This window comes from Homo sapiens, chromosome 8 (genome assembly GCF_000001405.40).
Source record: "Homo sapiens chromosome 8, GRCh38.p14 Primary Assembly".
NCBI lineage: Eukaryota > Metazoa > Chordata > Mammalia > Primates > Hominidae > Homo > Homo sapiens.
The window spans coordinates 124,416,447-124,952,440 of NC_000008.11; the positions used below are offsets into that span (position 1 = coordinate 124,416,447).

The 535,994-nt window shown below is 43.6% G+C and overlaps 5 protein-coding genes, 7 long non-coding RNA genes, 3 other non-coding genes and 1 pseudogene across 80 annotated transcripts, besides 37 other annotated features; 9 read left to right on the forward strand and 7 right to left on the reverse strand.

The window, feature by feature from the left end:
• Nucleotides 12,274-12,775: an enhancer, noted in NCBI's record as "H3K27ac hESC enhancer chr8:125440961-125441462 (GRCh37/hg19 assembly coordinates)". NCBI's record gives its function as "activates a minimal SCP1, AML or CMV promoter by ChIP-STARR-seq in naive H9 embryonic stem cells {active_cell/tissue: H9 hESC(naive)}" and the evidence as "EXISTENCE:reporter gene assay evidence [ECO:0000049][PMID:30033119]".
• Nucleotides 14,774-15,589: an enhancer, noted in NCBI's record as "NANOG-H3K27ac hESC enhancer chr8:125443461-125444276 (GRCh37/hg19 assembly coordinates)". NCBI's record gives its function as "activates a minimal SCP1, AML or CMV promoter by ChIP-STARR-seq in naive H9 embryonic stem cells {active_cell/tissue: H9 hESC(naive)}" and the evidence as "EXISTENCE:reporter gene assay evidence [ECO:0000049][PMID:30033119]".
• Nucleotides 23,884-24,383: an enhancer, noted in NCBI's record as "H3K4me1 hESC enhancer chr8:125452571-125453070 (GRCh37/hg19 assembly coordinates)". NCBI's record gives its function as "activates a minimal SCP1, AML or CMV promoter by ChIP-STARR-seq in naive H9 embryonic stem cells {active_cell/tissue: H9 hESC(naive)}" and the evidence as "EXISTENCE:reporter gene assay evidence [ECO:0000049][PMID:30033119]".
• On the forward strand, nucleotides 34,374-36,580 carry TYW2 (tRNA wybutosine-synthesizing protein 2). The gene has a single exon (NM_017956.4). It carries the CDS (start codon nucleotides 34,482-34,484, stop codon nucleotides 35,826-35,828), a length of 1,347 nt encoding a protein of 448 aa, NP_060426.2. The 5' UTR covers nucleotides 34,374-34,481; the 3' UTR covers nucleotides 35,829-36,580.
• A 9,466-nt stretch (nucleotides 36,581-46,046) lies between these two features.
• RNF139-DT (RNF139 divergent transcript) lies at nucleotides 46,047-58,117 on the reverse strand. Of its 2 annotated transcripts, NR_108048.1 has the most exons (3): nucleotides 57,840-57,908; nucleotides 57,639-57,748; nucleotides 56,362-56,541 (listed from the first exon to the last, which is right to left on the reverse strand). It is a non-coding gene; the product is annotated as an RNF139 divergent transcript (long non-coding RNA). The 2 variants fall into 2 exon arrangements; NR_108047.1 differs by lacking the exon at nucleotides 56,362-56,541 and adding an exon at nucleotides 46,047-51,212 and having other exon boundaries at nucleotides 57,639-58,117.
• Nucleotides 55,048-55,549: an enhancer, noted in NCBI's record as "H3K4me1 hESC enhancer chr8:125483735-125484236 (GRCh37/hg19 assembly coordinates)". NCBI's record gives its function as "activates a minimal SCP1, AML or CMV promoter by ChIP-STARR-seq in primed H9 embryonic stem cells {active_cell/tissue: H9 hESC(primed)}" and the evidence as "EXISTENCE:reporter gene assay evidence [ECO:0000049][PMID:30033119]".
• Nucleotides 57,522-57,711: an enhancer, noted in NCBI's record as "active region_27882". NCBI's record gives its function as "activates an Ori minimal core promoter by ATAC-STARR-seq in GM12878 lymphoblastoid cells {active_cell/tissue: GM12878}" and the evidence as "EXISTENCE:reporter gene assay evidence [ECO:0000049][PMID:35858748]".
• Nucleotides 57,799-58,343: an enhancer, noted in NCBI's record as "H3K27ac hESC enhancer chr8:125486486-125487030 (GRCh37/hg19 assembly coordinates)". NCBI's record gives its function as "activates a minimal SCP1, AML or CMV promoter by ChIP-STARR-seq in primed H9 embryonic stem cells {active_cell/tissue: H9 hESC(primed)}" and the evidence as "EXISTENCE:reporter gene assay evidence [ECO:0000049][PMID:30033119]".
• Nucleotides 57,799-58,381: a biological region, named in NCBI's record as "H3K27ac hESC enhancer GRCh37_chr8:125486486-125487030".
• Nucleotides 58,052-58,381: an enhancer, noted in NCBI's record as "active region_27883". NCBI's record gives its function as "activates an Ori minimal core promoter by ATAC-STARR-seq in GM12878 lymphoblastoid cells {active_cell/tissue: GM12878}" and the evidence as "EXISTENCE:reporter gene assay evidence [ECO:0000049][PMID:35858748]".
• Nucleotides 58,344-58,889: an enhancer, noted in NCBI's record as "H3K27ac hESC enhancer chr8:125487031-125487576 (GRCh37/hg19 assembly coordinates)". NCBI's record gives its function as "activates a minimal SCP1, AML or CMV promoter by ChIP-STARR-seq in primed H9 embryonic stem cells {active_cell/tissue: H9 hESC(primed)}" and the evidence as "EXISTENCE:reporter gene assay evidence [ECO:0000049][PMID:30033119]".
• Nucleotides 58,402-58,711: a silencer, noted in NCBI's record as "silent region_19513". NCBI's record gives its function as "represses an Ori minimal core promoter by ATAC-STARR-seq in GM12878 lymphoblastoid cells {active_cell/tissue: GM12878}" and the evidence as "EXISTENCE:reporter gene assay evidence [ECO:0000049][PMID:35858748]".
• RNF139 (ring finger protein 139) lies at nucleotides 58,434-72,172 on the forward strand. Of its 2 annotated transcripts, XM_047421310.1 has the most exons (3): nucleotides 58,434-58,844; nucleotides 66,814-66,961; nucleotides 69,385-72,172. In XM_047421310.1, the coding sequence occupies exon 3, from the start codon at nucleotides 69,585-69,587 to the stop codon at nucleotides 71,196-71,198; it is 1,614 nt and encodes a 537-aa protein (XP_047277266.1). In that variant the 5' UTR covers nucleotides 58,434-58,844; nucleotides 66,814-66,961; nucleotides 69,385-69,584; the 3' UTR covers nucleotides 71,199-72,172. The 2 variants fall into 2 exon arrangements, with proteins under 2 accessions (XP_047277266.1, NP_009149.2); NM_007218.4 differs by lacking the exon at nucleotides 66,814-66,961.
• Nucleotides 58,890-59,433: an enhancer, noted in NCBI's record as "H3K27ac hESC enhancer chr8:125487577-125488120 (GRCh37/hg19 assembly coordinates)". NCBI's record gives its function as "activates a minimal SCP1, AML or CMV promoter by ChIP-STARR-seq in naive and primed H9 embryonic stem cells {active_cell/tissue: H9 hESC(naive and primed)}" and the evidence as "EXISTENCE:reporter gene assay evidence [ECO:0000049][PMID:30033119]".
• Nucleotides 72,048-122,642, reverse strand: TATDN1 (TatD DNase domain containing 1). 18 transcript variants are annotated; one of them, NR_027427.1, is made up of 13 exons: nucleotides 122,579-122,642; nucleotides 106,491-106,556; nucleotides 105,705-105,754; nucleotides 102,372-102,435; nucleotides 99,441-99,584; nucleotides 99,300-99,342; nucleotides 92,157-92,242; nucleotides 92,028-92,068; nucleotides 87,825-87,901; nucleotides 87,394-87,505; nucleotides 79,026-79,096; nucleotides 77,387-77,513; nucleotides 72,048-72,250 (listed from the first exon to the last, which is right to left on the reverse strand). NR_027427.1 is itself a non-coding variant. In NM_001317889.1 (13 exons), the coding sequence occupies exons 1-13, from the start codon at nucleotides 122,598-122,600 to the stop codon at nucleotides 72,148-72,150; spliced, it is 1,002 nt and encodes a 333-aa protein (NP_001304818.1). In that variant the 5' UTR covers nucleotides 122,601-122,642; the 3' UTR covers nucleotides 72,048-72,147. The 18 variants fall into 18 exon arrangements, 15 of the variants coding, with proteins under 15 accessions (NP_001304818.1, XP_006716729.1, XP_011515633.1 ...); NM_001317889.1 differs by having other exon boundaries at nucleotides 87,829-87,901; XM_006716666.5 differs by having other exon boundaries at nucleotides 87,829-87,901; nucleotides 122,482-122,639.
• Nucleotides 92,069-92,130, reverse strand: MIR6844 (microRNA 6844). The gene has a single exon (NR_106903.1). It is a non-coding gene; the product is annotated as a microRNA 6844 (primary transcript).
• Nucleotides 110,874-111,043: an enhancer, noted in NCBI's record as "active region_27884". NCBI's record gives its function as "activates an Ori minimal core promoter by ATAC-STARR-seq in GM12878 lymphoblastoid cells {active_cell/tissue: GM12878}" and the evidence as "EXISTENCE:reporter gene assay evidence [ECO:0000049][PMID:35858748]".
• Nucleotides 111,784-111,833: an enhancer, noted in NCBI's record as "active region_27885". NCBI's record gives its function as "activates an Ori minimal core promoter by ATAC-STARR-seq in GM12878 lymphoblastoid cells {active_cell/tissue: GM12878}" and the evidence as "EXISTENCE:reporter gene assay evidence [ECO:0000049][PMID:35858748]".
• Nucleotides 122,500-122,569: an enhancer, noted in NCBI's record as "active region_27886". NCBI's record gives its function as "activates an Ori minimal core promoter by ATAC-STARR-seq in GM12878 lymphoblastoid cells {active_cell/tissue: GM12878}" and the evidence as "EXISTENCE:reporter gene assay evidence [ECO:0000049][PMID:35858748]".
• Nucleotides 122,677-133,533, forward strand: NDUFB9 (NADH:ubiquinone oxidoreductase subunit B9). 4 transcript variants are annotated; one of them, NM_005005.3, is made up of 4 exons: nucleotides 122,677-122,841; nucleotides 126,641-126,833; nucleotides 130,554-130,667; nucleotides 133,315-133,533. In NM_005005.3, exons 1-4 carry the CDS (start codon nucleotides 122,741-122,743, stop codon nucleotides 133,444-133,446), a joined length of 540 nt encoding a protein of 179 aa, NP_004996.1. In that variant the 5' UTR covers nucleotides 122,677-122,740; the 3' UTR covers nucleotides 133,447-133,533. The 4 variants fall into 4 exon arrangements, with proteins under 4 accessions (NP_004996.1, NP_001265575.1, NP_001298097.1 ...); NM_001278646.2 differs by having other exon boundaries at nucleotides 126,643-126,833; NM_001311168.2 differs by having other exon boundaries at nucleotides 126,674-126,833.
• On the reverse strand, nucleotides 134,338-312,027 carry MTSS1 (MTSS I-BAR domain containing 1). Of its 34 annotated transcripts, none has more exons than XM_006716704.3 (15): nucleotides 311,438-312,027; nucleotides 287,684-287,745; nucleotides 283,080-283,153; nucleotides 174,705-174,789; nucleotides 173,174-173,265; nucleotides 168,641-168,715; nucleotides 164,105-164,116; nucleotides 151,933-152,090; nucleotides 150,625-150,732; nucleotides 149,216-149,313; nucleotides 146,336-146,543; nucleotides 141,235-141,429; nucleotides 139,786-139,959; nucleotides 139,296-139,458; nucleotides 134,338-137,246 (listed from the first exon to the last, which is right to left on the reverse strand). In XM_006716704.3, the coding sequence occupies exons 1-15, from the start codon at nucleotides 311,507-311,509 to the stop codon at nucleotides 136,546-136,548; spliced, it is 2,277 nt and encodes a 758-aa protein (XP_006716767.1). In that variant the 5' UTR covers nucleotides 311,510-312,027; the 3' UTR covers nucleotides 134,338-136,545. The 34 variants fall into 34 exon arrangements, with proteins under 34 accessions (XP_006716767.1, NP_001350226.1, XP_006716768.1 ...); NM_001363297.2 differs by lacking the exon at nucleotides 141,235-141,429 and adding an exon at nucleotides 142,267-142,386; XM_006716705.3 differs by having other exon boundaries at nucleotides 139,786-139,908; nucleotides 146,336-146,546.
• Nucleotides 145,530-145,619: a silencer, noted in NCBI's record as "silent region_19514". NCBI's record gives its function as "represses an Ori minimal core promoter by ATAC-STARR-seq in GM12878 lymphoblastoid cells {active_cell/tissue: GM12878}" and the evidence as "EXISTENCE:reporter gene assay evidence [ECO:0000049][PMID:35858748]".
• Nucleotides 152,437-164,205, forward strand: LOC105375740 (uncharacterized). The gene is made up of 2 exons (XR_928608.3): nucleotides 152,437-152,468; nucleotides 163,132-164,205. It is a non-coding gene; the product is annotated as an uncharacterized LOC105375740 (long non-coding RNA).
• Nucleotides 176,350-176,629: an enhancer, noted in NCBI's record as "active region_27887". NCBI's record gives its function as "activates an Ori minimal core promoter by ATAC-STARR-seq in GM12878 lymphoblastoid cells {active_cell/tissue: GM12878}" and the evidence as "EXISTENCE:reporter gene assay evidence [ECO:0000049][PMID:35858748]".
• Nucleotides 188,910-188,979: an enhancer, noted in NCBI's record as "active region_27888". NCBI's record gives its function as "activates an Ori minimal core promoter by ATAC-STARR-seq in GM12878 lymphoblastoid cells {active_cell/tissue: GM12878}" and the evidence as "EXISTENCE:reporter gene assay evidence [ECO:0000049][PMID:35858748]".
• LOC124902016 (uncharacterized) lies at nucleotides 190,291-199,299 on the forward strand. Of its 2 annotated transcripts, none has more exons than XR_007061087.1 (2): nucleotides 190,291-190,655; nucleotides 196,396-199,299. It is a non-coding gene; the product is annotated as an uncharacterized LOC124902016 (long non-coding RNA). The 2 variants fall into 2 exon arrangements; XR_007061088.1 differs by having other exon boundaries at nucleotides 190,291-190,651.
• Nucleotides 190,887-191,236: an enhancer, noted in NCBI's record as "active region_27889". NCBI's record gives its function as "activates an Ori minimal core promoter by ATAC-STARR-seq in GM12878 lymphoblastoid cells {active_cell/tissue: GM12878}" and the evidence as "EXISTENCE:reporter gene assay evidence [ECO:0000049][PMID:35858748]".
• Nucleotides 204,062-205,261: an enhancer, noted in NCBI's record as "CDK7 strongly-dependent group 2 enhancer chr8:125632749-125633948 (GRCh37/hg19 assembly coordinates)". NCBI's record gives its function as "activates an origin of replication core promoter dependent on BRD2, BRD4, P300/CBP, MED14 and CDK7 cofactors, with strong dependence on CDK7, by STARR-seq in HCT116 cells {active_cell/tissue: HCT116}" and the evidence as "EXISTENCE:reporter gene assay evidence [ECO:0000049][PMID:35650434]".
• Nucleotides 209,832-211,031: an enhancer, noted in NCBI's record as "BRD4-independent group 4 enhancer chr8:125638519-125639718 (GRCh37/hg19 assembly coordinates)". NCBI's record gives its function as "activates an origin of replication core promoter dependent on BRD2, P300/CBP, MED14 and CDK7 cofactors, and independent of BRD4, by STARR-seq in HCT116 cells {active_cell/tissue: HCT116}" and the evidence as "EXISTENCE:reporter gene assay evidence [ECO:0000049][PMID:35650434]".
• Nucleotides 211,840-211,899: an enhancer, noted in NCBI's record as "active region_27890". NCBI's record gives its function as "activates an Ori minimal core promoter by ATAC-STARR-seq in GM12878 lymphoblastoid cells {active_cell/tissue: GM12878}" and the evidence as "EXISTENCE:reporter gene assay evidence [ECO:0000049][PMID:35858748]".
• Nucleotides 211,930-211,979: an enhancer, noted in NCBI's record as "active region_27891". NCBI's record gives its function as "activates an Ori minimal core promoter by ATAC-STARR-seq in GM12878 lymphoblastoid cells {active_cell/tissue: GM12878}" and the evidence as "EXISTENCE:reporter gene assay evidence [ECO:0000049][PMID:35858748]".
• Nucleotides 213,153-213,202: an enhancer, noted in NCBI's record as "active region_27892". NCBI's record gives its function as "activates an Ori minimal core promoter by ATAC-STARR-seq in GM12878 lymphoblastoid cells {active_cell/tissue: GM12878}" and the evidence as "EXISTENCE:reporter gene assay evidence [ECO:0000049][PMID:35858748]".
• Nucleotides 213,362-213,656: an enhancer, noted in NCBI's record as "tiled region #10356; K562 Activating DNase unmatched - State 5:Enh". NCBI's record gives its function as "activates a minimal TATA promoter and a strong SV40 promoter by Sharpr-MPRA in K562 cells {active_cell/tissue: K562}" and the evidence as "EXISTENCE:reporter gene assay evidence [ECO:0000049][PMID:27701403]".
• Nucleotides 213,863-213,932: an enhancer, noted in NCBI's record as "active region_27893". NCBI's record gives its function as "activates an Ori minimal core promoter by ATAC-STARR-seq in GM12878 lymphoblastoid cells {active_cell/tissue: GM12878}" and the evidence as "EXISTENCE:reporter gene assay evidence [ECO:0000049][PMID:35858748]".
• Nucleotides 251,902-252,196: a silencer, noted in NCBI's record as "tiled region #2678; K562 Repressive non-DNase unmatched - State 23:Low". NCBI's record gives its function as "represses a minimal TATA promoter and a strong SV40 promoter by Sharpr-MPRA in K562 cells {active_cell/tissue: K562}" and the evidence as "EXISTENCE:reporter gene assay evidence [ECO:0000049][PMID:27701403]".
• Nucleotides 257,011-257,110: an enhancer, noted in NCBI's record as "active region_27894". NCBI's record gives its function as "activates an Ori minimal core promoter by ATAC-STARR-seq in GM12878 lymphoblastoid cells {active_cell/tissue: GM12878}" and the evidence as "EXISTENCE:reporter gene assay evidence [ECO:0000049][PMID:35858748]".
• Nucleotides 257,171-257,220: an enhancer, noted in NCBI's record as "active region_27895". NCBI's record gives its function as "activates an Ori minimal core promoter by ATAC-STARR-seq in GM12878 lymphoblastoid cells {active_cell/tissue: GM12878}" and the evidence as "EXISTENCE:reporter gene assay evidence [ECO:0000049][PMID:35858748]".
• Nucleotides 271,382-271,676: a silencer, noted in NCBI's record as "tiled region #8202; HepG2 Repressive non-DNase unmatched - State 5:Enh". NCBI's record gives its function as "represses a minimal TATA promoter and a strong SV40 promoter by Sharpr-MPRA in HepG2 cells {active_cell/tissue: HepG2}" and the evidence as "EXISTENCE:reporter gene assay evidence [ECO:0000049][PMID:27701403]".
• A 65-nt stretch (nucleotides 312,028-312,092) lies between the features above and the next one.
• On the forward strand, nucleotides 312,093-340,927 carry LOC105375741 (uncharacterized). 5 transcript variants are annotated; one of them, XR_001745688.3, is made up of 4 exons: nucleotides 312,093-313,620; nucleotides 314,612-314,674; nucleotides 322,990-323,160; nucleotides 323,361-326,324. It is a non-coding gene; the product is annotated as an uncharacterized LOC105375741 (long non-coding RNA). The 5 variants fall into 5 exon arrangements; XR_002956670.2 differs by lacking the exons at nucleotides 322,990-323,160; nucleotides 323,361-326,324 and adding an exon at nucleotides 340,637-340,927; XR_001745686.3 differs by having other exon boundaries at nucleotides 322,990-326,324.
• Nucleotides 335,350-335,891: an enhancer, noted in NCBI's record as "OCT4-NANOG hESC enhancer chr8:125764038-125764579 (GRCh37/hg19 assembly coordinates)". NCBI's record gives its function as "activates a minimal SCP1, AML or CMV promoter by ChIP-STARR-seq in naive H9 embryonic stem cells {active_cell/tissue: H9 hESC(naive)}" and the evidence as "EXISTENCE:reporter gene assay evidence [ECO:0000049][PMID:30033119]".
• Nucleotides 341,087-341,246: a silencer, noted in NCBI's record as "silent region_19515". NCBI's record gives its function as "represses an Ori minimal core promoter by ATAC-STARR-seq in GM12878 lymphoblastoid cells {active_cell/tissue: GM12878}" and the evidence as "EXISTENCE:reporter gene assay evidence [ECO:0000049][PMID:35858748]".
• Nucleotides 381,883-382,384: an enhancer, noted in NCBI's record as "H3K4me1 hESC enhancer chr8:125810571-125811072 (GRCh37/hg19 assembly coordinates)". NCBI's record gives its function as "activates a minimal SCP1, AML or CMV promoter by ChIP-STARR-seq in naive H9 embryonic stem cells {active_cell/tissue: H9 hESC(naive)}" and the evidence as "EXISTENCE:reporter gene assay evidence [ECO:0000049][PMID:30033119]".
• Nucleotides 382,385-382,884: an enhancer, noted in NCBI's record as "H3K4me1 hESC enhancer chr8:125811073-125811572 (GRCh37/hg19 assembly coordinates)". NCBI's record gives its function as "activates a minimal SCP1, AML or CMV promoter by ChIP-STARR-seq in naive H9 embryonic stem cells {active_cell/tissue: H9 hESC(naive)}" and the evidence as "EXISTENCE:reporter gene assay evidence [ECO:0000049][PMID:30033119]".
• On the reverse strand, nucleotides 405,532-405,612 carry MIR4662B (microRNA 4662b). Its single transcript, NR_039809.1, has one exon. It is a non-coding gene; the product is annotated as a microRNA 4662b (primary transcript).
• On the forward strand, nucleotides 405,539-405,605 carry MIR4662A (microRNA 4662a). The gene has a single exon (NR_039806.1). It is a non-coding gene; the product is annotated as a microRNA 4662a (primary transcript).
• Nucleotides 405,613-415,795: 10,183 nt separating the features above from the next.
• Nucleotides 415,796-441,069, reverse strand: LOC105375743 (uncharacterized). Of its 6 annotated transcripts, none has more exons than NR_188058.1 (3): nucleotides 440,917-441,069; nucleotides 423,678-423,816; nucleotides 415,796-418,697 (listed from the first exon to the last, which is right to left on the reverse strand). It is a non-coding gene; the product is annotated as an uncharacterized LOC105375743 (long non-coding RNA). The 6 variants fall into 6 exon arrangements; NR_188059.1 differs by lacking the exon at nucleotides 440,917-441,069 and adding an exon at nucleotides 431,569-431,628; NR_188063.1 differs by lacking the exon at nucleotides 440,917-441,069 and adding an exon at nucleotides 424,055-424,078.
• Nucleotides 418,233-418,736: an enhancer, noted in NCBI's record as "H3K4me1 hESC enhancer chr8:125846921-125847424 (GRCh37/hg19 assembly coordinates)". NCBI's record gives its function as "activates a minimal SCP1, AML or CMV promoter by ChIP-STARR-seq in naive H9 embryonic stem cells {active_cell/tissue: H9 hESC(naive)}" and the evidence as "EXISTENCE:reporter gene assay evidence [ECO:0000049][PMID:30033119]".
• Nucleotides 431,317-432,516: an enhancer, noted in NCBI's record as "BRD4-independent group 4 enhancer chr8:125860005-125861204 (GRCh37/hg19 assembly coordinates)". NCBI's record gives its function as "activates an origin of replication core promoter dependent on BRD2, P300/CBP, MED14 and CDK7 cofactors, and independent of BRD4, by STARR-seq in HCT116 cells {active_cell/tissue: HCT116}" and the evidence as "EXISTENCE:reporter gene assay evidence [ECO:0000049][PMID:35650434]".
• Nucleotides 431,661-431,955: an enhancer, noted in NCBI's record as "tiled region #6540; K562 Activating DNase unmatched - State 5:Enh". NCBI's record gives its function as "activates a minimal TATA promoter and a strong SV40 promoter by Sharpr-MPRA in K562 cells {active_cell/tissue: K562}" and the evidence as "EXISTENCE:reporter gene assay evidence [ECO:0000049][PMID:27701403]".
• Nucleotides 431,661-431,955: a silencer, noted in NCBI's record as "tiled region #6540; HepG2 Repressive non-DNase unmatched - State 3:PromF". NCBI's record gives its function as "represses a minimal TATA promoter and a strong SV40 promoter by Sharpr-MPRA in HepG2 cells {active_cell/tissue: HepG2}" and the evidence as "EXISTENCE:reporter gene assay evidence [ECO:0000049][PMID:27701403]".
• MRS2P1 (MRS2 pseudogene 1) lies at nucleotides 504,064-505,528 on the forward strand (annotated as a pseudogene).
• LOC105375742 (uncharacterized) lies at nucleotides 519,885-525,087 on the reverse strand. Its single transcript, NR_188055.1, has 3 exons — nucleotides 524,790-525,087; nucleotides 521,262-521,401; nucleotides 519,885-520,354 (listed from the first exon to the last, which is right to left on the reverse strand). It is a non-coding gene; the product is annotated as an uncharacterized LOC105375742 (long non-coding RNA).
• Nucleotides 525,088-525,561: 474 nt separating this feature from the next.
• Nucleotides 525,562-534,649, forward strand: LINC00964 (long intergenic non-protein coding RNA 964). Its single transcript, NR_027321.1, has 4 exons — nucleotides 525,562-526,278; nucleotides 526,824-529,300; nucleotides 529,609-529,713; nucleotides 534,370-534,649. It is a non-coding gene; the product is annotated as a long intergenic non-protein coding RNA 964 (long non-coding RNA).
• Nucleotides 534,650-535,994: the final 1,345 nt, after the last annotated feature.

Here is a 535,994-nt window from a genome sequence, read left to right on the forward strand (position 1 = left end):
CATAGTGAAACCTCCTATCTACTAAAAATACAAAAATTAGCTGGGCATGGTGGTGCACGCCTGTAGTCCCAGCTACTCGGGAGGCTGAGGCAGGAGAATCGCTTGAACCCGGGAGGTGGAGGTTGCAGTGAGCCGAGATCGCAGCACTGCCCTGGCAACAGAGCAAGACTCCATCTCAAAAAAAAAAAAAATAGCCCTCGTGGTGGTGCGTGCCTGTAATCCCAGCTACTAGTGAGGCTGAGGCAGGAGAATTGCTTGAACCTGGGAGGCTGAGGTTGCAATGAGCTGAGTGAGATTGCGCCACTGCACTCCAGCCTGGGTGACAAAGCGAGACTCCATCTCAAAAAAAACTTTAAAAAGGCCGGGCACAGTGGCTCACGCCTATAATCCCAGCACTTTGGGAGGCCGAGGCGGGCGGATTGCCTGAGATCAGGAGTTCACGACCAGCCTGGGCAACACGGTGAAACCCTGTCTCTACTAAAATACAAAAAATTAGCTGGGCATGGTGGCCTGCGCCTGTAGTCCCAGTTAGTTGGGAGGCTGAGGCAGGAGAACTGCTTGAATCCAGAAGGCGGAGGTTGCAGATCACGCCACTGCACTCTAGCCTGGGCGACAGAGCAAGACTCCATCTAAAAAAAAAAAAAAAATTTGGGGATAAGCGCATAAAACTATAGGTTGACTAAAGGTAAGTGCTATTTTATAGATCTTGCCATATCTCACAGTATTTATCTCAATGTACAATTAAGGGCTCAATAAGCATGTATATTATGTTCATGGCAGGCACTATGAGGAGAAAAATAAAATTTAAAAATGATATATTACGGTTATAATAAGCAATAATAAATAATTATATTTATTATTATAATTAATAAATATAATGTGTTATATTGTATATTATAATTATATTATTTATAATAAACAATAATACATTAAAATCAAATTAATCGTTTTGCATCATTTATTAATGGTTAATTAATGATTGATGCACAAAAAAAGGGGCAATTTTTTTTGAAGCAAAGATGCAGTCAAATGAATGTGTAGATAAATGCTGCAAGCAGTGGATTAAAATTCAGGGAGTTGGCTGTGCACGATGGCTCACATCTGTAATCCCAGCATTTTGGGAGGCCAAGGTGGGAGGATCACCTGAGGTCAGGGGTTTGAGACCACCCTGACCAACATGGTGAAACCCCGTCTCTACTAAAAATACAAAAATTAGTCAAGTGGGGTGGCTCATGCCTGTAATCCCAGCTACTTGGGAGGCTGAGGTGGGAGAATCACCTGAACCTGGGAACCAGAGGTTGCAGTGAGCTGAGATCGTGTCACTGCACTCCAGCCTGGGCAACAGAGAGAGACCGTCTCAAAAAAAAAAAAAAAAAATTCAGGGAGTTCAAACTCCTGTGTGACGGGGAAGATGATTTGCACAAAGGCACATCCACATAAAAAGTGGCACATTCAGGAATACACTCAGCATTCCAGCATTCTTGATTCCCAGACTTAAGATTTTCCACTACTCTATGCTGCTGTGTTGGAGAGTAGTGAGAAGTAAGGCTGGACAGGTGGAGCCTGAGGGGGTTTGGGCCTTGAGAATCCAAGCTAAGGTACCTGAGTAGAGAAGCATCACAGAAGAGGCACTAGCCAATGGAGGAAAGCTATCATGGGTTTACACAGTGAGGAAAGAATTGATTTCTGGGCCAGGCATGGTGGCTCATGCCTGTAATCCTAGCACTTTGGGAGGCCAAGGCAGGCAGATCACCTGAGGCCAGGAGTTAGAGACCAGGTTGGCCAACATAGCGAAACACCTTCTCTACTAAAAAAAAAATACAAATATTGGCCAGGCATGGTGGTGCATGCCTGTAATCCCAGCTACTCAGGAGGCTGAGGCATTAGAGTTGCTTGAACCCACCACTGCACTCCAGCCTGGGTGACAGAGAGAGACTCCGTCTCAAAAAAAAAAAGAATTGATTCCATTCTATAGTCAGTAAACATCTAATGGTTTGACAAGTATTCAGCATCAGAATGAGAAATTTGGCATTAGGTAATTTATAATAAACACAAAAGATAAATAGGAAATATGACAATATGGCCTGGATTTGATAGCAGACACCTGTGCCTAATGGATGATGGGTGTCTGCCAACATTCATAAGCTTCAAAGATGCATCCCAGCCACAGACATAAAGCACTGATATGTAGGATGTCCTTGGGTACACAGGGCAGTTTCCTATGCTAGGGACATATCTTGCTTTAATTTCTCAGCAATGTTTTGTACTTTTCAGTGTAGAGGTCTTATACATCCTCCATGAGATATATCCCATGGTATTTTGTGTTTCTGATGCAGTTATAAGTTATTTTAAAATTTTCATTCCATTTGAGTTTCTTTATCTTTCCCTTTTTAAAATATAATTCTTTTAAGTATTTACATATGTTGGACATCATATTAGATAACATATAAATTTTTTTAACCATCAAATATGAAACTCTCAGTTTTAAGGACTTTCTTAAAACTTGAAAAGTGTTGCTGCGGTAAAGAAAGAGGGGAAAAATATTTGCATAGAGACACAGTTGAAAATATGAATCCCCTTATTATGACCATAATTTTTTGTTAAGACATGGAACCAGAAGATTTTGTATCAGAATATAGTTGATTTTGTACTAGCAATCAGTGATAAGACATATGATTCAGAATAGCTAGCTGTACTCTTGTCTGATAGTTTTTTATTCCAGATACAAAGCAAAATTTAATATACCAAATTTAATTTTGCCACTGGTAACCATTATAAAAGTGAAGACAGTTCTTCAAGAATATTTTGGTTTTCAAACAAAGCCATACTAAAAGATGCAAAAACATTCTTAAACATCCAAAATGTAATTAATAACATTATAATATAATTTAAATACTATAAAAAATAACAAAGTTAAAGCACCAGACTGCTCTACTTATTTTAAAAAGTTATTAAAAAGAAAAAGATGTGTGTGGCAGACATTAATTGCCTACTAAAAATCCATTCTTCCCTGCTTTCTTATTAATACAGTTTGTTTGTTTGTTGGTTGGTTGGTTGGTTTTGAGACAGAGTCTCGCTCTATCGCCCAGGCTGCAATGCAGTGGCATGATCTCGACTCACTGCAACCTCCGCCTCCCGGATTCAAGCGATTCTCCTGACTCAGCCTCCGGAGCAGCTGGGACTAAAGGTGTGCGCAACCACCCGGCTATTTTTTATATTTTTAGTAGAGACAGGGTTTCACTATGTTGGCCAGACTGGTCTCGAACTCCTGACCTCAAGTGATCCGCCGGCCTCGGCCTCCCAAAGTGCTGGGATTACAGCGGTGAGCCACCGCGCCAGCATATACAGTTCTGATTAGTGTGGGTGTCAATGTCCCCTGTTAAAGAGTACCTCCCCAGACTCCCTTGCTATTGGTGACCAGTAACCCACCTCTGGCCAATGAAAAACAAGTGTAATTCACTGGGTGGAACCCCTAAGGAAGTGTATTAAAGATGGCCGACTCAGCACCAGGCCTTTTGACTTTCTCCCTTACTCCTTTCCCTGTTTCCTTCCGATAATGTAGCTCAGTGCTTGGAGATGGAGCAGCCATTTTGACACCGTGAGAATAAAAACATGTAAGAAAGCCAGGAGGATCTCTGGTCTCAGATGGCAGCATTAAGCTGCCATTACTACCCTAGTTTACCTACTTGCGTGCCTGTTTATATAAGGGGGAAAAAAAAAAAACTAAAACCTTTTGGTTAATCAACTATGTCAGGGAAGGTCCTCGCCATCAGGATTTCTGATTCAGTGGGCTGGAGGTAGGACCCAGGAACTTACATCTTTCACATGAGCCCCAAATGATTCCCATGCCAGTAATCCAAGGATTATTTTACAGAAACTCTCCTTTGGTAGGTGTGAATTGGAAATTTAATGTTAACTGGGGAGTCAAGAGGATTATGAACTTGGGTGGGAGGGTAGCAAGTCAAATGATAAATTGCCAGTGGCATACAAAAGTTTACAAATGACCGCTTAGGCTTGATGTTATGATTTACTAACATTTTCCTTGAATTTTCTAAATTATGCTATGTCACAGAGAAATGAATGCTGATGGTAAAACTGTAAATTGTCTGCAGCAGCAGATTAAGTCCTTCAATCCTGGTTTAACTTTATTATGAAATCCCATTGAATAACTGAAACAAGAGTATTTTCTTCCTGAGGACAGTTGCTCTATAAAATATTGTCTTGGGTGAACTATACCAAGAAATATAAGATCTATTTGATTCACAGAAGTGCAGTTCAAGCAGTTCTGTTTCTAAAAGGCAATACTAAATATAATAAATGGATGCCACACCAGTTTAAATGTATAAATGGTTTTCATTGTCAACATCAATGCCAGATAATTCAATTTGTTTCTTCCTGAGATTATGATCTTATTTAGACATTAACCCGTTTTATTTATTTATTTATTATTTATTTATTGACTCAGGATCTTGCTCTGTATCCCAGGCTGGAGTGCAGAGGTGCCATCATGGCCCACTGCAGCCTCAAAGTCCTGGGCTCAAAGGATCCTCCCACCTCAGCCTCTGGAGTACCTGGGGACTACATGCATGCGCCACTACGCCCAGCTAATTTTTTTTTAAAGATGGGGTCTCGGCCGGATGGGATGGCTCATCACGCCTGTAATTCCAGCACTTTGGGAGGCCAAGGTGGGCAGATCACTTGAGGTGAGGAGATCGAGACCATCCTGGTCAACAGGGTGACATCCCGTCTCTGCTAAAAATACAAAAATTAGCTGGGCATGGTGGTACGTGCCTGTAATCCCATCTCCTCAGGAGGATGAGGCAGGAGAATTGCTTAAACCAGGGAGTCGGAGGTTGCAGTGAGCTGAGATTGCACCAGTGCACTCCAGCCTGGTGACAGAGCAAGACTCCGTCTCAAAAAAAAAAAAAAAAGATGGGGTCTCACTATGTTGCCCAGGCTAGCCTCAAACTCCTAGGCTCAAGGAATCTTCCCAAAGTGCTAGGATTATAGACATGAGCCACTGCACCTGGTCCCCAGTTTTATTTTTTAACCATGACAGCTGTAGCTTTGTCTAGCGACAGCTCCCTTCTGAAAACAAATCCAGCAACATACTGTTGTTACACAAAGATACACTTATGCTATTGTTCCTTTTCTTTATAAGATAGTAAGCTCCTTAATGATATTTTTTTAAGATGGGTATCTCACTATGCTGCCCAGGTTGATCACAAACTCCTGGGTTCAAGCAATCCTCCCCTCTCAGCCTCCCTAGTAGCTGAGATTACAGGCGTGCACCACCACACCCAGTTCAGCTAACGCATTTAGAAGTAAATTGTATTGAGATGTAGGGTTATAATTCTTACACTGAAAAGTTTTGTAAAGTGTGTATATAGCAGGTATAAAATTATTACAATGGAATTCTAACTTTTTTTGGAGGGGTGGGGTGGGTGGGTCTCACTCTGTTGCCCAGGCTGAAGTGCAGAGGTGTGATTTCGGCTCACTGCAACCTCCGCCTCCTGGGTTCAAGTGATTCTCCTGCCTCAGCCTCCCAAGTAGCTGGGACTACAGTTGCCTGCCACCACCATGCCCAGCTACTTTTTGTATTTTTAGTAGAGATGTGGTTTCACTATGTTGGCCAGGCTAGTCTCAAACTCCTGACCTGGCCTGGCTAGTCTCAAACTCCTGACCTGATCACCTCCTGGCCGAGGTGATCTGCCCGCCTCGGCCTCCCAAAGTGCTGAGATTACAGGCATGAGCCACCGCACCTGGCCAGAATTCTTTCTTATGCAAGAGTTAGGCACTTAAGTGTGCTCAGGTATAGACCGAAATTAACTTTATATGTCTCTTAAATTATCCATGCAGTGTAATACAAATAATAGTTGTCCCTGGTCTTCAAAGACATGAATCCTTAAATACAGAATCCATACTTTCACACTTTCAGAGCTAGAAAGAACTGAGAAGAACTGACCGACAGGTTCAGACTGCCCATATCTGCCAAAGGCAGGGCATTCAGAGGAAAAGAAGGAAGTCACGGCCCTGCAGCAGTTCAGTCTGTTGGGGATGACAGCTTGTAAACAAGTAATTATAGTGGCTGTATCACGGGCCCATAAAGGAGAAAGCTGTGCGTTTGAGCCAGGGAGAAGGGCAGGCAGCCCGGGAAGACATCTGAGAGGAGGTACTGGCATGAGAGCGATATTGTAAAGGATGGCAAAAATAAGTCTGTGTGTGTTGCTCAGACAGAGGAAGGGCGTGACGTGGGGCAGGGATCATTTCCCAAGGCCAAAGCACAGGGTGTTTTTGAAGAGGGGCTAGATATCATGTCAGAGAGATTAAGCCCACAGTGAAAAACACCTCAAACACAATGCCGAGAAATTTTAACTTTATTCTGTAAATAATGGGGAGCCATTGAAGGATATTCAGCAGGAAAATGAATTGACCAGATACGCATGTTAGAAAATTTCCTCTGATTTTATGTGTTGTTTACAGTCCTTTTTGTATATCAGTCAGTATGAGAACCTTCGTAAGGAAATTGACCCCTTAACATAACCACTCTAATTTCTTTATATTTCCTCTGAAATTAGCACACAAAATAAGAACAACTTCCCATGTACCTCTATGTAGTGTTCTGATTATGACCCTTGGAGACTTCTCTCTGAATTTTTTTTTTTTAATCAATGCAAGTCCGGGTGCGGTGGCCACGTGTAATCCCAGCACTTTGGGAGGCCAAGGCGAGTGGATCACTTGAGGTTAGGAGTTCAAGACCAGCCTGGCCAACATGGTGAAACCTCGTCTCTACTAAGAATACAAAAATTAGCTGGGCCTGGTGGTGGGCACCTGTAATCCCAGCTACTGGGGAGGCTGAGGCAGGAGAATCACCCCAGGAAGTGGAGGTTGCAGTGAGCAGAGATAGCGCCACTGCACTCCAGCCTGGGCGACAGAGTGAGACTTTGCCAAAAAAAAAAAAAAAAAATCCATGTAAAAAAGAATTTATTCTTTTAATCTTTTATAATTTTTATTTTTTTGGTAGAGAGGGAGGCTAGCTATGTTACCTAGGCTGGTCTTGAACTTCTTGCCTCAAGCAATCCTTCTGCTTCAGCCTCCCGAAGTGCTGGGATTATAGGGGTGAGCTACTGCACCTGACCCCAAAAAATAATTTAATAGAAACTGTGTATCCAGTTCTTTTCATTCATGTAGTTCCTAAGGCCAGTTTTTAAGTGGATCTGTATAGAGAAAATGTTACCATGAGAATCCAATGTGTATTTTAAATGTAAATAACCACTAATGGTGAAAATAATGAAAAATAAGCTCAAATCTCTAGTAATTGTGCAATACTTGCAATTATATGATACTGATTTGATTGTTCTATGCAAAGGAAATTTAGAATCAAACCCAGTTATAAAGGAAATAATTCGTAGGATTGGAGTCCTGAATAATTATCCCATCTGTCCACAGGCCAGACAGAGGGGCAGCCTGTTTATCTATATTTATCATATACATATGTGTGCATTTATGGAATATAAAAGCACAAATAGAGATAATCTCTAAACTGAACATACTTTGAGACACAATCAAAAATTCAAATAGTAGGCTGAGTACAGTCGCTCATGTCTGTAATACCAGCACTTTGGAGGCCGAGGCAGGTGGATCACCTGAGGTCAGGAGTTCGAGACCAGCCTGACCAATATGACAAAATCCCGTCTCTACCAAAAATACAAAAATTAGCCAGGAATGGTGGCACGCATCTGTAATCCCAGCAACTCAGGAGGCTGAGGCAGGAGAATCACTCGAACCCAGGAGGTGGAGGTTGCAGAGAGCCAAGATCGTGCCACTGCACTCCAGCCTGGGCAACAAGAGCAAAACTCTGTCTCAAAAAAAAAAAAAAAAGATACCATTCCTTCTGAATGCTTCAGAGGAGAATCCATTTCCTTCCCCTTCATAGCTTCTAGAAACTTCCTGCATTCTTTGGTTCTTTCTTTGCCTCATTCCAGCCTCTTGCTTCTGTAGTCACACCTCCTAGTACTCACTTTGTTCCTCCTGCCTTTCTCTCATAATAACCCTGTGATTACACTGGGCCCACACAAGTAATCAAGGCTAATCTCCCCATCTCAAAATCTTCAATTTAATAACAACTGCAAAGCCCCTTTCACTGTGTAAGGCAACACATTCACAGTTCCGGGAGTTAGAACATGGACATCTTCGGAGAACCATTATTCAGCCTACCATAAGGTCTAATGTTCCTGAAAATCTCCTGTGCTGCATGAACCTTATTTTGAAGGTTCATGAACATCTGAACATCCCCAAGAGGCCAAGCCCACAGTGCTTCACTAGAAAGTCCTCCTGGACCATCTCATTTCAGGCTAGCAAATCCTGACAGACTCTAAACAAATATTGTTATTCATATACTTTGTTAGCATTCAGGAAAAAAGCAGCGGACACTAGAAAGGAGGATCGATTTATTCTTATTCCCTTTGTTTTCTTTTCTTGTTTTGTTTTGTTTTGTTTTGAGACAGAGTCTCACTCTGTTGCCCAAGCTGGAGTGCAGTGGCATGATCTTGGCTGACTGCAACCTCCGCCTCCTGGGTTCAAGCAATTCTCCTGCCTTAGCCTCCCGAGTAGCTGGGACTACAGGTGCATGCCAGGCACAGCTAATTTTTTTTTTTTTTTCAGTAGAGACAGGGTTCCTCGGTGTTAGCCAGGATGGTCTCTATCTCCTGACCTCATGATCCGCCCGCCTCAGCCTCCCAAAGTGCTGGGATTACAGGTGTGCGCCACCATGCCCAGCTTCCCTTTAAATTCTTTCCTGACATACAAGTCTGTGGCCTGCGTCTCTGAGCACAGGGTGGCTTTCCTGGAATCCTGGAGGAATGGAATTGGGGGATCCAGTCTTGTCCTCTGTTGATCAATATCTTCTATGGTTCCCTATCACCTTCTGGACTAAGCCCAAGGCCTGCATTGTCCTTCCAAAGCCTTTTGAGATCTGACCCCTATCTATCATCAATTCTCCCTGAGCACCCCCTAGTGGTACTTTAGGCACTAGCACTGTCAAAGTCCTGTTGATGTCCAATCACCCATATTCTCTCGCGCCCCCACTCCCCCACCCACCATGCTTATGGACACATTGTTCCCGCTGCCTAAATGACCATCTGGCAAATGAACCTTGTCTGTGAGCAAACGTTTCCTTTCATTTATCCTACCTCACTGCCTTAGTAAAACATGCCCTCAGATTATAGGTTCTCCTCTCTATCTGCTCTACAGCACTGGTGATTCTGTAATTATTCTAGTGAGGACCAGCTACATAATTCGTGGGGTCCAGTGCAAAATGAAAATGAGGGGTCCCCTTGCTCCAGAATGACGGCATCTGTTTGCCATGTACCTGGATGCAACCTGCCCCTGGGGAGCTGCCCTTGCCCCATCCTTTTGAGCCATGGCACGGTCCTGCATCTCCAATACCAAATCTGACTCCAAAACTGTGTGGTGTGACATACAAGTGACTGAACGCTTCCTGGGGAGCTGGGGTTGGGGGCACTTCAACCACCACACAGCACAGCTTCATCAAAATGCAGCTTGCGACTTCTCCCCCAGGTGCCTTCCCGCTGCTGCGGGCCTCTGCTCCTTCACTTCCAACATCTCTCAAAATAAAAATCCCTCCTCCCGCTCTGAGCGATTCAGCTCTGCCTGCAGCTTGTACATGTCTCTCCCCTGGCAAAACAAGAGCTGGGTAGTTTAGCCAAATGGCGCCCCCTCGAGGCCACTGCAGGTCCTTCATTCACCCCGTCACATACAGAGGGGTTCTGAGTAAAAACAAAACGTTCTGCCGCTCAGGCCAGTGTGGCAAACACTCAGCCAAGCCTCAGGATCCTTCCGGGGAGAGTGTAGGTAGACAGTGTCCTGCTCGGGGGGCAGGGGTGTCCCAAGGGCTGGCCCGCCTGCTGTCTGCTCCTCCTGGCCCCTGGTCAGGCGGCAGCCAGAGTCCCTCTGGACCTGCATCCTCGCCCCAGCAGAAGTCTTTTGTCCAGGGGCCAAAAAGCCAGAGATTCCGCAACAAGAATTCAAAGCAAACACAACAAAACAAAATTCATGGAAAGTAGATGACTGCTAAGATATGGCAGGGGGGCCTGGAGGGAGCCTCCGGCTCTGACCTGCTCTGGGACGGGCCGCCTTCTCCTCCGCATGTTGCTCAGTTTCTGCCCCTGACGCTGGAGCTCACAGAGACGACTTCCTTGTCCTGGTTCTCAACAGAGCTGTAGCTGACTCTGGCATTACCAAGCCTCCCCACATGCCCAGCCCCCTCACTCCAAAATCCTACTGGCTGTAACAGAGAATACCTTTGAACCAAGATTCTGTTTTAATCATAATTTACATTGTTTTCTTTCCAAAGGCCCCCTTGTATACCCTCCCTAACCCACAAAACTGTTAACATTGTCTTAAGGTGAAATGGCTGTAAAATCAGTATTTAACTAATAAATTTATCTGTATTCCTCTTTCAAAAAAAAAGAGGAGTCCCCTGTTCCAAAACTATTAAGCATTTCAAGACAGCAACAGCAGAGCATTAAACCGAGCATGGGATCCTCCTGAGCCCCGTGCCATGTACGACTGCCCAGCTTGCACACCCATGATGCCAGCCTTGACCCTAGCGTGTGTGTACTAAGGACAGTGAAGACAGAAACTGCATCTGTGATCCATGCGTTCTCCAGGCCTTGGTCAGTGCCCCCCGACCCCTGCACACACACACATAGACACAAAAATGACAGCTGAGTGGATGTACAAATGAATGAATGAGCAATGTTGAAGATAGTTTTTATTCTACAGAAGACTGTATGCATGTAGTAGTTTCCTAAGGCTGCCATAACAAATGGCCACAACTCAGTGGCTTGAAACAACAGAAATTTATTTTCTCATAGTTCTGGAGGCTAGAAGTCCAAAGTGAAGGTGCTGGCAGGGCCATGCTCCCTCTGAAGGCTCTAGGGAAGAATCCTTCCTTGCCTCTTCCTAGATTCTGGCAGCTCTGGCTATCCTTGGCGTTCCTTGGATTGCAACCACATCACTCCCATCTCTGACTCCACCTTCATATGGTATTCTTCCCTCTGCGTGTATCTTCAGGCATCTCCTCTTCTTATAAGGGCACCATTCATTAGATTTAATGCCCACCTGAATCCAGTATAACCTCATCTTAACTATTTACATCTGCAAAGATCCCCATTTCCAAATAAGATCACATTCTGAGATTCCAGATGAACTTGAATTTGAGGGTGGGCACTCACTATTCAACCCACTACATTTGTTAATAGGACATTCTTCAGAATGCCTCAAGGGTATTTGTTGCTGATATATGTTTAACAATGACGTGACTTGTAACTTAATTTTATTTGCCAAGGGAACCTCGAAGGATCCATAAAACCATACAGGCTGTAAAGAGGCATGTATAATAAATGAAGTATAACCTGGGGAACTAAACATTTTTAGATGTGGTCATGCAACCAGTTATTGTTGAAATATCTTGGAAATGTGAAGGGCAACAACAACAACAAAAATAAACAGGAAGATGCCCAATTTTCCATAGAAAACTTAAGTGAAATCCAGAACTGCAAAGTTTTCCGCCTGCATTTACACAATGGCTTCCTGGGTTAGGGCTTCCTGTAGCAGAGCCCTAACACCATTGATTCCCCCTCCTTCTAGGTGGAGACTAGGGGAAAGTCTAGCATGGCTAGAATGCCCCTGAGGCTCAGCAGTTTGCATAAATTGTTTATTAAGGGTTAGGAACAGTCTATCACTTTACATATGTTAAGTAGATAGGGATCTCAGCCAGGCCCCTTGGGGGTTTTAATTAAAATAAAGTGTTAACATTTATTTTTCTTTGTGGAATGTTTATTGTTTCATTAATTGTTTAAGCTATCACAGAAGCATGGAGGGTTTAAGGTTTTGTTAATGTGTTCCCCTGTAAGAGAAAGAGGAGACTGTTGGTTGGGTAATAAGAGGAATCATGTTTAATATTCATTTGATAGTAAAACAGTTTAATATTCATTTGATAGTAAAAACAAGGGGTCTATGGACCATTTCCCGTTCCCCAGGTGCCCAGCCAGGTCACTTGGTCTCTTTTACTATTTATTTATTTATTTATTTATTTTGGAGACAGGGTCTCACTCTGTCACCCAAGCTGGAATGCAGTGGTAAAATCTCAGCTCACTGCAACCTCCACTTCCTGGATCCAAGCAAATCTTGTGCCTCAGCCTCCCAAATAGCTGGGACTACAGGCATGCCCCACAATGTCCAGCTAATTTTTGTATTTTTAGTAGAGACAGGTTTTCATCATGTTGGCCAGGCTGGTCTCAAACTCCTGACCTCAAATGACACACCTGCCCCGGCCTCCCAAAGTCCTGAAATTACAGGTGTGAGCCACCGCACCCGGCCAGTCACTTAGTCTCTTAAGTCACTTAGTCTGCCTTTAACATGAGAAGCAGAGACATAAAGGCTTTACATTAGAACTTCTGACTCACAGCCAGGCTCAGTAGTTACTGCCAGTAATTTGAGAACTTTGGGAGGCTGAAGCTAGAAGGTTCCTTGAGGCCAGGAGTTCAAGAGCAGCCTCGGCAACATAGCAAGATCTCATCTCTACAAAAACTTTTAAAAAGCAATCTTAGCTACTTGGGAGACAGAGGCAAGAGGATCACTTGAGGAAAGGAAAGAAAAACTTCTGAGTCAAGAAAGAGAGAGAGAAGAAAGAGAGAGAGAAAGAAAGAAAAGAAAAGAAGGAAGGAGGGAGGGAGGGAAGGAAGGAAGGAAAGAGAAAGAAAGAAAGAGAAGGAAGGAAAGAAAGAAAGAAAAAGAAAGAAGGAGGGAAGAAGGAGGAGGAGGAGAAGGAAGGAAGAGAAAGAAAGAAAAGAAAGAAAGAGAAAGAAAGAGAGAAAGAAAAAAAGAAGGAAGACTGACTTTTGAGTCACCGAATGCTAATAGAGTTCTTCTGTGGGCATCCATGCTGTCATATTCCACCTTGCCACCCTTTCCCCTATTTCCTCCAAGTGCAGCAGAAGATGCCGCAGCCTCTCAACCAACCAACCATGCTAGTGTGTGGTGGATTTATTTGTAGGGAGCTGATGGTTCTGGTCTTTTCTCTCAAGACTCATTTCCCTGAAATGGGCTATAGACTGGAACTGCTTTGCTGCCCCAGTGTTGCCAACGCCCCTTGTCTGGAATGTATTCCTCCGGTGTAGCCTCAAGGGCATTGTTAGGAAGTATGATAAGATAAATCTCTGTTGCTGTCAGGTTGTGTCCTTAGATGCATTCTGAATACCCTCTCTCATGGGCTGAGTCTCTCAACCCCACCATACACAAAATGGAGCAAAGATTTTTATCCAGGACTGGATCCAGGACAGTGGGAGATTAGCAGGACCAAACAACATTTATTTCATCATTCATTTCATTGTGTCTTCCTTTTTTCATGTATTCACTAGATCAGCAAGTATTTATTGAATGTTTGCTATGTACTGGTCACTGGGCTAAGCTCTGGAAGAGACAATGATGAATAAGGCTAAATAAGACAGTGATGAATAAGGCCATTCCATTTTCTTCCTTGACTTGCTGGAAGAAAATGGAAATATATAATATATAAGTAATGAGCAAATAAAGAAGAGAGCAGGTTATAAGAATGCACTAAGGAAATAAGGAGGATGCTGAGAAAAAGCAGCTTGGAAAAGGGCACTTTAGGTGGTCAGGTAAGGCTGCTCTGAAGGAGGAGGTGACATTTGACTGAGATTCATGAATTAAAAGGGATCCCTGTGAAGATCTGAAGGAGAGCATCCCCAAGAGCGGAAGCAGGGATAAATGCTGTCGGACAGCAGAGGACCTGGATCATGTTAAGAACAAACTGCAGACCAATGTGGCTACAGGAGAGTGAGCAAAGGTGAGATTGATGTGAGATGAGTTTATAAGGCTGGGCAGGGGCCAGATTGTGCTGGACTTAGGTGGGGGCATGTGGACAATGGCCTAAGTACAGTGGGAAGACAGTGGAGGGCTTTAAGTGTATGGAAAATGAATTCCAGGTACAAATGAGGATTGCAGTTTCTGGTTAGAGGGTTTTAAGTGCATGGAAAATGAATTCCGGATACAAATGAGGATTGCAGTTTCTGGTTAGAAATCTGGGCAGGAGATAATGGTGACTGTACTAGGATGAAGGAATAGGTGTGGAGAGTTGTGGACACATTCAAGATATGTTTTAGATTAGCGTTAACAGACCTTGTTGGCAGAATGGTTGTAGAGAATTAGGAAAGGAAAGATGCAAGGATGACTCTTACAACTTTTTGAGAAGCTGGACAACCAAGGGGTCAAAGAAGAAATAGAAGAGAAATTATAAAGTATTTTGAGACAAAAATGAAAACAGAACATACCAAAACTGACAGGATGCAGCAAAAGCACTACTAAAAGAGAAATTCAGAGTGATAAACACCTACATTAAGAAAGAAGAAAGATCTCAAATAAGCAACCTAACTTTACATTTCAAGGAACTAGAAAAAGAAAAACAAATCTAAGCCCAAAGTTAGGAGAAGGAAAGAAATAATAAAAATTAGAGCAGAAATAAACGGAATAGAAAATGAAAAGCAATAGAAAAAAATCAACAAAACTAAGAGTTGGTTTTTTGAAAAGATAAACAAAATCGACAAACCCTTACCAAGACTAACTAAAAAAGAGAACACTCAAATAAACAAAATCACAAATGAAAGTAGAAACTTTACAACTGGTCCTACAGAAATAAAAAGCATAATAAGAGACTACTACGAACAGTTGTGTGTCTATGAACCAGATAACCTGGAAGAAATGGGTAAGTTCCCAGAAACATACAACCAAGACTAAATCACAAAGAAATAAAAGATTTTTTTTTCTTTCTTTTTTTTTTAATTGATCATTCCTGGGTGTTTCTCGCAGAGGGGGATTTGGCAGGGTCATAGGACAATAGTGGAGGGAAGGTCAGCAGATAAACAAGTGAACAAAGGTCTCTGGTTTTCCTAGGCAGAGGACCCTGCGGCCTTCCGCAGTGTTTGTGGCCCTGGGTACTTGAGATTAGGGAGTGGTGATGACTCTTAACGACCATGCTGCCTTCAAGCATCTGTTTAACAAAGCACATCTTGCACCGCCCTTAATCCATTTAACCCTGAATGGACACAGCACATGTTTCAGAGAGCACAGGGTTGGGGGTAAGGTCACAGATCAACAGGATCCCAAGGCAGAAGAATTTTTCTTAGTACAGAACAAAATGAAAAGTCTCCCATGTCTACTTCTTTCTACACAGACACAGCAACCATCCGATTTCTCAATCTTTTCCCCACCTTTCCCCTCTTTCTATTCCACAAAACCGCCATTGTCATCATGGCCCGTTCTCAATGAGCTGTTGGGTACACCTCCCAGACGGGCTCCTCACTTCCCAGTAGGGGCGGCCGGGCAGAGGCGCCCCTCACCTCCCAGACGAGGCGACTGGCCGGGCGGGGGGCTGACCCCCCCACCTCCCTCCCGGACGGGGCGGCTGGCCTGGCGGGGGCTGACCCCCACCTCCCTCCCGGACGGGGTGCCTGCTGGGCGGAGATGCTCCTCACTTCCCAGACGGGGTGGCTGCCGGGCGGAGGGGCTCCTCACTTCTCAGACGGGGCGGCTGCTGGGCAGAGGGGCTCCTCACTTCTCAGACGGGGCGGTTGCCAGGCGGAGGGTCTCCTCACTTCTCAGATGGGGCGGCTGGGCAGAGACGCTCCTCACCTCCCAGACGGGGCCACGGCCGGGCAGAGGCGCTCCTCACATCCCAGACGGGGCGGCAGGGCAGAGGCGCTCCCCACATCTCAGACGATGGGCGGCCGGGCAGAGACGCTCCTCACTTCCTAGATGGGATGGCGGCCGGGAAGAGGCGCTCCTCACTTCCTAGATGGGATGGCGGCCGGGCAGAGACGCTCCTCACTTTCCAGACTGGGCAGCCAGGCAGAGGGGCTCCTCACGTCCCAGATGGGGTGGCGGCCGGGCAGAGGCTGCACTCTCGGCACTTTGGGAGGCCAAGGCAGGCGGCTGGGAGGTGGAGGTTGTAGCGAGCCGAGATCACGCCACTGCACTCCAGCCTGGGCACCATTGAGCACTGAGTGAACCAGACTCCGTCTGCAATCCCGGCACCTCCGGAGGCCGAGGCTGGCGGATCACTCGCGGTTAGGAGCTGGAGACCAGCCCGGCCAACACAGCGAAACCCCGTCTCCACCAAAAAAATACGCAAACCAGTCAGGCGTGGCGGCGCGCGCCTGCAATCGCAGGCACTCGGCAGGCTGAGGCAGGAGAATCAGGCAGGGAGGTTGCAGTGAGCCGAGATGGCAGCAGTACCGTCCAGCTTCGGCTCGGCATCAGAGGGAGACCGTGGAAAGAGAGGGAGAGGGAGACCGTGGGGAAAGGGAGAGGGAGACGGGGAGAGGGGGAGAGGGGGAGAGGGAGAGAGGGAGAGAGGGAGAGAGGGAGAAATAAAAGATTTGATCACTACCATGAAGATTGAGTTACTAACCCGAAACCTCCCAAGAAAGAAAGGCCCAGGACTAGAGGGCTTCACTGGTGAATTCTACCAAACATTTAAAGAAGAAATAACACCAATCCTTCTCAAACCTTGAAAAAATTGAAGAAGAAAGAACATTTCCAAACTCATTTTATGATGCCAGCATTATACCGATATCAAAGCCAGACAGAGATATCCCAAGAAAAGAAAACCATTGGCCAGGCGCGGTGGCTCACGCCTGTAATCCAGCACTTTGGGAGGCGGAGGTGGGTGGATCACCTAAGGTCAGGAGTTCAAGAGCAGCCTGGCCAACATAGCGAAACCCTGTCTCTACTAAAAATATAAAAATTAGCTGGGCGTGGTGGTGGGTGCCTGTAATCCCAGCTACTCGGGAGGCTGAGGCTGGAGAATCACTTGAACCCAGGAGGCGGAGGTTGTAGTGAGCTGAGATCACAGCATTGCACTCCAGCCTGGGTGACAAGAGCAAAACTCCGTCTCAAAAAAAAAAAAAGAAGGAAAGAAAGAAGGAGAGAAAGAAAAGAAAGAAGGAAGGAAGGAAGGAAGGGAAAGAAAGAAGAAAGAAAGAAAGAAAGAGAAAGAAAGGAAAGAAAGAAAGAGAAAGGAAAGAAAGAAAGAAAGAAAAGAAAGAAAGAAAGAGAAAGAAAGAAAGACAGACAGACTATTCACCAACAACCCTGATGAACACAGATGCAGAAAATCTTACCCATTTTGTCTTGGGATGATGATGACAGTGATGGTGTTGATGATAAGCAGAATATTTTTTGTAACCTCTGAGGAACAGAGAAGCGGCCAGAAATTTTTGATCATTCACTAATGTGCCAGGCACTATACAGAAGACTTCATACATTATCATTTTTAACTCTCCTATAACCCTATAATGTAGGCTCTATTATTAACACCAATGTAAAAATGAAGCTGAAGCACAAAATGTTTAAGTGACTTGCCCCAGGTAACACAGTAGAAAGCAACAAGGACAGAGAGCTGGGCTCAGTGGCTCACACCTGTAGTCCCAGCTACTCAGGGGGCTGAAACAAGAGGATCACTTGAGCGCAGGAGTTTGAGGCCAGTCTGGACAACATAGCAAGACTCTGTCTCTTAAAAGATAAAAAAGACACAGAGAGAAATGAAGGCAGAAATGGAATCCTACCCACAAGAACCTCCCTAAAAATCCAAGTTCATGACTACCTTGTTTCCTCTGCATCCCCATTACCTAACACAGTGCCTGTTATAGAGTAGGAACTCAATTAGTGTTGATTGTAAGGCTATGGGTAGGTGTGCCTGATGTCAAGTCCATACACCACGATGTCCATACACAGATGTGGCAAGAAAATAATATAAAACCACTCGTGAAGTCATGACTCCCTGGCTCACCTATTTTTCCCCCCTCTATCTGCCTTTCTGCTTTAGGTCAGGCCCAGTGTAGCATCTTCACGATTTCAGTTAGAGAAGAGAGAGCTGCTGGCACCTATATGAAAGAGGACCCATGGGCAGGAGAAGAGATGATTATGAGCAAATCCAGGGAGAGCTATTTCCTGAGACAGAGCTGAAAATAAACCAGACTTCTCTATGAGGAGATGATAATAGCAAGTAACATCTTCCAAGAGCTAATATGCTCTATTCAATTAATCACAAAAATTTATGAGTTGGGGACTAGTAACATAATCACCATTTTATAGGTGTAGAAACTGCAGGAAGGTAGGCTGGGGCAAAGTGGCTCACATCTGTAATCCCAGCACTTTGGGAGGCCGAGGTGGGTGGATCATGAGGCCAGGAGTTCGAGACCAGCCTGGCCAACATGGTGAAACCCCATCTCTACTAAATATGAAAATTAGTCGGGCGTGGTGGTGGGTGCCTGTAATCCCAGCTACTCAGGAGGGTGAGGCCCGAGAATTGCTTGAACCTGGGAGGTGGAGGTTGCACTGAGTCAAGATGGCACCACTCTAGCCTGGGCGACAAAGTGAGACTCTGTCTCAAAAAAAAAAAAAAAAAAAGAGAAAGAAAGAAAAGAAAAAAAAAGAAATTGCAAGAAGGAGAGGTTGAACGACCTCTCTAAGGCACCCCGGTAGGTGGCACAACTGGGGCTCAAATCCAGGCAGTCCCTCTGCTCATGACCATTACACCAGAATCTGGGAGGCATGTACTGTGGGTGAGATGACTCTTCATTAATCGGCACTGGGGAGAAGCCACACTAAAATATGCTCATGAAAATGCAACTCTGCAAGAGAAAAATGTCTGCCTGTTGCTTTTTTAATGGTTGAAATAAAATTATATTCCTGTCACCACCAAGAGAAAGGCTTAGAGACTGGAGAATGGCTTAGATTATGCAATTGCTTCTTTGTCCTTGCCAAGGTAAGGACATTTTATCTAATGGACATGAACACTGTCATCACTAAAAAAGTACATTCTGTCTCAGGATTTGGTGAATTTGTTTTCCCAAATTAATCTTCTGCAACTGTGTGATACTGTCTTTCTCTCTAGTCAGACTAGTCTGTTCACTTCCCCCAAAACACCCATTTCTGGGCCTTTTCTCAAACCAGTTATCTTCCTAGGATGTTCTTTTTCTCTCTCTCCTTATCAAAATCTTACCTTGTTTCAAGTCATTCAGTAACACAAGGTACATTTTAGATTGTCTGAGATGTAGCTTGTTAAATACAAGTTCTTGGGTCCTACCTCCAGAGATTCGTGTTCAGACTTGCTTAAATCTTGGGTGATTCCAGGTATTAGATTTTTAAGCATGCTCCCCAGATTCTGAAGGGGTGTGCGTGCATGTGTGTGTGTGTGTGTGTGTGTGTGTGTGTGTGTGTGTGTGTGTAGGTAGGTAGTGAGGTCATTCTGAGGGAAACTGCTTTGGTAATGGGAATTTAAAAGATGGTTGGAGGCCAGAAGACCTCTGCACTAGAAAGAGCATTTGAAGCCATCCAGTTCCGCATTATAAATTTTCTTGTGAGGAAACTGGGGCCCAGAGAACGTAGCTCTACCTTGTAAATTTACTAATGCAGAAACTGAGGCCCAGATAATTTAAGTGACGTGCCCAGGATCACACAGTTATGAATTGGCTGAGCTGGTACAGCCACAATCCCAGCTCTGTCTTTCTCTGACACAAGATTTTCCCTAGATTCCATAGCAATAAGCCCCAAACCCTGCCCTGACCACACGATACACCACCATCACCACGGGAGGATTGCCTAGGCTGGGTTAAGACCCACACACGAGTTGTGTGGTCTTGTGCAAGTTACCCAGTCTCTCTTGGGCTCAGTTTCATTGTTAATAGAGCAGGTATAAAACTCAGCTCACAGGGCTGTTGATATGGTTTGGCTCTGTCCCCACCCAAATCTCATCTTGAATTGTGTCTCCCATAATTCCCACATGTTGTTGGAGGGACCAAGTGAGAGATAATTGAATCATGGGGGCAGTTTCCCCATACTCTTTTTTGTGGTAGTGAATAAGTCCCACAAGATCTGATGGTTTTATAAGAGGAATCCCCTTTCGCTTGGCTCTCATTCTTTCTTGCCTCCTGCCATGTAAGACGTGTCTTTTGCCTTCATCATGACTGTGAGGCCTCTCCAGCCACGTGGAACTGTGAGTCCATTAAACCTCTTTTTCTTAATAAATTACCCAGTCTCGGGTAATCAAGAGAACGCATGAGTGGCCTGTGTTGCACACATTCCATTTATCAGCAGCATGAAAACGGACTAATATAGCTGTAATGCAGATTAAGTGAAATAGAATGCAAGACTTTTCATGGGACAAGGCCTGAGAAAAATACTGAGAATAAATGTAGGCTTTGGGCTACATTTTGGAGTATTAATTTACATTGTTTTCTTTTTCCCAGTTATTCCTTTTCCCTTTGTTGTCATGCATGTTTGTGGCCTGCTCCCTGCTGGTCACCCCAGGATGGATGTAACAGGAGAGAGTAGAAATAGCCTGCCCATCTTCCTGAATTTTTTTCCCGAAAGCCTAATCCCCAGGATCAGGAAGGAATCCCAGGGACAAACTAAAAGTCTTTACAAGAAGCCTGGGGACAAAATGAAGAAAGGAAAATTCTGCTTGGGATGGGGGAAATGAGAGATGAGAAAGGTCTATAGGTCCTGGCTGAAGAGGGTAAAGAAAGAAAAATTCTGATGGGACGGGGATTTGAGATTTGGGATGGGGGAAATGAGGGATGAGAAAGGTCTATAGGTCCTGGCTGAAGAGGGAAGCAGGTCCTACATCCCAATATAGTCTCTGGGTTTATCTGGGCAGGCAGAAATACAGGAAGACTCCTTCAAAAGTCCCTTGACCCAAGTGCAGTGAGGAATGCTTAGAGGCCACATAGATGTAGACAGTGGTAATCACAGCTGATCACCCACCATCCTTCCACACTTTGGCATCATCATAATCTTAAAATCACAGCAAAATCTCAGGTATCAGGAGGGCTTGCATAACTATGGCCCAGCCCTCAGTGGAGAGAAGTCCAGCAATGAGGTCAGGCCAGGTGCAGTGGCTCATGCCTAGAATCCCAGCACTTTGGGAGGCTGAGGTGGGAGGAAATCATTTGAGCCCATGAATTAAAGACCAGTTTGAGCGTTATAATAAGATCTTGTCTCCACAAAAAATGTTGATTACATTTTTAACTGAAAATTTTAATTTTAAATTTAAATTAATTTAAAATTTAAACCACCAGTATGGTGGTGCAGGTACCTGTAGTCCCAGCTACTCAGGAGGCTGTGATGGGAGGATCACTTGAGCCAAATAGTTTGAGGCTGCAGTGAGCTATGATTACACCACTGCACTGCAGCCTGGGCAATAGAGTGAGACCCTGTCTCTTAAAAAAGGTGTGGGGGGCTGGGGGGATGAGGTCATTTTCTATCAACCAGGAGGAAGGCCACCTTGAGATAGAAATAAAGTTGAATTATAGAAAATAAGGCAGCCACTACTTGTTCCAAATGTAGGGGTTAAGTGTCCACTCACAATCAAGAGAACGCATGAGTGGCCTGTGCTGCACACATTCCTTATTGCACTGCTAGCTGGGACTCCCTGAGCTGTTAAGGTTGAGGGAACAGTGCAAGCTCAGGCCCTTCTTCCAGCACCCCCATGCCATTCTCAGAACAGCCAGGAGCAGATCCAGGTTCAATGCGGCATTGAACTTAAACATTTGTGGCCCTGTTTAAGAAAAAGAATCAAAATTACACATACAAAGTTAGGAACAAAAGTAACCTCTGCTGGCTTCTGAAGTCATGAATGGCTCCTGCTGCTGGCACCAGCCTTCGAGTGCCCACGGCCCGTCCCTGCGTGACAAACACACCTGCAGCCGGCCCTCAGTGCTACCTGCCCCTAGAATGAGAGATAATACCAAGGACCTTAACAGCCCTGGTAGTCACTGCAGTGCTTACTGCCAAGGGTGATGAACAAGTTGTCCATGTTCCAGAGCCCAGCTGCCTGAGCCAACAAGACATAGCACCTCCCAGACCCCGGAGCAGGCATGTAGCCCACATTTGGCCCTGCTGGAGGGAGAGCCACAGTGTACTACAGCTTAGTCACTGTAATCACAAAAATGTGGTAATGGAGCCACAATATAAAACAAGTAAACTCAGCCTTCAAGAACACATTGTGGGGCCGGGCATGGTGGCTCATTCCTGTAATCCCAGCAACTCAGGAGACTAAGGCAGGAGGATCACTTGAACCCAGGAGGTGGAGGTTGCAGTGAGCTGAAATTGTGCCACTGCACTTCAGCTTGGGTGACAGAGTGAGACTGTCTTAAAAAAAATGCTTTAAAACTTGGAATGTAAATACATAAGTGTCTACTATATTATTTTCAGTACATTTGACATATTTTGTAATTAAAATAAACTTAATAATATATTTAAAAATAAGTAAATAAATATTTCCAAAAGAAGACTAGTAATAGTCTACACCTCACAGAAACCTTAGAAAACTTAATTAATACAAAGCATTGGAATCAGGGCCAGGGACATGGTAAACACTTGCAGAATATTCATTGTTTTCCTCAGTGCCACTGTTTTACATAATTTTAAAGCTTTCTTTTCTTTTCTTTTTTTTTTTTTTTAACTGTCCTAGAAGTCAACCGAGATGGGACAGAAAGGAAAGAAAACCCTGGAAGGTCTTCTTGAAGAAGGCGATCCTAAATCTGAATCCAAATTTTCAGAAATGTGTCTCCTGGGTGAAGGTGAAGGTAGCAAGAGTCTGCCCAGCAACCCCCCAACCCCATTTTTTTTTTTTTTTTCTGAGACCAGTGGAGTCTGGCTCTCTGTCACCCAGGCTGGAGTGCAGTGGCGCAATCTCAGCTCACTGTAACCTTCGCCTTCTAGGTTCAGGCGATTATCGTGCCTCAGCCTTCTGAGTAGCTGGGACTACAGGCGTCCGCCATCATGCTCAGCTAATTTTTGTATTTTTAGTAGAGACGGGGTTTCACCATGTTGGCCAGGCTGGTCTTGAACTCCTGACCTCAAGTGATCTGCCTGCCTCAGCCTCCGAAAGTGCTGGGATTACAGGTGTGTGCCACAGCACCCAGCCCCACCCAGCTCACCCCAGCCTCTTTTAACCTCGCCTGTCTGACTCACATATTTTCCCAGCTGCTGGTCTTTGCTCTTCCTCTCCTCTCTGTCTTTCATGTAAAGCCCTCTCCAGAGGCTCTGTGGTTCCCAGGGGCCTTTCACGCACTGCCTAGAGAAAGGCCACTTACTGGCTAGTGTTCGCCACTCTCCCTCATGTGTCCTTGATTACAGGGACCAAGAGGTAAAATCAAATCATTTTCCAGCCTCCCCAGTAGTCAGGAGTAGCCATGGGAACCCATTTTGCCCTCGAGAGGCGGGCGGAAGTCCATGGGGCAGATGCTTCTTAGGTCTTTCTGCTCTGTCTTAATTGCTCAAGAAGCCCAGAAGTCCAGCAGCCGTCTCAAAACCACAAAAATAAAGGGTCCCACCGAGGCTGAGAAGGAGCCTGGCGGACTGAGGATTTCCCTTTGCAGCAACACCAGCCCTGGACCCCTTTAATGAAAAGTAACGGCAAAAAACCGTGATTACTTTTGCACCAGCTCAGTTAAAAGGGGTCCAGGGCTGCAAAGGGAAATTGTGTTGAACTTTCCATTACTTGTTGCCAAACACACTCACGCACCTGACTATCCTGTCAGTAAGGGATTGTTTTTTGGTGTTTGTTTGTTTTTTGTTTTTGTTCGTTTGTTTTGAGACGGAGCTTCGCTCTTGTTGCCCAGGCTGGAGTGCAATGGCGCGATCTCGGCTCACCTCAACCTCCGCCTCCGCTTCCCGATTCTTCTGCCTCAGCCTCCGGAGTAGCTGGGATTACAGGCATGCGCCACCACGCCCAGCTAATTTTGTATTTTTAGTAGAGATGGGGTTTATCCATGTTGGTCAGGCTGGTCTGGAACTCCCGACCTCAGGTGATCCGCCCGCCTCGGCCTCCCAAAGTGCTGGGATTACAGGCATAAGCCACCGCGCTAGGCCATAAGGGATATTTAATGGAGATGCACTGACAAAACCTGTGGGGCCCTTGAGGCGCCCTGGACATCCCTCCATCTGAAGGCCAAATACCGGACATTCCTCACCACCCTCAGCTGCCTCGGTGCAGGTGCCTGCTGCCATCTAGTGTCCATCTTTTAGAACTACACCACTGCTTTGGGACATGAACTATTTTTCCTTCCGCACTTTCTTTTTTCATTCATTCATTCATTCATTTGTTCATTTATGAAAGGAAAATAAAACCTCAGGATCTCGATTTAGCCTACCAAAAGGAAAAAAGAATAAGCCAAAAGCCGAGTCACGCAAGAAGCTGCCTTTTCTTTTGTTCCTAAGCAGATGCTACAGATAAAAGGCCAGATATCTCCAGCTGCTGGTTGTCCACCTTATCTTATCAAGTGCCGATTTACTGAGCATGAGACAAATACATAACTGACTATTCCCCTACCTGTTCCTTGTCTCTTGCAACATGTGGATTCTGTGATGTGACTGGACCTTCCCTCTTTCCAGCCTGCTTTTCCCCTTTAGATATTGAAGCCCACAAAATCATCTTTGGAGAAAGGCACAGATCGCAGACTGTTTCTGTGGTTTCTATATTCCCTTCTTCTGGCGTGTGCCTTACATTGGCTTCTAAACTTTACAAACTTCTAAATTGACTGAGACTTGTGTCAGACATATTTTGGTTGACAAATTGGCATCCAACAGAAGGGACTCTGAGTGGAGGTGGTCCTGACTGTTGAGAAATCTGACTTTGGTGCTTGGTACCAGCCCGGGCTACTTTTATTGCTCAAACTGTTACAGGAAAGGGGTCTGGAGCCAGACCACAGAGTGAGTTCTTGGATCTCTGACAGGAAAGAATTCTGGGCCAGTCACAGAGCACAGTGAAAAAAGCAAGTTTATTAAAGACTACTCTATTACAGAGTAGGGCATCCTCAGAACTAACAACAAGAGGAGGCCAGGCACCGTAGCTCACACCTATAATCCCAGCACTTTGGAAGATGAGGTGTGACAACTGCTTGAGACCAGGTGTTCAAGACCAGCCTGGACAACATAATGAGACTCCATCTCTACTAAAAATAAAAAAAATTTGCCCTGCATGGTAGCATACCTGCAGTCCCAACTGCTAGAGAGACTAGGCAGTAGGATCTCATGAGTCTGGGATGTCAACGCTGCAGTGAGCCATTATTGTGCCACTGCACTCCTGCCTGGGTGACAGATAAGGCTTGTCTTGAAAGAAAAAAAAAAGGAAAAGAAAAAAAAAAGCAAGAGTAGGACTCTGAACACAAATAAAATGCTATATAATAAGGGAGCTGGCCAGGCATGGTGGCTCACACCTGTAATCCCAACACTTTGGGAGGCCAGGGAGGCTGGATCACTTGAGGTCAGGAGTTCAAGGCCAGCCTGGCCAACACGGTGAAACCCTGTCTCCATCAAAAATATAAAATATTAGCCAGGTGTGGTGGCGTGCACCCATAATCCCAGCTACTAAGGAGGCTGAGGCAGAAGAATCATTTGAACCTGGGAGGCAGAGGTTGCAGTGAACAGAGATCATGCCACTGCACTACAGCCTGGGTAACAAAGCGAGACTCTGTCTCAAAAAAAAAAAAAAAAAAAAAAAACAAGAAGAAGAAAGCAAGCTAAGAATAATAATGAACTTATGTGCTTTATTATAAAGGCTTGTGACCAGCTTGTGACAGGCTGATGTTATCCTCTTGTGTAACTATTGAGTTCAGCAGGAATTTAGGGATATACTATTACCTATTAGTATAAGAAACCTATTATCTATTAATATAAGAAGCCTATTCTTAGACTAAGAATACTTTTTGGTCTTGAGATATCAGGACTTCAAGACTTTCTGTTAAGTTCTGGGTCTTGTTTACTTATCATTAACTCATTCTCTCAACCATAAAGGTCCTGTGAAGGAGAGTGCCTAGCTTCCTGGGAATGGAATCCAGCAGGTTTCACTTCATTTGGCCTTATTCAAGACGGAGTCACTCTGGTTTGGACACCTCTGATATATTTTCCTCCTCCCTTTTATAAGGGGATCCTTAATTCTAAGGGGTACAGAGGGACAGAGGTCCATCTTCATAAATGTCTTCAAGGTGAACAGGAGCAATGATATTCCTCCCTAACCACTGGGATCCCTTGTATTTAGATTGGAGAGGAGTTCACTCAGCAAGTGTTGGCGTGGTGAGGACCAATCATTATTGTGACTTTCAACAAAAGGTGAAATCTGGAAAATTAGTAAGTGTTCAATTTAAAGAAGCTATTTAATAGGTTTACCTTGTTTTCTTTTCTTTTCTTTTTTTTTTTTTTTTTTTTTTTTTGACGGCATTTTGCTCTTGTTGCACAGGCTGGAGTGCAATGGCATGATCTCGGCTCACTGCAACCTCCGCCTCCCAGGTTCAAGCGAGTCTCCTGCCTCAGCCTCTTGAGTAGCTGGGATTACAGCTGTGTCCCACTATGCCCTGCTAATTTTGTATTTTTAGTAGAGATGGAGTTTCACTACGTTGGCCAGGCTGGTCTTAAAACTCCTGACCTCAGGTGATCCGCTTGCCTCGGCTTCCCAAAGTGCTGGGATTACTGGTGTGAGCCACTGTGCCTGGCTAGGTTTACCTTGTTTTCTTGCACAAAAATTACAACAGCAATACATTCCACAGCAACAAAACAGAATCTGTTCCAAGCATCTGAACAAAAAGGTTTTCCATGAACCAGACAATTGCTGGAACCACCCTGATATGGGGTCAACTGACAGTGTGTTAATGGCAGAGATATGGGTGTCTAAGTCCTTCATGGCCTGAGTAATATTATGTTAATATTATGGAATATACAAACAACATTCCATTTTGATGATAGCACAAGATCTCCCTTGAGCCGCTGTTAAAATGTCCAAAGCCATGCAGTTTCGTAAGGCTACCTGTCTAATTTGAGAAGTCTCTTCAGTTAGTAGGATAATGGCATGCTGTGTAGTATTGAAAGCTGTAGCTGTATGTTGGAATACAGATTCAACTTGCCACTTGACATCCATTACAGCCACCTCTGACAGTAATATAGCCCTCGAGAAAAACCACCAAGTAGGGTCAGGCGCGGTGGCTCACGTCCATAATCCTAGCACTTTGGGAGGCCAAGGTGGGTGGATCATCTGAGGTCAGGCATTTGAGACCAGCCCGGCCAACATGGCAAAACCCCATCTCTACTAAAAATACAAAAAAATTAGCTGGGCGTGGTGGCAGGTGCCTGTAATCCCAGCTACTCTGGAGGCTGAGGCAGGAGAATTGCTTGAACCCAGGGGGCGGAGGATGCAGTGAGCGGAGATCATGCCACTTTACTCCAGCCTGGATGTAAGAGCGAAACTCCGTCCTGGAAAAAAGAAAGAAAGAAAAAAAAAGAGACCTCTTTGGTCACCTGTGGCGAGATTTCCCAACTTTCCAGTTAGACGGGAGAGAGTCTAATTTAGTGAGGATATGTCCTGGGAGATAAGGATGACCCCATGTACATCTTCCAATCCAATTACAAGATAAATACAGCCAGCCATGAGACCCACATGCCCATAGCCAGCCCCAAGGAGAAAGACAAGCAACCAGTGGCTAGGACTTATTCTGCCATTCCATGCACATTTGGTCACTTACAAGGGTGTGATTACATTGTTGGGGTGGTAACCTTCCCATATTACAGGTCTCAGTCTCTTCATAACTGTTACTATGTCTTTCAAAGCATAGGGACACTATGCTTGATACCTGCACTTGGACAGCTGTCATCCACCCAAGTCCATCATGCACAGCATAACAGGGCAGGGTGGAATTTAGCTGTTTCTTCATTAAACAAAAAAGACGCTTCCTTGTTTCATTGTGAGAAATGAAAGGGCTGGACCCTTTGTTTTTATAGTACATGGGAAAACGTGATGGATATTCACTCCAATCATAATGATGATCCCATAAACTCATATTGGCTGGCAGGATGTATCATGGCAGCACCACGGTGGAGGAGAGCTGTAGTTCTCCACACACCCGGCAATCCATTTTGTTGTGTAGGGAGGCTGAAGTTTGTGCCCAGCCAGCAAAGAGATTGCCTCTTAGCTAATACCAATATGTGTCCAGAATTGGGATATTAATCCAGATTTTTATGTTATTTATCTTTCTTGTTTCTTCTAAGCAGGAGCCAGATATCACTGGTTGGTTCACAGGAATAAGTGGAATCAGTCTCTTGTGTTCCAGCAGCCTGTGGGACTTCATAAGAAACAGACTTAATTCAAGATCAATGAGCCCAGCTGCTTCTTCCTTGAAGTGTAACTGCGGTTGAGGCACTAAGGAGTACTTACTTAGTAGGGTCCTTTCCACTGTGGGAAAGTTGATCTGCTAGGGACCATTTTTTCAAGTCATTAACAGGATCCCATTTCCTGGCTGGATTACAATAGGATTTTTTTCCTTAGTGAGGGAAGGAAGTCTCTCATTTCTGTATTCAAGAAGAGCTTTTTGCACCTGACCTAAGTTGGCAACATAATTCTGTAATTTGAAAGTATCTCCATCTACTAGGAAATCAGCAATTCTTTCAGAAAGGCTTTCCGTACATTATTTCAAAAGGGCTGAGCCTTCCACTGGGGCAGCCCAAACTTGCAGCGAGGCCACAGGCGATAGACGGAGCCAGGTTTCTGATGTTTCCTGTCAGAGCTTAGCAAGGGTCCTGTCTAAAATTTGATTGGTCCTTTCTACTTTTCCTGAAGACTGTGGCCTCCATGCGGAATGAAGACCATATTGAATTCCTAGAGCGGATGCTATGTCTTGGTTATTGTTGCTGTAAAGATGGGCCATTATCACTCTACAAGCTTTTAGGCAACCTGAATCTGGGAATCATATCCTTGAATGAAAATTTAGAAACCTTGATTGACTTTTCAGGCCAGATAGGAAAAGCTTCAATCCAACATGTAAAGAAAGGTATCAACCAACACTGATAAATATTGGAATCCTTTACATGGGGGCATTTGGGTATAGTGTGTTTGCCAATCTTCTTCTGGGTACGACCCCCTATGCTGAACAGGCTTTACTAATGGAGGAGGTAAAGTTTGGTTGTTTGAGGTTTTTTTGGGCACACAATTCACAGGCCCAAGTCACTTGTTTTACTGTTCTAAGAAAGTCTTTTCGGCCAGGCACGGTGGCTCACGCCTGTAATCCCAGCACTTTGGGAGGCTGAGGTGGGTGGATCACGAGGTCAGGAGTTCAAGACCAGCCTGGCCAACATGGTGAAACCCTGTCTTTACTAAAAATACAAAAATTAGCTGGGCATGGTGGCAGATGCCTGCAATCCCAGCTACTCGGGAGGCTGAGGCAGAGAATTGCTTGAACCCAGGAGGCAGAGGTTGCAGTGAGCTGAGATCACACCACTGCACTCCAGCCTGGGTGACAGAGCGAGACTCCGTCTCAAAAAAAAAAAGAAAGTCTTTCCCTATAAACAGATGAGCCATATTAATTGAAATGAGAAATCTCTTCCCAAATGAGTAGAGCCATGCCAATACTTAACTATTTTCCATTGATCAGCTCTTGGTACATATCATCTGTCATTTTCATCAATTAGCCATCTGGAAGTGCTTATAGTTAACCCATGGGTCTTAGCCCATTTTTGTTCTTTTCTAGTATTAACCATGCTCTAGTTTTATCGTCACCAAGGCAGTGGGCACCAACATGCCTACCAGATTAACTGGTTCCCTCAAATGAAGCTGCCTCAGCTGTAGCATCTGCAAAAGAATGCCCTTTTATTATTTTGGAGTTTTCTTTCTTTCTTTTCTTTTCTTTTTTTTCTTTTTTTTTTTTTTTTTGAGTCAGAGCCTTGCTCAAGTTGCCCAGGCTGGAGTGCAATGGCACGATCTCAGGCTCACTGCAACCTCTGCTGCCCAGGTTCAAGCAATTCTCCTGCCTTAGCCTCCCAGGTAGCTGGGATTACAGGCACGAGCCACCACGCCCAACTAATTTTTGTATTTTTAGTAGAGATGGGGTTTCACCCTGTTGGCAAGCCTGGTCTCGAACTCCTGACCTCATGATCCGCCCGCCTTAGCCCCTCAAAGTGCTGGGATTACAGGTGTGAGCCACAGTGCCTGGCATATTTTGGAGTTTTCTTTTTGATGTCCCTTGCAGTGAATCACAGCAACTTCCTTAGGCAGCAAGGAAGCATCTAGTAGATTTAAAATTCCCAAATAATGTTCTATAGGGGAGCCCTTAGAAGTTAAAGAGTCCCCATTATTTCCAAATAGCAGCATGAGCATGAAGCACCAGAAAGCCATACTTGGAGTTTGTGTACATGTTAATTCTTTTTTAAAATTATTATCCTTTTTTGAGACAGAGTCTCGCTCTGTCTCTAGCCTGGAGTGCAGTGGCATGACCTTGGCTTACTGCAAGCTCTGCCTCCTGGGTTCAAGTGATTCTCCTCCCTCAGCCTCCTGAGTAATTGGGACTACAGGTGTGCACCACCACGCCCAGGTAATTTTTGTATTTTTAGTACAAATGGGGTTTCACCATGTTGGCCAGGCTGTTCTGGAACTCCTGACCTCAAGTAATCCGCCTGCCTCAGCCTCCCAAAGTACTGGGATTACAGGTGTGAGCCACCACACCCAGCCCTAGTGGCCCGTCTTTTAAATCCTGCCAGCTGGAATAAATTTGTTCCATAGCTTGTGTACATGAATGATCTAGGGTGCCTTTGGATCCAAGTAGATACGTAGCTAGGATTAAGGTCTTCTGTTATACTTTAAGAGTTATATCAAGAGTATCTAGCAATAAAGCCTGATAATTTAATAACTATCCCCTACTCATCTATTGGTGCCCTTTAGCTTCTAGGGCCTCTGTTATTTGGTGTGGGGTCAAAACCTCCAGATGTTGTCCCAAAGTTAATTTATTGTCTTCATCTATGAGAAGAGCAGTTGTTGCAACTGCCCTGAAACATCTGAGTCATCCTGAAGCCACATGGTCAATTGGTTAGAAAAATATGCCATGGGTCAAGGGATGTATCCCTGTTTCTAGACAAGAACATTTAGGGCTGTCCCTTGTTTCTCAGCCACATAAAGGAAGAAAGTAAAGCCTGTCCCTAAACCCACGGGGAAGAATTGTCCAAGTTAACACAGAAACCAAAAGATTATTAGGTAATCAAAAGTAAAGACCACAATAGGGGACTCAGCAAAAGAAATGTTTCACTAGAGAAGGGAAATGACAAAGTTCTAGAAAGGAATGTCCAAGTTCAGGCCAGTAGCGGCAAGCAGGACAAGATTTACATGGCCTTGCCATTTGTAACCAAAAAGTAAAAGTCATTCCATTAGCAAGGAGATGAAAAAGAACTGCTGAAAAGCAATCTCCAGTTTTCCATCCTGGAGCAGTTCACCTAGGGGGGACTGGTATAATTGCTGCCAGGCTTAATCTTTCACATTGGACCTTTTCATTTAAAACTTGTAAATGCGAAATTCCAAGTAAGCTTTGCAAAAAAGGAGAGACAATAAACAATTCATTTAAGTGGTCTAGATCTAGGGAAAGTAAATATTACAGAGCCATTTGTCCCCAATGTCTTCTAGCAACATGCCAGAACAACAGGCAAATGGCCCATAACCCAAAGGCAAACAAGAAAAAGGAAAGTTAAAAACCTCAGGACCAGTTCAACAAGATCTCTCTCATAAAGTAGCAGTAAAGCATAGAAAGCAATCAGGAAACTGGCAAGTGGCAGCCTTTGGAAAGCTCTTACAGAGAGCACAAGGAGGACGAATCCACAGTGAATAATGGTTAACATCCCATTGTGCTAAACCCATTTTCAGCTGTGAGGGGCCTTTAATCCTCCCAAGTAGGCCTCAAACCCAATCTTAGATAAGTGTCCTTGTCCTTCATCGGTATAAAAATGTATTCCCCTTCTTACCCAAAGTCAGTCAGTTGGTCCTGCGCAGTCTATTTCTTTTGGGTTGAAGGTCTCACCTCAATAAAGTCCTTGGGAGTTGCCACAGGAAATGTTACTTAAAAGGAATTTTGTTCCAGACCCAAAAAACAGGTTCTTGGATCTCAGACAGGAAAGAATTTAGGGCCAGTCACAGAGCACAGTGAAAGAAGCAAGTTTATTAAAGACTACTCTATTACAGAGTAGGGTGTTCTCAGAAGGCGAGAGGAGGACCCCACACCAAAAATTATGTAGCTAGCTAAGAATAATGGTCTCATGTGCTTTAGTACAACAGCTTGTGATCCACTTGTGACAGAGTATTAGTAGTGTTATTCTCTGTGTAACTATTGATTTCAGCAAACATTTATGAAAATACTATTATCTTTAAAGAGAAACCTATTCTTAAACTAATAATGCTTTCTGTTCTCAAGATATCAGGACATCTTCTTAAGTTCTGGGTCTTGTTTAGTGAGTAAGAATCATTAGCTCGTTCAGCCAAAAGGTCTTGTTATGGGTAGAGGGTGTCCAGGTTCGTGACATCTTGAACAAAGAATTGGACAAAATGTACAAACCAAGGAAAGAATGAAGCAACAAAATCAGATTTATTGAAAATGAAAGTACACTCCCCAGGATGGGAGCAGCCCCTGTCTAGGGGCTCAACAGCTGGGTTACAGAATCTTCTGGGGTCCAAATACCCACTAGAGGTTTCTTACTGGTCACTTGGTGTTCACCCCATGCAAATGAAGTAGTGGCCTGCAATCAGAGGCTGAAGTAAAGTTACAAAGTTGCACTCCTATGCAAACGTCTGATTGAGGCCATTATTTCATTTGCATGGAGTGCACACCAAGTGGCCAATGGGAAACCTCTAGTGGGTATTTGGATTGATTGGTGGCTTTCTGCAACCAATCAGAGGTACTTTCAATTTTCCTTCTGCCCTGCAGAAAAGCAGGTTTGCAAAGGGAGTAACCTCTGGTCCTTCTGTTACTTAGGCATAGATAGTTGGTTTTTTCCTTTTGATTTAGTTCTACGAAGTCAGTGTGAATCAGCCTTAGGTTCCCTGCCTCCAGACCCTATTTTCCTGCCTCAGTCTTATTATGGAGAGTACTTAACTTTCTGGGAATGTAACCCAGCAGGTTTTGCTTTATTCAGCCTTTATTCAAGATGGAGTCACTCTGGTTTGGACTCCTCTGACAGCGGGAGTGAAGTAGAAGTGATAGGGTTTCTTTACAGTTCTTATATCCAACTATTTGATTTAGTCTATATGGAATTCCCCTTTGTCTTCTTTAGGAATATCAAAGCATTTCAACAGGTATTTAGTACCTGTGAGCTAGCCAACTTGTTACTTTGTATCTTTTTAAGTATCTACTCTTTACTAGTTATTGTCTAAGACACTATAATGTCTCTACTCACTATAGCAATCTTCTGAAGATTAGATTCCATTTTATAAGTGAAGATTCCAATTTTGAGGGGTGATACGATTTACTGGAACTCAGATCCTTCTGACTTTCAAATAGTTGTTTCTTGGACCAAAGGACAATGAAACAGTGATGACTATATCTGCATGAAAAGGGAAAAAGGGAGCTGTATCTGACTCTTCACTTTCAGAAAATAAGGTGGCTGCTGATGCTAACCTGAGAGCAGCATTAGGCTATGGGAAAGCTTTCTCCAAATTCAGATCATCATTTTGTTACAGGAAAGGGGTCCCAATGCAGACTACAACATGGGGTTCTTGGATCTCATGCAAGAAAGAATTCAGGGCAAGTCCGCAGTGCAAAGTGAAAGCAAGTTTATTAAGAAAGTAAAGGAATAAAAGAATGGCTATTCCATAGACAGAGCAGCCATGAGGGCTGCTGGTTGCCCATTTTTATGGTTATTTCCAGATGATATGCTAAACGAGGGGTGGATTATTCATGCCTCCCCTTTTTAGACCATATAGGGTAACTTCCTGACGTTGCCATGGCATTTGTAAACTGTCATGGCGCTGGTGGGAGTGTAGCAGTGAGCACCACCAGAGGTCACTCTCGTGGCCATTTTAGTTTTGGTGGATTTTGGCCGCTCCTTCACTGCAACCTGTTTTATCAGCAAGGTCTTTTTGACCTGTATTTTATGCTGACTTCCTATCTCATCTGGCGACTTAGAGTGCCTTAACCGTCTAGGAATGCAGCCCAGTAGGTTTCAGCCTCATTTTACCCAGCTCCTATTTAAGATGGAGTTGCTCTGGTTCATGCGCCTCTGACAATTTCATGTTAATTTTTCTCTTTGAATTCATGAGCAGCACTGAAGAGAGTGCATGAGGTTTCTGGAAAATAGCAATTTGAAGTCTTTTAGTCCATAAGATTCCCTGTTATAAATGTCTTCCTAGGCTGAAAAAAAAGTAATGGTTGACCATAAAAAAGATGGCGGCCGCAGCTTCTCCACAGCAACGGCAACGCCATTCTCAAGCAAGCGCATCAATATATTTAGTTCCGGCCTCTTTGCACGTCATTTCCGGCACCGGCATGGCCGGGTGAGCTGCAGGCTACCTTATTTAAGACCGGGAATTTAGTCAGCCTGGTGAGCCGACTCTGAGGAGATGGAGTATCGCTGAGGTGATGAGAGAGAATGTGGTTGTTAGCAACATGGAGAGAGAAAGTGGGAAGCCCGTGGCTGTTGTCGCAGTTGTGACTGAGCCTTGGTTTACCCAGCGATACAGAGAATATCTCCAGAGGCAGAAACTCTTTGATACACAGCACCGTGTGGAAAAGATGCCGGATGGCTCGGTGGCGCTACCGGTGCTGGGAGAGACGCTTCCAGAGCAGCACCTGCAGGAGCTGAGGAATCGTGTTGCCCCAGGCAGTCCCTGTATGCTCACGCAGCTCCCGGATCCTGTTCCTTCGAAGAGGGCCCAGGGTTGTTCACCTGCCCAAAAATTGTGTCTTGAGGTGAGTCGCTGGGTGGAGGGTCGGGGAGTCAAGTGGTCAGCCGAGTTGGAGGCTGATTTGCCCCGATCATGGCAACGGCATGGTAATCTCTTGTTGCTGAGTGAAGACTGTTTCCAAGCCAAGCAGTGGAAAAATCTGGGACCGGAACTCTGGGAGACCGTTGCCTTGGCACTTGGCGTCCAGCGTTTGGCAAAACGAGGGCGGGTATCACCGGATGGTACTCGAACTCCAGCAGTGACACTGCTGCTGGGTGACCATGGCTGGGTAGAGCATGTGGATAATGGTATCCGTTATAAGTTTGACGTGACCCAGTGTATGTTCTCCTTTGGAAACATCACTGAGAAGCTTCGAGTGGCATCGTTGTCCTGTGCTGGAGAAGTGCTGGTGGATCTCTATGCAGGGATTGGTTATTTTACATTGCCTTTCCTAGTTCATGCTGGTGCTGCCTTCGTCCATGCTTGTGAGTGGAATCCCCATGCTGTAGTTGCTCTGAGAAATAACCTTGAGATCAATGGAGTAGCAGATCGGTGCCAAATACACTTTGGAGATAACAGAAAACTGAAGCTCTCAAATATTGCAGATAGGGTGATCCTGGGGCTGATTCCCAGCTCTGAAGAAGGCTGGCCCATTGCCTGCCAAGTGTTAAGGCAGGATGCTGGAGGCATTTTGCATATCCACCAAAATGTGGAATCTTTCCCAGGGAAGAATCTTCAGGCTCTTGGAGTCAGCAAAGTAGAGAAAGAGCATTGGCTGTATCCTCAGCAAATTACCACCAACCAATGGAAAAATGGAGCTACCAGGGATTCTAGGGGAAAAATGCTGTCACCAGCCACCAAGCCAGAGTGGCAAAGGTGGGCAGAATCTGCAGAAACTCGAATCGCCACTCTTCTTCAGCAGGTGCATGGGAAACCATGGAAGACACAAATTCTGCACATCCAACCAGTGAAATCCTATGCTCCCCATGTGGATCACATAGTCCTGGATCTGGAATGCTGCCCCTGTCCTTCAGTTGGCTAGAGGAGGTAGATCCTGGGACACATGGGATCCACGTGCGAGTGGCCCTTAAATGTATCAGTTCAGTCCAGGTTGTCATCCCTTTTGTCCCCTGGTGATCAGTTTTTTTCATATTTTATAGCCCTGAAAGCAGGCTCTAGATCAATTCAAATTATTTCATTTGTCTTTCATTGATAACAGAAAATGAAATACCTGTTTGGGAGAAGCAGCATGGCCCATTGAAATGAGGCTCATCTGTGCAATTATGAATTCCAAATTCTGACCTCAGTTCTGGAATTGAAGTTTCAGTATGTTTTGGCCTCGGGTTTCGTTATTTGCAAAATGAGAGTTTCTTTGAACTGTCTCACGTGACTATTAAGCAACTATACACAGGACATCGGTTATTTTAGAGTGAAAGACACAGTGCTTTTTCCAAATTGCTCTGGCTACCATATAGAAAATTGACTGAAGGAGGGCCAAGATGGAAACAGAGAGACCAGTGAGGAGGCTTCTGTGGTTGTCCAGGTCTGAGGTGATGGTAACTTGGACTCGGATGGTGGTAATGGGAGGTAGATTGATATGATAAATAAAATTGACAGACCAAGCAATGGAATCAGAATTAAGTCCTTAACATGAAGCTGCTTTGTTATTATGACTGACTAAATTAGAGAGAGAAGGGAACAAAAATTATTTTAGTGTATTTCCATTCCCTTACTGTGGCATTCCTAAATGATTGTGAGGGGTTGTCTTATAAATTTGGTTTGTTGTGGTAGAAATATGGTTAAGAATCACCAGTCTATTTTTTTTTTTAAAGCTCATCTGCTGAGGACGAATCACTGTTCTAAATCATAGGGAATCTAGATTTCTAGCCTCAAGCTTGTGCAATAGCTGCCAATTAATACTTATTAGTTTAAAGTTCCTATTAAAATCTTAGATTCGTATAGGCCTCATACTCCCTCTTCATCTTCCTACCGTGGCTGAGAACAGGAGGGACAACCTAAGAAGCTATAGGGAATGTGAGATATTCTGCAGAGCATTTCCAGCCTCACCTTATTTTATGGCTGTCTGCCATAAAAGATGGTTTGCCACTGGAGTGAATAATTGTTTGTTGTTTTGTTTGTTTGCTTTTTTGTTTTTTTGAGACAGAGTCTTGCTCTGTCACCCAGGCTGGAGTGCAGTGGCACCATCTTGGCTCACTGCAACCTCTGCCTCCCAGGCTCAAGCGATTCTCAAGCCTCAGACTCTCAAGTAGCTGGGATTACAGGTGTGCAGCACCATGCCCAGGTAATTTTTGTATTTTTAGTAGAGATGGGGTTTCACCATGTTGGCCAAGCTGTTTTGGAACTCCTGACCTCAAGTGATCTGCCCACCTCGACCTCCCAAAGTGCTGGGATTACAGGTGTTAGCCACCACGCATGACCCAAGATGACTAATTGTTGATTACCACTCAGAGCTTTGTTCTGGTGTATTTTGAAGCTATCTAGGCTGGTTTGCTAGGTGAAGGAAATATAGAAAAGTGTGGCCTTGTATGATTGTACCTGACATTTGGCTGGCTGGATTTGGGCATGGCTACTCATCCTTCTCTTGCAACAGTAGCAGTAAGGACAGGTTGGTGCTGTTTGTGTTATCCAACAAATATTAAGTGCCTATTATATACAAAAGCCACAGGAAACATAACGATCCATTAGATAGAGTTCCTGTCTCTGAGAAACCCACAATCTAGCAGCAGAAATAACACAAGTACTCAAAGAAAGACTTGGAATGCAGTAAGATGAGTGCCATGTGAGTGATAGCACGTTGTAGGAATGAAAAGGTGGGAAAGGAGTTCTCAGAACTGAATAGTGAAGTCTTCAGAGGTAGTGTTTGAATTGGCTCATGAAAACTGGGTAAGATTTTGATGGGTAGGTTGCGGGTAGAAACAGGCACTAGTAGAAGAGAATAACAGATGCAAAAGTTTGAATCCTCAGAAAATGGTATGTTGTTATTAGATAAGTTTGGAACAGAGGAAGCAGTGAGAGATGTGTTGAAGATGGGGGTTGTTGTAAGGATTAAAAAAGCACTGTGTCTTGTACACAGTAATCCCCTAGGGAGATGTTAGCCAGCATGTGATCCCACCACAAAAACAAACAGCCTGCTTATTTCCATTCCCATCTCACAGAGCGGTCTTCCTGTGTTACCTTAATCATCTCCTCCTTTTTTTTTTTTTTTTTGTTTGAGATAGAGTCTCACTCTGTCACCCAGGCTGGAGTGCAGTGGCACAATCTCGGCTCACTGAAACCTCTGCCTCCTGGGTTCAAGCGATTCTCCTGCCTGAGCCTCCCAAGTAGCTGGGACTACAGGTGTGTGTCACCACGCCTGGCTAATTTTTTGTATTTTTAGTAGAGACGGGTTTCACCGAATTAGCCAGGATTGTCTCAATCTCCTGACCTTGTGATCTGCCCGCCTCATCCTCCCAAAGTGCTGAGATTACAGGCATGAGCCACCATGCCCAGCCAGTCATCTCCTCTTTTACATAGTGGGTTTTTCCTCACTTGTGTGTCCATGGCTTGCTGTCCTCAAACTATAAAGATACCAACCTGGAGGTTGAGCCAATATGGGAAGGGAACAAGGAGAAACAATGAGGAAGAGGAGCCAGAGAGTCAGTCTGGGGACTGAGGATTTGCCTTTTTGCCACAAGCTCTGGATAGACAGCTGATGTCAGGTGTGGCCAGTTGAACTCATTCGACCAACAGTTGTTGGACTCCTGCATGCTTGCACTCTCCCTCTCTCATATATATATTATATATATATTCATATAATATATATATCATATATAATATATATATATTCATATATAATATATATTCATATATAATATATATATTCATATATAATATATATATTCATATATAAATATATAAATAAATAAATATATACATATATATATGGGCCCTGTGTGTGCAGTGATGTAAGACTGACATGGCTCTGCCTTCATATAATTTATTTGTTTTTATTTTTTGGAGATGGAGTCTCGCTCTGTCGCCCAGGCTGGAGTGCAGTGGAGCGATCTCAGCTCACTGCAACCTCCGCCTCCCAGGTTCAAGCAATTCTCCTGTCTCAGCCTCCTGAGTAGCTGGGATTACAGGCATCTGCCACCATGCCCGGCTAATTTTTGTATTTTTGGTAGAGAGGGTTTCACCATGTTGGCCAGGCTGGTCTTGAACTCCTGACATCAAGGGATCCACCCGCCTCGGCCTCCCAAATGCCTCTTAGAATTTAGATTCCACTCATTCAACTCCTGACTCCTCTACTTTCTGGGTGACCTCAGGCAAGTTATGAATCTCTCAAGATTTAGTTTCCTTATCTGTACATTAGGGTTAACAATTGTACATATCCTGTAGGGTAGTTCTTAGGTTTAAATGAATATATGTTAAGCTGTCATCATCGTGACTCACTGAGTGGTGAATACTTTTGTAAAATAAAAAGTATCTGAGACAGGTCTCAATCAGTTTAGAGGCTTATTTTGCCAAGGTTGAGGACACACATGGGAAAAAGACACAAGTCACAGTAGGATCTGTGGCCCACACATTTTTCCAAAGAGGATTTTGAGGGCTTCAGTATTTAAAGGGGAAAGTGAGGGTAGGAGGAGTAGGGGTAGAGGAAAAAAACAAAAAGGAGTGTAGGTAGTGAGTTAAGTGGTCACATTCTTGTGAGGCTTTGATTAGTGCTCACTGAATCCACATGTTACATGTGAAGTGGGGTAGAGGAACAGTCAATTAAGCATTTGTCAGGACTCAGTAAATATGCATATGTCTGAGGTGGGCAGAGGGATGGTTTCTAGTCTTGACTTTGTGCTGTATCTGTGAAGATAAGCTGTTTACATTGTCAAGGTAAGGGAGGCCAACTGAGGAGATATGGAATCTTCTATCTTGCGGCTGTGTTTAGGCAAAAGGAAAGGCAGTTTTTTTGCATGACTGAGTTTCCAGGCTTCACTTTTCCCTTTGGCATAGTAAGTTTGGGGTCTGACTTGTTTGTTTGTTTGTTTGTTTGTTTGAGATGGAGTTTCGCTCTTGTTGCCCAGGCTGGAGTGCAATGGCACGATCTCAGCTCACCACAACCTCCGCCTCCCAGGTTCAAGCGATTCTCCTGCCTCAGCCTCCCGATTAGCTGGGATTGTAGGCATGTGCCACCACGCCCGGCTAATTTTTGTATTTTTAGTAGAGACAGGGTTTCTCCATAGTCAGGCTGGTCTCGAACTCCCGACCTCAGGTGATCCACCCACCTCAGCCTCCCAAAGTGCTAGGATTACAGGTGTGAGCCACTGCGCCCGGCCTGGGGTCTGACATTTTATTTTCCTTTCACACTTCATTCTATCAGTCAGTCTTTGTATATGATGAACCACCACTTTCCAATTTGGCTGTGAGGGGTTGCTGTATGTCTGGCCTACTTGAGGCAGAATGTCATTATTTTGAAAAGCCATTCACTGATTAATTAGGAGATACTGTGTACTCTCTCCATTAAGCGCTGTGCTTGGAGCCAGTGACATAGAGATGAATAAAACTGAGTCCTGCCCACAATGGGATCACTATCTGGTGACACAGATACAGAGAAAACAATGTCAGTGCTGTTTACTGAGTGCTTAGATAGAAATAAGGGTTTTTATGGGCACACATAGGAGAGGCAGCCACCCTCATTTGAGGATGTGGGTTGAGGATTGAACAGGGTGACTAGGAAGGTAGGAGCAGGGATGCCTAAGGGAGTGTTAAAGAATGAGCAGGAGTTAATGTGTGGATGGAAGAACAGAAGCCTCCCTTAAGCTTTTTCTCTACTTAAGCATGTTCATTTACATTTTAGTTTTCTTTGAGGACTTGCTGGATTGCCCTGGTTGGGAAGAGGCATCTTATGGAACCAATGAAAAAAGACTGAAGGGTTCGGGAGGCTCATGGGGTCCTTGTCATCTCAGTCCAGCAATTTGTATAAGCTCTAAAGGCTTCCCATGCAAGCTTCAGTATTAGTTGCCAGTCAATGCAGCCACCTGATAGAGATATTGTGATTTTTAAAAAATAGTAATTTTTAAAAACTCCCTCAAACTTGAGCTGCTTTATTAACTTTGTAATTTAAAAAATTATATGAGTGCAGTAATATATGAGTACAATATGTGCCTTTGAAATACACAAATAGGCCAGGTGCGGTGGCTTATGCCTGTGATCCCAGCACTTTGGGAGGCTGTGGCAGGTGGATCACCTGAGGTCAGGAGTTTGAGACTAGCCTGTCCAACATGGCAAAACCCTGTCTCTACTAGAAATACAAAAATAAGCCAGGTGTGGTGGTGGGCTTCTATAATTCCAGCTACTTGGGAGGCTGAGGCAGGAGAATCTCTTGAACTCAGGAAGTGGAGGTTGCAGTAAGCCGAGATTGTGCCACTGCACTCCAGCCTGGGCAACAGAGCAAGACTCTGTCTCAAAAACAGAAAAACCATACACGAACAGAAATTAAAAATAGTAAGAAACAAATAGAATTTAAATTTCATTTTCTCCTACCCTGGGCATACATGTGACAAAATCCAATATATATCACTCTGAACAGCCTCAGGGTACAGCCACTTTATATTGCACAAGCTGTAAAAGTAGTCATTTTCAAACTCAACTATTATTTAAAATGATTACAAGCATTTAAAATGTTTAAAATAAAGATCCAACCCTGTTCACTTGGGAAACAGTTGTGGCAGTTCCTTAAAGTGTTGAACATAGGGTTAGCATATTACCCAGCAGTGAATTAACCAAATAAATAAGACATATGTGATAGAGGTATATATACCCAAGAGAATGCAAACATATGTCCACACAAAGGCTTGTGCGTGAATATTTGTAGCAGCATTATTCATAGACAAAATGTGGAAACAACCCAAAGTCCATCAACTGATGAGTGGTTAAACAAAATGTCATATATATACAATGGAATCTGTAAAAAGGAATGCAGTACTGATACATGGTTTCTGGATGAACCTTGAAAACATTATGCTGAGTGAAAGAATCCAGTTGCAAAAGGTCATTTATTGTATGGTCCCATTTATATGAAATGGCCAGAATAGGCAAATCTATAGAAACAGAAAGTAAGTTCCCAGGTGCTGGGGGGAGTGGAGAATGGAGAATGACTGCTAATAGGTACTGGGTTGATTTTGTGGGAAGATGAAAATGTTCTGAAAATAGATGGTGGTGATGATTGCACAACTCTATAATATATGAACCAGCCATTTAATTGTATATTTTTAAAGGGTGAATTTCCCTACTTGCTTCAGCAACATATATACTAAAAGGGTGAATTTTATAGTATGTGAATTATATCTCAATAAAGCTGTTAAAAAAAAAAAAGCAAAGAACTTGGAAACACTTCCTACAGGAAGGAACACCAGAGCTGCATTTTATTATTTTTAGGGTCTTGCTTTGTTGCCCAGGCTGGAATGCAGTGGCGCAATCAAGGTTCACTGCAGGCTGGGTGCAGTGGCTCACACCTGTAATCCCAGCTCACGCCTGTAAACTTTGGGAGGCTGAGGTGGGCAAATCACACCTGAGGTCAGCAGTTTGAGACCAGCCTGGCCAACATGGTGAAATCCTGTCTCTAATAAAAGTACAAAAATTGGCCAGGTGCGGTGGCTCATGCCTGTAATCCCAGCACTTTGGGAGGCTGAGGCGGGTGGATCATAAGGTCAGGAGTTCCAGACCAGCCTGGCCAAGATGGTGAAACCCCATCTCTACTAAAAATACAAAACTTAGCCAGGGGTGGTGGTGGGCACCTGTAGTCCCAGCTACTCGGGAGGCTGCGGCAAGAGAATCGCTTGAACCCAGGAGGCAGAGATTGCAGTGAGCCAGTATCACACCACTGCACTCCAGCCTGGGTGACAGAGCAAGACTCCGTCCCCCAAAAAAAAAAAACATACGAAAATTAGTGAGACATGGTGGCAAACACCTGTAATCCCAGCTACTCAGGAGGCTGAGGCAGGAGAATCGCTTGAACCCGGGAGGCGGAGGTTGCAGTAAGCGGAGATCACACCACTGCATTGTAGCCTGGGTGACAGAGTGAGACTCTGTCCCCCACCAAACAAACAAACAAACAAACAAAAGACTTACTTGCAGCTTTGACCTCCTGAACTGCAATCCTCCTGCCCCAGCCTCCTGAGTAGCAACCTCCCACACACCCACCCCCCCAAGTTCAAGTGATTCTCCTGCCTCACCCTCCCGAGTAGCTGGGATTACAGGTGTGCACCACCATGCCTAGCCAATTTTTGTTTTTAGTGGAGACAGGGTTTCACCATGTTGGCCAGGCTGGTCTTGAACTCCTGACCTCAAGAGATCCACCCACCTCAGCCTCCCAAAGTGCTGGGAATACAGGTGTGAGCCACTGTGCCCACCCATAATTTTTAATTTTTTTTATAGATAGAGGGTCTCACTATGTTGCCCAGGCTGGTCTCGAACTCTAGGGCTCAAGTGATCCTCTAACCTCAGCCTCCCAAAGTGCTGGGATCACAGGCATGAGCCATGGTGCCTGTCCTAGAGCTGAATTTTGAATAGAATCAACTATGTAAAGGCAGAGGAAGTGAGGGCCCCTTAACCTCTTCTCCAAGATAAGCTATTTGTCTCATTGAAACTTTCTTTTGAATCTTACAGTTACCATTGTGTGTTTCCTATAGGCCCTTCTCCAGATTCTCCAAGTTGTTCCCAAGAACCTTTTCACTGGGGCCCAGAATTGACTCACAGTATCCATCCCAATTCCCCTTTCTCTTAAAAAGGAGAAGCTGGAAAACTCAAGTACTAAATTTCCCAGCCTCTCTTGCACAGATAGTGACCATGTGAACCAGTTCTGGCAAGGAGCTGCAGGCAGAGGTCCCCGGGGAGGGCTTTGGGTCTCTGACCCTGGAGATGTAGCAGCCATCTCTCCAAGCATGCTAAGACTGGCAGAGCAGCATTGTAGGACTGATTTCTTAAGGGGATCTTTGATCAGCTACACAGCCCTGAAATGTCTATCTCTGCACTTGTCATGTGAAAAAATAAAAAAATAAAATAACCTGCAATCCCACCCCCAAGTCTATTTAAGTCACTGTGCGAATTTTTTTTTAACTTACAGGCAAGAAATATTTCTACCTGATATTCTGAGTACTAGATTAACCAAATAAATTAGACATATATAATAGAAGTGAGTAAATAAAAACTGAGTGGGAATGCTCACAGAGCTCATACCACCCAAAACAGGGCATCTTGAAATCAGTTCTTTTTTTCAGGTGTTTCATCGGTTAATGCTTCCATCCAGTGAAATAAAAACTTCATTCAGCCTTGAAATTAATTTATCCATGACTCCAAGGACTGCGTTTGGTCTTTTTTTTTTTTTTTTAATCAAAGTGATAGATACTCAATAATGGGATTCGTTCCCTGAACAGGAATCTAACTCAGGCTGTAGCCATAAAAGCACAGAAGCTTAGTTACTAGACCACAGGCTGGAGTGTTGTTTTGTCTCTTTTCCCTTCTGTCTCTTCTTGCCCTTTCATAAATGTTTTTGGGCCCCAATCATGTGCCAGACACTGTGGCAACCACTGGGAGTAAAATAGCCAACAAAACAAGACTCAATCCCAGACTCCATGGACCTTATACTCTAATGAGAGGGATAGGCATTTATCCAATAATCACACACCACATACAACATTTCATGTAACAACTTGCATTCTAGTAAATGCTGTGAGGAGAGGTTCTCGGGGTGCAATTGGAACCTATGACGGGTTGGCCTGGTCAGAAAGGTCAGGGCAGTCTTCCCTGAGAATTTGATGACTTAGCTGCGAGCTGAATGGTGAGTAGGAATTAATGAGTGGCTAAAATGGGGAACAGCTTTCCAGGCTCTGACAGTGTGTGCAAGTGCCATGTGGAGGAATTTGAGGGGCCAAAATGAAGGGTAGGGTGGATGGAGAGGAAAGAGTAAGGGGTGAAGGAATGTTAATTAGGCTGCAGAGTTAAGTGATGGTCAGATCAGGCAGGGGGCAATGTAGGCTATATTAAGAACACCATCCCAGCAGCAATGGGATGTCATTGAAGGGTCTAAGCAAAAATGTGACATGGTTAAATATGTGATGTCTTGCAAATTCAGTTTATCAAAATCCTAGTATTCTAAAACATTTAAAAATATACTCAACACATACACTAACCCCTAATATTCCTTCATCTGCCCACCCTCATTTCCAACAACTGTGGTGACATGGGATTGTACAAGGAGTTGGCTTTGTATACATAATTCATAGTCAATAAATTTTTCGTTTACGTTCATGGGAAAAATGCTGGCTCATAGAATTAGTTGACTCAGTTGGGATGCATTCTTCCATTTTCTGGAAAAGTTTATGTACAATTATTATTACTTCCTTAATGTTTGTTAGAAATCCCCAATGAAGCTATTTGGACCTGGATTTTTTTCTTTATGGGAAGATTTGTAACTACAAATTCAGTTTCTCTGAAAGAGTTTTTTAGGGTATCTATTTCTTGGCTGAGCTTTAGTAGTTTGCATCTTCAAGGAATTTTTCTGTTTTATCTAATTTGCCAAATATACTGATACAAAGTGTTCAAAATGTTCCTTTTAACAACTGTAAAATCTGTAGTGTTATCACCTCTCATTACTGATACTGATAATTTGTCCTCTCTTTTCCTGATCAGTCGGCCTAGAGCTTTATCAAACTTAGCTTCTCAAAGAATTAGCTTTTGGTTTCATTGATTTTTCTCTATTGTATTTCTACTTTTTCTTTCTTTCTTTTTTTTCTTTTTGAGATGGAGTCTTGTTCTGGCGCCCAGGCTGGAGTACAGTGGCGCGATCTCAGCTCACTGCAACCTCCGCTTCCTGGGTTCAAGTGATTCTCCTGCCTCAGCCTCCCGAGTAGCTGGAATTACAGGTACCCACCCCCAAGCCCAGCTAATTTTTTGTATTTTTAGTAGAGACGGGGTTTCACCATCTTGGCTAGGCTGGTCTTGAACTCCTGACCTCGTGATCCACTCTCCTCTGCCTCCCAGAGTGCTGGGATTACAGCCATGAGCCACCGTGCCCGGCCCACCTTTTGATTTCTGCTCTATTTCTTTTTTTTCTACTTACTTTGGACTAGACCACCACCATTTTTTGCTCCCCACTCTTCTCCTTCAAGGACTGCAATTATACACATGCATTTGGCTGCCTGAAGTTGTCCCACCCTTTACTGATGCTCTATTTATTTTGGTAGGAGGTGTGTGTCTCATTTTATTCTTTTTTCTCTCTGTTTCAGGGAGGTTCTACTGCTGCATCTTCAAGTTCACTGATCTTTCTTTCTGCAATATCTAATCTGCCATTAATCTCATCTAACATATTTTTCATCTCAGACATTGGAGTTTTCATCTCTAGAAGTTTGATACGGGTCTTTTTATACCTTCATTGTCTGTAATATCTTCAGTCTTTCCTCTGGTTTCTTGAATACATGGAATATAATTATAATAACTGTTTTAATGTCCTTGTCTAATAATCTTCATCATCTGTAATTTCTGAGTCAGTTTTGACAGAATGTTTTATTTTTTGTTTGTTTTGAGATGGAGTCTTGCTCTGTTGCCCAGGCTGGAGTGCATTGGCACAATCTCACTGCAACCTCTGCCTCCTGGGTTCAAGCAATTCTCCTGCCTTAGCCTCCTGAATAGCTGGGACTACAGGTGAGCACCACCACTCCCTGCTAATTTTTGTATTTTTAGTAGAGACGGGGTTTCGCCATGTTGGCCAGGCTGGTCTTGAACTCCTGACCTCAGGTCATCCACCTACCTTGGCCTCCCAAAGTGCTGGGATTACAGGTGTGAGCCACTGCACCTAGCCCAGAATGTTTTATTTTTCTTATTATGGGTTGTATTTTTCTGTTGCATGCCTGGTAATTTTTGATTGGATGCCAGCCATTGTGAATTTTACTTTGTAGATTATTTTCATATCCCTAAAACAGTTTGAACTTTCTTCTGGAGTATGATTAAGTTATTTGGACACAGTTTGAATGTTTTTGGGTCTCTCTTTTAAGCTTTGTTAGGTTATTCTAGAGCATTTAGTCGAGGGTTAATTTTTCCCGCTATTGAAGCAAGACCTTTCTTAGTACTCTAACTGGTGCCTTGTGAATTAGGATCTTTTCCACTCTTGCTGACGGGATCAGGAATCATTCACCATCCTGTGTGAGCTTTGAGTATTGTTTTCTTTAATCCTTTCTGATGGTTCTTTGCCAAGCCTTTGGTTATTTCCTCTCATGCATGTACTAATCATTATTTAGCTTAATACTTCAGGAGAATGGTCAGCAGATCTCTGGAGTTCTCTCTGTGTCACTCTGTCCTCTCTAGTATTCTACCCTGTGAACTCTAGTTGCCTTGGGCTCTCAGGACTCCCACTTATATCTCCTCACCTCACAGAGTCTTCTGGGTTCCCTCTCCCCATGCCAAAGCCTTTCTTCAGGCAGCAAGTTGGAGCAATTGTATTGCTCACCTTGTTTGCATTCCATCTCTCATGGATTACTATCCTTCACTGCCTATGTCCAATGCCTTCAGGGCCATTGTTTCATATATTTTGCCCATTTAAAAAAAGTATTTGGAAGTTTATAATTACTTTCTACTTAAATTTACTAGCTGTCACAATCATTACTGAAGAAATTCACTCTTGCAATAATATACATATGTACTTCATTTGACACAGAATTTCAACATGTAAAGCATATAAGAATTTCTTGCCACAATCATGTTTAGAATGCTTACCTATAAGGTGAATATTAAAATATTAGTAAATACAATGACTTTTTTCAGATTAGACATGATAAATAACCTGCAAGGTTACTTGACCATTGGTCACACAGAATTTCAGAGAGATCAGAACCAGTGTCAAAATAGGTATTTGTCTTTTTGGCTTTTTAAAGGTCAAGGTTGAATCAAGGGTAAACGAAAATATTGCATGAACATGAAGCTAAAATTGAATTTTATGTAACACAACAACAGCACTGGGTAAATAGAGATAGGTGGATAGACTGTCTCAGTTTCTTTTTAATAATTTTTATTTTTTTAATCGAAGCTTTACACATAATTTAAAAACTCAAAGGTAACAAAACCTAATATGAAAAAAGCCCACCATGATGAAGCAGCTGTTCTGCAGGTGTTTTGCCCTCATTCTGTGTGTCTACTTTCAATTCCAAATGGGCTTATATGACCAAAGAGATGCAGGATCTAACCAACATGTACCAACAGGAACCATGAGCATGTGTATGGAACTGGGTCCTGAGAGTGCTGGACAAGAATTAAGTTTGTGTTTATATAGGACAGCAGTACCCATTTATAGTATTGGCTTAGGGTTATGTTAACTCTTCCACACTGCGTCATAATCCGAAGAGATCTAGACCATCTAAACATCCCACATAATGTCACAATGACCTACCACATTGATGACATCATGCTAGCTGGATAAGGTGAATAATAAGCAGCTAGCATACTGTACACTGGAGGATGGGAAATAATCCTTAAGACCCAGCAAGCTGTTACCTCAGTGAAACTTTTAGGGCCCAGTAGGCTGCTTGAATGCCAAGATATCCCCTTCACAGTAAAGGACAAATTATTGCATCTCACCCACTCATTTCACCAAAATTATTCTGCCACCAGGGAAGCACACCAAGCTGTGTAGGCTTCTGTGGGAATTCAGAAGTTGGCAGTACTGTTCTGACTCGTAAACTGGGTGAGATAGAAATCTGCCAGTTTTCAGTGGGATCCATAGCATGTAAAAGTTCTCTAGCAGGTATGGTGTATTTAGCCCTGTTGCATGGACCAATTCAGGATATTCTATGGGACAAGAGTAAATGTGATAAGAAGCCATGAAAGTTGAAGGCAAGCTCCAATGGGAGAATCACAAGGTCGACTCCTGGCATTCTGTGGCAAGGCTGGGCCATCTGCAGTGCAAAATCCCAAAAACAACTCTATCCATGCTAATGTGCCTTGGTAAGAACTGATTATGGACATCAAGTGACCATGTAGCCAGAGAGGCCCATCATGAGCTGGGCAAAGGCAGGTGGTCAGGCTCCCATGTCATATCTGATTCTTTACCAATGTCCCTTCCTCAGCTCACAATTATGGCCACTTGGGAGGCTCTCATGTCTAGCTTATGGAGGACAAAAAAGCCTGAGCTGAATTCACTGAGGTTTCTTGGAATATAGGTTCAAAACAAAAATGGACTGCTACTGCCCTACAGCCCCACACAGGACTGGCCTTAAAAGACAGCAGTAAGGAGAACCCTCCCAAAAGGCATAATGTGGGGCAGTATTCCTGGTCATCAACTGTGTGTGGAAAGAAAGTGTCTTGAACTAAGAACATATTTTCATGGCAAATAAGTTGGCTAGTTGATCAGGGGTCTGGAATAAGACTGGTATATCAGGGACAAGAAGTCTGGAGAAGCAGAGGAGAAATATATCAGATATGGCACATAAGGAGGGCTTTTTGTATTGTATAACACAATCTTTATCTGCCAGAGACAATCCAACATGTAAGCAGCATTAAATAACCAAGTAGACAGATTTAGCCAGTAAACTTCAGCAGCTACAACCATCGGCTCCACCGCCCCCTCCCTCCGCCCCCAGGAATGGCACAGGGGGCTTATGACAAAGTAGTCATCTTGCAGGAATGCAAGTGAGCAAGAAGCCAATAGATAGCCTCCACTTATCCAATAGCCACTCCCCAGGCTGGGCGCGGTGGCTCCTGTCTGTAATCCCAGCACTTTGGGAGGCTGAGGTGGGCGGATCACCTGAGGTCTGGAGTTTGAGACCAGCCTGACCAACATGGAGAAACCCCGTCTCTACTAAAAATACAAAATTAGCTGGCCGTGGTGGCGCATGCCTGTAATCCCAGCTACTCACGAGGCTGAGGCAGGAGAATCCCTTGAACCCAGGAGGCAGAGGTTGCAGTGAGCCGAGATGGCGCCACGGCACTCCAGCCTGGGCAACCAGTGAAACTCCGTCTCAAACAAAACAAAACAACAACAACAACAACAACAAAATAGCCACTCCCCAGTGTTAAACACCAAGTTCCTGATACAGCACCAACCCTCAAGGATACCAAACAGCTACTTGGGCAGCAAATTGATTTATGTTGGATTCCTTCCATCCTAGAATGGGCAGTGATTCTCCTTGACTAGAAACTGCCCATCTGCATGTATGAGTTTGACTTCCTTGCCTATAAGTTGTTGGCCAGCTCTACTACTCACAGGTTTACAGGTATTTGATCCATCAACATGTATCCTGTGTAATATTGCCTTTGATTTAGGGATGCACTTTACAGCAAAGGAGGTGTATCAGCAGGTACATAACCATGAGATCCACTAGTCCTATCACATACTATATAACCGAGAAAATGCGGGTCTGATGGAATGATGAAAAACCCTTTTGAAGGTGAAACTGAAGCAAAAGCTTGAAGATAATAGCCTGTGAAAATGGAATGACCTTGTCCACCAGGGTACAGTATATACTCTAAATCAACACTCATTTTATGGTGCTGTGTCTCATATATACATAACATGCATGTTTGGGAATGAAAGGATATAAATAGAATTCCTACTGTGTAGTAGGCTGAATAATGGCCCCCAAATATGTTCAGATCCTAATCCTGGATTCTATGAATATTTTACCTTCAAGATAAAAGAGACTTTGTGGATATGACTAAGTTAATGATCTCAAGATACAGAGATTATCCTGGACTATCCAATAGGCCCAATATAATCATAAAGATTCTTACAAGAGAGAGGCAGATTTGCCTAGTAGATGCAATGACTTAAGCAGGAGGATGGGGTGATATGAGTAAGGGGCCATGAGCCAAGAAATGTAGGTAGCCTCTAGAAATTGAAAAAGGCAAGGAAACAGACTTTTTCTTGAAGACTTCAGGAAAAACAGTCCAGTTGATATCTTGATTTTAGGCTTCCAGAACTGTAAGAAAATAAATTTGTGTTGTTTGAAACCACTAAGTTCGTAGTGTCATAGCAGTGATAGGAAATTAATATAACCACATACTCTCACTCCCAGTGACCCAAGTGGGGAGTTTGGACTTCTCATCCCCGCAACTTTGTGAATTAGAAGTCCTGATTCCCAAGAGAGGAACCTTTTCATCAAGAGACACAATAATAGATCCTTTAAACTTTAACTTGCTGAGGTTTCCCGGTTCAAGGTCCTTGTGCTAGGAGACCAGCAGGCAAGGAAGAGTCACCATGTTAGTTGGGGTAAATGAATCCAATCATCAGGAGGAAATAGCGTTATTGCTACACGATGATGGCAGGAAGGAATATACCTGTAGTTTACACTCAAGACCATATAGTGGTCTCTTGATATGTCCCAATATCAAGTAAAGTGGACAACTTCCAAAACAGCAGGGTAAACATCTCCAAATACTGGCTTCTCTATAAAAGCAATGAGAACACAGGCAAAAATGGTCAGTCAACTTTTTCAGAACTCTAGAAAGTAACTAAAAGCTTGAAATAATCTGAGGTGCCTCTATTTGAGAAAAACAGCTAAATCTTGGTAAACAGGGAAGCATTTTAACTTGCCTTATTCCCAGCCCCCACCTCTTAATACAATGATAAATAGTAATGGTGACAGTGAGCAACCTTCTTACTCTTAACTTTAGGGAGAATGCTTCCAGCATGTTTCACCATTAAGTGATATGCTGTCCTTTGTTAAGCAGTATCCAGAGTCCTATTATATTGTTGGCTTATCATGTTTCCCACTGCACTCTAGTGTCACTTTTCTAATGAATCAAGTGACCCTATATGTGTGGAGTTTTTCTAGACTTTCTGTTCTGTTCTGTTCCATGGGTCAGTTTTTCTATCCATGCACCAATACTATCTCGTCTTCATTACTATAGCTTAGAATAGGTCCTGATGTCTCACAGTATAAATCCTTCAACTTTGTTTTTTAAGACTGCCTTAGGTATTCTTGACCTTTTCCAGTTTCTTAGGAATTTTAAAATTGGCTTTTTGATTTTTGGAAAAAAGAACCTGCTGAGATTTTTTTTTAATTGAGATTACATAGAATATATAGGTCAACATCTTTACAATACTGAATCTTCCATCTTGAAGTTTTATTATATCCAGTTGGGTGTAACTGTGAAATGAGAAGCAATTATCAGAAACCCGGATTACAGGATCCCACCTAAGGTGAAAGGTCCTATACTTCCCATCAGTGGGATACTATAGCCATCTTCTCTGGGCTCTCTGCTTTGACAGATGTTTTCAACTTAAGTATTACCTGTATTCTTCCTCTCAGCAGTATCTCAGTCCTCAGATTATGCTTGACCGTCACCGAAGATGAACATATTTTATCATTCACTCATATTCTAATGTAAATTAAGTCCTACTTATTTCATACAATAATTCGAACTAATATCTTCACAGCACTCCTGAGTCATAAATGGAGTCACTGCAAAGTGCTGTGCACTGCAAAGTGCTGTGTGTAGTAACAGGGGTTCCAATGAGTGTATCTCCTACAATTGGTTTACTACATGCTATACTAGGTATTTAAGATGTATTGCTTTAATTCTTGTAAAAAAGCAAGAGAACATACTTGCAGAGGATCAGATCTTAGGCTCTGGAATCAGAAAAATATGAATCAGAAACCTGGCTCTGCCACTACTATTGACTGATTAGTTCTGTGTCCTTGGACAAGTTTGGTGAGGGCTAAATTGGATAGTGCATGTCATGTATTTCATATCTTATGTGGCAATATTCTTTTCCCCAAATGATACTAAAGATTAGACAGCTTAAATACTTTGCCTCAAGACACAGAACTAGAAAGAGGCAGAAGAGGGCTAGCATACTGCCAAGCACATAGAAAGTATTCAGTAAATGTCTGCTGAATGAACAAACCACAGTCAGTATATACTCAACATTTACTTCAAATACCACTATATTCTCTGTTGTTTCCTTTAACTTATGCAACAAACTTAAAATATTTTTTATTTCCATAGGTTTTTGGGGAACAGGTAGTATTTGGTTTCACAGGTAAGTTCTTTAGTGGTGATTTGTGAGATTTTGGTCTACCCATCACCCAAGCAGTATACACTGAACCCAATTTGTAGTCTTTTATCCCTTACCCTCTTCCCACCCTTTCCCCGAGTCCCCAAATTCTATCATGTCATTCTTATGCCTTTGCATTTTCATAGCTTAGCTCCCACTTATGAGAACATATGATATTTGGTTTTCCATTCCTGAGTTACTTCACCTAGAATAATAGTCTCCTATCTCATTCAGGTCGCTGCGAATGCCATTAATTCATTCCTTTTTATGGCTGAGTAGTATTCTGTCATATATTTATACCACAGTTTCTTTATCCACTCATTGATTGATAGGCATTTGGGTTGGTTCCACATTTTTGCAATTACGAAGTGTGCTGCTATAAACATGCATGTCCAAGTATCTTTTTCATGTAATGACTTCTTTTCCTCTGGGTAGATAACCCAGTAGTGGGAATCCTGGATCAAATGGTAATTCTAGTTTTAGTTCTTTAAGGAGTCTCCACACTGTTTTCCATAGTGGTTGTACTAGTTTACATTCCCACTTCTACATACACAGCAGTGTAGAAGTAGCAAAAACAAACTCTTACTATTTATTTGGCATCTACAAAACCAGAAAATTCAAATAGAATTTTGATGGGCACATCTGAATTTACTTTAATGAGAAGAGAAAAACCATAAAGTAATTTAGGATAAGAGATCAATTGCAGTAATTCCCAGGGTCTGAGAAAAAGTTATGGCATATATTTTCACCATCAATCCTACTTGCTTTGGTTGGAATGTGTCCCCCAAATTGCATGCATTGGAAACTTAATCCCCAATATGGCAGTACTGAAAGGTGGGGCCTTTAAGAAGTGATTGGGTCATGAGGGCTGGTGATCCATTCATGGACTAATGGGTTGATAGATTAATGGGTTACTATAAGAGTGGGATTGGTGGCTTTTTTTTTTTTTTTTTTTTTTTGAGACAGACTCTTGCTCTGTTGCCCAGGCTGGAGTGCAGTGGTGTGATCTCGGCTTACTGCAACCTCTGCCTCCCTGGTTCAAGCGATTCTCCTGCCTCAGCCTCCCACCACGCCAGGCTAATTTTTTGTATTTTTAGTAGAGATGGGGTTTCACCACGTTGGCCAGGCTTGTCTCAAACTCCTGACCTTAGGTGATCCACCCACCTCGGCCTCCCAAAGTGCTGGGATTACAGGCGTGAGCCACCGTGCCTGGCCTGGGACTGGTGGCTTCATAAAAAGAGGAAGAAAGGCCTGAGTGGGCATGCTCAGCCCCCCTGATCCCTGCAGTCCCCACCAGCAACAAGATTCTCCCCAGATGTGGTCCCTCCACCTTGAAATTCTCAGCCTCCTCCCTAACTGCCAGAAATGAATTCCTTTTCTTTATAAATTACCCAGTTTCAGGCATTCTGTTATAAACCACAGAATACAGACTAGGACACTACCCTTCCTACCAGTATCCCTATCTTCCACTTGAAGAAAATACATATTAGTAGAAGTGGGGAGTGAAGGGGTTAAATCCAAGTGCATGTTTCCTACTGCCTCCTCCCACTACAGAAGCTAGGGTGCAGATACATGATCCAATAAGCTTGACCAATTGGATGGTGATGTAATTTGGATCTCCCCTGCAAATCTCATGTTGAGATGTAATTCCCAGTTAGAGGTAGGGCCTGGTGGTGTTTGGGTCATGGGGACTGATCCCTGATGGCTTGGTGTTGTCCTCACCATAGTGAGTTCTCATGAGATCTGATTGTTTAAAAGTGTGTGACACCTATCCCCACCCCCTCGCTCCTGTTTTTGCCATGTGAAGTGCCTGATCCTACTTCACCTTCCACCATGAGCAAAAGCTTCCTGAGGCCTCCCCAGAAGCAGATGCAGGCACTAGGTTTCCTGTACAGCCTGTAGAACCGTGAGCCAATTAAACTTCTTTTCTTATAAATTACTCAGCCTCAGGTACTTATAGCAATGCAAGAATGGCCTAATATAGGTGGTCTCTCCTGGGACTTGAAATCTTGAGGAATAATGAAAATAACCCCTTAATAAATTCCCTTTTTGCTTAAGATAACCCAGAAGAATCAGTTTCTGTTGTAGGAAACAAAGACTTCATTAATGCAAATGTCAAGAGAAAATTCAAACTAGTTTTTACACATCCTACCTGTAAAAGTTTTGAAAGCTACTAAAAGGCTTTCTGAGCTGTTAAATCTGAAGGATTTATAACAGATTGTTATTTTCAAACACGAGTATTCTATGTATACAGTTTGTGTGTGTGTGTATTCACACACACACACACACACACTCATGAACCACACTGTGCAGACTCAATATAAATGTACACCTGAGTTGTGCAACATTCAAATCAATGCAGAAATCAAGCAAAGATTAGATTCAGTGAATTGTAGCTATTTCTTGGAAACATTACCTTTTTTTTGAGACAGGGTCTCACTCTGTCACCCAGGCTAGAGTACAGTGGCGTGATCTTGGCTCACTGCAACCTCTGCTACCCAGGCTCAAGGCAGGCTCAAGTGATCCTCCCACCTCAGCCTCCTGAGCAGCTGGTACCACAGGCCTATGCCACCATGCCCAGCTATTTTTTTTTCCCCCAAGACAGAGTCTCACTCTGTCACCCAGGCTGCAGTGCAGTGGCGCCATCCTGGCTCACTGCAACCTCCGCCTCTCGGGTTTAAGCAATTCTCCTGCCTCAGCCTCCCAAGTAGTTGGGATTACAGGTGCCCACCATCACACCCGGCTAATTTTTGTATATTTAATAGACATGGGGGTTTTACCATGTCGGCCAGGCTGATCTCGAACTCCTGACCTTGTGATCCGCCCGCCTCGGCCTCTCAAAGTGCTGGAATTACAGGTGTGAGCCACCGCGCCCAGCCCACATCCAGCTATTTTTACAATTTTTTTGTAAAGATATAGTTTTGCCTTGTTGGACAGGCTCGTCTTGAACTTCTGGCTCAAGCAATCCACCCTCCTTGGCCTCCCAAAGTGCCGGGATTTCAGGCATAAGCCACCACACCCAGCTGGAAACATCTTTTATCTTAAAAATTCCTAAGCATCCTATAAATTACCTCATTACTATAAATTTAATTTTAACGTAGTATTTTAACACAGTTGCCAGGACCTCATTCAAACCTTCATTTTATAGATGGAGAAAGAGAGCTCACACAGGGGTGTCCAAGGGAGATAATACAGTCATGGGTTCTTAGTTTCCGCTTCTGGTTGGGTCAGTAAATACCTCCTCATCTCTCTTTTCCGCTTATCACTAGAAACAGAAACTAAAAACCATGGCTTCAGGCTGTTAACAGCCTAAAACAAAACAGAACAACAACAGTAACAAAATAAGGTGGGTTGGACAAGTTTGGCAGAGAGCCTGCTTGGAGAAGCTGTGTGAAAAAAAAAAAAGACTGCCACCGCTCCTGAAAGTTCTCGGCCCAAGATGGAATTTAGTCAAAGAAACTCTTACACTAATAAAATTTGTACATCAAATTAAGATCAGGGACAGTTAAAACATTAATAAAGACTGAAGCATTTGTTCATTTAAAAAATTTTATTTAATATTTACATTTATTTTTAAAATAAAAATTAGAGGAAAGCCCATGAACTCATTTTCCATGAACATAATATAATAGTACTCACCTATCTCCTCTACCCAACTTGTGTTTTAGATGAGTCCTTTTGGATCTTTTTCCCCATAATGGCCTCTCTCCTTTTGCTTTACAGTGCAATCAGGGCAGAATAACAGATATGTTGAGTAGCTAATTTATATTTCTGAAGATCTCCATAGAACTCTTAAGTTCTAAGTCTTCATAGTCTTTGCACCTTGCCAAGTTTGCTTTCCTTTGGGAATTCTGTCATAACCACAAGGTTATTCCCCAGACATGCAGTTTGGGGAAATTAACCCGGCAGTAGTAAACAGACTGGATTAGAAAAGGTGGCAGTCGTAATAAGGATATTCCAATAACCGGGGAAAGCTACAGAAGGATCTTGAGTTAGGATGATGACAGTTACAATAGAAAGGAGACCAGTACAAGAGACGGTGAAAACAGAATGGATACAATTTAGTTGAAGAATTGGCTGTGGGTGAAAAGAAGAAATCAAAGATGCCTGAAGTTGTGAGTTTCAGGTAGCCCTGAGTTTATAATCCTAGTTCTGACTCGTACTATCTTTGGATATACTAGCTGCTGACTACTAACTGAACAAGGTAGTAACCTTGTCATCTTGTAACTTACCTAAGTCTGTTTCCTCCTCTATAAAACAAACTATCAAAATAAAGCCGATGAAAAGATTGAAGTAAAACATAAAACCCTTAGCACAGTGCCTAGTATCCATTAAGCAGTAGATAAATGATGGCGGTCATTATTAGGGAGTAGGGTAAAGAACAGAAGGTTAAAAACATGAGTAGCAGTAAGGACTTTTGGGTGGGGATTCGGTCTTTCTACTACACATTACACATACCTCTAAGCAGAGAAAGGGGTTGGAGGGGAGTTTGATAATGTGACTAATAATCCTCCTCCCCCTGGGGGGGATCTTGATAAAGGATAGCCACCCACATGGAGGCCTAATATAAACTGGATTGCAGAATGCACTTGAGCTGGGAGCCCAAGCGGGCCAGGCTTCTTGATTCCTATTTTATCCCCTTTAACCTAGGATAGCTAGGTCTATAGTGCAGACTCAGACCTAACTTACACTTTCATTTGCAGCTGAAGTTTCGGAACAAAGACAAAGATAGCCAGATCATATTAATTACACGGATAGGCAAGAAAGCATGAGCCCTGAGGAGGAAGGAAGGGACTGTCCAGGTGTACTTACCTCAAAGATGAGAAATATCAAAGACAGGAAACCCTAGGTTCTTGCCCTTCAGTCGCTATCTCCTTGCCATTAGTAAAATGCGGCCGATGAATGTCCTCACTTCTGTCCATCTGGGCAGGAGGTGGGAAGGGTGACGTGCAAATGGATGGGAGGAACCCTTTTTTCGGCAGCACCCACCACACCCAGCCTAGTGCCACGCACCGCAAGCGCTCCATAAACGCACACAGCGTCGCCTCTACCAGGATCCCGGGCGGCCTTCGCGGGATTTCTCCTGGCGTCGGCTTTCAGACTCCCGAGGGTGGGATAAATCGAGAGGGTGGCATCCTTTGGCTTTTCTTCTCCCAGGCAGCTCTGAACCATGTTTATGCAACGTTTAATGGGCTCTAATAAAACGGCTAATAATTTTGATCCGCGGAAGCACCGACTCGCTCGCTAAGCCGAATCTGCGAGGGTGAAGCTGCAACTCCAACGCCGGAAAGCGCGGCTACCGAAAAGCGCATGCGCCACGGGGTGGCACGAAGCTAGAGTAAGCTGAGGAGGTGGGCGGAAACCATGGCAACCATGGGTGATGACGACATGGGGAGCGTCTCTAGCGCTGGATTATGACGCTGGATTATGACGCAGGCAGTGGGCGCGGACTCTGCGGTTCGCTTGACTGACGGCGCAGCCTCCGGGCCTAGCCACAGCAGCAACGGCAGAGGCCAGCGGGCGAGGTCAAGATGGTGGCTCCGCGGGCGGGGGAGGCAGTGGAGGGAGGAGGAGTCAGACCTTAGCCAGCCGGAAACACCGAAACCCAGAGACCTCCTGGGGAGCCGCCGCCGCCGCCCTCTCGGCCATCGCTGCCTCCGCCGCCTGCTCCACCTCGAGGGACGCGAGCGGGCGGCGGGGCTGGCCGTGAGAGAGACAGGAGAGGAAGGAGGGCAGGGGCGGAGTTGCCCGCCTTAGCCCCCGCCCCCGGCCGCGGCCCCGGGCCCTGCCCCGCGCGGCCCTGCCCGGCCCACCGAGCCCTGGTGTGGCAGCGGCTCATGGCGGCCGTGGGGCCCCCGCAGCAGCAGGTGCGGATGGCCCATCAGCAGGTCTGGGCGGCGCTCGAAGTGGCGCTCCGGGTGCCCTGCCTTTACATCATCGACGCCATCTTCAACTCCTACCCGGATTCCAGCCAAAGCCGGTTCTGCATCGTGCTCCAGATCTTCCTCCGGCTCTTTGGTAAGGGAACAGGGTACCGTACGTCCCGGGACGGCTATGCGGGCCGAGACGTTCCCCGGGGAGCGGGCAGGCGCGCAGAGGCCATGGGTCGAGTATGTGTCTTTGGGAACTACAGTTTCATCCCTCAAAGGGTCGTCTTTACGGGTTGGGAGGGGGAAGGAGATGATACTTGTCTGAGTTGACAGCGGAGCAGTCCCCCTAGCGAGGATTCAGTGTTGTACCTGAGTGAGGTGGGGAGAAAGTAAGGATGTGTGAGCATGCAGCTCTTTGCCCGTTTGCCTTGGGAAATGAGTACTGGCTTACCGCGTCCTATGCGACAGCCTTCGAAAAACAACTCTGCTATCCCAGTCTCGTCGTGTGTGACCTTGGACTTCTGCCAAGGCGTGGGCCTCAGTTTCCCTTTATTACCAAATGCCGAGTACTTGTATGTTGTCACTTCTGCTGCACCCGAGGGTCCACAGGATCGTGAAGTGTCTGCAGTAAATGACATCCAAGCGAAGGAGACAGGGTTTTGAATGTCAGACCTTGAAACCATTACCAAAAATTCTCATGAAAGCGGCGATGCTTAAATCGAGTCCTAAAATTTTCCATGAATAAACGAGAAGGTATTGAAAGTGACTGTAAAAAGTGATGAGACATTTGCCAAAGAGACTTCTGAAAATCATTGTCTTTGTTTCGTATGGATGGAGTGTTAAAAGTATCTTATATTTCATTTCTTCCTTTCCATCTTCACTTACATCATCAGAGGGAGATGCATTTATGCGTAAAATAATTTTTTAAGTAATTGTAACTTGGCAAATTTTGTTGATGAGGTAATTCTGGTGATCGGTCTTAAGTAGGCTAGTGCTTTTGAAGTGTTGCTGAGGGCAGACTGATGGTGAGGTCTTTACCAAGCCTTTCTGAATTACAAGCCATCTGTTGCTTTATTCCTTCAAAAGAGGAGTGGCAATAAAGGCCGAATTTTGTTCTTAGCAATAAATAGCCATATTTTACATTTATCTGGTATTTTCCTTTTGCAAAGCATTTTCACTGGTAGGTATTATCTAACCTAACCTTCAAACATCCCCCAGAGGTGGGTGGTGGTATTGTCATTTTACAAACCAGGAAACAGGGTCATAGAGGTTAAGTGTTTTGCTCTTGGTAGGCTGCCGCTAAGTGGTTGCCAGAGCCTGAGCTTAAAAATCTTTTGACATTAAATATGGTTTACTTTCCTCCCTAACAGCTGCAATCCAGATACAGAATGCAGTAGTAATGATCATATGCTAGATCTTAAAACTAAAGATGTAAACGTGATGTTCAGCCCAAGCTGCTTCAGTAACCCACCTGCTACCTAATTCCAGCCTTTCCTACTTGCCACTGCTAACGTATACCACCACCATAATTTGTGTTAAAAACTGGGCTCTGTTTGAGAGGATTCTGCATGTTCATCCCAGAAACAGTGTAGTGACTGCTTTGAATATTCTTACAGCATGATAACTGCAGATTCTGTGAGAATCCCTTTGGGACCTGGTGCTTTAATGCAGTAGTCTGTTGAGCTTCAGGTTAGGCAGCTTCAAGGAAAAGAAGTATTTTCTTTAATTAAATAATTTGTAGTGTAAGAACATTGAACAAAGCAATCTGATATTTTCCTTGTACTAGGCATGTTTCTTTTGTAATAAATCTTGGAAGTTTGTGTTTGACAAAGAACAACATGACTTAAGGCAACTGCTCAGTGCTTTGGTTTCTTATTTTTACCTTTTAAAAGATGGAGAGTGAGGTTATCTGTTTCATAGGGTGTTAAAGACAATAAATCTATTTTAATGCTTCATTTAATACCATATTTTGTTAGATATTTTGGTCTTTTGAAATCATCGGCAAAATATTGGTGTTGTTTATTTGAAAATTTTGATCCCTGGAATCTCTGGATCAGACTTTGAGAAATACGAAATACTCTTCAAATCTATCATCCGACTCTTCTTACTGTGTCATGTAATTATGCTAATTTTTCACATTTGTAAGGATGATAAGAATGAAAAAAACTGATTTCGGTGCTAAAAAATTATGTTACTAAAAGACACAGGTTTGTGTGTAAATATGCCAATGGATAGTTGAAATTAATCGTTCTGCCTTGTTAGTTTTTTTGTAGTTGTAGACTTCTCAGTACTACTGTGTATAAGTCTTACCACTTGTCAACCTCACTTTTTTCTTTAAAATTAATGTGTAAAAATGGAAATCTCTAAGTAAAAAGCATTACCAGTTTTATGTGTGGTGGTAGAAGTATTTACTCCCCTCTACCTACAAAATGGTGCTACAACTGTACCTTCATTTGATATCAAACTAATTTGAGATTTCAACCGGTTAGAAAATAAAGCAACTCATTTTGGAGATCCAAATAAAATTCTATGACAATATATGGAATATTGAAGAACATAAAGCTGTGTTTTAAGGGATGTTAAATACTAAACGAAACTCAACCCAGAGCAGCATAATGCTGAGTTAGCAAATTTAAATCCAAGGCAGAAAATGCAAGCCTAGGAGTTTGTTTTAATAGTATTACTAATATGGTGATAATTCATTGAGGTGGGAAAAGGCTTTAAACATAACAGAAGACCCAGAAGTTCCAAGGAAAAATCTGAAAAATTTCAGTACATAAAAATAAAAAGCTTTTTTATGGCAAAGCTTAAAAAAGAATCCTTAAATGACAAACTGAGATAAAATACTTCTATCATAAGTGATTCACGTTCCAGTAAGAGTTTTACCCTGCCAGGGAAGCTGAGGCAGGAGAATCGCTTGAACCAGGGAGTTGCAGGTTGCAGTGAGCCGAGATCGCTCCACTGCACTCCAGCCTGGGGATAGAGTGAGACTCTGTCTAAAAAAAAAAACAAAACAAAACAAGAAAAAACTTATACTCCCTTAGGAAAATGCCTAAGACAAGCAATTCACAATAAACAAAATGCAGATGTTCAATAAGCAAGAGAAAAAGTATTTAGCCCTTCCTGCAGTAGCTTGATTTTATGGGGGAAAAAAAAAAGTACCTAGCCTTGTTTATAATTAAATACTGTCAAGACCGCTTACGGTGGCTCACGCCTATAATCCCAGCACTTTGGGAGGCTGAGGCAGGCAGATTGCTTGAGGCCAGGAGTTTGACACCAGCTTGGCCAAATGGCACAACCCGTGTCTACCAAAAAATTAGCCGGGTGCAGTGACTCCTGCCCATAGTCCCAGCTACTGTGGAGGCTGAGGCACGAGAATCTCTCGAATCGGGGAGGTGGAGGTTGCAGTGAGCCAAGATCGCGCCACTGCACTCCAGCCTGGGCGATAGAGCGAGACTGTCTCAAAAAAAAAAAAAAAGTCAAAAAAAATTTATCAGATTGGTGAAGAGTTCAAAGTTTTATTAGTTTTGCAAAGGTATTTACCTTTTTGAAATAGGTAAATTTATACAATTTTGGAAGACTTTTTTTTTTTTTTGAGACGGAGTTTGCTCTTGTTGCCCAGGCCGGAGTGCAATGGCGTGATCTCGGCTCACCACAACTTCCACCTCCCAGGTTCGGGCGATTCTCCGGCCTCAGCCTCCCGAGTAGCTAGGATGATTACAGGCAAGCGCCACCACCCCCGGCAAATTTTTTTCTATTTTTAGTAGAGACAGGTTTTCTCCATGTTGGTCAGGCTGTTCTCCAACTCCCGACCTCAGGTGATCTGCCCACATCGTCCTCCCAGAGTGCTGGGATTACAGGCGTGAGCCACCGTGCCTGGCCCGGAAGACTCTTAATTTCAGTGTAAAACCATTTGGCAGTATCAACTGTCATTTACAACTGACTTCTCAGTGTTTTGTTTTGTTTTTGAGACAGTCTCACTCTGTCACCAAGGCTGGAGTGCAGTGGCGTGATCTCAGCACACTGCAACCTCCACCTCCCAGGTTCAAGCGATTCTCCTGCCTCAGCCTCCCAAGTAGCTGGGATGCCTGGCTCGTACAACTTTTGACTCACAATTTCAATTCTAGGGAATTGGCCTAGAGAGATAGTTTGCTTAAGGACTATGGGCAAGCATTACTGGAAATAACAAAGCAACAAACTTAATCTAAATATGTATTGATACAAATCTGTTCATTGTATTAGGTCTAGCCATGCAATAAAGTTCTTGAAAGAAATGAGATAGCTATTTTTGGTGCCGAAAAAGACTTCAGAAAACCTCTGAAGTGAAAAAACAAAGCCGAAGTAATTATCACTGGCAGAGGAATAGACAGAGATTTCTCAACAGTGGCAGTATTGACATTTTGGACAGGATAATTCTTTGTTTGCGGATGGGAGCTCTCCTGTGCACTGTAAGATTTTTAGCAGCATCACTATCCCCTGCCCATTAGATGCCAGTAGCACCTTGCACCCCCACACCCCAGTGTGACAGCCAAAACTGTCCCTGGATATTGCCAAATCATGGTTGAGAACCATTGGGATAGACAAATAGATTAGTACTTAGCCTTATTTATAATTACATAGCCCAGAAACAGACACCAATGTATATATAGAAATAATGTGTTTCAGAGATAGAATTGAAGTACATTGAGGTAAATATGGACTGTTGAATTAATGATCATTTTGTTACACCTTTGGAAATAAATTATACTAGATGTCTACCTTATGTCAATATATAGACAGTCACTTCTAGGTTGAGCAGTGTAGTGAGACCCTGTCTCTGCAAAAATAAATATTTAAAATAATAGCCATACTTGGTGGTGGGTGCCTGTAGTCCTATCTTACTCAGGAGGCTGGGGTGAGAAGATCGCTTGGGCCTAGGAGTTCAAGGCTGCAAGTGAGCTATGATTGCATAACTGCACTCCAGCCTGGCTGGGTGACAGAGCAAGACCCTGTCTCTTAAAAAAAAAAAATAGTCATTTCTAAGTGTATTCTTACCTAGATGTATATGTAAATATGAAATGCAGAACTTTAAATTTTTAGAAAAAAATATGGAATATTTTATTTTTCCAATCTTAGATTAAGGAAGAAATCCTTAAAAATATATAAAAGCAAATACATAATGAAGATTGATAAACCGAATGATATTGAGGTTAAAAACCTATGTTAATCAAAAGATCGCACCACTGCACTCCAGCCTGGGCAACAGAGCGAGACTCCATCACTAAAAAAAAAAAAAAAAAAAAAAGGAAGTCAAATCTTGGGTAAGGGGGAACTACTGTACTTACATTTACCCATTTATTATAAAGGCAATTACAAAGGACACAGATGAATTAACCCGATGGAAGGAGATGTACAAGGTGAGACAAAGAAGGAGAGAAGAGGAGAAGGGGCGTGGAGCTTCAGTGTTCAGCTATCTGAGAGCTCACAGAACTCAGTCCTTTTGGGCTTCTATGGAAGTTCATTAAATAGGCAAGATTGATTAGATCACTAGTCATTGGTTTATGGACTCAAGTTTCAGCTTCTTTCTTCCCAGAAGTGGCGGCTGGGGGTAGGAATCAAAGTTATAACCCTTAATCACTGGGCTGATTCCCCTGGCTACCTAGCCCCCATCCTGAAGCTATCTAGGGGCCCCCAGGCACCAGTCATCTGATTATTGTACAAAACAGTCATCACTCCAGAGATTCCAAGGATTTTAGAAGCTATGTCAGAAAATGGGACAAAGACCAAATATTAATATTTTTTTTATGATATCACAGATGGGAAAGACAAACTAGAAAAACTTGCTTTAACTCTTCATTTAACACCTCTCTGTAGGGTTTGGCTTTTTAAAATCCATGTTCATATATTTTTGATAAAAGCATACTTATTATAAGTTTAGTTTAAAAGCAAAAGTTTAATTTTGTGTTAATACTTAGAATACCAGGTTTTTTTTCAACCTAAAATGAGAATCCAATAGAAATGTTTTCTTTATAATTTATCAAGTATACCAACAGATTAACAACATTTCAAGACACTTTGTTGTAAACTTCATTGCGGAAGGCTCCCTTGGGAGTAAGGTAGTAGTAACATTTATTTCTGTGCTTTTCCATATTTATTCTGTCAGGTATTGAAATGTTTTTCCACAGGTTGCTTTTTGTTTTAGAGGTATTTCGGGTACTTGGAGAATTGTAAATATTATGTTTTGTACCCTGATTTTTAGTCATAAGTTTCCAAAAGAGGGTAAGGGTATGAATAGACTTTACACATAAAAGAGTGAAACACTTTGTTATGTAACATGTATAGTAAGTTTTTATTTTTTCTTTTGTTTTTATTTGCCTGTTTTTGGTAATCCAAATTGAAAAGGCCTGAACTCTTTCATGAGTTGAGTTCATATATAGTTTCAAAGTTCCTGAATTGATTTGGATACCTGCCTCTTTTTGGCTACCTTGAAAACTCTAGTGAACTCTCTTAATCACTGGAGAATTGGACTGAGATCTCTGAGTTGTGATTTCAGTAAATTCTGTTCTCAAAATTTTTTATAAAGCAGCATTTATATACAGTCTTGATTACTTGTGCAAGTCACTTCCAAATCCTAATGAGAAACTGTCTCTGGACTTTTATATTTTCTTAGACCTACAGTTTAAATACCAAGAAAGGCTTTCATGTCTAATGTAAAAATGCAGTGAAACTTTGATATTATTCTGCAAAGGCCATGAGAAAGATGATTACTTTGGAGACTTGTTACTTAGGATATTGGTTTTTAAAATGAGAGCAGATTCTTCCCAAATTCCATAGGTAGGAACGTGACTATAAAAGGAAAATCTATGAACCCCATATACCTACAAACTTTGGGTAGGAATTAAAACAAACATATACTATTCTTGAAATGTTAACTCACTATTACATCTTGGGGGGTGTGATTTTAATCAGGATAGAGTATTGTCAGATTGTTACTTGCTGGGATACATCCAAATTTTGAGGTTGTAGTCTTACTACATTATTTGTCTATCTGATGCCTTCCCCTTTTTTTCTTTGATACATTTGCATAAAGCAAAATGGCACTTTTTCACTAGAAATGTTTCTAAAACCCAAATAATTTCTTCATTTGTGTGTAGTAAAAACAAGCTTCAGGAAAAAAGTTATTAGAATTTTAAAAATTAGTTATAAAATTATGGCAAAGCTCATGAATAGTTACTGAAGATTAATTTACTACTTTGTGAATAGCAAGTTGACAAAAATAATTTACAGTTCCTGCTTGACTTTCTCCCCTCTAAGTGGCATAAAGTAGAACTAGAGTTATTTTGTTTTGGTTTTGACCCAACTTAGAAGATTTGTTTTAAAGTTTCTGAAGTTTTGTCTCAGGAAAATAAGGTGGTTTTCCATGTAGAGAATGTAAGATTACATATGGCATCTGGTAGGCTGAATTAATTCCATTTTCTTGTTACCTTCCATGGAAGAAGTTTCTAATAAAAAAATCTTTTCAGGGCCGAGCGCAGTGGCTCACGCCTATAATCGCAGTAGTTTGGGAGGCCGAAGCGGGTGGATCACCTGAGGTCAGGAGTTTGAGACCAGCCTGACCAACGTGGAAAAACCCTGTCTCTACTGAAAATGCAAAATTAGCTGGGAGTGGTGGTACATACCTGTAATCCCAGCTTCTTGGGAGGCTGAAGCAGAAGAATCGCTTGAACCTGGGAGGCAGAGGTTGCAGTGAGCCAAGATCACGCCATTGCACTCCAGCCTGGGCAACAGGAGCGAAACTCCATTAAAAAAAATATAAAAAAAAATATATATATATATAATATATATATATTATTTAAATATATATATATTTAAAAATATATATATTAAAAATATATATATATATTTAAATATATATATATTTAAAAATATATCTATTAAAAATATATATATATTATTTAAATATATATATATTTAAAAATATATATATTAAAAATATATATATTTAAAAGAGCCTGTTCTGAGCTCACAACTCTTTGGGGGATTATTAGTGGCCCATTTTCTTGGGGAATCAGGTGGTTTGTATTTAGAGGTTTATATGTCTTCTACTTTATTGTGTCCTTTTGTTTTCCTTTTCACAGATGACTTGACATTTTGGCACAGAATACATTTTAAATCCCTGGACAGAGTCATCACTTAAATGAACTAGCCCTTGCTTATATGTGCAGTGGATTGTGAAATGCGTCTACTGTAATAATATGCAATGTCTTGATTACCTGCTGAAATAAGGTGGATAGATGGATTTTTATTTTATTTAATATTTATTTATTTATGTATTTTGAGACAGGGTCTCACTGTCACCCAGGCTGGCATGCAGTGGTGCGATCTCAGCTAACTGCAATGCCTCCCGGGTTCAAGCGATTCTCCCACCTCAACCCCCTGAGTAGCTGGGAGTACAGGCACGTGCTACCACCCTGGCATATTTTTATATTTTTGGTAGAGACAGGGTTTCACCATGTTGACATGGTCTTGAACTCCTGGCCTCAAGTGATCCACCCGCCTCAGCCTCCCAAAGTGCTGGGATTACCATTGTGAGCCACCACACCCAGCCAAGATGGATTTTTAATTTGGAGTTTGTCACTTTTTCTGTACTCCAGGGTATGGTTTCTCATTGTCTGAAACATAGATTTTATTTTTCAAGCAGGCTATATTTTGTGGTTGCCTTTAAAAACATCCAGATGTGACAGACATTTCCTAATGAATACTAATTGTACTTATTTTGTACAAAATATTGTAGAATCCATAGATGGACAGGGTAGGATCTTTGCTTTCTGTTATAGATACATGTGTAATAGGGTAGATTATACTTAGATAACTGCAGACTACAATATCAGGTGATATATGAGTGTTAAATGTTTCACTAAGTTCTGCAGGTATGCTGAAAGAACAGTTTCTATCAAAGAAAGTAGGTTTCTAGGATAGGTAGGATTTGAATAGTCAGGGATTGGGAGGTTGGGGACATCATTCCAAGCAAAAAGAATGTAAACACTGCTGTAGCTATAGTGGAGAAAGGAATGTGTTTGGGGAATCCAAGTCTGGAGCACTGATGTGTGTGTGTTAGGAGGAATATTACTGTAAAGCAAATTGGGTTCTTGAATGCCAGGAGCAAGAATGTAGATTTTAGTTGATAGTAATTTCAGAGCCGCTGAAGTATTTTGAGCAGGGAATGAAGAAAGGCAATTTGGTGATGGCTTGTAAATGGATTTGGACAAGATGAGGGTTTTTTGAGACAGACTGATTGATTGGTGTCACAGAAAAGGGAGATAGAGGTGTTAGAAGAATTTGGCAACTAATTGGCAAAGTTTGAGCATGTGGGGCTGGGTTGGGAGTATCTCTAAAAGAACAATAATGGTACCTTCAACTGAAATAGCAAATCACAAGGAAAAGCTGATTCTAGTTTAAGGCAAGTCGAGTTTCAGAACTTTGGAGATTTGCAGTTGTAGGAGTGAAAGTAGGTGAGTATTCAGATGTCATTCCCATTGTTGAAACCTTGGATAATAATGTGTTTATTGTAATCCTACTTAAAATATGCATTTCTGTCAGAGTACAAAGAAAGATGGTGTCTATGGAGTGGGGGAAGGAGAATTACCATTTTCTAAAAACATGTCTTGGTTTTCTGAGTGTTACTTTTGTAATGTGAAGAACAATAAAAAGAGTTGACTATTTTAAGAAACAGATTCAGCATTATACAGGAAAAAGGGAACTTGGAAGATGTTTCTAAGTCCGAAGGAAACTAGGAGGAAAAAAAATGGAATTTTGGACCCTTTGGAGAATGCTCAGAGTTAAGGAGTAGGAAATAAGAGCTGGCATGAGTTCACAGTTTGAAGAAAAGGAGGAATTAAGTGGAAGTATAAAACTTGAACTTGATTTCCTAAAGAATCCTTTAAAAAAAAATCTAAAACTTGGCTGGGTGCGGTGGCTCACGCCTGTAATCCCAGCACTTTGGGAGGCAAGGCGGGCGGATCACTTGACGTCAGGAGTTAGAGACCAGTCTGGCCAACATGGTGAAACCCCGTCTCTACTAAAAATACAAAAATTAGCTGGGCATGGTGGCAGGTGCCTGTAATCCCAGTTACTTGGGAGGCTGGGGCAGGAGAATTGCTTGAGCCTGGGAGGCAGAATTTGCAGTGAGCTGAGATTGCACCAGTGCACTCCATCCTGGGCAACAGAGTGAGACTCTTGTCTCAGTCAGTCAATAATAAATGAATCTAAAACTTAATAGGAATAAATGTTTTCCATTTGGGTTATTTTTAACCCAATTTTTAAAATTAATTTTAATGATTATGAAATGATAAAAGACATATTCTTTTGAGTTTTAAAACTTGTTAAAATGTATGTACCACTACAAATTCATCTTGAAAATAATTTAGTAATTTGGTGCCTTGGACAGCTACAGTGTTACTTGAAATACTTTGGAAATTAGAAAGTAAGGAATGAAATTTTAAAGAATAATTTAGTATGTTTGGTCTGTTCTCCTGAACTCTGACTTTACAAAACCTTTATTACCCTTTAAGCCTTAGTTGTCTTGAGGCTTAATGTTCATAACTGAAAATATTCATATTTCCTAATTAAAGGAAGAATATCATAACTCTTAGTGGGGAAACATTCTTACAAATACTTCATTCAAATGACTTTTTCTTTCTTTCTTTTAGGTGTATTTGCATCCAGTATTGTTCTGATCTTGTCACAACGATCACTTTTCAAGTTTTACACGTACAGCTCAGCCTTTCTGTTAGCTGCAACTTCAGTGTTGGTGAATTATTATGCTTCTTTGCACATTGACTTCTATGGTGCCTACAACACGTCAGCTTTTGGAATTGAGCTGCTTCCTCGAAAAGGTCCCTCGCTGTGGATGGCACTTATCGTTCTACAGCTAACATTTGGAATTGGATACGTTACACTACTCCAGATTCATTCCATCTATTCACAATTAATTATTTTGGATCTCTTGGTTCCTGTAATAGGCTTAATCACAGAGCTACCATTACACATCAGAGAGACTTTACTGTTTACTTCTTCCTTGATTCTCACATTAAATACAGTGTTTGTCCTGGCAGTGAAACTGAAGTGGTTTTATTATTCCACACGATATGTTTATCTTTTGGTGAGGCACATGTATCGAATTTACGGATTACAGTTATTGATGGAGGACACATGGAAGAGGATTCGTTTCCCAGACATACTACGAGTCTTTTGGCTAACAAGAGTTACAGCTCAGGCTACAGTGTTAATGTACATCTTAAGGATGGCAAATGAAACTGATTCCTTCTTTATTTCTTGGGATGATTTTTGGGACCTCATTTGCAATCTTATAATTAGTGGGTGCGATTCTACACTAACTGTACTGGGCATGAGTGCTGTAATTTCCTCAGTAGCCCATTATTTGGGGCTTGGAATATTGGCCTTTATTGGATCAACTGAGGAAGATGACAGGCGTCTTGGCTTTGTTGCACCTGTTTTATTTTTTATTTTGGCTCTTCAGACTGGGTTAAGTGGGCTAAGACCAGAAGAGAGACTTATTCGCTTAAGTAGAAACATGTGCCTTTTATTAACTGCAGTCCTGCATTTTATCCATGGAATGACAGACCCTGTATTAATGTCTCTCAGTGCCTCTCATGTGTCATCTTTTCGTAGACATTTTCCTGTGCTGTTTGTCTCTGCTTGCCTGTTTATTCTTCCTGTCTTACTCAGTTATGTTCTTTGGCATCACTATGCACTAAATACATGGTTGTTTGCAGTTACAGCATTTTGTGTGGAACTGTGCTTAAAAGTAATTGTTTCTCTCACTGTTTATACGTTATTCATGATTGATGGCTACTATAATGTCCTCTGGGAAAAGCTTGACGATTATGTCTACTACGTTCGTTCAACAGGCAGTATTATTGAATTTATATTTGGAGTTGTAATGTTTGGAAATGGGGCTTACACTATGATGTTTGAGTCGGGAAGTAAAATTCGGGCTTTTATGATGTGCCTACATGCATATTTTAACATCTACTTACAAGCCAAAAATGGCTGGAAGACATTTATGAATCGTAGGACTGCTGTGAAGAAAATTAATTCACTTCCTGAAATAAAAGGGAGCCGCTTACAAGAAATAAATGATGTATGTGCAATCTGCTATCATGAGTTTACAACATCTGCTCGTATTACACCGTGTAATCATTATTTCCATGCACTTTGCCTTCGGAAATGGCTGTACATTCAAGATACTTGTCCAATGTGCCATCAGAAAGTATACATCGAAGATGATATCAAGGATAATTCAAATGTATCTAACAACAATGGATTTATTCCACCCAATGAAACTCCAGAGGAAGCTGTAAGAGAAGCTGCTGCTGAATCTGACAGGGAATTGAACGAAGATGACAGTACAGATTGTGATGATGATGTTCAAAGAGAAAGAAATGGAGTGATTCAGCACACAGGCGCAGCAGCTGAAGAATTTAATGATGATACTGACTGATGAAAATAGCATTTATTAATGATTGAGGTATTTGTTTAAAATTCAGTTCATCCAAAATGGAGTAATATCCTTCACCTTCAGTGTGTAACCAAGCACAAAAACAGTATCAATGTTGAATCTGTGAATGGTTTTCCGTTTACTGTGATGTGCTACTGTAAATATACCTCTTTAATTACTTCTGGTCTCTTTGGTGACCTGTTTAAATTTGTGTACATTATTGTACATAGAATAAAATGTTTTCACATTTTTATGACAAAATTTGAACAAATAGCTTTTTAATAGATGTAATGATCATATGGTGCGTCACCTGTGCCAAATATTCTTCAATGAAATTATATAATGTAACTTTGGACCTCAGTTTTTCTTTAGAAATGGGTGGGAGAATGAAAATGCAAATCAGGAAACCACATTAAAGTCAAGGAAATAAAATAATTTGACCAGAGGATAAAGGACATGAGAGAGTATTTTAAAACTAAAGAAAAAATTAGCTGCCAGAAGCAACTGAGGACCTTTTTTGAAACTTGAGTAGCAGTGTAATTGAGCTGAGTTTGAAAGTCCTGATTCAGAGAGAGACTGAGGGTTGACAAATAAACTGTATCAACTAAACTTTGATATAAACCAGAATGTGCTAAATGTTTTTTATGTAAAATTGTATATTTGTTAGCCATTCTGTGTCTGCAGTATTGTCATAAAATTGTCCTTTCATTCTTTTGAAGATATTACAAAACAAAAATAGTTTTTTTTAAATTGTTTTAAACTAAGATACTCAATGATATAAAAACATCCTGATCTGATTTTACGAGAAAAAGAAGGGGAATGGTGGGGAATGGTGTGTACCGATATATAGTATTTCTTTAGACAACTTGCAGATAATTTCTTTATTGAAACTATCAGGAAGTTTTACTATGAAATTTTACATACATGATGGAAAGTGGAAGACATATACCAATTATATTCCAGGAAAAAATACTTTAATAGTATTGTTATATAGTGTATTGGCTAATTCCAGTGGATCCTCATCTCTCACTGCTGACATTATCTCCAATATTTGACTAAAACAAAACAAAAACAAAAATGGTTAAATCTCCAAGTATACATTTAGTTCTAAAGCTATATAATATTTTTCCACACAAAGGAAAATATTGGCACACCTTTAATATAATAAAGCTTAACAGTTATTAAGTTTTTCAGCAATATCAATAGAAAAACTTACTGCCAGTAACTGGAAACAGATTTATGGACTGTCTTGCATATAACTAGAGCTAAGAACCAGGTTCAAGTAAATTATTAAAGCAGCCATCTGTATTATGTTCACCAATTATAGCATTAACTGAGTGGAAATGAAGAGTCCTTTTCAATTGTGAGTCATAGCATGTTCATTAGTGGGTCATGATGAGCATTTTAAACATTGACAAGTACATTGTACTCAATAAGGGTAAGTACTGTTCCATTTTTTGTTAGGTTTTATTATGTATGTGTGTCCTAAGTCACAACGTAATTTGTACTGTGGGACAGCAGCCACAGTTGGAAATCTACTGCTAGAGAACTAGTCCTTGAGAGACAGCAAATGAAGGTATTAGGTTGCTGCAAAAGTAATATTTACTTGGAAAAATGTGTGGTTATTGAGGGCGAGGGCTTTCTGTACCTCTACCCTTGCGAGAGAAATAAGCCCAGGTGTCCATCCTTCAGTTTCTTTCTTTCTCTGTCTCTCTCTTCCTTCCCTTCCCTCCCTTCCTTTCCTTTCTTTTTCTTTCCTTTCTTTTTTTTTTCTTTTTTCTTTCTTTTTTGAGACGGCGTCTTACTCTGTTGCTCAGGCTGGAGTGCAGTGGCACGATCTCGGCTCACTGCAACCTCTGCCGCCTGGGTTCAAGTGATTCTCCTGCCTCAGCCTCCTGAGTAGCTGGGATTACAGGCACCTGCCATCACACCCAGCTAATTTTTGTATTTTTAGTAGAGACGGGGTTTCACTATGTTGGCTGGCCGTGGTCTTGAACTCCTGACCTTGTGATCCACCCCACCTGGGCCTCCCAAAGTGCTGGGATTACAGGTGTGAGCCACCGCGCCTGGCCGCATCTTTCAGTTTCTGTGCTTACAGTAATGATGATCCGTAGTGTCTCCATACTTATTATATATAAGTGGAAGATTTTTAATACATGAATTAGAAAGTTCCAAAGTCCAAATTGAACATTTAAATATTCTTTGCCTAAGCTTTTTGTTCCCTTAGTATCTTAAATGTTAACACCTAAAGGAATTAAGGATGGAGATCTAAGATTAATGGGAATTTAAAAAATTGTTTTGTAATGTGACACAAAAGCCTTGCTTGATGTTTATACTAAGCAAACACTACACTAAAATTTTATCTGACAGTCAAGATACACTAAAAGCAAATCTATTAACATTTAAATTAAGACAGTGAAAATCCATTTTTCTTAGGAAACTACTGAATGTCCCTCTGTATGCACTTCTCAGAATTGGAACTCTTGATTAATGCTGCTGATGACACAGTTTTGAAGGTCACAGCAGCTTTGCTAAGATTATATTGCATAGCAAATTCATTTTATTGAAATCGCTTATAAGAAATCTATTGGGCTGGGCCCAGTGGCTCATGCCTGTAATCACAGCACTTTGGGAGGCTGAGGCAGGCAGATTGAACTCAAGAGTTCGAGACCAGTGTGGGCAATATGGTGAAACCCTATTTCTAGTAAAACAAAAAAAATTAGCCAGGCATGGTGGTGGACGCCTGTAGTCCCAGCTACTCGGGAGGCTGAGGCAGGAGAATTGCTTGAACCTGGGAGGTGGAGGTTGCAGTGAGCTGAGATTGTGCCACTGCGCTCCAGCCTGGGCAACAGAGCGAGACTCTCTCTCCAAAAAAAAGAAAAAAGAAAAAAAAATCTATTGGAGCTTAGGACATCCTATTTTACTGTTTGATAATGCAGTTTATGGAAATCTTTCTTCGAATAACCCTTCTGTAGCCAAGCCATGCTATTTCCATACATCTTCAGTGGTCAAAGCTGCAGTTATTCCAAAATGAATATAAAGTTGTTTAATGTCCCTGAGAATTTAGTGGCTTTTGTTTAATGTGGCACTTTTACAGTAAGCACAGGTTTTTGTTTTTTTTTTTTGAGAGAGTCTTACACTGTGGCCCAAGCTGGAGTGCAGTGGTGTGATCTTGGCTCACTGTGTGTGATCACACAGTGGTGTGATCTTGGCTCACTACAACCTCTGCCTCTCAGATTCAAGTGATTCTCCTGCCTCAGCCTCCCAAGTAGCTGGGATTACAGGCGCCCACCACCATGCCCGGCTATTTTTTTGTATTTTTAGTAGAGACAGGGTTTCTCCACGTTGGCCAGGCTGGTTTTGAACTCCTGACCTCAACTGATCTGCCTGCCTCGGCCTCCCAAAATGGTAGGATTACAGGTGTGAGCCACTGTGCCCAGCCAGGCAAAGGTTTTTAAAGTCTTGCAAGATCTACATGATTCCTACCCTATCTCCTTTCCAGCCCTTCCCCATACTGATACAAGTTATAGCTTTAAAAAAAATAATTGCCACTCTCCTGCTTAAAATCCTTTGGGTAGTGATAAAATCTAAGCAAAATGCTGGCATATAAGAGCCCTCACAATCTGGGCTCACTCTACCTTCCCAGACTTGACTTCTGCTTACACTGTGCATCCTACTTTCTGCCACACTTGTTCCTCTGGATTAGCCAGGCCCTTCTGCAGTCTGCCTTTGCTTAAGGTGTTTGTTTGTCTTTCTCTGGCCTAACTCCCAGTCATGGGTAAACAACTGAAATGTCACCTTGGTATAACTCTCTCCTGTTTCCCCTCAAAGCAGACAGTTGATGTGCCCTATGGTCCTGGTCATAGATTCCTACTTGTATAACAGCACTACTATCTTGGACTCTGTCTGCTTATGTGCTCCAGGAGGGCAGGGGTCCTCGCCTGACTCACTGAATGCCTTATCTAAAGTGCCAGGCACAGTGTACCTATTCATCTGGTGGATGGATAAAGACAGGGACTGTCTTGGTTCTTCCTGTGTAGCCTTAGTAACTTGTACCTTTCCTGACATGGCAGGGGCTCCAAAACATCTGTTGCAAACAATGTATATCTAAAAGACCTCTATAAAAATAATTAGAATGTAAAACTGTTAACAGAATGGAGGTTGAGAAAATGACTTTGCAAGTAGCAATTAACTTGCCAACTCATAATTAGCAGTAGATTAGAGGATTGTGTATTTTTTAAATGTGGTTTAAATCTTTTCAGCTTGCAGATGCTAGATTTTCCTAAGCTCTGCAACTAACTGAAGAACAAGTATTGATGAAGCCTTCACAGTTCTTTTTTTTTTTTTTTTGAGATGTATTTTCACTTTTGTCTTCCAGGCTAGAGTGCAATGGTGTGGTCTCTGCTCACTGCAACCTCCGCCTCCCAGGTTCAAGCGATTCTCCTGCCTCAGCCTCCTGAGTAGCTGGCATTACGGGCATCCGCCATGACGCCTGGCTAATTTTTGTATTTTTAGTAGAGACAGGATTTCACCATGTTGGCCAGGCTGGTCTCGAGCACCTGACCTCAGGTGATCCGCCTGCCTTGGCCTCCCAAAGTGCTGGGATTACAGATGTGAGCCACCATGCCTGGCCAGCCTTTATAGTTCTTAAACAGTCTACATTTAAAAACACCTTGAAATTTTGTCTTGCAAATATATAGCTAAAGTCAACAGCTATAATCTTACATAAGATTAAGGAAATATAAAAAACTTACTTGGATACACTGTTGGCAACTACTTCCTGTAAGCTGGCTGCTGTCAAAATACCAGTTTCTTTTCTCTAGTGTCCTTTTAGTTCCCCAAAAAATTGGCTGGGTGTGGTAGCTCACGCCTGTAATCCTAGCACTTTGGGAGGCTGAGGTCAGGAGTTTGAGACCAGCCTGGCCAACATGGCAAAACCCCATCTCTACTAAAAATACAAAAATTAACTGAGTGTGGTGGCATGTGCCTATAGTTCCAGCTACTTGGGAGGCTGAGGCAGGAGAATTGCTTGAACCCAGGAGGCGGAGATTGCAGTGAGCCAAGATCACTCCACTGCACTCCAGCCTGGGCAACAGAGCAAGATGGTCTCAAAAAAAAAAAAAAAAAAAAAGATTTAGAAATACTGTCTCATCACTGAATTTGCAAGTACTTACATTTCTTTATTTTTTAAAATTTTCTTTATTTCTTTAGAGACAGGGGTCTCCCTATGTTGCCTGAGCTGATCTTGAACTCCTGAGCTCAAGCAGTCTTCCCAAGTAGCTGGAATACAGGCGCAGGCCACCATGCCTGGCTGCTTCAGTTTTAAAGACTTTGTCAGCTCAAGCATGTTAATAAAGGAAAAGAACCTTTCAAACATATTTTTATAGAATAATTCTTCACTGTTCTTATCTGGCTTATCTTCTAATACTCTTTTCCTGTTAAAAACTACTGAAAAAAAAGATGGTGCATATGCAATGAATAGTCTTAAAAGCAACAACCTATTTTGTTTTCTTTTTTACCCCTCATGAAGACACAGTACCAATTAGTTTTTGTGAATGTGTTATAAGTATGCCCAATTGTCTGAATTGGTAAATCATATAAGACTGATATAATCTAGATTAATTTAAATTATCTGTTTGTGCAAACAAAAGAAATTGGATTATGTACCCATTAAAATGATATAACCACCTTCTCCTGTTTGTTACCTTTACAGCTCTTTGACAGATGGGTAATAGCCCCTCTTTTCACTTGTGCTATATATATATCACCATTTAAAAGATGATTCTGATCTGCTGCTTTTTTAGGAAATAAAACGTGCTAAAGTCCCACCCCCTTTGATTGGAAAAAGGGGGTAGGAAAAAAGGGGTTTGTCCTTAAGATCACTTATCCTTTTGTTCTGAGGCTTAAAGAAATGTGTTATTTCTTAGATTTATAGAGGCTGTCAAATCATTTAAATCCAAAATATTCTGCTAAGGCTTTCTTGTTACCAAAGAGTAGCAGGAAGCTGCAGTGAGAATGGAACTTAAACCAGGTATGCAAATTCCTCCAAATCACTGCATTAATATGGTGGTCTTGAACCTGAACTTCACTTGGATTTTGCAAAATTTTAATTCTGTCCCTTGCGTTAATTTTATAAGTGGCATCTGGTGGTTAACTAATGATTTTGAAGACCATGAAAGCAAAATACTCACATTATATGGCAGGGTTCATTTCTGTCTTTTAAGCAGTGCCCACTTTCCCACTTCTTTTTGGTAGGAAATGCAGTTCTTATATATTTTGATCCAGCATGTGTACTTTTGACTCCACACCAAGGTGCATCTAGTTAAGCAAAGAAAGTGTCTCGTAAGGGGTTTACATTTTTAAAAATTTTTTATGACCATTATCTAATATATAACCTCTAAATGATAAACCGTGATTCAGCTTCCAAAATGGCACAGTTATTTCAACAGAAAACAGTTCTAAGAAAAGCACAAGATAAAATCTTGAATTGCATCTTAAATACCTTCTAAGACTCACTTCTATTCCTTTTTTCTGCTAACATTGTTGGTGTGCAGCATGCTTTAAAAAAAAGACCTAAACCTTAAATACAATTGTATAACAACATGAAAACATTTAAGTTAAACAGTTTTTTTTTCAGTTTTCAAAATCTTTTTCGCTATGCATGTAGTGAGGTTTGCATAAGTTAAACAAATTTCTATCTCTACTGAATGTGAAACTGGTTTTGAATATTTTTTAATAAAGAATTACACATTTTGCAAACATCGTACTTTTAATCAAATATTTTGTTTTCCTGACTGCCCAAGGAAATGAATGTGATTTCTCCAGAATGGCTCAGTCTTGACTTTCCTAAAGTCCATGGTATAAGGAGAGCCTTGACAGGGTTTAGATAAAAGTTTTAGCTTTTCACCTTATTATTTTTTTGAGACGGAGTCTCACTCTGTCTCCAAGGCTGGAGTACAGTAGCACAATCTCGGCTCACTGCAACCTCTGCCTCCCGGGTTCAAACAATTCTCGTGCCTCAGGCTCCTGAGTAGCTGGGACTACAGGCAAGTGCCACCACCACACCCAGCTAATTTTTTGTATTTTTTTTTTTTTTTTGAGACTGAGTTTCGCCCTTGTTGCCCAGGCTGGAGTGCAATGGCGTGATCTTGGCTCACAGCAACCTCTGCCTCCTGGGTTCAAGCAATTCTCCTGCCACAGCCTCCTAAGTAGCTAGGATTACAGGCATGTGCCACCATGCCCAGATAACTTTGTATTTTTAGTAGAGATGTGGTTTCTCCATGTTGGTCAGGTTGGTCTTGAACTTCTGACCTCAGGTGATCCGCCCACCTCGGCCTCCCAAAGTGCTGGGAATACAGGCGTGAGCCACCGCGCCCGGCCTCACCTTGTTTTAAGAGGCAACGGATTCTAAAATTCTTATACTAAACCAATATAAATTGTTGCACTGTACAAAGTGCTGTAGAATTAAGCCATTATAAAGACACTGTGTAAACAAAATTCTGAACAGATTTTGAAACTTGGAAGTGTGATGTGCTTAGTCAAGACCCCTTGTTTAGCTAAGTACTCGTAACTACAACCTCCTGAGTTATATTCTGGCATCTCATTTTCTAAGTGCTTAGACATAGCAAACTTCTAAATTGAAAAAAATCATTTGCATATGTTTTTCCATTAATAACCCCCAAAGATCTTCTGGAAAACATAATTGTTGAGGTTGAGCATGCTGTTTTAAAATACTTGTTCACTTAAAGTTTGAAGTCAAATTTCTTTCTCCAGCTTTCCTTTTTGTTTGGTATGGTTTAATATGAAACAAAGTTCTGAAAACAAACTTACCTGTCTCAATCATTAATTTTTCACTAGGAATTGACTTCAAAACTTCCAAATTAGCTTCAGTTTTCAGTGAGCTTAAAAAAAAGTGTATATTTATTTTAAAAGGCAGCAATTAACGAATACCTTTTTTCGTATCACAACTTGTCTAAAATGCTACAAAACCAACCCAAAACCCTATAACACTTTGTTTTCAGTATACTTTGGAAAGTATTTGCACACCTCCATACTTCAACAATCCAGATTAACATCTATTTTAACCCAATCTGCCTTCCGGGGATGCAATTTTCCATGCTTATTAGTTGGTTTCCAATAGCGTTCTATATCAGTCTAAGTAAAATTTAACTTTTTAAAAGAATTCATCTGCTTCTGAGTAATTTGCGTAACTTAGAGGTGCTTCTAAGGCTGTAAACGTTCATTTCCTGAATTTTCCATTTTTAGCCCAAGACAGATTCTTCACTCTACTTTAGCAGAATTATGTATCTGCACCCTTGCCATGGTTTCTTTGTAGGATGAACTCTATTCCTTGAATCTGGCGTTGGCCTCAAGACTTGCTATGGCTGCCTGTGGCAGCCTCTATCAGCCAAAACCCAGCTGACTCAAAGATCCATGAATGCAAACATAAATGCTTCCTGTAATGTGGCAGTGAGGTTTGGGATGGTGTAGCATATAATGTGATGACAACTAATACTGTTCTTATATTACTTTAAAAACACAATTTCTCTAATCACAAATTTATTTTAAATTACTTTTTAGAGCAGTTTTAGGTTTACAGCAATAAAAAGTACAGAGATTCCCCAACCATATGCTCCCACTCTCAAAATTCTACACCATAGTGGTAGGTACGTTTATCATTGATGAACCTACCTTGACACAAAACTGTCACCCAAAACCCACAGTTTACATCAGGGTTCACTTGGTTTCATGTGTTCTGTGGGTCTGGACAAATATGCAATGACACGTATCTACCATTGTGGTATCATACTGAATAGTTTCACGGTCTTAAAAATCTATGGTCCGCCTATTCATCCCTCCTTCCCTCTAACCCCTTATCTTTTGACAGTCTCCATAGTTTTGCCTTTTCCAGACTGTCACATAGTTTGAATTACACAGTATGTAGTCTTTTTCAGGCTGCCTTCTTTCACTTGCAAATACACATTAAAATCCCATGTTTTTCATGCTTGATAGTTCATTTCTTTTGGCACTGAATAATATTCCACTGGACATACCACAGTTTATCCATTCACCTACTGAGGAACATCTTGGTTGCTTCCTTATGTAGCATTTTTAATTTCAGCATTTGTTATTACAAAGAATTTAAGATACACATTAAATTAGGTAATATGGACCTCTCATATAGTTATCACCCAGCCCCATCAATCAACACATGGCCAATCCAGTTCCATCCACTTACCCCTATTCCTCTCCTGTATTATCTTAAAAGGAAATTCCAGATGGACAGTTTTAATATTTATTTCAGCATTTAATTCAGGATGTTTCAACATGTATCTCTGAGCATAAGGATTCTTGTTTAAGAAAAACCCAAATCTTCTAGTATTCAAATTTCCAGTTGTCTCAGTGGCATACATTCTAAGTTTGATTAAATTAGGACACAAATGAGAGGCCCACACATTGCAATTGGTCATTGTCTTCTGAAGTCTCAACTTATTAAAATCTCCTGCATCTTTTCCCCCTTCAAATTTATCTGTTGAAGAAACCAAGCTGTTCACGCTGTGGAGTGCCCTAGTCTTGATTTTGCTGATTTCATCTGCGTTGCAGTTTAACAGGTTCCTCTGCCCTCTGTATTTCCTTCTTTCTTCTTCTTTTTTTTTTTTTTTGAGATGGAGTCTCACTCTGTTGCCCAGGCTGGAGTGCGTTGGCAAAATCCCGGCGAGCTGCAACATCCACCTCCCAGGTTCAAGCGATTCTCCTGCCTCAGCCTCCCAAGTAGCTGGGACTACAGGTGCCTGCCACCACGCCCGGCTCATTTTTGTATTTTTAGTAGAGAGGGGGGTTTCACCATGTTGGCCAGGCTGGTCTCGAACTTCTTACCTCAGGCGATCCACCTGCCTTGGCCTCCCAAAGTGCTGGGATTACAGGCACAATCCACCGTGACCAGCCTGCTCTCTTTATTTCTTATAGAAGATCTCGAGTACCATCTACAGGCTGGATAGGATTTGGGTTGGATTTTTTGTGGGGAAGACTATTTCACAGGTGGTGGTGTGATCTTTCATCCACAGGCATATATCTGGTGGTATTTTTGTGATCTAAGGCAGCCATGGATGCCCAATGCATAATTCACCAGGAGCTAGAAAATGCTGATATAATTCTATCAGCCCTTTACTTATTAGAGTACTTCCATAAAAAGAAAATTCTCTATGTCTACTACTTGATTGCTCAAATATATGTAGTTTGTATAAAAAAAATATGTATCTTTCTGTCAAGTGTTGATTCCCTAGCTTCGTCCAATGGTGCTATTACTTTAACATCACCATTTATTTATAATCTTTAAGGAGCTCTTATTCTTTTATGTTCTTTTAGCATTCTGTTCATATTTCATGTCTGTAACATCTCAAATCCCACTATGTTGGGTCGCACTGGGGTTAGTTTTTCTATTTATCTTGGCCTTTTTTCTTTCATGCTTCTGGTTCACCTCATTCGTCTGGTGGTCCTTGGATATCCATTTATATTTTGGGAGGTTGCTAGTGTTGCGTTTCCTTTGCTTTTGTGAAAGCAGGCCTGTTTTACTGCCAGTTCTCTTCTCCTAGTGGGGATTCTTAGTGGGACCTTCTTGTGGGAGTGGGTATATTATGAAACTTCATTTAAAGGTAAGAGTATAGGGAGCTAATTGTTAGGCTCATGGTTCTCTAAATGCTTTTCTTTGGGGATTGATGTAAGCACTCCAAGCCCTAGTCCTCACCATACAGTTTTTTCAATTTTCTTAAGAAAACCCCCACCCCCGGCCCCTGTGTAAATGTTTACTGCTTTTGTCCTCTATGCACAGGAGTGGATATGGGAGTGAGATCTTTTCTCTATATAGGCCCTCAATTAATCATCATTTCTAGTCCGATTTCACACTAATTCTAGGCCCAAAGCCCCCCTATTGGATTTTGCTAGACTTGCTCCCATCTCTTCTGAGGCCCCTTAGTGGTATAATCTAAGCTTTCTCTTTCAGTTTCACCTGTCTTCAGAAATCTACAGAACAGACGGAGTCTCTCACTATCACCTGGGCTGGAGTGCAATGGTGCAATCTCGGCTCACTGCATCCTCTGCCTCCCGGGTTCACACAATTCTCCTGCCTCAGCCTCCCAAGTAGCTGAGATTACAGGCGCACACCACCACACCCAGCTAATTTTTTTTATTTTTAGTAGAGACAGGGCTTCACTATGTTGGCCAGACTGGTCTCGAACTCCTGACCTCGTCATCTGCCTGCCTCAGCCTCCTGAAGTGCTAGGATTACAGGCATGAGCCACTGCGCCTGGCCTCTTTTTTTTTTTTTTTTTTTAATTTAAGAGATGGGGGTCTCATTATGTTGCCCAGACTGGTTACGCCTATAGCTCTAGCTACTGAGGATGCTGTGGCAGGACCATCACTTGAACTCCTGAGCTCACCCAACTACAGAACATTTCTTAGCAAAACTCTGGCCCTTTTTCTTTGCTATTACAGATTCTTTCCTTTTTCAGTATCTATAATTTTATTTTAGTAGGATTTTAGGAGGGGTGGGTGAGATGTCATTAGTTTGACATTAAGTAGCAATTAGTGCTCTCTAGAAAAACAAAATTCTTATTTTCAGCCAGCTTGGTCAATACAGTTATTTTCTAAAATATATTGATGTGCTTGGTATGGATAGTATATTTAGAACTTTTCACTAAATTTTCAGATTATTTGTATTTTTGATCTCACTAAATCATGTCTGATTAACTTAATATTCTTCTGTGTCTATTCTATGACTGTAAAATTTGCCCAAATATATATACTAATAAACATTTTAAATACAAGCCAGTATTTCTATTTAATAAGGCTTCCCATTTAGTGATGAGCAACTACACGATTCTGAAGTCAAGTTTGAAATACATCTTCCCATTTTCTTTTTTTTTGAGATGGAGTCTCACTCTGTCGCCCAGGCTGGAGTTCAGTGGGTGATCTCGGCTCTCTGCAAGCTCCGCCTCCCGGGTTCACGCCATTCTCCTGCCTCAGCCTCCCGAGTAGCTGGGACTACAGGCGCCCGCCACCACACCCGGCTAATTTTTTTGTATTTTTAGTAGAGACAGGGTTTCACTTTGTCAGCCAGGATGGTCTCGATCTCTTGACATTGTGATCCGCCCACCTCAGCCTCCCAAAGTGCTGGGATTACAGGTGTGAGTCACTGCGCCCGGCCCCCATGTTCTTTTTTTTTTTGAGACACAGTCTGGTCTGTTGCCCAGGCTGGAGTGCAGTGGCATGATTTCGGCTCACTGAAACCTCCGCCTCCTGGGTTCAAACGATTCTCCTGCCTCAGCCTCCCGAGTAGCTGGGACTACAGGTGCCCACCACCATGCCCAGCTAATTTTTGTATTTTTAGTAGAGATGGGGTTTCACCATATTGGCCAGGCTGGTCTTGAACTCCTGACCTTGTGAACCACCCACCTTAGCCTCCCAAAGTGCTGGGATTACAGGCGTGAGCCACAATGCCTGGCCATCTTCCCATTTTCTTGGGGGAAAAATTCTAATTTAACTTTTAGGAACCAAAGACTTTATGTAATATGCTACTATAAGTGGATTAAGTTATCATTCCTCAGAGACTCAGATTAAGATGATAATGAATTAGATTTGAAAATAAGAATATAAACATCCACTTTAATAAATGACTAACCTATTAATTCTGAAGCTAATATTAATGTAGGAGAAAAGAATCTTTTGTGATTAGCTTAAACTAACATCCTAATGAACTCAAGATCATTTAGAAATATCTAAGACAGGAGCCAGGTACGGTGGCTCATGCCTGTAATCCAAGCACTCTGGGAGGCAGAGGCAGGTGGATAGCTTGAGCTCAGAAGTTTGAGACCAGCCTGGGCAACATGGTGAAACCCCATCTCTACAAAAAGTACAGACATTAGCCAAGCATGGTGATAGGAGCTTGTGGTCTCAGCTATTATACTTGGGAGGATCGCCTGAGCCCAGGAGGTCGGGGCTACAGTAAGTCGTCCAGCCTGAGAGGCAGAGTGAGACCCTGTCTCAAAAAAAAAAAACAACAACTAAGAATTATGGTTTTAAGTTGGTAAAATAAAGATCTTCTACCCCCTTCTCTTAAAAAAAAAAAAACAAAACCAAACTTACAGGGAGAAAACCAGGATTTTTTTAAATGAAACTAGGAGACATATGTTACCCCAAATCACAACATATAGCTGAAAGTGGACAGAGAAATGATAAAAGACCAGTGTTTAAGTGCCAAGTAACTTAAATGCTATGTGCCTGGAAAGAAAGACAAACAAACCTAGAAGTAGATACAGTCCCTAGAAAGTGGAGTAAGGCAGGGACTGAAATGGAGATTCTTTGAGAAAACTCCAAGAGAAGATGGGGTTCCTAGGTTATGTATCTGTGACTTGGTGCAGAGAAAGAGGTGCTGGGTCTCAAGACAATCCACATCAGAAACAGCTGGAGAACAACAAGCACAGAGGAGTACAGGCGTCAGGCACAGGCCTGAGCATGGAGACTGGGGCAGCCCACTAAACAGTGAGATCCTCTAACCCATCCTGCTCCAAAATACTGTCAGGGACATTTACAAACCCCTTCCCTCCACTGTTCCCCACTTTTCCAGCAGAGAACACAGGATCCCTTTCTGGAGAAACTGAACCAACCCAGAAAAAGATCTCTACAAACTGACATTTGGGAATCCCTAGCAAAAAGTCAGTTGGCCATCTGAGCCTGCCAGTTGCTGGAATGCCTTCTAGAGAGCTTCCAAATGGCTTTTTTTTTTCTTTTTTTAAATAGACAGTGAAGGACTGCCTGACATTTGAAGAAAGTTTCCATCATCACAGAGACCAAAGGAAAGAAGAAAAGGTGACTGTGAGGAAACAAATGCAGGAAGACAAGCAGAAAGTAACTTTAAACTATAATTCATGTCTTTAGAGAGATGAGAAGACACTGCAGTATAAAAATAGAGTATTCAGAAATTGAAAACAAAAGTTGAAGTAAATTTCATAAAAAGGGTTACAAAATATAGCACTTTTTTTGGAAGGAGGGAAACAATGGAAATAGAATAAAAAGAATACGAGTTATCAGTCTAGTATGCCCAAGAAAAGAACAGAAGAGAAAAATCAAATTCCAAGGACGGGTAAAGATGTGCCCCCCACTGGAAGGGCTAATGAAAAAGCAACACCAGGCGTGATGAAAACCATCAACACACACCTTCGTGAAATTTCACATCAGAGATGAAAAACTAAAACCTTTCACAAGAGAAGAAAACTAGGTCACAGGTAAAGGATTAGGAATCAGAGTAGCAACTTTTCATCAACACTGGAACCTACTGATGGGACAGTATAAATTCTCAATGAAAATGATTTCTGATCTTGAATTTTATTCAAGAGAACTATCCATTGAAAGTGGGGGGCTGGGTGTGGTGGCTCACACCTGTAATCCCAGCACTTTGGGAGGCCGAGACGGGCAGATCACGAGGTCAGGAGGTCGAGACCATCCCGGCTAACACAGTGAATCCCTGTCTCTACTAAAAATACAAAAACAAAAAAAATAGCCAGGTGTAGTGGCGGGCACCTGTAATCCCAGCTACTCGGGAAGCTGAGGCAGGAGAATGGCGTGAACCCGGGAGGCGGAGCCTGCAGTGAGCCAAGATCGCGCCACTGCACTCCAGCCTGGGCGACTGAGTGAGAGTCCCTCTCAAAAAAAAAAAAAAAAAAGTGGGGTTCTCTCCCCTTTCATTAACTATCCAGGCTAACTTGTAAGAGGAAGAGCAGAAAAAAAATTCATTTTCAAAATGGGAAGATGTATTTCAAACTTGACTTCAGAATCGTGTAGTTGCTCATCACTAAATGGGAAACCTTATTAAATAGAAATACTGGCTTGTATTTAAAAGAAACTTAATTCCCATGAAAACATCCTCAGAGGATGTTATAGAATGTGTTCCACTAAAACAAACACGCAAGGAATACATGGGATCTAAAAATAGGAACTAGTCCAAATTGAAACACATGGAAGGGTCTGCAACTGACGGAACTATTAGATTATCTACATAGGTTTGCTCATGTGGTATACTGTGCTTAACATTTCTTTTCTTGTACTACTTTTTGTTTTCCTGGATTAACCTCCCTCATATTTTTATTTACTTGGCTTTCTTAAACTTGAAGCCCAGCCTGGGCACATAGCAAGACCCTGTCTCAACTAAAAATTTAAAAAATAGCCAGGTGTGGTGGCATGCACCAGTAATACCAGCTACTCAGGAGGCTGAGGTGGGAGGGTTGCTTGAGCCTGGGAGGTCAAGGCTGCAGAGTTGTGATCACGCCACTGCATTCCAGCTTGGGCTACAGAGCAAGCAAGTCCCTATCTTTAAAAAGAAACCAAAAAACAAAAAACTTGAAACCCTCTCATACTTGGCATAGCACTGTGAAATTATATATTTATATAGGCATAATAAGGAAACAACATTTATATAGACATAATAATGAAAACATTGAGTATGCATATAACCAAAAATTCTGAAATAACGACATTGAGAGTGATATGCAGAGAATGGAGGTAGGGGATTAGTACGGGATATAAGAACTAATGTGCTCATATACCCCAATGAGAATAGACAAAGGGGATGAATCAAGAGACAATAGTATATGGATATTATTTAGAAATATGGTGACAAATAGCAAAATTATTGCTGCTACAAAAGCTGACTTGGGGTAAGGTCATGCTGGGGGGACTCTGATATTTGTTCATATCTGTTAGTACTACTTGACTTTTTAATCTCTATGCATATATTCCCTTGCATATTAATTAATTTTAAAGTTAATTAAACCATTAATTTAAATATGAAAGCATCTTAGACATTTAAACTCTGAACTCTAGAGCAAATACATAATTCCATGATTCTATTTCCCTAGATTTTAGTCAAAAATAATGCAATTGGAAACATAATAATTTTAAGGGTATGAGACAATGAAGAAGGACAGAAACTCCTATACTATTTTGCAACTGATTTAATAGGCTACACTGACATCCTGTGAAAAGTCACTGGTAGAAGCTCTTACATATGTGACAAAACCAACCCAGAGACCTAGCTGTGCTAGCTGACTGTACTGAGTGTGTGAAGTTTAGTGTGGTACAACAGCAGAAAGATCACAGAGTGAGAAGCCAGAGGACATGGGTTCTCATACTTGGAGAAACTCTATACCTGTTTCCTAATTTCTTTGAGCCTCGGTTTCTTTGACTGCAGAGATGTATGACTGTCACAGAATAAACCGTTCGTCCATAGTCAGATATGACGTGTATATGTATACATAATGCTGTGAACACATGTTTTCAAGGGATCAAATGACCTGAGAATAAATTGGATTACCAGAGAAAGCCAGCTGCAGATCTCAACACAAAATTGTTTTCCATTATTAGAACATAATGTAGTAGTCTATAACTTTCGAGCTTTAACTTTTAATAGTAATGTACTGTTTAATTTCTTAATAAATAATTACTGAAATTCCCAGCAAAGATCAATGCAAACACACACAAACTTTAATGAAAATAAATCTTCATCAGCAATTCACTGTAAGACAATTTAAGAAATCTGCTTAAATAAAAGTTAAAAACCAAAGCAACCTAAGAACGTACCAACCATTAAATCCTATATAAAGATCCAAGTCAATCAAAGCAGCTGCTGCTTCCTTGGTACCATCAAATGAATGCACCTGGGGACATACAGGTATAAGTTTATTATTATAATAATTACTCTTTAAAATTCTAAGTGACATTAATAAGACTTTGTAGGCAAAAATATAGATCCCTGTAAGTTTTTGGACCTCAGGGTTTCAAAGGTGGTAGTCGCTATAATTTTTATTTTCATATTATTTTTCACAATTACAACCTGTCATCATCTCCAGTGACATGATGCAAAACGTTAGCTGCCGAGAATTTCTCTCTTTAGAGTGGCAGTGTTGCTGTCTCTGCACTAGCATTAGTGCAGAAGCTCCAGGAAGGGGTTTAGGAATAGATATATTCTTAGGCAAAAACATGAGGAAAGCTTAGTAATTTTATGGCACTATTTAAAAGAATTTTTAAAATACTGATGAATTTTCTGTTAGAGGATACTTTTTTTTTTTTTTTTGAGATGGAGTTTTGCTCTTGTTGCCCAGGCTGGGGTGCAATGGCGCGATCTTGGCTCACTGCAACCTCCACCTCCCTGCTTCAAGAGATTCTCCTGCCTCAGCCTCCTGAGTAGCTGGGATTACAAGCATGCGCCACCACGCCTGGCTAATTTTGTATTTTTTTTTTTTTTAGTAGAGATGGGGTTTCTCCATGTTGGTCAGGCTGGTCTTGAACTCCCGACCTCAGGTGATTCGCCCGCCTCGGCCTCCCAAAATGCTGGGATTACAGAGGTGAGCCACCGCGCCTGGCCGAGGATACTTTTTTGTGGAAGAGAAATTACTTTTAAGAGGCAAGGCTGGGCCAGGCGCAATGGCTCACGCCTGTAACCCCAGCACTTTGGGAGGCTGAGGCTGGTGGATCACCTGAGGTTGGGAGTTCGAGACCAGCCTGACCAATGTGGAGAAAACCCATCTCTACTAAAAACACAAAATTAGCTGGGCATGGTGGCGCATGCTTGTAATCCCAACTACTCGGGAGGCTGAGGCAGGAGAATTGCTTGAACCTGGAAGGCGGAGGTTGCGTTGAGCTGAGATCACATCATTACACTCCAGCCTGGGCAACAAGAGTAAAACTCTGTCTCAAAAACAAAAACAAAACAAAAAAAGAGACAAGGCTGAAGAAATTCTTATAAATGGGTGAGACTGTTGCTTAAAAAGCATAAACTGTAATCTCAGCAATTTGGGAGGCCGAGGTAGGCAGATCACAAGGTCAGGAGATCAGCGAAACTGTCTCAAAAAAAAAAAAAAAAGCATAAACCATTATATAATCAATAATATCAGCTTAGCAAGCAGAAGGGATTGAGATGCTATTTCTCTCCTTCAAAGATATAGGGGTCAAGACATAGTTTTCATAGTTTGGATGTATTTATATAATCAAAAACAACATATAACAACAGCCCTCCTTTAAAAAGTAGGTTCACCTAAACAAGTGACATCACATTACTACTGAGTCCAGAGAGCCTGAATACACTATGGATAACATATTTCTCAACAATAAAGAAGCCTGCATTACACAGCTGCCTGCATTATTCTTTCCTTCACCATTTCCAGCTGACTAGAAAAGATGCCCTCCATTAATATCGAAATCATTTTAAAAGTGACTCCTCATAAACCATTTCAGAAAACTAGTTATTAATTATTTGGCAATTTCTTTTTTGGTAAAAGTCAAACATTTAGGTTGGATTTGTTGTTGCTTTTGTTAATTTTAAAAACTATTAATAGAACCCAAGTAAATTCTTATTTAGAAATAGGCTGGGCACAGTGGCTCCCATCTGTAATCCCAGCACTTTGGGAGGCCGAGGCAGGTGGATCGCTTGAGGTCAGGAGTTCAAGACCCACCTGGCCAACATGATGAAACCCTGTCTCTACTGAAAATACAAAAATTAGCCAGGCGTGGTGGTGCGTGCCTGTAGCCCCAGCTACTCGGGAGGCTGAGGCAAAAGAATTGCTTGAACTTGGAAGACAGAAGTTGTGGTGAGCCAAGATCGTGCTATTGCACTCCAGCCTGGGTGACAGAGCAAGGCTCTGTCTCAAAAAAAAAAAAAAAAAAAAAAGAAAAAGAAAAAAAGAAAAGAAATAAAGCAAATGGGCTGAGAGGTAGAGTCTGAAGGTTAGGATAAATACCACTAATAATCCCAACGGCATTAGTTAAAACTAAAACCCCTCTCAATTCTTAAGTACAGTTCCTACAGGATAAATTACAGAGTAAGTAAAAACAGGAAAAAATTACAGAGTTAGTACAAACAGGAAAAAAGTGCACAGTAATATTAACATTACAGCAATGCAGGATGCATACATATTACTAGTAGTATAGATGAGGCAGAGGTTGAACTTAGAGAATACGCATAAAACTGTCAACGTCAGGCCGCATGGGAATGCAAGTGCTTGGTGCTATTTCCTCTTTCCTTAGCAGGCATAGTGTAACTGTGATTTAATCTACCTGGATTACAGTTCTTTTGCTAGACACAGTCACTCACTGAGTCACTCTCCTGAAATTGCATATGAATATATGTATATCTGAGCATTTTTCTAAGGCAGGTTTCCAAAGGAGTCCATGATCGAAGAGACTAAAAATCATGGCTGGGCAAGGTGGCTCATGCCTGTAATCCTAGCACTTTGGGAGGCTGATGGGGGGAGGATCATGAGGTCAAGAGATCGAGACCATCCTGGCCAACATGGTGAAACCCCGTCTCTACTAAAAATACAAAAATTAGCTGGACGTGGTGGTGTGCACCTGTAGTCCCAGGTACTTGGGAGGCTGAGGCAGGAGAATTGCTTGAACCCAGGTGACGGAGGTTGCAGTGAGCTGAGATTGTGCCACTCCACTCCAGCCTGGTGACAGAGCGAGACTCCATCTCAAAAAAAAAAAAATCACTGCCATAGATATCGGAGGTATGTGGTTAGCAGATAGTATTTATGGGAAATGTCTCCAGAATAATGACTAAAATGGCTATATCAGAGAAGTGTTTAGTGCAGAATGCAAATTACAGAAAGGAGAATGACTCTCTAGATCAGAATAGTAGGTGAATACAGCGGACAAGAAATGAGAAAGGCAAACCTAAAACAAATGGTAAAATATTTCAAAACATAAAAATTAGTTTATATTTGCTCAAAATTTGGATGGAAGAACATTAAAGAACAGCTGACAGAAGAGACGAAGAATATCATGCACAGCATTAGGATGTGTAGAATTCAAGGGCCAGGCACAGTGGCTCACACCTGTAATCCCAACACTTTGGGAAGCCAGGGTGGGCAGATTGCTTGAGTTTAGGAGTTCGAGATCAGCCTAGGCAACATAGTAAAACTTCATCTCTACAAAATATACAAAAAAATTAGCTGGCCATGGTGGCACATGCCTGTAGTCCCAGCTACTTGGGAGGCTGAGGATGGCTTGATCCCGGGGAAGCAGAGGTTGCAGTGAGCTGAGATTGTGCCACTGCACTTCAGCCTGGATGACAGAGCCAGACCCTTTCTTAATAACCAAAAAAAAAAAAAAACAAAAAACACACACAAAAAACAAAAAAAATTTCACAGGGTTTTCTTGTGAATGGAATTCTGTACGCATTCTTGTACTTTGAACAAAGGAACTGTAATTAAAACTGATTTGTGTTTATGCCACACCTGGTCCATAAATTCAACAGTAAATTTACATGTCTTTCAAAGGATGGGAAAAGAAGCTCCTAATTCTATTGAATTCTATCTAATTCCTATGTTTTTCTTTGTTATTCCTTTTTAAAAAAAATTTAAATGTTGACATCTGAATTAGGGGCCATCCTTAATAACCAAGATGCTTTGTGTGTCACATAAATGTTAAGTATCCCTTATCCCAAGTGTGTGGGACCAAAAGTGTTTCATATTTCAGATTTTTTCAGATTTTGGAATATCTGCATATACATAAAAAGAAATCTTTGGGAAGGGACTCAAGTCTAAACATGAAATTCATTTATGTTTCACATACACCTTATACCACACCCTGAAGGTAAATATTTTAAATAATTTTGTGCGTGAAACAAAATTTGTGTACAATGAATAATCAGAAAGCAAAGGTGTCATTATCTCATGCCAGTGCTTAAAAAGGTTCAGATTTTGGAGCATTTTGTACTTGGGAGTATTTTGGATTTTTGGATTAGAGATGTTCAACCTGTATTAAAAATGACTATTTTATACTTACCACTCCCCCTACACACCGATCTCTATTTCTTTTCATTATGTCTGTGAATTAAAAACAAAGAACTTTTAGCAAATAGCTTGATTTCTACAAAATTCTTAAGTTCTGAATGAGACTTTGGTTTTAACTCACCCAAAAATTCAGCATGTGAGTTTCGACAATGAAGAAACATTGGTAATTTTGTTTGTTCTGACAGTTCAAACTGTTTTTCAAAATATCTGCATAATGCAAAAAAAAAAAATTCTCATTACAAATTGTATTTTAGCATGAGGAAGGTAATGATGTCAAAAGAGCTTTTAAATTAAAGGTATTTAATTCTCTAGAAATTACAGGACAAAAATCATGAATATTTAAAGCACATCAGGCTTATCAAAGGGCTTTTATAACTTACAACTTCTGGAAAGAAATACTTCATTTTCTGGGCTTACAAAATTATCTGGGCCCTTTAATTTTCAGAAAGTAACACCACTGGCCCCTTGCCACTGGGAGCACCATCAGTGGGAGTCAACTCACCAAGCGAGAAGCCCAGGAGAGCTTCATACTGCATGCTAATCTATTCCATTTTGCAACCAGTTTTTTATGTGCTGTTATAAAAGAAGTTATTGCCACTGGGCAAAATGAACAAGGTTTCCCTCAAAAATGAAATCTAAGTATTTGCTAAACAGCAAATAACTCAATTATGCTATTAAAAAAAGAAAATTACATGATAAAGTGGTAGCCCTGAATATCTTAAAGAGTACTTGATAAGAAGGTTTTTCCAAGTACCAGATACCATTGTCTCATTTGATCCTCAAAATAACCTGAGTATAAAAGCTGGTGTCAGAGAGGTGTAGTACTTTGTCCAAGATAACAATACCTGGCATGGCCAACTTGGAACAGAACTTCACTGCTCTAATTCCAAGTCCCAGCCTAAACGACAAAAACCTGTTACGTTTTCAAGAAGCTTCCTTCTGGTCCCGGAGTATAATGACAATATTCAGAGGATACAACGAATGTTCATTCTGTTTGTCTTTTCACTTCAACACAGTGCTCCCCCTTGTTCTCACAAATGGTAGGTTCAACTGAATCAGGATAACAGGTGGCTTATTATTTTCTTAAATGTGCTTACCTCTTCTAAGCACTTTAATTTGGGGAAACAATTTCTCTGTTTAACTTAAGCCTCTCTTGCTATATTTTTCTATATCATATTTCCTGATGTGCAGGACTATTTTACCCCCTTTGCTCTCTTGAAAATGCTAAATTTTAAAATTAGAAATAGAAATGTACTTCTTAAGAAGCAGTCTTCAGGCCGGGCGTGGTGGCTCACACCTGTAATGCCAGCACTTTGGGAGGCCAAGGCGGGTGGATCACTCAAGGGCAGGAGTTCAAGACCAGCCTGGCCAGCATGGTGAAACCTCGTCTCTACTAAATATACAAAAATTAGCCGGCATGTTGGCACATGCCTGTAATCCCAGCTATTCGGCAGGCATGAGAATCTCTTGAACCCAGGGTCAGAGGTTGCAGTGAGCTGAGATTGTACCACTGCACTCCAGCCTGGGTGAGAGAGCAACATTCTGTCTCAAAAAAAAAAAAAAAAATTAAAAATTAAAAAAATAGAAATAGTCTTCCTAAAATAGGTCGTCTATGTCTGTATTACCAAATGTTTGGGTTTTAAAATCTCCTTTTCAGATTCTGCTGGGTTAGAATAAGCAAAAATATTTTCCTTTCATTAACAAAGTGCTGAAATTTTGCAGTGTAGGAAATATTAACGACAACTTGGACAAAAAGAGATTTTGATAATATAACCAGTCACTATTTCCATAACCTCTAAAGTAAACCAAATGTCAGCAGTTAAGTGTGCACTAGTCATTATGTCAACTTTACTAATATATTTGGCTCTGACTACACACAGCAGGCGGTACTCTTCATTGTGTGCACTGCTCCACGCTGTACTGGTTATTTTTTCCACACACAATTCCATGGACCAAACCACATGACCAAGCTACAAATTCACAGTATCTAATGGTCGGATGGAAAATTAGCTTCCTATAGGAATGTAGGCAAAAGTACAGTTTATGAAAATAACAGAGGCCAGCTGGGTGTGTGGTTCAGGCCTGTAATCCCAGCACTTTGGGAGGCTGAGGTGGGTGGATTGCTTGAGCTCAGGAGTTCGAGACCAACCTGGGCAACATGGTGAAACCCCATCTCTACAAAAAATACAAGAATTAGCCAGGTGTGGTAGCATATGCCTACAGTCTCAGTTCTTGGGAGGCTGAGGTGGGAGGATTGCTTGAGCCTGGCGAGGTCAAGGCTGCGGTGAGCCATGATCACACCACTGCACTCCAGCTTGGATGACAGAGTGAGACCCTGTCTCAAAGAAAAAAGAAAAAGAAAATAACAGAAGCCCAAGCAATGGGCCCACAGAATTTTACATAATTCAAGAAAAGAAAGGTCCCTGAAGTCATGCTAGCTACGTATCATAAAGAAGCCATGTGGTAAAAAAAATTATTCCTAATGATACAAATTGAGGATAACTAGTACTGAACATCAAACGACTATTATCTTTAGAGAAGAAAAACCCGCCATGGTAACTAGAAATAACTGTATAAGTTACAGGGTAGGAATTGGCATCTATTAAGAGACTTCTCTGCCTGTTTTACTCACTTATTATTTTTTTAAAGTTCATAAATGAAAATAATTTTCCACTTGAGTTATTTGCTCATCTTAGTGAAGCTTCTGATTTTATTACTGCTTCTTACAGTTGAGGTTTAACTATCTAACGACAAGAGCTGGAAAAGTTCAGCTTCAGGAGCAGTTGTTATTAATTAGGATCAAGGCAAATCCAAAAAGCCCAGTGAGTTTCATGGGTATACCTCAACACAAGTAGTAATCCCTCCTCTGTAAGCTGCTTGATGGCAACATGGCCTCAATTGCTCATCTCTAGGGTCCCCTAAATCCCCAAAGGATTGTTTTAAAATCTTCTTGTTGTAGTTTTTAAGACCTGCACAGTGTTAACATTTTAAAGCCCCAAGAAAAATGCCCAAAGCAAATTCCTCCTACCCAAGAGAACAGAGCTCTAAATTGCAACAAGGAAAGGAGTGTAGCATAAGGCCAGGAAATTGAAAATACAGGGTATGGCTTAAAGGATAAACTTTCCATAAGTAGATCAGGCCTTTCCTTGTTTTCACTCTTTGCTTCTCTTTCTTAGTCTTTAAAAAATACTTTTTCCAGAAAAGGTCTAGGTACTAAAACAAGAAAAAAGTATTAAAAAAAAAAACTTTTAAAAGTTCCAAACAAAAACAATAGCTAGCATCTTCCTTTAGGGTGGTAATTATTTCTAGTATGAGGAATGTAACAACAGCCATGATTGTGCACATACTCTGCATGACTCATGTCACTATGGGCTTTATGTGCCTTATGTTAAGAAAGGTAGGCAGCAATCTCCCCATTTTAAAGGGGATGCACAAAGGGATGAAGTGACACCAAAGGCAGTTGTAAATCTCACCCAAAGATCTGCTGATTCCAAAGCTCATCCTTTTAACATGGTCATACACCGCCTTCACTTACCATTATTTTTCAGACACTACATCTATTGTATATTAATTTTTCTGTCTTGCCCCCTAATTTTCTATTTTTCTTTTCTCATACATCTCCTTTTTCCTGACTACATATTTACTTAAAAACAAATCATGGCCGGGTGCAGTGGCTCATGCCTGTAACCCTAGCACTTTGGGAGGCCGTGGTGGGCGGATCACTTGAGGTCTGGAGTTCGAAACCAGCCTGGCCAACATGGTGAAACTCTGTCTCTACTAAAAATACAAAAAAATTAGCCAGGCATGCTGATGGGCACCTGTAATCCCAGCTACTTGGGAGGCTGAGGCAGGAGAATTGCTTGAACCTGGGAGGTGGAGGTTGCAGTGATCTGAGATTGCACCACTGCACTCCAGCCTGGGGGACAGAGTGAGACTCCATCTCAAAAAACAAACAAACAAACAAACAAACACAATCATACACTGGTTGTTCCAGATGGTAGAAAAGTGCAGACCAAAATCTGAAGTCTTCCAAAAATAAACCCAATAGTGAAAGCTGAATTATAGGCTTTTTATCCATGCTGCTCAAAGGGAATAAAAAAGAAAAGAACCTTCCCTCTGTATTAAATATTCAACAGACATTTACTAAGTGCCTACCATGTGCTGAGAGTACTGTGCTAAGTGCTATGGAACTGTCACATGAGTAAGACTTGGTGTGTGCCTTTGAGGAACTCAAAGACACCTGTCTGTTGCGGGGAGGAAGGGATAATGAAAACCCATTTCTGTACAACATGGTAAGTGCTGAAACAAGTAGAGTGCTGTGTATACAAAACAGATTGCATGCTGTGAGTATATGCGAGGGGAAAAGGAGTGAGGGGCAGAGAATGTGGGTATTTGTTTCCTTAACAATAATCAAAATGTGATTGTTACTAGTGTGTCTTTTTTTTTTCTTTTGAGCGGAATCTTTCTCTGTTGCCCGGGCTGGAGTCCAATGTCACGATCTTGGCTCACTGCAACCTCCTCCTCCCCAGTTCAAGCAATTCTCCTGCCTCAGCCTCCCAAGTAGCTGGGATTACAGGTGCTCGCCACCACGCCTGGCTAGTTTTTGTTTTTAGTAGAGACGGGGTTTCACCATGTTGGTAAGGCTGGTCTTGAACTCCTGATCTCAGGTGATCGGCCTGCCTTGGCCTCCCAAAGTGCTGGAATTATAGGCATGAACCACCGCACCCGGCTGTTTTTTTAACCAAGTCATTTGATGTTTTATTATTAAAATTTTAAAAATCTCAAGTAGAACTGCCTATCTTATCAAAATTTCCTCCTACTTTGTCATTAGCTTATCCACTCTGGAAGAAGCCAGTGTCATATGCTGTCACCTTAGAGCATCCCCCAGAAAGTCAGTCCTTCCCTCTGCTGTTCACATACTTTAGTAAGCACTTCCAACCTATTTTAATTATTTATGTCCTCTCTTGGAAAAAGTCTTATTCTTCTTTGTATCATGCTGAGGAGGCACTTGGTAATCATTTACTGAATGTAGTTTGAACCTCTCTATTAGCAATTAACGCTTGGCATGTGAGTTCAAGCACAAGCTGTGATATGCATATTCTAAGATCAGACGCTATTCTGATGATGGTGAAGAATCTTCAGAACAGTTAAATTAAACTGATACTGTCAATGTTTTCGATTAATCCCAAAAGTGAGTTTAAAGTATTGAGGTTGCATTTTAGAATCAGTTCTAACTCATTTTGGATGAAAAGTCATATGGGCAAAAAAACACGGGGACTCTGCCATTGCCCTTGCTTGTCATAACACAGTCTATTAGACTTACAAGGCTTATCCTGACCAAAACCAGACATGAAAGTTGAGGAATATGATATCTGGGCTTAACCTAAAGAACTATTAAAGAGAACTGTTTTTCTATTTCAATGTGAACACGAGAACTTTTAAGGTTAAGTGAGCTGGCCTACATAATATTCGACAGAGGTATAGGGCTTCAGTAACCCTGCTAGTAACCACATGAATGTCCCTGAAAGGCACAGCAAATCAGCAAATAATATACCACAAACTAAACAGTTCTACAAGGGATGTACAAATGAGCGACCTAAAAGAGAGAGTAGGTATCCACAGAGCATTACGTTAACCCATCCTATTCTACTTGGTTATAGATCTTCACACTTCAGAACTTTGGAGCTTGAGGTCTAGGGTATGACAGACTCCACTAGCAGATCTGCTCCTCCCCAAAGTGATTTTCAACCAGGGGGTACATATCAGAATCCCATTTGTGGGGAGCAGGGAGGGAAGCGGGAGGAAGTACACTTTCCTCATGCGTAATTTAAAAAAATCCCTTCAGGCCATCAAGTCACTGGCTTAATCATATGATCATATCACCATATGACAAAATTATTAATTGTTAAACATTATGATATAGCTGGATGGTATCTTAAGAGAGAATCTGATCCTAATTCTTCTTTGTGTATAAGAAACTAAGGAGGACAGAGGATTGTTTATTCTTAAAGGTCTCTAGGGACAGATATTCTACCTTATTCATATTTCTGCATACTATGAGCTCTCAGCAGTGGCTGGCACACAGTACTCCATAAATATTTGTTCAATGGATGAATAAATTAACCCCCTTTAGAAGCTCAGTCTAATGTTTTATCATTTTCATAATTAAGATGTTTTTGAAATTCAACAAAATGCTTACGTTTTAAATTCAGACTGTGACCTAAATTTTCTTTTCAATCTATAACACTCACCCACCAGTATGATGACAGGAGCTCCAAATTTAGCTCCAGGCAATGGGTTACAGGAAGTCCTGCAGGGTCGTGAGCTTTGGAGTTTTCTCAGAAGCCACCATTCAACATGGCTCCTATTAAAGGAATCTCACAGTTCCAAACTAGCAATATTCAATGCCCAGCAAGAGTAAAATAAGCTTTTCTAGCTTTGGTGATTGATCCTATAATACTTTTGTGGGTTTTTTCTTGCTGGTTTTTTTTAGAGACGGAGTCTCCTTATGTTGCTCAGGCTGGTCTGGAACTCTTGAGCTCAAGCAATTCTCCTGCCTCTGCCTCTCAAACAGCTGCGACTACAGACGCAGGCTGCTGTGCCTGGCTTGTAATACACTTTTAATATCCTTTGCTCTTAAATTATATCTCCCAATTTGGGAGGCCGAGGCGGGTGGATCATTTGAGGTCAGGAGTTTGAGACCAGCTTGACCAATATGGTGAAACCCAATTTTTACTAAAAACATAAAAATTAGCCGGGCATGGTGGCACATGCCTGTAATCCCAGCTACTCGGGAGGCTGAGGCAGGAGACTCATTTGAACCCAGGAGGTGGAGGTTGCGGTGAGCTGAGATCACGCCTCTGCACTCCAGCCTGGGCGACAGAGAGACTCTGTCTCAAAAAACAAAACAAAACAATCACATTCCCCAAAATAATTTAATTCATTCCATTGGAACTGTTCACGTATGAATGCGTCTGTTAAACAAGCAAACAGAAAATGTAAAATCTCTATCATGTAAAACTCATCCCTAATTTCTACCATTACAATAAAATTAAATGGTTAATCAACCAGGGAACTATGTGCTTCCATCCCTTATGAATTACATGCAAGTATGCATGGAATTTGTTTCACTTACTTTTGATATACAAAGGGAAAAACAAAAATATCCTCATGCTTAATCCAACTATACTCTCACCTGATACAAGATATTTTAAAAATCACTCATGATTTTACAATAATTTGTAAAGCCAACAAATTTCCTTACTTGAGTTGAGTATCTTTGGGACAAAACTGCAGTCGGTCAAAATCTTTAAAAAGATAAAGAAGAATAATTACTCCTAACTTATACAGAACAAATTACTTATTTTCAAACAATGTCACTCTAAGAGGCGAGGCTGGCACTCACCAAGTCCGCATTCTCCTATTGCCACAACTTTCCCTTTATTGTTTTCAGCAAGATTTAGCAACTCCTTTAAGTAAAGATCAGGGTTATTCTTTTCAAATTCACCACATCTTGTAGGATGACATCCAACTGTACTGAAAAACATACCTAACAGAAAATAATGTCTTAGGATTATTTTCAAAGTATTTTCTCATATTTATATTTATTATGATATTTAGAGGATATCAAGTAATTTCAACTGGTTTTCAACAATGGCAATAAATTACTCAAATTATAAGAACTGCATTATGTTAATCATATGACAATTTTTAGAATACCTAAACAAAGTAGGAGATGAATATGAAAATTGCTTTAATGTATTAATAAAATAATTCAACTTTTTCTAAAGCTTGGCATTTAGGGCTGTAGAATGCAAAGTGAAATTTTTTTTTTTTTTTGAGACAGGGTGCCACTGTGTCACCCAGGCTGGAGTGCAGTGGTGCTATCACAGCTTACTGCAGCCTTGACCTCCTGGGCTCAAGCGATCCTCCCACCTCAGCCTCCCACGTAACTGGGGCTACATACGCATGCCACCACACCTGGCTAATTTTTAATTTTTTTTTTTTTGGTAGAGACAGGGTTTCGCTACGTTGCCCAGGCTGGTCTCGAACTCCTGAGCTCAAGCGATCCACCTGCCTGGCCTCCCAAAGTGCTGGGATTACAGGCCTGAGCCACCATGACCAGCACTGATTTTATCTTTTATATTCACCATTCATGTGACTATCTTGATTGGTATATTTTTGTTTGTTTAACACCTATTCCTCCATTATTGATTCATGTATTTAATATAGCAATAAAAATGTATTCCCTTAAACAGGTTAATAGTGGGGGCGATTTAAAGTGGTGGAAAGGGGGATTTGTTTTTCTAGCAAGTAAATGAGGTTCACTTATTCGGAGGAGACTCTGACAGCTTGACTTGCATAGAATACAAATGAGAAGTCAAAAACACTTTTTGAATGGCTTAGCTGAGCCCGAACCATGGGAAAGGTATCAAGCTTTCCTCAGGCTCTCATGTAGATGTTTAGAAAAAAAGGAAGCAGCACTTTTAAAGCTGTAAGAACAGAAGTTACATGGAGAGGAGTGGAAGAGGGCTGGTAATGGAGGTGGGAGAACTTTAAAAAGCATAGCTGTTTGGGGATGAAAAGTAAGGATAAAATGTTCTTATATATTTCAAAAACTCCCTGGAAGATAGTCTATCTTTAATCACTAACAAAAAGTGTCAATGGGGTGGGTGAGGTGGCTTACGCCTGTAATCCCAGCACTTTGGGAGGGCAAGCCGGGCAGATCACGAGGTCAGGAGTTCAAGACCAGCCTGACCAACATGGTGAAACCCCGTCTCTACTAAAGATACAAAAATTAGCTGGGTGTGGTGGCACACGCCTGTAATCCCAGCTACTCAGGAGGCTGAGGCAGGAGAATCACTTGTACCCAGGAGGCAGAGGTTGCCGTGAGCCGAGATCGTGCCATTGCACTCCAGCCTGGGTGATAGAACAAGACTGTCTCAAAAAAAAAAAAAAAAAGAAAAAGTGTGAATGGATCCTAAAAGACAAGTGTGGATTTTAGAGAGATTTCCATAAAAATATAGCTTTTAGTAAGTTTTCATACATAAAGGAAACACATCAGTATTTTAAAATACAAAATTTAAAAATTATGTGGAATGTTTAATTCCTCAGTGTCTAGCACGTAAGATAATGCAAAAAAAAGTGAAATTCGTGAATGCCAGATAAATGAGGTTTTACCTAACTAGGATTCCTTTAATAATCAGTCTTAAAACTTTTAAGATTTTAAACAAATGCAAAATGTATGAACATAAAGCAAGGATATGAGAGATTATATAGTGTTATTATTTGCATTCCTGGTACCTTGCACAGTATCTGGTCCATCTAGTAAAAATTTAATAAAATGGCCCTTCACAGCTTAAGTTAAAAAAGAGTAAATAAAAAGCAACTCGTATCTTAAACACGTTAAAACACACACATGAATTCCACATCAAAAACACCTGAGGTTGGCTGGGCACGGTGGCTCACGCCTGTAATCCCAGCGCTTTGGGAGGCCGAGGCAGGCGGATCACGAGGTCAGGAGATCAAGACCCATCTTGGCTAACACAGTGAAACCCCTTCTCTACTAAAAATACAAAAAATTAGCTGGGCATGGTGGCAGGCACCTGTAGTCCCAGCTACATGGGAGGCTGAGGCAGGAGAATGGCATGAACCAGGGAGGTGGCGCGCGCAGTGAGCCGAGATTGCGCCACTGCACTCTAGCCTGGGCGACAGAGTGAGACTCTATCTCAAAAAAAAAAAAAAAAAAAAAAAAAAAAAAAGGCCGGGTGCAGTGGCTCACGCCTGTAATCCCAGCACTTTGGGAGGCTGAGGCGGGTGGATCACGAGGTCAGGAGATCGAGACCATCCTGGCTAACATGGTGAAACCCCGTCTCTACTAAAAATACAAAAAATTAGCCTGGCGTGGTGGCGGGCGCCTGTAGTCCCAGCTACCCGGGAGGCTGAGGCAGGAGAATGGTGTGAACCTGGGAGGTGGAGTTTGCAGTGAGCCGAGATCGCACCACTGCACTTCAGCCTGGGTAACAGAGTGAGACTCCGTCTCAAAAAAAAAAAAAAAACACACCTGAGGTTAAACTGTGTACCTGGAGAACTTTATTCTCATTAGCTGAAATCTTAAAATAATCTTCATTGAGCAGTATGAAACAGTTTTATAAACATCTGATATACCAATGAGTACTTTGAATTTTGTCATCTTAATCATGTCCCATTTAAATCAGTCCATTTTCCTATTGTTTCCAGTCATGATCCATTGTATTGTACCTGAAGCAGTTTTCAGAAAGACTTCTTCAAAATTACTTAATTCATTTTTTTTTTGGTAAAAGAAATATGAGGATACCATTTGTTTGTGCCAAATGCAGTGCATCTTTACTGTCTTGTAGATTTCCACCTGTAATCATAAACTGAAATAGAAAGAAAATAAAATAAGCTGACTTTAATAGGGCAGCAATAACAGTTTCCTAAACATGCCTTCCTACCACTTCCTTATTCCAGAATGCTCTTTCCTCTGTGACTGCCACACACCTACCCTTTAAAATTCAGCTGGGAGATTACCTCCTATGCAGAGTAGTGCCTGACTACACCTCAGGGATGTATGTATGTGTGTGTGCATGTAGAGGTGCAGAATTCATCACTAGACTCTGTTAAAATGTATTTATATACCCACCTTTCCTATTAGACAATGCATTCCTTGAGGACAGAGATCAGGTGTTATGAAAGCGTGAATAACGAAATCAATGATTCAATAGTGTTGATTGATTCAACAGTTCTCCAGGTGTAGTCTGGTAACTCCCAGTAGGTATGTGAAGTCAAAACTATTTTCCTAACAATAATAAGACACTTTCTGTCTTTTTCACTCTCACTCTACTGCAAGTGTCCACAAGGTATTCAAGAAGCTACACGATGTTTGACACCACCAGAGACTGACTACAGAAAAAGATATGAAAATTCAGCAGGCTTCTAGTAACACAGTCATTAGAGATTTGAAAAAACATACAACTGTACTCATGTTGCTAATTTTTTTGTTCTGGAATATACTTATTTTTCATAAAAATATGCTATTTATGTTATCCAGTAGTTTCTTATTTTAAAAGGAATATTTAAAATATTTTGTTTTAATTTTTAATATAGTATGTATCAGTAGGTAAGACTCACACAAACAAAAGCTCTTTGGGGGTCCTCAATAATAAAGAATGTGAAGTGGTTTTGAGAGCAAAAGGTTTGAGAATCAGTGAGTTAATGCATGCTAATGAATTCTCTGTAGGAAAACGTATGGCTTTTGGCAAATAAGCATACTTCTGCATAGACCCATTAGAGTCCGCTCAGTAATTAGAATGCCATCTTTCCTAATCTGTTAAAATGAAAATGTCACTAAAGAGTTATGTGTTGATAGTGAGAGCACTGAAGCAGTGCTGCGTAAGGGGCGCCTTCTTCTGAAGACGTGATTCAAGTATAATGATGTATATTTTTGTAAAGCATACTTCAAAAGTCTCACTAAAATGAATTCATTCTAGGTACAACTTAGGGAGAAAACACAAAACGAAGGTAGAATTGCAAATGATAAATAGATATTTTCATATAGCTATTTAAATCTTTAATATGATTAGCTATTGCATATCCATTCCGGAAACATAGCCATAATTAAATCCTTGACTATCTGTAAAGCAGAAGATGTAAGGCAGGGCGCAGTGGCTCACGCCTATAATCCCAGCACTTTGGGAGGCTGAGGCAGATGGATCACCCGTGGTCAGGAGTTTGAGACCATCCTGGCCAACATGGCGAAACCCCGTCTCTACTGAAAATACAAAAATTAGCCAGGCGTGGTGGCAGGCCCCTGTAGTCCCAGCTACTTGGGAGGCTGAGGCAGGAGAATCACTTGAACCCGGGAGGCAGAGGTTGCAGTGAGCCGAGATCGTGCCACTGCACTCCAGCCTGGGGGACAGAGCGAGACTCGCCTCCAGAAAAAAAAAAAAAGACTAATAAAAATATTGGGAAAACTTTCTTGTTACTAACATACCTAAAACTTTAATACTAGAACAGATGCCTACATCCAGTATTTAAATTACGTAAAATACTAACCAAGTATACTTTTTATTTTACCTACAACTTTACTAAATAGTTGAAAAAAACGGCAAGACAAGAGGGCATCATCTCCTCTCCCAGTGTATAAAATAACGATGATGGGCCTGGCGCGGTGGCTCAAGCCTGTAATCCCAGCACTTTGGGAAGCCAAGGCTGGCAGATCACGAAGTCAGGAGATCGAGACCATCCTGGCCAACGTGGTGAAACCCCGTCTCTACTAAAAATACAAAAAAATTAGCCGGGTGTGGTGGCGGGCGCCTGTAGTCCCAGCTACTCGGGAGGCTGAGGCAGGAGAATGGCGTGAACCCGGGAGGCAGAGCTTGCAGTGAGCCGAGATCATGCCACTGCACTCCAGTCTGGGTGACAGAGCGAGACTCCGTCTCAAAAAAAAAAAAAAAAAAAAAAGATAACGATGATGATGATCTCATGGTGGTGGCTTCCATCATACACATAATGAAGGTTGTTTATGCCAGGTATAATACCAAATGCTTTACACTCAATATTTTATTTAGCCTTCATAACAACTCTATTAATTAAGTACTATTATCATTCTCATTTTACAGATGAGAAAACTGAAGTCTAGTGAGATAAAAGACTCCAGGTTATAAAGCTATGAAAAATGAAGTAGGGGCTGGATACCACGTTTGTTATGCCCTAACTATGCTTTTAACTACTACACTATAAATGCAAGGTATTGAATTAAATTTCAGTTTGGAACCATGTCCAAGTAAAAATCACTTCAGTTCTGTCATTCCTAAGTGTGTGTGTGTGAATAAACATTAAGATTACTCATGGCTAACACATGAAAATTTAGGAGCCTAGTATTTCAGAGTCTGCAGAAAAGCATTGTTTAAAGTGATTTACCAAGCAGAGTGACTATAATGAGAAATTAATGTAACTTTTATCTTTTCATATTATTTGTGAATAATAACAAATAAAAGTTTAGAGTTGGAGTCTGCAAACTCATTTAGTCAGCAGTGTCACTTTCCAAAACAAGTTATTCATCTTGGAGGTAGCAGCTACCAAGTGTCCTGGTAGCATAGTATGGAATTTAACCTTATTTCTTAGTGTATGTGTGGGCTAGCTCTCTGTTTTAAAGCTAATTTAAAGAAATATCTATTCATTTGCTTAGTAGAACTCTCTAAAAAGCCGTAGGCATTTTATTACTGTAAAAATGAAAGTTTTACTCCATTATTTAAATGGTATGCCCAAACTATAAATAGCTACACTTGGTGTCAGGTACATGTATTTTTGATTATTGCTTAATTCTGACAAATGCTAAATTATATTATAAAATTGATTAAAAGTTGCCTCTTAAGCCTGGTAATTCACATAGGTTTAAAAAATTTTTTTTCAAGGAGCTTTTGCCATTTATCATATATAAAAACAATACATGAGATTTGTGTAACTTAAATTGCTATGAACAGAGTATTTTGATATTTTGTTTCAATTAACTTTCTAATATCACAAGTAGACAATATGTACCCCAACTGTGGCATTGGTTTGTTCCTTTCTATTCTGCAAAATTTTAACTAAAATTTAGTTAAAAAATGAATTTTAAAAATCTCAAAAATAACAAAATGGATGTTACCTTTTTAACACCAATCTCGACAGCTCTCCCTATTACATCCTGTAAGTCATCTGTAAAAGATAAACTCTGTATTATGAAAACCTGGCAGACAAAAATTTGACTTTTTTTTTTAGCTTCTGTGCAAATGGCTATTTGAAGTTTTATATTTGAAATTATAAACTTCTACAGGTAAGAAGACCTTAATTAAACTTTATTATAAATGTTCATGATCATGGTTTATCAATAAATGTGTTTCACTTTGTTTACAGGTTTATCCAAAATGCATAATGAGTTCTTTTTTTTTGAGACGGAGTTTCGTTCTTGTTGCCCAGGCTGGAGTGCAATGGTGTGGTCTCGGCTCACTGCAACTTCCACCTCCTGGGTTCAAGTGATTCTCGTGCCTTAGCCTCCCAAGTAGCTGGGATTACAGGTGCATGTCACCATGCCCAGCTAATTTTATTGTATTTTTAGTAGAGATGGGGTTTCACCATGTTGGCCAGGCTGGTCTCGAACTCCTGACCTCAGGTGATCCACTTGCCTCAGCCTCCCAAAGTGCTGGGATTACAGGCATGAGCCACTGCGCCCAGCCAGGAGTTCTTTATTATTTCAATTTTAAGAGCGGATTATGTTGCCCAGGCTGCTCTTGAACTCCTGAGCTCAGGCAATCCTCCTGCCTCAGACTCCCAAAGTGCTGAGATTACAGGTGTGAGCCACAAGACTCAGCTTGAATTATGCTTTTCAAGATCTCCTGAGGCAGAAAATTTGTCTTCATAGGAAACTATTCGCCTTAATAAAGGAAATATTTACCTTGATGCTTTTGAACCCCCCTATAAATTCCTCTGAACATAGGGTCAGTCAAGTTGATACCAATATCTGTAGAAAGCAAAAGTCACTGATTAATTATTGAGTCTCTACATGAAACTTGTACTTAAATAAAAAGCTTCTGTTACTAAACTTTTTGTTCACACACTCATCTACTCAAACAATATCCAAGTGCCTACCACTTGTCAACTACTGTGCTAGAAACATGGGATACAAAGATGAATAGGATATAATTCCTGCTTTCAAGAAACTCACCGCAGAACTGGTAAGGCAGATCCATTATCAGACAATTATGAAATATTAGAAGTAAACACTGGTACTATGGGACACAGAAGAGGAACACCCAACCTAGTCTGGTGGCTGGCTCAGAAGAGGCTTCCAGAAAGAAGTCATCATTGAACTGAATCTTAAAGGATGAGTGACTGTTATCCAGTGGAAGAGAGGTAACTGCACAAAGAGGAAGCAGCGGGAGCAAAGCCTTCAAGATGGGAAAGAGCACAGTGCTTGTAAAGAGCTACAGGCTGTTCTGGCTGCTGGAGAGAAGAACAATTGGCCCTCTGTATCTCTGGGATCTGGATCTGCAGATTCAGCCAACCACAGGTCGATTGAAAATATTAGAAAATAAAAATAACAACACAACAATAAAAAATAATATAAATAAAAGCACAGTAAGGTATAAAAACCATTTACATAGCATTTACATCAAATTAGGTATTTTAAGTAATCTAGACATGATTTAAAGCATACATGAGGATATGCACAGGTTACAGGCAAACACCAAGCCATTTTATGTAAGGGTTTTGGTATCTGCAGGAGGTTCTGGAACCAGTCTCCTGCCGATACTGAGGGAAGACAGTGTAAGGAAGGGAGAGGTCAGAAGACACCAGACTCAGTTATGGTACAGACACTTGTTTTTAAAATACTGGATGCAACAGAAAGCTCTGTTCTGCTGTAGAATATAAGGGAACATGGGGAACAACAAGATATGAAGTCAGACTGTGACTGGTCACAGGCAAGAAAAAAAAATGCCTCCCTTATTGAAAATACACATAATTTAGCTTTTAGCAGGAGGAGAATCTCAAAATTTGCGGTGGTGGTAGGCAGCTGATTACCAACAGACTCCCTACATTATTTCTGCCAAGTTTCAGCTTCTTGGTATGTTCTCATTCTAATTTCTGCCAAGTTGGTCCCCAGGAGTGTCTGCTCCACCAATAAGACACACCTTGAAAGTGAATGGGAGTTTAGAAAATTTAAGAGACAGTGAAGAGAGTATTCCAGGCATTTGAAACAATAGGGGAAAAAGTAAAATGCAGAAAACTACAAAGATATTTGGGCACTAACATGTCAACAAAGATGGGTGGGATGTGGTACCCTTTAAAAGGGCTATTAACATATAAACATCATCTAATACTATACATACAATATAGAAGTTTGGTGGAATGGCCCAATCCAAAGAATTACTATCTAGTTTCTTTATAAGTAAGTACAGGAAATTAGATAAATGGGGCAGACTGAGAAAGGAAACCCAGGGAAGAGGGGAGAGGCCTTTCTGCCTAAAATAATCCTTCAGAGAGGTTTAGTCTAGGGTCACCGATCATCACTGATCATTAGGAAAACAGAAATGGTCTGTATCTCTTCTAGACCATTTCCCCTTTGTGCAGTGTTAAGCAAACAATTATTCATAACACTTGTCAAAGACTCTGAGGAAGCCTTTATTCAAGAGAGACTACTGACAGAAGGGAAGGTTTTGCAGAAGGGGGAGGGACTGGGCTCAATTTTGAATACAAGGACAAGTGAGGATTTATTGCCACCAAGTAGAATGGGGATCAACAGATGAAAAATTACTAAGAGGAAACATCAAAGGTGAGGGAAGATTCTGGGTTTACTCAACTTGATGGATTTTTGCTGAAGGCAGGCCAGAGTGTCAGGATATTCTGCTTGAGGATTTGAGATCTGGGATGGGGGAAATGAGGGATGAGAAAGGTCTATAGGTCCTGGCTGATGAGGAAAGCAGGTCCTACGTCCCAGTATAGTCTCTGGGTTTATCTGGGCAGACAGAAATGCAGGAAGACTCCTTCAAAAGTCCCTTGACCCAAGTGCAGTGAGAAGCACTTAAAGGCCATGCAGATGTAGACAGTGGTAATCACAGCTGACCACCCACCATCCTTCCACACTTTAGCATCATCCTAATCTTTTTTTTATTTTTCTTTTTAAGACAGAGTCTCACCCTATCGCCCAGGCTACAGTGCAGTGGCACAATCTCAGCTCACTGCAACCTCCACCTCCCGGGTTCAAGCAATTCTCCTGTCTCAGCCTCCCAAGTAGCTGGGATTATAGGCGCCCACCACCACACCCAGCTAATTTTTTGTATTTTTAGTAGAGACAGGGTTTTGCCATGTTGGACAGGCTGGTCTCGAACTCCTGACCTCAGGAGCTCCACCCACCTTGGCCTCCCAAAATGCTGGGATTACAGGCATGAGGCACCACGCCCAGCCAGTCTTAGTAAATTCTTGTACCCTCGCACTGCTGGCCCAGATAGTCACAGCTCACCCGCAACAAATAAGTGAGTCTTTCTGAGCCTCAGTTTTCTCACTAGTAGGGTGGACATAAACTTTCTCCTTCCAGCAACAAAATGTGGCTCAAAACCAAAAACAAATATGAAAGCATTTTGCAAATTAAAAGTCTTATTAGCATGTAATTATTGGGAACACTGTTATTACAAACACTGTAACATGCCAACAACAAATGGAATTTGAATCAGCTTTAGCCATACTGTCATACCACCTTAAGTGGTTAAGGCTCCCGATCCAAGAATGCATTATCAAATAGCCAAATGTGAGTCAATATGTTTTGAACATTAAGACTCATGATGTAATCATGAAAACAAAGCCACTCAAAATCCTATTTATTTAATTTGTTCAAAATGTTCTTATCTATGTTAAGGGATAGTGAGAAACAAAAACCTTGGATCTGAGAAATGCAAGCACCTTTAAATGATCAGGCCCAGAAAGGCATTTAAAATGTTCACAGCAGTCCAAGCTCACTCCCCTTTGAGCTACATAATTACTTCTTGAAGCCGCTTGCTATGTGGGCTCTAGACTGACGCCAAGTGGCCCTAAAATGCCATACACCCTATAGTTCAACAATACATAGCCAATCACTAACCAATGTTATTTCTGTAAACCAATGAGAATCCCTGATTAACCATTTTTGTAACCGCGCCCCACCTTTTGATTTGTCCTTTAAAAATTTGAGCCTCTCTTTTGTTCTCTGGAGCACTCCCCAAGGCAACTTGGAAGTGTGTCCTGGGCTGCAGTCCTCAACTGTTGTGCTTGAATAAACTCTGTAAACTAGATTCTGACCTTTTTGGTTATTTGAGGTTGACAATAGTATCTTTTAAATTAAAAGTCTCTATTAGACATAAGCCTATTGGCATGTAAACTCAAACAAACTAGACAAATACTGTATGAAAACCAATGTCTAGCCAGATCCAGCTAAAGATAGTAAGTAGCTTGAAAAGCTAAGAAAGTAAGAGATACGGGTGGGAGGGAATGATAGGAACAAAAACAAGGCAAAGTGGAAAATTGCTACTTCTCATTAGGGGAGAAAACTGAAGGATTCATACATTCAGTAGCATGTCACCCTATATAGATCAGTAATGTTTCTTTTTCATTAATTTTCTTCAAATAGCTGGCTTGAAAAGCAGCACCTACTTTATTATTTAAGAGTTCTTCAAATATTGACTTTTCGTTTTCAAAACAAAGTAAGAGTAGAAAACGGCACTGTTTGTAACCAGGAGAAAACCACAACTCTTAAGTTGAAGCCTCAGTTATTGGGCTCACTGAATCGTGTCACATCACTGTCACCTATGATCTAGGAATACAAAGGGACAGCAAATAAGGCACAATTTGTTTTTTAGATATTGCTAGTCTTTAGATATAACCCCGAGTTTATAGCAAATACGGGGGATTAGAGAACAAGCTCAATGACACTACTATTTAGCAAACAGACAAAGCCAGGAGACAGACTTTCTGTAGGGTGTTGACTTAAAATCACGAGATCTATACATTAGGGAAGAACTTTATTTCTTTTATTGACGTGCAACCTGCAGGCTGGGAAGCAGAGCCTTTGGCTGAGAACAAAAGCAACCATTTCAAAGGAAGAAGTGGGGAACAGGAGTTTTACACTAAATGGGCTGGCTAACGTACATATTTAACAGGTTATAGGAGGAGCTATGTATATTCATGAAAGGTGGATTCATGCGTGTATGATAAGCAAACATACATGTTACACAAACCCCATGTTCACTTTGGGGTGGAGACTTAACATTAAAATGCAGTAAAATTAAGCTTTATATGTCAAAAGGTGCACAGCCTGAGTAAACCAGCCAGAACTAGTCTGTGACTGGTGGTCACTTGTCAGGAAGGAATGCGCGGTGAAACTGGTCAGCTGTCATGTCAAAACCACAAAAAAGGAGGGGAGTCTGGCTGTGGTGTCAGGTGGTTGGCTGAAGTCAGCAGAGGAGTGAGTCTTGTTTCTGTTCCAGGGCTGGTTTCTATTTAACGCTTACAAAAAAAGTCTGGTATCGGTTAGTGAGGAAGGGGGTGTACTGAGGTGTGACCAAACTCTCATCTAATCATGGCTGGAAAACTTAGCTTTCAGAGTTTTTCTGGGGTCTCCTTGGCCAAGGTAGTGTCCATTCAGTCAGTCGGGTGGGGCAGGGGGGTGCTTAGAAATTTACTTTTATTTCATGTTTCCCCATTTTAGCCACGATCTGCTGCAAGCAGCACCAATAGCCAAATCTTTATTTTGTCCCATGTCATTGCCAGGGTGGTGTGGCTATCTGTCCCAGATCCATCCCTACGATAGCCAATTGGACATCCTAGATCAACCAGGAATAGAGAGATGGCAGGCCCTCACTAACCCGTAAGGTATAAGAGATATAAGAGCCAAAAGGAATGGCTACAAAATTAACTTGCCTGTAAGTTCTACGCACTGAGCCATCATAATTCTGGTTTTAACAGGGGACTTCTTGCAGTCCTATTATAAGTAATTTAAATGTTAAGAAAGAAAGTATGATGGAGACTATGAATATGACAAACACTTAGCAGTTTGAAAGGGATTTCCCAGGCCAGTTGGAAGCCAACTAAATAGATCATTGAGAGGATTAGTAGTTCATAGCTCTTGTAACCATTTAAGGTTGTTTGGATAGTCTTTCTCTAACAGTGTCTTTTTTTTTTGAGATGGAGTCTCGCTCTGTCACCCAGGCTGGAGTACAGTGGTGCCATCTCGGCTCACTGCAAGCTCCACCTCCCAGGTTCACGCCATTCCCCTGCCTCGGCCTCCCAAGTAGCTGAGACTACAGGCGCCTGCCGCCACACCCGGCTAATTTTTTGTATTTTTAGTAGAGACGGGGTTTCACCATGTTAGCCAGGATGGTCTCGATCTCCTGACCTTGTGATCCTCCCGCCTCGGCCTCCCAGAGTGCTGGGATCACAGGGGTGAGCCACTGCGCCCGGCCTCTAACAGTTTCTATTTCACCTGAAGTACTTATGTAACAGGAGGTATGGGCCAAACAACTCCTTGTTTGGCTAGGAGAAAATCTACGGCAACTTTATTATCTAGTACTACTTGAGCCAAGGAGTTTAGAGACTTTTGTTGAGCTACAAGGCTTTTTGCAGTGTCTGCAGCTATCTTGAGGTGGGAAATTAAAGAAAAATAAAATTAAAAAGATAGAGAAATAAGTTTTCCTGTATTAGACTGACTTGTCCCAGAGGCGGCAACAGGCACAACCCAGACCCAGGAAAAGTCTTGATAATGGTATCTAATGTGCTGTGGAGACTCTCCCAGCACTCCCTCAACATAAGGAGAAGAAAAACAAATTTTCCTTTGCTTTATGGTATGAGTTTATAGATTCTTGTTCTCTGTAACTAGTAACTTCAAGTATTCTGTTTTATCTAAGAAGTACAACAAAGGTCACGAGAAGCCTGAGTAGGCCTGAACTACAGCTGCCTGGGCCCCACAGTGAAGGTTATGGGATAAGCCCGTGCCTAGGCAAACCTAGATAACGGACACCTGGGTTGCTTGGCAATGGTCATGAGCAATCCTGAGTCTGTCCTGCCTCTGTATCCCTGCTTTCACACCACTGTAAGCTTGCTTCAAGCTAGCCCACACCCTTTTGTGAAGTGTGTATAAAAGTCAAGTGCTGTCTTTGTTTCGGGCTCAGTCTTTGGACCTGAGTCTGCTGGGCCTGAGTGCACTCAATAAAAGATTCTCCTGTTTCAACCCGAGGTCTCTCATACTCCTAAATCCCGCAACAATGTGACTAATAGTGGCAAAGACTTTTCAAATCATATCCTTATTGACATAAATCCCAACACTCGGAATTAATATTCCCAGGATGCTTTGATCTGTATCACCTTCACACCCTGCCAACACAGACCTTTTAGTTTAATAATGGAGAGAAAGGGGGTCCTTCTGTAAGTTTGTGTAAGGATACGGGGGGTTACAAAATATCTCAGCAAGCATGAACCTTCTAACTGTAGGCTGCCGAGGCAACAGTGTGCCCAAAGCTGTGCAGGTGGATCAGACCTTATGCCACATACAAACACACAGCCTGAATGGGGGGCACAAGTGATACTCCTGAGGATGTCTTAATTAGCAGATGTATTCATGCGGAGTGCTGACATCACCAAACTAAACTATGGGCCATTTCTCTTGCAAGCTTTCCAGAATCCACTCACTTATTTTAAATGTAAATATTGTGGGCACTGTAGGGATATATTTTTAACTTTATTTATCTGATGTAGATGACACTTGTCTATCCAGTAGTTCATAGGTCAAGAAGGTCCCATGGTAGGCCGGGTGCAGTGGCTCATGTCTGTAATCCCAGCACTCTGGGAGGCCAAGGCAGGTGGATTACTTGAGGTCAGGAGTTTAAGACCAGCCTGGCCAACACAGTGAAATCCAGTCTCTACTAAAAATACAAAAATTAGTTGGGCATGGTGGCAGGTGCCTGTAATCCCAGCTCTTGGGATGCTGAGGCAGGAGAATCGCTTGAACCCGGGAGGCGGAGGTTATAGTGAGCTGAGATCTCACCACTGCACTCCAGCCTGGGTAACAGGCCAAGACTCAGTCTCAAAAAAAAACCATAAAAAACCCAAAGAACAACAACAACAAAGAAGGTCCCATGGTAAAGAATGGGTTTCCAATGTTAAAAACACAGGACACATCAAAACAAGGGGTGACAATATCTGGGCTTTGAAGGAATTGGACCTGGAAAATCAACAGGGAAAGGGGTTGGTCTGGGTAAGTGGTGACATTAGGGACATCTGAGCAGTCAGTGACAGATATTACCAATGGCACATATCTATTATGAATGGATCAAGGAAGTTGTTGGCAAATCCAGCAATCCAATAGGTTTCCTTCTACTAGCAACATGTGGGACAGCTTAACTAAAGTGTTATCATGCCATTCTCTGCATTGAGACAAGACAGAGGGACAATTGCAAAGAGAGGGAAAGGTGACAGTGCAGGTATGAGTAAAAGGAATGGAGGGAACAGCCATTTAACAATTCAGAAAACTGAACCAAGGGAAAAACCATAAATCCCATACAAATCCAAGGGGATTATCTGACAAACTTAAGGGACTGTCCTTAAGTAAGAGAACATCTCACTACAGGAACAAAGCAATGATGTCCTCAGGAGTGGGGGTCATAAGCCCTGCTCAGTTCTGATAAAGACAAGAAGAGGAAGCACACAGGTAGCTAAACATCGAAGTTATCTAGCAGAAAGGCATGGAACAAATTCTATTAGTTTAGATAGAGGCAAATTATTAAATGAGACCCAGTGTCTTTGAATACAGTCCTGGCCCTGGGTCTCATGAAAGCAGTTTATGTTGACTATTGCCTTTTTCTGGGTCTAAAGATGAGGCTCTGGTTAACTGAAGTCTCGTGTAGAGACTGGCACCAACTTCCAAGATTCAGCAAGGGTTGTTGTTTTCAGATGAGACATGTGCGACCAGGAGTCAATCTCTATAACTTAGCAGCACAAGGATTAATTAATAGCACCCATCCAGTAGGCTGGATGAAGTATTTTAACTGATGTCTCTTCCACTACTTGTCATCACCAAGCTGGAGGTGGTAATACTGGAGTTTATGGCCTGTTGGGAAGCTGTAAAAAGATTCTACAACTTGCAGTGACTGATCTTTATAGCTTTAACAAGCCCCTGGCAATAAGCCTAAAGTTCCCTCCTGTCATTTGGCAGGAGAAAATATTTCCTGGTCTAAGTGCACAGACCAACCAGTAACAATTTCAAAAGGGGAGAGCTGACATTTACTGGTGGGAATGGACTGCAGAATCAGTAATGCTAATGGGAGAGCTTTAGGCAAGGACAGGTTAAGTTTCTGTAACTTTCGCCAGCTCGCTTTCAATGATCCCATTAGACTGTTCAACTAGCCCAGAGGACTGGGGGTAATAGGCACAGTGAAAGTGCTGTAAAAGGGCAGATTTAAAAAACTTGTTCTAGTATTTGGCAGGTAAAATGAGTGCCTCTGTCGCTGTGGAATTCAGTGGGAACACCCTAGATAGGAATGGTTTTTCTCAAGCAGCATTTTGGCCACCACCATAGCTGTTGCTTGTTTACAGGTGAAAGACCTACCTCAATGAGAATACATCGTCAACCATTAGAAGAACAAAATTTAATCTGTGGGATGGTGGTAACTAAATGAAATCAAGTTGTCACATGGTTAAGGGACCCTAGGGGAGAGGAAATTGTCCTGGAGGGAGCTTCAGGAGTTCACCTGGGTTATACTGAGGGTAGATATTGCAAAGTTTACATAGCGGTGGGGCAAGAGCTGGAGAGAGCCACCATACAGTAGTACTGTCTACCCCACTGAATCATTTTGTCTGGATTCTAATGGGTTAGATTATGTATGAAGGTTGTTTGTCTTTGCAGGGTGCTGGGTAGGACTGGATGTCCATTTGGACCTTCCTGTAATTTTGTCTGGGGATTGCAAGCGCAATTTTGTTTCATCCATTTCCCTCTTCCAGACTCCAAGACTGTCTTTTGTGAAAATAAGTCTGGAAAGGTCTTCAGATGGGGAGGGGAGCAAGGAAGAAGGAAGAGCAAGGGGGGGAGGAGGAGGAGGAGGAGGAGGAGTGGGTTGAGTACAACTCGGGAAGGAGCCACATGCTGGGTGGCAGCTTTAGCTGCTGCATCCACTAGGTGGTTGCCTTCGCTGTCTTCTGTCTTGTCAGAGAAATGTCCTTCGACTATGATAACGGCTAGGGCTCAATGAGCCTGAATGGCATCTAAGAGAAACAAAACAGTCTTTGTTTTTGTTTTTTTCTGAGACAGAGTCTCACTCTGTCGCCCGGGCTGGAGTGCAGTGGTGCAATCTCAGCTCACTGCAGCCTCCACCTCCCAGGCTCAAGTGATTCTCCTGCCTCAGCCTCCCACATAGCTGGGATTACAGGTGCATGCCACCACGTCTGGCTAATTTTTGTGTTTTTTATAGAGACGAGGTTTCACCATGTTGGTCAGGCTGGTCTCAAACTCCTGACCTCAAGTGATCCACCTGCCTCGGCTTCCCAAAGTGCTAGGATTACAGGCGTGAGCCACTGCACCTGGCCTAGTCTTTGTTCTTAATAGGTTGTCCAGAGGAAGTAAAAAATCCTCTTTGTTTCTAGAGCATGCCAAAATCATGGGCAACTCCAAAGACATACGTGCTGTCTGCATAAATATTAACCGTTTCACCCCAGGCCAGTAGGCAGGCCCAAGTGAGGGGATGCTAATTCTGCTCGTTGGGCAGATCGGGCAGTTGGCTGGGGGCCTGATTCAATGATTCCCATCACAGAGACCACCACATAGGCTGCATAATGGAAGCCAGCAGAATTTTTGAGAAAGGATCCATTAGTGGGTAAGGGGGTCTCCCTTAAGTCTATATGAGGTGAGAGAAAAGTGTCTGTAAAGACAACACAGTCTTTGGGTGCGTTAATCTCTTATTAAAGGCAAAACGGGGCCAGGTGTAGTGGCTCATGCCTGTAATCCCAGCACTTTAGGAGGCCGAGGTGGGCAGATGACGAGGTCAGGAGATCGAGACCGTCCTGGCTAACACGGTAAAACCCCGTCTCTACTAAAAATACAAAACATTAGCCGGGCGTGGTGGCAGGCGCCTGTAGTCCCAGCTACTCAGGAGGCTGAGGCAGGAGAATGGTGTGAATCCGGGAGGTGGAGCTTGCAGTGAGCCAAGATGGCGCCACTGCACTACAGCCTGGGCGACAGAGTGAGACTCTGTCTCAAAAAAAAAAAACGCAAAATGGTAGCTACATTAAGGAGGTTACAGTAAATTATGGTTAGGTTAGAAGAGGAGAAAAGTATCTCATAGGAGGTCAATCAACTGGCTTAAAGATGCTGAGTGAGGGGACAGGTGCAAAGGGCCTAAATTGAATGAGAAACATATACAACGAGAGGGGATCCCAGGAGTAATTTTTTGGTAGCCTTGATGAGGCCTGAGGGGGTGGCAACTGCCCTCAGTACAGGAAGGAATGCCTTGTGAAACTGGTCAGCTGTCATGGTGAAACTGCAAAAAAGGAGGGGAGCTGGTCCCAATGTCAGGCAGTTGGCTGAAGTCAGCAGAGGAGCAAGTCTTCCAATCTTTGTTTTTCCAGGGCTGGTTTCTGTTCAACTTGTAGGAAAAAAGTCTGGTATTGGTTAGTAAGGAAGGAGACCAGGACCAACCCCTCATCTTGTCATGTTTGGGAATCTTAGTTTTTCATGTTTTTCTGGGGTCTACTTGGTCGAGGGGGGTTCTGTTCAGCCAGTTTAGGGGGCTTAGAATTTTATTTTTATTTCACAGGCACAACCAGCACAGCTGCTTTGGTAAGTCAGTGACATTAAAAAAAGAAATGTGTGGCAGGGCGCGATGGCTCACGCCTATAATCCCAGCACTTTGGGAGGCTGAGGCAGGAGGATCACGAGGTCAGGAGATCGAGACCATCCTGGCTAACACAGTGAAACCCCGTCTCTACTAAAAATACAAAAAATTAGCCGGGCGTGGTAGTGGGCGCCTGTAGTCCCAGCTACTCGGGAGGCTGAGGCAGGAGAATGGCGTGAACCTGGGAGGCGGAGCTTGCAGTGAGCCCAGACTGCACCACTACACTCCAGCCTGGGCAACAGAGCGAGACTCCGTCTCAAAAAAAAAAAAAAAAAAAAAAAAAAAAAAAAAAGAAATGCGCTAGAGCAAGGGATTGGTAAACTAAGGCCCACAAGCCACTGCCTACTTTTGTTTGCCTCTAAGCTAAGAATGACTTTACATTTTTAAATAGTTGAAGAAAATCAAAAGAATATTTTGTGACACATCAAAATTATAAGAACTTCAAGTTTCAGTGACCGTAAGTTTTACTGGAACATAGCCACACCTATTTACATACTGTCTATCACCTGCTTTTGAATGACAAGGTGTGAGATAGGAAAAAATGCAAACTGCTTTCTCCTACAGTATTCTCATACTCACAATACTCTGAATTTTTTGTTTGTTTGTTTTAAGTAGAGATGGGGTCTCACTTTGTTGCCCAGGCTGGTCTTGAACTCCCGGGCTCAAGCAGTCCTCCCACCTTGGCCTCCCAAAGTGCTTGGATTACAGGCGTGAGGATTCACTTCTGACGTCAGGTATGTGTGGGGTTTCCTCTCCCAACAACCAATTCTCTGACACCAGCTGGGTGACCTATAATTTAACTCAATTCTCACACTATCTACCTGGATATAACATCAGACCGCAGAGGTCAAGGGCTCAGTCCCACAAGACTCTCCCCATTTCAGATACCAATTACAAGCAGTAGGTTCCCAGGTTACCCACAACTTGTCTAACTTGGCTACAATAAGAGGTTCCCACAACCCCCTTCTCAGGTTTGATCATTTGCTAGAGCAGCTCACGGAACTCAGGAAAGCACTTTACTTATTACCCATTCATTGTAAAAAGATGCCATTCAAAAACGGCCAGGTGGAAGAGACACATAGAGACATGTATGGGTTTTTATAGAGGCTTCACCATGTAGGTATGATTGATTAAATCACTGGCCATTAGTGAACAACTCAACCTTCAGTTTCTCTCCCCTTCCCCAGAAGTGGGAGTGGGTGGGAGGGACTGAAACTTCCAACTCTCTAATCACATGATGGGTTTTCCTAGGCAAACCCCCATCCTGAGGCTATCCAGGAGCCCCCAGCCATCAGTCATCTTAGCAGCATACAAAAAGACACTTAGCACTTAGGAGATTCCAAGGGTTTCAGGAGTTGTGCACAAAGAAATGGGAGCAGAGAACACACACGTATTTACTATTACATCACAGTACACAAAAGGGCAGAGTTGAATAGCTGCAATAGAGATCACGTGGCCCTCAAAGTCTAAAATATTTACTATATGGCCCTTTAAGGAAAAAGTTTGCAAACCTCTGCACTTGATTCAAAAATTTAAGGAACAACCAAATGTGTGGCTCTAAATGGGATACCATTTTGGACATGACCACCAAGGGACATTTTTGGAACAACAGGAAAAATTTGAGTATGATTTTGGTACTAGTTAAGATGAACATTTCCTGAAATGGAAAGGTGGAGACTGTGATTGAAAAAAGCAGAGCACAAAAGAGTAGCCTCAGTATGATCTTATTTTGTTTGGTATGCCTACAGAAGATCTGGAAAGATAGACATGGTGGTGTTATGTGTGATTTGGAGGAACTGTATTAATCTGCTTTTGCATTGCTATAAAGGAATACCTGAGACTGGGTGATTTATAAAGAAAAGAGGTGTATTTGGCTCATGGTTCTGCAGGTTGTACAAGATGCATGACACCAACATCTGCTTTTGGGAGGATCTCAGTAAGCTTCCAATCCTGGTGGAAAGGGAAGGGGAGCCAGTGTGAACTCATTACCACAGGGAGGCCATCAAGCCTTTCATGAGGGATCCACCCCCATGAGATGGATGTTGGGAAGTGACCCAAACACCTCCCACTGGACCACCTCAACATTGGAGAGCAAATTTTAACATGAGATTTGGAGGGGACAAATATCTAAACTATATCAGGAATGGAATATGATGTTTTTATTTTCACTGTTGTTTGTATTTTGCATTTTCTTCTTGCACAGATATTTCTCATTTTTTGGTGTACTATGTAGTCTAAGATCAATGCAGTAGAGATTCTGGCATATAATAGTTACAGGTAGAAGTATTTTTGAGAGTGGAAGAGTTTGTAAATAACACCCAGGGAATAGAATTCCACTTGTGGAGACAGAAAAGAGAGTATAAGCTGGGCTAAAGAAATTCTCATGCTGGCCAGTGGCTCCACGTGTAATCCCAGAACTTTGGGAGGCGGAGGTGGAAGGACTGCTTAAGGCCAGCAATTCAAGACCAGCCTGAGCAACATAGCAGGACACAGTGGTCTACAAAAAAAAATTAGCCTGGTATGGTGGTGAGCACCTCTAGTCTCAGCTACTTGGGAGGATGAGGCAGGAAGATCACTTGAGCCTAGGAGGTCAATGCTGGAGCCATGATCTAAGCCACTGTACTCCAGCCTAGGTGACAGAGCAAGACCCTGTCTCAAAACAAACAAAAACCCCCACTGTTGGGGTATAGTTCTAAGGGGCAGCCACTTGTTATGCAAGTAGAAAAGAGAGAAATGTAGAAAGAATTACAATGGTCAGCTGTCTTAAACCAAAATCTAAGGTAATTTTCATAAAATGGGTTCAATTTTTCATGCAATTGTCCCATGTGAAGCTTGTTCCAGGGATTTAATATGATGTTTTTCAAAATATTGTTCAGAACTCATTATTAGGCTAAGAAATTAGTCTAGCGATTCATGGGCAGAATTTTTTAAATGACACAAACTGAAAGATTAAATATCAGAGTAAGTCATATACCAAGGATAGAATGCATAATATGATCTCATTTCTGTTTCAAAAGGAAAAAAAAAAACCTTGATATGTTGTATTTTTATGAATCTGTATAACAATCTATTAAAAAATTAGGGAAGGCTATACTTCAAACTTTTAATATGGTTACTTTAGGAGAGTGGGGCTAAAGGAAACCATACAGAAAAAAATTTATTTCAATTATTTATTCCAATAAAGTCACCTTCTTTAAGAAGTCTTTTCTTGCTTATTTTATCTGATGCTAATCCCTTTACTAATTTTCTTATCACCTTAGCACTAAAGCCACTCATTCATACTTTCCCAAACAGTCATTGTACTACGCCCCTAGGAAAAAAATATAAATACCATACCAGTATCTGCCTTAAGAGTTTGATCTAGTGGGAAAGGCATACTCATATTTAATTATAAATAATGTGGTATAAGTTTTAAGGAGTGAGTAGGCAGACAGGCAACAGGGTAGTTGGTAGGCAGAGGAATATTTTGGCCCCAAACTGCCACTCTAAAACCTTGTCAGAGGTAACAAACAGCATGCACAAGTGTTTATAGAGCAGCCCAGGGATGGGCTAGAAAAGTGGGCAGGACTGGACCACAGAAGGGCTTTGTATGGTGTGTAAGCATTTAGGCTATCCTGAGGAGCGTAAATGAAAGATTTGAAGCAAAAGAAACATTTAGCTGATTTGATTTTTAGATACACCAAAATGGAGTCTACATGGAGGATGGATTTAAGACATTAACTTGAGGCAGGAATTTGGTTGTATAACATAAACACACTTTTAAAAAGTTATGTGGCCTTTCTTTACGGAGTACTTCATGGCTCTTTATTCCATCTCCCTCATCAATTATATCAAAGGTTAGGATGGAAAGGCTAAGACACGGCAATGTCTTATTTGACAACCCCTCCCCAAACCCCTACTCCAGGCTTTCCCACAGCAATTTCAAAACCTTTTTCCTGGCACTTAACATATTCTCCCCTGCATTTGCTTTTGACTGTACAGTACATAGGTCTTAGGTCTCCAGTCTGAAAACTGCACCACTAGATTTTACAGTTCCACAGGACTTAGCACAACGTCTTTGAAAAAAAAAAATACTGCTTAAATAACTCTCAGATCTAAATGTATAATCCTAATCTCTTGATTGCCAGACCACATTCCCAATTGCCCAGATATCTCTACCTGGATGTCCTATAATTATCTCAAACTTAACCTAATCCAAATGGACCTGGGTACCTCTCTTCACCGCCAAACTAGTCATGCTTCCATTTCATATTTAAGTACTTTTCCAAACCCTGAGTCATCTTTGTTCACTCTCTACTACCGGCCATGAACACTCAGCTGCTAAATGCTGCACACATCTCTTCCATTTCTCTCTCTTTTCCATTACCCTAGTTTAAGCTCTTGAAATGCTTCCCTACCTCTCCCTATTTCCCACAAAACCTACATAATAGCTATCAGGATTACCTTGCTAAAGCAGAGGTGTGATCACTGTCATTTCCCACCTTCAGGTAGCTGGAAACCCCACAAAACGAGGATCATGCCCATTTAAATCCCGCAGCATTCTCCCTCTCGTTCTACTGATGCCGACTGGATCATTGTACTTGCCAAGTACAGTTTGTTTTTCTCCCCATTACTTGTGTTTTCTAGTTTCTCCACCAGATGGTGATGACAGTACAACTGGGAGCTTTGTGCCCTGTGTTCCTAGGCCAGTGCCAGGCCCACTTGAGGCGCTCACTAACTATGATATGAACGAATGAATGCTTGAGTGAATTGGTCCCCAGAAGCGGTCAGCCTCTCCGCCAAGGCAGAGGGGAAGGGCCGGGAGGTGCACGTGGGATGAATGGAAACATAGTGATTGGCCTTTTTGGAGTTTTCTTCTTAAAAAACTGAATACATTACAGATGTTGAAAACAGCACAAAAATCATAACTGTACGGCTTGTTAATTTTTACAAATAAATACACCCTCGTGAATCCAGAACCTAGATCAAGAACCAGAGCATTACCAGCACCCAGAAACCTCCCCGCGCCCTCCTCCACTGAGCGGCCCTTTCAACCCTTACAATGCCGGAGGGCGCAATTCCTGGGTCCTGTGACCTTGGTGACCGACGCCCGGGACAAGTCAGAAAGACCCAAGGGCGTGGAAAACGCTCCTCTTACCGATAAACTTGAAGCGACTCATGACTGCGCATGGAGGACCTCCCCAGCGGAAGCGGAAGTGGCCGCCGGCAACTCCGCCCTTCCGGCTGGCCCCGCTCAGTCACCCGCAGCAGGCGTGCAGTTTCCCGGCTCTCCGCGCGGCCGGGGAAGGTCAGCGCCGTAATGGCGTTCTTGGCGTCGGGACCCTACCTGACCCATCAGCAAAAGGTGTTGCGGCTTTATAAGCGGGCGCTACGCCACCTCGAGTCGTGGTGCGTCCAGAGGTAAGGGATGGGGACCCAGGACTCGGGGAGGTGACCCTCGGGGCCCCATGGAGGTGGAGAGGCCCCTGGGTACCTGGAGGTTCAAGGACTTCGGGAACGGAATTGGAAGGTGGCCTCTCGCTTCACAGAATCCTATGGTAGACCCGGGTTCAAATCCAGGCTTCGCCACTTATGGCCGGGAGACCTTGTAGAGTTGCTTGTCGGGTCTGGGCGTCAGCTTTTTGTTTAGTAAAACGGACGCACGACCAGCGCAGAGGGTCGCAGGAAAATTAAGTGAAATAAAGGAAAGTGCCTAAAATTGTAATTGTCATGGGTCCAGCGCTCGCTCAATCGTTTTCTTCACGATCTTCTCCTTTCCAATATTAACAGCAATAAACTATGCATTATTTTCTTCAGTCTGCAAAACTCTAGGAGTTAGGAATTATCTTAAGCTTATTTTACAGATAAGAAGATGAGCACAGCTGGTAACTTGCGCAAGGTGATAGAGTTTCTAAGTGTCTGAGCCAGGGTTAAAATTTAGGTCTTTCTCCAAAGCATCATCATTCTCCCACCCCTCCCATTAGCTTTTCTCTTTTTAGCTTCATCTAGTCCTTTTCATTACCTTTACATCTTTTTCACCTCTTACATAATTCTCTTTCGACCTCTATCCGTCTGAGACTAGTCTGAGAACATAGTGTTAAAATGTGTAGATTTTAATCACCTAAATTCATTGCAGGGTGGGCTAACAACCCAAGATGTGTGAGTGCCTCGCCTCCACTCCAGTCTTACGACTCTCCAAACGTAGTTTTATAAGAAGGCCTTCTGGGAAAAAAACTCTATGGAAAATGGAGTAGGCCTGGAAGAATTACAGAGGGTACCCTCGAAGCCCAGATTGCATATATGTGACTATTAGAAAATCACTGACATACTTCTCTTGATTTGGCAGGAAGATGGCCAAGTACAATGTGATGGGATTGTTAGTTTCTTCCTTGAGTTTTCCTTATTTATTTATTGATTTGACAGAATTTGCAATTCAGATTCTATGCTCTATGCTAAATATATAAATGTTAGTAAATCCATTTTTGAGCAGCAGCAGCTCACGGATTAGTGGGGAAAATGGACATGTAAACAAATCGATGATGAAGGAAGTTGAGCCATCAGGGATTCAGGTATCCCAACACAAATGGTAAATGTTTGAGGTGATGAATATCCAAATTACCCTGATTTGATCATTATACATTATATGGATGTATTAAAATATCACATGTACCCCATAAATAGGTACAATAATTATGTGTCAAAAAAAGTTAAACATGAAAAAAAGAATTCAAGCAATACTGAACTATAGCTGGGAATACTAAAGTCCATAGTTCTAGAGGAAAATGATATAAACTAGCTACTATGACAGTTATGGCTCAGCATTTTTTAGATCTGACATTCTTTCTCAATCCTTGCCTTAATTTCTTCCTCCATTTGCCCTCATTGTGCTGTTCTCTGTGGTTCCATCCTAGGCATACTGTGTTGTTGTATGTACTCGGGCAGCCTCATTTAGTGCTGTCACCACCTGCGCTCATTTGTCTCTAGAGCTGTAGTTCGAATTGCTTGTTAGATCACGACTGTTGGCTGGGCATGATGGCTCACGCCTATAATCCCAGTACTTTGGGAGGCTGAGGTGAGTGGATCACCTGAGGCCAGGAGTTCAACAGCCTGGCCTACATGTGAAACCGCGTCTCTACTAAAAATACAAAAATTAGCCAGGCGTGGTGGTGGGTGCCTGTAATCCCAGCTACTCATGAGGCTGAGGCAGAAGAACCGCTTGAACCTGGGAGGCAGAGGCTGCAGTGAGCCGAGATAGCCCCATTGCACTCCAGCCTGGGCGACAAGAGTGAAACTTTGTCTCAAAAAATAATAATAAAAAAAAAATTGAAAAGATCACCAACCGTTCTCTCAATCTCCATTTATCTAAATTCTTTGAAATCAAACTTGTTTTCCTGTCACTCCCCATTCTGACTCTTTTCCCAAATTCCCTGCCTCCGCTAATGGTATTATTAGTAATTCAGTTACTGAGCTTTAAGTCTCAGAATTGTTCTCAAGTATTTGCTCCTTATTCCTTTGCCAATAACACACATACTCATACACCATGTATAATTAGACACTGGTTTTTATAAATTCTCTTTCCAGTATGATATTAGTAACTGACATTATTTAACACTTGGGATGTACCAGGCACTTTTTAAAGTGTGTTTATCTTATTGACTGTTTATGACAACCTTAAGATATACACACTGTTATTGCCACTGTTTTACAGAGGAGGAACCCGTGGCCTAGAAGACTTTTTTTGTTTGTTTTTTTGTTAGACGGAGTTTCGCTTATGTTGCCCAGGCTGGAGTGCAGTGGCGCGATCTTGGCTCACCGCAAGTTCCGTCTCCCGGGTTCAAGCAATTCTCCTGCCTCAGTCTCCCGAGTAGCTGGGATTACAGGCATGCGCCACCACGCCTGGCTAATTTTTGTATTTTTAGTAGAGACGGGGTTTTGCCATGTTGGCCAGGCTGGTCTTGAACTCCTGACCTCAGGTGACCTCCACCTCAGCCTCCCAAAGTGCTGGGATTACAGGCGTGAGCCACCGTGCCTGGCCTTTTTGTTGTTGTTGTTGTTGTTTTTTTTTGAGATGAAGTCTCGCTCTTGTCCCCCAGGCTGGAGTGCAAATGGCACAATCTCGACTCACTGCAACCTCTGCCTCCCGGGTTCAAGCTATTCTCCTGCCTTGGCCCCCAGAGTAGCTGGGATTACAGGTGCCTGCCACCACGCCCGGCTAGTTTTTGTATTTTTAGCTGAGACGGGATTTCACCATGTTGGCCAGGCTGGTGTAGAACTCCTCACCTCAGATGATCCCCCTGCCTTGGCCTCCCAAAGTGCTGGGATTACAGGCGTGAGCCACCATGCCCGGCCTCATTTTTGTATTTTTAGTAGAGACGGGGTTTCTCCATGTTGATCAGGCTTGTCTTGAACTCCAGACCTCAGGTGATCCACACGCCTTGGCCTCCCAACGTGCTGGGATTACAGGTGTGAGCCACCGCACCTGACCAGAAGACAGTAACTTACCCCAAGTTACACAGCTAGTAGTGGCAGAGCTAAGATTCAGGCCCATACAGTCTGACTGGAGAGCCTATTCTCATAACTTGGAAGTCTCAATGTCTCCCCTGTCTCCTGTCACCATCACAGCTCCGTACTTTCAGGCCCTCGTCAGCTGTGTCCTAGATTATTGTCAAAACCTCCTAACTGATCTTTGCCCAGTTTCTTTAGAACTTGACTTTAACTTGCCTAAGTTTATGCAGCTAGTGTCAGAGTCAGGATACAAACCTAGCTCTGTATGAGCTAAGCAATACTGTTTCTGCCAAGTAACACCTTTCTTATTCATCTTTGTATCTCCAGAATTTAGCATAGTGACTAGCACAAGATAGAAGGAAATGGAAGTTGTCATTCAATGAATGTTGAATGATCCTGCAGAGGTTATAGCTTTTCTCTTGCGAATGCTCTTTTCTTTTTTTTTTTTTTTTTTTTTGTTTAAATCCTCATTCCATTGTTGGATGTAAGAGGAGAAAAATGGTTAGGGTATATATTTAATACAGTATTTTTTTGCTGCTGCTGTTTGGTGGGCTGTAGAGGAAGCAGCCATGATGATACGGCTGCTCCATTGGGAGGGTTGGGGTAGGTCCACTGCCCATCCAGAAGGTATCAGAAGTGCAGCCTCCTGTCAGACAGCAACACTGACCACGTGAGTAGGTAACATTTCTAATCTTCAAAATCATTTTGGTTTAAGAGACAAATACCGATACTTTGCTTGTTTGATGAGAGCCCGGTTTGAAGAACATAAGAATGAAAAGGATATGGCGAAGGCCACCCAGCTGCTGAAGGAGGCCGAGGAAGAATTCTGGTACCGTCAGCATCCACAGCCATACATCTTCCCTGACTCTCCTGGGGGCACCTCCTATGAGAGATACGATTGCTACAAGGTAGGTGAGAATTATGATGACTGCCTTCTGAGAAATAGACTTTGTTTCTTCAGTCCCACACCTCAGCCTCAGAAATCACTTGCCCTTCAAGGGGTAGCTAGGAGACTTATTTCCTGACAGTTGTCAGATGCAGGCCTACCTCATTTTATTGCATTTTGTTTTATTGTGCTTGGCAGATATTGTATTTTCACAGATTGAAAGTTTGTGGCAACCCCGTGCTGAGCAAGTCTGTGGGCACCATTTTTCCAACAGCATGTGCTCACTCCCTGTCTCTGTTTCTCAGTTTGGCAATTCTTGCAATATTTCAAACTTTTTTTTATTATTACTCTATCTACACACAGTTGTGGTGAACTGTGATCAGTCACCTTTGATGTTACTATTGTCATTGTTTTGGGGCACAAAAAAACCATGCCCACATAAGACAGCAGACTTAATCGATAAATGTGCGTGTGCTGACTGTTTCACCGACCAATAGTTCCTCCGCCTCTATCCCTCTCCTCAGGGTTCCCTATTCCCTAAGACGCAGCAACAGTGAAATTAGGACAATTAACGACCATACCATAGCCTCTAAGTGTTCAAGTGAAAGGAAGAGTTACATGTCTCTCACTTTAAATCCGTTACACGTCTCTTCCTTTAAATCAAAAGCTAGAAATGATTAAGCTTAGTGAGGAAGGCATGTTGAAAGCCAAGGTGGGTAGAAAGCAAGGCCTTTTCCGCTGGTTAGCCAAGTTGTGAATGCAAAGGAAATTAAAGGTTTTTTTAAGGAAATTAAAAGTGCTGCTCCACTAAACACACAAATGATAAGTGAAACTGTCTTATTGCTGATATGGAGAAAGTTTTAGTGGTTGGGACAAAAGATCAAACCAGCCACGACATTCCCTTAAGCCAAAGCCTAATCCAAAGCAAGTCTTTAACTCTTCATTTCTATGAAGGCTGAGAGAGATGAGGAAGCTGCAGAAAAAAAGTTGGAAGCTAATAGAGGTTGGTCCATGAGGTTTAAGGAAAAAAGCCATCTCTGTAACACAGATGTGCAAGGTGAAGCAACAAGTGCTGATGGAAAAGCTGCAGCAAATTATTACACAAAATCTGGCTAAGATAGTTGATGAAGGTGGCTATACTTAACAACAGATTTTCAGTGGAGATGAAGTAGCCTTTTTTTGGAATAAGATACCATGTAGAACTTTCATACCTTGAGAGAAATCAATGCTTGGCTTCAAAACTTCAAGGATAGGCTGACTCTCTTGTTAGGGACTAATGCAGTTGGTGGTTTTAAGTTGAAGCCATTGTTCATTTGCCATTCTGAAAATCCTGAGGCCCTTAAGAATTATGCTAAACCTACTCTGCCTGTGCCCTAGAAATGGAATAACAAAGCCTGAATTACAGCAAATCTGTATACAACATGGTTTACTGAATCTTTTAAGCCCATTGTTGAGACCTGCTACCATGTCTGCTAACACAACATCCATTCTGCAGCCCATGGATCAAGGAGTAATTTCCACTTGCAAGTTTTATTATTTAAGAAATATATTTTGCATAGTTATAGTTGCCATAGATAGTGATTCCTCTGATGGATTTGGGCAAAGTAAAATTTTCTGGAAAGAATTCACCATTCTAAATGCCATTGAGGATATTTATGATTCATGGGAAGAGATCAAAATATCAGCTTTAACGGGGTTGGAAGAAGTTGATTCCAACCCTTGTGGGTGATTTTGAAGGGCTCAAGACTTCAGCAGAAGAAGTAACTGCAGAAGTTGTGGAAATAGCAAGAGAGCCAGAATAGAAGCTGATCCTGAGAATATGACTGAATTGCTGTAATCTCATGATAAATCTTGAGCAGATGAAGAGTTGCTTCTTATGGATGAATACGAAAGTGGTTTCTTGAGATGGAGTCTCCTGGTGAAGTTTTTGTGAACATTGATGATAACAAAGGACTTCGCATAGCACATCAACTTAGTTGATTAAGCAGTAGCAGGGTTTGAGAGGATTGACTCCAATTTTGCAAGAAGTTCTTCTGTGGGTAAAATGCTATCAAATGGCATCACATGCTATAGAAGTGTTTGGTGTAAGGAAGAGTCAGTTGATGTCGCAAACCTCGTTATTTTAGGAAATTGCCAAAGCCACTCCAGCCTTTGGCAATCATCACCCTGATTAGTCACCAGCCATCAACATTGATATAATACTCTCCACCAGTAAAAAGATTGGTTTTCTGATGGCTCAGATGATTGTTGGCAGTTTTTATCAATAACGTATTTCTTTTGTTTTTGTTTGGGAGATGGTCTCCCTCTGTTGCCCAGGCTGGAGTGCAATAGCATGATCATAGCTCACTGCAGCCTGGATCCCCTGGGCTCAAGCAATCCTCCTGTCCTAGCCAACCAAGTAGCTAAGAAAACAGAGGCACAACACCACACCTAGCTAATTTATTTTATTTTTTGTAGAGATGGAATCTTGCTATGTTGTCCAGGCTGGTCTGGAACTCCTACCCTCATAGAATCTCCCTGCCTCAGCCTTCAAAGGGCTGGGACTAAAGGCAGGAGCCACCTCACCCAACCAATAATGTATTTTTAAATTATGTCTTTTTTTTGGTGGAGGGGGACAGAGTTTTGCCCAGGCTGGAGTGCAATGGCACAATCTCGGCTCACCGCAACCTCCACCTCCCAGGTTCAAGCGATTCTCCTACCTCAGTCTCCCAAGTAGCTGGGATTACAGGCATGTACCACTATGCCTGGCTAGTTTTGTATTTTTAGTAGAGACAGCGTTTCTCCATGTTGGTCAGGCTGGTCTCGAACTCCTGACCTCAGGTGATCCGCCTGCCTCAGCTTCCCAAAGTGCTGGGATTACAGGCGTGAGCCACTGCACCTGGCCTAAATTATGTACATTTTTTATGTATATTATGTGAGGTTTGCCACATCAATTGACTTTTCCTTTTGATAGCATTTTACCCACAGAAGAACTTCTTTCAAAATGGGAATCAATCCTCTCAAACCCTGCCACTGCTTTATCAACTAAGTTGATGTACTGTTCAAAGTCCTTTGTTATCAGTTAATCAATATTCACAAAATCTTCACCAGGAGGACTCCATCTCAACAGACATCATAATGCTGTTGGACACTTTATAGTATAGTATAAACAAAACTTTTATATGCACTGGGAAACCAAAAACATTTTGTGACTTGCTTTATTGTGATATTTGCTATATTGCAGCGGTCTGGAACCAAACCCCCAGTATCTCTAAGGTGTGCCTGTACTGTTTCTTAGGTGTCAGTTTTCTCTCTCTGAGACGTCATTAAGACTTTTCTTTCTACATTCAGATTTAAGGTCGTACAGTATACTTTTTGCTATAACAAAGTTCATTTTGGACTTTAAAGTTAACCAACTTGGATTGGTGCTTAATATTTCTGAGATACTCTAATTAAGAGTTCCAAGTAAGATAAGACTACTCTGGATATTTAGAGAAGGCAGGTAGGGGAGGAATGAAGCCAGTTCTCCTTGGACTGATGATGGTGCTATTTTTCAGCACAGTCTTTGACTCTAAGGTGTTTTCCTTTATCTTTGCTTCCTACTTATCCTCTGCTGTTCCTTGCTTAGAGTTAGAAACAGTCTGGTAGTTGCAGTGGTTATAAAAATATATCTTGATCTTTGTCTTACATCTCCTGAGCAGGCCCTGTCAGGGATAGGTAAATGTGTCCTGTGGATTGATACCATGATTTCCTCTCCTGACAGGTCCCAGAATGGTGCTTAGATGACTGGCATCCTTCTGAGAAGGCAATGTATCCTGATTACTTTGCCAAGAGAGAACAGTGGAAGAAACTGCGGAGGGAAAGCTGGGAACGAGAGGTGCGTTCTACTTGTACTTCGTTATTCCTTAGCTATGTAGATGGAGTGAAGTTTTGCTCCCCACAAGCAGAGGTCCAGATTCCAGCCATGACAGTTACTCTGGGCCCTTGCTTCTCAGATATACTTTAGTATCTAAGTGTATCAATTTAACATTTATAATCACCTTACAAGTAAGTTAAAGTGCATTCCCTGGTCGTTTTGGCTTTGTCTTTGATTTTGCTTCAGATCTCCTTCTCTTTAGTCCTTTGTCTGACTTTTTTGCCTTCTTGCTATACTTTCCCTCAACCTGCCTCTCCACTATTTTCTTAGGCATTTTTCAGTCATGTTAGGATGGTCAGTTATATTTTTAAAAGCTCAATCTTGCTGTAGTGTGAAGAATATATTGGAGAGGGGAAGAGGAGAAGCAGAGAGACCCTTCTAGGATTATTGCAGAAGTTTAGTCAAAAGGTTGTCATGACTAACACTAGGGTGGATGAAGTGGATATGGAAGGAAATTGACTCAGGACATCATTTGGAGGGATGTGACGACTGACTGGATGTTGAGGGTGGGTGAGGGATGGGGAGGAATCAAGAATGGTTTCTGGGGCAGGGTGCGGTGGCTCACACCTATAATCCCAGCACTTTGGGAGGCCAAAGTGGGTGATAGCTTGAGGTCAGGAGTTCATGACGACCAGCCTGACTAACATGGTGAAACCCCATCTCTACTAAAAGTACAAATAATTAGCTGGGCGTGGGGGCTGTGCACCTGTAATCCCAGCTACTTGGGAGGCTAAGGCAGGAGAATTGCTTGAATCCCAGGAGGTGGAGGTTGCAATGAGCTGACATCGCGCCACTGCATTCCAGCCTGGGCGACAGAGCAAGACTCCATCCCAAAAGAAAAAAAAAAGAGAGAATGGTTTCTGGGTTTTAAGCTTTAACATCTGGAGTTTGGTGATGTTTACTGAGATAGGGAAGATTGGGGAAGGGGGCACAGGTGTCAGAGCAGCAATCGAGAATTCATTTTGGAAGTGTGAAGTTTTGAGAATCCTGTGAGACATCAAGTGCAGATGTCAGAAGCCAACTTCAGATGTGGAAATCTGGAACTCCCAGGAGAGATTTGGCCTAGAAACAGAAACGTGGGAGTTTTCAGTTTTAAAAGCCATGGAGAGATGTATGGAATCCTTAGGAGAGAGTATAGAGAAAAAAGAAAAGGAAAAAGGATTCTTTGTGCATTATAATTGGGCAAAAGATTGTATATAAATACATTTGGGTTAGAAGTTTTGAAGATGACAGACTTGTGTGATAGCTTCCTTTTTTTAGTGAAATAAGAGGAAAAGCCCAGAATGAGTGGGTGCAGCATATTTGGAGAATGTGGACAAGATGTGATAGTCATGAGGCGAGGAAGAGCTTGCTGGAGAGTAGTAGGATGGCCAGGTGGCAAAGGCCCATTTGAGGTTGGGAATAATCAGTGGGTAATGACTCCGATTTGCTCCCATATCTTTTTTCTCTTTAGCAATACTAAGCTGTATGAGCACAGGCCTGAGGGTATATGGTTCGGTTTGTCTGTTGCTCAGAGAGTGACAAGGGACTTGAGGTTATTCGAAAGGAAGCTGTTGTCATGATGGAATCTAAGCTGAATTTAAAAAAAAACAAAGTCAAGCCAGTGGGGGCAGATGCAGAGAGGGAAGGCCAAGTTGGGAGGATCTGTGAATTGGTAGTCTGAGTTTCAAGGAGGCATTTAAACAAATGAGTGGGAAAGGGAGAGTGTGGTTGGATAGTGGGATATTTGAATTCATGATTTGGAAGTTGTGCTGGTTCTGGTGATAACACTGAGGATATTGACCTTTGGAAGTGTTTGGCCAAGGGGGACCCGAAGGAAGGGCACTGTGGCCAAAGGGGGCAGTGTTTTGTCAGAAATGTCTCACCGTTTAGAAGCTTGAAGTATATGCATGGTGAGCCGCAGGTGCATTCTGCAATTGATCACTGGGATAACATCAAACAATTCCTCCTTTACACATCCCATCACTTCAACACTATTAAGCAGCACGTGTGACTGGAGGCCCAGGGCAGCCACAATCCAGAATGGGTGATCTTCTGTTAGGACATTTATCTTGGCCATAACTAGAACTGGAGGTAGTAGGGCAGCACTTGGCAGAACTGAGCATATTTTTACATGTAATTTTGTGATTTATTTTTGTTCTTGGTTGCTAGGAAGGGGGCTTAGAATTAACATCCCCAGCATATTATGAACTGAGGTTTCTTAATGGTGCTTTTGGAGAACACTTAGCTGAGACACAACAATAAATGTTTTTCTGGTCAGTGGGTGGGGGCTGTGACAAGGAGAATTGGAATGATAGTTGTCATTTTTCTGTCTGCAGAATAAGAGGAGGTCCAGATAATGAGGTGATGAAAAGGGGTAGGGGGAAGAATAGGAAGGGTAGGCTTTGCTATTTAAAAGAATGGGAAAACCCTTAAGGAGACTTTTCTAAAAGTGTGGATATGAAAATAAAGCAGGTATATGTAAAAAACACTTTTCAATATTGTGATCAGATAGTGTGTAATGTCAGTGACACACCATAGACATAAAGCTGACCCTTCACTGCAGCAGACAGATTTTTATAGTCAATTAGATTCCTTTGGTAATGATTCCTTCCTTGCCTCCTTCTAGGTTAAGCAGCTGCAGGAGGAAACGCCACCTGGTGGTCCTTTAACTGAAGCTTTGCCCCCTGCCCGAAAGGAAGGTGATTTGCCCCCACTGTGGTGGTATATTGTGACCAGACCCCGGGAGCGGCCCATGTAGAAAGAGAGAGACCTCATCTTTCATGCTTGCAAGTGAAATATGTTACAGAACATGCACTTGCCCTAATAAAAAATCAGTGAAATGGTCTCTGGTATGACTGACGTTCTTCTAAGAATTACTGTGATGCCAAGTGACTGTGCCACTGTCATTGTTTTATCAATCGTGCATGTAAAGAAAATGACAGGACATGTAGTCAGTCAGCTGTGTTCTCTGCAATAAATCACTGATAGCATATGTTACCAGTAAGGAAAAACTGAGGCAGAACCAGATTGAGGCGAACAAACTCTCAAGTCAAAGGCCTAATTAGCTGTGGTAACTAGAAGGAATAAACAAAGCCAAGAACAGAAATACTGAGGATTTAAAAATAACCTTTTTGGTTTTCTAAAGATTTCACTAATGGAACTTAGTTTTTATTAGAAGAACAACTCTCCCTAAGAAGTACATAGTCAACAAATAAGCATGGAATTTGTGGAGTTCTGTCAGGGGTGGAGGTTTGATGGTTGGGGTTAAATGGTCCAATCTGGGATAAAACTTTGTGGCGCTTATTTTAGAAGCAGTTTTCCAGCTTTGCTTCTGCTACCGTAGCTTGGATTGTCTGCGGACTCAAAGGTAAGGGAATAACAGAACTCCTTAAATGTTTCAGAAGCTTTGTTTTTGTTTTTTAAAGATAAAGCAGTTTTTAAAACTTTCAACCCAAAACAGCTGCTTTTAGTTCTTGATCCCTCATTAGCTAGAACTGTTTTCAAATAGTTTCAGGCAACTAATGATCTTATAGCCATCACAAAAATATTTTGTCACTTTTCTACGTAAGCTCAATTTGAGTCCCAGTCCATCTTCTAACATTTGACTAAGACCTCAAACTGAATTGTAACAAGACTTGAAATACAGGACTTTTTTAATCTAGTGGTTCTTTATTTATAACGTAGGCTGAAGCAATTGTTACAATGTAGGAGGGAGACACATTACACAATTGTTATTTATACAAGTTTAGAACAAAAAACTGCACAGGGAGAGGTCAACTCTCAGTACAAACTAGCAACTAAAGCACAATAATTTACTGTTAGAAACGATTTCTTTCTTTTTAGCTGTGACACTGCTTTTACAATATGCAAAAACACAAGCAGAACTACCCAAGGTGTGTTGTCACATTCTTTCTACATTGAATTTGGCAACATTTTATTTATTCAGATTATACTAACGTTTAAAAACTAAACAAGTGAAAAGCTGTACCAAGGTACAGTTACATCCATTTATTTCAAAGGTTTAAAATACCACTTTTATCTATTGTGATTACCTTGCAGCGATTTCTGCTTTTGCAAAAACCATCTCAAGCATCATATGCACAATGCATCAGCTACTTTTAGTCATCAAGATTGGTGGGCTAAACCACAGGCACTACTGTTGTTTATATTCTGTAAAAGGAGCTTGTTTTTCAAAGAAAAAAGCTTAAATAGTTTCTAATAATCATGCCTTTGCTTTAAAGCCGTAACATAAAATGTCCTTGAGCAATCGCAGCAGTGTTCAATGTTAATATATAGAACAATGACCATACGGTACGTTACTCTCACATCCAATGCAGTTATGTGTTAAAGCATAAGATTAGGTAATTGAGGGTTAGAGCCAACAGGAATCTGCAGGGTGTATGAAACCCACCAAACTCCTCCTCTGCCTTGAGAGGGTTCGGTCAGAAATGTGCCCTGTTATGACCTGACTGCTAAGGGACTTGCTTGCTTTCTTAAACACTATTGTCTTCAAATGTGATCCCTTTAAATCTACAAATCTCTGTTGGCTTTAGGGGATGGGCAGTATAACAAATTTAACTTCCACTTAGAAAAGACAAATCTTTTCCAAAAAACATTTACCCAGAATACAAAAAAAGGACAGTATAGTGGTCAGATTCCCAGTGACAATAAACAAATCCTCCTCTCTTCAATGTTTACTGTAAAGCCAGTTAACTGCCATTTATTTGAAAGAAGAAAAGAAAAACAAGCCCCCAGATTGGTAAACACATTGGCAAGTTGCTAGACTCCAAGCTGGCTACCCTTGTCAAATCTGTTCGAGTTTTTTCAAAATACTTGGGCTTTTTAACGCACCCAGCCTGCTGGGCACAGTTAAGTAAAAGGCATTTACTATAATCTAAGAATTCCCTGCTATTATCATTTTTAAATGTTTTCACATTTTTAAAACTGCCTTACCCTTTTGGATGTATTTGGATTCCATAAAGGTGAGTACAATCAACGAGAAACTGAAGTGGGAGATTCTACGACTGCCCAGAGGCAGCAGCATGCATGGGGCTGGTTGTGGGTGCTGTGTGCAGTCCAGAGGAATCATGGGAGAAAGGAAGTCAAGTCCTTAAACACCCTACAGAAACAAACACTGCAATCCAGTATGGCTTATTCGGATGCATTTACCATGAAGCTACCAGAAGAAATTCAACCTACGAGGCTACTCTTAAATGTAACAGGATCGGCTATGTTGACGATGTACCCCTCCCATGGCCCTCCCCCCAATCCCAACACAGTCTACCATTTCCAGATTTACTTCACTCTGAATATTGCTCATCAATTGTTACTCCTGCTCTTTTCATCCAGAACATAGTATATTTAAATGAAGATTTTACCTCTTACCCATTTAGTTTGTACATTAAAATAACTTGCATTTGCTTCTAAGCTAGACTACTACAATGCATCTACAAAAGCTTGTGGGGAAAAAAAAAGAAGAGTGAAGTATAGTAAATCCTTTTCTAAAATTAACTACTTCGTGGTTCCCCTGCCCCAACCCCCTTTATGCATTTAAAATTTTACAAAGACTTGTAAAAAAGTTAAATGGAATTTGGCACCTTCAGAAAAATCAAAAGGGAAACTAAGATTAAAATGTGCAGAAAGAAAATTGTCAATATTTACAAATTAAAAGATCAAGATTATGTCAGTTACATAGGTTGGTTTTAATTCTTATCTAAAGGTGTCGAGTACTTTCAAAAGAGCTATATTCCGAGTTGCCTACAAAATCTTTTGTTTTATTATAGAGTGGAATGGATCAAGACAAATTAGGTTTTATTAATGAAACAGTTCATTCCCCACCGGCGCATTTCTTGTGAACCTAAGAAAAGCGAGGGGCTGAGCGATCGTTTGTCGTGGTCTTCTTCAGTTTCACGCCCCTTCGGATGGCGTTCAGCATGTCTTCTCCTTGTGGAGTATCCCTTGGGCTCAGGTCTGCAGGGTCACTCTCTGGAATCTGGCCTGGGGAGACAGTGGCACTTGGGGGTTCCCGTTCCTGGTCTTCAGCTTCACTTTCTGGAATTGCCTGTCTGTGCTCCTCAGGGATACTGGGCTTCGGGCCTGGAAGTGGAGGGTTAACGGAAGCTTGGCCGCTCCACATTGAGGAGGGCATGCTGGTGACACCTTGGGGGCCCTCACCCACAGATGGCGACTCAGGGCTGTGCTCCCCCCGCTCTTCTGGCCCATCTGGAGGGGCTGGCAACACCCCTGGGAGGTCTGGGACGGTTGGGGTCTTGACAGGGATCACGGGTGTCTTGATGGGGATGGGACCAGCTCCAATGGTTCCCCGGCGGACAGAAGGCTTGGTGGAAGGGGTCCGTCGGATAGTTGCAACCCCTGGAGTGACCATAGCAGGTCCCAGGGTGGTGGGGAGGCCAGCAGTTGAGGCTGGACGCTTGGCTTGGAACATCCGTCGGTAGGACTGGCTGATGTCGCTGTTTCTTGGAATGGTGGAGGACTTGTCGAACTCCTGCTGATCTGCCTCCTGGTCACCACTTACAGAGAAATAATCATAATCTGAAACTGATTATAGGATTTGATTAGACATATTCAAGACAGCAGCTGTGCTTTTTTGATTCTTCTGGGCTGGGAGGACAAAAGGCACGCAAGGCAGGGTACACACACAGTCTCATCCCAAGCTTCCCCCAGGCTTCTCTACCATCTTCAGAAAGCCTCACCAACTAAGAACTCCGTGGCAGGGATCTTTGCTTTGTTCACTGATGTGTCCCAAGTACCTAGAACAGTGCTGGACACGGTAGGCACTCAAATATCGTCAATGGGGAAGAAGGTAAAGCTGCTAGGCTGCAGCGAAGCTACCTGCAAGCGTCTCTGGGAGGAATAAGGGGGATGAAAGAAGACAAATTCTCCAGTCCAGAACTCAACGTGAAGATCAAACCTCAAATAGACTAGCCTAGGCTATAACATCTCCCTGATAATTAACTGGAGAGGCAAGGGCTAGACAAAGAACAAAGCTACTGACAGTGAGTCCCTGACAATAAGGGACAAAGACAGTTTCCATCAGTGTCATGTGCTCACTTCCTTGTAAGACCAATCTCAGGATGATGTGGGAGCTTACAGATTAAACAGCTCACAGCCCTGATTCTGAACCACCGTACTATTGATAATTTGGGCTGGATAGTTCTTTGTTATGGAGGACGTGGTGGGGAGGGGCCGTGCTGTGTATTCTGGGATGTTTAAGCAATATCCCTGCCCTGTGCCCACTAGATGCCAATAGTACCCCTCCAGTTGTGACAACCAGAAATGTCTACAGACATTGCCAGATGTCCCCTGGGGAATAAAATCACCCTCCAATAAGACTCACTGTCTTAGAGGTTTTGAATGATGAATGGCATAGCTTTTGGTCAATTATCATAGATATATTCTAGCTGTTAGATTTTCATCTTGCCTGACTTGTGTGTGCAGTGGACTTGAGGATGAAGGAGGCAGGTTTGATAGAGGATTTGGCTGGAATAGGTTAAGAACTTGGGCATTACACTCTAACACACTTAGGTTCAAACTCCAGTTCTACTTATTGGTTGTGTGAATATGAGCGAGTTATTGAGCCTTAATTTCCACTTCTGTAAAATAGGGGTGAAAATACCTACCCCATAAGTGGCTGTAAAGATTAAATGAGAAAATAACCATAAAGTGTGTAGTGCAAAGTGCTAAAACAAAAATGAAGCTATTCCTTTGAGACAGGGTCTCATTTTGTTGCCCAGGCTGGAGTGCAGTGATGCAGTCATGGATCACTGCAGCCTCGACTTCCCAGGCTCAAGCAGTCCTCCCACCTCAGCCTCCAGAGTAGCTGGGACCACAGGTGTGTGCTGCTACACCTGGCTAATTTTTGTATTTTCTGTAGAGACAAGAGTTTTGCCATGTTTCCCAGACTGGTCTCGAACTTCTGCAGCTCAAGCAATCTGCTCACCTCAAAGTCCCAAAATGTTGAGATTACAGGCGTAAGCCACTGCCCTGGCCTGAAGCTATTCTTATTACAGCACATGTCTCCATTCAAATTGGAGACTGCTGTATATGATGCTGCAAAACGCAAAAAGCTGTGAAAGTCCAGATCCCTTTATTTATTATTATTTTTTTTTGAGACAGAGTCTTGCTCTGTCACCCGGGCTGGAGTGCAGTGGCGCGATCTCAGCTCACTGCAAGCTCTGCCTCCTGGGTTCACGCCATTCTCCTGCCTCAGCCTCCTGAGTAGCTGGGACTACAGGCGCCTGCCACCACGCCCGGCTAATTTTTTTGTATTTTTAGTAGAGATGGGGTTTCACCATGTTAGCCAGGATAGTCTCGATCTCCTGACCTCGTGATCCACCTGCCTTGGCCTCCCAAAGTGCTGGGATTACAGGCGTGAGCCACTGCGCCCGACCCCAGATCCCTTTCTTATATGGCAGCTACCTGACAACTACAGATGAGCTCCCCAAAGCATTCCCAGATGACGAAAACAATCCTGACACCTGTTAGTTAGCGAGTGGTGGGTTGTGGTTAAAATGGACCAGCAGTTTTCTATCTCCTCACCTGGTGCTGCTCAGAAAGCCTAAGTGCACACCCCAGGCTGCCTCGTACCTTGGGAAGGGATGGTGTCCTCAGAGCAGCAGGGGGTGGTTGTCTGGGTGCTGTAGCCGCTGGAGCACTGAAGCGAGTCCCGGCTGCTCCTCTGGGTGTCCAGCTGCAGGCCCCGAGACAGGGCCAGGGCCAGCTCCTCACAAGCCTCCATCTCCTCACCAGGCTGCAGGTTGGAGGAGAGAAATACACAGGTTGCTTTAGGGGGGGGGCTCAACAGCACTCCTGTTCTGCCCCCGTGAGCACTACATGTCTGTGGGGCCAGGGGGCTATTGACTTGCTTGGGTCCCACTCTGACCCTAGAAAGTTCTGCCTCTCTCATTCCCACACAAGGTTTTTTTCCCAGGGACTTTGCTGTAGAGCAGGAAGTCAGGGAATGGAGCCCAGGTCCCTCCAGCTGCAAGGCTGCCTTGGCCCCCCAGTTGCTGGCCAGAATGTGATCCCCAGCCAGGCTGAGGTGGCCCCAACCAGCTACTGAGAACAAGAGCATCACCCTGGTGGCAGCCGATACAGTCATGCTCCGTGGTCTCTGAGCCTCCTCAGCTGCTGCAGGTGGGCCGCTGGCGGTAGTGGGTCCTCCCCCGTTGGGGTCCGGTTCTCGCTTCTCTTTGCGGCGCTGCAGGGTGTTCACCAGAGGCTGGTCATAGGGCCCAGGCTTAGCCCAGTCCTATGCAAAACAAGTGCGGTCAGGAGCCAGGGCCTCTGCCTCCACTGGAGGGCTGCGGGGACCCCATAGACAGCTCCCCAGAGAAGGCAGCTGGTCCCCTTAAGGGGAACCTCCGGCTGGGACAAGCCACAGGCCCTCTGCATGCCCTCTCCAGGCTCTAAAGGGCAAGGAATGGAAACCCTTTGGGAGCCCCCTGTGTACCTCCCTTTTCCTCGTCTCTGCCCAAAGATTAAAAACCCTCACCCACCAGGTGGCAGCAGGAGACCCGGCAGCCACCTAACAGGTGACCGGTGTAAGCTAAGGGGACCCACCAGTGGGCAGTACATCGTGCTTCTCCTGTCTGAAGGGACCAGCGCTCCTTAACAACCCAGATGGCTTCCCGTTAGGGGAATGGCCACCAGCGAGCACTAAAGCAACATCAGCCCTTCTCCCTCCATTCCCAGGAAACCAGCCTCAAAGGGCATGGCAGGCTCCCTGCCCTCTCAAGCCCTCAGAAGGAAAGGAAGGCGCCCAGGGGCAGTAGAAAGATTCCGAGAAGCCTTGAGAGGCCCACACCGCCTGTGAGGGCTAAAGTCAAAACCTGCTTAAAACGCTGGCAGCCAAGGGGCCTACTTTTCAAATTAGGGTCCTCCTCTCAAAAGAGAGCAGATTATCCTCCTGGAGGAGCATTGATCGGACTTGCTAGGGGATCATTTTCAAAGTTCGTCTTTATATTAAAGCAAACATGTTTGAACACTCAAGACTAAAACTAAAGTCTGCGTGTACTGTTAAGTTCAACATGATCACCCCAAACCTGCTTTGGGTTATGGTTCTGTTACCACAGCCCAGCAGGGAGCTCATTAGGGAAAATGGGAAACATGGCCAGAAGGAAAGTCCCCCCTAAACCCCCTAGAAGCTCTGATCATGCTGACACCCTCAGGTGGCCCCCGGGAGGGACCAACCCATAGATTTCAACTTGATGCAAAACTGGGCCTTTGGACTTGGAATTGCCGCTGCCTGCGGTGCACACTGCACTGCCGTCCATCAGGGATTGACCAAAGTCCCCTGAAGGAAGACCCTCAGCCCCAGCTACCTGTGGAAATTGCTGTCTTAGAGCTGCCGGCTGCTTTCTGCTTCTCCCCCAATGGGAGTTTCCTGAGGGAGAGGCATTATGGGGAAGAAGGCAGAGTGTGAAAGGAAGGGGATGAGGGGATAGTCGGGGTGAGGGGGTTGGAACAGAAGAGGGGTGAGCACAGAGGCAATGACGGGGAGAGGAGGAGGGGGAGAGACACAAACCTTCCAGCTAGGGATCTGAGATGACGGGAACATGCCGGGCCCAATGGTGTAATAATGAGCGTAGTCTGGAAGGTGGACAGAGGTGACCCGAGGGAGCAGGCGGGAGGCAGGCAGGCAATGAGGGAAAAGGCCTGCACCCGTGGGCCCCACGTGGGACTCACTTGATAAACTATAGTGAGAAAACCCGTTAGACAACTGGAAACAAACAAAAAAAGGGGGGGGGAAGGAAAAAAAATTAATATAACAGGATGAGTGCGGAGATACAAAATGGCATTGACATTCAAGGGAGGGGAAACCTGAATATTTATAAATAAAACAAACATTGGGGCTCTGCTGCTCACGGATGATCTGTGATGCAAGAGAAAAGAGCCGGGGTGCAAAGAATGCACATGAGTTTGACAGCAAATAAGCATCTATGTTTGACCTACGTTTTAGAAGTTTGGAAATTGATCAGTGCCCTCAATTTGTGGCCTTGTCAATGGTTTTTGATAATGTAACTAATGAAGCCTCATTTAATGGTGATAGTGATTTGCTCATTTCATTATGCAAATTTAAAAATTCCAAAGCATCTTCAAATGAATCTGTTCATTCTAGGTTTCCAAAATCATCGCATTGCTCAGGAGCACATTCTCAATCAAGGGCAGGGGGGTGGGGGTGCAAACTAAAAAGCGGAAAAGCACACAGCCTCTGACACAGTGACATGGCTCATCCAACGGTCTGGTGGGTGGCTCGGGAAGGGAGGGAGGAGGATGGACAGGCACGCAACACCTGGTCTGGGAGAAAGCCTTCACACCTCCAAATTCCCCATACCCCTTCCTCTCCCTTGAGACAACCATGTGGTCATTGTCCAGCAGCCAGGCACTCATTCTAGAAAATGCCCTCAGCCTTGTCCCACCCTCTGTCCCCAAGAGGAGCCCCACTCTTGGTGTCGATTCTGAGCTTCCAGGTTGCCGCGGCTGTGAGGGCTGTCTGAGCAGCAGGCAGGGGGACCAGGGAGAGTGGGGCCGCTGTGGCTGCCACCCGGGCGGTCACCTTCTCTGTGGACACCCAGGCACCCATGGTGGAGCCCGAGCTGACAGAGGTGGGGGAGCTGCACTCGCTCACTGACTGGCAGGTTTCCGAGGCTTCGGAGGAGGCCGAGCTGGACGAGTTCTGCAGCAGGGGAGGGGCCACACGAGGGGACCAACAGAAACCGAGCCACACACCACCAAAATATAATAAATAAAAAAAGGAATGGGGATGGGAGTGGGGAAGGGCACACACAGAGAGAAAGAGACAGACATATACACAGAAGAGGGGAGGATGAGAGAAGCAGAGGGTTAGGGTTACTTTTCCCCCAAAGTTGCATCCATGCAGAGGCTTTCGAGCCCTTGAAAAGAAGCGTGCGACCCGGCCAGCCCTAGGTCACTAGACTGTGGGTCCCCAAGGACACGGATTTGTGTGTCTTTTGCTGGGACCCAGAAGCATGCCTGGCACCGAAATATCTGGTCATGGCATTGGGACTTCGTGCTCTCTTGGGTGTTTCTTCACGTGCCACAGGCCCAGGTCCCCAGGGAGGCCCCGCCTGTCACCTCTCTTATGTGCATAGGTGTTATTTATTGCATGAGGGCGGACCCCAGCTCGGGCTTTTGCTACATGTCTGCCTGGAATGGCTCGACTTCCTGGAGTCTCCTTTCATCAAATGCAGCCTGTGGATCCATGAGGGGTGGTTTCCAGCTATGAAGCCTCATCAAGACAGACTTTTAGGTTTCTCATCCTGGAGTGTGATTTTGGGGTTTGGGGCAGTGAAGCCCTCTGGTCAGCACAATGTTTCTGGTGGCCATTGTGGGGTGGAATGAACCATCTCTGGAGAGGTCTCATTTGGGAAACCATCGCTTTACACTGATCTGATGGAACCCCAGGTCCCTGCTGGAGTCCTAGTCAGCCACGGCATGCGCTCCCAGTCTGGCTTCCTGATGTTCAGCTGGGGCAGGGACTGTTCCTATGATCTCACCTACACCCAAGTTTCTTCTAGTTCTGGACCTGGCACATGGCTGGTGCTCAAAACATAATGAATGAGTGACAATGATCATCTCTGTCACGTAAGTTGGGTCTCCTGGGCACTGCTTTGCATCCATCCAGGTACTTGCTTTAAATTTTTTCACTGTTAACTGCAATCTCTGGCTTAACCTCAGTTTGTTTAAATAAGCTGACTCCTCTCTATTGTAATTTATCTGAAAGTGTTCCTGTATTCACCATCAAGGAGGCCAGAATCATATTTCTGTCCCTTTCACCTACAAAAGAAAGGTCCCTACAAAGGAACAGAGATTTCGCTTTCCTGTCCTGTAAGGGCAAGGAGACAATCAGACACTCAACAATGTGTGGGGCTCAGTGGACCCAAAGCAAGGAGAGACTCCACGGTGGACGGACATCCCAGCTGCACTCTGAGCTCAGTGTCTGGTTAGCAGCCCAGGATTTGAAGATGGAAGGTTTGGATTTAAGTCACATTTGTGCCAATTCCCAGTCGAGAAACTGAACTTAAAAAATTTGAGGTTTAGAGGGCTTTATCAACAAAAAACAGCCAGATGTGGTGGCTCATGCCTGTAATCCTGGCACTTTGGGAGGCCAAGGCAGGAAGACTGCTTGAGGCTAGGAATTGGAGAACAGCCTGGGCAAGATAGCAAGACCTCATCTCTACAAAAAATAAAAAATGTAAAAGAGGAAAGGAGTGAGGGTTGAAAAATTGCCTATCAGAGACAATGCTCACTATTTGGGTAATGGAAATAGAAGCCCAATCCTCACCAGTATGCAAGGCACATGTATTCTCAAATCTAAAATAAAATTAGCCAAGCATGGTGGCACATGCCTATAGTCCCAGCTACTTGGTAGGCTGAGGTAGGAGAATTGCCTGAATCCAGGAGTTCAAGGTTACAGTGACCTATGATCCCGCCACTGCACTTCATCCTGGGCAACAGAGTGAGACCCTGTCTCAAAAAAAACGAACAAAAATAAAACAACAAAACAGTAACCCACCGCAGGACTGCAGGTTCAGATTTCTTTGGAATTATGCTCATTTTTTATAAAGAACCTCTTGACTCAGATGGAATAAATGGCTCTAGGGTGAGACCCTCATTGAAGACATGGCCCCACTCCTGGGCACAGATGGGTGAGGGCACAATTTGAAGAGTGGAGGGAGGTAAACCAGAGAATTCTGAACAAATTCCATCACTCGGCTTTCATCTCAGACCTGTGTTACTCAGTAGAGAAATGAAGGGCTCCTGCGCCTCCTAGATGTATGCCCCCTTTCTCCCTAATAAAGGGGAGGTTACTGCCTTCAGGAGATTGTACCCTCTGGCTAATGTGATCTGTACAATGACCTTCAATTTCCCCTTTACCTTATAATAATAAGCAGTCGTAATGCCTTTCTTAAAAAATAAGAATTCTCTATTAAGTTTTGTAGCATCCCTGAGCTCATTAAAACTACCCTAGTGGCCGGGCGCGGTGGCTCATGCCTGTAATTCCAGAATTTTGGGAGACCGAGGTGGGCGGATCACCTGAGGTCAGCCTGACCAGCCTGGCAAAAGCCCACCTCTACTAAAAATACAAAAGTTAGCTGGGAATGGTGGCGCGTGCCTGTAATCCCAGCTACTTGGGAGGCTGAGGCAGGAGAATCGCTTGAACCCAGGAGGTGGAGGTTACAGTGAGCCAACATTGCACCACTGCACTCCAGCCTGGGGTGACAAAGCGAGACTGTCTTAAAAACATAACATGACAAAACAAAAAGCTACCCTAGAGTTGCTAGCCACGCATGTCTTGGGCACAGGTTTTCAGATTTAAGTAAACCCAATATGCCCTCTTCTGCTTCCCTCCATGCCATGGGAAACACTCTGTTCTACCCCATCCACACTCACAGTCTTGGAAGGGAAGGCTGCAGCACGTGGCTTCTCCTTTTCAGAAAGGGGCGTCAGTGCACACTACTATGTTAATTTGTCAATTAAACACACACACACAATTATGCTGCACACTAGAACAGCCCGGAGGAACTGCACATTCCAGCCCTCCTCCCGACCCTTTGCCCTCTCTGCTTGTGAGCAGCACATATGGTTTAGTGAAGCACACAGCGGGGAAGAGGAGCTCCTTACAGACCAAGCCAAGCACCCCAGGTGGGACACGCACTCTCAAGCACTCTCAAACTATAGCCGTGGCTCTTGGCTCTGAGTGCGTTTAAAATTGAGTGTGTATCCAAGGAAGGCAGACAGAGGCCACAGTCCCCAGGATGGCTGAAAAATGCTAATGGGAGCGCTGAGCTGTGAGGAGAGGAACGCAGAGCTCTGACATGGGTTTCCCAGCAGGTGGGGCTGTGGGGCACCCAGCATTCTGTATGTAGAGCTACTTGCCAAGTTCAAGGCCGACACCAACCCAATGACACTAAGGGAGAGAGGACAGAGAGAGGATCACATACATTGATGATGCACATGAAGAGTGTTCAGATGCCCTGGCCAGCTCCTGCGTTCTGCTCCAGCTGGAACCACTGGGCTGGGCTGGGCCTAGCACCATTAAACCCAGCTGTAGTTGAAGAGATTCTGCCACACCTTCCCTTCCAGAATCTAAGTGCCAACAGAATTATGTGCAGAAGCTCTGATGATTCATTCTCATTCTCAACACAGATTGATAAAAGGAACCTGAGAGCGCCAAGGGATGGTATCGGAAGCGCTATTCAACCATAGAATCTCAGCCATTCAGGGAGAACCTGAGATGTGGGGGAGGAGGTGTCCCCATTGTGCAATGCCCTTTAATTATAGCATTTAATTATGCCAAGCTGGGCACTTACAGGGACGCCTGAGAGTGGTCAAACCTCTTTCAATCCATCTACTTACGTGAGAGCTCCCCAAATCGATGTGGTAATGCAACCATTACCACCATGGAGACAGGCTTCAAACCCACTTATAGCACCTCTCCCTTTAGGGGAACAATACATCTAAAGATGAGAAATTAAACCAGAGGTTTCTCAAGTCAGTGGGCAGGGGATTGTCTAAGCCAAGGTGCTTCTTTGGTTCTGGCCACTGACAGTGGTCAGGACACCAGGTGTGACAGCTGCTCCTGGAGCCAAGGGCACCCTTACCTGGTTGGGGGCCTCTGGCGGCATGGGGGATGGTGACTTGGACTGGAAGGCATCCTGGGATATGAATCCTGAGTCATGGGAGGACACGCTGGACAGCCTCACAGGAGCCTGCTGGGCCAGGTTGGAGCTGCGGTAGCGGTAATGTGAGCTGGGGGAATGCGAGTGGGAGCCGCTGGACCGGGAGTCACTGCTGTTGACACTGTTCAGGCTGCTGTGGAGGACAAGCAGGGGTGAGGGGTGGGCACGGAAGGTAAAGAAAGGGGAGCAGTGGTAAGAGGAAGGAGGAAGGAGGGGAACAGATGAGGCAGAAGAGAGAGAAGCACAACATAATGCAATTAGCTCTCTGCCCTGGAGATGCAGTGCAAACCACAAAACACGTTTTCAAAACACCAAATCATGAAGGTAGTCAACAAAATGCTTTTCCAGGTGACCCAGGGGGAAATACAGCTGCCAGGACTCAGGTCTCCGATGGTAACCATGTGGCATTCTTACGAGGGAGGTCTGGGGTTCTAAAACGTCAAGTGCGCCCAACTCTGCTGCTTCGCCTACCACCAAAACGAGGGGAGCTGATGTCAGTAGCAAGAAAAGGGACAGGGTTAATCTGCCTGCAGGAACCATGAGCCTGCAGCAAAAGTCCACTGGGGCTTCAGCATGACTGGAATGTTCTTGGATGGACCATCTGGGTCCACATGACCAAGGCCAACCCAGCTAAGCACTGCCGATGGATTTGCTGAGGTGATTTCATCCTAGCTGAGTCTGGTCAAGCCCGCTGTCAAGAACATCAGCAAATCAACTCACTATGTTGGTGTGCATATGTTTTACCTTTTAACAAAGTGATGCTTTAATTAATGTTTTTACTCTGACCCCAGCTGTTTCTGTGTTAAAATATCTGTGGGTCTGGCACAATAGCACACTTGGCAAGAGGCAGGCAGCTTTCAGCGACTAAGGGCAATCAATGCTCAGCTGTTTGCTCTTGAAATGGCACAGTAAACAGGATGTCAAATAATGACACACCCGCTCTGGATTTCTGTCTGCCTTCCATCTCCACTCAAAAGAAACATGCTCCTGGCCAGGTGCGGTGGCTTACGCCTGTAATCCCAACACTTCAGAAGGCCAAAGCGGGTGGATCACCTGAAGTCAGGAGTTCAAGACTAGCCTGGCCAATACGGTGAAACCCCGCCTCTGATAAAAATACAAAACTTAGCCAGGCATGGTGGCAGGCACCTATAATCGCAGCTACTTGGGAGGCCAAGGCAGGAGAATCACTTGAACCCAGGAGGCAGAAGTTGCAGCGAGCTGAGATTATGCCACTGCACTCCACCTGGACAACAGAACGAGACCCGATCTCAAAAAAAAAAAAAAAAAAAAAATGCTCCACACTCTGTATAGTAACTTAGATCATAAAAAGCAGAAAACAGACTCCCATGGTCCAAACAAACGGAGCTGAAATAAAAAGAGCAGTTGTAGAGGCAGCAGCAGGGATGAAGTAAATAACTAGGGCTGGGATAGGAAAAGTCATGGTTTCTGCTCCTAAGCCTGCAAGAGACTCTGGCTTGCAAAATCTGGCAGCTAATAAGGTACTCAAGGGCCGCGTGACTGTTCTACACTAGAATTACTTGGTGCAAATGTTCAGACAGACATAGGGGAGCGTGCTGGAGGAAATCGCTGCAGTGAGGAATAAATATCATGATTTTTGACTTTCCCCTCCAGTCAGCCAGAAGGCGGCAGTTGGGGACCGACAGTAAAGCTCACAGCAACTCCACCCCGGCAGCCTCAGAGTTGCAGATGTCAGTGCAACATGGTTTTCTACTCAAACTAAAATTATAAGGAAGAAAAAAACAGCCACGCAACTTTGTTTTACACTAATGAGAGATTTTTCTTGGCAACAATAAAAAGGTCTCTCTTTCACTCACACACACACACACACACACACACACAGTCGACAGAAGATAAGAAACAAACCAATATCTTCAGGGGGCAGAATGTCCAGGATGCAGCGTCTTAGGTCTGAACTTCCTGCTAAGTGTGTAGTGTACAAGCTCCGCAGTGAAAGGAAATAGGCATCAGCGTGCACCAAAACATCACCACAGACAGATTGAGCAGATACATCCTGCCCTCTACTCTCAGTGCTAATACACAGGAAGTGGAAACTCATTTGGCTTTGAAAGTTAAATTAAAAGAGTAACAGGACTACTATACCAAGAGAGATAGATGGTACATCATGCTTCCATCTTTCAAGGAGAGGAAAAGAAACTTTCCTACTCGGCAAGCCAAGAACTGACTTCTAACAGAAAATTGCTAGACAACAGTTTTGCAGATGGCAGAACTATTCCAACAGATTTTGTTCCAATAGGGAACAGTACTAATTAATACAGGTGTGGTCGTGGTAGTGGTGGTAGTAGTAGCAGTGACTGACAGAGCAAGAACTCTATTTACTTTATGAAACCCTGAAACAAAAATATGGGGTGAAATGAGGGCATAAGCCATTGTTACTTCCTTCGTTTGTTCTGGCAACAGTGAGATCAGCCTGTGTAAAAATCAACCCAGGTTCACCATTTTTTAGGCCTTAGAAGGTTTTCACTCTGCTAAACAGGAAAATCAAATGTGATCTCATAGAATAGGAAAATCCCTACAACATACAAGTGAGAGAGAATAAGCTACATCCACAAGTCAAGGGCTAATGGGGTTTTCTTTCTGATCCAAAATTAATCCAGAGACTAAAGAGCAAGACCAAAATTATTACCATTCTTTCAGCTCATCATCCCATTTCCTGTTTGAGAATGAGCCATTCTAAGAGATAAGGACTGGCTCCATTGCTCACATTAGCATAAAGAAAAATGACCCGTCCTGAAAGCAAGAGTGGACCCCGGCTTCACTCACCTGCAGACACTGGACTTTCTGGACATGGTGGTGCTGGGGGAAGAGGGTGGCGTCTGATACGACCAGCTGTAATCAGAACCTTTCAAGTCCAGAATCACCTAAGGGGACAGAGCCAGCTGGGTGAATGAGGTGCTGAGAGGGGAAGCGTTAGCCATCAAAGCTTAACATCCACCAAAGCATCAAAACGCTGCCATCGTGGGGGTGGGAATGAAAGCAAAACATGTTAAAAAAATTTTTTTTAAATTGAAGAGCCACAGTACCAAATCCATCAATATCATAATCCTTTTACTGAGAAAGTAAAACTATAATTAATAGGGAGAAGGAAAGGAAGGGAAAAGGAAAATCATGAAATATCAGTCGAGAGAGGGAGAAATACAGTGACCAATTAATAATTTATAACAGCCATTTATACCCAAGGCTAGAATTTACAGGATTTTCCTCTTGTAATGCCATAAAGTTAATCATGGTTCCCAGACTTGTTGGTAGCGCATTTTAACCACTTGATATTCAGTGGTCATTTCTGCCCTATTTGACCAGCACTAGAAATTTTAAAGCCTGACAGAATCAAGAACAAGCCAATTCTTTCACCATTATTTCTATATCTGTCTCCGTTGCTTGACAAAGGACCACATGAGTATAAGGTCCACCTTTCATTCACATAAGAAGCACTCAGTAAATGTTTATTTGTCAAGTGAATGCATGCATGCTCTGGTCTAATAAATATAATTTGATAGAATAGAAAACATGAGCTCCCAAATTTGCCCTCTGAGCCAGCTCTCCAAGGAGACGAAAAGATTGTTACCAAGCACAAAAGCCAGCATGTGATTCATCAGTTCCCCCAAATATGTCTCTTCCCATAGTGTGCGTGTGATGTGAATTAAATGAATAAAGCATAAAAATGTCATCTTTTTCATAAGATGAGAGAGCTCTCCATGCATTGCTCAATTAGAATGGGAGAAATGGAGAATGGTTGACAGTGTCAATCAAAACACACCAGCGACGTGTTCTTAGGAGGGTTGACTTCTAGAGGGCAGATGAACACAGCAATTAAGTGCATGGGATCTGGAACCTGACCAACTTGGTTCAAATATCAGTTCCACTACCTGCTAGCTAGCTGAACCTGGCTAAGTGACTCCATCTCTCAGTGCCTCTGCATCATTCTCTATAAAACAAGCATAATCATGAAGATGAATGGAGGAAGTCAGGCTATGTAAAGAGCTTGGGACAGTGCCTGACACACAATAGGTTCTATGTAACAGCTCGCTGTGGTGATTTCATATATTACATCATGAAGGACGTGGTGAATATGACTACAATTTAAGACGTGACACATGCCACAGGAACACTCAGGGCCTTGAGCTTTTACCTCTTTGGTTTGATCCTGTAAGTGCTTAACCCCTGAAGCCTACCTGTTCACTTGAGGAGGGCAGTTTGTGAGGGTCCATGGTCAGGCTTTTTAGATCTTCCGAGATGGTCTGAAGGTGGGTTATTTCCCCTAGCATTGAGATTTCTTCTTCCTGAAGGAAAAGTCATTCATGAAATGTTATTATCATGAGTGATTCCCTTCATCGCTCTAGTCCAATTGTTTTCATTAGGGTCTCTGTATAACCCTTTCAGTTTTTCAGAAAAGGCACTGTTGGGACTGGCAAATCTTTGCTGAAGGCACTACATGCCTTTTCTTTTGGGAAATGAGATGGAAAAAGAAATCTGCCATAATGGAGGAGTGACCTGTGCACAGGGGACAGTGGGGAACACACAGGCCTCCCTCCCAGGGCCTGGGGGACTGCCAGGCCTGCTCAGATGGTCTGACTGTGTGTTCCCACGGGATCCTGCAGCACAGCCCTCTTCATACTGTGGCCCTTTTCTGAAGTTGCTTAGCTTCAATGGATGACACGACTTGGATATATTTTGGTCCAGATCTTTGTGACAGTGCCTGTGTGTTCAACAGAAGCTAACTTTTCCCCTTCTTTCTTGTGCTTTTCCAGCAACTTAGTAAAAGACAAGTAAGACAGGAGCTGGGGACCATGGAAGAAACATCCCATGTGCTTTATCGAAGTGCCAAGTTGGGACCACGGGCCGGGCTAGAACGATCCATGGAAAAGTTCTGTGCTCAGGGGAACAACTCAAATTCAGACATTTTGCTAGGGCTAAGGGAAATGAGCTGGTACCTTCGAATCAGCTTCCAGAACGCCTGCAGTGCAAGTTCTCAATTACGGCATGCAAATGATTTCCTTAAAAATTAAGTCTAAATTGATTCATTGAGGCTCTTGGATATTCATCTCATGGTCACCCCTTAGTACTCGGCTACAACAGTGAGTCTCAAAACCACCTGGAGTGCTCCTTTAAAACACAGACGACTGGGTCCCCACCCCCAGAGGTTTGGACTTGGTGGGTCTGGGTTGGGCCCAAGAACTTGCATTTCTAGCCAGTTCCCACGTGATGCTGCTGACCTGGGGACCTCACTTTGAGAACCACCCTGCTGGGCCTTCTTGACTTGGTGAGACAAAGTAACGGGGAACAAGTGGTACTAGAACAGTGAATGAGGAGTGAGCTACATGGCCATCAACTTGCACTGAATCGCTGGTCTGTACAGGAGATACCACCATCATGATTCCTGACAGTAGATTCTCCATGACTCAACAGTGGATGGATAAAATTAGAAGGAAGCCACCTCTACACCAGCAGTTTAAACCTTCTGGAGTTTTCCATTAACTTACAATCACTGGCCGCAGCATAGAGATGAAGGTACAGAATCGGCCACGTTCTTCAATCAAAGCCTTCCGGACAGCCTGCTTTTCTGTTTCTTCCAATAAGAGATACTTATCATTGACATCTTGGAGAGCACTGTCCAACTGAGGCTGGATATCACCTCTCCCTGCAAAAAACAGAGACCCAAGCACGGCTTGCTGAAATACCAGCTTCTGGAACAAGTGCCCCTCCTCCCTGGGGTCCTTGCTGGAGTCAAAACCACAATTTTCCAGGATGTAAAAAAAGTATTTATTCATGCCCCAAAAGGATTTAAGGCAGCTGTTTTTCTAGGACCAGCCATTTCCAATTTTCAATGCCCAAAGGGCACATTTAGCCTGGCTTATTCCTGACAAGGAAAATGTCCTGGGGCAACTCTTCATGACTTGCCTTCTCACACTGCACAACCCCCACCAACTCTTCTGCCAACACAACCCTGGAACACAGAGCCAGACAGCATTCTTTCCTTGCAGAACATTCTGAAGAGGCTAAGAGATGTGGAAACAAGGTAAGAGCCTGTGGGTGTTTCCAAAAACGGGCACGGGCTGGCTTTGTTGGGTCAATCTCAATCAAAGAGCCTCTGTCTGGATAGAAGGATCTGCTCCTAAAGACAAAGGTGGCAAGCATCCGCTCTCCTGGCTCTGGGGGCCCATGGGAATCCTTGGCAGTTCCTTTGACTCTCTAGTGGAGAGTCTTGAATGCTCTTGCTGTAGAACAAGCCCAGTAATAACAAGACCTCCAGACAGGTCTCTGATGATGAAAAACTGAAAGTGGGGTCTATGCGGAGCCTGGCCCATGTTTAGGAATTATCTGGCCAGGTCCACAGACCCCAGTTAGGTGCAGGCAACCACTTCTGGAGTTTAAGACAGGGTGTTAGTCTTTTGAATGACTAACACATGGTCAGCAAACCATCTTTGCAAATAAAGTTTTATTAGAACACAGCCAAATCCATTTATTTACCATATTGCCTGTACCAGTTCTCCCTACAATGGCAGAGTAGTGTGACACAGAGTATGGCCCCCAGACCATGGCCTCTTGCAAAAGAAGCCTGCTGCCCTAAAAGATAAACATGGACCAAGAGGCACTGTGTCCAAAGGAGCAGCTACTACAAATCTGATCTGTAGGTGGGGACAGCAGGGTGACAGCAGGGGACACCAGCTCATGAGCTTCCACCTTGGGCTGCCTATGCAGGGGCCTTACCTATCACTCAAACCAGAGAGATACTTCCTAAACTTCTTCAGGGCAGGATTTTGGTCTTTCCCAGCACAGCCCCTAGTACAATGTCATGTGTGTATACAGCAGGTGCTTGATAAATGTCTGTTTAATAGTTTCAACACAAAATGTTAGAGCTGGAAGGGGTTATCCAATTGGGCCAATCTGCTCATGTTTCAATGGAGACCAAGTCCTAGAGAAGTCAAGGGACTCACCTAAGGTCACAGAAAGAATGGTACAGAGGCAGGGTTGAGCCACACTGCCTAATTCCCTTAACACTGAACCTATTCTCTGCCCCACCGCCTCGCAGGAAGGGCCCTGCAGTTTCCATCTATCCCTCTTAGTGATGTAGAGAACATTAAATGCAATGAACCATTTGGTCTGAAGAAAGAAAGGGTCAGGGAAAATTGCCTTGGATGTAGGAACATATTCTGTATTTTTCACTCATAAGCAGAGGAGAAAGTTTAATTTGGAGCAAGAGGCAATCAGGCTTAAAGCACATCCCAATAGAAAAGGTAGTCAGATTTTAGTAAGGAAAAGTCACTTCTCAGACAGGGAATAAGTTCTAAGTTAGCACATTATGAGAAAATTATAGTCAAAGATCACCCTTGAAAATGCCTTAGATGGCCAGTAAATACAGTATGGACAGCTTTGTGTATATAACTCTCATCAGTCAAGTGAGTACAAATGTGTAGATAGTATGTATCTAAGTCCACGGAGGGGTGCTACCCAACGATTATACTACACTGGCCCCTCCTCTGTGGTTTTGCTTTCCAAAGTTTCAGCTACCCATGGTGTGGTAAAATACGGTATTTTGAAAGAGAGAAAGAGACTACATTCGCATGACTTTTATTACAGTATATTGTTATAATTGTTCTATTATTATTGTTGTTAATCTCTTACTGTGCCTAAATTATGTATTAAACTTTACCATAGACATGTATGCATGGGAAAAACCACAGTATATGTAAGGTTCGGGTACTATCTGCAGTTTTAGGCATCCACGGGGGGTCTTGGAACATATCCCCTGAGGAGAAGGGGGAACTACTATATATAAGAAATTTGCTGCTTGAGAAGTCTCTGCATAATTTTCTCCTTTTTGGAGACAGAGTCTTGCTCTGTCACTCAGGCTGGAGTGCAGTGGAATGATCATAGCTCATTGCAGCCTCAGCCTCTTAAGCAGCTGGGACTACCAGCGTGCACCACCATGCCCAGCTAGTTTTTCAATTTTTTTTTATAAAGATTGGGTCTTGCTTTATTGGCCAGACGGTCTTGAACTCCTGGCCTCAAGTGATCCTCCCACCTCAGCCTCCCAAAGTGCTGGGATTACAGACATGAGCCACAGCGCCTGGGTGTTTCAGCATATTTTCAAGGTGACCCACTCACCCATTCTTCCATGTAGTCACTACCTCCACCCCTCAGAATAATTCTTTACCATGCCTTCAATTTCTTCCTCAAGGATGTAGGAGTAATCATCACCATACATTAATCTGGCCACCTGAGCCACTGGTTTCATGTGTTTTTAGTAGACAAGAAACCTGTAAAAACATTCTCCCATTCTCTCCTGGAATCTGCCTCAGGGCAGGTGCTCTGTTCACAGAGACCCACCACCTGTGGCCAACGGCTTACAGAGGGAAGGCTGGGTGCCACCAGCACTATGAAAACTGTGAGTTTTCTCTTCTATTTTAAAATGCTGGCTAGTGCAAAATTAATCCAGATATACTTAATGTGTGTATGATACGAGTCCACCAGCAGGGAAGCTCTGGAAAGCTGTAAACCCTTGCTTTTCCTCTGCAAGCAGCCAAACAGCATGGCCAATTGTGGGCCTTGTTGGGTCACATGACTCAGGGCTGGTCTAGAGGGCTACTTCTAGTCTCTCGATCTATTCTATGATGTTCTAATAACAAAACACAGAGGGCTGCAGACCACCTCAGAATGTTCTCAACTCTCGTGTAGGATGGTGAACAGAAGTCGGGAGACACCAGATTGAGACACATTGTGTTTGACCAAACTTGCTCGGTGGGCTTTGATTATGGTAGCAATTTAAAAAAATAACAGCCTATGAGGCCGGGAACGGTGGCTCATGCTTCTAATCCCAGCACTTTGGGAGGCCGCGGCGGGCGGATCATGAGGTCAGGAGTTCAAGACCAGCCTGGCCAATATGGTGAAACCCCGTCTCTACTAAAAGTACAAAAATTAGCTGGGTGTGGTGGCACACGCCTGTAGTCCCAGCCACTGGGGAGGCTGAGGCAGAAGAATTGCTTGAACCTGGGAGGGGGAGGTTGCAGTGAGCTGAGATCATGCCACTGCACTCCAGCCTGGGCGACAGAGCAAGACTCCATCTAAAATAAATAAATAGATAAAATAAAATTAAAAAATAACAGCCTGTGATTGTCAGAAATTGGAAAAATGTATCTTTACTTCCTTTCACAAGTTATAAGGCACATGTCTATCCATAATTAATAATGCTGACTTTAAAAACTGTATCTACATAGGAAAGAAAAAAAGGCCACTGAACCCAGTGTTATCTAATTTGGAAAATATAAATTTAAGTTATCCTATGATTATAGCAAAGTTATTTTAAATGTGTATTATAATTAAAGGACTCTCAAATTGTAGCATTCTAAAATAAGTATACTCTGTAAAGATTGCTATAATTATAGTCAAGACATTTCCATTCAGGATAGATGATAAGCTAAAACTACAATGTTTATTTATTAAATTCACTAATACAACATGTAATTATATTTATAAAAAAAAACTGTGAAAGAAATTATTTCATGTCCCAGTTGGATATACTGGTTTTAAGATAGAGTGATCTTTTGAGGTCCACAAATTCAGAGAGTTGTGTTGGTACTGATTTAATATATACAAAAGCCCATTCTCTTCACTCCCATCGGCAGTGTTAGGAGAGTCACCACTGACTCCTTGAGCGCTGGTCCTGGCTATTCCAGCTCCCACGGACTTGACTCCATCCTCGTCTCACCTCTGCTACCTCTACCCTCACTGGGCCATCACGATCTCTCACCTGAACAGATGCCAACAGCCCCTAATGTCTCACCCCAGACTGCACTTGGACTAGCTCGCCCAGAGCAGCCCTGGGCTACTTTCTTTCTTTTCTTTTCTTTTTTTTTTTTTTTTTGAGACAGAGTCTCGCTCTGTTGCCCAGGCTGGATGGAGTGCAGTGGCGTGATCTCAGCTCACTGCAACCTCCGCCTGCCAGGTTCAAGAGATTCTCTTGCCTTAGCCACCCAAGTAGCTGGGATTACAGGCATGTACCACCATGCCCAGCTAATTTTTGTATTTTTAGTAGAGACAGGATTTCACCATGTTGGCCAGGCTGGTCTTGAACCCCTGACCTCAAGTGATCCACCTGCCTCGGCCTCCCAAAGTGCTGGGATTACAGGCATGAGCCACCACACCCGGCTGTGGATTACTTTCAAAATGCAAATATTCTCACTGCTTTTCAACAGCTCCCATTGCTCGCAAGAAAAGAACAATATCCTTAACATGGCCTGCCCTGCAAGGCATGAAAGGTCATTGCCTGTCTACCTCATAGCCTCAGCCTTTGTGGGCCATTCTCTCCCTCTCTCCTCTCCCTCTCATCCTCCAGGGCCTGGGCCCCTTCCCATCTTCACTCTGCTGTCCCTCTGCTACATTCCTAACACCTTTTATCCTACAGGTCTCGCTTAATTCTCGATCCTTCAGGGAATCCTGCTGTGAACTTTCTCCCCAGATTAGGCTTCTCTTACTTGATCTCTGAAATCCCTTATACTTATTCACAGCACTACCCCCGGTTTGAATTTCATCTTTATTTCTCTAGTTATTTGATTGACGTCAGTCTCCCCTAGTCAGGGGGCAGTCCCACGGGGGCAGAACCCATGAATGCTTTTGCTCAGTACTGTATCTCCTCAGTCAGCACACTTGCCTGGAAGGCGGCAGGTGTTCAAATATTTGTAAATGAATCAAGCATTGATACAACGTGACCAAGTTTGCTCACTGGCCTCAACCATCATTCCCTTAAATGGCCTAATACTTCAGAACCACCCAATTCCAGGACCATCAAGCAGCCAAGAGGAGGAGGGAGGGGGTGCCTTCGATGGGCTTCCCAGACAAAATTCTTGAGCAAAGAATTGCTTTCGGCTTTCTTCTGTAATATCTTAGGCATCTTCAGTCTTGAGTTTTGTTTTTTTCCTGGTGCTAGTTTCCAGGTCTTGTGTATTCACGCTGGGGAATTCTGATGAACAGCAGCCAGGAGCCCCTTATCCCCCCACCCCAGGGGATATCATGATGATTCTCTTTGCAGAAAATGTTCCTGGGGCAAAGCATTGTGAATGCACCATGTCATGGGCCAAGGCAGCACCCCTAAAGAAGGAAGGAATTTTTTTTTTTGAGACAGAGTCTCGCTCTGTTGCCTAGGCTGGAGTGCAGCGGCACAATCTCAGCTCACTGAAACCTCTGCCTCCTGGGTTCAAGACAGTATGTCCGACTAATTTTTGTATTTTTTGTAGAGACAGGGTTTTACTATGTTGGCCAGGCTGGTCTCGAACTCCTGACCTTAAGTGATCTGCCTGCCTCGGCCTCCCAAACTGCTGGGATCACAGTGTGAGCCACCACACCCGGCCACAGAAGGAAGGAATTTTTAAATGAGGAAACTTTACAGAGTTTTCTGGAATGAAATAAAGATCCTGTATCAACTTCAACACTTGCATTTTATTTTCCTTAATCATTATTACATAACACATTCAAGGCAGGAATGAATATCCGTTTTGATAGATGGGGAAACTGAGACTGAGGGAGGCAAAGTGGTCTGCACAGGGCCACAATCATGAGCACTAAGCCAGCCACGGGCACAGCTAGAATCCAGCCCCAAGTCTTTCTCGTTCTGAAGACGAGGTTCTTTGTGTTTCCTACTCACAGCAAACATGAATGCTGGGAACAAGCTGCCAGGAGCTAAACAGCCGATCAAAAAGCCAGTGAAATGTGATTCGTATTATCTGTACTGGCCCAGCCTCTTCAGACACAAGCTGCACTCACATGGTAAGCTTCCTGGCTCAACAAGCCAGTGGCTGTTCTCTGGCAAAGGGCTCTCCAACGGGGAAGAGCAAACCCAGAATACATTGGGCCAAGAATGCTGCCAGGAGTCAGCAAAACACCCCAAGTCCTTTCTTTCTTCGGAGAGAGGTGTATGGAGAAGCCATTAGAATCCTGCAAAATGACTTTCACCTGCCCCTGACTCACACAAATTCATTCTAAGATATTTCATTCTAAGAGAGCCACTTTCCCCCATTTTTACACCTCACCAATCAGGGTGTGTCTTACAATCAATGGTGTGTCACAGTTTAATCGGTAGGTTTTTTTTTTCCTTTCTTAGTGGTCTGGAAAATAATGGTGCATCTGACAATTGCTTGTATCCCAGAGTCAAATGAAACATGGGATATAAATACTAAAATACAAAATATAAATCCAGAAATGGACATGCAAGGTGACACTGGAGATTAGAATTTGGAATGAAAAATTCTGTCTTCCCAGCAAAAGGAGGCTATCCTCATTATCCCTTTATAAGTCATCTTCTACTCTTAATAACCCACAGTGGGTTTTGACTGATTCCCAAAAGAAAAATCCAACCCGAAATCAAAAGATAGATGTGATTAGATAAGACTGAAGGCTTTTAGCCTTAAAATTTTTCAAACAAACTCAATTTCCGTTATTTTTCAACCTACTGTGCCCCAGTTTCCCTTTACCTGTGGGATGTAAATAATAACAGTATTGAGCTCACAGGGCTGCTGGAAGGGGAAATGAACTAATCCACATGAAGCATTCAGAACAACGCCCGGCACGTGCTGAGCACTCACTAAATGTCAGGCACTATCAGCTGCCACCACAGCATCTCTGAAGTTGTCCTTCTGACACTGGGTAGTTTAGCAGGTGATAGTATGCAGGGTAGGGTGGGTTTTTTGTTGTTGTTGTTTGTTTGTTTGTTTTTTAAAGAGAGCTTTCAGTTCAAGGTCGTTTTTGATGTAAGAAAATGCAAAAGATCCCATGATTCTTTCACTACAAGTAGGAGTTTTATCATCAAGATTCTTCACTGGTCCCTGGGCAATCAGTTGTTTATCAAAGCAAAGGATAAAAAGAGACATTTCAGAGAACAACTAGAAAACGTCCCAGGCCAACCTGCAGCTCACCATCCAGAGTGTCTCCAACAGAGCATCCTCACGGCTCCAAAATGCTTCTTCCTTGGTGGTTAAAGAAATACTCCACCATCTGCCAACCTGACTACCGGATCCAGAAATTTACCATTGCCTTCAACTCTTCCTTCTTTCATTTGCATTTCTCCTAAGTAGCTCTTGAATCCACCTGTCTTCCTCTCTATCTCTGTGGTCACTTCCCTGAGCCCAGGCCACCATCATCTGTCACCTAGACAACAACCACCACTTGCTAACTGGATGTCCAGTTAAGCCACAGTCTAATCCAAATACACACTGTCACGGTGGAATTATCTAGAAGCCAAAAAGGCTTCAAGGGCTTCAGCAGAGTCCTTTAATGTAGTAAACAAGGCTACAATCTGCATTCTTTATAAGAAGCCAGTCATTGTAAATATGGTGCTTTCCTGTGTTCTGCAAGTCCTTCTAGAGAATTATTAAACTTGATGGGCGAGGGGGTCATAGAAAACCCCAAATTTGTGGTCGGCTGGGCAGAAGTGTGAGGAATCTGAGGACCCCACTTGTGGCTGGTGACTGAATTTGGGGCAGTCTCATGGGACTGAACTCTTAGCTTGTGGGGTCTACACTAACACTAGGTGTGTCATAACTGAATAGGACAGCAGCTGCAGTCAGAGAATTGATGTTGGAACATAAATGCATTCTTCGTGCTGGGGAGAGCTTGAGTGTAGATGCTACTTTTACCTCCTTAGCAGCTAACAGAGTCTAGCACAGAGGAGGCTTGTCATACCCCTTTCCTGAATGAATGAATGAAAGAACAAACTAATAAATGGAGGCTGGAGTGTTTTGCAGGACTCATCTGCAGCAGTCAAGGATGTTTATGAATGGAAGAATGGCACCAGGCGTGAATCAATTAGTCCTACAAAAACCATAAATGGCTGATGGGTTGCAACTCAAGAGAGGCAGCAACTGCTTCCCCACCCTGCCATTCCGTCAGGCTTTGCCCATCCCGTTAGTGTTCTCTAGGGAGATGAAAACCATATTATGCAAGGAATAAATATTTCAAGCAAGTTGTCTGTTTCCTTCTCTGCTGTTTTGTATTTGGTCGAAAATTAACGCTAAGAAAAATACTCAGCTCCCGGCGTGCCTCCATACTCTATATACCTCTACCCTGCCCCTGAATGCAGCCACAGGGAAGTCAGGTGCACTGCACCTTAACAGTCCTATTGTGTACAGGCACACCCAGGGCATTCTGAGACCAGAGTAGTGGGCAAGGCACTCAAGGAGTTGTGTCTACGTGAGGTTTTACTGGAGACAAGCTTTGCAAAGGAAGAGTTCACAGCTCTAGGCTTCTGGTGGATCTGTTTGGCTTGTGTTTACCTAGAATCCTCAGTTATAAAATACATCTAATAAATAGCCCGGCCTCTGAAGGCTACATACATTCACCTGAAATGCAACATCCCTTTGCAGTAAATTTCTTTTATTTTGGAGACAGGGTCTCACTCTGTCACCCAGACTGGAGTGCAGTGGAGCGATCTCGGCTCACTGCAACCTCTGCCTCCCAGGTTTAAGCGATTCTTCTGCCTCAGCATCCCAAGTCGCTGAGAATGCAGGTGCACGCCACCACACCCAGCTAACTTTTGTATTTTTAGTAGAGATAGGGTTTTGCCATGATGGCCAGGCTGGTCTCAGACTCATGACCTCAAGTGATCCTCCCAAAGTGCTGGGATTACAGGCATGAGCCACTGTGCCCGGCCTTGGAGGAGATTTCTGAGTTAAATTCAGACATCTATGGATTCAGGTCAGGGGCAGCTTTCTGATGGTCACAATAGGTCTAAGGGTAAAATTCTAGCATCCCTGCTTCCACCCAGACAGAAGGGGTCTGGCTGTGCCTACATTCTGTATTTCCTCATCAGCCTTCTAAGCCCTGGGCTTAGCCTCGAAGAACTGGCTGGAACCATCCCACCCTCTGCTCCTTGTTCTTCCTCCTCACTCCACTGACATCCCTGTGGGAAGGAGAGCTCCTAGTACTATCCCTCCTCAAAAATCAATGGGGGTGGGGTTGCAGGGAATCTACACAGATTCAATTTTTACCATAGAGGCAGAGCCATTGATCCATTGACTGCAGGTCTCAGGGTCATTCTGAGAGTGCTTTCTGCTGGTTTTGTAAACACAAGAAACATTCCTGTGGGTGAGTGCATAGGCTGGATACGGCTGGGGGATGAGCAAACCACTGTGCCTAGAGGAAAGGATTCACATTTCACAGGCTTTTTCCAAGAAAGGAAGAATGACGTGGAGAGGCATTTGGGGTCCACTTTGGAGTCTGATCAGAATCGAGGCCCAGTGATTGAACCATTCTGGAGGCAGGTCAGTGTGGGGTGGGGAGACGCGGTCCAGGAAGCCAGAGGCTGAGTAGCCAGGGGTCACTATGGTTCTCTATGCACACAGTCCACCCTTGGTGGGACGACAGCCCTGCCTCAAGGCTGTCCCTGGAGCATCACACACACAGTGTGACACGTCTACCCTTCACCACTGTTGCTGATGCTCCTTTCTAAATGACAAGAGCCATGTGTTGGTGCACGCTGTCCTCTCCACCTTGAATATCCCCTCCTCATTCTTCAACAGCTGACCCCTCATGCTCCTCCTCATTATCACTACCCTACCCCCAGGCTTAGTGAGGCTCCTTCCTCTCTGCCCCCAGGTTACACCTTTTGCTTATATTCATCCCAGCACTGGCTGGCAGGGTGGCTCACACCTGTAATCCCAGCACTTTGGGAGGCCAAGGCAACAGGATCACCCGAGGTCAGGAGTTCAAGACCATCCTGCCTAACATGGCAAAACCCCGTCTCTACTAAAAATAGAAAAATTTGCCGGGTGTGGTGGCAGGCACTTGTAATCCCAGCTACTTGGGAGGCTGAGGCTGGAGAATTGCTTGAACCCAGGAGACGGAGGTTGCAGTGAGCCGAGATCGTGTCACTGATCGTGATGGGGTTTTACCATGTTGGCCAGGCTGGTCTCGAACTCCTGACTTCAGGTGATCTGCCCACCTAGGCCTCCCAAAGTGCTGGGATTACAGGCATGAGCCACCACGCCAACGCGCCCAGCCAAGCCAACTGTTAAAAATAATTAAAGAATTATTTTTTTCTCTCTGTATAAATATTTTAAACATTTATGAGAGCTACAAATCATATAGCTTTTCTTGTGTATTTATACCCAAATTCACTGTGGCTTTGCCTATGAACCAGCCCCTACAAGAGAAAAAATTAAAGGGGGTTGCAGAGATTTCTCTTTGAAAGATAAGCAGAATCTTTAGAACTTACAAAGTCAAAAGGCTATACAGTTTCTTTATTCATTCCAAACTGACCTCCCATCATTTCAAATAAATAAAATGCTCTATTTACTCCATGAACTGACTCATGTCAGGCTCTCGGCAAAGGTTCCAGTAAAACTCAAGACTCAAGGGACTGTGTCCTCAAAAGGCTGTGTACTACATGATTCCATTTGTATAAAATGTCCAGAATAGGCAAATCCAGAGACAGAAGGCAGATGAGTGGTTGTCAGGGTCAGCGTGGGTGGGGAGACTGTGAAACAGGGAGGGACTGCTTAATGGGCATGAGGTGTCTTTCGGGGATAATGAAAATGTTGTGAAATTAGATAGTGGCGATGGTTGCATAACACCATGAATGTACTAAAAGCCACTGAAACTTATACTTCAGAACGGCTAAAATGATAAATTCTGTGATGTGAATTTTACTGCAATAAGCAAAACAGTGACTGTGTCTTACCTTCCTTCCAAAGGTTTACTAGAAACTGTGCAAGCTGTTTCATAATCACAATGTTGAGAACTGGAAAGGATGATCCTTTTTAAAGTTGGGGAACCACTAGCCCAACATCGCCATGAGGGGAAATAGAGGCCGTGTCAGCCCCAACCATCAAAGGAGACCTTTGTGCACTGGGTTTGCTGTAAATGACAGAAGCCACTTCAAAAGCCTCTTTGGAGCTGTTCAGTAAAATGCTCAGGGAACACCTGGGCACACTCAGGCAAGATAAACCACACAGACACCTCGCAGACAGACCTCCCAGGACAGAGGGACAGCAACAAGACTCCAAAAGCAACTTGAAGTTTTGGCAGCATGATCATCCACAGAGTGAAGTTCAACATTCAGTCAAGAAGAATCATTCTGATTACTTAATTGGAAGATCTGATACTTCTGAAATGAAACATTTCACAAACTCTACTGAAATAAGAAATACTTTTGATTTATTTTTTAAAAAATGAATCATTGGTTATGGAAAGAACTATATGGTCTTGCAGACAGGACAAAGTTAAAGATGTTTTGCAAGCTTAACACAACCAAATCTGATTTGAGAATTATTTTGAGGCTTGCAGCTCTGTTTGTGGCATAAATATATACATACATACATACGCAGGTATATATGTATGCAAAAATGCTTATTGACTGTGGAAATGACAGTTTAAGTCACTCTGTATTTCTTTTTTCCATGAGTCTAATATTGAATTACGATGATTCAAAGGCTCTCAGAGTGTTGTGCTAACATCGTAAATGGCTAAACATCCAAAAAAGAAAACAATTAAAACACAACGCACACACAATTTTCTTAAAGTTGTGGAAAATTAGGTAGGCACAGTTGATTGTTTTGAGCTGGTAGAAAAACCTGGGCAGCTAGCAGAGGTCTGGACAACCACGGAAAGCCCACAGCAAGGACCACACCGTGAGCAGCCACCAGAGATTTGGGATGGTAGACTTACCAAGAGTGTCCACTGGCGGGGGGGCACACGGTGAGAAAGTGCAGGATACACAATTGACACAAAAAGGAAAATAATAAAGTCAAACTGGTATTCAAGCAGCAGCAGTCTTACCTTTGTTTCATGTGTTAAACAGTCCATGGCTCGCCACCAAATTTTCTATTAGGGCTGATTAAACCCACATCCACATTCCCCTTCTCTGCCTTACTAATATCTTCCTTCCTTCTCATCTAAACAAAACCTTCCCAGTTAGTAATGACCACCCCTAGAGAAGACAGCAAGGATTTTTAAAAAGAGAGATGAAGAATATATACCCAGAAGAAGCCAAGCTTTGGCAAGAAAACCTTTCGAGTGTCATTTACCATCACTTGAAAAATATCTAGGAAATTCCTAGGAAACAAAGCTTAGGGTGGGATGAAAATGGAAAAAAAAAATTAAAGAGTTTAAAATTGTAGTATAACAGCAAATACTATGCTCGTATAGAACTCTGTGAGTCTGTTTATTACATTTATAACATTGGCTTTGCAGCCTCTAGTGGAAAGTGAGAGAGTCAACTATTTACATGTCAGCTGTGCAGTTAACATATTATAATGTTCCAGTTCTCTCTCTCTCAAGAAAAGTCCCTGCTGGGCGCAGTGGTGTGTGCCTGTAATCCCAGCTACTAGGGAGGCTGAGGCGGGAAGATCCCTGAAGCCCAGGAGTTTGAGGTCAGCCTAGGCCACCTAGTGAGATGCTGACTCAAAAAAAAAAAAAAAAAAAATCAAGACTTCTTAGATTTAATGATGTCATGGTAATAAGTGGAACAGTGACCATAATAAGTACCTAATGAATGCTGGCCATTATTATTTTTAAAAATCCCTTATAAACTTTTTGTAGTTACAGATGGAAACAGAAGGCTTTACCAGAATTTTTTTATTTTTTTTTTTGAGACAGAGTCTCCCTCCGTTGCCCAGGCTGGAGTGCAGTGGTGCAATCTTGGCTCATTGCAACCTCCACCTTCCAGGTTCAAGCAATTCTCCTGCCTCAGCCTCCCGAGTAGCTGGGACTACAGGCGCCCGCCACCACGCCCGGCTAATTTTTGTATTTTTAGTAGAGATGGGGTTTCACCATGTTGGCCAGGATGGTCTCGATTTCTTGACCTCATGATGCACCCGCCTCAGCCTCCCAAAGAGCTGGGATTACAGGCGTGAGCCACCACGCACAGCCCAGAATTAATTTTTAATTCACATTGATAGTAACATGGGAGTTAAATGAGAATAAGGCTGCTGAGTTCATACGGTTGGGTGGCACACGTAGGTAAATACAATGTAAAACGCCTCTCATTTCTGATGCTCTCTCTTACTTTTCCCCATTGGGTCGTGGTCAACTCCAAGACCTCCAAGGCAATAAGCTGATTATCATGGAGCAGGAAGAGGGCTCAAGAGACACTGTTCAGAGCCTGGGGTTACTGGGTCCGCTCCACACCATCTCCCCAGCATCCTGCCGCCTCCGTCCCTCCACCTGTCGGCAATGCTGGCTCTGCCCCGTGCTCTTGACCCTGTGCACGAGCCCAGAATTTCTCTGAGGGTGAGGACTGGCTAACTCCTTGCCTCGTGTTTACTTCTAGTAGGCATCTGACAAGCTTGCCTTCAAGAAAAACAGGCACACTCATCCACAGCCATAGCATATCCCAAGCTGCTAAAAAATGATTTTGAGATAAAACCTACCAAAGGCAAACCATTGAAAGTTTCTTGAAGGAAATATTTAAACACCTTTAGATTACAAACCACCTCTCTATATAGTAAGAAAGAGTCGAAGAATGTGATAAAAGGTGGTATCTGCAGAGTAAGAAGGAAAGTGAGCCGCTCACAAAAATCACATCCGTGTGTGTCTGCCCACGTCAAGGATGGTGGTAAAACCATGCTTACATGCACAAAGGCACTTGAAATGCTAAAAGGAGAGTCCAGAGAATTTTTAGATCAAAGATCAGAGTTTTTGAAAAAGGCATGGCAGGAAGCTGCTTGAGAATCTCCTGGAAACATATTAAAAAGGAAGTGATTATCTGGCTGCATACATCAGATTCCGTCTATCAGGACAAAAAAAAAAATGTATCCAAAACCTTCATCCATCCGAACGCGTGGTGCGTCAGAAGGAACTGCTAACACTTTTACAAACCGAGGGTCCGGGAATCTGCCACTTGAAGGAGATGAAACAGATCCCTCGAGGTGTTCTAGTAGAAAGGGAAATGTCAGCTAACCAGACCCCTAAACAACTGAAAGCCTCAAATGACCAGATTTCTTCCAGCCCTTAAGTGAGTTGTGTTTTCTTCAGTCCATTCTCAGCCATACATATGCCTCCTAGGAGAGCTCTCCATAAAAGATTCCAGTCCGAATGTGACTCTAGTACCTTTCAGAAGGCTGCTTTCATCCCAGAAATATACAAATAGAACACCTGGTCCAAAACTGCACTTACTGATTTTAGAAAAAAATCTTTATAAAGGACAGAAATAAAAATTATTTTCTGGTGGTATCTTGAAGTAACTAGAAATTCTCTAGAACATTCCAAGCTATGGATCTGACCGATCTCGTGGACCTAAGTCCACCGTGTGGAAAAGACACGGTGCCAGAGACTGCTGGTGTGAGGCTGTGGCTGAGAAGACAGATGCTTCAGAAACCCCTGATCCCAACCTCCATTCTCTCATCTGTCAGGCCAATGTGCCCTAAGAAACCACACAACTGAATGCCAATCATTCCCAAGTCCCAGGGCCAGATGCCTCTCTTCATGTTATGCACAGTCCAGCATTCTATGGGTCCCATATCTTCCTATCCAGCCTTGATAGGGAGCTCATTATCCTGCAGGCAGCCCGAGCCAGTGCTAGGAAGGTCTAATTGCCAGAAACTTCTTTTGATGTTGCATTGCAATCACCCTATCAGGCTTCACCCAGAGGTATAAATTCTGCTAATTGGGCAATGCCAGTGACTTTGAGTGACAGAGGACAACCAATTCAGCCTCCATGCAGAACTTAGATAAAAGGATTATCACTGTAGCCAAGAACTTAGGGCCTCTGAAAACTGAGTGGTGGAAGAGCTGAGGGAAAACAGCCACTTTTTCTTCCTTCATCCTTTTCACCAAACTCCCAAACCTTTTCTAAGCCTAAGCATCTTCCCTGGACCACCTCTCCCAGCCCAGGAATCCTTCCTCTCTCAAAGCTGCCAACCTGTCAGTTATGTGGAGTTCAGCCCCGAACTGTGACCAGCCTGCTCTCTTCCGGGCCTCAGACTTCATGGAATATGGTAGTAATTTTACTTATAAATGCTTACCTCTACAGTCACTAAAATGTTACTATGTCACAAACCCTATTACTTGTCAAACACTAGCTCCCAGGTGCCCTGGTTAGATAGGATACAAATCTGAGAAGCTCCAGACTAAAATAAAACATACGAAAGAAACTGCTGGGGCCAATGCTGATGGAAAATCTGATTGTGGGTGAAAATTCTGCTGCCTTTATCTCAAAATGGGTTTATGGTTGTTGTGAAAATTCAGGGTGGGGGGCTCATTTTATAGAAATGTTCAAGGTTAAAAACTGTGTCCTATCATCACCCCACTACACACCACCCTCCACAATCCCATCTCTACAAATGTGTCTTCTATTTCCAACAGAGAACGCTGGTTTAGGGGAGAGAAAATTCAGGCTGGGGGATCCCAACTCGAAAAGGTTGTCTCAAATTAATGGTAAACACCACCCACAGAGCAGCCTGACGGAAGAATCCCATCTTATCAGTTGTGAAGCAGCAGATTCAGAAACTTGGTGTCAAAGAAGAATAGACTGGAAGGAATGTCACCTTCTCTAGCTCAGGAGAAAGTCCCTACATTTTTAGGTGGTAGTAAAATGTCACAAGTGCTTGCAAAGTGGATGCTGCTAGATTTTTCTCTTCAAACTCCCAGTCCATTCTGGAGGAACAAAGGTGGGTCAAAGATCTGACGATTCATTTGTTTGTGAAGGAGGATAAACAAGGATGTGGGGGAAAGGCATCTTGCCTGGTTGTGCTCAGTGGTAGATTATCAAGCTCCTCCCTCATGAACACCATGGAAAATCCCCTGTATGGCCATGACTCCCAGCTTCCCCTGCACCCATTCCTAGCATTCTCACAAGACTTAATAAAGGGTTTTGAAGATTATAGGCTGTGAAAGCTGCAGGAGAAAATGACATAATTTCTGTAATAATTACTAGAGAACATTTGCATAAAGGCCTTTCTGCATTATCCCAAGGCTTCTAAGAAATTTATAGGTATCATTACGAAGCACAATAGGCATGGAAACTGTCAAACTTGGAAGACAAAGGTGGGGGAAGGAACACGTCAAGTACCACTTGGCAAAGGCCTCAAATTAATACCTATTCTGCACTTTGAGAATGTGAACTCAGATAGGTCCTATTTGCTCCCACCTGTTTTCCAGGGCCGTCATACTTAAGGAAGTCTCTGAAGTGAACACCTTTCACTTCAAAAACAAATCAAGTACTCCATCAGGAAGTAACATCAGTGGCAGAATTTTAGGAGTTACCTTTTTTTGCTTTCTTCTGCAGTTTCAGCGTATCCGAGGACTTCTTTTTTATCTCTTGGCGGGCTTTCTTATATTCTAAGAGAAAGCAGAATATGGAACAATTTTACCACTTTGCTTAACAGAAAATATGTTAGGTAGGAAACAGCCATTACATTTATCACAGAAAGCATAAACTGTGACATGCCGTCAATGGCTTTATCAGAATACAATATGATAATCTCATGATGACATTTACAACAAAGGGGCTAGAGACACGAAAACAAAATGCACAGTGGTCTTGCCCTGTCATATTCACTCATACCAGCTTTGAAGGGAGGCTCCGTTTGGGAATACTTTTTTTTTTTTTAAGACAGAGTCTTGTTCTGTGGCCCAGGCTGGAGTGCAGTGGCATGATCTCGGCTCACTGCCACCTCCACCTCCCGAGTTCAAGCGATTCTCCCACCTCAGCCTCCTGAGTAGCTGGGATTACAGGCGCCCACCACCACGCCCAGCTAATTTTTGTACTTTTAGTAGAGATGGGGTTTCACCATGTTGGCCAGGCTGGTCTTGAACTCCTGACCTCAAGTGATCCTTGGCTTCCCAAAGTGCTGGGATTACAGGCATGAGCCACCATGCCTGGCGGGGAATACTTTAGTAAAAATGAAAAAAATTCACAATTTCTCAGCTCAAGTATCCGGAAAGATTTTTCAATATTATCTACTTTCCCCGGGCCCAAATCCACAGTGTTTTGCAAAAACAAAAAAACAAACAAAAAACAAAAAACCCCTATGTGGAAAAGATGCTGGGCAGATGTTAAAATCCAGAAAAAGTGTCTCATACAGCAGGAGAAGCTAGATCACACAGTGGGGAGACTGGGCAAGAAGAACCAGCTGCCTTACTTTCAGCATGAATCCTGTGGCTAGATACCACAAACACCTCAGAGGGGCAGTCCAAGTGCACCACATCCCCTGCCAAGCACTTCCTCCTCCACCACTGGCCCATTCGCAGACTGCCCCATTTCTGTTGCTGGCATCCTCATCACCCAGACATAGACACCTGGGATGATGGTCACCTGTGACACTTTTCCCTTTGCTGCCCTCACAGTCAATTAATTGCCAGCTGCTGTACATTTCACCTTGGCCAGCTCCCTTGCAGCCAGCTCTGAGGTTTCCCTTCTACTGGCCCTAAGCCTATTTATACACACCTGGAATCACTGTGCAGCGTGGCAGCTCTCCACTCTTTTCTGGCCACTCCCCCATCTTCCCTGCCTATCTGCACAGTTTTCTATCTGGCTAGGGCCCCTTCACTGCTCTAACGTCAGCGTGATGAAACCATGTACACCTACTGGGATCCCTCCAAATGGTGCCTCATTTTCTAATTCCTCAACCAAACCTCTCCAACCTCTGGGGCTCCCTGTATCTCTCTCCCCCAACATCCTGTGCTCTGCCCTACAGTCTCTCCTCCCTCCCCCTACAAGCTCCCCAGGGGACGCAGCAGTGCCTGGGTCATGTCTGAGCATCTTGGGCTAGCAGAGTGGGTTGCGTGTGGCTGCTACTCGGGTCGCGCTCCCTGAGTTAAAGGCTGAATCGAAAAGATGAAGGAAGTGCTGTGTCACCGAGGCTGGGGGTTAGGAGCTTTGTACCCCACAACCTCTTGGCCCCTGTGCAGACAGGCCACTTAGCAGGTATGCAGGCCGGACAATGGGTCTCAATTCACATTCAGGCCTAGGCTCTTCATCTCTGTATGTGACCCCAAAGAAGAAAATTGAGACGTGCTTCTCTGTATGCAGTGGGAATGGGAAGGAGGGGGAAATATTCCAAGAAAATCAAGGAACCTGTGTTTTATTGGATGAGTAGACCTCTCTGCAAGACCTGCTGCCTTCTCCTAATGGGCTCAGCACAACTACTCTTATAAAAGGCCTTACACATCCTATTTGAAGTCTCAGCTTTGCTGTACCAGCAAAGGGGAACATTTAACAGAGTAGAAGGAGGCTCCTGCAGGGTGGTGGGGCCCAAAAGGCCTCAGAAGTCTGCACCGGCTCCTCACACAGACAGAGGGTGAGGAGAGACCTGCGCAGGAGAGCAGGTTCCCTGAGGGCAGGGGCCTGGCCGGATGGTTGTCTATGCATCCCCAGGGCCTCAACGAGTCCCTGGCATGCAGCAGATGCCTGACAAATACTCAGCCAATGAATGAGCCAAGTCAGCCAACACAAAGTGAATTGGGCCAAACATAAACTATCAACTCTTTCCCCATCTGAAAAAAAATGTCAAATGGTTCTATTTTCTTTTACCCAATGAAAAGTACAGATGGATAAATCCCGTGAGCCTAAGAAAATTCATGATGTGATTAACACACAATGGGATCCAGTTAATCCTCTGAATTTGCCTCTCTCCCTAACTTCAAGTTAGGGTAGGGGGGATAAAAGATTATATATTAACTATTTTTTTTCTTGAGATGGAGTCTTGCTGTGTTGTCCAGGCTGGAGTGCAACAGTGCAATCTCAGCTCACCGCAGCCTCCGCCTCCTGAGTTCAAGTGATTCTTGTGTCTCAGCCTCCCGAGTAGCTGGGATTACAGGCGCATGCCACCACGCCCAGCTAATTGGTTTTTTTGTATTTTTAGTGGAGGTGGGGTTTTGCCATGTTGGCCAGGCTGGTCTTGAACTCCTGACCTCAAGTGATCCACCCGCCTCGGCCTCCCAAAATGCTGGGATTACAGGCATGAGCCACCACGCCTGGCCTATATTAACTTTTTTAATATAACTGCTAAGTATTTGGCTATTGTACCCATACTTCTGAATCTCAACACAAATAAGCCATCACCCTCCCTGGTTCTTTTATCAAAATGGTTTGTTGAAGTTCTACATAAGACTGATTTCCAATAACAATGAAGACACGACTTCAGGAGTCTGTTGTCTGTGATAGACAAAGTTAAAGGACGTGCACCAAAAACCAAGACCAACTTATTTATTTCTGTGGCTCCAGAGCATGCACGGGCATGAAATACGGTAAGTACTCAGTAGCATAGGTGCATGATGAGGGGAGGGGTGAATAATTTGAATGAACCGGCAACTTTCTGGTGGCTACTGATAGTTGCTGGGGACATAGAATGATTTTCATGATATAGCTTGAAGCAGGCAGAATAAACCATCCCCATAGTCACAAAGAGGCCTGTTTTAGGAGCCACCATTCACACTCCCAGAGCACCCGGTTGGGTCTTCATTGCAGTCTTCTACTTTGCTTTGTAACAGGGTTAATTTATTTCTGTTTCAGTAGATACCACACTCATCCTTCTGTAGCCCCCATAGCGCCTAGCATGTAAAAAGCATCAGAATGACCTGAACAGGGGATGAGAAGCTCTTACGAAGGTCTGGTTGGCCTGTGTGAAGGGAACACAAACACTCTCACTCGAAAGCATCAGTGCTATTTGCTGTGCAGATTACACTTAGTTCCTCTCATACCATCAAGGTCCCTGACAACTCACTCAACCAGTTCACAAAGACTTGTCTCACCGACCTGGGACAACGCACAAAGAGAATGGGCAGGAGACCTAGGGTAAGCTTATATCATTAAAAGTCTGGCTTTCAAAATGTGCTGAAATGCCTTAAGTATAAATGTTTGGCATTTAAACCTGCCATGATGATTTTCACTTCTTTGGAGGGTTAGGGGGAGGCAGTGTCTTGCTCTGTCACCCAGGCTGGAGTGCAGTGGTGCAATCTCTGCTTACTGCAACCTCTGCCTCCTGGGTTCAAACAATTCTCGTGTCTCAGCCTCCCGAGTAGTTGGGATTACAGGCATGCACCACCACACCTGGATACTTTTTGTATTTTTAGTAGCCATAGGGTTTCACCAAGTTGGCCAGGCTGGTCTCAGACTCCTGGACTCAAGTGATCTGCCCACCTGAGCCTCCTGAAGTGCTGGAATTACAGGTGTGAGCCACTGCACCCGGCCTATGATTTCTTCTTTTTCTTTTTTTTTGTTTTTTGAGATGGAGTCTCACTCTGTCGTCCAGGCTGGAGTACAATGGTGCAATCTTGGCTCACTGCAACCTCTGACTCCCGGGTTCAAGCGATTTTTGTGTCTCAGCCTCCCAAGTAGCTGGGATTACAGGCACCCACCACCATGCTTGGCTAATTTTTGTGTTTTTAGTAGAGATGGGGTTTCAACATGTTGGCCAGGCTGGTCTCAAACTCCTGACCTCAAGTGATCCGCCCGCCTCGGCCTCCCAAAGTGCCGGGATTACAGGTCTGAGCCACCGCGCCCACCCTGTGATTTATTCTTAATTCAGCTGAATACAATTCATGCCACTGAGGGATCAGACTATCAGCTGCTGAATGTTGTTTCACACCAAAGAAACAGCACTCAGCCTCACAACGGGATCACTTTGTTCTCCTCATCCCCTGACACGGACGTGCCTACAGGAGAGTAGGGACAGAGTGGGCCCTTGGCTGTTTTGGTGACACCAATAAACCTAGCAGAGGGGCCAGGCAGCAGCTGGCAACTTCCCACAGCGCCCCCCAGCGTGCAGTGATGCGCTAGACATCTCGCCCCTGTACCTTTTGCGTGGTCTTTATCCAGCTGGTTGGCCACTTTCTTCCATTCTTCCATCTGTTCTTGAAGTGGGTTTATCAGACAATCAATTAAAGCGCTTTTACCAAGCGGGGGGGAAAAAGGGAGAAATTAAATAGATACATTCTGTTGTCAGGATTTAAATGTGGTTGTCAAAACATACCTAAATCACAATTACCCGAAACGTTCTCATCTAAACCCCGGGGCTCCAGAACAGCCATGTTCCAAGAATGCTTTTCTTTTAAGACAGAGTCTCGCTCTGTCACCAGGCTGGAGTGCAGTGGCGCGATCTCGGCTCACTGCAACCACCACCTCCCAGGTTCAAGCGATTCCCCTGCCTCAGCCTCCCAGGTAGCTGGGACTACAGGAACACATCACCATGCCCAACTAATTTTTTGTATTTTAGTAGAGATGGGTTTTCACCATGTTGGCCAGGATGGTCTTGATCTCCTGACCTCATGAGCCGCCTGCCTTGGCCTCCCAAAGTGCTGGGATTACAGGCGAGAGCCACCGCGCCTGGCCCCAAGAATGTTTTTCAATGACTACTAAGAAGCTGTCAATGTGACTGGTGGGAGTGACCCTTCTTCCCATTTTCCCTGTGATATTCTAGTGTTTGTATTAACAAGCCAAGTTGCAGAACCACAGGGGTCACCCCTCTGAGAGCTGCACAACAGGGACCCCCAAAATGCAAAGACACCTGGGCCTTATCTCACCCCCAATGGAGACTTTGAGGGTGGGGCCCAGCATCACTATTTTTAAAAAAGACCCACAAGATTCTGCTGTGCATGCGGCATGACAGGTCATAAATATACACTAAGTATGCACAGCCTGGAGAAAGAGAAGAGTGACGAGACCCAGAAAATTCTCGAGCTGCACTGCCAGCCTCGGGGTTACTGAGGGGTGAAGGTCTCTGAAGGTGTGCCCCTTCATTTTGTGCAGTCTCCCAAACAGAATCACATAAAACTGCTGAATGATGCTGATCTGCTTGGAAAGCAATGTCCATTTTCACTTGAACATTTGTAACCCAATTCCGGTGCCAGCTACTACCATTTCTTCCCTATTCTGGATGCCTGGAAGCCAGATGGGAAGCTGGCGGTGTGGAGTGGTCTGTGAGCTGCCACATCCCTCAGTGAGTCTGGAGGATGCACACAGGATACCAAGGCACATCTCACTCTCCAATTTCACAGCCCCTCTTCTTGCGAGGCTCCCGCAGGGCAGTGGGGGCCCAAAAGACCTCAGCAGGCTGCACCGGCTCCTTGCACAGACAAAGGGTAAGGAGAGACCCATGCAGGAGCACAGGCTCTGTGAAGGCAGGGGCCTGGCTGGCTGGTGATCTGCTGCACCCCCAGGGCCTCGACCAGTGCCTGGTATGCAGCAGATGCCTAACAATACTCAGGCAATGAATGAGCCAAGTCAGACAGATTGTGGGGATTTAAATGCTGTGTGCCACACATGACTGCTTCCTTAACCTGAAATCTGCAAGGGTGTTGGCGATCGGGGCCAAAACATGCTCCTCACCTCGAAAACTGCCTCAGCTTGGCTTCAATGCTTCTGTGCCTCATGCACATCCTGGTGAGAGCAGATCCAATCTCCCTGGTCCCACCTGAAAAAGCAACAGAGGCAAAGGTGAGGGATAGAAGACTAGCAGGGATCATGGAGGTCTTTAGAGAACTTTACAAACAAGTCAGATTTCACCACATTGTAAAATATAAGCCACCATCTTTAGAAGCTTCTCACCATGCCCATGTGTGCATACACACAGGCACATGTAAACATGTATGTACGTATGGTGACAGATTTCTGTATCACCAAAACTATCACCAAAGGCTGCTCCTACTATATACCACACTCTGTTAGTTTCTATTCCATCTGATTTTTTTTGTAATGCTGATTGTAATCTAAAAATTGACTTTACAACCTATAAATCGACCATGACCTGTAGTTTGAAAAATACTTCTCATGAAAGATAATCAATATAGTATCTGCTGTTTAGGGAAGAGCTGTAGCTTTTCTCAACAATTCTGACAAAATAATCCCGTTAACATTATTTAGAACAGCCAAGGCAGCCACGCTAGCTAATTATTTCAAGACAAATGTTCTAGAATACAAGTAATTCAGAGAATAGCAAGGCTAAAGCAAAATGAGGTAATAGGACTTTTTTTTTTTGAGATGGAATCTTGCTGTGTTGCCCAGGCTGGAGTGCAGTGGTGCAATCAAGGCTCACTGCAACCTCTACCTCCTGGGTTCAAACAATTCTCCTGCCTCAGCCTCCTAAGTAGCTGGGATTACAGGCACGTGCCACCACACCCAGCTGATTTTTTTATTTTTTTTTTAGTAAAGACAGAGTTTCACCATGTTGGCCAGGCTGGTCTCGAACTCCTGACCTCAGGTGATCCACCCACCTCAGCCTCCCAAAGTGCTAAGATTACAGGCGTGAGCCACCATGCCCAGCCAGTAATAGGACATTTTTTAAATGGGCTTGAGCAACACCAGTCTTCAAGCTCAGCAAATAATGAAGGAAGTTGCAGCCCAGTTTGATTTTCCCGAAATTCTCATCATACTTTTCCCCTTCAGGCACACCTTCTCTAACATTATTTTTAAAGCTCTTCTCTTCCTTCTCCCTCTTAAAAACAATGCTTGAATCAGCATTTACTGGGGCGTGGGAGAGCAAATTATAACCACACATGGTAGTTCTGCGCTGAACACTGGAGGGCACAATTATGAACATTACGAAAACACTGGTGTTTGTGAATTTGGGGAAAAGTGTCAAATAAAGCACTATTTTTAACAGACAAGACCTTCAGGGGAAAGCCACAGGGATCTGTGGCAGGTTTAACCATGTTGAATTGGTAGAAGAACATTCCCTCTCTTATTAGTACTCGTGACATTACTATGGGTTGGATTTTCCTGTGCCCTCTCTTCTAGAAATCCCCATTTACTATTTCAGCTCCACATGTTTTCCATTTCATTTTGCAAAACCATCAAGTTTCTACAACCAAATAATAGTAACTGTGACATATATATCGTATATTAATATTTCTATATTTTATTTCAGTCTGAAGAGAGAAACCTTCTGAGGGCAAGGCCTCTATTCCTCTAAAAACAAGGTTTTCTCAATCTGGACAATGTTGACATCCTGGGCTGAATGTTGCTTTGTTGCTGGGCTGGACTGGGCTGTGCAGTGTGAGATGTTTAGCAGTATCCTTGGCCTCTACCCACCAGAAGTCAACAGCAGACTTCCTTTAACCTCACCTCCAGACTTGTGATCCTCCAAAATGTCTCCAGAGAGTACCAAGTGTTGGGCAACAAATCACTCCTGTTGAAACCAGTGCTGTAAAAGAACCCAAGCGAGGGCCAAGTGTTGCCCGAATCTGACTTTTATGACCAGAGTCTCTTAAAACTGTACCTGCCTCCAAAGAGCAGGGGATGCCACGGCCATCTCAGCGTTGCCATCTACCACTGTTCACACCAGGGAGAGCCAGCAGAGGGCGCCGTTTTCACACACTCTGCCCCGCCTTCTGCGCTCTCCAAGTTCTGAGCTTTTTACTGCATATAAGCAAAGACGAGGAACGTTTTATTCCCCGGGAAATATTTCCTATTTCTTTCTGGGCCTTCGTTTGATTAAAAGTTAATAACCCGGCCACACAAGGAAACTGGCACACTCACTCACTGATGGTAAGAGTGTAAACTACTACTTTCCTGGAGCAAAATGTGGTAGCGTCTATCAAGAAAAGCCTTGAAATATTTTTCTTTGACCCAGCAATTCTCATTTCAGAAATTTAACCTGCGGAAATGATTAAGAGTGAAAGAAAGTCCTTACCTACAAGGGTAGTCATCGAAATGTTGTTCACAGCGTCAAAAGACTGGAAACAAAATCCCATTACAGGGATCTGGTTAAATCAACCATAGAGCACCACCATGCGATGGAATTGCACGTGGTAATTTAAAACACTGGAGAACAACGTTTAAGGTTGCAGGAAGACGTACAGCGCTTAGGATGTGCCAGGCACTGCTGTGAGTACTCTGCACACTTCAACTCATTTAATCCTCGCAGCACCTCCAGCCGCATCAGTACTGTGACCATCCCATGTTATAGAAAGGAAAAATGCCCAAGTGATTTGTCCCAGGTTATGTCACTAGTAAGTGGAACTCAAACCTAGGCTTAAGCTCCAGCGTCAATGCATTTATCCCCTCAGGTATATGGCACTTGTGATGGACAAAGGGAGATGGGACAGAGCAGAGACGAGAGCCTAGAACAATGTACACCAAACTTATTGGTCTACACGCTATTACGGGTGTTGGTGCTTTAAAGCCAGCTCTCATATTTTGCTTCTAGAGCCTGGCCCTGTCTAATCAGTACCAACAGGGATTGCGCTCCATCCTTGCTAAGCTACTATAGGGAGTTCAGGGATGGAGAGCTGCTTCATGGATAATTCATGCCTCAGTTTCCTCAAGATAGAATTATGATGTTGGAAAAGATCATCTCAAATGTCAGTGCCCCCACTCCGTTTCTCTGCTTCACTGCTTCTGTCACCTTCCCAGGTATTTCCCATAGATTGCCACTGGTCACTTATTATCCCCAGGAAAGCCCAAGGCTTCTCAGAAACAGATGAACTGGCCGGGCTCAGTGGCTCACGCCTGTAACCCCAGCACTTTGGAAGGCTGAGGCGGGCGGATCACCTGAGGTCAGGAGTTCGAGACCAGCCTGGCCAACATGATGAAACCTCATCTCTACTAAAAATACAAAAATCAGCCAGGTGTGGTGGCACATGCTTGTAATCCCACCTACTTGGGAGGAGTAGCTTGAGAATCGCTTGAACCCAGGAGGTGGAGGTTACAGTGAGCTGAGACTGCGCCACTGCACTTCAACCTGGGCAACAGACTGAGACTCTGTCTCAACAACAACAACAAAAGAAATAAAGGAAAGGAAAGGAAAGGAAATAGCTGAACTATGGTACAATAAAAACAATTTCTAGACATAATGTATGTGCCTCTGTAGAACAGGAAGCCCTAGAGAGGAGAGGAAATAAAGAACCACAAAGAAAACTTCCAAACAGCAGTGTCTCTGTCCAACTGGCACGAAGACAGGAGGCAGATGACATCCTCTGTGGACCCCAGGACTGAGCTATTAGAATCACTGCTGATCTCGGCAACATGGGGCACCCTAAAAATAGGTCCATCTGTGGAAGTGCTTAACATCTTATGCTCTTCCTAACCCTTGCAAGAACTTAAACAAAAATCAGCAGGTTTGAATAAGCTTCAGAGGAAACTGGCTTGAGCTACAAAGACAGAAGACATCTGGAAGAGCTCCCATTTGCGAGTGGGCATATTTGTGGAAACAAATGGCTGGCTGAGGCACACACAGCAGCTTGAGTGAAGACAAGGCCCTACTTCTGTGTTCTCGGTACCTAGCACTGGTGTTGAATAAAGGAACGGACATTTACCATTTTGAGAGCAAACCACCAGGCTGGCCCTATCTGGAGGCAGGACCAGGGACTGGGTTTGTATCTTGTTTAATCCCCACATACTTGTTTAAAAGATATAAAATAAAAACAAGATGCTTAATCTTAGCAAAGTTCTATATTGATTCCTGGTCAGCCTAGAGATACAATGCTGTATTCGTTTCCCTTTGCTGCTGTAATAAATGACCACGAGCTTAGTGGCTTAAAACAACAGAAGTTTATTATCTTATAGTTCTGGAAGTCAGAAGTCCAAAATCAGTTTCACTGGTCTAATATCAGGGTGTCAGGTACCACAGGGCTGGCATTCCTTCTGGAGGCTGCAGGGGAGAATCTATTTCCTTGCCTTTTCCCACTTCTAGAGGCTGCCTGCACTCCTTGGCTCGTGGCCCCTTTGTCCATCTTCAAAGCCAGCGGTGCAATCTACTCCCTTCTCTGACTTCTGCTTCTGTCCTTACATCTTCTCTCTCCGCCTCCAATTTTCCTGCCTCCTTCTTATGAGAATCCTTGTGATTATGTGGGACCCACCTGGATCATCCAGGATCACCTCCCTGCCTCAAGACCCTTAACCACATCACCACACATCAGCAGAGACCCCTTTGGCCACGTACAGTAACATTCACAGGTTCTAGGGGTTAGAACGTGGACATCTTTGGGGCATCCTTATCATGGCCATTAAAAAAAGGTAAGAGTTGTGAATCTGGAGAGTGTGGCAGGGCACTGTGGCTGACTGCAGCACCCATTCGCCCTCACATGATCGGTCTAGGCCCATGATGCTAACTCCATCCCCTTTGGCAGTGGCTGCTTCAGGGATGGGACAAAGACATGGAGAGGAGGCTGCTGGGGAGGCCTCTGGGGAATGTTTTCCTGATCTTAAGAGAAACACACCAAAGGGTTCCACAGGCCACAAACAAGGAAGCAGACTGTGCAGCTGCTGCCATCAGCCATCCTATGGCCATGGGGACACCTGCCTCAGGATGACACTGCTGTGGACAGAAGAGAAAGGGCCTGAGTCTCCAGTGATGTCCCTTAGCCACCAACCCGAACCTGCTCTTCCTCTGGGCCTGGCACCCCAGTTTTGCAAGCATATTCATTTTCTTATTTTTAGAGCCACTTTGATTTGGTTCTGCTTCTTGAAAGGAGAAGAAAGAAAGGAGCAATGGCCTCTCATGCTTCTTCCCAGAACCAGGAACCAACGTGTTGCTAAAAGAAATCTAAGTTGGTCACTTGATGCCACTGCTTAGAGAGGCACAAATACTTTATGGCAAAAACATAACCCGATTCAACGTGGTACATGTAAAAACTTTCTCCCATAACAAGCAAATGCTTTTCTAATAAAGCAGCACAAAATCAGCCAGTATGATCTGTGGGTGATCTGTGAAGGAATCATCAGTGGAAAGGAAGAAGTGAACCATCCAGGGGCTGGGCTGCCAAAGCATGACTGCTGAGGCCCAGCACCATACATTTTGCATATGAAGACACACGATCCACAAGCGTCCACTGAGTATTTGTATTGGCTTTTGGGGGCTGCTGTAACAAAGCAACCCAAACTGGCTGGCTTAAAGCAACCGTAGTTCTGGAGGCTAAAAATCTGAAATCCAGATGTCGGCAGGGCCGTGCTCCCTCTAAAACCTACAGGGAGAGTCCTTCCTTGCCTTCTCCTTGCTGCTGGTGACTCCAGCATTCCTTGGCTTGCAGCTGCATTGTTCAAATTTCTGCCTCTGTTGTGCTAGGCTCACGGCCTGTGTGTGTCCATCTTCCCATAAGACACGTGTGAAGGCATTCCTGTGTGTGTGTGTCTAAATTTCCCTCTTCCTATAAAGACCCCAGTCCTATTGGATTAGGGCCCACCTTAATGACCTCATCCTAACTGGATTACATCAGCAAAGACCCTGTGTCCAAATGGTCACATTCCCGGGCGCCAGGGATTAGGACATCAACCTATCTTTCTGGGGGTGCGCCGCAGTCCACGGCCCACATCCTACCGTGCAGCAAAAACTAACGTGATTTCAAGGACGGTGAAGACAGGTGCCAGGCCCTTGAGCAGCTTACAAAGATTGGTTGGATGGACACAGATAAAATGGTGCAGGGAACACTGTCCTGACAGCAACCCTCTGTGGTAGGCATTATCAGCCCCATGTTACAAATGAAAACACCTGAGGCTCAGGAGGGTTAACAACCTTGCTGAGGGCCACATTGCTGGTCAGCAGTAGAGCCAAAATCCAAGCCTGCTTCTACGGATACCAAGGGCTCTCTCTCACTACGACAAGCTGGAGACATTCCCAGCTGAGGACAAAGAGGCACATTAAAGTCACAAACAGAATACAAATTGTTTAATGCATATTTGGGGGGGTAGGGAGGAAATAAGAAAAGCAAAGTTTCCTTGCCCCCTAAAGTCCGAAGTCAGATTGCCCCTTGCTGCAGAGACCTGGCAGCGACAGGCAGGACGGTGGGTCCTTCGAGTGGCATTGTCCTGTCCCTCCAAGCTGCCTCATTTGCAGGCAGCTGCCATCTCCCTGCATAGCAGGGGACTAATGGCAGGCATTCTTGGGGGCTACAGTGTGGGCAGGTGGCGAGCGAGGACTGAAAAGACGTTTTGTCAGGCCCAGCTTCTGCAGCGTGGAGGGGAAGGGCTGAGGAAGCCAGACTGAAGAACTGCTTTGGTGAAAGTGTGCCGCCGTCACAGTAAGTCACTGTGCATCTCTGCTGTTCCCGAGAGCTGACATTGCTCGAAGGCTAATTAGGAGCCAGACAGAACCAGAGGAGAGGAGAACGCTCTCAGGCATCTCTGCAGGAGAGGGGTGCAGGGCAGGAGAGTTCACTAGAGTGGGGTATCTCGGCCTCAGCCCTGCTGACATTTTGAACCGGATCATTTTTTGTTATCAATAATGACCATTTTGGGCCAGGCATGATGGCCATGCCTATAATCCCAACACTCTGGAAGGCTGAGGCAGGAGGATCACTTAAGTTTGGTCTCAAACTTCTGGCTTTAAGCGATACCAACTAGCAACACAGCAAGACCCCATCTCTACAAATAAATTAATAAATAAATAATTAACTGGGTGTGGCGGTGTATGCCTGCAGTCCCAGCCACTCAGGAGGCTGAGGTGAGAGGATCGCTTGAACTCAGGAGCTCAAGGCTACAGTGAGCTATGATCACACCACCACACTCCAGCCTGAGTGACTGAGACCCTGTCTCAAAAGAAAAAAGCAAGAAAAAAAGGAATGATCATTTTTTGTGTCCTGTGTATTGTAGGATGTTTTGCAGCCTCCCTGGCCTCTACCCACTAGATGCCAGTAACATCCCTCAAGTCATGACAACTAGAAATGTCCCCAGGGGGCAAACTCGTCCCTGGTGAGCACTGGCGTAGGAACATGCATCCTTTTTCCATAAGGAGGGCTCACTGTTTCCAGTGCTGTTCCAGGGAAGCCACCTGACATGCTCACTGCACCAGTGGCCTCCCCGCAAACCCTCGCTGCAGAAGCTCTGAAAAGCTATTAAGTTCACTGCCTACCCCCATCTTCATAAGCACAGAGATAATAGGCAACACATGTTCTCATAATGAAGAAAATGTTCCACTTGCCATTAAAGAAACACTAATTTGAAAACACACAACTGACATTCCCCACAAAGCCAGCAGGCACTAACCCCCTCTCCTATGGCCTTAGGGATGCATTAATTCAACTAGGGGCAGCTTGTGTACAAGCCCAAAATACTGGAAATACCCAAATAACTAGGAGAGGGAGCCTGAGGAGCTGCATCAGCAGGATCTAAGGCCGCAGCTGTCTGGTTAGGAAGAGCTCCTTCACGGGACCCAGCTAGAAAGTGGAGGAAGAATGGGTGGTGGATAAGAAAGCCACCTCCAACCACTCAATGGCTTGTGACTTCTGTCTGGACACCAACCAGCAATAAACAGCCAGCCCCAAAGTGTCCCTGAAGATGTCTACAAAACAGCAGCTGGAACCCTAACACCAGTGGTTGCTCCCTCCCCATTGCCCTTGCCGCCTGCTGATGGAAGGGACCCTGTGCGCTTGAACAGCAGCTCCCGTTCCCCCACAGTGAAATTGATTACTGTACCCACTAGGGTTCAAGTTTAAAAGATCTAAGTAGCCGGGTGCGGTGGCTCACGCCTGTAATCCCCAACACTTTGGGAGGCCGAGGCGGGCCGATTGCCTGAGGTCAGGAGTTTGAGACCAGCCTGGCCAACATGGTGAAACCCTGTCTCTACTAAAAATACAAAAATTAGCCAGCACGGTGGTGGGTGCCTGTAATCCCGGCTACTCAGGAGGCTGAGGCAGGAGAATCACTTGAACCCGGGAGGCAGAGGTTGCAGTGAGCCAAGATCACGCCACTGCACTCCAGCCTGGGGGACAGAATGAGACTCCGTCTCAAAAAAAAAAAAAAAAAAAAGAGAGAGAGAAAGAAAAAGAAAAAAGAAATGAAAGATCTAAGTAAAGTGGAAATCTTTGGTTCCTGGGCACATAACTACCACACACACCAAATATAACAAATGTGAGTGTAGGCTCGCCTGTGACTGTATCAGGAATCTTTTTCTAAAACAGATACACACCAAAAACTTACCTATTGAGGTAAGTGACCCCCTCCTCCCCCAAATGACCTCCAAAACGGTCTTGGGGCTCCTTGGCAGCTGTATTCCCATCTGTCTCCTCTTTCCCACACACTTGGATGGCAGGCACACTCCACGCAGCCTGCAAGCCATAGAGTTTCAGTAGCAACAGTGTCTCTCACCATGGCTAATCTAGAGTCTTAGCAGAGACTCCTTACTATCGTCTAAATGAGCAGGAGGATAAGCAGAGAACCACAGGGTGAAAGGCTTAGCTCTGAAATTAGCCAATGTGGCTTCAAAGCCCAGCTCCCACATTTGCTGTCTGTGTGGTCTTTGCAAGGGTCTGCCTGGCGTAGGCTCAAACGTAGATGGTTGTACTACAAAAAAAAAAAAAACAAAAAAAAAACCAAATATGCTGACCAGTGTCTCATGCTATCTTTGTTGCATAAATCACACCCAAAATGCATCATCTGTGATTTCCATGTCGGGCTTCTTGTGAAGCAATCTGAATATCCTAGATTTTTACAAATTTTGTTCCCAAATCTTTTACAGTTGCCTCATCCATACTTAATTCGATGGCATTTTTTTTTTGCAAAAGTAACTTTTATTAATATCATATCTTTCTAAACATTCTACTTCTTTTGTAGAAATGACAAATCTTGGTTTTCACATTCACACTGCAAACATTTACATAGCTTATAATTAAATTATTTAACAACAGTATGTGCAACTGGCATTTACAGGTTTATAAGCGCACACAGCGGATGCTGGTGAAGCCTACAACCCAGGTGTGAGAAGTGTGTGTGCGCATGCTAGAGAGAGAGTCTGTGAGCTTCCTGAAGGCAGGGGCTGGAATATTTTACAGAGAAAATAAGGAGCACTGGTTACATCAGTGCTCCCATTAGGCAGAGCGGTGATGTAGCTATAAGCTGAGTCCTACAGGAAGGCAGAGGCCGGAGTAAGTAAATGTGGCTGGGCTGGGGCATCTGTCCATAAGGACACACTGGACAACAGATCATGACCCCCACTCCTCCCACATCTAATATCCACTTTCTCTAAGGAGCTGGCAAATCAGTACTTAGAGGGCAAATGAACAGTGCAAAGGGCAGCTTTCAAGAAAGCCAGAATTATTCCTTCTTCCCAAACATCTCAGAAGACCAAAGGCCTAGAAGGAGCGGCCCAGAGGGCTTGCCTGGAAGGTTCTGTTTGTACTTATTAATTGTTACGCATCCACAACGTGGTTATTTAATGGGAAGTGAAAGCTGGGGGACCGGGAGGCTCATGAAAACCAACTCCAGTGAGCCTCCATCCTCTGCCCCCACCCCTTCAAAACAGGAAGGCCGTTGCCCTTGGCTGAACAGCTTTTTAAAGTGACCTTGACCCTAGGTTTCCCTTGACTGTAATTTTTTTTTTTTTTTTTTTTTTGAGTCTCACTCTGTTGCCTAGGCTGGAGTGCAGTGGCGTGACCTCCGCTCACTGCAACCTCCACCTCCCGGGTTCAAGCAATTCTCCTGCCTCAGCCACCCGAGTACCTGAGATTATAGGCGCCCACCACCATGCCTGACTAATTTTTTGTATTTTTAGTAGAGACGGGGTTTCACCATGTTGGCCAAGCTGGTCTCGAACTCCTGACCTCTGGTGATCCACCCGCCTTGACCTCCCAAAGTGCTGGGATTATAGGCATGAGCCACTGTGCCCAGCCCCCTTGACTGTTAATTTTTATATTTCAGAGCTCACAACAGTTGCATCACCAGCTTCCTTCCAGCCAAGAATGAAAAGGAAAGCTCCTACAAAATCCAGGGCTCGGGACTGTGTCATGGGACGCTCAGGGCCACTTAGGGACACTGCTGCAATGGCTCATGGCAGGTTGTAATATTTTAGTTTCACTATATGAGAAAATAGTCTCTCCTTCCTCTCAAGCCCCTGCTCTCAGAGAGCCCAGAAGTCCTAAATTGGCAGGGGTCTTTTCACCTTGACGGCGGGCTGGAGGACTGCCCGGGTGTTGCATCACAGAAGTTGCCTCAGCGTGCATCACTGCCACTCTGGCTGGACCGAGCAGGGCAAGGCTGGGTACACCATCTGCTGCCCCGGGGGATGCCTGGAGGCCAGCACTAGCCACGGCTACACAGCTCTGCACACACGCACACACGAGCGTCAGACTTGACCATGAAGCTGGGCACTCCTCTTCTGCAATCGCACTGGCATGTTTCAGGATTTTTTTATTTTATAAGGTGAAGTGACAGAACACAGTCTTCAAAGGAAAGTAAGAGTGTTTCCAAATGGCATCAGAGTGTGAACCTGAATTCTAATAAGAGAAGAGGAAGCTCAATTCTTAGGCCTGGAAAAGTTCAATCATGATGCCCTAGCTAAGACAATGCTTTACCCAAAGATTTCGACCAGGTGTGTCCAATCTTTTGGCTTCCCTGGGCCACAGTGGAAGAGGAATTGTCTTGGGCCACATATAAAATACACTAACACAAACAACAGCTACTAAAAAAAAAAAATCACAAATAAATCTCATATATATACATATATATATATATATATAATTTTTTTTTGAGACACGGTCTCACTCTGTCATCCAGGCTGGAGTGCAGTGGTGTGATCACGGCTCACTGCAACCTCCGCCTCCTGGGTGCAAGCAATCCTCCCACCTCAGCCTCCCAAACAGCTGGGGCTACAAGTGTGCACTACTACACCTGGCTAAGTTTTGTATTTTTAGTAGAGATGGGGTTTCGCCATGTTGGCCAGGCTAGTCTTGAACTCCTGGCCTCAAGTGATTCCCCCACCTCGACCTCCCAAAGTGCTAGGATTACAGATGTGAGCCACCATGCCCGGCCTCATAATGGTTTAAGAAAGCTCACAAATTTGTGTTGGGCTGCATTCAAAGCCATCCTGAGCCATGTGAGGCCTGCAGGTTGAACAAGCTTGATCTAGACCAAGGGGCAAAACCCAAAAGGCTAGTAGGTGGACAACTATAACCCAGACCAACAAAATAACTGATCAGTAAGGAAGCTCCAGGCAAGGGGCTAGCCAGACCTCGGCTAGAGGTGGGTACATCAGCCTGGGGGTCTATAAGGTGGATCTCTTAGGTGATCTCCAGGTTAGACTGGATGACCCCTCTTCCTGGCAACCAAGATGCTGGAGTGGAGAAAGGACAGTGTTCCTGTAGTCAACAAATTTTTAGGAAATGTTACCTTGGTCTAATTATTGTGCTACGAAGTAAAGAGACAGCCGCCTGCCCCCATAGAGTGGGCATCTCCTGTAATTGGAAATGACGGATCGTCATGGTAACCTTAGAGCTGGAAGGTGCCTTAGAAAACTCACAAAGCAACAAACCAGCAGTTCCTTGCTGTTGGGCATCCCACTCTTTTTGTTCTTTCTGAGATGTAGTCTTGCTCTGTTGCCCAGGCTGGAGTGCAGTGGCACCATCTCAGCTCACCACAACCTACACCTCCCGGGTTCAAGCAATTCTCCTGCCTCAGCCTCCCAAGTATCTGGGATTACAGGCGTGCGCCACCACTCCTGGCTAATTTTTGTATTTTTAGTAGAGATGAGGTTTCACCATGTTGGCTAGGCTGGTCTCGAACTCCTGACCTCAAGTGATCTGCCCGCCTCAGCCTCCCAAAGTGCTGGGATTACAGGTGTGAGCCACAGTGCCTGGCCAGGCATCCCACTCTTGCCTTTAATTAGCAGAGTGCTCCTGATGCACGCAGGACTTCCACGCTTGCTGCTGTTTCTCTTGTTCAGGGAAACTCATCCTTGTTCTTTAAGCTGCACATTTATGAGGCAGCTGGCCCCTGCCAAAAGGACCATCATTTTCATTAAAGGTCAAAGTCAGCACTCAGGATATTAAGAACTTCAAATGAACAAACTGTGTTCCTCTGGCTTCATCAGCATTTTATTTTTACCCTTGGGCATGGAGAGATGGACAACCAGAAGAAAGTGGCATCATTTGATGCCCTACATTTGTTTAACTACAGGGAGGGGAGGCAGAGAGGGAGGAAATGGAGAAGCAACCAGTTTCTGGTATCACAAGTCTTCACAGAGATCAGACTCTGTTCACACGAGACAAATATCCCCTCTCCAATCATTAGAGACCCTGGTCACACATAAGTCACTGAGCAGCGTCCTGATACCTTATGTTAGCCTTGAAAATGGCTGCAAAACACAAACTTTTTTGCCTGTGCCATTTACAAGATCATCTCAGTCGGGTGTGTCCAATCTTTTGGCTTCTCTGGGCCACATGGAAGAATTGTCTTGGGCCACACTTAAAATACACTAATGATAGCTGATGAGCTAAAAAAACAAACAGGCTGGGCATGGTGGCTCACCTAAGGTTGAGAGTTCAAGACCAGCCTGGCCAGCGTGGTGAAACCCCATCTCTACTAAAAATACAAAAAATTAGCTGGGCGTGGAGGCAGGCGCCTGTAATCCCAGCTACTCAGGAAGCTGAGGCAGGAAAATCGCTTGGACCCGGGAGGCGGAGGTTGCAGTGAGCCGAAATCAAGCCATTGCACTCCAGTCTGGGCAACAGAGTGAGACTCCATCTTAAAAATAAATAAAATAAAATAAAATAAAAGCAAAAAAAAACCGTTTCAAGAAAGTTGATGAATTTGTGTTGGGCCACATTCAAAACCATCCTGGGGCGCATGGGGCCAACAGGCCATGGGTTGGACAAGCTTGATCTAAATGTTCTTACAACAAACACACAATCTGATTTCAAGGAAACTAAGAGAAGAGAAACATTAGTCCTTTAAGCTGTGAAAATAGGTTCCTTAGGACAAAGGTAAAAGAACTTGAAAAGATATTCAAAAATAAACCCATAAAGCCCCCAAAAAAGGAAGTACAACTTCCCTTTTGCTACAATGGCAATCCTAACAACTCATTTTAATCTTCAAGGAAGAGAAAAACATGCAGAAAATTTCCTGTGTGGTTTTTTTTTTAAAAAACCTGTTTTATTCAGCTACTGTATACAGCTGAGTATGTAATGAATAACCCAGCTGGTGTTTACGGGACAGCTAATACTGCACATTCAGCAAATGCTAGGTAGGGTCAGCATCACATTTTTGGAAGACACCATTGTGCCCACACACAGGGTGGAAGACACTGCAAACTGTTATCAGATGATAATCTTCCAGCCAATCTCCCACTTCTCAGTCTCTCCCACTTCACGACTTTTCAAAAAGCAGAGGAAACAAAACCCACACACAATCCTACCACCATCTGGCGGCTTCAGACCAGCAAGCATGAGATTCTGGCATGCACCGTACTGGCAGCCACAAAGACCAATATTCCTCTTTGTTGCTGTTTTAAAAGCAAAGCGAGAATGGTAATATGGAAACACAAAAACACGGACACGCTCACACTATGGGAAAACCATATTAACAGCAAACACATTCCGACAGGGAGGCTTCCCTGTCTACGTTTTGGATGGAATGGTGTCTGGTTGCAACACCCTGTGGGGGTGTCACCTGGGAAATGCCAGCTGTCTCCCCGACATCTGCCACCATGAACCCCCCATTGCCATGGTCTGCCTCTGCTGCATGGGCACAGAAAGATGCTCCTGCTGAAGCCAGGTCTGAGCGACTCGATGACGCCAGCTCCTGCCAGCGAAGCAGCTGTGGCCTGATGCAGAAACCACATGTCATTTTCTTAGTTCACAAAATTTAACTGTCGGGTAGATAAGATGCTCACAGTATCTGGATCAGGGATTATCTCCCAGTCAGCCTTCTTGGGTTGTCAGGTAATTCAGAAGGTGGCCAGATGAATATGGAATCAGAATCAGGGAGTTAGTGTTCTAGGGATCAGAGTAAGAGCCTGCTACATCTATCCCTGACAAAGGGATGGCTCTAAGCTGGGACTCTGCGGAGACAGCCCTCGCACTGCCTCCCTCCCTGCCCTCTCGCTGCCTCCCTCCCTGCCCTCTCGCTGCCTCCCTCCCTGCCCTCGCGCTGCCTCCCTCCCTGCCCTCGCGCTGGGCTCCCGTTGGAGATCAGAACTCCCTGTGATAAACATCTATCCTTGAACCCGCTAGCACCTAAAATCAGGTTTCATGCATGTGTCACTGGCCTAAGAGCTACTTTATTCCTTTAAGAGGTTTCTGTACATCCCCAAACTATGCCAGAATATAGCGACTTTATCATCTCTTAGGAGGTAATCTTGCAGTTTTTCATATTATTAGGAATAGCTCCCATTTACTGAGTGCTTGCAACATGACAAACCCTTGCAGGAATGTTGTATTCATTTTTTTAAAATCTCATTATACTCCTCTTATAGGTACCATTATAAAGTAGGTATCTCATTTTTTTTTTTTTTTTTTTTTGAGACAGAGTCTCACTCTGTTGTCCAGGCTAGAGTGCTGGGAGTGCAGTGGTGTGATCTTGGCTCACTGCAACTTCTGCTTCCCAGGTTCAAGAGATTCTTGTGCCTCAGCCTCCCAAGTAGCTGGGACTACAGGCATGTGCCACCATGCCCAGCTAATTTTTGTGTTTTCTGTGTTTGGTTTTTTGTTTTTTTTTTTTTTTTTTGAGATAGAGTTTCACTCTTGTGGCCCAGGCTGGAGTACAATGGCATGATCTTGGCTCACTGCAACCTCTGCCTCCTGGGTTCAAGCGATTCTGGGATTACAGGCACCCACAACTACGCCCAGCTAATTTTTGTATTTTTAGTAGAGACGGGGTTTCACCGTGTTGGCCAGGCTGGTCTCAAACTCATGATCTCAAGTGATCCACCTGCCTCAGCCTCCCAAAGTGCCGGGACTACAGGCACAAGCCCCTGCACCCCGCCAAAAGTAGGTATCATTATCCTCATTTTACAGATGAGGCCAAGGGTACTCAGAGAGGTTAAGTAACTTGCCCAAGGTCACACAGAATTCAGAATTTACATCCAGGGCTGAGTCGATAGCTAGAACTTTCAACCACTCCATTCTTGGGGGCATCTCACTGTTGCCAGGACATTACCAACAGAAACATTTGGCAGATAGGGAATTAGGTTTTCTTCCCCCACCCCCGATCCTATAACTGGGAGAAAATAAGAGCCCTTCCCCCGAACATCTGTTTTATCAGCCAGATTCAAACCGTGCTGTCGCCACTTCCTCGCTCAACTGTGTACAGTTGGCCGGTCTGCATCCAAGGCCATGAGTTCAGGGTGGACATGTACTGTCAGGCTTCAGCAGGAATCACCTCCTGCCAGCTTCCTTTGGCAGGGTACACTGCTTATTCATGCAGAGGACCCCTCCTTATTTGCCAGGACAATCTATCCTGAAATCACCCTTTCAGCCACTGACTCCCCTCCGCAACCTGTCTTAGCAGGAGGCATCTTCAGGACAGCTTCCCAGGGATGGCCCTGGGAATCATGCTTAGCTGAATTCAGGATCCTGTTTTCTAGAAACTGACGTTTTAGAAACAGCTTCAGACATAGAAGGAGCTCAACAAACGTGAGTAAGTGGAACCAGGCAGACATGCCAAGCTTCGCGTTCTACGCTCGTAATATTTGCTCTTCCTCGATTCTCTCCTGGCTCCTCCTCATCCCTCTTCCCCATTTTTACTGCACACCTTTACTGAGTTAAAGTTCTAGAGGAAAAGTGGCTGCAACTAAGCCAAGACTCTATCAAAGGCCCTTGAGGGATACAGGCCAGGGACAGAGGATGCATTCTGCAGTTGATTTCCCGGCCAAACTCATCTGGGGTCATTTAAACTAACTCGTATACTATCTTCTTCTCCTCCTCTCTATCTCTTCAATTTCTATCTCAAGTCATACCTTCCCCAGATGGTTTCTGAATGAGTGTCTGGATGGTTTCTGATCTAAACAGAGTTTTTAAAAAAGGAATTGAAATTCTAACCCCGGAATAGCAAACAAGAGGCTGGCTTTTACCATTCAACAGAGAAAGCAAGTATGAGGCTTGCGCAGGAGAGAAAGCAGCACCGTGACACGACCAAAGTGCCCTTGAGTCCCTACAAGCTAGACAAGCCCGAGCCTCCCAGCCTCCATCTATTCAATGGAAGGGCATAACTGGTTTTAGTTTCTAGCTCCCAAATCGAGTCTCAGGTCAAGCAGTGGTAATGTGAATCCAAAAACTATTCTCAGTAGGTCTAAAAGCCTCTTTACTGCTCAGGCTAACTTAAGCACTCACAGTCCTTTGCTTTCTGTTGGAATTATATAAAGCCCGATAAAAATGACCCCAGGTTAACAGTTATTATATATCTCTACAGAAAAGGGGGGGCTTAATTATTACTTAAAAATGTAATTTGTTCGGTAAATAAGATTTTACAAAGCTTGAGGTAGGTCAGTAGAGATTGGTAACGTGGAGAGTCCTCAGTGGTTAGAAGCCACTGCTGGAAGTGGAAGATAAAATGTGTATTCCCAAAACATTTTCCCAGTCTTGCCCAATTACCATGAAAATGGGACATGATTCTAGCACCCTGATGACCTTCTGAGGTTAAACTAAACTGCTCTGTATTAGATGCCCCTCTGAGAGCTGGTCACATCATGTAATGAAGACTTTACTAGATAACTCAAGCCACTCTGGTTCCTCTTCCAGTTCTCCTTCTCCTGCACTGTTTTCTTCCCCACACCCACTTTATTAACTGTGTTCTTCTAACAAAATGCAGATAAGAATAACTACCAATGAATGACTGAAACCTGACTGTGGCTCAGTCATCAGTTAGGAAGTTGCCAGAAGGCAATGGGATTGTGGGACACAGGGGCTGACCACATGTCCCATGGATGAGCACTGGAGCCAGGGTAACATCATGGCCTCGCCTCCTCCAGCAATATCATGGCCTCGCCTCCTCCGACAAGGTCATTGCCCAACTGCAGAGAACCAGTAGGGTCTGGTTTATCGCCACTGTATTGTGCATGTTCAGGTTGCCGACATCTTTTCAAGCAGTGGGCCTGAGTGTTCCTTCCCACTGCCCTGGGGTATGATGGGGGTCCTAATTCCCAACACTTAAGGCCTATGCAAACAGCTGTTTCCTTGTTTTTTATGTTAGTTACTTTTTTAGAATGAGCTCTTCATAGACAAAGGCAAGGATGGTAAATCAGTTTATCTCTTGGGCTAATTCTGATCAGGTGTATGGATGCCTGGGGCACTGTGTGGAGGGTGCTGTGGGCAGCTATGCGCTAGATGGAAAATGGATTGGCTAGATCAGCTAGTAATGTCTGCTACAACCGCAGGACAGTGGAAGGATGCAGACTCTGTATTTGCTACCCTGGGCCTAGGATCTCAAAAGAGAGCTCAAGACACAACTTATTAAACTTCAGTATACACAAGGATCACCAGGAAATTGTGCTAAAATGTAGATTCTGATCCAGAAGGTCTAGAGATTCAGCATATCTGACAAGTTCCCAGAAGATACTGACTTGCTGCTAGACTACCAACCACACTTGGAGTGAAAGGGGCTAGAATGTTTCACCAGCCAGAATACTTTCCCCAGCTCCCTGAGAACATCATCACCACACAGAGCCCCTGCCAGGTGAAATCCAGCTGACGGGATGTCCTGAGACAGTAAATATGACTGTTTGCCAGTTGCACCACTAAAGGACACAGGGTCTGCTGCTGGGACAGTCTCCTGCTGATGAAGCTTCTCCACCCCTCGCCTTAGTGTCCCATCCCAAACCACACTCTTCCATTTAACCAGAGGTCCTCCTACCAACGAGTGAAATGGCAACCCCGGTCTAGAGGAAAGGGAGAGCATGGGAGGGCTGACAACGTCTCAGGGCAAAGTGGCTCGACAGCAGAAGAGTTAAGGGTCAGAAAGAGTCCCTCGGTTCCCACCTGCTCCTATCTTTCCCATGTCTAGGACATTCACGTAACCTTCAGAGTGACTTGGTATAAAAAGGTGGGCAAGGAGTAAGCTTTTATCTTCTCCCTTGCAGAGGATTAGAAGTGGTTCAGAGGCCTCCAGTCCTTGCAAATAGGATGGGATGCCTTTGTTCAAAGGCAGGGAAGGAAAGAGAGACTAAGGGGACCAAGTGCATTCTCACACTTAATGCGCTGTCCTGGGCTTACTGCTCCACGGGCCTGTGTCCTTCATTAGACAGCGACCACCTTGGAGGAACAACTACGTGTGAGCCATTCCTGAATTCTCAGTATCTAGCAAAATGCATGACTTAGAATAAAGACTCAATTGATGTTTGTAGATAAAGGGGAAAGAGTTTAAAACTTGGACACTATCCTATTCTGAAGAGCAGGTACTCCTGACATTTTGGCAGCTGAGCTGACTCTGAGCTCCTGGGGTGGGGGGAAATGAGACATTCTTCATACATATCAGACTCACCCATGGATCCCCTCTCCCTGGTGATGTGCAAACAACAGGGACAGGAGATCTGGACCATAAAGCTGTGAGCTCCGGGAGGCCTGCCTAGTTTGTGATTCAAGGTCATCTAGGGAAAGAACATATGTAACTGCTAATCTAATAAAGGATATTTAGATCAATCCTCAGCTTTTCTGCCTGCCTGTCAAATAAAATTAAGTATATGAGCACCTACTATGTGCAAGGTATTAACAATAGGATCGTGATTCTTCTTCCATATTAGACATGCACAAAAGAAAAAAATGAAAACAAAACAACGAATCAAGTCGTTTTATTTTGTGACATGGGGCTGATACAGACCTCAAAAGTACCCATAAGGCTGGAACCGGGCCCATTAAAATGCTCACAGTACTCAAGACATATTTTTTTAGAAGATAATTACTAACAATCTCTGAAGCTTCAGGTCCCCTTATATGCTACAAGAAAAGCCTTCGCGGGAACAGATCTGTTGCCATGACAACAATCACTTGGCTGCGCATAAAGAAGGGCGGGGAACCTACCAAATGGTATTCTCAACAGTCAGCCCTGGGATTTCTTAAAGCCACTTTCTAAAGAACCGTCAGCATCTAGGAGAATCTAAAAGCTGCATGAGACCTTAGGGGTAACCTAGTTTCACATGACACCAGAATTTCTTCTTTATCGTCCCTGCCAAATAGTCATCTGGACTCAGTTGAAACATCTCCAGGACCAGAGAACTTGCTCCCCTTCATGCCAGGAGGAAGATGGTAGGGAGCTTTCTTCAATCATCCCTGGAGTGAGGTGAACAGAGGTACAAGAAGGGAGGGAGTAATTACCTGAAGAACCTTCCCCTTTCCAAGCAGCAGGTTTAGGCTCTGGCAATGCCTGCCATGAGCTCAAGGAGCCCAAACGAAACAAAAAAATGCCTGGAAGGTAACTTCTCCCAGGTCTCCAATACAGAGCTAGTTTCCAATTCTAGCCATTCAATGCCACCTGGAAATCCATGGTTGTCACTGTTATGCTACATGGAAACAGCACCAAGGACCCTGGTGGTATTCCATGAACCATGTGGAAGGCTGCATGGGGAAACCCACAGCCAGGTGCCTTGTATCCACATGCTGTAGAAACAGTGCACGTGCCTGAGTACACATGTGCACAAACCCACCAGACAGACCCCCCCCCCCCAGCATGTGACTCAACAGTCACCTCTGTAGAGCATCACTAAAGATGGCTTCTCCCAGGGCCCTGCCCATCAATTATCTTTTGAGACAAATGCACATGGATTCTTAGGTAACTCACAGGGGAATATATTTGTATAGACCAAGATTGGGAGAAAGAGCCAGGGGTGAGCTGGGGGGATTGCTGGGTAAGTGACGTACATCACAAAAGTGGATACAAGCCCCACTGAAGGAGAAGTAAATACCTTGCCCATGTGTTGCTGCTACAAGGAGCGGCGTGACCTGTGGAGGAGACTTTCAGGCCCAGCCGACCTGAACACACGACCTCCAGCTGTCAGCTGGCATCCCCCCATTACAGTGAGGTTCCACCAAGACAGGTGCCTGGGATACTCTCCTACAGGCCTACTTCCATTCTGTCCATGCAGAACAGACCCTCGGCTCCCTTCAATTCACCACGTCCCTCAGCTCACCACCCACCTCAACACTTTACAGATGGCCTTTAGATACCATCGGCATCTTTCAGTAATCACTCCGGGCTGACACAGTGAGACCTGGGACCACCATCCTGAACAAGCTTAATGGCCCATTTCATATGAGAAAGAGAATCAGAAATATTAAAAGGAAATACCCTGTTTTTAAAACTCCAGTTTACTTAGTACCTTATCAGTAATGTCTACCATCCCAAAAGAAGACTGGAGAAATAAAACAGATTTGCATGACGTAAAATGATCTTGATCTCAGACACTCAAGCGTATTTGCACAGAAGCAGATTTGATGTGAAGATGGCACCTGTGAACAGGGACCTCCCCAGAACCAAAGCTTACCCCAGGGACAGCTCTGCTGCCTGTGGGGCTCACAGAACGCCAGAATGCAGCCCCTGGGCTTTTCTACCAAGGTTCCCAATCAGGAACCCAGCACTCATTTGGGGAAGAACCTAGCAAATAATCTTAATGGTACTTAATTAGCAAACTTTAAAGTTTCAGGCAGGAATTATCTGCTGCAGGAATTAGTATCGATTTGGTGAGCATCCTACAGGGGTGACATTGGACCACTCCCAACAGTTTCCCCCAGCAGTAACAACTGGGGAAAAAAGAAAGCACAAAGAGCAGCTCCTGACCACAAGGCAGAGGACAAAGAGTGGGGCAATGGCAGGAGCAGACACATCCTCATTACAGAAAAGAAGCCAGGGTCGTCCCCAGCTGTGGAACTGGCAGCCGCCATTTCCAGATGACTGCACATGCCCACAGGAAACGGCATAGGCAGGGTAGTCATTAGGAGAGAAGAGATTTGCATTCACATAACTGAGAAGACAAGCTTGCAGTCCCTGAGATGCTGGTTTATTTTAGGAGACAATTACCCAGTTGTTACAAAGCTGAAACTGACCTTTCAGGTAGAAATCTTGGCATCAGGGATCTTCTTGTCTTAAGCAGGAAAAACTGAGATTTTAAAGACCAAGTTTAAAATGTGTGTGTGTGTGTGTGTGTGTGTGTGTGTGTGTGTGTGTGTGTGTGTGTGTGTGTGTACGAGAGAGAAAGAGAGACAGAGAGAGAGAAACACAAAGAAACACAAGTGAACCTAACGGCAGGGACAGATTTCATCACCAGGCAATACTAGGTCACTAGATTAACACTGAATTGTATTCAGCCCACAAACAAACATTCGAAAGCAGATTAAGAACTGTTGTGTTGGAAAACGAGATTAAACAAATCCCATTTTCTTATTTTTTTTAGGTTCAAAAGACTGAAACCCATCAAGTGAATTAAGTAAATAGGACAACCACCATCCAGCCCCACTAAACAAGTGGACAAATTCCGTAGGCAGGCTATCCCTGCAAATTTCAGTTCTCAGAAAGCAGAGCACGGTGCTATGACAGGAAAAAAGGTCTCAGGGGCATTTCTGTGGCCCTAGAAGGATGGCCTATTTCCTGAAGGTATGCATCTATACCTAGGCTGTCTCTCAATACACTCAGCCGCCCGAGGACCATCTTACAGATGAGGAGCAAGACTCAGAGAGCAGAACAATTGGCTCAGGGCAACCCACCGAACAGGAGTATACCACAGAGGTTAAGATTCAGGGTTCTGGAGCTGGATATCCCTGGTCACTGTTCCAGCTCTCCCTCCAACCAATGGTATAACCTTGGGTGACATCTACTCTGAATCTTTGTTTCTTCATCCAACAGGAGCTGCTCCACAGTGTTATCAAGGATTGAATGAGATAATCCAAGTAGGATGCTGAGTGCCAGGCCCTGTGCACACGTAGTCAGATCATCATGCAATTAACACGCAAACCTACAGCTGTCTTATTCTAGACCTCTTCACTGCCTTTGTGTGCACAGCTTCATGCAACAAAAGACTCTCAGCTAAATCTGGTTTTGGATTTACTTCTCAACTCATTGCAAAATGTATTTGAGTTTCCTGTTTCATGTATCAACTCCTATGCAGAAATGTGTGTAACAATTGGGAGGAGAGTATCACTGCCTCCAAAGACAGCTACAGAAAGGTCCTTCAAGCCTATGGGGGCTGCTACGTACAGCTCCACAGGTAGCTGACTGCACAAGTCTAAGAGAATGCTATTTCCATAGACAATGAGTCATGGGCATCCTAAAGTCTGGTTTCTACCCCAGTCAAATCCAGAATGAGATCTGAGTGGAACTGAGTCATGGCACTGCCTGCTCTGCTGCCCCATCCCTTTCTTTCCTTTTGTTTTCCCTGTTGGTAAACTTCAAACTACATTAATTTGTTCTCAGCCACAGCAAGGTTTAAAAGTTAGGGATATGGTTGGGCACAGTGGCTGTCATCCTAGCACTTTGGGAGGCTGAGGCAGGAGGATGGTTTGAGCTCAGGAGTTCAAGACCAGCTTGGACAACACAGTGAGACCTCATTTCCACAAAACATTTTTAAGAACTAGCCAGGCTTGGTGGTCTGCATCTGTAGTCCCAGCTACTTGGGTGGCTGAGGTGGGAGGATGGTTTAAGCCCAATAGGCTGAGGCTGTAATGAGCCATGATCATGCCACTGCACTCCAGCCTGGGCGACAGAGCAAATACCTGCCTCAAAAAAAAAAAAAAAAAAAAAGGGTAGGAATATAGCAAGAGGTGGTAGCAAAGACATGGGTCCCGCCCCACACAGCTAGGGGAAAGAACAGGGGGATTACCTGCTACTGAAACCTTGCTCAATTGGAGGCCAGGAGCTAACACCAGGACTTGTCACATTTATAAAAACAATCACACATTAAATTCTCAGGAGGTTTTACTCATCTGAGAGTGAGGCCGCAATACCATTTCCCTCTCCTTTCTAAGGGATGGGTGTGTTTCTTTTCCCAATGTGGAGACAGGGGACACTCACCTTTGTCCTCATCATGGGCATGGAAAAACCATCTCTGATTTCCAAACCAGTGGCAGAGCCACCAGCAAAGGCCAACTTCACAAAGAGGCGCAGGATCCAGAAGACTATGCTTCAGCTGTTTTGGAAATGGGTATGTTTTTTCCCCAAAGAAACAATGTCATGAATGGTAGTTAAGTTCTCAGGCTGGCCTGCAAACTTAATCCATTATATACCCGCATCAGATGCTACTGAACCTGACCATGTCCCATAACAATGTTTCTATAGGAAAGAAGTACCCAATTTCAACCTGGGACATGGATTTTAGTGACAAGGGGAAAAGGGCAGGGGGAGGAAAGGAAGAGGCTCCTGCCTTTGAAAGAATGACATATTTTATGTGTTTACTAAATCATCCATACCTACCATGCACAGACTCTAGGATTAGTCAATAAAATAGTCCTTGCCCTAAAATAAACACAGGCGCAGTGGTACAAAATGACAGATAAACAGTACTGGATGACACAATGTGATAGGAGGAGATCAAGAAGGGCTTGTCTAAGCTGAGATGGAAGGAAGACAGTGTATGTTGGAGGTTCCAGAAGGCGGGAAGATGCAGCGTTCCAGATGAACAGAAGAGCACGTGCAAAAAAGGCCTGGCAGTACAAGAGAACAGTGCGTGCCTGGAGGGTCTCTAAGGAGTCCAGTGTGGCCAGAGTGCCAGGGATGTGGCATGGCAGTGAGAGGATTAGGTTAGAGCAAGAGAGGCAGGAGGAGGCCAGGCCTGGAAATGGCTTCAGGAAAGCCATGCTGGGGGGTAGGCAGAGCTCTCACCCCAAGGCAAATGGAGAGCGGTGGAAAGGATTAAAAGTTAGGGATGTGGCCACGAGGTGGAAGCAACCCAAATATCTGCTGGGGATGAACAGATAAACATATACATACAATGGATTATTCAGGCCTAAAAAAGGAAGGAAATCCTGACACAGGCTCCAACACTGGATGAGCTCTGAGGACATAATGCTAAGTGAAATAAGCCCGCCACAAAAGGACAGATACTGTGATTCCACTTCCACGAGGTGTCTAGCAGAATCACACTCACAGAAACAGAAAGGAGAATGGTGGTTATCAGGCACTGGGGGGAAGGGGGAAAATGCGAGTTGCTGAATGGGTTCAGAGCTTCAGTTTTGCAAGAGGAAAAAGTCCTGGAGATCTGTGGCACAACACTACAGAACTCTACACTTGAAAATGATTAAGACGGTATATGTTATATTATGCACACTCCACCACAACTAAAAATTAAAATTTTTTTAAAAACCAATGATCTCATTATAGCTTTGGTTTCTATTCTGGGGATGATTCTGGAGGGGAAACTGAGGCAAGAACAAGCAGTGCCTCCTTCCCTAACCAGATCAGCCTAGAACTACTGGTGGCCCTAGAACCAGCCGTTCAGGATCACAGGAGGAAGGGCTGAGGCCAGCACCCTTCTCCTGGTCAGTGCCCCAGACGCTATGGCTATTATGGCAGCCGGGCCCCATGGCCTTCGACCTTCAGGATTCTCCTGCTTCCTCCTCAGCATCACTCTTCCCTTTGCCACCATCAGTGGTGACACCAGCACAGATCCACACGGCTCTGGGCCACCTCCGCCTCCAACTGAACCAAGAGTGCAAGTTCATGATGCCAAATTCAGGGCACAGATAAACCAAACCAACACATTCAACATGAACATGCAAACGCTCTGCTGTGATGTCAGAAGAGGCCTAACATCCTACGCTTCAGCATGCAACAGACAAGATTCCACTGCAACAAACTGCAAAGGAGAGCCTATGTTTATTTGCACTGGATTTGCAGGGAAGCTGCTGGAAGTAAGACCCTTGACCCAGGCATCTTCTCATGAGGTTTTTGTCATTGCTGCGGCTGTTGTTAAGTGTGCCTGTTTCAGGCAGTAAAAAAAAAAAAAAAAAAAAAAAATCAGCTTTATTACTTGAGCTCAGCCCACCAATATGCTTCAGTATGTTCCGACATCCTGCCCATGGCTAGATTATGTGACCCAACCCCCATATGTCAGTGCTGGGCAGAGGAAAAATAAAAGCAAACAAGACTGTCCCTGCTGTCAGTCCAGGTCTCACCAGAGAGTGAGACACATAAGCAGACGGAAACGGATAGTTCCCAGGTATTAGAGTAGAGGAACACAAAACATAGGAGAGAAAGGGATCCTTTGGACTCCCCCACATTCTTCAGCAACTTCCCTGTCTGATTCTGCAGTGATTTCTGTTGCTACAACTTAGAACCTAGACTGACAGTATCAGGGACAGAACTAAGCCCTTCTCAATTCACTCCTTGAGCAACGAGGCACTCACTTGTTGAAATCTTCAGATTATGAGACTGACGTGCTACCTACTGCGCTAAGGAGGCAACTGAGTTGCTGAAATCTTGATTGCTTTTTCATTTCAAATTTGAACCTTTCATTTCAAGTTTACAAAAATAGGGATCGATTAACAATCAGATTAACTGGCATTTCATCTAGAGACTAGCAATTCACCTGAACTTTGGCCTGCCACAAATCCCACTGTTTTTCTCATTAGGATTACATAAGTGGTAAACCAACAGATGGAAATGCTGTCCATAAGTGGTAAACCAACAGATGGAAATGCTGTCTGGTCAGAGAACGAGGGCAGTGTCTACCGCTACCACACATGAGTGTGTCAGACTTCGAGTCCATGCCTAATGTTTTTTCCAGAATCATTCCCAGAATACCAGCGGCAAGAAAAATGATTTTCAGGCAGGCGGGGCAACTCTTTCTTTGCTGTTCTGTGAAGGAAACCAGGAGCTGCCCCTAAGGGGCAGGGTCTCACCACTTGCTTCCATTTCTAGGAGATCAAGGACCCACCAGAGAGCCCGCTGGGTCCCAGGGGGCTCCCATTCAGACCGCGAGCAGACGTGGTGGCCCAAAGGCCTCTGACTCCTTTAACCCATTTATCCTAATTTTCCTGGTCAATTACAAAGAGCCTGGAATTCAGTTCTTTCATTTCTTATGAGAGAACCATGAGAGCTGGGAAGGTTCTTAAAAATCATCTTGCACTTCAAAGAGAGATCTCACCTAAACCAGAGATTTTCAAGAGAATAATTTTTTATACGGCAGCAACCCCCTATTTTAATTTGGGATGTTTCACAGGGCGAGAGGGGTGCAGGGGATCTCCACAGATTGCCATTCTCCAGCCCCACCACAAGCCCCTGGGCACCCTCTGCGAGCTCACCTACCTGATCATGCCACTCAAAATCAGAGTGGACCTGGAGCTCAGTGACCTCAGAGATCCAAGAAAGTCACTTGGCAAAATTTACCACCATGTTTTATACTCCTCGCTTGAAGTAGTAACCTGGTGCTAAGCAACGTCTAGACTTTATTTCTAAAATCCCTGACAACTCTATGTGGCAGGCATGAATATTCCCATCATAGAAGAGGAAAATGAGACACAAAGGCTATAGCACTTCCAAGAGGTGGCCTGGCACATTAGCCCTCATTACGCCCTGACTCTATTTTTGGGAGATGAATTATTTACGTGGGTTATGCAGGTTTTCTGTCTTGGGTAAAGTATCATGTAAGAGTACTCACCCCTTCTAAATGGACTGCTACCTAAATACTTCCTATAATAACATTCTCAAGATGCCTTTGAACAGAGAGGGTAAGGAACCTGCCTGGGGTCACACAGCTAACATGCAAGGGATCTGGATTTCAAATGAGGTCATGTGCCTCCAAAGCCCATACACCAGACTCCTCAGCCTTTATAACCTAAATCTCTTAGGCTGCTGCTGCCCAGGCCTGTCTACTTCAAAGTCCCAGACCTCAGTGGAAGGCAAACAGGCAGCCACCCTCTACATACCAATTTTTCCCAAGCAAATGGACAAGTACCCAAAACAAACTTTTCTGTTTCACAACATTTCTGGCCTTCATTCATGCCAAGAGTAAGCAACTGTTGCATCGTTCCACATGATCACAAGACAGATTCCCAAAGATGACTTCAACAGGGCAGGGTCTGTGTACCAATTTTTTCATTTTTAATCTGCAGTTGACAAAACTAATACTTGGGCAGCTGGCAGAGTAGACTCGGTGAACATGCTGCTGAAACCACACTTGCTCTTTATGACCTGGGACCAGGTTGAAGGACAGCAACTAGGAACAGGAGCTCAGAGTCATTCTTTCCAATCCAAAGGAGACACCAAGTATGAGGTTTCCTGCATTTGCCTTCACACTGGCTCTGCAATGACTCTGGTAGCTGGCAGCTCTCCATAATGTAGCTGTCTGCTCATCCACAGTACAACAAACACCAGACCAGAAGAGGGGCTTTTCCCAGATACTTGGAAAAAAGGAGAAGAAAACAAATACAAAAAGCAGGTTCCAAGGAACACAGGAAAACAGATGCAAAGCAATCTTAGATTCAGTAACTTTTGCACATCCTCAGTGTCATTTTACACTAACACAACAGTGTCATGGCTGGAAGATCTAAGGAGCTAGTGCTTTGCTCCAAATGATTTGGACAGATGTTTACTAAGTTTGCCTTTCTAAAATTTTCTTGTACGTGGTTAACGGCAGGTGATTAATATTCATGCAAGGAGGTTTTCACCAGAATTTCATGGAGTTGACATCTATTAAAGTTAACAGACAAAAAGGCAGAACTGTAAGTGTTCTTTTAAACTGGCATCTGAGAGTCTTTGCAGGAAACAAGATCATCACAACCTGCCAACACACGCACTTCAGGTGACAGGCGTCCCGGCAGCTCCCAAATGCTCTGTTCTTGCTCCTGCTTACCTCCCAGCTTCTGTACACACCGTTCAGCTGCTTACCTCCCAGCTTCTGTACACTCCACTGCTGGGATGGTGCCCTTCTCACAGGATTCTGTGCACCTCTAAGACCTCGCCTGGGTATCACCTAGACTGAGCAGCATTTCCCATGCTCTGCCTCCAAGGGACCCGCCTCTCTGCCTAAACCAGACCCCTGTGCCCCGTCACACCCGTCCTGCCATTGTCTCTTTACTTTTTGTCTCCTCTGCCAAGACTAAGCTTCTTGCAGGTGGGGCTCCCCTCTCTTGCACGGTGCATGGCACAGAGCAGCACTCAAAAAATACCGCTGAATGACGTTAAAGAGGAAAGGAACAAATCACTGTGAAATTTGGGAGGGAGGAGGTGTCATTAAAGCCAATGGGAACACAAATGAACCTGCACAAAATAGATCTGGTTAATCTTTTCAGACTTTTTTTTTTAAAGGTTTTCTGCAATCACTAGCTGGCTGGATGTAAGCATCATGGAATTCAGACTCCTGGCACCAGAAGGGCTTCTAGGTCATGTGGCCCAACAGCTCCATAATGCAGGAAACATGTGTCTGCTTTATGATGAGTCCAACACATTGCTGACGCTCTGTCGTCCTGGCAGATGCGGTTCCCTTTAGGGCCATCAGCGGCAGGCCTGGTTTTCAGCCAGGCAATAACAGTACAAAAATTACAGCACAACTGTTTTTCTTTTCTTTTCTTTTCTTTTCTTTTCTTTTTGAAGACAGAGTTTTGCTCTTCTTGGCCGGGCTGGAGTGCAATGGCGCGATCTTGGCTCACTGCAACCTCCGCCTCCCGGGTTCAAAGCCTACCTCAGCCTCCTGAGTTGCTGAGATTACAGGCATGCGCCACCATGCCTGGCTAATTTTTTATTTTTAGTAGAGATGGGGTTTCTCCATATTGGTCAGGCTGGTCTCAGAACTCCCAGCCTCAGGTGACCCGCCCGCCTCAGCCTCTCAAAGTGCTGGGATTACAGGAATGAGCCACTGCGCCCAGCCAGCACAACTGTTTTTCTATCCACTGCTTTAACTTTCTCCTGTTCATCATCTTCAACAGATGCAAAGAAAGTTAGCAGTTGGGGCTTCATACCCAAACTTGGGCATTTTTGTCTGTGGGAAAATGCTACACTAAAATCTTCTAAGAGAAATAGCTTTTGCTCCTCTCTAGAAAATCCAAGGTATTTGTGGAGGGCATCGGACTGGCTCTACAACTCCCAAGGGTGTCTAGCAAGGTCACGGCATGCATTGGACACTCCAAATATTTCACAGTTGATCTTTTACCAACATAAACCCTGTGTCAGCCACATGTCTTCACGTCCACAGGCCTTAATTCCTTCCTCCTGAAATTCCCATCAAATGGTACAAGCAGCAGCACAGGCTGGAGTCACCTAAAAAGCTAATTAAGTACACCGATTTTATTGCTAGAATACTCAAGTCAGGACCTGACCACAGGCTGAGCACAGATGTTAGTGGCAGGAATGGCTATCTTGTTAACATAGTAATAACACTGAGAAGAGGAAGAAAAAACCATGAGGATTTTAAAACATCTTTTCATCTTCCTGCATAAAAAATTAAATTAAAAAGAAGAACAATGGAATTTCAACGCCTCACTGAGCTCTGATAGAGCGAATGAAACAGTATCGTGAATGGCTGGACAGGGAATACAGTTTCTTGCATTAAACAGGATCGCCTAGTTCAGAGGTCATCCGCACCCACATTCCAGCCCCTTCCTGGTATCCCTCTGGGGAATCAAGACCAGGGAAGGCCAGAAAAGAAGAAGCATAGCTCCTATGATCCCCTGGAATCCCTCCACTGATAAAGGCAACTTCCAATGACTCCTCTTCCTTCCCACGCATCCCACTCTTCCCCTTTCCTCCACCCAAACCCACAAAGGAAAGAAAACAATGACAATACTGCGATCGCCATGACTCTGACCTTTAAATGTTGAACCAGAGATCTATTAAGGGCCAGATAAAAAAGCAGGTGATTAGTTTTCAACATGAGTCACAATATCCCTGCAGTGAAATAATTCAATTAAATATTTAATGGTCTTAGGTTTTGTTTGAGGCACTGTTAATGACAGTCTCATTAGCCCCAGCCATGGTCTCAGAAGTGAAGTGGAAGGGGCCAGCTCCCCAGGAGGGAGAGGCACTTGGTGGGGGCAGTCTTCCTTAAACAGGGACTGGAAAGCCAGGCCCATGGGCAGAAGGGGTGTCTGCCAGGGGGGCATCAGTACCGTCATTCCAATCATATAGAAGCACCAGGCTTGATGTGATGGAAGGGTTCCTATCACTTTCTGTTTGTGTGTTTTTTTTTGAGACGGCGTCTCGCCCTGTCGCCCAGGCTACAGTGCAGTGGCGCCATCTCGGCTCACTGCAACCTCCACCTCCCGGGTTCAAGTGATTCTCCTGCCTCAGCCTCCCGAGTAAGTAGCTGGGATTACAGGTGCACGCCACCACACCTAGCTAGTTTTTGTATTTTTAGTAGAGATGGGGTTTCACCACGTTGGCCAGGCTGGTCTTGAACTCCTGACCTCAAGTGATCTGCCCACCTCAGCCTCCCAAGGTGCTGGGATTACAGGCGTGATCCACCACGCCCAGCCCCTATCTCTTTCCCCAGAGAAATCCTTACTAACCCTTAGAGAGTCAGAAAGATTCAACCAGAAAGTGGGTTCTGGGCACTTGAACCATCCGTTTCAGGTTTGGGTTTGGTTTACTTTCTCTCAGTGATGCACCAGCACGAGGTGGCTTCACTCTCTCAGTTAAGAACCTCCCTGATGAATGAGTAAGGAAAGTGTGAGAGACAGAAAGAGAAAGAGAGAGAGAGAGAGAGAGAGAGAGAGAGAGAGAGAATATGAATATATTTTTCAGCCTTAAAAAAGACAGAGATCCTGCCTTCTGCCACAATTCGGATGAACCTGGAGGACGTTATGCTAAGTGAAAGAAACCAGACACAGAAAGACAAACACTGCATGACCTTGCTTGTATGTGATCTTACTTATAGGTGGAATATATTTTTTTAAGTAGAAGACATAGAAAATAAAACAGTGGTTACCAAGGAGCAGGGGTGGGGGAGGTGAAGGAGGAAACGGGAGATGTAGGTGAAAGGACGCAGAGAGGCAGATATGCAAGATGCATCGCCCAGAGACCTAATGTGCATGAGGACTCCTAGTCAACAACATTGAATTATACCGGGGATTTCTGCTAAGACAGTAGATTTTAGGAGCTCTTGCCATATTGAAAAAAAAAAAAAAAAAAAAGGTAAATGACTGGGTGCAGTGGCTCATTCCCATAATCCCAGCACTCTTGGAGGCCAAGGCAGGCGGATCACTTGAGGTCAGGAGTTCGAGACCAGCCTGGCCACCATGGTGAAACCCTGTCTCTACTAAAACCACAACAATTAGCTGGTCTTGGTGGCATACTCTTGTAATCCATTACTCGGGAGGCTGAGGCAGGAGAATCGCTTGAGCCCGGGTGGTGGAGGTTACAATGAGCTGAGATCACACCACCGCACTCTAGCCTGGGCGGCAGAGCAGGGAGTCCATCTCAAAAAAAAAAAAAAAAGTAATTATGAGAAATGATAGATATGTTAACTTGCTTGACTATAGTAACCATTTCACTAAGTGTATCAAAACTTCATGTTGTACACCTTAAATATACACACAAACACACAAAAGACAATCTTCCCTGACCCGGAAAGTAGGGAGATGGGGCCCAAGGCAAAGTCAGAGCACAGACGAGCCCATCCCTGTGTAACAGTAAGAACGATCCAGCCTGCTTGCCTTTCTCACACCTTCCAGGAGGGCAGGTCACTGCGATGAGAGGAAGCACTCAAGTGGTTCCTAATCCAAAGAACTGTCTTGACTGAAGGATTCCAATAAGAAGTCTCCCACAAGCCTTGACTGGCTGTTTCAGAGTATGGTTACCCTACTGAAAATTGTTTAACTTCAACCCTATTTCTTGTCTTCTGAACTCACACACGTTTATCCTTCTTACGAAGACTACACACAACTAAACTGCATGTATCTGTGCTCATATGTCTATAGTGAACCTGTCATATGTCCTCAGACATTTTTTCCAGTAAGGTATTGATCAACCACCTTTGTGAGCAGCAACAGGAAAGGCAAAAATTATTGGAAAATGTGGTTAGGCTCAATTTTGTGAATGCCACATTTTCTTTTACCAAACATAACCAAATCCAACACCTAAAAGAGTTAGATGCCCTGGCCCTTCCCCCAAACAACTCATCTGTCCAATAAACACTTGCTGGCTTCACAAATTGGCCCAAAAGAGAGAAATGCATAAAATTAACTGTCCAATTTAAGCATTTGGCCTAAAAAAACCAAAGAGCACCTGAAACACTGAAGGATCTTCTGTGTTTTTTTGTTTGTTTGTTTGTTTGTTTTGAGACAGGGTCTTGCTCTGTCACCCAGGCTGGAGTGAGTGTGCAGTGGCGTGATCTCAGCTTACTGCAACCTCTGCCTCCTGGGTTCAAGCGATTCTCCTGCCTCAGCCTCCTGGGTACCCGGGACTACAGGCCCACACCACCACACCCGACTAATTTTTGTATTTTTAGTAGAGACCGGGTTTCACTATGTTGGCCAGCCAGGCTGGTCTCAAACTCCTGACCTCCGGTGATCCGCCTACCTTGGCCTCCCAAAGCGCTAGGATTACAGGCGGAAGCCACCTTGCGGGGCCCGCGCTAAGCACCTTCTAAAACTCACTGCCATCTTGCCTTTCTCTGGGAAAGTAAGGAAACTGCCTCCTTTCTTGTCAGCTCATCGAAGCTATCAACCATTGCTTCGTGTGGGTGAACTGATATGTGCTGTTACACCAGCTTAAAACAAAGGAGAGAGGCTTACTTTCAACCCCCATTTCACTCACGCTCCTATTTGAAAAGGTTTGTCACTGTGCGAAGACTCATATAGGACAGAAGAAGAAGACAGCCCCCGTCCTCAATGAGTGGACCATAGTCTGGAGGAGAAAGCAGCAAGCCCACAATTTATTATTTTTGCACTATCAGAGAGCTCTAAGCCAAATGGCTCCGCGTTCAGACAGCAAGAGTGCACCCGCTTTCTGAGCAGGGAAGGGACGTTTTCAGAAGATCCTCAGCCCAGGTTGTAAAAAGAGAAACTGGGAGGCATGGACCAGACATTCAGAGAACTGGTGAGCAAAAGCAGCCTAGACTCAGGTTGACGACGTGACACAGAAAAAGAAAAGAAAGGGATGGGTACAGGGGAATCACAGGGGCAGTGTCTATTCAGCCTGGCAGCTCCAGAGTAATGACAGAGGCAGGGCTAAGGATCCCAGGGCAGTCTGACACTTGAAGCCCAGGTACCTCCACCTGGGAGTCCCACCAACAAATAATAGGGAAATCAGGAGAAGGCAGTTTGGTTTGGCTGAGTCTCAGGTGCCAGGGGGAAGGCCAAATATCCCTGCACCATGCCAGCCACGTTGATGGCGCTGAAATAAATGTCTGTTCAGATGAATGGAGACCAACCACCAGACGGCTGGAAATGCGAAACTGAAGCTGACTCAAAGAGGTGGATTTGCGCAGAGCGGGGAGGTGTGGGCACAGGAATGAATGAGGTCTGCACACAAAGCTGTTTGCTACCCTCCACATTAAAATGGCAGATGTCTGGCAAATGCCTGGAAATTTCCTGACACCCATTGTCCTTGTTTCATAGATAAATGTTCTACATGACATGCCCATATTTCCCTAGCCACAGACCTCAGCGGCTGTAACAACACGTGCCCCAAATCTGTCAGGGCCTGGGTGTGTGGATTTCAGATCCAAAAATGCAAATCTTTTCTTTTCAGAGAAATGGTTTTCTGGGCAGGATTCTGGGCTCGGGAGCCAGAAAGGAGACTGAATGAGAAGGCATTGTGCAAATGATTGTCATCCTCGTCTGCCAGGATCAGATTCGTGTCCTGCCTCTGCCTCTCTTTAGTTACATGACCTTGGAAAGGACACTTGATCTCTCTGAGCCTTGGTGGGCTCATCTGTAAAATGGAACTCTGTACCTGCTTTGTAAGATTCTTCTAAGGATCATCGAAAATACATGGCAGGAGAATATATAAAATGTAAAGCCCTCCACGTGAGCAAGGGTTTCTTGGCAAGCAGCTGAATCCTTCTAATCTAGGCACTGTACCTATCAAAATAATTCTGGCTCATTCGTGAAGGCAGAATTACAGTCCAGGGAAATGAGTGCATGGTTGGGAACCTAAGGATCGCAAATGCTGAAACTTTAGACAGACCAGCATTTTCGGACACAGACGTTCAGTTCTCCAACACAGGCGGCTTTCATGGCGAAGTTCAGCTGGTATAGACCACCTGCTGGCGAGGCAACTCTACCCCCAGAAGCAGCCAAGTCCCGGCTCTGAGAGAGAAGGCCAGTTAAGGCACTCCCCCTGACCCCACACACAAAAACTGCAGCTTTGAGAATTGTGAAAGAGGCTTAAATGTTCCAGCTGCAAGTGTAGCTATGCTGCCTTCTTTAAATGCATCTAGTTCCTTTTATTTCAAGATGAACAGACTCCCAGGCACTGCTGCAAGATACGAAGGCCACACATCCATTTTCATGAGCAAACCCTCATCCACAACACTGTTTTCATCCAAGAAATCCAGACATCAGGATTATATCCATGCAAGGTCCCCACTGCCTCTCTCCCTCCCCTCTCAGTTGGCTCCAGGGTCAAATTTTCTGTAGGCTGTGACTTTAGTTTAAGCATAATGAACACCTACTATACGCAGCAGGAAACTGTGCAGAGTCTGATGAAGACTGAAAGGGAGAGGCTGCAAATCAAACCCAAATAGAACTCTAGGGCCAGGTCTTTTAACCATGGCACCATGTTGAAAAGGATGGTCATAATGAGGATAAATGAAAGGACAAGACAAAGTCAACAGCACAGTGAATACAAAGGGCTATGGGACAGGAAGTTGCAGGTATGCAGGTCTTCCAGGAGTGGAATTATTTCTCACCACACTGAGCCATTCTAGTGTTTCGTCAGTTCTTTTCTTGGGAACATTCTACACACAAAGCACTGGCCTGGGCCAGTCCACCACCAGCTTTTCTGCCAGGATGCTTGAGCTAAAAAATGATCCTATAAGCCAGGCATGGTGGCACGCATCTGTAATCTCAGCTACTCGGGAAGCTGAGGTGGGAGGATAGCTTGAGCCCAGGAGTTCAAGACCAGCCTGGGTAACCTAGAGAGACCCATGCTTCAAAATAAAAATAAAAAAACCAAACATGATCCTATAGTCAAAGTAGCTCCAGTCAAAAGGATTTTGAGAAACATTAAATCCAGAAATAGCAATCTTATCCACTGGGCTGGAGGGGGGCAGAGTGTGGGATGAGGATCTAGTAAGGTTCCATTCAACAAGGCGGTTTGTGGGGAGGCATTCAACCTGCCCTTGGGAGGAGATAATGAGGTGCACCCGGTCATGGGAATGGGGTGGTTAGAAATGATTACGGTGCAGTGAGGACCAATCAGCAGGCCGCTACAAGTTCTGTCTGGGACTCTGGGTTCCAGGTTTCTTCCTAGGGGCATCACACCAGCCTCTACTGCAACAGACAAAAGGAAAAGGCAACAAGAATCACATCTCCATGGTGACGGTCACAGAGCCTGATATACGCTGCCCCAACACTAGGAAAGGTCTCCCAAGGCAGGTCCTGTTCACTGCAGCTGGTGAGTCAGCAGCCCGCACCCAGCCCCTGCCCAGCCTGCACACAGGGGTTGGACACGAACCTGTCACGCAACATTGCTTCATTCCTCGAGTCCTGTGCACATTCCCATTTAGCAGGCAGCAGCTGTGTGGCTCACACCAAAGTTTGCACCGAGAAAAGCTTCCAAGGCTGCCACCAGGGTCTCAAAAGAGAAGGTAAGGCTGTGCTTATCCTCCCCTGCAACCTGGTACCTCTGGCCTCTGACCCTGGTGTCCCCACGGCCCTCTGAGCTATCTAAAAAACTGGAATCATCTTACAGTGTTTAAAAACCTGGTTCAATTTAGTTATCAAGTTGGTACTCAAAAGATGAGGGCTGGCTATCAGTGAGAAACTGGGGCATAATCGTTACATTCGCTAACACTGACTGAGTGCCACTTCATGCATTAGGTACTCAACATTTCACCTTCTCCACAACCCTCAAGGCAGGCATCTATCCTATAAAGGAGGAGACCAAGGCTCACGCAGGTTAAGTTGCTGATCCACAGTCACAAAGGGAAAATATGTTGAGGCCAGGATTCAAACTAAGGCTATCAGATTTCAAATCCCTTGTTCTCAACTCTTCCTCCACAGCACAGGGCCACAGCCAAGGAGACAGAGACAATATAAGACCGGGAAAGTAGAGGAGGGTGTCAGGAAGAATTCATGGAGCAGACACGATGGGATCATAGACTAAGCAGCCCTGGGAGATGGCCAGGGGTGGCGGGGGGGTCCCCCAGGGATCACTGAAAGGGTAATGTAAGAAGAGGAAGCTCAGCTAGGAGGGTGAAAGGCCTTAAAGGTCAGCCTGAGCTTCCACAGGCCATAGGGAGTCCGGGAGAGAAGCACAGGGAGACAGTGTGAACTGCGCTTTAGAAAGAAAACTGTGGCATTGCTATTTCCCATAAAAACTCTTACAGATAGAAAACTAGCAGTGACTGGTCGCGGTGGCTCACGCCTGTAATCCCAACACTTTGGGAGGCCGAGGTGGGCAGATTACTTGAGGTCAGGAGTTAGAGACCAGCCTGGCCAACAAGGTGAAACCCCGTCTCTACTAAAAATACAAAAGTTAGCCAGGCGTGGTGGCATGTGCCTGTAATCCCAGCTACTCAGGTGGCTGAGGCAGGAATATCGCTTGAACCCGGGAGATGGAGGTTGCAGTGAGCTGAGATCGTGCCATTGCACTCCAGCCTGGGCGACAGAGGGAGACCCTGTCTCAAAAACAACAACAACAGCAACAAACTAGCAGTGATGAAAAGTACAGAGCAGGTCAGTAATACAAACAGAAACCAAAAGTTTGCTGAGAACGGGTGCTTCCCATCCCAGGCTGCGAGTCTGAGCTCCAAGACATCAGCCGCGTCAGTCTTATCATCCGACTCCCAGATCATACTCCCCAGGACACGGCACCAATTATCTCTTCCAATTAAACCACCGCCACAGGATGCTAAATCCAGTGATATGAACCGGCAGCAGGATGCTTGCCCAGCCCAGGGCTGGCATTTATGATCCTTATTAGCAGGAAAGCTCTGTCTTCTGCTCCCCACGGCTCAGCTGTGGAACCTGGAGCTCCCACCAGCCCCCACAGCAGGTGCTCTGGGAAGGGGCAGAAGAAAATGATGGCAGGACTTGGAGAAGCCAGGACAGCAGAGTCAACAGTTCCAACTCCATTGGGGAACTTTCCCCATCGATGACAGCAATTTCCCTAACATCTAATTATAGGCATTTTGTCAGCTAAATAATAAGTTGCATGGATTAAATGCCTACAGTGAGCCAGGAACTCCAAGAAGTACCTTGTGTAATTTCATCTAATCCTCGCAACAACCCTCTGAGGCAATTCTTCATTGCCCATCCTCATTTTAAAGATGGGGAAACTGAGGCTAAGAGAAACCTGCCATAGGTGGGTAGACCTAGGACTCAAAGCCAGGTGGTGTCTAGCTCCGAAGTCTGCACTTCTTCCATTACACCACAGCAGACCCTGAAAGTAACACACACGGATTTTACAGGATCCCAAAGTATCTTCAGGGAGGTTTTATTTCCCAAGAGGGTCCTTGGGGCAGGAGGGAAATGAGTTAATCATGAGAGCTCACAAGTGCTGGGCACTCATGAGCCAGGCCTAGGCCTAAGCTCTGTGTACACATTCATTCATTCATTCATCTTCATTCTTTCAACAGCCCTGTGCATAAGCACTATCATCACCCCCATTTTATAGATGAGAAAACTAAGGCTCGAATTAAGGAGATTAAGCCACTTAAAGTTACACAGCTAAGAAATTCTGGAGCTAGATGGCCAGGCGCGGTGGCTCACACCTGTAATCCCAGCACTTTGGGAGGCTGAGGCGGGCGGATCACAAGGTCAGGAGATGGAGACCATGCTGGCTAACACGGTGAAACCCAGTCTCTACTAAAAAAAATACAAAAAATTAGCCAGGTGTGGTGGCGGGCACCTGTAGTCCCAGCTACTTGGGAGGCTGAGGCAGGAAAATGGCGTTAACCCAGAGGTGGAGCTTGCAGTGAGCCAAGATCACGCCACTGCACTCCAGCCTGAATGACTCCGTCTCAAAAAAAAAAAAAAAAAAAAAGAAAAGAAAAAGAAAAAAGAAATTCTGGAGCTGGATACTTAGCTATAGCGGTACCTAACTCTGAAGCCCGAGATCTGACCTCTCCCTAAAACAGACCTGAAACACGAGTTCCCACATCCCTGGTTGGTGAGACAGCCAAGTGCCTCCAACGTTAAGTGGCCTCCTGTCCTGCTGGAGGCTGGACAGGTAGTTTCCATCGTAACACACAGAGGCCACAGCCTGCCTGAGGGGAGGGTTCTCTCTCCCAGACACCACACCACAAGGCCACCCCCCTCCATCTGGGAAGAACCAGGGGCCTTTCCAAAGTGAATCATCCGAATAACCAGTCTTTATCATTTTAACTGTCATCTTTTAAAAACATATCACACACACCGTGCGTTCTTAAATGGAGCTACTGCCCAGTGGCTGCTGACTCATCACCCTGTAAAGAATTGAGTCGCTGAGGACAGATGTGGCAAGGCCAAGCCAGCTGCGTCAGCCCCGCTTGCTTAATCCTGTCTGAAGCTTCTTGAAATACTTCACCTGCTCCATGGAATATAATTCATCTTGTAAAATTGCTTAAAACTTTTAGACCAAAGGCATTTACATTTAATTAAATGACCAGGGAGAGTTAACTTCCCTCTACCTCCCCTGGAAGAGGTCACCTTCAGAAGTGACCTATTTCCTCCCTGAGCCCAAAGAGGTTGTGGACCCTAAAGGGCCCCAGTCTAAGCCCACCCCATGCCACTGGGCTGAATGGGGGCCACCACATCTTTTGGCAAGCCATCCATCAACAGAGTCACCAACAGGCAAGCAGCCTGGGCTACCCGAGCAGACTGTCAGCCACATGGGAGGAAAGGTGGGGGTGGGGTGGGAGCAGGAACAGAGGGGAGGACCTGAAAGAGGAGGTGGAGAAAGGCTGGGAGGAAGAAGAGGATGAAAAAGGCCACTTGTGACTCAGGGGGCCTATGGGCCAGCAGCAAGATCATGGAGCCCCAGCACTGCCTGACCCACTGCATCACCGCCCACATTTTTAACAAGGCTCCAGGCCATTCACAGGCACTGGACAGTTTGAGAAGCACTGGTCTACAGCACAGGCTTTGGAGTCAGAAACATCCGGGTACCAGCCCCAGCCACACTACTCACTTTCTATGTGACCTACAATGAGCTACATAGCCCCAACCTGCCTCCACTGTCTCATTTGTAGGGCAGTACCTACTTACAAGGTGGTTTTAAGAGGAAATTAAAATAATGCAAATAAAGTACTTAGCACAAAATCTAATACAAAAAAAATGACCAGCTGGCTCTGCTATCAACACATAAAGCTTAGAACCCAAGTCACCAGATTCTGCCTCTCATTACTTCTCATCATTATGGAAACCTTTGGAGGCCTTTGGCCATGGCATTCTGAACCTGCTTGGTATATTGCAATGCTGTGCCACCTACCAGCATGTTCCTAAATACACATGTATTTAAGGCAGCATCATCACTGAGATAAAAAGTTACCAACTACACCTGGAGCCAGAAACATGTGTATAAGAAAGGGAAAATAAGGAGGACTGAGAGCACTTGAGCATTTCATTGGCCTGCACCCTGAGGATTCGCCCTTGAGCCTGAAACATACACGCAGCACAGAGGTCAAAGGCAAAGAGTAAGGAATCAGCAGCTTTGGGAAGGTGGGGCACGGGGACAGGCCAGGTCTCCTGGACTCGGATTCCAGGCACGCTGCCACAGCTGGGTGCTCCCGAGGACAGCACAGACAAAGGTCACTACCTTGACCCACCAATCTCCCTAATGACACAAAACGCCCTTTACTTCCAGAGCCAGCAAACACAGCAACCTGATTTCACAAGACATGAGCCCTTCTGGACCCTAAAGAGTACGTCCACGTGCTAGGAAAAGACGAGCGCTACACGACAGTCCCGACACTGCTGCACAGCTCAGACCCTGTCCTGGCCCGCAGGCCACTGCCTCCTCAGAACTCTCCTTTTCCTCCATGCTCCCAGGCTTTGTTGGTGACCTCACCGTGCACCAGACCTTAACTCCTGGTCAATGCCACCCTGCCCCTCATCTCATCCTGAGTCTGAGCATCTCTGGCACTAAAATTTCTCTGATCCCCTCCATAGTCCACTCACTTCACTCCCAAAGCCACCATTCAGGTTCTGACTATGAAAGCCCTCGGGCCTGCCAGCTTCTGTCTCTCCAATTCAAACTGCTTTTAGCACCACTGCTTAGCCAACCTCCTACAGCGGGTCTGATCCCATTGTGCCTTGGGTGGCTCTCCACTGCTTACAGAATCACACCCACGGCCCTCCAAAGGCAGAGGCAGCAAAGCTCAGGCTTCCCCCACTGCCTGTCCACCCACTCGGCTCTTCCACTGCAGCTACTGGAATAACAGATCTGAGCTTTGGGCCTGCTGCTGATGATGGTGGTTGTGTCATTTGGTTTTTAACAGAAAGCAAAGAGAAAGAGGAGAAAAGTTAAGGAGCATCCGGGTGCAGTGGCTCATTCCTGTAAGCCCAACACTTTGGGAGGCCAAGACAGGAGAATCGCTTGAGCCCAGCAGTTTGAGACCAGCCTGGGCAACATAGCGAGACTCCATCCCTTCAAAAAAATTTAAATAATTAGCCAGGTGTGGTGGTGCATGCCTGTAGTCCCAGCTACTTGGGAGGCTGAGGCAGGAGGATCCCTTGAGCTTAGGAGTTCAAGGATTCAGTGAACTATGACCATAACCACTGCACTCTAGCCTAGGAAGCAGAGTGAGACTCTGTCTCAAAAAAAAAAAAAAAAAAAGGTAAGGAACAAGTTTCTCAATCCTGCCTTTTATTAACACATACATAGGTCAGTAAAAAATAAGATGAGGCTGGGCATGGTGGCTCACACCTATAATTCCAGTGCTTTGGGAGGCCAAAGCAGGAGAAATACTTGCAGCCAGGAGTTCGAGACAAGCCTGGGCAACATAGTAAGACCCCACCTCTACAAAAAATTAAAATAAAAAATTCAAAAAAAAATTTAAAGATAGATTTTGCTATAACCTGGAAATTTCTCCAGCCAAAGGGTTGTTGTCATCTCAGGCATCAATGGCCTCAATAATTGTATTGTTGGTCAAAACCTCTTGGGAACTCATCTTTAAGAACAGCATTCAGAATTAGGTTTTGTTTGTTTGTTTGTTTGTTTTTTGAGATGGAGTCTTTCTCTGTTGCCCAGGCTGGAGTGCAGTTGCACAATCTCAGCTCACTGCAACCTCTGCCTCCTGAGTTCAAGCGATTCTTCTGCCTCAGCCTTCCAAGTAGCTGGGACTACAGGTGTATGCTACCGCATCCAGCTAATTTTTGTATTTTTAGTAGAGATGGGGTTTTGCCATGTTAACCAGGCTGGTCTCGAACTCCTGACCTCAGGTGATCCACCTGCCTTGGCCTCCCAAAGTGGTGGGATTACAGGCATGAGCCACCACACCCGGCCTCAATCCTGCCTTTCACTAACCCATACATATCATACATAAGGTCAGTAAAAAATAAGGTGGCGCGGGGCATGGTAGCTCACATCTACAATTCCAGTGTTTTGGGAGGCCAAAGCAGGAGGAATGCTTGAGGCCAGAGGTTCGAGACCAGCCTGGGCAACATAGTGAGACCCCATCTGTATAAGAAATTAAAATTACAAAATTAAAAAAAAATTTTTAAAGATGGATTTTGCCACAACCTGGAAATTTCTCCAGCCAAAGGGTTGTTGTCATTTTAGGCATCAAAGGCCTTAATAATTTTATGTTTGGTCAAAACCTCTTGGGAACTCATCTTTAAGAACAGCATTCAGAATTAGGTTTCTAAGTGACTCAATAAAAGGAGTCCTTGTCCTTCACAAACTCTCCTGATCACATATAGTATTGAGTGGCTTTGTCACTTGCCTTAGTCTTGGGCCTTAGCTCTGACTCTTATTCCTAAAAGGAAAAATTAAGTCCATTCTCAGTAGGTGAAAACCTATCATAGGCCGGGCACAGTGGGTTTACGCTTGTAATCCCCGCACTTTGGGAGGTCGAGGCGGGTGGGTCACTTGAGGTCAGGAGTTCGAGACCAGCCTGGCCAACATGGTGAAACCCCGTCACTACTAAAAATACAAAATTATCTGGGTGTGGTGGCACACGCCTGTAATCCCAGCTACTCGAGGGGCTGAGGGAGGAGAATCACTTGAACCCAGGAGGCGGAGGTTGCAGTGAGCTGAGATCACACCACTGCACACTCCAGCCTGGGCGACAGAGCAAGATCCTGTCTCAAAAAAAAAAAAACCAACAACAACAAAAAAACCCTTCAGTGCCTTCTGAAGTAATGTTTGTTGATCCTAGTACCGCCTAAATTTCTGACGGTGGTTCTAGAAGTGCTTTCCCAAAATGTTTGAGTAATGGCCACACTGAGAGAACAGGTAGAATTAGCCTCCAAAGGCAATTCATATAATTACTTCTCTCACACTTCAAGATATGGTCTGGTTCAAAATTTATGTATCAAAGTATAAATTCATCAAAATGTCAAACAATGACCCACTCTAGGTGGCTTCCTTTGAGACCAGTAGGAAGGATAAAATATAGACCAGTCCTTATTTATTTATTTATTTTTAATTTTTTTTTTTTTTGAGACAGGGTCTCACTCTGTTGCCCCAGCTGGAGGACAGTGATGTAATCATGGCTGTCACTGCAGCCACAACCTCCTGGGCGCAAGCAATCCTCCCACCTGAACCTTGCAAGTAGCTGGGACTACAGGCGCACACCATCATACCTGGCTAGTTTTTTTTTGTTGTTGTTGTTGTTTTGTAGTTTTTTTTATAGTTTTTTTTTGTAGAAATGACATTTCACCACATTGCCCAGGCTGGTCTCAAACTCCTCCCACTCAAGTGATCCTCCTGCCTTGGCCTTTCAAAGTGCTGGGATTATGGGCGTGAGCTGCCCAGCCAACAAGTCTTTATTTAAATGAGAGATATAAAAAGTCCCAATTTGCCCCATGTTTCCACATGCTTTTCTTCTTCATCCTCTCAAACCATACTCCATAAATATTTGTAAAAATGATTTGATTTTGGTCTGTCACCAAGGATACACTCCTCACCCTAAGGGGTTATGACAACAGGGAAATACTCATCTCATTTTTGTGATGGGCTGATTAGAGCCAGAAACCTTCTGATTTCCTTGATCTAAATATTTTTCCCTCTTGTAGCTTCAAAAAAAAAAAATGCTAGCAAATGCACAGTCCATGTCCTTGGTATTCAAAGTGTGCTCCCTGAATCAGCAGCAGCAGAATCACCTGGGAGTGTGACGGAAATGCAGTGTCCTGGGGACCCATCTGTGCTGGACTTGCTGAATCAGAACCTACATTTGACAGGATCCCAAGCAATTCCCATGCACATTGGAGTTTGGGAAGTGCCGTTCTATGCTGTGAGTTTAAAAGACAGCAAATGATTTTTTAAAACATTACTAGTCTTAATGCACTTTTTGTTTTGTACGAAATAATGAACTGTCCTCTGATTCTCTGTTCTTATCTACAAAAAGAAATGACTGTCTATTCTCCCCAGGTTATTGTAAGAGTTAACGCTCAATGCCTAGCTCAAAGCCTGGAACGTTAAAGCTGCCCAAACTTCCATTTATTTACCCTCCAAACATCACTTCCTTCCTCTAGCTCTTTCTTCCTATAAGTAAAGTTCTTTCTTGCTTTTAGGGTTTAAAAAGGTAAGAGAAGGTAAAGGAATAGCATTTCAGAGAAAAGGAAGAAAGCAATAAATACAGGGAACAGAGTCAAATGACAGGAAACTCTAGATCACCTTAGAGAATAAACTCTTAAAGTCAGCAGTCTGTACACAGAGAAGCTCTGGTTTGGTCATCCTTCAGGTAGCAGGTGCAACAGTTAGTTGTAGAAACATGGATGTGGTTATCTAATTCTGAGAAGACTCAGGACTTCTTCACTGCAAAGCTCAGCAGAGAAATCTATGTCAACAGAGACATCTGTAATGCTTGACACATCCCAGGCAAATGCCGGAACGCCTCTGTTCCTATAAGATCTCCCATGCCTCCCTACCCAGAGCACAGAAGGTCCTTATCACTCTTGGTCTATTCTAATCAGCAGCTTTCAGGTTATCTCCCATCTGCCATGCTAAGTTGCTTGAGGCTAAGGAGAGTAGCTTAATCATCTTTACACTCTCCATAGCACTGCAAGATCTAGTAGACAACGGGAGCTCAATCACTGGTTGTGTGAGTGTCCTGAGCTGTTATTCTCTCTGAAGCAATTGCCCTATTTGTAGATGGAATCAACTATATTTTATGGCTCCCGGATTCCCAATTTTATTGGATTGCTCTCATGCCTTCCATCTAGTTGCTAAACAAAACAACAAGAAAGCCTACCTGCCTCAATATTCTCATTTAGGCCAAATAAACTGCCCTGTTACATACACCAAGCACCTGAACGAGTCTTTAAGGAAGAACACTCAGCTCTCTAACATTAAAAGACACAAAGGCAGGAAAACCAATACATTCACACTGGAGGGTGGAGGGTGCAGGGTGCATTCGACAGGCTCCTTAGGCTAGGAGCGCAGAGTCCAAAGAGCGCAGCCCTGCCTCAGATATGGGTTCCTGTGCTGGAACCTCAGCTACTAACTTTCTCCTTCTTCTTTGAGATGGAGTCTCCCTCTGTCGCCCAGGCTGGAGTGCAGTGGCACGATCTCCGCTCACTGCAACCTCTGCCTCCTAGGTTCAAGCGATTCTCCTGCCTCAGCCTCTGGAGTAGCTCGGACTACACTTGTGTGCCACCATGCTCAGCTAATTTTTTGTATTTTTAGTTGAGATGGGGTTTCACCATGTTGGCCAGGCTGGCCTCGAACTCCTGACCTCAAGTGATCCGCCTGCCTCGGCCTCCCAAAGTGCTGGGATTACAGGTGTGAGTCACTGCACCCCGCCAAAGTTTGGTGGCCTTTCTCTATTTTCTAAATGTGTTTGAGACTCTAAATACTAGGAAAATGTAACAGAGGTCATTAACTGAGGGAGCTTACCTCCAAAACATTTTCCAAAGGGCAGAGAACATAACATGATCATTCTGACAGCTGTGACAAATGTGGGTTTATTTGCCTGACTGCCTCTGTGTCCATTTATCTATGATCACTGAGGCCTCATACTCCTGCTCAGGAAATGTACCCAGCTGTCCACTTAGAGGTACAGCTGACCAAGAGTCTCAAAGTCTTCCTTGACAATCCGAAAGTACCTAAGCACCCATCGCCATTGGAGAGGGTGCCCTTGAAGGGTAACCACTTTACATTTGGCACAAGGACTTCTTGGCCCCATCGGGACCTTGCACGATGACCTTTGATCCTCTGCAGAGGAACCAACAGTCAGCATTTGCTGCGGGCAAGGAGCCAATAGCAACTGACTCTGCCGAAATTATCCTCTCCCAGGTCTTACTTATTAAATTCAGAAGTGTCCAGCTCTGAACTAAGAGGGGATTTTCCTCTGGCATCCATAAAGATGGCTACGGAAGGAATTAATTTTCAATCTTTTGCTGTGTGCCCTATATCTTACATGTTCCCTTATTTAATAGCATGATCACCCAGGGAGTTGGACGTGTACCCTAAAAGATGAGGAAACGCAGCCCTGCCTAAGACCACAAAAGAAGCACCTGGCTCCAGAACTGTCAGATCCTGAAGCATCCGTGTTGGTTCATGCTTTTCTAGAGCCATCCTACTCCCTCAATATGAAGAGCTCAAATAAGATGGCTAGACTTTAAAGTGAACTTATTTATTCATTCAACCTTATTCGGTGAAAGGGACCAGGAAAATGGAGTGGTAACTAGAGAGGGAGACAGAGTCAGGGGAGTTTTGGGATGGTGACATTAAAGTGATGCACACTCATGGCCAATCTAGAGTGAGGAATATACAGGAGAGAAACCTGAGCAGCATGGGGTGGGGGCTGAGACCCCAGAAGGCCCTTCTCCCACAGGAAAGGGGAAGCCAGACCCACGGCTCCAACATGGGCAGGCTGGTGGTAAGCTGGGTATCTGGTGTTGGGAAGATGGGTGCTGAACACTTGCAGAAAGCAGGAGGGAGGGGGTTAGATCACTCGCAAAACCTTGGCCTTGGCCCAGCTGCTGTTTCATGCTGGGGCCTACAGGAAACAGGTGGTCACCTCCTCCGTTCACACCCTAGAAGGGGTGGAATTTATGTGTCACATTTGGGTCTCAGATTCTCCCCCCAAAGCAGCATGCTTCCGACGGGTGTCTAAGTGAGGGGGGGTAATCTTCCCCCACAAGCTAAACAGCTGTTTTTTGTGGTTATATTTTGGATGTATACACTTGCTCATTCGTTCATTCTGTGCAAACGTTTACTGAGCCCAGGTGTAAAAGTTGCTATGGGAACATGAAAATAAATCAGGCTGAACTTGCCCTCAAAGAACATATCCTCTTATAGAAGACTTACACACAAGTTAGATAAATTAAGGAGGTTAAGCAGGGTTTGGCAGTTTAGGGGGAGTAGATTAATTCCAGCTGGGAGCAGCGTAGTACTTCCCAAACTTTAATGTATAGAAGAATCACCTGAGACATTTCCCCTATGGGGTCTCTTTCTCCCCATAAAATTCTGTTATTCCTGGATCTTTTTAGAGCAGAAGACAATGACTTTGCTGATGGTATAGTCCTATGAGTTGAAGAATGTGGCCTTTAACAATAAATCTAACAAAGATGTTAATCAGAATTATTTCACCTTATCACAGAGATCCAAGGAAATTTCAAATTTCACAACTACAAAAGGCTTAAAGTCAGGAAACTGCAGTTCAATTGTTAAGCGTCTCTCTCTTCAACCCATGGAGCTAAGAAGGTACACATCAGTGTTTGTGATCAAATCCACTACCCCAAACTGGGCCTATCTTAGAGTTTAGTAATGTTGATAAGTGGCGCTTCAAAGGAAGCCCACATCATCCTAAAATAAGCTGGGAATGAGAAAAGTCCCAGCTGAAACAGGAAGGGGATCACACACAGACATTCCATTTCCAAATTTCCTTCCCCGGCGGAGATCCGTGCCCTTCGGTACAGTGTCAGGAAACCGGAGGGTCTGTGATGAGATAAGCAGACACCTGCTCTCCCCACATTCTTGGAGCTACTCAGTTCTCCCCGGAGAATAGAAATGGGCCACAGAGCTCATTACCACCATTCAAGCATGAAGCTGAAATATCTCCCATTTAATAACCTAGGGGTCTTCAGAGTAACACCCATCACAGACGCATTTCCCACCTCTTTGTCCAGGATGCAGGAGGGTAACAAGGGCCCTGAGGCCACAAAAGAATGAGGAGCAGAGGAGGAGGCTTTTCTTAATCACTAGTAATTATCACTATCATGTTACAAGCAAACAAATATCATTTTGGAAATCCAGAACAATCTCCATGAGGTAAAGAATTTTAACTAACTGGGCGGGCCAGTTTGAATTCATCAAAAGGCTGAACTGGCAAGCACTTACTACACATTGTCACAACAAAAAAGTAATTTTATTTTTTCAAATGCGTATGTAGCAAGGGGCTAAATTAAAAAGGTATTGGCGGCCTGGCCCAGGTGGTGGCTCATGCCTGTAATCTCAGCACTTTGGGAGGCCAAGGCAGGCGGATCACTAGAGGTCAGGAGTTCCAGACCAGCCTGGCCAACATGGTGAAACCCCATCTCTACTAAAAATACAAAAATTAGCCGGGCTTTGGTGGCGCACACCTGTAGTCTGAGTTACTCGGGAGGCTGCGGCAGGAGAATCGCTTGAACCCAGGAGGCAGAGGTTGCAGTGAGCCAAGATCACGCCACTGCACTCTAGCCTGCGCCACAAAGCAAGACTCCATCTCCAAAAAACAAAAGTGTTGCCTTAATAAGATGTAAAATTATCACAACAAAACAAAAATTTAAGTGGTTCCTATAAAGTGCTATAAGAATATATTCTATTAAATACACTATTATATCTTTCTGATGGTATTACCTTACTTAGATTTTTTTTTTCCCTGAGACAGGGTCTTGTTCTGTGTCACTCAGGCTGGAGTGCAGTAGCACTATCTTGGCTCACTCCCGTATTCAAGTGATTCTCGTGCCTCAGCCTCCGGAGTAGCTGGGATTACAGGCTGTGCCACCATGCCCAGCTAATTTTTTGTATTTTTAGTAGAGATGGGGTTTTTCCATGTTGCCCAGGCTGGTTTTGAACTCCTGACCTCAAGTGATCTGCCTGCTTCGACCTCCCAAAGTGCTGGGATTACAGGCGTGAGCCACCGCGCCCAGCCCCAGATTTCTTTTCTATGTAGTGCTATGACTATTACTAACTAAATGTTCATCATCTGCAAAGCCTAACCTTTCGTTCAATTTCTTGCCCCAATAGCTAATAATCATAATAGTGAATAAGGTAAACATTATAAGTAGGCAGAACAATATAAACAGTTTATGACATTTGGCTGACATTATAAGTAGGCAGAACAATATAAACAGTTTATGACTTGTGGCTGACATTTAACGAGCACCTACTATGTGAAAGGTGCTTTCATCCAGACTATAGGTATTTATTCCCTGGATCCTCCCCAGCTGCAGTGCTGGACAGTTGTCCATCTCATTTTACATTTTACAGAGGAGGAAACTGAATGTCTGGCCTCCCCTAGGCCTCACCAGCTGGTAGATGGGTCAAGCTGGGATACAAACCCAGCCTTCTTGATTACCCTACCCACTGTTATTTCACTGAGCCAAGGCTGAGAAACGCAGTCACTCTGGTTCTACGGAAGAGCTGCCTTCTCTGATGTGATGGTTGTTCGATTATTTTAAAAAGTCGGGGTAGGAAAGGACTAAAAAATTATACGCACACACCTTAAACAATTTACTGGAACGGAAAACATTCATTCCTCAATCTTGTGAAGGGCCAAGGCCTTCTCTTTAGAGTGGGGATCTGCTGACTAGAGTTCTGTGGTCTTTCCGGCAACAACCACACCCCATCCACACACCCTGCAATGTCAGATTTCAGGTTCCTTCAAGGAGAGTTTCACTACTTACAAAGTAGAAAATCCTTCTAGATTTTTTTGTTTTGTTTTGTTTTTGAGATGGAGACTCGCTCTGTCACCCAGGCTGGAGTGCAATGGCGTGATCTCAGCTCACTGCAACCTCCGCCTTCTGGGTTCAAGCTATTCTCTTGCCTCAGCCTCCTGAGTAGCTGGGACTACAGGTGCCCGCCCCCATGCCCGGCTAATTTTTGTATTTTTAGTAGAGATGGGGTTTCACCATGTTGGCCAGGTTGGTCTCAATCTCTTGACCTCGTGATCCACCCTCCTCGGCCTCCCAAAGTCCTGAGATAACAGGCGTGAGCCACCGTGCCCGGCCTCAACCCTTCTAGATTTTACCTACACCATCCCCTCTTTATTTATACTGATTGTCTCAACCACACCTTAAACAACAGGAATTTCTTTATAAGTTGTTTTGCAACTCTTTCCAAAACACATAACTTAGTTTTCAAAAAAACGAGTTCTCTTTTCACACTAATATGTCATCCGTGTATGTACTATTTTGGTTACATAATTACAAAAGCAAGTACATGTGGCAAAAAAAAAAAAACAAGTCTGGGGGAAAACCCGCAACTGATCAGTAAGCACAGAGCTCATCTGGGGGAGGGGACATGGCAGGGGACAAGGAAGAGAGCCATCACAGCCCCCAGTGCCCTGATGGGTCAAATGGACCAGGGGAATGGAAGACCACAGTCACTTTGGCCAGCAGGCCCAGTGCAGGCTGGTTAAGAGAGCTCCCTCCAGACCCCCCAATCCCCATATACCTGTGAGCAACTTGGGAAAACAGTGAACATTCCTATCAGAAAATAAAGCCGTGTTAGAGAAAAGAATAAAAGGATTGAGACACAATTAAGATGGGTTCAAATAACCACAAGTCTTTTCTAGTCCCAGGGTCTCTCTGAGCCTCAATTCCTTTGTTTGAAACGTACAGTTAAAACAAGATTCCTTGTGCAGTTGCTGCAGGAATTAAATAAGAACATATGGAAAGTGCCCAGCCCAGGCCTTGGAACACAGAAATTACTCAATAAACGGGCTCTTTACCTGATTTATCGTGGTATCTCTCTCCCACAGTGCCTAGCAACATGCTGTGAAGTAAGAAGCTCTGATGGCTGGACAGAAAGACGGACAGATGGTCTGATGTCAGAACTGTAAAAATCCTTCAGTTTATCACCTTGCTTGGCTCAAATGGCCCCCCTAAAACAAATCAAGTATCTGTAGCTGGAGTCAGAGTGTTCCCCACCTGAAAATAAATTCTAATTTTACCAATAAGCATGGAGAGACCAGAGTAGGAATAAAAGGAAGAGATAAACAGAAGAGAATTTAAAAAGTATCAGACCCAGATGTTAAACAAAAAACTGGCTCACTGGCAGATAAATCTTTTTTCCCCTCTTCCCGCCAATTGTGGTTATTAAGAATGAGGACACATTAGAATAAGTGTGATTTTTTTTCAAGGCACAGAGAAATTTATAGACAGCTAAATCCAGCAAAAAGATAAATCATTTACCCTTAGTTTTCAGTAAATAGAAAGTCTCCAAAAGTTGAAAGGAAAACAGTTCCAGAATAACCACCATGTGGTTTTGGTTTCAAGTACTTAGCATTTCATAACAGGCGCAGTTCACTGAGAAGATATTTAAACTCTGAAACGAGGCAGGTGCAGAATACATGCTTTCAATTGTGGATGTGATAGGAATGGAAAGTAGGCAGAAATTGAAGGCTTTTTTTAATTTAACGAATCAATCAGCAGATAAAGCTTTCACTCACTGTAAATTTTCTGTTTACAAAAGCTCCACATGCTAGGATGACACACCCAAAGACTAGGGAGGGGACACTATACTGTGGAAAGAAAAACATCTCCATTTTCAACAGAAGGAGCCCAAAGTCAGCCTACCCTTTGAAGTTTCAGTTAGCTCCCATCTTCCTGCCAATCACCCACCTTAAGTCCAAGGAGGCTTTACAACTATTAGATCTCTAGGCATCTCCTTAGCTAGTAACATATTTATATTGATCCACCTAAGTTGGAAATATGAGTTGTTAAGACAGCCCCATGTTTCTTCTGGGTTTTTTCTTTTTTCTTTTTTCTTTTTTTTGGAGATGAGTTTCACTCTTGTTGCCCAGTCTGCATTGCAATGGCATGATCTCGGCTCACTGCAACCTCTGCCTCCCGGGTTCAAGTGATTCTCAGGGCTCAGACTCTCAAGTAGCTGAGATTACAGGTGCATGCCACCACGCCTGGCTAATTTTTGTGTTTTTAGTAGAGACAGGGTTTAGTCATATTGGTCAGTCTGGTCTCGAACTCCTGACCTCAGGTGACGTGCCTGCCTCAGCCTCCCAAAGTGCTGGGATTACAGGCATGAGCCACTGCGCCCGGCTCTTCTGGGTTCTTAAGCACGGTGTTAAACCTCAGTTTTCTCATCTGTGAAACAGGAGCAATGAAACCTACTTGAGCCAGCCATTGTGAGAACTAACAATAACAGACTTAGCACATACAATAAGTTCTCAATCCATGGTAGCTGCTATTCTTCTTTTTCTCTGCATAATTAAGGGGGAAAACTGAGTATCTTTGATCAATAAAATTTGGCAGAGAGAAAAAAATTGGTAACCCCTAGTGTTAATAAGACTTCCAAAGAAGCATTTGGCAATACAACAGAAGCCTACAAATGCTTACGGCCCTCACTCGGCAATCCCACATGAGGACTCCATCCTAGGGAAATAAGATATGCAAAAAGATGCACAGGAATGCCTTCTGCAGCATCATTTAGAATACTGGAACTCTACAAGCAAAAGATAACCAACAGTGGGGGAAATGGCCAAATAAACAGTTGTGTGTTCATAGGAGTTGTTCCTGCAGCCACGGAAAAATGATTACAATATGATCATTTAAAAACAAAAATCTAGCCCGGCGCAGTGGCTCATGCCTGTAATCCCAGCACTTTGGGAGGCCGAGGCAGGCAGATCACCTGAGGTCAGGAGTTCGAAACCAGCCTGACCAACATGGAGAAACCCCATCTCTACCAAAAATAAAAAAATTAGCCAGGCGTGGTGGCACATACCTGTAATCCCAGCTACTCGGGAGGCTGCAGCAGGAGAATCGCTTGAACTGGGGAGGCAGAGGCTGTGGTGAGCCAAGATCGCACCATTGCACTCCACCCTGGGCAACAAGAGCGAAATTCCGTCTCAAAAAAAAAAAAAAAAAAAAAAAACCACGAAAATCTGTACTCAAAACTTTGGGATTTCATGTTATAAATATATTTAAAATAGTATGTACCCATTGTGTCTATAAATATTAGGAGAAAAGTACAACAAAATACTACATTAGGTATTTCCAAATGGCAAAATTACAGGTAACTTTTATATGTTGTCAGAGAATTGTTTGTATTTTTGAAATTCTGTGCAAGTAATTTATTTAAAGTCAGGAAAAAGTTATTAAAAAGTTTGTGGGTGTGGGTATGTGTCTGTGATGGAGAGGGACAAAGCACACTAAAGAGAAGCCAACTGGAAGCACGCCATTAATTGCTGATGCTTGAGTACAGAAAGAAGAGAAAGAATAGGATTCCCTTTAGGCCCACGGTTTGAGTTACATTAAGCCTGTGGTCATTTCCTTTAAGACCTGGGAACATGGGCATTGCTCATTTTCATGTACTATTATTTGTGCCAAAAGAAAAAAAAGAAAGCCTCCCAAACCTCAAACCACATTGAAATGCATGAGCAGCACATAATTCTGTAGCATTTTGGTTTCCTTGGCAACCTTATCTCTGTCTTCTTTGATCTCAACCACAGATGAAAAAGTCTTGGTTCTCCAAAGTCCCTGAGATCAATTGCCAGCTAGACAGTAGCAGAACATGGTAGAATGCTCATTCTCTAAGAAAGAATTTCTAATTAATGAGTTTCTTCACACCAAGCTCATTCCACAATGGATTTTAGAGAACAGATTCTTGATGCATTTACCATTTGAGTTCTGAGCTGTCTGATTTTCATATTACCACAATTTAATTTTAGCATCACGTAAACATAATTAATCTTTTCACCAAGTGAATGAAACAAGGAAATTACATTTAAGCCTCCAATTTTGCTAAATAGTACTGGTGTCTAAATATTTACCTGCTCTCTCCACTTCAGGTCCCTTGAGCAGGACGTGGTGGGGTTTCCAGGCCTAAATCTAACCTGCAAATGTCAAACTGGAAAACACTGCTACAGAGGCTGTGAGCAAAGCCCTGAGGTCTGAATACTATTGGCAGAATGTTATGAAGAAATCAGGAGATAATTCCAAATGGACATGGAGAAACCTAAGTCATCCGATTATGATTCAGTATAAGAGGGCTTAAAACATTTTATGGAATTTGTGTCCACCCCTTAAGTCATTTTTCTAAGAAAATGTCTAGCTGGATAAACTGAATGAAATTAGGTATGTCATACACAGATTCATTGAGCCATAAACGTTTACTGGGGGCCTACTATATATGTGGCATTGATAGGTCTTGAGGCCCAAATGTAGAGAAGGACATTTCTGTTCAAACACCTGAACCAGAGACCCTCTCAAAATAGTGCATCAAAAATGCATTTTTCAGCCAGGTGCAGTGGCTCACACCTATAATCCCAGCACTTTGGGAGGCTGAGGTGAGAGGATCACTTGAGGCCAAGAGGTTGAGACTAGCCCGGAAAACATGGAGAGACCCTAGTCTCTACAAAAAACAAAAACAAAAACGAAAAAACGAAAAACAATTAGCCAGCATGGTGGCGTGCACCTGTAGTCCTAGTAGCTACTCGGGAGGCTGAGGCGGGAGGACTGTTTGAGCCCAAGAGGTTGCAGTGAGCTATGATTGCGCTACTCATTCCAGCCTGGGCAACAGAGCAAGACCTTGTCACCAATTTTTAAAAGAAAATACAATTTTCAATGTGTAGAAGAAAATATAAGGCTCCAATGAATGTTGGGTGGCTAGTCCCATCTTCACGATCCCTATCAATGGCAAAAATCTTAGGATAAACTCAAATTATTCTTCCCACGAGAATCCAAAGGACGCTGATTTGAGAACAGCTATGCGGATATGTTTCCGCTGGGGTATCACAAGCTTAAAGCACACCAGTTTACCAAGCTTTTCTCTTTTTTCTGTTCTTTGAACTACTGTCCCCAAATCTCATTTTCTCGGTTGACGCTCAGCATGATTTTCAATTTTAAGCTCCAACCTTTGACTTAAACCCTTTATCATGCGTATCCAGAAAGCAAAAAGGATCATAAGCATCTTACTATTTTGAGTACTCTAAGCTGTTAATGAAAGTATTTGCCCATGTTCCCAAAGAGACAAAACCCTCGCCCAGCTTCCTCGGCTTAAGTGGTGACAGCAACAATCTTTGCTCTTTCAGGGCACGAAGGTCTCTCACCCGATTTCAAAGAAACTATGATATCTTCCTTCAGAAGCTGCTCATGCAAATGAATTCTAGTTATTCCTGCTGTATTTCTCCCCTCCTTTCCACTGTGAATGTCTATTTAGAAAAAAGTATGTAAAATAAAACACACTTTAAAAACACTTAATGGACAGTGAGGGTTTTAAAAAATTGTATTCAACTCATTTTTTAAAGGCATTCCTGGGCCACGCTGAAACCTCAACTTGTCTAGGCTCCTTTGGGAAACCAGGAATCAAATTCCTTTGTGTTTTCTTCTGTCCATCTCACTGGAATATTAGCAAGGCTGGGATTATAAATGGGATTATAAGCCTTAGTCTTTTATTTCAATGGCTGTGCCATCTCATCTTTAGCCAGTTACATACTGAACACTTCACAATCGGGAGAACATGTAATAATGAATATAACTGCCATCTAATCAGCATCTCTTGGTAAATAAATGACCATAGAGTCATTTATTTACCATTCATTCATTTAAAAAATCTAAAAATATTTTCCTGGGTCACAAAGAATAACTGAGTCTTGCTGCTTCTCAAATTATCTTTAGATAAGGCATCTCTTACACTTCTACTGACTTTTAAAAGCAAGTTATATCCACAGTTTCATAATTTAGACAACTTGTAAGAAATGCAATAGCAAGATCCCTAGAAACTTAAACTATTACTGAGAAGACAGAAGAATTTGGATGTGATGAAAGCAGGGTTTCTCAAGTGCTTTAAAAGACAAAATGCCCGTGAGTTTTAAACCATCCACAGAGAACAGAGCCATTAGAAAGCTACTGCTTAATATCTTGAAGGAAAATTTGTATCACCTATTTTTCACTAAATAAACATGTTGTATAACCTGCAGCTAAAAGCTATTTTCCTCATGGTTAAAAAAAAAAAATCTGCACCATTACATCTTTCTCTCTCTCTCTCTCTGACAGTCTTCCTCTGTCACCCAGGCTGGAGTACACTGGCTCTACCATGGCTCACTGCAGCCTCGAACTCTGGCCTCAAATGGTCCTCCCATCGAACTCTGGCCTCAAATGGTCCTCCCACCTCAGCCTCCTGAGTAGCTGGGACTACAGGCATGTGCCACCATACCCAGCTAATTTTTAAATTTTCCTTTTGTAGAGATGGGGTCTCACTATGTTGACCAGGCTGCTTTCAAACTCCTAGGCTCAAGTGATCCTCCCGCCTCAGCTTCCCAAAGTTCTGGGATTACAAGCATGAGCCACCACGCAGTCATTCCTCTTTAAATAAAAGGAATTTACCTACATTTTCAAAAACTACTTCAAAGTACATTTTCATACTATTTATGTCTTATGTATGTGCTGAGTAATTCATGTTTGGATACATCTAGATTTAGAGTTTTTTTATGAAATACGATTCTTTTGGGTGGAATTTGTTAGATATCAAAGTTTCTTTTTTCCCCTTAGCTTTATTAAGGGTATAGCTGAGAAATTAAAATTGTTATGTGTTAACAGTATACATGCTATGTTTTGATGAATGTATATGTTGTAAAACGACTAAGATATTTTTTGTAGTGAGAGCATTTAAGATCTAATCTCTTAGAGATTTTCAAGTCTTCTTATTAACCACAGTCACCATGCTATACAATAGATCTCCACAACTTATTCATCCTAAAACTTTGTACTTTTAGCTAACAACAGTGTTTATCCTCAATAAAGCATGTTCTAATATAAAAAAAAAGATGTGTGGCATGTTGAAATATTACTATTTCTTCCATCATGTTTTAGCTCATTTCAAAAGAATTAAATCATTTCTCACTTCTTCAATTGTTACAGCTCGTCAGCTATAAAAATAAGCAAGGCAATTCAAGTTCCTTGAAATACCTGAATGACTATATAGACGTATCCTTGATAACAGGACACAGGATCAAGGTATAAGTCATGTGCATTAAAATCCAGAACTCTCTAAAATCAGAGGCCGAACAAGAACCTCTGGAGCCACCTACAGGTCCCCATGGGCTGTGTGATCCAACCCATCACCAACAGTGGGGTCATGTCCTGAGAGAACTCAATCTTAAAAACAAATGTCTCCAATCAACCTAGCGTTTCAAGAGTAGCAAGGGGAATACAGTTTACCAGCAGGCCTAAAGCAGATTTAGCCTCTATAGCCTCTGCAATCCTATTTATGGTGGGCATGGACCATCAGCTTCTTTATTAATGTCTGAAATCAAGAGGTGGCAAGACTCACCCCATCCCAGCATTTCAAAGCCTTTTATTAACAGAGGAAAAAACTGGGGCAAAAGAATACCAAGGAGCTACCAGAGTTGCTCCAAAGATTATGAGTTGATGTTCAGAAGCAGATGAGTGATCCGGTGAAAGGGTTTGTTGTTACTATTACCTAGTGTTTTTGAATTTTTTTTTTTAAGTATTTCAACACACCAACAATGGACTCTTTGGGTGCAGTTTAACTTTAGCTCTCTTCTGTTACAAAAGTTTTGGGTGGGCTACAAAATAAGGAGTTGCTTAAGAAAACCTCACATCCTCCAAGCAGCACCACATCAACAATGAATTTCGTCTCACTGGAAGCTCACTTTGCCCTCTCTCCCCTAACTCCTCAGGCCCCCAAAGCAGCCCATCACAGCTCCTTAGTAGAGGGATAAAGCCAGCATTTGTAAAAGGGAGCCCTATTTCCCAGAGATATATTACCTTGGAAAGGCTTGGGGGTCTCCACATCAAAGTTGGTGGGAAGCACAGTGACTCCAAGAAAGTCCAGCCGTTTCCCTACTCTCTCCTCTCAGGCTCAGGATTATAGGAAGAGTCTTCATCCCAAATAGCAGCCCCCCCCCAGATACTGACCAGACGGTGTTCCAAGGAAAGGTAAGTGAGAAAATGTGAGAATCCAAGGCCATGGGGACTGCTGTGAGATGGACACCACAAGGCCATCAGTACGCCATGATGAAAATGCCATCTTTATCCAATGCCCACTGGGCCCAGGTCTGCACTCATCGAGTACTATGGGGTCCACCCGGGACTACCCTCAAGGAGCTCTACAACATCCAGCCTCTATGAGACATACTCCAAGTAGGAATGGATCCAGATTAATCTTCTCCAAAACAGAGAGTTTCCCTTTCTATCTGTTGTGGGCAACCTGCCATCCTTCATAAACTTTCCAAAAATAATAGTATTAACAATAACCATTTCCATTTAGACCAAACCCTAAATCAAGAGCTGGCAAACTATGGCAGCAGGCCAAATCCGGCCCACTGCCTGTTTCTGTAAGTAAAGTTTTATTGAAAGACAGCCAGGGCCATCTGTTTATCTATTATCTAGGGCTGCTTTTGCTCTACAATGGGAGTGTTGAGTGGTTGTGAGAGAGACGGTAGTCTGCAAAGCCTAAAATATTGACTGTGTGGCCTTTCACAGTAAAAGTTTTCCCTGTGTGGTACAAAGCATGGAAACCTCTAAGGAGAGGTGTCCATCATTATCAGCAGGAAGCAGCCCTTCCCTGAACAAACCCCCAGCACAGAGCAGCGATGGAGTCGGGGGCGCTGAGATGGGAGCTATGCTTCCTGACCAGCTTTCGTGACAATCACATGACCCTGGCGAGCCTTGGCACCTCTGGCTATACAATTCAGGCATCAATACCTACTTCACAAGGCTGTCTTGAGGGTCAGCCAAGACAGAGTACACAAAAAGCTCCCGGCACAGGCAAATTACTCCTCAAGGTGCTCCATTAATGGTAATGACCCTACTGACCACTGTTACTCAAGAAAGAACACAGGACTAATGTGAATCCCTGCAATACTCATCTTCAGTCATTAAGGTTCCTACTGCTATGACCTCGAAAAGATCATAGACTCAGCACGACAACCAAAAGAAAGGACGCAAGGCTCTCTCTGTGTTGAGTCATAGAAAGGCACAAGGTCAGGACTTAATGTTCTTGTGCTTGGGGAAAAACACTGAGCTGTTTCAGGTTGGAATCTTTCAATTATCAAACTTACGGCAGCCTCCTAGATATGGAAAAGACTAAGAGCATTGTCACCCAGGGTCTGTCTCCGAACATTGTATCTTTCATCCTTTTAACAGACAGCAATTGGTACAAGGTATTCCCAGACAGTGGCCAAACTACACACAGGCCAACAGAAGCGCTGAAGAGCCTTTTTTTTTTTTTCCCTCGAGATGGAGTCTTGCTCTGTCACCCAGGCTGGAGTGCAGTGGTGCAATTTCGGCTCACTGCAACCTCCGCCTCCCAGATTCAAGCAATTCTCCTGCCTCAGCCTCCCGAGTACCTGGGATTACAGGTATGCACCACCACGCCCAGCTAATTTTTGTATTTTTAGTAGAGATGGGGTTTCACCATGTTGGCCAGATTGGTCTCGAATTCCTGACCTCATGATCTGCTTGCCTCGGCCTCCCAAAGTGCTGGGATTGCAGGCGTGAGCCACCGCGCCCAGCCAAAGAGCTTATGTTTTAAAGGGCTGTGAAACCACACTCCTGTTGCTTCAACTGACTTGACACCCACATATGCTAGGTGTGACTTCAGTCAGAACACACAGGATGGACAAGAATGAGATCATCCATATATGGCGCAGGGCAGGGACCTGACACAACCAAATCCTGAGAACGTGCTAAGATAGAGAAGCCGCGTTTCCTCGCCCTTCTCTCCGATCCTTCCATTTTTACCCCATCTCCCCTGACATTTGCAAATGGAAGCTATGCATAGCCTTTGATCAACCCAGCCTTCTGCCATGCACGAACATCACATTTTCCTGCATTAATGCAACTGATCCTAACAAACAAATCTTAGCAGGTGCGCAGGGCAGGGTTTGGGTGCTGGTTTTACGGTTGGGGAAACTGAAGCTGAGAATGATGGTATGGCTTGGCAAGCAAGGATCGGAGCTATCTGACTTATCCACTGCTCCAGAGCCATCCCCAGGGCCCAGTAAGTACTTGGTAGTTAACACAAATGCTCGATTAACAATGGTGTATGGCCCGGATTCAAATTTCAACTCCTCCACCTAGTAGCTGTTGACCTTGAGGACATCAGTTTACCTCTCTGTGCCCAAGCTCATTTATCTGTGAAATGGAAATAATAAACTATCATACAAAGTTGTGAGACCTAAATAACTTAATATATTTAAAGTGCTTACAACAGTGTGCTTGGCACAAAGCAAGTGTTCATTAAATGTTGACTTCTATTACTTGCTGAATCAAATCTACCTGACTTCCACCCAAAGCTTCAGGCCACTTTTTGTCTTCTCGTGTGTACTGTCGTTCTTTAAACATGCATTACAGCAATTTAAAAAATTATGACCTAAGAAAGGCCACCTCCTAGGATTTCAGTATTAAAGCCCCATGCAACAATGACATTTTTCAAAAAGACTTCTGGTTTCAGCTGATAACATACCACAAAGTATGCTGATAGCACCAGGCAGTCACGTGTGGCAGTTCAAGAACTTGAGCGTGACATGCCGTGTGAAGAGCATGCTTTGACATACACAGCACACACAGCACAATCATATAAATTGTATTTTACTGCTCTACCTACCTATGGCTACCAAATACAGTCCACATGGTCTTTTTTTTTTTGGTGGGGGGGGAGGGGCATAGATTACTACAGTTAGAAACATGTTACATTCAGAACCATTTCCCTAGCTTAGCCCTCTAAATAAAGGCTGGGGACAATTCCTGACTGCAGAAGGGCCCTTCCCTGAAACCACAGACCAGATAAAGAGCTATGTGAAAGCATTTGCAAGAAAAGCAGTTATTTCGGTTTTCCTGGGACATAAGTCTCCACCCAGTCAGACAGTACCAGCCATGGAGAAAAAGACCCTCCCTGAAGAACTCGCTAATTCATCTGAGGGGCTCAGAGACAGAAAAATTCACTGAGCCTGGGTTACCCTGATCCCCAGACTCGAGGACCCAGTGACATCCTGTTTTTGCTGGGTTCTCTCTTTCATATCTCAGAGCTGCCAGGCGTGCTCCCCTAGAAGAAGGCTTTTGGGTCCTCTCCCAGACCCCAGGGTTCCTTAGAGGCAGGGGTGGGCCAGTCCTTGTCTGTCAGAAAGCCCGGTTGTGTCAATTTTCTTCTCCCTAAAGGATTTTCAGTCTCCAACTTCAAAACTCAGTTCCAAGGCCACCTCTCCCCTCGGAAACCTTCTCCTGGCTAGATTCACCCATTTCAACCACCCCAGGGGTTCCCTTCTCCTAATCCTCCCTGTTTAGTAAGAATCATAAGCTGTTTAATAATTGGATGGGACTCGGTAAACATTTATTCCAACTTCTTAGCCAGTAGAGAAATGTCTTCTTTATTTATTTTGAGAGGGAGTCTTGCTCTGTTGCCCAGGCTGGAGTGCAATGGCACAATCTTGGCTCACTGCAACCTCTGCCTCCCAGGTTCAAGTGATTCTCCTGCCTCAGCCTCCCGAGTAGCTGGGACTACAGGTGCATGCCACCATGCCTGGCTAATTTTTTGTAGAGACAGGGTTTCACCATGTTGGCCAGGCTGGTCTCAAACTCCTGACCTCAGGTGAGCCATCTGCCTCAGCCTCCCAAAGTGCTAGGATTACAGGAATGAGCCACCATGCCCAGCCGAGGAATGTCTTCTATACATTAACAATACCCAACAGAAATACAAAACAAGCCACAATGTAAGCCACATGAGTCGTTTAAAAATTTCTAAAGGCCACAGTCACGTAAAAAGAAACAGGTGAAGATTTGGAGACCAGCCTGGCCGACCTGGTGAAACCCCGTCTCTACTAAAAATATAAAAATTATCTGGGCATGGTGGCAGGTGCCTATAATCCCAGTTACTTGGGAGGCTGAGGCAGGAGAATCACTTGAACCCGGGAAGCGGAGGTTTCAGTGAGCCGAGATCGTGCCATTGCACTCCAGCCTGGGCGACAGAGCGAGACTCCGTCTCAAAAAAAAAAAAAAAAAAACACAGCCATCAAGAGCAACTCTAAAGAGTGATCCCACTGAGTCTGCTTTAACGAATATCCACCTAAAATGCTCTGAAGTTCTTTTTTCATTAACCTATCATCAACCCGTGAAAGGTTATCATCACCTCTGTGATCTTATTTACACTGCGACTTGATGGCAGTGAATTCTCTGCCTCACCTGCATTCCAAGTTATCTGTCTATTGCAGCGTGACTTTCAAAGGCAACTGATGATTTAAATCCCAAACATATTCACTTCCGTGGCCAGACACTTGGGGGTTGGCCTGGAATGCCCGGATGGGGCACAGGAGCTAGGCAGATGGGAAAGAAACTGAGGAAGGAATTCAGAAAGATGAATCTGATTTTAAAAGCCCAGACCAACCAATTCCTGTGCCAACAAGAGGGTAGTGTGGCAGCCCTCTGAGGGGTGACAATTGGTTGGGGACAGTACAGGAAGTCATCAGCTCAAAGTTATGCCTAAATGCAGTGTGTGGTTTAGTCCATCACATTGAAATAAAATAGTTAGCTAATAACTTTTCATATGTTATGTCTTCTGTAACATTTTATTCATTACAACTATGTTGGCATATCACCAGAGAAAAGATCATATTTGCTAACTTATAAAAAACAAGCCGGGCATGGTGGCTCACACCTGTAATCCCAGCACTTTGGGAGGCCAAGGCGGGTGGATCACCTGAAGCCAGGAATTCGAGACCAGCCTGACCAACATGGTGAAACCCCATCTCTACTAAAAATACAAAAATTAGCTGGGCATGGTGGCATGTGTCTGTAATCCCAGCTACTTGGGAGGCTGAGGCAGGAGAATCGCTTGAACCTGGGAGGCTGAGGTTGCAGTGAGCCGAGATCGCGCCAGTGCGCTCCAGCCTGGGCAACAGAGCAAGACTCCATCTCAAAACAAAACAAAACAAAACAAACACAAAAAAATAAAACAGGGATTCATAACATTTACTTTGCATAAAAATATCTCCCTTTTCCCCCTAGGATATACAAGCATGTGTGACTTTCCTTGAGGCTGCTGGGAGATGCCTATAATCGACAGAACTACTAGACACAAATCGCATTCAACAGATGCCGGAAACTTTAACTCACTGATCCCCTCCATGCCCATCAGGAAGCGGTTAGACATCCTGGTTGCAGGAAAAGGCCTCCTTCCTATCACAGACTTCCATCACAGAGAAGTTACAGAACAGCCACTTCTTGGGTTACTTACATTCCAGAGCTCCTGCTAGACGGATGCTTCTGGAAACGTCTTACTGCTACCCCACACGAGGGTAATGAGGTGTATCATCGTCGCTGACCTGTAGCTGTGGGAGGAGCAAGTTCCTCAAGCCTCGACTCCAAAGAAAGGAGGGACAGGCCTGAAGCGCTCCTGATGGTAGCTGCTGATACAATCCTGAAGGTTAGAATATTTGCTAAATGAATTATTAACCTACAGTTAAATGTTTCACCGTCTTCGCTCATCCAGTGTTCATTTTAATGACACAGATCATTAGCAAAGAAACAATTCCCTGGCACGCAAAGCATCACAGAAGCACATGTTCCCATCCACTCTCTCCACCTCTGTCACTTTCCACGGTGAGAGGACTTTCTGAAAATGTGAGGCATATTAACGAGTTCTATAGCAGAGAAGTTCTTCCTCCCTCCTCAAAGATCAGGAGAAATGATCAATCAAAATTCTGGAGAATTTTAAGAAAAACAAGAGTTTCATGAAGTATAAACATTGAAAGGTTCATACTAGACCACATGAAGTATGATGTATATCCTTATGCCAAGAACACCAGGAAGTCACCAACACTGATCCTAACCCAGCGTAATTGCTACTAGAAGGTGACCTTGGCCAGCTGCGTACATTTCCAGGTCTCAACCACGTTACCAACAAGGGAGGGTGTAACTCACATGACTATCTGACAAGCATAATGTAATGTACCCATTAGTAAACGTTACAAGCAACGTGCACAGCCCTTTAAAATTTCCTTACATTCCTCATCAGCCCTATGAAGTATCTTCTGTCTACTTTAGCAAAGAACCACCTGAGGTTCAGATAATTTCAATAACTTGCCCAAGGCCACAAAGTTAGAAAGTAACACAATAGGGTACTGGGCTCTAGTTTTCCAATGCCGAAACTTCTAACTAATTTAATAATTTAATAATATTGCTTTAATATCAAAGGCACTCTATTCTTAATCATAAAACCACTGCCCAAATGAAGCACTTTTCCACCCTCTCTTTTCTGCTCTCTAGCCCCCTAAACAGCAGAGCAGAACACGGATTGGAAAATGATGTACAGATGAGAGTTTTGATAACTGCAGATGCCCTGTGGCTGCAACTGCTGTCGGGGCTCAGGCCCACGCTTGGGGACCTGCTGGGCAGGCCTGCCAGGAGCCCTGCCTGGTGCACACACCAAGTCTGCTGACCCTCCCAGGGGAGCTTTTGTTCTCAAAGTCATTGCAAATAACTCTAAGAAACAACACATTAGATGCTGACTCTGTTGCAACAGTTAGTGGTCAAAGACAATGTACTTCTGGCATCTTTGGTTTAGACTTCCCCTTGCTAGGCCTGGAGGTACACGGGGTTCCCAAGAGCACAGAGAGTCAGATACGCCCTTCCTCATCCCAGCAGAACAGGGAGGGGTTGCCACAGTGGCCTCCACACAGGTGAGAGTGATCAGAATCCATACGACTCAACAAATAGTCATCTGGCACCACGCCATGCGCAGGAGCCCGGACTTGCTCTGCAAAAGTCAAAGATAAAGATGAAAGCTTTCTGTCTTTTTACCACTAGCTGCCTGGGAGATAAATACTCTTACAGCCACACCCATAATACAAGTTGGAGAGAGATGTGTGCAATGACAGTGGCACATATAAAGCACTGTGGAACTACTGAACCCAAGCAATAGGCTGCTTACTGATTGGGGAGAGAAAGAGGGATGGGAGGATGTGGGAGAAAGGGTAGCATCTCAGCTGGTCCTTGAAGCATCAGACAGAGATCAGAGGGAACCACATTCCAAGAGGGAAACTGTAGACAAAGGCCATAGTAAAGTAAAGAGTGTGTTCCTAGGATAGTGTGTCCAGAGTTCAGGGGAACAGAAGCTGGAAAGATGTGTGTATAACAAACGCTGAAATGCTCAAAGAAGAAAACCTACTTAGGAGGTTGAACTTTGGTAGGCAGAAGAAAATAAAATCTTTGAACTTGGAATGATATAATCAGAAGGAGAAAAAAACCTAATGTGTCTTGAGCATTGAATCTGACTGTGTTAAGTCCTTTTCATGCACTATTGAATTTCCTATCTCCTTTATCTTAAGAGATAGATCCCCGTTTTTCAGGAGAAGAAACTCAGACTCACTAACTTGTCCAACATTACACAGCTTAAGTAGTGGGGCTAGCATACTTGAACTCAAAACCAACTCTTTCCTTTAGGAAGAGAAAATCAGCTATGGAATAAAGGCTGAACTGGCAAGGAGGACAGGTGTAGAGCTAGGGAGACCAGCTTGCAAAATAAAGTTCTTAAGAGAGCTAAATGAGCCTAAATCCATTCATAGGAGGAAAACAAGCACACAAAAGTGTCAAGGCATTTGAGTAAAAAGTACGATCTCTCTAAATTGCTACCAAAAGGACAATGAGCCAGGACCTTTTTTTTTTTTTTTAAATGAAAATGAAGGCTGGGCACAGTGGCTCACGCCTGTAATCCCAGCACTTTGGGAAGCTATGACAGGCAGATCACTTGAGGTCAGGAGTTCAAGACCAGCCTGGCCAACATGGTGAAACCCTGTCTCTACTAAAAATATTAATACAAAAATTAGCCAGGTGTGGTGGTGAATGCCTGCAGTCCCAACTACTCAGGAGGCTGAGGCAGGAGAATTGCTTGAACCCAGGTGGTAGAGGTTGCAGTGAGCCAAGGTCACACCACTGCATTCCAGGCTGGGCAAAAGAGTGAGTGAGACTCCATCTCAAAAAAAAAAAAAAAAAAGAAAAAAGAAAAAAAGGAAAAAAAAATGGAGTTGCTCCTTCAGAGCCACCCCTGAAGTATTCCAACTGCAGGCAACATGGGGATAGAGGAAGCTGTTAAATGATACTATGAGAGTACAACCAACCAAGTCCAGAATGCAGAAAATTCTACAGGACAAAGGACCAGTAAATGGCATTTTTACGAAAACAGGAAGGCTGTAATAAATTAGACTAAATTAAAGGAACATATGAACTAAATGCAAGACATTTGAGTCAACTGGGAAAATGGAATCTAGACTAATGATGTGAATGAATGATTGTTAATTTTGTTAGAAGTGGTAATGGTATTGTGGTTATGGGTTGGTCTTGTTGTTGTTTTTAGGCCTAATCTATTAGCAGAGTCCATGCATCCACGTATATGGGTGAAATACTAAATGCCTGCACTTTGCTTTACAATACTGCAGGACACAAAAAGGGGTTGGGCTGGGGGGCAACATGTCTGAAAATAAGAACAGCAGAAAGTTGATGGTTACTGAAGCTGCGTAATGGGGTAAGTGGGGGTTCATCATAGTATTGTCTTTTTTGTGTGTGTGTTTAAAACTTCCCATAATAAAGTGTTGAAAATGAAGCCACAAAACATGGAATGGAAAGTTTTTTCCTTTTTTCTCAACACATGTGTTATTAAAGGCAGAGTCAGCAAAAAAAAAAAAAAAAGAAGAGGACACACACTACTTAGTCACATATGGGTGTGAACAGAAGTTACTTTCCTCTGCACTGAGCAGAAATAGAGGGCATGACATGAAGACTCACCAGCAACACTGTGACAGAGACGGTTCTGGGGTCAGCTCCAAGCCCACTGCGCATACATCATGGACAAGAGCACGTTCACACGGTCCTTACCAAGTCCAAATTTAACCAGGATACAGGGACCTTCTGATGATACACAGTGCCCCCAGGCACCTACCTCCCTACAAAAAGCATGAGGCTCTCAGCTCACATACCCATTATTGGCCCATTTCAAGCTGTTAAATTACAGCAAGCTTTATAAAATGAAGTCCCATTCCATCTACTGTGGACTAAGTGTTTGTGTCCTCCCCCAAAATTCTCATGTTGAAATCCTAATCTCCACTGTGATGGTATTTAGAGGTGAGCCTTTGGGAGGTAATTAGGTCATGAGAGTGGAACCTTCACAAATGGGATTAGTGCACTTATAAGAAAAGACATGAGAATGATGATCTCTCCCTCCACCACGTGAGGATATAGCAAGAAAGCAGCTGTCTACAAACCAGGAAGAGGGCCCTCACCAGGAGCCAAATGAAACAGTGTATTAGTCTGTTCTCACACTGCTATAAAGAAATACTTGAGACTGGGTGATATGATTTGGCTCCATCCCCGCCCAAATCTCATCTTGAATTGTAGCTCTCATAATTCCCATGTATTGTGGGAAGGACCAGGTGGGAGGTAACTGAATCATGGGGGTGGTTTCCCCTATACTGTTATCACGATAGTGAATAAGACTCATGAGGTCTGATGTTTTGATATGGGGTTTCCGTTCTCGCTTGGCTCTCATTCTCTCTTGCCTGCCACCATGTAAGAAGTGCCTTTCATCTTCTACCATGATTGTGAGGCCTCCCCAGCCACGTGGAACTGAGTCCATTAAACCTCTTTTTCTTTATAAATTACCCAATCTCGGGTATGTCTTTTATCAGCAGCATGAAAATGGACTAACACATTGGATAATTTATAAAGAAAAGAGGTTTAATTGTGCAGTTCCACAGGCTGTACAGGAAGCACGGCAGCTTCTGCTTCTGGGGAGGTCTCAGGGAATGTTTACTCATGGCAGAATGCAAAGAGGGAGCTAGGAGCTTCACATGGCTGAAGCAGGAGGGAGAGACAGAAGGGGGAGGTGCCACACACTTCTAAACAACCAGAGCTCCTGAGAACTCACTCACCATCAACCAGAACAGCAGCAAAGCGCCAAGGGGGAAATCCACCCCCACAGTCCAATCACCTCTCACCAGGCCCCATCTCCAACACTGGGGATTACAATTCAACATGAGATTTGGGCAGGGACACAGATCCAGATCATATTAGCCAGCACCTCGATCTTGGACTTCCCAGCCTCCAAAGTTGTGAGAAGTAAATTTCTGTTGTTTGCACCATCCAGGCTACGGGCTTTTCTTTTAGGAGCCTCAACTAATTTTCATTTTATAAAGCTTGCTGTAATCTTTGCATTATTTCAAATGAATCTGAACAAACCCCAGCAATTTTGAACTTTGTTTTAGAGGATACCTCTTAATATTAACCTGCCAACTGAACTCAGTAAGCAATTCCTTTACAAGAACTCAACACTAGTTAAGAACCTGAGATATAACCAGAATCATGGATGATTCGATGAAATGAATAATGCACAATAAAAAGTGCATTATTAAAGTACCCTTCTGCCCTGTTTAGAAGAATGAGGGGACTTTAAATAATTAAATAATAATAGCTAAATGGTATCAATTACCATAGTAATTTAACAGTTCACATTCTGTGTATCTGAGAATTTATAGTTTATTAAGTTTTTCTCCATGACACTCAATCTATTTCTGTGACTTGCATCTCGGGAATCATGTGTATATAGGGTATGCCTTTAGCTGATAATATTTAGGAAGGTCGCCCTTTAAAGTGAAACACTTAGATTGAAACACATGAATGGCCACTCTAGTCTAATTCCAGAAAAGCTACCTAAAAATCACATGGCGCTGCTCAGCTCATTTCTCAGGAGATTAAAGGCTAAGAATTATGATTTGGCTCCTACTGGCAAGCAGCTAATACATTTAAACTGTACTGGTCCCACTGGTTAAATTTTAAAGTCCTCAGAAATTCTTAGGAGGAAACAGACCAGATATGATTGTTGTCACATCCAAGGGGACCATGTAATGTGCCTAGCATTCATCCTGGATTCTCTACTCAAGTGCATTGATGGGACAACACCTGGGCCGCTCCGCTCCCACCTGGGTAACATGAAGATAGCAACAAATGCAGTGGCTATTTCTAAGAAGCAATTACTTCAGGCAGTGAGGGCTATCCCAACCCAGAATTAGAGTCCAAATACAACAACTAAATAGAAATAAATACATGCACACAAAATGGTAAGGAATCATCTCTTCCTGACTCTCTCTCTTACTCCTAAAACCAGACCTTGTGATTCAGTTCCCATGGAACTTGAACTTGAATAAGAGCCATAGAGTATTAGAAGCAGTCTCTTTTCACATACTGAAAAGTACCACCCCCCAGAAACATGGCAGGTAGGATGGCCACTCTGAGTAGATCTCAAAGCCACACAGCTGTCCCGAGGATATGCTTGGACTTCAAGACAGTACACATGTGTACATTTCAGAAATGAACCTTCAAAAGCCCTTCTCTGGCTCTGAGCTCAATTGTAGGAGATGAAAAAGCATTCGGCAGCCCAGAGTTAGGAATCAGAAAAGCACAAACAACCGTTTGAGTGATCTGGAATAGGCTGTGCCACAGAAACAGGGGCCCTTCGAAAGAAGCAGCACTTTAACCAAAAGAAAGTAAACAAGGGAGGGTGGGGGCAAGGAACGAATGGCACTAGTTTATAATTAGAATGTATATTTTGGTATTTAGAAAGTTGCCCATGCGCATGCACACACACACACACACACACACACACACACACACACACACCCTCAAGCTGAAGGGTGGAGGCAAGATCAAGGGGATAAATCAACAAGGCTTCCCACACAACAGCACAGATCACTAACCCACGCCTCCAACAGAAGAGGAAGTTCCTTGTTTAGAGCATTAACCCTCCCTCCCACTTGCTGGGGCTGAGATGCCTCCCACTACACACCAAATATGAGGCTCTGGCTTAGTGGAGGAATCAGAGCAGCCACAATATTTCTACGAAGCTTGTTCTAAATGCACATGATATCAGTGTTCTAAAATTCTGAATGTGGTACAGCTTTCATGCTAGTGCAGTATGGAAATGCCCCTCAACTCTCCCATGCCTCTCTTCCTCCTGGGTGCCCTGTGATACTCTGGTTCTCCTCTATACTAAGCAGCCTGGTCCAGTGTCTTCCCACAAGAGCAAAGGATGAGGGACTTGTGCCCCAAGGTCCGAGTGGAACACACATACACACCCTCCCACGCACACGTACACACACGCACAATTTGGTTCACACTGTATCCTCTGACAGTAGTCACCTCTTGGCCCTGAGGCCATCGTCAATCAACAGAGAAAATGGAACATTCAGTGAAAAGTAAAACCAGACCCAGCCACCAATAAGATGCCAGAGGGCAGTGGGATGAGTGTGATCATTAAAAAGTTTATCATTCAGAACCTTCATCCTTGGAGGAAAGGGTTTCAGTAACAACAGCTCACCAACACATGTAGGTTTTAAGAAATAATATTTATCGTCTTTTTCCAAAATGAAAGGATAACCTGAAAAGTAAAAACCTTAGGAAAATGGTCCCCATACACGCACTACCCAGAAACAACACCAATGTTAGACGTGTCCCTTTATTTTCTTCTAGGTTTTTTTTTTTTCTGTAAACTGATGAATTTTTACTAACAATTCATGCCTGCACAACCTGATTATTACAGGATCTAGACAAAGAGCAAGTTCATGAACCATGTTTTTCTGATGAAAACATGATCAAAGCACTAGCTCTTAGAAACAGAAGCTACGATTGTCTCAGGTGAACACAAAAGGAGCCCCGCAGCTGGGAAGATACGTGTGACCATCAGCTTGAAAACTGGACAGGCCACAGGGTCAGGTAGTGGAGTCCTAGCCACGCCAAAGGTGCAGACACTGCTGGGAGAGGCACGAAGCAGAGCCTCCTCAGCCCAGGTGAGGGGTGGTAAGGCTTCCTTCCTGGTCAGCCACCCGCTACAAACACCACCCCTCAAAGGCCGGGGCTAGGGAGGAACCTGGGAAGTCCAATCAGCACTGTCCCATAAAGGATTCCCCTCTTTCCCACAACTCACCATAGCTGCGACAGCCTGTTCACAGTTTGCTCAGCATACATTCAGGACCTGTCACACTGTACGGCCCACATCTGTCTGCATTTCTGACTCCCCTTAGACTATGATATTTGTAAAGTATGAGGGCCATGCTCCATTCATCTTCACGTCCTTTGTGTCTAGCAGATAGGAGAGGCTCAAGATGGCTCTCACCCATCCATGAACACCAAGGAAGTAGCCAGCTTCAGGTTCTTTTTAGATTAAAGAGAAAGGGAAATGATCCAGCCCAGTCTTGTCCCAAGCTCAGCTCTTTAGCCTGAAAGTTAATGGGAAAGGCAGGGGTGGCATGTTAGATCTATTGATCGCATGTGCTACAACGTTCCAGGGGCCCCTGCTTGGTGAGCTATGTTCAATTTTTGGGAAAGAGGACAACGTCAACGCTATAATTCCGGGTGCCTACCTCACACCACTCAGGAAGACCATAATCCAATGACAACTGAGAATGAATAGAAGCTGCCTATCTGGTTTCTTGGCATCCAACACAATTAGGGCCCCTCCGCCAGGGCTCTAGGAGCACCAAGAACAGTGATACGAATGTATTCCAGGGCCCGGCACATAGTAGATGTTCAATAAATACTTCTGAATAAAAAAAATACTGTATGCCATACACAGCACAGGACACCAAGAGAGGCCTCAGTCTCTGCCACCAGGAAGCTTTTCCATCTAACACAGTGGTTCTCTGTCTAGGGTGTCCATCACAATTACCTGGAGAGCCTTTCCCCAATACTCAGGATCCGGGCTCTGCCCCAGGCCTCCTGACGCACCCTCTGAAGACAGGGTCTAGACATACGTACTGTCAAACAGCTACCCAAGTGATTCTGAGGTAAACTCCCACATTGAAGAGCCCCTGCTCTAGAGAGTAAACGAAAGCTATTATTTATTATATTTGTAAATATTGGGGGAGGGGGTGGGAGAATAAGGCAGTAATGCTTTTTTATTTGTAAGTACCAAGACTTCCCTCCCTGCCCTCCCACGGGTTAAATTTTAAAGTCCTCCAAAATTCTTGGGAGGAAACAGACCAGGTACAATTGTCGTGGTATCCAAGGGGACCGTGTAATGTACCCTTGCAGTCAGATAAAGCTCACGGAAATCAAGGGCAACTACCTAATGATCCAAGGGACCGAGACGTGACCACGAGCCTTTCCTGATTGTTTTCTCCAGGTAACCAAGGGGCAGCTGCTCTCCTTTAGCCAGGTGAGAACACTGGATATCAGTATCTGGGCCCCACTCCCCACCCAACGCTGAAACCTCCCTCAGGGATGCTATGCCAACAGCTGCCTGGCTGGGTTCTGGAGCCGAAATGGGCAACTTGTACTTAGCCTGCACTCAGACACCTGCACACGTGTCTCTAGGAAAAGAGGGAGTGCCAGCAGCATGGCCAGACACTCCCTTTCGGGCTGTAAGTTTTTCCTGAGGCTGCCTGCTAAACCTCATGCTAAGACAGACAGACAGACAGACTGACAGACACACACGTCCACAGCCTTGGAGCCCCTTTGCTCAAGGAGGCTTCCCATAGACACCTTGGCAAAGACCTACAAATGAAGCCAAGGACACGTGTCCTCTGAAGGGGAGGAAAACCACCAACCCCTGTGCTCACTCGGCCCTCCCATCCCCCTTCCTCAAATCGGAAGCCTCTGAGGCCAGTTAGGAAACCCAGCTTTGGCATGCATCATCAGCCCAGAACCCCCACCCGCCCAATCCATGCTCCCACCAAGGTCAAGAGTAGAACCGTCCCACCTCCCCTTTCTCCCCACACTCTTTAAAGCAATAGATTCTGTAAATTTTCCTTTTCCCTTTCTTGGCTCCCCTGCATATGTGGCTCCTTATTCCTGAGGATACTTAGAAAAGCCATCCTCCTCCCACCTCCTCTGCAGACCCTCCAAATATCAGCTTTCGATATTTTGCCCCTCTGTCCATTCCCGTGTCCTTTTGTAAATGGCCTCCTACAGGAAAAGCACAGTGAATACAAAGATGAGTAAGACGTGGTCCCATTCCTCAAGGAGGGCAGAGACACACACATAGACAGAAAGTTAGGACAGGAAACGCCATGACAGAGAGAAGCCTAGGGCATCACGGAGCACAGAGAGGAGCGCAGATCACAGGGGCTCCTCAGGAGATGACACCTCAGTTCGAGTCTAAAAACCCGGGATGGACTGGTGCTGGCCCAGTGGTGTCTGCAGACAAAGGAGAAATAAAGCAAAGCACAGCACAGAAGTAACCTGTGCCCAGGTCGGTGAGAAGACACTTCAGCAGGAGAAGCAGGTGAGGTCCAGGTGGGGAACCCCAGGAGGGAGCAGCTGGAAGCCAGCAGGCAGAAGCCAGCGCCTGCAGGGCTACCCCCTCTCCAGTCCTTGGAGGTGCCACCCATGGTTCTGCTGGGCTGTTCCCAGGGGTGGTTTCATGACTTAGAACCACAGGCGTAAGTTCAACCTGTCATCATGGGGCAGCCAAGCCAATGGCCCTAATTAAAGTCTCCTGAGACACAGGCGTGGCTATCTCCTTCCAGCGAGGCCCGTCTCTAGATAAATGCTCCTCTACCACAGTGCCAGAGGCTGCTTCTCCAAGTAGCTTCCTACTGGCCTTTAATTTGGTAGCACCCAAGCATTCTAGTCTGAACCCAACCATTTCAGGTTGCAAAATGTCTCTTTAATCGTTGGGAGTATGTAGACCAGAGTTTAGGAGCACACAAGATTAGAAGCCACACTCTAAAATTGAGCCCTTCATTTCCCCTTAGGTTTTAAATAGGCATATGACCACTTGGTCATATTATACCTAAAAGCATACACACTCACAGCCTCTGGTAACATAGAATTGCAGGCAACAGGGCTCTTGTGTGTCAGGAGACCCCTCTACTCTAAAATAGCAAAATCCGCAACGAGAGCACTTGACTAGTAGCTTTTGCTTACATCAAGTCATAGTTGCTTCAGCCTCCAGGCCTGTTTCCTTCTACACAAACACTACCACCGTCACCACCACCATCCTCATCATCAAATACAGTGAGCAACTGCTACACATCTGGCACTGTTCACAGTAACACTAGGAAGTAGACTATTCTATTTCATTGTTTCTAAGACCAATCCTAGAATCCATTTTACAGTTCATTCTTTCCCCCCGACATGTTAACAACTCTGAAAGGCATTTCATATTTTAGTTGGCAGGATTTTTTTTTTCCTTAGTGCTACATAAACTAAAGGTACAACTAAATTGATAGTTCTTGGATTTGAGGAAATAAGCATTTTTTTTATCCCCATCTTATTCATATGAACACTAAGCTTGGAGAGGGTAAGTAACTTGCTGTAATATAAATGTTTGTACCAGATAATCTGGTCAGTAACCAGCACTTAAACTATTTGAACATGTCTATAATAAGAAGCAGGGCTGCCTTCCAATGTTGAAACAAAAATTAGTCCTGCTGTGTCCAAGACATTTCTATCTTTGGAATTCTTTAAAGATTTGCTCAATTCGATAATCTGTTCAGTGACTAATTCTATTTTTCTCTTCGATTCATTCCGTGGGCACTGCCTTCTCTCCTTTTTCCATCTCCGCAGACCTGAGTTCGTAACATTTCATCCACAGTTCACCCACTCGCTCAGTCTCACCTTTGGGCCCCTGGTTACTTTGTCTTCATCCCAATTCTTCATACTCTTCCAGGAAGACTTTGGTGATTTCCACCTGGCTTTTCTCCTCTCTTCTTTCTCCTGGCCTCTCACAGGGCCCTGGCTTGGCCAGGCTGATCTCAGACAGCCTAGCTATAAAAAAAATCTGGCCCCCAAGGCCGGGCACAGTGGCTCATGCCTGTAATCCCAGCACTTTGGGAGGCCGAGGCGGGTGGATCACCTGAGGTTGGGAGTTCGAGACCATCCTGACCAACATGGAGAAACCCCGTCTCTACTAAAAATACAAAATTAGCCAGGCGTGGTGGCGCATGCCTGTAATCCAAGCTACTCAGGAGGCTGAGGCAGGAGAATCACTTGAACCCCGGAGGCGGAGGTTGTGGTGAGCTGAGATTGTGCCATTGCACTCCAGCCTGGGCAATACGAGTGAAACTCCTTCTCAAAAAAAAAAAAAAAAAAATCTGGCCCCCAGAGACAGTCTACAGTGTTGAAGTTCCACTCTACTGCTGATGAGTCTCACGATTTTGGGCAAGTTACTTAACCTAGCTGTGGTCTCCATTGTTTCATCCATAAAATATTAGACCCTATTTCACAAAGCTGTTGTGAGAATTCAGAGACAACACACATATTAATACAATGTGCTCATTAGCACCCAGCACACAGTAAATGTTCAATAGTCTCACTGCATGATAACATTCTGCTTATCTGTTTACAGTCTCCATTAAACTGATCTCCCTGGGGTGGGGACTGGATCATATTTCCTAGCACAGCCCCAGGACAAGCACTGTGGCTAGCTCACAAGAGCTTAAGAAACTGTTGAATCAATGAATAAATGGACACATGACTGTGTGTATAACACATGCAAGGCACTGTGCTCAGGAACACAAGGGCAAGGCAGCCATGCAAACTATCAACTCTAATACAAATGCTAAATAGATGTTCTGGTAATGTGCTGTACAAGCACGATAGAGGGAAAAATTAACTCTGACAGGAAAGTGCACTGAAGAAAAATACTGATGGAAACACAGGAACAAAGACAAAGGAACAAAGATATAAGAGAAAATGGCACAAGCCACGACAAAGAGGCTTAGAATGCATGGTCTAGCATGGGCATCCGGCTAAGTTCGCCACCGGGATCCACAGACCCCTTGAAACTGAATGGAAAACTGAGTGACTATGTACCTTTCTAGGGAGGCAGTCCATAGCTGTCTGTTCCTTGAAGGGGTCTGAGGTCCAAAAAGATGAAGGGCCCCTGTGATAGGGTGTTGGTCATGGGATAGGGAGGGTGGAGGGAGAATGAGGAGGGGTCATCAGCGCAGAGTGAGCCCAGCTGGCCGAGGGTTAGCATACCAGTTGGCAGATAGTGAGCTTTATCATGTGACCATTAATGGGGGTCCTGGGGAGTTTTCAAAGAGGGAAGAGGGGTGATCAGATCTGAACTAAGGAAAGAAAATCCATCAGCAGTAGGGAGAGGAGGAGGTCAATGGAGGAGTTTAGGGGGAGAGTTGAAGAAGCCAGCGGGAATAAGGACAGAAATTAAAATTCCCATTTAAGAAGCAGGGAAAGGTTCAAATGAACCCAAGACAAATCTAGTCTCACTAGTTATATAAAAAGAAAAGAAGAACAGATCTAAGAAGCAGGCTGGGATTCAGGTGGAGGGGAGAGGAGATGGCCACGCCCTGGGTTTCCCCCCATCTTAGGATTTGATTTGAGATGGTGAGTTTGAGGAGAAGGCATGACCCTCATGGGGAGGCGCTCTCCCCAGAGGATGCAGAGCTCACCAGGGGACCAGGCCTGGGGCTGTGCATGGATTCTGGCACCCTCTCAGGGCAACTGTGAAAGCGCGACATGTTTCTGAGAGAAGGCCAAGACAGAAATGGTTAAAATGGTAACTTTGATGTTACATATATTTTACCACAAAAAAAAAATAACAATAGGCCGGGCGTGGTGGCTCATGCCTGTAATCCCAGCACTTCGGGAGGCCGAGGCGGGTGGATCACCTGAGGTTGGGAGTTTGAGACCATCCTGACCAACATGGATAAACCCCATCTCTACTAAAAATACAAAATTAGCCGGGCATGGTGGTGCATGCCTGTAATCCCAGCTACTCAGGAGGCTGAGGCAGGAGAATTGCTTGAACCCGGGAAGCAAAGGTTGTGGTGAGCTGAGATCACACCATTGCACTCCAGCCTGGGCAACAGAAGCGAAACTCCGTCTCAAAAAATAAAAAATAAATAAATAACAACAACTCCGGGAGGAGGTATTATTATCATTTCAGACATGTGAGGAAACTGGGACTTAAAAAGCATCTGCAGTTGGCAAGGTCACACAGCTACTGCACTCCGAGCTAAGATTCAAAGTCTCCAAGCGGCCAGGCACAGTGGCTCACACCTATAATCCCAACACTTTGGGAGGCCAGGGTGGGAGGATTGCTTGAGCCCAGGAGTTCAAGACCAGCCTGGGCAATATGGCGAGACCCTTTCTCTATAAAAAAAAATTAGCCAGACATGGTGGTGTGGGCCTGTAGTCCCAGCTACTAGGGCAGGGGTCTGGGGGACCACTGAGGTGGGAAGATCACCTGAGTTCAGAGGGTCAAGGCTGCAGTGAGCCATGATCGCGCCACTGCACTCCAGCCTGGGGGACGCCACCCTGTCTCAAAACAAAAACAAAAAAAGTCTCCAAGGCTTTCACCTCCACCGCTGGGCTCTAAAACCAAGATGCCAACAGGCCCGGCCAGCAACTGAGGAGGACACAGCGCAAGCGGCCACACGTGTGGGCTGTAGGAAGGTGGTGATTCGCTTTTTGTTTTCTCACAGGCACAATCAGTTCCACGTGCCCTGTCTTGTTAGGCATGTTTTGTTCAGGCCCTAACCCTACCAATGTGTGTTCATGGAGAGTGATGCTGTGGACAGGAGGTGTCACCAGATCTGCTTCATCCAACAGACAGACAAAGCCAGGTTTCCATACCTCAGCTCACATCTACGGCAGGAATTCATCCTGTCCTAGCTCCGTTTGAAAACCCGCCTTTCTCGTTCATGCCCCTACCAGGTCCACAGGTGAACTCCTCCCTCCCTGTCATCATAGCTGGCTAAAAACTTCCCAGTAGCCCCTTTGTGTCAGGATGGAAAACAGACCTACAAGGTCAACTTAGCACCTACCCGTGACACTCTTCGACAGCATGCCAGACTCGGCTATTAGGAAGGGAAAATTCATACCTCTGAACGGGACCAGAAAAGAAAGATGAAACGGCATCAGCAGTTAGCCACAATGAAGACCTCAGTGTGTTTGGTCACCCATCAAAAAGCTGACCTATACCCAGAACCCAAACTCCATTCTTAGCTATATCGACAGGATCTCACCCCAAACAAGCTTTTGCCCAGCAAATTCCACAAAGCTTGTCAAGGTTTGACTCCCTTTGTTCCCGTGAAGTGCAAACCACCATTACCACCTTCTTGTACACAGGGGCCCTTTCCCACACATTAGTTTACCTTCAATGATGTCCTACATGTAGCAGGTCCCCAAAGCTATTGAATGAATACAAACCTCACTGTTTAGACAGATATTCTGATTGTACCTGGCTTTTAAACTTTTTTACAAAGCAGGTTGATTGCCACTGACTTCATTTTGTTCCACTTGAGGTGCTGAGCAAAAGATGGATCTCTCAGTAAACACCAGCCACAAAATAAGACTCCCCTACCACCTACACACACCAAAAATACAATCCTCAGAAAAGCATGATCACATGGTGCAATTAGAGAAGATTTCAGCCCCACGGTTTTGGATTCTATTTTCTGGATAAATAATTACTCATTTTCTAATTAAACAAACAATTAGTAGAAAGCACAGCCTGAGAAACTGTGTAGGTGTCCACCGTCTCGCTCCGCTGAGATAGTGTGACAAATGATGCTAACTCAGGGGTGAATAAAACGTCCTTGGCTCCTACTGTTTGCACAAACTGATACAACCACACAGCCCAGCATTTACAGTACAGCTCACTCCAAACATGAAATGAACACTTTTAATGATTGACATCCTAAGTAAGAAAACAGTTCCTTTAGATGAAGGCCAGATTTCTTGGACTTGGGGCAAACAAGAGAGCTGGCTAGTGAATATATTGAAGGTAGTTTTGTTTATTTTGGGGTTTGTTTTGTAGGACCACTGCAGAAGGTTCCAGCCAAAAATGAGTCAAAGACAGTGACCTACATATTTCTGGCTGCTTTCTACTAACATTCAGTGTCTTTGTCTATATACATTCAGGGACACAAAGCAAAGCAATGACCTTTATAGATCATGTGCTAAAATCTGCTGGTTTCATTTGGCTAAGCAAAGTTAATGTTTACTCTTTTGAGTTTAGTACTGGTAAAAGAAAGTGGATAGCTACAGAACACTAGAGGAATCTCCCTACACTAGATAAAGGCAGATGGTACGCGCGTCTTGCTCCTGCTCTACTAATAGCATCCAAATATCTCTGCAGTAGGATGTGTCTGCAAGCACAGGCTATTTTAACATTCATTCATGTAAACTTCTTATTCATTTCATTCACTCAATAAATATTTACTGAGCGCCAGGTACTGTGGATACAGAGAACACAAGACAAAGTGCTGCCCTCATGGAGCCTACATGCTAGTGGGAGGGTGGAAACAGGCAAAACAGGTCATGAAAACAAATAAGAATTTCATAGAATTCTAAGTGCCATAAAACACTGCCAAGGAACAGAAAGGATAAATGGGGTGTGCAGTGGGAGGAGGATGGGGTATTTTTGCTGGGCGGTCAGAAAAGGCCCTCCTGAGGTTATATTTGAGCTGAAACCACACAAAGATCTGCAGAAGAGCAACCAAACAGAGGGAACAGCAAATATTGTGATCCTGGGATGGAAAGGAATTTGGCCAATATGGTTGAACAAACAAAAGGGACTAGTGGTGGCAAAGGAGATTACACTCAGGCGGGCGGCACCCCACACAGCCTGGCGGCACCCCACACAGCCTGGCGGCACCCCACACAGCCTGGCGGCACCCCACACAGCCTGGCAGGTATGGTTAGGGACTCCTGACGTCGTCGTACTTGCAAAGGAGTCTCGAAAATCAATAAAAAGCTACAAATTTAAATACAAATGTATGTATGAGCTCAGCAAACATGATACACTTAGGATTGATCATTTCAGCAACATGACTAAAAGCAAGGAAGTGAGCTTCAGATAAACACCATTTGTACAGCACCCTAGGGCTTACCAAGAGCTTTCATAACATCATCTCATTTGGATGTTTAGACTGGGGCAGTGAAGTCAGAGGTTAAGGACAAGCAATAAAAAGAGCTCCTGGCTCTTAATTACTAAGAAACCAATTCATCCCGTCTCCAAAGTGGTTAAAGAGGAAAAGTCCAGAGACCGCAGATTAAAAGAGGTGGTTTTAGCATTCTCCTCCCTCTGAGGACATCAAATAATTTCTCTAAAATGGCTTAAGATACAGAGCCCAGGAGTGCCAAAAGGCCAGGTCAACCAAAAGAAAACACAGCTACCGCATTAAATATAAGAAATGGGCATCCTTAATTTTCCATAGTGATTAGTCCTGATGAAGCCATCAAGATCATGGCTATGATCTTCTAGAACATTTTTCTTTTTTCTTTTTCTTTTTTTCCTGAAAAGCCTTTGCATGCCAATGCCAATAAGCTCATTGGGGTAGATTGCTCCAACCACTGCCTTTCTAAACTGACCTCCCTTCCACATCCACCATGACAGGCTAGGCTCCCTCAAATACTTTTCTCCCCATAAGATTTCTGACCTCCAAAATTTTCCCACTGAGCCCTCCTCCAGAATCAAATCCTCACCTGACCTCATGACCCGCACCAACCTTCTTTCTCCCATTGCTTCTACCCCCGTTCTCCACTCCAGAGACCTGTCTCCTCACAGTCATGCATGGGTACCAAGCTGGACACCATACCTCGAATGATGGGGCCCCTCTTGCTAGACTGTCCTCCCTCTTTCCACCCACTTGCCAAGTCCTCAAGGGCCAGGAAAGTCACGACTTTCTCACGAAGCCCCCTTCACTAGTCTCGCCCTCCTGGCTGCCTTCTACTCTAAAATTGCATGGCGTGCACAGCAACCCCCAAAGTTTCTCTAAAGGAAAGATAACTTTTCTGAAGATGACCAAAGTGGAGACAGAGTGTTCCAGGACATTCCTATTCCCACTGGGTGGCTCAAACATTGGAGAAGGATTCATGGCAACAGCAAATTAGTTCAAGATGTCCTGATACAAGTTTGCAAACAGTGGTTACTGGACACCTGACTTCATCTTGACAACAGAACAACACCAGACGCCTCTTATATAAGAGGTGTCTTCATTAAGAACACAGCATTCTGCCCCAGGAAACACATACCATGATCAACATCCATTTCCTTTATCAAAATAAGGAGAAGAGATTGAGAGTCTCTGTCCATAAACACACTATGATCAATACTATTTGTGCAGGCAAGGCAAAAGCTCAATTTTTGCCATATTCAGTGACCATCAGGAAATTTCCCAACCAATGCAACTCACAAACTCACATAAAGGGTGCATGTTTCCATGCATAGCAAGTAATACTCTGTGAAAGTTTTAAGAAAAATCCAGCAGCTACATCCACAGAGATATCAGTTGGAATGCAGCTTCATAATTTCTGAAGGAATACTAATTAAGAATGTAATTTTTTCAGCATTTATGAAGTAATAAGATACATCCAGACTATAAAACATACAAAGACAGTGTTAACACATTAATATTATTTTTGTTCACTTAAAAATATGGAGAAGGGGCCAGGTGCAGTGGCTCATGCCTGTAATCCCAACACTTTGGGAGGCCAAGGCGGGTGGATGACTTGAGGTCAGGAGTTCAAGACCAGCCTGCCCAACATTGTGAAACCCCATCTCTACCAAAAATACAAAAATTAGCTGGGTGTGGTGGCATGTGCCTACAATCCCAGGTACTTGGGAGGCTGAAGCAGGAGAATCGCTTGAACCCGGGAGATGGAGGTTGCAGTGAGCCAAGATCATACCACTGCACTCCAGCCTGGGCAACAGAGCAAGACTCTGCCTCAAAAAAAAAAAAGAAAAATGGGAAGGAAAGGGCTGGGCATGGTGGCTCATGCATGTAATCCCAGCACTCTGAGAGGCCAAGGTGGGAGGATTGCTTGAACCCAGGAATTTGAGACCACCCTGGATAACATGATGAAACCTCATCTCTACAAAATAATTTAAAAAAAAATAGCTGGGTGTGGTGGCATGCACCCATAGTCCCAGCTACTTGGGAAGCTGAGGTGGGAGGATCTGTTGAGCCAGGAAAGGCAAGGCTGCAGTGAGCTGAGATTGTGCCACTGCATTTCAGCCTGGGAAACACAGCAACACCCCATCCTAAAATAAATACACACATGCACACACACACATGCATGCACACACACACATATGCACACACACACATGCATACACACACACATGCACACACACACATGCACACATATATATGGAGAAAGAAAAAGGGCATGATGAAGAAGAAATGAGACCTCTCATTTATTGTCCAGGAAAGAGAGCCAAGCCCCAGGAACTGAATCTTGCAAGCCATGAGGATTTCCTTCAGGGTAACCCCAAGCTTGCAAATGAAGTTTCTGGATGTTCTCGCTGGACTAGTGCACTATGTTAGGAAGGTGAGCTGTGTTTTAAAGTGGCCCTGAAACACATAATGACAGCACAGGAGATATGAAGAAGGGAAAGCCACATAACATTAAATAAGAGACCACACTCACTTTCACAGCAAATGTCCCTCTCAGAGAAAATCACTCCTTAGCTGGGAATGGTAGCAGGCGCCTGTAATCCCAGCTACTCGGGAGGCTAAGGCAGGAGAATCGCTTGAACCCGGGAGGTGGAGGTTGCAGTGAGCCTAGATCGCACCACTGTACTCCAGCCTGGGTGACAGAGCAAGACTCTGTCTCACAAAAAAAAAAAAAAAAATCACTCTTTAAGAGTACTGCCTGCACGTGGAGTAAAAGCTGGTCACAAGCACATGCATGACCCAGATGTGGTGCCAAGGGAACCGAACCCACAGCCACCATTCCAAAACCCTGCGTGAAAGTCCCCAGGGGAGGTGGAAGAGTGAGAGTTGCTCTCAGCCACTCCACCCTGTGCTATTTTAAGCACCATGACTTCATTCTTGTTTGTTCTGAAGCAGCACAGATGGGCCGCGTCAATTTATGTTACTACAAGAAGAGAAGGAGACCCAGATTCAAAGCTGCACGTTTCTCTTGCCTTGTGTTAGGGCATCCTGAAGCTGGAACTGTGGTGTGTCGAGCAGAGGAAAGCACTATTTCTTTTTTTTCCTTTCTCTTTTTTAGAAGCCTAAGAGTATTTCACCAACGTGCCCATATTTCATGGAACCAACAGCCAGATCTACCTGAAAAATGGCACAAGGTGAGTTGCTAATAAAGCCATCGAGCCTTTGCAGCTTTGTCAGTGCCACCCAACTGTGAAATCCATGGCCCTTGCTCCAGACACAGGAAGGGTCCTCTTCCTCAGAGAGCAGGAGACAGGGTCAATGATCCAAGCTGCAGCATGATCCAGGGTGGAAGGGGCTCCAAACCACATCTCACCCGGTCACCTCGGAGGGCACAAGGCTCTTCCCTGAACCTTTCCAAGAAACTTAATGAACCAGACTGTCTAAGGGGCAGGTACAGAATATATTATTTTATTTTTTTATTTTTTGAGATGGAGCCTCACTCGGTCGCCCAGGCTGGAGTGCAGTGCCACAATCTCGGCTCACTGCAACTAGGTTTTGAATTGGTAGAGGTGGTCATTACCCCACATTATGAATGCACTAAATGTCACTGAATTACTCACTTTAAAATGATTAATTTTCTCTTATGTCAATTCCACTTCAATTATAAAAAACACTTCAATTATAAAATATGCATAATCTGCATCAGCGTCACTATATATGGTACACCCCACGCATCGCCAGGAGCTGTCAGCCTTGATGTACTTGGTCCGCCTCCTGGTGCAAGCAATTCTCCTGTCTCAGCCTCCCAAGTACCTGGGATTATAGGCACACATCACCATACCTGGTTATTCTTATATTTTTAGTAAAGACAGGGTTTTGCCATGTTGGCTAGGCTGGTCTCAAACTCCTGGCCGCAGGGATCCGCCCCCCTCGGCCTCCCAAAGTGCTGGAATTATAGGCAGAAGCCACCACGCCCGGCCAGATTACATTTATTAAACCTCTCCCAGGCACTGCACAATCTGGTTAAAAACTCCCAAAAATCCTATGAGGTAAGTCCTCTTATCATTCTTTTTTTTTTGAGTCAGAGTCTTGCTCTGCCACCTGAGTTGGAGTGCAGTGGCACTCTCAACGCACTGCAACCTCTGCTTCCCAGGTTCAATCAATTCTCCTGCCTCAGCCTCCCAGTTAGCTGGGATTACAGGCGCATGTCACCATGCCTGGTTAATTTTTGTATTTCTAGTAGAGACGGGGTTTTACCATGTTGGCCTGGCTGGTCTCAAACTCTGGACATCAGGTGATCCACCCACCTCAGCCTCCCAAAATGCTGGGATTACAGGCATGAGCCACCATGTCCGGCCCTCTTAACATTCTTGCTCTTTCTGTTTTCAAACAGAGAAAGCCAGCTCCAAGAAGTCAGGAAACAACAAGGCTGAGCTAGCCTCCGCTTCACAGCAGGTATGTGGAGGAGCTTTGACTGCCCTCCGAGGGGCAGAATAGAAGCTTCTTGAGGAACACTGATCTTTCACTAGTCTACCCAATGTGTCAGCCTCCCCTGCCAGCAAACACCATGTAGAAATAATGAATAAAGATGCATAGAAAACAGGAAAACCCAAGAGCCAGTCCTACAACTGTCACTTCCCAATGACTTGGCCTTGAGCAAGTTCCATTGCCCTTGAGCTCTGTTCGGGTCCCCTATGTGTAAAGGTGTGTTTGGTTCTCCCTCTGACACAGGGTTGGGGACCAAGTACATCCAGGCTGACAGGTCCTGGTGATGAATAGGGTGTACCATATATAGTGACATTGATGCAGATTATGCATGTGTGTGTTTTATATTTTGAAGTGAAATTGACATAAGACAAAATCACTTTGAAGTGAACGATTCAGAAGCGTTCAGTGCATTCACAATGTGAGTAATGACCACCTCTACCTAGTTCAAAAACATTTTCAGTGCCCCAAAATAAACCCCCATGGCCACTAAGCAGTCATTCCCCATTCCCTACTCTCACCAACCTCTGGCAACCTGGAAACTGCTTCCTATCTCTATGGATTTACCTATCCTGAGCATTCCCCATAAGTGGAATTATATGATATGAGACCTCTTGTCTCTTGACTTTCACTAACACGTTTGAGGTTCATCCAAGTTGTAGCATCTGCACTTCGTCCCTTTTTACGGTTGAATAATATTCCATTATGTACATACCGCAATTTGTTTATCCATTCATCCAGTAATGGGCAGCTGAGATGTTTCCGCCTTTTGGTTATCACGAATAATGTTGCGGTAGACATTCATGTAGCAGGTGACGTCTTTTAAGGCACTTTCACATTTCATTCTAACAAGTATGTGAGGTAGACCCTGGTCATATGAATGGCATTTGAGCTGTGCTTCCTTCCTCATTAAGCCATCACTTTCTAATCCCACCCCACTTTTATAATAAGAAAAACAATGAAGAACTTCTAAGGCTAAGTCGGGCACATGAAGCGTTTGTGAAGGAATAAAAAGGTATTGATTAATAATTTGATTTTTAAAAATTAATCATAACTCAGAATGTGTAACAGGACTGTCTCAAAACTGGACATTATTCCTAACATGCATGGAAAATGCAAAGATGGTATTAAAGATTAAATTCTTTAAAAAGTAAAGACACTGCAGGGACATGGAAAGAAAAATGATACAGGAAAGACCAAAGCAAAGCTCTTCATCTCCAAATCTTTGCCATCTAATTTAGTGACCAGAACACTCAGACCTTTCTTTGAACAGAGCCATTTTTATCAAGTCAAGATCTCACGACCATCCAAAGACTCTGAGCTCAAAACCTCATGTGGACAGACGCAAATGTGAGGCAACCTGGCCAGCCTTCTGCTGCTCTGCTACAGGTCTGGGCAAATGAAAGAACGTGCTCAAATCTAAACTCAGGTAATGGAGAGGCTAATGTTGTCAACATCAATATTGTCACTGCTTCCAAGACAACTTCTCAGCAAAACAAAGAGTCTCAACTCCCTCTAGGTGTTAAGAATCTTCAAGTATCAAGTGAAAAGGTCTCCGTTCCCTTGAATTCTTTTTTAATCCAAGGTTTGGGGCTTCAAATTCAGTATAAAGCGAGTGCAATCACAGTAGGTTACTTGAAGGGGCAAAATGCAATCTCACCTTAGGAGCCAGGCCTGCCAGACCCAGTCCCATCAATCAGCCAGCCACGGGCACAAAACACACGCTGATGAAAAGGACTTGGCACTGTGCATTGTGTCATGTCCAATACTCGTCATTGTATACATAATAAAGTCAGTCAGATGAACATTCTCATACTGTGTTCCCCATGTGATGCAAAAAATAACAAAATTGGACTATTGAGAATTTTAAAGGCACACAGAAAAAAAAGGGAGTGCTAAGCCTACAAATTCTCTGGCTGGAATGATACCAAAGTCCTCCTTCTCATGGTCTCCACGATCACCAATTGTTCATTTCTCTCTTTTGTCTTCCCCAATCAAGACCCTCAGTTCAGGGGTACACAAATCAGGAGGAGGCAGGGAGAAAATTTTTTTTAAGATTAATCTTGAACACTTAAATTTTACCAAAGGCAAGGAAAAGGTAAGAGGAAATATATTTTCTACCTCTACCTCCACACCCCTAGCCCTTCCCTCCCAAGGGTACTTTGCTTTAAAGTGAAATCAGGGACATTCTGCCAGGAAAGGTCATTTAGTAAACATGTCAGGCTTTGAGGGCCCTTTGGTCTCTGCTGTGACTACTCACCTATGCCACTGTAGCATAAAAGTAACCACAGACAAAACCCAAATGAATGGGCTGTGTTCCCATAAAACTTTAGGGATGCACTCTTACATTTGAAATTCATACCATTTTTGCATGTCACAAAACATTACTGTTTTCATTTTTTTCCCCAACTCTTTAATAGTCATTCTTAGCTCATGGGCCAATAGCAGGCTGCATTTGGCCCAGAGGCTGTAGTCTGCCTACCCCTTCTTTAAATCATGGATGCTAACTTTTTAGGATATGGTGTATCTGGTTTTTTTCTTTATTTATAGGGGAGGGAGGTTTAAAGTTCTGCATAAACCGGAAAAGAACAAGGCAAGGACATTACAACAGCATATTTCAGAAAGAAAATACCTACCCCTGTTCTGTGAATCTCAAGAAAATTTAAAGAGTCCTTTAGTCACCTGTTGGCAGAGGACCACAAATTTTAAAATATGCTTGCTTACTGCTAAAAGTTAAATGTTTCATTCCTTTCTCTTTGATAAAAGAAATTCAAGCATAGTTACTCCTATTTTCTGAATCAAATCAGTAAGTACTCACTAGATGCCTCTAACGTGTCTAGTACTGGTCATGCTGCCAGAAAGAAAGGACATCAAAATATATCTTTTCCCCCAAACATTTTGATCCCCGAGAGATTTTAGTGTTATAGCTTCAGTATGAAGGTGACAAATTGAGACTGATCCCTCCCAAACCATGATCTCAGCTGATCCCCTTTCATCCACTGAATGCATTTTAGAGATGAGTTTGGCCAGTGGATAGTATACATATTTATGGCAAGGAAGCTGGCATAGTATCACAGGAATAATTCCAGACTTAAGATCCTGGTTCTGCTCTTTAGCTCTGAGACCTGGGGAACACTAATCAGCCTCTCCAAATTCTCTATCCAGTTAAGAGGAGACCTAAAAACATCCTTCTCAAATAGCCCCACCACTTGAGTGCAGGGTCTGTGTATTAGTCCATTTTCATACTGCTATGAAGAAATACCCGAGACTGGGTAATTTATAAAGAAAAAGAGATTTAATGGACTCACAGTTCCACATGGCTGGGGAGGCCTTGCAATCATGGCAGAAGGCAAAGGAAGAGCAAAGGTACGTCTTACATGGCGGCAGGCAAAAGAGCGTGTACAGAGGAACTGCCCTTTATCAAACCATCAGATCTTGTGAGACTTATTCACTATCACAAGAACAGCACAGGAAAACCCACCCTTGTGATTCAGTTACCTCCCACCAGGTCCCTCCCACAACTCGTAAGGATTATAGGAGCTACAGTTCAAGATGAGATTTGGGTGGGGACACAGCCAAGCCCTATCAGCCTGGTAGGCCCTAATTCATCCTCTCATTCAACAAAGGTTTTACTACTACAGTGTACTGGGCTGCAAGAGCACAAAGATGAACAAGGTAGACCCAGTCTCTACCATCACGGAACCTGCAGACCAATTCGTTAGCTATTTTCAGCAGAAACACACAGGCATGCCTAACATGCTCCTTCGACTATAAAACACCTATCCCTTCTTTACTTTCCCCACTACCAGTTCCACTTTAACCTGTAAGTCTGGGAGTAGCTCTGGAGCATGAATTCAGGAGATCCTTGGCATTCGAAGGCTTAAACTCTCATGGTTGGCGCTATTCAGAAGTTCTCTGGTCCACAGCAAGTGCTAATTTACGGTTTGGCCAAGACAAGATCCGAATCCTAGAGGAGGCAAGGTTGTTTTGTGAGGGCAAGTCCTTTAGCTAAGAAGTAAGCCAAGCCTAGTGCTGGCATCTCAACTTGGGTTTGTTCTCTTCATTTAACCAAAGGTTTTATTTAATCCTTGCAACTGCTCTAATAGGTAGGTATGACCATCCTCACTGCAGTCGCACACTGTAGTGGCTGCTTAGCATTTGAAAATTCACAAGGGTCTTGTGTTATCACCCTCCAATGCTCGTGGTCTAGGCAGTGGTATCTAATTCTGGCTATACTTAGACTCAACTTGGAAGCTTTAGAACATACTGATGCCCAAGTCCCATCTCGGATCAGTAAAACAGTCTACCTGAGAGTGAGGCTCAAATATTAGGACTTTTAGAAAGTTATACATATTAAGGTGCATGCACGGTCTTCCATTCTGGACAGTTGGCCCCACTGGGCCAAAATCCTTGCCTGATCTGCTTCTAGAGCCCTTCTAAGAAGCCAGCCCAGTCCTCTGTGGAACATGTTCAGAGCATGTTGGCTAGACCAAGGAACAAACTGCCATATGGTCAAATGTGGATGTGATATGGAAACTCCTGTCACCTGACTCATAACCTTCCCTATCCATGCCCAAAATGAACTTCAGAAAATGCCAACACAAGACTTATAGTATATGGGAATCTCAAAATTTCGCATGCATTTGCAACAAGGTCTAGGAGAAACAGCATAGAAAGCTGCCTAACTCTTCAACAGGAGAAAATTCATACGATGCATTGTATAGGCTTTAATGAGGACACCCAACAGTTACCCTCAAATGGAATTATTCTCATGTACCCACTATTTTGGGATTTAATTAAAATTTCCTTTAACAACTGCCAAGACATTCTTTAAACTTAGTCTTTATTACCTTCTCCAGAATTTTTTTTTTTAATACTAGGGTGAGCAAAATGTTAAATCAGGTTCTCTTGATCATTATGTATGTATTAAACCCTTGGAAACACACAGGGAAAGCTAAGACTCCTATCAGTTTCAGTGTTCAATACATGAAGCATGAAAGGCAGAATGGTTCTTCAAGATGAGATGTTTAAATGGCAACTTCTTTGTCACTGGATCAGACCACACATGTGGAACACAAGGGCTGTGTCCAAGCAGGACAACTCAATCGCAGGCTCAGGAATTAGATATTGAGAAAAAGTACTAGGCGAGATCAAGAGTCAAACAGCCTGGGTAGGGAAGGGCAGGAGTCATCCGAACGGGGTCCTCATCCCCTCCAGATGTCAAAGCTCCAGGGGCCACTGCCAGCCAGAGCTGCTGCCTCTGCTCTCAGCTAACAGTGGCTAAGAAGGAAGGCCTAGGCAGCTGAGTCCCAGGGGAGAGCACACTTGGAGGGGCATTACCCCAAGGAAAAGGTGGAAAGGATTATAGGAAAAAACAAAGGTTGTCTATGTGCCACAAGGAGGGGCTTCAGGTTCCCGTCTCTAACATAACATTTCTACAGCACTAATAGCATATCATGTACCTGCTATACCAATAGTATAGTATTAAATACTTCCATGATAGTTATGTCTTGCAAACAGCACCCAGGTGGTCTTGACTACCAATGGACTCTAAATAGAGAAACTTAACAACCTATTACATGTGTCAGAGAACATTCACTGTTGCCAAGTAGTGTTTCTATAGGTACGAATGAAGGACACTCCTCTTAGGCAAAACAGGTAAGGCTTTGAGGAGCTGTCACATCTACCCAGCTGCTTTGAGGTCATTGCTTCTCTGCATTTTATGTTACCCCAGTCTCTACTCCTAGGGGAGGATGGTTCGGCAAGGTCACCAAGACCCTCCTGGCCAGAGTGGGGATTTCTTTAGACCGCAGGAGAGGAGCTCCTTAACCACCTTTAAGCAAGTTAATAATCTGTTCAGGGCCACCTGAGGATTAAGTGGTATAGCCCAGAGTAGAGAGGGTCCCCCAGCATGAAAGAGACTCCAATGTCCTAGTGTCAGATGCAAAAAGGAAAATTACAGAGCTCAGCTTCCTCCTAAGTGAAAAGCTGAACTTTTAAAACCTTAGACAAATGTGTCTATGGAGTCAAAAACAACACAGAGAAGCTGTGACATTTAAAAAAAAAAAAAAAAAGCAAATGATGAACTCAAGTAACAAATCTTCCACTCAGCATCCCAGCGGCAGAGAGAAATGCCAACCTCAGGACTCCTACATGTGTTTTATGCTGAAGGAGCTATTTCAAGCAGCAAAGGTTCTGCTTCTATGCCATTCCCAGTTTCTGTTTTGTTTTGTTTTGAGGTATGTCTTTTTAAATATCCACGATAAAAATGTAACCATCCCAAATATATTTCAATGATAGAAATACATGACCACTGTTTAGTTTAAATCAACAGTATCTCTCTCAAAACTGCCTCCTGGCTGGGCGCAGTGGCTCATGCCTGTAATCCCAGCACTTTGGGAGGCCAAGGCGGGTGCATAACTTGAGGTCAGGAGTTCAAGACCAGCCTGGCCAACATGGTGAAACCCCATCTCTACCAAAAATACAAAAATTAGCCGGGTGTGGTGGCAGGTGCCTGTAATCTCAGCTACTCAGGAGGCTGAGGCAGGAGAATTGCTTGAACCTGGGAGGCAGAGGTTGCAGTGAGCCGAGATCATGCCATTGCACTCCAGCCTCAGTGACAAGAGCAAAAAAAATGCCGTCTCAACAAAATAAAACAAAACAAAACTGCTTTCTATAAAGATTACTATAATTGATAGGAAGCCCAGAGCATAGTGCCTGACACATTTGTATGTGCTAATAAATACTAGCTTTCCTGATTCATATAAGCTAACGATTGAAGGCTACTATGAACCAGGCACTGAAAGCTCTTTATACACCTTCTCAAAGACTCCACACACAGCCTACAAAGGTGCTGTTATCACATCCAATTTACAGATGAGAAAACAGGTACACAGAGGTTAAGGCAACTTCCCAAAAGTCACACTGCAAAAAAGAGTGCAGGCTGGGATTCAACTCAAATCAAAGGTTCTTAAACAGCAGCCATGCACTTTCTTAACTCTAACAACAGGGTAGCCCTCACGCCAGAATAATTTACCATCTTTTCCATTTTACGCTAAAGCCATTTTGGGGGTTGTCTTTAAGTGAAGTCAGAGCAGGGGTGGGGACACTAGTCATCAACTTGTGCCCACCCCCATCTTCGGCAGCCTCCCCCAGGCTGTGCTCGGCCCTATTTGCTAAATAGCAGGTCCCTGGAGGTTGCACAACCATCAGCAGCAAAGTAGCTGGAATCCAAAACTAACACGGCTATCCCTTCAACGCTTCCTCTTCACCTCGGGCAAATAATCCATCAGTGCACAAGGCCACAGGTGTGAGGGGCGGCACAGAGACAGGAGAGAGGCCCCATTCCAGGAGAGTAAGCCTTTGGATCTGAGCCTCACGGAACAGGCAGGCTCTAGCCTACAGCCTCCATTCCTGCAGGGTAAGAATACAGTAGACAGGAGGCTAAAGTGGCCGGTTTGGCTCTCGTGATGCAGAAGGAAGCCTGGAGTCAGCAAGGGGAGACCAGGCTGCTGAATGGGCCAGTGGCTAACTGCAAGGCCAGCTCAGGGCAGCTAACTGAAACAGCAGCTCCTACTTCAACGAAGGGGAACTGGGTGGGGAGGGAAATGACCCAGTGTAGACATTGTCCTTACAGCACACACAAAAAGCACATGCCTACATATGACAATGATGGAATATGGCATTTCAAGCCAAATTTATACTAAACATCAAAGAAAACCAGGGCTTTTCTGAAACCAAAACACATTTCTAACCACTTTCTTGAAGAAAACAAAAATGGCTGGGATCTGAACCAGGCATAACCATTTTGTCTTGCTTTTTGAAAGCTGACAAATGGTCATCCCAGCCCTTCCTTCCCCAGTCTATGACCTTTTCAGACCATCTTGGTTCCTCTCCTGATGTTTCCTAAAGTAGTGAAATGACAGTACATTCAACTATCTGGCCCCATTTTATTTCCATGTGATTTAAACCTGATGTTTAATGTGACAGCACTTCCATTTAAAGTAAGCAAAAAAAAAAGAAAAAAAGTTTCTTATACACAAATGTTTTAACGTTTAATGTGTAATGTTTAACATGTGGTTAAAAAGGAAGCAGCCCACAATTTTAAAAAAATGAAATTTAAAAAATGGAAGAAAAACAATGACCCCAAAATCCTCATTCAAGGAATTGTGAACAGAAACAAAGTCTTACAATAGCCTGCAGTACACTATCAAATACTAGCTTTATGTATATATAGATATATACGTATATACACATATAGATATGTACACATATATACAGATATATGTACATGCAAGGATCCAAACCTAGTAGGGAATTTCCAAGAGTGCCAGCTTCTCTGACACCCTGGAAAGGAACTCAGAAACACAGGTGTCTCTCCAGACTAGAAAACCTCAACTGGAGGCCAGAGGTGGGACACGCCCTAGGAAGCATCCAGACAGACGGAGTGGAACAACACAACCTTTCCAACACGAAGGAGCCCACTGCCATATCTGAATCTGGCTGCAAATCTGTCAAGACACAGGGCGGGTGGAAACATCAGAAACCATCTTACTGACATGGTCAACCAATGGCTGAGCAGACACACTCAGGACCAAGACCCCATAATACAGCAGTTAAAAGCCTCCAGGCTCTGGAATCAGAGCCCAGTTGCAGCCTCTTCCAGTGTCAATAAGAGAAGTTACCAAGTGGATGGTGGTGAGGCCATAACAAGCCGGTACCCACATGCGGTGGGGGCTCTGACACCACTCCCATTTCCATTATCAAACCAAGGAGACCGAAAAAGTGACCTGGGCCATAGGATTCTCAAATACTGATCATCTGAACAAATAGAATCTTGTATCTGACAACAGCAGAGCAGCACAACCATTTGGTTTGCAGCCACGGCCAAAACTTGGAGATTGCAAATGTACAATCAGAGTAAAGACAGCCACAGGATAGCAAAAACCTTTCTTTATTTCTTTTTTTCTAGACGAATGAACTGTAAGCTACTTTGCATTCCTTTTAAGCTTCTTATTTTTTAGTGTCTGATACCACGGCCATTAAAAACAATCTCTAAAAAGTCTTTGTTGCACATCAGAATGAGACAGCTGGGTTACTGGCATGAGGAAATGTTCAATCTTGTCATTTTGCAAAGGAATTCATATTCATAATTAATGACGCTTTTGTCCATGCCAGAAGGAAAATCTAAAGGCTCAACTATGCCTAAGTAAATTCTAACCAAGCCAACTGCAACACGGTTTTATAAATTATAGAGCAACAGAAAAGAACAAGATTTTGTGAGTTGCAAGCATAAAGAAAAGAACGAATGACAAGGCGGCCATGTTTCAAGGAAGCAATGAGATTAGGAACATTCATTTCTAAAAGGATGGGTAGATTTTCCTTCTCCCTCATAAAAGCAGCAGTAATTGAAAACTTCAACATCATAAGAAAAGGCATATATTTGACCTGCTACATGTATTTGAGAGATTTAATAACACTTTCTTTGTGAGTGTGCCAGACAGATACCACCGGGTTCCATCACTGGCCCCAAATGTCAACTAAAGATAATGAAGTGGGGGCAGATAAGCTACAAAGTTAGGTTTGGTTTAAGAGGTATGTCTATGGAGATGCTGGTAGATAAGTAGAAAACCCCTTGAAAAAACACTAGTGAAACATTTCAAAGAAATGTTCTTAAAGATAACTTTGCTTGTCACATAGCCATTAGATAGATAAACAAATGTGTGTTCAAGTAGAAACTCATTCCATTCATTCAAAGAAGATGTATTTGGCCCCTACTATGTTAGGGGCTAAGGCTATAATGATAAAACACAAAACACTGCCAGAAGCTGGGAAGGGTGGGGACAGGGAGTAACTGCTTAATGAGTATGAGATTTTTGTGTGTTTTTCTCATGGTAAATAAATAAATAAATATAAACCAAGAAATTCACTATTTTAATTAACCATTTCTAAATATACAATCCTGTGACATTAAGTATATTCACATTGTTAATGTAACCATCACCACCTCCATCTCCAGAACTTTTCATCATCCCGGTACGGGGCTTTCTTTCACGGTAATGAAAATGTTTTGGAATTAGATGAGGTGGTGTCACACAGCACTGCAAAAATGTCCAAACTGTCACTAAACTGTTTACTTAAAAATGATTAGTTTTATGTTATATGAATTTCACCTCAATGAGAAAAAAATAAAAGAAAGGAGCCTGGATGCAGTGACCCATGCCTGTAATCCCAGCACTTTGGGAGGCCAAGGTGGGAGAATCTCCAGACCAGGGAACAGGTAATGTACAGTACAGTGCTACGACAGCGAAGCCCAGATTCTGGGCAGAGCTCTCAGCGGGGATCCTAAGCCCCTCAAGGAGGAAAGGCGTCCTGGAGGAGAGACCGCCTGAGATAACCTTGGAAGGTAAGTCAGAGTCTGCAGGTGAGGGAAGGGAGAGGGCATTCCGAGTGTGTGTGATGCAGGAGAGAATGACATATTCAACACACCTGGGGCATGTACTGGGGAGACAGCCAAAAACCCCACATTCATTCAAGACACCATTCATCCCCCAAATCTAATCACAAAACATACAATAATGGGGTGAACATTATAATTATACATCATACTTAAAATATTTGTTTAAAATAATAATTATAAAAAATACTTTTAAAATGCCAGAAGAAGACATTCAGGAGAAAACAAGGACTGAACTGGATCCCAAACAGCGGCAGAAGTTGGAGACAGACAAGTGGGAGGGGACAGGCCACGCGGGGTGAAGGCGGAACGCAAGTGAGCACCATGTCTCTAAGTGACCAAGGAGCCAGCAGTCGGAAGGTGGCCAGGGACCCCCAAAGTCCCAAGTCACAGGAGCACCACGACCTCTCATCACAGCTGCCTGGGTTTACAATTTATAAAATGCTTTCACAACTATGACCTCATTTGACTTCCACCGTCACCCTGACAGGCAGGTACGGCAGACCTGACTGTCATCTCATAGACAACGAAACTCAGGTGTGTCCAGCTGTACTGACCCACCCAGGGCCACACAGCTGTGAGCAGGCAGAGGGGGCCTGCAGCCGCCTCCCCATCCAGCTCCGCCTCCCTGAGCCCTCTCTCCATCACGCAGGGAGCGCAACACGAACGGGAACTCAAGCGCTCTGTTCACCCCATTCCTATTCTCATTTGACTTAATCTTCTGAAAACAAAAAAAAAAACTTGCATATTTTCACTCTGGGAAATGACCTTTTGGTAAAAAGGAAGCAGTCTTTTTTTAGTAAGATGTGGACTCTTTACAGAGTTGTATACGTGCAACTTGGCAGAGTAGTTGTTTTTCAGATGAAACAATGCATGGACTGTCGAATTCCTAACATCATAACTTAGTTATGAATGATTTCAAACCTAGCTTCAATGAACCAAGCTAGCTACAACTGCCTCAAAAAAGGCATAGCCAGAGTTCCGTTAAATTGCCCAACAAAACCCAAAGAGGTCTAGCTTGGTGATTCTCAACCAGGGCTGATCTCAATACACATTTTTGGTTTTCACAACTGAGAGGGTGTAGAGGCCGAGAACGCTGCTAACCAACCTACAATGCACAACACGCCCCTCACAACTAATATTTATCCAGCCCCAAATCACAGATTGAGAAGCCCTGGTCTCAATTCTGAGGTGTTTCCATAAACTGATCCCTGAGGTGGGAAGAACCTGGTACTGGAGTGTCACATAGACGAGATACACACTCCAGAAACTTATGTCTGGCACACTTGGTTAAAATGGCAGGCAGCTTCAAAGTTGTGTGCCATTTTAACCAGGTGACTTCAAGTCACCAAGAGTTTCCCCATTTGCAAAATGGGGTTCCCACTACCTTTCTCAACCTGAGATAAGGCAGCTGGTGGGCAAGTCGAGAACCCCAACAGCAGAGGACCCACAGTCAATGCTCAAGACCGAGGCTGGACTGAGCTCACTAAATAGCACACTCTCCCGGCACTCGCTTTATCCAAAACATTTGAAAACACAAACGCCAGAGCGATGGGCATCATCTAAATAAGGGTGGAGACAATTACTATCCTTCAATCTCATTAAGCAGGAGTCCATATGCCTGCATGGAAACCAGGGCTTGGGATCACTGTCATCTCCCACACAGACATACTGTAGTCAGTGACCGGTAGGACCACCTGGACCACTGCAGGAGGTTGGGTGGTGCGTTTACATGGCTCATATTTCCTGCAGTTCCAGCACAAGCAACACCTCTTGCACTTGGGCTTAAATCGTATTATCCAAATGAAGTATCACTCTCCTAATCAGCATCCCCTTTAAGCAAGCACAGATGGCAATCACGTGCTTAAGTGGCAAATCAAGGGCTGAAATCCGGGCAAGCTCTCCCAGGCTCTCGGATCTGGTTCTGTGAGTGGGTTCTGAGAGAGACAGGGGTCAGGAAACACAGGATGACTGGCACACGCAGAGAGCTCAAGGTCTTTTGTCTGCCCTCAAGCCCTTCTGGTGAACCAAATGGACTCCACCAGAGTCAGCGGGTAAACACCCTTGTCAGCCTTGCAGGCCAGTCATTCTCAAAGAGAAGCCTGTGGATCAGCAGCACAGGAAGAAGAATGTTTACTATCGCCTCCACAATTCTTTTGTATTTTATCAGATCCTCTGGCCATCTTTGAGAAACTGTGCACTGTCCTACTTCTGACAATCAGATTAAAAGGGCGCGTATTAAAGGTCCCTTTCTGTCTTAGCAGAAACAGTATTTTTTCATTTTACTTGTAATCAATCAGCTTTGCCCCCTTTCCTGATTTTAAAGGCAGGAAGAAGCAGCATTGTATTGAACTGTGAAATGCGCTCAAATGCGGCTCTAAAGGGAAGTACCACCCGGGCGGCTGGATATTAGTTTCCATGGTAACCGAGGTCCCTGGGCCCTAGCACACACAGCAGGAAATGCTGCAGATTACCACAGCAGTGTCTTTTACTAGAAATAAGAGTTCCATTTCAATTGTAAACATTTGGGAATCAAAAAACGTGTATTTGTGTGTATGTGCGTACGTGTGCGTGTGTATGTATGTGCATATGTGTATGTTGTGTGTATATATGCGTGTGTATGTGTATGTTGTGTATGTTGTGCGTGTGTGTGTGCATGTGTATGTGTGTGTATATATGTGTGTACGTGTATGTTGTGAATGTATGTGTATGTGTACATGTGTACGTCTGTGTGTATGTGTGTTGTGTGTGTGTTGTACGTGTGTACATGTGTATGTTGTGTGTATGTGTATATGTGTATGTGTGTGTACGTATGTGTGCATGTAGATGAATTGAAGGCAATGTAAATGAATTGAAGCCTCATTATTCTTACAGTTAAGAAGCTTATGTCAAATGAAACAAATGATTAAAATGTAAGCAAAAATAGCCTCCCCCCTTCCAAAGAGCTAAAAGAAAACAAAAATATCTTCTGCAGAAAAAGGAAGAACCAGAATGGAAGCAGAGAGCTGCTTTGGAAACCAGATGACCACGGGTTTCTTATTAACAAACAAGCAAACCAAAATGTCTGTAAACAATCACCGGCTGAGAGACAGAACAGAGATTTTTTTCACAACCTATGCTGTGTCCTCCTTGAACTCCCTCACCATGAAACCAAGAAGTCAGAGCCAACAACTGCTTAGGTGGTTTTTAAGGGAAATCACGCAATAGAAAACCCAACGCTAGAATCCCCAGTCTCCTTCCTAGCTGTGTGACCTCGGACAAGTGACTTCACTGAGATTCAGTGTCTCCAGTAAAAATGAAAATGTTGCACTAGATACTAGGTGAGCAGAAGAAAAAAAAAAATCCTGTATCTTCTCAAAAATGAAAGACCAGATAGTTCCTTTAAAAAAAAAAACTTCCAAGTAGTTCTCACTTTAAGCTTTCTTGAAGTAGTGTATACAAATCTAATGTCTTTAAAATGAGTCAGAAGAATTCACTGCCAAATTCTCGGTGACAGAAGACCTTTTTAGTATTCTATAACTATTCCTTGAGTTATTTTCTGGTAACAGCACTTTTCCTACAGCAGAGGACACAAGCGCAGGTTAAAGTGAAAATTTTAGTTCCAACTAGCTTTCACATTTTGTGCGTGTTTTCTAGCTGAGACTTTTTCAAAGGGAGCACAGAGGAGGCATCTATGTGGTCTGACCAAACAGACCCGTCCTAGAAAAATACTAGTTTGACAACTTCAAGTATCTTCAAGTTCACATTTACATTCCAGATGGTTATTTTTATCTAAGATGGGCAGAGCAGACCAAACCAAGTTCATAGCTCTATGGCAAATGATTCTTCACAAGAGAACATTAAAAAAAAAAAAATTCTTGGCTGGGCGTGGTGGCTCACACCTGTAATCCCAGCACTTTGGGAGGCTGAGGCAGGCGGATCACCTGAGGTCGGGAGTTTGAGACCAGCCTGACCAACATGGAGAAACCCCATCTCTACTAAAAATACAAAAATTAGCTGGGCATGGTGGCGCATGCCTGTAATCCTAACTACTCGGGAGGATGAGGCAGGACAGTCGCTTGAACCCGGGAGGTGGAGGTTCCAGTGAGCCAAGATCGCACCATTGCACTCCAGCCTGGGCAACGAGAGTGAAACTCCATCTCAAAAAAAAAAAAAAAAAAAAATTCTTCGCTTCATCTGCATGAACTAAAATAACTGCATTCTTTCATGAATGTTAATATTTTACCAAAAGTGACTACAAGGTATGTGTGTGTGGCAGTGGGGATGGGGTGGGGTATTAGTTATTAAGCCAAAACAAAAAGCCAATCTATGGGAAGCAAAGGCAAGAACTAGGATGGAAAGAGGTGGGGGAGGAGAAGAGGGGAGAATTGTCAGTGCTTGTATACAAAATGCACGGTGGCTCTGTTAGCTAGAAGTGGGCAACTGCTGAGTAAACCACTTTATTATGTAAACTGCCTAACAACACAAATAACCACGCTGCACACAAATCAACTCAGTCACCCATAAAAACACACATCCTCTCCAAGCTTGGACCTTCCTCCCCACTGCTGCTGCTCCCGCCGCCGCCACCACCATCGCATAATTCACCGGCATTGATGAAGGCTGCCGAGGTTAGACAGGGAACAGCACACACACATCCAGATGTAATTCAAGTATCATCTGGGGAAATACACTAAAGCCTAATGGGGAAACCCCATTGAATGGAGCAAGACTTTCTCTCTGTTAGGGGTAAGACAATCCTGAGCAGGACAGACACACATGCTTGGGTGTGGAATTCTGATATCCCTCACTGTCCCTGCTGGAGGATTATAGAATTCTGGTGACATCCTGCCCTGAGGATCCAGGATATGTTTTGGTAAATGTGGGATTCCGGTGAGTTCATTCTGGGCTAACACATGATGACTGCCCTTTCAAGTGTCATTCCAGGAAGACATGGTTAAAAGCAAAACACGACTGAGGCAGGAGCACTGGTTGACCACAATGAACAATTCTCTCTGGCAACTGCTGCTACCCAACCAAAGATCAATAATAAAAGGCCACTTGTCAAATGGGGAACAGTGCTGTCGCCAGGCATCAGTTTTTACATCAAGAAAAGAGCAATGGGATTAGAAAGGAGGGATTCGTTTTATCAGCAGTAATGCTAGGCTCATGGTTACAAATCTCCTAAATATACGTACTTGCCCGTCAAAATAATCAAACACATAAGCAACCATAACTCCATCAACTGAAAAACATCAAAAACAAGGTATTTTTTTAAATTTATAAAATAAAAACACTCTTTAAAAATATACAGATTCATTTGTTATTTCTAGTTCTTATGTATAGTATGAGTTGTAAAAATGCTAAAAATGCATGACACCCTACTGTCCTGGGCTCAACACAAAGTCTGAAGTTTCATAGAAAGCACACCCCAAACAATGACAGCTTTAAAAAAAATGGGGAATCGTAAGACAAACTTCACATGCCCGGGCCATTTTTAAAAAGATGTTTTATTCATAGCAGACGTATATGACTAAATACATTGTGCTAACAAATTAAAATGACGCAAGACAAATTGAAGTGGAAAAACACCAAAATGATGAGACCAAAAGCAGACTGTACATTTACAAACCCATTTAAAACAATATTTTTTTTACATCACCTCCCACTAGGGCAATGGCAGCTCTAAAATCTGTGTATAGGAGGGCTTAGGAGCTGGAAAATTTATCTTGAAGATATGCTTACATAATAACCACAGTTTTTAGCTATGTTGCCTATTATTATAAATAGCAATCATTTTTATAGATTTTATTTGTACTTTATGTAAGATTGAGATTATAAAAAGTGCTCAATATAAAAAGTATATGGATACACATACGTACATACATGTACACAAACACATACACATATATACAGTTTAGATGGTTTCAAGAGTTGTTTATTTTTTTTTGAGACCAAGTCTTGCTCTGTTGCCCAGGCTGGAGTACAATGGTACGATCTTGGTTCACTGCAACCTCCGCCTCCCAGGTTCAAGTGATTCTCCTGTCTCAGCCTCCCAAGTAGCTGGGACTACAGATGCCCGCCACCACACCCAGCTAATTTTTGTATTTTTAGTAGAGATGGGGTTTCACCATATTGGCCAGGCTGGTCTCGAACTGCTGACCTCAAGTGATCCACCGGCCCCTGCCTCCCAAAGCACTGGGATTACAGGCGTGAGCCACCGCATCCGGCTGATATACCTTTTTATTTTTAATCAAATGAAGAAATTTGACTACATTCCTTTATGGTAATATTCAAAGAATTTTCAGTTCCAGACCTAAAAGAAGGGCCTTTTATATGATGTTTTTAATTTGAAAAAAAATTGTTTTCAGTTTGAGGCTAAAGAGTTTGGTAAGTAGTAATAAGAAGACAAATATTTCAGGTGATAGATATCCCAATTACCCTGATTTTTTTTTTTTTTTTTTGAGACAGAGTCTCACTCCATTACCCAGGCTGGAGTGCAGTGGCATGATCTTGGCTCATTGCAACCTCCGCCTCCTGAGTTCAAGTGATTGTCATGCCTCAGCCTCCCGAGTAGCTGGAATTAGAGGCCCGCCACCAAGCTCAGCTAATTTTTTTGTATTTTTAGTAGAGCCAGGATCTCGCCATGTTGACCAGGCTGGTCTCTAACTCCTGACATCAAGTGATCCACCCACCTCGGCCTCTCAAATGATTCGAACTTTACACATTATATCAATTTATCAAAGTATCATATGTGCCCCCATAACATGTGGATGCATCAATCTTTTTAAAAAGAAAAAAAAAAAGTTTGCTAGGTAGAAATAGTAAGACTCTAATTACACGAAAGAGTTCTGGGCTTGAACACCAAAGGCAATCCAGAAGTTAAAGGCTAGTGAAGTCTCAATTAAACAATCTGGTTAAAATAAAACTCAGGAGCAAACAAGAGCAGTCTGGCTGGAGCCAGGAAACAACCCAGCTGGGAACCCAAACAACCCAGCACCTTCTCCCCTCAGAGGAAAGATTCCCTCCCCTCCTCCACTCCATCCATGAAGCAGGGTGAGTGCCTTCTACCCAGTTGTCCTTTGCACCAGAGACTTGACCTCAGGGAGGGGTCACCAAGATTCAAATTCTGAACTCCAGGGAGGAATCCTGCCAAGACCCCATCCCAACAGCCCCTTGCTCGAGAACTGACGGGCTTCCCACCAGGATCCATGAGGGCTGCATAAAAGTGGAAGCTACTGTTTGCACGCAGTCGTTCATTCAGCAGATGGGTCTGCACCCTGCTGAAGGCCAGATACTCAGCATCTGGGAAAGTGAGTTCCTCAGGAAGGAGCAGGTCCTGTTAGAGGTGTCTCCAATCTGGTGGGGAAGATAGTGACAGCACAGCTAGGGGAATCCTCTGACCCCAGCATGTCCCCCGAGGCCCTGAGCAAGGACCCAGTTTACTTCCTGAGGGAAGACAAAGGTCTCACAAGTGATACAGCTCTTAAACTCCTGGGAGACAAGCAGCAGATCCTCAAGCATACAAACAGGGTGAAGAAGGGGAGGGCTGGAAAGGACATTCTGGGCCTGGAATGCACATGTGCCAGCAGATAGGGATCAAGGGTTTTAAGGGTTTCAGAAAACAGTGAGCAGTTCTTTGTGGGTGCAGTTGCCGGCCATGGGTGGGGAGATGTCATCGGACAGGTGGGTTATGGCAAGATGGCAAGAGGCTTTACAGGACAGCACAAACATACCTCAATGGAGAGCAACATCTCCTGGAAAGCTTTTCAAAATTGGAGATTCCTGGGTCTCACCCAGTTATTCTGATTCCATGGGAGTGGCAGGGCCTTGAAATCTGTCCCTTAAAGTGAACTTCTTGAGTGACTGTGATGCCTAATGCCAGATCTGGAGACCATGGCATTTACCAAAATCTGTACTGCAAATGTGTAACACATTTGTAAGAACTAAGCCATCAGCAATTTTCTTCACCAACATGCTTCACCAACCTCGGCGATCCAGACTCACTGATTAAAGCGCATGTCTGATGGACCAGCCTTCGATGCCTGTCCTAGAAGGTCCGGCGTCCACCTGCCTTCCTCCTACACACACTCCAAGTCTGAGAGGGGACCTCAACCCAAATGCCCATCTGTAATTTTCCCTTTTCTCTTCTAACCTTCTCTCTCCATTATCTTTGGCTTAATCTTGCTTCCTCCACTTCCTTTGTACTCAGAGCAAAAATTGGAAGCTCTAAAGATAATATAGAAAAGGAAATTTACACTTCATTCATAGCTAATAAGAACCAAGGCAAGATTTTAAATCATAGAATATTAGAGCCAAAAAAAAATTACTTGTGATGATCTAGGCTCCTAGGCCCTTTATAGGTGGGAAAATGGAAGCCCAGAGAAGGGAAATATTTACTCAAGGTCACATAGCTGCAAAGGCACGAAGTCAAACCTACGTATCCCAGATCCCAAGCTAGTTGTTATTCTAACTACCGCATATAGACTTTTGTTATTTCAACAACATAGATTATTTTTTGTGCTACACAGATTTTTTTTAATGCATTCAGAATCAAAATGGGATCAAAATGGGGAATAAAATTCGTACGCCTGTAAGCCTGTGCCCTTACACATCAGGGACTTGCGCGGAGTACAGAGCGGACGACACACTCCCTCTTAGTCAGCACTGGCCCATCCCGGCCACTGTGCCATCTGCTTGTGTCAGCAAGGGCCTTTGAAGAGCAGTGTTGTGTGACTCTCATTTTCATCTGCCTCTGTAATTACTTTCATGGTTTTGAACAACCATCTCAGGGAAGTTTAGATGGTAATACATCCAATGCCTGAGGAAGGCATTTCAGATTCTCAGAAGGAAGGAAATGGATCCCAGGCAGACTAGATCATCTTTAATGTCCAGAATCTTAAATTTGTTACCCTAAAAAGTAGGCATGATTTTAAGACTGAAAATCAGGATAGCTAGGCTTTATTGAATGTGTACCATGGGCTGGGCTCTGTTCTGAGTGGTTCATGTGTATTAAGTCTTTTTGTTCTCACCACAGCCTATGTGGTAGGTACTTACCATCTTTTTCTTAATTTCCTTAATTTTCCTTTTCTTATTTTTTTAAGTAGCCCAGACAAATGCATGCCACTCAGTTCAAATATTTCTCAGCTCCTGTAATAGCCACGTGCTGGTCCATTATGGATGTGAAGGAAGCAGAGACCCTGCTCCACAAAGCCTCGGGTTCCAAGTCTACCAGATACCTAGAAACCAATTCTTTGTGTTCAATAATACAGAAAATCGTACTTTCATATTTAAAACAAATTGTATATTCATCCAGAGTCTAAAATCAACAAAATATGGAACTGCGCCTAGTGCTAATAAACTGAAATTCCATTATAGTTTAATTATTAACCCAAATATACACATTATAATATCCACTTATACACTTTCATTTAAAAAAAATGAAAGCAATTAAGTTCTAACATATTTCCACATTCTGTTTAACAATAGGTACATAACAACTAGATTGATTTTGCTCTTATAGTGACTAGTATTCAAAGTTTTTCCTAAGTAAATTTTATTAATAGCTAGTGCAAAAGATTTCCTATAAAGGACAAAGACCACTCAGAGCTGTTCCCTTTTGGAAACAATATGAGATGCTAATATTTTGGAAACCAGAGCGACCTGCTAGCTTGAAATGCTGGGCACTTGCCCAGAAGAGATGCACTTAATGATAACTGCAATTCCCTCCTACCACTTCCATCAAGAGGGATAAAAAAAAAAAAATACATGTAAAGGCTGTAAGCAAGGGAGTAACCAAGGATATTCTTTCTGGAGAAGGTAGATATCAAACCACAAACTCTGTTAGAGTCACGGCCTACACCAACCCTAAGCCCAAATCTATTTGCTGCTGACCAAAACAGCTTGAAGCACTTTTTACAGATTATCATTTCCTTGGTGATCCATACATCATTAAAAATAGATCACTTGTAGGACTCCAAAAGGATATATACATGGGCATTAATTGCAGCAGAGCTTGTAGTAGCAAATACCTGGAGATAACCTAAATATCTATCAAGAGAATAATGACTCAGTTGTGCTATATTCAGACAGTGCTACATTCAGAAATTCCATTTGGCCGCTAGAAAGAATAAGGTGGACTTATAGGTACTGGAAAGATAACTATAATATACTATGCAGTAAAAAGCACAGAACAATGTTTCTTAGGGGCTACCTTCTGAAAAAGGTCACACAGGTATATTTTATTCCATGTGTCATTCCACATATTGTGGAAAACTAGTGTTGTTTTTTTTTTTTCCTCCCAGCATGTTTGTTTATATATGCAAAAACATCTGTAAATGACACTAAACCCAATTCCCGGGAGGGGCGGGGAAGTGGGGAGGATAAATTTTAGTTTATATATTTATTTCAATTTTTTTTTTGGACACAGAGTCTTGCTCTGTCACCCAGGCTGGAGTGCAGTGGCGCAATCTCAGCTCACTGCAACCTCCACCTCCCGAGTTCAAGCGATTCTCCTGCCTCAGCCTCCCAAGTAGCTGGGATTACAGGTGCCCACTCCTCTGCCTGGCTAATTTTTATACTTTTAGTAGAGACAGGATTTCAACATGTTGGTCAGGGTAGTCTTGAACTTCTGATCTCAGGTAATCCACCTGCCTCGGCCTCCCAAATGCTGGGATTACAGGTGTGAGCCACTGCGCCCAGCCTACTTATTTCAATTTTTTAAACTAAAGAGCATGTCCTATTTTTTAAATTTTTAAGTAAAAATTAATAAAAGTCACTTCTGACACTTACTAAGAAGGACATTCGAGTTTCTCTTATCTCTGTAAAATATACCTTCTTTCTATCACCCATATACTTTTAGGTTATTTGAGAGTTCTCACACTCCCACATTCAATGAAAATAGTAGCACGTATGGATTTTAAACAGAAAGTATCCTGGCATCACTAAAAATGATCTGAAATCCCATGGTCTAAAAATATGTCAAAGCAGCCAGATGCGGTGGCTCCCGCCTGTAATCCCAGTACTTTGGAAGGCCGAGGCAGGTAGATCATGAGGTCAGGAGTTCGAGACCAGTCTGGCCAACATGACGAAACCCTGTCTCTACTAAAAATACAAAAATTAGCTGGGCGTGATGGTGGGCGCCTGTAATCCCAGCTACTTGGGAGGCTGAGGCAGGAGAATCACTTGAACCCTAGAGGGGAAGGTTGCAGTGAGCTGAGATTGTGCCACTGCATTCCAGCCTGGGTGACAAGAGCAAGAGTCCGTCTCAAAAAAAAAAAAAGAAAAAAAAATGTCAAAGCAGGAGTTTGTTCACTATGAGATTATTTGCCTTTGGTGAAATACATCACCTCCAAACTCCTACTCTACCCCCATCACTTCTGCAGTGAGGCTCTTTGGTTTCTTTTTGCACAAATAATGGCTGTTTTTCTTCCCTTCAAAGATGACAATTTCCAGGCCCTGCAGTGTCCCGCCAAGAACCATTCTGGGAGCAGCATCTTCAGAATCCCAGGTTCCCACTACAGGAACTTATGGACAATCTGGGAATCTCTTTCCAGTCCATCTACAGGATCCATCCAAGAATTAAACATTAAAATATAAAAACATTATTATCACAGAGCCTCAAACATGCAATGCCAGATATCTAAGTTCCTTAAAACAGTAGAGCAGCTTAAAAAAAAAAAAAGACATATTCTGGGCCAGGCACGGTGGCTCACGCCTGTAATCCCAGCACTATGGGAGGCTGAGGCGGGCAGATCACCTGAGGTAAGGAGTTGGAGACTAGCCTGGCTAACATGGTGAAACCCCATCTCTACTAAAAATACAAAAATTAGTCGGGCGTGGTGGCACATGCCTGTAATCCCAGCTACACGGGAGGCTGAGGCAGGAGAATTGCTTGAATGTGGGGAGGCAGAGGTTGCAGTGAGCCAAGATTGCGCCATTGCACTCCAGTCTGAGAGACAGAGCGAGATTCTGTCTCAAAAAAAAACAAAAAACAAACAAACAAAAAAAAAACCCTATACTGATGGCTATTACAGAAAGATAAAAATATGGCTGCCAAGTCCAGTTCCAGATACTGCTGAAGTAGAAGAAAATATAAAATGCAATACTATAGGCCCTGCAATGGTTTGCATATTAAGTTCTTCTCTACGGTTGTATTTTCTCAAGTTTCTATAACAGACACACATAAGCTATGGAGTAATTTTTTTAAAGGACTTTTAAAAAGATACTGGTTAAGATCCACACCAAGCTGACATACTGGATGAAGAAACCATGCTTCTAGTTTCTGTGTCACATTCTCCAAGGGAATGCTGTAAAACCCTGCTGGCATCCCGGAAATGAGGAGAAATATTACCTCCCCTAGGAAAAACTCCTTCACTCCCTGAGTTAATTGCTCACTTTTCTATATTCCCCTAGCACTTTGTTCTACAACTATTACCATACCAAACATATAGTTTCTATGTTGAAATTCTTTATTTATACTTCTCATTTTCCCCACTCAATTGTAAGCCGCTCCAGGACAAGGAGAGTCATATTGCTTTTTGTGGTCCCATGATAGTGCCTGAAATAAAAGGAGTTTGTTCAATGAATGAGAAGGGTTCTTGCTGCAAATTCATTCAAATACTTTTAAGCACCTGTGATGAATGAGTATCATTGCACTGAAGGTACCCATCAGGTGGTTCGGAGAAACTTTCATGTGCCTGGGAGCAGTCCCCAACACTTGCCCTACAACCCAAATTTTCCAATGTCACCACGACAATGAAAAGAACAGGCCTATAGCTGCCAGTACAACAAGAAGACCCAGAAAGACAAGGCAAAGTAAGAGGCAGAAGAGAGTAGCTGCATTGCAATGAAAAGGAAATCACCCTCCTCCCTTTGAATAGGGTAATTGTCTGTTACTGGTAATGTTGCATGTGTTGCTTTTCTTTTTTTTTTTTTTTTTTTTGAGACAGAGTCCCAACTCACCGTTGCCCAGGCTGGAGTGCAGTGGCGCGATCTGGGCTCACTGCAACCTCTGCCTCCCGGATTCAAGCAACTGTCATGCCTCAGCCTCCCAAATAGCTGGAATTACAGGCACGTGCCACCACGCCTGGCTAATTTTTGTATTTTTAGTAGACATGGGGTTTCGCCATGTTGGCCAGGCTGGTCTCAAACTCCTGACCTCAAGTGATCCACCTCGGATCTCTTGCCTTGGCCTCCCAAAGTGCTGGGATTACAGGCATGACCCACCGCGCCTGACCATAATGTTGCATTTCTAAAGACGGTCAGGCATACGGGGGTATTCATTTTCTTTTTATACTTTTCACATGTTATGAATAACTTTTATATGATTCAGTACTTGCTGAAGCCATTAAATTTTTTTCATTGATTTAATAAACATACTTTAAACATCTCCTATGTTCTAGGCACTACGTTTTGGGGCTTCAGACATGAATAAGTCATAGTCTGTATCTCAACAGGTTTGCAGTCAAATATGAGGGACGCATAAATAGATACAACCCAATGAGATCCTTATTTTAAAAGGGTTCTTCATTTTATGGAAACTCAGAAAAATGGTCTATCCAATCATCCCTACTGCTTCCCATTCCACAAGGAAACAAGGAAAACCCACGTAAGGAGGAAAACGCAAATTGCAACCAAAGGCACAGCTCAAGGTTCAACAACCAGCACGTCATTAAAGTGATCAAAGAACCCATCAAGCCAACTCGTGCAGAAACAGTGGTTCATTTTCTTCCTTTTTCATTCTTCTTCACATGTGCTTTATTATCCAGAAAACTAGTTGCAACTTCTAATATGTGGAATCCCACAGAGTTTTAAAAAATGGGAAAATACGAGTCAGCTCAGCTCTGATAACTTAAGCTGCATCTTCTTGTGCAGCCACCCAAGGGGAAGAGTCCACGTGCAGAATGCAGTTAACACTGGGAGTCAGCCTCCATCTGCTTACCACGTGTGTTGGTGGCCATGTCAGCCACTTTCTGAAAGGCGTCCAAGAAGGCAGCTGCTGCTACTACTGTTGTCCTAAAATGCAAACAGATAACAAAAGCATAAGGAATGTCTCTCCCTAGCAAATTCATTACAGCTCAAGGCCTAAAACCTCTGCTAAGGAGTACATGTAACCTTCCTCCAGAAATAACTCAACTGAGCATGGACAACCACTGTCTTGCTGAACCCACTTTTTTCCAAGTACTCCACCCGAATAATATCCAGCTCATTCGGTGCTAATCAATAAATGCTAGTAGCCCTTCCCATTCCATTTCATCTGACTGTATAAAACCATTACCAGGGCCAGGCATGGTGGCTCACGCCTGTATTCCTGGCACTTTGGGAGGCTGAGGTGGGTGGATCACTTGAGATCAAGAGTTCGAGACCAACCTGGCCAAGATGGTGAAACCCCGTGTCTACAAAAAATTAGCCAGGCGTGGTGGTATGCACCTATAATCCCAGCTACTTGGGAGGCTGAGGCAGAAGAATCGCTTGAGACCAGGAGGCAGAGGTTGCGGTGAGCCAAGATCGCACCACTGCACTCCAGCCTAGGTGACAGAGCAAGACTCTGCCTCAAAAAAAAAAAGAAAAAAGAAACACCTACTACCAGGCAAAGTTTTATACAGGAGGAAAACAGAGGCATTTCTACCTAAAAGGAAAAATAAAACATTAAAAAATATAAGTGGTAGAGGTGAAATTAATTTTGGAGTAGGAAAGCAATATATATATATGCACATCAGTTGGGGGAAGGAATCTGGTAGAAAGATCATGTAGTTCAAACAATTCATTTTAGGAATAGGAGAACTGAGGCCACAAATACGAGGCCACAAACATAGCCCTAGTTCATACTAGAGCTGGGACAAGTATCCCAGCCTCATGACTCACAGGCTTGGGCTTGACCCACTATAAGACAAGATCCTGGCAGTGTGACTTTTCTCCCTAGATCCTAGTTATAATGAAACTGAGATACTACTGTTTCAACCTTAGGACACTATTTCAACTGAATCTTCCAAATTCCTACAAGGTGAGAATGGGGAGAAGGTACTATAGTCACTTATGTCCTAGAAATTATTCTGGGTTCTTAATATTTTTTTGGACACCATAGGATGCCTTGAGCCCTCTGTGGTCTACTGGTTCCAAGAGTCATGACCTAAGGCATCATTCAGCGTAGTCAACACTCCAAGCCAGGGCCATGGATTCCACACAAACAAGCCCCAGAACTAGAATTCAAGGACTTTACAATCAAACTTGTAACTAAGTGTTAATTTTCAAGTATTTCTTATATAACTCAGCCTTTACTGAGCGTTCCTAAGGATGCAAAGTTGCTGAAGAAGAATAACAATAAGGACTAGAAAGGGAAGATTTCAAAATAGAGAAAAATGAAACCAGCTGTAGTGGCTCATCCTGTAATCCCAGCACTTTGGAAAGCTGAGGTGGGAGGATCACTTGAGCTCAGGAGTTTGAGACCAGCCTGGGCAACATACTAAGACTCCATTCTCTACACACAAAAAAATTGTTTTTAAATTAGCCGGGCACAGTGGTGCATGCCTGTAGTCCCAGCTACTCAGGAGGCTGAGACGGGATGACCACTTGAGCCCAGGAGGTCAAGGGTGCAGTGAGCCATGGCTGCACTACTGTACTCCAGCCTAGGTGACAGAGCAATACCCTCTCTCAAAAAGAAAGAGAAAAGAAAAAAGAAAGAAAAAGGGAAAGGAATGGCCTTTAAACATCAGCAACAGTAGTTTTGAAACAAAAGGTTCCTGCAAGGTGCTGGAAGTAGTTCCTGGGAAAATCTAGGCAACAGTCCCTTACAGCCAAACTTCAAAATGAGGCCTGTTATTTTCCAGTAGGGCAAGAAAACATTCTGCTCAAAATTTTTAAAAATAATGACATACATGTACACAAAACCACTTTGAAGCATATTTTTTAAAGAGTTGACATCAAACACAAACCCTGGAAAAATTAGCTTTATCAAACTTCTTGGGACTTATAAATAGCTTGTTCTGATTTACAATTAATATCTGACACAATGGCTGGATTTATTCTCATCCAACTCAATGCCAATCATCCAAATTTAATGAACCAGCTGCAGAGGTGTCTTGCATATTACACAGTCACCAGGGCTCCACTGAAAATTAGGCGGGTGATCAAGTTTGAGGCTTTTAAATGGCAGTCATATTTCACTGTCCGCTGTAGTCACAAGACATCTTGGCCCTCTTTGATGGGGCAGAGCAAACTTGTAACCAACAGAAACACAGAGGAGTGATTCAGCTTAAATAAACTAAGGCTTCTATGCCTCTTCTGCAATCTAAACTTCATCCTTTCTCTAACACACAAAATTAAACTATGTGCATGAGGCCCCTATATTGCTCTCAGCCCTGTACTATTAGTTTAACAAAATAATAAAGAAATGGTCCCTGCCTTCAGGACAAAACATTGTTTAATAATATAAAATGTATCCTGTACCAGTAAGGACAGGTTAAGATTACTTTAAATTTTACTTTATATGTTTAAGACAGCTGATCTGTTCATTACTTTAAGCTTCAAGATCCTCACTGATAAAAGGGGAAGATAACAATTTTCTTGGTCTACTCTGAAAGACTGCCAGACGGTTAAATGAGGCTGAATCTTAAAAAAGTAGGGGAAATGTACTTAAATGTTTTACTGTATTACTATAGGAGGAGACCTCCCACAGGATAAAGATGAAGCTACCTAAAATAAATGGTAATCATGGCAGACATGGAGGTGGGAGTAGATATGGCTAAATAAGGTGAGGCTGGTGAAGGACTCAGGTGAGGAGCCCTGAATCCTGAGCAGGGGAGGTGGGATCTGATCCAGTAGAAAGTAATTACAAGAGCTTAAGCAGGGCTTAAGTACAGGACTTGACAACTGGGGAAGGTGCAGTATTCCAAGTTCACTGTCCATCTGAGGCTGCAGTTCATGGATGGAAATCCCAGGCTCCAAACAAAGCTGAAGGAATGAAAGAAAAAAGGCCCACCTTTCCCAAGTTCTTTAGTCTATAGGGCACCATGGACACTCTAGTCCTATGGCTAACACTCTGGGCAGTGACCCCTGGTGTCCACAGGCAAAGGCCCGAGAGCATCACATCATCCCTCTCCCACCTCTCTGTCGTCCACATGGCTCTTTATCCTGGAAAACCCCTGCCTGCCCCGCTCTCTGAACCATCTTCCTCCATCCAAACCAACCAATGACATCCCCTACATGCCATGAACCAGGGCCATCAAAATAATTCCTTTTTAAAATGTCCTATCCTTCATGAAGCACCCACTAAGTGAAATTGTATCCCTTCACCACAATGATTTAAAAGGGTAGAGCTTTAATAAGAAGATGCCAACGTATTTTCTATTTCATATCACATGATATATGAACAAGCACGAGACTAGGCAATCACAGCCCCTTAGAGCTCAGCACTGGATCTTGTTTAGGCAGCTTTACGGAGGCATAATTTACATACCATAAAATACACCCTTTTTCAGGGTATGAGTCAATGATTTTTAGTAAATTTGGAGTTGCACAATCATCACCGCAATCCAATTTTAGAACATTTCCACCACCCCAAAAGATCTGTCTTACCCACTTCTCACTCTCCTTTTTCACCCTATCCCCAAGCAACCAATGATCAACATCTCTCTAAAGATATGCTTTTGCTAGATAGTTCATGTAAATGGAATTATACAATAGTCAACACAAGGTTTTATTTTATTTTATTATTATTATTTTCTTTTGAGGTGGACTCTTGCTCTTGTCGCCCAGGCTAGAGTGCAATGGCACAATCTCGGCTCACTGCAACCTCTACCTCCTGTATTCAAGCGATTCTCCTGTCTCAGCCTCCCAAGTAGCTGGGATTACAGGCACTCGTCACCATGCCCAGCTAATTTTTGTATTTTTAGTAGAGATGGGATTTCGCCATGTTGGCCAGACTGGTCTTGAACTCCTGACCTTGTGATCTGCCTGCCTGGGCCTCCCAAAGTACTGGGATTACAGGTGTGAGCCACCACACCCAGCCAACAGGAGGTTTTAAACTCTATTTGTGGAGAGGCAGTAAGCAGAATGGAGGAGAACATGGACTCTGGAGCCAGAGAGCCTAAGTTCAAATCCTTGCTCTGCCATTTAGTAGTGATGTGACTATGGATAAGTTATTTAACTTCGCTGTGCCTCAGTTTCCTCATCAGTAAAATGGGGATAATAATGGTATGTACCTTGTGGGGTTATGAGATTTAAACAAGTTAACAAATGCCTGGCACATAGTGAGCAATACATAAATGTTACCCGTTGCTACCTTACATACAGTACCTACCTCATTTGACTCTCAAAATTCCTATGGAAGGAGGAAAGCAGACATGAATGAGTCCCATTTTACATATGGCAATCAGGGCCCAGGATATATGGCTATAGGTGATCATGCTCCAATCAGAACCCAGCACAGGCTTCCCTATCTGCAGCACTTCCTGAATCAACCCTAATCAATCTGCATTTTGGTCTGTCCCACTCCATCCTTGTCTGAGGATGTTGTCCTTTTCCTGTAGAACATGTGCTTCTACTTACCGAAGCTGGGACTGCAGCTTTCCTGCTTTGTTTATGAAATCTTCCCAAACTGGATAGCTCCCCTGCAACACATCAAAGACATCAGTAAGTCACACTGCGATAGACATCTGATTACTACATTAACAGAGCACCCAATTCCAATCATGCAGGGAACAATCTGTGTATGTTCTCTTCCTTTGCAGGTCTGCAATACGTTTCCCGGATTCTATATACATGTATTGGCTCAGGAATCAGTTTAGAATGTGCTCAGTTCCTATAATCTTGTAAATACTACAAACATCAACTGAACTAGTTTGGCAGAATCTGACACATACACTTTTGAGTTGGTAGATGGTGGGTCCAAATTTAAGGTGTACAGAACATTTAAAGCTCCACCCTGAACCACTTGTTCATGAAACATGGCCCTGGCTGTTCTCCCACTTGCCCCAAACAACACCAAGCAGGGAACCAGAGTGACTGGGGCTCTTCCCCAGGACAGGTGGTTACAGAAAGCATTAATTAGACTATCAGAATCTCAAGATTGAAAAATTACCTAATGCAGCAGCTCAGCTGATGGCTTAAGCCCAACACCTAGGGACAGTATAGCAACAGGTGGTTCCCCAACACACTTCGGCTAACAGGGAACTCATCACCTTCCCAGCCTATTATCAGCCACCCTGTCCTTGATGTTCATGTAGTTCTAGTTCTAACCTCTGGGAGCCCTCAGTTAAGATCAATAATCCTGCTTCCACATGGAAGTCTTTTCAAAATCCAGTTTCACATCCAACCCCACTTCTCCCCGGGACCCTGCTTCACACCCTGACTGCATCCCAGAGACACTCAGCGTGTCTCTCTACTCTTCCTCTAAGTGTGGTGCATAGACACAAACTCAAATCTGCAGGTGCAAGTCTGACAGGGCAAAGCAGGCAGGGACCGACGTCTCCCTTCCTACACATGTTAAATTTATATTAAGATCACACAGCCCACCAACCAAGAGGTGACTCAAAATCAACACAGAAAGGGGGAAACAATGGGCTGAGAAGTGGTATTTGGCATTGATCATTTAAGTACAGAACTAAGGGCCGGGCGCCATGGCTCACAGCTGTAATTCCAGCACTTTGGGAGGCCAAGGTGGGCAGACATCTTGAGGCCAGGAGATCGAGATCAGCCTGGCCAACGTGGTGAATCCCCATCTCTACTAAAAATACAAAAATTAGCCAGGCATGGTGGCGCATGCTTGTAGTCCCAGCTACTCAGGAGGCTGAGGCATGAGAATCACTTGAGCCTGGGAGATGGAGGTTACGGTGAGCTGAGATCGCACCACTGCACTCCAGACTGGGCAACAGAGCAACACTCCGTCTCAAAAAATAAAATAATATAAAATAAAATAAAACAAAACAAAACTAAGACTAAACACCTGGGGATTATTTTTGCAGAACAGAGCGTAAATGTTATGAACCCTGACAAGGTAAAAACAACATATGCTACCTCTTGATTTTCTTGTTCAGGAAAGGAGGAAAAAATTATAATGAGGTTAATCAACTCATCTTTCATGACAGAAGCCCAATTAAAACTGTCTAAAACTGCAACCCAGCTAAAACATTAACAGTTTTACCTTCCTAATGGTATTAAACATCATTTTTTCTTACCCTTAGAGCAGGTTCTCAGCCTCAACACTATGGACATTTGAGGCCAGATAATTCTTTGTCGTGGGGGGCTGTCCTGCACATTTAAGATGTTTAGCAGTATCGCTATCTTCCATTCACTAGATGCCAGCGTTCCCCCACCCCCTATTTGGGACAACCAAAAATGGGACATTGCCAGATGGCCCCTAGGGGACAAAAATCACGCCCAGTCAAGAACCACTGCCTTAAAGGCACATCTGAGAAATCAACTTAAAGAAAGTGGTGAAGAAACAATTACAGTATTACTTCAGTTTCATTTTCTTCTGTTAAATGAAAGTACAATTAAGTATATTTTTTCAAAAGATCATGCATAGCACTCATTATAACAAGGAGCACTCATTATAACAAGGAACACCTTGTTATAGAATCGTCTATTTATATACTTCCCTAGCTGTCAATTCTGTCTGAAAATGTACATAAGAGATATCTGGAAAGTTGTCTATAAAATATTAATACGGGTTACTTCTGGGAGTTAAAATCTGGACCAATGTATTGCTTTCTCCTTTGTACTTTCCTTTATGGCTGGAGTCTTGTGAGTTTTCTTTATAAGGGTCATGTATCATTTTAATGAAAACAATAAAGTCATTGCATTTTTTAAAACGTAAGATCAAATTAGAGGTTCTGGCAACAACAGCACCATGAATTTACAATCCACCCGAACTCTAAAGTCTGTTTCACGCATGCTGCTACACCACATTCATCAGTTCTGCCTTCATGCATTGGAGACCTGCTTGGCTCAAGCACAGGTTTCTGGATTTATTCCTCTAAGTGGCAATTTGCCCCTATGGGAAACTAAGCAACAGCCGGGCAAGAATCGTGTCTGGCTGGCTCCTGGCAGAGGCCCTTTGGCAGCTACACCTGAGCTACTGTCAACCAACACCTGTGTGAGGGTCTTGTCACGACATGACCTCCATCCCAAGTGTGTGCCCTGGGGGTTACTTCCACCCAAGAGCAGAACTGTATATTAATTTATGTCAAATGAAAACTTGTGAGAGCTCAGGCTATCATTCAAGGCCCATCAAGACATAGTGGGGACTCCAATTATGACACCCAACATACATACCATTTTTTTAATCCAGTCCAGATAAGAACACCCCTTGTACACCTACATCCAATTAAAGAGATGAGGGCCAAGATCAGAGTCCTCAGGATGGCCACTGGAGATCTCTGTCCAGAGGGACAGCAGTTGGCACCTCTAAGAACACAAAGGCTCAACCAACCAATAGCAGCTTCGTCCGACCATTCCTTCTCTTTCTGAGCCACAAGACACGATGAAAAGCTTTCTGAGAAATCTGAGCATTCAGAAACACTGCTCACCTACTTCTAGGCAAAGGTGCCACCATCTCTCGGCTACACAAGGAAGAAGGACCAAAGAGCCAGACCCTCCTCTCCCAAACACCAAACACTCCCATCCAGGGAGCCCTGGAGAAATATTATTAAGACGATCAAAGTATTTCTTAAGAAAAAGGTGGGCCAGGGGCAGTGGCTCACACCTGTAATCCTAGCACTTTGGGAAGCTGAGGCAGGAGGATCACTTGAGCCCAGGAGTTCAAGACCAGCCCAGACAACATGGCGAGACCCCATTTCTACTAAAAATACAAAAAAAAAAACAAACAAACAAACAAACAAAAAAAAAACACCAGGCCAGGCACGGTAGCTCACGCCTGTAATCCCAGCATTTTAGGAGGCAGGTGGATGAGGAGGTCAGGAGTTCAAGACCAGCCTGGCCAAGATGGTGAAACCCATCTCTACTAAAAATACAAAAATTAGCTGGGCGTGGTAGCAGGCACCTGTAATCCCAGCTACTCGGGAGGCTGAAGCAGAGAATTGCTTGAACCCGGAAAGTGGAGGTTGCATTGAGCCGAGATCGCACCACTGCACTCCAGCCTAGGCGAAAGAGCGAGACTCCATCTCAAAAGAAAAAAAAAAAAACCTAGCTGGGTGCTGTGGCACATGCCTGTAGTCCTAGCTACTCAGGAGGCTGAGGTGGGAGAATCCCTTGAGCCCGGGAGATCGAAGCTGCAGTGAGCTGTGATTGTGCCACCGCACTCCAGCCTGGGCAACAGAGCAAGACCCTGTCTCAAAGAAACAAAGCCAAAGGAAAAGGTGAGGCATGTTCATCGAGAACATGCAGAACTGGCCAGTGGCCTGGGCAGGGAGCACTGGGTCCTGAGGTCTAGTCACAGCCCTGCCAGTCATGGACTAGGGGAAATCATTTCACTTCTCAGGGATCATTCCCTTATAATGATGATAACCAAAACAAATAATTCCATCACCATTACCAATACCATCAATTATTGAACATTGAAAGAATGAAGGAGATGAATAAAGATTGCACGTACAGAAGCCCAATCTCTTGGATTGAACCTTAGCTCTCCCATTTGCTATGCGACACTGGGCAAGTTATTTGACCTCTGCATGGGTTTAAGTCACATCTTCACAGGGCTGAGAGGAGGAACGAATGAGGTCATATACAGAAAGTGCTCGGTGCAGTGCCCAGCACACTGGAAGTGCTCAACAAACATTTGATATGAGGGATCCAAGTGGCCACAGGCTCTCAGTAATCTCCTTTAGGATGTGTGGGGGACAGACTGTAAAGTCTAAGTCAGACTGTCCATCCAGACTGGAACCCCCCTTTTAGAGTACCTGGTGTGGAACCAGCCAACATGGGAAGCATCTGCATCTCCCTATTAGTAAACCAGGGTTAGGCAGAAACAGACCAAGGCAAAGGCAGCTGGGTGTTCAGTGCCAGACAATTTCTCTGCTGCTGCTAAGCAAATGGCAGGGTGGAGTACTCAACCCTGAGATGAGTGTGCCTGAAAAAGACGACTACTCAAACCACTGAAGAAACTTCTTATCTGCCCCCACTTGGAGCGTCATTTCAGTCTTTACCAAATTAGCAACAAAAGGAGGGGTCCCCTTTCTAGTCAAGGGGTACAGCTAACAGCTCCCCACCTACGAACATCCACCCAGCCAGAAGGTTGCCCAAAGTAGCTTGCTGCTGACTTAATGACACTTGACAGTCTATCAGAGAGAGTCAGGCCCACCTGTTTTAGGCAATATATAATTTAATAGATTCTAAAAAAAGAAAAAAAATCAACTTCTAAGAACAGAAGACAAAAACCTCCTTGTTGAGAAATGAAAAAAAAAAAAAGTGAGTAAATGTCATTAAAATTTAAAGGCAAAGTGATGTTGGGTTGTTCCAGATATTTTTGTAAGTTTCTTTCAAGGAAAAAAGAAGTTTCTACCCACCTGAGAGCAGTTTTACTATAATAATTCAAGCTTAGAGGAAGTAAGAAAGGAGGAAGAAGGTAACTAGAAAGATTGAAAGGCAGCAGAGAAAAAGTCCTGCCTTTTGGACAGCAAGACTACATAAAGGAGACCATACTCAAGTTTCAAAAGAAACCCGCAACCCAAGACACTGGAAGCTCTTAGAGCCCTTTAGAAAGCAATTCCCCAACTGTCCTTGGTTTTTGCATCTGCATCCACCCACCAAGAAGTCCCCAGAAAGTTCATTCCTGAGGTTGCTGGCTGAGCTCTGTCCCCATTTGAGGAAATCCCTCGGAATGCACTCCCAGAGCCGTGAAAACAATTCAACACAGACCCCACTGTGGATTTCACCTGAGAACACATAAAGGCTTCACAACGTTCCAGACAGACCCAAATCAAAGAAAACAAAACTCCCGCCACGCCCCGGCTTCTGCCAAGTCCAAAGTCACAAGGCAAAATGAGAAGGCGCACCTCCTCCAGGAGCCCCCTGAATTTCTTCAGAGAGGAGAGCCAGGAGTTTCTGGAGCCCTTGGCAGTGCGTTCGTTGAAAATACAACTCAGATTACACTGGGTTCTAAGAAAGGAAAAGGTCCCTATTAAAGAAACGGGAAGAGAAAGCCAGTTTGTTTACAAGCGTGTAAAGAGGACTCCCTCCATCACTTCCTTGGGTGAGAGATGGGGCTTCCCTGAACACGTGATCTCACCCACACTCCCCACACACACCACACCCTGTGGCTGCTTCTCTTCAAATCTCCAGGGGGATTCAGCAATATTGAAAACTCCTATTCAGCTGTCACTACCCAGCTGTGACACTTCTTCTGGAACATTCTCTGACACACCCCCTTCCCACCTACCCTCTGGTTTAGCTGCACCTACTCCCCAACTTATCACATCATACAGTTTGCTGTCTATAAGCCTGAGGGCTTCCCCTTTGGACTGTGGAACAAGGACTGAGAAATGAAGGGAGGAAGGAAAAGTACTTCTGGTAGGGGGTGCAGCTGACACAAAAGGAGGCAGGGAACACTGACCAGCTCTCTCCAAGGGACACTGGAGTGACACATTTATGCTGGCCACTCCTCCAGGCAGGACATGGGCGAAGTGGCCCAGGTGGGCAAGGGCAGCCTTCCAGGGCAAGACCCAGGGTGGGGACTTGGGACAGGTGAGGAAGACCGGGGTGGCCTTCATTCAGACAGTGAGTGACATAAATTCCAGACCAGACAGGTGATGGGAGAACCTGGCTAATGGTCACATACCTGGCATCACTCTAGTTCCTGGGAGAGAGAGGAAAATAATGAAGTCATTTTCTTAGTTTTTAGGAAAAAGGCCTCCTAAATCTCCTTCAACTGAAGAGTTTGGTGGCCACCTAAACAAATCCACAAGTTGGTCTCCCCCACCCCACCCTCAAAGTGGAGCTTAGGAGACACCGCCGAGTGCCTCTCCTCATCTTCCTCCTCTTCCTCCACTTTCCCTAGAGCCAGGACCCATGGCAGGCCATTTGCCTAACACAAAGCAAGGCACAGCAATCGGCCAACAGCCATTCTGGCTTAGGGTTGTTTGGCTTCGTTTTGTTTCCTATTGAACAGAGGCCCAGGACGGCATCCCACACATGGTGCAGAGAATAACTGTGTGTAGCTCATCAGCACGGCTGGTGACCGGTGCTCCATAAATAATGCAGCAACTGCCTCTCCCAGCCCAGCGCCACTGGGACAGCTGAGGGAATTCAACACCACGCTGCCACACAAGGAACACAGGGGCCGGGAACTGCCAGAGAAAGGGCAACTTGGGAGGAGCCACAGAGCTGGGGAGGACTTACGTGAGGAGGAAGAATTCAGTTCAGGGGAGAATCAAGTAGGAACCAGGAGGGCAGAGGCTCTAGAGAGTGGGGTTCCAGCTCAAAGGCCTTTGTTCTGCCCAAAAGGTGCCAGACAGAGGCTGGCTCACCAGTGGATCTGGCTGAGAAATCAAGCCGTGGGGTATATGACCAGCCAGGTAACTTCCCAAGTATCTCTGTTCACCTTGACAAGCATCACTGTCATCACCATCATCATGAAGCATCACCACTTTCTAAAGAGTTGCCAGGTGCCAGGTATATATACTGGCCCTTCCCAAGCTGTAATTTACATATCCATCATCTGGGGAGCTTGCAGACAGGCAGGTTCTGATTTGCTTGGTGGAGGTGGGGCCGTTTAATCTGAGGTGCTGCTGCTCCTGGTCCACAGACCACTCTCTAAGGAGCCCAGCTTGATCCTGCATTCTCACTGCATGCTCACAGCAGCCCAGGCAGGCAGGTGCTGCTGTTATTTTAGAGCTGAGGAAACTGATGCCCAGAGAGGTTGGAGCAGAGAGCTCCAGGTTGCAATAGGATGCCAGATCTGACTTTGCAGCCCAAGTGTTCCCTGATTCTGGGAAGTGCAAGTAACCACATGAACAGAGCCAGCCTCCAGCCCAGCCCAGCCCCAGGGCTGCAAAGAGTGGCTTAGACAGCAGGTTGGGTCGCGCTTTACATGTGGGTCCTATAAGAGCCCAGACAAGGTAGAGCAGAAGAGGACAAGGGTGCCCTGCACACATGGCACCTGATTACAACTGCAGATGGCCCAGAGGGATTGTAATACCACCCTGGAAATGGTCAGGACCCCCAACCACATGAAAAAGAAAGCACGAGGCTGGGCGCAGTGCCTCACTCCTATAATCCTAGCACTTTGGAAGGCTGAGGCAGATGGATCACCTGAGCTCAGGAGTTCGAGACCAGCCTGGGGAACATGACAAAACCCTGTCTCTACTAAAAATGCAAAAAATTAGTGCAGCATGGTAGCACACGTCTGCAATCCCAGTTACTCAGGAGGCTAAGGCATGAAAATCGCTAAAGCCCAGGAGGCAGAGGTTACAATGAGCCGAGATCACGCCACTGCACTCCAGCCTAGGTGACAGAGCGAGACTGTCTCAGAAAAAAAAAAAAAAAGGAAGAAAACATGAAACACACAACAAAGAGTGGGTAGAAAAATGCCTGGTAGAAATGCACCAAGAGGTTCATAGCTGTTGGCACTTGTGGTATGATTATGGATAATTTTATCTCATCTTGGTTTTCTGTGAACACACAAACTGGTCTTCTTCTACCAGGAGATCAGTAGAGTCAATCTGGGAGGGGCTTTTAAATCTCCAGCTGCCACAGCCACCCCTGCCACCATGACCCCTTCCCAGGTCTGCGGAGACCTCAGCAGGGCGAGTGTGAGGAACATAGCCAACAGCATCCTTCCTCTTCTTCCGCTGGGTATACCCTGGATGAGCTCAGCCTTCAGGTTACCCTGAAGCTGCTTTACGCAGCTTCCAGAGGAGGCTGGCACCTTCTGACCTACGCTGGAGTGGCTCTGGCCTCCCTGCTTCTTCAAGCATGAGGCAAGAATCCGCTCAGCTTCCAGAAGTGGGCGTGTGGGATGACAGACAGGGCCCATGAATGCCTGTCATAGCTTTGTCCCCAAAACCACCCTTCCCCACCCAATCCTGCAAGATGAAGGGCTCCTAAGATCCTCAGATGAAAGGCACTGGGTAAGCCCATCCATCATAAATACCATTCCTGGGCTTTTATTCTCTGATTGGGGGTTGCCTAATCCACTAATTATCCCTGTCCATCAAGCGGATGACAGCCTTGGGGATAATCAATGGTTGCTTCCTCGCCCGCCCACCCTCACCCACTTGCCCAAGCACACCAGCAATAAATATGCCTATGAAAAGGAAGACTGAACCACAAAAGGTGCTCCCTCTGTCCATCCGTCCATCTCCCCTTACAAACTGCTCCATTTGTAACTATTAACACCCTAACCAAACAAATCAAGGATATCAAGCTTTTCCTCCTCCCGCATTACTAGGTTGGATGCCCGGGCTGTTTTCTGACATCTGGGTGTCTCCACTTAAAATAAAAATAACCAAACAAATATGTCAACCATATCTTCCAAGTCATTTTCTTAAGTTTTCCACCAGGAAGTATTCCTTTGTCTATCCTGAGCTGTCCAACAGGGGAGCCCCACATGAGGTTATTTAAAGTATGATTAAATAAAATTTAAAATTCAGTTTTTCAGCCCACTAGCCACACCTCAAGTGCTCTGCAGTGGCTAGTGGATACCGTACTGGACAGCATGGACACAGAACATCTCTACCACTGCAGAAAGTTCTATTGGACAGCAATGGCCACCCCACCACAACGGCACCCCTAAGGGCTTCACTATCTTAGGGTGCTCTACAACCACAGCTAGGTTTTTGGTTCTATTTTTTAACCACTGTAAAATGTATGTATGTGTTCCATGCTCCACATTTCTTGAAAAATAGAATCCCTCTCCTTTTTCATCCCCTAAATTCAACTCATTCCCCAATTTTGGGTTTGTTTTGAGACAGTCTTGCTCTGTCACTCAGGCTGGAGGTGCAGTGATGTGATCTTGGCTCACTGCAACCTCCGACTATGAGGTTCAAGAGATTCTCCTGCCTCAGCCTCCCAAGTAGCTGGGATTATAGGCATGCACCACCACGTCTGGCTAATTTTTGTATTTTTAGTAGAGACAGGGTTTTGCCATGTTGGCCAGGCTGGTTTCGAACTCCTGACCTCAGATGATCTGCCCGCCTCAGCCTCCCAAAGAGCTGGGATTACAGGTATGAGCCACTGCGCCCTGCCTGTTTTCTTGTTTTGAGACAGGGTCTCACTTTGTCACCAAGGCTGGAGTGCAGTGGCACAATATCAGCTCACTGCAGCCTCGACTTCCCAGGCCCCTCATTGCTGCCTCGACTTCCCAGGCCCAAGCGATCCTCCTGCCTCAGTCCCCCAAGTAGCTGGGACAACAGGGAAACACTACCACACCCGACTAATTTTTGTATTTTTAGTAGAGATGGGTTTTGCCATGTTGCCCAGGCTGGTCTCGAACTCCTGGATTCAAGTCATCTGCCTGCCTTGGCCTCCCAATGTGCTGGGATTACAAGCAAGAGCCATGGCCATTACGGCCATGACATTTCCTTTATGATTTCAGATAGTTCCTCCCATCAAAAGAGAGAGGAAGAGGTTTATGGTTAGTCACTGCCTGCATCAGCAGCCACCTGACATTTGTATGGCCAAGTTTTCAAAGGTGAAAACCTGCCATGTGGGAATCTAAACTGACGTCATGATGGGCACTGAAGGCACCGCCTCACATGTATGCTGTATTCGAGAGTACAGAGGTCTTTCAAAACACCACTGAAAGGGCAGCTGGTAGAACAGGCATTTAACACTTCCCTACTAACCATAGGAAAATCGGGCACAGAAAGAGTAAGTAATTTGCCCAAAGTCAGGGAAGGGCTTGCCCTCACGCCCGGTTAACTGCATTAACTGTTATTTGCTCCTAAGCAATGGTTAATTGCTCCTGAGTTTGCTCAGTTGTTTTTGTTTTTGTTTTTGTTTTGAGATGGAGTCTTGCCGTGTTGCCCAGGCTGGAGTGCAGTGGTGCTGTCTTGGCTCACTGCAACCTCCGCCTCCAGGGTTCAAGTGATCTTCCTGCCCCAGCCTCTGTGTAGCTGGGACTACAGGAGTGTGCCATCATGTTCAGCTAATTTTTTGTATTTTTAGTAGAGATGGGGTTTCACTATGTTGGACAGGCTGGCCTTGAACTCCTGACCTCAAGTGATCCACCTACCTCAGCCTCCTAAAGTGCTGGGATTGATTACAGGCATGAGCCACCACTCCCAGCCTGCCCAGTTCTTTTTAAAATAAAATTGTATAATGGGTTCACCTAAGACTGACTGATTCTCCACATCTGGAAACCTGGGAACTCAATATTTAACCACCTAATACAGGGGCTGGCTGCTTTTACCTAGCATTTGTATAAGCTTAATCCTCCCCAGAATAATACATATCTACCCTCTAACCTTTGTCCTCCTATCCAGAGGCCAAAGCTATTGCTCCATGTGTTTATTCCTGTCTATAAATGTCCACATTAGATATTGAACCTGAGCAAAACACCTAGTGGCTTGCACACCCTATGAAATGTTAGACCTTCTAAGCGTGACTTCACGTTGGTCCATTTACACTCACCCATTTCTTTTCCCTGGAAGTGTCCGCTCTGACCTGCCTCTACCCAACTCCAAAACTGCTTCTGCATTTTAGGGATTAGTTCCTCTTGGGGCCAATCTCTCCAATACCCTGAACAGACACACAAACACCCTCTACCCTAGAGAGGATCATGTTTGAGGTTTTGCTCCCCTAAATACACACATACCTCTGTATTCATTCCATATTCCCTTTTTTATGTTCTTTTCTTTTTCTCTTTCTTCTTTTTTTTTAATTTTTGTTGTTTAATTTGTTTTCTTTTCCTTACTTTTTTTAATCCATATTCCCTTTTAAACTGAGACCTCTCCGCAGCCAAGGGCAGCATGATGAACTTGTCACATCCACCCTGGGGCAAGCACTGGCCTTGCTGCGCTATACACGCTTAGTGTGCTCTGCCATCTTCCACGAAGCAGATTTCCCCTTTGGAACGGAGACAGATAGCACCTCCTCTGTGACCTCAACTCCCACCCCAGGCTGCTAGGAACGATGCCCTGGTAGCCAGTAAAGAGTCAAAGGCCACCAGTGTCACAGTGATAACTGTGTTTGTCATTTCCATAGCCATTTTTTTTTTAAGTGTCTTTCCATTGAATGTCATTTTTCTTGCCTGGCGAGAGGGCGCTGAGGTGTAGCCATATTCCAGAGCCTGAAAAGCCTTGTGTGGCCTAGTGGTTAAGAGCATGACTCTAGAGTCAGCCTGCCAATTCCAGATGTGCTCACTGGGTGACCCTGGGCAAGTAATTTAATCACCTGGTGCTGCCCTGTCTTCATCTGTAAAGGACACTGATGGCAGTCCCTGCCTCAAATGATGGTTGTAGGATGATGGGGAAAACAACAAGTGTTTAGAAGGGTGACTAGCAAGTAGAATTCAACTCTGCTTTGATGACTCAATGTACGATGCCAATCACCCTGACTGGGCCATGAATGGGCACCTACTATGCGCAGGCACTGAGTGAGGGGTGGGCCATAGACAGAAAGAGACCAAAGCGTTGAGGAACGCAGTCTAGCAGTAAAGCTGATGTGGAACTGCAGATCCCAAAGCCCCAAGGGCAGCATACTCGAGATATAAAGTGCTGGACAGTGCGGTTCCCAGAGTGAGGCAATGCCTCACCTCGGTCTCAGAGGATAAATGGGAATTTTCTTGGCAAAGAGAAATGAAACAAAGAGGGAGGAAGCGTTCCCTGCAAAAGACAGAATTAGCAAATGAAAGGAAGTCGAGATCATGCTCTGCCTAGGCACAGAACTCATTTCGTCTGCCTGATCGCATTCCAAGTATATCTGTGGTGGAGTCGGGGATGGGGACACATGTGCGGGAGATAGCTCCCTACATACTTCAAGAGCTGCAGAGGAAGCTCTCAGTGGCTCAGGTGACCCAGGGGGCACTCCCACTTCCACCTACTCCTGGTGGAATCCCAGCAAGACCTATCAGAGAATGACCTGAAGTGTTTGCTAACACTACAGGTTCTAAGCCCCACCCCCAGATCAACAAAAAGTCTCCTGGGATGGAGCCAGGGAATCTGCATTTTAACCCATTCTCCAGGGACACTTTTGCTCATTAAAAATTACACACAGCAAGATTTGAGAATCACTGCACTAGATAAGATGCCACATGTCCCTTTGCGCCCTTGGAAGCAGGGGTGCCAGCTAGGTCCCAGTGTCCACATCTAGCTCCTTTAGATGTAATCCACGGTGGTGAGCCCTCAAACATGGGAATTGGGAACTGAGACATGTTTTTTGGTAGGCTTTGGGTAATGGGTTTCAAAAGCCTTGAAAAAAACACACATTTTGACCAAGGATAAAAAGTCCTTCGGGGGAAATCACTGATGTAAATCAATGTCTAGTCACAAGGATGTACTTGTTGTAGGGTTGCTTATAATTAGTAAAAAAAAAAAAAAAAACTGGACGCAACCTAAACACAAATGAGGGAGGTACTGGCTTCTGCCTCAGGGCTTCTGCACATGCTCTCTTCCCTTGCACTGAACACTGCCCTCACCCCCTGCCCACATCTTCACGGTTCTTAAGTTGTTGCTCTAACGCCACCTCCTCTGCGAGGCCCGCCCCTAACCACTCTACTTAAAAACAGCACCAGACTGGGCATGGTGGCTCATGCCTGTAATCCCAGCACTTTGGGAGGCCAAGGCGGGCAGATCACTTGAGATTAGGAGTTCGAGACCAGCCTGGCCAACATGACAAAACCCCATCTTTACTAAAGATACAAAAAAAAAAAAGCCGGGTGTGGTGGTGCATGTCTATAGTCCTAGCTACTTGGGAGGCTGAGGCAGGAGAATCTCTTGAACCTGGGAGGCAGAGGTGGCAGCGAGCCAAGATTGCACCACTGCACACTCCGGCCTGGGGGACAGATACTCGGGAGGCTGAGGCAGGAGAATCACTTGAACCTGGGAGGCAGAGGTGGCAGCGAGCCAAGATTGCACCACTGCACACTCCGGCCTGGGGGACAGATACTCGGGAGGCTGAGGCAGGAGAATCACTTGAACCTGGGAGGCAGAGGTTGCAGTGAGCTGAGATCGCGCCACTGCATACTCCGGTCTGGGGGACAGAGCAAGACTCCATCTCAAAAAATATATATATAAATAAAAATTAAAAAGAAAAACAGCAACAGTGCTTTTTCCCCATTGCACATAATCCTACTATACAAGAGAATTGACTTATTCCATGTGTCTCCTTCAACTGCACCTCACTCCACTAGAATGTAAGTTCCAGGAGGGCAGGGATTTGTGTCCATTGTGTTCACTGCTAGAGCCCAGCACTTAGAACCTGGTACTAGTAGCTTCTCAAGTATGTTTTGACCAAATGAATTAATTAGAGAAATACAAAGCAGTGCAACACCACACAGCCATTAACAATGGCACTGCTAACAACTACACACACGGAAAGGCAAGGACGCCAGGCCGCTAAGTGAAGAAAGAAGTTTCTGACACAGTCTTGGCTCCCTGACCCTTTGCTGAAAATGTGCGAGCCCTTGTGAGTGTGAACATAACCCACTTTCTCATCAAGCGCTTGTGGGTGACTTATTTTTTACTTAACTGAAGTTTCTAGTTTTTCTTCCATTAACTTTACGTTACTTACATAATCTTTGAGAAGTAATCCCTCATGAAATGCTCTCAAAACATCTGCTAATTTTTTTTTTTTAAGAAAAAAGCTTCCTCCTCAGTGACTTAATTAGGGTGTTCCTAATTAAGGCCAGCACAACATCAAAGAGGCCAGGTTCCAGGGGACCCCCGCTCCAGGTCAACTTCTGGTTGCAGGATGACCTCAGTCCCTCCAGCGGAGGCTCAGACAGAGGGCTTGGCTGTCGGCTAGTCCTGGCTCTGCTCCCCGCTCCCTGTTTCCTATTGGGGTGCCTCATCCAATTATTCAGGCCCTCGATCACATCCTGCTGCCGAGCGGGCTTTGAAGGTTCAGTAAACAGCCACTTCAAAACAAAGAGGGGCCATTAAACCAAACTCAAAGACTTCCTTAATGGCTGCGTGCTCGGCTGCAGGAGAGGAGTCCGGCCTCAAAAGGGAGGTCTCCCTGGGAACTAATCCCTGAGCTCTCCCAGCCTCCTTCTGCAAATATCTGCCCGCTTCCTGCTCTGCACTCAATCACTCGGGGTGCAGAGTGGTTACTGGAGCGACCCTTGACAGAGGGGCTCCTCCAGCAAAACAAACATGTGTCGTGTGGCTGCCACCTTAGACAACCCTATTGCACACTTCGATCTCACAGCTCAGCTGCTCCCAAAAACTGCACTGGCCTGGCCCAACAACTTCATGTCCGTGGCCAGGGCATATTCCTCTTAATTAGAGGGAGACCCCTTGAGCTTCTGGAAGAAACTCAGAGGTGAGTCTAGATTTTTGTGTGTTCTTATCTGTCTCATCCTGAGTCCTAATGGTACAAATAGAGCGATCAAGGACATGAATGAAATACACCTGTTACAGAATCTAAAATGCTAGGCTGCAAAAGCGAGAGAGAGCCCAGTCCTGTGGAGAGGCACACAGACCCTGGAGCCAGACTGCCTGGACTCAACTAACTCCCAGCTATGCTTCTCACTAGCTGTATGACATGGGCAAATGGCTTAACCGCGCAGCACCTCAGTTTCCCCATCTGTAAAATGGGAATTATACTAGTTACTAAGACTACCTCGCTGGGTGGTTGGAAGATTAAATAAGTTTGTGTCAAGCACTTAGCATAGTGCCTGGTTTGCATATAAATGCTTTTAAAATAAGCAAAATAAAACTCAGTTCCGAGCGAGGGTGTCACCCAGATCAAAAGCCTTCCTGGACTCTGTACTCCCACCCTAAATGGGAATCAGAGGCCCTCCCCAGAGCCCCCACACAATCTTGGGCTGATCTCTATGGTGGTGTGGATTACACTGAACTCTAATTACCTGCCTGCCTGTCTCCTAGACTGAGCACTTCAGGGCAATGACTGTCTATACTGTCCACAGGTGTTCCTCCACCCCCCAGCAGCACCTGACATGCAGTAGACATGCCATCGTATTTGACGAATACATGTACTGTGTCCTCTCAAATTACTTATATGTTGAATGTTGAAAAGCACTGCACTTGTCTCTACTGCATTATCAAACTGAAGGCATAGGTTGCTTCTATTCTTTGAAACATCTGAGTGCCACTATCAGCAGGAGGTTCTGCCAGGAATTACTAGGGTGGCTCAAATAGATACGAGCATTTATTTAGCACTTATTTCATGCTAAGCCCTCGACTTTTACTTATTTAATACTCAACAACTTTAAGAGGGAAGGATTATTCACCTCTTCTCCCATTTTACAGGTAAGAAAATCAAGGCTCAGTAAACTTAACTTGCTCAGAGCAATAGAGCTAGGAAACGCTAGAGCCGGGCTTCAAAGCCCAAGGATAACCACTTTTTAAGGTAGGATATAATCAATACTAGGTAGAATGTCACAAAGAATGTGAAAAATGGCTTTAGGGTTATCGAGCTTTGAGGGAAAAGGAGGCACCAGAGAATAAGGTCACTGTCTAATGGGGCCTAAGGATGAGAAAGATTTCAGTAGGCAGCAATGGCAGAGACAGGACAGGACAAACAACAAAAGTGAGGAGCACAGGCTGTGTCAAGGAAGCCTGGGAGTCCGAGTTAGGGAGCACTGGACACATAGCGGGCCACTTAGCTGGGGCCAAATCACAGGTGTCCTCACACAAAAGGTTAAGGCAGGACTGCCACATTCGGCCCATGGGAAGAACCCAGATGTGGCCAAGACTTGGGAAGCTGCTGCCACAGGGCAGACTAGAGGCACAGGATGGCCACTTTTGGTGGTTGCCCCAGAAAAAGGAGGAAACTCAAAGGATGTAGATGGGAAAAGATGACCCTAATAAAGCAACTTTCCCTCCCCCAGGCCTCAATGTATCTGACTTACAAATGTCCTAGCCAAGGACCCCACCCTCTCCTTCCCTAATAAACAAACAGTAGGGTTTGCAAATACAGAATGCAAATAGGTCCTGCTGGGCCAGCTGACCTTTGTAATGAACTCAGGGGCGATTTACTTAGCAAGAAAAAAACTCAACTTCTCCATTTCCTGCAACTTCACTGCAAGCTCTAAATACAGCTCCATAAGGGTGGGGCAGTGTCTGCCTAAGAAGTGGTGGAGATAATTACTCCACTGATTCTAAGACTTCAAAATACCTCATTCCCAAATCTACAAGACAGAATAGTAACTGCTTCTAACATTTGAGTGGACGTTCGCCAGGCAATGTGTGAAAACCTTCACAAGCAATGTTTCACTTCAGAATCCTCCAACAACTCTTATCAGGTTCATCAGACCCATTTTGCGGAAGAGGAAACCAAGACTTACAGAGATTAAATAACTCGCCCATGGGATTTGAGTCAGATTCCTTTAACTTCAAGGTCAACTCTAGCTCCAGAATTTCTATGGAGGGGTTTAGGGGCAGTGTTGTAGCCAGCAGAAGGTAGAAGATAGAAAGCTGTGTTGCAACGCAGGCACACTCTAATTCTCTAGATGATATGTTACAGATCTGCAACTGTTCCGTACGGTAGCTACTAGCCATACACGGCTATTTAAATTTAAACAAATGAAAAGTGACTAAAAATAAAGTCAATTCCTTGACTGCACTAGCCACACCTCACGTACTCAATAGTCACACGTGGCTAGTGGCTCACGTATTTAACAATTTCCATCATCGCAAAAAAAAAAATCACAACGGACAGAATCAATAAATCATGGCAAAGTATTCTAAAATCCTTTGTTGCTGTTTATTTTTATGTTTCAGTTTATTTACTTTAACATTTAACTCTAATTTTTTTTTTTTTTTTTGAGACAGAGTCTCATTCTGTCGCCAGGCTGGAGTGCAGTGGCGTGATCTCAGCTCATTGCAACCTCTGCCTCCCGGGTTCAAGCAATTCTCCTGCCTCAGCCTACTGAGTAGCTGGGACTAGAGGTGTGCGTGATCACGCTGGGCTAAATTTTGTATTTTTTGCAGAGATGGGGTTTCACCATGTTGGCCAGGCTCGTCTCAAACTCCTGGACCTCAGGTGATCCACCCATCTTGGCCTCCCAGAGTGATGGGCACCTCGCCCTACCAGAAAAGGCTTTGAGGGAAGACTTACACAGCTCAGTGATTCTCAGCCTTGGACATCACCAGAATTACCTGGGGTGCTTTTCAAAATCTTAATGCCATGAATGTACCCCAAGGCACTGATCAGAGCCCTGGCCCAGGCAGCAGCATCTCCAAGCTCCCAGGGAACCCAATGGACCCTGCTCTGTAACCACACGCATGCAGCCAAATGAGGTACACCTGCCTAGAACCTCGCCTTCTGGTGAGACCCATTCCCACGGCCCTTGGAGCCCCTGTCGCATAGTAGGCAGCAGAGGGGACCCAGGCAAAACCTGCTGCCCACCTCCATGCCCAGGAAGCTGCTGGTGCTGAGTGAGCTGAAACTTTCTACTGCTTTGAGAGAAAGCAAGCAAATAAAAAGACACACAGTTCAAAAGGCACTCAACTCAATTGATTTTTTTTTTTCACCCACTTACATTAGACAGGAAAAGAAAAACAACTTAGAACCTATGACCAAGGCCAGATACGCCAAGAGGCAGCACAGGAAGGAGTTTTGTTGGTGAGCCCATCCACTTCTTCAAACACAGACTTACAAGGGCCCTTGTCCAGCCCCCAGAGAATCTTAAACAACCCAAATCCTCCCATTTGCTCAGTAGGTAAAAACACTGTCACCTCCAAACAAATCGGGAAGCAGGCGAGATGAGAGAGCCCCAAGCCTAGGACTTCCAGGTGTTGAGACGGGGACTGCTCTGGAGTGGATTCTGCACTGGGAATTGCTACTTTTAAGTTTTTGGTTGTTCGGTTGTTTCTGATTTGCCTTGGTGGCTCATACTCAGATGAAACCTGCAGTCTACTGCTAATTCAAGGGAGAACCTCAGCAATCGTGACAATGGGCTTCCTTAATGCTCAGCCAATTAATTTACTCCTCAATTTCATTTTCCTCTCCTGTTTGCTACTTAATAAGGCCATATCAGCAGTGCTATCTCCAAATCTGAGTTAAACGGCTCACAGCATCAGTTAGTTCCCTTTAAATGGCCCCCAAATTTCTTGTCTGACATCCTAGGCAGCTAAATCTGTCCTCTGGCTTTTGTTTGGTCTGGAGTGAGGTATTTCTTTGTTTTTGCAGAGGTGTGGGTTTTTGGGGTAAGTGTCCTGAAGGCAGTTCCGAGAAGTAATGGGGAACTCAAAGTGACCTCATTTGTCCATACCCAATTCGAACATCTAAATGGTCTCACTACAGAAGGAATCTTGCCAGCTATCGCCACCCATGCCCGTGAAGATGGAAAAAGCCGAGATGCAAATTGGAGATAAAGCATCTAATGAATCAATAGTTTCAACCTTTTCACCCTCCAAGCATTTTAACAGCCTTAAGTAAGCTAGCCAAATTGACAGACATCATTTTAGCTTTTTTCCTTTTCCCTGTGGCTGAGGTGCAAAAGAAGAGTTCAAAGGGCAAGAGGTCAGCAACTGAGAACACATAGCACACAGGGAACAAACTTAAATAGTGAACAATTTTTTAGTATATCTGAAATGCAAATTTAATGGGAAACCCTACGTTTTTACTTGCTGAAATCATTATGCCACGTTTGGTGCCTGAAACACCACTGATGCTCAATAAATACTACGGAATGAGTATATGTTACTCTAGTAAGAACTGGGCAATGGCTGAACCAGGCAAAATCCAAACTCAGCTTACCTTCTATGCAAACCAGGACCTAGGAATGACTTCTCTTGATTTGGAGCATTACAAACTGCGGAATTTCAGAACATAAAGGTTCACAGCATCAAGCTAGAAGTTCCAAAAAATTTGACTAAATAGTAAAGGGTTTTCACAAAAACTAAATAGGGAGGGGGTTTTCACAAAGAAACACTCAAACCAGTATAGAAACGATTTCCAAACAACAAAATTGGCACCCAAAAAACCAAAAAGATGACTCTACATAGAAGAGGTCCTAAATCTCTGGGCACCCATCCCAGGCAGTTCCTGCTGTCGATTTTATGACATCTTTACTTCACCTTCTTCTCCCATGGGCCCAAAACGAGGAAGCTGTAAAACCCTGGCCAAATACAACCATTTGCTAAGAGAAAAGCCAACATGGGGCCCATGTGTCCTTTACAAGTGCTCTGCTTGTCCTGCCTTTGGTGGCTGTCACCGTTTATAGGGAGCAGCCCACCTCCCTCAGAGCACCTGGCTGAGGCCTTGGTTGGGTTTTCAGTGCTGTCCTGGAGAAAACTTTTTTTTTGAGGCCTCCAAGGGAACTCCTGCAGAGACTGATGCTCTTCTCTAGGCTGAACCACAGCCCTTCCTTCATGACCACCATATTGGATTCATATTACCTGTTTACAGCCCACAGGACAAGGAGCTCTCCAAGGGCAGAGCCTAGCAAAAGGCCTTCTACACAATTGCCCTCCATAAACAGCAAGGAAGTGTATCTCTCTTCTGATGGGAACCCCAAAACAAAGCAGTGAGGGGTAAAAAAAAAATCCTGAAATCACTATCCAGTGTTGGACCCACTACCCACATTCTCCATCCTATGATATGGGAGGGAAAATATCACGACATGGCTTCGAACCACAAAAAGATTTCCATGGAATTCAAGAAGTCCCTTTAGCAGTTCTAATTTTAGGCAGAACTTAGGAAAGAGGATAGTGATGGCAAACACAGGTGGGGGGCGGTGGGGAGGAACTGAACAAGGCCTCTATTCTGCTCAGCACAGGTGCTGGTAACAGGACACCCCTGTCTAAAGTGACACATGGGGTGGAGGAACCAGGTGTGGTTGGGGTTGTCTTGCGCCAGTCACATTCTATACTCCTAACCTCGTACAAAGTTCTCCCCGCAGCAGGCCCAGTTCAGCTCTCGACATGCTGATTCTTGAGCAACAAGGGTGAAGAAAATATTTGATTTCAGACATCCAACTTTGTTTTTTTAACCCAAGTTAATTATTAAAAGAAGAAAGACATCCGCAGAGTGAGCTGTCCTCAATTTTGGCCAGCAAAGTCTCCTGGTCTTAAGAACTCCCCAGACATCACCAAAATCGATGCCGGTTCAATGACTCAAAAGCAAAGGCACAAAGCTGCTGTTTGAGACATGGAGCCCTCCCTTCCCAGAGCTTGGATAGAAACTCCAAAAAGATTCCAGGACCTCCTTGATGCAGTCAAGATCGTCTACACATCGGAAGGCAGTCAACATCACTTCCAGACTACTGTTCCCCAGACAAACCAGCTATGGGCCCTTCCCTCCAGCCACGTGAATATCTTGTCTCCCCTTTCCTCTGGAACCAACTCACACCAGCCAATTTGATCAGCGATTTACTAATTTGCATGGATGGGAGGAAAGGCAGCCAGTAGGTGATTTTGCACAACACCGTTCATTAGCGACCACCACCACAGCAGGGTAGAATAAACGGGAAACAAACCACCAGGCTTCCTCTCGTCAAGGAATCGATATGTTGTTTACTAGCTGCTGCTTGCTTTACATGGTGCTGTTCCCCAGTGGAGAAAAAGTCAGGATTTCTTCCACACCTTACTGCCTGAAAAGGATAAAACCCATGCCCTGACAGCCAGCCGAGGACTTAGATGAAGCATCTTTAGAGGAAAGCACAAAGAATCCTCTCTCTCTTGCTTTTCCATGTCTTGAGGTTCTCTGGTTTCAGAAGATGGAGGGTGCCAGGCCTTGAAATTATTCCTTTTATTGTTTTCTTTTTTTCTCCAAAGAGGAAATTGACTCCCTTCCTGTGCTGCTGTACATTTTGAAGAATCAAATGCTACTAATAAAACCATTTTCCTTATCCTTTTCTCACCCAGCCTAACATCACTTCTGAGAAAATAACCTAAAAATTTTTATCAAGATGGCATTCCAAATGGGTTTCCGACATTTACGCTTTTCCCTCAGAGCAAACAGATAGGAGACCAAAGGCATTATAAACCCATTATGGGAGTTTAAAGAAGAGAACAAGAGGATAAGCAGGTCATTAGAAAGTCAGTTGATTTCAGATATTAAAAACTGACTTTTGTTGCTGGTGACTTCATGCATCTGCACACTATATACTGCTTATCAGATCTGTTCAAATTTAAAAATTTTTAATTTCCATTTAAAATGTCACTGTCATCTAATCCATGATGAAGTCTTTTAAGAAGCAAAGTCCAAGAAAATATTCAAGAATTGTCTTATGCATAAACAATCTTGGAAATCAGACATTCCCTCTCTCTTCATCTCTCGAGTCTCCAAAAGTCTAAAACTCTGCAGAACCCAAGGCATGTTTTAGTCTTCCATTCCACCTTGCTTTTAAAATTTTACTGCCAAAACAAACAAACCAAAAAAAAAAAACTTTAAAATAAATGATTTCCCATAGGATACTGAACAAACCTACTAAACTCAAACCGAAAGAAGTCAGGATACACAAACTCTAGATTCCGCCGTGACTGGGCATTAAAGAAAATGTCTTTATTTTTAACTGGAACCATGCAGGGGAAAAAACACCACCTTGGCACCCGTGAGTCCCCAGCCAGGGCATAGTGCCACGCAGCCACAGGATGGCAGGTGGAAAGCAGGACAGCCCACCCTTTGGGCAGGTCACCTTCTGAACGGCTTTCGATTCAAACAGTGAATGGGAAGAACCGAGCCTGGATTCTGGATTAAAGAACAAAGAGAAAAAACTCCAGATGTGATCACTCCAGGACTACAGTGGACAGATCCGTCAGTGTGCACTGGGGGCAACAGAATGAAAGGGGCTGTCTTTCAACAGGGAATAATCCATCTAATTCCAAGTGCCTGGACTATAAGCATTCCTGGGCAAGCAGAGTCTGGCTGCAGATTATGCTATGCTAAGGACAATTTGTGACAAAAGGCACGAGAGCTGTAGAAAGATTTCAAAATGGACAAAACCAGGACAGAGGCAGCTTGATAAAGTTCACCCTGGGTGAGGTGGCAGTTGGTTCTGAAAGGTGGAAGCAGGCCATGACAGCTGAGCATTCCTTCCCAAAGACCATCTCCGAGGCACGAAGCCTCTCTAAACCTTACACTTCATCAGACAAAAGCTCCTCCAGGCGCCCAGGCAGCGGCTGAAGAGGGGCTGTCCACACCCACTCGGTGCACAGCTTTCCAAACCTGCCCACTCGTTTTGGAAGCGAGCTTTTAATTAAACACCACCTCCCCGGATCTGGATCTGTTGAGGCAAACTGGGGCTGGGCCAGAGCCAAAGAGAAGCTCCCTAAATACACATTAAAAAAATAATTTCCCCCACCGCTCCCAATTCCCACCTCCAGCCAGCTCGCGCGGCTGGTTTTATTTCCTCTGGATGAATAACACGGGGCCCTGGTCTATCTCTAGGCACCAGAAAATCCACATCCGAGGATCAGGTTATCCCCAGTCCCACCCTTTGCAGGAAAAAACCAGGGTGTTGTTCCCCGCCCCCACGCGCGCGCGCGCACACACACATGCACGCGCGCACACACACACCATCTTCACAACCCTTCCAAGAGAAAACCTAGAGTGTGTGTCCGTTTGGGTCTGGGAGGGCAGGATACAGTTATTTCGGGGGCCCCAATCTTGCCTTTAGGCTCAGCTGGGAGAAGGCGGGGCCCCTGCAAGGCTGCCCGGGAACTTCGGCCCCGCGCCCCGCGGGAGGGCTAAGAGAGGGCACGCACACCTTTACCAGCTTCGGAACGGCCCAATTAATAACTAATTTGCTCAGATACCCCACTCCAAGTAGACCTGACAGCCAAGGAGGGACTGGCTTTCCCTCTCAGTCTCCTAGGCTAGGGGACTCCTTCCTGCGAGCGGGCAGAGCCCCCACTTCCTCCCCACCACCGCGCCAGGCGCCCCCACCCCGTGCCCGGAGGAATCAGGTGTCCTCCCGGGCATCCAGCCCCCGCGGGTCCCAGACACTTACTTCAGGGACAGACAATGGGAAAACTTGCAGCCAGTGCCTTGAGCCCCCGAGGGAAAGAAATGGTGCCGCCCCCTGGGACAATGAGCGGGGGAGATGGCGTGGGACAGCAGACACCCCCCAGAGAAGCCACCCGCCCAGTGACCCCGCAGAGCCCGGAGCAGCGCCCCGGGTGAGCAGGTGACACTCCGGCCGGGAGCTCCCGCAGGTGGCCGGTGGCCACACTGCAGGGAAGGGCCGGGTGCCCGGCCCGGGGTGGAGGCGAAGCGCGGCGGCGAGGTCAGAGCGCGGCGGCCGGCGCCGCAGCCGCACCCCCGGCGTCCTACCTTCATGTCGCTGATGATGGTCTGGAAGAGGCCTCCGAGCGCGCTGCATTCCTTCTCAATCACAGCCTCCATTTTCCCGGCTCCGGCAGGGCGAGGGCACACACGCGGGGCCGCTGGACTGCGCGCGGGGCCGGGGCTCGCTCACCCCAGAAGGAATTTCACCTTCCGAGAGACCCACCTCGGACTCGCAGCCTCTTCTGCAGCGAGGACGGGGTGCACCAGACCGACTGTTCTCTGCCCAAAATAATAACAGTAATTTAAAAAGCCAAACCGCTCTGTAGGGTATTCGCCTACAAGCAGCGCTCGGCTCCTGGCCTTAAAAATGCCGGGAGAAGACTGACAATCAGGCCACCACTGGTGCCCACTACGGAAACGGCAAAGCCCATCTTGATGCAGAGAAAATCGCCCGCTGACCCGGGGCCAGCGCCATTGAAAAACGCAAGATTTTCCAATTTAATAAATTTTTCTGCAATTAAAAAAAAATCGCCCAACAGCAGAGCGGGTCAGCTCGCGGCGTCCGGATCTGTTGCTCGCAGCTGCGGCCGCCGCCTCCTTTTCACTCCTGCGCGCCCGGCCCCGGCGCTCGCTCTGGCTGGGCTCCCGGGGACGTTCGGAGGGGCGCACGCGCGCTCGCGGCCGTGCCCGCCAAGCGGAGGCGCGCTCTCGCGGCCGTGCGGCCGCCGCACGCGGGCGGGGCTGGGAGCGCGCGCCCGAGAGGCGCGTGGGGCACCCGCCGCAAAGAGGAGCCTGCTGGTCTGCTGGCGGGCAGGCGGCGCTGGGCCGGAGCCTCTCCCTCCGGTGCGCACAGCGCACCCTCTCCTCCCCCGGCCGCCCGTCGCAGCGCGGAGAGGGCGTGTCGGCACCCTGCCTGGCGAGCGCCCACCCCTACAATGGCTGCGAGCGCGCGGGACGGAGGGTGCACCGCCGCTCCCCGGGGACTTGCACGGGTGGCGCGCCTAGCCCAGAGCCCGCTTGTAGTGAGCGCTCAGTAGGGCGGGAAAGCTGCTGCCGCTACTGCGGCCTTCTGAGAAGACGCCCATTCTCTGATGTCAGGACTGCATCGCCGAGTCCTGATTGCAAATAGCGAAATATATAATTAAGGAGAGTTCGGGGGCGTATCCTGCAATGGGATGCCGAGTTCGATAAAGTTGCAGGATGCTGGGAAAGTGGATTGATTTGCTGTTGCTAAATGAATGGAAACAGCGTTAGAGCTTCTGTCCACGATCCATCAGTCTATCGAGATTGCTGATTGCCTATGACTTGGACGGTTGATGGTTTTCAGGCCCACTGAGAGCAGCCAGCGTTGGTATAACCGCAGGGAGCCCTCCTGGGAGGTTGAACCTGCAGAGCGCAAATGTGCCCAGGTTGATTTGGGGCCTAGTGGTCCATTTTCACAGCTCCACTGCCTATCTGCATAACCAGGAGCCCTCATTCAGATGAACGCCAAATGGGCCAGAGGGAGGAGAATCAAATGAGCAACTTTTAAAAGATATTAAGACATAGGCACCTAACTCCGGACAGTTCCTTTAACCCTTGAGCTAACCATTTGAAGCACAAAACATAACAAAAGAAAAGACTGGGGGGAGTGGGGCCAAAAGAAACCAAGTGCAAAATTCTGTACACTTGTGTCAGATTCACTCCGTAATGGGAAAAGGTCTGGCTTTGAAAACTTTATGGATCAAAGGGATGCATGGAGTTACACAGCACAGCTGCAGAAGATAATGTTCCCCTGGATCACTCTGCCCAACTCTTAACTGCAACCCACCTTCCCCATCCGTCTCCCCGAAATCACCCGGAAGGGTGTTACCTTCAGGAAGTAACTGATCTCTTGATCACCCCTGCTGGATCCTGTCCCCAAGGGCGTTCGAATGCATCCGACTCATCTTCACCTTGCCAATAACGGGTGCTTGACACATCGTTTGCTGCCAATCATTATTGTGATTTTAATACTATTGGTATTCTAACTATCAAGATGACTGCTTGTAGAGCCAGATTGCCTGGATTCAAACTCCAGTTCACAACCTACTAACTGTATGCCTTTAGGTATGTTACTTAACCTTTCTGGGCCTCAGTTTCCTCATCCATCTGTAAATGGGGATAATGATGGCTTCTACCTGATAGGGCTGTTCTGAACATTACATGAGCTGATCGATGAAAGCACTTCAAGTGGTACCTGGCATCTCGTAAGTAATCATTCGATAAATCTTATCAACAGAAGAAGCAGGGATGAGGCCAAGGCTCAGGTCCAGCCCTGGCCCCATTTCACTTCTGTAACATTGGTGTGCTGTCCCAGGCACATTGCTGAGGGTCTACTGTGTGCATTCTGGGCATTTTATACGTATTATGTCTACTTGAAGGAAATTATCATTCTGGTCCTTGTTGCACTGTTGGAAGGAATCCAACCCTGGTTTTCTGACTTCCATGCCCCAGGTCTCTCTTTTACCCAGCCTCCTGAACTCCTGGGATAAGGGGCCTTAGCCCAGTGGACACTTGGTCTAGCTTTCCTGCCACATGCTTAAATTTCAATGCCCCAAATACCCCAACTTTAGCAATGTTTGCCAAAGCATACCTCTCTTGTGGCCTTTTTCCCTGGGCCTGACCACCAGGCCCTTGTCTCTCATGAGAACTCCTTGAAAGGGAGGCTGGAAAAGTGTTCCCAGATGCAGGAAAGTGGGAGTGACACCTGGCAATTTTTTTTTTTTTTTTTTTTTTTTGAGACAGGGCCTCACTCTGTCACCCAGGCTGGAGAGCAGTAGCGCGATCTCGGCTCACTGCAACCTCCACCTCTCAGGTTCAAGCGATTCTCCTGCCTCAGCCTCCATGTTGGTCAGGCTGGTCTCGAACTCCTGACCTCAGATGATCTACCCGCCTCGGCCTCCCAAAGTACTGGGATTACAGGCGTGAGCCATTGTGCCTGGCCAGCTGTCATACATTCTTTCCTTGTTTTCAGATTCTCCTTTGTTTCTGGCTGTTGGGGACTTCCCTTCTTTTAGACTGGCTCTGCATATATTTAAAGAGATTCTGATTACATTTTACCAACTGTGTCTACGTGGCTATGGCAGGAGGGGTTTCAGGTTATAGAATCTGCCTCTGCGACAATAGGGTGTCCCGTTTTTGTTGTTTACATGATGAAATGTTGGGTTTTGTGTAATGTATAATATTTTACACTTTTAGGTAAACTCAGATGCCTCTGATGGATTCGAAATAACCAGATATATTTCTGAATTGCTTCATATGGTATGTAAACTTAAGGTTTTCTAAACTAATATCTTTTTCATGCTCTTTTATTGCTACTCTGACCAGACCCTTATCTTACTTATAAAATATATATTTTTCTCATCATGCTTATATGGTACAGAAAGAGCTAAGCCCCAGAAATACTGTTAATGAGAGGGAGATCAGGTCCTGGACAGTCTTGGTTTATAACTTGCAGCAGGGATATCTGTTCCCCTGAGAGCCCAGTTCTCCATATCAAGGCACTGCAGAAGTCAAATTAGTAGTCAGCAGGCAGCTTGGGAGCACATAAACAAAGCAAAGGAGATTGGATGCTCCTGGGAGGACAGGCGTGGTTTGGTACAAAGCAGGTGCTCAAGAAATGTCTCAGGAATGGAACCCAACCAGGTTCCTACCCCACTAGAGAGCAGACACAATGTCTTGGCGACCTAGAACCATCAGATACAGCCTCTCTTCCTCAAATAGTCCTGGAGAAATACAAAATATTATGACTTCTTTCCCCTTTCGGATCTTCCAACCCCGCTATTTGACTCCCATGATTGGAAGCTACAAACTGGCCTGCAGAGGAGTTTTTAAAATTGGAAAATCTAAAAAAAAAAAAATAAAAAATTGGGAAATCTAAAAATATTTAGAAGTTGGGAAACTTCACCTCAAGGAACAAAGTTTCAGCACTTCCAGGAAGATAGGAACATGTGGCAATTCAGGGCTCACATTCCCACCTGGCCTAGGCCTGGGGGACAGCTGGTCCGTGGGGGGAGAACTTGCTCTTTACGCTCCCCGCCACCCCCCTTCAGCCTTGCTACTAATCAGTTCATCACCTTTCATTGGTTTCCTGCCCCAGTGACACATTCTGGACATTAGGGTTATATTTCGGCATTTTTCAGCCTGCCATCCACAAAACACATACAAAACATCTCTTAGGGTGAGTCAATGTGACAGATATTTTTAATTGATCCTCGCTAATTTCATTTTCAAAAGGGGCCTGTTTCTAAATGGGAACTTTTATATGCTGATAACTCCCGAATTTGTCTAAAGAATTTAATGACTCGATCAGAAAGAATTCTGTTTATAGGTGACCAGGGCGAGCTTAAGCCAATTTTGTTTCATAGATGAGCTATGGTAATGATAAATATACAAATAACTAACCTTTAGTGTATACTTACTGTGTGCCAAGTACTATCTTAAGTAATCTCACTCAATCCTCACAAAGCCTTAGGAGTTAGCACTTCGATTATCCTTATTTTACAGATGAAGAAACTGAGGCACAGAAGGTGGGTCAGGAGGGAGGAAGCAAAAGAGCTAGAATTCAAACATAGCAGCATGACTTCGAGCCCACTGTCTTAACCACTTCAGATAACTGCCTCTAATGCAAAGACCCCTCTCGAAGGTCAGAAGTTTCACAAACACTGCCTTAAGTCTCATGGCTAACTGGGAGGCCCCACAGAGCAACGTGGCTGTGCATTAGACTCACCTGAGGAGCTTTTAAAACATACCTAAGCTTGGCTAGGCACGGTGGCTCACATGTATAATCCAAGCACTTTGGGAAGCTGAGGTGGGAGGATCACCTGAGCCTAGGAGCTCAAGACCAGCCTGGGCAACATAGTGGGACCGCATCTGTACAAAAAATTAGACAGCTGTGATGGCATGTGCCTACAGTCCCAGCTACTCAGGAGGCTGAGGTGAGAGGATCGCTTGAGTGCAGGATGTCAAGTCTGCAGTGAGATGTGTTCACACCATTGCATTCCAGCCTGGATGACAGAACGAGAACTTGTCTCAATTAAAAAACAAAACAAAACAAACAAAAAAAAAACAAAACCCAAGCTTGAAGCAAATACCATAATGGGGTAACATTTGGGAAATCTAATGAAGGGGAAATGAGATATCTTTGTACTATTCTTGCAACATTTCTATAAGTCTGAAATTATGTCAAAATAAAAAATTAAAAGAAAAAAGAATGAATTAGAATAATATTCATTGACCTGGAGGGATTTCTGCAGAAATTATTGTCTTCATAGTAAGATCCAGAAAAGTATGTGTTATGTGATCCTGCTTCTGTAAAACAAACACTAACAAAATCCATCCACACACACCCATTCACATATGCACGTGCATCTGTATGTCTTTATGTGATAATGGAATAAAACATGCATGATACATTTTTAAAAATTCCATAGCAAACCTCTGCCAGAGGTTCTTCTTGAATTGTTTAGGAGTAGAACCTGGTCCTGGGTACTTTCTTTCAAAGTTTCCTAGATCAGTGTTCTTAATGTTGCCACACATTTGAATCACCTGGGAAGCTCTGAAACAGCCTGATGGCCAGATGACAGCCCAGGACAATTAAATCAGATTCACTGGGAATGGAGCCCAGGTATGGATGTTTTAAAATTCCCAAGGGGATTCCAATGTACAGCCAATTTGAGGACGAGGCAAGGTCCTTTGAGCAGCCAGAGTTGAGAATCACTCCTGAGGAACAAGGGAACTCATGTGTGTAGCCCCTACTATGTGATAGGCCTTTGACATCCACTTTAATCCTAGGAATAGCCAGTGAGGTAGGAACTCCCAAGGAAATAGAGGCTGGCTCCAGAGATCAGATAGCCTGCCAGAGGTCACAGAACTACAAGAAGGCAGTGCACACTCTAACCCCATCATCCACTGGGCAGTTTGGCAGGAAGCGGGGAGGGGAGTTGTTTTGGGAAGACTTCACTGACTCTCAATCTCTCTTCTCCAAGACCACAGGGGTTGAAATTTGTCTAATAGAGATTCTTTCCTTTGGGTTCCTCCTCATAGGAGCTATTAAAAACAATAACAAGCCTGGCACGGTGGCTCACACCTGTAATCCCAGCACTTTGGGAAGCCGAGGCGGGTGGGTAACGAGGTCAGGAGTTCGAGACCAGCCTGGCTAATGTGGTGAAACCCCATCTCTACTGAAAATACAAAAATTAGCTGAGCATGGTGGCGGATGCCTGTAATCCCAGCTACTCAGGAGGCCGAGGCAGAGAATTGCTTGAACCCAGGAGGCAGAGGTTGCAGTGAGCCAAGATCATACCACTGCACTTCAGCCTGGGCAACAGAGTGAGACTCCATCTCAAAAAAATAAAAATAAAAAATATAACAACAAATAGTCATGAAAGGAGTTGCATGTTAACAGGATCTTGATGTCTGCCCAGTGAGTGCTTGATGTTTTGAAAGGAGGGGAATGTCAGAAAGATGCTCAAATATGGGACAAGAATCTAATTTAAAGGGGTAGGTCTGATTTTTTGTCATTTTCGTGCTCAAAATCCCTTCCTTCACCAGCCTCATCCCAGGCCTTATTGAAAGTTCCAGGTGTGGCCGGGCATGGTGGCTCATGCCTGTAATCCCAGCACTTTGGGAGGCCGAGATGGTTGGATCACTTGAGGTCACGAGTTTGAGAACAGTCTGGCCAACATGGTGAAACCTCATCTTTACTAAAAATACAAAAATTAGCCGGGCGAGGTGGTGGGCAGCTGTAATCCCAGCTACTGGGGAGGCTGAGGCAGGAGAATTGCTTGAACTCAGGAGGCAGAGGTTGCCATGAGCAGAGATCACGCCACTGCACTCCAGCCTAGGCAACAGAGTGAGACTCAGCCTCAAAAACAAACAAACAAAAAAACACACACAAAAAAGAATGTATGACAGCTGATGCTTTAATTGCCCCAGGAGGAGTCCTTGGTTTCAATAATCCAAGGGCTTGGCCTGCGTGTTCACCCCCAAGGAGGACCAGAGAAAGAGTCCCTAGTCCCATGCAAGTCAGGGATGTGCCACTGAGAGCCACCGACAGAGCTGGACACCCCATAACTGCTGCACTTCAAGGGCAAGTGGACGAGAAACAATCTGCCCACCAGGACAGGTGGCCGACACAGCAGCCTGGCAGTCTTAGTCTGGGATCTGGGTAGAAGTGAAAAGCATTCAGTGAAAAATTTGTGACAGAGGCCTGCACCACAGCTGCATTTGGGGGTTTCAGTTTGCCATATCTTAAATGGATCCAAAATACTTAAAATGAAAATTACTGTGAAAAATTGTTACTGGTCTAAAATAATCCTGGGTAACCCAGAAGCAAATGAGAAATGGCTCTGAGGGGATCCACCCTCAATCAAGTCCTCACAAGATTCCTGCAGAAAGCCTCCTGGAATGAGCTTAGGATTCAAAACTATAAAGAACTGATCAATACAAGGCCACAGTGCACTCATCACACTCAAGAATCAGCAAACTCCCAGCAGGGCTGAACCCACAAGAACTGAAGCTAATCCATCAATCTGATAGAGGTAAGCAAATTTAAAATAATTCAAATATAAAAGAAGGACACAAAAACTGACACTATGAAAAGAGAAAAGCATCGTGAAAAAGGAATCAAAGAAAGCCTAGAAACGAAAATTACAGTCACTGGAATTACCATGTATATTTGAACTATATATGGACAAGTTAGAGAACTGAATAGACATGGAGCTGAAAAGGGAATTTTTTAAATCAGAAAGTTCAGAAGGAAGCCCAGAAATAAAGAAATATTAATAGAAAATAGACAAAAGAGGTTAGGAGACATGGAGGACATGAGAATACAGCATATTGCTAGTTCAAGAGAAAATGGGGAAGGGGAACAGATAGTCCAAGAGATATTGCCTGAGAATTTTGTAGAGGTGAAATGCATCAATCCTCAGTTTTAGGGAGCACAGCAAGTTCTGAACAAGATAAGCCAAATGAATTGATTTTTTTTCATACTGAATTATCATACTGCAAATTGTAATTTGCCGTATATACTTATTTCTTTCAGAGTGTCAAAGAAAACTCCTTATAATAAAAAAAAAGAAAATTGTATTTGTTGTAACATCCTTGTTGCTGGGGGGTGTAGTAAAATCATTTATTTGCAGGATTTGGCGTAACAGAAATCTGCAGAAACAGGAGAGTCGGCGCAACGGCCCTTTGGAAGATATCTAGCAGGATCACTGTGCCGACCACACCCTTCCTTTCAAATTTATCTTTCATGCTGCTTTTCTGGAGTTTTGTGTCTATAGGGTACAGGCAGGAAACAGATGGCCCACTCAAACTGGGTAAGAAGGAAGTTTAAGAAAGAGACTATTTGCACGGACATGGGCAGGGTGTAGGGAACACCATGGATGGTGCAGCTCTGGGGTCCAGCAATGGTGAGAAGCCATCACCACCCCTGCCAGGAGAGGGCAAGAAGAGGGGGTAAGCTGGAACCCAGAGAGCCAGCTGCGTGGAGGGGGCTGAGTGTGGCAAGAGCTGTGGCCCTCTGAAGGGCCCTACAACCAACCTGGACGGCAAGAATCAAACTCCAACAGACATTTGTCCACAGAGTCCTGGTTTGCTCCCATCGCTCTTTCTCAAAAGTACCACAGTTTGGACAATAAATGGGTTGATCACTTGTACAAAGGTGCCTGTTGGTACAGTCCATACAGAACAGCTTTCTGACAAAGCGAAGCAGGGGAGGTTGGAGAGTGAATTGGGGCTCAGGGGAGCAATGGAAAATATTCAGCATGAACGTCGACTGCTCAGTAGTAAATGTCTTTTTGTTTTTTTATTTTTTTGAGACAAGATCTAGCTCTGTCACCCAGGCTGGAGTGCAGTGGCACGATCTCGGCTCAGGCCCAAGACAGCCTCCCACCTCAGCCTCCTGAGTAGCTGGGACTACAGGTGTGCACCACCATGCACAGCTAGTTTTTGTATTTTTTGTAGAGATGTGGTTTTGCCATTTGCCCAGGCTGGTCTTGAACTACTGAGCTCAACTTAACTGAGCCTGCAGCAGTTACTGAATGCCCAAGAGAACAATGGCAGTAGTGGGGGGTGGCAGGGGAACAGAGGGGCAGGGGGATTCTTCTTGACAAGAAACTGTTAGATTCTCTCTTTAGATTTTCACTAAGGAAGACTTGGCTTGTGGTCACAGGGGTGAATTTAGGCTTCTGAGCCAGGAGACATTTAATCTGCCTGCCTCCCAAAGTGCTAGGATTACAGGCATGAGCGCTAGGGTTAAAAAAAGACTGGCTATGTCGTTTTAATTAAACCAGCTTTATTGAGATATAATTCACATACCATAAAATGCACCCTTTTAAAGTGCAAAATTCAGTGATTTTTAATATATTCACAGTTGTGCAAATATCACCACAATCAATTTTAGAACACTTTTATCACCCCTCAAACCAGCCCCCTACCTATTAGCAGTCACTCTCCATTTCCCCACAACCTCCCTTTTCCCTAACCCTACATAACCACTAATCTACTCTGTCTCTATGGATTTGCCTATTCTGGACATTTCATATAAATGAATCATACAATATGTGGCATTTTTTATCTGGTTCGTTTCACTTAGCATACTGGTCTCAAGGTTTATCCATGCAGTAGTGTGGATCGATACTTTTTTTTTATGGCTGAATAATATTTCATTATATGGTTATATCACATCTTGTTTATTCGTCAGTTGATGGATATTTGAGTTGTTTCTACTTCTTGGCTGTTACTGATAAAGATGCTATGAACCCTTGGGTGAGTTTCTGTGTGGGTATGTTTTCAATTCTCTTGGATATATACCTATAGTGGAATTGCTGGGTTATGTGGAAAATCTATGTGTATCCTTTTGAGGAACTTCCAGAGTGTTTTCCCATAAGTAGTTTTTTATTTCTTATAATTCATAAGGTTTTTTACAGCATGAAATAACTGGTGTAGTCATTAATTCATAAGGTTTTTTACAGTATGAACTAACTGGTAGAGTCATTGTCCATCTGTTTGTAACAGTTGACACCATCCATCCACATAAAAAGATTTGGCTGCTGTGACTGGGCACGGTGGCTCACGCCTGTAATCCCAGCACTTTGGGAGGCCGAGGCAGGCGGATCATGAGGTCAGGAGATCAAGACCATCCTGGCTAACACAGTGAAACCCTATCTCTACTAAAAATACAAAAAATTAGCCAAGTGTGGTGGCGGGTGCCTATAGTCCCTGCTACTCAGGAGGCTGAGGTAGGAGAATGGCATGAACCTGGGAGGCGGAGCTTGCAGCTTGCAGTGAGCCAAGATCGTGCCACTGTACTCCAGCCTGGGCGACAGAGCAAGACTCTGTCTCAAAAAAAAAAAAAAAAAAAAAACTTGGCTGCTGTGAGGTCCCCAAATAGTCATTGGTGGTGTGTTAAATCTCTCCATTTCCTAGCTTTGTAATCACAGCAGATTGTTTATTGAGTCTTCAGATAGCATGATTTTAAAGATTTTAACATTCATTTTGGAATAAACCATTGTTTAGATGTTTCTAGCATTAAGACACTCAGGCAAACAAAATCGTATTGTAGTCAATTAATGGTCTGACTATATGTCAGTCTCTTGTAAGTTTGGCTAGTAGGAGTCTGTCACTGAGAGCTTAACTCTGGATTTACTGGCAAGGCCAAGATTCTGTACCTTGCACTGCAAGCTTTGTGTGTATTCTGGTTTGTTTGGACAACAGAGTATATTAAATGGCACTGGAATTAGGCAGACATTGGGGAAAGATGTTGAATACCAGCAGTTTAGCATCTATCATCTTTGCTCTGTCCACTTTATATATTTAAGTAACCAGGGTGGCTCAGAGCTTCCTCCCCAGAGCAACTCTATCAGAATGCCTGCAATTGCAAGAGGTTTTACCTGAGCAGACAGCAGACTTTCTTCTCCTAGGTCTTGAGCTTTTCTTTGAAATCAACAACAGAAACAGCAACATGGGAGACTATTTTTAATGGGGGCAGTATGTGAGATGGAATGGGCATGGGGTTTGAAGTCATAGAGACTCAAGTTCGAATTCTGGTGTTTCAGTGTTTCAGCTGTGTCCGTGAGCAAATTACTTGACTGGCCCATCCCATTGCATAACATACAAAATGTAATGCTCATTTCAAAATCTTGAGAATTAAAGATAATATGGTTAATGAGCTTAGCCTGCAGCAGTTACTGAATGCCCAAGAGAATGGTGGTGTTGGGGGCAGGGGGGCAGGGGGGCAGGGGGATTCTTTTTAACAAGAAACTTTTAGCTTTCCTCTCTAGATTCTCACTAAGGAAGGCTTGGTTTGGGCTAATAGGGGTGAATTTAGGCTTCTGAGCCAGGAGACATTTAGTCAATTGTTTCAAAGCAGTTCTGTCTTGTTTACTTTTAATAATGGGTTTGTTTGCTTTTAATAATAAGAACCAGACCCAGCCCTCCTATTTTCTGAAGGTTGTGAGCAGATGGAGGCTTATGACCTGGAGTTCAGTAGTAATCTTTCCAGCCACAAGTGGCCAGCGGCCACAGGCAACAAGTGAAAACAGGTTGTGTACAGGGAACCATTTCATTTGCAGGGGGTAATGCTATTTACCTGGGATCCTATCCAGCAGCTTCAAAGGTGGTGGCAGCCATTACCCGACTAATGAGCACAACACCCCTGGCTCCCTGTCTTCAAGGCAGGAAGATGCTGTGATGCACATCAGGAGATGGAGGGAAAAGAAATGACTTGCCCACCTGAGTGGCAGGTGAGTCACATTAGCCTCTCTGTGCCTCGCTTTCCTCATTTGTAAAATGAGAGGGTTGGTCCCTTCCACGTGATGTCTTCCATATGAGTCTGGCTGACCTGCAGACCTGATTTTAAGCTCTCTCTGGGTTCTTTGTCTGTTTTAGATATCTAGACATATATGTCTGTCTCTGTGTGTATGTGCATGTTTATGTGTTGCAGAAACAGTTGGGAAAAGAGATTAAGGAAGGGATGGTGCTGTTGGCTCCAGGCAGTGACTCAAGGAGGCATTCATGGTGAAAGAAGAAAGGCCTTTCTCAGGTGATGCTTCATCTTCCCCCACGTGCTCTGATACCCTGTCCCTGCCTTGATGTGTCTATAAATACAAACAGCAGGAGACCCGCATCAGTAGACAAAGCAGGTGGCTGCAACCTATTCTTCTTCCCAATGGCCACTGGGACAGTTCCTCTCCCCCAGAACTTGTTGTTTATATTTATTTTACACTAAAGCTATTTTAACATAAACCTGTTGAAATAGGAGAGGGCTTCCCATCTCACACCTCCACAGATGTGTATTTTCTAGAACAAATTCAAGACTAATCATAAAATGAAAACAGATTTCCACAAAGTTGTTCTTTATAATGTAAATTTTTTTCTGACAGGCAGCTTAATACTTCAAAGGGCAACCCATTCCTTTATTGATTATAACTAATTGTTTGAGATTTTCTTTAGCATGAGTTGAAATTTTTCTTCCTTTGTCAAAGTGAAGGAAGGGACTTGTATACAAGGAAGGTCCTTGTATAAAGGACCTATCATCAAGGTACCATCTCTCTTTAAACTTTAACTCCCAGAGGAGAAATACCTATAGCCACACAATTCATGTACTTTTTAGTCATTGGATCTCTATGACTATTATCATTATAGAAACTGTTTTAATATAATAATAATTTGAAAACTGGATTTTAAGAATACAAATTTAGAAATAGCAGTTCTCTCTAGAGACTCATTCATGAATATGGAAAGATCTTTTATCAGATAATTCCCCCCAGGGGTCCTTTAAATAGCAATCTCCTTCGTTTTGATTCAATTTGTAGAAATCCCATCTAGATGCATTACTGGACCACACATTGTGTAAAGGAAGGTACATTATGTGTTGGGTAACCATTTGGCTCTCTCTTTCTTCCCAACTTGTGACTAATTGATTTTGCCATTAATTGGGATTTCCCCTGGAGGCCATTTGATCTGTTTGCAGGATGAGCAGGGAGTTAGGGCAGTCCCTCCAGATGGGACGGCTTTCAATAAGCAGACAGTCCAAAGGGGCATCAGAGTGATACAGAAACGATTAATTGAATAACTCACTTGAAAATCATGTGCTGCTTTAAAGACCTAAAAGCTAAGTAAATACCTAAGTAAAGGCCATACTGATCAAGTAAGACTCCTTGTTGCAGCCTGGCTGAGAATAATGCCAGGAAAAAAAAAATTTAAGAGCATCCCATTAATGGATTCTTTAAAATACTGGAAGCATGATTCCAGGCAATAACATACTGTAATCCCCATAATACTCACATTTGCATAACTCTAGATAATTTATGAAGCATTTTCGCAGATACTGTGCAGATCTCACACTGACACGGGGGTGGGTTGGCTGTGAAAGGGCTCAACTGGACTTACATTCCAGGAGCAGAAACAGGCTTGGAGCTGTGGACTTCTCAGAGGCATACAACTAGTAAGTGGCAGAAATATTACCAGAACCCAAAACTTCTAATTCTAAATTTCTTGACAACACACAGCACCATCTCCCCAGTGCATCACAGCTAAAACCACCTTACTGGACTCTGTTTTACCCTGGAGAAGAAATGCATACTGACTGAGGACTCTGCTCCATGCCTGGCAAAATATTTGTATTATTTTTACAAGTATGTTTTAGTTTTATACAGATAAATACAATTTTAAATGGTTAAAGATGGCCTCATATTTAAAAAGCACATTGGGAGCCACTGTGTTAGATTATGCAGTGCAGACATAGAGAACCAAAAGGCTATGTGTGGTGGGAATAGTGAGGCAGAACAAGAACTTTCTAGAAAAGGAAAGAAAGGAGAGAACCTGTGGAGCGGAGCTGGGAACCAGGCTGGAGAGGAGAGGGAATAGCTGTCCAGGAGCAGCTATGCATGTAAACTAGACATGAGGCTCTATTTTATCGAGAATTTTCCTTCTCTTATCTCTACATGCCCTTTCCCACTACCACCTAGCAGTCAGCTTTATCCCCTGAGAGGACTTAGGGAAATGGAAGGAGGAGAGGAGCTGACTTTGTCTACCTAATAAGAGAAGGACAAGGGGAAGCCATTATCCTGACCTTTCTGTCTCCCCAGGAAATGGGTATCTACCTCTTTGCATTTGTTTACTAAGAAAGGCTATTCAAGTGATTTTTCCTAGAATAATGAAAGATGTTTCTAGAAGGTTTGCTTTCTCCCCAACACAAAGAAGCAGCCAGGAATTCCTAAATATCAAGCTTTTTTAAAAAAATTCCATTTCACCAGGCAATCCACTATGCACGTGAGAACAGCACCTACTTCATATGCTTGTTGTAAGATGTAATCAAGACCACGTACCTAAGCTGTTTACACAGGGGCAGGCACAAGTTAGGCATACCATGAACATTTGTGTCTTAGTCTGTTTTCTGCTGCTATAACAGAATACCTGAGATGGATTAATTTATAAACAATAGAAGTTTATTTGGCTCACCGTTCAGGAGATTGGAAAGTCTAAGAGCATGGTGCCTGCATCTGGTGAAGGCCTTCATGTTGTGTCATCCCATGGCAGAAGGTGGAAGGCAACAAAGGGCAGCAGTGAGCAAGCAAGAGGAGGCTGGACTCGCTTTTATAACAAAGGTACTCTGGAGATAAATTACCCACTCCTGTGATAACAACATTAATCCATTCATGAGGGCGGAGCCCTCTGACCTAATCACCTTTTATTAGGCCCCACCTCCCAAAAACTGTTGCATGGGATTAAGTTTCCAAAACATGAACTTTGGGGAACACATGCAAACAATAGCAATTTATAAATAAGGACCAAAATTTGTTGAGGACTTAACAGGTGAACCCAAGAGCTACAATGGGGCTCCAGGCACAATCTTTGTCTTCAAGGGGTATATTAGTCTGTTCTCCTGCTGCTAATAAAGACATACCAAAGACTGAGTAATTTATAAAGAAAAAGAGATTTAACGGACTCACAGTTCCACATGGCTGGGGAGGCCTCACAATCATGGTGGAAGGTGAAGGAGGAGCAAAGACATGTCTCACATGGTGGCAGGCAATAGAACATGTGCAGGGGAACTGCCCTTTATCAAACCATCAGATCTCATGAGACTTACTCACTATCATGAGAACAGCATGGGAAAAACCTGTCCCTGTGATTCAATTACCTCCCACCAGGTCCCTTCCACGACACATGGGGATTATGGGAGCTACAATTCAAGATGAGATTTGGGTGGGGACACAGCCAAACTATATCAAGGGCATACAGATTGAAGGTGGAAAACTCAGGATAAGGCAATGACAGTATAATGAGGAAGACAGAAATGCTCATCAAAACCCTACTGGCTTGGAATCTACTGTCCTAATAATGAAGCTAATGTTCTTCATTTTGCAGCCACTTCTACTCTTCTCTCTTTATTCTATTTTGCCTTTGTTTAAGCAATGAAGCTTAGAAGGCAGGGTTCATACGTGGGTCAGACTCTTAGGTAATTTTTCCATGTACAACAACACAGGAAACCAAAGCAGGACCTTGGAATCCATTCAGGATTGTGATGATTAACTTTGTGTCAACTTAGAGGGTGTTTCTGGATGAGATTAACATTTAAGTTGGTGAACTTTGAGTAAAGGAGATTTCTCTTCATAATATGGGTGGGCCTCATCCAATGAGTTGAAGATCTGAATAGAAAAAAAAGACCAACTTCCCTGAGCAGGAAGGAATTCTCCAGTAGACTGCCTTTGAACTTCATTGGCACCACTGGCTCTGCTGAATCTCCAGCCTGTGGGCCCATGCTGCAGAATCGGACTTGCTAGCCTCTAGCCTCCATAATCACATGAGCTAATTTTTTATAATGAAGCTCTATATTCATTTATTACTAGAATAAATCTCTTTATATTTATGTAAATCTCTCTCTCTTGCTCTCTCTCTCTCTATATATATATAGATACACACACATATACATATATATTTACAGAGGTCAATAACTGTGGCCCACAGGCCAAATCTGGCCTACTGCATGCTTTTATAAATAAAGTTTTATTGGTAGGGTACACAACAAAGCACATTTATTTACATATTTTCTATGGATATTTTTGAGTTATAAGGACAGCTGAGTATTTGTGATATATGGCCTGCAAAGCCCTAGCAAGCCTAAAATACCTATATGTGTGTGTGTGTGTATATATATATATAAAATATAGATGTATATATGAAATAATGTCTACAAATATTTGTACATTGTGTGTTGAATAATAGCCTAAAATACTTATGTGTGTATATATATATAAAATATGTACGTATGTATGAAATAATGTATAAATATATTTGTACATTGTGTGTATATATATACATGAAAGAGAAAGCGGGATTTACATATATATTTATATGTGTGTGTATATATATGTGTATGTATGTATGCATATATATGTGTGTGTATATATATATATATATATATACACATATACACACACATATCCATTATTAGTTTTCTTTCTCTGGAGAGCCCTGATGAATACAGGTATTTTTCTGTCTGCTCTCTTCAGCCATCACATTGTCATCTGGAAAAGGCTGCCAAATAGGCAACTTTCTCCTTCACTTCCAACTTGCTAAAAAGTCAGTATTGAAAAATCACGTACGCACTATCTAATGGTTTAGTCCACTGCACTGCATCCAATAAATGAACTATTAGGCAGCCAATACAATAATAATTATGAAGGCTGTGTGGAAACATAAGGATATTTTAAAGTTTAATGTGAGGTGAAAGAAAGCAGGAAGAATTGCAAATATAGGCATAACTATGTGAAATGTGTATCGTGTAGATAGATTAGACAGGAATAAAACAAAATGGAAATAGTCCCATTGAGATGACAAAATGACTTATTTATTTAACAAGTATATGTTGAGTGTTGTCTGCTACATGCCAGGCACAGTTCTAAGCCTTCAACTTTCTGTCTCTATGGATTTGCCTACTCCTGACATTGCACAGAAATAGAATAATAAAAGCTGGGTGCAGTGGCTTCCAGCACTTTAGGAGGCTGAGTGAAGATATGTGAAGAAACAATTGTGAGATTTTTTTCTCTTTAAACACTGGTAGTGTTTTCATTGTTATTTAATTTTGTGTTTTTTAACTTCTTTCATGATTTCCTTTTAACCGAAGGGTTTCTTAGATATTTACTTTGCTGGTATATTCTTTCAAAATTATCTCATTGCTTTCTTTCTAAATTGGATTATTGTCAGAGAACATGATTTGCATGATGTTAACTTTTTGGAGTATATTGTTGCATCTTTGTGGCCTAGTACATGATTAATTTAGTGAATACTTCCATTTGTACTTGAAAAGAATGTATATTTTCTGATTATTGAGGGTAAATTTCTCTCTATATGTTTTCCTGTTTAATAAATATATAGGTATAAAAAAACCTAACTAATACCAACTAGAATAGTCATAATCTTAAAAATGGACAATTATAAGTGCTAAGGAGGATGTAGAGAAATTGGAACTCTCAGACATTACTGGTAGGAATAAAAATGGTACAGTGTCTTTGGAAAATAACATAGCAGCTCCTCAAAGGGTTAAGCATAGAGTTACTATATGATCCAGCAATTCCAATTCCAGGTATATACCCAAGAAAATTAAAAACATATGTCCACACTAAAACTTATACACAAATGGTCATATCAGTAGTATTTATAATAGCCAAACATATCCATCAACTGATGAATGAATAAACAAAGTGTTATACCATACAATGGGATATTATTCAACCATAAAAAGGAATAAAGTAGTAACCCAGGCTACAACATGGATAAACCTTGAAAACATTATGCTAAGTGAAAGGAAAAGGCCAAATATTCTATTCTATTCTCTTCCTTCCTTCCTTCCTTCCTTCCTTCCTTCCTTCCCTCCCTCCCTCCCTTCCTTCCTTATTTCCCTCTTTTCCTCTCTCTCTCTCTCTCTCTCTATATATATATATATATATATATACACACACACATATACATATATATTTACAGAGGTCAATAACTGTGGCCCACAGGCCAAATCTGGCCTACCGCATGCTTTTGTAAATAAAGTTTTATTGGTAGGGTACACAACAAAGCACATTTATTTACATATTTTCTACGGATATTTTTGAGTTATAACAACAGTTGAGTATTTGTGATATATGGCCTGCAAAGCCCTAGCAAGCCTAAAATGCCTATATGTGTGTGTGTGTATATATATATAAAAAATATATATGTATATATGAAATAATGTATAAATATATTTGCACATTGTGTGTTGAATAATAGCCTAAAATACCTATATGTGTGTGTATATATATAAAATATATATGTATATATGAAATAATGTATAAATATATTTATACTGTGTGTGTGTGTGTGTGTGTGTGTGTATACATGAAAGAGAAAGAGAGAGGGATTTACATATATATTTATGTGTGTATATATACATATATATATATCTCCCCTATTAGTTTTCTTTCTCTGGAGAGCCCTGATGAATACAGGTATTTTTCTGTCTGCTCTCTTCAGTCATCACATTGCCATCTGGAAAAGGCTGCCAAATAGGCAACTTTCTCCTTCACTTCCAACTTGCTAAAAAGTCAGTATTAAAAAATCAGGTGCACACTATCTAATGGTTTAGTCCATTACACTGCATCCAATAAATGAACTATTAGGCAGCCAATACAATAATAATGAAGGCTGTGTGGAAACATAAGGATATTTTAAAGTTTAATGTGAGGTGAAAGAAAGCAGGAAGAATTGCAAATATGGGCATAACTGTGAAATGTGTATTGTGTAGATAGGTTAGACAGGAATAAAACAAAATGGAAATAGTCCCATTGAGATGACAAAATGACTTATTTATTTAACAAGTATATGTTGAGTGTTGTCTGCTACATGCCAGGCACAGTTCTAAGCCTTCAACTTTCTGTCTCTATGGATTTGCCTACTCCTGACATTGCATAGAAATAGAATAATAAAAGCCGGGAGCAGTGACTCCCAGCACTTTGGGAGGCCGAGTGAAATATGTGAAGAAACAATTGTAAGATTTTTTTCTCTTTAGAAACTTGCCTAATACCAGCTAGGATAGTCATAATCTTAAAAATGGACAATTATAAGTGCTAATGAGGATGTAGAGAAATTGGAACTCTCAGACATTATTGGTAGGAATAAAAATGGTACAATCTCTTTGGAAAATAACTTAGCAGCTCCTCAAAAGAGTTAAGCATAGAGTTACTATGTGATCCAGCAATTCCAATTCCAGGTATATACCCAAGAAAATTAAAAACATATGTCCACACTAAAACTTATACACAAATGGTCATAGCAGTAGTATTTATAATAGCCAAACATATCCATCAACTGATGAATGAATAAACAAAGTGTTATACCATACAACGGAATATTATTCAACCATAAAAATGAATAAAGTAGTAACCCATGCTACAACATGGATAAACCTTGAAAACATTATGCTAAGTGAAAGGAAAAGGCCAAATATTCCCTCCCTCCTTTCCTTCCTTCCTTCCCTCCCTCCTTTTCTTTCTTTCCCTCTTTCTTTTTTTCTTTCTTTCTTTCTCTCTCTTTCCTTCCTTCCTTCCTTCCTTCCTTCCTTCCTTCCTTCCTTCCTTCCTTCTTTCCTTCCTTCTTTTCTTCCTTTCTCTCTTTCTCTCTCTCCTCTCTCTCTCTCTTTCTTCTTTCTTCTTTCACAGGGTCTCACGCCCCCAGGCTAGAGTGCAGTGGTGTGGTCTCGGCACACTGCAGCCTTGACCTCCCAGGCTCAAGTGATCCTTCCACCTCAGCCTCCCGAGTAGCTGGGACCACAGGTGTGCACCACCACACCCGGCTGATTTTTTTGTATTTTTTGTAGAGCTGGGGTTTTGCCATGTTGCCCAAGCTGGTCTTGAACTCCTAAGCTCAAGCAATCCACCTGCCTTAGATTCCCAAAGTGCTGGGAACCACTGCTCCAGGCCTCTATTATTCTATTTCTATGCAATGTCCAGAGTAGGATTCATAGTTGCCAGGAGCTGGGGAAGGGAGGAGGAGAGACTAGGGAGTGCCTGCTAAAGGGCATGGGGTTCTTCTTGGAGGTGATGAAAATATTCTGGAATGAGTGGTGATACTTGTACAACTCTGAGGCTAATTGTACACTGTGAAAGGGTGAATTTTATGGTAGTGAATCATATGACAATAAAGCCGTTATTAAAAATGGCCTAATGGTGTTGTTGTTATGTTGCTTTTACAAATAAAATGTGTAATTAATGTTTTTTTAAAAAATAGCCTGCCTGTTTGTTAAGAAGTTTATGTCTGGTTCTTTAATACCAGTGACATGGCCTCAACTTACCTCAGCCAAATTCTAAGGAAACCATCCAGGCAGGTTCCTGGTGTGGGCCAGGAACAATCAAAAGAAGGGGGACAACAGCTTTATTAGTTTGTTCTTGCACTGTTATAAACACCCGAGGCTGGGTAATTTATAAGGAAAAGAGGTTTCATTAGTTCACAGTTCTGCAGGCTGTACAGGAAGCATGGCGACATCTACTTCTGAGGAGGCGTCAGGGAGCTTCCAATCATGGCAGAAGGCAAAGGGGAAGCCAGCACCTCACATGGCAAGAGCAGGAGGAAGGTGGGTGGCAGGTACCACACACTTTTAAACAACCAGATCTCATGAGAAGTCACTCACTATCATGAGAACGGCACCAAGGGGGAGATCAACCCCCATGATCCAATCACCTCCCACCAGGCCCCACCTCCATCCAACATTGGGCCTTCCAATTCAAAATGAGTTTTGGGGAGGAACACAGATCTAAACCACAGCACCAGCTATCACTCCCAAGCCAGGATTTCAGAACCATGTAAACCTTTGATTACTTAGGTCAACCCTGAACAGCTTCACACAGAGGGCACAAGTTTCAGAACTGAATGATTAATACACTCTCACAGTAAACTAGGCCTGAGATTTAACAATAAAAACAACAACAACAAAGGCTGCTAGTTTTAGAATATTTGGTCATCACAGTAACCCTGTAAGACAGGTTCTATCATTAGCCTCATTTAACAGGGAGAGGAACCGAGGCCAGGAAAAAGCCAAGTAATTTGCTAAAGGTAGCAAAACTAGCAAGGGGTGGAGTTAGGGTGTGTCCTGGTCCATTCCACTAGAGCTTAACTTTTTACCCTCATTGCCATCTGCCTCTGTAAACCCTTGTTCTGCTTGGCCATGATACAGGTGATACTAATGTGTGTGTTGCAGTGGCTCTTTGGTTTTCTGTTTTACTCTGTGGGCCATAGTCCCATGCAGTTCGTTGTGTTTTGAGGAGGTCTCCAGCAGCCTGAGGAAAGAAGCTAGGTCAGAACCCAGGAGGCTGGGTCCCAGCCCAGATTCTGCCACCAAATGCACATCTAGCTCTCAGATGAGCTCCTCTTAAGTGTTGCCATAATACACAGCTCTGCTCATTCTCAGCGCATTTGTCATTACTTGCTCCAGGCTGGCCTTCTCAGCCCCTCTGGCCTGTGCTGATAATAATGACAACAGCCACCACAACTAGAACTCACAGAATGGCACTCTGTTCTGAGTGTTTCATGTGCATTATCTCATGCAAGCCTCACTCTGACCCCACAAGGGGGATGCTATTAGTATTCGCTTTTTGCAGTGGGGAAACCGAGGTATGACAGGGGTAAGTAACTTGGCCAACATCATCATGCAGATAGTATGATGGAACCAGAATTCTACAGAGGCAATTTGATGCCAGGTCCAGAATGTGGAGGCTCATGGCTATCACTCTACCTCCTGCAATGTCAACTGTATATGGGCAGAGGTATGGCTGCCTGGTCACCACTGAATCCCCAGCAATTACCTACCTCAAGGCCTACTACATGACACAGGCCTAACAGGTATTATGGAATGACTGAATGAACGAATGAATGGCTTCTATCTAATCTGCACAGGGTCTAACATAACCTCCCATACACACTGGAAGTTAATACTATGTAGTCTCCCTGATTCATTTACTGTTTTCTCCCTAGGCCATGGTTATTGTCAACAACCAAAGAGAAAGCCTTCACTATACACAAACAGTCATTCATTTACTCTGCCCCATCAAGCTTTTGTTCGTATATTCCTGATGTCTAATTGTTTCTCTTGTGAGGTTTGGATGCCCTGTTGAATGAAAAGAAACATTTACACAGGGTACAGTGGCTCATACCTGTAATCCCAGCACTTTGGGAGGCCGAGGTGGGAGGATCGCTAGAGCCCTGGTGTTCAAGACCAGCCTGGGCAATGTGGTGAAAACCCCGTCCCTACAAAATATGGAAAAAATTAGCTGGACATGGTGGCACTTGCCTGGAGTCCCAGATACATAGGAGGCTAAGGTGGGAGGATCACTTGAGCCCATGAAGTCAAGGCTGCAGTGACCCATAATTGTGCCACCACACACCAGCCTGATGACAGAGCAAGCCCTTGTCTCAAAAAAAAAAAAAAAAAAAAAAAAGCAAAACATTTATTTCACCAGATGCTAGGGAAAACGAGAGATCATTTGCTTGTTGCCCACCCAGATCTATGCCACAATTTGCTCTTCTTTCCCTTTGAGGGGGTTGTTTTTTATTGATATACTCAATCAGTGGCCCTGCCACAAATGCTTCCAAAGAGCCATCACCTGCAGGTCCCCTTCACTTGCCCTCTCTCTGGAGCTTGCTCACTTCTTCTCCTTGACACCATTTACGGGAAGCAGTGCTGCGTTTACAGCCGTGTGGACCGCCGCTCTATGGAACCCAGCTCCCATACTGGATGCCGTGGGGTCCTGTTCGTTGCTGGCAGCTTTTTTTGGGTTGTTCATTTCCACTGCATAGCACTAATAGCTTTTTCAGACCTCTCCTGGGATGTGGACTATTTTGTATTTGTAAGACACCTTTATGGAAATGGCCTCCAGGTTTAAAGTGTCATGTGACCACTTGTTCAGTTGGAGATGACCGTGCCAAGGCCTCATTCATCGGAAAGTGAAAGTGCGTGGCCAGTAACTGTGACATTGAGAATGTCCTTGTGGCACTGGATGTCTCTGCAGGACTCAAGTGAGGCTGGTTGTATGAAATAATGTCAGGGAAAAAAATAGGGTTTTTTTTTTTTTTTTTTTTACTGATTCTAATGATTGTTCTGCTAGCACTTTAAAGGCGAGTGAAAGAATACAAAGGAAGTTCAATTGTGTGGCGACAGGCTAAGAAAAGAGGAAAGGAAGGAAGTGTTAAGTTTGAAAGCTGGGGGGTTTTGCCCTTCCAAAGCAGTGGCATGGGATCCACCCAAATGCCAAGTTCTCATCCTCATCGTCAGGGTAGCAGGCAGAGAGGGGTTTCCAGAACCATCATTTGAACCCTCACTCTGTGCCGGCCACCCTTTCACTGTCTAATTCTTATAACAGTGCTATGAGAAAGTGATGATTGACTTATTTTGTAGTTTGAAAAACTGACTCTCTTGGCCGGGCACGGTGGCTCACACCTGTAATCCCAGCACTTTGGGAGGCCAAGGTGGGTGGATCACAAGGTCAGGAGATCAAGACCATCCTGGCTAACATGGTGAAACCCCGTCTCTACTAAAAATACAAAAAATTAGCCGGGCATGGTGGCGGGCACCTGCAGTCCCAGCTACTCTGGAGGCTGAGGCAGGAGAATGGCGTGAACCTGGAAGGCGGAGTTTGCAGTGAGCCAAGATGGCGCCATTGCACCCAGCCTGGGCGACAGAGCAAGACTCCGTCTCAAAAAAAAAAAAAAAAAAAAAAAAGAAAGAAAAACTGACTCTTAGGGAAATGACGTGGCTTGGCCAATGCCACACTGCCCAGAGACTGAGTCATTATTTAAACTCAGGGTTATCTGATGCTAGAGCCAGGCTTTCCCCTTTCTGCCACCCACCTGCTGGCAACAGAAGGCAATCACATCAGTGACCATGGCAAGAAGGACCTGTTCCGTGTCCTCACTCTGGTAGGCACTGCTCTTTTGTCACTTAGGAGATTCTTCCAGCTGCTCTTCCTTGGTGTCCAGTAAGTAAAACTGACAAGAAACAGAACAATCTCTTGTAGCAAACTGAATTCTCTATGACATACAAACTTGAAGAAGGATGCCTCCAAAGATAGAGTAGCTGATGGAAGACACTATAAAAAGAAAGTCCCCTGTAGGGAGGAAGAAAGAGGCCGGAAGGAACTGGCCAGAGATGTGAATCACCCTGGGTGCTTAACCATGAAGAGCCTGAGGAGGCCCCTGTGTTTGTTTCCATGGTTCCCTACCCACCCAGCAGAACTCATTTCCTCTGTGGCTCTCCCTGATGCTTTGAGCGTTCCTCTCACTGCTCTGATATTTGTTGAGTGTTTCCACGCGATGGTATATAGTTAAGATTACGTTCTCATGCCAATAATAACACAAACACATGCAGTGGCTTAAACAAGACAGGGTTCATTTTTCTCTCATGTAAAGTCTACAGGTTGGCCATGCAGGAAAAGCATGGCGGCTCCCTGGTGTTGTCAGGGACTCTGGCTCCTACTTTCTGCTCTCCTTTCCTTGCTTGCGGTTTCTTTATTCAAAGTCACCTCACGGCCTGAGATGATACCTGGAGCCCTTCATAGGTTGGAAGAAGGAGGAAAAACAGAAGGGAGGAAAGGGGCCTTTCCCAAATGAATCACCTGCTTTTAAACAGCCTTCCAAGGAGTCCCAAATAATGCTTCTCCAAATACATTGGCTAGAATTTATTCACGTGTCCATATTTGGCTGGAAAATATAACTGTATTTTGGAGGTTGTTTGGCAGCAATGTGCACATCTAAAATTTTATGGGGACATACTGATGGAAGAATGGTTATTTTAATAGACAAAAGTCAGCAAACTGTGGCCCACAGGCCAAATCTGGCCCACCGCCTGCTTTTGTAAATAAACTTTTATTGGTACACAGCCAAGCTCATTCATTTTCATATTTTCTATGGATATTTTTGTGTTACAACAACAATTAAGTATTTACGATGATAGATGGCTTGCAAAGCCTAAAATATTTATTATCTAACACTTCACAGCAAAAGTTTGCTGACTCCTAGAATAGACGAACAGCAAATAGTAATTTGTGGCAAATACCCCACCACCAGGCACTGGGCTGGGCACAAAGGTTCATGGCTGTGGGTTCCATTCTTAGGTGGCTGATAGTCCAGGGGATGAGACACAGCCAAGTCAAATTCTAACTACAGTATTGTGTGACGAGTGGAACTGTTCCATTCTGTTTAGTATGTTATGGGACCACAGAGGACACCTGAAACAGACTGTAGAGAGGGAGGGTAGGCAAGCTTTCTAGATGAGCTTAAAGGATGAGAAGTTAGAAAAGAGAAGAGCAAAAAGAATTCCAAGCAGAGGAGAAAGCATGTACCAAGATTGGAGGTGTGAAATGGCAGTCATTATGCTTTCATCCCACTGTGTGTCATAGCAGCCCATGAACCTGTCTCCTCGAGAGACCACACATCTTTGCCTCCCCCAGGCCTGGCACCAATGTGTGCAGGGCCTCTTCCTTGCAGGGGCTCCAAACACTTGTCAGCTGCTTACATTGACATCATCCGCAATCCTGTTACAGTAACGCCTATGGGTACCAATCCACTGACCCAGAATTTAGAGTGGGTGGGGATAGAGTGGAGGGACACTGAGTTCCAATTCCAAGCTTAATTATCAACAGATAAAAGCAAGGGCTTTGGATGAAAATCTCAACCACTACTACTTCGTACCTTGCATAAGCTTGGACAAGTTGCTTAACTTTTCTAAGCTTCATTTTTCTTCATCTATAGAAGTGAAGATAGTGTCACGAGCACGTATAAGTTTTCTCAATCTCCATGCTATCGGCACTGGGGGCTGGATAATTCTTTGCTGTGGAGGGCTGTCCTGTGCATTGCAGGATGTTCAGCAGCATTCAAGGCCTCTACTCACTAGATGCCAGTAGCAGCCCTGGAGCTATGACAATCAAAACTGTCTCCAGACATTGCCAAATGTCCTTGGGGGAGCAAAATCACCCCTGCTTGAGAACTTATCAGCTAGTAGTAGAATTAAATGAGATAATGTTTTATATGTGTGTTTAGTAAGTGTGAAAACTATTTTTATTGTCTTCATTAGTACTCAGAAAATATTTGAAAGGACAAATGAACTCGTGGAAGAAGAATGAAAACCTCATAGAAACTATTTCTTGTTTAGGCTGGCAAACACAGGAAAGGAATTCTTAGCTGTGATAAACAAAATTTGCTGTTAAACCCACCTGTTGCAAATCCACATTATGTTAGGAATGTTGGCTGAATTACTTTCAAATGAGCTGCAGGGGACATCTGTTATAGTTTTATTTTTTATTTTTTTGAGATGGAGTTTTGCTCTTGTTGCCCAGACTGGAGAGCAATGGCACAATCTCGGCTCACCGCAACCTCCACCTCCCGGGTTCAAGCGATTCTCCTACCTCAGCCTCCTTGAGTAGCTGGAACTACAGGTGTGTGCCACCACGCCTGGCTAACTTTTGCATTTTTAGTAGAGATGGGGTTTCTCCATGTTGGTCCGGTTGGTCTCGAACTCTCGACCTCAGGTGATCTGCCCGCCTCGGCCTCCCAAAGTGCTGGGATTACAGGTGTGAGCCACCACACCTGGCTGGACATCTGTTATTTTGTTGCCTATTTCTACCTTGCTTGATTTAGGTTTGGGGAAAACACCTACCCCCACTTTCAGCCATGTGCTTTGCGTGAAGCTGACCTCTACATTGGTTCCAGTGGTGAATCACTGGAGTAAGGTCCAAGTCACCCAGGGAAGTCCTTTCTCCGGCTCACAGTGGTTAGTCTGAGAGAGGGAACAGGCTTGAGCCAAGGCCCAGTCAGAAAACCAGAGGGGGTTTTCTTGGTTAACATGAAAATGGAGCTACTCTTTCCCATTGGACTTGAACGTGAGAGGTCTTAAGATCTAGACTGCACCTGGGAAGTGAGGTCATGTCTGAGAATAAGGCCGACACATGAAGGAGGACAGAATTGAGCAGAGACATGGAAAAAAACTGAATTCTGGTGATTTTGTCTGCATTCTTGCAGTCAACTACGCCTGCAGCCCACCTTACTCCCTAACTGTTCATGTTCTTCAGCTGATACGTTTTATTTTTGCTTAAGTTAGTTTGGGCTGGTTTTTCTGTCTCTTGAAACCAGAAGACCACGATACTTGATCCTGATGACATCAAGAGTAAAACACTTTATGGCTATCTTCACACATTTCTAAAAATAGACTTTGGATCAGTTGGGATGCTTTGGGTGACAAATAATGGAAAAACCTAACTCCAAATGGCTAAAGCAATATATGAATTCATTAGCTCATTCTTGAAAAAGTCCAAAGTAGTGTAGGCCTCAGGCCTGGGTTCCAGATCTATTCCAGATCAAAGTAGTGTAGGCCTCGGGCCTGGGTTCCAGATCTATTTCTCTGTAGCTCTTTTGGCCAAACTGTTCTCACTGTTTTGGCTTTGCCTTTAGCCTGGCTTCCCTGGTAGCACGAATGTGGTAGTGGTCCAGACCACATGGGAATGTGCCACCTGGGAAAGGAAGAGGAAGAAGACTCTTCTTGACTGAAAACCATCAAGCAGACGTCCCGGCCTTCACTTTGGTTAGAAGAACTTAGATCACATGCCATCCTTACACCAAGGCAAGCAGGAGGGGGTCTCCCTGGTTTGTAGCCAGGGCCCGAAGCTGGACCTGGGGATTGGATCTGTGCCAGCCCAAGCTGGGAACTGCATCATGGTGGGGAAGGGCATGGGCACTGGGAAGCATGTTCACTGCTCACTTTAAAACAAGAAAATTAGAGTAAATGTCAACTGAAATGTCACCTTTAGTGACATCTTTCAGTTTCTTCCATTGCATATCAGCACTCCTTCTGGGCTCGTTCAGGATTTGCTTGTTTATATAATAGCAATTATATCACAGTTGCTAGAGTTATATTTTTGTTTAACATCTATTCTCTTTACTAGACAATCTGGGCAGAGCCCAAGTCCAACATCTTTTATTTCCTTTAGTATAGCCTCATACTCAGTAGGGGCTCACTCTTTCTCTCCATTTTTTTATCCAATAAACTTTGTTCCCCCACAAAGCAAGGACAGAGTTTCAAGCCCAGCTGACCGAAAGAGTCTAAATAGAGTGTCTGAACTGTATTTTCCTGACCAAAGCTTGACTCTCTCCTCCAGACTTACTGGCTATGTGATGCAGGACAAGCTACTTACCTCTCTAAATCTCAGTTTCCTCAATTATAGAATGGGGATAACAGTACTATTCACCTTATAGAGTTGTTCAGAAAAGTAAGTGAAATAATGTCTATAAAAGTGCTTAGCACAGGGCTAACTCATGGGAAGTGCTCACCAACGTTAGCAATGGCTCTTTTTTTTGGTCACTGGGTGTGTGTTTGGGCACGTTGGATGAATCTACCAGGGCTGCAATTTCTTTATCTGTGAATGGCGGAAAACAATCTCTACTTTATGAGGCTGGTGTGAAGGACAAAAAGGAAGATCTTGGCATACAGTAGGTGTCGACTAAATGTTAATTCCAAGTCACTTTCTCCATGCCCATCCCAGCATGGAATAAGAGGGAGACATCCCTTTCATTCCTTCTGTACCTCCCACAGATGGAAAAGGAGTTTGAGAACCTAAAGTTTTGTTTTATAAATAAGGATGAAGGATCCCTTATTCGAAAGGCTTGGGACCAAAAGTTTTTCAGATTTTAGATTTTAGAATATTTGCATATACATAATGAGATATCTTGGGGATGGGACCCAAGTCTAAACATGAAATTCATTTCTATTTCGTATATACCTTATACACATAGCCTGAAGGTAAATTTATACAATACTTTAATAATTCTGTGCATGAAACAAAGTTTGTGTACACAGAACCATCAGAAAGCAAAGATGTCACTATCTCAGCCACCCACATGGACAATCTGTGGTTGTTTGGCATCACCACCATTCCTGACTCTGAATTTATATGCTACTGAGAAACAATCATTTTCTCATATTTACTCACACATGAGGACCTAGCAATACAAAATGGACATACCATTAATACAGTAAAAAATCGTGTGTTCAGGGTAAAGAAGCAGCACAGTGCATCACCAAAATACCTGGATCACCTGCTAAACAACAGCAGCAACAAACAGCGGCTGGCTTTTAGTCTCCACCTGTGATGCTGTGTTTTGACTAAAAGGTTACTGTGCACTGTATTTTATTTTATTTTTTTGCAGTGAGAAGAAACATCAGAAGCACTTGAGGGACCAAAAGTGGGTCCTCCAGGGAGGAGGAGGCATTCTGTTGGATGTTTTAAAAAATCTTTCCTCCAGAGTCATCTGCCTCATCAACAACAGTTTTGTCTTAGAAGTCTTCTTTGCATCATGGGGAACCTGCCACTGGCGGGTCCAGCCTGCACACGTAGCATTTATTACCCTTTGTGGGTATGCTCGGAAAAGATACATCACAGCTGGGAGGGTCTCCTTTCCCTTGGGGATGCTGAATAAACTGTCATGCGTCTGTTTTAACTGTGACCATCACATGAGGTCAGGTGTAAAATTTTCCTCTGTGGCATTATGTCCAAAAGGAGACTCAAACAGTTTCAGATTTTGGATTTCAGGTTTTGCTTTAGGAATGCTCAAACTGTATTTAGAAATCAGGGGCAAAGAAACCCTTCCCTATGCTTACAGTGACATTGTGGTTGAGATCTGATAGTTGTAGACCATGCAATCCAGTTCTGTGGTTCTTTTTCCGACCACTGTCAACCACATTGGGCTTTCAGACAAACCTGCAGACAGTGAGGTTGAAACTTGGGTTGGAACAGAAGAGTGATACTTACGTGAGCAGCTGCAAAATGTTCTCACTTACGTTTGTGAAAGTCAATGCTGGCCAAGGCAGGGGAACTCTTGCATTTTTGTTAAGTTACTGACTTTTTTCCCCATTTGGATGTTTCCAGTTACCTTAGTGGACTTGTTTGTCCTGAGTCCCAGGACATTGTTTAAAATGCCAGTTGGCTCAGGTGGAAGCTACTAGACAAAAACAGCTTTACAGCATGAAAAATCTTTTGGATTTCAGACAGTGATTTATGCGTTAGTGGCTGTGATGGGGGGCAGGAGGAGTTCAGCTATCTCTAGCCCATTATTCATTTCTGTATCGCAACCCCTCTCACATTACCTGATGTAGTGTCAGGGCTTAGCAGATAGTTGAGGACTGCATGAAGGGAGGAGGAATCACTACCAAATAGGCCAAAGCACAAATTCCAACCAATGATGTTTATAGCTTATTGATGGCAGAATTTTCAGGCTGGCCAGAGGCTTGTTTTGACATTTACTGACTTGTACTTTCAGAAAGATCAAGAGGAGCCAGGCGTAGTGGCTCACGCCTGTAATCCTAGCACTTTGGGAGGATGAGGTGGGTGGGTCACCTTAGATCAGGAGTTCCAGCCCAGCCTGGTCAACATGTTGAAACCCCATCCCTACTAAAAATACAAAAATTAACTGGGCATGGTAGCAGGTGCGTCTAATCCCAGCTACTTGGGAGGCCGAGGCAAGAGAATGGCTTGAGCCCGAGAAGCGTTGGTTGCAGTAAGCCGAGATCGCGCCAGTATACTCCAGCCTGGGTGACGGAGCAAGACTCCATCTCAAAAAAACAAAGACCAAGGGAGAATTTGTTAGGGCCAGTTGGCCCTGATTTTCAGTTAGGATAATGAGTGGTGTGAGCCCAGGCAAAGTGACCATATCCCTGAGTGTGTAATTGATGAGTGTCCAGGGCCTGCCAGTTCAGCTTGGGGATGGGGGCAGAAAGTTCCTGCTGCTAAGCCCCTCTGGAAGGTCATTACGTTCAGGTTAGGGATCATGATGTTATTCTCTATTTTTCCTGTCACCTCACTCTTATCAAGACTTCTGTGTGCGGTAACACAGGGGAACACAGGCTTAGAGAAGCTGGATCTGGAAGGGGCCTGTGTTTATCCATTGGGCCTGCCAACCATAGGCATCAGAATTATCTGGCATACTGGCTCAAAATACAGATTCTTGATTCCAACTCTTGACCTGCTCAACTGGCTTCTCTGAACCAAGTTATTCCTCAAGTTATTCTTACGTACACTAAAATTAGATATCCACTCTTTTCATCCAGCTTATTTATTTTCTATAGGAAGAAAATGAAACCCAGAGAAGTAAAGTGACTTCCCTAACATCACACAGCTAGTTTGCAAGAGGAGATGATTCCACTGTGCTGTCAGGAGTGCTGAATTCTCTTTTACGTGTTGTTGTAAAGTGTTTTCATCTGTATTCTCCCATTTGGTTTTCTCAACCACTCTTTACATGAGAAAAAATATATTATTTGTTTTCATGTCATGAAGAAAAGCAGTTTTTATTTCTATTTCTGTGTTAGCAGCCAGACATGACCTTCTCAAGAAAGTTACCACTGGCCCATCTAGCACCTTTGTGCAAATTAGTAGAAGGCACTTTTTCTTCCAGGAAAATAAAAGTCTGTCCCATGTGACCAGCATGCGGGCTGGATGTGAGCCCCTCCTCTCATTCTTGGTTGAATGGGCTTGGGCAGTTTCCAACCTGTACAACTATGCATGACAACCTTGCTCTTAAGGATGAAGATCATGTCTTGTACTTTTGTTTTTATTTCCCGGTGCCTAGCCCAGAGCTAGACTTATACATGTTGAAGAAAAGTGGTTGAAATAAATTGCCCAAGGCTACCTGATTTATCAGTAGCAGGACTGGAACCTCTGATTCTAAGGCATGGCTCCCAGATACCTTACACAGGAGACGGCAAACTGAAATCTGAAATGGTGTCTATACTCCATCTCTTGGGAAATTGACCAGTATAATTTATTTTTATTTATTTATTTATTTTGAGACAGGGTCTCACACTGTCACCCAGGCTGGAGGGCAGTGGCATGATCTCGACTCACTGCAATCTCTGCCTGCTGGGGTCAAGCCATTCTCTTGCCTCAGCCTCCCGAGTAGCTGCGATTACAGGCACCTGCCACCATGCCCAGCTGATTTTTGTATTTTTAGTAGAGACGGGGTTTCACCATGTTGGCCAGGCTGATCTAGAACTCCTGACCTCAGGCGATCCACCGGCCTGGTCCTCTCAAAGTGCTGGGATTACAGGTGTGAGCCACCATGTCCAGCCAAGACCAGTATAATTTAGTTCTCCAGAAATAAATTACTTTGGAATGACCCCTGAAAACCAGTCTTCAAAGTCAAGGCTGGATTTGTGGAAATTCCCAACCCCGATGTCAGCACCAAAAAATGTAGCTGAGAATAGCCTGATTCCCCCAACCCCCTTCAACAATTCAAATTTTATCCTCTGCGTTTGGCAGAAGTTAAATAACAGTTTGCCATTGCAGAGCAAAAAGTTCACTATCAACCCATCTCTGCAACCCCTTGAAAGGTATAAACACCTGAACACTGGCAGTCCCACCTGGCCCATAATCACGGTAGTAGCACTTTGGCCTAGTAATAAACATCCAACTCTTAGCCTTTTTATTACACTGCTCTTTCAAAGAAGCATTTAGCTAATGTTATCAGAGAGAGGGGCCTGTTTCCCCTCAGAATGCCTCTGAGGAGTACCTTTTTATTGCCCAGGGGTGGAACATTCTCAGCTTCAGCTGTAAATCATAGAGTTGCCAACTTTTATTGAGCTCTTTGCAGGGACCAGGCCATGGGCTCAGGGCTCAGGGCTCAGGGCTCAGGTCTTTCCTGATTCTCTCATTTCATCCCCACAGTCACCCTATGAAGTAGGTGTTATTATTCTCATTTTACAGATAAGGAAACTGAGTCAGAGCTGTTAAGTAACTTGCCCAAGATTACATAACTAGTAAGTGGCAAAGCCAGGACTCGAACTCACACCCCAGGGTATCTGACTGCTAACCTGTTGTATTAGTCCATTCTCATGCAACTAATGAAGACATACTCGAGGCTGGGTAATGTATAAAGGAGAGAGGTTTAATTGACTTACAGTTCCACATGGCTGGGGAGGCCTCACAATCATGGTGGAAGGTGAAACGAACGTCTTACATGGCAGCAGGCAAGAGGGCATGTGTAGGGGAACTCCCCTTTATAAAACCATCAGATCTCTTGAGACTTATTCACTATCATGTGAACAGCATGGGAAGAACCCGCCTCCATGATTCTGTTACCTCCTACCTGGTCCCTCCCACAACACGTGGGGATTATACAATTCAAGGTGAGATTTGGGTGGGGACCCAGAGCCAAACCATATCACCCGTGTTGCTAACTCTCACACCATACTCCCTTAGCCTTGTGTGATGAGCTCTGGACTAGGTGCTGGGCACAAAGACCTGGGGACCGAGCCTCGTCTTTTTTGTGGGCGTTTATGCTTTTCTATGTTCACTGAGTGCTTACTGTGTGGTCAACACCATGCCCAACAGTTTTTATTGATTTATATGCATTTTCTAATTTAATCCTTAAAGCAAACCTATGAGGAAGTACTATTGCCCCTACTGTCTTTGTGAGAAGGTCAAGCTACTCACTCAAGGAGAAGGTAGGATTCCAAGTGCAAGTTTGCATGACTCTGAAGCTTGTTCTCACCCAGTGGACCACCCTTACTGGAATCTAGCAGTGTAGACAGAAATGCAGATTCCTGGGTCAAACGCTGGATCTACTGAATCACAGTCTCTCGCAGTGGGGCCAAGAAATCTGCTTTTCTGCCAAATATCCCAGATGGGCGCAGTGTGTGTTATGTTTAGAACTCACTTCTCTATCATGATGCTGGCAATGTAGACATTCCATGTTTTGAAAATTCATGGATTGTACGTTTCTGATTTATGTACTTTCCTTTATCAATCTTATATCTTAAAAAGTTTGCTTAAAAAGTCCCCTCCCATGTAGGACACAGTCTCTTCACTATGAACACTTTGCTTCTTTGCTAGTCTATCTCACACGTCATCACACTGTTAAATTTCCAACTGTAATTCGCATGGGACACCACGGCGCACTGGGCCTGAAAAACCAGGCTATGAGAATGTCCTGGAATCACCTCCTTCCTACCTTAACGCAATCACACAAAGGTTACCGGCAGTTCTCATTTTCTTTTCTCCAGATAATTCCTCCAAAATAGATTACCCAAGTGCCTCACTCTGAAAACTTCCATCGTGTTCTCTCAACCCTGAAACCCAAATCAGTACAAAACGGTCCCTTGGGGCCATCCCTCTTGACTAATTCTCAAAGTTTCCACCACCAAGTTGTGGGGTGGTACCGGGAACTTCTCCTTTTGGGCTTATTTGGCCCATGAATCACTCTTTGACTAACCTCGTCAGCTGTTGTTTTCCCCGCAACACTCGGTGAGTGTTTTTCCTCCTCTTCCACCTTCCTTGTCTTCTTTTGGAACCTCTGTAGAACCTTACAACAGAAATATCTCTTAATCTTCAACCTCTATTGATTCATCCACTCATTTATTCTTTCACTTACCTATTTACAGACATTTATTAAGCATCCACATGTACCAGGAACTCTGCTAGGGGCAAGAATTTAGAAAATAAACAAGAATGTGGGCCCTTTCCTCAGGGAACACAGTGTTTCCAAGTCACTTTTGACAAATACTTCTGGAGCTGACTCTTTTAATAATAATGGTCTTGCTGTTGATGATATTTTTGAGCCTTTTCTTCATGGCAGAACCTCTAATAGTTATTTTAGATGTATTGCTTAATATTCTCAACAACTTCATGAGGTAGGTACCACTATTGTCTCCAAATAATACAGATGAGGGAATCGAGGCCCAGAGAAGTCGTATCACTTTCCCAAGATCACACAGTTCATAAGGGCTGAATTCTAGAGCTAATCTGGAGTCTGACCCCAGAGACAGGCCTTTTTAATTACCACAGGCTCTCTGAGCCCTACAAACCATCCAATGAGAAGTGTCAGAAGTGCAAGGAAAATAGACAAAAGAGAGAAGAAGAAAGATGTTAAACAAGACTCTGGTGAGAACATAATTTTACCCTGGTTGACTCTGGATATAAGGGCATCTGAAAAGCACATTGGCTATAAAAGTGTGTTTCCAACAGTCCTAGAGCCATCCTTTCTAAAAGATAACATGTTCCCCAAACCATAGAACCATAAAATCTCAGTGTTGGGCAGGATCTTGATGTGGTATAACCCAAATCCCACTACATGCTGAATCTCTTTACAATCTCATCATCAAATCTGAAACCTGTCAGCCCTTGGCTTCCATTCATCTGCGTAAGTTCTGAGTTGTGGGAAAGTAATGGCAAAAACTGCAATTACTTTTGCACCAACCTAATAGCTTGATAGTGGTAATCATTTCCCAATGTATATGTGGAATATGATGAGGTTTCTCTTCAAATAATCTAATCAATCTTTTATTCTTTAATTTATAATAACGCCCCCCCCCCCACCTTTTTTTCCTTTTTCTCCTTTTTTTCCTTTTTGCATTTGTTAGATGCCCAGGCACGCCACAGGACAGGCATTATCAGTACCAGCTCACGTTCCTTTCCTTATTTAAAAAGAAGACTAACTTTCTAGCTCATTACACACACCCCTTCCCCTTCCTCTCCACTTTCTTTTACGTGCCCACCTTACCTAAAAAAATTCAAACGTTTAGCCAACTGGGATTATTTTAAATTATACAGCCTGACCCCAGCCAATGGGGAAAGAGTGCAGGGGCAAGACTTGCCGTCAAAAATAAAGGCTCTCGTGCCCTTTGTTCAGGTGGGCTCTCATGGCGACTAGCCAAGGAGGCACCCCTCTGCCCAAAAATAAAATTGCTTTGCTAAAAATCCTTTGTTCAAGTGTTCAATTTCCTTAAAATTTTTTAGCGTTATTCCTAACACATACATATTTCAAAAATCACATTCTACAACTTGAATATATACAGTTTTTGCTGTTTAGATTTCAGTAAAGCTAGGAACAAATGTTATGCTCTTTGGGATTTCTCACGTTCTTTGATTCATATGTCTATACCTGAGTCAAATTCACTTGTTCATCAGTTAAATCACAAAATACTATGTCATGGATCTTCCACATCCTCAGAAATACCACAAGTGGCAGGGGCTTCAATTCACACAGGCCAACAGTTGTCTCCTTCAAGGATCTCAGGTGCAAATGTCTTTGGGGTCAGTCAAGTTACATGAAAGAATGAAGTAGGCAGGGGGTAAGAACCGTGATGAACCAAACAGCACGCCTTCTGGACAATGATTGCCATGTGGTACTATAGGCTCCGTATTGCCAGATCTTTCAATTTGTCAAGAGAAGCCAGAAATCTAATTTTTTTTTAAATGTAAACTTTTCTGATTTTTAAGTGTTGAAAACAAATTCCAATTTTTTTTTTTTTTTTGAGGTGAAGTCTTGCTTGGTTGCCCAGGCTGGAGTACAGTGGCGCAATCTCGGCTCACTGCAACCTCCCGGGTTCAAGCAATTCTCCTGCCTCAGCCTCCCAAGTACTTGGGATTACAGGTGCCTGCCACCATGCCCAGCTAATTTTTCAATTCCAAATTTTAAAATCTGGTGTAGGCCACCATGACGTGGGCCACATTGGATCCCCAGTTGGCCGGTGTGACCTCTCATCTGTGGCACTTGGCTGATGTGAAGCCTTGGGAAGGGACAGTTGGAGGAAAACATGCAGAAGTGAGAATTGATGCTGAGGTGGCAAGCAAGAAGCAGAGTTGGGATTGACAGTTAGGAGAAGTATACTGGAAGGAAGAAAGCCAGAGGGAAGAAGGGAGTTTCCGGGATCCTTGAATTATATGGAATCATTACACAGAATTGTTCAGAGACAGTCTGAATTACGTTCCAAGTTTGCAGAAGTCTCAGAGATAGAAGGAGACCACCACCAGGAAAGAATTTAGATTCCCCCTTTTTAACTTCTTTGATTACATGGCAATATTGCTCATTTGTGCCATGTATAATATAGTGTGTATATATAGATATGTATGCACACATGGTAGTGAACATATATGTATATAAATTCAAGTTTGTAGACATTAAATAAACTTTAGAGCAATATGAAATAAATTTCATGAAAAAAATGGCTCCTACACAGCAGTTATTTTCTTTGTACACCCTACTGATAATTATTTTTTCTTTTTTAGAGATAGGGTCTCACTCTGTCACCCAGGCTGGGGTGGCACGATCATAGCTCACTGCAACCTCAAACTCCTAGGCTCAAGCCACCCTCCTGCCTTGGCCTCCCTGGAATTACAGGCATGAGCAAGGACATGGGGCCCCTATCCATAATTTTATTCTCAGCTGTAGTCTAATTGTGCATAGAATGGTAAGTGTACCTTTAGGGTTGTTGTAGAAAGGCTGGGGTCTGATTTCAGTAGGCATGGGTTTTATACTCAGCTCTGTCACTTTTAAGCTGTGCGATCTTGAGAAGTTACTTAACCTTTGTGGGCCTCACTTGGTATTTCTCATTTGTAAAATGAGAGCATCTGGAAGATTCTATCAGGAATGAACAGAGAATATCTCTTTAAGCCCAAGGCTTCATTACTCTCCGGGCTACAGTTAAGAATGGGCTGTTGCCCAAGGGAGTCATTCTGGTCCTGTTGTTTAAGGGCCCGTGGAATAGTTAATGCTCTGGATTGGATAATGGCTTCAACATGTCCTGAGAAAGGAGAACAAAACATAAAAGTATTTTTCCTTAAAAATTTGCTTTTATTTAGATGGGATTTAGAGACATGACCTGTCAAACCTTCCTCAGAAACATTCTTCAAATATTCTTCACCTCCATCCCCATAGCTCAGCCTAAGCCTTCTCTCTGATCTTCTTGCCTTTAGTCTCTCCTTTCTTGGCAGAACTTTCTTCCTAAAAAAAATTCAACATCCCATTCTCCTAATGCAAAACCAGCGGATGACCTGGTGCCTGTGGGATCAGGTCAAACTTCTTGGCCTGGCATTCATCTAGGGCGCCTCCACCTTACCCTCAGCTCCTGTCTTTCCTCAGCCTCCCAGTCCCTTTAGTGCCTGTGTTCCCATCAAAGTGAACTTCTCACCATCATGCAGGCAAACCATACCCTTTCACGACACCACGCATTTTTTTTTTTTTTTTTTTTTGAGACGGAGTCTTGCTCTGTCACCCAGGCTGGAGTGCAGTGGCGCGATCTCGGCTCACTGCAAGCTCCGCCTCCCGGGTTCATGCCATTCTCCTGCCTCAGCCTCCTGAGTAGCTGGGACTACAGGCGCCCACCACCACGCCCGATTAATTTTTTTTTTTTTGTATTTTTAGTAGAGACGGGGTTTCACCATGTTAGCCAGGATGGTCTCGATCTCCTGACCTTGTGATCTGCCCGCCTCAGCCTCCCAATGTGCTGGGATTACAGGCATGGGCACCACACTCGGAGACACCATGCATTTTTAAATCCCGCTCCCTCTGCATGGATTGTTTATTTGCTTCTTGACAAACCCCTAATTCTCTTTCTAGGTATTGGGGATTCTGCAGGATATATGTGGTGATGTTATTCCTTTCCACACACAGCTGCACTGTGCCTGACACAGGATAGTAAGAAGGTACTCAATGAATGCTATTTTGATGGGTGAATGAATGGAGGGATGAATCCTTGAATAAGTGAGTGAACCAGTGAGCAAATGAATGATGAATGGATCAGTCAATGGAGAGTTGGAAGGATGAATGAAAGAGTGAATGGACAAATGGAGAAGTGAATCGTGGAATAAATGAGACACATGAATGCAGGCAATTAATTCATGGTTTTTAGAAAGCCAGACTATGTGGCCAGAAAGGAAAACAGAAATGGCAGAAGAGAGACAAATGAAAGCCCCCTTTTGTTTCTCTGCAGCTACCAGCAGAAGGGCTAGTGCTGCTCTCTCTTCTTTCTGACTCCAACCTCGACTGTTCTTTTGCCCTGGGTTACCTTGACCTTGGCATTTCCATGGAGAAGTTGACTGCTTGCCTGGACACAGTCTGCTCTCTCTTGCCCTGTGTTTTCAGAACAGGCCACTCACTCTGCACAATTAGAGAACGTGCACCTGAGAAGCCTCGCAAGCTGTGACTCTTGGGGAGAGAGCAAAGAGGAGGATGCTGGGAAGGTGGGTTCTGTGGTCTCACACTGATGGAAAAAAAAAAAAAAAGCAGACAAGGCCGGGCGCGGTGGCTGACGCATGTAATTCCAGCACTTTGGGAGGCCGAGGTGGGCGGATCACGAGGTCAGGAGATAGAGACCATCCTGGCTAACACGGTGAAACTCCATCTGTACTAAAAATACAAAAAATTAGCCGGGCATCATGGCGGGTGCCTGTAGTCTCAGCTACTGGGGAGGCTGAGGCAAGAGAATGGTGTGAACCCGGGAGGCGGAGCTTGCAGTGAACCGAGATCACACCACTGCACTCCAGCCTGGGTGAAAGAGCGAGACTCCATCCCAAAAAAATAAAAAATAAAAATAAAGAGACAAATGGTTTTCTTTCCTGCTATTATTTTGAAAGTCTTGCAGCAGTTCCAAGGAGCCAGGGAAGCTTTGGGATACCGTCCTGCTGGGTCCCTGGAAGGGTTTTCTTCATTGATAGCCTAGTCCTCACCACAGGAGGCACCAGGGTACATGTGTCTTCACACTTCCCTGTTTCTGTTGCTTAACTTGTCCCCATTCCCCACTCCGCAATTAGGATACCTGTGAGAGCTGCCATTGATTGAGTACTTAGTATTTCCCATATATGATCTTATTCCTTCTTTATAACACTTATGCAGTAAGTATTCTTATCCTCATTAAATAAATGTGGAAATTGTGTCTCAGTGAGGTTAGGTAAGTGGCCCTAGTCCACATAGGGATCTGTATGTAGTGAAACTGGGATTCAAATACAGAGTTGTTTGACTCCAAAGTCCATATTCATAAACAGTACAGGGTGTAGCTATTAGGATTTCTCTAAGAGTGTATCCTAGGATCCCCACAGGAGACAGATGGCCCATTCTAAAGGCATTATTGTGGGGAGTTTAATAAGGGATCAGTTCAAATGTGTGGGAGATTTTCAGGTAAACTGAGGAAGGCTGGCGAAACCCTGGGGGCTAGCAACAGCAGGGAGCTGCTTCCACCCTTAGGTCTGAAGACATCAGGGTAAGCAGCGCTTTCCTGAACTGGAGAGAAGGAGCCACCTGACAAGAATTGTGCCCTTGGCAGAGGACTCCAGACAATGGCCATTCTCTCCCCGGGTGTTAACATAGAGCTTGGCACTTTGTGGGCCTTCAGAATGATGAGTTAAATTTGCTGAGTGCTAGTATCACACAAGGGTAGTTTGTTCAAGTGTTGTTTATCGTGCCAAGTTAATAGGTTTGCATTCCATGCTTCCTGCTTTTGTAAATTTTTAAAGCATGCAAGCCAGATCTAATAGTTCTAATTACTTAAAGGCCTCAGTTCTTTTTAGAATTCTATGGAGCCTCTATCTCTGAGTTTCCATACTCCTTGTTTACTTATTAATGTCAGATTTTGGACTACCTTCATACTTGCTATGTACTTTGATTCTTCCCCAACAAAACTAGAAACATCAGGGAATAGATTGTACACAAAGTGATATGATAGTTGGAGTATCAGAGGAGGTGTCAGAATACTCTTCCACTGACTACTGTTTGGCAAGTGGCCAAACCTCTTTGAACCTCAGTTTTCTCATCTGCAAAATAGGGATAACAAGTAAGAACATGCGTGTGAAGGTTCTGAAGCTAATACACGCAAAAGTGTTCATGACTTTAACAGTGGAGCAAGATAGTGGATTTTAGTGACTCTCAGACAATTCTTCCATTGAGATTTTTAGAGCTATCACAGTAAAAGGCTACAAAGAAAGTCAGAGGGCTTTGGGGGTAGAACATCAGAGAGCAAGTGTAGATTGCAATCGTCTCCTAGTGAATATCTTAATCCTGAGTATTTGGGGGTTATAAATAGATTAATCTAAAGTGAAACAAATGAAAAGTATTAATGCAAAAAGTTGGCGTAAAAAGCTTCAAAAATAGAAACTAGGCTGGAAGTTTGGAAGTAAAATTCCATCATGTTCTAGAACAAGGCGGGAAAACTTTTTCTACAAAGGGCCAGATAGTGAATATTTTAGGCTTTATGAACTGGTCTCTGCCCCGTCTTACACAAAAGTAGCCATACACAAACCATAAATGGATAGATGTAGCTGGGTGCCAATGAAGCTTAATTGCAAAAGTTGGTGGCAGTCTAGATTTTGTCTGTCAACATAATTTATCAACTCCTCTTTTAAATGAGCTCAGCTTTTCTATGCCAATACAAGCTAGAGAAATTGCCCACTGTCTCCTTTATTGTTATGTTAGATGATAAGAGAGAGGATTGATATTTACTGAGCACTTGACATCAGTCACTATACGAAGCATGTGACACAGATAATCTCATTTAATCCCATGAAGGCAGTGCTATTACCTGTATCTCCATTATACATTTTTAGTGATTGAGCCGGGATCCAAATATGGTCCTGTCTTACTCTAAAGCTCAAACTCAGTCCACTTCACATTACTTACAGGTATGTCAAGCCTTTTGGCATTATGTTTAATCCACTAATGTTTAATGTAATTATCTATACATCAAATTTGAAATTAGGCCTACTATTTTAATATTTGTTTTCTGTTTTTCTCATCTGTTTTTAATTTTTATGTTCTACCTTCCTGTGGTCTCTTGCTTTAAATTCAATGTTTCTTAATCTTTTTCATTATCACCTCCTAATGAGTCTTTTAGACATTTTTTCCTAATCACATTCCCCTGAATTTTAATACCACAAATATACTGTATATCTCTTTATATACTCTATGTATATCAGTGCTTTATATGTTAAAAATAGGTAAGATTATTTTATTTCCAAGAACCAGTTTTCAACTCCTTTGGTGGAATATTGCCCTGTTTGAGAATGCATGGCTTGAATAATTCATGGAACTTCATTTCAACTTATATATTGGCTTCTTAGCTATACTTTTTTGTATTTTTTTACTAGTTGCTCTAAAGATTAAAATAAACATCTTTAACTTTTCCCAGTGTGTTTAGAGTTAATGTTGTGCCATTTCATGTAAAATGTAAGAACTTTATAATACAGGTCCATTGTACACACCCACTTCCATTCTTTGTGCTAAGTTGTCACAGGTGTTACATCTATTTAAGCTATAAACCTCTAAGACAATGCTATAATTTTTGTTTAAACAGGTATATGGATTTTAAATAAATAAAAAATAATTTTCATATTTATCCACAAATTTACTTTTTCTGATACACTTTTTTCTTTCCTAAAGATATGTTTCCATTTTGTATAATTTCCCTTTGGCTCTAATAACCTTCTTTACTGTTTCTCTTTTTTTTTTTTTTTTCTTGGAGACAGAGTCTCAATCTGTCACCGAGGCTGGAGTGCAGTAGTGTGATCTCAGCTCACTGCAACCTCTGCCTCCCAGGTTCAAGCAATTCTTGTGCCTCAGCCTCCCAAGTAGCTGGGACTATAGGCGCAGGCCGCCATGCCCGGCTAATTTTTGTATTTTTAGTAGAGACGGGGTTTCACCAGGTTGGCAGGCTGGTCTTCAACTCCTGACCTCAGGTGATCCACCTGCCTCAGCCTCCCACAGTACTGGGATTCCAGGTGTGAGCCAGTGTGCCTGGCCGCTGCTTCTTTACAATGCTGATCTTCTGGCAACAAATTCACTCAGTTGCATTAAAGGATATTTTCATTCAATATAGGATTCTGGATTGACAGATTTTTTCCTTCAGCAGTTTCAAGATTATATTCTGCTATCTTCTCTATAATTTCTAATGAAAAGTTAGGAATTATTCAAATTATTGTTACTCAGTTATTAGTTTTCTCTGCATTCAAGATTTTTTTCTGTCTTTGATTTTTAGCAGTTTGACTATGATTTCACTAGATGAAGTTTTCTTCAGTGGTATTCACTGAGTTTCTTGAATCTGTAAGTTTACATCTTCCACCAAATTTGGGAACACTTGGTCATTATTTCATATTCAAATATTTTTTCTGCCCCACTTCCTCTCCCTCAGGGATGTCAATTACATGTATATTAGACTGTTTGGTATTTTCCCACAGGTCTTTAAAACTGTGTTCATTTTTTTCAAGCTTTTCTCTTTCTCTCCTTCAAATTGGATGATTTTAATGATCTATCTTCATATTTACTGGCTCTTTCTCCTGTGAATTCTCATTCTGCTATTAAGCCATTCAGTGACTTTAAAATTTCAGATATTGTATTTTTTTTCAGTTTTAGGATTTCCATTTGGGTTTTTTTTTGTTGTTGTTGTTGTTGTTGCTATTTTTATTTTTCTTCTGAGATTTCCTATCATTTCATTCATTACAAGTATATTTCCTTTATATCCTTGAACATAGTTATGATAGTTTCCTTAAAATTCTTGTCTGTTAAATTTGAACATATGGGCTATCTCTGCCATTTTTCTCTTTAAACAATTTTTAGACATAGTAAAGTTTTCCTGTTGATTTGTATATAAATTAATTTTGGATAGTATACTGAACATTGTGAGTGATCTGTTGTAGAAACTCTGTATTCTGTTGTGTTACTACAGGGAATATTAATTTCTTAAAGTAGGCAATTAACTTGGCTGAACTTGAAGTGCAAACTCTGTCTTCCCTGTGGTTTGCAGCAGCTTAAATATCTTTTAATGTTAGCTGTGCTGTTTGGCATCCTTGTTTTACATCAGCTATGATTACCCTGAACTCTATTCTCTGATTATTCAAGTCAAAAACACTGCAGGTTATCTCTTGGAGATTTAACTGCTGTGTATGGCACAGAGTAGGACCTATCCTCAGACAAAAAGCCATAAAATATGAAATTTATCCTGTACTGTTTCTTTCTTCCAAATGTTATATGTCTTCCAGGAATTACTTGTTTTTGTTCACTCTGCAGTGTCTCCAGGTAGTGTGTGTAGTTATATATGCTTTTACCATTCTTTCAGTGGTTACACTTGAGATTTTTATGTGCTTCCTTGACATATTATTGTTAATATAAAGTGCACTTTCATAGAGAGTACTTTTACTACTTCCCAGAAAATGCAAGGACCTACGAGAGTACTTGAACTCCATTCGCCTCTCCTGTTTTTTGTGTTCATGACACATTACATGAATATTATACATATATATCTCAGAGGGAGTATATACCACAATGTTAAGATTATTACTTCTGGATGGTGGGGGTTAGGATGATATATTTTTATCTGTACATTTTGCTTTTTCAACAATAATCATGTGCTTTGCCAAAAAAATTTTTAAAGAAGACAGAAGGGAGAAGAACACTTGCCATGCAGACCCTTTAAGCCAGAGCACTTCCTCCCTGCTCAGCTGCTCTGCACAGACAGACTCTTGTCTCCCCACTGGACAACAAGGGTGAATCAGAATGTGGGCCAGGCTGTGAGTGAGCAGGAAACCCTTCAGGCCAGTGAGGGATGCAGAGTCACAGTTCAAGCAGAATGAGGAGACATGCAGCCCAGTTGCTGCTTGCTTACCAGCTCATCTGTCCCAAGAGCCAAAGGCCACTCTATTCAGGATGATCAGCAATATCTGGTTGTGGACGTGTTTGAGCCCAGAGCAGCTGAGAACAGGATGTTGTGCAATGCCTGGGTAAATCCAGAGCCTTCCTTTCTCAGAGCCTGTGGATGCTGCCAGCAGGCCTAAGCCGATACGAAAGATAATTAGGCACAAATTCACAGTAACCTTTTATTCCTCACACTGCCTTCTCAGGCGTGGCTTTTGTCCAAATTATGGGGCAGGTCAAGCTCAATGCTTCATCCCTTCTCTGCCTGCCTCTGACTTCCTGAGTCTAGGCCTATCAAAACCCAACTGTCCTGGGGTCTCATTTCTGCAAAACTCTACTCTCTGCTAGGTGATAAGGGGGGTGATTAAGTGAAAATACTGCTCTGTATTTCTCTAATGCTTTTAAACTATTTCCATCTAGATTTTTTTTCTGAGTCCTACAACAAGAGAATACAGAAACCACCGAAGTGAAGTTTTCTACCAGTTTTCTTTTTTTTTTTTTTCATTTTTTAAAAATTATACTTTAAGTTCTAGGGTACATGTGCACAATGTGCAGGTTTGTTACATATGTATACATGTGCCATGTTGGTGTGCTGCACCCATTAACTTGTCATTTACATTAGGTATATCTCCTAATGCTATCCCTCCCCCATCTCCCCACCCCACGACAGGCCCTGGTGTGTGATATTCCCCTTTCTACCATCGAACTTATAAAAGGACCTACGTATGTGTCAATTCTCTTCTGTTTTTTTTCTTGTTTTACAGTTTTAGTACAAAAAGGAGTAATTTGGTAGGAATCTTTTTAATGTATTGCCCTTGTACTTTGAGAGCACCAAATCCTGACCACTAGACCACTAGGGATGCTCCTTGACTTTGAGTATGTTTTGTCAAGTGCTTGGCATATGGTAGGCGTTCAATAAATGAACGACGACAATAAAATTGCGGCACGGTCTCGCCATCCTAGTAGCTAGATACAGACTTTCCACAGAACTTAAGATGATGGTGTGATGGCATTCTTAGCAATTCTGGACAACTCATATTAATTAAAACATTTCACTCCATGTTTATAAAATATTTCTCTTTATAAAAACATTAAACAAGTAAATATTAAACAAATGTTATAATTAAAGAACACACTTAGGGACTTCAAAAAAATTAATTAGATTTATATTTCAGTCTCTTCTCAGTAACTTTAATTCTCATGATACTTCATCTTTGTCTTCTTTTAATCCCCATAGAAATGACCCTAGTTTTGATTTGATTGAGTGCTACCTAGGTACCTGGTGCTGTCCACTCAATGTATGATCTCATTTACTTTTCCCCGGGAACTCTATGAGGTAAGTTCTATTAATATCTCCCTTCAAAGACACAGGAACTAAGGCTTTTTTTTATAAAGTAAATGGCTTTTCCGGCATCTCACAGCCAGATAATGTAAAATCCAGTCTTGGAGCCCGAGGTCATGTTCTATCATTTGTCTCTGCTTCCTAGGTTAGTTTATTACAGAAACTCTGTACATTTCTTTCAGATATTAAATTTTAGTTAAAAGTAAATTCTTACTGATTTTCCCTACTCTTACCCAAATTCAACACATACTGATTGCATATTTACTGTGTGCAAGGCATTGTGCTAGCGATAGTGTGGAGGACATTTAAATGTGCAAAAACTGGGGAACTCCTGCCAGGATTTTCTGCTCTAGAAATGAGCTGGGGATGGTAGAAACATTATTTACCTCACTGTAATACAAGACAAGACCAACTAAGGTGAAAACAAACATTCGTTGATATTCTATTATGTGTCACGAACCTTGGATACTTTATGTGCATGATCTCAGTTGATTTTCTGGTTTTATGGAGAAGGCATCAGAGGCCCAGTTTTCTTAATCATTTGCTCAAGGTACACATGTAGGAAATGGGAGAATCCTACTGTATTACTCAGGGTTCTCTAGAGAAACAGAACCAATAGAAGAAGTAGAGATATATAGAAAGAGATTTATTATGAGGGATTGACTCACATGATTATGGAGTCTGAGAAGTCCCCTAATTAGCCACTGTAAAGATGAAGGCACAGGACAGTTGATGGTATAGTTCCAGTCCAGGCCTGAAGGCCTAAGTACTGCAGAAGCCAATAGTCTAAGTCTCAGTCTGAGTCCAAAGTTCTGAGAACCAGGAGAATTGATGTCTGAGTGCAGAAGATGGATATCCCAACTCAAGCAGAAAAGAATGTGTCCTTCCTCCACCTTTTGGCTCCATTCGGGTGCTCAATGAATTGGCTGATGCCTGCACACACTGGTGAAAGTGAATCTTCTTCACTCAGTCTCCTGATTCAAATGCTAATCTCTTCCAGAAATACCCTCACGGACACACCCCAAAATAATGTATTACCAGCTATCTGGGCATCCCTTAGCCCAGTCAAGTTGACACATAAAATTAACCACCATACCAACACACCAGGATTTGAACCTTGGCCTTTAATGCCTACCTCAGAGATAAATACAAGTTCAAAGGGATGAAACATCACTTGAGTTTTAGGGGATGAGCAAAAGCATGATTGAAGGAGGGATGGCATTTGGAATCACTGAAAGATGGAAAGACTGAATCAGGGATCAAGTAGAGAGGGCATTCCAGTGGAGGAATAGCAATGTGAACAAAGGGTAGAAGCTGCACTTGAGCTGTATGTTGGAAGAAGGGTAAAGAGTGTATCGAATGGAGGGTAGGATGTATGCAAAATATGCAGGAAATATGCTTGGGGGGTGGCAGTTTGGCTTCCACCAAGGAAGACTTTCTCTTGATAGGTGATGGGAAGATATTAAAGGTGTGGGGCAGACCAGTGATGTAACTAGGGCTGCTTCTTAGGAAAATTAACTTATGAGCTTCAGGCTGACTCATAACAGATGTCACTCCTGCTGTCCTGGACTCCAAGCTGTCTTTTTTTTTTTTTTTTTTTTTTTGAGATGGAGTCTTGCTGTCGCCCAGGCTGGAGTACAGTGGCCTGATCTCGGCTCACTACAAGCTCTGCCTCTCGGGTTCACGCCATTCTCCCTCCTCAGCCTCCCAAGTAGCTGGGACTACAGGCACCTGCCACCACACCCGGCTAATTTTTTTTTTTATTTTTAGTAGAGACGAGGTTTCGCCATGATGGCCAGGCTAATCTCGAACCCCTGACTTCAGATGATCCATCGGCCTCAGGCTCCCAAAGTGCTGGGATTACAGGAGTGAGCCACCGTGCCCAGCTAGCTGAGGGTGGTTTAGACTAGGAGGTCAGCCACTCAGCTTTGTCTCAGAACAAATCACTGAATCCCGATATCCTGTCCTGACTCTGTTGGCCTCCATCAGCCTGAATTGTATTGCCCCAGCTTATCTCATCTATTCATTCATTCCAGTGTTTATTGAACTCCACGTGCTGTCAGACATTGTGCTTGGTGCTGAAACTACAGGAATGATACGCCACAGCCTCTCCCCTCCTGAGCTCACAGAGAAGCAGGGTGACACTTGATGGCAAAGTGATGAGATCAGTGCTGGGAAAAGCCCAGCAAAGTGCTGTGGAGACTGCGGCCCCGGGAAGTCTACAGGGAAGGCTTTCATGGCAGGAAATGTAGGCCTTAGCATAAGAGTTCAGTTTTCCATAAGAAAAAAAAATGGAGTGTCCAAGATTTACACCCTTTCTTGAAGGAACTAGAAAGGGATGCAGTGGCCCAGAGAGGAGGCAGTCTTCCCTTCATGACTCTCTGCAGGCTGAGGATAGCTGCTGAGGCAGCCTTGATTCTAACAGGATGCCAGCTAAGGACGGTACCAAAGTGGAGCAGTCACTCAGGGCCACAGCTGGGCCACAGGCCGAGGGGTCCCTACTGGGAGGGGAAGGGAAGGGTCCCAGCCAGTTGCCCTTGGCAAAAGGCAGGGGTCAGTCATGTTGGCAGCACATCAGAAATTCATTAAAATAGTTGAATGGACATAAGCATTCACAGTCTCTTGGCAACAAGACCTTCCTTCTTCCAGTTCTAGTCTGTGCCCAGAGCTGGGATGGATGGATGTGTGTGGCGTGGGTCAGGAGGTGGGGTGTTAGATGTACCCGTCTTTTGGCCTGGTTTTGGTAGAAATTCAGTGGCTGGGGTGGGGAAAAGGCTTTTCTCCTGCTGGCAGCAAGTTGGGTGACCGCTCCTCTCTGTTGGATTCCTATTCTCCTTGCTGCCTGGGGTACCACTCCGGGTCTTCGGGCTGGTCCTGCAGCTTTCACTCGGCAGACAGACTCTGTGTGCCTTCTGCACTCTGAAGACAGAGGACAGCCCTCCACAGTGACTTCTGACAGACATTTCTGTTTTGGAGCTGCTTCCTTTGGCATTTGACAAAGTCAGCAGATGAACACTGTTTTCATGGGTCCAAGGAATTTTGGCTCCCAAGGGGATTTTATAAGAGTCCACTATCTTTTGGTTGTTTTCCTTATTTTTAAGAATAATATGGGCCGGGCACGGTGGCTCACACCTGTGATCCTAGCACTTTGGGAGGCCGAGGCGGGAGGATCACGGGGTCAAGAGCTCGAGATCAGCCTGGCCAACATGGTGAAACCCCATCTCTACTAAGAATACAAAAATTAGCCGGGCGTGGTGCTGTGGGCCTGTAATCCTAGTTACTCGGGAGGCTGAGGCAGGAGAATTGCTTGAACCCAGGAGGCAGATGTTGCAGTGAGCCGAGATCGCGCCACTGCACTCCAGCCTGGGTGACAGAGCAAGACTCTGTCTCGGAAAATAATAATAATAATAATAATATAAAAATAATTTTAATTTTTTCTGTAAGGGCATGCATACTTGATTTTTTTTTAATAGAAGATACAGATAACTGAAAAGAAGAAAAGTAAAACACGGATAGGTGCCCAGGTCTTTGCTTGGAAATGCCATTATCCACTAAAAGCAACCAGGCCTCTTGGAGAAATAGCTGATTTCAAGGCTTAGAAAGTACAAGATAAATCTGGAACATCATGTTGTGTCAGAAAGACAGGGAGTGCTCAAAATATATTATGGAGCCTGTCAAAAAGATACAGGAGCCAACTTGAAGGGCTCCTACTGGCCAAATTGAGGACAATTTGGAGCATCAAAATAAATATGGACAGTAATGGATTATAATCCATTGATGAAAATAAGACTATGAGCCCATTTTGATAATAAATAAATAAATGATAATTAATTCCTCATAATTAATAAACATAGAATGATTACATTAAAAATCATTTGGCAAGTTTCATCAATGAATTCTAAATTGAAGATGGGGAAGAAGTCAGATAAGGGATTGAAAATGTACAATAGTCTCAAAGTATCTTCCCTCAAATTATCTATTAGGTACATAAGGAGAAACAGAAGGCATACTATGGGAAAAGCACAAATGTTAGCTAGATGATAAAAGTTAATATCACTCCTAAGGGACAAAAAGACATCACATATCTCTAGATGTGATACCTTCAGAAGGATACAACAGCATTTATGTAATATTTCAGACAAAAATACATAATGTGATTCCAATTATGAGGAAGTGTCAGACAATCTAAATTGTCTATAAAATAATAGTCCTGTGTTTTTAAAAACTGTGGCTGTCATAAATGACTAAGAAAAACCAATGGACTCTTGCAGATTGAGAAGACAAAAAGATGTGACAACTAAATGGGATGCGCTGTGCTGAACTGGATTCTGGACAAGGAAAAAATAAATTCCTATAGAGGACAAATGGGGACAATTGATTAAGTTGGAATATAGACTGTAGCTTAGATAAAAGCATTGTATCAATATTATATTTCTGGAATTTGCTAATGGTTCTGTAGTTATGTAAGGGAGTATTTTTGTTCTTAAGAAACGCATATTGAAATATTAAGAGATAAAAGGCATGATATTTGTAACCTACTCTCAAATGTTTCATAAAAAAAGACTTATGCAAGCACAAATGTAGGTAGAACGTGGAGCCTGTGCTAGACAGAAATAATAACAAATAAAACAGTGTGTTAACAATTGGTGGGTCTGGGGGAAGGGGATACGGAGTTGTTTGCAGTATTGTACTATTCTTGAAACTTTTCAGTAGGTTAGAAATTATTCCAAAATAATACATTCTAAAAAGAACAAAAACAACATTGGAGTTACCAATTTTTTTTTTTTTTTTTTTTTTTGAGATGAAGTCTTGCTCTGTCGCCCAGGCTGGATTGTAGTGGTGTGATCTTGGCTCACAGCAACCTCCGCCTCCCGGGTTCAAGCAGTTCTCCTGCCTCAGCCTCCTGAGTAACTGGGGTTACAGGCGCAAGCCACCATGCCTAGCTAATTTTTTTTTTGTATTTTTAGTAGAGACAGGGTTTCACCATGTTGGCCAGGCTGCTCTCAAACTCCTGACCTCAGGTGATCTTCCCTCCTTGGCCTCCCAAAGTGTTGGGATTACAGGCATGAGCTACTGCACCCGGCCTGGAGTTACCTATTTTTTAAACACTCAGCTGTGACAAAAAGAACACCTGTAATTTTATTAACATCAGGTGATCCTTGTTTACACCATGGTGGCGCTCAATCCAGAATTGCTTTTCAAACAAAACTGGAATTAGAATGATGCCAAAGTTTTGCTAGTAAAGCAAAGTATTGCCCATGGCTTTTCTCTGTACACACACATACATACACGTGGTTTATAATTCATCATAATTATTAACACAAAGGCCAGGTGCAGTGGCTCACGCCTATAATCCTACCACCTTGGGAGGCCGAGGCGGGTGGATCACTTGGAGCTCAGGAGTGGGAGACCAGCCTGGGCAACATGGTGAAACCCAGTCTCTACTAAAAATACAAAAATGAGCCATGCCTGTGGCTCCAGCTGCTCGGGAGGCTGAGGCAAGAGAATCGCTTGAGCCGGGAAGTAGAGGTTGCTGTGAGCTGAGATTGCACCACTGTACTCCAGCCTGGGGAAAAGAGTGAGACCCTATCTCAAAAAAAACAAAAAACAGTGTCTATCATTATTTGTATTATTCAATTTCATTGAATTGCCTTTATTTATCTAATCAATAGTTGCCAAATGTAGGTTTTTTTTAATCCCAGTTTTCTCCCCTTCTTCTTTTTTTTTTTTTTTGAGACAGGGTCTTGCTCTGTCACCTAGGCTGGAGAGCAGTAGAGATCACGGCCCACAGCAGCCTCGACCTCCTGGGCTCAGGCGATTCTCTCACCTCAGCCTCTAAAGTAGCTGGGACCACAGACACATACCACCATGCCCAGCTAATTTTTTAAAATTTATTTTTGTAGAGATGGGGTCTCCCTATGTTGCCCAGGGCTGGTCTCAAACTCCTGGGTTAAAGTGGTCCTCCTGCCTCAGCCTCCCATAGTGTTGAGAATACCAGTGTGAGCCACTACGCCTGGCCTTTTCTCACTATTAACAAGGCTTCTGAGAATATGCTTGTAGATAAATCTCTGAGCACAGCTATGAACTTGTCCTTAGGATAAATTACTAGACATGAAATACCTAGATCAAAGGGCTAACATATTTTTAAAGCCTTTGCCATGAGTGAAAAATTTTCAAACTTCCTTCCCAAAAGTTTATGCCAATGCATTGCCTCACCGGTTTTTTATGAGATTATCTATTTTCAATTCCCTTACCTCCAATCGTATTGATTTTTCACCTTTCATCTTTGCCAAATGCAATGAAGGGAATGGTCTCCACTTTGCGGTTCTAACCTGTAGTTCTTTGATTATTCCTGAGAGTGAACCTGAGCACTTGTGTTTCTTCTTTTTCCAATGATAGCTACTAATGTATTTCATCAAATCGAAGGACACACTGGTTGTAAGACATATCACCATTATTTTATGTGCCATTAAAGAAAGAAGAGTGCACACCAATTTCTGAAATGTTGAAACATGTGCACTTAGAATTTGTAAAATAAGTACTTTAAAAAGTACCTCTGAGATCTGTGGTCTGACAGCTCAGATTCAGGTCAAGAAATGAGGCTGCCTGGGGCCCTGTGCGATTGGGCAAGTTGCTTAACCTTCAGGAGGATTCACAAAGTCCTTTGGGATTTTTCAGAACCTAAGAGGCATTATTAAAACAAAGATAATAATACCTTTCCCGACCAACTTGTTTTTCACTTTTCCTAATGTTTACTAAACACCGATGTTCTGTGTCATTCCCAGTGTCTGCACATGAGGAGTTTGCGATTTAATGGGGAGACAAACAGATAATTGTTCTGCCTGGGAAGTCATGTAAGGCTAAGAGAAGGAGGTGAAGCGGCAGAGGGAGAGCTTGATCTTGTGAGATTTATTCATTCGGCAAATATTTATTCATCCTTTACCATATGCCCAGGACTATGCCAGGTGCTGAGGTTGAGTGGGTATTTTTTTTTTTTTTCCTGGAGAGCAAGTCTCATTCTGTCACCCAGGCTGGAGTGCAGTGGCGCGATCTCGGCTCACTGCAACTTCCACCTCCTAGGTTCAAGCGATTCTCCTGCCTCAGCCTCCTGAGTAGCTGGGATTACAGGCATGCGACCCCAAGACTGGCAAATGTTCATATTTTTAGTAGAGATGGTGTTTCACCATGTTGGCCAGGCTGGTCTCGAACTCCTGACCTCATGTGATCCACCAGCCTTGGCCTCCTAAAGTGCAGGGATTACAGACTTGAGCCACTGCGCCCGGTCCAGGTGGGTATTTTTAAGACGTGCATAGGGGATGGGCATTTGGGGCAGAGGGAAGAGTAGGGACAGTGAGGTAAAGGAAGCTTAAGTGTTTCCTGGGAAACAGGGAGTGGTTCCCAGGAGGTGGGAAGCTGCAGAAGATGGGGCAAAAGATGAGATGGGACATTATCAACCCCATTTGGTTGATGTAGAAACTGAGGCTCAGACAGACAAGGTATGCAATGTTCTAGGGCCCCATAGAAAAGGAGTACTACATGGTGTTGGATTTATCTGTTTGTGCATCTGGCTCTCCACTCCTGCCCAATGATGAGATCTTTAAGAGAAGAAGGCACCATCTTTTATTCTAAGTACCTAGCACAGTCAGGTCCCATTATGGATATTGCCATACCTACTTGTTGAATGAATGAGTCAACTATTACAGAAGTGACGAACGTCGAGTCCCCTTCCTGCAGCCCACAGGTCTGAATGAGTTCAGGGTCAAAGAACTGTTTATATCATTTCTGTCCAGGTATTTCCTAGAGGCCTACACTGCCCAGTCCCTGGTCCTATCTTGCCTGGATTGTGCAAGGAAGTGGCTTCACTGGTTTAACCACTCTAAATTGAAAGCCTGCTCAGCCTCCGAGAAGGCAACCTGAGTTGGAAGGACAGGCAGTAGTACCTTTTAGGGCCTCAGGGTGAGCACAGGTAGGCCTGTTCCTAGAACCACCTCTTCCTGCTGAGACTTCCCTAGAACAGTGACTCAAGGCATTTAGGCAAATCTTGTTTCCAAGGTAATTTGCCTGATGAAAAGGGTGAGTAAGGGATTTATGAACTGTAAAAGGCTGTGCAAACAGGAGAGATTACCATTTGGTATTGCTACTAATCTCATGGAAAGAGAGTTCTAACAGGGACCTTAGTAATCACTTTGTCCGTTCTCTATCTCCATTTTGGAGATGAGGACAGTGAAGCCAAAGAGGAGAAGGGGCTTGGCTAAAGTTATCCAACAGGCAAGGAGACCCAGGAAGTAGAGCACACTGGTAAAAAGCTGGCACACCTGGGTAGAGAAATGGGTCACATCTCAGCTTCACCCATTATGAGCTGCGGGGAGCCTGGGAAGGTGAATAAGTTCTCTAAGCATCAGCTTCTTCATTTATAAAATGGAATAATGATAATTAATTTAGGGGTTGTTGTAAGGATTGAATAAGGTAGCAAGTGAATGGAAAGACCTTTATATGTACCTGGAATGTAGAAGGTGATGAATAAATGTTAGGTGTTATGACTTTGCTACTATTATTATTTATTATTATATATATTGGCAGAGGTGGGCTAGGATACATGACCTCCTGACTCCCATTCTGGTTTCTGCAGTCACCAGACTCCTGGAGTTCAGCATATCAGACTAAGTTTACTACGGCTTCATTCATTCATCACATATTCAATGAGTGCCCTTTATGTATTAAGCAAAATGCTAGTTACTGTATGTGTTGGGGTGGTGACAGGGAGTGGGCAGGTGATAAGCAAGAGGTATAAACATGAAACCAACATGGTCCATGCTGTCAAGATGAGTATAGCCTGGAGGGATTAGAAGTGGAAGGGAAAGGAGGAGCTACCCCTATGTACAAGAGGCAAATCACCTTACAAGGTAAAATTGATTCTGGAAGTCATTTTGGGAGATCAAGGAGCCATTCAGAAACCTGAGTAGGTCCAAGCCAGTTCAACATCTTCTGGGATCAAAACAAAACCCCACACACAGGACAAAACCTCCACACACAACACTCCTGGTTCTGATGGCAGATTTTCATTCCCCAACCCAGAGGCTAGAGGACCTAAATGGCCCTGTCTGGGGAATTGAAGGAAACCAGGACTCTCCCTTTTGGGGAACCCAGCTCCACACTGTCACCAGTTCTCCTTTTTGAAACAGAAATGTGCTTCTCTGTGCAGAGCAGCAGGCATCCATGGAAGAATCAGATCGGGACAACATCTGTCTCTGCCCTTGGGAGAGGTGAGATCATGTTTGTGTGAGGATTGGAGATAAGGCTTTAAACAAGGGGCCTGGGGCGGCTGTCCATCAGCCACCACGTCAAGGTCAGACAGCATCAAAGTCAGGGAGGCATCTAGAAATGAACATGCAGCAGGTTCTCTAAAAGCAGCAATGAAAATGACTCAAAATCAAGAGAGGAAAGAGAGGGGGAAAAAAAACAGGCTATGAGCCAAACACTTTCATAGACACCATCTAATTTAGTCTTTACCACAATCACCTTTTACAGATGAAGACACCAAAACTTAGAAAGAGGAAGAAACCTGCCCCAGCTAATTGATGGTGGAACCCAAACTTAAACCAATACCTTGAAATTAACACCTGAGAAAAGAGCAAGGGATCTCTGGACTGATTCTTATGCCCCACCAAACCAGAATAATGAGAAGCAAAAAGCATACTGTCCAGTGGAACACGATTTCTTCTTCCAAATCCAGCTTAAATAGCACTTCTGCTGCCTGATCACTCTCATCAGAACAACCACTCCCTATTCCGAATTTCTTTAATCAAGTTTTTTTTTTTGTTAAATATTTTTACTATGTTTATGGCACCTACATCCAGACCTAACTGCTTGCCTTTTTAGCAAGGGTTCTCAGACAGGAGAAGGGCTATGCGGAAGTGGACGTGCTTCTAAAGTGGAAGGACAGTGCATCCTGCTAGAAAGAGCAAGAGATAGCAATTCAGAAAGACATGCATGCAAATCCCAGCTCCACCACCTGCCAGCTGTATGATGCTGTGCCCTTATTAACTCTTCTCAGGTTCCTCATCTTTGTTTTGCTTTAAATTTTTAATTTTTGTGGGTACATAGTAGGTATATATATTTATGACATAGATTGGATATTTTGATACAGGCATGCAATGTACAATAATCCCATCAGAGTTAATGGGGTATCCATCCCCTCAAGCATTTATCCTTTGTGTTACAAACAATCCAATTTTACTATTTTAGTTATTTTTAAATGTACAATTAAATTATTATTGACTATAGTCACCCTGTAGTGCTGTCAAATACTAGGTCTCTTGCTTCTTTCCTTCTTCCCTCCCTCCTATTCCCCATACCCCCTTTCTCTCTTTCTTTGTTGACAGGGTCTTGCTCTGTCACCCAGGCTGGAGTGCAGCAGCACAAACTCAGCTCACTGTAACTTCTGCCTTCCAGGCTCAAATGATCCTCCCACCTCAGCTTCCCAAGTAGCTGAGACTATAGGTGCACACCATTATATCTTCCTTTTTTTTGTAGAGATGAAGTCTCACTATGTTGCCCAGGGTGGTCTCAAACTCCTGGGCTCAAGCAATCCTCCTGCCTTGGCCTCCTAAAATGTTGGGATTACAGGCATGAGCCATTGTGTCTGGCCCTTATTCATGCTTTCTAGCTATTTTTCTGTACCTAGTAACCATCTCCACTTCCCGCTAGCATTTCCCCCTCTACCCTTCTCAGCCTCTGGTAGCCACCCTTCTAGTCTCTATCTCCATGAGTTCAAATGTTATAATTGTTAGCTCTCGCAAACAAGTGAGAATATGTGAAGTTTGTCTTTCTGTGCCTGACTTATCCCCTTAATAACTTCCAGTTCCATCCATGTTGTTGCAAATTACAGGATCTCGTTAGTTTCTACATCTTAAAATGGAGATCTGAATATCCTCTTTACAGGTTGTTCTGAAGTATTTTAGAGATAAAACACTTAACACTCCTAGGACAGTACCTCTTATGTGGAACCTCCTTTCCCCTTGCTGTGTGTTTCCATGTGGAGGGACATCGATGCATGTAACACTCCTGGCTCCTTTCTGGTCCTGTGCTCAGGATTCCGCAAGGAGGAATTACCTCCTTGGCAAATTTGGGAGTAGGAAATGGGCATAGGTACACCTGCCTCCTATCTACGTTTCCTTTGGAATTCAGCTGCCACCAGAAGCACACATTCTGCCCGGCTCCTCCATACGTTATGTGTTTCTGGGGAGGCACACTACATGGGAAGGTCAGCATTTTTCCACTACTGCCCAGTACCAGGTGCAAGTCAGGCTGATTCTGGTCAGCAGAAGCCTGTTGTTGCCTTAAACCTCACCTGAGCTCTCCAATGCTGTCTCTCCCATTTTGTTCTCCACCTGCCAGACTCCTCTCTTATTTTAAATGGTTTGGAACAGGGTGGGGACTACAAGAAGGTGGTGATGGGTATCCTTTAGAAACCTGCTCTAATCTCAACATGTTCCACATCAGGCTTTCAATAAATAGGAACTGTCATTTGCACCAAAAGTAAACTTCTTGTATTTGTAGTGCTGACTCTGCCCCTTCTATGTCCTCTCTTAGGCAACTCCCTCAGCGCTCCCCACCCCGAGCTGATGTTCTTTCCCACCACTCCCAAGACACTTCCTAGCAGTGTTGACCGGAGCTCAGTCATCAGCAAGTGTCTTGCTGGGACACTTCCTTAAGCCCTGCCCCAGAAAAGTAAACTTCCCTTTCCAAGAAGCAAGATACATATTCCTTTTGATGGAAGTTTTTTATGGTAGGTTCTCAGCTCCTTGTTCTTTGTAGACGTAGACTCTCTGGTGCATCTATAAGGCGCTCTGCTTGCTTTCCTGTTAATATGAGAACATGGAGGTGATAGAAGGGTTACTTTTCAGAACTCAAAGGGGCTTCCCTGCTAATCTCCACTGTTTGTAAAAATGTGAGATTTAGCCAAAGCAGTAGTGCTAATAGTTAATTAACTAGCAGGAGAACCATGGAGCAGTGGGATTTAAATACCCATGTGCACACCTGCACTCCCCTTTTAAATTCCCCAAGATCCTGCATTTGGAAAATGACATGGAGGAAACCCATAGCAACCTTTATGTGGATTGAGGTATTATAAGTGATTTTGAACTTCTTCAGATATCTCGATGTTTTAAAATAAATTTTCTACGATGAGTATGTTTTAATTTTAAAATCAAAAGAAAAAGGGATTAAACATAAAACTCACCTGAAAAAACATATGATTTGGAGAGATGCAAAATAATTCCAGAGCCTTTGATAATGCTTATGGGGTACCTAGTATGTACGAGGCACTGTGCCATTTGCTGTGGAGAGGGCAAGGTGTGTAAAACACGGTCCTTGCCCTGAAAGGGATGAGGCAACATGAACAACTACCTCCTGAATTTGTAAGTTGCAGTGGTTGAGCTAGGGTGATCTGCAAGGATGCGGGTGTGACTTATAGGTAGTGTCTGTTTAGCTCAACAAATTTTTACGGAGGATCTATGTGGCAGGTCCTGTCTTAGATGTTGAGATATGTTCATCCATAGAAACAGAAAGAAAATTGGTGGTTACCAGGAGCTGGGGGGAGGGGGAAATGGAGACCTGACTGCTTAACGGGTACGGAGGTTATTTGGGTCGGGGGTGATGGAAGAGGTGGTGGTTGCACAACACTGTGAATGTACTAAACGCCACTGAATTGAACACTTTGCAATGGTTAATTTGATGTGTTAGAAGGGCGGAAACTTGATCCTATGTGAACCCCCCTAGTTATCATCTGTCTCCTGAATGACCCACGTGTCCTGAATGTCAGTCCATATTCACTGTTTGTGCTCCTTTGCTCCTGTTCACTCTGAACTTACTGTAATCTGGCTTCTTTGTCCCCATCACTTCCCTGAAGCCACTACTAACTACATAATTATCAAATCCAATGACCATTTTTAAATTCTTTTAATAGTCCTTATCGGACTAATACACCCAAGTACGCTTTGGGCATCTCCACTTACATGTCCAATTCCAGAGGCCTCACTTTTTCATCTGTAAAATAAAAAAGGACCCATCTCATAGGGCTGTTGTGAGGATTGAGCACAGTGGTATGCTGGTCAGTGTTTAACAACCAGCTCTGAGGACAGAGGACTCCTGATTCATAGTATTTGCTGATTTCTGTGGTGCAAATTCTCCCACTAAGGCAGATTTCAAGGAACCAATGTAACACTATTGCATGTGGAATTAGATATGGGAACCATTATATCTTGCTTGCACCGTGCAGATACAGTGGACATTATCTGAGCCTGGATAACAGTGGAGGGTAGTAAAATAATTAGGAACTGCCGGGCGCAGTGGCTCATGCCTGTAATCCCAGCACTTTGGGAGGCTCAGGCAGGCGGATCACCTGAGGTCAGGAGTTCAAGACCAGCCTGACCAACATGGAGAAACCCCATCTCTACTAAAAATACAAAATTAGCTGGGTGTGGTGACGCACACCTGTAATCCCAGCTACTCAGGAGGCAGGAGAATCACTTGAACCCCGGAGGCGGAGAATGCGGTGAGCTGAGATCGTGCCATTGCACTCCAGCCTGGTCAACAAGAGCGAAATTCTGTCTCAAAAAAAAATAATAATAATAATTAGGAAGTGATGAGTTTCTATTATATTTGTTTATAATCCAACGTGTTTAATTGTGAGTATATATAATTTGATTTTTAATAATTGCTGTGTTTAGTGACTGGCTTGCAAAATTCTTGAAAATTTAATAATCGGCTCTTGCAAGCCAGTCCAAGCTGGCTCCAGGTACTGTTGAATGAACTACAGCTTGTACCCGGCTTAAGAGAGAACTCAGCATATGTAAAGTGCTCTCTAAATGGTAGCCAATGTGATTCTTGTCATTTGTTTTATTACACAATTTGTGACTGTTTTAGAAAAGTCAGGAAAGACACATTTTAAATGCACCTTTGTATGATTTTTAGGGTCGCATTATTTAACCGAGGAACATGGACTTGAGGGATGCCCGTGCAACATGGTTTACTCATAAAATTACTGTGTTTGGCATAAATTCAGAACTGAGAGCTGGAAAAGAACTAAAAAACTTTGAGTTAAAAAGTATAAAAATTTCAACTTACTGTAGTATTGCAGGTGAGCGCAGGAAGTTGGAGGCAGCTCTTCACCAGGGGCTGGAGAAGTAACAGGAAGGATCACAGTGGGTGGTGCTGTGCAGTGGTCAGAAACAGCAACCTGGAGTGCTGTCATGCACTGCAAAATGACGTGCTGGGTCAACAACGGACCCGTGTGCCACGGTGGTCCCATTAGATTACGATGGAGCTGAAAAAGTCCACCTAGTGACGTAGCCACAGTACATAGTGCAAGACATTACTTGTGCGTAGTGATGCTGCTGTAAACAAACCTACTGTGCTGCCAGTGGTATACAACAGAGCAATACAATCATGTGCAGTACAGAATACTTGATCATGATAGTAAACAACTATGTTACTGGTTCGTGTATTTACTATACTTATTATTGTTATTTTAGAGAGCACTCCTTCTTCTTATACAAAAAAGGTAATGGTAAAACATCTTCAGACAGGTTCTTCAGGAGGTGTCCTGAAGAAGGTGTTGTTATTATAAATGACAGCTCCATGCGTGTTATTGTCCCTGAAGCCCTTCCAGTGGGACAAGTCGTGGGGGCGGAAGACAGTGATATAGATGGTTCTGACCCCACGTAGGTCTAGGCTAACATGTGTGTTTGTCTCTTAGTCTTTAACAAAAAGTTTTAAAAAGTAAAACAATTCTTAGAAGTAGGGAAAATCTTATAAAATAAAAATATAAAGAAAGGAAATATTTTTGTACAGCTGTTCAATGTGTTTGTGTTTTAAGCTAAGTGTTAATACAAGAGTCAAAAAGTCTACAGTAGTGGACAGTAATGTCCTAGACCTTCACATTCATTCACCACTCACTTGCTGACTCACCCAGAGCAGCTTCCAGTCTTGCCTGCTCCATTCATGGTAAGTGCCCTACGTAGGTGTACCATTTTTTGTTATTTTTATACTGTATTTTTACTGTAGCTTTTCTGTGGTTAGATACACAATAGTTACCATTGTGTTACAATTGTCTATGTTATTCAGTACAGTAAACTGCTGTACAGATTTGTAACCTGGGACCAATAGGCTAGACTATATAGCCTAGGTGTATAGTAGGCTAGACAATCTAGGTTTGTGTAAGTACACACTATGGTGTTCACACAAGGATGAAATTGCCTAATAATGCATTTCTCAGAGCAGATCCCCGTTGTTAAGCAACACTTGACTATATGTATATTCCTGTATTTGTCTGTTCTCACACAGCTAATAAAGACATACCCGAGACTGGGTAATGTATAAAGAAAAGAGGTTTAATGGACTCACAGTTCCACATGGCTGGGGAGGGCTCACAATCACGGTGGAAGGAAAGGGAAAGCAAGACATGCCTTTCATGGTGGCAGGCAAGAGGGTGTGTGCATGGAAACTCCCCTTTATAAAACTACCAGATCTCCTGAGACTTATTCACTATCCCAAGAACAGCATGGGAAAAACCCGCCCCCATGATTCAATTACCTCCCACCAGGTACCTCCCACAACACGTAGGAATCATGGGAGCTGCAATTCAAGATGAGATTTGGGTGGGGACACGGCCAAACCGTGTCAGTACCCTTGTAAGATATAGAATATTCTGTCATGTGTATGTGTGTGTATGCATGTATTTAATGAATAGAATATTACTGTCCTCCAGATCCCATCCTGTTTCTTTTTCATTTCCCAAAGCGCCGTTTCCGTGATCTGCATTACTACACATATGTATTTGTATCTGTCATGGTCCAGGCAGGGAAAAGATGGACACACACATGTTGCATAGTTGGAGAATTAGTGAAAGGTCTATTTACAGAGGTGTGGTCAGGGTTAGGGAAAGCACCCAATGACGGTGAGGTGCCCTGGAGCTAGGAACAGCCATGGGACCTAACCATGTCCTGGTCTGTAAAGGCCAACTCCATTGAGAGAGCCACCTGGAAAGGGCCACCTCACAGGAGCTGTGGGGATACAGCCATCAGCTGCCCCCAGGGGAGGACCTTGCTCCCTGTCAGGGAGGGAGGGAGGGGTGTAAATACTCTGGTTTCCCTTTCCTGCCACCTTCTGGATCTCCTGACGGTGCTTCCCATTGCCCAAACCCAATCAGAAGGCAAGGAGCTAACAAGCGCATTGATGCACACCCTGCAGATGAGCCCCCAGGGACCAGACCTGGGCTGAGATAAACAGAGAGCCCATCTAGAGTTGCAAATGGAAGCCATCCAGCACAATATTGCAGGACATAAATCAACCATATTAGGATAAACGTTAATGGGGCGGGGGTGGGGGAGTGGAAAGGGAGTGGGAACTTGGAATGTAAAAGAGCATAGAAAACAAGAAGCTGTTTGCACGAATGTTGAGGATAATCGTGTCTTAAATGGAGGAGTCTAATTAACTCAGCTCTCAACTCTGAGGTCGAAAAGAGAAAGCAAATCTGATGTTTGCTAGAAAGGCAGCAACCATACTAAAGAAGTCTTTGCAAAACATCTTTTCCCCCCATACTGTTTGTGTTGCAATTCAGACCTTCCCATCTGAACCCCGGGCTGGAGAGAGAATTGAGTCCTTGTGTGAAAGAATGGGTTGGCCACAGGAAGGGGCCCAGGGTGAGGTCTGTTAGATGAAAAACAAAAGCAGAAATGTGTGTGTGGGCAGGAGAGTGGGTCTCAGGAGTGTATTTAAAAATTTGTATTTATCAAGAAAGAGGAAGAGAAGGCATGTAGGCAATTAGGAAGGGATGATGCTTTTCTTATAAAAAAGAAGGGGTGTGTGTGTGTGTGTGTGTGTGTGTGTATACATATGCAAAGAAAAATGTCTGGCAGGCAAAACGTCAAAATATGAATGGTTTTGGATTATGAAGAGTTGTGTTTATTTATTTTATCTGCTTTCCTGCATTTTCTACTTTTTATAAAGTAAACCTGTTATTATATATTTTATCTGCTTTCCTGTATTTCCTACTTTTTATAAAGTAAACCTGAGTTATTTATGCAATAAGAAAGGATTTAAGCAAAAAAGGTAGTAATATCTATGCAAAACACTCATAGCCAAGAAGACCGATGTTGTCTTACAGCTGTGCCACATTTCTTCCCTCTGCTCACCTTTTCCTCCTCATCTCTCCTCCCTCTTCTGCCTCCAGGTTCCGTACATGACTTATTAGCTCACAGTGAGTTGATTGACTGAGTCATTTGCAGTGGAAAGTCACAGACATGACTTGGGCTCAGCTGAAAACAAGAGGGTCATCAAAATGATTTCATTATAACTGCCACTTGGGAACATTCTCTACTTTCCACCAAGAGGCTGAATGGGGGTTAAAAAGTAATCCTTCCTGGAATTTGGTACTTATATCAGTTTCTCAGGGCTGCCATAACAAATTACCACAAACTGAGTGGCTTGAAACAACAAATATTTATTGTCTCAGAGTTCAGGAGTCAGAAATCAAGACGTTGTCAGAGTTCGCTTCTTCTGGAGGTGCTGAGGAAGGATCTGTTCCATGCCATTCTCCCAGCTTCTGGTGGCTGTGGCCAATTCTTGTCATCCTTGGCTTGTAGCTGCATCACTCTAACCCAGGAGTCCCCAACCTCTGGCCACAGAAGGCCTATGGCCTGTTAGGAATCAGGCCACACAGTAGGAGGTGAGGGCTGGTGAGTGAGCATTACCAGTTGAGCTCTGCCTCCTGTCAGATCAGTAGCAGCATAAGATCCTCATAGGAGCTCAAATCCTATTGTGAACTGCATATGTGAAGGACTAGTTGTGCGCTTCTTATGAGAATCTAATGCCTGATGATCTGTCACTCTCTCCCATCATCCCCAGATGGGACCATCTAGTTGCAGGAAAGAAAACAAGCTCAGGGCTCCCACTACTTCTGCATTATGGTGAGTTGTATAATTATTTTACTATATATTATTACATTATTATTTCTGGTCTGTGGAAAAATTGTCTGCCATGAAACTGGTCCCTGGTGATGAAAAGATAGGGCACTGCTGCCCTAACCTCTGTCCCTCTGTGTCATATGGCTTTCTTCCCTGTGTGTCTGTGTGCCTCCAAACCTCCCTCTCTGTATAAGGACACTAGTCATTGGATTTAGGGCCCATTCCAATCCAGTATGGCCTTATTTAATTTGAGTACATCTGCAAAGGCCATATTCTCAAATAAAGTCATATTTGTAGGTAATGAGGAGTAGGGCTTTGACATCTCTCACCGGGGGACACAACTCAACCCACAACAGTGCTATTTGCTAAAAACTTAGAATTTTTTAACATTAACATAGAGAAAATACATACTTAGGAATATTTATGAAATAATCATTAATATTTTAAAAATTCTTATTGAAGTATAACATAACACAAGGAAGTACAAACTCGTAAGCATTTATCTCCATGAATTGTCACAAAGTGACACAGCCATGTCGTCAGCACCTGAACCGAGAATCAGAACATTACCTTTCCTGCAGAGGCCTTCCTCTGTCCCTTCCCTGGTCCTTACCCTTAACATCATAGGTGTGGTTTGTCTACTACTGAGCTTTGTACGTATGGAATAATACAGAATCCACCTTTTGTGGCTGGTTTCTTTTGCTCAACATTATGTTTTTGAGATTCATTCATGTTGTGTGGAGCTATAGTTTGTTTACTTTTAATTACCATGTGGATTTCATTCTATGACTATTCCACCATTACTCTACTGTTGATGGATATTTGGGTTGTTTCTGTTTTGTTTTTTGCAACTACAAATAGTGCTGCTGTTAATATTTTTGTACACATCTTTTGATGGATATATTTACATACCTCTGTTGAGTATATATCCAGGAGTAGAACTGTTGAATCACAGGGTAAGTGTATGCTCAGCTGTAGTAGATATTGCCAAAGAGTTTTTCAGAGTAGTTGTATCAATTTATACTTTCACCACCAGTGCACAAGTGTTCCAGTTGCTCTATATCATCAGCAATCCTTTGTAATGTCTTCTTTAGTATAACCATTCTAGTGGATGGATATCTTTGCAAACAAGGTATTCAATTCACCATTGTTCATAACAGCAAACAAAATGAAACAATCCTGGAAGTGTTTAATGACATGAAAAGATGCTTATGACATACTAAGTTAAAATAAATGTATAAAACTCTATAAACCCATTTAAAAAAAAAGCAACAGAAAGAAATCTATACATCGCTCTCTTCTTTACCTTCTATCTGTATATATCCTTAGCATGCTCTGTTTCCTCTGCTTGAAATGCTTCTCCCCCAATTATTTTCATAGATGCTCATTCCTATATTTCAGGTCTGGTGTATCATATACCTGTTGACCATTTGTATGTCTTCTTTTGAGAAATGTCTATTCAGATGTTTTACCCATTTTTAGATCTGATTATTTGGGGTTTTTGCTATTGAGTTGTTTGAACTCCTTATATATTCTGATTGTTAATCCTTTGTCAGATGGGTGGTGTGCAAATATTTTCTCCCATTCTGTAGGTCATCTCTTAACTTTGTTTTGCTGTGCAGAAGGTTTTAGCTTGATGTAATTCCACTTGTCTGTTTTTGCTTTGGTTGCCTGTGCTTTTGAGGTCTTACACAAAAAAATCCCAGACCATGCCAGGCGCAGTGGCTCACGCCTGTAATCCCATCACTTAAGGAGGCCGAGGTGGGCCATTCACTTGAGATCAGGAGTTCAAGATCAGCCTGGCCAACATGGTGAAACTCTGTCTCTAATAAAAATACAAAAATTAGCCAGGCATGGTGGTGGGTGCCTGTAATCCTAGCTACTTGAGAGGCTGAGGCAGGAGAATCGCTTGAACTCGGGAGGCAGAGGTTGCAGTGAGCTGAGATCGTGCCACTGCACTCCAGCCTGGGGGAGAGAGTAAGACTTTGTCACAAAAAAAAGAAAAAAAAAATCTGAGACCAATGTCCTGGAGCATTTCTTCACTATTTTCTTCTAGTAGTTTTATAGTTTCAGGTATTAGACTGAAGTCTTTAATCCATTTTGATTTTATTTTTGTATATGATGAGAGACGGGGGTCTAGCATCATTCTTCTGCATATGGATATCCAGTCTTCTCAGCAACTTTTATTGAAGAGACTGTCCTTTCCCCATTATATGTCTTTGACACCTTTATTGAAGATGGATTGGCTGTAAATGCATGTATTTATATCTGGGTTCTCTATTCTGTTCCATTGGTCTATATGTCTGTTTTTATGCCAGTACCATGCTGATTTGGTTACTATAGCTTTGTAGTAAACTTTGAAGTCAGGTAGTGTGATGCCCCCACTTTGTTCATTTTGCTCAGGATTGCTTTGGCTATTCAGAGTCTTTTGTGGTTCCATATAAATTTTAGTATTTTTTTCTATTTCTGTGACAACTGTCATTGGTATTTTGATATGGATTGCATTGAATCTGTAAATTGCTTTGTGTAATATTGTCATTTTAACGATATTAATTCTTCCAATCCATGAGCATGGAATATCTTTCCATTTTTTTGTATTCTCTTCAATTTCTTTAATCAGCATTTTATAGTTTTCTTTGTATAGATCTTTCACTTTTTTGGTTACATTGATTCCTACATATTTTATATTCTTTGTAGCTATTGTAAATGGAATTGATTTCTTTTTCAGATTGTTCACTGTTTATGTATATAAGTGCTACTGATTTTTGTATGTTGATTTTGTATTCTACAACTTTACTGAATTTGCTTATCAGTTCTAACAATTTTTTGGTGGAGTCTTTAGATTTTTCTAAGTATGAGATCATGTCATCTATAAACAAGGCTAATTTGACTTATTTCTTTCCAATTTGGATGCCCTCTATTTCTTTCTTTTGCCTAATTGCTTTGGCCAGGACTTCTAGGACTATATTGAATAAAAGTGGTGAAAGTGTACATCCTTGTCTTGTTCTAGATCTTAGAGGACAAGTCTTTAATTTTTCCCTTTTCAGTGTGATGTTAGCTGTGGATTTGTTGTATATGGCCTTTATTATTTTGAGATATGTTCCTTCTATACTCAGTTGATGATCGTTTTTACCATAAAGGGATGTTGAGTTTTATCAAATGCTTTTTTGGCATCTATTGAAATAATCATATGGTTTTTGTTCTTGGTTCTGTTTTATGTGTTGCATCACATTTATTGATTTATGTATGTTGAATCATCCTTGAATCCCTGGGATAAATCTCACTTGCTCATGGTGAATGATCTTTTTAATATGTTGTTGAATTTGGTCTGCTAGTATTTCATCGAGAATTTTTGCATCTATGTTCATCAATAATAATGGCCTGTATTTTTCTTTTTTTGTTGTGCCTTTATTTGGTTTTGGTATCAGGGAGATGCTGGCCTTATAGGATGAGTTTAGAAGTATTCTTTCCTTTTCAATTTTTTTGAAGCATTTGAATAGAATTGGTATTAGTTCTTTAAATGTAAGGTTGAATTCAGTAGTGAAGCCATCAGATCCTGGGCTTTTCTTTGATGGGAAACTTTTTATTATGGCTTCAATCTCATTACTCATTATTGGTTTATTGAGGTTTTCTATTTCTTTTCTCTTTTTTTGAGACACAGTCTCACTCTGTCACCCAGGCTAGAGTGCAGTGGCGCAATCTCGGCTCACTGCAACTTCCACCTCCTAGGTTCAAGCAATTCTCCTGCCTCAGCCTCCCGATTAGCTAGGATTGCAGGTGCCCGCTGCCACAACTAGCCAATTTTTCTATTTTTTCAGTAGAGACAAGGTTTCACCATATTGGTTAGGCTGGTCTCAAACCCCTGACCTCAAGTGATCGGCCCACCTTGGCCTCCCAAAGTGCTGGGATTTTCTATTTCTTCATGGTTCAATCTTGGTATGTTGTATGCATGTCCAGGAATTTATCCATTTCTTCTAGGTTTTCCAATTTTTTGGTGTATAGTGGTTTATTTTTTAAATATTTATTTATTTATTTATTTTTGAGATGGAGTTTCACTCTTGTTGCCCAGGCTGGAGTGCAGTGGTGCAATCTCGGCTCACTGCAACCTCCGCCTCCCAGGTTCAAGTGATTCTCCTGCCTCAGCCTCCTGAGTACCTGTGATTACAGGCGCCTGCCACCACACCCAGCTAATTTTTTGTGTTTTCAGTAGAGATGGGGTTTCATCATGTTGGCCAGGCTGGTCTCGAACTCCTGACCTCAGGTGATCCACCCACCTCAGCCTCCTGGTGGTTTATAATAGTCTCTAATAATTCTTTGTATTTCTATGGTCTCAGTTGTAAAATAATATATATAGCTTTAGGCGTACCCCTTAAGCTCTTATTGTTTCTCTCATCTGTTAAATCGGAAAATTGCAAAATAAGGAGAACAATATTAGCCTAACAATGTTATTGTGAAGATAGAATGAAATACCGAATGTGAAAGTACAGTGCTTTGAAAACTGTGGCTCACCATACAAACGTGAGTTAGGGTTCTTGTGAGCAGATGACAGAGAATCCACCAGACTCCAGCTCTCTGAGACACCTGGCACATTGTCCCCTGAAATTTTACTTGCAAAATCAATTCAAATTGGCTTCAATACAGACTCTTCCTCATGAACTGAAAGTCAGCCAAAAGACACTGAACAAAGAGCCGCAGTGATTATTACCATCTCAAACAACAAGCCGTGTTTACCAGAGATGCTGGCTTTAGGATCAACCTTCTTGAAGGAGGTCTTTATGTATTGATTGCAAAGTTTTACCAGGCAGAATATTAATAACATTTCCCAGGGAAATGAAATTGAAGGGCTTTGCCAACATCCATTACAACCAGAAATTTACAAATGGACTTAAAGGGCTGAAGTCTGTTAATCTGATTTCCCCTTCCAGTCCTACCTGCGGGGAGGCTGCACAGTCAGAGGTGGGCGGTGGAGGTCTGCACAGACATTTGGTAGCTTTTACTCTCTGAGCGGGCATCACCTTCATGCTCATCATCACCATTATCAGAGCAGCATCAATTTATTCAAATCTAGGTACTTCCTTTGGGCTAGATGCTTTACAGATAGTATCTGGTTTACTTTTCATCACTATCCCAATGACACAGGGTCATTTTACAAAAAATAGAAATGAAGTCTCAGAGCAGTTATGTCTTGCCCATGTGCCTACAGCTGGGAAATGGCAGAGTAGGGATTTATGCTCAGGGCTTTGTGTTCCAAAGCCTGAACGCCTAACCACTCATCTATACCACCTCCCGGGGGAGGTTGGTTGAGCTCCTTAAGGCTGCAAGGGGCAGATATCTGCAGGCAATGTTCAGTTACAGCAGTTGTTGCAACACTGCCTCTTGGCTGACTCTTCTGAGGGGGATAGTGATTCCGAGTCCTCTGGCTTCACACACACACACACACACACACACACACACACACACAACACACACACACACGCACACACATGCACACACCTCATTGTTTAAGACCTGGCTTGGCCTTGTTGGGTCTACAGCTTGAGCTTGAGCATCCTTTTTCCTGCACAAGCACCCAAAACTCCTGCTTCCCAAAGTAATGTCCCAACTGAGGGCTTGGTGGCCATCCAGTGCGGAGCATTTGATTGGGCAGAGAGTATTCCCTAGCAAGTCATAGAATCACCTAGCACAACACTCTTGGGGCCATTTCTTGAGAGGAAGTCTCCGAATGAAGCTGGCACTTAGAACTTTATGGCCCTCTCTCCAGTACAGAATCCTGGAACCAAAACCTTCAGACAGACCTGTATTCAAATGGTGCCTCTGTCACTTACAACCATGTGATCTTGGGCAATGGTGACAAGACTATCACCATTTTTCAGGTACCCATGCAGTTTTTCAACTCTTGCCCCTCTTTTTCCCCAACCACACCCTGGCTCTTGTATTTCCAGTGTCTATTGTTCCAATCTTTGTGTCCATGTGTACTCGATGTTTAGCTCCCACTTATAAGTGAGAACATGCAGTATTTGTTCCTGTATTAGTTCACTTAGGATAATGGCCTCCATCTGCATCCATGTTGCTGCAAAGGACGTGATTTCATTCTTTTCACGGCTGCATAGTATTCCATGGTGTATATGTACCATATTTTCTTTATCCAATCCACTGCTGATGGGCACCTGGGTTGATTCCATGCCTTAGCTACTGGAAATGAGCTCCATACTTTTAATACATAGTCCTAATTATAATCCTAACCATATTTTTTTGTGATTATTTAGTATTTGTCTTCTCCCACCATCCCATAAGCCCACCGAGGGAAAAGTAAGTTTATTTGGTTCACTGCTGTGTTCTCTGCACATACAACCATATCTAGAACATGGGAAATGCTCAATAATTGCTCACTAGAGTGAATTACTGAAAAAAGGGAGTCTGAGGTCAGGTTTTCTAGAAGTAGAGCCTAATATGGGCACCTTTGCACAAGAAACTTATCAAAGAAGGGCTTTCAGAAGAAAGAGAGTGAGAGCAAGTCCTAAGGAAGGATGTGGTCTCAGTCAGAGGCCAGTCTCAGCCAGACCCCCAGGGGGCTCTGGGGTGGGGATTCTCCACAGGCTCGCTGCCTCCTTGAGGCCCCTCTGTTACTCATTGGCTCCAAGTGGTTGGGACGGACGGGAGTGTGTAACCTCCCAGGAGGATGTCTCCTGATGACTGAGGGCAATTCTCCAGAGAAAGGGGCAGCTGTGAGCATCATTCACAGCATTCAGGCATGGGTGCACCCATCTGCACAGGAGATCTGGATGGGGCACCAACAGCATGCATGACAAATAGAGACATACTTGGTGTGCATGAGTTATAACCAGACACTGCCAATGCCCCTTCCATTGGAAAGTTCTGTGATCTTAGGATGTCTATAGGAAACAAGTCCAAGAAGGAGCACAATTCTTTCATCTTGTGGGATTTTTATTAGACAACACAGAAGCTGGAAAGTTAATAGCCCGCATCTCTGAGTAGCCTGGGCCTTGGCATGTCTTCTCAAGCCTGAAGTGCCTGCTGGTGTGGCCTTAGCACCCTGGGGGCCCCCAAACAGCAGATTCCACCCTCCAGGTTCCCTCTTCTCTGGAAGAAAGATAGCCCTCTCACTCTCTTTCTCTCCCTGTCCCACAGGTGCCTCTCTCAGTGGTGGCCTGGCAGCCTCCACCAAAGAATGTCACTGGCCTGAGGCCCGGCCTCAGACAAAAGCCCTTTGGAGCTAAGCCTACATCCTCTGTCTGACAGGACCCTGCCCGCCTCCCTCACCACCAACTAGGGAGGGCAGCTAAATTCATCCTCCTCGAAAGGATGGATTCCACAGAGCAAGGCCGCCTCCCTACTCAGGAAGTAAAACCACTCCGAACCCTTGATCTCTGCCCTTGGCTCCTGGACAAATAACTGACTGTCCTCACACAGAGGGCCCCGTAGCCCCGAGAGCAGAGGCAGAGAGGCCTGCAGACACGTGTGCACTGGGGGCTGCAAGGAGGGAGCCCAATGCCAAAAACAAAACACAAAGCCCTGAGTCCCAAACAAATCTTCACACCCAACTCAACTCTGATCAGGGCTGGGAATGAAACTGACTCGAGTTTGAATTCCTGGCTCTGCTATTTACTAACAGTGCACCCCCACGCCAGTCATTCCCTGAAACTCAGTTTTCACAATTTTCAAATAGAGAGAATAGTATTTACTCTATAATTACATGTTTTGAGGGTTAAATGAGATAACATAAAATCTTGGTACAAAGGCTGGTACTTTTTCAGCAAACCAGTCTTCTAATACCATCCTATTCCTTTGAGCACCTAAAGCCCCTTGATGGGAGATCCAACATTTAACCTGCTTGGAATCTTGCAGATGTGTCCAAATGCCCTCCTTACTCAAGCTCACTGATGCTGTTCTTTCTTACCCTGCCTCCTCAGGCCAAGTCTCAACCTCTTTGTGATTCTACCTGTTCCTTCTGGAGCTCTGCATGGCTGGCTTCTGGAAGGCCATCAGCTGTGATCTCACCTGGACCCAAAACTACAGCTCCCACTCACTGCCCATCATATGAGCCACTGAAAGTCCTGGCGTGGTGTTGGAGGAGCTGTTTCCTGATTGCAGAGTATCTAGAATGGAAGGCCTGTCGTGATGGGATTTTGTTGGCAGGTTGTCTTCCAGATGGCTATGAAGACAATTTTGCTTTATGCTGCCCAATTCTGGTTGCTTCCTCTCCTAGGAAATGAGAGCCTTCATGGTGGACATGGCCTTAAAGACCAACACTGTTGTTTTATGGCTAAAAAGATGGACATACAGATCGGTGAAATGCCTACAAAACTAGAATGCTACCCAGGCCCAGAGGCAGCTGTCTGAACATAACCATGGAGAGGAGAGTTTCCCCTTCCTGGAGCACCCTCTTCCCTTCCCTTCCCAGCACCCTCCTTCCCTGCTTCTCCATCTGTTGTCACCTTTCCCCTCTGTACTGGATTGAACAGTGTGCCCCAAAAATTCATGTTCACCTGGAACCTCAGCATTTGACCTTATCTGGAAATAGGATCTCTGCAGATGTAACTCAGTTAACGTGAGGTCATACTGGATTAAGATGAACCATAATCCAGGCTGGGTGCAGTGGCTTATGCCTGTAATCCCAGCACTTTGGGAGGCTGAGGCGGGAGGATCACCTGAGGTTGGGAGTTTGAGACCAGCCTGACCAACATGGAGAAACCCCGTCTCTACTGAAAATACAAAATTAGCCGGGCATGGTGGTGCATGCTGGTAGTCCCAGCTACTTGGGAGGCTGAGGCAGGAGAATCACTTGAACTCGGGAGGCGGAGTTTGCGGTAAGCCAAAATCGCGCCATTGTGCTCCAGCCTGGGCAACAAGAGCAAAACTCCATCTCAAAAAAAAAAAAAAAGATGAACCATAATCCAATAACTGGCATCTTTACAAGAAGAGAGAAATTTAGACACAAACACACAGTGGAAAGTGGTCACATGAAGACAGAGGCAGAGATTAGAGTTCTACGCCACAAACCAAGGAATGCCATACATTGACATCAACCATTAAAGGCAAAGAAGAGACAAGGAAAAATTGTTCTCTAGAGCCTTTGGAGAGAGCATGGCCCTGCCGAAACCTTGATTCCAGACCCCAACCTCCAGAACAGTGAGAGAATACATTTCTGTCGTTTTAAGCCATTCAGTTAGTGGTGCTTTGTTACAACAGCCACAGGAAACCTGCACCCTCTTGTCTTGTGCTCTCCTCCATCCCTCCCTTGGTGGAAGAAGAATAGACTCCTAAGACACACGAATTTACACAAACACATTAGGATCAAGGGCCCACAGCTTCAGTATTTGCATTTTATAGGATGACTTCCACTAAAGGTAACGAAGTGGAAGCAGGACTGGAAATTCTCACAAATGGAGGCCTAGTTACAGCTCTGCAAATCACCCTTACAAAAAAATGTATCATCACCTCCATTTGATAGATGCAAAAGCCAGGGCTCAAAGAGGCATGAGCAAAGGGGGCAGGGTTGTGTGGTGGCTAAGAGTGTAGCCTGTGGCCCCATGGTCAGCCTGTGTCCAGATCCTGGGTACTCTACTTCATAACTGGCCATATGAACTTAGGCAAGTCAATTTAACTTCTCTGGGCCTTGGTTGCCTCATCTGTAGAATGAGGATAATAATAATAAAATCTATCTCTAAGATAGATGGGAGGTAAAACCTATCTCTAAGATAGATGGGTACCATGGGTACCATGCTCACTACCTGAATGAAAGGATTAATGGTACCCCCAAACCTCAGTATCACACAATATACCATTATAACAAACCTGCACCTATACCCCCAAATCTAAAATAAAAACTGAAAAGAAGTTTTAAAAAAGTAAAAACAGAAAAAAATGGAGCTATGTGTATTACTGGAAGGTTCTGGTAATTTACCTATTGTGGCTCAGCTACACATCTCTTTGCTCTTTCAACCCTGCAATACTTCTGTAACCACCCCCCTGTATTAAATTCCTTCTGGCTGAAATACCTAGTGTAGTTTCTATAGTCCTGCCTGGAGCCTGACCCATCCATGGGGTACTCAACCTGGACCAGCAAGTCAGCAAAGGCATCTCTGAAGAAATATATTTAAGAGCTCAGACCTGAAGGATCAGTAAGAGTTATTCAGGGGATATAACTCTGTCTGTTTGGAAGACAGGAAATAAAGGAACTTATAAATACAGTCTCTGAAGCAGAAACAGAGAAGTCCTATATGGCAAAAGTAAGTGCTCTAGAAGAATGGAGGGGGGTAAGTAAGGGTCAATCATGCAGGGCCTTGGAAAGACACAAAGCATTAAAGAATACTAGGTTGGAGAATGACACAAATAACTGTATTATAATAAGGATAAGAGGCAGTTATCTTCCCAAGTCTATAAAATCTTTCTGGGGTTGAACTGTTCTCATCGTATGTGGCAGTTCACTCCACAGCTGGAATTCTTTCTATCAGAAGGAGTGTAAACCCAGAGACAGTTATCGAACATGGGGTTTTTGTGTAAATAACAATAACAAAAAAAGGTGCTTTTTCAAGGTAGATGTAACCCCACTGCATGGTTTGGCTAAAGGAAAGCATCTTTCTAAAAAGAATAAATTATGCTTCCTTCTGGCAAAAGCAGCCCAAATGTCTCTGTGCAATGCATAAAATGCACAGCCACAGTGGCAGCCTTTGGAGTCAGGCAGACTCGAATTTAAATGTCATCTCTACTTGCCATCTTGAGCATTCACCCTAACGTCTTCAAGTTTCTATTGCCTCATCTGAAAATTGAGGCCTAACAATGTGTGTCTTATACAGCTCTGGCAAGAGTTAAATTAGGTGATACTTGCAAAACATCCAGTTCAGTTCCTGGTGCCTAATAGGTTTTTAAAAGTGATCACTTTAATTGCCAGCAAGTCTTGTTATTTTGAGTCAAAATCAACCTCCTTGTAACTTCCACTTCAGTAGAGTTGCCCTCAAATTACTTGATTTCCTCTTCCACATGAGAATATTTCTGCCATTTGAAAATAGCTCTCATACCCTTTCTTTGGGATGATTTTATGCTCTTGTTGGTGCCCGGATCAATTCTTAAGCTGTCCTCCCCATCCTGCCCACCAAAGCTCAAGCCTCAACTTTTCTCCTAGCCAGGTCCTCTTTTTGATTCACCAACAATCAAACTAATTGGCTCTCTGGGTTTGTTACATTGACTACACTGGTTTCAAATGTTAATATTTATTATCTTATCTCTTTGATGGTTTTCTTGACATGGCAGGTGCTTCAGATGGAAGTTCGATGTGGCTGTCAGGTTTGAAAGAGCATGTGTTTCCAAGAGTTGGCTTGAACAGGGACACAGAAAGCAAATTTCCATGTTGTGTCATATTCTGTCATCCTGTGATTACTCACCAGGGCCTCTTCCCTTCTCCACCTCCTCTGGAACCACATAACACATGAAGAGAGAAATGGACAGTGACTTAGATCATAAACAGCATTCTCTAGCTCCTGGCTGGGCTTAGCAATGGAAGTTAGTTGCCAACCATTTGTTGAATTTGCATATTTTGGGATGTACAGCCCATGACCCTCCTGGTCATTGCCGATTCAGGTCATCCTTTTGCTTACTCATTCATTTATTCATTCAACATTTACCTATTTTGTGCCAATCCTGTGCTGAGCACTATGCATGTATGATCTTGTGCTCTCTGAACATCCATGAGGCGGGTGCTATTACTGTCTCCATTGCCATAAATGAGTGATTAGGGGTATAGCTTACTTAAATATCTTGTCTGTTTTTGCACAAGCAGAGTCGAGATTCAAAACCAAAGGTCTGACTTCCAAACCAGTGTTTTTAACCACAATGCCACATGGCTCTTCTTTTTCTACAGAAGAGTGTGTATTGGAGAGTGGTTCCCACCTGTTTGTTTCTTCTTTCCCACCAGTAATTTTTATGTGTGCTTGGCGGTAGAGAAGATTAAGTGTGAAGTGGATGTAGGTAGATGGTAAGAAACTTGCCTGCAGTCACACAGCTATGAAGAGCCAAGGCTCAGCCCAGGGTGGAGCTCATTATAAAGAACCTAAAGCCTGGCTGGGCACTGTGGCTCATGCCTGTAATCCCAGCACTTTGGGAGGCTGAGGCAGGCAGATCACCTCAGGTCGGGAGTTTGAGACCAGTCTGACCAACATGGAGAAACCCTGTCTCTATTAAAAATACAAAATTAGCCGGGCATGGTGGTGCATGCCTGTAATCCCAGCTACTTGGGAGGTTGAGGCAGGAGAATTGCTTGAATCCGGGAGGTAGAGGATGCAGTGAGCCAAGATTGAACAATTGCACTCCAGCCTGGGCAACAAGAGTGAAACTCTGTCTTGGAAAAAAAAAAACAAAAAAAACTAAAGCCTGTGCCTTTTCTTCACTGCATCATGCTTTATCATTCAGCCTGCAGATGTACTCATCCAAGCAACTGACCTTTTAAGACAGCCGCTATATACCAGGCATTGTGTGGGAGAACAAAAGTCCATCTCCTTTGCCTCAAGGCTGTTAGATCTAGTGCTGCAAATTTATGTTCCAGAACTCCTTGCGGGATCAAGTGGAACTGTTTAGAGAGAGGACACTCCAGATTCAGGATTGAGCATGTTGAACACCACACAGCTCTGGACTATCCATTTTGCAGGGTGTGTGAACAGCATCCACGTAACTGAAAATGGCAGCCCTATATATCTTCTTTACAGAAACATTGAGGCAGGAAAAGCATTGCTTAGTCAGTCACTCATCCACCAAAATGTGTGTTTTGAGAGTCTGTACCTAGGCACTATGGGGTTAGGGTTGGGGTTAAGGTAAGGGTGAGGGTTAGGCTTGTCTTCACTCTCAAGGAGGCTTGCATCTCACTTATAAGGGGAATCAGGTGAAAAGAGAGTTAATGAAACAAGATGACAGAAGAGCGAGCAGATGGGCATGTGAGAAAGGGCACTGAGGCCGGGTGCAGTGGCTCATGCCTGTAATCCCAGCACTCTGGGAGGCCAAGGTGGATCAGTTGAGGTCTGGGGTTCAAGACAAACCTGGCCAACATGGTGAAAACCCATCTCTGCTAAAAATACAAAAATTATCCGGGCATGGGGGCAGGCGTCTTTAGTTCCAGCTACTCGGGAGGCTGAGATGGGAGGATTGCTTGAACCCAGGAAGTGAAGGTTGCAGTGAACTGAGGTTGCATCACTGCACTCCAGCCAGGGTGACAGAGCAAGACTGTCTCAAAAAAAAAAAAAAAAAAAAAGAAAGAAAACAGAAAAACATCATTGAACTTGGAGTAAGAAGACTAGGCTTCCAGGCCAGCTCTGCCACTAAGTAGACTTCTCAATTTGAGTTGAAGCCTAAGGCTTTTCTTGGCTCCTGCCCTTATGCCTCAGGTCCCTGGTCTCAGGATGGTTTTCCTCTCTCAGCATACATTGTAGACTGAACTCCAGGTGATGAGGTTCTCCAGATTGACCTCAGGCCCCTCCTCTGGGCAGCCATTTTGGATCTGACACAGGCACCTTCTATGGCTCTGGCTCTAATAGTGAGTATCTAAAAAATGGGTAGTGTAGGGGGGATATTTTAAAATCTTAAGGTCTCACTGATGCCCTTGAAATTAAGCCATGTCTTCTGGGTTTGGTGTGTGGACATGCACAGGCCACATTTCACTCATGGTCCTGTGGGGAAAAGGAAATGTTTTAGGCCAGTTTTTTCCCAGAAGCCGGCCCTCAGCGGAGGATTCAAATGTATCCTTCTGGAAGTGCTCCCAGGAGAAGCGAGTAAGGAAGCAGAGGAAGCAGGAGAGGGAAGGGGAAGTTGGGAGGCAAGGGTGTGATTCCAGGTGACGCCCACCCCTCATCCTGATCCCCATGGGGACACTGAGTATAAATTGCACCTCCAAGCTTGTCCCACCTGGAGTCAAAAGAACCGTGACCCCACACAGTTTGTACCCTACACCTGCCTATTCTGGAGGGCAACACTGTGAAGAAAGTAGCAGCACCGTCTTTAGAAGTAGGGGACAGGGACAGTCAGATAGCTGGTCAAAAGGTGGTCCTGAGTGGGGAGACCAACAGGGGCCCCCACAGAGTTTCTACTCTGTTAATCTTCTTTATTACAAGAAGTGATCACCAAGAAAGTTTCCAAAAGTAGAAGAGGGGAGACTTTAGTTCACTAATGTGTCTGTGGTCAAATCCAAATTGTTGACCTCCTGTCTTCCTTCTGAATTCCAGCTTCTCACCAGCCCAGATGGCGTCCTTTTCCACTTCAATATCAGCCCAAACAAGACCCATTTAGATTGATCTCCAGCAAAAACAAAGCAACACAAAAACACAGCCACATTCAAATGAATTTTGCAGAATCTGGTTTTTTTTTTTTCCCCTTAGATATGAGCACATCTGCTTCTCTCCAGACCTTGGCAATCAGTGTTGATTCTATGGCAGTGCCTTCAATGGGTCCTTGTGGCATATTCTGAAAGGGGCTCCTCATTTCCTCCTCACAGAGATAGCTTCCCTCCACTTACTGTCGATGGCTGATGTAAGATGCTTGTGTCTGGATAATAAACAAGCCACAGCAGTTGAGGAACAGACACCTTTTAAGTTAAAAAATTAAAAATGCCATATACATAGCCCATTGGAATTTAACTTTTAAATATGAAAGTATAATACGTAATTTGTTTATCAAATGTAAGTAAAACAACCAAACATTAATGTGCTAAATTATATACCAACAGTTGTCAACCAGGGACAATTTTCCGGCCCCTGCCCCAGGGGGCATTTGGCAATTTGGCAACATCTGGAGAACTTTTTGGTTGCCATAAGAGGGGAGAAGGATGTGCTACTGGCATACAATGGGTAGGGGCCAAGGGCACTGCTAAACATCCTACAATGCATAGGACAATTAGCACAACAGAGAATTACCTGGCCCAAAATGTCAACAGTGGTGAGGCTGAGAAACCCTCATCTAGACTGTATTATTTTGGTGTAAATTTTGCATTGGTTCTCTATATTAAGGCCTATTTTCAACAGTTTTGAACTTTCGAAATCCCAGTGTCGAAATATTTTTGAGCACCAATTTGGAGTAAGACGCTGTTGGAGGTGCTCTAGTATTAACCCTTTGGTATGACTCAATCAGTAACCTCATGGTTCACTCAGCAGTGAATTTCCTCCATCTGAGTTTTCGGAGTTCCAGCATCAGTGTGGGTTACCAAGGTGGGACACAGGGTCCTGCACTCAGAAGGAGGCCCCAGGCTTGGGGTTTAAGGCTGTGCGATGGCCATTCTGAAGTTCTTAGTCTTTGAATTTGTGTTTTGATAGTGAAGTTTGAGGGGACAGTGAAGTATGCAGCATGCTTGATGCCTCAACTCATGTGGGTCCCACTTCCTGCTGCCTCCCCGCCTGGCTGGAGTGGGTTCTCGGCTGCCCGTTCCTCTACCCACATCCAGTGACTGCTGCTTCCCTCTGCCCCTGGACAGGTCTGAGAGCAGGTTTGGGGAGGGTTGAGTAGGGTATGCGCACCCCATGGACCAAGTCACGGGACAGGCCCCAGGTGCCTGTGAGGGGCTGCCCTCACCCCAGAAGCATCCCTATGCCTGAGGGAGAATGATGTTAAATAGTGAACAAAAAACACTATGATGGGTTGAGAGAGAGAGAGATGATGGAAGAAAAGAAAAAGGGGTTTTTTTTCTCTGCTTTTTGAACAAGAAGCCTCATGTTTCATTTAGCACTAGGTCCCACACATCATGCGGCTGGCCCTGTCAAGAATCGATAGCTACTGCTCATCAACGCTCTTTTTTTCTAAGCAAAACCTTCCTGGTGGAGTTTTAGGGTTGCCTTTTATTTGGGAGTCATGAAGTCTTCCACAGCAGTGTACAACAAAACCTTTTTGGAGAAGGCTTTAGACCCAACCAGTGATACATCTAACATATTGCTAGAGACTGAATGTATGTGTCTCTCCACGCTGAAAGGTGATCAGGTTATGAAGGTGAAGCCCTCATGAGTGGAATGAATGCCCTTATAAAAGAAACTCCAGAGAGCCCCTTTATCCCTTCCACCATGTGAGGACACAGTGACAAGGTGGCCATCTGTGAGCCGGGAAACGGGCCCTCCCCAGACACCAAATCTGCTGACCACTTGATCTTGGACTTCCAGCCTACAGAAGGGTGAGAAATAAAATTCTGTGGTTTATAAGCCACAAGTCTATGGTATTCTGTGACTGCCGCCTGAATGGACTAAGACAACGATCATTGAATTACTAAATACCAACGTTACCAGAGAAAAATGAAAAGCTATAGCAAGAACAATAGATTCTCTTTTACCTAGTTGTGTATAACCAGGCCACTCATTTTAAGCCTACTAGGATTCTGGCTCTCTTTCTTTCATTGCCTTTTGCACGTCTGGACCAGGTTTTATGTGCTTTATGGACTTTCTTACAAGGCACTTGGTGGCATGCCTAAGGATCGACAGCAGAGACTTCGCCACGCGTAGAGAACAGCTGTGTTTTGTGCCTATCTACTAATTATGTTTGTAAATGGGAGAATGTCGTCTTGTATGTGGTTTCATTATGACATTCCTCCTGGTGGTGAGGTTGTGGGAGGAAAGACAACTCTTCTGTAGTCGTTGGAGGCTACTAATGTTTGCCAGCGTTCCTGACAAGTGCTGAATGGCTGCTTGGCTTTGATCATGCCTCACTGACAGGCCATAGTATTCTGTATTTTATAGATTCAGTTCCAGAGCCTTGGTAAAAGGTCAGGAAGTTTATTCCTGGTCACACGACCAGGAAATAGAAGAGCCAAAACTTGAACTCAGTCCAGACTGACTCCAGAACATGAATTCTTGCCTCTATGCTCCTGCACTCCTACCAGCATTCCCCATCGGCCTCCAGTGCTCCTGTGTGCACTGTCAGTGACCAGGAGGACCTCAAACGGTAATCCCAGCTCCTCTCTCTCAGTTTCTATGAGGCCGCCAAGCCAAGCAGACAGGGGAGACTGAAACCCATCCTGTCCTCTTCTCAAGCCTTGATCTGACTTCTCCACCCAGAGGAATAGGTGCCTTTATCAAATTCATCTGTTCACAAGGATCACTTTTTTTTGAATTCACACAAAGGCACTGGATAGATAAGCAGCTGTCAAGGGTACATAAGGGCTGTTTCTTCATTTCACCTTCTTTGTCTTCCTACTGGTTATTATCTACCCTTGGGTGCTCAGGACCATGAGCATCAGCAGGACCTTCCTACAAAGTGGCCACACCCTTGATCCTTAGGCCAATAGACTAAGGGTTTCTTAAAGTGTGTGGCCCAAGAACCATGTCAGAATAATCTGGGTGGTGGTTAAAAATGCAGAATTTTATACTCCATTCAGATTGCCATATGCAGGCTTTCTGGGGTTTGGGCCTGATAATCTGCATTTTATCAAGTTCAAGTTCTTATGCCCTCTAAAGTTTTAGCAAATCTCCTCTGTTTCTGCTGACAACTTTGTTTTGGCTTTGAATCCACCTCTGTCCAATCCTAAACAAACTCTTGACTCTGTGACTGACCCTCCTGTGTCCCTCTTCAATCCACCATGCTCTGTGGGTGTTCAGTCTGCCAGTATCTGCTTTTCCCTCTGGACTCTCCAGGCAGCTGGCACCTTTGCAACTCTGTGGTGCTTCAGGTAGGGACCCTCATTCTGTGGACATTCTGATTCCTCTGCACCTCAGGCCTTCTCTGCTCTGAACCCTTGCACTTGCTTGCCTAACCCTCGGATCTTGCTAACTCCTCTGCAACCTCACTTCCCAGTCCCCTCTGGCCTAGCAGATCAAAATCCTTGTCACAGAGACTCATTCTCATGGTACCTAATGGTACCACTGTGGTCCTGAGCAGAGGTCCCTGACACAAGGCAGAAGGGCCGAGCCCTGTCTAGAGGCCTCTGCTCTCTGCCTAGTAGATTCCTTTCCTGTGTCTGGCTCAGGTCTGCCCACAGCCTGTGGTTGGGGAAACATGGAAGGCTCTGAGTTTCTGGTTTATAGATTTTAGGAACTACAGGGAAAACCTCAGTTCTCATATATGAGTCATTCAGAGTAAATGTTAGAGCTGGAAGCACCTTTTTAAAAGAGTAAGTTAAAGAAGCCAGCAGTAAAAGGATGGATGTTCATATTTTAGTGTTAGATACGTCATTTGGTAGCACCCACAGAAGCCTCATGGTTGAGCTACTCTTCTCTAGGGGAAATGATTTAATTATAATGATACTAAATCATCATGGTACTAACTCACGTGGTATTTTATAGATTTCTTATATTGTATTTTATTTGATTCTCATAAAATACTAATGGCTAATAGTTACTCTGCTATTAGGCACTGCTCTAAGAGTTTTATATATGTTAATTTCTTACTCTCACAGAGAGGCTAAGTAACTTGCTCACAGTCACACAGCTGTGAGAAGCTTAGCTAGGATCTGTACTTAGACAGTTTAGCTTCAAAGTATGTGTGTTTAAGATAAAGTTATGGCCGGGCACGGTGGCTCACACCTGTAATCCCAGCACTTTCAGAGGCTGAGGCAGATGGATCACGAGGTCAGGAGTTAAAGACCAGCCTGGCCAAGATGGTGAAACCCCGTTTCTACTAAAAATACAAAAATTAGCCAGGTGTAGTGGCAGACACCTGTAATCCCAGCTATTTGGGAGGCTGAGGCAGGAGAATCGCTTGAACCTGGGAGGCAGAGGTTGCAGTGAGCCGAGATTGTGCCATTGCACCCTAGCTTGGGCAACAAGAGCAAAACTCCAGCTCAAAAAAATATATATATATATATAACTGACTCACGTACTCCCATTTCACAAATGAGAGACATGAAGATGAAATAGGTGAAATGGGAGAATCACTGCTGACTTTTAAAGGTGGTGGGATACATAGGGCACATTACTTGATTTTAGCAGTCATGTTTTTAAGGCCAGCAGGAGAACACCTAAGAGGTGGAAGAGGATCACAAAAGTAGGTCTGGCAATCCTGGTAGTAACTTCTATGGTTAGAAAAAAAAAAAAACCATTTATTGATTTGGTTGACATTTTGATACTTTTTTGAGCATCTTTTAAGAACTAATTGGGTTCGCATTAATGCATATGTTTATTTAGCTGGGCACAGAAGTAATGGCTTTAATAAAGCAAAAAGGAACTTCTAAAGCAAAAAAAAAAAAAACGCATCTGAAATACAAAACACATTGAATGGTATTAACAGCAGATTAGACACTGAAAAAGAAAAGATTAGTAAACTTGAAGACATACCAATAGAAATTAATCAAATGAAAGCAAAAACAAAAACAAAGAAAACAAGAAAACAAAAAGAATAACAGACTCAATGACCTGTGTAACTATATTAAATGGCCTAACACAAACTTAATTGGAATTTTAAAAGGAGAGGAAAAAGAGGAAGGAGAAGAAAAAAAAAGACTTAACATTTTAAAAGTTCTAAATTTAATGAAAACTTAAACCCCAAAATTTAAGAACTTAAACAAAATCAAAGCAGGATTAACTTAAAGAAAACTACTCAAAAGCTATCATAATTAAATTACTAAAAATTAATGATAAAGAGAAAAATTAAAAAGCAGCACAATAAAAAATATATTACACACAGAGGAATAAGTATAAGAATTTTCCAAACTTCTTTTAAAAACAATGCAAGCCAGAGGACAATAGAACTGTATATTTAAAGTGATACATAGTTTAAAATGAACTTTTAAAAATATTTTTTAATTTTTCAACTTTATTATTATTACTATCATTGCGATTAAAAGTAACAGAATAAAGACATGCTGCTGATTTTTAATTTACAATTTCATATATTACCTAGTGATTTTTAAACTTTTCCTTCCTATGAGATTTAATTCTTACACCATCATCTGCACCTCTCCACATCATCCTCTTAATATTGTTAAAGCACTATTGTTGGCTACATAAATAGTGTTCTTTGAAGTGTTTAAATGCTCCAGCAGTAAGCCATCTTCTTATTTTCTTCTTCTTCCCTGGGCAGTTATCATATCAGAAATACTTTGCCATGCTCTCCCCTTTATTTGTTCCCTGGATACCTCCCTCAGGGACACTTTCATACTTGTTCTCAAGTACGTATACGGCAGTTGATCTCCAGACCTGAACCAGGGCTGTCATCCTGGAAATTCTCTTTGTCACACTCTTGGGTTGAAAACACTTTTTCATGGATCCCGGGTTACCTCTTATTTTGCTGGAGCACATCTTCAAATAACTTCCTAAGGAAGCATGACAGATGTAAATTTTCTGAAAAAATATTTTTTTAAACTTTCAGTTTCAGGAGTATATGTGCAGGTTGTTAAATAGGTAAATTGCATGTCATGGGGGTTTCATGTACAGAGTATTTCATCATGCGGGCAATAAGCATAGTACCTGATAGGTAGTTTTTCAATCCTCACCCTCCTCCCACTCTCCAGCCTCAAGTTGGCCCCAGTGTCCATTTTTACCTTCTTTGTGTCCATGCATACTCAATGTTTAGCCCTCACTTATCCAGTATTTGGTTTTCTGTTGTTGTGTTAGTTTCCTTAGGATAATGGCCTCCAGCTCCATCCACGTTGCTGCAAAGGACATGATTTTATTGTTTTTATAGCTGCATAGTATTCCATGGCATATATGTACATTTTCTTTATCCAGTCTACTGTTGATGGGCATTTAGATGGATTCCATGTCTTTGCTATTGTGAATAGTGCTGCAATAAACATGTGTGTGCATGTGTCTTTATGGTAGAATGATTTATATTCCTTTGGGTATATACCCAATAATGGGATTGCTGGGTCAAATGGTAGTTCTGTTTTAAGTTCTTTGAGAAATCAACAAACTGCTTTCCACAGTGGCTGAACTAATTTACATTCCCACCAGCAGTGTATAAGCATTCCCTTTTCTCCAACAAGATCACCAGCATGTTACTTTTTGGCTTTTTAATAGTAGCCATTTGACTTACACACTGATGGTATCTCACTGTGGTTTTGATTTACATTTCTGTAATGACTAGTAATGTGTGCATTTTTTCATATGCTTCTTGGCTGTGCATATGTTTTCTTTTGAAAAATGTCTGTTCATGTCCTTTGCCCACTTTTTAATAAGTTGTTTTGTTTGTTGATTTGCTTAAGAAAATGAATTTTTTTTGAGATGGGGTCTCGCTATGTTGCACAGGATGGAGTGCAGTGGCTATTCACAAATGTGATTAAAACACACTGTAGCTTTGAACTCCTGGGCTTAATCCTCTTGCCTCCGAGGCGGCCTCCTGAGTAGCTGGGACTACAAGTGTGTCCCACTGCACTCAGCTGAACAGTGAACTATATTTTTGAAGAAAATAAAGTCAACCAAAAATCCATATCTACCTAAAATATTTTTCAAAAATAAAGGTGAAATAAACAATTTTTAGATAAACAGAAGGTAAGAGAATTCATCACCAGGCTACCCACAGAAAAATGAATATTAAGTCTTTGGGCTGAAAGAAAATGATAACTTGAAACTGGTTATACAAAGCAATAAAGAGCTTTACAGATGGTATATATGTGAGTAAACATAGACAAATTTTCTTATTTTTAATTTTTAAAAAAGAGAATTGACTGTTTAAGGCAAAAAAAGTAGTGTAGATTTTATAATGTATGTTCAAGTATGACAACAATAAAATCACCAAAAACAGAAGGAAAATAAATTAAATATACTCATAAGCTCTTTACACTATACACTAAGTTTTATAAGATGATGAAAGATGGAATGTATTGATTCAAAGATGCATAATATAAACCTAGGGCAGTCACTAAAATATACTCAATAATCCAAAAGAAGGCAAGAAAAGGAAAAAAAGGAACAATGTTAAGTGGAATAAATTAAATTCAAATAGCAAGATGGTTGACTTAAACCCAGCTATATCAATAATTACATAAATGTAAATGGTCTATACCCTCCAATTAAAAGTCAGATGTTATCAGACATAGTTTTTAAAATCCAGCAAAATGGCTTACAGTTTTAAAAACTGACAATCTCAAGTTTTGGCAAAAATGTGGTGCAACTAGAACTCTCATATATTATTAGTGGGAATGTAAAGTGGCATAATCACTTTGGAAAACTATTTGGCAATCCATATTAAAGTTTTGTGTATGTGTATATATATGTATATATATATATGCTCTAGCAATTCTACTCAATAGAAATGCATACATATATTCACAAAAAGAACACATAAGAATGTTCATAGCAGCACTTTTGTAATAGCTAAAACCTGGACACCACTCATATTTTCATCAACACTAGACTAGATAAATAAATTGTGGTATATTTATACAATGGAATATTATAAGACAACAAAACAAGCAAACCACTGCCATATGCCATAGCATGGGTGAATTCTACAAAATAATATTTAGTGAAAGAAGCCAGATAAGAAAGCATATACTGTATGATGTTATTTAAGTAACATTTAAATAAAGTCCAAAATCAGGCAAATCTAATCAATTTGGAATGAAGTCAGAACATTGGCTACTTTTTAGGGGGTGGTGTCTAGGAGAAGGCAGAAGGAAACGTTCTGGAGTGCTGGCAATTTTCTAATCTTTGATTTGTATGGTGGTTACTTGAATGTGTCATTTTTTGTAAAATTACATCAAGCTATACAAGTAGGACTTACACACTTTGCTCTGTCCATGTTATACGTCACTAAAATGTTTGTTTGTTTGTTTGTTTTTTAAATACAGATGAATGGCGTTCCAGGCAGGGAGCTAGCATAAGACATGGAGAGGGAAATAATATGATATGTGGAAAATGACAAGTAGCTCAATGTTGCTGGAATATAAAACCAGAAGTGGGTTATAGAAGGGCTAAGGCTGAGGCCGGGCGCCGTGGCTCACGCCTGTAATCCCAGCACTTTGGGAGGCCGAGGCGGGCGGATCACGAGGTCAGGAGATCGAGGCCATCTTGGCTAACACGGTGAAACCCCGTCTCTACTAAAAATACAAAAAATTAGCTGGGCGTGGTGGCGGGCTCCTGTAGTCCCAGCTACTCGGGAGGCTGAGGCAGGAGAATGGCGTGAACCCGGGAGGCGGAGCTTGCAGTGAGCCGAGATAGCGCCACTGCAGTCCGGCCTGGGCAAAAAAGCGAGACTCCGTCTCAAAAAAAAAAAAAAAAAAAAAAAAGAAGGGCTAAGGCTGAAGAGGTGTCAGTTACAGGTGATGGAGGTGTCACACTAAAGAGCCTGGACTGTCTGCTGAGGGCAATTAGGAAACACCAGAGGAGCCCAAGCAAGAGCTACATAATAAGATTTAAAATTAAAAAAAAAAAATTGTGTCAATCCTTGTGACGGGGATCCAAAATAGACACAGGGAGATTGGTTTAGATGCTCTTGCAAAAATCCAGATGAGGGATGATGAAACACTGAGTCAGGGCAGTGGTTGTGGGGCTATTAAAAGAGCATGATCTGAGAAATAGGAGACAATATTAGTAAGACTTTATAGGATGTGGGAGGTGAAGAAAGCAGAGTTGGGATGATTCTTAAATTTGTAACACAAATGACTGCATGACTGGTCGTTCTGTCAAATGAGGCAGTGAAATCTAGATGGAGTTCAGGAAAGGGGCAAAAGACAAGTTCACTTTAGACAGTTTGGACAGGTTTACCAGATAAGGCAGCACTCTTCAAGTCAAGGGGGATTCTTTGGGAGCTATTTTGGGGTCTCCTGTTTCCTGGAATCAATGACCAATTTAAATGCCAGGTCTCTGATGTTCTTTACAATTACTGTTTGGTTTTCTTGCCTTTTCTGGTCACAGTGCACATTCAAGACACAAAGCCACGGTTGTCAGCAGCAGATCCAGCAGCACCATGGTCCTGGGGTCTGAAAGACTTCATCTTGCTTTCCTCTGCTGCTCCAGACAAAGGCCGTCTTGTACACTATCTATTTCAGTCATTTGTATGAGCGCCGTGGAATATTTTCAAGCTATCCCTTTTAAGCATTATCTCTTGGCAGTTAAGAAAATAGATCCATCGCAAGCACTGGAAGTTCTGAAAAGGAGTTTAAAAATAGCTCCGGGTGCTAGACAGCTGCAGCTATTGGGAAACTGAACCCTTGGCTTGCACTTTTGCTGGTTTTATTTCAACCTTGCAGCTGGAAATCAGTAGCTCCTCCTCTGTTGGGAACAGATGCAAAAGGAAGAAGGCACGAATCAGTACCCTCTTTTGACTTGGGGTCACACTTGGCAATCTGAATGCTGAGAGGCACCAGGGCAATGCAGAGTGAGCATGTAAAACTCTTGAGTTTCAAACAGCCTATCCAATATTATCTTTATATTTATTTGGAAGTGAAAATAAAGCTTGTTGGTTTTGTCATGCAAATTATAGGAAGCAAATCAGATAAAATCCTCTTGGCTGGTAAGAATAGGCAGAAAACACATCAACTGGTAACAACACAATGCTTTACATGCATTCTTTGACAACGCTATGAAGTGACTGCTATTGCCATTTCCATCTTTCGAGTGAATGAGAAAGGAAATTGTGGAAGAAAGTGCCTGGCCACAGAGCCAGGGAGCTGGGGAGGTGGGGTTGCCACACAGTCAGGCTCCAAAGCCCCTGCTCCCAGCCATTGCACTCTACCACCTTTCAACTGGGGATGCATGCAATGTTCATGTTTCTCAAAAGGGAGCATGGGTGTTTAAAAGTAGAAAACTCCAGTAATAGACATGAACAAATCTCTGTTTTAAGCCTAGCTATACCATGATGCCACTCAATACATTTTTGCTGAGTAAATGAAGGACTGCATTTTAAATAAATAAAGGAGGACCCTTAGCCTTTTTCTGTTTGTTTTTGTGATTTTTTTTTTGAGATGGGGTCTTGCTCTGTTGCCCAAGCTGGAGTGCAGTGGTGTAAACACGGCTTACTACAGCCTTGACCTCCCAGGCTCAAGTGATCCTCCCACTTCAGCCCCCCAAGTAGCTGGGACTACAGACATGCACTACCACACCTGGCTAATTTTTGTATTTTTTGTGAAGATGAGGTTTCATCATGTTGCCAAGGCTGGTCTCGAACTCCTGAGCTCAAGTGATCCACCTGCCTTGGCCTCCCAAAGTGCTGGGATTACAGGCATGAGCCACTGGATCTGGCCCCCTTAGTCTGTTTGAGATTCCGTTTCTTTATCTGTAAAATGAATATAATGATATATTTTGGTAGGCTTCACAAAACTTCCAAGGATCAAATGAAATAATGAGCTTTTTACGGTAGTGAAATAGCCTGGAAATTCATTCCTAGTTAATTCAACCAGTGGTTATTGAACACCTACCATGTGCTTGGAGCTGCATCTATATCAGTGAATTAAGAAAATAGAGTCCCCGCTTATGTTCTATCAGGAGGAGATAAAAAATAAACAGACCTACTAAGTAGGTAAAAATTCTAAATTGTGTTATGATGTATCCCTTAAATGATGAGGGAATATGGAAAAACAAAAAAATAAAGTGGCGTAAGCATGATTGACATGGGGATGGGCTGGAATATAAAACCAGGTGCTCACAATAGGCCTCACAGAAAAGGTGACATTGCATTGACATTTTAAGGTGAAGGAGTTAGCTCTGCGGATATCTGTGAAGAGTGTGACAGATAATGAGGTGGAAAGATGCCTGCTGTGTAAGGGGAAGTCATTGAGGAGTTCAGGGCTTTGTATGGACTTGAACTCTGTTCAGAAAGAGACAAGGCCCACCAGAGGGCTTGGCATGACCTGGCACGTTTTAAGGGGATCATGCCAGCTGCTGTGTTGAGAATGAATGTAGGTGGTAACGGCAGGAACAGGGGATGAGACCAGTTCTAGAAGAGAGGTAAGAAGTGTCACCTTCTGTATACACTTCAAAGAAAGAGCCAGTGGATTATGATGAAACTGGAGGAAAAGCTAGAGAATGAGCTCCAGAATCCAAGGAAGGAAGTGGACCAGGGCAGAGGGCACATTAGATCATATTGACAGGTCTGGCCAATGAGGGCTGGGGCTACCTGGGAGATTTGATGTGGTCACTGTTGACCTTGACAAGAGCCATCTTGCTGGGGGGCGGGAGTGGACACTGACTGGAGTGGGTTGAAGGAAGAATGGAAGGAGAGAAACTGGAGTCAGAGAAAAATAGGAGTGTGTTTTTTTAAATTTTTATTTTTAATTGTGGTAAAATACACATGAAAGCGACCATTTTAACCATTTTTTAAGCATACAATTCAGTGGTGTTAAGTACATTCACATTGTCGTGCGACCACCCTCCAGAAATTTTTCATCTCTTGAAAAATGGAAATTCTGCACTCATCAAACAAGAACCCTCATTTCCCACCAGCCCTGGGCAAAACATCATCCTACTTTCTTTTGCTATGAATTTGACTACTCTAGGTACCTCTTGTAAGTGGAATAGTATATATTTGTCGTTTTGTTTTTGGCTTATTTCACTTAGCATAATATGTTCAAGGTTCAACCATGTGTTAGAATTTCCTTCCTTTTCAAGGCTGAATGATATTCCATTGTATGGATTATACTGCATCTTATTTATCCATTCATCTATTGATGGGTGACACTTGGGTTGCTTCTGCCTTTTGGCTATTGTGAATAATGCTGCTATGAACATGGGTGCACAAATATCTCTTTGAGACCCTGCTTTCAATTCTCTTGGGTATATACCCAGGAGTGGAATTGCTGGATGAGGCAGAGAAAAGTTTTACTGCAAAGGGAAGAAATTAAATGGGGTGTAGTCTGCAGAGGAAGGGAGAGACACAAGAGGACTTCTGTTTTTTTCTTTTAAAAGATGTGAAAATTGGAGAAATAGCCTGTTTTCATTTGATAAGACTGATCTGGGCCGGACGTGGTGGCTCACACCTATAATCCCAATACTTTAGGAGGCCAAGGCGGGTGTATCACCTGAGGTCAGGAGTTCGAGGCCAGCCTGGCCAACATGGTGAAACCCCATCTCTACTGAAAATACAAAAATTAGCCTGGCATGTCCTCCCAGCAAAGCTAGAAGAAAGTGAGTTTCTCCTTTTCAAAGGTCTGTTCCAGTGATCAGTTATCTGTGACTTCAACTACCAGTATCTGTGATACTTGGTCCAAGTCTTCCTCCATGAAGCCAGGGGTGGGGGCAGCCCTACCCAAACCTTACAACTACGAACAGAGGAGGGATAGTTCCCCAAGGAAAGTTAGAATTGGTTACAGAATGGAAAATGAATGTGGACAGACAAAAAAAAATAGAAGATATTTATTAGTTTTTTATCTTTGTTACAATAATGAAGATAGAGACTCAGAGAAGTCACTCAACTTATAACTAGAGTGGTAGAGCTGGGTTTTGAATTCAATGGCTATAATTTTTTAAACTTTTTATTTTGAAATAACTATAGATTGACAGGAAGTTGCAAATATATATATGTGTGTGTGTGTGTATGTGTGTGTGAGAGTGTGTGTGTATGTGTGGGTATGTATATGTATATACGAGGAGGGTCTATGTACCCTTCACCCAGTTTCCCACTGAGTATCCCAATGTGTGATTATAGTACAACATCAAAACCAGAAAATTAACATTGGTGCAATCCACAGAGTTTATTCAGATTTCACAGGTTTTACATGCACTTATTCTATGTGTGTGTGTGCCCATCTGTGTGTATAGTTATATGAAGTTTTATCACGTGTATGTGATTCATGTAACCATTACCGTAATCAAGATAGAGAACTGTTTCATCACAACAAGCCTCCCTCATTCTACCTCTTATAGACTTATCTCCTCTCCTTCCTTATCCCTAGCCCTGGAAACCACTGATCAATTATTCTCTATCTCTATAATATTGTCATTTCAAGAATACTATAAAAATTCAAAAGGTTACAATATGTAACTTTTGAGATTGGCTTTTTTCACCCAGTGTAATTCTCTTGAGATTCATCCATGTTGGCTGTATTAAGAGTTTATTCCTGTTTATTGCTGCATAGTATTCCATGGTATGGATGTTTAACCATTCAACCATTGAAGGACATTTGGGTTGTTTCTAGGTTTTAGATATTTCCAATAAAGCTTCTATGAACACTCATGTACAGGTTTTCGTGTGAACTTAAGTTTTCATTTCTCTGAGATAAATGTACAAATGTGCAAATGGTAAGTGCATGCTTAGTTTTATAAGAAACTGGCAAGCTATTTTCCAGGGTGATGCTACCATTTGACATTTCCATCAGCAGTGTGTAAGTGATCCAGTTTCTTTACATCCTCACTAGCATTTGGTGTTATTGCTTTTTTTAATTTTAGCCATTCTAATAGTTACACCATAACAACTCATTGTAGTTTTAATTTGAATTTTTCTAATGGCTAATGGTGTTGAACATATTTTCATATGCTTATTTGCCATCTGTACATTTTCTTCTATGAGCCATTTATTTGTGGTTTTTGGCCCATTTTGTAATTAGATTGTTTTGTCTTCTACTGTTATGTTTTGAGAGTTCTTTATATAGTCTAGATACAAGTCTGTTAGATGAATATGTGGTTTGCCAATATTTTCTCCCAGTCTCTGGTTTATTTTTTCATTCTGTTTTTTTTTTTTTTTTTTTTTTGAGATGGAGTTTCGCTCTTGTTGCCCAGGCTAGAGTGCAATGGCGCATCTTGGCTCACCGCAACCTCCACCTCCTGGGTTCAGGCAATTCTCCTGCCTCAGCCTCCCGAGTAGCTGGGATTACAGGCATCTGCCACCAAGCCTGTCTAATTTTTTGTATTTTCGTAGAGACGGGGTTTCTCCATGTTGGTCAGGCTGGTCTCGAACTCCCGACCTCTCGTGATCCTCCCAAAATGCTGGGATTACAGGTGTGAGCCACTGTGCCCAGCCTTTTCATTCTCTTAATAGGGTGTTTTTCAGAGCAAACATTTTTAATTTTGATGAAGTATCAAGATGCCTCAATTTTTTCTTTTATAAATTGTGCTTTTGATTTTAAGTCTAAGACCTCCTTAACTTAGCTCTAAGTGCTAAAGATTTTCTCCCATATTTTTCTCTAAAAGTGTTGAAGTTTTATGTTTACATCTAAGTCTGTGATCTATGTTAATTTTTGTATAAAGTTTTAAAGTATGAGACTTAAGTTAAAACAAGAGATTTTGTTTTGTTTTGTTTTTTGCTCCAACACCACTTGTTGAAAAGAGTTTCCTTCCTTCATTCACTCGCTTTTGCACTTTTGGTATTTTTGGTAAAAAATCAGTTGAGTATATTTTTGTGGGTCTATTTCTGAGTCCTCTATTCTGTTTCATTGATTTGTGGGTTTATCTCTCCACCAATATCATACTACCTTGGCAACTGTAGCTATATAGTGAGACTTAACACAAGGTAGAGTGCTTCCTCCTACTTTTTAAAATAGTTATCACAGCTATTTTATTTTCAAAATTTTTGCCTCCCATACAAATTTTAGAATAAGCTTGGCTTTGTCTACAAAATCTTTTTGGGATTTTGATAAGAATTGTGTTAAACTATTGATAATTTGGGAAGAATTGACATCTCCACTATGATGAGTCTTCCAGTCTATGAACATGGTATTTCTCCTCATTTATGTAGGTCTTTATTTTTTCATCAGCATTTTGTAATTTTCATCAGAGACATAGTATATGTATTTATACCTAAGTATTTTATTTTCTTTGAAGTGATTGTAAATGGTATTGTTTTTAATTTCAGTTTCCCCATGTTCATTGACAGGATAAACAAATGCATTTGATTTTTGAGTGTTGATCATGTATTCTGTGACCTTACTTAATTCACTTATTAATTCTAGGAGGTTTATTTTAGTTTATGTTTTTTAGATTCTTTAGGATTGTATAAATAGACAATCATGTTATCTGCAAATAGAGATGATTTTATTTCTTTCTTTTCAATCTGTATGTCTTGTATTTCTTTTTCTTGCTATATTGCACTGGCTAGAACTTCTACTACCCTGTTGAAGAAGATGTTGAAAGCAGACATCTTTGTCTTATTCCCAATCTCAGTGGGAAGACGTTCAGTTGGCACCATTAAGTATGATGTTAGATGTTTTTTTTTTTTTGTAAATGCTTTTTCACAAATTGAGATATTTTTCGTCTGTTCCTACTTCAGTGAGTTTTTTTGAAAAATAGGGATCATACTTTGCTTTCACAGGATTGCTGTGATGATTCTAGGTGAAACATAAGTAAAAGTTTATGGCTGTTGTGGGCCCTCAAATAAGGTTTAGAAAAACAACCTTTGGACAACATTAAGGCGAGTCATTACAACTTAAAGTGAAACCTTCTGTAGACAAATGATCTCACATCTTCACTTCTAGGTATCTCTTCTGAAGAAACATTGGCTCATGTCCCAGAGATTTATATACAAGGAAGTTTACTGCAACCATGGCTGCAACAGAAAAAGCCATTGTGTACCACAGTGTCTATTTAGCCAATTGTCCATCTTTAGCTATTCTGAATGCCTAAAGATAGACAATTGGCTAAATAGAAATTGTGGTACATCCATACAATGGAATACCATGAAGCCATCGACAAAACATCAAGATTCTATTGACCAACATGGAAAGAGTGCCATGGATGGGCACGGTGGCTCACACCTGTAATCCCAGCACTTTGGGAGGCCAAGATGGTTATATCACCTGAGGTCAGGAGTTTGAGACTAGCCTGGCCAACATGGCGAAACCCTGTCTCTACTAAAAATACAAAAATTAGGTGGGCATGGAGGCAGGCACCTGTAATCCCAGCTACTCAGGAGTCTGAGGCAGGAGAATCGCTTGAATCTGGGAGGTGGAGGTTGCAGTGAGCTGAGATTGTGCCATTGCACTCCAGCCTGGGCAACAAGAGCAAAATCTCAAAAAGAAAAAAAAAAGAGAGAGAAAAAGTGCCAAGACACAAGGTTAGGTGAACAAAGGAAGTCTCAAAACAGAACAATTTGATTTTATATTTATAAATGGCATAATATATAAATATGGCTTATAAATTTATACTTATATCTACATACATATAGTATATAAGTATGTATTTTTAAAACCCAGTCATATATTGTAAACACATTCCTAAGTGCATAGAAAAAGGCCTAGAAGGACTTGACACTCATTTGTTAACATCGGACATCCTTCGGGAAATGAATGGGATTGGGTAGAGTACAAAGGGGTACAAAAGATCACTTTAAAAAACTTTATAAATATATTTGGTCTTTAAAACATTTTTTTACAATGATAATGTTTATATTTACTATCTGTTTACCTAAATAAGACTCAGGTAGTATGGGGCAGGGAGTAGCAATTTCTAGTGGTAAAATTTCAGACAATTGTTTTCCATAGTCACTGGGACCCAGAATTCCTGAGCTCTCTTTGTTCTATTGCTGGCTGCAATATTAGTTGTATGATTTTGGACAAGTCACTTTCTCTCTCTGGGCCTCAGATTCCTCTTGTAATGAGGAGATTAAACTAGAGTACCCATGGATAAGCATTTTTATTATTCACATTTAAGCATCTGACCTCTCTTTGCAAATAGGTTTTTGTATGTGGAACCTTTATGTATACAACAGAAGAAAGCATGTCAACAACCCAACTATTTGTACCCCGGATCCATTTCAGCACTAACGTTTTCTGACTGGAGTTGAAGGCAGTGAACCCAAAGCCACCCGTCAGAACTATACTGCCCCTCAGCTGAGTGAAAAATAACTGGGTGATTTCAAGTGACCCACAGAAGCTCAGGAGTGACAGTTGCTCTCATAAAATGTGTTCCCTGAGCATTAAGCCCTGGTGTTGGCAGGGTCTGATAGCTCAGGGACTGTTTGAGCTCCAAGGAGATCATTACTGTTTCTAGAGAGTTCTATGAGGACCCTGGGTCTTTGGAAGAACTATCCATTTGTGGTTTTTAGGAGAATCAGGTCCTAGATCACTGAAGCCACAGCCCATGGCCCAGAGCTGTAGCTTTACTGCTTTGGGGCTGCAGCAGGGAGGCGAGGCCACCTGGGGAAGCTGAGGGCAAGAGTAGAGGTCAAGTGCAACACACAGCATGCTGTGAAATATGAGAAAGGCTCATAGTGTCTTTTCTTTGAAATGAAAAGCGCCATCTCGAGTTCTGTGGAATTGGGTCCAGCCTTCCTTGGCTATAACAGGCATGATAAGGATCATTTTGCCTCCTTTAGGAGCAGGGCTAGATGTCCTACAATTCTCTGCATTAGTTGAGCCCATGGACAGTAACAGCCATAGTCTGAGATATAAAAAAAAAAACAGCACATCGCCCAGAAAAAAGCCTGGGCCCTGTGCTTTTGGGATTCTATTCGCACGTGTTTCGGACTGGCAAGACTCAAACCCAGAAAGAGGGACTCCCTGAGAGGGGAAAGGCGGACGTGCAGGGCCACTCTGGCCTAAGTCTTCTCTGTGGATCGAAGCAGAAGGTAGGAAGCCGGTGTTTTATACCTCCCTGCCTTTCCCTGCCCATTTGTGGGATGGAGAGCTGGGGGCCTGGGTGAATGACCTGTTGTAGTTCAGGTCCACACTCCTACCAAGGCACACCAGCATGGAGGGCGGGAGACCTGGGCTCAAGCCCCAGTTGGGCCACTTTCTCATCGAGGCTAGTCACATGCCTTTGCAGGTTCTCAGTTTCATTGTTTTTAAAAAGACCATTAGATTAGATACTTTTAAAGGTCCCTGCCAGTAACACTCAGTGATTCTAGAACTAGATTGTAAGAGCCTGGCAGGGTTCCACTTATTTGGTAAGAGGAAAGGAATAAGCTATAATGGTTAAGTGTGTGGAAACTGGAATTAGATTTCCTGAGTTCAACTCCTGATTCTCCTTTACTTACTGTGACTTTTGGAGAAGGTTTTTAATCTCTCTGAGCCTCAGTTTCTACATTGGCAAAATGAAAATAAGAGCTGTAGTTGATGTTGTTGTTTTAAGGGATGCAAATGATAATCTGAATGAAGCTTCAGGATCCAACAGAGTAAATGTTCAATAAGCCTTATCTTATTGTTTTGTATTTCCCCAGTTTAAGATCATAACAGGAACTGGCTAAAATTACTTCTTGATAAAACAATGCCCCTTACCATAGATTCAATTATCCTACAGGCCAAATCATGTGCCCCATGAGGTTAATTTGTTTATTCAATACTAATTAATCAATATTTATTGAACATCTTAAGTGTGGCAGACACTGTGACAGGACTGAGGATGCAAAAGCATCAAGATCTTATTATAGGGCTGGGCGCGGTGGCTCACGCCTGTAATCCCAGCACTTTGGGAGGCCGAGGCGGGAGGATCACTTGAGGTCAGGAGTTCAAGACCAGCCTGGCCAATATGGCCAACATAGAAACCTCGTCTCTACTAAAAATACAAAAAAAAAAAAAAAAATTGGCTAGGCATGGTGGTATATACCTGTAGTCCCAGCTACTTGGAAGGCTGAGGCAGGAGAATCTCTTGAACCCAGGAGGCGGAGGTTGCAGTGAGCTGAGATTGAGCCACTGCACTCCAGCCTGGGCAACAGAGCGAGACTCTATCTCAGAAAAAAAAAAAAAAAAAGCTCTTATTATAGAACTTACTCTAATAAATACTCTAATAAAATCCTAATTTGGAACACACCTCACTAAGAAACATTTATTAAGCATTTATGGAGTTCAGAGAACTGTTCTGGTGTTGTTGGAGATTCAGTATTTTGAATCATTTCCTCCACAAAGATTTTAGAATTTTGAAGGGGAAACAAAGACATAACATGAATTTCATGGCCTTCTCTTTTGATCTCCAGTGGTGACTGATTTGGACATTTGTGACATGCTGAGCATTTGTGTCATAAGCATCTCACTGAACTTCCTGTGGTAGTCACTAGCATTAACTCCATTGCAGCCTGGGTAACATGACGAAACCCTGTCTCTACAAACAAAACAAAACAAAACAAACAAACAAACAAAAAAAACACCACAAAATTAGCCAGGCATGGTGGTGCGTGATGTAGTCCCAGCTACTCGGGAGGCTGAGGGGGGACAATCGCTTGAGCCCAGGAGCTTGAGGTTGCAGTGAGCCATGATCATGCCACTGCACTCCAGCTTGGGTGACAGAGTGAGACCCTGTCTTGAAAACAAAAGCAAAAACTCCATTACACAGAAAAAAGGAATTCACCCCTGAGAGGGTAGGTAACTTGTCAAGGGTCACACAGTTGGCAAGAAGGAGAGGGTTGTCCTGTCTTTAGTATACCCCGCTGTATTAGTTAACTTGAGCTGCCATAAGAAAGCACCACCAACTGGGTAACTTAAACAACAGAAATGTGTTGTCCCTTCTAGTCCTGGAGGCTAGAAGTCCAGATCAAGGTGTCGGTAGGTCTGTTTCCTTCTGAGGGCTGCAAAAGAGAATCCGCCCCATGCCTCTCTCCTAGCCCCTGGTGGTCTGCTGGCAATCTTTGGTGGTGTTGGGCTTGTAGATGCATCACACTGATCTCTGTTTTCACCTTCATGTGGCATTCTCCCCATGTGCATGTCTGTCTCTGTGTCCAAATTTCCCCTTTTTATATGGACACAGTCATACTGGTGTAGAGATCACCCTTATGGCCTCAACTTGATCGTCTGCAAAGGCACTATTTTCAAATAGGGTCACATGCGCAGGTATCGAGGATTAGGACTTGAACATTTTTTGGTGGGGACACACAATTTAACCCATTCGAGGCTTTGGTGTCTCTCACTTGCAGTTCTTTCACTTCCTCCCTAAGACAGCTTCAGGCAGCTTAGAGTTGGATCTCCTCCTTGACATTCTAATCCGCTGACGGCCAGCTGCTTGTCAGGGGTCCTATGCTTGCTGATGAAGTTCCCGGTGGTGCCAGGCACTCTCCCCATTGAAACAGTCCAGCTGGCATGATGAGAGGGCAGGTAAAGAAGGCACGTCACCTTCTACAAACCAAAGTGTAACAGCAACAAGATTAATATAGCAATGTCTATTTATTGATCAGTTATTATCTGCTAGGCACTGAGTTAAGTATTTTTCATGCACAATCTATTTATTCCACACAGCAATCCTAAAAGATAGGAATCACTATCTCATTTCACATATGAAAAAAACCTGAAGCTCAGAGAGATTAGGTCCAAAGCCATTGACTGTTTGTGGCCAGGAGTTCAAGACCAGCCTGGGCAAAATAGCAAGATCCCGTCTTTACAAAAACATTTTAAAAATATTAACTGAGTATGATGGTGCATGCCTGTAGTCCCAGCTACTTAGGAGGCTGAGGCAAGAGGATCGCTTGAGCCCAGGAGGTCAAGGCTGCAGTGAGCTATGATCACACCACTGTATTCCAACCTGGGCGACAGAGTGAGATCCTGTCTCTAAATAATTGATAATAATAATAATAATAACAGATGTTAGCAAATACTGCTTTACTATGTTGTCTCCTTTCCATGGAGCTTCTGGGTTAAATAACACCCTTTCCCCCTCCCCTTAGTATGGTTGATTTGAGACTCTGCCCAAGCCTTGTTAGTTCATATCCTAGGGCTGTGAATGAAGTCAGTGAGTTCTAAGAGTGGTTAGTGCAGTAGCCACAGGCAATGTGACCTTGAAACAAAGATGGGCAAGGCCCGGAAGAGGACACCTGTCACTAAGGGTCTGCCCAGTGCCGTTTTCCCTGAGCTGTGGCAGCTTCACGCCGTCACTCCCTTGTGCAGGGACTGAAGTAAGCCCATGGTTTATTCTGGAGGTTGCTCTTGACGCTGCTGTAGAAAATACCATTGTTTCCATTGTTCTAGAAAGTGGGCTGGGCCGGGCACAGTGGCTCACGCCTGTAATCCCAGCACTTTGGGAGGCCGAGGTGGGTGGATCTCCTGAGGTCAGGAGTTCAAGACCAGCCTGACCAAAATGGAGGAAACCTGTCTCTACTAAAAATACAAAATTAGCCGGGTGTGGTGGCCCATGCCTGTAGTCCCAGCTACTCGGGAGGCTGAGGCAGAAGAATCACTTGAACCCAGGAGGCGGAGGTTGCGGTGAGCTGAGATCGCGCCTTTGCACTCCAGCCTGGGCAACAAGAGTGAAACTCTGTCTCAAAAAAATAAAAGAAAAGAAAGGAAAAGAAAAGAAAAAAAAGTGGGCTGGGGCAGCCTTTCCCAGGGAGTGAGGACTTGGGCGGTGACTGAGCAGAGGCCAGGAGCAGGGAAAACAGAAACAAGGCTGCTGAGACCCAAACCAAGACCCTCTGCTGTCTCTATCATGTATTTCCCTGATTATAAAAGTAATCACTGATTATTTATTTAAAAACACAAAAGTGTTTCTTCCTTTCACAATCTTAACCATGTTGGTGCATAGAATTCCATACTGCTTCCATTCACATATAAAAATTATTAATCATATATCAAAAAGATCATATGATTTGTCATCTGCTTTTGTCACTTAATGATATGGAGTATCATGTCCTGTCTGTGCAGAAAGCCCTCCCTCATTCTTTTGAATGGTCGTACAGGATTTGATTGTTTCATTGTGCGGATAAAGCATAAATTGTTTAGAGTGTTAATGATAGACATACTATTTCCTACTTTTTGTTCTTAGAAACAAGGTTTTTTTTTTTTTTTTAGAGACACGGTCTCACTCTGTCACCCAGGCTGGAGTGCAATGGTGCAATCATAGCTCACTGCAACCTCAACCTCCCAGGCTCAAGGGATCCTCTCACCCCAGCCTCCCAAGCATCTGGAATTACAGGCATGTGCCATCGTCATGCCTGGTTGATTTTTTAGTTTTTGTAGAGATGGGTGGGGGGGGGTCTCACTATGTTGCCCAGGCTGGTCTCAAACTCCTGACTTCAAGACTCTACCCTCCTCAGCTTCCCAAAATGTGGGGATTACAGATATGAGCCACCACACTCAGCCAAAATTCTTGTACATACATCTTTGTCTTCTTGCCCAATTATATCTTTAAGATTCATTGTTAAAATGAAATTGCTAGGTCAAAGGGCACACCTATTTGCAAGTTAAAAATTTGAAAGTTCATTTCCAGGTTGACTTCCACAAATGTTAGATATGGTAATGTTCCCACCAATAGTACTGGGGACTACCTGTTTCCCCTCCTCTGCCAATTAAGCATTACACATGTAACAGAAGAACAAAACCATGTCTCATTGTAAATTATGTTTTTAAAAATTATAAGTGAAAGTGACTGTATGTTTATGTTTGTTTGGCCATCTATATGTCTCTTCTGTGGCTACTGTTTATGTTGTTTCTCGACTGGGATGTCCTCATGGAATCTCCAGAAAGTTGCAAACTTAGTGTGTATCTGGACTTTCTTTACCACAACAGGGACCCGTGCATGGTTGGCTTTCAATTATCTGGGGAAAAAGGAACCAGTGACCCTGAGACTCCAAGGTCAGCTTTAATCATTCCTTCACGAATTCAGGCCAATTCATTCATTTACTCTTGCGGTCACTTGGAAATTATTCCTGTAGTAATCCATTGCTCTGGTTTACTCATTAATCATTTTTCAAGTCATTATTGAGCATCTGCTGCCTGGGAAATGCCAGGTCCCAGGGTCGGGGGAGACTGGAAGGGAAACCCTCTGTGGTGATTACTCTCCCTGCCTAAAGGCAGAGATCAGTCCCATAAATGGCGGAATTCCGAGCCACTGGGTAGGAGGAATGGAGGGAAAGACTGTGACTAAGGAAGGCTTCCTGGAGGTCACCTGTGAGAGGATCAGTAGGATTTGGGTATAAAAAGATGGAAAAGGGTCCCAGCAGAAAAGCAGATCCAGGGAAGAATCCCCTTCGCAGGTGGAGGAGAAAAAAGTATAAACAAAGGCAAAGGTGAGAGCTGTTATGTAGCAGGGAGCCCAGCTCTGTGACATGGGTTTGCCAGGCATGGGGGTGGCTGGAGCAAAGGCTCTTCTCTTTTTTTTTTTTTGGAGAAGGAGTCTCGCTCTGTCACCCAGGCTGGAGTGCAGTGGGGTGAGCTCGGCTTACTGCAACCTCCGCCTCCCAGGTTCAAGCGATTCTCATGCCTTAGCCTCCCAAGAAGCTGGAATTAACAGGCTCGTGCCACCACGCCCAGCTAATTTTTGTATTTTTAGTAGAGATGAGGTTTCACCATGTTGGCCAGGCTATTCTTGAACTCCTGACCTCAGATGATCGGAACACCTCGGCCTCCCAAAGTGCTGGGATTACAGGCATGAGCCACCGTGCCCAGTCAAAGGCTCTTCTTAAAAGGGGTTAATGGAAGATAATGTGAGATTGGCCAGTGGGGTGGGACTTCCTTTGTCACCACCCAGAAACTAGACTAAGGCAGAGCTGTGCTTTAAGAGATATTCTGGCAACAATGTAGAGGACAGACTGGCAGAAAGACACCTTAGCTAAGGCTGTGGCAACAGCCAAGGACAGTGATGAGGAGACCCTGAGTTTGGATGCTAATGGGAAACGCTTGAGGGCTTGGGGAAGCGCAAGAGCCCTGGGCTAAGAAGTGGGAGGCCTGGGTTCCACTGCCATGCTGCCACTGCCTGTCTGTAAAGGGAGGTGGTTTCAGGAGGGTCAGAAGATCAGCTGTTACGTAGCAGGGAACCCAGCTCTGTGGCATTCCACTACTCACCAGCTCCTGTGGACCCTCCACTGGTTTCAAGGTGCTCCTCTAGGTGTGGGGCCAAATACAGTGAGAAGACATGGTCACAGGCAACAAGGAAGACAACCGGGGTAAGGCAGGACTGTACATGAAACCACTGGAGGAGAAGAAAGGGCTGTTGACATATTCCCTTTTCCTACTTCATTTTTTTGACAACTGCAAAACAATTTCATCTTACGGATGCTCCATAATTCATTTCCCAATTTCCCGATGGTGAAAATTGACAAATTTTTGTTGTCATGGAACTCTTTGTGCACTGAATTTTGATCATAGGCAAGAGTTGTTTCTGTAGGGCAGTTTCTTGGTGGTGGAAGAGTGCGTGCATTTTATTTATTTATTTATTTTTGAGACAGAGTCTCGCTCTGTTGCCCAGGCTGGAGTGCAGTGGCGTGACTCACTGCAACCTCCGCTTCCCAGGTTCAAGTGATTCTCCTGCCTCGGCCTCCCAAGTAGCTGGGACTACAGATTAGCACCACCACGCCCAGCTGATTTTTTTGTATTTTTAGTAGAGATGGGGTTTCACCATGTTGGCCAGGCTGGTCTCAAACTCCCGATGCCAGGTGATCTGCCTGCTTTGGCCTCCCAAAGTGCTAGGATTAGAGGAGTGAGCCACCGTGCCTGGCCAAGTGTGTGCATTTTAGATTTTGAGAGCTTTTGCTGAATCACCCTCTGTAAAGGATTATCTTTATTATTCGGATGACTAAACTGAGGCTCCGGGAAGTTGTGTCATTTGACCTCAGCCATATCAGTGATATAATTTTATCACAGTTTGAGTCTAGGTGGGTCTATCTTCAAACCCCTATTCTCCCCATTACTCCACTCTATCAGGCTATCAGTTCTTAAAGCTCTTTCCATTGTCTATTATATTTTCCTTCCCCACCCTGTAACAATCACCAGGAAAAACCCTACAATGAAAGAGGCTTAGGTACAGGCCTCTTTCTTTTCTGGGAGACAGAAAAGAAGTGGGGAGGGGAGGCTAGATTCCACTCCACAGGTAGCTCTGGGATGGGGACAGGGCAGCTCCCCAAGATGAGAGCCAGTGGTGGCAGCTTTAAAGTGGTAAAGAAACAAGCTGAGTTTCTGCATGGAGGAAACAGCTCAGCCTGGGAGGGAGCCCTGGGGCCTTCCTTGGAGAAAAACTGGTAGTTTCCCAGACAGCCTGCAACCTTAATCCAGAAAAATCTTTGATAAGGAGTTGTCAGCTTCCAATGCTTCCCATTAGCCAAATTGCCTTGGATTCTCAGGACACCTCTGCCCAAAGGGCTGAGTGCTGATGTCAAAAGCCCTGTTCCTGGGATTCATTACAATTCTGGGCTTCTCTCCCTTTCTGCTTCTTCTCATCCTCCAGCTTCTCCATACCATCCTCATGGAGACTTGAAGTGACAATTGACAAAGCTTGGAGCTTCCCACAGAAAATTCCAGCCTGTTCTTGGTGCCTGTTGTACATGGGACAGAATTGGATGGTGGGTTGGAGTCAGGCTGGGGCTCAAATCCTGGACCTTTCTCTCTGGAACCCAAGGCAAGTGACTCAACCTCTCAGGATTTGTAAAAAGATACTAGTGTGCCCAGTCATAGAGTTGCTGGGAGGATTAAGGGCAATCATCACTATTTTTCATTTTCCAGACTCCCCAGGTTGCAGAGGTGACAGCTTCTGATGTTTGACACAGAGGCCAGTGAAGATAAAAATAATGACAGCATTTATGGGAGGCCAAGGCGGGCAGATCACGAGGTCAGGAGATCAAGACCATCCTGGTCAACATGGTGAAACCCTGTCTCTACTAAAAATACAGAAACTTAGCTGGGCGTGGCAGCACACGCCTGTAGTCCCAGCTACTCGGGAGGCTGAGGCAGGAGAATTGCTTGAACCTGGGAGGCAGAAGCTGCAGCGAGCCAAGATCATGCCACTGCACTCCAGCCTGGGTGACAGAGCGAGACTCTGTCTCAAAAATAAAATAAAATATATAAAATAAAATAAAATAAAATAAAATAAATAATGACAGCATTTAAGGACTGCTGACCCTGAGCTAGGCAGTGTTCTAAGTCTTTACATGTGTTATATATTTGTTATCTATTGCTCCATAACAAATTCTCCCAAAATGTAAGCAAAAAATGTTAAAATGTATTTTATTTTATTATCTCACAAAGTTTTTGTGGATCAGGTGTCTGGAGCAGCTTGGCTGGGTGGTGCTGGCCCAGGGTCCCTCATGAGGTTGCAGCCAAGATGTCAGCTGGAGCTGCATCATCTGAAGGCTCAAGTGAGGCTGCAGGATCCCTTTCCAAGATGATGTCTTGCATGCCTGGCTCATTTGTGCTGGGGGTTGGCAGGAGGCCTCAGTTCTTTGCCATGTAGATCTCTCCAGAGCATTGCTTAAGTGTCCTTATGACATGGCAGCTGGTTTTCCCTACAACAAGTGCTCCAAAAGAGCAAGGCAGAAGTTGCGATGTCTTATGTGACTTAGTGTTGAAGTCACACTATGTCATTTCTGCAACATCCTGTTGGTTACACAGGTCAGCCCTATCCATTGTGGGAGGGGCCTATACAAAGACACAATACCAGGAGGTGAGAATTACTGGAACCATGTTGGAGGCTGACTATACATCTATTAACTCATTTAATCCCTGAAATGCACCCACGGAGGCTTAGAAGAGACCAAGGTGAAGAAGGAGGTACTGAATGTGGGAGACCAAGAGGAGCAGAGGCAGAGGTTCTAGCGACAGTGCTACACCAGCATCAGCAAGGTGTGCAGGTTCATTCTTGTCTAATGGCAATGGTGTCTCCAGTGGAGAAGCCGGGTCAGGAGTGGTTGGTGAGTTGTTCCTGGGTGTGTCTCTTCCACGCCTGACTCTTCAGCCCTGCTGGAGATTCTGTGAGCCACCAAATATATAAAAGGCTTGACTGCTTAAACTAGTTGAAGAAGGTTCTATTACCTGAAATGAAGATCTGCAATGACTGCTACGAGCTGTTCAGAGCACAAAGGCTCTTGTTATTCTTGCAGATTGAAGATCATTAAGTATGAGAGAGCCATCAGCATAATGTGAATGGTCCAAGGGCCACATCATCTTAGGTGTTATTAGCAAAAACAGAGCCCCTAGAATAAAGGAGGTGAGAGTGCATTCCTATTCTGCACTGGTCAGAAGACAGCTGGAATAAGTCTGCAAGCTATTTATTTAAGAGAGACAGTAACAAATTAGAGCCTGTCAAGAGGATAGGGGCCAGGATGGTGGCAGAACACAAAACGAAACCCTGAGGCCTAGGAGATGTTTTCTGTGGGGAAGAGAAGACACTGAGGGGGCCGTGGAGCTGTTTTCACATATATAAAGTTTTCCCTTACGGCATCATGGTGCAGAAGGCTGGAAAGACTCAGGCTCAAATCCTGGTCACTTCCTCTGTGTGGCCCTGGACAGGCCCTGCTATGGTTTGGATATTTGACCCCTCCAACCCTCATGTTGAAATGTGATCCCCAATACTGGAGGTGGGGCCTCATGGGAGGTGTTTGTGTCATGGTGGCTGATCCCTCATGAATTGCTTGGTGCCATTCTTGCATTGTAATAAATGAGCTCTCACTCTATTAGTTTTCATGAGAGCTGGCTGCTAAAAATCCTGGCACCTCTGCACCACCCCCTCCCCATTCCTCTCTTAGCATGTGATCTCTGCACACTAGCTCTCCTTCCCCTTTCCATGAATGGAAGCTTCCTGAGGCCCTCACCAGACCAGACGCTGGCTCCATGCTTCTTGTACAGCCTGCAGAACCATGAGCCAAATAAACCTCTTGTCTTTATAAATTACCCAGCCTCGGGTATTCCTTTATAGCAACACAAATAGACTAAGACAGGCCCTTAAGTTCTGTGAGTAATTTATGGCAACAGTAACATGTAGGAAATGTTTAATGTATGTAGGCCCTCTCCCCTTTACCCTCAGCACCCATGAGGGTATAAGAGACAGATTTGAACTTGGTCTGAAAATGGAATGCAAGCAGTGATTGCCTGCCCTTGGAGGAAATCAAGTACAGGCTGGGTGACCTACTGGACCGTCTACCCTTATTGAGCGCTTCTGGAGGCTGTGTCCACATTAAGCATGGTACATGCATTTTCTCACTTATTCCTATTGACAATCTTATGAGTAGGTGCTATTATGTCCATTTTGCAGGTGGAGAAACTGAAGCCCATAGAGATGAAATAGCTTGTGAGTGGCATTGTCAGCATTTGAACTCAGCCCTCTCTGACTCCAAAGCCTGTGTTTGTAACCATTCTTGGCTGCTGAAGGCAGGGGAGTGGGGAGTGGTAGGCAGAGAAGGTAGGGGGTGGGACAAGTATTAGGAAGAGCTGGCATGGATGCTCTCTAAGACTCTTTCTAATTCAGAGCTTCAAGATGCTTTGGTTTCCTCGAGGCTGTGAAACAAAGCTCCTGGCACAGGCTGTGCCTCAGCCCAGCCTCCCAACCCCCTGCAGAATGTCTGGCACGGCAGCCTGACTTTCCGCTTCTGCACGCCTGGAAGGAACGAGACAGAGAAGGGGCCTCACTGCTCCCCGAATGCCATGGCAGGCCCTCGCAGTGGGGCCCCAGGCGGCCAGCATTGTGCAAGCCGGAGAAGCAGGCCCTGGAATCCTTTCTTTTCCGGAGAATTTACACGCAGGACAAAGAGAGCCATTATCCCCTTGGCTGCCACGGCTGCTGCCCAGGCCTGTGGCCCAGGTGTCACATGCTGCCGCCATCTCTCAGCCTGCTTTCTCTCTTTGTCTGAGGAAACACAGAGCTTGGCCTCTGATCCCTTCCCTGACACCTCCCCAGCCCCCTCCAGGCCTTGGTTTCTGGCCACTGCTTTTCTGAAATGAACTTGAATCCTGGTAGACTTGGACAAACCAGAGGCAGTTTTGAGGGTGATGGACCAGGCTAGGGCTTTGGGATGCTGCCGCTGTATCCCTGTGACCACATGTGGACACCAGCGCTGTCAGTGGGGGCTCTGGCACCCTGCATAGTTTACACCGGGCTCCATCAGGGCTTTCCATTGCCTACAAAATAAAGCAGATTTCCTTTGCTGGTCTTTGCACCCTGCATCCCCTCTCGTTTCCACATTCCGATTACACAGCAACATGGAAGCAGCTTCGGGAGCTTCCTGTCACTCTGCATGAACCTCCCACCTTGGTACATTTGCTTATGCTTTCCTCTTCACTTAGGGGGTCTCTTCCCACCTTTTTCACTGGCTAAGTCTTCCTAATCCTTCAAACCCAAGCTCGGGTGTCATCTCCAAGGCCTCAGCTCCCCTCCACTGGGCTCCCTTAGAACCTTCAGTTGTTACCTGCCATGGGCCAAGTGGTGTGCTGGTTATGGGAGGGGCCTCTTGAGCGAGACTGCCTGGGTTCAAGTCCTGACCCTGCCATCTACCCACCATGTAACCCTGGGCTTCAACTTGTTTGCCTATAAAATGGAGATGATTGGCTGCTTGTCAGGATTATGTGAAATCACACCTGTGGTTAGTAAAGCCCCTGGCACAGAGTGAGTGCTCAACAGAGGTGGCGTTATCATTATTTAACAAAGCATTTATCAAATGCCCTTGGTGTGTTGTATCTCAACAAGGCTGGGAAACACAAAGAACAAGATCGATGCAGCCTTGCTGCTCAGGGAAGCACGCAAATGGAAGCCCAAGAGACCTCACAGCCCCTGGAATACAGGTTATGGAAAGGATGGGTCAAGGGGCTACGGAATCAAACCTGGAGAAGGGAGTGGCTCCACTTGGGATTCCTGTGTCCCCACTGTTTGGGACAGATCCTCATCTTCCAGGGAGGCTGGGCTGAGGCATTGGTCTTCTGCCTATCTTCTACCTGTGTTCCTGGCTGCAGAGCACTCACGGGTGGGGTAGAGGACTTCCAGAGAGATCTCAGACTGTCTTGCTCATCACATTTGTGCCTCTCTCCTGGGTCATCCCTACCAGCATACAAGCATGCAGCACTGTCTCTTCTCTTAAGAAATAAGAGCAGACTCCCCTGAGCCCACACCCACCTCTGCTCCTCCCCTCCACATACACACTTCTTGGCTTTCTTTCCTAACAAATTTCCTCTAAGGATGGACCTATTCCCAGACTTTACTCCCCACCCTCTCAGGTTCTCCTCAGTCTACTCCAATCTGCTTTCATCCTCATTGAACTACTATTTAATACCATGAAGGTCTCCAAGGATCTCCATCCTGCCCAAACCACTGGAGAATTTTCATTCTCCTTTTGCTGGGATTGGATGGTGATTTGACCAGCTCATCATTGCCTCGTTGTATTGGTTTTCCATTCCTGCAGCAGCAGATTGCCACAAAGTTAATGGCTTAAAACAACACACATTTGGCCAGGTACAGTGGCTCACACCTAGCACCTTGGGAGGCCGAGGTAATCCCAGCAATTTGGGAGGCCGAGGCAGGTGGATCACCTGAGGTCAGGAGTTTGAGACCAGCCTGATCAACATGGAGAAACCCTGTCTCTACTAAAAATACAAAATTAGCCGGGCTTGGTGGCACACGCCTGTAATCCCAGCTACTCAGGAGGCTGAGGCAGGAGAATCGCTTGAACCCGGGAGGTGGGTGTTGCAGTGAGCCGAGATCATGCCATTGCACTCCAGCCTGGGCAACAAGAGCGAAGCTCCATCTCAAAAACAACAACAACAACAACAAAACCCACACACATTTATCATTTTACAGTTCTGTGGGTGAAGTCAGAGATGGGTCACACTAGGCTAAAATGCAGGCAGGGCTGCATTCCTCTCTGGAGGCTCTAGAGAAGAATCTGTTTCCTTGCCTTTTCCAGATTCTAGAGACTTCTAGAGGCTGCTCATATTTCTTGGTTTGTAGCTCTCTTCTTCCATCTTCAAAGCCAGAAACACCAAATATCTCTGTCCATTCTTCAGTAGTCATCTCTCTCGCTGACCTTAACCAGGCAATATTCTCTGCTTTTAAGTCCTATCCAAATAATGCAGGACAGTCTCCCCATTCCAAGGTCCCTAACCTTAATCACATCTGCAATGCCTCTTTGCCATCTAAGGTCACATATTCACAGGGTCAGGGAATTAGGACCTGACATCTTTCAGGGGTCATTACTCTGCCTACTCCACTGATTCTATAAAAACTTTCTTTCCTTTGTTTCTGGAATGCCATTCTTTCATTGCTTTCCTCCTGCTGAACTGGTTTTAGACTTCTTTACTGGTCTTCCTTCTCATTGTAATTTATAAATGCCAGAGGGCCTTAGAGCTCAGTCCTCAAGCCTTCTATATTCACCGTGTAGGAATCGCACTCAGGCCATTGGACCTATACATATTCTTAGCTCCTTATCTTCAGTTTCAATCTCTCCCCTAGCTCCAGATTCAAAGACTATCAAAACATCTACTTGACATTTTCTTTAGGAGACACCTCAAAATGTGCATTTTCTCATTTAACACCTCAAATTTAACATGTCCAAAGATGAACTCTGTATCGTTTCCAAATATTTTCTTCTTCCTTCTCTTCCTCATCTCAGGAAAAAGCACCACCATCTGGCTGGGACCAAAAGTCTAGGAGTCATTCTTTTTTCTTTCTTTCTTTCTTTCTTTCTTTCTTTCTTTCTTTCTTTCTTTCTTTCTTTCTTTCTTTCTTTCTTTCTTTCCTTTCTTTTCTTTCTTCCTTTCCTTCCTTCCTTCCTTCCTTCCTTCCTTCCTTCCTTCCTTCCTTCCTTCCTTCCTTCCTTTCCTTCCTTCCTTCCTTCCTTCCTTCCTTCCTTCCTTCCTTCCTTCCTTCTTTCTTTCTTTCTTTTTCTTTCTTTCCTTTCCTTTCTTTTCTTTTTTTTTTTTTTTAAAAGGAGTCTCATAATCCCAGCACTTTGGGAGGCCAAGGCGGGTGGATCACGAGGTCAAGAGGTCGAGACCATCCTGGCCAACATGGTGAAACCCGTCTCTACTAAAAATACAAAAATTAGCCGGGTATGGTAACAGGTGCCTGTAATCCCAGCTACTCAGGAGGCTGAGGCAGGAGAACAACTTGAACCCAGGGGGTGGAGGTTGCAGTGAACCGAGATTGTGCCACTGCACTCCAGCCTGGCGACAGAGCAAGACTCTGTCAAAACAAAACAAAACAAACAAAACAAAACAAAACAAAAAAAGGAGTCTCACTCTGTCACCCAGGCTGCAGTGGCACAATCTCAGCTCACTGCAACCTCTGCCCCCTGGGTTCAAGCAGTTCTCCTGCCTCACCCTCCCAAGTAGCTGGGATTACAGTTGCCTGCAACCATGCCCAGCAAACTTTCGTATTTTTAGTAGAGACAGGGTTTCACCATTTTGGCCAGGCTGGTCTTGAACTCCTGACCTCAGGTGATCCGCCTGCCTCGGCCTCCCAAAGTGCTGATTATAGTCACGAGCCACCGTGGCTGGCCTAGGAGTCATTCTTGACAACATTTTCTTGCACTCCACTTCCTGGTGAGCAGCATGTTGACTGTACATTCAAAGTAGGTCTTGAGTCCACCCATTTGTCATCACTGGCCATGAGCATCTTGGTCCAAGCCACCACCTCATCTCACCAGGATTACTACAACAATCTTCTAAGATCCCGGCTTCCACCTGTGCTGGGCATGGTGGTGCATGCCTGTAGTCCCAGCTACTTGAGAGGCTGAGGTGGGAGGACTGCTTGAGCCTGGGTGGTCAAGGCTGCAGTGAGTCGTGATTGCACTACTGCACTCCAGGCCGGGTGACAAAGCGAGATCTTGTCTCAAATTAAAAAAAAAGAAAAAAGAAAAGAAAAGAAAAGAAGATGGGAGGCAAAGCCTCTGAGGGAAACTGTCTCCATGGCAACCAAGGCCCAGTGGCTGCTCTTGAGGGAAGGCCAGAGGGGGCGGTGGGCTGATGGAGCCTGTGGGGACATCATGGGAAACAGCAAGTCAGTGCCCAGCCTGGCACACACAGCTCAGACCCCGAGACCCCCTCGCTGACTTCCATCTCATCGCTCTGGCCTTGGCAGACCCAGCAGATGGGCTCTCAGCAGAGCCCTGGAACTCAGCCGAGCTGGGCTCTGCTGGCACAGGACAGCTCTCCACTCTTGAGCCCGACAGAGCTCCCCAGACCAGGAAATTCTGGATCATGAAGCTCAAAGGAACCTTACCAGGTAAAGAGCTATCCTGCAGCAGGACTGCAGACGAGAGCCCCAGGATGGTGCTGCCTAGTGCAGTAAGAATACTGCAACCCTAGCAGCCAGCCTGCCTCTCCCTGGGCACCTGGGGCATGCCTCACCTTCCCCCTCTGCACCCTCACAGTAACTATGGGAACTGGGCTATTTATCCCCATTTCAAAAATGTGACCTGAAGGCCAGACAGGGTAAGGGTCTTGTTCAAAGTCACACAGCGAAGAAGCACTGGATCTGGGGCTGGGAATGGTGGCTCATGACTGTAATCCCAACACTTTGGGAGGTCGAGGCGGGCAGATCACCTGAGATCACGAGTTCGAGACCGGCCTGGCCAACATGGTGAAACCCTGTCTCTACTAAAAATACAAAAATTAGCCAGGTGTGGTGGCTCACGCCCGTAATCCCAGCTATTCGAGAGACTGAGGCAGGAGAATTGCTTGAACCTGGGAGGTGGAGGTTACAGTGAGCCAAGATCATGCCATTGCACTCCAGCCAGGGCGAAAGAGTGAGACTTTGTCTCAAAAAAAAAAAAAAAAAAAAAAAGAAGAAGAAGAAGTGCTGGATTTGGGACTGCATAGCCCCCTTCTCTGTTTCTGCTTTATGTCCTGTGCATTAACCCCTCCTGGGTATTGGGCTCAGGCCCACCTGCACCTCCTCGTTAGGCTGCTTGTCACAGAAACCTTTCTTTTGCAGCATGCTACATGGCATGTCTTGTCCTTTGTGTGCTGTTGATTTTGGGCCATTTTGGAATCACATTTTATCCTATTTTGGTAATGAATACACATCATTAACTCTTCTGCCAAACGTCCACTGCGCCCATGCTCCGTGCCAGGTGGGCCATGATGAATAATAACAACGCAAATACTTACTGGGAAGCATTTTCTTTGTGCCAGGCTCTGTCCCATGTGCTTCACGTGGATAGACGCTTTCGGCTCTCACAGCAACCCTCTAGGGTAGGATATTTTGCTCTTCCCATTTTTCAGGTGAGGAGACTGGCTTGGCTTCTAGCTTTTGGGCAAAAAAGGAAGAAACATGCATTTGTTGAGCACCTGTGAAGTGCCAGGCCTGCACAGGAGGGAGCATCCCCTCCATTTTTCAGGCGAGCAAGCTCAGGTGCAAACAGGAAGTGCATGGGAGAGGCAGAGGCTGCCACTCTCTGCCCCTCACACTCACTTCCCTCCCCCTGACCTTCAAGGCCATTTCCTCCCCACTTTTTTCACCGTAAGTCCTCGGGAGCTGTGTCCACCTCTTAGGCGACAGCAGCAAAGACAGCAAAAGTGTGTCCTGTGACATCGTTTCCTCTTTGCCCAGCGCACTTCCTCTCTTCCCCTCCTGAAGTTCACTGTGGCGTCTTCCCTGTCTGGGACAGTGCTGTAAGCCCCAGCCTGACTCTCCTCAGTCCCTGCCCCCTGACTCAGCACACCCCATATCCCCCATGACCCACCGAGGCCCTGCTCTGAATGAATGAATGAAAGAGGAGGCTGCCCTTGGGGAGGAGTGACTACCCAGTCCCCTCCCTTTCAGAGCCATGTGGGTGATAGGACTTTCAAGGGAAGAAGCATCCTTTTTTGTTAATTTTTAATTTTTGTGGGTACACAGTAGGGTATATATATTCATGGGGTGCATTTTAAAGCTAAAAATTTATTATTCCTTTTTCTACTACAGAAGTACTCCATGTTCATTGTTGAAAAAATGAGAAGTTTTTTTCAACAATGTGACTAGGGTGAATCTCTTCAGTTCTGAGCCTTGGTTTCTAAAAAAATAATCTAGGAGGAAACAAAAGTAAGTATCCTAAGCATACAAAGGCTTTGTACTTACAGATCTGCTCATTGCAATATCGTCTGTGCCCTTGAGAAATTAGAAACTTGCTGGAGATCCATCAATAACGGATCAGTTAAAAAACTATGGCACATTCAACTGGGCACTGGGGCTCAAGCCTGTGATCCCAGCACTTTGGGAGGCAGAGGTGGGCAGATCACTTGAGGTCAGGAGTTCGAAACCAGCCTGGACAACATGGTGAAACCTCATCTCTACTAAATACACACACACACACACACACACACACACACACACACATTAGCTGGGCGTGGTGGTGGGCACCTGTAATCCCAGGTACTTGGGAGGCTGAGGCAGGAGACTGTCTTGAGCCTAGGAGGTGGAGGTTGCAGTGAGCCGAGATCAAGCCATTGCACTCCAGCCTGGGTGACAAAGCGAGACTCCGTCTCAAAAAGAAAAACAAAAGCAAAAACAAAAAACGATGGCACACTCATGTAAGGTCCACAAAAAAGTATGATATGAATCCATATTCACTGAGTTAGAAACTTCTCCTGGACTTTCCAGTGAATGATAAAAGCAGCATTACAGTGGATGTCATGGGTATTTTCTACTTGCCTCTCCTATCCACTCTGTGTACTGTTGCCAATGGGCTTCCATACCCTCTAACTCTGGTTGGGTTGGCCAATGGGAGACATGAGCTTGTTAGAGGTTGGGAGAAGAGTGAGGCGAGAGTGTTTATTCCTCTGACTCCATCTCTGCTGGTTTTCTAGGGCTGGTTGTGACTGCACTGAAGGCTACACTTTCTGACAGGCTCTGATTTGCAGTAACCACTCCTTCTAATTGCCTTTCAGCCCTAAGGGTGTTAATGGTTCTCCCCCATTGCTAGCCCTGATGTACTACACTATTCCTTGCTGGTTTTCCTAACCTCTGCCCACATCTATGTAAATAGTTCCTTTATTAAACTCTCCTCAGTTACCCAGTTGAGTATTCCATCTCTTTCTGCCAAGAGCCTAACCAATACAATAACACAGTCCCATGTAGGTAAATTCATAATTCATATCCATTCATATATCCAATAAGAGAGGTCTGGAAGGATATTCATGAAAATATTACTGTTTCAGTGTGTTGGGATTTGGGTGGGCTTCTTTTTCTTCTTTTTGTTTTTTCTGAAATGCCTAACCTTTTCCACAATAAGCAAGGATTATCTTTGAGTTCAGAAAACTAAACAAAACAAGCAAAACAGTTGTTGTAGAGGTCAGAGGAAAGCAGGACATGACAAGTGCTTTGTACATTAGGACTTGCCATTCAAACTTAAGGTCCCAGTGAGTGAGCCAGCTGGTCCAAAAATCTCTAGGACATTTGCATTGAGATCCAATTCCTGATTTCCTCAAGATAAAGGCTGATTTCCCTCCAGAGAGAGTAAGTCAAATGTGAATGAACCAGTCCCGCGTCCCTGGTTTTTTCATTCCAGAGCATCTCAGCAAATAGTCAAGTTCAGACCAGTTCTTCTCCAGTAGTCTGCCCCCACCTGCCCTCCAGGTCAGTGAGCCACCTGCCATTCCCAAGCCCCTTAATGAGCAAGGGCAGAGAGGGCCTGATGAAACACAGGGTGATGAACTTGCAGTGCAACTGCCCCTCTGGTCTCATGGGTCAGCATGTCTGTGCCAAAGTGAAAGAGATGACTTCCAAAGGAATGCCTTCTTTTTCATGGAACTTGGCAATGAATTAATCATTGTTTATCGGGGCTATGTGATCCTTGGTCCCAGTAATGGTGCTAAGACATAAATCACAGCTCTTTGGGGGTGGGGTTGAGAAGGGGGCCCAGGATAGCTCTAAAGCCCCGTTCTTCTAACATGAAAAAAATATCCTTCTTTTCAGGCGGCTGGGAGTGGACTCTGGGCTATTTATAATCTGCTGCTGCCGAGCTAAGGCATTTCTGCAGCTGGGGCTGGGAGATAATCAGCACAGTTTTTTCTTTTTTTCTCGAGCCAGGTCTGCAAAACAGACCCATCTCCCCTGGCAGTCCACCCCAGCTCACTCCAGCCCAGCCCAAGCGCTTTGCCCCAGGTCCTCTGAGCCTGGCCTCCCTCACTTTGCTTTAGCTTCCAAGAAAGCAAAGGGTTCATTTAACAGCAGAAAGGACAAAATATCTCAGCTCAGAGTTGAAGGCTAGGATTGTGACCTGCTGGCAGATGGATTTGCCTAGAACTAGCCTGTGGAATGTCCAAGGAACTTGGCACAAAGCGTCTTTCAGAGCTATGGGGAAGGGGCACATGCCAAGGACTCCATTCTCTTCTCTCAGAAGTTGCTCCAGATAGAAAAACAGGGTCCCAGGGGAGGGCAAACACCAAATTACTCCCATTGTATATCTCGGCAGGAGAGCAAGCATAAAGGCAAAACTTCTGGAATAAGGCTCAGAAGACCTGAGTCTTAGCCCTGCTTCCACCATGACAGACTGGTGACACACTGGTGACGAGGGGCAGGCATCTTCAGGTCTTTGGATCTTAGTTTCCTCATCTATAAAATAGGCAGCTAGGCTCAGGGGTTTCCTCACTTTTTTCTTTTTCTTTCTTTTTTTTTTTTTTTTTTTTTTTTTTTTTTTGTAGATAGAGTGTCTTTCTGTCGCTCAGGCTGGAGTGCAGTGGCCTAATCTCAGCTCACTACAAATTTTGCCTCCCAGGCTCAAGGGATTCTCCTGCCTCAGTAGCTAGGAATACAGGCACCTGCCACCACACTGGCTAATTTTTTGTATTTTTGGTAGAGACGGGGTTTCACCGCGTTGGCCAGGCTGGTCTTGAACTCCTGACTTCAGGTGATCTGCCTGCCTTGGCCTCCCAAAGTGCTGAGATTACAGGCGTGAGCTACCCTGCCCGGCCAACACTTTTAAAACCCTTTAAGGCACTTTTATAAAAACAATATTGCCTAGAAGCAGGATATATAAAACAGATACAGCAGGGTAACCGGTTGAAATGGAGTAGGGAGGGAGCTGAGGGCAGCAAGCCCACCCACTTGGCCTCTTCCTCAGTCTGACCTGATAGATCAGAAGCCTAGGGTTCTGGGAGAGTTGGATCACTGCTGGTTCAAGAATCTCTAACATTCTAATGAATTTTGAAATTCACTCTTTGGTTCATCCATTTTTCCTCACCAAGTATTTACTGAGCTCCTACCATGTATCAGGTTGGCCTTGGTATTGTGGATAAAAGGATGCTAAGAAAGCCACTGTTTTCATCTCATGGAGCTTGCTCTCTGGTTGGGGAAAAATATATGAATTAAATAAACACTATGTGTTCATGTATGTGTATTACTGGATTGAATACGGTCCTCTTCCCAAATGTATGTCCTTCTAGGAACTTCAGAATGTGATCATATTTGGAAATAGGGTCTTCACAGATGTAATTGGTTACGATGAGGCCGTACCAGAGTAGGGTGGGCCCTAAATCCAGTATGGCTGGTATCCTTACAAGAAAGGGAGAAGGGACATGAAGACAGACACACACAGGGAGAATGACAGGTGATGGCCAAGGCAGAGATGTAGCTACAGGCCAAGGAAAGCCAAGGATTGTCAGCAAACCACTAAAAACTAGGATGAAGCAAGAAAGGATTTTTCTCTATGGAGGCAGCCTGGCCCAGCTGCTAACACCTCGATATCAGACTTCTGGCTTCCAGAACTAGAAAAGAAGACATTTCTGTTGCTGTAAGCCAAGTGTGTGGCATTTACTACAGCATCCCTAAGAAACTTACAAAAATATAGATGGGCTGGGCACGGTGGCTCACACCAGTAATCCCAGCACTTTGGAATGCCGAGGTGGGCAGATCACGAGGTCAGGAGATCGAGACCATACTGGCCAACAAGGTAAAACCCTGTCTCTACTAAAAATACAAAAATTAGCTGTGTGGTGCATGCCTATAATCCCAGCTACCCAGGAGGCTGAGGCAGGAGAATCGCTTGAACGCAGGAGAATCGCTTGAACCCAGGAGGCGGAGGTTGCAGTGAGCCGAGATCGCACCACTGAACTCCAGCCTGGCAACAGAGCTAGACTCTGTCTCAAAAAAATAAAGAAATAAATAAAAATAAAAATACAGATGGTTCTCATTTTTCACAGTAGCTATGTTTTTTTTTTAATTATACTTTAAGTTCTATGGTACATGTGCACAACATGCAGGTTTGTTACATATGTATACATGTGCCATGTTGGTGTGCTGCACCCATTAACTCGTCATTTACATTAGGTATATCTCCTAATGCTATCCCTCCCCCTTCCCCCCACCCCATGACAGGCCCCAGTGTGTGATGTTCCCCTTCCTGTGTCCAAGTGTTCTCATTGTTCAATTCCCACCTATAAGTGAGAACATGCGGTGTTTGGTTTTTTGTCCTTGTGATAGTTTGCTGAGAATGATGGTTTCCAGCTTCATCCATGTCCCTACAAAGGACATGAACTCATCATTTTTTATGGCTGCATAGTATTCCATGGTGTATATGTGCCCCATTTCCTTAATCCAGTCTATCATTGATGGACATTTGGGTTGGTTCCAAGTCTTTGCTATTGTGAATAGTGCCACAGTGCATATACGTGTGCATGCGTCTTTATAGCAGCATGATTTATAATCCTTTGGGTATACACCCAGTAATGGGATGGCTGGGTCAAGTGGTATTTCTACTTCTCACAGTAGCTATGTTTTATAAAGTCACTACAAGCACTGAATTAGTGAATACTGAACCATTGATCCTACAGTAAATATAGGTTGAGGTTCCTGTGAGCCTCTAGTTCCATCAATCAATACGTAGCCTTGTTTTATGTGTGTTCTTGTTTAAAGACACCTTACTTAATACACATTGTTGATCCATTGACATTGAATTCAATACCAATAGCAATACAAGATGCTTGAGTGAATATGACCTAATACTCACATTTCCTCTGTGAGGCACAACACAGCCTTCTCATGCTCATGAATGCTAGGCAGCACTTAAGCACTATGCTTGGGGCCATTTGAAACAAGCAGTGACACCATCAACAAAAATCTTGAAAATGTGGGCCAGGCACAGTGGCTCATGCCTGTAATCCCCCAGCACTTTGGGAGGCTGAGGTGGGTGGATCCCTTGAGGTCAGGAGTTTGAGACCAGCCTGGCCAACATGGTGAAACCCCATCTCTACTAAAAACACAAAAATCAGCCAGATGTGGTGGCACATCCCTGTGGTCCCAACTATTCGGGAGGCTGAGATGAGAGAATCTCTTGAACCCGGCAGGCGGAGGCTGCAGTGAGCTGAAAAAAAAAATTTTCTATATGTTTTTCTCTTCTTTGTTTCTTTCTTTCTTTTTTTTTTAACTCTCTCTCTCTGTTGCCCAGGCTGGAGTGCAATGTGTGATCTCGGCACACTGTGACCTCCATCTCCCAGGTTCAAATGATTCTCCTGCCTCAGCCTCCCCAGTAGCTGGGACTACAGGTGCATGCCACCACACCAGGCTAATTTTTATATTTTTAGTAGAGATGGGTTTTCATCATGTTGGTCAGGCTGGTCTCAAACTTCTGATCTTGTGATCCACCTGCCTTGGCCTCCCAAAGTGCTGGGATTACAGGCATGAGCCACCATGCCCAGCCTAAATGTTTTTCACCAAATTGTTTTATAAATGTTTGGCACTAAACTGACCATGAAAAGGACACTTGTTTGAGAGCATGAGAGCAGAAACAGGAAGGCAAAGTGTCTCCTTGTTGGATCTCAGCTGGGGATGGGTGCATTGGGTGACTCAAATCTTTTGCAGCTCTGCATGTGTCTGCAAATGACCTTGAGGTTTAAGTGATGATTTTGGAGTTATAAATACATTTTAGGGATTAGACAAATTCACACATACAGAACCTGCAAATAATGAGGATAGACTGTGCCCACATACACGCACGTTCAAATTATATGAAATGCTGTGGAGGAAAATAGCAGCATATTTTCAAAGACAAGAGAGAACCCCTTCCTTAGGTGGCACGGTCAGGGAGGCCACAAAAACGGTGGCATTTCAAGTCAAGGCTTAAGGGATAGAGAGGAACCAGGAGCACAGGGGAGAGGTTTACCAGCAGAAGGGGCAGCTCGTACAGTCCCAGTGGGAGGAAGGACAGCTGCACTTGCGAGGTGAAGTGGGAGTGTGAAGAACAAGACGGGAGAACAAGTATGGAATGCAAGAGGCAAGTCAGGCAAGGGCCTGAGTGGGTCAGGGAGAGCCTGGGAAGATCCTGGGTTTGGATTCCTTTCAAGGTGCAACGGGAAGCTTTGGCGTGTGTTGGGCAGGAGAGTGAAATGTCCTAGGTAGAGTTAAGGTTTTCTCTAGCTGCCCCATGGATTTGCCAGGGCAGGGTCTGTTTCCCTCAGCTGGCTCATCTGAGAAATAAATGTGTGATACTCTCAAATCCTTCTTTGGATTTAGAGAGAGGTATAAGTAAATGCCAAGTCCCATGTTACGGTGTGGTAATACTTGTTTGGTCCACTCATAATGGCATTTATTTTTTAAATCAGATCTACTGGGACTATAATGCTTCAAACCACGGGAGTAAGCCTTGCATGTGACCACTTCAGCTTCCACAGCAGGAAAAGGGAGGGAGATATTTTTAGAAGGGAGACCTCTCAGTGCCCCCTAAACCAGGCCGGAGGCACTGCCTGGCCCCAGAGGACCGTTGGCCTTGCCTATCAGCTTTCATCGTGGAGGAGGCGTGGGTGGACCGAGGTACCACAAGTTGCCAGGAATGCCTGACCAGAAACTGCTCTTGGGTGGGTCCCAGAGCTGCCTCCCCTTCACTTGACCCTAGGGCTGCTGGCTTCCTGGCCTTGTGAAATCTTCTAGAGGCAGGAAGAAGCCTGAGCGCTCCCTGACGCCACTTGAGTTTGACTTCATGGGTTTGCCGTGTGCCCCTGAACAAACCAGTTATCCTCTCTATGCCTTATTTCGGTATGCCCATCTAACACTAATTACCACCCCTCCCTGACTGCCCCCAAACCTTACCAGAAGAAATGGCATGAAGTTACGGAGACACTTTGAACTCATTGGCAAATTGTGCACTGTGAGGGGAAAGCACTGTGGCGGCCATTTTCTTTTCTTCCTTGAGAAAGTCCCTTGCTAATCATTAAGACTGGCTGAGTAAGCTTGTTCCTTTACATTTGGTGAGTAAGAAAGCCCCTCATGCTACCTCATCATATGTTCTTCCTCTTTTTCATGGCTTATCAACACTCCCTTCTGTAGGACATGCTGAGGAATTAGTATGAGTCAAAAGGAAGAATGACAAATAGGTGGTATTTCTGGTCTGGAGTTTGGAGGGCAAGTTCAGTCCAAAAGTTAGCTGCTTCAACCATCATGAAAGGTACAGAAACTCTAGGATGAATACACTTAGTATTTTTTATTATTTATTTATTTATTTTTTAGACGGAGTCTCACTCTGTCTGTCCCCCAGGCTGGAGTGCAGTAGTGCAATCTCGGCTCACTGCAACCCCCACCTCCCGGGTTGAAGCAATTCTCCTGCTTCAGCCTCTCAAGTAGCTGAGATTACAGTACACTTTGTACTTTAATATGCAAACTGCCTGCCTGCTCCAGAGAAGCAGCCTTTGTTCCTCAGTTCATCGCAACACTCAGCCTGTCAGTCAGGTTGTGGGATCCCTCCTATCCAGGAACTGTATGCTGTTGTCCCGGTTCTGACACTTTCCCTCTGAGTCCTTGGACACCTTACCTAACCTCTTGGAAGCTCCTGTCTGTGAAGGGTGTGCACAGAGAGCTTCGGTAGCCTGCGAAGCAGCCATTTTCACTTCCACGGAGCAGGTATTTTATTGCATTATTTCGAGCTCAAGGACTCCAGAATTAGATCCCCAAAATATGCCTGAGAAACATTTACTCCCCAGGAGCTCAAACTAAATAATGAAAACCATTGAAAACAACCAGGCAGCCCATGTCCTGAAGTCACCTTTTCCTGGGAGGTCCAGGAGAGTTTTTCCTACTTTCCCTGAGTTATCCTTCCCTTTCCTTCCCTTCCCTTTCTTCCCCAGAGGGCGATGCATGTTAATCAAGGAGCCTGCATTTGCGCAGGTATAGACAATTACACATTTACTGGGTCAGTTGCACCTGGGGGGGACGCCAATCTGTAAAGCAGAACCAAACCTCTTGCCTTCAGTCCTCAGAAGTTCTTCTGGTTAAAATCATCTAAAAAGTTGTTTCAAGTCTCCAGAACAGCTGAGATCAGCAAAAATAAATGAAGCTTCTTCTGTGTGGGTGCAGATGCTGGCCTGGGTGCTGGAATATGGAAATGAGGAAGATCCTGCCTGAGGATTTCATGACAGGTGAGGGGGAGAGAGGCCTGAGGAAGTTACCACCGGGGAAGGTGACAAGTGCAGTGATAGGATAAATACGAAGTGCAAAGAGAAGACAGACAAGAAGTTCAGCTAGCTAAGAAATGTGTTAATAACACCTTGATCAATCATTCCTCCACTTTTTTTTTCTTTTGAGAGTCTCATTCTGTCACCCCACCCAGAGTGCAGTGGCAGGAACACAACTCATTGCTACTTCAACTTTCTGGGCTCAAGCGATCCTCCTGCCTCAGCCTCCTGTGTAGCTGGGGCCACGTGTATTGCACCACCAAGCCTGGCTTATTTTTTAATTTCTTTTGTAAAGACAGGGTCTCACTATGTTGCCCAGACTGGTTTCAAACTCTTGGACTTAAGCAATCCTCTCATCTTTGCCTCCCAAAGTGCTGCGATTACCGACGTGAGCCACTGTGCCCAGCCTCACTTTAAAAAAAAAAAAAGGTTATGAAGCATCTCAACACAAGACCTCCTTTGCTCATCACAACCACCCAGTGAAGCAGGCAAGACAACAGAAACTCCCCACCTGTGATAGATGTGAGGCCTGAAGTCTCCCACATACCCACGGCAGATGCAACGCACAGCGGTGACCAATGGTAGGGATAACAAGTATTGCTTCCGCCCATTCAGTACTTCTTGCATGCCAGATCTGTGCTAAGTGCTAGATGAACACAGTCTCTTTTCATTCTCATAGCTCTTTAAAACAGGTATTGTTTTCTTTTAAAACAAATTGTTTTGTTAAATATAAATATCATGTACCTTATATATATATTATATATAAAAATACATGTAATTTACCATTTTAACCATTTCAAAATGTCCAGTTCAGGAGCATTAAGTACAGTCACATTGTTGTGCTACTGTCACTACACCATCCACAGAATTCTTCCTCTTTCCAAACTGAAATTCTACGCACTTTAAACAATAACGCCCTATTCCCCCCTCCCTCCAGTCTCTGGCACCCACCATTTTGCTTTCTGTCTTTGTGAAGTTGACCACTCCAGCTATATCATATAGTATTTGTCTTTTTGTGACTGCTTTATTTCAATTAGCATAATATCCTCAAGGTTCTTCTATGTTGTAGCATATACTGGAATTTCCTTGTGTGTGTGTGTATGAACCTCTATAAAGGATCCTTCCTTTTTAAGGTTGAACAATATTCCATGTATGTATATATCCAGTTTTGCTTATCTGTTCATCTGTCAATGAACACTTGGATTGTTGCCACATTTTAGTTATTGGGAATAATTTTGGCTATTGTGAATAATCTGTACACATGAGTGTACAGATATTTCTTTGATAAAATAGGTAAATAAAATTGCTTTATAAAGAAAAGCAATTTATTTCTCACAGTTCTGGAAGCTGGGAAGTCCAAGATCAAGGTGCTGGCATCTGGTGAGGGCCTTCTTGCTGCATTATTCCACAGTGGAAGGCAGAGGATTACAAGAGCGAGCAAGAGAGGACTGGCCTCACCTTTATAACAACTCACTCTTGCAATAACCCATTCCTTCTACAACAACAATATTAATCTCCTTTTTACAGTGAGGGAAACTGAAGTGCAGACATATTAATTTCTCCCAGTTTGTCAAATAATTCGTGGGAGAACCAGTCTCTGTGACTCCAAAGATAGGGTTCCCAACCATTGCACTATCCTACCGCTAAAAACCATGGGTTTTAACATCAAAAATATCTGAGTTCAGGTTTCCAGCTCTGCCACTAACTGACTGTGACACTGAGCAAGTCACTTAATCTCTCTGAGCTGAAGGCTATTGTGACAATTAGGTGAAGCAATGTGCTTAATTATAGTGCCTGGCACATAGTAAATGTTGAATACATATTGGCCTTTGTTATAATTGTATTAAGTGGTAGCAAGTGTGTAGAACTGACATGAGAAGCCAGGGTCTTTGATTCCTTGGCTGGAACCTGCCAGGTGGGCTACAGGGCTCCTGGCCAGATACTGGTTCTTACCAGCTGTGTTGTGAGCTGTGCCTATGCTACCTTTGTTTGTATCTCACTGGACAGGCAGGTCTGAAGCCTGGACCTGCCATCTACACTTCCACCAACCCAGGGCTAAGAATGTCACAGGCATTGTGTGACTGCAAGGTGTAAAGAAAAAAGCACTGTCAGGGAGTCAAGAGTAGGGCGTCCTAACCCAGCATAGCCACTAAACAGGCCCCTTCTCCTCTCCTCTGGGCCTCAGTTTCCCCACCTGTAGATGAAGGGTTTTACAGGTGCTGATTGCCAAGATCTGCATGTTCTGGAAACTCCTAAGCTATGATCTCCATTTAGTGTTGCCCAAGGCTTGGGTTGTGCAGTCAGACTGCCTGGGCTCAAACTCTGAGACTGAGGCCTGCTTGCTGTGTAACCTTGAGCCAAGGGCTTCTTATCTTTGCAGCCTTTGGTTTTTTCCATGATCAAAAATGGAGGATAATAACAGAGCTTGTGTTATGGGGCTTGTCTTTGTTGTGTGTTGCTGTAACAGAACACCACAGGCTGGGTAATTTATAAAGAAAAGCAATTTATTTCTCACAGTTCTGGAAGGTGCTGGCATCTGGTGAGGGCCTTCATGCTGCATTATTCCACGATGGAAGGCAGAGGATTACAAGAGTGAGCAAGAGAGGACTGGCCTCACTTTTATAACAACTCACTCTTGCAATAACCCACTCCTTCTGCAACAACATTAACCCATTCACGAGGGCACACCCCTCATGGCCTAATCACTTCTTAAAGGTTCCACATCCAAGTACAATAATAATGGCAATTAAATTTCAACATGAGTTTTGGAGGAGACATTCAAACCATAGCAAGGCTACTGTAGGGATTAAGCAAGATAATGTACCTGACATAATTCAGTGCTCAGTAAATGCTGGCTGTTAGTATTCTTCTTGTGATGATCATAGTGGATACTTGTTGACTTATTGACTTCTAGACAAGAGACCAAGAGTAGTACAAAAGGGTATAGTAGAGTCAAATATTATTTACTATCAATGATTCTTGGATTGCCCCTCTGATAATAACAAAAATAACCTACCTTGAAAGTTGTGGTGGAGATTAAGATAAAAATGTAACACCACCACTGTGCTAGCTTAATACATGAAAATTGGTAGTAGAATAATTTCTTTTTCTTTTTTGTGTTTTGAGATGGGGTCTTGCTCTGTCACCCAAGCTGGAATGTAGTAGAGCAATCATAGCTCACTGCAGCCTTGACCACCCAGGCTCAAGCAATCCTCCCACCTCAGCCTCTCGAGTAGCTGGCACTACAGGTGTGTGCTACATGCTCGCTAACTTTTTAATTTTTTAGTATAGACATGGATCTCGCTAGGTTGCCCAGGCTGGTCTGGAACTCCTAGTCTCAAGTGATTCTCCTGCCTTGGGCTCCCTAAGTGCTGGGGTTATAGGCATGAGCCACTGCACCTAGCTAAATTATTTCTATTTTAACGTTTTAGAAATTTGTTTTTCTTATACATTATTGGTGAAAGTGTATGTTGGTGCAATTCTATAACAGGCAGTTTGGCGATAGTTATCAAAACTGTAAACATATCTGCACTTAGACCCAACAATTCCACTTCTAATTACAGATATACAGTTGAAAAGTTATTTGTTGCAACATTCATTGTAGATGTCCAGCAGTTCAGGACTGATTAAATGAATTATGAATTAGAAAACTACACAGTTATAGGCCAGGCGCAGTGGTTCACGCCTGTAATTCTAGCACTTTGGGAAGCTGAGGCGGGAGGATCACTTGAGGTCAGGAGTTCGAGACCAGCCTGGCCAACATGGTGAAACCCCATCTCTACTAAAAATACAAAAATTAACCAGGCGTGGTGGCATGTGCCTGTAAACCCAGCTCCTCAGGAAGCTGAGGCAGGAAAATTGCTTGAACCCAGGTGGTGGAGTTGCAGTGAGCCGAAATCGTGCCACTGTACTCCAGCCTGGGTGACAGAGTGAGGCTCTGTCTCAAAAAGAAAACTATACAGTTCTAAAAAAAGATAAAGCTCTTCATAGTCTCATGTAGAAACATCTCTAAGATATATCATTTACTGAGAAAACTAAGAAGCAGAACACTATGTATCACTCTACAAATATTTACCTTTGTTTAAAAAGGACTCCAGGAGTCAGGGATATATAATCCTATCAGCATGTAAATATGTTTGTAGGCACAGTTTTTAAAAATCTCTGCAAGGATACACAGTGGGCACCGAGGTTTCTAGGTGACAATCAAAAGAGGGAGACTTTCTACTTTGTCTTTTCGTAATTATTTCTTGCAACCTTGAGAACGTATTACCTATTCAAAAAATTAAATAAAGTTTTATTAAGAAATAAAAAAGAAGGCAGGAAAGCAGGAAGGAAGGAAGGAAAAATGGAAGGAAGGAAAGGAAGGAGGGAGGGAGAGAGGGAAGAAAATGACAGAAGGAGGGATCTGTTTCTAGCTGTCCTTCTGGACAGAGTAAGGGTGATCTGATGTGTCTGAAGGACAGCAGGCCTGTCCTGGCTGAGGAGGTGAGAGACGTGTCAAGCATCACTGTGCACTGGATTTGGCTGGCCTTGAGTGTTTGTTATGATAAGGAAGGAGACACATATTTACCAGACAGAATTTCACACCAGGAGAAGTGGCAGCTCTACCTGGCAGGCTGACTTTTGACGGGGGTGTGACAGTGAGCTTGGGCTGCCCTCATGATCAGCAACCACCCTACTCTCATGACCCCCTCCTCAGGCACCCCACCCTCCCAGTAGGGAGGACACAGGTTTAGCCGTTGACACTGCCTGTCCTGAGAAAAGAGAATAAACATAAAGGGAAGGGCCTATGGCATTTGTTTCCTTCCATTGGCTGATTTCTTAGATGAATTTATTATGGCAAATATAAGAACCAATGGTCCAAAATTCTCAACACATGCAAGGCAGAGATGGTGATATTCATTCCCTAGGCCAGCACCCCTCCACCTCACTGGACAAATAATTTACAGAACTGTCATCTTTGACCTAGGAGTTTTAATAAGTTCCTGTCATTCATGATATGAATTTAGAGATGAATAAACAGTTATATAGAGAGATGTGTATTTCTGATCATTATCTCAACATTTAACTTTGAACAAATCTCTCTTCCCAGACTTTGGCACATATTACTATTATGATATTATTAATACTTATGATAATGTTCGTTTGTATAACATAAAAATATACATGGAAAACCGTATAAATGTAATAGCAATTTACAGTTTGTTTTCACATCTATTATCTTGTTTAATCTTCAAACACCCCTCCAAGGTGGGTGTTTATTCAACAAATATTTAGTGAGTGCTCATCATGTCCAAGATACTGTGGTAGGTCCTGGAGTTTCGGAGATGCAATAACATGACCATGGTGTGCAAGGTCTAATCTAGTCACAGTGATCCACACTCAAAGGGGTACAGGCTGAGTACCCCTTATCTGAAATACTTGGGACCAGAGATGTTTCAGATTTTGGATGATTTAAAATTTTTGAATATTTGCATATACATAATGAGATATCTTGGGGAGGGGACCTAAGTTTAAACACGAAATTTACTTGTGTTTGATATATATCTTGTACACATGGTCTGCAGGTAATTTTACACAACATTTTTATAATTTTGTGCATGAAACAAAGTTTTGACTGCCTTTTGCCTACAGCTTGTCCCATGAGGTCAGTTGTGGAATTTTTCCCTTATGGCATCATGTTGGCACTCAGAAAGTCTTGGATTTTGGGGCATTTCAGATTTCCGATTTTCGGATCAGAGATGCTCAACCTCTAATGCAACTACAGAGAAATTTGAGGTGATGAAGGAGGGCAGAGAGAAGGGCACCAACGTAACTAAGCAGTGGGGAAAAGATCAAAAAGGCTTCCCAGGGAAGATGTGGCCTGAGTTGAGCCTTCGAAGATGAATAGGAAGTGACCAGGCAAAATGAATGAGTGAGTTGAGATTGGACAGTCAAAAGGACTCCTCACGCTCTGAGATGGGGGAGGGAGGGCTTGGGAAAGATGAAGAAGGTGCTAAAGGAAAAGATGAATGGAAATAGAGAGAAGCTTTGGAGGGTGGCAAAAAGCTGAGGGACGGAGGGAGAGGCCCACTTCATAGAGGAGGAGACTGAGGCTCACAGAGATGGATCCTGACCACTCTTTAGATCTCAGGTCAAGTTGCCCTTCCCCTCCCCTTCCTTTTTGTGTTGTAAGAAGGTCAGGTCGATGTAAACAGACAACCTACAGAATGAGAGAAAATTTTTGCAAACTGTGCATCTGACAAAGGTCTAATATCCAGCATCTATAAGGAACTTAAACAAATTTTCAAGAGAAAAACAAACAATCCCCTTAAAAAGTGAGCAAAGGACATGAACAAACACTTTTCAAAAGAAGACATACACACAACCAAGAAGCATATGAAAAAAATCTCAATATCACTGGTCATTAGAGAAACGCAAATCAAACCACAAGGAGATACCATCTCACCCCAGTCAGAATGGCTATGATTAAAAAGAAAAAAGATGCTGGCAATCTATTATTTTTCTGTTGCGGAGAAAAGGGAACACTTATGCACTGTTGATAGGAGTGTTAATTAGTTCATCCATTGTGGAAAGCAGTATGGCAATTTATCAAAGAGCTAAAAGCAGAACTACAATTTGACTTAGCAATCACATTACTGGGTCTATACCCAGAGGAATAGAAATCATTCTGCCATAAAGACATGCACACGAATGTTCATTGCAGCATTATCCACAATAGCAAAGACATAGAATCAACCTAAATGCCCATCAATTACAGATTGGATAAAGAAAATGTGGTACACATACACCGTGGAATACTATGCAGCCATAAAAAAGAATGAGATCATGTCTTTTGTGGGAACATGGATGGAGCTGGAGGCTGTTATCCTTAGCAAACTAATGCAGGAACAGAAAACCAAATACCACATATTCTTACTTAGAAGCGGGAGATAAATGATGAGAATTTATGAACGCAAAGAAGGAAACAATAGACAACGGGGTCTACTTGAGGGTGGAGGGTGGGAGAAGGGAGAGGAGCAGAAAAGATAACTATGGGCTACTGGGTTTAATATCTGGGTGATGAAAATAATCCGTACAATCAACCCTCATGAAACGAATTTACCTATGTAACAAACCTTCACATGTACCCCTGAACCTAAAATAGAAGTTAAAAAAAAAAAAAGAGTGGAGGTGGCAAACAATGAGTCCTGAGTCTTGAGTCCACGTAGACCCAGATAGGGGAATCATTGAGTCAGCATCTAAAAGAGATCACTGGGTTTAGCATCTTTCTCCAGTGAGCTGCAGCCAAATGATGGGAGAAATTGGACTCAATGCACCTTAGGTGGCTGTTTCTTACTCCATATTACTCATTCCTCAGGAAACTTGTTAGTCCAAGACCTATTCTTTTGTGCAGAGCCTTTATTTATTGGTTTGGCCTGCTTCCCTGAAGAGTGGTCTGTCTGGTTCTCTCACCCCAGACACACCAGGGCTGATCCAACATATCTGGCTCAACATCACCCACAAGTCTCAACAGGGCCCTGAAAACCACCTCTGACTCCACAACCCACTGTCCCACGCCCTGGGAGGTAGGCTGTGTCTGGGCTTGCTCACGTCTGGGAACAGCAAAGTCTGGCCCAAGCCTGTTCAGCCTGTACCCTGCTTGGAGGTTGGCACGAGCCTCAGATGTTGGGCTCTGGCTGGGAGCATGGCCCCAGGAATTTGCCGAAGGGAAGTCCAGTGGAGCATCCAGGCAGTGGGAGAGGGTTGGGGGTGGAAACTCACCTCTGCTCCCTGTGGGAGTGTGGAGCAGCTCACAGAACATGAGGCTATGAGCACAGGATGGTGGTTAAGAGGCCAAGGGGTGTCCTGTGTTGGGATCCCCAAAGCAAACACAGTGAAAAGGACAAATGACTCGCTCATTAAGGAGGCGCTCCCAGGAAAGCCCAAGATAGGAGTGGGAGACATGGGACAGGGAAGAGGAAGAAACTAAACAAAGGAGCAGCCTGACCTTGAACCATAAAAAGGACTCTTCATCCTTTGGCTGATGAGTGATTCTTGCAATGTCCCAGCAGTAGCCTGACCCTGCAGGGGAGTTCTGCAGCAGAAGTTGTGCCTTCACCAGGAGCAGGGCTCCCACTGGCTCAGGGCTGCCTCGGGCTCTAAGCTCTCAAACCCTTCCTGCTCTGAGTGGGCACAGCAGCTCCAGTTGCTCAAGGGCAGGTCTTGGAATAAAGCCTTGGGTACAGGCCATTAGCACAAAAAGGTAGAAGCTAGAGATTGGTGCTCAGAATCATAAAAGGGAGCCAAGGGGATCTGGGACAGGTGGCATCGGACAAAGCTACGTTCCTGTCCCAGCTGTTTCTACCTCTGCAACCAAGGGTAAATTATTTAATCTTACTGCCAAATTGTCTCAGCTATAAAGTGGGGACACTTTTCACAGAATTGTTGTGCAAGGTAAAACAAGAGAATACAAGCAACATGCTTAGCATAGGGCCTGGCACATATTGGGAATTATTTAATGATGTCGAGTCTGGCAAATGCTCTTCCAAGTGGACTTAACCTTGGGAATACTGTTGACAGTGAAGCTGAGCTCCAATGCCTTGTTCTGTTCCTTATGTTTCTTTCTCTCTGCTGGTAGTTTTCTTCTTTCCCTTATCAGACACCCAGCCTCACTTGCTCCTTGGCATCAGGTGAAATCTCAGGACCTCATGCTCCATGCCACCCACCTGCCCCGTGGCACCTTCACCCTGGACTTACTCTCCTGATGCATCACAGAGCAGAGTGTCCAAGGGCCCAGGCTTTGGAGCCAGACAATCTGGGTTTGAATCCTTGCTTTTACTCTTACAGTTGTGTGACCTCCTTGGCAAAGGGCTTGGTCTTTCTGTACCTCAGTTTCCTTATCTGCCTAATGGGGATAATAAGTGCTCTATCTCTTAGAGCTGTCGTGAGGTTAGTGAATTAATTTATGCAAAGTGCTTAGGATAGGACATAGTGCTCAGTGATTGTTGTCTGGTATGATTGTCAGTATAAAATGATCCTGGGTCAGATCCCCACTTTGTTTACTGCCCCAATTCTTGGGTTTATAATTTTCTGATCAGTCCTTGCTGCTTTCACCCTCCAGCCCTGGCTGGGCTCCTACCTTTGTCCTCCTTTCAGTCCCTGGAGCTGCAATATCACTACCTGTTGGAGCCCCAGATGCTCAGCATGGGAACAATCATGAGCATGCGCACAGCTCTTTCTGGTTTTCTATGCAGCACATGTCTACCTTGATCTGTGCCTCCTTTATCACATGAGGAAATTGAGGCCCAAAGCAACTGAGCAACTTGCTCAAGTTCACCCTGCTCCCAAGCAATGGAGCCCTTATTACCACCTCCCCATCGACTCCAAATTCAGTGCTCCCACACACTCCCCACTAGAGACCCAGGCCTGTGACCACAGCACAATTCACCACTTCCTCTCCATCACCTCTGCACAGATCGGCCCTTGTGACAGTGTCTCCCCCACCGCAGAGTTTATTTGTTTGTCTTTCCTACTGGACTAGGAGCCTCTGGATGCAGGGTCTGTGTCTTACTCATCTCTCTGTCCCCAGCCCCTGTCACAGGGCCTGGCATGCGGTAGATGCCAAATATATGTTTGTTAAATGGATGAGTGAATGAGTGATTTGTCCTTGGCATATACCCAGGAGTCATAGTGGTAGAATATGTGGACATTCAATTTTACAAGATAATAACAGGTGATTTTTCTTAGTGGTTGTACCAGTTCACACTTCCCACCAGCAATGTGTAAGGGATGGAGTTGATCCCCATCCTCTCCAGCACTTGGGCACCATCAGACAATACATTACAGGTGTCAAAAGACAAAATTACACACATGATCTAATTGGCTTTTATTTGCAACTTATGAATCAGGACAGTGTCTCTTCTACAAATTTGGAAAAGGCACTCTGATGAGCTAAGCAGAGGAGGTAGGCTATATAGGCAAAAAAGGGCTAAAGAAGGCAGAAACCAGGAACAAAAAGCAAATTGGTCATTTCGAAGTTAATTTTCTTATAGGGTTAAAGCAGAGAGGAATTCCTTAGAATGGTAGCTAAAACTGGCCTGTTTGGGGATTTGGCTATTCTCTTTCTCCCCTGATTTTTCATAAGGTCAGATAAACAGCTTAGTTTCAGTTTGGTGACATGGAATTTTAGTGTTTGTGACTTCATTTTGGTTTGGTCTGTTGGGCCTAGTGTAGGAGCTCAGTCCAAATCAATGGCTTCCTATAAACTTTCTTTAACACAAGAGACTGGGCATTTATATATTAGGAGTCACCTCTTCTGAGAAGCCATCTCTGACCCTCTACATCTGGATTAGCTGTTCTTCTCCCAGAATTCTACATTTCCCCATCATAACACTTATCTTACTCTAGTGCAATTGTCCAATTCTCCTTTCTCTCCTCCTTGAGACTGTGAGCTCCATGAGGCCAGGATGTCCATTCTCTTAACAAATCTTCACCAATATCTACTATTGTCAGGCTCTGTGCTAGATCCTACCATGATTTAAAAAGAACAAAAAACCCCATAAAATCCATAAACTAGAGCCAAGTGTGGTGGCTCACGCCTGTAATCCCAGCACTTTGGGAGGCTGAGGCAGGCGGAGTGCCTGAGGTCAGGAGTTCAAGACTAGCCTGGCCAACATAGTGAAACCCTGTCTCTACTAAAAATACAAAAATTAGCTGGGTGTGGTGGTGGGTGCCTGTAATCCCAGCTACTTGGGAGGCTGACGCAGGAGAATCACTTGAACCCAGGAGGTGGAGGTAGCAGTGAGGCGAGATTGCTCCACTGCGTGCCAGCCTAGGGAATGGTGAAATTGTCTCAAAAAAAAAAAAAAAAAAAAAAAAATCCGTAAACTAGAAGAAACTCCCAGTCAAGAAGGGATGGGGAAGAGTCATTCTTTCAAGTAAATGGTTGCATTAGGATGTGGTAAGTCCTAAAACTGAACTGTATCATTAGTACAAAGCCCCATGGGAAAATGAAGAGATAATTTCAACCAGCTGAAAGGCCCGGGAAAACTTAGCAAAAACATCTTGGCCTTGACAGATGAAGCAAGAGTGCATTACAGGTGGCAGGGTTAGGATATGGAAAGGCATGGAGGTGTGGAAGGCATTGAAGGTGTGTAAATAAGTGACACTGCTATCATGTAGCATAGAGAACTGAATAGAACAAGTACTTGGAAATGTGTGTTAAATGAATCTATGAATGAATGACCTCTATGGCAGGAAAACATTTGTCAGATCTTACCCCAAAAGATCAAGACTAACTACATGCAGGTCTCATGAGCAGGATGTTAGTGACGTTAATGCTTGAGTCTCCCCCTTTGCTGACTGCCTCAGTGATTCCAATATGGTGCTTCACTGATGCAATCATAATGTAAGTTTCTGCCGTTATGTCAAGCTGTTGCTGAAAACATTACAGGGCTCTCTCAATGCTATTATGTGGCATTGGCATAATCTTGTCTGGAGATGGGTCGCTAACTAGATGACAAGTCAAGGACATTGATTCCTCCATAGTCAGAGACTAAGTCCACTCTATACTTCTCTATACAAGTTAAGCCACACATGCAGATTGTTCTCAGTTCTAGGTCCCCAGTTTTAAGATGGACTATTTAACCAACATCATGGTTTGTTATGGGTTGAATTGTGTCCTCCATGAAAAAGATGTGTTGGTGTCCTAACCCCCAGTAGCTCGGAATGTGCCTTTATTTGGAAACAGGGTTGTTGCAACTGTGATAAGTTAAGATGGGATCATGGTGGAAAAGGGTTGGCCCTTGATCCACTGTGGCTGATATCCTTATAAAATAAAGCCATATGAGAGAAAGAGACACACGTAGAGGGAAGATGATGTGAAGAGACACAGGCAGAAGATGGAGATGGCCACTGGTAAGCCAAGCAGGAAGGACTGGAACAGATCCTTTCCTCCCAGCCCTCAGGAGAAACCAATCCTGCTGACACCTTGACCTTGGGTTTTTGGCCTCCAAAACTGGGAGATAACACATGTCTGTTCTGTAAACCACCCATTCTGTGGTACCTTATTTCAGCAGCCTGAGCAAATGAACCCACCTCCCAAGGTCCCTTCTACCCCTTTGACAGCAAAGGCTTGTCATGACCACAGGGTCATGCAGTAGGAGAGAGTGGACAATTTGGGCATGTGACCTAAGAGATACCAAACAGGGAGAAGCCCAGGATTGTTTTGTTCCTTGGTTAAAGAAGAAATATCCTCTCCTCCTGAGAGGAGAATGAGAAACAAGAAGACCAAAAAGCTCTGGCTGCCATCTTGCTACCCAAAGGAAAGTCATTCTGAAGATGAAGCCAAGAAAAAGGCTGAGAAAATTACAGAGAAATGGAAACACATCCCTAATACCATCGTGAACCTCTGGATCAAAGGCCTTGCCTGAAGCCAACCAACACCAATAAACCTTATTTACTGGTTAAGCCATTTTGAGTAAATTTCCTGTGATAGGCAACTTGAAAGCATTATAAGTGATGCAGATATTGTCAGCTGAAACACGTTTCTCAGGGAAGGATAATCAGGATGATAAAGGCATATTAGGAAAAACTAGATAAAAGAAAAATTTAGAGGTGGGCCACATGGGCCGCTTTCAACATAGAAAGAGCTATCATGAGGAAGGACTTATACTGTGTGGCCCCAGAAGAAGGATTAGGACCATCGAGTCCTGCTGGGAGAATTCCTCCCCAGCACAGGCAATGAGGCAGTGTATTGTCAGTGGAGAATTTGAAAACAGTGATAAAACTCACAAAAAGTCTATGTTCTTTTATTAGCATTGCATACTGGAAATTCTAAAAAACTTTAGTGATAAAATGTTCCCTCCTGCTGGAACAGACAGCTCCCACTGCCCCTCCACCGCTTGTTACACCACTGCCAATGAGGAAAAATTATAGGGAGTTAAGTTTCAGCTTTGGTAAAGAAAGATCTTTCCAACAGGAAATAATGGAATGTACTATCTTGAGGTTGATGAATTATCCATCATTGGCAGTGTTCAGATAGAGGCTGGAAAGCCACTCTATTTGAACGTTATTCAGTAGATTACTGAATTCAGTGGGGGAATTACCTTAAATGACCTTGAGACACCAGATGATTTCATGAGCCTCTACAAAGAATGGCAAGTAAACAATTGAGACAAATCTGTTCAAGTTAGAAAAGAATCTTTGAGTGAAAGGAGGGTATTTGGGTCTTCCCCATTAGGATGTGAGTAGCAATAAAATAAATAGAAATATTCGAAGGTTACCTGCTTGAGTGCAAATGCTTTCGTGGGCATTGGTAATCAAACTACATGGAGAAAAGTAAGAGGTAAAGTCTGTATTTACTAATGGTTAGAGACATGGTCGTTTGGGATCCAGGGGATGAGCTAAGGTATTCAACTATCCAGAATCTAGAAGGTCATGAAGAAGAAGACCCAAATACTAGTAATGAGATGCCAAAGTGAACATGACCCCATCACACTAACCTAGGGCAGATCATTTAACCCCTCTGCATAGCTCCAACCTCGTTGTGTTGTAGAAACATTAAATGTGTTAATATGCACAAAGTCTTTATCTGTAAAGTCAGCCTGGCATAATGTAAGTGCTACATGAATGTTAGTCATTATTATCTTAAAGCTGCTACCTTAGTGAGCTGTAAGTCTCTTCTGCTCTTCCACATTTCTTCAAACTTTATTGCTCAGAACGTCAGGACAAAGTTATTTCCCATTCAGATCCCATGCCAGTCGCTTAGTAACTATTATACTAATTGGTTTCTTGGAGGCTGAAATTTTAATTGGTGTCATTAGAATATGTTTAATATGACAAGTTATGTATTTGTTCATTTACTTATTTATTAATTTAAATACTTACTGGGTGCCTACTTTGTTTTAGAAACTGTTTGAGATCCAAGGGTTAGAACCATCAGTAACAATAGACCCAATCTTTGTCCTGAGAAGGCTGATTGGAATGGGGCAGGGGGAAGTGGGTATAAGACAGACATAAATTAAAAATCACGTGAATGATGGTGACATCACAGCTCTGGTGGTGCTATCATGAAGGTAAGCAGCACTATTAAGACTATGAAATTAGGCAATACTCTAATTTCAGGGCGTTGCCCTAAAGTCTGGGATGGGGGCTTCTCTGAGCAAGTGATGCTTAAACCAGGATCTAAAATGCATGTGAGTTAACTAGGCAGTTAGGAAAATTCCAAGCAAAAGCAACAGTGCATTCAAATGTCTTAATACCTATCAACCACCATTTACAAAGTGCCTACTTTGCATCAGATGCTCCTATGAGAACTTTATATTTATTACTTGATCTAAACGTCACATCAACCCTTTGAGGTAGAAATAAATGGCCCATTTTACGAATAAGGAATTGGGACTCAGAGTGGCCAATAATTGATACAACATCACACATCTTGTAAACAGGTTCTATCTTGGCTCTGTCTAACTCCAACACTGTGCTCTTAACTCTGAGATCAGAACTGTCATATTTGTCTTTCTAACTAAAGACTAGAACAGTGTCTAGCATGTAGTAGATGTTCAATTAACCCTGTCGTATAGACAGTAAGCATAATAAAATTGTACTGAGGGGGGAAGAAAACCACTATGTGTAGGGATGAAGGATGACTAGACTGTGTATGGAAGGATAGAAAAGGTAACGTTTTGAGAAGAAGGAACTTCCGTGGCAAAGCCTGCATATGGAAATATACGTGGCCTGAGTGAGGACACTGCTTGAAAGAATACTCTCCTTTGATAGATGGTGAAATATCTTTGTCATTTGAAATATTTAATACAGTCAGGAAGACCACTTTGGCCAGCCCTGAAAATGTCATAGATCTAAATTATCTTTCAGACATCTTCCAACCTGGGACTAAACTAATACAAAGTGTCCTTGCAAACAAGTTCCAGAAATTTACCAGTTTCCAAAGCCATTACCTAAGTGGGGACCTAAGTAGAGCGAGGACAGATGAAGTGAGCTGGCAGTCACTGAAGGAAGCCAGGCAGCATGACAGACACTAGGAAAGATGGAACCACACCTGGGTATCAGATGACTTTCAAAGCACAGCCTTAGACAAAAGAGATGCATGTGAGCCCCCAACAGAGTGCTTGGTGTATAGGTGGTAGTGTTTCTTGTAATTAAGCACCCAATTTAAAAAATCATTTTTGCCAAATCACTGCCTTTGTCTTATAAAACAGGGCTTTTGCTCAAACTGCTATCCAAGGGGTTGAGGAATAAGATTATTTTCCTTTCCTACCAAGAGACTGTCCTTGGGCTCTTGCAGGATTGGATCTGGGCAAGCACCGTGATTTCATTCCATCTCTCTCATGAAGGCAAGGGAAAGTATTGCCCGAGGTCTGGATTTCAGAACTTCTGTGGACTGCAGAGTCTGGAGATGTGCGGTTTCTGGGAATGGATGCCTAAGACTTCATTTCCCTTCTCTGCAATGTGCCTATTGCTGACACCTTAGGGTTCAAAAGGTTAAAAAAAAATGTAAAAGTCACATTTGTAAATTTCAGTCTTCAAAGCATAGAACTGTACACCCTTGTACATTGTAGGCAATATATTATTATATGCACAATATTGCATAAGGGGCTACTATTATATCCCCATCTTACAGATGAGTGAACTGTAGGTTAATTTTGCCCTAGGTTATACAGCTAGAAAGTGGTAGAGTCTATAGTTTCCTTTTTCTCATAAGGAAGCATAATCTTTCAATTAAGAGCATAGCTCTCCATGCCATTAGGAACTGGACTCAAATTCTAGTTCTGCCACATTTTAATTGTGTGACTGTGGGCAAATATTTAATCTTACTAAGGTTCTCCCTCTGGAAAAAGTGTCTGTCTTAGTTCTTGGGGTACTGTGTACCGTGTTCTCCCTTCTGAGTATATAACTGTTTGTTTTCTTCCTCTTCCTCTTCCTCTTTTTCTTCTTCTTCTTTTTCTTTTTCTTCTTCTTCTTCTTCTTCTTCTTCTTCTTCTTCTTCTTCTTCTTCTTCTTCTTCTTCTTCTTCTTCTTCTTCTCCTTCTTCTTCTTCTTCTTCTCCTTCTTCTTCTTCTTCCTCTTCTTCTTCTTCCTCTTCCTCTTCTTCCTCCTCTTCCTCCTCTTCTTCTTCTTCTTCCTCCTCTTCTTCTTCTTTTTTTTTTTTTTTTTGAGATGGAGTCTAACTTTGTCACCCAGGCTGGAGTGCAATGGCACGATCTCGGCTCACAGCAACCTCTGCCTCCTGGGTTCAAGCAATTCTCCTGCCTCAGCCTCCTGAGTAGCTGGGATTACAGGTGCCCACCACTTTGCCTGGCTAATTTTTGTGTTTTTAGTAGAGACGGGGTTTCACCATGTTGGTCAGACTGATCTCTAACTCCTGACCTCATGATCTACCCACCTTAGCCTCCCAAAGTGCTGGGATTACAGGCGTGAGCTACCGCGCCCAGCCCCGTTCTTTTTTTTTTTTTTGTCAGCTTCTCTTTCTGCCATAAATCAGATGTTGCCAAACCATCTGTTCTCCTTCGTCTTTTCTTCCCTCATTTCTCTATATTCTCTTCTTTTTGGCAGTCTCAGGCAAATGGCAGAAGGAAGGGTAAATGGAGAATTGCACACTGGCTCTTTAATCCTTCATTTGGAAATAAGACCTTTCGCTGGGCAGAAAAAAAATCACAGTCCTGCCTCTAAGTTCAAGATGGCATGTGCTCTTGAATGTGGAGAGCATCAGGCATCTCTTTCGGAGCCATCTCATACACATCAGCGTCCTCATCTCTTGCCTTGTCTGGAAGACTTCCAAAAATGTATTTCTCATCCATTAGAAATCTCACAACTGATCATGATTCCCTGTTTAATTTGGCTGCTAGGAAACCCAAAGCCAAATTTACTATCCACCTCTAGCATTTTACAGGACCTATGGAATGAAGATTATGTGTTAACCTTATGGATTAAATTTAATTCAATTCTCCTTCATTTTTCCTTTATCTAATTCCTCTGTGTTTAAAATTCTGTTATGCATATTTGTATATGCCACTCAAATTATTTTTTAATGCATCATGTAAATAAGTGCATGCATATATATATATGTACCAAACATCCATATGATATATTTGGCCCTTAAATTTCATAATAAATACACATGAGAATTTGTCACTGCCCACTGGGAATCTCCACTGGGTTGTCCTACAGTTGCCTCAAATGCAATATGTTCCAAACAAAACATATCTTTCCCTTGAGTGGTCTTCTTTACTTAAACTCCTCTTTCCACTAATAGCTTAGACATGTGAGGAAGATTGCAAAAAAAGATCCTCCACCCCTCCCTGTGTCCACATGTCATTGGTTTATCTTTTGCAATTTCCTAACATCCAGTCAAATGAGTCACTGCATGCTTTTCAAATATGTCATGTGCTTCCCCATTACCATAACTTTGCTCATGCTATTTTCTCTGTCTGGAATATCCCCTACCAACTCTCTACCTGTAAGAATCCTTCTCATTCTTGAAAACCTATCTCAACTGTTTTCTTGTATAATACCCAGCCTCATTAGCCAACAAATAGGAGCATTGTTTCCTTCCAATTTTACTTATTTCATTTGACTTAGTTGACTTTACACTAACATTTCTCATATACTTTTCTTAGCTTCCTAACATTTAGGGAGCTCCTTGAGGGCAAGGATCGTGCCTTACTGTGCTTTGTATTTGCAGCACCCTGCTTTTTCTGGCATAATTTTGAATTGCCTTGAGCCTAAAGTTCATTATAGGTGAATTTTAATACCTATCAAATGGGAACATGTGTATGCCTGACTCTCCCTCTCCTTCTCGCTCATCCATTGCATCTTTGAGCTCTTTAAGCATGTCCCCCTAACATATTTTAAATCTATCTTCTCTTCACGATTTCTACTTTCTTGGTTCAGACCCCCATCATCTCTCACATAGATAATTTCAAAATTTCCCTAACCCCTCTTCCTGCCTTCAAAGCTGGTGACTGTAAAATGCATATCTCTCCTCTGCTTAAAAACTTTTCAATGGCTTATCAAGGGCAATGAAATGAAGTCCCAGTTTATTTTATGGCATAAGAGGCTCTACATAATCTAGCTTGGCTCATTTTTCCTGTCTTAATCTCTCTCAGAATCGACACTTTTTGTGGTCATGCATTCCTTCCCAACCCTAACCAAGAAAATTAGGATTGGCCATGTGTTGGGCATTTATTGTTTTTGTCTGCTTATTTCTCATCTTCTTCTAGAATTCTGCACTTCTAACAACATAGTTGACCAGTTAGCATACTTCATTTCTGGCCGGGCACAGTGGCTCACACCTGTAATCCCAGCACTTTGGGAGGCCGAGGCAGGCGGATCACCTGAGGTCAGGAGTTCAAGACCAGCCTGACCAACATGGTCAAACCCTGTCTCTAATAAAAATACAAAAATTAGCTGGGTGTGGTGGTGGGTGCCTCAGGAGGCTAAGGCAGGAGAATCGCTTCAGGCTGGGAGGCGGAGGTTGCAGTGAGCCAAGACCGTGCCTCCACACTCCAGCCTGGCGACAGAGCGAGACTCCGTCTCAAAAACAAACAAACAAAAAGAATACTTCATTTCCTTCCCCAGGACATGGTCCAAGCAGACCCTTTCCTGAGACTTTCTAAATGGAGCTGTGTGAGAAGAGTTCCTTTCTGTTTTGCCTCTGGAGCTGAAGGTTGAGAACTCAGAGCTGCCCGTGTTCTACCCTGTGAAAATAAAGGCAATCAATTCACAGAGACAAGCAGAAACAAGGCGTCCAGAGCAAGTCCTTCACATCACCCTGGACACCCTGGCCCTGATTTCCACTCCCTGCCAGGCTTGTTTGTCCAATTCTTCTTTTTGTTCCAAGCACCATCCCAGCAGGCTTAGTTACCTGTAAGCATTTGGTTAATCTCTCTTCTCAGCTAGACCGTAGGCTCCCCGAGTGCAGAAACTATGTTTATTTTGGTCTCTGCTGGATCTCCAGCACCTAAATAAATGTTTATGGTTGACTGCAAGGCAGATCTGTGTGGGGAATGAAGAAGAGTATTAAGACCTCCCAGATGGGCTGCTGGAGGCCTGTCCAAGGTGGAACTTTGCATGGTGAGAAATGCAATTCAGTAGGAAAACAAAGAACTCCTTCATCCTCCTCTAGATTCTGCAGGCAAGTGATCAGCTCAAGGTAAGATTTTCTTTCTATTAAGGGTCTGGAACTTCATACTTCCATAATAATGGGCAGACATTATTTTGGATATACTTTCTGAAGGGACAATATCATATTATTTATGAGACCTCAGTTTAGTTCCTCAGAATCCTTCTTCCCCAATTAGACACAAACTTCTTATGAGTGGGTATACGCCCAAGAGAATTGAAAACATGGCCACACAGAAACTTGCACACAAATATTCATGGCACCTCCATTCATAATACTTAAAAAGTAAAGCAACTAAAATGTCCATCAACTGATGAATAGATAAATAAAATGGTGTATCCATATCATGAAATATTTGGCCATAAAAAGGAATGAAGTTTTGATGAATGCTACAACATGGATGAACCTTGAAAACATTATGCTAAGTGAAAGAAACTGGTCACGAGGGACTACATATTGTATGATTCCATTTTTATAAAATGTCCATCTCTGGTTTCCCTTCAGAATGAATAAATCTTTTGCCTTTTACTAAAATGTCCAGAATAGGCAAATCCACAGAGGCAGAATATAGATTACTAGTTACTAAGGGCTAAGAGGAAGAGGATGGGGAGAGACTGATAATGGGTATGTAGTTTCTTTTTGGGCATGAAAATGTTCTGCAATTGGATAGTGGTGACAATTGTACAACCTTGTAAATATACTAACACTTACTGAATTATACACTTTCAAAGGGTGAAGTTTATGGCATGTGAATTCTACCTCTGTTAAAAAAACAACTTCTTAAGGGTAAAAAACCAAACTTTCTATATTTTATATCTAAATAAATTCTCATATTTCCTATTTTTATTTTGTTATCTTGATTTTCTTTTTTTTTTTTTTTTACTCTGCTCCTGTGACAGATTACATTTCCTTTGTTGACCAGAGCTTGATTCTAAGGTTTTATTTTTGGTCAAGATATTCTGCTGCAGCCTTGCCAAAGTGAAGATGTGTTAGGCCTAGAGAAATTATTTTGGAGGAGAAAACTGGAACGGGGGCTGACCGAGTAACCCATAAGCAAGAATAATCAGACACCTTCATTGGAAGGCGTGAAAAGGAGACCCAGAACACCCATTCTCCTTCCCTGGCAAAACTCACAGCCTCAACTCTATGCTCTGTCTTGGGATCATCAGGCCATGCTCTTTATCCCTGTCTTTCTGACAGCTCCTACAAGAAGGTCCCAACTCCCAAGCTCCATAATTCCTTGATTTTGCCTCATCTCCCATCTTCTCATTTGCCAGTGTGTCTTCCAAAATCCATTGATCATTATCAGCAAAATCCTATATAAGGTCAAAACCTTTTCTCTAGTTTCTCTAGTTTCCTTCACCCTCTTGCTCTAACCAAGACATGGCATTATTGAGGGCCACCAGCATTGAAGGTCATGTGACAGATGATACCACCCATTACCTCTTCTGGTTCCAGTCTTTACCAGACCCCTGAGTGACTTCCTATTATGTCCTACAGATTCTAGTTCCTGGCCCACTTCCAATCTCTCCATCACTACTCCTGAACTAGTTCCTGATGATTTCAATGTCCACATAGGTAAACTTTGCAGTGTCCTTGCTTCTCAGTTCCTTGATCTCCTCGCCTCCAAGGATCTTATATCTTGGCTACCCACCACCATGGTTATACCCTAGGTCTTATTATTCTCAATATCTGCACCACCTTCTATAATCTTAATTTTATCCATCTCTCTCTCCCTGATCACTGTCTTCTTTTTCACTCCTTCTGGTGTTCAATGTCAAAGATTCTCTAGCTCCATCAGGATCCTCAACCCATTGATCTTACCAGCTTCCAACAATAGGGACTGGTCAAGTAAACCATGGTCTATCCAGGAACATATAACACTTGCAAGCATTGACTCTGGAGTCAAACAGCTTGGGCTCTCCCACGACTCCCTCTGTGACCTTGGGCAAACTATTTAACCTTGCTAGGGGTATTTGACCATTATTATATGAGATACTGCAAGGTAACGAGCATGGTGCCACATCTATTTGGGATTCTTTTTTTTTTTTTTTTTTTTTAAGACAGAGTCGTGCTCAGCTGCCTAGGCTGGAGTGCAGTGGTGCGATGTTAGCTCACTGCAACTACCGTCTCCCAGGTTCAAGCGATTCTCCCGTCTCAGCCTCCCAAGTAGCTGGAATTACAGGCACCCGCCATCATGCCCGGCTAATTTTTATATTTTAGTAGAGATGGGGTTTCATCATGTTGGCCAGGCTGGTCTTGAACTCCTGACCTCAGCTGATCCACCCACCTCAGCATCCCAAAGTGCTGGGATTACAGGTGTGAGCCGCCATGCCTGGCCTATTTGGGATTCTTAATAAAGGAGAATTATTAGTATGTTCAATAAACACTGTATGTTTTGCTCAGTCTCACAACTGTCTGTTTCCTTCCAGTAATAGCACCCCAACTTTACTTGAGAAACACCTATTTTCCTGGTGCAGGAAAGGGCTAATCTCCAATCCAGCCCCATGAAATGGCAGGTGAACCCCGGCCTGGTCGGTGGGAGCATTCTAAGCCTTGGAAATAGTGACTGATTCAATGTAAGCCAAGCCAATGGAAATCTACACAGGCACTTTGTGTTAGAACAACTGAGACAGAGGGGTTCTCTACTGGATGTGGGGCTGGTAGGACATAAGCACGCAGGAAAGTAAGCCCACTTGAGAGCAGCCAACACCAAGAAAAAGGAAGGAAAGAGTTAAAGGGAGGCTGGTTCTCAGGGGGTTGTCTGAGTCCTTGGGTCCAGCCATGCTTAAAGTCTACCTCTAGACTTTTTAGCTTCATGGGCCAATATATTTCCTCAATGGTGCTTGAACCAGTTTGAGTTGGGCTCCTATCTCCCTCAGAGTTCCCACTATTCCATTATTATACAGTTGAATATCCTTTATTTGAGCTTATTTGAGAAGTCCGAGATCAGAAGTGTAGATTTCAGATTTTTTAAAAGATTTCTAGAATATTTGCATTTATATAATGAGATATCTTGGGTATGAGACCCAAGTCTAAATACGAAATTTATCTATGTTTCATATACACCTTATACGCATAGCCTGGAGGTAATTTTGCACAATGTTGTATTTAGTTATTTATTTATTTTGAGACAGGGTCTCGCCCTATCACTCAGGCTGGAGTGCAGTGACACGATCATGGCTTACTGCAGCCTTGACTTCCCAGGCTCAAGCAATCCTCATGCCTCAGCCTCCTGAGTAGCTAGGTCCATAGGTACATGCCACCTCACCTGGCTAATATTTTTAAAAAATTTTTTATAGTGATGGGTTCTCACTATGTTGCCCAGCCTTGAACTTCTGGGCTCAAGCAATCCTCCCATCTCAGCCTCCCAAAGTGCTGGGATTACAGGTGTGAGTCACTGCACCTGGCCATAGAATATTTTACATAATTTTGTGCACAAAACAAGGTTTGTGTATATTGAACCCAGGCACCTCCCGGGTTCAAGTGATTCTCCTGCCTCAGCCTCCCAAGTAGCTGGGATTACAGGTGCCCACCACCACGCCTGGCTAATTTTTGTATTTTTAGTAGAGAGGGGGTTTCACCATGTTGGCCAGGCTGGTCTTGAACTCCTGACCTCAAGTGATCCGCCCACCTTGGCCTCCCAAAATGTGGGGATTACAGGTGTGAGCCACTGTGCCTGGGCATTTGCACAATTTTTTAAAAAGAAGTTTCCCACATGAGAAAACGCAGCCATTCCTTGCCACACCTGTGATCACAGCATGACATTCCACCTGTCTCAGCTGCCCCTCTCATGATCCTGCAGAGTGTCTGGGACTGGGTGGACCTGTTCTCCATCTGTTCTGTGGGTTTGTGGCTCCTTGGTGTGCCAGACCTTACAACCCTGCACCAGTTCAAATCACAGAACCACCATTTGCAAGTTTAAACAGTCCTAGGGCAATTGAGAAGTTCAGAATGGATTAACCATGCCCTCTTGGGAAGAGGGCAGGGAGAGTGATATGTGTACAGAGCTTTCAGAAGGGATTAATCACAGCTGTGGGAATTGTGTGGTGGTGGGAAGGGCTATGGGAATATTTACATGCGGTATTATTTTCCAACTTGTACACAGCACCCTCTTTATTGCTAAGGGTTTTATGTCATCAATTTCCTAGCAGAGAAAGGTGCTTTTGCCCACATTGTGAGGGTGGAAAAGCTGGGGATCCGGAAATCTTAAGTGACTCATTGAGGGGTGCACAGCAAGCACTGAGTGGCGATTTAGGGTTCTTGATTCTGTGCCCTGTCTTCATGCCAACTTTTTCTACAAGGGCTGCTGCAGACATGGGCAGGCTGCCTGGAAGAGAGCAAAGCCTCCCTCTCCTTCTATGAGTGCGTTGTGAAAATTTATGTCAAAATTATTTTCTCCAGGTTTTTACTTTTAGAAACACTCAGCTCTCTCCTACCGTCTATTACCGCCTATTTGGTGGTAGGAGCCAGAACCATGGTGTGCCTGGCTACCGTCTCTGGCTCCAGATAGGAGTTACTGCTTGGGAAACTTGCTATTTTGCATACATGGGATCATTTGCATTTTGGGGTGGCTTAGCTCATCTCCATTCTAGACATCCTCCTCAATCTGCATCTTGTGTACGTGCAATGCTGCAGCCTCCTGGACAGTGATCTGGTCTCCATTTGCCATGCAAACCTCCTAGCTTCGAGCTGTGGTCTCATGGCTGGAACACCTTTCTGCACCTTTCTCTGCCTGTTCATCCTACACTTGTGATGGATAGTTTATCAGTCACTTATAGGGTGCTCACTTGGTGTCAGGTTGCTATTCTAAGACTTTACAAATAATAACTCATCTCATCTCACAAGACCCTAATTAGGAAGCTACCATGATTATTATCCCATTTTACAGGTAGAGAAACAGAGGAACAGACACTTGCTCAAGATCCCAGAGCTAGCAACCACGGAAGGCAGGATTCAGATCCAGACAGCTGGCTCCAAAATCCATACTCTCTTTTTTTTTTTTTTGAGACGGAGTCTTGCTCTGTCGCTCAGGCTGGAGTGCAGTGGCGCGATATCACTGCAACCTCCACCTCCCGTGTTCAAGCAATTCTCTGCCCCAACCTCCTGAGTAGCTGGGATTACAGGTGCCTGCCACCACGCCTGGCTAATTTTTGTATTTTTAGTAGAGATGGGGTTTCACCATCTTGGCCAGGCTTGTCTTGAACTGCTGACCTCATGATCCACCTGCCTTGGCCTCCCAAAGTGCTGGGATTACAGGTGTGAGCCACCACACCTGGCCACTCACTTTTTAATAGGGTTTTTTTTTTTCTTGTTAAGTTCTTTCTAGGTTCTGGATTAGTCCTTTGTCAGATGCATACTTTGCAAATATTTTCTCCCATTCTGTAGGTTGTCTGTTTACTCTATTCATGGTTTCTTTTTCCATGCAGAAGTGCTTTAGTTTAATTAGGTCCAAATCGTCAATTTCTGTTTTTGTGCCATTTGCTTTTGAGGACTTAGTCACACGTGTTTCACCTACACCAATGTCCAGGAGAGTATTTCCTAGGTTTTCTTCTAGGATTTTTGTAGTTTGAGGTCTTACATTTAAATCTTTAGTCCATCTTGAGTCAATATTTGTATATGGTGAGAGGTAGGGATCCAGTTTCATTCTTCTGCATATGGTTAGCCAGCTTTCCCAGCACCATTTATTGAATAGGGTATCCTTTCCTCATTGTCTATTTTTGTTGACTTTGTTGAAGACCAGTTAGTTGCATGTGTGCAGCTTTATTTCTGGGCTCTCTATTCTTTTCCATTGGTCTATGTGTCTATTTTTGTACTAATACCATGTTGTTTTGGTTACTGTAGCCTTATAGTATAGTTTGAAGTCAGGCAGTGTGATGCCTCCAGCTTTATTCTTTTTGCTTAGGATTGCCTTGACTATTTAAGCTCTTTTGTGTTTCCATATGAATTTTTGAATAGTTTTTCTAGTTCTGTGAAAAATGACATTGGTAATTTGTTAGGAATAGTGTTGACTGTAGATTGCTTTGGGCGATGTGGACATATTGATTCTTTTAACTCATGAGCGTGGAGTGCTTTTCCATTTGTTTGTGTCATCTATGATTTCTTTCAGCAGTGTTTCGTAGTTGTCCTTGTTAAGATCTTTCATCTCCTTGGTTAGGTGTATTCCTAGGTTTGTTTTATTTTTTTTTGCAGCTATTATAAATGGGATTGCATTCTTGATTTGGTTCTTGGATTGAACCTTATTGGTGTATGGAAATGCAACTGATAATTAACTGTACATTGATTTTGTATTCTGAAACTTTGCTAAATTACTTTATCAGGTCTAGGAGTCTTTTGGCAGAACCTTTAGGGTTTTCTAGGTATAGAATCATATTGTCAGTAAACAGAGATAATTTGACTTTCTCTTTTTATTTGGATACCTTTTATTTCTTTCTCTTGCCTGATTGCTCTGGCTAGGACTTCCAGTACTATGTTGAATAGAAGTGGTGAGATTGAATATCTTTGTTTTGTTCCAGTTCTTAGGGGGAATGCTTTCTTTTATTATTATTATTATTATTATTATTATTATTATTATTATTATTTTATTATACTTTAAGTTTTAGGGTACGTGTGCACAATGTGCCAGTTAGTTACATATGTATACATGTGCCATGCTGGTGTGCTGCACCCATTAACTTGTCATTTAGCATTAGGTATATCTCCTAATGCTATCCCTCCCCCCTCCCCCCACCCCACAACAGTCCCCAGAGTGTGATGTTCCCCTTCCTGTGTCCATGTGTTCTCATTGTTCAATTCCCATCTATGAGTGAGAACATGTGGTGTTTGGTTTTTTGTCCTTGCGATAGTTTACTGAGAATGATGATTTCCAATTTCATCCATGTCCCTACAAAGGACATGAACTCATCATTTTTTATGGCTGCATAGTATTCCATAGTGTATATGTGCCACATTTTCTTAATCCAGTCTATCATTGTTGGACATTTGGGTTGCTTCCAAGTCTTTGCTATTGTGAATAGTGCCGCAATAAACATACGTGTGCATTTGTCTTTATAGCAGCATGATTTATAGTCCTTTGGGTATATACCCAGTAATGGGATGGCTGGGTCAAATGGTATTTCTAGTTCTAGATCCCTGAGGAATCGCCACACTGACTTCCACAAATGGTTGAACTAGTTTACAGTCCCACCAACAGTGTAAAAGTGTTCCTATTTCTCCACATCCTCTCCAGCATCTGTTGTTTCCTGACTTTTTAATGGTTGCCATTCTAACTGGTGTGAGATGGTATCTCATTGTGGTTTTGATTTGCATTTCTCTGATGGCCAGTGATGATGAGCATTTTTTCATGTGTCTTTTGGCTGCATAAATGTCTTCTTTTGAGAAGTGTCTGTTCATATCCTTTGCCCACTTTTTGATGGGGTTGTTTGTTTTTTCCTTGTAAATTTGTTTGAGTTCATTGTAGATTCTGGATACTAGCCCTTTGTCAGATGAGTAGGTTGCGACTGAATCCAGCAGCACATCAAAAACCTTGTCCACCATGATCAGGTGGGCTTCATCCCTGGGATGCAAGGCTGGTTCAATATACAAAAATCAATAAATGTAATCCAGCATATAAACAGAACCAAAGACAAAAACCACATGATTATCTCAATAGATGCAGAAAAGGCCTTTGACAAAATTCAACAACCCTTCATGCTAAAAACTCTCAATAAATTAGGTATTGATGGGACGTATATCACAATAATAAGAGCTATCTATGACAAACCCACAGCCAATATCATACTGAATGGGCAAAAACTGGAAGCATTCCCTTTGAAAACTGGCAAAAGACAGGGATGCCCTCTCTCACCACTCCTATTCAACATGGTGTTGGAAGTTCTGGCCAGGGCAATTAGGCAGGAGAAGGAAATAAAGGGTATTCAATTAGGAAAAGAGGAAGTCAAATTGTCCCTGTTTGCAGATGACATGATTGTATATCTAGAAAACCCCATTGTCTCAGCCCAAAATCTCCTTAAACTGATAAGCAACTTCAGTAAAGTCTCAGGATACAAAATCAATGTACAAAAATCACAAGCATTCTTATACACCAATAACAGACAAACAGAGAGCCCAATCATGAGTGAACTCCCATTCACAATTGCTTCAAAGAGAATAAAATACTTAGGAATCCAACTTACAAGGGATGTGAAGGACCTCTTCAAGGAGAACTACAAACCACTGCTCAATGAAATAAAAGAGGATACAAACAAATGGAAGAACATTCCATGCTCATGGGTAGGAAGAATCAATATCGTGAAAATGGCCATACTGCCCAAAGTAATTTATAGATTCAATGCCATCCCCATCAAGCTACCAATGACTTTCTTCACAGAACTGGAAAAAACTACTTAGGGGGAATGCTTTCAACTTTTGCCCATTCAGTATGATGTTGGCTGTGAGTTTGTCCTACATGGTTCTTATTATTTTCAGATATGTTCTTTTGATGTTCTTTTGATAGTTTGTTGAGGGTTTTCATCATGAAAGGATGTTGGATTTTATCAAATGCTTCTATGTCTATTGAGATAATCACATGGTTTTGTTTTTAATTCTGTTCATGTAGTGAGTCATATTTATTGATTTGTGTATGTTGAACCATCCTTGTATCCCAGGAATAAAGCCCACTTGATTGTAGTGAATTAACTTTTTGATGTGTTGCTGGATTTGGTTTGCTAGTATTTTGCTAAGGACAAAATCCACATTCTTCAACACCACCCTGCTTTGTTCCTCCCCTACTCATCCTTTTTGTCTCTTGCCCTGTGAGGATGCTCCCCTGATACGTATTTTGGAAATCATCCTGTTTCTGCGGTGTGCTCTCAGAGCACTATCCTGGCCCCACTAGGATTTCTTTGTCTAGTGGTGGGATATGAATAGTCTTGGCCCCCCACCATGTGGGAGTTCTGTACAGACTGATATTTAAAGTGTTCATCTTTATGTCCACAGCATTCTCACTTCTGGATCCTCGCCTGGTGTTTTAAACACTGGGGATGTGAAATCTATGTCAGCAAAAATGAACTGAAATCTAATGAATTAGAAGACTCCATAATGAATAAACTCTAATGACACTCTTGGTGAGATGCTTCCAGAGAGAGTTTAAAAAGTATAAAAACATGCAGATAGTTCTCATCCATCTAAGAGTTAATTATCTTCTTTTGAGGATTATTCAGCCTCTTGCTTCTCCTTCCATTTCTTCTGATCTTATAGACATTTCATAGCTTGAGAGAATCATTTAAGAGGAAAGGAAGCAATGAAATGTACACGGATCACAGCAGCTCCATGTCTCACCAGTTCTGTGACTTTGGGAAAACCACTTGAGCTTCCTGAATCTTGGTTTCCTCAGCCATAAAATGGGATCATAATCATACTTAGCTACCTTATTGGGGAGAATTAAATGAGATACTACACGTAGAGCAGCTGGTCCAGGGCATGGTTGATGGTGAAAGCTGCATAAGTGTGATTGCTGTTATTGTCTCTAAGGCCCTGCTGGCAGGATGAGAAGAAAGAAAATGAGACTGACAAATCTCTAATGTATGCTTCTTAATGCCTAGAAAAAGGTAGAAGAGTAAAAGGTTAGCCAGACTGATCAAAATGAGACATAAAGTAATAATGAATTTTTTTCCCATGTAATCTTCAGTTCCTACTTAAACAAATACATTTATTTTATATAAATATCTGCAGCAGTGCAATTTCCTGAAAGAATCAATTGCCGTAATTCAACTGAACCCATATTTACTCATTCAACACACAATTATTAAGTACCTACTGTATGCCGGTCCCTGTCCTCAAGGAACTCACAGTCTAATGTGAGGGATAGACTTGTAAGTGGATAACTCAAAATAAGAGTTGATTCCAATGATTTGCTTTTTCAATGATTACAGAATTTACAGGAATGTAGAAAAGGGGATAGATCAAAGGAAAGTTTTATATGGGCAGTAAGATATGAGCTGGGCCTTAAAGCAGGGGTATGTCACTCAGAGCTCTTGGTGGCAAGCAACAGAAAGCTTCTCTCTGGCTAGTTTAAACAAAAAAGGTGAATGTGTGGGAAGGGGATCAGAAATGCCAGAAGGCAGAAATGACCAGATTTGGAAAATGGGCAGAACCAAGAGCCATGGAAAATGAATACAAATCCAAGCAGAGAGAGGCAGAAAGAAGAGGCCTATTCATCCTCACTGCTGCCTAAATGTCCTTGTATCACTCTCTAAAAACCAAAGTCCTACAACAGAGTGAATGACAGGCTGAGCAAAGTCAGACAACCAGATGCTGGGTGAGCAAGGGTGGGGATAGAAGGATCTTGCCTTTGACTTCTTTAGTGAACTCAGGATGGGCCACTTTTCTTAGTCCATTGGGACTGCTATAACTAAATACTGTAAACTGGAAAGCTTATAAAAAAACCAGAAATCTAATTTTCATTGTTCTGAAGGCTGGGCAGTCCTAGATCAAGGCAGCAGTATAGTAGATTTGATGTCTGGTGAGGGCATCCTTTCTGGTTCATAGATGATGACTTCTCACTGTGTCCTTACATGGCGGAAGAAGCAAGGACCCTCTCTAGGGCCTCTCTGATGAGGGCACTAGTCCTGTTCATGAGGGTTCCGCCCTTGTAACCTAATCATTTACCAGAGGCTCCACCTCCTCATACCATCACATTGGGGGTTAGGATTTCAACGCGTGAATTTGGGGGGAGATGCAAGCATTTGGACTGCATCACTCCTTTCTATCAGAATCAAAGACATGGGGAAGTCCCTGAGGGGAGATCAGCATTCTAATAGGAGGGAAATGATGTTGGGCACCAGACAGCAAAAAAAAGACAAAGATCCTTCATAGGTAGGTAGGATTTCAATAGTAGGCAGCTGGAAGGAAAAGCATGCCAGGGATGGAACAGAATCTGTAAAGGGGGAGGAGAAGAAAAGTTTGGGGTTGTAGCCAGAATGGTGGTGTAATGCAGAGAGAAGTGCTATTGAAAAACAGACGTAGGCAGGCTGGGCCCAGATCACAGAGGGTCTTATAGAGGCCACAGTAAGAAGTCTGAGCCCTAGTCTATAGCCAAGACCAGCCAGGAAGTTCTTTAAGAAAGTAAATAGTCAGGTCTGCAAGGGAAAACTAGACTCTGGAGCTGTGTTTTGAACCTGTTTTCTCCGCATGCTCACAAGGGTGCTGGCTGAACAGTAACAATAGCAGTGAAAACTTCAGGGGTATCACTTTAAAGAAAATGAAGCAGCTCTGTCTGTGGAAGACATTTCATTGCCCCTGAAAGATTGGCTTCAGCACCACAGCCTGAGTCTGAGGGCCCTGCAGGAGCTCAGGGACAGAGGCCGGGACCCCGAGCAGGACTGGAACTCATTGAGATCAGCTTCACAGGGAAGAAAATCTCTTAAATTGCTTCATTTGCCACTGGATTCACATATCCTTGTTAGTCAAGATGCAATGAGACTGAGTAACTGTCCAGGTCTCCCTTGGATAAAATCTGGGGTAGTGTTTCACCTGCCCAATATCCATTTGTGGTAACAGCCCCTCAATATTTTTATTTTGAAGCTTGTCTACCCATTGGATCATGAATCCATGAATTTTTAGAAAGTGTTGACCCTATATTCTGGCTTCTGGAAAAGTGGGGAGATGACCTGTACCTAGGTTTGGCCAATATGAGTACTCCATCCTCTACCTACCATAGTGATGGGTTCAGAAATGGACAGGTGGCCCCAGGCAGTCCAGAATGTCAGCTCTGGGATTCTGCTGGGGCCATTGGGAAGTGCTGGGGGGAGTGCTTCTGCATGGTTGCCAAGTGGGTACAAGGTAAAACAGGAGCTGTGCTGGCCACTCTGGTCACCTAATTGGGAGACCCGGCCTCACAATGAAGCCAGCGCGGAGAAACGGGGTGCTGAGAGGGAGAGACACACGGAGTCCCGGGTCCAGCCCCATCTGGCCTAGATTTCCTAGGGATCCGTTTTTAGTTTCTAGAGCCAATACATTCTCTCTCTCTCCCCTTCTCACTCTCACTCTTGCTCTGTTTTGCTTAGGCCACTTTGAGTTGTTTTTGTTACTCACAACTAAAGGTATCCTAATTCATAAAATCCAGTGGGGTCCAGTGCAGTGAAAGAGACGGGCTTGAGGCCTGGGCAGGCTCAGTGTGGTGTCTGCTAAGGGAAGTCCGAGGCACCGGGGCCAAAGACAGAATCTGGTTCTACTGGGCTCCCGATTCCAACTGATTTAGATGGTTTTGACCGTGTCTCCATTTGGCTGGAGGGTTTGGAGTGTCTGATCACTTTTTTTCTTAATATGTTGATGGATTTTGGTGGGTTATCTCTCCCTGCCATATTTTCTTTATGAACATGGAGAACTCAATTTTTTAACTCAGAGGACAAATTAAAAAGAGTGGAGAGTCAGGCCACACAGGGGAAGATATTTTGGGGAATGAGGCCACTTTCCCAATGCTTCTCAATTCATAGCATTTGGGAGACCACCCTCTTAATCTTCATTCTGGTCAGAAGTTCAGAATGGTGGCTCAAGGACCAGAACTGGACTCCAGGTGTATTCTGTTTAGCTTGCAGAGTATTGCCATTTTTTAAAGTCACTAATGTTTAAAAATCAAGAGATTTCATCTATATTTCTGAGTTCTTCTGAAAAAAAAAAAAAAAAAAGGAAGTTCTGTCTACATGAGAGCCATTTTCCTACTGGTAGCTCCAGCTTGAGTTGGGCAGCCGCTGCTAGACAGGTATAAGCGCCCCCACCCGCCACAGGTGTGAGCACTCTCGCCTGCTTCATTCATGTAGGTCATCTTCACGACACGTAAGCACATGATTCACTGGAAATGTTTCAAATCCCTCTGGACATGTAGACGTGGCTGAACAGTTGTTTGTGGGTTTATGCCACTACTATGGATAAAATAATTCCCTTGTGCTATGAATAGAAAATTCAAAATCCCTTGGGGTTCATCTTATAACACGCACACTAATAAACCCCTTTGGGTTGGAAGAAAAGTGGTTAGGTCCATGAGGAGAAGAACTAGGAGCAAACTTGGTGCTCTTTCCTGTTTTGGTTGATTTAATCCTACACCAAGAGTATAGACCCCTGGATCCACAGTGCCTGAGTTAGCAACCCACCTCTGCCAGTTATTGTCTATGTGCTCTTGGTCAAGTTCATTAAATTTACTGTGACTCAGTGTTCTTATCTGTATGAAGCACTATATTCTCTTCATCTATAAAATGTAGTAAATTCTCGTCTTGTAGGATTATTGTGAGGATTAAGTTAGTTAATACAAATTAGCAAAGTGTGGTAGCACATGCCTGGGAAGCTGAGGCAGGAGGATTCCTTGAGCCCAGTAGGTCGAGGCTGCAGTGAGCCGTGATTGCGCCACTGCTCTCCAGCCTGTGTGACGGAGCGAGACATCGTCTCTAAGAAAAGGAAAAAAAAATCAGTTAATACACTTATAACAATGCCTTGCACACAGTTAATACTCAATAAGTGTTAAACTCTATGTATATACTATGTAATGTTTACATAATTATTTGTAAGTTACATATACATTTATAATGCCATATTTATAGAAATATTGTGGACTGGGCACTGTGGCTTACGCTTGTAATCCCAGCACTTTGGGAGGCTGAGGCGGGCAGATCACGAGGTCAGGAGATTGAGACCATCCTGGCTAACACAGTGAAACCCCATCTCTATTAAAAATACAAAAAATTAGCCGGGCATGGTGGCGGGTGTCTGTAGTCCCAGCTACTCGGGAGGCTGAGGCAGGAGAATGGCGTGAACCTGGGAGGCAGAGCTTGCGGTGAGCCAAGATCGCGCCACTGCACTCCAGCCTGGGCGACAGTGGGAGACTCCATCTCAAAAAAAAAAAAAAAAAGAAAAAGAAATATTATGTATCAGGCAAAACTTATATGTTCCACATTTGTACAAAGCACATTTCTAGAAAGCAAATCCATTAAGTTTTTATCAGCTTCCATTATAAACAACATGGTGCATGTTTTTAAGATGTAAATAATCTGGCAGAAAACTTTTGCTTAGAAAGCAAATAAACAATGACGAATCTCATGTGGCTCTGATCGTCGCTATTCTATTTATATATTTTTTCCTTTAATAATTATAATTATCATAAACACATACTTTTGATGACAGTGTAAACTGCTACAAACTTTTAGAAACCTGAAACATTTTTCTTTAAACTGTCAGTTGCTTGCTAATAGCTTCTGAGCACCGTATTTTCACCATACTGGGAGTTATTGAGAGGAGACATGTCAAAGCCCAACACAGTTGTCACCTCTTTACGAAGCTAGAGTTCAAGCAGTTGAAACAGATTTATAGAAATATCCTTTATTCTACTGATTTATTATGTCCCAGCAAATACAAGTGCAAAGTAAATGTCCCAAGCGACTCATCTTTTGCTGTTAATGGCTTTCAATAAAAATAAGGTATGTGTTCTCAGGGTATGAATAATTCAGTCAGAGGATTTTTGCTTGGAACGGAATGAGACAAGGTAATGCTTAGTTTCCAGATATCCCAGTATTTTTCTGTAAGAAGGAAGGAGAACATGATCTTGAAGCCCTGAGGCTTCAGAAATCAGACATCTTCGGTTTAAACCCAGCTTCACCATTTATTGGTTGTATGAGCTTGAACAAATGGCTTAACCTTGCTAGGCCTCAATTTCCTCATCTACAAAGTGACAGTGATCACCTTACCCATCTCCAAAGATTAAGTGAGATGATATGGGAAAGAACCTTGGCCAGGGCCTAGCACTTAGTAACCAGCTTTTATCCACATAGAGCCTGCATTGCTGTAATTTTCCTCTGAAGCACTTTTACGACTCCAGGATCATATCAATCATGCATTCCTTTCCCTGTTTTTTTTGGATGACAGAAAATCCCATGCCTGGAGACACTCTGGTATAACAAAACTCCCTATACTCCCCCTGCCCCTACCCCTCCGACTTTTTTTTTTTTTTTTTTTTTTTTTTGAGACGGAGTCTCGCTCTGTCGCCAGGCTGGAGTGCAGTGGTGCAATCTCGGCTCACTGAAACCTCCGTCTCCTGGGTTCAAGTGAATCTTCTGCCTCAGCCTCCTGAGTAGCTGGGACTACAGGTACCCGCCACCACGCCCGGCTAATTTTTGTATTTTTAGTAGAGATGGGGTTTCACCATGTTGGCCAGGATGGCCTCCATCTCTTGACCTCGTGATCCATTCGCCTCAGCCTCCCAAAGTGCTGGGATTACAGGTGTGAGCCATCGCACCCAGACTTCCCCGCTTTTTCCTTTGTTTTTTTATGCACTAGTAATGGTGGGCCATGTTACCACATGATGGCTTCTCTTTCATATATAATACATTAAATATATATATAATACATACATATAATACATATATATATAATATATCTATAATATATATAATACATCAATACATTAAAGGCTTCTCTTTCATATATAATACATTCATATATAATGTTTGGAGTTCTGAAAATGCTGAAGTTTCAGACATTTCAAAAATAGCTCTTTTCTTAAAAAAAATTAGATATACAAGGTTGTGTGTTGGAGTTGGTTTCCATGGGAAGGTGACTCTGAGATGGAGATTTGCACAAGGAGTACTTTGGGGATCAATGCCTGTGAGACAGCAGGAAGCAGAATTGGGCCAAAGGAGAAGCTAAGCTATGATACAGTTGCAACAAAGGCCTCAGCCCATCCAGGCCAACTTTGGAGCAGGGATGGCACTAAAGAGTTGTTCTCAATTGTCAAAAAGGGTCCAGGCATTTATAGCCTGACCTTAAGCAGTCATTGGATGCAGGTTGCCAAGGGGAGGGGCTATCACCAGGTTGGTGGGTGGGGGGCAGGCGGGGGGCACAGTGAGGAACCCTTTCAACTGAGGACAATTGTGGCAGTGGAGGGTGGGGAGTGGTATTGAAGAAAAACACAGAGCTGTTAAAGCAGTAAAAACAGATTTTATTCAAGACTATCACCAGTTCTATGGGGTCCAGAAGTAGCAGAGAGTGATTAAAAGAGGAGGGAGAACAGGAAGAAACAACAACCCTCCTGCTTTCCCTGCTGGGGTTAGGTCTGAGCTCACTCAATTCAAACTTGGAATTGAATGAGAAGCTGAAGTTTTGATATTATGTTACACTGGACACTTGGATACCTGGAAATCACATTGTTAATACCTGTAATACCCGAATGTTCCTGGGGAAGCCATGGGATCTTCCCTGGATATTAACCTGGGGTAGGGAAGAAAAATATAACAGAATTTAAAGAAAACAATGGGGAAAAGGAATTTGCTTCCTTTCCTACTTTATCGAATCCAACTCATTTCATTAGCCGGTTTCTCCCAATAAACCTTCATTATTGTGCAAACTGCATCTCAGTTATATACAACCTGAGATAACTTGATTGACAGTGATTCTTTGTGACTTAATTAGAAAGCCAATGAAGATTATTTTTAAAAAAAAAAAAAAAGTCTACTGCAATAAGGGAAAAGAGACTAGGATAGAACTGGGCTCAATTCCAAATGCAGCCTGGGCAAGTGGGAATGTATAGCCAGGACGCAGGGTGAAGGTCGGTGGATGGGAATTACTAAGAGGAAACATCAGGGGTAAGGGGAATTCTGCCTGAACCAACTGAGCAGACACCACCTGGGAGGTGGGGAGGCTAAGGAACCTGATCAGATATCAAGGATGGGGGACTCTTATTAATGGACTTAGCAGTGTTCTTGCGAAAACTGGATTTTATAAGGAAGTGCACAGATGGGCCTAGGAAGGTTCAGGAGCCTGACTAAAGTTTGGTCTAGCAAGGAATCTTCAGTAGGGAATCCAGCTGAGCTGTCAGTTTTCAACACTTGCAGTGGCTGGTGGAATGATGCTTGGGCCCTGAAGGAGAGGATCTGGATGGTGTACCTCAGGCCCCACTGCAGTCCACCCCTGTACCACTTGGACTCTTCTGCTTTGTATGTAGAAGTGAATGAGATGAACTACAGCCATGCCACTGTAGCTGGTCCCAAGTAACTGATCCTGATGGCCTCCTTTCCCTGCTATTCCTTCTAGATTTCCCTTGCCTTCAGCTAACATCTCGGCTGATCTGGGTGGCTTACCTGCGGGTGTGACCAGACCCTCATCTGAGTGGTCTGAGCTCCTAGAGACGCTGCCCTTTGTCTAGTCTGTTGCCTTTGTCTATTTACCTTAAAAACTGGGCAAATGTCACTGCTGTGGTGGGTCTTAGACTCTCAGCATTTATTTCCTGCCCTCTTGAGCATGTGTGTCTTACCAAGACCTCCCCCATCCTTGCCACTTCTTGTTCATCTGGTCTGATTAACATGATGCCATCAATACAATGAACCAACGTGATGTCCTTTGGAATGTCTGGACAGTCCAGATCACTTTGACAAATATGTGCTAGCTCCTGATACTCGTTTGGCATATCATTTCATTCCTCTTTATGGGACAAGACCATAAATGTATATACTGGTATCTATTTCCAATGAATGCAAATTGCTTCTCATTCTTCTTTCTTATAGAGACCAAAAAGATGTATTTGGGCCAGGCGTGGTGGCTCACACCTGTAATCCAAGCACTTTGAGAGGCCAGGGTTGGCGGATCACTTGAGGCCAAGAGTTCGAGACCAGCCTGGCCAACATAGCAAAACCCCGTCTCTACTAAAAATACAAAAAATTAGCTGGGTGTGGTGGTACATGCCTGTAACCCCAGCTACTTGGGAAGCTGAGGCAGAAGAATCACTTGAATCCAGGAGGCAGCTGAGGTTGCAGTGAGCTGAGATCGCTCCACCGCACTCCAGCCTAGGTGACAGAGCAATACTTTGCCTCCAAAAAAAAAAGACCCATTTGCCAAATCAGTGGCAGCCTCCAGTGTGCCTGAGACCAAGCTAGCTGGCTCTAATTCAGATCCAACTTCTGACCCAGCAGCTACAATTGAAATAACACCTTTGCAGGAGTCCACTATCATCCCGCAGGATGCATCTAGACTTTGGAGGAGGCAGATGAGAGAATTAAGTGGAGTCATGGTCAAGAATCGCGCTTTTAGGCCTTTAAGGGTAGCACTAGTCTCTACTGTCCCCCCAGGGACACAGTATTAATTTAGTTAACCATGTTGGCTGTCGGGAGGTGGCAATTTCAAGAGCTTTCTCTTGGTCTTACCCACTACACTCGCTCTTACTTCACAAACCAAAGAACCAACGTGGGTGCTCAGTGACTTGCCAAGTATACCCACTCAAATTGTACATTTGGACTGGAGAAGTGGCCACTAGGTTCTTCTGTGGACCCCATGGAAACATAGTGAGCCAGACTCGATTTATTACCTGGTAACTCAGGTCCCAAATCTACCGGCAGGAACATGTCAACCCTTCAGGTCTTAAATATCAATGATATGTTGGACCCTATGTCCAGTAATCCTTGAAATATTCAGCTGTCTCCCTTTCCCCTGGGTGTAATTACCTGAGTAAATGGCCATAGATCGCTTTGGGAAAGGACTGGGGAAATCACTGCCAGATATGTTTGCCATGGTGTCGCAGGACCTTCCTCCTGGGTACTCGGCCTCTCTCTCAGTCAATGTGTTCTGAGTTTGAATATAGGCTTAGTTCTGAAAACTGAGCAAGGGATCTTTACTTTGTATTGGGTTAGCTGCCCTTAACGTCCTGATTGTATATTGAGCAGTATCCTCCAAGTCTGTCCGTCTCTCTTGCTCCTAAGTATGCCTTATTTTTTTTGTTTTGACACAGAGTCTCGCTCTGTCATCCAGGCTGGAGTGCAGTGGTGCCATCTTGGCTCACTGCAACCTCCACCTCCTGGGTTCAAGCGATTCTCCTGCCTCAGCCTCCCTAGTAGCTGGGATTACAAGCGCCCGCCACCACACCCAGCTACTTTTTGCATTTTTAATAGAGACAGGGTTTCACCACGTTGGCAAGGCTGGTCTTGAACTCCTGACCTCAGGTGATACACCCCCGTCGGCCTCCCAAAGTGCTGGGAACATAGGTGTGAGCCACCATGCCTGACCAGTATGCCTTATTTTTTTAGCCATCCCTGCTCTAGATGGGCCACCGCTAAGATGATCACCATCCTGGTTTGCAGAGACTGTCCCTGTTTTAACATTGAACATTCTACCTCCCTGGAAATCCCTCAGCCCTGGGAAAACCAGAATGGTTGGTCACCGTGGGCTCCCCCAAGCCCTCCTAGGACACAATATTACTTTGCCACTAATTATAATAATTGCATGGATCTTACTTCTGTTGGTTAAGCACTATCTGTCCTTTATTCTTTTAGGATTCTCTCATTACCAGGAACCCAGTTTGGTTACTACATCTCCTACCACTAGCTGTGGTCTTCAGAGGAGGGCTACCACTGAGCTTCTCAGAAATACCAGCACCCTAACACCAGAGCATTTCTTAGTACTTTGCTAGATAGAGTTTCCTCTCTGCAGGAGGTTTTCAGGCCTTAAAAGTATATCCATTCTAGCATGTCCTCTTCTCGGATATTTTGACTCCTTCCAAATCTGCCACCATGACCTGGCATTCTGTCACCTGGTGTTGGCTAGGCTTTCTCAGAGCTTCCCAGGACCATTCTAGCAGTATGGCAGCACCATCTTTCACAGTCCTTGCCACGATGTTAAATCCCACATTATGATAGAGTGCCCCAGTGCTGATAAGCACTACCTCAGCCAGCTTGACATTCTGATCCTCTGGACCCAGCACTCTCAAGATCCAGTCCTATTCCTTCTTGCTTCTGACTGTACGTGCAGACTGTGCAGACCATGTCCCACACCCAGCTCACTTGGTGGATAATGCTATTCCTTCCTTGCTGGACCCAGGACTTCCCTGTCTGAGTTACATTGTGACAAACCTCGTAGCTCCTGATCTAGTGCCAGGAGGGAGGTGGAGGAAAGTCCTGGGGAGAGAGAGTTACAAGGTAGAGGCCTCTGAGTCATCTTGTGAGCGTGGGGAGGAGAACCTGGAACAGGGAGCTGTGGGCTGCGTCTGCAGGCCCTGAGGGCTCCGAGTTATCTAGAGACATTGGCATAGATATCCCCACTGCATCTCAGGGCCCCATTTTTTCTCATTAGATCCTGACTTTGCCGCAGCAGTTCTGCTCTATTCGGGAATGTAAACTTCTTGAGAATCTGGCTACTTTTATGATTAATCCTGGTCCTTATCCTCAGCTCTATCTTCTCTCCTGGCTTCAAGAGTTTCTTGTATGCTGACAAGAGGCCCTCTGGCTTTCACATTTAGCCTTTAATTGCTGATAAAACACCTTCAGCCTCTTATCATTGAGGGTCTTTTTTTTTTTTTTTTCCTGTTCAAAAGGATCTGTTTTCTCCAACAACAGCCATCCAATTCTATTGTGTCTATACTACTCTGTCCACAAGCTTAGCCTGATCTATTGCTCCCACCTGGTGTACTATCCCAGTTCACCACTGGGGACAGTGTCAATTGCATTGGTGCACATGACAGGGACTGCTGTTGCTCTACCTGCCACCAGTGATGGAGTTCTCAGAGTCTCTTTCCTAAGGTCATTCCTGGCACCAACTGTCACAGGTTAGGTTTCTGGGGAAACGGACGTCGAGATGGAAACTCACTGGGGGAAGGGGGGAATCTCAAGATGAACAACCTCAGAAGGGAAAGAAGCAGGACTGGGCAGAGGGAGAAGGTGGCCTGTGTTACAGTTGCAACAAAGGCTGTCAGTGGATCCCACAGGGATCTCTGGAGCTGGGATGGCCCTGCCTTGCAGCAAAGGGAAACAAGCATTTATACCCCTTCATTGACCAGTCACTGAATGCAAGGTGCCCCAGGAAAGGAGCATAACCTTTAGCCAGGTAGCTCTCTTTGTGGGGTAGGGGTGGGGACACACGACACTCCCAGCATCTCTGGGCATGAGGGCCTCCGTCCCAAAGAGGAAATTTGGATAATGCATCCCAGCCTTGTGCCTATTGAATGTGCGGAACATGAGGGAAGGCAATATTGAGGACACTTCTGAATTTAGAACTGGCGAGATCTTCCATTTCATTCACTTGAACTAATGCATATTTGGTCACTGTGGATGTAATAGTGAAAAAGCCAAATCTCAACTCTAGAGGTGCTTCTGGTTTGGTGGGAGAGAATGGCCATAAAAAGATCAAAAGGCCAATAATGTGGGGATTGTTGGCTCTACCCTCTCATTTTATAGAAGAGGAAACTGAGTCTCAAGGAGGCAAGATGACTTGACACAGTGTCTAAAATGAGTTGACAGCAGGTATGAACTGGGACCCCAGCCTCGCAATTCTCAGGCTAGGGTCTTCACCCCAGCCCCACAGTGTCCCTGTTACGCTTTGAAATTGTTCAAGGTCACTCACATTTTTAAATGCAAACAAAAGAAAATAATTAAAGCTAGAAGATGAAAGATTCCTCACTGCAATTCAGGAAAACTCACTTTATAAGTCTAGATTTTCTATTTGAGTTCTCATCATTGATTCAACTTGGATTCCCCTAATGGGAAATCTAATCTAATGATCCATTCAAAGATATTTTCTACCATGTTACTGAAAGCTGAAGAACTCTACTGGACAGGTAGATTAAAGGGGTTTAATCTGTTGACTTTCAAAATTTGTTTCATTCTGAATACTTGGATGGGGGACTATCATTTTTGAGCATAGCCTATCTCTTGTTAGGAGAACAGGTCAGAACAATCTCTGCTTCCTGCTTTGTTGTGTGAACATTACCTGGAGCAGTTTTCCTGGTAATCTTGGCTGCCCTCTTGGAGAAGTGAGATCATGGAACAGTGGGGGTGTGAGAGAGTTTTGTGCTGTGGGCAATGACAGCTTTTCTGGATCAAGGTAGCAGAATCAGAAAAACATCCCCATGCAAATGCTGGCAGCATCTCAGAACAGTCTGGGTGGTCAGATGGGGCCTTGGCAAGCCCCAACCCGCGAAGCAGAGGGCTGTTGTGATAACTCTGCTGACATTGGCCACACCAACCTGCTGCTGAGATTTGGTTTGGGGTGAATCATCCCTATGGCTAGAATCAGCTCAAGCAAGCAAATTCACCCACTCATTGTTTTGTTCTTGTCTGCACGTTGCCAGCTTGGACAGAATCTAGGCTCCCTCTTTGCCAAGCTTGAGCTTTCCAGAGTCAACACTGCCACTTCTGAAGGGATTCGAAGCAGCTAGAACGTAAAAACCTTTTCTTCTCGCCCAAGATACTTGAAATCCCACCATAATCAATCAATAGGCCTGGAATGTCACAAGTGATTGTCCCTTCCTTCAAGCTGTTAACTTCTTCTGTGGTATCTTTCCTTCACCGCCCCCCAAAATTTTCTACCCTTCTCCATCATAGATCTCATCAACGTTTTAATTGAGTGCTAAGAATCTAAGAGTAAAAGCATCTCAATTTTAGGCTTTATTTTTTACTTATGGTCCAAAATGTGTATGTGTTTTTCCTGTGGTCCAAAATTTATATAATATATTACATATTAAATTACAGTTTATATATTTATAATGATGATAAATACATAAATAACATATTTAAATTATTATAAATATATAAACTATATTTTATATTATATAGTATATAATAAATAAATAACATATTTACTATATCATTATAAATATATAAACTATATTATATAAATAGTATACTATAAATAAATATAAATATGTAGTATGTATTTATTTGGGACCTGGTGTTAGCACTCAGCTGAGCTCCCACATTAAGTCCCATCAACATGTTAACTCCTTCTGTGTAAAGATGCCCCAACTTTCCCAGCTTGAGGTGTTCTCGCCTGAGTGTAGTCATTGCATCGTGTATGCACTTTGAGTGAACACTTAACCACATTGTTTGAATTATTTCCCTTTTTTTTTTTTCTTTTGAGACGGAGTCTCACTGTGTTGCCCAGGCTGGAGTGCAGTGGCGCAATCTCGGCTCACTGCAAGCTCCGCCTCCCAGGTTCAAGCGATTCTCCTGCCTCAGCCTCCCAAGTAGCTGGGACTACAGGTGCCCGCCACCATGCCCGGCTAACTTTTTGTATTTTTAGTAGAGGTGGGGTTTCACTGTGTTAGCCAGGATGGTCTCCATCTCCTGACCTCGTGATCTGCCCACCTTGGCCGCCCAAAGTGCTGGGATTACAGGCGTGAGCCACCGCGCCCTGTCTATTTCACTCTTTTTATATCTTTCCCACTGAACTGAATTCCTTCCACTTACAATCGATCACATTACTCAGAATATTCTTATGACCTAATCTAGTCCTCAGCACTCTAATGACACTCAATAAATGTTTGTTGAATGCATGAACTTACAACAATGCCTGGCTCATAGAAAATGTTAAGCAAATGTGTGTTGAATAAATAAGGAGGGAAAAAATTAGTGAGCATACACTGGACACAAAGTGGATCAGTCCCTTCCAAAGATTTGCAGAACTTGGATGAGAGAACAAATTAAGGCCTACTTATCATATGTCTAAATAATTAAAGCTACACAATAAGTTAACAAACAAACTGTTATATAAAATGTTCTCTCCTTCTGCCTTGACAAATACATCTTCGGAACCAAAAGTCAACAGATACATGAAAAGTTACATATTTTGTGTTACTAAAAGTAAGCAAAATGTCAAAGATGTCCAAGTCTAATTAATATTGCAAATGTTTATTCTGTAGATAAGCTGATGATATTGGGATAAATAATAGAGGAATATGCATAATTCATAAATTATTACATATCTAGTCCATACCATTTTTTTTGCCTTCATTTCAGCAAAAGCACTGGAAGGTTTTGAGGGGGGGGTTATAATTTTTTAAATAATTTATTTTCTATTGATAGTAACACCAAATTGCATAACCCTTCTTGGATCACTGAAGTTTTTAGATATTTTTATAAAGAAATTAATTTCAAACTGGAGTGTAGCCATTTGTTGCAGGTAGTGGTTTACAGTGGCAAAAGTAGAAACAAATGGACCCATCATTATGGGGATGGCTGAATACATTTTCGCATAGTGGTACTGTATTAGTCCATTCTCACATTGCTAGAAAGAAATAGCTGAGACTGGGAAATTTATAAAGAAAAGAGGTTTAATTGGCTTACAGTTCTGCAGGCTGTACAGGAAGCATAGCAGCTTCTGCTTCTGGGGAGGCCTCAGGACGCTTCCAAATGTGGTGGAAGGCATAAAAGGGAGACAGTGTCTCACATGGCAGGAGCAGGAGGAAGACAGAGAGTAGGGAGGTGCTACATGCTTTTAAACAACCACATCTCAGGCTGGCATGGTGGCTCACGACTGTAATCCTGGCACTGTAGGAGGCCAAGGTGGGAGCATCGCTTGAGCTCAGGAGTTCAAGACCAGTCAGGGCAACACAGTGAAATCTCATCTCTACTAAAAATATAAAAATTAGCCAGGCATGGAGGCACTTGTCTGTGGTCCCAGCTACTCCAGAGGCTGAGGCAGGAGAATCACTTGAACTCGGGAGGCAGAGGTTGCAGTGAGCCGAGATCGTACCACTGTACTCCAGCCTGGATGACAGAGTGAGACCCGATCTCAAAAAATAAAATAAATAAACAAATATACAACCAGATCCATGAGAACTCACTCACTATGCAGTACCAAAGGGGGATGGTGTAAACCAGTTCATAAGAACTCTGCCCCCATGATCGAATCACCTCCCACCAGACCCCACCTCTAGCATTGTGGATTACATTTCAACATTGGATTTGGTGGGGACACTGATCCAAACCATATCAGGTACCATATTGCAAAGCCACTTAAAAGAATCAGTAGGAGCCAGATCAGTTGACTTGGAAGAATTTCCATGAGGTATTCCTGAGAAAAGCCGTATATGAAGAAGCATGTATAATCCATCACATTTCTGTAAAATAGACAATACCAAGAACTTATTCATGTGTGTGTGTATTTTTTACATATTTCTGTATGATTTATTTTAAAACGGAAGAAATCACATGATTGTTCACCTGGATTTTCTGTGAGTGTGGGGAAGGCTGGTGGTGGTAGTGACGCAGGTGTAAAGGAGATGCATTTATGAAAAGAAAAAGCAAAAACTGGTGAAAAAGAGTACTCCATGTTTGATTTGATCTCAACTTTTCAATATTTATATGAAAGACAGGAAATGAGAGGGATATTTACATCTATATTTACTGATATATAGGTATGACAATAGATATCTAATTGTCCAAACAAGTACTGTGACATTGTTTTATTTCATTCACAGTGAATCAACAAACTAAAAACCTTGCCTCTATATGTGTGTACTTTTAGATAGATGATCAAGGAGAGAGATATGGAAAGGCATGTTCCAGGCCAATTAACACTAGTTCCCCCAAGGGACTGAAATAAAAGACAGAGCAAGAGAAAGACAGTTTTTGCTTTATACACCTCTGTTTTGTTTCACTTGTTCCAAAATCATGGAACAAGTAATATATTGCCTTTACAATTTGAGAATAACAAATCCAGATATTTTTAAAATTGCAAGTCCATTAGAGACCTGGGCTTCTGACCTGATACTGCCACCTACTATCTCTATTTCCTTGAGCTAGTTCTGTAACCTTTTCAATTCTCAGTGTTCTCCTCTTCAAAATGGGGATCATAGTCTCTGACTCATAAATAGGAAGATAAATAAATTCATCCAAGGAAAAAAGCATGGTACCCAGCAAATAGGAAGCACTTCATTAAGTGTTTGCTATTATTATTACTTTTTTTTTTTTTTTTTTGAGATAGAGTCTCTCTCTGTTGCCCAGGTTGGAGTGCAATTGTGCAATCTTGCCTCACTGCACCCTCCACCTCCCGGTTTCAAGTGATTCTCCTGCTTCAGCCTCCCAAATAGCTGGGATCACAGGCACGCACCACCGTGCCCAGCTAGCTAATTTTTGTATTTTTAGTAGAGACATGGTTTTGCCATGTTGGTCAGGCCGGTCTCAAACTCCTGACCTCAGGTGATCCAAAGTGGATCCTCAGCCTCCCAAAGTGCTGGAATTACAGCCGTGAGCCACCGCACCCAGCCTGTTATTACTATTACTATCATTATTGCTCCTCCTCCTCCTATACTACAGCAAGAGCGCTTGAACCAGATGTAGGGGAGATAGCAGCTGGAGAGCATAACAGAGGCACTGACATGTGAGCAGCTAACGAGGCCTTTTACAAGACATCTGTGACCACACGGCCAAGTAGAAGAAAGCCGTTAAAAGCATCAAGGTAGTTAGGTAAAGCTGAGTCTGAAGTAAGTAAAACATTGTTACAGGATCCTTGGGGTGTCGCTTTTCTGGCCAGAAACCTCTGTAGCCAGTGGCGCCTTTGCCTGAGTTTTGCTCAGGCCCACTGGGCTCTTTCTGCCCACACGGCCTGGCAACTTATATGTATTTTTGTATTTCATGTGTACATTCGTATCTATCTGTCTATCTATCTATCTATCTATCTATCTATCTATCTATCTATCTATTCCCCACAGTGAAAATAATCTACAGGATAGGTAAATAAATTAAGGCATATTCACGCAATGGGATACGATACAGTGATGAAAATGAACTAATTATAGCTACGTGAAACTATACTCATGAACACAATTTGGTAAAAGAAACTGGAAACAAGAATACATACGGTTTTTGACAGCTGTACTATTTTACATTCCCAACAACAATGCACAGGGTTTCAGTTTCTCCACATCCTTGTCAACATTTGTTATTTTCTGGGTTTTTGATAATAGCTGTGAAAGGAAAATAAAAACTTGGGCCGGGCGCGGTGGCTCACGCCTGTAATCCCAGCACTTTGGGAGGCCAAGGCGGGCAGATCTCAAGGTCGGGAGATTGAGACCATCCTGGCTAACATGGTGAAAACCCATCTCTACTAAAAATACAAAAACAAAAAATTAGCCGGGCGTGGTGACGGGCGCGGTGGCGGGCGCATGTAGTTCCGGCTACTCGGGAGGCTGAGGCAGGAAAACAGCATCAACCCGGGAGGCGGCGCTTGCAGTGAGCCAAGATCGCACCACTGCACTCCAGCCTGGGCGACAGAGCAAGACACGGTCTCAAAAGAAAAAAAGAAAAAAAAAACTTGGTACCCCAGTTCCTTCTGCCAAAAGGAAACAATTAAGCTGAAAGCTGAGTCATGCAAGAAGTTGCCTTTTCTTTTGTCCCTAAGCAGAGAGCTATTAAAAGTTATGGCAAAAACCGCGATTACTTTTGCACCAACTAAAATAATAGCTGATGACCTAAGACATCTCTCTGCACTCACTTTCTGTCTCGGCTGTGCTTTTCACTCTTCCTCCTTCCTCCAAATGTTAGGAAAATGAGTCCAACAAGAAATACATCCATAAAGCAAAGGCATTCTGGTGACTCCTGTACACATCATGACTGTCCACCCAAAGCCTGGCATTGCCTCTAGGAAGTCCTTAAGACACAACTGTCAGTAATGAGAAAATCTAGACAACTTCAGTCAAATCAGCAGACATCATCCTTACCTCTTCTTTAGCCTAACCCTGGATACATACTTTTCCACGATAACAGTCAAGTTTATTTACACTGACTCTCTTGTAAATACCTAAGGTGTTTGTCTCTGTCTTCTACTAGACTGAGTTTCTTAAGGGAAAGGGACTTGTTCTCCTTTTAATCCCTACTGCCTGGCATAGGGCTCAATTCATAGTCACCTCCTGGTAAATTCTTAATGGAATGAACACATTAATGAATGAATTTACAAAAACTTCTTCCAGGTACCCAGGACTAAATAGCCTGTTTGGTTTGTCTGTTTTTTTCTTAATAACATCCAAAGATGCTACCTCTCTCCTTCCTTTATCTTTATGAGGCAGTCTGGTTAGATGGCAAGGAAAAGAAAACGTGGGAAGAAGGTAAGTGAATTACACCAGGATCTGAAAGGAAACAGATAATGCTAGTGATTGTTCTTGTCAGCTTGTAATAGGCAGGATATAAATACACGTTAGAGAGGAGGAAATTCAAAACAGGTACAGGGAAGCAGGTTCAAAGCTTTGAAGACTAGTGTGTTCAGAACCTGCTTACTCAGGCAATTAGACCGTGTCATTGTCTTGAGATAAAATTCTGTGAGCCCGGGAGCCCCACCCCTTCCTGCTCATTTCTTTAGAGAAGAAATTATCTTTCAAGGGGTGAGGTCTGGTTTAAGGATAAGTGCTTTCCCCTTTATCACGAGCCCAAGTTATTGGAGAGGAGTGCTGCCTTTCTTCTTGGTGGCCCCCAATCCCACCTTTTTTGCTAAACCTTAATTTTTGAAACATTAATGAAACATAAAACCCCGGATTATAGCTTTCACTGGACCTACCATGAACTACTTAAATTTATCTTGTTTTTGTTAATGTAGTTGTTTTCATCTAGAAAAAAAAAAACAGTCGATAACACACAGATGGGTATTTTGAGTTCAGGAAAATGACTTCCCTTGTCCGTGGCAACTTGTAACCAAAGGACTCAAAGTCCTTTATCCTGCTATCCTGTGAACTAGAGGGTAGCTACCGTAGACGACAAGATGGAGTGTGCAAATTGTGCTTCCTGGAACTCCAGGGGTTCGGAAGCCATCACTTTGCAAGGGAAACCAACAGCCTGATGCTGATGTCTGGTTAAACTCCACACCAGAAAGACAGGGTGTGCAACGGGAAATGGAGGGGCAAAAATCAAGTGCTTGGCTATCATGCAGCTAGCCAGCTTGACAAAATGCAGAAGGACGCAGAGAGAAATTCTTAAGAGCCCAGCCAGCTCCTGCAGACCTTATGGAGCTGCTCTGCACCTCCGTGCATCCTAGTTGCCTGAGTTCTGTGTTCCAAATGTGGAAAATGCCACTGCCTCCTGTTCCTAAGAACTCCCAGGAAGAACTCTGCAGGCTCAGTCTTTTTTAACTGGCATGCAGAGTGCACATAATGGCTAGTGCATGATGTCATGCACATCCGTGTGAAGAGACCACCAACAGGCTTTGTGTGAGCAATAAAGCTTTTTAATCACCTGGGTGCAGGTGGGCTGAGTCCGAAAAGAGAGTCAGCAAAGGGAGATAGGGATGGGGCAGTTTTATAGGACTGGGGTAAGCAGTGGAAAGTTACAGTTAAAGGTGGTTATCTATTGTCAGCCTATGAGGGGGTCACAAGGTGCATGGTGGGGAGATCATAAGACTCATTGTCCAGAAGAAGAATGTCACAAGGTCGATCGATCGATCAGTTGGGGCAGGGAAGGAACAAGTCATAATGGAATGTCATAAGGTTGTTCAATCTGTTAAGACAAGAGCTGGCTGTTTCACTTCTTTTGCACTTCTGATTGCCTCAGGCCATCTGGATGTATATGTGCAGGCTTGGGCTCAGAGGCCTGACACATGAAGCAAAGCACTTGCTTACATCTGTTTGCGTATTTTATTTGTTTGTTTGTTTGTTTGTTTTTAGAGCTAGGGTCTTGCTCTGTTGCCCAGGCTGCAGTGCAGTGGCATGACTGTAGCTCACTGCAGCCTTGAATTCCAGGGTTCAAGCAATCTCCCCAAGTAGCTACGACTACAGACATATGCCACCACTCCTAATTTTAAAAAATATATTTATATTTTTTAGAGACAGGGTCCTGCTATTTCCCAGGCTGGTCTCGAACTCCAGAACTCGGAGGCCCTAGCCATCCTCTCAAGTTGTTGAGATTACAGGTGTAAGCCACTGCACCTGGCGGTTGTGTATTAGATATTTAGATGTGTGGATACAGTTGTGTATTAGATATTTAGATATCTAAATACGTGGGCTCCAAGTCCCTGATTTATTTCTAGAGCAACTGGATAAAGGGCTCAGGAAAACTTCCTCAGCTGGCTTGTGGTGCTAAAGAAAGATTTTTCTAGAATGGAGTCCAAATTAATGCTCAAATGCCTTCTATGGCCAGGCCGGGAATAAGTGAAAGAAAAAATACGGGAGATTACAAATTCAGCTGATTGTGTTTTTGTAGAAAGCAAAATGTTTCCTCTTCAAAATTTCACTTCCTGTTAAAGAATAAATCATAAGTGTTAGAAATAATCATTTCTTTTAAAGACTAATTTTCTTCAAGCCTCCTTGCTTTGTGCTAACAACTCTTTGTTAAGCCCTATCCTGTGTAACTGTTGGACATGCTCACAGGCACATTCCAGTTCATAGCTTATGCCCCTTCCTTATTTGGAAATGTTATTTCTTCCTTAAACCTTTTGTAAGCAACTTCTTCTCCTTCTTTGTTCTTCCCTGCACTTACTTATTTCGGAAAGTTTTAGGCTATTAGCTAATCGGGTGTCAGTTTAATATTGAGAGGTCCTGCTCCAGTCAATGGATGCAGGATACAACAGTAAGGACGACCCAAATGTGTAAGGATAAATATATCTGCTTTTCCTTTGTTCAGGTGTGCTCTCTTTGTTCAGGTGTGCTCTCTTTGTTCAGGTGTGCTCTGTGACTGAGCACCCTTTCTGCAGAAAGTAAAGATTGCCTTGCTGACAGATCTTTTGTCTCTGTGCTGACTTTTCTTCAAGGCACCAATGATCTATTTCTAACAATTTTGGTGGCAATCATACAGGGATACATTCTCCTTCAGGGGTGTCTCTAGTCCTCTTTCATGAGGTGGCGCCCCAGTGCCTCTTGCAGTGGCCTCAGGGGTAGAGGTCCGAGACCCACCTGGTGTGATGAATAAGCAATACAGAAAGAAACTGGCCAGCAACCTGGGGTAAATGATCCTCACATACCATGGTGAGTACTCTCTGCACAGACCAAGGAAGGAAAAGCCGCAGGAGCTGGTGAAGTACTTCCTTGGTGGTCAAATTCTGGAGGGCTGAATGTGTGTGCACGTGAATGATCACAGACAACTCTGCTTGCAATGTTGTGTGGATGGTGACAAGTCCTACTGCTGGATGGAGTGAGTGGGTCCTCTCTGCAGTTCCATAACTACCTCATATGGCTTAGGGCGGATCCTGCCATGGGATTTCTACCAGCACGCCAATGCTAAGAGGGGCCTAATTCTCCCTTGGGGGAGTGGCCAGAGAGGAGAACACGAATAGGAAGTGTGCAAGGGACCTTCAGAGGGGGAAAGGGAGGAAACAGGTCGACCTCCGAGGGCAGGCAAGGCAAGACACCCACTGGTTTGAAGGGTTGAGATTTCCAGGGCAAGCAAGGCAAGACACCCCTCATTTGAGGGGTTGAGACTTCCAGGACAGGCACAGCAAGACACCCCTGGTTTCAGGGGTTGAGCCTTCTGCTAATTTCAGGGATTGAACCTCAAAAAGAGGTGAGAAATCCTCATTGGGGGGATTTGAACCTCAAAGAGGTGAGAAATCCCCATTGGTGGGGGATTGAACTGTTACGGGTGGGTCATTGTTCTTAGAGCTCCCAAGATGGTGGCAGGCTGCCCCAAAATGGGGGCAGCCACTCCCAAGATGGCAGCAAGCTTTTTGTTCTCTGACCTGGGGTTCTTGACCTCACGAATTACAAGGAGTGGAACCTTGGGCCGTGCGGTGAGTGTTATAGTCTATTAGAAGCCATGGGTCATGGAAGAGAACCGTGGAACCCAGCAACTTGTGTTCAGCTCGATTAGGACAAACCAGGGCACTTAGCCATGCAGGAACAATGGTTAGCCTCTAGCCCCAACAGGAGCGGCAATGGGCACCTCGCTGGATCAGAAACACAGCGGACACCCTGCCAGATCCAGAGGGGTGAAAGTCAACAGTGGGTCTGTGACGGCAGCGTTTAGCAGTGGGTGGACAGCAAGCAAAAGCTCAACTCGAGCCGGAACAAACACAGACCAGAAGAGTGTGCAGTTGCAAGATTTAATAGAGTGAAAACAGAGTTCCCATTCAATGGGAGGGGACCCAAAGGGGGTTGCCACTGCCTCTCAAATACCTGTGTTTATATCCCAATCACTGTCCCTCCCCCTGTGCTCTCAGGTGATAGATGATTGACTATTTCTTTACCTCCTGCTTTTAGCCTAATTGGTAGTTTAGTGAGCTCTCTTTACTACCTGATCGGTCAGATGTAAGCTGAGTTACAAGCCCTATATTTTAAAGGTGGGTGTGGTCACCTTCCCCAGCTAGGCTTAGGAATTCTTAGTCAGCCTAGGAAATCCAGCTAGTCCTGTCTCTCAATCCCCCCTCTCAACAGGAAAACCCAAGTGCTGTTGGGGAAGTTGGCCGATGACCGTTCTAACTGCTTCCTGCTGAATTGGGGCATAGGAGGGGTCTCGCAGTTCAGATTTCCTCAGGAGGGGTGCCTTCGATGTCATCAACATCGGAGCATGGGCTAGCAGGCCAGTCCAAGGGTCTGTGGTTGATCTTAGTCATAGACTGCATCTGGGGCTCCATTTGAAGAACAATTTGTAGTTTTACAGTTTTGATTCTGGAAGAGACAAACTTAACAAGGAGGTTAAAGATACAGGGATTGAAATGTATGGCCTGAAGTGCAGGGGCAAATGGGTGTGGGTGGTGAAAATGGGGTTTCCTTTAGAAAAACTCCTATACAGTGGGGCATCAATATTTCTGGGAAGCCATGCTCTCCATAGAAGCTCTTGGTAAGGGGAGCTACTGGTAGTACAGCAGCATGCAAGAGGTGCAGTGAGAGTGCAAGAGAGTAAGAGAACAGTAAAGAGAAATATATGACAAGGGAGGGCCATGGGCATCTGCGATTCTAGTTACTTTCCTCATGGTTGTCACTTGAAGAGCAGGTGCAGATCCTCTAGAGGTTCACAGGAATAACTAGCATTGTCTCCTGGAGTGAGGGGATTACTTTCAAGTATTCCATTATCACTGACCAGTGCATACCCCACCTTTTGAAGTCCTTTTTCTACAAAGGAACTTCCATCAGTATACAAGTTGAGGTCAGGATCAGTCAAGGGAACTTCTAGAAGGTCCCCTCAAGTGGCGTAGGTTTGAGCAATTGTTGACAGTTATGCATCTTTTCTTCATTGTCTGTAAGAAATGTGGCTGGGTTAAGAGTTGCACAAGTGCGCAGTCACAGCACTGGCCCTTCAAATAATAGAACCTGATATTTAAGCAGAAGGTTGTCTGACAGCCACAAGTCTCCTTTAGCAGTGAGTATGCCGTTCACATCATGAGATGTCCACATGTAAGATCTCTTCCCTTTATCATTTTAACTGCTTCAGATACTAATACTGCTACTGCTGCCACTACGCATAAACAGTGAGGCCAACCCTTTGCCACTACATCAATTTCCTTACTCAGGTATGCCACAGGTTGCAAGCTGGTCCCTCGGACCTCTGTAAGGACTCCTAGAGCTACTCCTGTCTTTTCTGTGACATATAAAGAAAAGTCTTGCCCATCGGCAAGCTTAACACTGGGGCTTGCGTTAGGGCCTTCTTTAGGGCCTGGAAAGCAGCTTGTGCTTCAGGTGTCCATTCTACTAAATGGGTATTGGCTTTCTGAGTTTCCTTAATTAGTGTGTGTAATGGCCCCTGCTTTTGCTAGAATGTCTCTCCCTAACACAGGAGTGGGTCTTTCAGGCAAAATTAGAAAACCATGTGAAAAGAGTAAAGTACCCTAGTCACAACTTAGTGACCGCGAGAAGTATCTAGTGACTGGCTGTCCTAGGACCCCTTGGATTTTGACAGATCTGGAGGACAGTTGTCTGGGACAGGAGAGTAAGACTCAGAAGGCCATGCCAGCGTCCAGGAGATAGTTAACCTCCTGGCCCTCAATGGTCAAGCATACCCGGAGCTCTGTGAGGGTGATGGCATGGGCTGACACTTGTGCTGGGCACCCTCAGTCCTGCTGCTGGATCATCTGGTTAGTGGCTTCTGACTCAAGAGGACCTTTGTTCCCTGGGGCAGTGGGCCTTCCAGTGATTCCCTTGACATAAGGGGCATGGACGAGGGGGCAGCTTATTTCTATTCAGACAATCTTTTTTAAAGTGTCCTTGGAGACCGCACTGGAAGCAAGTCCTATTAGGCATTTGATTTGCCCAGCCTTTCCCTTTTCCAGAGCCTCCAAAGTCCGCTTGCCTGAGGGCCATGACTAAAGCGGTGGCCTTTTTTTTTTTAAATCCCATTTGTCCCATTCCACCTGCTCCTCCTGATCTCTATTATAAAAAGCTGAGGTTGCCAAGTTCAATAGGGTTTCTAAGTTTTGCTGCGGGGCTAAGGTGGACTTTTGAAGTTTTTTCTAATGTCTGCAACTGACTGAGTGATAAGCTTATCCTTTAAGATTAGTTGGCCTTCAATAGAGTTAGGTGACAGAGAGGTATGCTTCCTCAATGCCTCCCTTAGTCTCTCCAGAATGGCAGTAAGATTTTCTTCTTTCCCTGTGTTATAGTGGACATCATTGAATAATTTATAGGCTTCTTCCTAGTTTTCCTTAGACCTTTTAGCACTCAAGTTAGCAAATGTCTGCGGCACCAATCTCCAGGTTCTGATTCTGTGTCCCAGTGAGGGTCTACACTGGCAACTGCCTGCTGGCCAGTGGGGAATTGTTCTCTTTCCTCTGTTGTCATCCTATCATTGACCTGACTGAGATACCAGAGATCGCCAAACTCTCGGGCTGCAGTTACGGCGGTACTTCTGTCATTTGGGGTGTCTGATCTAGCAGTAACATATCTCTCTATGTCAGATCAAAGGATTGTCCTAACCCTTGTAAAACATCAATATAGCCATCAGGATTATCTGAGAATTTACCTAGGTCTATTTTAATTTCCTTCAAATCTGAGAGGGAAAAAGGTACATGCACTCTGACTGGGCCAAATTCTCCTCCTCCCACCACTTGGAAGGGGCATAACCAGGGAATACTGGCACTCTTTGGTTCATTGTTTACCCCTTTTTCTATCTCTTTCTGTACCATTTGGGTTGAAGGGGGGTCCTTATTAGTTGAGGAAGGAGCTGGGGGACACCGGGGTAGGGAGGTAGACTCTGAGGGCTTCCTGTAGGGCATAAATAACACTTTTTACATAATTGTGAGTTGTTTATTAATGAAAAGAAAGTTTGCACATATGGCACTTCACTCCATTTGCCCTCTTTTCTACAAAAGAGTTCTAGCTGTAAGATGGTGTTATAATTTATACTTCCCTCAGGAGGCCAGGTTTCTCCCCCTTAAAGAGGATATTGTGGCCAGGCGGTACTGCAGAAGAATATAAGTCATTCTTTCTCAGCATCTGAGGGCCAAATTGGTCCTAATTCTCCAGAATACATCTTAGGGGCGTTTTTCCCTTGAGGGGAATGTTTCCCATCTGGAAAAAGAAAATAGGGATGCCAGCACCCTTAGTCATTTTCCGATGAGCATTAGTTCTAGAGCATCTCTATGGTCCTAATGCTTATTCTTTTCCAGGGTGCATAAGCACCCATGGACCTCTGCTTATCAGATTATTTATGCTCACTGATGTAGCAGTCCTGCACCTGTTTTGCCGCCTTTCTTGACCACAAAGAAGGGGGTACAGACTGCTGGATTCCAGTGGTCCTTTACCAGCATGCCCAACATTGCCTTTGCGCTCAGAGGTGAGTTCTAGAGCTGGGCTGGGTTCCTGAGTATTTGATAACAACCCAGTTGCCCCATCAAGATGCATTCCAATAAACAACAGTTCTTATGAAAATTCATTTCAGAGAGGGTGTAGGTAACCTTCTAAGTCAGGATTGAGATAGAGTTTTTTTTTTAAGATAAACATTTTTTCCAAAGCGAACTTCCTTTATGTCTGTGGACTAGACTGGCTAAGGCCACAAGATTAGAAGTTAGGATAATACAGGTTACACTGTTAACTTTTAGCAAACTTTACTTTTGTTGAAAACCTTCTAAGTTTGGGATTTCAATTATCCTTTGCTATTAATAAGACCTTGTTTAGTCCAAATTAACTTAGAATTTGTATAGATGGTTTTTTTTATTATGCAAGTACTTTAAGGCTTGGCTGAGTACAAACAGCTTGCACGTTTGGACAGACCATTTATTAGGCAATTTTCCTAACTCTGCTTTTACAAGAGTTTCCCTATCGATTACTGAATACCCACTGTGTCTTTTTATTCCTCAATCACCCGGGAGGAACCATCTATCGTCCTGTTCTGAAGGGAGTTTCTCCTAGGTTTGGTTGGACCTTTGTATGGTAATTAAGATTTAAACACCCTGTTAGGAAATGTGCTGGGTTAAGGGAATTTTCAGTGGTTAATGTTAAACCATCTTTTTCTAACAGAATAGCCCTATACTTTAAGATTTTTGAGTTAGTAAGCTACCTTTTTGCCTTTTATTTACTTAGGATACTTCTAAACTGGTGAGATGCGCTCACAGTGAGGTTTTCTCTAAAAGTTATTTTTCTACTTTCTTCTGCTAGCAAAGCAGTTGCTGCTACAGATTGAATGCATTTGGGCCACAGATTGAATGCATTTGGGCCATCCGTGGGCTATGGGGTTGAGGATTTTTGATATGAAGGCTACGGTTGTCACTGGTCTCAGTGCTTTCGGGCTACGCCCTTGTTTACACTGACAACAAGTTGGTATTGGAGTGTTATAGAGTCCTGGAGAAGACCTTCAATTATTAATTATAGTTCCTAAATTTACCTTGCTTTTAAAGTAATAGGGTACACTATTTTTTCTTTACTGTTTCTCTCTCTGTCTTTGACTTTCTCTCTTCTCTCTCTTTAGACTACCTGTCTCTCTCTTCTCTCTTTCCCTTCTCTCTCTCTCTCTCCTCTCTCTCTTTCCCCTTTTTCCTTCTTTTCTGTCTCTCTTTCCTCTCTTTTTGTAGATGGATTTTGGGAACACAGTGGAAGGATGTTTGCTCGTTGCCCCCATTTGCCACTGTAGGAATATGCGCCTCCCTTTAATTTACTCAGTTCGCTTTCATCCTGATCTATTATATTGTTGTAGACCTAGTTCCAGTTGTTAAAGCACTGGGTTATCAGTTCTAAGGTCCTGGCCAAGGAGCCAAGGCTTGGACATTGTATTGCAGTGGGGTAAGCTCTGGGTAGAAATTGGGGGAGGAGAGCATCTTACACAATGGGAGAGCAATCCTCCTAGCCATTTACAAACCTGGGGCTATGGCTCATAATAGAACTTGGGGCTCTGGCAAGGATGGTGGGGAACGAGTCCCATATAACTGCCCATGTGGAGAGCTATATACCTAAATTAGGAGGGGCACCAGGGGCAAGACTCCCTGGGTTCATAGCATAGATGCCTAAGGACACAGCATAGAGCTTCCCTAGATCCCTTTGGAGGTACAACTTGCTCTAATACTTGGGAGAGGAAGTGAAAGTCTGAATCATTAGTATCTAGGAGGCAGGGATCAGAGGAAGTAGATTCAGAGGTAAGGAGAATTTTGGGGCTACACTTCCAAGAAAGTCGTGTTTCGGACCCAGGAGGTATGGGTCACAAGGAGAGATAGGGGCGCACACATGGGCGGCTGTTGAGTAGAGACTTCTGGCTGCACCATGATCTTGACCAGCCAATGCCAGGAGTTCAGGATGATAGCTTTCTGCCTCTAGTCGGCCCTCGGCTTCCCCCAGGAAATTGTGAAAGCAGAAGCTGGTTCCAGGCAGACCAATCCTCCCAACCCAGAAGGGCTGGAGGTTATTAGAAAACCTTTACCCAGGAAGCCTCACACCTGAGTCTTAAGTCCGCTGGCCACGGTAATAATTTTTAACTGGCTGAGAGTTGCCTGGTATTTTCATCCAATTCTTTTTTTTTTTTTTTTTTTTTGAGATGGAGTCTCCCTCTGTCACCCAGGCTGGGGTGCAGTGGCACGATCTCGGCTCACTGCAAGCTCTGCCTCCCGGGTTCAAGTGATTCTCCTGCCTCAGCCTCCTGAGTAGCTGGAATTACAGGCACGTGCCACCACGCCAGGCTAATTTTTTGTATGTTTCAGTAGAGACAGGGTTTCACTGTGTTAGCCAGGATGGTCTCGATCTCCTGACCTTGTGATCTGCCTGCCTCGGCCTCCCAAAGTGCTGGGATTACAGGCATGAGCCACCACGCCTGGCCTATTTTCCTCCAATTCTAAGGAAGGATAGGACAGAATAGCAAGCAAAAGTGGTCCAATATTACTCACCACTTTGGAGAATCCCCGTACAGTTGCCACCAAATGTTACGGGTGGGTCTTTGTTCTTAGAGCTCCCAAGATGGTGGCGGCCACTCCCAAGATGGCAGCAAGCCTTTTGTTCTCTGACCTGGGGTTCTTGGCCTCATGAATTCTGAGGAATGGAACCTTGGGCCATGCGGTGAGTGTTATAGCTCTATTAGAAGCCATGGGTCACGGAAAAGAACTGTGGAACCCAGCGACTAGTGTTCAGCTCGATTAGGATGAACCCAGGCACTTAGCCATGCAGGAACAATGGCTAGTCTCTAGCCTGAACGGGAGCGGCAAGGGGCACCTCGCTGGATCAGAAACACAGCAAGACTCTGCCAGATCTGGAGGGGTGAAAGTCAACAGTGGGTCTGCGATGGCGGTATTTAGCAGTGCGTGGATGGCAAGCAAAAGCTCAGCTCAAGCCGGAACAAACACAGACCAGAAGAGTGTGCAGTTGCAAGATTTAATAGAGTGAAAACAGAGCTCCCATTCAACAGGAGGGGACCCAAAGTGGGTTGCCACTGCCGGCTCAAATGCCTGTATTTATATCCCAATCACTGTCCCTCCCCCTGTGCTCTCAGGCAATACGTGATTGATTATTTCTTTACCTCCTGCTTTTAGCCTAATTGGTGGTTTAGTGAGCTCTCTTTACTACCTGATTGGTCAGATGTGAGCTGAGTTACAAGCCCTGTGTTTTACAGGTGGGTGCGGTCACTTTCCCCAGCCAGGCTTAGGAATTCTTAGTCGGTCTAGGAAATCCAGTTAGTCCTGTCTCTCAGAACCTCTCACAAACCTCCGGTAGTAAGAAAAATACTCAGAAGTCCCCTTTTGCCTTCTTCTCAGGGGAAGCTCCACTCCTGCTGGTCGCTCCCTTAGGGGAAGGGGAACGGGAAGGAGAAGGGAGAACAGCAGCATAAGTGGCTAGCAGAGGCAAGGGAAAGACCAGCAGAGAGGAAAGAGAAACTGGGAGAGGAAGTCAGAGAGAAAGAGAGAGACAGAAGTACTAAAGAGAAAACAGTGTACCCTATTCCTTTAAAAGCCAGGGTAAATTTCAAACCTATAATTGATAATTGAAGGTTTCCTCCGTGACCCTGTAACACTCCAATACTGCCCATAAAGAAGCGGGAAGCCAGTTAGTGCAAGATCTTAGAGCTATTAATCAGATAGTCCAAACTACCCACCCTGTTGTTATGGTAATAGATTTAAAAGATGCCTTCTGAGCTTGTCTGTTAGCAGAGGACAGCCAGGACCTATTTGCAAGTGAGAAGACTGTCACTCCAATCAAAAGTAGTAATACCAATAGTCTTACCCCAAGGGTTTATGGAGTCTTCAAACTTATTTAGTCAAATATTCGAACAAGTCATTTAATTAGCAAAGGTAAATGGAAAATTGAGCCTGAACAGATTGAAAGCTTAATTCTTGCCCCTGCCAGAGACTAAGCAAGAGCTTAGAAAATTTTAGAATTAGTCGGATGGATACTATAGTCTATGGGTAGACACTTATGCCCTAAAAAAGAACGCTTATACAAAAAGCTCACATAAGACTGGCCAAACCCCTTCATTTGGCAATTACCAGAAATCCAACACTGGCCATCAGAGAAATGCAAATCAAAACCACTATGAGATATCATCTCACACCAGTTAGAATGGCAATCATTAAAAAGTCAGGAAACAACAGGTGCTGGAGAGGATGTGGAGAAATAGGAACACTTTTACACTGTTGGTGGGACTGTAAACTAGTTCAACCATTGTGGAAGTCAGTGTGGCGATTCCTCAGGGATCTACAACTAGAAATACCATTTGACCCAGCCATCCCATTACTGGGTATATACCCAAATGACTGTAAATCATGCTGCTATAAAGACACATGCACACGTATGTTTATTGCGGCATTATTCACAATAGCAAAGACTTGGAAGCAACCCAAATGTCCAACAATGATAGACTGGATTAAGAAAATGTGGCACATATACACCATGGAATACTATGCAGCCATAAAAAATGATGAGTTCATGTCCTCTGTAGGGACATGGATGAAATTGGAAATCATCATTCTCAGTAAACTATCGCAAGAACAAAAAACCAAACACCGCATATTCTCACTCATAGGTGGGAATTGAACAATGAGATCACATGGACACATGAAGGGGAATATCACACTCTGGGGACTGTGGTGGGGTGGGGGGAGCGGCGAGGGATAGCATTGGGAGATATATCTAAGGCTAGATGACGAGTTAGTGGGTGCAGCGCACCAGCATGGCACATGTATACATATGTAACTAACCTGCACAATGTGCACATGTACCCTAAAACTTAAAGTATAATAAAAAAAAAAAAGGAAAAAAAAAAAAAGGAAAGGTTAAAACATCTATTAGTAACTGCCCCGTCCTAGTTTTACCCTCTTTAAGCAACCATTCCACCTTGTTGTCAGTGTAAACAAGGGCATAGCCAGAAAGCACTGAGGCCACTGACAACACGTAGCCTTCCTAATAAAAAACCCTTAACCCAGTAACCTGCGGATGGCCCAAATGTATTCAATCTGTAGTGGCAACAGCTTTGCTAACAGAATAAAGTAGAAAAATAACTTTTAGAGGAAACCTCATTGTGAGCACACCTCACCAGATCAAAACTATCTTAAGTCAAAAAAAAAAAAAAAAAAAAAGCAAAAAGGTAGCTTACTGACTCAAGAACCTTAAAGTATGAGGCTATTCTGTTAGAAAAAGATGACTTAACATTAACCACTGATAATTCCCTTAACCCAGCAGGTTTTCTAACAGGGGATCTAAATCTTAATTACCATACAAAGGTCCAGACCTAGGAGGAACTCCCTTCAGTACAGGACAATAGATGGTTCCTCGGGGGTGATTGAGGGAAAAAGCTACAATGGGTATTCAGTAAGTGATAGGGCCTTTTGTAGAAGTAGAGTTAGGAAAATTGCCCAATAATTGGTCTGCTCAAACGTGTAAGCTGTTTGCTTTCAGCCAAGCCTTAAAGTACTTACAGAATCAGGAAGGAGTCATCTATACCAATTCTAAGTTAATTTGGACTGAATGAGGTCTTATTAATAGCAAAGAACAATCAAAATCCCAAACTTACAAGGTTTTCAACAAAAGTAAAGTTTGCTAAAAGTTAACAGTGTAACTGGTATTATCCTAACTTCTAATCTTGTGCCCTTAGGCAGTCTAGTCCACAGACATGAAGGAAGTTCACTTTGGAAAAGAATGATTATCATCTTTGGAAAAAAAAAAAAAGGGAGAATTTATGTAAAAAGAATGTAATATGGTAAATTCTTGTCCTAAAATAAATTAACTGGTTGTTTAAAGAAAGGGATGTTTACAAGTCAGAAAATTGAGGCATGTCAAAGAATTGTCTGTGATAGTCATGAAAAGTTATACAAGGGAATTTATGCAAGAAATTTTGTATAATTTAAAAGTAATTAGGCCTCCCAAATGTAAAATTATTGAAGAAACAGTTTATGTGCCAGATGTGTAAGGAACGAAGGCACGAAGGACTATAAAGTCCACTGCCGATGTCCCCACATTTAAAACAAAAGGTCAGTTCCTCAGAAATTATATATTTGATTTATCTTCCACTTTCCTTTCCCTCACAACTAAAAGTCTTTTAGCACAGGTGCTACCCCTAGAATTTCCGGTAAACCAGCACCAGCCTGAGGATCACGTTCTCTTCAAAGGGTGGAAAGAAGGGAAACTCGAGCCAGCCTGAGAAGGACCCTACCTTGTGCTGCTAACCACTGAGACTGCTGTTTGTACAGCAGAAAGGGGATGGACACATCACACCTGAGTCAAGCAAACGCCATTATCATCAGAATCATGGGCCATTGTTCCTGGATCAAGCCCTACCAAATTAAAGCTAAGAAAAGCTTAGTCTGTCTTTTCCTTTCCTTTCCTTACCCAGTGCTTATATCCATTACTATTCCTACCACTAGCAACTCTAACCCCACTTTAGAGTGTTTTTATGGTTTAGGAGCAGAGGTCACTGGAAAGGATCCTACAGACTTCTTTGAGATGCACTTCGTTCTCCCTCCTCCACCTCCTACAACTGTCCCTTTCCCAAACCTATGAAATCAAAGTATGCCTCGCCTCATGCCAAATTACAAAAGCAAGGTCTCAGTAGTAGAAATAGGAGACCTAAGGCAAACCATAGCCATTGAAACAGGGTATAAAGATGTAAATGCCTGGTTAGAATGGATTAAATATTCCGTTCGCACTTTAAACAAATGCGACTGTTATGCTTGTGCGCATGGTAGGCCAGAGGCCCAGGTTGTCCTCTTTCCACTAGGATGGTCCTCAGGTCAAGTGGACATGGAGTACGTGGTAGCTCTTTTTCAAGATTTCACCGCCTGGAATAACGAATTGTGCCAAGCTCTTTCTCTGCTATTTCCCCTGAAATTCAACACCCTGTGGGTCAGCCCCCAAGGACCATCCAGCCTCCATCTTCCAAGACCAATTTTACCTCGTGTCTCCAATGACAAGGGGAAAAATTTGGCATTCCTTGGAGACTTAACAGGATGCAGTGAAGTCAGGCACTTTCAAGAGCTGACCCATCAGTCCGCCCTTATTCATCCCTGAGTGGATGTAAGGTGGTATTATGGAGGACCTTTACTGGACACTCTGCCAAATAATTAGAGCAGTACTTATGCTGTAGTTCAATTGGCTATCCCTTTTACTCTGGCATTTCATCAACCAGAAAAAGAAGAAAAAGAAAAAAGAAAAAAAAATGTAGCCTCAATTCTTACCTCTTTAACAACTATAATAAGTATACTCCTTCTTCTTCAGTGTTGTGTTGTACCCATACATCCAGGAGTTAATCAAAACAACTAAGCCAAGACATGTTAAGCAAGTTTGAAGAGGAAAACTATAAAGTAATAGAGGAGGGAATTGTAGAAAGTAAAAAGTTTCCTCGTCAAAGTTTCCCTTCTTGTTAAAGAATAAATCATAAGTGTTAAAAATAATAGTTTCTTTTGAAGACTAACTTTCTCCAAGCCTTCTTGCTTTGTGCTAATAACTCTTTGTTAAGCCCTATCCTATGTAACTGTTGGACATGCTCACCGGCACGTTCCAGCTCATAGCTTATGCCCCTTCCTTATTTGGAAATATTATTGCTTCCTTAAACCTTTTGTAAGCAAGTTCCTCTCCTTTGTTCTTCCCTGCACTTACCTATTTAGGAAAGTTTTAGGCTATTAGCAAATTGGATATCAGTTTAAGACCGTGAGGTCCCACTCCAGCCAATGGATGCAGGACAGAGCAGTAAGGACGACCCAAATGTATAAGGGATAAATATGTCTGCTTTTCCTTTGTTCAGGTGTGCTCTCACCATTGTTCCATCTGTGATTGAGCACCCTTTCTGCAGAAAGTAAAGATTGCCTTGCTGAGAAATCTTTTGTCTCCATGCTGACTTTTCTTCATGGCACTGATTTTCTATTTCTAACCATTTTGATATTTCTAACAGTTTTTTAAATCATTGGCCAACAATACTAAACAGTGCTGTGGATGGGCCATCTTTTGTTGCCAGGTGTGATTCTGTGAAATATTATTTGGTCCCCTTTCCTGGCATACAACTCCTAAAATCCTTGGAATCTCCAAAGTACTGTCTTTTTGTATGCTAGTGTTGACTGATAGCTTAAGGGTGGAGCTGGTCACAGGAAAGACCAAGGCATGATTAGAGGGTTGGGCTCTCAGCCACACCCCACAACCTCCTGGGAGCAGGCAGGGGCTGAATGAAGGTCAAGCTGACCACCAATGGATAATGGTTTAAGCAATCATGCCTATGTAATGAAGCCTCCCTAGAAACCCAAGAGGAACGTGGAGGCTCCTGGAGGTTGACTCCTGGGAGGCCATGGCAGCTCCAAGCTCCTTCCCTCACACCTCGCTTTGACACAAGAGCTAAAAATAAATTATTTAGGCAGTTAGTGAGGGTAAGAGAGCCCTTGGTAAGGCTTCCTTTTTAATGAAAACAGCCCCCCAAATCATTTCTTTTCCAACAAAAAGCAGCCTGAAAAATCAAGCTGCAGACATAGAAAAGCAAGCTAGAAGCTTGCATGGGTAAATGCCAGCAGCTGTGCCAATAAGAAAAGGCTACCTGGTGGCCAGGCATGTTCAACATGGAGGCTTCATCTTCCCTTTTCTTTGTCAACCACATGTACAGTAAGGAACAGACAACACGGTGTTGACCAGGTAGAGAGCCCATTGGCATAATAAAGATTAGGGTGGGGTGGCCAGCTTCTTCATGTAAATGGCACATCTGGTCCGACCAATCTTTTGGGCCCTACATAAATCAGACACCGCCTCCTTAAGCTTATCTATAAAACCCTGTGCATTTCACCACAAAGCCAGAAGATCCGCTTGGGAGCCCATCTCTCTCTGCAGGGGAGAGAGTTTTCTCTTTCTCTCTATTAAACCTCCACTCTTAAACTCACTCCTGTGTGTTCACATCCTTGATTCCCTTGGCGTGAGGCAATGAAGCTCAGGTATCACCCCAGACAACGCCACTTCAGCCCTACACATCTCTTCATCTGCATCTGTTGTGATGTCCTTTATAGTAAACTGGTAAACCTAAGTGTTTTACTGAGTTCTGTGAACCACTCTAGCAAATAATCAAACCCAAAGAGGGGTTGCAGGAACCCTAGCTTGAAGCTAGTCAGTCAGAAGCTGCGGAAGCTGGGACTTGTGACTGGTGTCTGAACTGGTGGCCGGGGCATTCTTGGAGACTGAGCCCTCAACTTGTGGGATCTGATGCCATCTCTAGGTAAATAGTGTCAGAATTGAATCAGAGGACACCTGGCTGGTGTCTGCTGCCAAATCGATTGCTCAGTTGGTGATGGGGATGACATTTGGTCACAGAAGTCCATCTGTGTTGATAATTGTGGTGTGAGGGCAAGAGACACCACCAGGCCAAAAGCATGCAATCCCCGCCTGTGTGCTCCCCTGGAGAGGTTGAATGTGTTGTGTTTCCCCATGTGGCCTTGGGTCAGGGATTAGAGGGTCACACAAACCTTCCCCACCCACAAGCTCCACCCCTTCAGCCCAGTTCCACCCACTTGGTGACTCTGGACAACGCTCTGGCCCTCTCTGAGTCTCAGTATCTTCATTTGTAAAATGGAGATTACACCCACTGCATAAACACAGTGTGTGAGGATGAGGCATGGAGAGCATTTGCCACTGTGCCTGACACACATTAGAGATGGCAAGGAAACTGCAAGCCACTTGCACACACCAAGCCCCCAGTAAAAATAGCCCCAGGCAACCAGCCCGGTTGTGTCTGAAACCTCCTAGCTGCAGCTTCCACACCTGCCTGGCTCTGCACCTCCTGATCCACTCCTGGGTCTCTTTGGTTCCAGTCCCAGCTTCCCCACCTCCTTCCCAGACCCACACTTGATCCTGGGACCCCACTGCAGATTCAGCTTCTCTGGCTTTGCCTCTGTCCTCCAGATCTATCTAGAGGTAACTGACTCATCCCTCCAACGTACTTGGAATGAGTTTTGCAGTCCCCAGTCTAGGTTCTAGGGGGCCCAGGCTGAAGCACCCATCAGTGGGGGACACAATTGTGAAACTGAAAACTGATTAAAAATTTGCTGTGGAGCTCTGCTCATAGGGCCCTTCTTGGGGTCCCACTAGTGACCAAATTCTATGGCCTCAGAATCTTCACAGACACTGTTTCCTGGCCTATTTCCTCTGATTAAATTCTACTCATCCAGTAAACCCCCACTTAAATGTCCATTCCTCAGAGAAGCCTTCCTTGACTGATAATTAGAAACTAGTCCTCCCCTGCTATATTCTCAGGAAAACTTCTATGCATGTTTCTTTCATTGCATTTATTATAATTTGTACTTAGTATACTTGAGTGATGATTTGTTCAATATTTTTCTTCCCTTATATTTATTAGGATATACATATAAGAAAAACTCCAAAAGACAAAACAAGTTTATTTCTCTCTCACATGAAACTTAGAGTTGACTCTGCTCCACAGAGTCACTTGTTTTGCCATTCCTCATGTGTCACCTTATTTATAAGGTCTGAAAGAGCTCACCTCATTGTCCTCATTTCTGCCAGTGGAAGGGATAGGGGTGAGGGGGTAGAGGGAGGGTAGTCAGACCCTTTCCCTTTAAGGGCTGGAGCCAGAAGTTGCTCTTGTCACTTTCACTCAAATCCCATTTGTCCAAACCCAGCCACAAGACCACATGCAGCTGCAAAGTTGGCTAGGAAATGTAGTCTTTATTCTGGATATCTATTTACCCTGCTACCAACCAGAGAATCTATTGCTAGAGCAGAAGTGTGAGCAGATGCCAGGAGACAGCTCATGGACCTCTGCCTACTACACCCTGACTGTAAAAAACATGACTGCAGGGACCTCATTTCTTTCTGTCAAGACTTTACTTGTACTCAGTCTCAACCCTAGTGCTTCATCCATATGGGAGATGGGGTGCCTTGGGGTAGATGATAGTGGAAATTTAGAGGAGTGGACAGGCTTAGGATCCAAGTTGGAGGTGAGGCCCATGGGACTTGCAGATAGATATAAGTGATACAGGAGATAGAAAGAAATTATTTAGGCAGATAGTGAGTGTCAAAGAGTCCTTGGCAAGGTTTCCCTTTGAACAAAAGCAGCCCAAAAAATTATTTTTTTCTAACAAAGAGCAGCCTGAAAAATTGAACTGCAAACATAGATAAGCAAGCTGGAAGCTTATATGGGTGAATGCTGGCAGCTGTGCCAACAGAAAAGGGCTACCTGGGTGCCAGGCATGTCCAATATGGAGACTCCATCTTCCCTTTACTTTGTTACCACATGTACAGTAAAGAAACAAGCAACACAGCACCCGTCAGGTAGATAACCCATCTGCATAATAAAAAATTAGGGTGAGGACAGCCAAAAATCCATGATCTCTGCAAATGGCACACCTACCCCTAACCAGCTCATCTATAAAACCCCCTGCATTTCACCGTGGAAGCAGAAACCTGTTTGGGACCCCTCACTCTGCAGGAGAAAGCTCTTCTGTTTCTTTTGCCTATTAAACCTCTGTTCTTAACCTCACTCCCTGTGTATCCTCATCCTTGATTTCCTTGGCCATGAGACAATGAACCTTGGGTACCACCCCAGACAGTGAGGTTGCTTCATGAGCACAAGTATCTGTGGAGGACAATAGAAAGGCATCCTCTTGTATTATTATTTGCCTTTTCAAGCGTGTATTCCTTAATTACCCAAAAAAATTCTAGGCTACTCAAGCAGGAAATCAAGGTAGAATATAAACATGGGTCCCAATCTGATTTCTACCATTTAACCAGTTGTAGGAACTTGAGCCTCAGTCTTTTTATCTGTAAATTGGGGATTAATATACCACATTGTGGGATGAAATGGGCTAATTCTGACGTAAATATAAATGCCGAGCACAGTGCCTGACATATATTAGATACTCAGTACATAAATTGGAGCTCTTCTACTGCTGCATAGCTCCTCACCCATCCCAGAACCTGGTGCAGGGAGTATCAATCACTATTCGTTCATGGAGGGATATGCAGATGGGGTAATCGTTATGCTCTGAACAAAGCCATCCAGCATTTTCTCCAGAAGGATTGATGTCTGCTGGATCCCCACTGGACTTCAGGTTCTTAGTGATGCCTTCTTCACATGCTCCTCTTTCCCAGGAAACAGCTTTTTCCTGGATTGGACCCTCTGAGTTCTGTGGAGATACCCATGACTCATTGTCATCGACCCAGCACCCATGCTCAGTTCAAATGTTACCTCTTCTCTTAAGCCTTCCCTGGTCTTCTTCTTCCCACTAGCTCCTGCCCAGGAAGACCTAGAAGAACCAGTCACTTCCTATATGGTCTTCCTGCTCCCTGTTCTTGTATCTGCTTGAGCGTTTATCTCACTGGTGACTGGGGAAGATTTGGGGCTGATTCCATTTGGTATCAACCAAGCACAGACTGTGAGGCTTTTCCTTCTACCCTTTAATTACTCAGGGACTTGGGCCATTAAAAGAAGGTTGTCTGTACAAGATTAGTCAGAATGTGATTGAACAGAACCTTGCAGGCACACATGGGCACCACTTTTGCTAATTATCAGAGGGCAACATGCTGGTTGCAAATGAGGTCAGATGCCAAGGAGAAGAGGTGCACTGTAGCTCCCCAGCATAGGCAAAGTGCATTGCTCAGAGGTATAGAAATGCCACAGGCTGCAGGTGCTAATCTAGTTTTCAGAGAACCCTCTGGTTCTGACTTAGGACTCTGCTGGAATGGAAGCCAGGCAGATCTGTGAAGACTGATTTGGCACAGCTCTGCTGTACATGGTTTCTCTAGGCTTGGACCCTTCATCTTGGTCCCCACCCATCCCACTGACATTGACCCTTCAGAGTTCCCATAAAGACTCTTTTCTAGTCTCAGAGGAAGAAAGTGAAACTTTACCCTGTCTCGCCTTATAATATCTCAACTGCAGATCTCATCTGGGACATGCTATTTTTTCTTTCTTTTCTTTCCTTTCTTTCTTTCTTTTTTTCTTTCTTTCTTTCTTTCTTTCTTTCTTTCTTTCTTTCTTTCTTTCTTTTTTTTTTCTTTCTTTCTTTCTTTCTCTCTTTCTTCTTTCTCTCTTTCTTTCTTCTCTCTCTTTCTTTCTTCTTTCTCTTTCTTCTTTCTCTCTCTCTTTCTGTCTTTCTCTTTCTTTCTTTCTCTCTTCCTTCTTTTTCTTTCTTTCTTTTTTTTTTTTTGACAGAATCTCACTCTGTCACCCAGGCTGGAGTGCAATGGCATGGTCTCGGCTCACTGCAACCTCTGCCTCCTGGGTTCAAGCGATTCTCCTGCCTCAGCCTCCCAAGTACCTGGGGTTACAGGCGCCTGCCACCACACCCAGCTAATTTTTGTATTTTTAGTAGAGACAGGGTTTCACCATGTTGGCCAGGCTGCTCTCGAACTCCTGACTTCGTGATCCGCCCGCCTCAACCTCCCAAAGTGCTGAGATTACAGGTGTGAGCCACCACACCAGGCCAGGCACAAGCTTTTAACAAGACACTTGAAAACTTTTTCTCTAATTCTTCTATATCATCCCTTCACTGAGGCACAGGGGCAACTTGTTCAGTTATCTGAACAAGGAAGGAGTCACAGGTAGCCAGAAGCATGAGTGGGTGCTTGGGGGAAATTTTGGTTAAGAGTTCAAAGATTAACTGCATTACACTGTCATGTCAATGTTTACTCTCATCTTACCCTGAGACTGACAGCTCTTTGCAAGCTGAAACTGTGCACTAGTGCTATTGTCTTTACATGCAAGACCTCTTTGGGACACGTTTTTTGAAACACCACATCAATAGACCATAAATGTGAATGAACTCCCTTTGTTAGAAAATCATCATAACTTCATTAGCCTCTCAGGGTTCAAAGTTAAAAAAAAAAAAAAGAAAGAAAATGATCGTAACTTCCATTTGTAAGCACTTTACAGATTTGTCTTCATGACTTTATTTAATCCTCCAAACAATCCTGCTAAGGAAGGCTAGGCATTACTATTTCTTACTTTATGCAGGGCCGAGGCTGAGATCAAGGTCTGCTTGCTTCATAGCCCATGTCCTTTCCATTAGGAGGAAGAACAGGAAAAGGAGGTGGGAAGGGTATGTTACCATAATCAGAATCCTGGATTCCCTGATAGCATCTTCGGCCAAACTTGGAAGTGAAGTCCCTTATTTCAGGGTCACATGGAAGCCTAGGGTGGGTGAATAATCTGAGAAAGAATGCTAATGCTGGATAATGCCTCACTTGGTCACAGTGGCTAATAGGAGACTTCACTGCTTTAGCAAAGAGTTCTCCAACATTTTTGTCCCCTCCCATTCTTGAAAATTACTGAGGCTCTAAAAGAGCTTTTGTTTATACGGGTTGTACCTATCAATCTTTGCAGTAGTAGAAATTAGAATGGAGGAAATTTTTTCAACTTTTATTTTACGGAGTACATATGCATGTTTCTTACATAGGTATATTGCATGATGTACCTATGCATGATGCTGAGGTTTGGAGTACAAATGAATTCGTCACCCAGGTAGTGAGCATTGTACCCAATAAGTAGCTTTTTTCAACCCTTACTGCCTCCCTCTCTGTCTCGCCTTGAATTCCTCAGTGTCTGTTGTTCCCATTTTTTTTTTTTTTTTTTTTTTTTGTGAGAAGGAGTCTCGCTCTGTCATCCAGGCTAAAGTGCAGTGGCGCGATCTCAACTCACTGCAACATCTGCCTCCCAGGTTCAAGCAATTCTCTGCCTCAGCCTCCCGAGTAGCTGGGATTACAGATGCCCACCAACACACCTGGTTAATTTTTGTATTTTTCATAGAGATGGGGTTTCACCATCTTGGCCAGGCTGGTCTTGAACTCCTGACCTCGTGATCCACCCACTTTGGCCTCCCAATGTGCTGGGATTACAGGCGTGAGCCACCATGCCCAGCCTGGAAGCATACTTCTTTATGCAATAGCAAAGAATCACATTTATTAATATGACCACTGATATCCTCAGAAACATCTTTAAGTATTGGAAAGCTATCAAATGCATAGTGGCAAATAACACTTTTTTCTGAAAAATTCTAATTTTCACTTGAAAGCTCAAATGTTGTCATTGGCAACAGTCAGTGGCGTTCCTTGATGTGACAGGCTCACTTTGTTCATTTGTTAAGAAAATGCCTGCCAAATACCCAAGTCTAAATCAGTATAGTTTGTCAGCCATTATCTCAAGTAAAACTTGCATTGCATGCAAAAAAAATAGTTCAGCTTGCAACTTAAATAATTGCAGAAGTACTTTTCCTCAAGACAACCATTTTATTTTGGTATGCAGCAGAAATACTTCGTGTGGACTTCCCATTTATTAAGAAATCAGTGTGAAACTGGCTATTACCTCTCCTGTGAGTGATTGAGGGGATGAAGAATCAGTGCCACTGCCTCAATTCATGCTAAGGCAGTTTTTTTTACCTGTCTTTGCTTTGGCATCATACGTGAAAATGGAGAATTTTTGCTTATGGAGAAAAGGCAAATAATGTTTTTGCATTATTGGGGAAATAGCTTTGACCTTGAGGACCCTCTGAAAAGGTCTTAGGCATCCCTAGGGGCCCATGGATCATCCTTTGAGAACCACTGACCTCATGAAATAACTGGTGGCGGAATTCAAGATTCAGCTGGTAGAGAAGAACAGTCATTCCTCTCCATATCAGGAGATTTGTGTTCAGTCCCATCCCTTCTCTGGCCTTAGTTGTATCTTCTGTAAAAGGGGATAATAATATGTCCTCCCTACAGAGCTGTTATGAGAAGTCAGTCATGACAATGTAGTGAAAACATGTGATTGCGGATAAAGCTCTGAGGGAATCAAAGAACTAGACAATTTATTCAGGGTCTGTGAGTATTGTGGGGGAGGAAGAAACCTAAGCCTCCCATCATATTGCCAAGATGACCATCTGCTCTGCCCATGTAACTCAAGCTAGAAGAGGAAGGAGCTGCTACCCATGGTGCCCCCTCCAGGGACCAGCAGTAACCTTGAAGCCTCCTCCGTCTCCCATTCCTTTGCCCTTAGTGACTCCTCAGTTCTGCCCAGATACCCTACATTGCTTTAGTCAATTTACTCTTCTCCTTTCCAAGACAAACACAGGAGAAAATCTAGCTCCAGGGCTAGGCAAAGCATTCCTACACTTGACATGAAAAGCACAATCCATAAAAGGTGAAATTAATCAATTAGACCTCATCAAAATTAAAAGCTTTTGCTCAGCAGAGGCCCTGTTAAGATGAAAAGGCAAGCTAGTCACAGACTGGGAGAAAATATTCGCAAGTCACACATCTTACTAAGAACTTGTGTCTAGAATATATAAAAAATTCTCAAAAGTGAACAGTGAAAAACTGTTTAGAAAATAAAACATAGAAAATGAGCAAAAGAGCGCCAGGTGAGTGCTGCGGACTGAGCCGCCACAGTCCGGCATGAGGGCTTGGGGTCTGGCTACTGCCTGCTTCTAGCTGTAGTGCCATGAATGCCTGCAGAGCTTGCCCTGCCTCCTGACCCATGCAATGGGACTTCCCTGGCCTTGGATCTGACCTGTGTGGGCCCGCCGGCTCTGCGTAGCAGGTGCAATGCATGGGTTTAGAACTTCTGATGTCTCTCAAGCCACTGTAGGCAGTGTAGCCCCAGTATTTACCGCAACAAAATTTGACAAACAGGGAAATGTTACTCCTTTTGAAAGGAAGAAAACTGACTTATACCAAGAGTTAGGTCTTCAAGCCAGAGACTTGAGATTTCAGCATGTAGTGAGCATCACAACCAGAAACGGCAGGTTTATCATGACAATGGAGTATTTGAAAGCTGTGATAACTCCAGAGTGTCTCCTGATATTAGATGATGGTAATTTAAATTTAGAGCAATGGCTGTTCTGGGAACTCCCTTCACAGTTGTCTGGAGAGGGTCAACCTGTTACATACTCTTTACCTTTTGAGTTTAGTGCTATGGAAGCACCCCTGAAATACTGGATCAACCCCCTTTAGAGGAAACGTAGCGTTTTGCAGACACTGACCTTTGAGACCTTAGAAGCTTTCAAACATTCTTCTGTGGACAAAAGCTAACCGCATATTTTACTACGGAATGACAAAAGTCTATCAGAGTTAGAAACAGATATTAAAATTTTCCAAGAGTCAATTTTGGAGATCTTGGGTGAGGAAAAGTTACTAGAAGAGCTCTGTCTATCAAAATGGAGTGACCCACCAGTCTTTGAAAAGAGCAGTACTGGGATTCGCCATGCAGAATGTAAGGTTAGCTGAGAGAAAAGACGAGAGAGAGACCCAAGGTCAGGCAAGGATGTTTATTAACCTGCCAGGCTGCTCCACTACAGTCAGAGGAGGCAGCCCTGAGCTTACAAAATGAGGGGTTTATATTGGGGAAAGAGACCCTGGGGTTGTTTTTCGGTTAACTTTACCACATAGCATCTCGTGACCGGCTTACAATATATTATCTTGTGAAAATAGGAATTTACAAGAGGGTGTTACTTAGGTTTATCCACGTTTCTCGTGACCTCCCCCGTGCCAGCCGGAGGGCTGTAAGCAAGTCTGGTGACCTTGCTGGAGCACCTAGATAAGGGTTCAGGAATGCAGCTGCAGAGTATTCAGCGTAGGGGTCAGCTGCACTGAGAGGCAGGGGCAGGTCCTGGGGTAGCTTGTCCCTAACACAGAAGAGATGGACCTGCTGTTGGAAAACTACTACCTATTGGCTGACGATCTCTTCAATACAGTTTGGGAGCTTAGGGTACTGACTGATGATTCACGAAGTATCATTTTCATCAATCTGGACAGCCACCGTAATGTGATGATGAGGTTGAATCTACTGCTGACCATGGGAATCTTCTCTCTTTCACTCTTTGGACTAATGGGAATTGCTTTTGGAATGATTTTGGAATCCTCCTTGAAGAGGACCCTAGAGTGTTTTGGCTGATTACAGGAATTATGTTCATGGGAAGTAGCCTCATCTGGAGGCGCCTGCTTTCATTCCTTGGACGACAGCCGGAAGCTCCGTTGCCTCCTATGATGGCCTCTTTACTGAAAAAGATCCTTCTGGCAGATAGAAGCATGGAATTGAAAAACAGCCTCAGACTAGATGGACCTGGATCAGGCTGAAGCATCCTCACAAACCATTAGGAACAACCCCATGGATACTGACGTTTTGTCATGGTAGTCACAGGAAACTTCTGATACTCTTTTATTATTTTCTTGGTTAGAGTCAGACACTTGAAAAAAATTAATGTCCGATGACAAAAATATTTTGGCAATCACAATACTAGAATGTGATTGCATTTCCAGAATTCTGAGTTAAAGAAACAGAGTGTTTGTTTTGTAAAAGGCCAAAATTCTATTTCCTACAAACTTTAAATGCTGTTTCTATAGGCATAAGGGGTGGCAAGACAAGAACGACAGTTGTATACATTTTATTTAATTTATATATATCAAGAAAAGTGCAATTTTGTGCTGGATGAAGCCTAGGAACTTGACAAAGCCATAGACAGCCATAGTTCTTTGTCAGTATAGGAAATTAAGTTCATGTGAATTTCCTGATTCTCAGGTAACTAAAAAGCTAGCATTCCATGTATTAACCTTAAAACAAACTCTAGAAGTTTGTGGTTTAAAAACTAAACTTTGACATAACCTTATTTTCTTGTATTTGCACCCCTTTTTAATATAAGGTGAATAAAAAGCAAAGATAATTTAAAAAAAGAAAATGAGCAGAAGACATGAGCAAAGCTTTCACTGCAGAAGATGTACAGATGGTAAATATGCACATAAAAGATGTTTAACATCATTACATTAGGAGAATACAATTTAAAACCAAAAAAAGAGATATCCTGGGTATACTGTACTACATACAGTTTGGCAACATGTTACCACTGGGAGAAAATGAGTAAAAGGTACACAGGTTTTATCTGCACCATTACTTACAATTATACATGGATCTATAATTGTCTGGAAATAAATAGTATCTTTTTAATAAATTAAGTAAATAAATAATGCCACAGTCCTGCTCCAAATTTCCAAGTTTTTCCCATCACACTTGGAATAAATCCCAAGTACTGATCATGTCTTACAAGTCCAACAGGCTGTGGCCTCTGCCTCTAATTTCATCTCAGATGACTCTCCTCCACACTTACTCCTTTCTCAGCACACTGGCTTTCTTGTGATTTCTTGAATTTCCAAGCTTATTCCTACCTGATCAGGGCCTTTGAATTTTAAGTTTCTTCTACTGGGAACCCTCTTTTCCCAGGTCTTTGCATGGTTCTCCTTCATCACTCTGGTCTTTGTATATTTGTATATTGCCTGCCTCTCTAAGTGGACCGTAGGCTCAATGTGGGCGGGGTCTTTGCCTACACGGTTCACCATTGCACCCGTCATGCGTGGAGTGTGGTATGTGCTCAATAAATCTTGTTGAATGAATGAATGAATGAATATTAAAATGGCAGGTTGACTTGGGTCAGTGTTTGCTTTACCACATTACTCTGTGCTGAGCCTTCCTTATGCTCCTTACAAAACAGATGTGCTTAGGCATGGGGAAATAGTTTCAGAAATAGTAAGATCTAGGTTTGAGTCGCACTCTTAACACTCTTCTGCTCATTGTCCATTTGACCAAATCACATCAACTTTTTGAGCTCTATTTTCTCATCTGAAATATGAGTTGCCCTAAGGAGCCTGGGGATATTAAGATATCAATATCTCTCCCCTAGACCTGCTCCTCCTCCTGGTTATTCCCATTTCAACTCATGGTGCCTCCATCCACCCCCACACCCAAGCCAAGAACCTGGATGAATCAGCCTCAGTGCTTTCCTTCTTCATTCACCCCACACCCAAGCAATTGCCAAGTCTTGACAAGTCTACTCCTAAATCTTTTTCATATATCTCTTCCATATCTCTCTGTCTTCCCTGCTCATCATCTCTTGCCTAACCATTGCAATATCCTCCTTAATTGGTCTTTCCCATTCATCATCCATAATGCTGATGAAATAATCTATTATGCAAATTTGATTATGTCAGTGCCTTGCCTAAAACCCTTAAATCGTTCTGCAATGGATTCCAGATATAGAGCAAATTCCTTCCCTTGGCACTGATCTGGCTCCTACCCATCTCTTAATCCCTTTATTCACTCCTCCCTAACACTTCTCATAAGCTGAACAAGCCATATGCTGGAGCAAGCTGTCCTCAGCCACACCCCCTGACTTTGCACATGTTGTTCCATCTGTCTGGATGGCCTCCCTCACTGCCTGGCACCTCTAAGACTTCCAGAGTCCAGCTTAGCATCACCTGGTGGGCATCCCTGACTTGCCAGTCTGTTCGGTGCTTCTCTCTGTACTTCCATGATAACTCAGGTCCAAGTCTATCACAGCACACAGTAGAGCTTAGCACATAGTAGGCACTTAGACAGTTAGCAAATCAATGATTTGGGCCAGACATTAGTAAGAGTATTAAACCTACAAATCCTTGTACATGCTGCAATGAGCTATGAAGGGATGGGCTTTTTTTTCTTCTTTTCTCTTGCGCTAAATGAAGATGTCTAGTTGTAATATTCTGCTGATAACCTGGCTTCAGCCCTGCCCAGGGGCAAAAAAATAAAATGGACAAGATGATCTTGGAAATCACCCATCTTCAAAGTTCTTCCAGCTCAGTGTGTGATCTTGGCTAACAAATGAAGTCTGAACTCAAAGAGATGTGGGTTTGAATCCCAGCTCTGCCACCTAGTAGCTGAATGACCTTGAGCCTTAAGCTCTGTCAGGAATATAATGGACCTCCACAAAGGGTTGTCATGAGGATTCAATGAAATCATGCAGGAAAGGCACTTAGAATGGTGCCTGGCATTCATAGTAAGCGTTCAGTAAGTATTTATATATCTCCATCTAGTGGTCTTGGCACAAGAAAGGAAGGCAAAAGAAGAAAAGAATAAATAAATAACAGGAACCAAGAGGCACTCCAGATTCGAGGATAGACAGGGAGGGGTGGTGAGCTGAGCCTGACTGGAAAAGCTGTAGCTCCTTCAATGTAGGGCAAATAAAGTGGACATAGAAAGGCAGAAAGGGAGCTTGTGGGGAGTGGGCATTGCTGTTTATAGACAACTAGGGCAGCTAAGGTTTAGGGACCTGTGTGTATATTCTCAGCCTGCGAGGCCTGTGTATAGGCCTAATGTAGCCTGGCATTTTCCAGAGTTAGAGAAAGTAGAGGCCTAGGTGTCCCTGCCAGCCCTTGGTGTTCCAGCCTGAAGGCGATTTTGGGGCCTTCATTCTGCCAATGTATTACAAGCACCTAGTCAATGCCAAGTATGGGCTGTGCCAAAGGGTGAGCCCCAGGGTGAGGGCTGCAACTGAAATCTCTAATGACCAATCTGGTTGGTGTTCAGCAAAGAGCACTAACTTTGGAGTCCAAGTGGCCTGGGTTACACTCTGGCTGAGCTCAGTACCAACTGTGTGGCACTGGCTGCTTCATTTAGCTTTTCTAATCTTCAATTTTCTCACCTGTAAAATGGAAATAAACTACTAACCTCAAAAAAATTGTAGAGTACTAATTGAGATAAGGGAGAAAATTGCTTAGTACAAAGTAGGCAGTCTGACTCGCAGTAAGGGCCCTTTTATCCAACTTGCTCAGTTTTCCTTTATTGTTATCACTTCTGGGCTAGCATTTTATATAATTTACTTGTTTGCTTTATCTCCTGTTTCCGTCACTAAAACTTACACATCATGGGTGCAGGGACTCTGTCTAATGTCTTGTTTGCTGCTGAATTCTCAGCACACAGCACTAACTGGTGGTGTTGAATAAACAACAACAACAACAACAACAATTCTATTTCATCTCTTTCACTAGAATGTAAACTCCATGACAACAGGATTGCATCATTTATCTCTTGCTGCATTACAACTCACCCCAAAACTTAGTGGTTCTAAACAATGGTCAAGGCATCTGTAGATCAGGAGTTTAGGAGCGGGTCAGTTGGGCAGTTCTGGCTCAGGGTCTCTTTGAGGTTGCACCTCAGATGCTAGCTTGGGCTATAGTCCCCTGAAGGCTTGGCAGATCCTGGAGGATCCAATTTCAAGGTGGCTCACTCACATGGCTGACTGGTGCTGCCCAAGGGGGCCTTTCTACTGACCCTTTGATGGAGCTCTACGGACTGCTGTCCTGATATGGCAGCTGGCACTCCTTAGAGCAAGCAATCCAAAACACCGTGAAGAAAGCTGAAACTGCCTTGATGATCTAGTCTTACGCCACATGGCAAAAGTCATATATCGTCACTCCCTCCACATTTGATTGGTTACTCAGGCTGATCCTGATTCAGTAGGAGGAAACCATATAAGGGCATGAATACCAGGAGGCAAATATTGCTGGGAGCCATTTGGAGGTTGGGCCACCCAAGGACAGTTTACCAGTGTAACACAATGACAGTGCCTGGCATGTGGTTGGCATTCAAAAAGTATTTGTTGAAGGCATGAATTCAAGTGCTGGGGACTGGGTTTCACATAGTAAGAGACTTGGGCTCTGCCTCCAAGGAACCAGCATTCGAGTGGAAGAGACAAATGCACAAAGAGGCATTTATCATTCTGTGTCCTGTAGCAGAACATGGCCTAAAAATCCAGATCAGGGAAGAGTGACATGTGGGTTGAGTTTTGAAGGGTGAGTTAAGTAAGCCAGGTGAGGAATGACAGGAAGGGGGTTCTGAAAAAGAGGGAATGGCACATGCAAAGTTTCAAGGAAAGAGAAGGGGCCATGAGCTTGTGAGCGGGGGCGGTGGTGAGAAGGAGATGACAACAGGTAGCATCCGACGCCTGTTTAGTTTCCCTTTTATATAAGTCAGACTTTCATGAGTGCCTTTAGTATAGTAATTGTTAAAATGATGAAACAAGAATTGAAAGCAAATGCTGAGATGATGCGCCACTGAGATTTATTTTCTCACAATTGTTTCTGTTCAACAAGCATGGAGCACCTACCAGGGCCAGGCTCTTGCTAAGTGCTTGGGGATGCAAAGATCAATAACATATACAACCTTTCCTCCTGAGCAGCTAGGGATATGAGGGGGCAGGGAATGGGCTGACCACAAGTTATGATGATACAAATCACAGTCATAATGTAAGTACCTGGAGAAAGGCACGTGGCCAGAACCCAGAGGGCCAAAAGAGGGCACTGTCGCAACCATTCGGACGAAGAACCAGCTATGTATTTGGGCATAAGAAAATCAAAGAGACCAACTTGATCTGTTGTCAATAAAGATACAATTCTTTGCACAATTCCCTTCCCGCATGCCCTTATGACCTACTGTGAGGGGGGTCCTGCCCTATGAACCTGGAAGCCCAGGTGGAGATGACCTGGGTGGGAGTGGGAGTGGGGATGTGGCAGGGGTGCTTCAAGGTGGTCTGAACACCACTCCAGCCTGCCGTCCTCCTTCAGCGGTGTCAGGCATGAGGCCTCTCTGAGTCCATGGGTTGGAAGGATGTGGGAGAGAAAACAGGGAGAGAAGGGGAGCAGACAGTAAGCATCCTGAGCCTCACCCCGAGATGGCTGGGCCTTCAATTATGATTTAATATTAGTGCTCCTTGGTGTAGCTTCTCCTGCATCCTTATTCCTAAGGAAATGAAAGTACTTCCCAGGCATTCTCCCCTGGCACCCATCACCAAGTGAGCCGAGTGGAGGAGCAAGTCATGCTCCATTTTCAAAGGAAGGAGGAGGAAGCCGGGGGACATGGCCAACTTGCTTACACAGTGAATTAAGGAGGGAGGCAGGGCAGCAGACCACCAAGGATGGTGGGGAGAGGCCTCTGGTGATGGACTGGAAGCTGAGCCCCAGAGGAGCAGCCTGAGAAGGGTGCATGAGGGCTGCACTCCTGCTCTGCAAGGCTGCAAGGCATTCGTGAAGAGCCACTGGAATCTGATACTTTCCACTGCATGGTGGACCAGCCCTAGTCTCACCAGACCCCTCTGGGAATATGAGGAACTGAGAACCCAAAGGACAGCAGATGGCTCTTCCATTTTTCCTGCGCTCTCTGTTGTCCCAGAGAGGCTGCTCCCCAGGCTCTGAGGGCCTCTGTTCTCCAAGCCATGCTACAATCCAACAACATCAGTCAGCCACCAACACACTCTTTTCTTCACTAAGGGACATTAACGTCACACCCAATTATTATCATCCACACCACTGAGAAGGAGAAACCCTTTCCAGGTGGCATGAAGAAATAAGGCCACAGCCACCCACAGAGCACTAGCACACCAAGAAGAATCAGATCTGGTCCCCACCCTCACCCACAGTGACAAACTAGGTCATAACGTGGAGTCCCGGCCACAGAAAAGCCTAAGGAAGGAAGAGGTCAGTACTCCAAGGGGTGGAGGTGGGAGGCAGTCAGAAAAGGCTTCATGGAAGATGCACCTTTTCAGCTGAACCTCGGGAGACTGTCTGCCAGACGGACTGCATGGGGAAGGCTTCTTGGGCAAAGAAACAACTTGAACAAAGATACCCACAGGACATGGGCATCCTGAGGCTCCACAAGGCTCAAGCCTAGGGGGTCAGGGTGGAGCGCAGAGAGGCAGAGCCTGAGTCACAAAGGACCCTGTAACCAAACTAAAGGTGTGCATTTTTCCCCAAAAGTCAAGATTTGGGGGTCATTGAAGAGTAACATTTGAGCGGGCATTCCCTTTTAACAGCTATGGGATCCCAGTCAAGATATTTAACCTCTCTGGGCCTCAGTTTCCATATCTGTGAAATGGGAATAGTGAGAATATCTTTTTATAGGGTGCTTAGGGAGCTTTTAAAAGATATTATGTACATGTAAAGAATTCAGCATAGTGACTAACATATAGTAAATGCTCCACAAGTCACAGCCGTAATAACAAAAATAAATCATTAACATTGGTACATTTTAGAAAGCTCACTCTAGTTTCTAGGTGGAGAGTAAAGAAGAGAACAAGAATAAGCCCAGAGGGACTGCGTAGGAGGCTATTGCTCCAGTCCAGGTGTCAAGTGATCATGGTCTCACAGAGGCCCTCCCTGGAGAGGACTGCATCAGGAGACACTGAGAGCAGAGAACCACCTGGAATGTGTGGCTCTTGGGAAGTGGGAGTGGTGAGGGAGAGGGAGAAATGTGAATTTGCCTGCTAGTCACTGAAATCAGAGTGACAGCTTGGGAGACCAGAAAGGGGAATGATACAGTGGTTATTGACATGACAAGTTGGAGAATGTCAACTGTCCAGGAGGAAGCAGTGAGATGTACATGGCTGGAGAAGTTGGTCGGGAGTAGAACTGAGAGGCAGCAGCACAGAGCTGGCAGCAAAAGCCATCAGAGAGGACGAGATGGCTCAGGGACGGTGTGTAGCCTTGAAGACAGGAAGAATAGAACTGATATAGTTTGGCTGTGTCTCCACCCAAATCTCATCTTGAATTGTAGCTCCCACAATTCTCATGTGTTGAGAGAGGGACCCAGTGGGAGGTAATTGAATCATGGGGCTGGGTCTTTCCTGTGCTATTCTTGTGATAGTGAATAAGTCTCACAAGATCTGATGGTTTTATAAAGAGTTCCCATGTACAAGCTCTCTCTTGCCTGCTGCCATGTAAGAGGTGCCTTTTGCTTTCCACCATGATTGTGAGGCCTCCCCAGCCATGTGGAACTGAGTCCACTGAACCTCTTTTTCTTTATAAATTACCCAGGCTCGGGTGTGTCTTTGTCAGCTGTGTGAGAACAGACTAATACAAGAACCTTGTCAAAATATTTGAGAGGGTAGGCTGAGGCCTTCTCTCACTCCACAACCAGAGTAGGAAATAAAGAGAACCCTGAAGTTGTTGACTGTATCCGCCATTAAGAATGCTAGGTTTTCTGTAAATTAAACTTTATTTTCCATACTCTAAAAGTGGTTGAAGATAAAAGTGAATAATAGACTCTTAATGTGGACAGTTTTCTAAATAGAGATCTTCATATCTTGATTAACAGGACTCATTTGAAATATTTGAAATTTGAAACAGAGCATTGTGCCATCCCATGATTTTAATCCCATGCCCTCTATGAACAGGTCAAGGTCATCAGAAAAGTGTGTCCCCACTCTCTAAGCCAGAGCCCAACTGTCTTTCCAGACCTGACACAGATACCACCTCTTCCACGGGCTCTTCTTCACCTGCCTAAGGCAGCTTTGGTGTATGGAAGTCCTTCTAAATGATGTTCCATGGCAAAAGCAATGAGACAGGATTTTTGGTAAAATAAATGTCACAATTCTGCCTGCACGTTAGAATTAACTATGGAGTTTTTATTGTTGTTTTCTTTAAAGTCCCTGTCTGGGATCCTCTCTAGAGCTATCAGAATCCCTGGGGGGACTGGCTGTGAGGCTGATTAAGGAACCAGCTTTCCTCACCTGACTAACCTGGTCATGGGTCACTGGTCACTTGGGGGAAGACAGCACCAGAGACGTGTGTGGAGAAGTGCAGCCCCCAGCTGCACACCAGAGCCCCCAGGCCCATGGAGAAGACACTTCTCTGGCAGGACCTCAAGCACAGCAGCCCGCTCCAGCTCAGGAGTGAGCTGAGCCAGGCTGGAGGGAGCCAGCCACTGTGAACGTTAGTGCTGTCTTATCTAGACAACCGCTGTCTGCAATTGCGTGGAAAGGCCGTGAGCTGAAGTCTTGGCTCCATGTTATCCCAGGTCATCCCTCCACTGTGAAAACTTCCCAGGAATCATCCTCCCAGTTAATTTTCTGTTCAGGGATCTTGGTTGGATGAGACTCTGGCACAGTCACCTTGTCACTTTTCTTCTGCCTTGCATGACAGTTTTCATGTCCATCACCATTGATATTTTGGATTAGATCATTTGGGGGTGGGGGGCAATGGGTGGGGGTGCTGTCCTGTGTGTTGTAGGAGACTTAGTAGCATCTCTGACCTCTACCTAATAGATGCCAGTAATACTCCCCTCTTCCCATCTAGTTGTGACAACCCAAAATGTCTCCACACATTGCCAAATGTCCCCTGGTTGAGGACCTCTGCTCTATAGGAAGAACTAATTGAGGGCAGAGTTCAAGTTTAGTTCAGCTCTTTGTTCTCTTCTAGTGCTACGCAGAGTGCCTGGTGCATTGTGGGTGTCCACCCACTGACTGTGAGAGATGAACTTTCTGTGTGATGGCTCGTGCACTTCTAAACGTTGGGGAAAGAGAGCTTTGTGAGATGGTAACCTATGATTGTCCCCTCCCACTCAAGGACATAGGTAGCAGGCTCTGTGCTGCTTCTCTGCCTCTGGGGAGGTTTGTGACCTGACTTTTATTTCCAAAAATCCACTGAGATCAACAGGATTTAAGAACAAAATGATTTTTCTCTGGGTTAAGAAGAGATTTCCAGAGACTGGAGTAAGAATTAAGAGAGAGGTTGGTGAGTCCCAGGAGTGTTCTGAGGCTGTGGCTGGAAATGATGCATCAGGAGGTTTGGTTCTGGGCTGAGGTCTCCAGGTTTAGCCAAGACCTGGAGTCCCAAGTGTAGCAAGAAGCTGCAGGGACCTCCTGGGATGAGCTAATGGACATCTGAGTGGATGGGGGGACTGCTAACAGGTCGGACTCTCTGGAAACCTGGGTATTATGTAAGATCTCAGATCCCTGACACAAACTCTGGAGGACCCAGGGAAGAGAAATTCCAAGAATGACGGAGGCAGTATGAAGGCTTGGAGTTGAAATCAAGTTGATTTATAGAAAATAGAGATGCCAGTATTTCTGGCACACCTGACTTTTGGCTTGGGATTTGTACAAAGTACAAAGTGCCAAATTAATAATAGCTAATAATTATTCAGTGTGTATTGTGTAGTAGACACCTTTTTCAGCTTTTAGTGAATTATCTCTTTTAATCTTTGCAAGATTCCTTAGTAGTTTCCTTGTAATCCCCAAACTAGAAATAAAGAACTGGAAACATATTCTAGTTAGATGACTTGCTCAAGGTCTCACAGCATCTCAGTGGTGGAGGTGGAATGATAAAAATAGCAAACACGTATTCTGCATCAAGCACATTTTACAGACTTTGCCTCTATTTATTTAGTCTTCACAACAACCGAATGAGGTAGGTATTATTGCCACTCCCATTATATGGATAAACAAATGGAGAAACGGAGATCAATAATTTGCCCAAGTCTCCCAGCTCGTAGTTGGCAGACCTGGAATTTGAACTTGGGAAGATTGACTGCAAAGTCTGTGCAATCTAACCATGAAGCCATGCTTTGGAGACTCCAGGACCCACACTCTTAACCATGCTCTGCCAGATGGACCCCTGGATACTTGCAAATGACTAAGTGGTAAAACAAGATTTTAGTAGGAACAAAAGGACGGTTAGAACCAGAAGGGCTTGCTTATATCTGGAAAATGAGAATTAGGCAAAGCTCTGAGTTGATGTCCCAGATCTGCATTTAAAACTAACACTGAGCTCAAGACCAACCCACCTGCCTATAAAGGTATTAGCTCACTTTATCCTAAAATAGAAACACCAGTGCTGATCCAAGCTCTGATAACTGAAGATAGCAACTCCTTGTAGTATGTCTGAGGCATTCACCAACTGGAGCATGTTAAGAAGAGGAGAATGGGAAGGAAGAGAAAAATTGTGTCATAAGAGAAACAATGGAAATAATTGAGAATGTGAACTTAGAGAAGAAAAGTCTGAGGTGCCTTCAACAACCCTCCAGCTCTGAAGATCAAACCATCCTTGGGTTAGCTGGTGCTTCTTGTCCTTGACAGTCTGTTTTCAGCTTTTGGTGAAAAAGCTACTTTGGGTTCACTTTTTGTCAGTTCATGCCCTGTGGTAGGTTCCCCATATACAATGAGTGGCTTTGTTTAGACCTTGATTTAAACTATTGGCAAAAACAGGTTTTGGGGGCTTTTGGATTTTTTTTTTTTTAGATAGAAAATTCTAAAATTAGACTGGATATTGGATGATAATAAAAACTTAATGCTATTTTTATCGTTGAGATACTGACCTTGCAGTTATATAAGAAAATACCCCTTCTTACCCCTCACCACTTACTTTTTTTAGAAGATGTATTTTGTTGCAGGAAGTCAGGGACCCCAAACGGAGGGACCGGCTGAAGCCATGGCAGAAGAACGTGGATTGTGAAGATTTCATGGACATTTATTAGTTCCCCAAATTAATACTTTTATAATTTCTTATGCCTGTCTTTACTGCAATCTCTAAACACAAACTGTGAAGATTTCATGGACACTTAACACTTCCCCAATCAATACCCTTGTGATTTCCTATGCCTCTCTTTAATCTCTTAATCCTGTCATCTTGTAAGCCGAGGAGGATGTATATCGCCTCAGGACCCTGTGATAATTGTGTTAACTGCACAAATTGTAGAGCATGTGTGTTTGAACAATATGAAATCTGGGCACCTTGAAAAAAGAACAGGATAAAAGCAGTGTTCAGGGAATAAGAGAGATAACCTTAAACTCTGACCACCGGTGCGCTGGGCGGAACAGAGCCATATTTCTCTTCTTTCAAAAGCAAATGGGAGAAATATCACTGAATTCTTCTTCTCAGCAAGGAACATCCCTGGGAAAGAGAATACACCCCTGAGGGTGGGTCTCTGAGCTGGCCCCCTTGGGTGTGGCCATCTTCTATGGTCGAAACTGTAGGGATGAAATAAACCCCAGTCTCCCATAGCACTCCCAGGCTTATTAGGAAGAGGAAATTCCTGCCTAATAAATTTTGGTCACACTGGTTGCTCTCAAAACCCTGTCTCCTGATAAGATGTTATCAATGACAATGGTGCCCGAAACTTCATTAGCAATTTTAATTTTGCCCCGGTCCTGTGGTCCTGTGATCTCGCCCTGCCTCCATTTGCCTTGTGATATTCTATTACCTTGTGAAGTACGTGATCTTTGTGACCCACACCCTATTCATACACTCCCTCCCCTTTTGAAAGTCCCTAATAAAAACTTGCTGGTTATCGGATTGTGGGAGGCAGGAGGATCACTTGAGCCTAGAAGTTCCAGGTTATAGTGAGCTATGAGTGCACCACTGCACTCTAGCTTGGGCAGCAGAGTGAGGCCCTGACTCTTAAACAAAAATTGGCTGGGCAGGGTGGGATCATGCCTCTAATCCCAGGACTTTGGGAGGCCAAGGTAGGCGGATCATTCGAGGTCAGGAGTTCGAGACCAGCCTGGCCAACATGGTGAATCTCCATCACTACCAAAAAAAATACAAAAACTAATCAAATGTGTATGTGTGCACCTGTAGTCTTCAGGTACTTGGGAGGCTGAGGCATGAGAATGTCTTGAACCCAGGAGGCGGAGGTTGCAGTAAGCCAATATTGCACCACTGCACTCCAGCCTGGACAACAGAGTGAGACCATGTCTCAAAACAACAACAACAACAACAACAACAAAAACAACAACATAAAAAAAAACTAGCTATATACTTTCAAAAAGAGACGCATCTAATACATAAGGACATAAAAAAGTTTAACATAAAAGGATGGGAAAAGATACAGAGATATGGCCGGGATGCTGGGGAAACCAAAAGGAAGTAGGAGTCTTCAGCACAGAGAAAGCGTGACCAGCGTTTAAGAGGATCAGTTACCAATCAGCTGCATTTTCCAGACAGCCATAACAATTCTAAACTTGCATGCACCTAATAAAACAGAAAACATAAACTGTAAGGAGAAATTGTGAAACCCACCATGTATTTGAGAAATTTCAACACACGTGTCGAGTAGACACAGTGTTACTAAAAACTTAGAAGATTTGAACAACACAATTAATAAACTTGGTTTTAATGGTCTTCTAAAGAATCCTCCCCCAAATCATGTATTGAAACAAATCTCAATAAAATTCAAGAAATAGTGGGAAAAAAAAAAAAAACTTGCTGGTTTTGCAGCTTGTGGGGCATCACGGAACTTACTGACATGTGATGTCTCCCCCGGACGCCCAGCTTTAAAATTTCTCTTTTATACTTTGTCCCTTTATTTCTCAAACCGGCCAACGCTTAGGGAAAATAGAAAAGCACCTACGTGGCTATCGGGGCAGGTTCCCCGATAGTATTTAAGATAGAAATGATCTAATACATAGAATTTGCCTTAAAATACTTCAGAGAAACAAAAGTTGGGATAGATGAAACAAGTATGGCAACATGTTGATGGTTGTTGAAACGGCAATGATTACATAGTTCTTTGCATTCTTTACTTTTATGTTTGAAAATCTTTATAATAAAAAGTAACACATTTATATGTAAAAATAAATTTATATTTATATGTAAAAATTTATATGTAAAATTGACCCATAGATATTTTCATAGGAAATACAGAGGTCACATGCCTAAAAATGACTAAAAAATTTAACAACTCATTTAATGGAATTCAGTAGCTAATACAAAGTGCAAGGGCAGGGTCTAGGTCTAGGTCACTCCACTCCATTTCTACACTTGCTTAATCTTTACCTGAAGCATCTTTAGGAACACATCCCAGGCAAGTCAAGGAACATTCTCTAAAGGAACTTTCTGTGGTCTCAAGCAAATTGCCTCACCTCAGCCATTTCTTTAATCAAGAACATCCTCATTTGTGGATACATGAAAGACTTCTCGGCACATTTATCCCCAGAAACAAGAGCTTCATCACAGGTCAGATTTAGGGTAGACCCCAATCACATGGGAGAAATCAGCCATAGGATTTGAAACCTTGAAAATCTGACATTGAGTCATAGAAATGACCTGGTGTATAAGTGTTTCTTCTCCATTGAAGACTTGACTCTTAGTGCCTACCACCCAGCTTTGCATATAGTAGCCGTTCGGATACTTCAATTAATACAGATAGATAGAAACCCTAGCTCTTAGGCATACACACTAGTGTTTATAGTGTGCAAGCCTTTTCATAAGAAAGGGGGTAATATAATAGACATATAAACATGTAAATGCATATTGGCTTATATTTTTGAAAAGAAACAATGGAAGGATAAATCCCAAAACTAAAGGAAATGATTATTATAGAGGATTGGAGGGAACAGGATGGAGAGATGGAATGTCAACTTTTTTGGACAATGTCAGCTATTCAATATGTTTTACATGGCTGAAAAACAAAATTAAACTCAAATCAAATTACCTGGGGACATATTTTGACTTTGGAACAACGTACATGTTTTACATTTTTAAAAAGAAACAGTCTCTAAAACCTGAAAACCATGGAAACAAATGAACCTAACTAGACATTAAGTTGATGATATAATCATGCAGGGAAAAGAATCATTTCAAAACACGTTAAGACTCAGTATTTTGACTGTATAGTCATAAAGCAGTGGTCTTTTATAATAATAATATTTCAGATAGTAATATTTGATATTTCAAATAATAATATTTGAATAATGTAAAATATATTTATCTGTTGTAAGAATTACAGTATTTATATATCGTAAGATATATAGTAAGATCAGTGATCTTATTTATCGTATATAAATTTATTGTATATATATTGTAAGATCAGTGATTATGTTAATGAATGCCATTGGGATTCTAGACTTTAAGCATAGGAGAGATACAGTATAGAATCAGAGAAATTGTTAAAATTCTGTAATATTAAAAGTTCTGGGTCTGGTGCCTTGTGATCCTTGGCTTCTCTCTCTCTCCATGGGCCATTTCCTCCTGCAAGACCTCTCCGGTGGGTTCACGGGCTGCTCACAGCATAGTGGTCTCAGGATATAGACAAACTTCCTTCATTGTAGCCGGCTTCCAAGAGGCAGAAAGCAAAGCCACCGGGCCCATGAAAGGCTCTGCCTGGGAGTAGCACAGCATCACTTCCAGGGCCTGCCCAGCTTCAGGAGGTGGTGAAACAGACACCACCTCGTGATGGAAGAGTGGCAAGGTCACAGTTCAGGAAGCTATGCAGGAGGGGACATACTGTTGTGGCCGACACTGGAAAATAAAATCAACCACAGTGAAGTGGTGGATAACGGAGCAGGTCCCAGCCTCCCCACCAATGGCTCAAACAGGGCTTCTGACTCCAGAAACAACAAGGAATGGCAAATTCCCAACCCACTGGCCACCTGACATTAGCTTATCAACCCTTCTAGATCATCAAGAGGCTTTCAGAACTCTCTTGAGTTTCTCCTGATTTACAGACACACTTTCATTTCCCCCGAGGGTGGTATGAGTGAGTGGGCAGCATCAGGTAGCTGAGAGGGAAATTTCCAGCAATGTCTGCACTAGGAAAGACTGAGCTTGAGGCCCTTGTGCTCCAGGAAGTGCTGCCTGCAGCTGCTGCTAAGGGAGAAGCATCAGGGGCAGGAAACCATCCCTCAGGGCCACTCCACTTGCTACTCCATCACCCTGCAGCCAGAGTGGGACAATGAGACGGAAGCATCAGGAAGCCGTTGCTCCAGGAACTCAGGGAAGGTGGGGGCACAGGAAGGACGCTGGGATGGAGGGGCACAATTTCAAAGGAACAAATGTTGCCTGAATGCTTCGTCATCCTGGCAGCTTCTCAAACATGTGGGGACAAGCAGCCTTGTGGGCACAGCGCCCATGCTCAGAAAGTTCTAGGGATGGATTCGTGGGTGAAGGAGAGCGAGTTGGGACTTTGAGGCAGGATCGTGGTGGGGGAATGGAAGGCCTGTGGACAAGGAGGAGGGGGCTGCAGGCCAGGACACACCTACGAGTAGAAGAGTCCTGCTGTTAGGTTAGATTTCCCTAGTTGCTCTGTGGGCCCACACACTCACAAAGGTGGTGAAGGTAAAGAAGACAGGCTGAGACTCCATTCCGCGCTGACCAACTTGGCCAGTGAGGCTGGTGTAGGAGGTGACTGGCCTCTGCCCTCACCTACCTCCCACCAGCGGTGACGGACTTCACTTCCACCCTCCTCGCTTCCAGCCAAGCCCGGCTTCTCCATTTCAGCTCTGTCTCACTCCACACTCAGAGGCCAGTGGAGGGGCCAGATCAGGCTAAGGATGCCGGTGGGAGGTTCTTTTGGAGAGAAGGCAAAGAGAAAGAGGAGTGGGAGGAGAAAGACGTTTCGTTCTGAGCTTTATCTAGCAGGGGCAGGACCAGAGGCAGGGGTGCACCAGGCTCAGACTACACTTAGCCGAGTTCTGCAGAAGAAATGCTGCTTTGTCTCCATGTGGCCTCTACCCTGGCCTGCTCTGGGCCTCTGAACTAACATAAGGACACTTGCAGAGAGATGGCCCAGGTTTTAGCAAACCTTATTAACTACTACTGCGTAGTTCCACCCATCTTTACTAAGCCTTCCAGACCCCGCGAGCACTGTGGCCCCTGCTGGTGGCCAGATGTCTCGGATGCCTTTCATTTTTGCTTGCCAAGCCTACCTTCCCCTTTTGTCTGACAGCACCTCCCTCCATTTCTTGTGGGAGGAAAAAGAGGGCCACCTCTCATGTACTTTATGTGGTCCCAGTCAGATCCCCTATCGTGACGCTCCATGCTGTGATGGGCAGATGTCCCAGGCTAGCCAAAGAACTCCATCCCCTGGGCCTAATGACTGATTCAGGTGGGTATCGGATGTCAACTGGGCCAATTGGGAACTTTTCTAATCCTTTATATATGGATGCTAGAGGAGATTATGCGTGTCTTCCTGGAAAATCAGATGTGGTAATGACTTCTATAGGCCTAGGTATACTGATGAAGCCTGCCTGAGACCCAGAGGGCAGCACAGCCAAGAGATGCAGAGACAGAGAGAGAGAACTCATGACACCATTTGAGTCCTCAAGGAAGCTCCAAAGAATTAGCAAAAGCTCAGACTTTGTCCTCAAGCCTTCCTCAAGCACCGCTATCCAGAGCTCTCTGTCAAGTAACAGACAGCAGCAAAGATCAAATCAAGGATGTTGCCTCTCACTCAAGCCTGTTTCTTCGGATAGACTCAGGACAATTGCATTTAAATTGAGACACTGGGGCTAAGCAGAGCGTGGACATCAGTAAATAAAGTTTTTAGGCTAAAAGCATGCCAAACCAGATTTTGTCTTTAGTTATTTGTGCATGAACTGGACCGGAAGCAAATATTCTTAAAGCCTACGTGGGTTTCTTAGGGAATTTTACTGCCCAGGAAACTCTAAGTCTGACTTGTCAAAGCCCTGGAGCCAGGAGGCTGCCGGGGGCCCCAACCATGCCCCTGAGGGAAGGAACTGTAAAAGCTCTGCAGCCCCTCCCCACCCCTCCCAGGGCCATCGCCTAAATGTCTGCTTCAGATGGACAGGGGAGAATCTTCTGGACCATGTCAGCCAAGGGAGGCTCTCCTGGAAAGTACAACCAGGGTTGCCAGATGGACTGACCCAGAGATTCGCCTGCTAACATAGAAAAAAGACTTTTTAGCTCCTGCTCAGCAAGATTTGAGCATTGATATGGACCTGAGTAACTTATACGTGTTTTCTTATCTTTTTTCAGAATGGGAAATGTTATTGCAATTTTCCTATACAGAACCACTGTTAAGTATGGGGTAAGGGAGAGCTTGGGGGTAACAGAGTGATCCAGCTTCTCCAGGAGCTCCTCCTGGTCCCAAGTGCTTTTCCTGCAGGTGCTCCTGATCTTTGCATGGAATCGAGGCATTTGGGCCTCGTCTCCCTCAGAGAGAGGGTAGATGTGTCTGTGAGGAGGACCCACAAATATCTGGTGGCCAAAAGCATGGACAGTGGCAGACACTGTTAGATGTCACACAGTGCTAGTTCCTCCCTCCTTTTAGACTAAAAAGACACCCCATTTTTGGTCTGGGCATGGGCAGCGTTATTTCCAGCCTCCCTTGCTGCTGGGTGTGGCCAAGTTCCCAGATAAAAATGAGCAGAAGAGAGAGAGGAAACTTCTGGGTCACGCTTGTCAAAGAAAAAGGCATTTCTTCCGTTCCACTTCCTCTTCCCACCCTGCTGCTGGAATTCTGATGTGCTCGTGTCCATCTTCAACCACACAGGCAAGGACAGTCTCAGGAATGGCCAGTTCTGTGTCAAAACTCCTGAACCTATAAACTCAGCTGTTCTGAAGTCCTATTTTTTTTTTTTCCTTTGGGGGCTTTTGTAAATTCAGTGACTCTGTCTGGGAAAGTATAGCAATTATATCCTATAAAAATTACTGTGATACTGGAAAGGTATAACACTAATAACCTTGGGAAGCTATAACATTAAACAGTAACAATTAGAATGAAGAGAATAAAGACACAAATTTAAATTCATAGTGTACTGTATTAGCACTTTTATGACTGGTTTTAGTAGTGCAAGTGGCTACAGCTTTTCAGGTGGATTATAGCACTGGTGAGAAGAGACCTTTCTTGATCTTATTCTTGTGTTCTCACTCTTGTTCTCCTTTTCACTGTAAAATTCCTGAGAGAATTAGCCAAGGATGCAGAATATGATCAGAAATCTGGGGCCATAAGAAGCTGGAGCAGCAAAACACATTCACAGTGCAGCCAGCCCTTGGCTCCCAGAATTCCCAAAACAAGTGTGCTCCCTTCAGAAATACAGTCCTTGGAGTAGGAGGCTAACAGAGCTAAGGTACTCATTTCCACTATACTATAACCTGGTTTTGCTATGGAATTGTATCATCATTTCAGAAAGAATTTATGCCGACAACTCATGCGCTTAATTGAAAATATGCTCATAGACCTCCTCGTACTTTTTGAGTCACAAAACATCAGCAGGCTCTCTCATACAGAAGGAGGAGAAAACAGAGTGTGTATCCTTCACATGTGTGAGCAGTATCTTCTCTCTGGCTCTTCAGGGTCTCAGCAAGCCATTTCCCCATAGTATAATAATTTCGGTAATCAAAGTGACATTCTGTGCATGTATTGTCACTTCTTAAGGTGTTTAGAGCATGCCAACAAATCTGATTTATTAGATTCATAGTTTTAATTATTTGTTTATCTAAGAGCTTGATTACAAATTTGTAATGAATGCTTAAATGTCTGGGGAGATTTAATGCGAAGTTTTGTGCTTTTGCTGATTATGTGTAAATAGTGAATAAATATTTGGAATTGTTAAATGCTAAATATTAGAAGAAGTGTTGTTTATAGATTAATGAGTTAGCACATTCATAAAAGACAGGTAACAGTGACTTTTTCTCTCTGCATTAATAACCACTCAGACATTAATGGGTGTCAGTGTCCTTATCCATGCGGAGAAGGGGTTGAATTCAATCATTGCTAAGTTTTCATACATCTCTAAAATGCTGGATCATAATGAAAATTCAGAAACTCTTTCGCTCATGTTCACACCAGATTTTTACCATCCTACAACAACTTAGACCTTCAGCATGCCTTTCATTCTTTTATAATATCACAGCTGCCTCTGTGTAAATAGACTGTCAGCATTACATCAAGGCATATGTCTGATTGATAGGTCTACCAGGCACCCTTACGTACAATCAAAACTCAGCCTGTCTTGAAGATAATTACCAGCTTCAGCACATCTCAGCTGCTGTCAATAAACTTTCTTGTGTGTGCCAGCTTCCTATAGCAATGGAAGCAAACCAGAACTGCCCACTTCTTATGACATTTTCCATCAATTTTTTACAAAGCCTGAGCATTTGAATAGTGCTTCACTGTTTACAGAGCAATTTCCCTTTCTCACAACCATCCTCATTTTACAGGTGAAGGATCTAAAACCTGAAAAGAGGCCAAATGATTCCTCAAAACCACGCAAGTACGAAGTAGCAGAGCGGATCTCAAATCCAGGTGTGTCTGACTTCCAGCCTAATGGCTTTTCTTAAAAACACCCCCAAACTCTTGGTAACATCTATGCAATGAAAAGGGTTGTCATGAAAACTGCTTCCCAGTTTGTTAAATTCTTATGCAGGTCTCCAGTGTCAGAAACGCTGAGTATCACTAATCTCAAGACCTTCTCTCTGCTATACGAGCTCTGGCAGAGCTTGTCTCCAAGGGCTAGACAGGAAAAAAAAAATCTGGGTTCAATTAAAATATATCAATAAAGAGAACTAAAAGGAGCTCCAAAACGTTGCTGCCCTTCTGCGGGCTGTCTGTGTGTAATGCCGGCTCCTTCACTCTTTTATGGCACCATGATTGTGTTTTACCCTCCCGACTGTTAACTGCCAACTGTTAACTGTTAACTGCCCAAGGTTGCCCTGCTGATGTCATGCCTGACCATATGACTTGCTCCAGCCAATGAAATGTAAGCAGAAGTGACATATGCAGCATGACCAGTGGAAGCTTCGAAGAGCTATTGCCAATTTCCACCCTCTCTCTGGAAACTGTCATTAGGGTTAGGGAAACTGTCATGAGATCTGCATATTTTAGATAGAGGCTGCTTGCCTTATTTGGGCACCTAATGAAAAAGACATGGAGGCCAGGTGCGGTGGCTCATGTCTGTAATCCCAGCACTTTGGGAGGCCAAGGCGAGTGGATCACCTGAGGTCAGGAGTTCGAGACCAGCCTGACCAACATGGCAAAACCCCGTCTGTACTAAAAGTGCAAACACAAAGGGAACTGCGTGGCTTGTTTCTACCTGAACATTGTCAAGTGATTTCATCCTTTGAAACACAGTTGTGAAGTGTGTCCAGCAGTCTGAGAACAAGAAGAAGAAGAAAATCTAATCCTTCAGGGTGTCTGTGTGCCAGCCCTGCTCTCAGCACTTCCCATGTGGAACTCCTTTACTTCTCCTAACAACTCCATGACATGGGTTAGACTGTGATTGTTCCCATATTGTTGGTAGGGAAACTGAGGCATGCAGGTGTTACAGAGCTCTCTCAAGTGGCAAGCTTTCTGGGTGGTTACAGAGTGGCAGAGCTGGGGTATCCCATGATGTCACCACACTGCTATATGGAAAAGAACATTAATCGAGCACCTACGTGCTTGATTCTCTTAATTCTGTGACTGAACTCTCAAAACACCCTGGGTAAGCACTATCATCTCCTATTTTCACAAGTGAAAAAACTGGGATTCAAAAAAATTAAGTGACTTACCAAATATTACAGAGCTAGTAAGCCAAGACTTGAACACTGAGATGGAATTCTACCTTTTAAGGTGGCTAAGCAACAGAAGGATGTTCCTTTCCCAAGGGGGTAAGAAGCAGTGGCCATGTTCAGCACAATTGTCCTATCACAGGTTCATGGCAGGGACCGAGCAGTGAGGATGGGCACTGCCCTGTGTCCTAGCAGAGGGCTGCCTTCTGGCTCCCCAGCCTTGGCCAGCAGCCCTTCTATCTTCATGCCATGACCTATTTTTGTTCACCCAGTTAGTGTATGGCCTATTTCTTTCCTTAAGAATTACTTCATAACTTTCACAGAGTAATAGCACATGCTGAGCACAGCATTCATGAACTTGGACACACGCACACAAAATGTCCCTTTAAATTCACAGAGCAGTATCTGAGATCCAGGTAGAAAGACCAAAAGGAAAATTAAGAACAGACTCTCAGACCTGCCTTCCCTTTGCATTCAGGTTGGTTTCCTTTTTACAACTGCCCAAGTCATGAGTTCATAGGGCCTGGATGGCTGTACCGGATTGCTCTCCAGCTGGTCTCTCTGCATCCAGAAATTTCTACAACCTACTGGGGTAAAATCTTTCTCAACCCTGCTTTTCATCATCACATCTTAAATATCTCGAGTTGGTTCCCTATTGCCAAAAAAAATCCATTGTCCATGTAGGGTTCTTCTGCCGAAACGAGGAAAGAGTGAGTTAAATGTTGGTAGGTGATATAGAGATAGTAATTAGGCAATATAATTCGATGTTGTTGAAAGAGCTGAGCTATGAAATGCATTGTGATAAAGGGGCTGCCTGTGTAAGTAAATGGGTATAATGAGGTGTAAAACTCCCTTTCTCTCTCTCTTTCTGCTTCATAAGCCTTTCTGCTTCTCAAGTCCAGACCTGCTGTTTTTGGGGTTTCCTTCCAATTTTTTTGCTGCTTCCCTGGGGCCTTGGCTCTTGGGCCTGCTGCCTCTTCCCACTCTACACCTTTGGATTCCTTATCTTTGGCTCCACCTTATTGCTCCATTCTCCAAAGACAAATCCACAAGGCATAGGATTTTACAGAATATGGGGTTACAGAAACAGCATAGGGAAGTGTAAAAGCCTAGAAGCTTCTTACAGACGCAGCCCCTTGTCTGTAGCTCCTGACTCCCACTTAAATGTCTGTTGGAAGCACCCTGGGGTAGCAGAACCCAGCTCAGAAGATGGGGCTTATCCACCATGCCTTTTCCTAACCTGACACCCACCCAGATAATCTTTTCAATATGCAAACTAGAGCGTATCACCCCCTGCTCAGAGCCTTTCTGTGACCTCCCATTTTGCTTCCCAGGACTCCTTGCTCCTTAGCCAGGTCTCCAGGTCCTCCGTGATCAGGTCTCTGCTCTTCTGCAGCCTCATCTCTGCCATTCTTCACCTTTTGTGCTCCAACCCAATCTGGTTTTCTTCTCATGCTTTGAACACCCCAAGTCTGTCTGCTTCAGGAGCTTCGTACTGGCTAATCATTCACCACAGCATACTCCCATCTATACGGCTGGCTCTTATATTATGGGTCTCAGCTAAAATGTCATCCCTTCAAAGAGACCTTCTTGGACCACCCCCGCCATTCTCTATCCTATTTCTCTCTTTTATTTTCTTTGAAGCACTTACCCACTTTCAGAAACTATCTGGCTTGCTCATGTGTTTGTCTCTAGATTGTCTACTTCCCCTCCTAGACTGTACTCTCCACAAGAGAGCAAAGCTGTGTCTGTTGCATTCACTGTTGTCTTCCCAGAAGCAAGCAGCATGCTGGAGACCCTCAAATACATGTGAAATGAAGGGACACCTTGTGTTATTTCACCTGTTTCCACCTGGTTCCCAAGTGGCAAGCTTGCATTGAGGTTACAAAGTGGCAAAGCTGGGATATCACATGATGTCACCATGATGCTATATGAAATGTAACATTAATTGAGTACCTATGTGACCAGTTCTTTAATTCTGTAAGTGAACTCTCAAAAAACCCTAGGTAAGTATTATCAACTCGAACTTTAACGGATGAGGAAACTGGAATTTTTTAAAAAATGACTTAACCAAACATCACAGAGCTGTAAACCAGGATTTGAATGGGTGAGCTGCACTCAGCCTTCATCTCAAGTCAGTTTGCCTCTTTCTCCAAGAAGCCACAGTTGATCCTGACCACATCACATATGAGTTGCCTGGATTGCAGTCATTCATTCACTAAGCATCTTTTAGGAGGTCACATGCCAGGCACCGTGTTAGGTAATGATTTCTCCAAGTCACAGGAGCCGTGGTTCTGACTTTAGAAAGTTTCTCATCTGATGGGAGGGCAGGCAAGTAAATCAGTAAGGGTGGTCCCTGTCGGGACACTGGTTGAGAAATACCCAGGAACACTCTGATTGAGAAATACCCAAAGTGCAAAGTGACAGGGACTAGAGGCATCTCCACTGGACCAGAGAGCTCTGGATTCGTCTTGAGCTAAGTCTCTGGAGGTAGGTGTCAGCTACAAGGAGAAAAGCTGTATATTTTGAGATATGGGATGCAGGGCCTTTTAGTTCCATAAATAAGAGAACTATGGTGTGAATACCACATGCCCTGGGCTGAACTAAGTGGGCTCTAGGGGAAGGTATACTGGGCAGGGAGTTTGGAGAACTGGTTTCTGTCTAATCCTTCTCTAACTCTGTGACCTTGAATGCATCATTTCCCCTCTGAGTCTCAGATTCTCTTTCTGGCTGGCATTTAATGAAACCTAAATATTCTAGACCTTCTACTTGTTCCATAAGTGCTCAGTCCTACACTCACTCTCCTCTGGCACCAATATACTGATTACTCATTTTATGCCCAGCAGAGCACTGCGTGTTTTGAAATATACAAATAGTGGGAAACGAAATCTTTGTTCTGGATGCAGTTATAATTTGGAAAGCGAGGAAATAAATTATAACAAGGGGAAAAAACAGGTAAGCACAACATCTTACAACATTTGCTAATTATTTCACGTGTTGGTCTTATCATTCCAATTAGATATCAAGTTTTAGGTCAGAAACTCTGTGTTCTTTTTCTTTCTAATATAGTCTTTACCATTTTCTAGCTGTAAGAAAATGTTCTAATTACTTTACCTTCCTAAGCTTTCATTCTATAATCTGTCAAAGTACCTAATTTGTAGGGTTGCCGTGAGGAGTAAATGAGCTGTTGCATGGGAAGCACTTAGCATGGGGCCTGATAAATAGTAAGCCCTTGGTAATAATTACATCTTCCGTGATGCTAGACACAGAGGGATTGAAATGCATAACAATAGAGATGAAACACGAAGAGTGATAAATGAAGATTGAGTGTGCACACCTTCTGGAGGAGCCCTGATTGAGTATTTTAAGTAAGTGGACTAACTGTATTATTGTTAAGGAATTAGAAGCATGTAGGTAGAAGGCTGTGGTAATGGCTCAAATAGAAGGTGGGGTCAGGACTGGGATGGAGGCTAAGAAGGAGACACTGTAGAGAAAGAGTCAGTAGGATCTTGAGGATGCTCTCAGCCAAGGGTTTTGGTATCTTCTCTGAATGGGCAAGCCATTAGCATTTTTTCATTGCCCATGGCTACCTGTTGCAGGGACTTAATTACAAGTGAGTGCATCTGAGAGGTCTGGTGCTCCCTGGTTTCTCCTAGCCCCCTTTCTCATAGACAGGTTACAGCGTGCTGAAAATACTAGGATCACAATTACTCTCACCCTATAAGTAAGTTCAAAGAACTAAAGGAAACTATAATTAAATAGGTAAAATAACAATGTCACATCAAATAGAGACTATCAATAAAGAGATATAAATTAGTAAAACCAATTGAAAATTTTGGAGTTGAAAAATAAATTAAAACTTTTTATTTAAAAATAAAAATTTTAGAGAGGCTCAACAATAGATTTGAATTGGCAGAAGAAAAAAACTAGCAAACTTGAAGATAGATTGGTAGAGAGTATACCATCTGAAAAACAGAGAAAAAGCAGTGAAAAATGAACTGAGCCTCAATATGGAACACCATAAAGCATGCTAACATATGAGTAATGGAAGTATCAGAAGGAAAAGAGAGAGAAAAAGGAGTAGAAAAAATGTTCAAAAATAAGAATAGCTGAAAACTTTCCAAATTTGATTTTTAAAAACAAAAAAAATTAAACATTCAAGAAAATCAACAGACTTCAAGTAGAATAAATGCAAAGGGATCCACACACAGATATAGCATGGAAAAATTCTGAAAGCCAATGATAGGGAGAAAATCTTAAAAGCAGTAAGAGAAAGATGACTCATCACATAGAAAAGAAGCTCAATATGATTAACAGCTGATTTTTCATCAGAAACAATAGAGCCAAAAGGAAGTGGGATGACAGATGTAAAGTGCTGAAAGAAAAAGAAAACTGTCAACTAAGAATCTTCAGCAAAGAAACTTCAGCAAAGCTTTCAAAATGAAGGAAAAATCGACTTTTCCCTATTAGAAAAGAAAGAGAATTTATTGCTAGTAAATGTATCTTACAAGGAGTACTAAAGGCAGTTCTTTAGGCTGAAAACAAATGACCCCAGAAAGTTATTTGAATCCACACACATGTACATTAAGAGCACCAGTAAAAGTAATTATGCAATTATAAAAGATACTACACACGAATATTCTTTCTCCATTCTTTCAATTGATTTAAAAAACAATTGTATAAAACGATATATAGATAATTGTATTGTTTCACTCTAACATATGGAAATATGACTTATTTGCCAATAACAGCACAGAAGTGGGTGAGAGCAAAGTTGTGTCAGAGTAAGACAATGACACCAAGCCAGATGGTTATCAAAATCCACAGGAACAAATGAAGAGAACCAGAAATTGCAAATAAGAAGGACAGAGTACCAGAGAGGAGAGAGAGGTACAGAGAATTATGGAGGTGGCTTCCGTTGAGTATGCAGCTAAGTAATGATTAATGCATACATATAAGAAACTACTGGATGACAGAGAAAGAACCACAAGCAATTTAAAGGTAACAGCACCCAACACTCACACATGACTGGAAAATGTGCCTTTTCCCACATGCCAGACTGGAAAATTGTGTGTTCCACAGGGCATTCAATAGAGTACACAGAAGGATTTTTGCTTCGTTAGTAGGAAACAATTAGCCCTAGCCTAAATACTGCTCTGGTTCAACCTATCAAATTTTTTTTTTTTTTGAAACAGAGTTTTGCTCTTGTTTCCCAGCTGGAGTGCAATGACATGATCTCGGCCCACTGCAAACTCTGCCTCCTGGGTTCAAGCAATTCTCCTGCCTCAGCTTCCTGAATAGCTTGGATTACAGGTGCCTGCCACCATGCCAGGCTAATTTTTGTATTTTTAGTAGAGATGGGGTTTTCCCATGCTGGCCAGGCTGGTCTCCAACTCCCAACCTCAGGAGATCTGCCCGCCTCGGCCTCCCAAAGTGCTGGGATTATAGGTGTGAGCCACTGCGCCTGGCAACCTATCAAATCTTAAAAGCAAGACCTGAAAGGATCAACTTATTTCCAAGTATTAATAATTTAACTGAGTTCTAGAACAAAACTCAAAAATATTTATCAGAATACAAAAATATCCAGGCCCCAACAAGATAACGTTTAAAGTATATCAGCCAATAAAAAATTACAATGCATGCAAAGAATCAAAAAGATCTGCTCCAGAGTATGGAGATAAATGGGTCAATCACAACCAATCCAGAAACTGACACAGATGTTAAAATTAGCTGACAAAGACATTACAGATGCTGTTTGACTTGTGATGGGATTATATCCTGATAAACCCTTGTAAATTGAAATTATCATAAGTTGAAAATGCATTTACTACATCTAACCTACCAAACATCACAGCTTAGCCTAGCCTATCTTAAACATGCTCAGAAAACTTACATTAGCCTACAGTTGAGCAAAATCATCTAACACAAAGCCAATTTTATAATAAAGTGTTGACTTTGGCTTCTAAATACCATTCTCCACTAAAAGGAATCAAGGTTCTTTGGAGAAATGACTGATTCTAGTGTTTGGACTAAAAAGTACAAGATGAATCTAAAAGATATTTTTGTGCCAGAAAGCAAGGAAGCTCTCAAAGACTATGGAGTCATATCAAAAGGACCCAGAAGCTAACTTGTAGATAACTCAAATAGCCAGTTGGAGACAATTTGACCATCAAAATAATTAATATAAGGGATTATAATCCTTGTGGTAGGCAGAATAATGGCCTACAAAGTTGTCTATGCCTGCATCAGTGGAATCTATGAACATGGAATCTTGCATGGGAAAAGGGAATTTGCAGATTTGATTAGAGACCCCAAAATAGAAAGATTATCTTGGATTATGTAATAGCTAAAATTGAGTGTCAACTTGATTGGATTGAAGGATGCAAAGTATTGTTCCTGGGTGTATCTGTAAAGGTGTTGCCAAAGGAGGTTAACATTTAAGTCAGTGGACTGGGAGAGGCAGACCTACCCTCAATATGGATGGGCACGATCTAAGCAGATGCCCCCATGGCTAGGATAAAGCAGGCAGAAGAGCCTGGAAGGACTAGACTGGCTGGGTCTTCCAGCCTTCCTGTTTCTCCCTTGCTGGATGCTTCCTGCCCTCGAACATTAGACTCCAAGTTCTTCAGCTTTTGGACTCTTGGGCTTACACCAGTGGTTTGCCAGGGCCTCTCAGGCCTTCTGCCACAGACTGAAGGCTGCACTGTTGGCTTCCCTACTTTTGAGGTTTTGAGACTCAAACTGACTTCCTTGCTTGCTACTCAGCTTGCAGACAGCCTATTGTGGGACTTCAACTTGGCATTGTGTGAGTCAATACTCCTAATAAACTCCCTTTTATATATACATCTATCCTTTTAGTCCTGTTCCTCCAGAGAACACTGACTAATACAGATTATCTAGACAGGCCCAGTGTAATCACATGAGTCCTTAAAAATAGAAATCCTTCCTGACTACAGAGAACCAGAGAGATGGAAGCATGAGAAGGACTCAACCTGTGTTGTTGGCTTCCAAATGGAGGAAGGGATCCAGGAGACAAGGAATGTGAGTGGCCTCTAGAAGACAGAAAAGGCAATAAAATGGATTCACCCTTAGAGCCTCCAGGAAGCAATGCCACCCTGTCAACACCTTGATTTTTAGCCCAGTGAGTCCTGTGTCAGACTCCTGACATAAAGAACTGTTAGATAATGCATTTATGTTGTTTTAAGCCACTAAAATGTGATTTGTCTCAGCAGCAATAGAAAACTACCGTAATCCCTTTGAATAAAATAGGAAGGTGTACGTCCATAAAGATAGAAATAAATGAATAAATTGAAAGTTTGATGAGGAACAGGATATCTATTTCAAAATAACTCTGCACAAAACACTTATTAATTACAAAGGGTTAAAGAGCAATTTGGAAGTTATTCCTAGTTCTCTGCTAGGAGGAGCCTAGTGGATACCACCCTAATCAAGTGATCTAACTGAATATCAACAGCAGTGAGACAGATGTAAATTATGCCTCAGCCAATAGTATCAGTGAGAAGAATACAACACTTCTGTGGTATTTCTACCCAAGATACATAACTTAAGGAAACATCAGAGACATTGTAAGAAACTCAGATTGAGGGACATTCTATGTAATAACTGGTCAGCTATCATCAAAGTTGCCAAGGTCATTTAAGTTAAGGGAAGACAAAGGAACTTTTCCAAGCTAAAGAACACCAAAAAGACTTGACAATTAAATGCAATGTGTGGTTTTGAACTGGATTACTTTGTTGGAATCACTGGCAAAACTTGAATGGGTTCTGAGGATTAGACTGCAGTTAGTATCAATGTTAATTTCCTGATTTTAATGGTTATATTTTGGTTATGTAGAAAAATTTTTGAAAAGTCATACTAACAAAAGATAAATAATTATGGTAGCTTGTCTCCAAGATGGCTGACCAGCATAAATTTCTTCTCCCTATATCCACACAAGCCAGGGTTGCAGTTTATTCCTTTGTTCCCTTGAATGTGGCCTGATTTGTGACTGCTTTGGTCAACAGAATACTACTAAAGTCATGCCGTGTGACTTCTGAAGCTAGCTCCTAAGAAGTCCTTGCAGCTTCTGCCTGCGACTCTTAGAACACTTGCTTTGAAGGATGCCAGATGCTGTCTTAAAAGTCTGAGCACTCTGAAACCATCATGCTGTGAGGAAGCCCAAGCTAACCACATGGGCAAAAAAGATGCCCTCTGACTGCCACCATTTGAGACACTCTAATTAAGAACTGCCTCATTGAGCCCATGAGGCCCTGTGAATGATAATAATAAATTGTTTTTAACCACTATGTTTTTGGATTTGTTATAAGTTTATAGATAACAAGAAAAAGTTATATTAGCATGGTAATAAAATTATGGATATGTGTAAGTTTGGTGTTTTGTTTCTTTTTTTTTTTTACACTAAGCCTATATTACTGTTGTAATTTAGGAAATCACTTGTTTTCCTCCAGCACTTCAATGTAAGAGTGGCACTACTTAGAATGTACTTCTTAAGATATGGCTGTACATAGAACAAATTATTCACCATGATTTCCTTAGCATCCAACAGAATACCTGAGTGTAGTAGATGCTTAGTAAATAGTTGTTGAATAATTGACATATGGGAGAGTGCTGGATAAACTCTTTGAGAATGACATTATCTACTTCGATTTATGTGAGTCTGGCATCATATTTTTTTTGCTGTCTTTAAAGAAACCAAGAAGAAAGGCTGTGTGTTGAAGTTATGATTTATTGCTTTTCTCCCCTATACATTTATTTCTTCACATGATCATCTCCTCTGCTTTCTTCTGTGACTAACTTGCTCTATCTGTGTGAACATTTTGCCACTATTCTGCTCCCTTTATACCTGCCTAGGCAAAGATTGCACAAAAAATAAAATGATAAACAAAGCTCTGTTGCAAATAAAACTTAGATGACACGCCAACATCTCACATCAGTCAATATGTGAAAAGAATAATATCCATGGACAAGTAGGGCTAATTTCAAGAATACAAGAATAACCCTGGGGAATTAGTTAATATAAGTAAATCATGTTTCATATATCAAAAAAATATGATCATCTTGGCTTTTAAAACGTTCTTAGGAAACAAGATCTTGAGGAATACTTTATTAACATGATAAAGAAGATTTACATTAAATGAGCATTTATTGAGACATGGCATATACAAGATAATGTTGAATTTTAGGAATTAAAATATTAAGTAAGGCAAGTCACTGTTCTCAAGAACTTAAAATATAAAATATTAATCACAGAACCTTACCAGCCTCTTTTTCTGCAGTGGATCTAGAATGTCACAATTGGAAATTAATGCAAAGGAAATGTTTCAAATTAAGACATTTGCATAATGATCATTGCAGTGCTATGTTCAATAGCAAAGTATCTTGACCTTAATACCTGACAACAAGGGGCTAGTTATGTAAATTATTTCATATTAACTCAATGGAATATTATACGCTCATTAAGTTTCATTCGGTATGCATGATATACAACCTAAGACACAGATTAAATTAGTTCAAAGGCAACGTAGGAATATTGAACACTGTATATTAAGTAAAATTAGTTCTTAAAAGTGTTAATACAATACAGAGTTTCTGAATGTCAGCACTACTGGCATTTTGGACCAGATACTTC

Bases quoted from the DNA above. Each gene is read 5' to 3' on its own strand.
- RNF139 (NM_007218.4), top strand. From the start codon at position 58,664: ATGGCGGCCGTGGGGCCCCCGCAGCAGCAGGTGCGGATGGCCCATCAG. The intron at 58,845-69,384 runs GTAAGGGAACAG...TCTTTCTTTTAG, and splicing joins GATCTTCCTCCGGCTCTTTG to GTGTATTTGCATCCAGTATT.
- MTSS1 (XM_005251111.3), bottom strand. From the start codon at position 311,509: ATGGAGGCTGTGATTGAGAAGGAATGCAGCGCGCTCGGAGGCCTCTTC. The intron at 168,716-173,173 runs GTACAGGGGCGA...GCTTTCTCTTAG, and splicing joins GGATAAAGACCACGCAAAAG to AATATAAGAAAGCCCGCCAA. The intron at 150,733-151,932 runs GTAAGTTAATGG...CTTTTCCTTCAG, and splicing joins CTATGCTGCGGCCAGTGATT to GAAGAAGAAATCTCAATGCT.
- NDUFB9 (NM_005005.3), top strand. From the start codon at position 122,741: ATGGCGTTCTTGGCGTCGGGACCCTACCTGACCCATCAGCAAAAGGTG. The intron at 126,834-130,553 runs GTAGGTGAGAAT...CTCTCCTGACAG, and splicing joins AGAGATACGATTGCTACAAG to GTCCCAGAATGGTGCTTAGA. The intron at 130,668-133,314 runs GTGCGTTCTACT...GCCTCCTTCTAG, and splicing joins GGGAAAGCTGGGAACGAGAG to GTTAAGCAGCTGCAGGAGGA.
- TATDN1 (NM_001317889.1), bottom strand. From the start codon at position 122,600: ATGAGTCGCTTCAAGTTTATCG. The intron at 105,755-106,490 runs GTAAATATTTCC...TATCTTTTACAG, and splicing joins GGGGGTTCAAAAGCATCAAG to ATGACTTACAGGATGTAATA. The intron at 99,343-99,440 runs GTGAGTGCCAGC...ATCTTTTTAAAG, and splicing joins AATAGGAGAATGCGGACTTG to ATTTTGACCGACTGCAGTTT.
- TYW2 (NM_017956.4), top strand. From the start codon at position 34,482: ATGAGAGAGAATGTGGTTGTTAGCAACATGGAGAGAGAAAGTGGGAAG.